The following is a 576716-nucleotide window of genomic DNA, read 5'->3' on the forward strand; positions in this document are numbered from 1 at the left end:
TTCCATGCCTCTCTGCATCTTTGAATTCCATGAGCTACAAGAAAAGTTTTAAGTGGTTGCCCGTGAGCAGACAGAATGAACTGGAAGGGCATATGTTTTCAACGGCCTAAGCTTTGCCTGGTTTGCCTTTAATTTTTTTTTTTATCTTTGACATTTTTTATTTTCTTTCTTTCAAGTATATATATATGAAAGATATGAATATGATATATATGATTATATGATAATATGGATGGTATATATATTTCTTTCATATATTTTTTTCATCTCCTTTAGATGGAACATGTCTTATTGCCATGGTCCCTAGGACTCCAACTTAGGTTGTGTTCGAGTTTCATTCTGTGGCTGTGACAAATAGCCTGACCAAAAGCAGCTCAGGGGAAGACAGGGTTTGTTTTTCTTTTGTTTTTTTTTTGAAATAGGGTTGCCCTGTGTAGTCCAGGCTGTCTTGGAACTTTCTCTGTACGCTAGGTTGGCCTCAAACTCAGAACTCTAGCTGCTTCTGCTTCCCAAGTGTTGGGATTAAAGGTGGCACACAACAAATGAAAAACAAAAACAAACCAAAGCTGGAATAGCAGATGTGCTTTACCAGCCCTGGTGACATATTCAACTTCAGTTGTCAACTTGACAAAACCTAGAGTCACCTGGGAAGAGAGAACCTCAACTGAAGAACTGCCCAGATCTGGTTGGCCTGTATCTATGTCTATGAGGCATGTTTGAATGTGGTTATTTTCATAGGAAAGCCCAGCCCATTGTGGGTGGTATCATCCTTAGGCAAATGGGCCTGAGATATATAAGACAGAGAATTGTGCTAGGCACTGGTGGCACACATCTTTAGTCCCAGTACTTAAGAGGCAGAGACAGGCAGATCTCTGTGAGGGCAAGGCCAGCTGGGTCTACAAAGAGAATTCCAGAACAGCCAGGGTTACACAGAGAAACTATATCTCAATAGAAAAGAAAGAAAGAAAAACCAAAGAAAGATAATTGAGCAACCAAGAGAGCAAGCCTGTAAACAGCGTCTCTCTATGATTTCTACTATGGTTCATGTTGGAGCTGCTGCTGTGGCTTCCTTAAATGAGAACTATGACCTGGAAGTGTCAGATAAATACATTCCTTTCTCCCCTAAGTTCCTTTTTGTCATGCTGTTTACCACAGTAACAGAAAGGAAAATACGACACTTGGCATCACACATACTTTTTTTTTTAAAGCATTTTTTAAAGATTTATTTATTTATTTATTTATTTATTTATTTATTTATTTATTTATTATATGTGAGTACACTGTAGCTGTCTTTAGACACTCCAGAAGAGGGCATCAGATTTCCTTACGGATGGTTGTGAGCCACCATGTGGTTACTGGGATTTGAACTCAGGACCTTCGGAAGAGCAGTCGGTGCTCTTAACCACTGAGCCATCTCACCAGCCCCCACACATACTTTTTAAAATCAAATTTAGGGTTATCTGCAGAATCAAAGTGTGTTAACTCAGTATTTCCATATATCATTAGATTGTTTAGTTATTGTCTTTAATATAAGTACAAAAGAAAACAAGTATCAATTTTCATGGACACATAAAGTTTTTATATGTGAAAGAAACAACTAAACCACAGGCTAAAGGGGAGGATACACACCAAAGCATGATGCTTCAGAAGAGAATGTAGGAAACTGTAGGTCTCAGGCCAGCTTGGGCTAGACAGTGAGTACATGTCTTAAGCAAACAAACAAAGAAATCTCAAGCTAAACAAAATTTCACTAAACATGAAAAAATATTCTTCTCTTCATAAATACCCATCGAGCGTGTGTTGTGTGCCAAACACTGCTTTCTATGCAGTGGGGATCTAGTAGCAGACAAAGCAGACAGCAATATTTATTCTCACTGAGTGTACTCTAGTGAATTTATATTCTGGTGCAGATGTTACACAGTTTCATTGTATGGTTCTTGTCACAGTGACTCATCCCTACCTGGTAAACAACCATAGACAACACAGGGACAGTAGTCATGGCAGCGTTCCAATAAAACTTTATTTACAAAGACTACACTGATACAGATACATATAAAAATATTTTAGATAGGGGATGGGGTATATCTCAGTAGTAGGATACTTCATTAGCACCCATGAAGTCTAGAGTCAATTCCCTGAATACAAGGTAGATAGGTAGGGAGAGAGGGAGGGAGGGAGGATGGGAGGGACTGAAGGAGGTAGGAGGGTAGATTAGAAGGAAGGTAGATAAATAGATGCTTGATAGACCCATAGTTTCTTGAACTATTATCAGTGACAAATCACTTTCAGAGAGCTAAAAGTCTTAACAGTGTATAGACTATCTTGCAAAGTAAATTTTGTATGTGTTTTGGTGCCACTCAAAGTTTTAATGTAGTTTTCATTAGTTATTCACCACTAGCTGTATCATTCTACTATTAATGTCTTGAATAGCTTTTGATGTGTGTGTGTGTATGAGTGTGTGTGTGTACACACAGGTGCATTTGCCTATGCATGTGCACGTGGAAGCCATTGGTAGACTTCAAGTGTTCTCTGTCATTCTCTGCCTCGTTTGTTGAGAAAAAGTCTCTCAGTAAAGCTAGAACTTAGCATTTCATCTAGGGTGGACATCTAGCTAGCAAGCCTCCAGATCTGCCTGTAGCCATCATCTCCAGCACTGGAGTTTACATGTGAGCTGTGGCACCTGGCTTTTACATGGGTGCTGGGGATCTGAACTCAGGTCCTTGTACTTGCATAGCAAGCACTTTATATTATTTCTAAGTTATTCTGCAGCTCCTGAATGAATTTTTATTTACTACGAATTTAAATATTTTTAAAAACTCCTTAGAAATGAAGTTATAGAACTAGAAGATTTAAAGTACTGAATACCATATACACAAATGTATGTAACATACATACACACAAACCTTAAAGTGACTTACTTAAGAGCATAACAATGTTATTGTTTCCATCAAGAAATGGAAGTGTATTCCACTACCCTCCCCATTACACCCACATTTAAATTTTTTACTGTTTTGCTTTGTTCTTATACTTACATATTAATTGGTGATCATTATATACGAATAGTCTTCATCCTATGGATTGTGACCCCTTTAGAGACTAATAAATATCAGATATTTACATTACAACTTATAACAGTGACAAAATTACAGTTATGAAGTGGCAATGAAATAATTTCATGGCTGGAGGTCACTATAACATGAAGAGCTGTATTAAAGGGTTGTAGCAATAGGAAGGTGGAGAACCACTGGTATACAGTCATATACAATTCACACAATATACAGTGTATACCATGACACTCTTATATAGGTAAAAGGAAATTTTGTGGGTTCTCTTCTTCCATGGTATAGATTCTGGGGATTGAACTCAGGTCATCTGGCTTAGCAACAAGTGCCCTCACCCAATGAGCCATCTTGACAGCCCTAAAATTTTGCTTTTAAATGTGTCAAATTTTATCTTATATAATTTTATTTTTTGAGTTAGTGTTCTATGTAGTGTGCACTGGCTTGGAACACATTCCGCAGACCAGGCTAAATACTAACTACCTTAGCTTCAAGTGTTAGAACTACAGACACATGCCACAAGGCTGGTCGATACTCTCCTTTTACAGGAAATAGTTTTGCTTTAGTTTGTATTTCATCAATATAATCAGTGGCAATAATTAATTTTTTCTTCTTTGTAATTATTTTCACCTCTTTTTCCTGAATTCATTACTCATACTCTTTATTTCTATTATGGACATTATTGTTTATCAATATATATAATATATAAATATGTAACATACCTACTGAGCTATAGTTATGCCCTCTCATGAAAGTATTCATTCAAATACTTTAGGTGCTTGTTTTGGATAGCCCTGGGGCTAATTATATTTGATGTTAATAACAACAAGGAATGAGTCAGCACTCAGGTGCTTTCCCGTAAACTTGCTTCCCACCTTAATTTGTAAAATAAAGGAGAGCTGATGATTGGGCAGATAAAAGGGAAGGTGGAGCAGAAGGTGAGAGAGAGAAAAGAAGGAGAAAATGGAAGAGGGAGAGGACACAGAGGAGGAGGAAGAAGAAAAGCGAAGCAGAAGCACATGGCCTGGAGAAACCCCCAAGTTCTAAGGGTCTCATAGATGTGGAAGATGGTAGTGTTGCGGTAGATCTGCCCAATCTAGGCACACAGAATGTATTTATATGAACTGAGTCCTGTTTTCATTGCCAGGGCATATTTGGGTTGGAGAGATACCACAACAGGTGCTAAATTATCTTGGGTAAAACTGACCTCTGGACCAGCTCTAAATTCTTACACAATGTGAACCTGAGCTACAATTAACTGCCTGACCATTTATCTGTTATCTCTCTGATTCTATAAATAACACTTGCATTTTGTATATGTCACAATTGTATATTTTGTCCTTAAAAACACAGTCCAACTAGAGATGGGGCTCCTTCCTCTTACTCTCTTTTGGACAGTCCCACCAGTAGTTAATACTGTTTGATTTATTCAGCCCTCACAGGAGTTTTTCTCTTCAGGTACCATATAACAAGACCTCTAGGTACTTAATATTCCCATGTAAAACCCCCATCTCCTTCCATCTATCACTCCTATTCCCTCCTGCTTCCCTTCCTTCTTTCTGGACTGAGAAGGAAACCCAGGGGCTTGCAAAAGGCGGCCAACATTCTGGAATTGCCTACCCTCCCACAACATCCTTTACTCTAGTTTTCCTCTAGTTTCCCTTTCCTAGCCTTATGGGCTTCATTATTCTGGAAATTGTCAATGCAGCAACAACAGAAACAAAACAAACAAAAACCAAGATCTCATCATTTGTTGGGTGTTTGGTTTGTTGAGACAGGATCTCCCTACATACCCCTGGCTGTCCTGGAAATCACTACATAGACCAGGCCAGCCTCAAAATCACAGATATATGACTGTCTCTGCCCCTTGAGTGCTGATATCAACAAATGTCAACCACACTGTGCCCATAACAGCTCTCATCTTAAAGAGAATAGATAATTTATTCTGGAGCCATTTTGAAAGATCTTGGCATGGAAACACAGACTTAGGTTACCCCAAATTCCATGTCCCAACATAGAAGAAGTTTCGTGGGATTTTTATTGCTTTATAGGACAGAAAAAGACATAAATCAAAGCTAGTTTTAAATACATTGGGTGGGTACATCAGAGAGGCAGATACAGCAACATTTTTAGCTTTTGAGTTGTTGAAAGCTAGTGGTCTACTAAGTTAATAAATTTCAGAGAGTTTTATATATTAGTTGCAGGATATTACTTCTAACATAGAAGTGGGCAATGAATGATTAATCAGGAAACTAAAGCTAGCCTCAGGACCTGAAGCATACCAACCTCTTCACACCACTTCAGTTTTAATCAGTCAGGCTTTAGGAAGTTTTGTTTAGTTCCTCTGTTGACCAAAGAATGCATGTAGTAGCGTTCCCATTTAGTCAGGGCCCACATGTGGGGCCACATGCTATTCATAAATAGTTTAAGGTTGCTGTGAAGTTCATTCATAGGATCTGATGTAGATGAGGCTGAAGAGCGGGCAAGGCAGCAGTCTGTAGAAGAGAGGAAAAGCTGGTAAAGGCCAGTAAGAAAGAAATTTCTAGATCACTGAAAAAGTATGAGCCACTGTGGTGGTTTGAATAGGTATGGCCCCCATAGACTGGTCTTTCAATGCTTGGCCTATGGGGTGTGGCATTATTAGGAGGTGTGGCTTTGCTGGAGTATGTCACTGTGGGGTCAGGCTTTAAAGTCTCCTATGCACAAGCTCCACCCAGTGTGGAACACAGTCTCCTTCATGCTGCCTGCAGATCAAGATGTAGAACTGTCAGCTCCTTTTGTACCACTGTGCCTGTCTGCACACTGCCATGATTCCCCCTAATAATGGACTAAACCTCAGAAACTGTAAGTCAGCCCCAATTAAAAGCTTTTATTTATAAGAGTTGTCCTGGTCTTGGTGTCTCCTCACAGCAATGGAAATCCTAAGACAGCCATCTTGATCTGGATGGAAATTTTCTTCCTTATCTGGTTTGTATCTGACACAACATTTACATGTGCTGTATAATACAATCACTATCACTAATACTAAGTAATTAAGAAGACAGTTTGACCTAATGGAGCAAAAGTAATAAATAAAAGAAACACATATTTAAATAGTCAAAAATTACATATTTTAATTAGATTTACTTTGTTTCTCCCATTTTTTATAGCTATTGATATTTTATGAATTACCTTATTTATATTTAAATTGTTAGAAAAGAGACTTTGTCACTGGAGTATTGTCCTTCTTTTATTAGTGAAACGAAATAGTGTAATTAATAGTTTAATATCAGCTAATTATACTATAGGACATTTTAGGTAGTAATTAAGCCAAGAAACATTTTAGCTATAAAACATCATAAATCAACGTTGTTATTACAGATTGTTGCCTTTGGTATGATTTGATTCGAGTTAACCCAAATCTTTGCATATCTCTAGCTAGAATAAATGGAGTTAACGTTTAAGTGTGAAACTAGATTTTTTTTTAAAGCCCAAATTATAATGAACTGGCTGGTATTTCATAGTCTTCCTTTCCCCGAGTTTTCCCTCTTCTAGCCTTGTGGGTTTCACTGTTCTGGAAACTTACCCTAATATTGTAAAGCCTTTGAGAGGAAATTACAGGGGTTGTTTGTTTGTTTGTTTTTTAGCTTGATGACAACGTCCCAAATAGGTGCTGAGTGATAATAGCTATGCTCTCCTTAGCCTCTGGTCGGCCGGCTGCAGTCTCTGATGAGCTCTGACATCACTGTTCTGCCATCCAGTGTTTCCTACTGTTTGAGCACTGTTCTACCATCCAGTGTTTCCTACTGTTTGAGCACGCTGTTGCAGAGCTCAGCCGGAAAGGCCAGGACTGCCCTTAGCTCAGGAAGTAAGTGCTTCTTGAGAACCTGGTCCACCCCTGGGATTCGGCTGTCAGAGACGTTTGTTATGATCACATCTGCAATCACGTATGCTTTGCTGGAGCTCAGGGTCAGAGGAGGAGTCGTCTTCTATGGTCTCTCCAATTCTGTTGTAATTCTAATTTGTTGTTTTAGAAATACACATAGCTTCCCTCAAATTCCTTCGTGCTGCTGCCTCTAATCTTTTTATATCTATCAAATAAAAAGCAACCTAATAAGTACTTTCTGGGAGGTCTGTGTCTCATTATGTGTCCATTGAGAATGTCCTGGGTCAGCTATTTTATGACTTTGTGCTGGGGTCCTGGGTTGTAGGATGTTAAGCGCATCCATGCTATGCTAGACATGACACAGAAAAAGGATCCAATTCAGTAATTAAGCAAAACAGGCAGAGTGGGCGGGTGTGGTGGTGCATTCCTTTAAGTCCAGCTCTTAGGAAGCACTGAGTTTGAGACCAACCTGTTCTTCAAAGTGAGTTATGGGACAGCCAGGACAGAGAAACCCTGGAGAGAGAGAGAGAGAGAGAGAGAGAGAGAGAGAGAGAGAGAGAGAGAGAGAGAGAGAGAGAGAAGTTTAAGGTAATATTTTTCTTGTTTGGGGGGAGTGTTGCTTTGGCATTTTTTGTTTGTCTATGCTTTTTAAGCAGCATGTAACAGTATTAAGCAACTCTCCTCCTCTCTTAGATAAAATGCTAATGGGAGCTGACTTGGTTGGCTTACATGAGAGAGCCCACATGCCCTCTGCCCACCCTTGATGTTTCATGTTTGAAAGGACAATTCCAAACAATTGTACCTGGAGTGTTCTGCCTCTTGGCTTTATCGAGGCACAAGGGTATAACTGCCCCACACAAGAGGCAGGCTGCTAGAACATAAAACAGCAATCCTTCAACCACTGAGCCCCTCAATGGAGCAATTGTGGAGTATATTCTAGTAGTTGAGTGCTGAACACAACAAACCCCATATCTTAGTTTTGGTTTTATTGTTGTAAAGGGACATCATGGCCATGGCAACTCTTATAAAGGACATTTAATTGGGGCTGGCTACAGTTTCAGAGGTGTAGTCCATTATCATCATGGTAGGAAGCATGGCAGGGTGCAGACAGACATGGTGCTGGAGGCAGGGCTGAGAGTTCTACATCTTGATCCTCAGGCAGATTATCACACCGGTGTACTTTAAGCACATATAATCTCAATGCCCTGCCTTCGCAGTGTGACACACTTCCTCTAAAGCCACACCTCCTTCAAAAGGCCACACCTCCTAATAGTGCCACCTCAGTGGCCAGGCATTCAAACAAATGAATCTATAGGGACCATGCCTATTCAAACCACCATAATGGCTAACTAACCTATAATGGCTTGGCAATGTCACCTTCACGTGATTTCACCTTCTTTATGTGAGTTTCCATTCCTTCACCCTCTATTGGGGATAATTTCTTCAGCTCCCAAGTATTCCAAGCCTGTCTTAAGCACCACAGAAAACCAACGAAGAAAACAGTGTAATAATGTAGAATTCTATATTCAAATTAGATAGCCTCAGCTTCCACTGACTGACAAAGTAGTCACTTGCCATAAGTGGCTGTTCAAAATTTACTGCGAGCCAGGACTCATAGGGTAATCCTATAATCTCAATTAATTAGGATCCTGAGGCAGGAAGATTCTAAGCTTAAGGCCCACTTAGTCAACTTAATAAGACTCCCACTTCAAAATAAAAGTTTGTGGGTTAATTTTTGGCTGCTTTATTGGGCACTCCCCTTCTCTACCCCAATCCCTTTTAACCTCCCAACCCTAGCTAGGTGAGAAAGAAGGTTAGAGGGGAAAGGAATGTAGACCTATTGAGACTACTTTCTTCTGATTAAGGGGCACTGAGTTCCTTGGGGAAACTCCAATCTTCATTGTCAGGATATCCAGTTTCTTCTTGTTATCTCTTTGCACATGACTATTTGACAGACTCCACAAGCATATTTGGGGTTCTCAAATTTATACCCTTCAAGAGTCCCCAGAATTCCAAACATAAACTATCTGCAGCTGACAAAAATCATACCCCAACACACAGTACAGATCACAGCAGCTGTGGACAGTCTGAAGCAGTCCGGTATCCCACACCTGGGATTAAAACAAAAATGTATTCACATAACATCCCTGGGGTTTTTAAGAAACCAAAATTCTCACAACAGAGAGTCAAAAGATGACTGGAGATATTATAGGTCAGTGGTAGAACATTTGCTTAGCCTTCTTTCAATCTCCAGTCCCATGGACAGGGCCATAGGGAAATAATGAAACTTAGTGAGAAGAACACTCATTTGCCCAGTTGCTCTAGCTATATTTCAAGTGCTTAGTGTGTACAGGTGGCTATTAATTCCAATGGGGGAGCGTTTAGATTGTTTTCCTCAACAAATATCTCATGGGAGACTTTTTTATCTCATAGTTTGACTGTCTGTATACTAAGACATTTGGAAGACATGTATGTTCAGCAATGTAAAGACATGGACAGAGGCGGAGCTCGAACAGTGAAGAGAACATGCCCCTTGTTTAATGATGATGAAATCTTACAGGAAGAGGCATAAGGGACACGAGAGCTTCAGCCCAGTGAAGAGCAGGGAAGGGACAGAGTAGAGATTTCTTTTTGAGCCTCGTTGCACATGGCTTCCGGTTATGAAATATAACTGGATTATAGAGGGCCTGGAGTGAGTTAGAGAGGATGGCGGGGTATGGTGAGTATGAAAAGAGATAGGAGAACCAGGTGGCTGCTGCCATTTTCCTCTATCTACGTGGATGCCCTAACTCTATGACCTACCACCTACAACAACAGCAACTACAAGGGGGGAAAGAAGGGGAAAGTTACTTTATAAAATGAAGATTCTCTGGGCATCAAACAGACCCATGAAGTCAGAAGCTTTGGAGAGCTTTCCTGAGTGAGGATGCACAGCTAAGCTTAAGAGCCACCAATGAGGATCTGTCTCTTTTCAGGGGACATGTGATTCTGTTGCTACTTCTGTGGCCCTATGACCTGCTAGTTCTATAGTGGAGATTTATGGAGAGGATGGCAGGGTACCACAGAAGGCACAAAACCCAGGAGATCTCCATGACAATAGGTACACATCCCCCCTGCTAGAGGATATCACTAAGCAGGGAATCAGAGGTGCTCCTGCTAACAGTCAGCCAACCATCTGAAGCTCAGCTTCTCTGTCAGGCATTAGCTACATGCACACACACACACACACACACACACACACACACACACACACACAACTGAACAAGGCCAGCTGAGCTCAACATATATTTCTGACCATCTAAGTTATAGCTGTAAACGTTTGGGGGTGGCTGATGATCCCAAGATATATAGCTAATGCATCCACTATTGGCCAGATGCCCAGATTCAATAACCTGTTGATTGCAAGTAGACTGGCAACAGTGGATGCCCTATAAGCTGTGACTTCAGTTTCCTCTAAAGTTACATGTTGGGTGCAAATTCATGCTCATCACTTCTGTTTAAACTCACGTGATACCCATAATACACGACACCACAGGGGAAATGTTTTCCCAGCCTGACCATTAGGTCCAAGGTTACATTGAAAGCATGAAAGTTTGCCTTTAGTTTGAAAGCTAAGGCTTCACTCACCTCTGCAGAGATGGTCCCTTGACATAAGATATCATCTTCCAGCAGCACTTGGGGCACAGTGGTCTGCCTTAGGATGAGTCCTACTAGAAGCTCTCTGATGTCTTTCAGGTTACTCTCCCTCCATCTCTGTGTATCTGAATATTAAAGGTTATATCTTAGTTAGGGTTTCCATTGCAGAGAGGAGACACCATGACCAAGGCTACTCTCATAAGGGACAACATTTATTTAGGACTGGGTTACAGGCTCAGAGTTCTTGTCATCATGGCAAGAAGCATGGCAGCATCCAGGCAGACTTGGTGCTGGAGTAGGAGCCAAGAGTTCTACGTCTTGATTCAAAGGCAGTCAGGAGAAGACTGTCCAGGCAGCTAGAAGGATGGTCTCAAAGCCCACCCCCAACAGTCACACACTTCTTCCCACAAGGCCAGACCTACTCCAACAAGGCCATACTACTTCGTGGGCCAAGCATAATCAAACCAGCACAGGTTACAATGGTATTCCCCTACGACTAGAATAAAAAGAGAAGTTCTGCTTTTACCTGCCTGAATTCAGGGCATCAGACAGGCATACTCGTAACTATGGAATAAGTTTGGTCCAAACTGTGCTATGTAGGAAGATTCAAACAGAGAGTGGGGTTTGAAGACATGGTCTCCAAATACATATAGATATATACTAATAATAATTTTACATTGACTATATGACATGATCATCCTCAAGGGATGATCAATTATTACAATAGCCAACTTCCTGCTTATCTTAGTTTTTTTTAGTATGTCTCTCTCTCTCTTTTTTTTTTTTTGGTTTTTGGAGACAGGGTTTCTCTGTGTAGCCCTGGCTGTCCTGGCACTCACTCTGTAGACCAAGCTGGCCTCGAACTCGGAAATCCACCTGCCTCTGCCTCCCGAGTGCTGGGATTAAAGGCTTGCGCTACCAACACCCAGCTTTTAGTATGTCTTGAGTAAATAATTTGTTAAAAAATCACAGCCAATTTGCAACATCTTGGGTTCAACCCCAGCACCAAAGCCTTCCAGCTGTGTGGCATCAAGAGAGGCCACCTCGTGGTACAGTCAGTACTTTGCATCAGCTCTCAGAATAACAGCATCAAATAAAATCAACACTGCATCTGTCCACTGAAGTGTGGCATTGTATTGGAATGCTTCTTTAATTCTTAGTTTAGCAATTTAAGACGTCAGCTTTAATCAACAGTGAAGATGTTGAGTGTAGAGAGCTCCAACTACAATCTGAACCTAGGACTTGTTTCTGACAGGAGCCCCTTTCCCACGTTCTGCCAGGTGCTACTTTCTGCTTTCTGTCCCTGTCCCCCGACAGCCCTTTGTGGAAACATTCAACACCAGATTCCACCTCCCTCTTCACTGATCTCCACGGTCCTTGAGAGGACACCACTACCCTATTCTACCCTGTTCTCCACTTGCAGCTTTTTGCCATCCCTGTCCTCAGCTATAGCTCATATAAGTAAGAGCTGCTCTATGTTTTTTCTCCTTACTCTGTAACTTGTGTCGCTCGAGTCCTCTCCAGGACACAGTATGAGTTTCTCTTGAGCTCACCACAATTAGGAAAGACAGGACACTTAGGTTTTGTTGTTGTTGTTGTTTTTGTTTGGTTGGTTTTCCCCATCTATATCTAATCTAATTAACTGCTGGGTAATAGCACCAAAACTGATCTTTTTTACCTCCCCAATGCCAGGGATCAAATTTAGAGTCCTATTTATTCTAAGTGAGTGATCTCCTACTGAGCAATACCCTCAAATCCCCCAAATTAATAATTTCAATACACTGTTGAAGGGGCATAAATAAATAAATAAATAAGTAAATCTTTACCAGGAAGGAAGCTTTTTTGTGTCATTGGCAAATGACAGGAGTTAAGCCTTGGTTAAAGTAGACATCACAAAAACAACAGTAGCATTGCCTATCTATGAACATATATATATATGTTCAATATATATATATATATATATTGAGGAAGAAATAACCATCCCAGCAAGCCCAGCAGCCCAGAGGTCTGTCCGTACGTTCTGCTCCATCTTCCCTTCTGGCCCACACCTCCACCTGCAATCAAGAATCCGTCCCCGACTCTCAGGGACACAGCTCTGCCTGCCTCCTGAGAGGCCTGCTGCCACCCAGGAAAACCAGACCGGAGCTCAGCATAGCTGTCCTCTGAGAGGCTCCAGCCAGCAGCTAACTGAAACAAGTGCTCACAACCAAACAGCTAATGAGCTCAGGAAGTCTTATGGAAGAGTTGGGGAAAGGATCAGGGGACTTGGAAAGGATAGGAACTCCATAGGAATACCAAGAGTCAACTAACCTGGACCCTTGGGACCCTCAGAGACTGAATCACCAACCAAAGAGCAGGCATTTGCTGGATCTAGCCCCCACCCCCCACCCCAACACACACACATATATAGCAGATGTGCAGCTCAGTCTTCGTGCAAGTTCTCTAACTGGAGCGGGGGATGGGGAGGAGGCTGTCCCTAAAGCTGCCTGTCTGTGGAATCCATTCCCCTAAACTGGGCTGCCTTGTTTGGCCTCAGTGGGAAAGGATGCACCTAGCCCTGTAGATACTTGATGTGTGTGTGTGTGTGTGTGTGTGTGTGTAGGGGTTGTTTCTCAGAGGAGAAAGGAGAAAGGGGGGCTGGGGGCAGGGACTGAGGGACAGGGTGGGAGTGAGACAGGAGCAGTGATCAGGATGTAAAGGGAATAAATAAATAAATAAATAAATAAATAAATAAATATGTGGAGAAAAGAGAGAGAGAGAGAAAGAGAGAGAGAGAGACAAATAAACCTAGTGACTGCCCTGCCTTTTATTATTATAACAGAAATTTTTATCCCTGACACACAGCAGTGTGGACTCAGATTTGCGATTCATGAAAATTAGGGTTGTTTCTTTAAAAATTGTAGTCAGCTCTGCTGGTTATAATGAGTTTGTATTTGTCAAATGGCTTTTATGCTTAAATAAAAAGGTAATGATAAACAAGCACTGCCACTGCTGGGTGCAGCGACCCTTTGCAGTGCTGCATGACATGTGTCTTTGGAAAAGTGGGGCCCCTGGAGGAATCGGTGGGAATATGAAAATGAGCACATTATTTCACTGTTAGCATAGGCGGCAGAGATGAAAGGGGAGGCTGTGGGCTCACTGATGTATTTATTTTCCTTTTCGGAGTGATTAAATGAATAAAAACGTGTAGGCAGGCTGTTCTAACTGCAAAATTGGTGGTAGTTTTGGAATTTAATACTTTGGATGTGTGCAAAGTTTATGAGAAACGCTCCGGTATAAACTCTCAGCTTGGGTAAGGCGTCTCCATAACTTGGGGGAAACCAAGGCTCACAGCTGATAAAAACTAAAGAAACAAACCTAGACACAAGAAGACTCCTTAGGCAAGTAATGAAGCCTTGGAAACACCAGCCTCCTGGATCCCACACACACCGCAGAGATTTGCCAGCCAAGCAGATGGTCACTAGCCCCCTTTCCAGACAGAACTGCCTTGTCTCACAGTTGTGAAGGTTTTAAGTCGCAGGGAAGACTTCAATGGTTTGCCTAATGATTATGTCTATGGCTCAGTCAGATCCCACCCAAAAGATGCCCCCTTTTGTTCTCCTTATACAGTCTTTACTGAGACTCATCCACAGCATACTTAGACCATTTCCCTTGAATCATAAAGCCAAACCAGTCGGAGCACGGTATTGTATTCCAGCTTCTGTCATTTGGCCAAACTTTCCCATCACCCAGTTCATTTGGAGGAGTGTGTTGGGCGAAGAGGTCTGAGCTACTGGGTTACAAGGTTCTGAGAAGAGACATGCCTATATAAATGGCTATGCCTTTTCTTCCTTCTTTTCTTTCTTCCTTCTTTCCTTCCTTCCTCTGTCTCTCTCTCTGTCTCTCTCTTTCTCCTCCTCCTCCTCCCTCCTTCCCCCTCTCTTTCTTGATTGTTATTCAAGTTGAAAGAGTAAATGGACATTTCCCCACTTTGGGTTTGGTGCTCAAAGAAATGTCATACCACATGGGGGACCAAGCCTATCACCTCAAGGATGAGCATGCATTATATTAAATGAGCAGGGGGATTAGAGAGCAGTTTGCATATGACAATACAGAAGTAACAGATATGGCTGACATGAGACAGTGGGAGAGAAGTGTGGAGCATAGTTAACCAGGAAGAGTTGAAAAGGAGAAATCCTCACTCCCTGAGGACTGTTCCACTGTCCCTGCACACCAAGCCTGGATGCTGAGTCCTAGGATACCTTTCAGCCTGGATACCTCACATCCAGACACAGTGCTGTCACTCACAACTTGATCTTTAGCCTTTGGGGCCACTGAAACAGGTTTCAGACTCCAAACTCATAGGTCATAGCACCTTGTGCATCTCGCTGCTGAGGTGCCTGACATCTGCCTGGGTGAAGAGACAGTATAGTGTGGTGAGCTACATGGGCCTGGCATAAACCTGGCTCAGATCAAGGCAGGGAGAAGATGCAACCTTGACTCCCTTTAACCCTTTGACTATGCACAATAGCAAAGAAGGGTGGGTCTGATGTCCCTAGGCTAAGGCCGGAGCTTACACTGAGCCAGCCCCTGTCCCTTATCCACATTTTCCACACCTGGATTCTGTCTCAGGACCTTTCAGAAATGAAAAAAACTGGAGGAAAGGAAGAAAGAAAGGAAAGAAGGAGGGAAGGAAGGAAGAAAGGAAGGAAGGAAGGAAGGAAGGAAGGAAGGAAGGAAGGAAGGAAGGAAGGAAGGAAAGAAGGAAGGAAGGAAGGAAGCTGGGAAAAGAAGGGAGGAAAAAAGTGTCTGGGCTCCTTTAGGTTCAAATTCTTATGAGGGACAGACATTTTCCTTCCTGACTGACAGCTCCACACTGTTTTAGTTAGCTACTGGGATCCAGAAGGCAGCTGCTGGGACTTCCAGGTTCTTGTGTTCCAGAACTAGGAACTGTATCAGGTGCAAACTAGCAGAGCTAGTTTATTAAGAGACAATATCACTTCTGAGAGTGGAAATAGACAAGAGCTGGAAAAAAGTCAAAGGGTCGGTGGCACCGTGCAGGAGGGTGGGACATCTTTGCACAGCATGGCTTCCTCTGTGCATGCTCATGTCTGCCAAGTTGAGGAGGGCTTTCTAGTCCTTCTGCCAAATGGCTTCTTTCATGTCAGCCTTAACACCTTTCTTTATCCTACTCCTCTGCCACACTGCTTGGTTTCACAGGTCACAAGTTTATAGGACAAAACCTCAACTCTACAAGAGGTCAGTGTTTGTCACATGTAGGCGTGTACAGCATTCTGTGGTAGAATCCAGGTTCCTAACTTCCACGAGCTTCCTACTGAGGAAAAAAAAAACAAAAGGTGAAATAAACCATGGAGAAGTCTATCCAAGGCGTGCACTGAGCATGGTCCATTACATCACACATTTGGAGATACCCTAAGAATGGTTAGCTTTGTCTTCCTTCTGCCACCCCCTGGGGCCTAGATGGTGATCTGGGAGAATGTTGGTAAAGGTGTGGAGAAACTGCTGATAAATGATGGAGTGAGTCCCATAGATGAGAGCCAGCTTCCAACTGAAACTGAACTCATGTAAGTAAGGACACCATCTTGCCTTCGAACCTCTAGCTACGCACCAGTGGATGGTAAGCCAGTTCACCAAGCTCCTAGAGCATAAAAGTATCAATCAGAATGCTTCCCTCTCACCTCCAGATATTCCCTTCTAGGAGGGCACTTTTTGTTTTGTTTCTATTTGTTAGAGAAGTGCTGCTCTATCTCTGGCTGTCCTGAGGGTCTTATTTATCTTTAGGAAGTACTCAGTGGAAATGTAGCCTAGAATCCACTATGCTCTGGCTCAATCCTGCTCTCTATCCCCACCAACCCAAAAGCAAACTCACAGAAATATAGTCTTATTGATTGATTGATTGATTGATTGATTGATTGATTGTGGTGCTGTGGATTGACTACAGGGCACCAAAGTATGCTAGGTAAGTATCCCGTGGAGGGTTGAAACAGACCTGCCTCCCATAGGCACATGTGGTTGGACACTTGGTCCCCTGTTGTGGGTACTGTTTGGGGAATCTATGGAATTTTTAAGGCGGTGTTGCATTGCTGGAGGAACTATCTTCACTAAGGGTGAGCTTGGAATTCTTTATAGCCTTTCTCTACTTCCTGCCCTGCTAGCTTTCTGTGTGGATGAAATATGATCAGACAACCTCCTGCTCCTGCAAATGTCATGTGTTCCCCATAATTAAGGACTCTAACCCTTTGGAAGCATAAGCAAAATAAACCCTTTCTTCCTTAAGTTGCTTTTATTCTATTTTATTTTATTTATTTATTTTTTCTTTTCTTTTCATTTATTTATTTATTTATTTTTGGTTTTTTAAGACAGGGTTTCTCTGTGTAGCCTTGGCTGTCCTGGAACTCACTCTGTAGACCAGGCTAGCCTCGAACTCAGAAATCCGCCTGCCTCTGCCTCCCCAGTGCTGGGATTAAAGGCGTGCACCACCACGCCTGGCTTTAAGTTGCTTTTAGTTGCAGTATTTTATCCCAGCAACAGGAAAGAAACTAATATATACTCCAACTCTCAGCTACATGTCCTGTGCCTTTTCTCCCCAAGTTCCTAGCTTACTTAGCAAGGTATGGTTGAATTGGTTGTTGGTAATTCTGGCAGCATGTTCAAATTTCTCACAAAGTTTAAGGCATCCATTTTGCAAATATTAACTTTTTTTTTTTTTTCGAGACAGGGTTTCTCTGCATAGCCCTGGCTCACTCTGTAGATCAGGATGTCCTTGAACTCAGAGACCCTCCTGCCTCTGCCTCCCAATTGCTGGGATTAAAGGCGTGCGCCACCACCGCCTGGCAGAAATACATCTTTAATTCATCTTTCCTGTGATAATGGTCTAGTAAGGTTAATGACAGAAATAAGAAGCAAGGGAAGCCCATTCCATAGTATTACATCCCTAGGAACAACAACAATGGTTTGTGTCTTGGTGGGACTAGTAGTCAGATCTGAAAACATTGAAGTTTCACAGAGAAATAAACAGCAAAGTCCAGGGAATCCTGACTTGTCTGGATTTAGTTACCCATCAGCCTTTGTTCTCTTTACACCCTGGTCCTTCCTCCAGCCTGGACCTTTTTGGTGGGCTTTCCCCCCACCATGTCTTGATGACAGGCTTCTTCTCAGAGTCTGTGCTCTTCCCTTCAATCCCTTGACCATGCAGAGTGCCCCTATGTACAGCCAAATTAGTCAGTCAGGTTCATTCCCACTGGATGTCTACTTTACATACTGGTTCAACATAAGAACCTCTGACCTAGAGCTATTTGTCAACTGACTCTTGCTTGAGTTCCCTCCCAACTCCAGCTAGTTTCTTTACTTCCCAATAAACCTTGTCTGCCTGCCCCTTTCCTACTGGCCTTGCTCATTACTCTGTACTCCTGTGGTAATGGACTCTGCTCCTACCCAGTAAACTGGCAAAGGTTATGGGGGGATGAAATGAAAACTCAGATCCACTCAGGCCAAGAGGGTGGCATGAAGCAGAGTGGTGATCTGATCCCCAGCTGTGTGACCTTGGGAGCATTCAGAGATAGGGAGAGTTGTGTAAAGGCCATGAGGTGAAGAACTCTTGGCTGCCCAGTTCTCTCTGTGCACAGTAGGACAAGGTAGGATTGTATAGGGCTATATAGGACCATATAAGACTATAATAGGACAATAGGAATGCCTTCTCAGGGTTGCAGTGAGAATTGAATGGCAGCCAGAAGCAGTTGCATATATGGTTGTGTATGTATGACTGGTGTCTGCTTTAGGGAGCTCAGCTTAGAGCTCATTGAGGACATGCTCAGCAAAGGTTATGGGGGATGAAATGACTGTCCAAACATCTGTAAGCATTAATTCAGATGGGTTTGTCCATAACAAGGACATGAGACTCAAGGCCCTTATCAGTAGTGATAAAGAGGTGGGGAGAATAATTATCCTTTAGATAACGTCATTCCGGGAAGCTTTTTGCCTCAGGCAGGCAGGCAGCTGCTGATAACTATGTCTCATTTCTCTCTTTAGACTACTGACCCAAATCCTTATCCTGCTTAGCCTGACATTCCTGGCATTCTAACTCACTTGGAAGACCTCCCTCCATACATGCAAATGCCTAGAACTAAACTAACTCTGCTCTGAGTTTTTACTCCAAAAAAATGTAACTTACCTCATTTCCCCCTCCTCGGGTAACGGCTCCTATCCATTGATAGAAATGAATAAAAAGACCTGGGGAGAGGTGAAGAGTGGAGTCATAAAGTTCCGTAGGTTCTGACAAGATCGGATGCATTCATGAAACCACCATAGACTCAAACTGTAATCATTAGCAGACACTGGATCTCGGAAAAGGGAGATGGCAGTGGGTAAGAGGGCTCGCTGTGCAGGCATGAGGCCTGGTGTTCAGATCCCTAGCACCCATGTAGCAAGCCAGCTGTAACTCTAGTTACACACAAAGAGAATAGATACTGTGGGTAAGGTTTTGAGGAGGAAAAGGCTTCTCAAGGACAGATGTGGGCCAAATGTAAATCCTCGGTAAAGCGGCATAAAGACTGTTGGGGTCTCTTGGAGTAATGTTCCCACAGCTTCTCTGTCAATGTGAATTTACATCAAATGGAAGTTTAAAGGAAGCTGACAGAGGACACTCTTGTGAGGGGACTGTTGCTGTAGTGTCCCTTGTCTGTCTCATGATCATAAAAAAAAAAAAAAAAAACCAACACCCAATTAAGAAATATCCCCAAGTAGTATTGAGGGGGGAAGCATGAGTTTGAATCTCATATCTTCTCATTATCTAGCCCCTGTTACGTTTCTTATCCGTTGTATGCCTCAGTTTTCTCTTCTGCAGAACGAGTATAGAAATGCCATCTACTTAAAATGTCGCCACGAAGCTTAAATGTGTTCCTAATTGTTCAATGTCTGGTACATAGTAGTTGTTACTGCGGTTTGTATTTTATGTAAGTGCATAGCAGCCTGGATACTGTACACAAACACTTTTCTCATCACAGAGTAGAAAATCCAGCAATAGCTTTTTATTAATTCAAGGTTAAGTAGCAAGAAAACAGATGTCACTAAGGTAGGCCCAAAACCCTCCATCACTTTCACAAAGTGACAGGGTGGTGCCTGTTTATAATCACAGTATTTTGGAAGTAGAGGCAGGATCAGGAGTTCGAGATGAATTTCTGGCCAATGGAAGATAGACAAAAACCCTATCTCAAAAACCAAAACCAAAACAATAAACCACTACTACCCAAACCAAAACCCACTACACCCACAACACCCACACCCAAGCTTGTGCCCCCCACATGGCCCAGTAACTGAGGGTAGCATTGGTCCTAATTCCTTCCCTTGGAACATTACTCTCTCCAAGATGTGTCCTCTGATGGTGGTATCAGTTCCTAGGGACAGACCTAGCAGCCCTCACTGCAGGGTCAAGGTCTAATCTGTCACTCCCAGGGCCAGTTTTAAGTCAGTGCCCCTGGGGCTGAGATCTGCTTTTGCCTGGAAGCCAGGCAAGATGTAGTAAGCTCTGGGAAGCTACAGGACATGGCCTTGGGGTGAGGTGGTGAAGGTAGTGGGGGGTAGGGGTAACATGGTGTGGAGTGGGTGGGTGGGTCTCCCCACCCCCCACCCCCCACCCCCTCCCTTTCTTTTTCCCAATTCCCTCACCCCAGCTCTCTATTGCACCCGCTTTCCTCCCCGCCCTTTTTCCCGCCCCGCCCCTCCTTCCCGGCTCCACCCCTCTTCTCCCGCCCCGCCCCTTCTCCCCCGCCTCGCCCCCTCCCGAGGCCTGGGCCCCGGCGGGCTCCCTCCTCCTCCGCCCCCTCCCTCCCCCTCGCCGCCTCTCCTCAGGTTCCTGGTTAAGATGGCGTCCCCGGTGGCCATCGCGGCGCAGGCTGGGAAGCTTCTACGAGAGCGAGCGCTGCGGCCGCGGCTCCTGGCGGTCAGGTCCCAGGTGAGCGCGGCCGGGGCCACGCGAGCCACCCGCCGTGGTGCCCCATGCTCGGCCTCTTCGCCCCGCGCGACCCCTGACGACCCCGCGCTCCCCGCGGCGCAGCTGGCTGTGCGGCGTCCGAGCTCCCGCGGGAGGTGTCGGGGATCGCGGGGGTCAGAGTGCACACCCCACGACCCGGATCGTTCTAACGGCTCCCATCAGCCTTGCCCGGGCACTGGCACCCCGCGCTGGGGGCGAGTTCCCAAAAGTTGGGCGCACTGTTGGAAAGGAACGCAGAGGTTTCCCAGCCGCTTACTGGCTCTGCCGGGGGCGGCTCTAAGTCTGAGCTCGCCCGGCAGCCACGTGCTCGCTCCCCAGGCTCCCGAGGCAGCTCACCTGCCCTAGTCAACCCTGCGGGGTGTCGCTTGTGACCCCCGTGTGCTTGTCTGTGGGGACCTGCAGGGGTCCAGGAGGAAAGTGGAAGTGGAGTCTTGTATGAAAGGCCTGTGTGAAAACTCCTGCCTGCCCACTTGGTCCATGCCTCCTAGAGACTTAGCTAGTGTCAGACTCAGCAGCTCCTTCCTCCAAGTTGCTCTCTTGTTGAATTTACCCCTTTCCATTGCAAGCGTCGCAGTGGCGTGAGGGCTTTGGAAGGGAAATTGTGAGTTGGCAATGACACTTGGAAGAAGTCATCCAACTAGTAGTCTTCCTACTTTCTCTAGTTTACCCGCCCCGCCCCCCCCCCCCCCCCCCCCCCGCGCGCAAGAAAAACTTTCCAGTTCAATGAGAGGCAAATCACTACATTCTAACCAAGGCATGCATAGGGCACTAGGAAAAACGAAAAGAAAACAACTTACTAATGATTTTTTTTTGTTGTTGTTCCTCTAAACTTTGGTTCATTATGACATCTGTGAGGGTTTTTTTTCTTCTTTCTTTTCATTACCTGACATTCTATTTCTCTGTTATTGTTAATGGGAATTTAAGAGGTGCTAATACTTATTACTGTAATATCCTTAACAGGCACTTGACGGTATGGTGGGTAAAGGAGAGGGAGGGATGGCGGTTTGTCTAATTAAAATCACAGATACCTGCTATAATAGAGTGAGGAGAGATCTCCAGGCGATCTGAGTCCTGTTCATTATTTAAGTGTTATATATTAAAAAAACAAGAGCTGGGGTGCTGTTGCAGTAGGTTTGAATTGATGAGAAACATGGAGCCTAGGGCAGTCAAAAATGAAGAGTGAGAAATGATTGTTCAGAGAAACCTAAAACAGAATGTTTAGCTGGCTGGCATATGTTGTCATCTTCCCCATCCAAGTCGTGGAAACCTTGTCATCCTGACAAGCAGACTGGGTGAGACCTGTTACCTACATTTGGGCAATGTTCATTGATTACATACTCGTATCTGACTCATTAGTCTGGAAACATCAGGCTTAGATGGCAGTAGAACTCGGAGATGGCTCAGGTGGTAACTTGCTCCCCAAGCAGGAGAGCCTGGAATTCAGATTCCCAGTGTCCATGTAAAAAGCCAGGCAAGCCTGTGTGACCTTGTGACTCAGCTCCTTGTGGGGAGCTCACTGACCAGCCAGTCTAGGGGAAGAGCTGAGGTTCCACTTCAGTGAGAGAGACCCTGTCTTAGGGAAGTAAGGTCTACCTTACTTCTAGAGTTCTAGAAGGACACAAGTGACTTCCAGGAGGGCCTGTTCTGATCTCTTAATACAACAGGCTTTCGTGAGTGCAAACACACACACACACACACACACACACACACACACACACATATATACATACACACTCACTCACGAGATGATTAGTTTTTTTGTCTTATCATCTAACCCTAGACCTGTGAAGTTCAGAAGACATGTCCAGCATCTCCTGGAACTTGAAATACTGATGGTTGTGAACTACCCCATCAGCCAGGACTGAATCTGGGTCCTCTGTAAGAGCAATAACTACACATTATACAGTGTTCAAGACCTGAACACTGCTCATGGTCAAGTGGGCCTATGTAGAAAGCCCAGTACTGAGCAGTTCACTGACCTGTTCAAGGTTACAGAGAGTTTGAGGTCGAGCTGATGGGTAAAGGTTACTTCATGTTCCCACTCTACCAGGGCCCAGTCGGGTGAATGCCCCTTTCCCTTGCCAGTAGATCTGCAGGCCAGTAGAAAGGAAGCAAGTCACTAGTGCTACTCACACATTTCTTACAGGAACATCTTGGAGTTGATAGTGGAAGAAGGTACGTACATACGTACTGCCTGTGACTTTAAGGAGCTATTTCTTAGTACCAGCTCTTTGCCATTCTCTTGCTGTGCCCCTATTCATTTCCTGGATCATAGCAGACACTACAGTTAAGCCTGGCTCATTTTTCCTACCAAACTTAGGAATCTTCAAGTATTTTAGGAATCTATTGGCACCGTCGGCCTAGACCTACTTTGTACCAGGCCTGGTGGGAAAAAAACAAACCAAAACAGGTGGATGGGCCAAGATAAAAGACCCACTTTCTGCTTTTAGAAGCAACTCTAGCTTGTTTCACAAAAATGTCCACAGAATAATATCCCTTCCCTGGGTTAATGTTAACATTTGATATTTTTGATGCTTAATGTCATTGAAGGTTTTTTTTTTTTTAAAACTTCTGCCTCTGGCTTCACTGTTTTGAGTTTGGCCATTTCTATGCTGGTCCTCATGGAGGACTGCTCCAGGCCCTGGGACTTGGGGTTATGCGTAAAAAGGGGAAGATTATAGATGCTCCAATAAGAAAGATGATTTCAAGGACTGATGAAGCCATAATGAAGGCAAACAGGGCCACACAATGTGGAATAAATAGCTTCCCAGGCAGGCATGTGAAAGCCCAGAAAACCAACCTGTTCCATAGGGTGGTTTTATTGAGGTTTAATCGTTTTCTATTTTGAGACTGGGTCTTGGCTGGCCTATGTTGAGCAGACTGGCTTCGAACTCACAGGGATCTGCTTGTGTCTGACTCCCAAATACTGGGATTAAAGGTATATTCTTGATCTATATTTAATTTTTTAATTAAAAAAACCAAAACCAGACATAGTGCACATTGAAAAGTGTGTCCGTTAGTTACTCTTCTCATTACTGTAGCAACGAATCCAAGAAGGCAGCTTGAGGAGGGAGGGCATCATTCTGGCTCACAGTTTGAGCATAGTGTATCTCCCTATCCTGGCAGGGAAGGAAAGGCCTCGGGAGCTTGTGGCAACTGGTCACATTGTATCCCCAGTCAGGGAGCAGAGGGGCTGAATGCCATGCTCCTTTATGCCGTTTGGGATCGTAGTCCAGGGACAGGTGCCACCTGCATTTTGGGGGTGGGGGTGGGGTGGGTGTCTTCCCACCTCAGTTAATCTAGCAATACCCTCACACGTGTGCCCAGAGATTGCTCTCCCAGGTGATCGTAGATCCTGTCAAGGTGAGCATATTGACTGTCAGTGAACAGTTGGGTAAGCTTGCACGTGAAAGCAGCCAGGTCTCCAGATGTCCAAGGAGAGAGTGATTTAGCCGCAGCTCACATTCCCTTAGTGCTTCTACCACTCCCTGGGCTCCACGGAAGGAACAGTTTTCCTCTCTTTGCATGCGGATTCTTTTTTGTTTGTCATCTAAATAAAATTATACAACGTGAATGCCCCTGTTAGGTTCAGCTCTACTCTATTGATATGATCCTGAGTTTTGACATTTGAACTATGTACTGCAAAGGAGCTGGACAATCGGGATGGGAAGGGGGTGGTAAGACAGCAAGTGCAGAGGCCCTGAGGTCTGACAAGTAGGTAAGGTCCAAATCATGTGGGTCTCACGTGGAGTTCTTGAGAGCTTAGTGGTTGTGTGACTTGCACAAGATTGTCCATCTATTATAACAGGAAATGGCTGGGTTTAAGTCCCAGGACTCTGAATTCTGTGTCCCACATTACTGTGAGAAGTCAGAACTCAGGATGGCCTCACAGCTTCTGAGGGCATAGTTAGCAGTTCAGTAGACATCTAACTATAGCCCCCTCTTCCCTTCTCTTAGTTTGTTGAGATAGGGTCTTGCTGTATAGGTTCAGTTGCCTTTGGCCTTGAGGCAATCTTGCTTGAACCTCCTGAGTGTCAGGATTATAGACATATACAGGCGTGCCCAGCAATGCTTCCTTGTAGATAACTCCAGCTAGTCCTTCAGGTATGTAGGTGCCATGAAACCTTGTGTCATGATCTCGCAATGAGTGGCCGTGATGAATGCCCAGGAACCCATTTTTCTCTGTTGAGTCTTATTGTAAATAGAGATCTCTCTGTCTGAGACAGGGTCTCATATAGCCCAGGGTGGCCTCAAACTCTTGTTCATCCACCCTCTATCTCTTGAGATGACAGGTATGATCCACCTCATCCGGCTTTTTGTGATGCTAAGGGTCATACCTGGTCCACTGTGCAGAGGCAAGCACTAATCTCAGTCCAGGTACTAATGACTCTGTGTGTAGAGCTGCCTTTTGGGGCTTTTCTGTTTCATGCCTGGGTGAAGTTCAGGGAAGCTTGTGTCTTAAGGGATAATGTAGGAGACACTGCCTTTCAGGTCTAACTTTGGGGTTTCCACTGTGTGGTTCTCTTTGAAGCCCAGAGGGCTGTGTATTGTCCAAGGAAACTGCTTACCCCAGTGCCTCTGCAGTTGGCTCCTTCAGAAAGGAGGAGCAGCTCAGCCATGTGCTTCTTCTGGCAATGGAGACAGATGGATGCATGGTTTTATGTTATGCTCACTTGTTTGAAACGGTCTCACTGTGTAGCCCTGGCTGTCCTGGAACTCAATATGTAGACAAGGCTGGCTTTGAACTCTGATCAGGCCCAACTCTGATCTGCCTGCCTTTGCCCCTGGAGTCCTGAGATCAAAGGAGTGTATCACCTGCCCAGCTCTGCATGGATTTTAAAAGTGAAGGGCTAAAGGCTGTAGACACCAGCTAAATCAAGCCAGGAGATTGCCTTAAGCCATGGCTTACCTGTGTCTACCTACTATTGCCCTGGGGAATAAATAGCTTGGCTTTTTTTTTTTTTCTTTCCCATTTTTTTTTTAAAAACTAGAAATCAACCAACCAATCAAAACCAAATAAACAAAAAACCCTACAAAACAACAATAAAAACGAAGAAAAGCTACAATGCCTGCTGCTAAAGAGGATGCTGGATTTTCCATAATTCAGGTGCTAAGCTTTTGACCTTCTGCCTGTGGAAGACCTGTGACTGATAGCCCTGTACCAGCTTGGCTTTGTTCCCTGTAAACAAAGCCCGGCTTTTATGGGAAAGTGGTTAAGTGCACGGGCCCAGGGTAGCCAGAGCTGTCTCACCCTTGTTCCCTGGCTAGGTTCAGCAGGCACGGAGCCTAGAAAGTTGCTGAAGTATGTCTATTGGGAGGTGGAAAAGAAAGGACCCAGCACCCCGGATTGCCTGTCCTTAGCTCTCTGTACTACTCAATCAGAATCCTCCTCCAGGTGGCACCTTCTTTCAGTTGTTGGAAAAGTTTTGCCTGACATATAAACAGTTAAATAAATATGAGCATTGTGCTGATTTGGAAATTAATATCAGGAGTTAATTCACTGAAAGTGGGGTGATGGGGCTGGCATTCCAGTGGAGAATGGATTGCATGCCTGTTAAATGCTATGCTGTGAAGAAGGGAGAGGCAGTCGAGAGCAAGTGATAATGCTGATCAGTTAGGCAGAGGAGGAAGGAAGGATGGGGCTGTAGAGAGCCCAGGACTTGGCAGGTCACACACACAGCTCCACAACAGAAAGCCAAACAAAATAGCATTCTTTTGTCAGATACTTTCTGAATGCTTACTGTGTGTGTGTGTGCCCACTGCTAAAAAGTTCTACAAAGATAATTATTTTATCATAAATGCAGTGTTTAGGAGAATAATGAGTAGGTTAATGTACCTAATAATTATGATGGAGTGGAGAGGTGGGGGGAAGGAAGGGAGAGAGGGAGAAGGAAGGAAGGGGAACGAAAGGGAGGGAGAAAGGAGGGATGGAGGAGAGAAGGAGGGGGAGAATGAAAGGGAGGGAGAGAAGGAGAGAGGGAAAGGGGGGGAGAATGAGAGATATCCTTACCCTCAAAATGTTTGTGGTCTAATTGTACAAGTGTTGTATAGCCCGGTGGTTGCACTTCTGTCGCTGAGCTGTGGTCTGAGACACTTGTTGAGCTTGTCCTACTTTCGACCACATGCTATTTCTTTGGAAGCAGGGTTCCCCTTGAATCCTGTCTGCTCTCCATCTTCATCAACTCTCAGATTCAGTGTTAATTCTTTGGAAAGACCCTTTCCTGATCATTTGACTGGCTGTTTCTATCCAGTGCTTGCTGGCTGTATTTTTTTCTGCTTTATTGCAGTGTAGAACACAGGACTTTACCTCATCTTGTTTATTGTGTGTCTCCCATTTCCCTCACACATAGAAGAATGTGGGCTCCATGAGAGGGGACTTCCTCACGCATTGCTGTTTCTCTGCCACCCTAGCTAGGTGTTCCGTAAGCGTTTGTGGTCTGCCGACTCAGTGGACTGCACAGACCAGGGAGAGACAGGTAATAAACTGAGAGGTGATGTAGGCTAGAGAGGAAGGGGCCAGGTGATGATTGTCAGAGAGACTAATTATCACCTGCTGGACTTTAACCTCCCAGTATCACACTGCAGGGTGGTGGGACCTGTGGCATCTCCAAGCTCCATGTCAAGGATCCCAGGCACAGAAAGGTCACCTAATTACTGCCTGAAAATCCTAGTGCCAGGAAGTCACCTGCCTCATGCCAGTGAATAGCTTATGCTGTTAAATCATTAAACCCTATTACCAGAAGTTCCAGTTTGGGCTGAGCCACCCAACTGAACCCAGTGAGTGCCTGTCCTGCACCAGCACCTCTGACTTTGGTTGTTTAGATCGGGTTGGCTCAGCCTGCTGGAGCTGCACACATCTCTCAACTGTGATCGAACTCCCCCTTTTCTTGCTCTGGGATCTAGGAAACAGTGGCAGAAGGCACAGGTTCTGCAGTTAATTCAGCTGAGTTCAAATACTAGAACCCCAGTGCTCCTGCTGTGCAACTCGGAACAAATGACTATTTTTAGAAAGTGATTTTATTAGTGTGTATTAATTACACAGAAAGTAGGCTTCACTGCACCCTTTCCACACGATCTATGTGCTCGGAGCTGCTTCGAGGATGTGGCATACATTCTGTGATCGTGTCTGGGACAGGTGGTTGGACTTGACTCTTCTCTGAAAAGGAGTTCTCACAGGTGGCTGTAATGATTCAGTATGATTTATTAAACGTTTGGCATTATGATTAGATCACAGGTCTACAGTGATTATTTCTGTTGCAATGAATTTGAAGCTAAATTGACTCGCCTTTAAAGAAAAGGGTTGACTAACCTGTAATAACGGTTCTTTCCCAGGTTTTATAACATTTATCATGTACTGTCACTTCAGAATCAGGGACTGATTTCATGCTTCCTTAGGCTTGGTTTCACCAGATAACCATATGAGACAGGGATGATTCTGCCCAGCTCGTATGTGCAGAATTTGAGGCTGAGGAGGTAGCTGGAAGCTTACCCCAAAGACCTTGGGGATGGGTCAGTATCCTAGGGATAGGATGTGGGGAGCTAGGATTGCAAAGCTGATCCTGTTGATCTTGCCTGACATGCTTGCATAACACCGAGGTAGTGTTAGGAGCAAAGCCATCTGGACATGGGTGACTTGAATGTTTGAGGTAGGAGAACACTGAATAAAAGGCCATAACCACAGTGGGTACCATTGGTTACCTAGCAGGAAGTGCTGGCTTAGTTCAGGAAACATGAGTTGATTTTTTAGGGTAGCGTTTCAGGCATCGATCAGTGTGTTGAATTTATGGTGAGTTTACTTATAGACACGGTTATGAAAGAATAGCGTTTAGGCACGAGCTGTGAAGGTACACGCCTGTCATCTGCCTCCAAGACTTATTTTTACTGTAAATTGCAGGGACTTGATGTAGCGCGTGAGTTGGTATTGGAGATACTGCCGAGGACAAGGAATAGATTCGTGTAGGTGTGGATCCATGCGTGGGGAGAGGGCCAGGTGTCTGCCTCTCCAGTCCCACCCATCACAGACCTTTCATCTGTCAGTTTCTGCGCTGTTGGAAGTCCTCAGTGTACAGCTTGAAGGCACTGAGGACTTTCAGCAGGGCTTGCCTTGTAGAGCTGGGGGTGATGGGGCCGTGAGAGATGAGGACAGAGAAATGGGGCCAAATTCAGTGCGTCCTTGTCATTGTGGAGTGGAGTGCAGTGGGAGCCATTGACGTTTTGTAGACAGACAAGTGGCACAGGCCGTTTTCTGCTTTAGAGTATGTTCTAGTCAGTGTGGAGAGGGTTGGAGGGCTGGAGGGGGACAGATCACCCGAGAGAGACTTTTGTACCAGTATGGTGCTGTTGTGAGTCATTACACCCAGATCAGCGTGTAGCCCAGGACAGGAACCAGATTGCTAGGGTTGAAACCTTGTCCCGTGTGCACCGCTTTGTGATGGTTTTAATCTTTTTTTTTTTTCATCTAATTTTTTTTTCATGTTGCTGTGTCTCTGAAAGCTGAATGTTTTGTTATTTTTGTGTCATAAATTGATGGACATGTCCCCTCCATCTACAAACTCCATAGAATGGGAGATGGAGGGGTGGGCAAAAGTTATTATGCAGCCTGGGACACTTGAGAACACTGTGATTATTGTGTGACAGTAGGCAGAGGCTAGGATGTCTCTGGGAAGCTGGATGCTGTTAATTAAAGTGGACTAACTGGGGCCACGGGGATAGGAAAGAAAGATTGGTGTTATTAAAGAAAGAGAACAACGCGGTGGTTGGGGAGGTGGCTTCTCCATGCCAAGCCTTATGGCCTGAGTTTGACCTCCAAGACTCACAGGGTAGAAGGAGAGCCAACGTTGGCAAGTTGTCTTCTGCCTCCACAAACAAACAAAGTTAAAAAAAAATTAAAAGAAAGTGCTGGGGCTATAACCCAGGTGACAAGGTACTTGCCTAACATGCAGAAGTTCCTGAACTTGTCCCCAGCCCCTAGGAAACCAGGCACACAGTTGAGGGGTGTGGGGGCAGGAGGCTGAAAAGTTCAAGGTCACTCTTGGCTACAAAGCGAATTCAGAAAGCCTGAGATCTGAGAGACCCATTTCAGAAGGAAGGAAGAAAAGGAGTGGGGCGTGGGGAGGGGAGGGAGGGAAGGAAGAGATAGGGACTAGACAGGACCCTAGTCTTGGTTTCCCTGATGGGTTTCCATTGCTAGCCTCTCTTCCTGCCCTGAGCCAGGTGACAGAAGGGAGACATAGGACTGTGGCTGTCACTGGACAGAGGAGGCAAGCATTTTATGTTCTGTGTAAAACCTCTCCGATTTCCCTACCTTCCGAGCTGTACTTTGTCCCAGTGCCTGGGTTTTTGTTGGGCGTGTTAGGGCGTCAGTAACGGAACAGGCATATAAAAGAAGTGTCAAGAAGGAGAACTGCGCCAGCTTAAAAAGCACAACACAGTGCGGGATGTGGAGAGCCCAGCTGCTAAGGGGACTCGCCTCCAAGCCTTCCCAGATCCACACTGTGAAGGGAGAACCTGTGTCCACCAGTTGGCTTCCTACAGCATGGCCACATGCCCTTGCCCACACACATCCACACGCACAAAATACATGTACTGCCTAGTTTTGTGTCAACTTGACACAGGCTGGAGTTATCACAGAGAAAGGAGCTTCAGTTGGGGAAATGCCTCCATGAGATACAACTACAAGGCATTTTCTCAATTAGTGATCAAGGGGGGAAGGCCCCTTGTGGTTGGGACCATCTCTGGGCTGGTAGTCTTGGTTCTATAAGAGAGCAGGCTGAGCAAGCCAGGGGAGACAAGCCAGTAAGGAACATCCCTCCATGGCTTCTGCATCAGCTCCTGCTTCCTGACCTGCTTGAGTTCCAGTCCTGACTTCCTTGGTGATAAACAGGAGTATGGAAGTGTAAGCTGAATAAATCCTTTCCTCCCCAACTTGCTTTTTGGTCATGATGTTTGTGCAGGAATAGAAACCCTGAATAAGACAATGCATTTTTTTTTCCTTTTCTTTGTTTTTTTCGAGACAGGGTTTCTCTGTATAGCCCTGGCTGTCCTGGAACTCACTCTGTAGACCAGGCTGGCCTCGAACTCAGAAATCCGCCTGCCTCTGCCTCCCGAGTGCTGCAATGCATTTTTAAAAATGTAAAAAAAAAGACAACAAGAAACATCCCCCTACCCCCAAGTGAAGTACTGTGCGTCCCTCCCCTGGTGCATGCCTGACTTACCCAAGTTCCAGCAGCAGCCCAGGCCTTGGGAGTGCTGCAGCCTCGGGTAGCTTTTTTCTTCTTTGCCCTCACTGTTGGGCGCAGGTTATAGGTGGTCCTACAGGTTATTTGGTTGTCTATAAAAAAGGAGAGACTTTCCTGGATTTGTCTCAGGAAAGCAAATGGCTTATAGTATTGAAGGGGAATGCTGGAGCTCGCTGAGCCTGACTGGTCAGTCGCAGAATATTTCTTTGTCATCCAGCCATGGTCAAATGAGTTTTTCCACATGTAAGACCAGAAGCTTCACACAGGGCGGGGAGACATCCCCTGGCTTTCCCTGAGCAGTGCGCCCAGAGACCCTGGTGCTTCTTGGTTCTCTGCTTCCTGCCCTCAGGGAAGAGGATTCCCCTGAGGTCTGATGGTCAGTCAAGGGCTCCCGTTGGGGCTGAGCCTCTTTGAGGGCAGCCACAGCAGCAGTTGCTTGTTCAGCTCCAAGCTAAGGCGTAGGACTCATTCCGCTCAGACCGTTAGTAAGAAGCTCATACATCTTACTTCTAAAACTGGGCGTGTTTGAGAGCACACGGGAAGCTGCGTGTAAGGGAATCATGCCAGGGGTTTAGGGATAACCCAGACCTGGCCTCACTCTGCCAGGGCTCAGATCTTGCTTTCAAGGCTTAGTATATTTGTGGTTTTGGAGATTTACTCTAAGACTGACTGACCTTCCTTACAATGTGCTAAATGCAGATGTCTTTTGCACTTTGTGTCCTGGTGATTTTCCTCCCTAAGTGGTATGTTAAGAGATACATGGGTGGCTGTTAGCTTATTATAATTGTTACAGTGCTGGGAATTGAACCCAGTGCCATGTGCACCACAGGCAAGCCTCGAGTCTCTTAGCCACATTCCAGCCTTCATTTGTTTTTCCTTCCTTTTGTCTTTGTTGTTTATCTTGGTTTTAGATCTCAACTGTAGCCCAGGCTGGCCTCCAGCTCCCAGTGATCTTGTGCCATCTTGCCAGTGCTGGGCTGCGGGCATGTGCCTTGGCGCCTTAGAGCTGGTGGAGTTAGTTTAATTCCTAGGGCCTCTGCTTCCTCATCTGCAAACTAGGCAAAGTTGCTACCATAACTTCCTAGCGTTGTACTGGGCTGCACATGAGCCCTGTCCCTGGATCTTGATCACTAAGTGTTAGCTATTGGTTTGAGTGTAATTGTAAGCAAACAGGATATCTAATCGGGAGGCTTTGCTTTCATGACAGAGCGGCTTCACTGCAGTTCTGCCTTTCCTCTCTAGTCCTTTAGACTCTGTGAGTTGGGTGGAAAATTAACAGGAAGTAGGGGACTGGGAGCATCAGGTGGGAAAGTGACATTAAGGGGCAGAGGCTCTCTGTGGAGTCTTGTTTTGTGATGTAGACGATTCCTGAACCCTCACCATCGCTTGAACCTGGGGATCAGCATTTCAACTGGAAGAAAATGTGAATCTAGTTTCTTCCTGCTTTGCTCTCAGCACAGTTTCCTAGGAAACCCATCCTGACTTCCATTAGCATCATCTGCTGCAGTCTTCTTCCTGTTGCTGGGATGCTTGATCACAGCCTTGGATTGAAGGACTTATTTGGGTTAACTTCCTTGGCAAGGAAGCAGATAAACCACATTTAATATACGCTCTCATTCCAGCCTCAGGGTATATGCAGGCCTTTAATAAGTAATACAAAGAAAGTTGGGACTTATTATTTTTGATTAAGGGAATAAACTATTAATGATGGATGCTTCTTTGTTGAAATTTAAAGTGCCTTTAAAGTGAAGTATCATTAAAATTGAAAGCCAGCAACACAAGGACAACAAAATGAATTTTTTACTGGCTTTTTAAAATAATGAACAGGAAAAAACTAAAGGTGCTATTCATATAATTAGATAAGCCAAGGATATTGAGATGGTGGAGTTGAAGACAGTCAGTCTCCATGATGCAAAACTGGTGTTGAGCAACGAACAGCCAGACTCAGGCTGCAGGGACTGTGGTGTGAATCACAGAGTGCAAGGAACTGAGGCTGGAGGCTTGTGACTGGGCCCAAGGCTGCCACCAGTCCCACCAGGGCAGGGCCCGAGTGCCCTGGATCCTTTCGTTTTTGTTTGATGCCAGTTTATGGGGAGGCTTTTATGAGTGCTATAAATGGGTTTTATGACTATATTTTATATAAAATGTAATTTAATATGGAGGAAAATTTACTGAGTTAAACTTTATATAAAAGATGAGAAACCTTTATATAAAGATGTATTAAAGGTCTCTAGGTAGGGCTATGCAGTGGTAGGTCCCCTTATCTTCATGTTGACATGCATCGATGTTTCATTCCTTGTAATTTAGATAGTGTCCCATGTGTCCAGGCTGTCCTCAAACTCAGCACGTAACCGAGGAAAACCTTGAAATTTTAACCCTCCTGTGTCTACCTCCTCAGTGCTGGGGAATAGTTGTGTGTCTGTGCTCTGTTTATGTGGTGCTGGGGGTAGAACCAAGGCAGGGCCTTCGAATACTATGCAAGCACTCTCCCAACTGAGCTACATCCCCAACACCCTGTGTCCTTCAAGAAAGAAGGTGTTTTGTTCACGAGGAATCCATTTCTGGTTCAGAGAACCTCTTGCCTAGAACTCTGAAGTTTAGGTTATTGTTTAAATAAGATTAATTCTTAATACAAGACAGCGCTTGAGTGTTCAAATTTTGCTACATTTGGGGGAAATAATAAAGGGGCTGCGGTAGGACAGGAATCTAGGGCCATGCACTTGGGAAGCAGTGCTGTACAGTGAGCCTCGTCGGAAACCTTGGAACTGCTCTTCTGATTAACAAACTGGACTAGCAAATTTTTTTAATGGCTCTAAAACCTTGCTTATGTTTCTCCAAGTTTCTGAAGATTTAAAAATATGAATGCTTATTTTTTTAGTTTTGCTGCTTTCGTTATATGTGATATGCACTTGACTATCTTAAGCTTTTGAGCTATTGTGTGGCATTACACACACCCATTCACTTCCTTTGTTGTATACCTATTGCCAGTGGCTACTGAACTTACTATCTTCCCAACCAAAACTCTATGTCATTAAACACACTTCACACACACCCATCTCGCAGCAAGGCAACACAGTGCTTGCTCCATTCAGTTTCCATGATGGGGTACACTAAGTGAGACTCATATCTCTTCTTTCTTTGCTGGCTTATTTCATTTAGCATATCTTCAGAATACACCCATGTTGTATGTGTCACAATACCCTTCTTAAGGCAGCATAATACTTTATGGGGGGTGTATGTGTATATAAATATGTATTATATGTGTTCATGTATATAATTTTATTTATCCTCTATCTTTCAGGGAATACTTGGGTGGTTATTTTTCCTTTTGGGTAGTCTGAATATTGATATATATACATAAAAATCTACGTTAATATTCACCTTTCTAGAAATGTTCAGTGTGTAGTATGAGCTATATTTTTTGACTTCCCATGTGTAATTAAAATGTCTACTAGAAATATTTTTCTTCATGATAGTCTATAAAATATTTATATTCATGTTTGCTCCTAGCATATTGGCTCAGTGTGACAAAGGTATACTGTTAAGCTCAGGAGGTGGTGCCTTGGAGAGGGTTGTGGGGACAGAGACAGTTGCAGCTTCTTCAGAACCTAAGGCTCACTCGCTGTAGACTCACAGTGAGTGTGCTGGGAGCTGAGACAGCTTCCTGGCCCCGGGCATCTAGCTGCACTTGGACTCACCTACACAGCGGCTGTTAATAATACCTGGAGAGCCGAAGCCAAGCTCTGGCAACAGACCTTTGTCAAGGCCATTCCTCCAACCCTGTGTCCTTTGCAGGGAAGTGTCTCTTTGAGTCCTCGAGGCTACCCTGGTGGAAGACATTTTTATTGTCATTGTGTGAGCCCAGTTTGAAAAGGAATACAGTGTGGCTCAGAGACATTAACTGTCTTCCTTATTGCCATTGCTGGTGTCCCTCAGGATGTCACTCACAGTGGCATATTGAATTGTGCCCTTTATGGACTGAGCTGTGTCTGTGAAGTCCGTACTCCAGTATCTCAGGGTGTAAAGTTTGGAAAAAATAGAGATGTCACACAGGCACTCAAGTTAAAATGAGGTCATCAGAGCCAGGTGTAGAGGGGCACACCTTTAATCCCAGCATTCAGGAAGCAGAGGCAGGTAGATCTCTTAGTTTGAGGTCAGCCTGGTCTAGAGTGAGTTTCCGGACAGCCAGAGCTACTTAGGGAAATCCTGTCTCAACAAACAAAGGCAGATAATTAGCATGGATCCTAATCCAGTCAGTATGACTGATGGCTTTATAAACTGGGAAGTGCAGACTCAGCTGCACATACATAGTGAGGAGGGCAGAGGACCATGAGGCAGTGGTGGGGAATAACAAAATGGCCTGCAGTGACCAGAGCTAGGAGGGAGGTATAGAATACAGTCTGAGGACCCAGTCTTTTGATTTTGGACTTTTAGGCCACCCCCCCCCCCCCCACCTGAACTGTGACTGAATATGTCTCTCCCTGTGTCCCTCCTACCCCCAGAGAGAATCTGGCTGTGTAACCCAGGTTGGCATGGAATTTGAGGCAGTCCTCTTGCCTTAGTCTCCTGTGATAGGATTATAAGCAAGACCTCCACATTCACATTTCTTCCTCCTCCTCCTCTTCTTCATTCTCTTCTTTTTCCCGCTTCTCTCTAAGCCACATGCTATGTGGTACATTGTTATCAGACTAATAACAGTGAACAATTTATCCTTGTGCTTTTTGAAGAATGGAGAGTTCCAGGAGCCCCTCCAGCCCCATTGTGAAGCTAGGTTTGATCACTGGGACCCGCAGAAATACTGTGTGTGCATGGAGAAGAAGCACGCATGGATGGTGTTCTGGTCATATGAGGGGACAAGGTGCTTCTCCAGGTCACTGTGTGCTTCTTGAGTGTCTGGGTTTGTCTTGAGGGTGGTGTCCCCAGTACCAGCAGAGAGTTAGCTCAGCGACCAAGGCCAACATTTGACATGCTTTAAGCTTTGTTTTTGAACCAAGACAGTTTCCCATTCAGTTACTCCCTAGTGCTAGGCTGGGGAAACTCAGGGCTTAAACTCACGGCTTAGGAAAGAGAAGCTGTAATGGAGGAAGGAGTATGGGCAGGCACAGGAGTGGGCTTTGACACTGAATCCAAAGAGGAGGTGCAGAAAGGTTTTAAAGACAGTGCGGCTGGAATACATGCGGCCCTTTATACAGATGTGTCAGGTCACGTAATTTTCATTTAGCTCTGAAAGTAAGAAAACAGCAAACCTTATTGTTGTTATTTTTTTTCTACATGTCACCCCCCCCCCAAAAAAAAAAAAAAAAACCAAAATAAAACAAAACAAAACCCATTCTCTTTGTTCAGGTAGCTCACTCAAGGTTAAACAAAACCCGGGCGTTTTAATGCCCTGTGATAGGGCTTTTCAGAAGCACTTGCATAACTTAACCCAGCCTTTTCTTTTTCTTTCTTTTTGTTTTTGTAATCAGAAGCATTGCACCAGGCATTGGGCTCTTCAGTACTATAAAGCTGAAATTTAAAAATAATCAGCATGCAATCAAAAGCTGATTACACACGAACAATAATGAACACGAAAGCGAGACCTCTGGAATGGAAGAAAAAGGTGTAGGAGCATTTGAAGAGGAAAGCCGAGGAGAAGGTGTGGTGTCCTGACAGGCACGTGGTGGGCACAGCTTAACACGCAGCGATGCTCCCAGACTGCAGCGGGGAGAAGGGGCATGGGGGAGAGTCACTGAGACATCCGTGCTGTCCACGAAATAATGCAGGGAAAGCCATTGGGTTCTAGGACAGAGGTAGGTCTGTTTAGTGTTGATGGAAGGCACAGGGAACAGGTTTGTGTCTTTCTGCCCCGTTGATTAGTTCTGTGGCTTTTGGCCTCTCTGAGCCCCCATCCCGTTACTAAACTGCTTACCTGTTCCGTGTGTGTCTAGACTCTTGCTCAGTGCTGGCTCGGTGTGTAGCTTTGCACGGTGGCTGCTGAAGCTGTATGCCCTGCAGGCCACTGGGACACAGATGAATTTAGGAAATCCAGGAAGTAGCAGCAAATCCCAGCACTCTGTAATCAGGTGATGCACAGGTGATGAATGAGGCGGGTGAATCTCACGCAGTAGCCAGCTATATTCAGAACATTTGACAGTTTATGCTCTGAAGGTTAAGTGTCACATGAATAAAATGTGCAGAGACAAAGTGCATGTGCCAAGAGCGTGTTTTCCCACAGAGGCATATAAACAAACAACAGCAGCCAGATGTAGAGAGTTATCTGAAGTAAACTCACTCCTGGAAGTGGCAGGGAAGCATTCTAGGATCAGTTCTGTGGTTTTGAAGAAACTGAGGTCACGAGATTCTTATTTTCTTGGAGTTTTCTCACAAGTACTCAGAATTCTTCTCATGGGACTCCATTCTTGGAAATAGTTCTGAGTGGTGTTTGTTTGTTTTGTTCTTTGAGAGAAGGCCTCATACCCTGTTAGACTAGTCTTCAGCTTTTAGTCCTCTCAAATGATCATCCTAGCTACTAGGTAGGAAATGCACACTACCACTTGCCTCACCCGGCCTGATTTATGCTATTAGGAAAAACCAGGAAGGACATGGTGCCTACAGTAGAGGGAGTGACAATCGGAAGGTTAAGGCTAAGCAAATCCTGGGAGGAGCCAAGGGCTATGAACTGTGGAGTAATTTGCGAAAAGAGTATTGCAAACAAAGTAGTAGTAAGTGCAGCGCCTTGGTGTGGGCCATGTGCTTGATGTGTTTATGCAATAAGCAGATGGTGGGCAGTCCTGGGCTTGGGAGAGGGCAGTAGATGTCCAAGTTAGACGTGTCCAAGTTTATGTTCCTGGAGCACACGCCACAGTGCCACAGATAACATAATATGAATGTTGTCTATTGTAGGAGTATGTTTCCTGGGTGTAACCCAGGCTGCAGGTGGTACGGATAGTCTAGTTTAATTGTGCACCTGCTGAGAGACAGTTTGCTTGTTTTCAGTTTATGTCCATCACAAATAACCATCTATAAACAGAGCTGTTTTAGTTTTTATTTGAACATATTTGTGTCTCTAGGGTATATTCCCAGGATAAGTAATTTGGTCACATTGTAAATGTATGTTTGGTTTTTAAAGAAACTGCTGTACTGGGCTGTGGAGATGGCTGAGAGGCCTAAGGAGCCATGCTCACAGCTGGTAATCTGATGTTCCCAGTTGTACTTTCCTTCCCAACAGCATGGCATGAGGTAACGGTTTCAGTTGTGTTTCCGTATGGCCAGTCAGGATGAATATCCTGCTGTTGGCTTGTTTGCCTCCTGCATATCTTCAGTGAAGTGTCTTTTCATGTCTTCTGTCCATTTTCTGTTTTGACTTTTTAAAAAGATTTTTAAAATTTTATATATGAGTGCTCAATCTGCATGTACATCTGCATGCCAGAAGAGGGCAACAGATCACATTATAGCTGTTTATGAGCCACTAAATGATTGCTGGGATTTGAACTCAGGACCTCTGGAAGGGCAGACAGTGCTCTTAACCACTGAGCCATCTCTCCAGCCCCCTGTTTTGCTTTTTAAAGTGTTGAATTTTGAAAGTTCTTTGTTTTCTGTGTGCTAGTTGTGCAGGTATGCACCCCTGCAGATGTGTGGTGTGTGGGTAAAAGCTTGTCTTCTCATTCTTCTAGCATAGCCAGAGAGGAAAAAGCTTGAACTGTGGTCAGCTCTAGTTTGCCTCCTTTTTTCTGATAGGCCATGCTTTTAAAGTCATGTCTAAGAACTATTTATCAATCCCTACAGCTGAAAGGCAACTGCTATGTTATCTTCTGAAACATTTGTATTTATTGATTGATTAATTGATTTATAGACAGAGTTATAAGATGAAGGTTGGCCTTGAATTACCTTACATCTTAAGGGGCTGACTTCAAACTCCAAGTGATCCTTAGCCTTCTGCCTCCAAAATACTGGGAGCTGTCAGCCACCACACCCATCTAAAAGGTGATTTTCTTTTCCTCTTCTCTTCTCTTCTCTTCTCTTCTCTTCTCTTCTCTTCTCTTCTCTTCTCTTCTCTTCTCTTCTCTTCCTTTCCTTTCTTCCTTCCTTCCTTTCTTATTTATTTATTTATTTATTTGGCTTTTCGAGTCTTTCTTTCAGCTAAATTTCCTTCCTCCCTCCCCTCACCCCTCCTTCCCTCCCTGTCTCCCTCCCCTCTCCCCTCCCCTCCCCTCCCTGCTTCCCTCCTTTATTTTTAATAGCTTTAAATGCACATCCTAGGTCCATGCTGAATATCTACATGCACACGGTTGGTTACAGTGAGCTTGCTTACTCATTCATTTCCGCTGCACATCCTGTTGTTTCAGCCCTGCTCCTTTGAAGGATTGACACCCCCACCAGTGGATGCTGGTGCAATGGTTCTCATTTTTCCCACAGAATCCCAGCACTTTAAACCATTATGTGATCCTGACATCATCCTTCACTATGAAACGCCTGAAGTTTTGAGCCACTAAGGTTGGGAGCCAGCTCTGCGTCTCTGCCTGCTGCCACCTTCTTCTACTGTGGGTCATCTGATGTCCTTTGTTTTGGATGTGACCTCTGTCTCTCTGTGGCATTGCTTGTTTTTTCAGATTCACTTATGTGTTTTGAGTCAAGGATCATTTGAGATTGTGGAAAGGGGTCTTTGACATTTGCTTTAATGTTCCCGTTGTCTCTTGGCTATAAAGTCAGATGAAGCTGTTGTGTCCGTCTACAGTGAGAGAGGTACTGCCCTTAAAACGTGATATTTTGAGCCGGGCGTTGGTGGTGCACGCCTTTAATCCCAGCACTCGGGAGGCAGAGGCAGGCGGATTTCTGAGTTCGAGGCCAGCCTGGTCTACAGAGTGAGTTCCAGGACAGCCAGGGCTACACAGAGAAACCCTGTCTCGAACCCCCCCCCCCAAAAAAAAAAAAAAAAAAAAAACCGTGATATTTTGGTGAACTCAATTTAGTTTGTCTTTGCATAACAGCTTTCTTCCTACAGTTTTGATGTGCAATGGGGCACAGGAATACAGACAGCGGACACATCAGTGGTAGGGCTCAGTCACATTTGTAACATGCTGATCAAGTGAAAAAACTGAAGTGGATCCAGAACTCCCAAAGGGAGGCACTTACTCAAGCCTCGGGTCAGCCGCGCACCCAAGAAGACACTGAGACCGGTACTTAAGATGTATAGAGAGCAAGATTTAATATAGCAACGACAAGAAAGCAAACAGAAAGCACATATACCAGATATCTGGGGTCGGACCTCATGCAGCCTGCAAGGTGCAGAGGAGATTCGGCGATTAGCCCAAACTTTTCACAAGCTTTTATAGGTAGGAGGCAAGGGGGGGAGCAGGGCAGGGAAAATACAGGTTTTACGTCACTAAGTGATTCAGCCAAGGGTTTTTCCAAAGTGCTTTTGCAACCGCGTCCCACACTTTGGCCATGTACTTGATTCATTGGAACTGAGGTTTTTACTCACACCCTTATCTCAAAAATGTCCCTGGCACAGTCCTTAGTTGGGAGGGGTTGGACTGGGTTCGTTCCAGGAGACCCTTATCTCAGAAATGTCCCCGGAACAGTTTTCATTTGAGAGGGGGTCTGACTCTGGTGTGAGAGTTCAGAATGTACTCTGGGGTGAGTGTTCTGGTGGTCAGTAATTTTCCTCTTTCATTCCCCCCTTCTTTTAGTAAATAATTCTAATCTTAGAATTTCAGATACTGCATAATGCACCAAATGAAAGACTCTATTTTAACATGGGAACAAAAACAGAACAAGAAGCATTAGTAAACAGAACTAGGCAGGGGCCCTTTTAGCGAGGCTTGAGGGTCTGGGCACGATGTAGGTGCACGTAGATCAGATCTCTGGCTGGAACTGGTGAGATGTCCTTGGGGTACCCAGCTCGTTCACTGTCTCAGCTGTTGGGATCCCTGGAGCAATGTCGTCCGCGTACTCAGTCCAATTTTTCCCAGTTGTGACCAGACCACCTGCAAGCCTTTTAACTTAGCATACAGATCATTATTATAACATCATAGGTTTAAACACATTATTAAAAACAGTAATGGGCATAGGAGTTTCATAAAAGATCTTAAAAAGAGTAAAACTGAATACGTTTGAATAGGGCATAGGGAAGGAACACCAAGTCTGTGCCAGTCTCCACGATTAATTTTGTCAAGGTCTGTCATAGAGTTTTAAACTAATTTATTTTATCCTGTCCTGAGCTCTGAGGTCTATACACACAATGTAATTTTTATTTGACCTCTAAATGCTTGGCCACACCCTGACTTACCTGGGCAACAAAGCAGGGCTATTATCTGACACTATTGCTTTTGGCACTCTGAACCTTGGAAAAAATTTTTCTTCAATAATCTTCTTGATGACTATGTGAGCAGTCTCATTTATCCATTTTGAGAACGTTTTTTTTCTCAGTAAAGTTTATTTCTTAGTTGATGTCAGGTCTGTCTTTTCAAGGGAGGACTAGTTTTCTTTCTTTCAGTTTTTACCATTTTATACAGGGTTTCTTTTACCAGTCTTAATTTGTCTATAACTTGATAGTCTTCAGACTGCCAGGATCATTGCTCTTTGGGATGCCTGTTTTTGGCGGTTAGATCTGCCATCTGATTTCTACAGCATCTTAGGTCTTTTTCTGTAGATGTCATTTATAAAGCTTGTATCGAAACCACAAATTCAGCTTTCTGGGCTGAAGTCCCTTTAGGGAGGCTGCTGGCCTAGATCACTTACTTTTTGTCCACCACTGCACTGCTGTCCCCGCCTTCCGCTTACCTTCAATCGTGAGGCTACTGCTGTCCGTGTACCAGCTCAAACTCTCAGGCCAAGGCTGATCTGATCTTTACTTGCCGAGGTAAGTAGCCCCCTCTGTTGGTAGATGGCCCCATGGATATGAGCTGCTTTCCATCAACTACTGCTGCTCCTGTGACAAAGCTGCTGCCATCTGTGTACCAGGCAGGCACACCTGGCCAAGGCTGATCAGTCAGATCTCTTCTTGTTCCAGTTTCTTTAGCCAGGACATCAGCACATTGATGTTCAGGAGTGGAGTCATCCGCCAAGGAGCAGTAAACTCTGGTAGTGGGTATAGTCACATGCTGACCCAGAGTAAGCTTGTCAGCGTCTTTAACAAGCAGGGCTGCCTTTATGCTGTCAAAGGCTTTTTGGTGTTCCTCAGTCCAGGTGAATGGGACTTTTTCTTTCTGCAAAAGCCCGCCGTCCTCAGAAACTCACGTACTTGGCGCGGGGTGGTGGGGGTTGGGATCAGCATCACAGTCTTTTTTCTGGCCTCGGTGAGCCACCGCTTTTCGTCGTCTCGGCACCTCGGTACGACATAACTGAGCTTTCTTGGCTGATACCCGGTGTTCCAACTCACCCAGTTCATTCAGGAGCTTCTAGGAGGGCCAGAATTTCTTCTTTGTCTTTGATGTCTCTGCCTTCAGCCAACCGCAGGGCTTGGGTTAGTGCCAGGAGTTCAGCCTTCTGAGCCGAAGTTCCTTCCGCCAGAATGTCAGAGCATTAGTCAGCCATCAGTCAGGGGGCTGAACCACACTTTTAGGGCATGTGCCAAGTTTTGTCTCAGAGTCAGTTTATCTGCGTCCTTGACCAGAAACCACTATGTGCAGACAAGCAGGTCATCTTACAGTCACCAGGTCTAATTTTTACAAGTATGCCACCGGTCTTTTTCAGGGTCCCAATCTCTGAGTAAGAACCTCTTTGGCAATACTTTTGTTCTCAGTCACATCTAGGAGTCCCAAAGTTAGGGACAACATTAGGGCAGTCTCAATAGCATCTAAGGCCATCCAAGGTTGTTCTTTTATTTTTTATACGAAGGGCTGTTTATCTTTTTAATTCAGCAAAACCTGGAATCCACAGTTTGCAAAGACCTGTAGTGTTCAGGGACCTTTTAAACTTGCTTTGCACTGGTCAGTGGAGGAATATGAAACACAGTCTCTTTTTAGCTGCTTTTAACAGGTAGACCACCGGTCTCTTTTAAGGACTCAGCTTCTGTGTTAGCACCCCTTCTGCTATTTTCTTACTTTTAGCCACGAGCAGGTGAAGGGTTTGGTCATGAGGGGGGCTCTTCTTCTTTTTGTTAGGGCAGTCTCTCACTCAGTGCTCTTTTTCTTTAACAGATAACAGTAAACACTTTGATCTTCAGCCAAAAGCTTGCTTTTGTTGCCGGGTACTAAGTTTTCTAGCTTCCCTGACTTTTGTGACCAGCATTTCATTTCTCTTATCTTTTTTAGAAAATTTTCTGGCTCCTTATTTCTTACAGATCATCTCTAAGTGCTAGTATTATTAGCAAGTGTCACTTTGCTAGGTTCTAGTCTTTGTCATTTATCTCTCTTTACTCCTATTTCTTAACTGCAATGGAGATCTCATATAATGTCTCTCTTTCTATCTATATATATCTCTTTTTGTCTCTCTTCTGAGACTGCTGAAGCTTTGCTCTCAGCTCTTTTTTGCAGACCTCTATCCTTTTCTTAACCAGATCGTTGGGGCACTTTTTAGTCCCACAGAGACGAGACCTTTATCAGAGCCTGGCAGTTAGACCCGTAGGTGCTCCTTACCTTGTATGTCTCCCTCACCGGAGCCCAGAACAGACTCACTGCCAACAACTCAGGGCAGTGCCTGAGAAGAGAAAACACATGGGGCAGAGAAGGGAGTGCAGTTCTCACATCAGACCACTGATATTTCAAAATGAACACAATTTTTTCTGTTAACAGTTAGCAAGAGACAGGATACAGGGGACAGGAGAATGAGCCTTTCTCCCACCCAGGAGGCAGGCAAAGGCTGAAAACAGATCCTTTGATGTGAAGAGCCCAGCGCTGAGTCTCCGCCGCGCGCAGGAAGCGGCGTAAACTCCTGGGAGTGGCAAACAAACGCTGGCAGGCAGGCAGAGGCAGCAATTTAACTATTTAACTACCTGATAGACGCCTGGTGCTCTCTGCACTGTCTTTGGGGAGGGAGCACGCAGCCAGGCCGGCACAAGGGAGTGCGGGTAGACTCTGGGGGCGGGGGGACCAAAAGAGGGACGCTGTAGTCGGCCCCTCCCCAGCTGTGGCAGGCTTCACGGCCACTCCGGGACTGGCAGGCGGGGGCCGGCAGGCCGCTGCACTCACTATCAGCATCTCACAACTCGGGGCACAGACAGCCTCTGCTTCTGCCGTGCCTGCAGAAGCCAGAACCTCAGCGCCACTGCTGCTATCAAAGCCCTACCCGCGCTGCCAAAGCCGGAAATCTTTAGCCCAGCTCTGCATTTCAGAGCTCTTTTGAGCAGTCTGGGACTCACCAGCACTGAGTTTTTTTTTCCCTTTTTTTTCCTTTTTAAAACTATTGCTGACAAATTTTGTCCTGACGTCAATCCAAGTCTACAGTCGACAAAGGGTTAACACACACACACACACACAGTCTTGTCACGTGACACAAACACAACCAGCCAAACGCCACTTTTTGACGGGGTCGGATTTCACATTGACTCTTTTTCCTGATAGGGGTGGGATTCCACATCCACTCCCGCTCTGGCAGAGAGAACACTCTCTCTCTCTCTCACTCTGCCAGGCAACAGCCAGGTCTTTTTAACTGTTCTGTACCCTGGGCACTCCTTCCAGGGTCTCCCTTGGAACATCTCTTTTGGGGTGCGGACCGTGAGGCCATAGACAGTCGTCCTCTCACAGCCACTGCCAGAATAAACCCACAATCTCAGAATACACAAATGCAGCAGTTCCACACCTACACACCCAGCAGATTGTCCCATTTCTAGAATAATAGCAGACACGAGAGCAGACACGAGAGCAGACACGAGACTCAGATAAAAAGAAAAAAACCAAAGCACGAGGTGGGACTCGAACCCACGATCTCGCAACCTGAAGCACGAGGTGGGACTCGAACCCACGATCTCGCAACCAGAAGCACGAGGTGGGACTCGAACCCACGATCTCGCAACCAGAAGCACGAGGTGGGACTCGAACCCACGATCTCGCACCCTGAAGCACGAGGTGGGACTCGAACCCACGATCTCGCACAGAGGGGTCCACTAAGCGTCCTTAGTCCTCCCCTTGTCCTCCTGGGGCGTCCCCCAGGGCGATCGGACGGTGAGCACCAGACACGTCTGTCTCTACTCACCCCGTGCTCTCTATTGAGACCTGCTTGGTCTCCAGTCAGATGGCCTCTCCCAGGCCCACAGTCCCGGAGCACGGTCTCTGGTGCTCGTACTGAGCACAGAGCGTCACGCAAACCCAAAACAGCGATCGCACCAGATACAGATTCAGATGGCCTCTCCCAGGCCCACAGTAAACAGAACACAGACACTAGACCAAAGCAGAACAGTAAATCTTACTTCTGAGCGGGTCCAGGACTTCTGGGTAGTCGCGCTGATTCCCGGCCAACGCACCAAATGAAAGACTCCAGAACTCCCAAAGGGAGGCACTTACTCAAGCCTCGGGTCAGCCGCGCACCCAAGAAGACACTGAGACCGGTACTTAAGATGTATAGAGAGCAAGATTTAATATAGCAACGACAAGAAAGCAAACAGAAAGCACATATACCAGATATCTGGGGTCGGACCTCATGCAGCCTGCAAGGTGCAGAGGAGATTCGGCGATTAGCCCAAACTTTTCACAAGCTTTTATAGGTAGGAGGCAAGGGGGGGAGCAGGGCAGGGAAAATACAGGTTTTACGTCACTAAGTGATTCAGCCAAGGGTTTTTCCAAAGTGCTTTTGCAACCGCGTCCCACACTTTGGCCATGTACTTGATTCATTGGAACTGAGGTTTTTACTCACACCCTTATCTCAAAAATGTCCCTGGCACAGTCCTTAGTTGGGAGGGGTTGGACTGGGTTCGTTCCAGGAGACCCTTATCTCAGAAATGTCCCCGGAACAGTTTTCATTTGAGAGGGGGTCTGACTCTGGTGTGAGAGTTCAGAATGTACTCTGGGGTGAGTGTTCTGGTGGTCAGTAATTTTCCTCTTTCAGATCCTGGTGGTTGATAGGGCTCTGGTTCTCTCAGCTTCCTTCCTTTCCATCTCCTAGGAAGGAACTGACAGAAGCTCAGATGGTCTTAAGAATCACACACGTGCACTGAAATTATGCTTCCGTGGTGGGTTATAGTATTTTAGGACTGTAAGTAACTGTGGAAATGATTCAGCCCCAACATAGAAGCCAACACTGATTTATATGGGCAGTGAATATATGCTTCCAGGGAATAGAAACCTGCTTCATGTCTCATGAAAGTCTGGCTGTTACACAGACTCACATTACTGTGCCAGAGACCCCTCTCTCATTCTGTTTTATAAACAGTTACTGTAATCACAGGCTGTCAAGGCAGACTCCTGGATCTAGTCCCTCCCCTGACCCTGATGGGTCTGTATTCTTGGGTAGGTCATATCACTGCTTAGAGAACCCAAGGAAACACAAGGTACCAAGATGGCTTTAAGAGCTGAAGACCATATGGACAGGTAGGGTGGCCAGCCAGTGGTGGTGATTGAACCCTTAGAAGCACATACTTTTTTGCTAGTGATGCTAAATATTGTGGGTTTTTTTTTTATGAAATATGAGGATTTTCAAGTTTTCCCTGCTTCTCAAGAAAGAATTCTTTCCTCCAGCTTGGTTACTTACTTACTTTCATTAAAAATTTTAATACTCACATAAATAAGTAAATAGGTAGACTTTTTTTTTTTTTTTTTCCAGGCAGCTAAGACATTGTGTCACTTTGTAGCTCTGACCTAGAATTCATAATGCAGTCTATACAGGCTTTGCACTCCTGGTGGTCCTCATGCCTCAGTCTTCCAAGTCCATGGATTAGAGGCATGACCTACCACATGCAGCTTAATATATTTTTCTTAATATATTGTTAAATCTGTGGGCAGTCTGGCAGTAGGATTATATGCTATACTTGGTTTTTTAAGATTTACTTTTAATTATGTGTGTATGTATGGGTGTGTGTGTGTGTATTCCTTTGGATGCTGAAAGAGGCTTTAGATCCCTTGGAGCAGAAGTTACAGGTTGTGAGCAGCTAGACACAGGTGCTGGGAACTGAACTCTGGCCCTCTGGAGGAGCTGGAAGCACCCCTAACCACTTCTTTCTAGCTTCTGTGGCATGCTTTCTTAAAATAGGAATCTGAGTAGGTTAGGTTAAGCACTGGGTAACAAAACAACAGGAATCTCTCTTCCGTCATTTCTTCCATGACAGGCCCGGCTGGGTGAGCAGAAACTGTTCACTTGTTGCAGTGCTGCTGACCAAATCCGGGTCCTCTTGTGTATCAGGCATAGGCTTTACCCTGAGTTCTGTCCCCACTGAATAGAGTTTCCGGTACCACATGGGCATGTAGACCGCCAACCTTCTGGCCCTCTGTTCTCTTTCTCTACAGCTTGTAGAAGTGCATGCAGAGCCCCCCCCCCCCCCCCCCCCCGTTGTTAAACTGAGCTGTGAGGTTCCCTCTGTCTGTGGCCTAGATGTCCTTGCCTGTTTCCACATTGCTGTGGAGTGCCTCCCCTCCCCCCACATTTCTTTGTTTATTCTTAGGATGTATCCCAAATGGTATTCTGTGACATGTTTTCTGTTTCTCTCTGGTTCCATCCTCTCTGGACATTTGGTGAGTTCCCTTCATCTTTGTGTCTTTAATGTCTTGAATATGATAGTTGTGTAGAATTAAGATGTCTGCTTGCTGCATCGGCAGTCTGCTGCCGATGAATGAAATATATTAACTTTGAGTTCTCCAGAAGAGAGTGTGGGCTTCTGGATGACATCACAACTTGCAAAGTAGAGAGATCAATTTTATTTCTCATTTAATGAAAAACTGCCCATGAATAAGTGATAAAAATTTAATTGAGAGGATAATCAGATATTGCTTCTAGCCTTATCTCCCCCCAACCCCCGTGTAAAAATCCAATTAATTTACCCCCTTTCCCGAGAAGCTCTTTAATCAGTAAGTTTGCAGTAGATCGTGAGGAGTAAGTTGAGATTTGATGGCTCTTGATTTTCAGGCTAGAAAAACTGTAACTCTTTCCCCTTCTTGAGTGCTGGTACTGAACACAGGGCTTGAGGAGTGCTGGACTCTTTCACCAAGGAGCAGCTGCTGAGTCTCTCCCTCCCCTCCCAGGTTGATTCTGTTTTAACTGTACCTCTGTAGTTAGTTTCCCGATTTTACTTGGTGACCATTGAGAGGTTAACTTCCCTCCTGGTCTGAAATGAAGGAGCAAGTGAGTCACTTGTCACTATTGTGAGAAAAGACAGCCTGGTTTACAGTGTGTCATTTGTGTATGAGATAGAATTACATTAAGGAGCTCTCTCTGATTAAAAGACTGTCCTTACTTTGCCATGGGCTGGGCTTGTTAGGTGCCTTTGGCTGTCCCCCATGTTACTAGCGTGGTTTTAGAAGTCATCTGGAAGGAGAGGAGAACATATCTTCTAGTTTGACAGGTAGCAATTGACTTGACTTGCTGAGGCTTTGGCTCTCAGAGCCTGAGAAGACTTAAAAGGGCTCGTTTGTGTAGATGGGCCCTTGAGAGATCAGGCTGCTGCCTTGACCCACCCATTGGCACAGGGACAGCCTTGGAGAAGTCTAGTTAGATGCATCTGATCTAAAACAGGTGGAACCACTTTTCTGATTTTAATTTGATTTGGAAAACTTAGCGAGCTGACTGTCATTACAAAAAACTCAGAAAAACAGAAAAATACTAAAAGACTATAATGGTTCCTTGACTCACCTGAGCGCTAGAGAATGCCGTTGTGAGTGTACTGTGGACTGTTGTGATGTACCCAGATATGCCATGTGTTTATCACTCCTTTTAACCAGATTTACAATCATAACTAGTCTTCTAGTTGATGTTGAGAAGCACTTACCTACTCATTAAGAATTTATGGAAATACTAATTTTGATGGCAAAGAACTCAAGGGAAGTGAAGACTGTGCCCGAATAGCTGTAGTCTTTCATATTTATTTATTTATTTATTTATTTATTTATTTATTTATTTATTTATTTATTTATTTTAAATTTATTTGTATATGCTAATTGCCTATTGTACTGGATAGTTTTGTGTCAACTTGACACAGCTGGAGTTATCACAGAGAAAGGAGCTTCAGTTGAGGAAATGCCTCCATGAGATACAACTGTAAGGCATTTTCTCAATTAGTGATCAAGGGAGAAAGGGCCCTTGTGGGTGGGACCATCTCTGGGATGGTAGTCTTGGTTCTGTAAGAGAGCAGGCTGAGCAAGCCAGGGGAAGCAAGCCAGTAAAGAACATCCCTCCAATGGCCTCTGCATCAGCTCCTGCTTCCTCACCTGCTTGAGTTCCAGTCCTGACTTCCCTGGTGATAAACAGCAGTATGGAATTGTAAGCTGAATAAACCCTTTCCTCCCCAACTTGCTTCTTGGTCATGATGTTTGTGCAGGAATAGAAACCCTGACTAAGACACCTATGCTAACAGTTTCATTGTGACATTCTCTCGCAGCCTGTCATCTTCACTCCATTGCTGTCTGGTTCCCTCCTTTCCGCTGCACTCTGGTTCCTGACTCCTGCAGAGCCCTTTCTTATTCCTTGCCAAGTTCTTTTCTATTTCCACGGGTGTGTGTATGTGTGTGTGTGTGTATTTAAAATTTAATTTATTTTATTTTGAATTTTTTAACACTTTTTGAGATTATTAAATAATTAGATCATGTCTCCCTTACCTTTATTCTCTCCAAACCCTTCTGTATACCTCTCTTTGTTCTCTTTGTCGTTCATGGCCTCTTTTTTATTTAATTGTTGTTACATGTGTGTGTGGTGCATGTGGGGTTTTTGTGTGTATATGTGTGTGTGTGTGTCGGGGGGGCAATTGTGTGTGTCCAAGTCTGTGTAATATTACTTGCATGCATGTTTTGGGGACTGACAACTTGGGAGTTTGATAACCAATTAGTAAGCCCTTCCTTCCCTGGGGAAGACTGTGGGCCCCTCTCTCAGTATCCCTTGGTTCCCTGTGGTTCTTTGTGTAGAGCTGAGGCATCGTGAGTTCCTTCCCCCATCCATGTTACCATGTTCTTTGCTGATGTCCTTGTTCATCTCCTATTTGGGCAGTCATGTTGGTGATTATTTATGGGCAGAGCTTCTGATGTTCCTAGGAGACAGAGTCTCATGGCAATCTCTGTGTTCCTCTGGCTCTCAACAGCTTTTCTGACTCCCTGCTTTGCAATGATCCTTGAGCTGGAGTTGCTGGAGTTGTGTTCTGTGTGGAGTCTGGGCTCCACACCTCTGCATTTTGAATGGTTGAGGCTTTCTGAAGTGGTCTCCTGTTGCAAAGAGACGTTTCCTTGAGGAGGAGTGAGGACTAAACTTACTTGTCGATATAAGGACAAATATTTAGAATGTAGCTAGGGATTGTGATTGTTGAGTAAAATGAGGGTTGTAGTTCTTCTTTAGGTTCTGTGACCTCATTAGCTCTGGGTAGTTGCTAAGTTTGCTAAGGTTTCCCTTTTAAGTCTTAATTAGAGAAGTGTTCTTTAGCACCAGGGCATGTGTGCTACGTCTGTACCCGTAAAGTTTCTTTGTGTCTGTGTGTGTGTGTGAGAAAGAGAGAGAGACAGACAGACAGAGGGAGAGACACACACACAGAGAGAGAGAGAGAGAGAGAGAGAGAGAGAGAGAGGAAGACAGAGGAAGAGGAAGGGAAGTGGGAGAAGGAGGGAGAGGGAGAGAGAAATTGCTTGTGTCTTAGGCTTTGTCACATGATCCCAGGTTAGGAATTGTTTCTTTGGCTGTGAAAGAAAATGTCTCTTCCTCCCCTCCAGGACCAGTAACTGTGTAGCTCTTTAGGGAGGGGTGGGGCTCGCTCTAGGAACTCCTACCCCTAGCTACCCTTATAACCTTTAAATCCTTGGTGAGAGACAGGGCTGGATGGGCCCTTCCCCCACCCACGGCCTGATGTTGACAGGCTCAGCCTTGGGTATATCTGTCATAGCTGATGCCAAGGGCACAGCAGTGTTGTGGTGCTCTGAAGACAGAAGCCAATGCTGCCCCTCGCAGAGCTGCTCCTGCTGTGCCGCCTTCTTGATCTTGCCTTCTCTCCACCTCTTCTTCAGAGATGCTCCCTGAGTCCCAGCCACACCACGTTTGATCTGTTATGTTTCTGGGGAGATTCTCTGGAGTTATCTGTTTTGTCCTTTACTTCTTGGTGGGCATTAGTGCTGTCTTTAAATGTCGTACTGTTTAATGCTTACTCATCAAATGAGCCCTGTCAGATTTCCCTCCAGAAAATCAGTACAATAATCATGATAATGGCTACTACTTATTAACAACGCTGATGCTAAGCATTTTGTGTAGATTAACTCGCTTATTCTCACAAAACATTGGCCTTTTCTTTTAGAGATTAGGGAACTGATGTGCCATCTATGTGACTGTGTTTTCGAGTACCCCGACCAACATCAAATATGGTAATTAAAAGTATTTCCAGTTCATTTTGTGTGAAACAGCCTCTCATTATTTCAAATTGTATTGCTCTGGTGCAACGAAGATTGTACTTTTCTTCAGCTGCCAGACGGCAGACATCGTTATCCTTTTCCACTTTAGACAGAAATACTCTGGAAAGTTCACTAGGGCAAATTCTAATATCTTATAAGTAAAAAAAAAAGTTATTAATTTCAACAGGATTTCTTTGAATGCCTGCCTGAACTCCAAAACTAATATCAGTTATTCTAGACACCATGAGATATTGATAAATGAACAGTTGTCATAAAGTGATGTAACAAGATGGTGTCCTTCCATTGACCACATGGTATCCCTGTTAGCCATATTGCTTCAGTGGTTTTTTTTTCTTTTTTTGGTTATGTTTTTGTTTTTTCCTTTCTGGTTTTATGCTTGCTGCACTTAATATTCTGCTTATTGATAATTTGATGTTCAGTGTTTATTAATTGAAACTTTCCACATGCCTCACTTAAGACAAGCATGGTGTAGAGGAGAAATATGGAGAACGATGCAGATGCTCCATGGAATAGTCTCTGTCACCGGCTCGAAGCCCGAGAGCATACTTAGGTTGTGTGCACATGTACACACAAGTCCGTGCAGGGTGCTTCATTCCCTAGTTTTTAGCTGCTCACAGGGCATGAGGTACCTAAGGCATTTATCCTTTTAAATGCAAATAAGTGCCATGTAAGGCCAGCACGGTTTGTTAAATGAAATTCCTCATTAACTTGCATTCTTATAACCTGATGGGTGTATCTCAGGGCATTGCTCTATTATAAATAATTGGGTTTAGGGAGTGGAGCTGAAGTTTATTTCACATGATACTGCTCAGCTGAGCATTTAAATTGAATGTCGCCAGTAGAAGGTTTGAGGTAGAGATGGTGCCCATGGAATTCAGATCCAGATGAGTGGACTGCTGTGCTTAGGGACAGCCTGGCAGAGTGTAATTTGGGGCTTTTGGGAAGCTCCTGTGTTGGAAAGTCTTCAGTGTGATCCCTGATCACTGGCACCAAGATGCCCTGGGAACTTGCAAAATGCCAACACCTGGGGTCCCTTAGGCGTGAGCTGTGGATGGAGCCCGGGACTCTGAATTCCTTGAAGAAGTCCCTGAAAGAAGTCTTCACTTAGAGAGGGTGCATTTGTCACCCTCCCATGTGGTAATCAACACGGCCCATTTCACTTAGTTTGTAGGGAAAAACCCCCAAAGACCCACTTAGGCCTGTTTGAATTTTTGTTGTTGTTTGTTTTCCTTTTGGTTTCCTGAGGTAGGGTTTCTCTTTGTAGCCCTGGCTGTCCTGGAACGTGTTTGAATTTTCAATAAGAGAATTATTTTAGTATATTTTTGAGAGTATGTTTTGAAAAAAACCAATTTTATTTCTTAGAGACAGAATAGATATCAAAAAACCTGCTTTTGTTTAAAGTTTACCTTTCTCCTGAAGAAGTTTGTGTCTCTCTTACCAGGCTTTGTCTCCATGATCACTGTAAGGATTAGGTCACATGCTCTTTGCTGAAGCCTTCACTTGCAGAGATGAGGGAATGCCTGTTACTGCCCGAGCTGCTGAGTGATTAGCTGAGAGGCTAATGTCCCTCATCATGGTGCAAGCCCATCACTAGTGAGCCGCAGAGCTCGGTTTGTGTGCTCCACCCACCTGTCAGATGGTTTCTAGAAATACCTGAGTACTTGCCAGGGAGGCTTCAGGATGTGTGTATGGGGAGTGTGGAGAGAGGGAGAGAGGACAGGTAAACACTGATTGGCTCACTCTAACCTCCTGCCTTACCCTTTCAAGCACTGCGATTGCTGACATGAGCCTCTGGTTTGGTTTCTTCATGGATTTAGACCTTGGTGTCCACTTATTACAGATTATGTTGAGTATGTGTTAGCTGCCTTGATGAGTCATGTCTGCCTGATTTTCTACCTGGTTCTCTGATTTGAATGCATCATCTGGTTCATTGCGTCTCCAGTGGGCTTCACATGCAGCTGTGTGTTGCCCCTCTGCGGTGGGAACACTCCAAACTCTCAGCAGAGGCAGATGTGCAGGTGTGATGTCAGCTGGGTGACTGAGCGTGTTCCTCAGCTTGGCTGGATGCTGTTCACTCTGTCCTGATCTCCATCTGCCTCCCTTTGCTGAGGGGTGAGTCAAAGCCTGGGGAGGTTAAGCCGTTTGCTTACACTTCCCAGATGGAAGTGATAGAGTCCACATCAGGGGTATGGGAACTGAAGCTTGGAATTTTATTGAAGCTTCCTAAAGTTGTGAAATACACCATACAATACTAAATCCCAGCATAATACAGTTGTGTAGGTTGACTTGTAACGTGATCTGACAGTCCTGCTTCAGCCTCCTGAGTGCTGAGATCACTGGCTGGAACCGGAACCCCAAGTTTAAGTTGTATGATTAACTTACCTTGTTTAACTTTTAGTGAATGGTAGATTGGTGGTGATTTGAATGGGAAATATCTCCTATAGGCTTGTGTGTTTGAACATAGAGTTTCCAGTTGCTGTTATTTGGTCAAGTTACAGAATTTTTATGAGGGGGAGACTTTCTGGAAGAAGAGGTTCGGTGACTGGCCTGGAGGGCTTACAGCCAGGCCCTGCTCTCTGTTCACTGTGTCCTGAGTCAGATGTGATGTGACCATCCGGCCTCCCCTCCTTTCCCGACTATGCCTTCCCCACCATGATAGAAGATATCCTTCAGACTAATGTCTGCAGAACCTTTCTCAGCTACAGTGCTCTTGTCAGGGTGTTGGATCCCAGCAACAGGGAAATGACTACAGTTGGTACAGAAGACCATGAGGACAGGAACCCGAGGTGTAGATACACTCCTTCTAAACTGAGTTTACCTGGGCAAATCTCCTTTCTTTGAAAAAGAAGAGTTAGGTGAGGTGAGTTCTGAATCCCCTGCCCACATCAGGTAGAGAAAGCGTTAGTTAGCTGAGGAGCAGGTGGGCAGCAGGCAGACTTGCTAGCTTCTCTTTGTTGCTTTAGTACGGGGCCGGTGGTGGTATGGAAACCATTACTGAATTCAGCGCAGCCGTCAGTCATTTCAAGTAGTAAGTGTTTTGTTCATTTATGTAAGTCAGTAAGTTGCCCTTCCACCTTATTGATTAAAACGTCTTAGCTTTTGAAGGACTCGCAGGTATAATTTCTCCAATATAGATTGTACTTTCATTTTTTAAAATCCACGGTTGAGTTCTGTGCATGATAAAGTGGAAGCAAGTGCTTATCAATTTTTTTATTGAAATCATCTGAATAAGTGTTTTCTCTTGGTTAGTTTCACACGGAGTCACATTCCTGAATCTAATTAGAGGCAGTTCATGTACTGTGGGCTTATTAAGATTCAAGGCACTTTTTTATTTTAGCCTGGCTGATATCCCTTTTTAATTTCACTTAAATTTGAATGACTCTAACGTCTTCTGGGTATATTGAAGATACTCAGTAATATTAATAATGATGATGTTGACGAGCCTGTCTCGTCTCATTCTCCCGACTCACATAACTTTATGTTGCTTCTGGCATGTGAATATTTACGCTTCTATGTCTTCTGTGGCAAACATCAGTAATCAATCATGAGTTTATTCTGATGGGTCTAGACAGAGCCTCGTGGTCTTACTTGATGAAGCACGTGAGCCACCATTCGCATTTGGTGAGAATTGGCAGAAGATTGCTATCTCCCATCCGGATGTTGATGGTCTTGAGTATGTTACAAGTGTGTTGCCTATGTGTCATCACCTGTGATGTTGTTTGTCTTGGGTATGTTACATGCCTGTTGCCTGTGTGTCATCACTTTACATTTTTATCTTTCATGCTTTTGGCTAAAGAGCGTCTGCCTTTGAAGACCCCTCTATTATTCTCACAGATGTTTCTGAGCCTCTGAAGCTGCAGGAGCCATGAACCTCAGAACAAACTCCAGGCTTGTCTGTTGACTAGTCTTTGCTGCCTGTGTAGAATTTCTTAAAAAGGAAATTAAATTGAGGACTTTGCTCATTCATTTTGATGAATTCTTAAAACACTCTTTTTGTGTATGAATTTGTGTTTCCTGGTTGCCTGGATAGAACGGAACATCTCTCATCCCTCTGGGTGGTATGTCATCACCAGGCTCCATTTCTCTTGTGGCTGTGTTCTCTTCACTGATGGACTGGGCTTTCTATACTGGTAGAAGCTGTTCTGGACAAAACACCCAAAACAGTAACTCAAAGGCCCTAAAAAATAGAAGGGAGGGAGGGAGGGAAGAGAGTTGATTTAGAAAACCCAGGCATGTTCTAAACTTCTGGCTTTTACTTTGGGATTTGATTTTAGTGACAGAGCCCTTTAGTAGAGGAATTAAAAACCAACTGTCTGAGTGTGGTGGTACCTTTAGTCCCAGCCTTCTGGAGGTAGCAGCAGAGGCAGACACATCTCTTTGAATTAAAGGCCAAGCAGGGCTACATAATGAGATTCTCTCTCCCCCCCCCCCAAAAAAAAAATAAATAAACAATCAGTGCTCATTATCCTGATGAACACTAGGACAGCATTCATGGCCCTCCCACATGGCAAAGTGGAAGTGTCTCCAAAAGTTGGAAGGATGGGGTCCAGACTGGAAGGTGTGCCCTGAACCGTGCTTGCATGAAGCTGACTACAAATGGCGTAGCTAAAGTGAGAGCACAGATTTGAGCTGCTGCCTACGGCAGGGTTTGCAGTTGGAGTCTGGGTATGTGTCACTTGTGAATCACTGTTCACTGAGATGTCAGCTCTTCTCAAGCACGTCTGATAGCACAGTGTAAACACGCTTTCCTACTGTTCACTTGCCTGTCACGGCGTCCTATGCCCAGTTCACCGTTGTAGTGTAGAAAGGTAGGCAGGTGGTCAGAAAAGTAGTGTAGTTTCTCAGACCTGAGAGCGAAGCTTGATGGGTTTGCCCCCAGTTCTGCTCCTTCTGCAGTCATGAGTGTGCTGTGAAGCTGTGGCTCATGCCTTTGAATACTATGGGCTGTATACTGTGGGTTATCTCATGTTGCCTTTGAAAGCATTGTTGAATTTTGCAAGAATCATACTAAAAACTGATAATAGATGGTATGTTCAGTGTTGCATGTAAATACTATTCTAAGCACTTTGTAGTATTATTCTTATAATATCCTACTTATCATCTCTTTTACAGTTAAGGAAATAAAGAGGTGGCTGTGTACCTGCTTAGGATAGAGCCAGGAAGCAGTAATCTAAGGGAAGGAAGTAGGTTAGTGGGACGTGTACCCTAGACGATAGTGTCTCAAACACAAGGTTCACCTGATGTATTATTCGGGCTTAGTTCCATCAGATTCCTGAGAAAGGAACATTTGGGAAACACTGTTTTCTGTTATTGTGTCTTAACAATTTTGCTAGCAGGGCTTTGGCAGGGGAGAAGTTAAGAGCATTAGTTAAGGCCGTCAAGATGGCTCAGTGGGTAAAGGCACTTACTGCCAGGCCTGAGAACTTGAATTTGATCCCCAGGACTTACGTGGTAGGAGGAGAGAAGTGGATCCTACATGTTGTCCTCTGGCTTCTGCTTGCAAACCTGTGGTGCTCCCCTCCCCACGGGCATGGGCAAATTTCTGGGTATGGTTAGAATGAGAGGATGAAAATGAACTTGATCTGTAGACCAGACTGGCCTCAAACTCAGAGATCTGCCTGCCTGCCTTTGCCTCCCAAATGCTGGGGTTAGAAATGTGTCGCACCACTGCCTAGACGACGACTACTACTACTACCACCACCACTACTACTACTACTACTTCTACTACTGCTACTCCTCCTCCTCCTCCTTCTCTTCCTCCTCCTCTTCCTCCTATTAAATGAGACTTATTTACTTTGTTTTTTTACTGGGAATCTTGAAGTCTGCCTGAAGATTCCTTGGGCTTGGGTGGTATGTGATGGTGGTAGGGGTCTCAGGCAGGACTTGGTGAGGAGGAGATAGCTTTGCCTGTCTTGGCACCAAGGAAGGTCAGTGGTACCATGAGCCCTGTAAAGTGCTACAGTGAAGAGGTTGGACTGTAGGATCTGTGTGGGCACAGAAGTGGGGCCTAGGAAGGACACACTGTTTCAGCTCTGGTCTTGAGACACATCTGCAACTATGTCTCTTCTGAACTGGCACTGTGGCTACCTGTGGAGTAACGTGTAGGACACCAAGAAGTAACAGGGTAGCAGCTTCCAGATACAATAGAATATATGGGACAGAGTTAACAAATACTAAAATAGCTGAAGGTTTTGTAGCATAACACATATGAGGTCCAAACTGGATTCCACCCTTGAAGTAGGCAGGCCTGTGCTTACAGCTCTTTTCGTCTGAGGTTTTCCCAGCCTTTAGGATGCAGCAAACCACTTCCCATGCCAGGGCAGTGTCTCTCATTTAATTGTTCTTGTTCTCTAGAGACAAGTTGGCCCCTACCTCTCATCCTCCTGACTCTACTGCTTTGGTGCTAGGATTATGAGCGTGTACTACCAACTAGTGGTTTTTCCGTTGTTACTTAATAAAACTGTGGTTTATTGCTGCCCAGAAAACTCACTGCACACAGATGGTAATATGAAGAGTTGTTTTATATCTGATAATTTGCTATAACCAGGTATTTCCCTGGAACTTCATTATGGAATATCAATTTAATTTCATGCCATCTTGGGGAGCAGATAATTGGACTTCATCCGTTTCATTATTATATAGGTTCTAGAACACATGGAAATCAAGTATGGAGTGCATGAGTCAGCTGTGAAGTGAGTGAGTGTGTCTGTCTGTCTGTCTGTCTGTCAGGGCTTAGAATTTGGATTTTTAAATACAGAGGATTTGCTTTGCTTTGTCTGTATTTGAAAGCTTGACCCCTCTAAATGACTTGGATACAGAAACCAGTCGACTGTAGTACTGCATTGTTTATGAATATTGATATGATAAATATTTAACATTTTCTGGTAAATACTTATCTGACATAGAGTTGGAGAAATTTTACTTGAAACCCTCTGTGAAACAACCAGACAACATCCCCACGTCCTTCTGATAACACGAACCACAGTTTGCTATTGCTTGCTTTGCTGTGCTTTCTGGTTAAAGCACGCCCATTTAAAGCATGCAGGCACCATACAGTGGAGGCTGCAGCGCTGAGTGGAATGAAAGCAAAAGGGAGGAAGCTCAGGTTTCTTTTTCAATATGAAAGATTATGAACATTTTTCTTTGCACACATTAGTAGAATCTGTGAGATCAGATGAGTTCCCTGCTCGACAGCCTTGATTATCATGCTATAATAGTTATGGACATAAAGGCATTGTCGAGTGCCTACTTTGTGTTAGGCAAGGTGAGACATGTTTAAATACAGTACGGCACTGATTGCAAATGGTAAATGACAATGGGGTGACCTAAGCAGGGGGCTCCGGAAGGTCAGTTTGACTCGTGATGTAGGAAAAGTATCATAGCTGCTCAGAACTGCACAGTGTTCTCAGTTTCCCCTCTGCACCTAGAGACCATTCTGTATCTACTCCACTTCATTACAAGCTTAACGCTGGTGGGGCTGGAAAGATGGCTCAACAGTTAAAAGCACAGCTGTGCCCTTCCAGAGGACCCAAGTTCAATTCCCAGCACTTGCATGTTATCTGATAGCCATCTGTAACTCCAGCTGAAGGGGGATCTATGCCTCCTTTTGGCCTCCATGGAGACTGTACTATACACATGTGGTACACAGACATATGTGCAGACAGAGCACCCACACATACAATTAAAAATAAAAGCAATAAAAAGCACTGTCACAATGCCACTGTCCCAGGTCACATCATGTTACAGGTTTGTAGTCTTTGTCTTTGTGGGTCTAAGACTCAAAGGCAGGTTTCTGTCTTCACTGCCCATGATCTTAATCATTTTCTAGCCACTGCCTGACCTATACCTATTGAGGTACTCAGCTGGAGTTCTTAGGTGCATTTTCTCTGTGGATTTGTATTTCAGCTTGCTTGTTTGGGCGTTGGTATGTAATGTAGGGCTAAATGAAGGAGGAAACATCACAGCTTTGGAGTCTTTGAGATAAAATGAGCATGTAGACTGAAAACTGTGTTGTTCTTAAAACAGGATGATAAAACTGTTAGGTGGGAACCACCTGCCCTTGTCTAATATAATTTAGTGTCACAGGGGCCATTGTTATTTGCTCTCTTTGAAGGCAGGCTAGGCTCTCTAATTTTTAGATTGACAATCCTTTCGTCAGTAATCTGTGTATCTAATTATCATTTGCTGTCTACTTAATAACAATCCTAGGCATAGGGAATGCATTTGGGAATGAATTAGACATGGTTTTTGCCTTTGGGACTATTGTAGTACACCACAGATATTCACACACACACACACTCTCTCTCTCTCTCTCTCTCTCTCTCTCTCTCTCTCTCTCTCTCTCTCTCTCTGCCACAGTAGCACAGTAAGAATTTTAAGGGAAAATGATGGTTCATCCAACCTCCTGAAAGTACCTTACAGCAAATATTTTAGACTTATACACCGTATGTTTCCTGCTGCAACTCCTTTATTCAGTCATCGCCACATGAAAGCAGTCCTCAGTGGTGTATAAATGAATGGACACAGCTGTATTCCAATAAAACTTTATGTGGAAAAATAGGCAAATGATTGAATGCAGTACACAGGCTTCAGTTTGCAGACTCTGATTTAGAGAGTTAAGAATGTTTTTCTTGTGAAAATTATTTATTTGAAAACATGATTTATATTCTTGAATCCAAATGGTAATGCAGAACTTTAAGTAAAAGTCAACATCCTCACACCTAAGTTTTCTCCTGTAGAGTGAAGTGTGCTTGCTATAGGCACTGTAGTGAGAATTTTGCTTTCTTTAAAAACCCGGTTCTGTTATGTGACCACGTCTTTGTTTTCATCCCAGGTAGGGGATATGGGCTACTTCAGACTGTCCACAGCAGCTGTGATGTGTCTCCTGCTCTAACAGGAGTGTGATTCTGTCAGCTGAAGAGAGTTCACTTTTGGAATTCTAGGGACTCTTGAGAGAATATAAAATGCCAGGTCGCCTAGAGGCTGTGATGGTGATTTTGCTGTTTGCTGGTATGTTGGGTTGCTGGTTGAAGATATCCTGGTGGTGAACATTGAACTTGTACTAGGAACTCAATGCCCTAGTCAGCAGGAAGTAGGAGAAAGAGACCTACATCCCTTTCCCCGCTAACCTTAATTCTTGCCTAACTAGTGTTGAGGGGCCTGGAAGGGGGGTGGGTAGAGAAGGGTAGTAGATATCGGAACCCAATAAAGTAGCCCAAAATATGGTTACATGCTACTTTCCTTTGTGAAGAGTTTATTTTGAATAACCAGTACCTAGAAGTGAGAAGAGGCATCTGGTTATGCTATAATAAAACTCACTGACGTGGCTGAGGAGAATTGATTGAGAGTTACTACATTAGGCAAGTAGGTTTGCCTTGGGTCCCACCTCTGGCTGATAGTCTCTAGTCCATGGAGGACTGTATCATGATGCTGCTGACCTCATTCTCTGTGGAAAAGGAGGTGGTTGATTCACCCTGTCAGGCAGGGTCCAGCTTTACGAGTCCAGTGCATATGCTGTGCTTTTTTGTTTTTTGTTTTTATCTTTACTGCTAGGACTAGGAGTGTCTTGTGAGCAGATACTGGGTCATTTATCAGCTGTTTAACAAAATAGTTAACTTAAGAATGCTTTATCAGGAGCTGGAATGGTAGCTCAGCAGTGGATCACATGCTACTCTTGAATAAGACCCAAGTTCAATACCTCACACCTACTCCCCATATAAATTAAAAAAAAAAAAAAAAAAAGTAAGGTTTACAAATGAAAGGACATTTAGCTTGATGCTGTCCTACAAAACCACCTTTAAGCTATTTATAAAAAACAGTGCTTGCTAAATGCGTATAGCATTAACATAAATATTTGTTTATTTTAATGGTTTTTCTAAGAAATTTGTTGCTTTCTATGTTTAATGTCCTTGGCCATCAATATTTTACCTTTCTATATAATAGAACAACCAGAGTCAAGGTTTAAATTATTTTGTTTCAGTTTGCCCTTAAGATATTTGTGATTAAGAAAGTCACATTTCTTACAAATAATATAAACAATACAATGCAATTAGAGTTTTACATTTCTTTTGAAGTATATAAAATGCTCAATCCAGGAGCAGCTTTTTTCATTCCTGCTTATAAAATCAGTTTCATGCCTTCATAATAATAGAGTATAGTACTTATATACTTAAAAAATATGCTGTTGAATCCGTTTTTTTATAAGCACAGTATATGTACTTCACCGCTCATTGAGGTAATGTTTCTTTTGTGTGGGGTTGTAGGAGGAGACAGGCAGAGTCAGTGTTGTAATTAAAGTTGACTTTCCTTAGGATGTCATACACAAGGCCCTGTCTGTCTGTCTGTCTATCTATCTATCTATCTTGTATGTGTGTATTCCAGTTGTGTGTGTTCCAGGTTCCTGGCCAGACCTTCTATCCTTCTATAGCCCTAAGAACTTGAATTTTCTAAGCGATAGGATCACCTTTATTGTTTATAAGCCCTCCTTTCAGACTTATTTGAGTTGGTTCGTGTTGATGAGGCCACCCTTTGAGGACCTTGAGACAGTTTAAGGAAGGTGGGGTCTGCCATACCTAGAGAGTCAGTCAGTTGAAAGCTCATGTCTACCACTTACATATTATCTACGGATTGAGTTCACTCATAGCTGATAAATCAGGATTCTGAGAGAGTTGGAAAGTTATGGGAAAACACTATGGATTTGTTGTTAGAAAGTACTACACTTCTTGTGTGTTTTTGCTGATGTTTAACTCAGTGTGGATCTTAACACTTAACACAAAGCACCAACAGCTATAGCAGTGGTTCTCAAGACACATTTGGGGGTCACATATCATAAACAGATATTTATGTTACGATTCATAACATTAGCAAAATTACTGTTACGATGTAGCAACCAAATAATTGTATGACTAGGGACCACTTAATTGGATGAAGAGTCACAGTATCAGGAAGATGGAGAAGCACTGCAGTACAGACTGCCACTAAGTAGGCAGCAGTGAAGATTTTCAGGGAGATGGAAAGGCATAGCAAGTCACCAGCAAGCCTCAGGACCTCCCATTGGCTGTGCCCCTCCACCCTGCCCAGCCCCCACTGAGAGGTGAGCACTGGCACTATACCCCTCCTCCATTTTTACATAGTTGCATATACCACAAAGCCCTGCCAGCTAGGTTCCTTTCTCTCTGATGGGAGTCAGGCCACCTTTTGTAATGTCATCTAATTACCCCGCATGACTTACCAATCTATACCATAAGGTTAATCTTGATTCTCAACTTGATTGGATTAAGACCCTAGGAGATTTGTGGAGCTCACCCCCATATGTCTGTGAGAGCCTTCCCAGAGAGGATTAACACAGGGAGAAGACACTGTGAGTATGGGGCGCCCTATGGTGGGATGTGGGGAGAGCCTGGCAGCCTGACGTGAATTCATTCCCTCTCTGCTTCCTGCCTGATGGTGTAAGTGGCTGTGCTGTTCCACTTGTTGCCTTTCACACTGGAGGAAAGCCTCAGCAATGGGGCAGGCTGATGCCTTCCTCCTTTTGGGTTGTTTGCTAGACATTTTGTTAGAGCAGTGAGAAGTTTGTTCCTTCATTTGTTCTTCACACACTCCATCATTCAGGGAAATTAGTACTGAGTGTGTGTGGTCAACTGCCAGTGCCGAGTCCTGGTCAACAAACAGAACAAGCATTTGCCCCACAAACTGCTATTTTAAACTCTATAGATATTTGAAGTATAGTTACAGATATGAATGTATGAAATGGAAAGAATTTACAGATTTAACTGTACTCATATTTTCCTGCTCCGCCCAGTGTTTGTCATTTGAACCCAGTTAGAACTATAGAAGCTGTGTGAGTTTCTGTCATGGAAAAAAATTAGCAAAAGGAATAGATGAAAGAAATACTGAAGGGCTAGGTTAAGCAAAAACAAAATAAATGGTAGACTTCTGAATGGGCCATGGCTTCAGGAAGCAGCTGCTGCTCCTGGAATGCGGGAAGCGGATGAGCTTCTGCAGGAGCGTGTGGACTTGGAGTGGGGTCCTGCAGAGCTGGGGCTTGGCAGATGCCATCTTCATTCATCACCAGCTTCTTAGCCTCCGTGTAGAGCCGAGGTTGGCAGACACTGTGGGAAATCAGGGGACAGAGGGGAAGAAGTTCCCACCAGGCAGTGAGCACTGAGAACTGAGCTGAAGTTTCACTGGCATCACGGGCAATCCTGGGATTTGGGCCAACTTCATCCTGCCTGTGTTTTAGTGCACCAGATCCCAGAAAGCCTGACTGAGAGGGAAGGAAAGGGTGAGGCACTGCTTCCCAGAAGCCCCTTTATGCAAGAGTGCAGCACCAGTTCCCTCTGTGTGTACTTGCAGTTTTGCAGAGTATAGCATTTGGAATCTAGTCCCATGGTCTAAGTAGATGTCAAGTAAGAATTAGCTTGGAAATAATTCAGTAACATCAAATGTCTTTCTTCTTCCCTCCCTCCCCCTCCTCCTCTTCCTCCTCCTCCCTCCTCTTCCTCCTCCTCCTTCTTCTTCCTCCTCCTCCCTCTTCCTCCTCCACCTTCCTCTTCCTCCTCCTCCCTCTCCCTCTCCCTCCATCCCTCTCCCTCCATCCCTCTCCCTCCATCCCTCTCCCTCCATCCCTCTCCCTCTATCCCTCTCCCTCAGTCTCTCTCTCTCTCTCTCTCTCTCTCTCCCTCTCTCTCGTGTGTGTTGGATACATGGAGTATGCAGGTATATGTGCCTGTGAGCAGGATTTAGGGTGTCTTCCTCTGTTATCTGCCTTACTGCCACCAGACAGGGTTTCTCGCCCTGAAGCTAAGCTGGTTGTGGAGCTCTGGGAATCCACTGGTCTCTCTCCCCAGTGCTGGGGTTACAGGCACCTGTAGACATGCCTGGGTTTTTATGTGGGTATTGGGGACTTGAACTCAGGTTCTTATGCATGCAGAGCAAGCACATTTACCTACTGGGCCATAACTCCACCCACCACATTTTCTTTTCCTTTTTTTTTAATGATTGGACCCTCAGAACCTCCATTAAGGCAGTATATTGAGAATCTCTGAGTCTTTCTAAAACTACATTGTTTTGCAAATATTTGGCTGCAGATCTTTTCCAGTTTATAACTATTTTTGTCAAACCCATGTCTCCATAATCATTTTCCAACAGTTAATTAAATATTTGAGATGGCTTGTTATTTCTTGGGTGGGTTTCTAAGTCTTTTACATCTCTGGCATGTTATACTTTCATAGAGCGGTGCTTTGTCTGCTTTGGAGTTAATTCTGTCTGTTTCCTTTTGTGATATTCCTGGGTGACATGGTTAATCCTCTTTGTCAAGCTGACTATGTTTGGAATCACCTAAAAGGCACTAGCCTGCCTGTCTGTCTGTCTGTCTGTTTCTCTCTTTATGTGTCTGTCTGTCTCTGTCTCTCAGTCTCTCTCTGTGTGTCTGTCTGTCTCTATCTATCTGTCTGTCTGTCTTTGAGAACATATTTAGAGAGGTTTAAGCCAGGAGAGAAGCCCTATTTGAATGTAGGTGGAACCAGAAATGAGGCTGGTGGCCTGAATTGAGTAAAAGGGGAAGGTGTAGAGACTGAGTTGATTATCTCTGTCTACTCCTCTGCTCCCAGCCACGCTTCCATGTCTATCAACTCTGCCATGATGGTCACTACCCTTTCAACCTGTGAGCCACATGAGCCCTTCTTAAGCTGCATCTTATCCTATGTTTGGCTGTGTCCAGGAGGAAGGTAACTAATGCATGGGCTCTCTCTCGTTCACTGTGCAGAGTGACTATAGACATGTGTATATCAGCCACCGTGATGGCTGATGATCTTATCTCACATAGGAAAGTAAGTTACCTGCCGGTCTGTGGTAGGTGCAGATGGTGGTTCATCAGGTTCTCAGCTTTATTGATCAGGCAGTTTTCTGTTGCTGTAAGGAAGTACTTGATACTTAGTAAGTTATAGAAAAAAACAAAAAAACAAAAAACCCCAGAGCATCCATTTCCCATAGTTCTGGAGGCTGGGAGTCTAAGATGGTTCCAGCAGCTGGTGAGGGCCCTCTTACAGCAGCATCAAATCCATGATGAAGCAGAAGGGCTAATGGGCACATGGGAGGAGAACAATAAAGCAAACCTACCTTATCTACTGTTGTAGGGAGAATGAGCCCCATGGAGAAGCCTTCACTTGCCTTAATGACAGAGGCTTACCTCCCTGTGTGACCACTGTGCTAGTTGTATTTCAAAGTGAGCTTCAAGGTAGCAGACGACCCAGACTGTGAAGCCTGCATGCTCTCTGTCACCATGACATCCAAGAAGACACACAGCATGGCTGATCCTCTGCTCATTCTCATTTTCTTTGGACTTTGTTAAACTGTAATGATGATACACAGTCTCACAGTAGCTCCTGAAATAAGTGTTACCTGGACTGTATGCTCTTGGTGGCTCTTAGGGCCTTTGGCTACCCCAACTTTACAGGAGTGTAGATTTGATTGAAGCTGAGTTTCCTTGCTGCTTTCCTGTGAAGTGTCAGATTGTCTGCTGTGCCAGGGTGCTTGTGTCTGCCTGCAGATGCTTCTCTGAGTTCCTGATCCTCACTCTGGCCTTTGAGAGGGCAGCATTTCTCCCCCATGGTTCCCTGGAGGACAGTGCATGGCATGCACTCTGCACCGTGGAATACAGCTCCCAGTTTGCTGAGCGCTCACTTTGAGTTTGCTTTCTGTGGTCATACATTCAGCTAAAGGTAAGGCAGTTCCAGGGAGAAGGCCAGGACAACTCCAGGACAACTCGAGTTTCATCTCCTGTACCCTTGTGAAAAAACACAGCTCCAGCTCCAGTGCTGTGTGTGGAGGGTTGCTGGAGATTCCTGGCTCTGGCCTAACTGGAACAGCAAGCCCAGGGTCACGGAGAGAACACAGCTACTAGGGAATAACTTCCTGCTAGAGAAAGATGTCAGAACTTCTCTGGCTTTTGCATGCACACTTAGCATACACATCTCCTTTTGTGTAACACACACACACACACACACACACACACACACACACACACACACATGATTGAGACAATTCTCTTCCTCTTCTCAGCCAAGGAAACCCAAATCATTGCACAAGAAGAGATAACTTATGCAGATTGCAACTCTCAGCATCCGGTTTTCTTGTGTAGCTCAGACATTTTATGTAGATTTATTGGAGAATGAATGCAATAGAATTTAATCCTACAGATTATAATTTTTCTTAAGGAAAAACTCTCAAACTAGAAATCTAGTTTTCTGTTGCAGTAATATTGCATTCATCAACTACAGCAAAGACGTTAACACACAGAGAATGCCTTTCTCAACATAAGCAGTGGACTGTAGGCCTCTCTGACACTCAACACAAGCAGTGGACCACAGGCCTCCCTGACACCAATTAGTATTCTGCAGAGAGAATGTGTAGAATGTCAGAAAGATGATCTCGGGAATTTCTCCAGCAAAGGTCGCTCATTTACTCCCCTCCAAGTCATTGCTTCAGCTTCCAGGATGACAGGTGAGCCTGTGAGATTGAATTAGCCAGGTTGCTCAAAACTGTGGCTTTAAAGAAGCCATGAGAAGTCTATTGCTAGCAGGTAAATCCCATTAAACTCAAATGTACCCTCAATTGTTGAGCACTATTAGATTATTGAAGGAGCGGGAGGGAGTTGATTGAAATAAAGTCTGCACCTTGCAAGTTTCTAACAGAATTTATTGGAAAAGACTGTGGGGTGTAGGCGTCACTCAGGGACGACTCAAAATTGGAAACTGAGGGTGATGGAGATCGGGATCTGGGCCCTGAGGACCTGTCTGATCTGGAGAGCACGGCCCCAGCCAGTGCTCTGGTGATGCCGTGCGTGTGTTTGGGCTTACAGATGTGTGCAGTTTCCTAACAGCAGCCTAGGCAGCTGTGGGGGTGGAGGTGGGTGGGGGGAGGGGGAAGGCCTTGAACTAGCAAGCACATCTGCTTTACTTAGTGTCCGGGCAGATGTGTTTGGGCAGGGCAGTTGGAGTAAAATGTTATACTATTTTTCCTTCCTGAATATTAGATATGGTTACTCTGATGCCATGTGTAAATGTGTAAAGCTGGTGTGGTTGCTGAGAAGCTAATGGACCAAGAATAAAAATGTCCTCCTCCTCTTGGAACTTGGGAGGAACTGCACCCATGGCTCTTGTGTTAATAGAATATACTAACTTGGTTTGCAGTGACCACTTTTATATAATTAGGGCCAAACTTTCTTTTGCCACCAGAGGCTCACTTCAACAGGTGCCAAGAATGATGTGTAGGGGCACAGAGACACACACCCACACCACGAGTGATGTGCAGGGGCACACAGACACACATCCACACTACTTACAGTCTCACTCGGTAAAAACTATGATGAAGCAGTGCCCTGATTTTCCTAATTCACACTCTCCATGAACTTCAGAAACTCAAATTTTAAGTAATATGCCATAGCATATCTCATGTGACAAAATACCTGGCAAAGCACCTGAGGAAAAGGGTCTTTTCTTGGCTCCCAGTTTGAGGGATACAGCCCGTCATGGTGGGAAGGCTTGAGGGAGAAGTGTGAAGTGGCTGCTTACCTTGCATGCTCAGTTATGAGGCGGAGTGGAGTGTGCACTCCTTACTCAGTCCAGCTCCTTAGCTCATAGAGTGGTGTGGCCCACATTGAGAATGTGTCTTCCCTTGGGAATCCCTCACAGAGATCCCAGAGCTCTCTTTCCCTGGTAACTTTAAGTTCCATCAAGCTAGTCGTGAGGATGAACCATGATGACTGTCCTCATTCTTCCCTCTGTGGGGCTCACCTGTTCCATGAGATGTAGCAGCGATGCAGAGGCAGTGCCCAGGCCCAGGGCTGGATGCCTGCGCTAGCTCACTGAGGAAGCCACAGGTTGAAGGAGGGCCTGTACCACCTGCACACTCTGGCTCCTCATTTGCAACATGGGCATGCTGTGATCTCAGATTTCTTCCAGAACTTGTTAGTCTTTTAAAAGTAATTAAAAACTAAGAAAAGAAAAAAAAATCTATGGGAAATGTAATTGGAAAAATTAGTAGCCTTATTAGAGGTAATTAGAAAAGTTACCTTTTCTAGCTTTCTTATTTTTTGATTAATAAATCGAGTCTTCATGGAATTACATGTGCTTATTACATTAAGCATGCAAGTATTTTGACTTAGATGGAGAGCATAGAGATTAATACCACAGTCACATACGGGTGCAGGGGGCAAGTGTTACTTGTTTGGATCACAGTACAACTAAAAGCATACCACAGAAGTGCTGATGGTGACTTGCCTCAGACCCACACAGCCTCTCCTGGTGCCCGTCACTGGCCTGAGCCTCCCCCTTCAGGTTTCTGTGATACACAGGCATGCATATGTGTGTCTACAAGAAGCTTTGCTATAAATACCTTCCATAGTCAAGTGTGCATAACTGCTGTCTATGGCTCACTTTCTTCCTGTTGCTTGTTTTCCTATTTTGCCTCGGAAAATATCTGTCTGTGTCAATGCATTGCAAGAGCTGTTTCAATAACTTGAAACATTTTCCATATTATAGATATATTTTTTAGATCAGGCCTCTTGTAGAATCGGCTGTCCCGTTCTCCAACTGAAGGCAGCCTTGAACTCCTGATCTCCTCCCACCCCTTCCCAACTGTTGGGATTACAAGCTGGGTCACCACCTGGCAATGAACCTTCCTCATTTCTTTCTGGTTATTCCTACAGAATGTCACCTTCTCCTTGGGGAGAAGCTTGCACCATCTATTGTAGCAGGCTGAAGCCGTAGCAGGTAGTTCACTAATAACCCAGGAGGATTAATACTAAATATGGAAGAAAGTTGCAAGATCAAGGACCAGGCAGCTCCGATGTGGTGGAATGATGTTCTGGGATGTCAGTAATTAAGTGGATTACAGAGGCCAGTCAGTTTGAGCAAAACTGCAGGTGTTGTTTCTAAAGAAATAGTTTTAAAAAAAATGGCTGGGGAATTCCTAACCCAGCACATTTGTTGGCATTAAGATTACCAGATGCCAGTCCCATTCTAGATTGTCTTCCTCTTCAGCCTCTGTCTGGTCACTTTGTAAGAATTTGCTTCGCCAGCACAGTCTAGCCAGAGTCTGTTCATCTCAGTGTCTGTCTTCACCATGTTCTCTGCAGGGAACGAGGGGCAGCAAACCCCCATTCTGTCTGTAACCTGCTGTCTGTAACTAAGGCTTTATCAGAACACGTCCATTCCTTGTCTGTTACCCGGTGGCTCCTCTGGGCTGCAGAGGCAGAGCTGCATAACTGCAGCAGAGAAGAATGTCTAGTGTTCTATACTCCGGCCCTTGGCTGAAAATTTGCTGACCCTGGTTTGTGTATTACAGCACTCACTTAACTGGCTGTATTCTCTACAAAGATGACAGAACGGCTTTTCCAAACTCTGGTTTTGATATTTTATTTTATTTTATTTTTTGAAACAGGGTCTCACTGTGTAGTTCTGACTGGCCTGGAGCTTGTTATATAGACAGCGCTGGCCTCCAACTCTCAGAGATCCACATGTCCCTTCCTCTGCCTCTCGAGTACCCCAGTCTAGTGCATTGATCTTTTCAATTCACTTCAAATTGTGGCTTAAACTAAGTGTAAGCTACAACAGCAGCCTACATTTATCTGCAGGGTCTGGCCCGCTCTGTATCTTATCCTTTTCTCTCAGAGTCTCCGGATAGTCAGGCCTGCCAGCCTCCTGTGCTCCTGCTTGGAGTTTCTTCACATATCTAGTTGTTCTCTAGCCTCAGATCTCTGCATATTTGCCATATCCTTGGAGGAGGTGACCCAGCACAGGGCTCATCATGCATCTCATACTTCCCACTCTATTTAATCACATTCACTGTTTGAGCGTCCCTCCCTTTCTTCATCTTCTCCACTCCAGGGACAATGACTTCTTGCTAGCAGAGAACTTGTCTGTTTACCCGGACACATCTGGATGGCAGACTCCAGGTTCACTGCAAATCTAGGTGCACAGAGGAATGTTGTGTATGTGAACACGTAGAACTTCTGGCAGTTTCCATGGAGGGGCTTTGTCTTCATTTTCTGTTGCTATGGTGGAATATCATATCATAGGTCCTTGTAAAGAAAACACATTTATTTCTTACTGCTTTAGAGGCTGGAAAGTTCAAGGCCAGGGGCTGCATCTTCTTGTTGAGGGCCTTCTTACTGGGGTCCCTGTGGTGAGAGGAATACATGCATGAGACAGGGCCAAACTGACTTTAGAGCAGCAGACCTCCTTGAGATAAGCCTTTAATCTACTAATCCACACACAGATTAATCCATTTAGTAATTAATCACTCAGTATAGGTCCAGCCTCTTAGTATTTCACAATAAGGATTAAGCTTTGCTAGCGAGTTTTGCTATGGACATTGAAAGTGCTGCAGAGTTCAGTTCCAGGGTATGATTGTGCCTCTTTAATTTGTTTATCTACAAATCAGTGTTGCCTCCTTCTGCTCACAATGCAAAATGAAGGTGCTTTTCTTCTGCAGTAGCATAAGGCTGGCACATTCTCTGGCCAGGATCAGAGAGTGTAGAACTTGCAGATGCTGGCAGGCATTTGGAAAGGATGCAGCTCGGGGTTTTGGAGTCTTTTCCATGTCTGTTTCTGCGGTTGTGCTAATGTTTATCAAGGTCACCTGTTTCTCTCCTTTCTTTGCTGCTGACAGAGGAGCTGTGCAAAATCAGGAAGGGAATTCTCCTTTGGGCATTTGTCCTTACTACAAAGAGTTTAACCGTATATGCTGCTTAAAAAATAGGTGTGTTCTGCTGAATTCAGGATAAAAAGAAAGAGGCAGTATCTCTGAGAATCTTAATTCTTTGACTTGTTGAAACCCATCCAGCAACCTCTTTCACCCAGGGCTCCAAGTTTTCCCACTGAACCTTGTGCTCATTTACCACAGCCCCGAGCCTCCCTGCAGTCAAAGCTTTCCACCCCACCCCACCACAACCCCTGTCCCCTTCCTCAGTTGGCTCCCTGACTCTGTTGGCAGCTGCCTCTGTTGTCTCCAGTTTCCTCTCAACTGACTATCAAAGGCTCTGCATGCAGTCAGACACACTTGGGTTTAGAGAGTGACTCTTCTTCATCCTCACCCTGAGCAAGCTTTTCACCACTCTGAGCCTTCATTTGCTCTTCCATGGAATGGATTTCTGCCAGCCTTGTTAGGCGAATTAAATGAAGTGATGTTGAAGTAGACATGGAAGCTTTTAGAACTTCATGGAAATCAGATATCCCTAAGTATTCAGTTAGAGTTAAGGACATAACTCTGGCCACGATGTGACTTAGATATGGAGTGTTGTATATAGAAGTCATTTGTATACAGGGAGCACCAGGTGAAGCCCAGCGTGGATAACCTAGATGTGTGGGCGTGTAGTCTTCTAATCCTTGTACTTGCTGTAAGTTGAAAGTCAGCCTTGGCTACATGGGGAATTCCAGGAATTCATTTGACCCTGTCTCAAACATAAAATAAATGTCAAAGCAAATCAAACAGAAAGCGAAAAAGTAAGAGTTTGTTAAGGAACTTCAAGAGACAGGAATTATAAATATGAATCTGGCGTAATCAAGTTTCTGAATGGTCCAGAGCTCAATTCTCAGTTCTTTTCTGATAGGACAAATAATGTGTTATTAGTTTGTTAAGCAGGTGCTGTCCGCCTTACTGCTGGGTCTTGCATCTACAATGATGTATCAGATAGTGGAGCAAAGTTGGCCTGAGGCTCTGGGTCTGATCCTAGGCTGGTTTTCTGTGAAGAACAGCTCGAGCTTGGCCAGGAAACTGTAAGAACTGTAAAGTACATCTCATCCTACAGTCATCTGTTCTAGTTAAGTTTCATGTCCCATCATGGCCAAGGTCTCAGGCCTACGGCATCATGGTTATTATTTCTTTTTTTGTTTGTTTTGTTTTTTGAGACAGGGTTTCTCTGTGTAGTCCTGACTGTCCTGGAACTCACTTTGTAGACCAGGCTGGCCTCGAACTCAGAAATCCGCCTGCCTCTGCCTCCCAAGTGCTGGGATTAAGGGCGTGCGCCACCACACCCGGCATGGTTATTATTTCTGATTCATCGATAATGTATATTTTAAGGTGGAAAGTAATATTGTTAGGTCTTTGTAGTGTGAGTTACTTTTCTCTACATTTTCCTCGAGCTGATGAGTGATTCAGGTATAGAGTCTACAAGTACCATTACCCGTGGTCATGCCTTTTCTTTTTTTAAAGAATTTAATTTCTTAAAATTCATGTGTATGTGTGTGTGTATGTAAATTTATGCATGCCCTGTGCATGTAGGTGTCTAAACTGAGAAAGCCAAAGAGGCTAGAGCCCAACTAGGCTATAGGATGTTATGAGCAATGATGTAGATGTTGGGAGTCAAATGTAGGTCCTTTGCCTGAGCAGTAAGCAGTCTTCTGAGCATCTCTCCAGCCTGAATGCCCCATCATTTTTTTTTTTTTTTTGCTATTGAATTCACAGACATTTCTCCAGTGTTATTGTTATAGCCTAGTTAATTTATATATAGTACACACACACACACACACACACATATACACACACACACACACAAATACACACACATCTTTTTCCCTATGCTTACCTACTGTTTTAAGAGAAAGGCCAAAGCATTTTTAGGCAGGGGCTTGGATTGAGGTCTTCACTATTACTTAACCAGTAGAGTGACCTTAAACAGGTCAGTTCAGTCTCTGACTCAGTGTTCCTTGTCTGAGATGGGAAAGTCCTAGCTCAAGTGGGGTGCACCGTGAGTTTACTGGATTCTTTGTAAGATGCTTACATTGTAAATTACTGCTCTGTCTTTCTGTGACTGTTGAGTGAGTCGAACACTCAACAGAGTTCCACCATTAGAGTTTAAAATACCTCCCCAAATGCATTTAAAGCAAATGGCAGGGCACCGTGGCCACCTTCCTCTTCTCCTTTATGCGACCACCTATGACTTCTATTGCAGGGACTGCCGGCGTGTCTCTGTCTTTCATGTTTCCTCCTCCATTATGTTTTGTATTAAATAATAACAGCTAACATTTCTGAGCACTTATCTTGAGCTTTCTGATTGGCTTGCATATATTAACTCACATAATCAACAAGCAGCCATGAATTTGAGCCTGTTAGTATTCTTCATCGTATAAATGAGGGATGACAGCTTAGCTACCATCTTCCCATGTGATACGGTCCAGGAAGATCCCTCTCAGCTCTGCTTATAGTTTAAGAACTTAGCCACAGGGGGCTAATTAACTGGCTAATTAATTTTCTTACAACATGCAAAACAGGTCTAGGCTAAATGGAGCCTGGTCAGAGGCTAATTTGTTTTCAAAGGTGACTGCAGATGAAGACCCTGAACTTCCCAATCTTGTCTTCATCCGACTCTGGTCGTTTTCAGACACTTGGCCACTCAGTGCCACTGTTGCTTTTCTACTGCTATGGCCTGCTCAGGCTGCAGAAGGTAGCATGTCTGCATCGTCAGCATCAAGCCCACTCGGAAAAGGTATTCTTACTCCTCTTACAATTAGTGTTCCACTTAATCATCTCTTTACAAGATGGCGCAGTTAAGAGGCCACTTCATCATGGCCTGTTTCGAGCAAACCAGCCTTTTATTTTATGACACTTGTAGTAAGACGCATTGAGTTATATCTGTCTTTTCCTTGACACCAACACATTTATTTGAGCTCAGTATGTCCAAGTAGTGTGACCAAGGTAGATTTATGAGGACTCATTTGCATCCAGAACAACATTGGCAAAACTGAAATATCACAGACACTAACTTTTGGCCTGCCACAGCTCACTGAGCCTTTATCACTGGGCCTGTAATGAGAGGGAAATATATTTTTCTGGTGTTTACAGCTAATTCCTTGTTGCCATTCCACTGTTGTCGTTGCTGTTGAGAGCTGGAAGTGAGGTTTAAGAGCCTCTTCATAGCTAACAGCAGGAGCTTATGTGTGAGGAACAGACAAATGAAGCTTCCCACTTCCACTCCATCCTGGATTTAAAGAACTCTGTCACAGTTAAAGAACTCAAGCTCTTTATTTTCCCAACAAGTTAGACCTGACTTAGTTGAGTCAGTACCTGGATTTGATGACTCCTTTTCATGCTTATTCTTTTTTTTTTTTTTTGGTTTTTTTGAGATAGGGTTTCTCTGTATAGTCCTAGCTGTCCTGGAACTCACTTTGTAGACCAGGCTGGCCTCGAACTCAGAAATCTGCCTGCCTCTGCCTCCCAAGTGCTGGGATTAAAGGCGTGCGCCACCACGTCCGGCTTCATGCTTATTCTTAGAGTAGATTGGTTTTCATTGCTTCTAGCCCACCATTCAAAGATAGGGGAAGAAAAGATGGTAAATAGGACAAGGGGATGTGGACCTATTTAGAAGTAGTTCCTTGTGGGTGATTCCAATCTCTGTTGTCAGGATGTCAGCACAGTACTCTTCAGTAGTGTCAGGATACCAAACACAAATCAGCAGTAATGACAGGATCCAGCAGAAACAGCTAGGCTTCCTCTGAATCAGCACAAGTCAGCTCGAGCGACTAGAACCAGCTGGGGTGACAGACACCTACTTTTCAGGACCCAGAGCCATAAGCATCTGCAGATTGTTAGCTCAGCTCAAAAATGGGCCATGGCATTTAACAACCTGGACCAACACTGCAGAAGCCTGACTGTGATCTCCTGTTTATGACCTCCATGTGGACAGAAAACAAACAAACAAAACCCAGCCAGATGATTGATACTAGGCTCTTTCTTATATATCTATTTGTATATACAGAACACTGCTTTATGTGTGTACATGTCTGAAATAAAATGATATTCTACTGAGTGTTGAGTGTGCCTGATCTAGTCGGAGTCTTTTTTTTTTTCTGTATTGCTGGTTTTCTTTAGTAGTGGCAGTTTCTCTTTGCAATAGGCCATGGAGAATAATCTGTGTTAGCATGCTCAGATATAATAGGCTAGAAATAACTATAATGATTATTCCCAAATACTCAGTAGTTGATATATCAAAGACTTACTTCTTACTGTCTGATTTTTAGGCAAGGTGGCCTAAGGACTGCTGTCTTCCTTAGAGTAGCTCAGTCCAGGCAACTTTTGTCCTTTCGTTCTATCATCTCCACTTGTGGCTTCTGGGTTACTATAAGCAACAAAGAGTTCTGCAGTGCCATGCATGTTTTTGAAAGTGTTGGCATACTTGGTACATGCAGGGGAAGATGTGAATACTGGTGGTCCTGTGAGGTCACTGATGGTTTATATGGTTCCTGAACAGGTGTTTCCTCTCTTGTAATGGCATGTTGTACCACTAGACCTATAATACATTGAAAACATCAGGTTCTTAACACTCAAGCTTGAGAACCTGAGTCTGGTCCTCAGAAACCATGTAAAAAAAACATGGGTGTGGCAGGGACCACTTGTGAGCCTTGTGATGGGGAGGTAGTGTCAGCAGAGCCCTGCCAGCTCACCTAGATGTGTTGGTGAGTTTAGGCCAGTCCAGCGGAGCTCCCGAACGAGGTGGACTGTTCCCGAACAGTGTCACGCAGATCTCCACAAAGCACACACAACTGAACCCATGATGACCACATGTAAGCCAAAATCCCTCGCCTAGGGAAGCGCACCATGAGCACCCTTATAATACTGATCATCTTACAGTTGGGTAGATCGGCCTATACAAAGCCCATTTCATAATAATGTACCGGGTAGCTCATTGAGTTTGTGGAATACTACATAGAAGGGGAAATTAGAATAGTTGGGGGTTGTGGTGGAGGCATGTTCTCTCCATTATACAGTTGACAGAGTTAGGTGAAGACATTGTGAGTTGGGACCAGCTGCCATTTGATCATGTCATGACTTTGGTAGCCACTCTTCTATTTGGTGGCATTTGGATCATTTTCAGTACTCCACTTTATTATGAAGAACAATACACAGGCATATCTTATGTTTATCTCAGGTGTATGCTATAGTAGTATAATCATAAAAATAGACTTTCCAGGGAAAGAATAAAGATTTGTTTTCCTTTTTACAAATGCAATTAAATGTTTCAGAAATACAGATAAATGTGATTTTGAGGCACGCTTCATTGTGTAGACAAAGTTGGCTTCAGTCCAAAGGCCCTTCCACCTTAGCCTCTCAGGTGATAAAATTCCAGGTATGTTCCAATGGGAATGGCTACTACGCTATCCTTGAAGGTGTTGGTAGCACTGGTTTGTGTGGATAGGCAGAGTACAAAAGGCATTATCTCACTGTGATTTACACAATGACAGATCACCCCCCTCCAATAGCATCTTCGTTACTTCTGGCCAAGAGGCGTTTCTTATACGTTGACTCTCTAATTTCTAGCTTTGTACTATGACAAAAGCTCTTTCTAATGTTCTCTTGTGCCACATTCCAGAGTGATGCCTAATCTGGGCAAAGTCAAGCTGATGATGCCACATTGAGGGCTTGTAGCTCACAGATTCTGTCTCCAGGGGGTGCCTGGCACAGTGACACACCTCTATATGTTCCCTTCCTCTGTGGTGCTGTTTCAGCTGTCTCTACACTCTGACTTTGAAACCACAGGGTGAAGATGCTCTCTCAGACCTGTCATTCTTTAGACAGAGTAGCTGTCTAATTTTGGGCTGTGAATTTTCTTTCCTGTGCATTTTTGCCTGCTTAGTCATTGTCTTTGTATCTCTTGGTTCTCCCTGGCCTTCTCATTTTCCTCCTCTGCCTCTGCCCCCATGTCCCCAAAGGCCCTGGAATCTTTACATGTTATTTTTCTTTTAAGTCATATTTCCTCTACCCCCTCAGCATAAACATGCTTGCTCTATCAAAGAAAAGCAAAATGATAGAGCAATGGGAAGGCCATTGTACAAGTCTCCAGGAAGCTGCACCCAGTCCCTGCACACTCCAGCTGGTTGGGGAATGGAACACAGTTCTTAAGGTAGTCTGTCTGTCAAACTTTTGTGCATAGAAAGGACAGAAAGTAAGAATTAGTCCAGATTTTAGACAACCCCTGGTTCTATACATGATCCTGGGCAAGGTACTTCCTCTCCTCAAAGGTTTCTGATTGTAAAGGAGAAAGATAGATCCCAGAGGACCTTTGTTCCTTGGAACCTCAAAAGGTGAGAGAAAATGCCAGGCAGTTCCTCAGCACAGGATCAGATGGCCCTCTGTAGTGAGTCAGTGCACCCACTTCTTTACTCTGGGAGCTCCATGTCAGGGCTCCACGAGGCCTTGCACAGTTTTTCGGATCACTCACCATTGGTCACAAGGGGCAAAACTCAGTTATAAAGGTTACTAGAATTGGGTGGCAGAGGGGCAGGGGAGGTTAGCAGACTGAGTTCTTGGAGATGAACAAGTCAAGACCAGCATGAATCATGGCAGGAGGAGGGGGTAGGCTGGTAGAAGTCAGGGAAGTCCTAGAGCTTCCGAGGAGAAACAGTCCTGATGGAGATGCTGCCTCATGCGGAAAAAGAAGTCAGGGCCTTGGCATCGTCTTTCCACTGATCTCCAAACAAAGTCTCAAAGTCAAGCGTTTTGCAGAGGATCAGAGGGCACGCAGGCAAAATCAGGAAGAGTCCTCCTTGTCCATTCTGTTTGTTTCTTTGTATAGCTCTGGCTGTCCTGAAGCTCACTCTGTAGATCAGGCTGTCCTCAAACTCAGAGATCTGCCTGCCTCTGCCTGCCAGGAGCGAGATTAAAGGCGTGCGCCACCACTGCCTGGTCCCACATTACTTCTTGTAGTTAAAAAACTAAACAGGAGACTCTAGAAATAATTTACAGAGTTTAAATAACCATTTTTAACATTATTGTAATTCTATTTTATTGTTTATTTTTCCCTGTTTTATTTTAATATGGTAAAATTACATTTTACCATAGGTAAGTATAGATAGGAAAGCAGAGTATATGGGCTTAGTATCATCTTCAGTTTCAGGAATCCTCCTAAATTTCAAACCGTATTTTCTAGACAGCATCCTCTGTGGATTAGAGAAGACTCTGTGGTAACTGGGAGAAACAAGAGAAGGCCCTAGGTTTAGTGACCTGTGAACTTCCTTTTGTCATTTGCATTCCAGAGTTGGTGGGACACTTGAGGACCTTGCTAGCTTCTGCACTGAAGATACTGTTGTAGGCCTTAGGGTTTTAACATGTAGCTCTTCCTACCATTCTTGTATTTCTCAGGATGACTCTCCCTTTCCACCTCCTCCTTCCCACAGCCAACATTTCATGCAGGCTCTATTCCTGGTAAACCTTCATTCAGTCTTTTGAAGAGGAAAGTGTCTTGTTCATCTGTATCACTAAGGGACCCTTGGAAACATGGGCCAGAACGTAAACACAGGGAACCAGCCATGCTAGCTGATCAGCATCTATAGTCACAGACGCTTTCGGTTCTACCTCTGATGCCTGTGATGCTATCCTAGTGACTTACACGTCTGCTTGGATTTTCTTATCTGCAAGATGGTTCTATAAAACACAAGTTTCTTAGGCTCTGGTCTAGGTGAGTTTGGTCTGCAGTAATAATGACCCCAGATCACAGTGTCTAAAGTCCACAGAGGTTTACTTTTTATTACATGTTTGTCATGAGCCACTTCTAGGTGTCTCTCTTTCAAACCTGTGGCCGATAGACTTTTATTTTGAATGCTGTTGCTCCTCTTGTGGAGGGAGTGGGGGAAGAACAAAAACCAAGTTGAGGTGGTGAGTAGTAATCTAATGTTTGCTTGGCTCTGTCACATATAATATGGCATGTGTCCAGGGCTTACTGGCTGGAGTTAGTGGCATGGCATCACCTAATTTCAACAAAAGGAAGAAGGCTGAGCATATTATGGGTTTGCACTAATTGACAGCATGGGGAATTTAATACTTGACTTCATGATGGCTTCAGCCATTAGATCACACGAGCACATGGTGAAATGTCTAGTACAATACAGCACTCGACAATATCAGAAAAATTATTAGAAATGGTTACTATTATTTATAGCATACTGTTCACCATTCATTTTCTTAGCAAACTTCTTACCTCTAAAAGTGCAGAAATAGACAAAGTGGTTCTTGCATTGACTTAGCAGAAGGATCATATTCTCACACTCATGAATACATACACATATGTATATAACATGTGTTGGTAGATGTGTGGGTATGCGGTATGCATGCATGTGTAAGTGTGTGTGTGTGTATGTGTTCCACAGGACAACCTCAGGTGTTGTTCTTTTGGTACCATATGCCTGACTTATTTATTTATTTATTTATTTATTTATTTATTTGAGACAGGCTTTCTCATTGATCTGGAACTTGCCAAGTAGACTAAACTGGATGACTGGCAACTGAGTTTTTGCCTATGTTCACCTCTGAGATTATTAAACATATGCTACCTTGCCTAGCTTTACATGAGCTCTGGGATTGAACTCAGGTCTTCATGCATGTACACAACCACCTAAGCCACCTCTTCCGCCCAGCACAAGTTGTTAAGAAGTGGAGATGACTTAGAGAAGTTGAAGTGTAGTCAATGACCCTGCTCTTACAAGTTTTTGGTTGAGCACAGTCATCTGATGCTTCTGTAAGAGGGTTACTCTGTGCAGTGATAGACAGGGCGTTAGCACAGGCCTTGCAAGTCTGCTCACTGTCTTGGTTTTCAATTTAAAAGCAAGCGACTTTAAGCTGGCATTCATTTGGGTCAATGTAGAAGCAGTCAATATGTATTATATGTCTTTGATGCTGGTCTCTGGATCAATTGCAATTAGTTTGCTGCAGATTGCATTAACATATCTGAAATTAATACGGCCAGTGGTCTAATGAAAAGGAATTGACCGTGACCACACAGTGGCTGTTTTTAGTTTCTCTCAAATGTGCTTTTCAAACAGTACTTTTTCTTCTTCGGTTAATGGCTTTAAATTGGTATGTCAGCATAGGCCTAATCTATTGATCCTTCCCATTTGCCTTTTAAAAGCAGTCCCTGATAATGACATGTGTGTAACATTTAATGTTTTCTTTCCTTAGATGGCTTTTACTAAATAACTTAAACTCATGTTTTTCTTGGAATCTTGTGTGGAATGCAATAGACTATTAAGGCCTTGAGTGTGTTCATTTATCAAATTTGTGTTGTCACTAATGTTTCATTAAGACTTAGAAAGTCAGAAGTAAGACTGTAAAGTATTAAAAAGCAGATGGTGTGAACATTGTTTGTCCTGCATTGGATTTTATCCAAGTATTATTAATTTTAAAGAGAGATTATGATCAGTTTCAATATTAACATTGTAAGCAATATAAAATAATTATATTAATATATAACATATATTAATACATGTAGATAGGTGGGAGTAGCTATCTTTAGACTTGATCATGTCAAAAGCTTGAATACTTTATAAGTGTTCATGTACATGAATTATGTTTATTTCAAGTCCTAAGGGATGACTGTTACCTTTTTAGTTTAGAGGTAGGCAGTTTCTAGAACTGGGACATTCCTTGAAACAAAAGGTGGGGTTTATTCCTTTGGAGTTACTTTTGATATTTTCTATCTGACAAGTAAGGTATCCTCCTAAGGATCTCAGAAAGTTTAGAACACACTACCCTTGAGTAGAAGCTCATCTCTATGAGGGTCTATCAGGGGTATCCAACCTTTTGGCCTTGTGGTGTGACACCATGTTCCACAAATGTGTTGGAGCATATTTATAGCTATTCTGGGGTACACATGGTCAGTGAGTCTCAGTGGGACATACCTATGAGCCTCAGAGGACCCCCTGTTAGAGCGTCATCCTAGTTTGGAGGCTACAGGAGATGACATTTTAAGGACCCTTCAGAGATTCTGAAAGTGATTGAAGCAGCTTCAGTCACTTTCACTCACTTTTGAAAGTGATCGAATCACAGCCCTCAGGCCCTCAGCAGTGTAGTCAGTTTGACATTGCCTTGCACATTCATGAAGACCACTGTAGAAGCTAGTAGGGTATGGATAGCAGGTTATTTTTCACTCTGCCAGCTTTGAAATCTAGCTATGATTAAATATTTAATTTGTGTTAATGGGTAATCATCTCTTGTAAGTTCCTTTACATTATGACTCATGGATGTAAACATAACCAAATATATTCCTTTTTCATTGAAAATGAGATTTATAGTTTTAGTAGGCTATGCTGTTGATATTACTGGATAAAATACAAAAGTAATTTACTGGGTTGTCATCTTGTTCTTTATATTCTTTTGACATAAATTAAAAAGTAATTGATAGTGCATTTTGAAAAAAAAAACCCACTTGTATTGGCATCTTAAGCAAGCTGACATAATCTCTGACTGCGGCTGAATGGTAGTGTAGTAACGAGGACTCTCAGGTAACAGTGCTCAGTATCGGTACGTGAGTGAGATCTCATCATTCAAAATACCTATCCAGGCACCACTAGAAACTAAAATCAAGAAGAGATTTGGGAGCTGGAAAGATTGCTCAGCCATTAAGAGCATGCACTACTCTGGCAGATGACCTGAGTTCAGTTCCCAGCATCCATACCACATGGCTCACAGACCTGTCTGTGACTTCCCTGTGTCTGACCCCCTGTGACTCCCACGGCACCAGAACACATTTGGTGCACAGAAACTCACACAAGCTCACATAATACACATTTACAAAAAATTTAAAGAGGAAAAGAAAGAAGTGAATTAGTCTGTGGCTCCATGACCTGTTAGAGTTAAGCTTACTTCTCCTATGATTTCCCTGGGTATGACTGATGGTTTGCATTGGTTGTTAAGACAATGCTAAGAGCTTTTCCTTTTGCACCTGGTGACTGAAGGGAGGCAGAGCTGTATGTGTGGACATTTATCATTTCTCCAAAGTAACCCTGATCTGAAAGTACTTCCCAGCTCACAGAAAGTCACAGTACCCAGTGACAGTCCCATGATCTTCACCTGCGTACTTCCTCTGATGTGAGCATCTGACACAATTCTAGAACAATACGAAAAACAGAAACTCACACAGATGGTTTTTCTTTGCCTAAGCTATTGAACTTACTCTGTTTTTACCATCTTGAGGGTTAAAATGAACATTTATTAAGAGTTTTACTATGACAGCTAAACTTTTTTTATTTAGTTTTTGCGTTTTATTTTCCCCTTCCCTTCCCTTCCCTTCCCTTCCCTTCCCTTCCCTTCCCTTCCCTTCCCTTCCCTTCCCTTCCCTTCCCTCCCCTCCCCTCCCCTCCCCTCCCCTCCCCTCCCCTCCCCTCCCCTCCCCTCCCCTCCCCTCCCCTCCCCTCCCCTCCCCTTCCCTTCCCTCCCCTCCCCTCCCCTCCCCTCCCCTCCCCTCCCCTCCCCTCCCCTCCCCTCCCCTCCCCTCCCCTCCCCTCCCCTCCCCTCCCCTCCCCTCCCCTCCCCTCCCCTCCCCTCCCCTCCCCTCCCCTCCCCTCCCCTCCCCTCCCCTCCCCTCCCCTCCCCTCCCCTCCCCTCCCCTCCCCTCCCCTCCCCTTGCTCTTTTTCTAATTCATGGCTGCTTCTTTCAGTAATATTGCTGTTATATACGTATATGCATATATATTCCTAAATATAACCTGCTTAGTCTGTATAATGTTACTTGTATATATGTTTTCAGGGCTGACCGTTGGGTATTGGATATCCAGTTGGTGTTCTTATCTGGGGAAGACTATTTCTCCAGTGCTCAGCATTCCTTAATTGCCAGTAGTTCTTTGTGTAGGTCTCTCGGGCTTTCTCCTGTCCACATTAGCGTGTCAATTGTTGCTATTCTTGTTCAGCCCTTGTTTAGGAGGTCCTGCTGGTGAGACTTATTGCATGTAGCTTCTGACATTGCTAGGAGACACTACATCTTAGCAAACTCCCTGATCCTTTGGGGATTTTTTTTTTTTCTTCTGCAATAATTCCTAAACCTTAGGTGAGGGGGTTGTTTTGTTAAAAAAAAAAAAAAATCCTTTGGGACTGGGCTTCACAGCCAATTTTGATTGGTTGTGGTTTTCTATGGAGGTCTGCTTGCAAAAAGATGTTCCTCTCTGAGCATACATAAGCATTTAAAATGTAGTCAGGGATGATGCTGGCTTAGTAAAGGGGTGGTTGTAAATTCTCCTCTAAGATCCATGATTTCACTAGCCATGGATAATTGGTGAGGTTTCTAGACCTAAACATGATTTCCCTCTTGTTGAGCAAGTCTTACCTATAGTCAGAGGACTGTTGGTCACTGCCAGAGCCTGCTGCACCCTCCCGGTTATTGTGCCATGTTGGTTGTTGTGGTTCATTGGTGTCATAGCTAGGGAAGACTGTTGTTTGCTTTCTTCCTTTGGAACCTTCCGTGGTTCCTTGTGGTACCATGAAAGCTAGTCCCCAGGGAGGAGGCCTCAGGTCAGCTCCAGCTCAGGGGTTCCAAGGGCTTTTTATCTGAAGTGCATGGTGTCTCCAGCAGTAGGGATTTATCATCCACGTCTGGGGCCAACCAAGGGCAATAGCAAGAGCCTGTAGTGTTTTCAGAGTCTCTTGGTCAACCCTGACCAGCAACTTAAAAGGGGCCTTCTTATGCTTGGGGTAGGGGTTCTGTTAGATGTAGGGGCCTTTGGCTCTAGGAGAGAACATCATCAGCCCAAAATGAGAGAATTTCACTTAAAGGTATAGTTATTCACAGACTTATATGTATTATAAATTTCTTAGGTAGATACTTAATAGTATGAAAATGTAATGTAGGAATCACATTATGACATTTAAAATTTTTTTTACCCCTTATTACCTTCTCTTGCCCCTCCCTCTCCCAGTGATTTTTCTCATCTTCCAAGCCCAGTACCTCTTCTGTTTCCATGCCTCTCCACAACTCTGTCCATCAATCTGTCAGTCTCTCTCTCTCTCTCTGTACTTTTTTTTTTTTTTTTTGACATTTTTGATTGAAGAAGCCTCATGGCAGGTTTATTTAGATTGTCTCTTTACGCTGAGTGTTGCTCATTGCTGGTGGATAGTACCTGTAAGACGACAGTGTTCTTCTTCCTGTTATTAAGTGTCCTCTCTCCTCTCCCTAGGCAGGTCACTTAACCCCCCGAAGATGGCTGAACCTGCAGGAGTACCAGAGCAAGAAGCTCATGTCAGAGCACGGAGTGAGAGTGCAGAGGTTCTTTGTTGCCAACACTGCTAAGGAGGCTCTCGAGGCAGCCAAGAGATTGAGTAAGTTGTTCCAGAGGGTGAGTGCCGGCTGCCGTCAGTGAAGACAGGACAGGGCTTCCCATTTCTGTCCTTTTATCTTCTTACCTGGGTGGGAATTTTGAATTGCAAAAGCAGAAGAATACTTAAATTAGGAAAACTTGATTCCTTCTCTTGAGATAGCAGCACATGGGGTCACCTTGTGGAAATTTCTTTCAAGTTTTCCTTTGTGCCCTCTTCTATCAACTATAGCTTAGTGGTGGGAAGAAATAGGGCAGGTAGATTGGACATGAGAGTGGCATCCTTCTAGAAACCCCTTAAAAGCTGGGATGAGTGATTGGAAGAGCACGGGGTAGGCAGGCAGTGACCTTAGCTTTGTTATGTACTCCATGTTGGCCTCCAACTTGTGATTCTCCTACTGAGGCTGAGTGCTGACATCACAGATGTGTGCTGGTGGAGCCTGGGCAAGAGCAGCGTTTCAAAGCCCAACTCTTTTGTTCTCCCATGACCAGTTCTAACTGTCTATGAAGTCCTCCTCCTTTCTGTCTCTCTGGTTCATTAGCTATAGAGCAAAGCTGTGTTTCCCGCCCATCACTGTCTTCAGGGCCTTATTCATTGCAGTGATGACAGGTCTCAGCTGTACATCTAGCACTGGATGGTGGAGAATCAGATCCTGCCATCTTCTTTCCAGTGTAATATTTTAAACATCCTCTTATTGTTACTTAAATTATCTAGTATAAATAAAATGGAAACCACATAGTATATTTAAAATCTATAGTAGTCTTTGAAAAGAAAAAAGTAATAGGTAAAATCAATTTTGATAATACATGATATGTAATATACCCAGTTAGTAGCATTTTATCATGAGACTGATATTAATAAGTTATCAGTATTTTTCTCCTATTTCTTTTGTTTCCCTGTTTTTGTTTTGTTTTGTTTTTTGTTTGTTTAAGATAGTTTATGTAGCCCAGGCTGGCCTTAAAGTAATTCTGTTGCTGAGGATGATCTTGAACTTGTTCCTGTCTGCCTCCAGAGTGGGAGGATTATAGGCTTGTAGCATTATCTCTGGCTCATATGGTCCAGGACTCAAACCCAGGACCTTGTGCATCATGTAGGTGAGAATTCTAACAAATGAAGTATCCACAGGACTGAAGTCTCACAAATCTTGTTTTTATCTTACACTATAACACGTTCATTTCACACGAGTCTCACGTCAGATGTTCAGCAGATACTGTGTCAGCTGGGCTATCTGGACAGTGTAGTTCTGGACACTAGAAGGATTTAAATATACCTACAGCCTTAGGGCTCAGATTTTTCCTGCTACTCTTGGAGAAGCACCCTACTGTGCTCCGTAACCTGATAAAGAATGATTTCCTAGACTTATCCAAGAAGGGACAAGTTTTGTTTTAGGGGTTTAAAAATGAGAACAAAAAATAAAGTGAAGTTGGTCTTCGCTTTTCCTTGCCTTGGTTTTCAAGGCCGAGGCAGAGTCCTGGTGTTGAGGCAGCAGCTCATTCAGTGAGCGAGCAGACAAGCAAGCGGGCACGTTCACACTCAGAGAGTAGTTGCTCTAGACTGAGGGATCGTCTAGTTTCTGATGTTGGATTCTGTTGATCCGAGAGGAAATTAATGACATTTAAAAGGAGATGCTGAAATTGTAGGTTTAAAATGAAACAAACTGATAGTGAATGTGAAAGGTGTCTGTGTCATTGTCACTGGGATTGCCTACAGACAGCCAAGGAAAAGAATCTGGCCGAACTCCACAGTGTTCATGTTCTCACTACTGCAAGAGCCACAAGAACACTTTTACCAAATATGTTTGAGGTTAAGATTAAAGCTGTGGAACATGTATGTCTTCCTGATTGTGCTGAGATTATATATATGTATGTATATGTATATATATGAGTGAGAGAGAGAGGCTGGGCTATAAAACCTTAAGAGGTCTACTTTGCCTTCTGAGGTTTTGATTCCTCAAGATTTACAACTTTTCAAAATGGCCCCACCAGTTGTGGTCTTCGTGAACCTATGTGTGATACTTTATATTTTAGCTACAATGGACATTTTGAAGTAAAATGATATATTATGAAAGTTTTTGAAAATGCGCCTTGATATTAGTATACCTATGTTCCAGTGTAGTCCCTGCATCCCACTCCCTACGTCCCTTTCTTTCATGGTATCTGAACCCATATACCCGGTCGTCTGTGGATCAGCCATGTTTGTAACTCTCCTGGACCAAACAGAATGTTACCTCTCAGCTCCCAAACGTTTTCATTGCTCCACGTCTTCTGTGGTGCCTCTTTTGTATTTAGTCAGTTACCAAATCTTGTCAATAATTAGCTTAGCATTTTTACTTTATTGACAGAGAAGCAGGCGATGTAAGGTTAAAACACTTGTCAGCATTGTGAAGTTAATAAGCAACAGAGATGGGATTTGCCCCCAGCTCTGTTAGATTACATACTGCCCGCCATGCCTTTTCCTCATGGCTGACTCTTGGTGATGCTCTAGGGAGATGGTTTGTGTGCGTCAGCATGTTTAAGATGGAAAATGCGTATTAATAAAATTAGAAGGTTGTATTAAAACTTGATATGGAAGGATCTTAGATGCAGTTTATAAAACCTGTAATTTGTGGATATTAATGATTCATTTTGTTGTATCTCTTTGGGCAACAGAACATTTTGCTGTCTAGTTGTGGAAGCTTGTTAAACTTGAACATTTGTTAAAGTGGTCAATACTAAACTATTGTTTCTGGAATACAATTTATAATTCTAAGATGTTGAACAAGATTATCATTGCCTTGCATTGAAAACAGGTTTATGCCTAACTGAAGAGAATAAGTTTGGCTTGGTAAATTAAGATTTTACCATATGAGCAGTTCTCACTTATGCAGAAGTTTATAAGAGCATCTGAGTATGCTTTAAAGGATGACTGATTGGGCTGGAGAGATGGCCCAGTGGCTACAGCTGCATCCATGCCTCATCGCCTGACTTTGATTCCTGGGACCAATGCTAGAAGTAGAGAACTGATTGCATGTGCACACAAACACACACACACACGATAAATATCTCTAGGAGCCTTATTAAGGCATATCAATGCATGCTTTCTTTTCATTTGGACTATGGAATTCAGAGGTTGTGAGAGCAAACCCACTGTGCGCAGGACTGGTGTGTACACTGCCCTTTAGTTCTCTCTAAGATACACCGAGGATGTTGGTGTAACTCAGAAGTGCTGTAATATAAACACAGATAAAACATGGGGCACTGCCACGTTCAATCTTCAGAATCTACAATTTGTTAGCTATTGTCTTCACATTGACTGAAACTCTTGACATTTCATTAAGCAGGAAAAAGTATATATGAAAGCCTCCAGTTTGTTTTTTTTAAACTCAGGAAGGAGAATTAAATGGAGAAATTAATCTTCTCTGAGCTAACGACATCCATGTGAAATGCAGATGGGAGCTCTCATTGCAATCCGCTAGCTTGGGTTGCTTTCAGCTAGAGCATGTTTCCATTCATCAATATAAGAACTTAACCTTGTTTTACATAATTACATCCTGAAGCCTGGCAAATTACTTACCATTAAGGAATTGTACTTCCTGTCTTAAGGGAGCTGCTACCCATTGACACTGAGTGGCAGCTGCTGTTGGTCCTGTAGACAGTTAAATACAGCAGCCTCAGGAGCTGTTGAGGCTTTGCCATGCGTGGTTGAGGTCTTCCTTTGTACTGAGCAGATCTCTTTGTCTTACAGTGACAGTCAAGGCTAGCTTTGATCTCTGTGAAGTAAATACTCATTTTAGCAGCCTCTCATGAGTCTCGGGGATCAGCAATGCAATGATAGAATTTGAGTCCCCTGGGTGTGTGTTCCCCTGAAGTTCAAGAAGGTCTACTTTCCAGAGATAGCAGTGCTGGTGCCAGAATGAAAGTTCCTAGGCTGAGTCAAATGCCTTTCTGCCTGCTAGTGGCCCCTTTGGTGCTTTTACCATTTCTGAACCTGATTCTCTGGCCTTGATGAGTAAGTGAACTTCCTAATACTGTTTTTTTGTTTGTTAGTGGTGTTGTTTTGTTTTGTTTTTGTCTTTTTTATTTTGTGGCGAGTGCCTCTGTATGTATGTGTGTGTGTGTGTACACGTGATTATTTCATGTGGAACACCTTTTCTTTTGACGCCCTTCCCTCCTTTCCTCTGCCCCTTTGTGTAGCTTAGGCTTGCACTTGGGCTCTGACGACTGCTAGGCCAGCCTTGTAATTAAGGGTCTACATCCACATCCCACAGAGTTACCTTCTGGTTGGTGCTAGTAACCCTGGCTTGTCCAACATAGGTCCTGGGCATGGAGTTCACCATAGCAGTGTTGTGCTGCAGGAAGTTATCACCCATGTAAGCTATGCACGGTTCCTAAAAGTATCTGAGTTGACATAATAGTTGGCCTAACTGTATTCCTGGAAATAATTCCATTCATCAAGCTTTTAATGACATTTCCCATTATATGTATTTTAGCAGAGAAATCTCTCTCTTCTAAAATGTTCTTTCTCTTTTTTCTGGTTCTTCAAATATAAATGGGCTTCTCCTTGGAAGACCTCAGGGCAGGGTTATCCTTTAAGTAACTGTCTTGTGTCCCTGAACAGAAGCAACAGGAGAGCTGTGGAGTCAGGGCCATATCCAGGCAGGCTCTGGGAGGCAGGCCGAGGGGACGGACTGCACTTGGAGCTTCCTTTCAGTCTCCTTAGAAACGGTGTGAACATGCTTTGAAAACCTGAGCTGACATTCAGCAGTGCGAGAACACAACACTTTCGAAGACACAAAGAGTCAACCTTCTGGCCCAGACCATATGCCTGGCATCCTGTCAAATGTGTGACTCCATTGTTTCATGCAGTCTTCACTTAAACCAAAGGAAACGAATCAGGAGATTTCTGTGTGTCCTTCCGTGTGTCTCTATCACTAGTGTGCCTTTCATAGAGTCAGGTATCAACTTGTTTTGAAAACCTGCTCATACAGTGAACAGGAGGGTTGTGTTTCACACAGCCTCATCTCCCAGGGACTCATCTTCACGAACTTTGCTATACAGTACTTACTCTGCTCTGTCTTAGTTCATTTGTGGGCTGTACTCCTGAGTGTTCACTGAGTGTCTTAGACAGTTGAAAATGCAGAAAATGTGCTTGGAGGAAATGGCCCAGGGCTAGTGTTGTAGGACCTCTCTGTGGATGTTAGGACTTTTAAAAAGAAACTTTAAACACATAAACCTCTAGTAATTTTCAAGATGTTTAAACACATACAGCTCTAATAATTTTCACGATGTTTTAATCTTGGAAAACCCAGAAAAGTAAAAAGCAACATCAAAACTAAAAATTTTTTTAAAAAAAGAAAACTAAAAATCTTCTTTTATTCCATTATCCAAGGGGAACCTGTATTAACGTTAATATTTCCTTTCACATTTTCATGTTAATATATTTTTTCTTTCCTCCATTATTTGACTGTATCTACGTGATTAAATAGTATAATTGCAAGGTAATGAATTTGCTTATTAATTTGGAAAACAACATTTTTAAAAATCTGCATGCTTATCACTTAAATAGTATTTTTTTCTTAAAAGTATTATTTTTATTATTGCATAGTGTCCGCATTGACCACCGTATTTCATGCTGTGAGTCTTTGTCCTGTTGTCATATGGGTAGAAGATTCGTTAGCATTCCCTAGCCCAGTTTAGCTCAGATAAGAATGATCCCCATGCGGAAATCCCCACGCGGTGATCTTATTCAGCCCCAGCGACTTATACTCCCTTTATCTTCTCACTCTGCCATCTTCAGCAAGCGCTTCCAGAGATGACCCGAGGGAGGAAAGGCATGGCGAGCTGCCAGGAGAGATCTGCTCGGACTACCTGCCTTACCTCACCTAATTCCATTGTCTGAGACTGGCTGGCTCTGGGCTGTGTAGACCAGGCTGGTATGGAGTTCACAGCTGGCCCAGTATTTAGACTTAACCTTTTTCTTCTTCTACTCCTCTTCTCTCTTTTCCCCTCCCCTCCCCTTTCTCTTCCTCTTCTTTCTCTTTCTCTTCCTCCCACCTCTCCTTTTCCTCTTCCTCCTCCTAGTATTGCATTTGTTTATTTATTTGTGTGTGTGTGTATGTGTGTGTGTGTGTAAGCCATAGCACTTATGTGGTGATCAGAGGGCATCTTGCAGGAGTGTGCCCTCTAATCACCCTGTGGGCTCTGGGTGTCCAATTATAAGCCGTCAGGGTTATAGGTAAGCACCTTTCCCTCTTTGGCCCAGTATTTAGACCCGTGAGAGAGCCTTTGGTCTTTGATTGGAGGCTGATGTGATAATGGGCCACATCATCAGGTTGATCATCCCCCTCCACTTTGCTGGTTATTTTCAGCATACAGTTTGCTTGGCTGTAAAGTTGTGACTAATAATATGTACCTAACAGATGATTTAGATTTAGGAAGAAAGATGAGAGACTCACTAAGTTCCTATTTCTCTTCAGAGTGAACAAAACCAGTGTTTTGAGCTTTCATCAGAAGAATAAAATAGCTATTAACAATGCCAATAGCATATAAAAAATAAAATTTCTCAGTGCTTTTGTGATAGCAGCTAAGTGTTAAACTCAATTTATTTACATTCTCAGATGACTTGATATTGAATATATTATTACTCATATTTTGCTAGTTGGTATTTTCTAGGAAGATGGTGGTATATGAAGTCCAAAGCTGCATAATTTTTAAAGAAAATGAAAATCACATTGCAACAGAATAAATATTACCGAAAGAATTATGCTTTTAAGATGCTGTGCTATTCTCCAAGGTGGTTATTATAGACACTGACAGTGTTTAGCATGCTCATAAATAGCACTAACTCTCCACCTGCATTTTCTAGGTTATCTACAAAATATAAAAACTCTGGAAATAAATTAGAAGCTTTAAAGGGATGATACCGCTTCATCTACCTTAGAATGAAAATTGATGTGTAAACAGCCAGCCTCAATTATGTATTTTTTTTCTTCATTCAGTGTAGAATAAACTAAGACATTTGGGAGCCTGTTATTTCTCTCAAATTAAATGTGAACCTAGTATTGCAATTTTTCTTTTCTCTTTAGCCTTTTGAGTGAATGTAATAGTTACTGCTGTATGAGGAAAAGGAAACAGATGGGGCATAGCTAACAGCGAAATAGCACTAGAAGTATTTTATATGCAAAATCAGTGTCTTCAGATGCTGTGTGTGGAAGAAAAAGAAGCAGCTGTAAATACATACATAATTTCTCTGTCAGTAACTTCACCAGCATCATACACAGGTGAAAACATCTAGATTCTTTTAGGACACTTGCTCGGACTTTCTTTTTCACCTTCTGTGGATGCAGTGTACAGTCACTGTTGGCATACAGGATAGGGTTGCAGGGTGGCAGGGCGCCTTTCCCAACCCATCACCCTTTTGCTCCTTCCCATGTCTCCTGTGTGTCCCTGTCTTGGCATCTTTGTTCATAGTTTTCCTCTACAGTGCGACTACTTGTCTTTTTCTTCCATCCTTTTTATTAAAACTATGTATTTTTCTCACATAATCTGTTTTGATTACAGTTTCCCCTCCCTTTATTCCTCCCAGTTCCTCCCACCTCCCCTTCCATCCAGATCCACCCTTGTCTCTCATAAGAAAACAAGCAGGTTTTTAGGTATAGTAGTAAAGTATGATAAGAGAAAAACCAACACATCAGAACAGGACAAAACAAACAGAAGGAAAAGAGCCCAAGAAAAAGCACAAGAAACAGATGCAGACTCACAGACTCACTCGTTCATACTTAGAAGTCCCATAAAAACAGCCCACATAACTGGAAGTTATATATGCAGAGGACCTCTAGGGTAAAGGTAGAGAAAAACATCTCAATATATTAATAAAGTAAAATTAAAAATCAAAATTAAGATAGAATACAAAGTAAAAAAAGGAAAACCCTTTGGCAGCCTTCAAAGGTGCCATTGAGTCTGTGTTCTGGTGGCCATTCGCTGCTGTGCATGGTGCCTACTCTTAAGAGAATTTTGTTTACTTGGTGTGGTGATTTAATTCAGCATGGCTCCCATAGACTTATAGATTTGCATGCTTGGTCACCGGGAAATGGCATTATTAGGAGATGTGGCCTTGTTGCTTTGTTGAAGGAAGTGTTTCACTGAGGGCAGACCTTGAGGTTTCAAAAGCTCAAGCCAGGCCCAGTGTCTTTCTCTCTTCCTGCTGCCTGTTGATCCAGATGTAAAACTCTTTCAGCTACCTCTCCAGGACAGGGTCTACCTATGTGTCACCATAACGGACTAAAGCTCTAAACTGTAAGCCAGCTCCAAATCAATATTTCCTTTATAAGTGTTGCTGTGGTCATGGTGTCTCTTCACAACAATAGAACATTGACTAAGACACTAGTGAGAGTTCCTTGAAGAAAACAAATTTCATTTGCAAGTAATTATGAATTAGCTTCTGGGTTAGGGGACGGGGGCATATGCCCACTTGTTCTTTCAGCTCTAGGACCCCATCTGGTACAGACCTGTGTAGGCCCTGTTCATGGAGCCTCATGAGTTTGTATGTGCATTGATCTTGTTCATTTAGAGGGTCTTGTTTCCTTGATATCCTCCATCCTCTCTGGCTCTTATGCTCTTTATGTCTTCTCTTGTGCAGGGTTCCCTGAGCCCTGAGGGGAGGGATTTAATGGAGATACTCTGTTTAGGGCTTGAGTGTTCTAAGGTCTTTCTGCATGTTATCTGACTATGAGTCTATGTTTTGTCCCATCTGTTGCAGGAGGAAATGTCTCTAATGATGACTGAGCAAGGCACTCATCTATGAATATAGCACAATATCATTAGGAGTCTTTTAATTGCTATATGTTTTTAAACGATTGTATTTGGTTTTCCCTTAGGTCCCTGGGCTTTTTAGTCTCAGATTCTTGGTCACCCACAGAGACATTTGCTCAACCATATTCTTTGCTGCTTTATTTATAATAGCTAGAAAATTTAAGCCACCTAGATGTCTCTCAGCAGATAAATAGATAAAGAAAATGTGGTCCATTTACATAATAGTCTATTACTCAGCTGTTAAAAAACAAAACAAACAAACAAAAACAACCCCAAATCATGAAATACAGAGATAAATGGATGAACTAGAAAAAAAAAATCATCCTAAGTGAGGCAGTACATATCCAGAAAGACAAACATGGAATGAATCCTCTTATATGTAGATATTAGCTGTTATGTCAGTGACACTATAATTAGTAAGAAGGGACTTGGGGAGGTGGGGTAGGGCGTATGACACACAGATAGATATCCCTAAAAAGGAAATAGATGGTTATGGATGGATGAGGGAGGATTGAAAGGGAGGATCAAGTGGAGAGTGGAAGGGGAGAGAAGAATGAGGGGGGAAATTCAGGGGGAACCAGCTAAAATTAGGGACCATTCGAGGGGTATTGTGAAAAGCTAATACAATAGAAGCTTCCTAAGTATATGTGTGTGTGTGTGTGTGTGTGTGTCTTATCTACAGAAAAGATAAAATAGGATCTAAATGAAGTCGCCCAATAAGGATAAAAAGCTACTGGACGTGGCTTTTTATCAAATGAAGCTTCCAGTGTGAGGGCTGGGTTACATTGTTGAAAGGGGATCCCGTGAAACAACCCAGGCTGTTGCCAAGACTATTAGTTCCTCTCCCCAAACAGACAGCAAGGCCCTATTGCTGAGTAACACCTCCCACAACTCTCGAAACATGGAGAAGATGAGCTGGTATCTACAGTAAGCCTTCACCTCTGTATTCTAGGTATGGGAAGGTGATCTGATGCTACCAAAGGAGAAATGTAAGCAGTAACCCAGGCCGACCCCTGTTGGTTGATCTGCAATGGTGTTCTGGCTGCAAAATCCGCCAGTGCAGTGGTGGGACTAACCTGCAACTGTCTGCTCTGACTTATGGTCCATTCCATGGGATAGACGCAGTGCTTGGGCAGTGGTTGGGGGCAGTGTGACTTCTTTCACATTGAGGAGGACCCTGGTTTGCCCTGATTTCTCTTTTGAGACAGTTTATCCATCTTTCTTTGTTTTGCCTTGACTGTTATTCTCCTGCCTCTAATTCCTGAGTGCTGAGATTACAGGTGTGTACCACCACACTCAGAGCTAAGGAGTCTTATGAAGGAGCATGATAGCTTTAAATAGTAACCCATTGGTTCACAAAGTGTTTAAATGAGGGTTGAAGAAAATGAAAATAATAGGATTGAGTGCTGGGCCCCAGTGGATGGCTGAAGGCTTGCTTTGTTTCAGGGCTGAGACCATTCCATTCATCTCTATTTCTCATCCTCTTACTTTGAGGCAGGACCTGAATTGCAGGTATCTTGACTGTAGTGGAGGTTCCAAAGGTAATGACTGAATGGAAACTTTAACTAAAGAGCAAAGCAAGCACCGAGCTGTCCATCAGCAGTGAAAGTTGTGGTGTGTGGCTTCTCTATTTTATGTACTTGGGTATGTCCTTAACCTTTGTTTAATGGGGAAGGCAAAACCAAGGGATTGTTATCCCTCTGGGCAATAGTGAGAGGGGAGCTTTGGCCTGCTGTTAGCCTTGGCAGGATTTTCTCTAGAGAGTCTCCTCAGAGTGGTCTTCAAGTCAAGTGCCACAAAACAGCCTTGGTCACAATGTAGCAGTTGTTAGATCAGTTGAATCTGCTTAAACAAAAACAGCTCATTAGCCTCATCTTCGTGAGCACCATCAGTTCACATTAATACAGGCCCTGGTCTACAGTGGCTTTTTATTCTTCTTATATTTGTAAACTGTGCTTTCAACTAGGGCATCTTTGGAAGTGTGCACATTTCATTTGAAATGTGCCCCAAATATACTCATTCTGAGCCTTTTTAAAAAAAATCACCAAATCCCCTGCTCCTGGACAGGGGTAGGGAGGGTGTGTGTGTGTGTGTGTGAGAGAGAGAGAGAGAGAGAGAGAGAGACAGAGAGACAGAGAGACAGAGAGACAGAGAGACAGTGACAGAGAGATCTGATATTAGATCTCCAGCTCTGCCTGATTTTTGTTTGTGATAAGGTGGGATAACAAGGAAAAGATGGGAAGACTCACACCTTCCATAGCTCTTAATTCATTGAACAGCTGCTGAGGTTTTAAGGATGATGGAGAGTGTGGAACTTCTGAGACAGTCGTACCCTAACGGAGGCACTATTGCATGGCCCACAGGAATACAGGGAGAATAAAGGCATGGCAGGAAGGGGTGACTGCCCTACTGTGACTGTGGTGGTCAGGGAAGCCTCCTGAAAGAGGTGAAGATGGTCTCTTTCTTGGATTTTCATTTAATCGAATGTGTTTAATGAGCAGACCTTGTTCTGTCCTTTAAGTAGAGACATTGGCATTTCTCCCCTTCCTGTTGAGTCTCAGGAAAATGATATCTCAAAATAATTGGCACAAAATTAATACTTGCTTTGAGCAAAGATGTTATGACTGCTGGGTTTGCCATTTGTATGTAAAGCTTGTTTCTTGGTAAAGAGCAACTGCACACTGACAAAATGAAGTGGTTGTCTCAAGACCGGGTATTTGTATCTGTGCTCCTGATGTCTTAGCCAAGCATGCCTTGTTTTGCTTCTATGTCGTTTTTAACCTCTTTAAGTAGAGCCCGATTTGACAAGGTTGAGGCTTTCATTGGTGCAAATATATGCTAGGTGGCAGAACTGTGATAGCTGACGTGCTTGGAGAATTTTGTTTTTGTTTTGTTTTGTTCTTGTTTTTGAAGCAGGGTTTCTCTGTTTAGCCTGTCTGTGGAATTCATTCTGTAGGCCAGGTAGGCCTCAAACTCAGAGATCCACTTGCCTCTGCCTCCTGAGTGCTTGGATTAAAGACATCTGCTATCATCACCTGGCCCCTGATGTTTGGAGAACTCAAGTGCTTTGTTTACCTCATCTCGATGAAGATTGAATTTTCATTTTTGATAGTAGGCCTTGAATGTAGGGCCCATGCATGCTAAGCCAGCGTTCTGCCATAAACCTGTGTCTAGTCTTCTTACATTAAAACAAATTGTAACAAGTTCTCACAGTGTTACCCAGGCTGACCTTCAGTTTGTGATCCTCCTGCCTCAGCCTCCTGAGGAACTGGGATTACAGGGGAATGCCCCCAGGCCTGGCCTCATGGGATCTTCAGGAGACCTCTTGGTAATGTGTCATTATCCTTATCTATAGTTCAAAAAAGAGTCCTCTATGAAGGAGAACAAACATCTTTGCCTAAGAGGTCCAGGCATAGAGACATATTCAGAAACAGGGGAGTAAGAGTCAGCACTGTAGCCCCTAGGATGCAGTATTGTACCTATTAGGCTGCATATCATCACTCAAACTCAAATGGGTCTCTTTATGCTTTCTTCTCTCCTAAGAACATCACAGACTTGAGGGGTTCCCACAAGGCCCTTCTTTACTGTTGGAGGTCTACCTGATGCCCCAGGCCTCCCTTTCTGGTTGACTTTCAGTTAGCATTTTCAGGGATTCTGGTTCTTTTCGCCTCCACCATGACAACTGCAAGTATCAACCATTAACTGGCGGTGGAGCTGGCTCTTTGTGTTTCATGTTCCCCAGTATAGAAACATATGTGTCTTGGTGCAGGGGTTTCCATTTCATGGTAGTTGAGACTTAAAGGGGTCTGTTTTGAGTAGTGAAGTGCCTGAAAAAGGATAAGAACTTACGTTTTCCATGTAGCCAGGATAGAGAGTCAGGGAGTGGGGCTCTCCTTGCTTCTGTTTGGAACTGTGTAACCCAAGATTTGTGTTCCTACACCAAGGCACACACCTTCCGTATGCTTCCTGCCTTTGACTTTAGCAAAGTAGTTCTTACTGGTGGGGGCTTCTGCTGGTGCCGTCTGATAAAGCAATGCTATTTCATTCAGAAAGAGGGATTCAATTGAAAAAATATGGTCTACTTATTTGTGGTTACAGCATTATATCCCGTTAACATTTTCTCATCTATCCCCTATAGAACTTTAAAATACAATGATCAATAAAAAGTCATCTGTTTATTACCTTTTTTACTTTCACTTCTATTTTTATTTATGAAAATCCTTAGAATTCAGATCAAAAGATACCAGGTTAAGAGGTTTTGTAACCCTTAGGTTTGATATCTCTAACTTCATTCAGAAGGTTTGTTGTTGATGTTTTGGTTTTGAGATAGAGTCTTCCTATATAGCCTAAGCCTTACATTTATAACTGTTCTGCTGACTTCTGGGATTGCAGGTATGTTCTATCACACTTTGCTTAAGAAAGGATGTTTGAATGCATGAGTTTAGTATACAAAATTTAATCAGACCAGCAAATGCTTATAGATTTTAGGGAGAGCTGAGATAGTAATAAAATTCAGATAAAGTCAGTAGGACTGAGTGAGGGAGTTGAGGGTGGTTTCCCTGGGGAGGGGATTTCTAAGCTAAAGTAGAAGATGACTGGGATGAAGGAAGCAGTTGAAATTTGTCTCAAATAGAGACGAGGTGCAGGAGGGGCTGCCGCAGTGTGAGAAAGGAGAACACTGAGAGGGGCAGTGGGGGCAAGGTCTGAGAGTGGGGAGCACAAAGTCTCTAAGTTTCGTAGAAGTAGTTAAATTCTCTGGGTTCTATTATAGGAGAGATGAAGTTTTGATAAGACCCTCTGAGATTTTTCTTTTGTTAGTAAAGCTAGCTGGCAGACCATTTCTAAGGTCACGGAGTCCATTTGTTCTTGCATAAATGGCCACTCATTGGCAGAGATAGGCAGCTTCTCTTGACATACAAGCTACAGTTTAGGACCAGAGCTGCTTTGTTGGCCATTCATCCTCCTTGGTGCTGCAGGCTTGCTGGAGTGCGCCCTTTGTAGAGACAAGGCCACAGTGTGAGCGAACAAGCCCAGGCAGAAGTGTTTTCCAAGTGTCTTCCTGTAACCCTTTGGTGAAACTCGGTCAAAGGACCAGGCATTGCAGTGAGAGGAACTGTAGCATTACAGGGCAGAGTGTGGATCCAGGAAGGGCAAATGGATTGGGAATGGAGGCTCATCAACCCAAGCACTGGCCGTAGTGAATTCAATTGCTCAGCAGTAAGCATTTCCTGGGATATGGGACTTGGAGTGACCAAACTTGGGAAGTCCCAGAACCTTGGTGAAGAAGGTGGAGGACTGTTGTGTTATCCAAGCGCACAAAGCTGGCTTAGATGATTGAAGTCACACAGAAGAGGACTGTTTGGGATGTGGTTTGGAAGTAGAGCTCATGGGACTTGATGCTATTTGAGATGTGGGTGCATGAGCAAAACCGTGAAGGGTATGTTGAGCCATTTGAATATGTCCTTGAGCAAGATGTAAGATGATGCTGTAAAGGAGAATTGTAATTTTGTAGTTGTTAGTATAAGACCATGGTAGTAAAACCATGCTTGCAAAATCATTCCACGTTATGGTTTCATCAGAGTGGTACTGAAAGTATACGGGAGGGATTGGAGTAGCAAATGGAGGTTGGTGTGCTGCACGCAGCAGAGATGCCAATAAATTGTTACAGAAAAGTGATTTCCACGAATGAAATAAATGTTCCTAAAAACCTAGAACGGCTCTCCCACAGCCCCTGCTCAACATAGGAGTTTGAAAGATCCTTTCCCTTACGCACTGGGACATTCAGTTTCCATGTGTTGTGCCTTGCACCACATGACACTGCTGAAAAACATTTACCTGTAAAAGGTTTAACTGATAAAACAGTAGGTTTCTGCCAGATTTCTATCCAACTACTTAACCTCTTTCCTTGTTAGCAGCCTCTTGGAATTTGACCTCTGACTAAAAATCCTTTCCAGTTCTAGGCTGAGGGCTCAGATAACTTTGTTAATGTCTATGACCTGGCTTTTCTATCTGCATAAGGAGCTTGGACTAATGTTTGCATTCGAGACTTGCTGTGAGCATCCTCTTTATATGAGGTCAGTGTGTGAGGATCAGAGAGGCCATTTGTGTTATAGGCTCACTGGATATTGGATGCCCTCCTTTTATTTCTGTTGTTACTTAGATGTAGACTTCCTGTTGTACTTTCTTGATTTGTAGGCCTGAGAACTGGAAAGCCAATGTCCTGGTAAACTTTAAAGGTAATCTGAGATTCAGTTCTAGTATTTAATTTTTGATGGTTTGAAAAGTTTTTTCTACATGGGTTTGTTTCCTCCACTTGATAAATATATGAAAAGGACTTTTGATAATGTAAAATGGAGTTGCTTTTCAAGCCTAAGCCCAATGAAATTTGCCTTGCTTTCTACTTGTTCTGCATGGCCAGAGTCTGCTTTGTCTGTGATAGCCTTCCATCTGTTGTCCCGCCCCACACCCCCCTTCTTAGGTCCCTGGCTTCCTTTGTATGCCTTAGCTTCTTGTGTATAGTTCCTGTGCTCTTGATTTAGTACAACTCCTTTCTCTGGGTTGGGAAGGAAGACTTCGGACAGATAGGCTGGAAGAGCTAAACAGTCCCTTGGGACTCCTTGTTCTGTTTACTGCACCTGATTAAAGATGACTAAATGTGCAGTAATGAGTATATTTTGCATGTTTACTGGAATATAGGTCTGTAGTCAATGTCTGAAGAGCGGAGATAGCTTTCTTCAGTAGGCAGGTCTCTACAGCTGCACAATAGTATCTGGAAGTTGTTGTTGTTGCCCTCCTCCTCTTCCTCCTCTTCCTCTTCCTCCTCCTCTTCCTCCTCCTCCTTGACACTGGATTAGTCATTGTCGCTGTAGACAACAAGACAGATGAACCTCATGATAAAAGCAAAGCCCAGAACTTTCTCTTTCCTTAATATCTGAAGTGATGGGCAACTGAGCATTTTTTGATTTGAGACTTTGATCAGTGGAGAAACAGTTTCAGAACTGTTTGGGCAGTGTGAAGACAGTGCAGTGAAAGCCTTGTCTGTGGTTCAGAAGCCTTGAGATGGGCCATGCACACTGTTCAGTCCTCTCAATGGGAATGCTTAGGGAGGTATGCAAGAAAGAATGTCATAGTAATATTTTAAAATTTTGCTTATTGTTGGATTATATGTGTAGTCTCTTTCTTTACACAACTACTGTTAATAGGAAAGGAATTAAGTTTGTTTTTTAAATGAGGAATTACACATAGTGAGCTTAAGGTAATTTGTTAGGGTTATCACAATAGCAGACTGGGCCTAGCTCTAACACTGTAGGACTTGAACCAGAAGACTTTTCATTGAGATAATTTAAAAAGAGAAGGGGTTTGCTTTAGCTCACGGTTTTAGAACTTTCATTCCATAGTTAGCTGCTTCTGTCATTTCTGGGCATGCTGTGGTAGAGCACCATGGGAAAAGGCTGTAAGAGCAAAGTTACTTATTTTATGGTGACCTGGAAGTAGAAAGAAATACAAGAAGGGGCCAGGGGCCAAGGTATCACTCCCAAAGACACATTCTTAGTTACTCACTTTTATTCAAGTTACCGTACCTCTGAACATTCTCATCATCACCTAATAATACCATTAAATTATAACATTGGCGGATAAGCCAGTTGGTTAGGCCGGAGCCTTCATGCTCTACTTATATCTCTTAATGACTGGATCCACCACCTGGGCACCAAGCCTTTAACACATGAGCCCTTTTGGGGAAAACTTTATATATCTAAGTATTTCCAGGAAAATGAATGTGTGTGGTAGGGCATATATAATCCCCTCAGCCTTTAGACTTCCTCACCCTAGCATGCAATGATTGTGAGGTCAGGAGTGAGGTGTTAGGGATACAAATTGAATATTGTTCTAGTTAGCTTTAACTTTCAACTGGACACAGCCTTCTGAGAAGGGAATCTTTATTTTATTTCATTTTATATGTGTGTATAATGTATGCATGTAGGCATGCATGCATGTATGTGTATGGGTGCTTTGCCTGCATATGTGTGTGTGCTGAGCTGTCTCTCCAATCCCAGTCTTTAACTTTATAACAAAGCTAAGCATAGGCATGCAAGTGAAGAAACAAGTAGCATCCCTCCTTGGCTTTTGCATCAAGGTCCTTCTTAAGTTCCTGCTTGAGATCCTGACCTGGCTTCCCTGAGTGAATGTAAGCCAGAGAGAACCTCTTCTCCCCCAGTTTGCTTTTCATTGTGGTATTTGTCATGGCAACAGAATGAAACTGAACAAATATAGATTTGTTGATTTCATTCTATTATAATTACAGTGGTTAGGTTAATGCAAACAGTTTATTTCTTTATCAGTGTGCACCTGTATGTACACATTTGGTGCTGGATAATGTAACTGGGTAGGTATGTTTTGGGGAGGGGGCTATGAATCCTAGTTAGAAAAGATAGAAAATAAATGTGTGAAAAGTTACAAAATAATGTTACAAGTTTATCAGAGCTATGAGGAAATAAAAGGGATGGTGAGATAGTGAGGGGAGGATATGGCGGGACTAATGTGGAGGGATGCTGTGCTGTGACATGTGACTGTGGGCTACTCTTGTAAGAAAATGGGATGCTTGGGAAATGAGCATGGTGCCTTCAGCACATAGGGTGGCGTTCATGAAAGCTAGGGTTATGGTTGGTAGGGAAGTGGAAGGAATTCAGGTTGTAGAAACAGGTGTAACATCCCCTAGGTCACTTGGCCTGTAAAGGGGTGTGGTTTTGTTCTGTGGGATCTCCTCGCTTGTAATGGAGGAATGTTAACATTCCTGCTGGAATCACTTCTTACTTTAAGCTATTGTTGGTCCATTCAAGCCTTAATCATTTTACCAATGTTAACTGAGCTCTCTGAACTGTCCCTTAACATTCCCACTAGAATCACTTCTTACTAGCAGTCCATTCAAGCCCTAATCATTTTACCAATGTTAAATGAGCTCTCTGACCTGTCTCTCAGGGAGAGAGACAGTTCCCCCTTTCTTACAGGACTGGAGTGTCACAGTGCCATTGTTACTTTAAAGGCTTGGTGCATGTAGTTGCTCCTCACAAGTGGTGAGTAAAACCTGGCCATATATTTAAATATCAGGCATCATGTCTTCTGATGAAAACATAGGCTGAAGAGCTCTGAGTATAAATGCAGGCCTGCTCTTGCTGTTGGTTATTTCAGAGCTTAGGTGCCAAATGTCTTCATCTTCACATGATTTATAGTAATGTAAGTAATGTGTTAGAGACTAACAAATCAAAATCTCATTTCAGACGTGTGACACTAATGCTGTGTTGACTTACTGTTTCACGTGTTAGATTTCTGATAAAATTACGGGAATGCTTTCTTGAAAGGAATAACCGGAAGGACGTGTGAGGCCTCAGATATCAGCTGTCTATGTTTTCTCACTAAGAGGAACCCAGCAGTAAGCTGACAATGTGTTAGAAGTGTAGCAGAGCCCTAGGATGTGAGCACCCAGCAGCGTGCAGTTCTGGGTAGCAGAGGACTTAAAGTGTTGGGATGCTTAAAAGAAAGCAGAGGCGATTTTAGTTTAAATTTATTGTTATGATTGTTTTTACTATTAAAGGCATTTACTCAATAATAACCAGATGTGTAACAGAAGCGGTGGCATGAAATTTTCATTTTTATGCATCATATAAGAAATCTTAGACAAAAGCTTATTGTGTTATGGAAAGGGAAATGGCCTTTTGTTGGTCTGAACAGCTGTGTGGAACAGAATGCTAACATCCTCTCCTGTCTCCTAGTGGCCATCTGTCTTTAAGGGGGCTGACAGGTAACTTACTAATTTTAAGAGGCTTGTTTTAGTGAGATCTGGTAAATGTGCAAGGAACATCCATTTTTGGAAAATACTGCAGAGCTCTGACATTTTTCTGATCTTCTAAAGGCAGTCTCTTTAAGAATTCCATTTTTTAAGCTATTGGCGTAATCCCTGCCCTCCTGGAGGTAGAGGGAGGGGGATTCGAGGTTATTTTTCTTTACATAGTAACTTTGAGGCCAGTGTGGCTGCTGTAAGACTCTGTCTCAAAATGTAGATTGCTTGCCTAATATCCACAGGCCTGAGTTGGATTCCCAGTACTACCTAAAATCCCTATATTTGGGAGGTGAAGGTAGGAGGTAGGTGGATCAGGACTGGCTGCATATCAAATGAGTTTGAGCCAGTCATTGACTATATGAGATGTCTTAAAAAAAACAACCCCCCCCCAAACAACAAGGAAACATACCCCTTCAACTCCCCCCCCCCCCATATTTTCAAAAGGACAAAAGTGCATCCAATGCACGATGTTGCGATGTGGGCATTAGTGACACCTTTCAAAACCGTTTCTTTTGTTTTGGGCCAGATTTAGTAATATTAATTCTATTAGTAAAATGTAATTTACTTAAATTTTCATCACCTCGGGTTGTTTCTGTTGTCTTCCTCTCCTTGGTTTTGTGTGTGTGTGTGTGTGTGTGTTTACTTGTTGACTTAGGGACTCACTAAATTGCCTAGGCTGCTTTCAGATAGACTCTGGAACCAATAGAAGTCTTGAACTTGTGAGTTTTCTACTTCAGCCTCCCTAGTAGTTGGGATTGCAGGCCTGTATGCTAGTTTTCAATTGTCTTTTTAATGTAAAAGTTAAGCATACCAAATAAGCATGGAACTCCTTTCAAACTCTGTCCTCCTCCAGTCCAGCTGTCACTGCACTTTCCAAGGGTCCTCCTGGCATCCTCTCACACTCAGAAGAGATGTGAGCTCTTTTTCACATTCATTTGTCACTTTTAAGGCTCCACTGAATTACCCAGATGGAATGCAGAATGAGAAGAAATGCCATGTTATTATGCTGACTGCAGACACAATGTGGGAATTCTTTATGATAGGCCCTTACTCATGTCTTACTGCTTTATTTATTCCAGTGTGCTAAGCACGGCAGCTTGGCCTTGTTTCTCTCCAGGTAGATGAGGTGGCTGGAAATAGTACTACCTGTTTTCATTTGGGAAGCTTAAATGTTTTTAAGATGAGTGATCATGCCGAGTGAATAGAGTTAGCGTCATCACTTCCTGCTCTGCTTCTCAGTCACCAGGCACTACCAGGAGGCTTAATCATATTTAGCTGAGTTCCCCAGTCTGTAAAGTAAGGTTCACTGGAGTAGCAGGAGAAGGATGAGTGAATGTTGTGTGTTTGACTAGATGGCATTTGCTGAGTGTTGCTTTTCAGAAGTTAAGACTTAATAAACTACATGCACTTTTAATTATCATCTCCAGTGTGACTGAGAGTGCCAGCGATGGGTGTTAACATCAGCAGCCACAGAAAATGGGAAGGTCCTCCTCCTCTAAGAGAGTACCCACCCCAGGATATGGGGGCCAGGGCGCTTTAGATCACGTCCTGTTCCCACCACCTCCTAAACTTACTTATGATTCTGAAATTAGTTAAGTTGGATTTTGCATTTGAGCCTAAGACTGTCTGAGCCTCTGTCCCCATCTACTAGACAAGGTGTCACTTTCAAACTGAAATAGCCAGAGTATGTTCTAGAATGTTGAACATTTGAGAAACTCAACCAATAGAGCACACAAAAACAGGAGATCCCAGAGACACCCTTACCTTCTCAAAGGACTCCTTAAGGAAGGAGGCATCCCAGAGTGTCAGGAGCACCGCAGACGTTGGGAAGGGCACATTAGTTGGCTGCCTGGTGACTGAATTCGTGTTATTGGATTTTACTACAAAGATGGCTTATTTCTGGATGCTCAAAATCAATGTCTCATTAATCCCCCTCTCCTTCCTGTTCTCTCCTCTGACCCCTCTCTCATCCCTCTCACTTTCTCTCCCCCCCGCCCTTAGCCCATTTCCTCCTTTCATTTCCTCCTTTCCCCTCCACTCTCCCTCTTTTCTTTGTGTGTGCATGCACATGTGCCTATGAGTTTGGCGGTCAGAAGACAGTCTTTGGTGTCTGTCTTTGCCTCCTATCATTTTGACACAGGATCTCATTTGCAGCTCCCTCCACCAGCCTAGCTTCTCTCACTTCCCCATCCTCTTCCCTATAAAGCATTTCATTTGCAGAAAGAGAATTCTGTTTCAGCAGAAAGAGAATTCTGTTTCACACAGTCTAGGTCATTTTAGGGCTTGGTGAGTATCCAGTGCCTTTCTGTCGTTTCCTGGTGTTGGTCAGTGGTGTTCTAGCTTCTGTCCTGTGGATGTGGGCTGGGAGGTTTCGCTCAGTAGCTTAAACCTCAGTGGATATCCTTGAGAGTAACATACAAGTAGAGTTTCTTGTCTTCTTTACAGAAAGAAAACAAACAAAACACCAAACTGGCTTTAAAAAAGTAGAAGTCGTAGGTTTCTTTTGGAGAGGCTTTGCAATTTATTTAACTGCTTATGTGGTTATGATAACACAGGATGATTATTTACTTATTGCTAATTTGGGTAGGGGTTGGTTTTCAAGAAGCTGGCATTCTTGAGAATATTGAGGGAAACCTATGATGAAAATAATTGCAACAGGGAAGTCCTCGTGGGTAGGAGTGACCCCAGGGAGAAGGCAGCTCATCATGGAGGCTGCATGTGCACTCAGCTCTTAGATCTCCGCAGCTTATGTCAGCTGCTTGCAGCTCGAGCCAGATGATGGAGTGTTCTCGTTCTAAAAAATACCCCCTGCCTGATCTCTAAGCCTCAGAGATCTTTTTTTACCATGTGATCAGTTTTCATTAATTCTTCTTCTTTTCCATAACAGCATAAGGACCAGAGAAGTGTTGTCTGTCATGTCATGTTCCTTCCAAGGCAAGGCCAGGTCAGATGAGAATTAGTTCAGAAAAGAGCCAGTGCTAGCCTAACCCAAAGGGTTAGCACTGGAAAGCTCTAGACAGGCATGGGCCTTAAGTCGTCAGGTGTCAGGTCAGTATAACAGGATCAGGCCACAGAAGAGGTCAGGTCGGAACCTGGGAATAGAAATTGGATTGGGCTTTGTGAGCAGTCAAATGCAGGTATTTATGCTATGAGTTTACATGAAAGGGAAGAACATTTTACAGACATGATATTTACTTTTTGATTCTAAGAAGTTAAGTTATATTTTTATATCACAAACTTACCTACATCAGATGTTCATTTCTGTGGCCTGTAATAAATGTCTCATATGCAGTCCTTAGCATTGTTCAGTTTTAGAACAGTGTTATTCTCCAGGCCCTGCACTGCTAATTATGCCGGCTCCCTGTTCCAGATGATTATGAACGTACTTTGTGTCTTTACTAGCTTGTCTTTTTCCTTTTCTTCTCTTTTCCCCCTCCCCCATTTCTCACTTCCTCCCCTCCCCTGCTTTTTGAGACAGGGTCTCACAGCTTACCTCAAACTATCTTCATACTTCTACCTTCGAAATGGGTAACATAGGTGCACTACCTATGCGACAGGCTTTTGAACAGTGTGATGTGACGTGTGGCCAGCGCCTAGCTCTTTCTCTTTAGTATAATACTGCTGAGGTTCATGTTGTTCTTTATGCTGCTGAGTGGCGTGTGATTGTATGGACGGAGCACAGTTCATCTGTCTCCCACTTGGTGGATCTTTATGTTCTGAATTTCCAGTGCTCGTGCTTAATGCTGCTATCATGTTTATGTTTGAGGTTTAAAAAAAAATATGGTAACATTTTTAAAATTGTGAGTTTCTATTTCAGTTTGTGTATGTGCTTGCAGTTGCCCACAGAGGCCAGAAGACGGTTTCCGGCAGCTGCCATACGTGGGTGCTGGGAATTGAGCTCCTGTCTGGCAGAGCAGTATGTGCACTTAACTGATGAGCGATCTCTGCCATCCTGAGTTGTTCTGCAGGGCATGCCTTTATTTCTTTTGGGTACTGTGATAGGCCAAAAATCTGCTCTCAGGACTCTTGCTGCTGGCATTACACCTGTGAGTGTGTGGCATTGTGTGTTGAAAAGGACTCTGCAGATATAATTGAGGTTGCTAATCAGTTGGCCTTGAGACTGGAAGATTATCCTGGATTAACTAAGGGAGCCAGTGTGATTATAGGAGAAGTCAGGAATTCAAAGAAGTATAGAAATTCAAAACAAGTAGAGCAAGCAAGGACTCAGTGTACTGGACTGACTTCAGGAGACACAGACCTCTGTTCCACAGCTCAGAGGAACACAATGCTTCTGGTAATTAGTGAGCTAAGAAGAGGACTCCGAATCCCAAATGAGAATTAAAGTCCTGGCCAATAGCTTGATTTAGCCTGTGCAGACTATGGAGCAGAATATCTTATCACTTTATAATAAACTTCTGACCTATAAGCATTATCATGCAATAAGTGATTCTGAGTGCAGTTGAAACCATCACACTTAAGGTAATTTGTTATAATAGCAAAAGTAAAAAATATAGACAGACCCTCAAGAATTTAGTGATAAATATCCACTTTAAGAAGCTTTGTATTATTTGAGTAATATTTCCAAAGGACCCACTTGGTTGTGTTGAAATTATCCAGTGAGGAGCCAGAGCAGAAGCAGGGAGACCAGTGGGCAAGGTGTGCCAGGTAGTGATGTTCAGATCAGGGTGGGGTCAGAACAGGAGATAGAGGTGGCCTGGTAGAAGGTGGCACACAGGAGGCGGTGTGGTGGAACGTGACAGGCATGTGTAAGAGCCCTTGGTAAATGCACAACCCAAACTGAGAGGTTTCAGATGGAAGCTAAGAAAAAAGTTCATAATTGACTCAGGGGATAAAAGAAAGCTGCTATATGGTATTTTCTGCTTTATCAGTGCATATAATTAACCTGCAGAGACAACCTAATTACTAATAGGAGTTCATGGGAAATTGACAGAAGAAACCTACCATCAATGAATAAACTCAGAGTGGCTTTGTGGGAAAATAGTTGTATGCATTATAGTTAAAGGTAGGGCTTAGGGGCAGAGAATGCTGTTGTACAGGTGCATATGTATGTCATACTTTCTGCAAATGCCCTTAGTATCTTTTAAGCATTAAAACAACAACAACAACCAACAACAACAACCAAAAAAAATTCCAAGTGACCCAAGGGCAGACATGCTGCTGATGTGAGAATTAGCAGTGGTTTTTACTTTCTATCCTGGCATAAATCAGTATGTAGCAGAGGACTGTCCTGAGCTCCTGATCCTCCGGCTTCTGCTTCTCTGCTTCTGTTGGAATCACAGGTGTGCACCACTGCAGCAGGTATGCACACTGCAACAGGTGTGCACTACTGCAGCAGGTGTACATACTGCAACAGGTGTGCACTGGTACGCTTGACTGTTTATTTGACTTTGCTAATTTGAGTATTGTAAGTTAAAATGTAGTAGTTCAGCGACTGGAGAGATGGCTCTGCAGTTAAGAACACTTGCTGCTCTTTTAGAGGACCAAGTTTAGATCCCAGTACATACATCACAAGGCTCAAACTAATGTAACTCCAGCCCAAGCTGCTCTCTTCTGGCCTGTGTGCTCATCTAACCACACATGGAATATACACACACGGTCACATAAACACACAGACACACACACACACACAAGTCTTATTATATAGCCCTGGCTGGCCTAGAGCTCCCTATGTAGATCAGTCTGGCGGCTTTGACCTCAGAACATCTTGTCTCTGCTTTCCAAATGCTGATATTAAAGGCATGGGCCCCCTTACCCATCCATTTGTACATCTGATAAGCTTATGTAATTCTTGCATATTACAGACTTTATTCTTATCATATTGAAACCTACCAGCAAGCTTCCTGTTACTTTTGGATCTTTATAATCATTGTTCACTCCTTAGGTTCTTTAGTGTTCACATTTCCTCATTGGACAGTGCTCTGTTACCCAGAAGTCTCTCTGCCTTTCTGTGCTTGAGTTGGGCATCTCTTTGGGATGCTACTGCGTGGTCAGTTCACATTCACGGTGTTTATCTCTGTCTGCTTCTGCTTTCCTACATGCAGTTTGCACTTCATAAGTTCAAGGCTTACAACTGCTTCTCTGGCATAAAGCACTTGCCATGAGGAAGTTCTTACTAGTACTGATGGGGTCAAATCAAGGAGGCACAGTGCCACTTGAGTGGACACCTTTCTCTTAGAAACAGCGCAGTCTCTTCTCTCTTGAAGAAGAGTGAGGTGTCTAGAGAAAGCCCGAAAGGGAACTCCTCATGCTGCATGCATTGTGTGGTTACACCTGGTCGCTACTGTTTGGGGGTAAAGCACATAGCTATGTGTAAAGCAGATTTAGTCTTGTGCCGTCTTAATTTGACTACATTTCTGAAGTTTGCTCTTGAAATGACTACCATGGGAATGTCTGAGGAAAGTGTTATCTAGCATCTTTATGCCTTATAACATGACACCACTCCCACCTCTTACCTACTAGCACCCCCAGCTGCATTTATACACAGAGATGCATGCCTGAGAATCGTGTTCACTGGGAAAGGGACTGGATAGGCACACATTTAGAGGATAAAATTTTCTTGAGAAGTTGCCAGGCTGCACTGTGCAAGGAACCATGAAGGTGAGACCAGCCTTGGCTTCAGCTCCTCAAACTCAACCGAATAGACAGGTCATAGTTACAGCAGGTCTGGCTCAGGCTCCCATACGTTCTTGCAAACAGTTCAATTTTATTTGACATTTATTGGGTCATACTTGACATTTCTGAGTAGAGTAGGCATTTTTTCTTCCTGACAACTTAGTTGTGAAGCTATGATTGACACTATAATGTTAAGTTCAACTTGCTTCAAAAGCAGGCAGCAATGTTGAAAAAAGAGTCAGCTCCCAATATTACCTGTGATCCATAGGCAATATTATTACTGAAGGAGGAGAGAAAATGGTTAAACAAAGATGGCTTCTGTTGGTTACCTGGGGTCTCAGGCTCTCTGTGCTGAGTACCCCTTTGGCCTGCCTGTATGCCTGAGGAGATCCCCAGCAAGGAAAGCAAATGCATCCACTTTTAAATTGTGCTTGCTTTGACTTTTTAGCACCTTTTCTCATTTAAAATGCACGTATGCACACATACACTCCTGCTTCCAAACTGTCAAGTTTGGTGGAGACTTTTCTCAAAAATAAGTATAGAAAAGATCAGCTAGAGTCCACTGAAAACACAGTCTACCTTCTCAGTTTCCTTTGTAACCTTCAGATGTGCCTTTGAATGGAAAAGTACTCACAGACAGCCATAGAATGTACTTGTATCGTACCTGCTGTGGATCTCCATAGTATTCATTGCGTGTATGTGTGCATGCATGCACACATATAAACATATACAAAGTTGGTACCAGATACTTATTTAGCTAGTGGTGTAGGATGCCTGTGCGTCACCTCTATTATAACCGTGCCTCGCAAGCCATCTTAGTCCACAGGCTCTTATTCTACCTGTATAAGTTGTACTGGCTAGTTTTATGTCACTTTGACACGGCTAGAGTCATCAGAGGAAGTAACCTCTGTTGAGAAAATGTCTCCTTAAGATTGAGTTGGAGGTAAGACTTTGGGGCATTTTCTTAATTAGTGATTGTTGTGGGAGGGCCCAAACCATCATGGTGGTGCCATCTGTGGGCTGGTGCTCTTGGGTTCTGTAAAGGTGCAGAACAAGCAAACCGGTAAGCAGCGCCCACCATGGCCTCTGCATCAGCTCCTGGCCCAGGCTCTGGTGGGACATGAATGCATGCCCTCAGGAACTGTGAACAAAATAAACTCTTTTCTCCCCAAGGTGCTTTTGGTCATAGTGCTTCATCACAGCAATAGCAACCCTCACACAGTAGTGCTACAGGAGTTGTCTTAGGGTTTCTATTCCTGCATCATGACCAAGAAGCACTTGGGGAGGAAAGGGTTTATTCAGCTTACATTTCCACATTGCTGTTCATCACTGAAAGACGTCAGGACTGGAACTCAAGCAGGTCAGGGAGCAGAAGCTGATGCAGAGACCATGGAAGGATGTTCTTTCCTGGCTTGCTTCTCCTGGCTTGCTCAGCCTGCTCTTTTAGAGAACCCAAGACTGCCAGCCCAGAGATGGTCCCACCCACAAGGGGCCTTTCCCCCTTGATCACTAATTGAGAAAATACTCCACAGCTGGATCTCATGGAGGCACTTCCCCAACTGAAGCTCCTTTCTCTGTGATAACCCCAGCCTGTGTCAAGTTGACACACAAAACCAGCCAGTACAGGAGTGAACATGCTGATTGCCAAGTGTTTGAATGTAAAGTCTTCTGATTCTTATATCTTCAAATTGTACCAGTGTACATTCATAAGCATAGCCAGTGACTCAATAGCTCCTAACATTAGTGACTTCTATACGAGGTTGTATATCATTGATCTGGAGTTTTTAATACAAATAGCCATGCCATTGTCTAGAGCACTATTAATCCGTGTGGGGTTTTTCTATAGCAGTGATCTTCAACTTAGAGACTGCGACTCCTTTGGGGGTTGAATGACCCTTTTATAGGGCTCCCATATCAGATATCCTGCATATCAGATAGTTTACATTATGATCCATAACAGTAGCAAAATTACAGTTGTAAAGTAGTAACAAAAATACTCTTATGGTTGGCTCACCACAGCAGGAGGAACTGTATTAAAGGGTTGCAGCATTAGCAAGAACCACTGTCTTACAGTTTTAGAGAACTTTTTAAACTACTGTTTATTTGGAGCTGAGGATGAAGCCATACAGGTGCTCAGCATACACTTGATTACTGAGCTACGCTCCAGCCCCATTGTTGAGTTTATATTCTTTAACAGCCAGCTTATTGCTTTATTTGTAGTCTTCTTTTACCTCTAAGTCCACTTTGTAACCTGCCTACGGACTTGGGCACCTTCCTTTGTATTGTACCCATTACCCAAAGCAATCCGTGTGCCCAATAGCACTTTTAGTGGAGAAGTTTCAATTTCTTTTGCTTATTAATATCCTCAATTCCTTTGTATGGGCATTTCCCAGTGGCTTTTTTGCTATTATTTTCTGTTTTGTAGATTGTTTGGTAATTTCATAAACGTACATAGTGTGTCCTTTTTTTCCTTACTACCTCTCATTCCCCCTTCTCAGTCCCCCACGACACCTCTAAGCAAGACCCCTTCCATATTTTCTTCTTCATGTATTACCCTTTCCTTTTCTTTTCTTTCCTTTCCTTTCCTTTCCTTTCCTTTCCTTTCCTTTCCTTTCCTTTCCTTTCCTTTCCTCCTTCCTTCTTCCCTTCACCTCCCCCTCCTCTTTGTCAACCTCCTGAAGTCAGTTAGTGCTGCCTGATTTTGATAAGTTGATCTTGTGTGAGTAACCATAGCTGCAGTAAGTTCATGAGAGCAATGGTCATGTCGTGTTTAGAAAACAACATTTTATATTCCTCCCTATCTGTAGCTTTTCTATTCTTTCCTCTCCCTCGTTTGAGATGGTCCCTGAGCTCTGGGGAGTGATTTGACATAGATGTACCTTTTATGGTTGAGCATATCGCAGTAACTTACTCTCAGCAGTTTGACTACTTAGGAATCATCATGCTAACTCTTGCCCAGTGCAGCAAGAAGCTTCTCTGACCAAGGTTGGGAGCAGTACTAATCTATGGGTCTAGACAGGATATTTAGAAGGCAGTTTGCCAATATGCCCAGTTCCAAAAACATCAACAAAACCTAGACTCCCTCTAGGGCCCAAGATCCTAGATCATGGCTTCCTACCAGGTCCACAGTTCTGTCCTATGGAGCAACCTTTAGATCTCATCAGAAGGTGATTGTTTGCCTCTATAACCTTCGTGCCACTATTGTACCAGTGGGCACATCTTGTCTGTCAGGTTGGTACTCAGGGTTCACCAGTGTGCAATATCTTTGATGATTTTTCTCCTCCATCAGCATACATGGTACCTTCTGGCACTATAAAAGCTTATAAAGTAGTGGGTTTCTATAATTGTGTGTGTGTATATATATACATATATATACATATATATGTATATTTATGAATATATATAGGTATATATATGTGTGTGTATATATTTAGTTAACTGGCTGTATTCCCTCCTCGCCCATCTTTTTATAAACAAACAAAAATTAAGTGTTATCATTCTTGTATGTGATTCTGCTTGCTTTCTCCCACCTCTGTCTTATACTTGCATCTTTAGCTAGATGTCTTTATGTGTTCTTCATCTTCTGTCACCAGTTAGCACATTTTTATGCTGTTCTGGAGAATGCATTCTTCCTAAGACTTGTAACCTTTGAGAATCTGTAGGTATTTATTTAATACCAGCTACCAATTTTTGTTTTATTTGAGAAGTTGGTGGCTACAGTTTGTATAGTGTCACTGAAAACAAAAGAAAATGAAATAAAACATAGGTGCAGGACTGGTGGTCATGGCTTTTGCCCTCTCTCTCTCTCTTTTCTATTTTTGTGACTGGGCCAGACCTGTTACCTCCTAAAGCTCTTTATTACAGGTAACACTAACAAAAGATTCATAGTCTATGATAAGGAGCAAAATTTCATCATTACAAAACCTTCCCAGATTTTACAAAGTAGTGGAGAGATAAAGTTTCATTGTCTCCCAAGAAAATCCAACAAGGAAACCAAGAATCAGTGAGCCTTTAGGAGGCAGAGATTCAAGAAGTCGAAGGTACAGGGTAGGTCAATAAGTTTCAGTGAGTAGTGGGAAAGTTTGTAGAAATAACAGGCTCAGAGTGAGTGGGGAAAGATGGTGGAGTGAGCTGCTGGTGAGGGGACAGTCTCAGGGTGTATCAGGGCCAGGGAAATGTTGGTGAGTGGTTGATCTTTTGTTCCATAGATGGTTTGGGATCTTTATTACATACAGGGCTGGACCACGGGCAAGTGGCAGTGGAGGGAGAGCTGGGTGTGTGAATCTCTTCCATTTATGGAATGCGAGTGTTTATGGAATGGAGATAGGCATTCTGGGATGGTTTCCAGATTGGTCATAGCACTCAGTAGCTTTAATCTGAGCTGCATATAGCAGTGGTGGAGCAGCAACTCCTTCACCGTTGGTTCTAGAAACCAGAAGTCTGACACCGATGCCTTGGTAGCTGTGGCCTTTATTGGAAACCTTAAGGGGAAAATGAGCTCTGTCCCTGTGGGATGCCAGCCAGTCAAGGTGTTCCTTGCTATGTGGGTGTGTAACTCCTATCTCTGCTTTTGTTGTTACATTGTGGGAATCTTTCTGAAATGCATACTCTGACTCCAATGAGAGCAGAAGAGAGGACATGCCACTGGTGGACTCAAGTCAGGACAATTCCTGAAAGGTCTCATTCCTGGGTCCAGTATGCATTCTCATTTTATACTCTAAAACCACAAGGTGGTGGGTGTGGACAAGCAAGCAAGCAAGCAAGCAAGCAAGCAAGAATGTACAGAACTGTATATAGCAGTCAGAAGGTTGGTAAGGGCAGAAACCCATTGTTTCTGCTGTTTCTCTAGGTCTTTCTGTCGCAGCTAGCAAGTTAAGTCATGCTTGGCAAATAGACAGTGTAGGCAGTGCTTCAGTTAAATCACTAAAGAAATCAACAAATCACTATTTAGTAATTGGTCTTTTCTACCTTATTCTACTTCAACGCCCTTGTCATCCCTGTTTCTGAGTCTCAGGTCACCCCCATCTTGTTCCTATGAGGACACACATCATTAAAGTTTTAGTAGTCTAGTGTGATCATACCCGGAGGTCTTTAGCTTAGTGCAAAGACTATCCTCCAAGTACAGTCAGGTGCACAAGCTATAGGTAGACATGTTTTGTGGAGAGTGGCCCTTTAACCCAGTGAAGGTAGTGATGTAAGTAAATAGCCTGGTAATGTACAGACTTGGTAGGTAAGCCTTGGAGATTATAGACTACGGCTATGTAATCCTTGACTTACTTAGCTTTTATTGTTAACTTGAGAGAGCTCATCATCTGAGAGGAACGCTTGATTGAGAAGTTAGCCTGTGGAGAATTACCTTGATTGTCTTTGTTGATGTAGGAGGGCCCAGTTCAATGTCGGTTGGCCTGGTTCCTGGGCAGGTGATCCTGGGACATAGAAGAAAGCTAAGCTGGAGCCAGCGAGCCAGTGAGCAGCAGTCCTCCATGGTTTATGCTTCAGTTTCTTGCCTTGAGTTCTGGCCCTGACTTCTCTCAGTGATGGATTTTTATTTGGCAGTGTAAGCCAATAAATCTTTGCTGCCCTGAGGTGCTTCTGCTCATGTCATTTGTTACAGCAAGAAAGCGGAAACTGGAACATTCCTGAAAGGAGCCCATACTTGTCATTTGCAGGTATAGTGCTATTTCTTGTTTTTTGTTTTGAGATAGTTTTGCAAGCGCAGCCCCGGCTGGCCTGGAACTTACCTTGTTGTTCAGGCCTGACACGTTTATCCTGCTCACCTCACTAGATTCTCATGTGCTGGGATTACATGTGGGCACCCCCATGCCTGGTTAGCAGCCCAGCTTACAGATAGATTTCTCAGCATCTGATTCTCTAATGGTGCGACAGAGAGATTGTCTAAGACCACACATCTGGTGATGTGAATAAGAGCCAGGCCTTGGGGACCAGTATTTATTTAGCATTACAATTCATAGCAAGAGACCAAACCTCAATCATTGTCTGTCTGTTTGTCAGTCTGTGTGTATATGTATGTGTATGTGAGCATATATACACGTGTATGTGTGTGTGTGTGTGTGTTTGTGTGTGTGTGCACGTGCTAACATCACCTTGACCTATTGGATATCTTTGAGGTGTCACAGTGAAAGTAGTTAGGGTTCAGCTAGGATTATTGCCAGGCAACTAGAACCTTTCCTGCCTGTTAGAAAGCAAAGCCAGGTTAGAGAGCCGCCTTTGAGAAGCCCTTGGTTTGTGATTTAATGGTAGTAAGCTCAGTAAAATATGTTCCCATTTCTCCTCCCAGTTTTATGTGTAATGTGTAAGTGATAACACCTTAAGGATAATAAGCGATATTATTTGTAGTTGTGGAGTGCAGCACAGCAGACAGACTAGGATTATTGTGTAAGTCACATCCATTTTCAGGGTTTGTCCCTGAAAAACAAAGTTTACCTGCTCTTGGCATTAATTAAATTAGATATAAAAAAGTTATTTCTCACTTAAATTAATGCCACTTGACATTCTAAGTTCTTCTGCCCTTAAATTCATAATTGCCTCATTTTGCCATGATTTATCCATTGTGAACTTAGACCCTGTAACTTATTGAAAACACAGTTGTAAATGGATCTCTTAATGAGGAAGAAAAACATTTAGTTTAAGGATGAAACAGCTTTATTCCCAGCTGTATTTTAATAATGAATTCTACTATTCCTTGCCTTCCCTATAACATAATAGAACTTTTAGTTCTTCATTTTTGAGCAAATTTTAGGATGTACTGATATAAACTTTATTCTTTGGAAATGTGATGTATTAGAGACTCCTGCGAAGCTCAGTGGAGGTCATGCCAGCTACTCCTGGATGCTGTCACAGAGTTCTAGCACGTAGCTGCCAAGTCTGCTGTGTCTTCTTGTGGACATCTTCCACTCTGGTGTCTTGGATGGGCTTCCTTGTCTCTGCTGAGGACCAAGCCAAGCTGCACAGTCTACATTTCAGGCCACTCCCACTAATTTTTGGCAGACAGACCAGTGACAGCAAGCAGGAAAAGGCTAAAGATATGATCCTGTGCTGCCTGGCCACTCTTTTCTCTCTGAACTTCCCTGGTATGGGTTGCACTAAACACAGTCAGAGTTATAACTGGAAAGTTTCATCTTTCATAACCAAGCAACCAGTTCTGCTGGCTGGTGCTTCCTGGTCACCATGGCAACTTAACAGGTTCACCTCACTTCTTCCTCTGAGGCCGCATGCCCTGACTGTTCACTGGGCTTTCTTAGAATTTCCCTTCAAATATAGAACTGCTGTGCACATTTAGTATATGCTTTTAGTTTTAATACAAGATGTTGTGAGACATTAAAATTCCATTACTTTGTTTAAATTCTTATTTTGGGTAATTAGATTTTTTTATGCATCAGCTTATTCTTGATTAGATGCCACTCTCTCTTTACCTCCCAATGCACACAAAAATCCCTTTATGTTATATTTGATACATAGATTACTATATATTTAGTATGTAATAAATTTATGTTCTCTATCATTACACAGATTATAATCAATCATCTTAACCAAAAAAAAAAAAAAAAAAAAATAGAAGTGGGAATTTGAAATGGCAGGAATTTAAAATGTTAGTTGACCAAATCAGAGCTAAAAGCTAAGAGACAAAGGAAGAGTGAAAAGTTAGTACCAGCCAGGCAGCTGGTGGTGCTGCAGGCCATTAATCTTAGTACTCTGGAGGCACAAGCAGGGAAATCTCTGAGTTTGAGGCCAGCCTGGTCTACAGAGTGAGTTCCAGGACAGTCAGGGCTACACAGAAACCCCATCTACAAAAACAAAACAAAACCCAAAACAACAATGATAAAAGTTAGTACCTTTTTGCTTTTCTGTCTCCCCCCACCCCCAACTGCTCTTACCAGTTTCTATCAGCTGCTGCAAGGCTCTTTTTAAATTGCAAATTTGGCAGTTTTCCTTATTTTGTTGCTCTTAAGAAAAAGATAAAAGGAGGCCATCTTTCCCTGCCCTGGCCCTCAGTTCCTTGGGTGAACAGAGAAGAGATTTTACTGTTAAAACTAGAAGTAGTTGACAAAGTGTGATGTAACCGGCTACCAGGCTACCAGTAGCACTAGCTTGGCTGTTATGTGACTTCCCCTTCTGTTCTGATCAGGGAAAGATATCAGACAGAGGGTCTAATACAGCGTTTCCACCGCCAGATTTCTACTGTAAGCATCAATGAAATTATGTGACTGTGTGTGCTCTTCAGCTTTAACTGATGAAGCTAGAGATGAAATCGACTTCCTAAGCAGATGGGGAAGGCATAGAGCAGCCTTACCATTCCCAAAGAGAAAAGCCAAGAGGAAGAAAGGCAGTGTGGATATGAGGGAATTGTAAACCTAGCAGAGTGCCCATTTCAAGATTTTTCAGTTTAGGAACAGTCCTTTGTGTTTCCCTGATGCTCTCGTCTCTAGCCCTGTGGAAACTGAGGTCCGGTCTCCTCAGTCTGCTGGGAAGCATATGGACTCTTGAGGACCTGAGTGGCAGCCTGCCCCAGGAAAGCTTAGTGGAAAAATGTGATCGTGTCTGTTCAGGAGAACAAGAAATGGGAGCCCTGTTTGATGGATTCTCATGCTTAGACTTTGGGGTCTACAGATGGAGAGTCATCTACAGAAATTATTGTCACAATCTAATAGTCTTTTCTTTGTGACTATTAGAAGGATTATGTGCAGAGAGTTTAGCAGACTTGATATGGAATATCCTCAGGGATATTTTGAGTTTTTTGTTGGTTTCATATTGTCTGAGAAATGATTAGATTAATGAATCAATAAATGAGAGTGGTATTGCACTTGCTTGGGATTTCAGGAATCCAGAGAGAAGGTGTTGGCAGGGGACATAATTGCCCAGCTCACCAGTCTGATGTCTTTCTTAAATAGATTCCTAATATAGCTTAATTGTGACACTCTTAGGTCTCATTTTGGAATTATTTTCCAGATAGTGCTAAATTTGTTTCTAATGCTTTCAGTATTCACTTTTTCAAAGCTTGACATTCTGGGAAGAATGAGTAAAAGTAAATTTAATGAGTCAGCACTTATGTTCAAAAAAACAGTTGCAGCTTTTCTTTAAAAACTAAGTAGAATTTTTAAGACAGAGATGACATCATTGGTCTGTGTCTTGAGGTATCAGAGATTTGTGGACAATCAGGGAGTCTTCTGTTTCACCCTTTCCCTACTTGCCACTTGGAAGTCTCAGAGATGCTTTCTCTTACTGCCTGTTAGTTGAATTTTACTAATTGGTCCCAAGCCTGTCCCCTCAATGCTTCCTTTGGGACTCATTTTGTATCTCCTGGTCCCATGGCTTTTTCTGGCATGTGAACATCCTTGTCTTTAGTTCATTTAAGACCAGTGGTGAGTTTTGTTTGTTTGTTTGTTTGTTTGATTTGTTTTTGTAAATTTTAACAGGATCTTAATGGTCAGACCTTTCATTATCGTAGTCCCTTCTTGGCACGCAGCAAAAGACAAAAGTCAGAAAAGATGGGTCTCCAGTGTGTCTTCATTTAACATTTTGGTGAAATTTCATCTGTGTAATGATTCCTGAGAGAGTTGATCAGAGCTGATTAACACAAGCCTTTTGTCATTTGCCCAGGACCCTAAAAGGGTTGTCATCAGCATAGACATTTAGTTAGTTAGTTTTAGTTTTGTAGTTTCAAGTTAAGTATTATTGAATTAATTTTCCAGAATGACAGTTTTAAAAACTATTTTCACAGGAACAAAAAGACAGATTTTCTTTGTATATAAATAAAGAACACAGTTTATGCTGAGGATGGAAGTCTCCTTAAATAAAACATTGTCTCTCTTCTCCTTGTACTCAACTGGGAAAAATCAATATTAGGTTCTTCAAATGCAGAAAAGATGAAAGGGAAAAGCTGATGTGTTAACAGGGCAAGGTGTGTCCTTTTCCTGGGGCTCCAGTTCTCCTGTGGGTTTTAAGTAGTCTCTCTTCAAATCGCGTAGATTAAAAGGACACAGCGGATGTTTACTTCTGTGAAAGTAGAAGCAAAGTCGGGTTCCTATGCAGGTTGTTGGAGGGCTTCCTTTTTTTTCTTCTTTTTTTCTTTTTTTGTCCTTAAACTCCTGAAAGAGTTCTTCCTTATTCATTCTGCACTTATTTTGATAAATGAAAATATAATATTTATTCCTTTCTCTTTCCTTCCTCTAGTTCTCCCATTGCCTTCCCTCTTGCGCTGCCCAAGTTCCCCAGCTTTCACACTGATCACCTTTTTCTTACTATTTTTGCACACCACACACATAACACATGCATAAACCCAAATATATAAATGCAACTTGCTGAGTAGTTTTTTTGGTCTGTATGTATATGGTTTCAGAGCTGAGCACTTTGTACTAGATGAGCAGTTAAGGGCTCATTCCTGGAGGAGACTTAATGGTTCCTCTTCAGCAGTCATTAGTTGTGTGGTTTATTGCCTAGTGGTCGGGTCCCAGGAAGACTCACCTTCTTACTGAGCATATCTGTTGGTACTATGGCTGTCCAGGTCTTGTTTATGCATCCCTTTCTAGGGCACATAGTCTCATAGCAGACTGCCTGGTATTCTGGCTTGGTGATCTTTCTTCCCGTCTTCCCTGAGCTGTAGATGCAGGGGCTGTGCTCCAGATATATTCATTGGGATTGGGCTTCTATGTAGCTCAAGGATCTCTGAGTTGTCTCAGTTGCAGTCTTCTGTAATCATCTCCATTTGCTGTACAGAGAGACTTGTTTTAGGAGAGGCAGTAGCTATACTTATTTGTAGATGTAAGGATAAGATTTAGAATGTGGTTAGAAATTATACTGCTCTAGAAAAGTGATGGGAGGATGTTCTAAGATCCATGGCCTCACTAGCCCTAGGTGGTTTGCTAGGTTTCTGGTTCCCGGCATGATTTTCCTCCTGTTGAATGGGCTGTTGTACCTTTATAGATCTCTTACCAAGATGGTCGTTGTGGTTCATAGGTGTCACGGCTGGGTTGGGCTGTCAGCTGCTTCCCTGGCTTGGCACCTTGCAGAGTTCTGAAATTATTAACTGTAGTATTTACTTTGTGCCTTATGTTGAAAAATATTTTGTTAAATTCCATTGATACACTCCCTTTCCAGACAATGTTAATTGAACATAGTATATTCAGGGGTCATAAAAACCCACAATAGAAAAAAATCTTAATTATAACAGTAACTTAAATTTTAATATCCTCTATTAAATTTATTAAAAGTTCATTTTGTTTACCATAGGAAGAAGCCTAATGGCTCATTTTAATTTTTGATATATGTATTGCTAATTAGTAAGATGTAATTTAAAAATAAGAAAAGCCTATTAGTAGGCAGAACTGGAAGAACTGGAAGAAATATTTATTTTCTAATTCTGCCATGGGATCTGCTGAAAAGTTTTTTTTTTTTTTTTTTTTGGTCTTCTTTTTCCTCAAAAAGCATATATTTTCCCCTTTAGGATTTCTACTTGTAATACACAGTCATAATACAAAATATTTAAATGAGCAGAATTCATAACAACAAAAAATTCAATTATTTTCTGTGTATAAATGTGTATGTACATACAATTATTTTCATATATATTTTCCCCTCAACATTAAGATTTTTATATAAAGTTGTAGTCTTAGTATTAACACTAACAGGCTATAATAGCCATTGTCCATGTCTTAAAGAGTATGCTAAATTCTGTCACTTGGTGAATTCAGACATTTTCCTCAGTAAGAGGTTTGGATGATTTCCCTACGTAAGAAGTAAAGACTCAACCACATAGTGTTAGGTCACAGTGGGGTATTCGCTGTGTTCAGAGAGCAAAGGTTTGTGGAAAGGGCTCGTTGTCTGCCGAGGTTCAAGCACCTTGTAGCAAACTCTTCTCCTTGGATTGAAAATTCTGTCTTGTGAAGACAGGAGTGTGATTCACTCCACTGTGCTCTCTCCTCTCTGTCTGATTGACCCCACTATCCTGAATACAATACAGTAAATCAAAGGTGTGAAACAGAAGGAATGATTCACACATATGGTGCACAGTGGAAGTGAACCAGGATTGTAGGACAGTTCTAATTTAACTGGTGTGTGTGTGCCATGTAGAGTGTAGCATGCTTGAGATGACACCTTTGCTGCAGCAGTGTTAAGTGGCTGCAGTGTGCCAGGTACTGCGGATCACACCGTGGCTGTGACATGTTCCTGTGTACAAGAATTCACACACAGGATACCAACGGGATTTTCTCAGTGTGCTTCTGAGACATTTGGATGAATTACTTAGCAGTGAGGGGCCACAGCCCTTAGCTAGAGTCAGGAAGGCTCCTTGAGCAGTCACATTTCTTATGCTGATGGAATTTATTTCAATGATCATTTGGACTCTTGTTGGTGATCAGTGAGCTGTGCTCATTTTTCCTTTTAAGCACAGCATATTTGCCTTTTAGTAGTTAATACTAGGTTGAGGTCGGACTAAAATTATAAGCTAGCTTCTTTTCCTGGGATATATCTTAAGGCATCACCTAATAAAACTCCTGCTTCATAGAGTTCTTTCTACAGCTACCTCTGCAAGTCAGGATGTATATAGCATAGGAGGTTGCAACTAGCAGGTTTGGAATGGTTTGTGGGTGGCATTTCCTCTTCACACATAAGCAGTGGCGGGCAGAATGGATTGCCTTATTTTATTTGCCTCTGTGTCTGCAGTGCCTGACCTGTGACTGGCATATGGTGCTTGATAAGTGCAACTACACAGCATTCTGTTCAAGCTTTGACTGATTTCTTTAGGCCCAAGGACTTACTCATTACTTCTCTTTTCAAATGCCACAATTTGACAGCCTGATACTTATTGTTAACAACAACAAAACATGGAGAAGAAGAACAGAAGCAGCATTAGATAGACTACCAGTTAGATTTTGTTTATGAAATGGAAAAATGTTCTAAGACTGCAGATCACAGGGTGTGCTTTATATCGATTACTAATATCTGTATCTGTCTGTCTTACCATATCATCTGTAGCTTTCTACTGAAATACTAGGATTCCAAGTTCCAGCTGCTTTGTATGGCTTGGAAGAGAGAGATGATTGTGACCAATGCCATATTCCCTCAGGCAAGGGTTTCATTCAGCATGCTTGTCTCATATGGTGGCTGAAGAGTTCCTCCTCAGGCCATTTGTTCACTCCTGTAGTGACATGGTGATGCAGTTGTGCCTTGCTTAGGTAGCGATCTATGTAGGTTGCCAAAAATAGAAATTAAGATCAAATATAAACCAGCTCCAGGAAAGGGGAAAAACCAACCCATCTCAACACTGTGTTTCTAACACACTGAGGGTAATGCTACAAGGGGCCACTGTACAAACATGGAGAGCAGCCTGCTTTGTTTATAAAGTAAGCATGTATTAGATTGGTCAAAGTGTAATTTCTAATGCAGATACATTTGATGCTTCTTGAATGAAGGAGTGTGATTCTTGGGAGGTTATTCTTCTTTGATTTACCTTCTCTACACTTTTACAGATGGTAAATTGGTGACAGCATGGCCAGGCCATTTCTTCTAGGTTGCCTTCTACTGAGAGTTCACATGCTTCAGGGAAAGCTAGAGCTTCAGGGAGGCCTGCTCAGCCTGGCTGTATTTCCCCTGTACTGTGCCCTCTTCATGGACCATGTGCTGGAGATCAGGACACGGGGGACATGTTCCTGCTTTTCATAGTTCATTATATTGTAGTTCTTCAAGTATCTTTTAATGCAAACATCTTGACGGGCCACATTCAAGACTCATCCTCTGGTGGCTGAAGACTGGAAACTCAGCAAAGAGGAACAGAAGAGCTCTTCACAGGTCCACTCAGAGCAGGTGGCCTGGTTCTGAGCACACCCCACTATTGTCCCCTTTACAGGTGCAGTTCCAAACACTTCTCAAAGACAGTGCCTGCTCATTCTAGATGGGTAGAAAGAACAGGTGTTTCTAGTAATTTCTCATAACATTGTGAAAGGTTTTGAAAACAAATTTAATGCAATTCATGATATAAACCATAACTATAAATAATAGAGTATAATAAACCCATTTGAAGGCAGTATAAGTTATGTGCATTATCACTTAAGTAATAGTAAACAGGCAGCCATTTTAGTAATTTGATAATTAATGTATGTTATATAATTTTGAGGAATTGCAGTATTAAAATAACATTTCCATTAAGTGCCTGTCTACCTCTAACAAGCCCACTCACCTTTTTGTGACTCATAATCTTTCAGAAGTAGAAGGAACCACCTCAACTCAGAGCCAGACATTTAAAAATCAAGTCATTATAAATCTTCTGCAGCCGCATGAGGTGACAGATGTTGTGGCCCCCTTCTTACAGACAGGAAAACCAATATTGAGAAATGTATGAAGCCTGACATGCTGCTCTTGACCACTAACTGTGATACTGGCTTCTTTATTACAGAAAGTTGGAGCAATGTTTTGCTAATTAGTTTCTAAATCAAGGAAGCTGGGTGCATTAACACAACAAGATTGGAGCACTTGTACAGTGCCTGAAGCCTGAGCTCATGTAGAGGCTTTACAGGGAGATTTTACTGGAGCCGAGGTGTCAGTGGGTGCTGTAAAGTATTGCTGTGGTGTCTCTGCCTCCCACTGGCCTTTACCCAATACACATGCTGAGGGAGAGGCTGTTGGATGGCTCAGTGGGTAAAGGAGCTTGCTGTCCAACACAGTGGAAGGGGAGTTCTGATGGCTACAAATTGTTTTCTCACCATCTCACTACTTACTGCATGTATATGTATACACATAATGCATGAATAAGTAAATGTAATTATTATTATTTTAATGGCGATGAATGGAGGTAAAAATGTAAGAGGAGCGTGTCCTTAATAGAAACCAAGCCTTAAGTAGGAGCAGCTTGTTGGATGGCAGAGCAACTCCTTTATTACAGGAAACTAGGCAAGTGCTTGGTATGTTAGTATCTAAATGTAAGAACCTGGACTCTTAAGGTGGATTTACAGTCCGAGCATGAAGGACTAGTACAGTGTACATGTAGGAGTCCTTCCTGTGAATGTGTATAAGGAATCTGTCTATATTAAACAAAAAGAGTTTGTTGTTTTTATTGATGTGTATGTATGTGTGTGTGTGTGTGTGTGTGTGTAGACACCCATGGAGGCCAAATGAGGACAGTTGTGAACTGCCCAACATAGGTCCTGAGAAGTGAAATCAGGTCCTCTGGCAAAGCCACTCCCTCCCTTAACTCTGGACCCATCTCTCTAGCCCCCATTTTAAACTCTTCAAAACCAGCAATGTAGGACTCTAGGGTAAACATGGTGATTAGATCTCTTTAATGTTCTCCATGTTCTGAGTACAACCCACTGAAAAGTGAAACCTTCCAAACCTTCCCGTTGGTTTTCACCGAGGATGGAAGTAGACAGAGGAGGCTGACGTGTGCATGGTAATTGAAAATGGCTTGTGGTGAAGGGCGATGTAGGAACAGCTGTTTCCTTCTGCTGGAGGATGAAGATACAGAGTCTCCCAGCCTATTGTTGTTTACAGGGAAACAACCAGGTAAGGTGCTGCAGCTGCTAAGTTTTGCATTTTTCACCAGCTAGAAGTATGTTTTCTTTTATATTTGTTGGGAACTTGAACATTTACTTCTTGTAGAATGGCAGGTTTTCTGAATGTTGGCAAAGCAAAACAACAACAACAAAAATATTCCATTTTTTTCTTTTTGTTTGTTGCATGGGAGTCACTAATCGTGGTAACATGCCTGTGTCGTAAGAGAGAGGAACTGGATTTGATCTCTAGTATTCTGTAACAAAAAGCTCTTGTGCCCATAAAATTGGAATGCTAGTTTTGGGGTGGTGGGGAGGCAGGACCAAGCAGGGCCATGGGACTCTTTGATGAGTTCCAGGCTAGTAAGAGTCCTGGTCGATGGTATCCGAAAGGACAGCCCGACCCAAGGTTGTCCTCTGGCCTTCACGTGGCACTACACATACATGAACATGCACACACACGTGCATATGCAGAGAAGAAAAGTGCAGTATGCAGGACTCAGTGGTAAAGCAGCTCATTGTGGAAACTGGTAACCTCACTTCCACCCCAGACATAACAGTGGAGGGAAAGAGTCACCTGACACAGTTGTTATGTGACCTCACAGTCACACAGTGGCATGGATCCCCCACCACCAAATACATCATACACATATACACACGAGAACAATAAATGTTTACACTGTATAGCCCTTAGCATTTATTGACTCTTCTTTGTTGTTACAAAATTCCGTGCTCGAGAACTCAAGCGAGGAAGGGTTGGTTTATTTCCTGGAGGATGGGTTTATTTAGGCTCCTGTCTTCCAGGTTTTTGTCAATGATCACTTGGCTACATTGTTTCTGGGCTTTTGTCTGGTGAGGTGGCAGGAAGAGTGTGGGTGCTGTGAGTTCTGCTGCAGGCATCACTGCTTCTCAGTGAGCAGCTTCCTGAGCAGGCTCTGCCCTAAGCGTGGTGCACCCTGAGAGTGCTGCGCCATGAGCTGCTTCTGGATGAGCTTGGTCTACCTTAACCCTCACCTCGCGCTGAGGATGGGACCATCACTGAAGTGCTTGTCTGGGAAGGACTCAGTGTGCAGAGAGCACTCTCTGAGGATCTCTTCCCTCAGACCTCACCTTCTTGGCCTGATGAAGAGAACCTGTGTTAATAGGGCCCTCAGGCTATAGCACTGCTATTGAGGTGTGTCTCCAATGTAGATGTTGATTGTGGTTCTGGTGCTCCAGGTGTGAAGAGGGCTAGACGTTCTGTGGGCTGTGATATGCAGAGCTGCTGATCTTTACCTTCCTTGTAGAGAGCTCACTTGGTCCCCGTCTTTGCATCACTGCTTTTCTCCCCGAGTGTGCATCTCTGTCCCAGTTTCCCCTCTTAAAAGTCTACATGAATGATCTCATTTTAGCTAATTGTCCTTCAGTGGCTCAATCTAAAAGTAATGTCACATTCTGAGTTATGGAGATTTAGGATTTTAACTTAAAAATTTGGGGGTGGGATACAATTTAATATAGTAAAGAGAATTTGTTTTTGTTTTCCATTCTTAAAGATGGCATCCTTTGTTTTAGCTCTGGCTTGTCTCACACACTGTGTCACCCAGGCTGGCCTTGAACATATAATCTTAATTTTCACCATTTGAATACCGAGATAAGAGGTATAAGCCACCATTTTTGGCTAATATTCTGCTTTTTTGAAGCTGATATGTCTGTGTCCATGTCTGTGTCTGTCAGTCAGCATATATCTGTGTAACTTAAAATTTGAACTACAACTTTAAGTTCACAAAAACGCTAAAGAGTTTTGCCTTGGCACGTTAGTTTTCCTGCTTGCCAGTGTCCCCACAAGAATGCTACATTTGTCATAGCTGATGTACCTGCACTGACACAGCAGTATCACCCACGTCTACAGTTTGCATGGAGGTTAATCTTGATGTTCTAATGGTTTCGGCAAAGGTAAACATTATTTATACCAAATAGTAATATTTGTATTACTTTTACTATGATTCAAAAAATTCTTTATAGGCCTATAGGAGATGTAGATGTAGATGGATATAGATATACCTCCATGGGTAAATATTGTCTTAAAGTCAACAACTTTGATGTCAGAGAATGACATGGTAAAAGGAAAGAACCAGTTCTGAGATGATGTCCTCTGACTTCAACACAAAGGCCATGGTATCATCTACCTGCCCACCAAGGAGAAAGTGTTTGTTTTTCCTTCTGAGTTGTGAGATTTGGTCTTGCTATGTAGCCAAGGATCTGGCTTGGGGTTCCAGCTGCCACGCCCAGCTCCCACTGAGTGTGCTCATGTAGTTTCTCAGGCTTTTACCTATTATACTCCCTATGAAGACATGAAGATGGTTTCACTTTCATTCACACCAGAGTCTGAAGGGACCTCTGCCCTCTTGTTCTGACTCTTCAGGTTCTTCTGCCACTCCAGTCCTGGGGGTCCCTGGGGAGGAGACTCCTCACGAAATGAAGTAAACTGATAAATCATGTCTCAGCAAAGCAGTTAGGTGGCTCCTCAGAAGAGATCCACATTGATGTTGTGTGCTTGCTCATAAAGGCAAATTTAGAGCTAATAATTGTGAAACACTAATACAACCAAAGCTCTTTGTTTGCCGTCACAAAGCTCCTCATGAATAGGGTCTTACATTGTTTTGTTTGCAATCCCCTTGATAGATTTGCCAAAATTGGACTCTTGAGGACTGACAGAATTATACCCTGTGTTCTGCACTCAGTTCCACTCCAGGCTGTTTCCAGAGGGAGCAGTGTTTGCTCATCCCAGAGCAATGGCAGCTGCGGCAGGAACAAAGTCACTAGTAGGCCACAGGAAATCAACTGGTTCTCAAGGAAACAGAACTCTGCTTTTCATCTCACATCACCCACACAAGGCCCAAGGCCCAAGGCCCAATACTTTCAAAAAAACTGCTCTTCAGACACTCTCCGGGGTGAGACTAGTGGAGATCCAGTGTGCTAAAAGCTTGCTGGGGTAGCAGACATTACCCAGACAGGCCAGGAGTCCCATTAGCCATGCCTCAGACATATAAAGTGGGACATCCTCTTTCTAGAGAGCTGCAGATGCTGTTGAAGTTTCAATTTTCTCCCTGGCATTTAAACCGTATGAATTTGTGTATGTGTGTGTCAAAGAATAGAAAATTAGTTTTAATTGTTACTTATGAGGCACCATATGGCTACACTATAATTTTGGCATCCCATGGAGCTGCATGTGCATATGGAAAATGAAATTAATTGGAAATCACACCCTGAAATCTATTATTAAGTTAATATAGCTAACAGCTTGTGGGGTGTCCTCTCACTCAGCATGATGTAATTGCACATAATAACAAGTAGTTATAAGCTCACATAGGAAACAGGCCTGAATACACAGAGGTCAAAGGGACAGGCTTAGGAAGGAAAAACATCAATAACGGATGCCACAGCAAACATTGAAATTTCTCACTGTCCACAGACCCAGGGAACATGGCGCAGTTTGTTCATGCACAAGTGGATTGATCAGCATTCTTTAGACTTGCACAGCAAAGGCACTGATTTTGTTGTTCAAAGTAGTGTGGTGAGCTAAGGGCAAGCTTGATGGAATTAGTAACAGTTATTAAGTCAGAGGCATCCAGATTAGATGGGCATCGAAATCCTCTGTATGACTCTTAAAGGCCTAATGAGCCCATTTGTAATTTTTGAAATTTTGATTTATTACTTTGGCATTTCTCAACAATTACAATTGCAGAGACATTGGTATTATTGTATTGTTCAAGCACGAAGCCTGGAAACCACTGACTTAAATTCTGTTAGCTATGTAGCACATGAACCTACAGCTGGTGAACATTGGCTTTTCTGAGTTTGTTTTCAGCTTTACGTTAGAGTAAGATAAGTTACAGATATAAGTATAGAGGATTGTTTGGTGAAATGATAAGCAATTTATATCTTCTATTTATTTTAAGAAGTGTGTCAATTTTTAGTTCTGCCTCTTTGAATTTGTTTATCATAGTGACCAGGATGTGGTGGGAAATAAAACCTTCCTGTAATATAAATTTGAATGTGAAAGGAGGCAAAAGGTATTAATTCATAAATACAGTCTTCATTAGAAATGAGGTACAATCTCTATCCATTATAAATTGATTATAAATGGCTGTCCACTTTACCATATTAGTAGTTATTTTCAAAATTTTAATTTCTGGTAAGTTCATGAGTGTGTGTTCGTGTGCACATGTATTCGTAGGCCACTAAGTGCCTATTGCAAGTCAAAGGGCAGCTTTTGGGAGTTTGTCCTCTTCTTTCACTGCATGGGTCTTGGCAGCAAACACTAAATGCATTGGGCCATTTCTCTGGCATTAATCATATTACCAATTCTTAAAGTGTCAATATTAATTATCTGACTTGCTTTGACTAAGTACCTGACAAAATGGAGGAAGGGTTTATTTTGGATTGCAGTTAAAGGAAGGCTACAGTTTGTATGGTGGGGAAAGCATGGTGGTAGCACGATGAAGCAGGAAGTGCTGCAAGCTCTAAGTCTTCAAGCCCCATCCGTCCCTAGTGAACAGCTTCCTCTGGTGAGGTTCTCACTCTTAGGGTTTCACAACCTTCCACAATTGCATGTTCAAACACATGCTCCAGTTGGGGAACATTTTGCTTTGGAGTCACAACAACATCACCAACCTATTAGACTATATGGGATTAAATTGTGTAGATTTGACCCAAGGAAGGAAATTCTTTCTCAGTTTTATTTGTCCAGTGAAAATGTGGCCATAGTAGAAGCTGTGCCTCCAGATAGATCTAAAATCACAGTTGGGAGTTGTTTGGAGCAAATAGCAGTCCAGTTAACTGAAAACATTTCTTCAGTAGCAAGAAGCATGTCTCTTGTCCTATGCCAGTTTTCTTTAACACGTTGCAACCATGTAGTGTGATCATTTGCTCAGCTATCTCTTCTGACTCCAGCCTCCACATTCTTGATTATATTACATTCTCGGATGCTGTCATGTAAATCACTCAATAGGTTCCCTTCCCCTAAGGGTGCATGCGTTGGTACCCCAGCAGGCCTGTTTCATCATCTCAGAGACACTCCTGGCTTCCTCAGCACCCGAGTCCTCAAATGCCTCTCCATTCTTTAATGTTAGTCTTTGGGCCTTCACTACCGTGGACCTAATTGTGGACTTGTGACTAACTTATAGCCAGTGTGACTTGGTGTCATTGTAACTCAGGAGACACACGTGGCGGGTTATGATGGTTGTGGGGTTATGACACCAACCCTGGGACTCTGTGTAACAAGTAAGCTTTTATTAAAAATTTTCAAGTTATCATTTAAAAATTTTGATCCTTTACCTGCTGAATTTAATTTAATACTATACTTTTGGGACAATCTAAAATGAAAATAACTCCGAGTTTACTAAGGAAATAAAATTTTAAAATAGGCTAGCACCAAATTTGTTAAAGTACCCTAAGGGTGTTGAATTTCATCTCCCTATATCACATGGCAAAACCATAGAAGTATGAAATATTGTTATTACATATAAAGGATTCTATGGAATGGTGTTAAGATCCTTAGGGAAGAGAAAAGTAAATTCTAAATGCCTCCAAAATAAACAGACAACCTACGTACAATGTGATAGACAGTTCTGACTTCTGTCTGCTAAAACCAGGTAGAATTCAGTAGACATAGGCAGAGCTGTATAACCTGAATGAGCCCAGGGTGTTTCAGATCCTTCTCTGAAAGGGGTCTCCATTTATCTTGTCAACTGTTAAAATAATTTTGGGGGCCAGAGCAATGGCTTAATTAGTTGGTAAAGTGCTTGCCACACAAGTGTAGGGACTTGAGCTCAGTTCTTAGAACCCTGACTGAAGAAGCTAGCAGTGGCAGCCATGCACTTGTATCCCAGTGCTATCTGCTGCTAATTCAAGAACAGAGAAAGACCTCGTCCCAGAAGACACACACACACACACACACACACAGATTCTACAAGAACTAAAAATTGCTCACTTGGCTGAGATGAAGATGTTTGTGGTTCATGACCTTAGCTATAACATAAAATTTGAAGTGTGTCCTTACAGCCTTTAGCCCCAGGAGAATCTAAAATTTAGTAAACAGAGGGTCAATACTTGTTAGTGGTTAGAGACCTGCTACATTGGTTTTCTTATGGGTTTCCACTGAGAGGATTTGGTCCTTCCTCCAGTGACTGGGTAGATAGCAGTTCTGCTCTATGTACCTTGTTGAGTAATTGACATTACTTTGTGACTTTTATGTTGAAGGATAAAGTTTTTGACATTGATTATAAATACTATTATAGTGCTTTAAAGTTCACAGAATCTTTTCAGTTTATTAGGTAATTGCCCATGCAACTTAGTACTCACAAAGGTTTTACTTGTGGTATCAGACATTTGAAGCACTTAAAAGAAAATGGATATACTAGATTTATAAATGTTGTTCCAGATGTTTAAGGGAAATTAAATCCATAAGTGGTACTGATTACTGAAGGGAGTTTAGTGTCCAACTTAGGTTGATTGAACCTTAATCAAAGGCTCTCTTGAAAGTGAATTAAAGGTTTAAATTTAGAAGTAGGACACCAAGCATTGGAATGTGAACTCAAAGGTTATGAGGGGAAATGGATTTTCATGTATTTGTTACTTTGTTAAAAGCAAGTTCATTGAAAACCATCTGTAAGTTCTGCTTTGGAGCAAAGCTACCCCAAGATCACCAAACACAAGGCATACATAGGACCTGGTCCTGGCTGTAGTGGCAGCAAAGATGGGCCCGTGGTAGGTGAGCTTGCACTCCTGGCAGCCTGCATAATTAAAGTAGATTTCTAGTAACAGCACGTGGGCAAAGTATGGGGTCTGTCAGTCGTCATTCGTGACCTGCTGTTTGGGGAAGCCAGGCAGATTCACTTGAGACCTCCATTGGGTGGCAAGTGTGTAGGAAAGATTGAGGGGCACCCATCAGCAGGATCCTCAGTGTCTTTGCCACTTCAGTGTCAGCGGTGAACTGGGGACGGTGGTTTCTGAGTTATGTGGTTACTGGGAGGATTAGAAGTGACATTAGGTACACCCTGTATTGATTGTCACCCTGTGCAAGCTCGAGTCACAAGAGGGGCAGAGAGGCAGTTTGTTGCTGAGAAAAAGGCTGAGGGGTTAGCTTAGGAAATGTCTGGGCCAGATCAAGGGATTGAGGGAGGCCTAAAACCTAGAGTAGTTGGTCTTCATTATTTGCTTGCTTCACTGCTTGGCACTGTGCAGTCACAGAGCCTGAGAGACACTTCCTGTTACTCCCCCCCCCCCCCCCGACCCCTTACAGAGAAAGAACCTGAGGTTTAGGGAGCTTTGGTGGCATTTCCAGCCCTCAGAGTTAAACTAGAACATCTATTTACCGAATGTGACGCAAGGCTGTCTCTCACACACCCATGCTGACCACTCTCTGCTGTAGAAAAGCTGCCTTTGCCCTGTAGAGTTGCTGTGTGGCTCCAGTACCCTGGCTGGCTACTGCCTTTACCACATTGAACACACAGTACATGCAGCAGGTAAACATGGTAAAGGAGTGGGCTTTCATCTTCTTTCAGCATGTTTCTTTCTGTGTGTACCTGAGGGTATATATGTATACTGCATGCATTCAGGCCTCCAAGGAGGTCAGAAGACAGTGTTGGATCCTCTGGAACTAAAGTTACAGGCAGTTGTAAGCCACCCAATGTGAATGTTGCGAACCAAACCTGGGCCCTTTTCAAGGAGAGCAAGAAGAGTTTTTACTGGCTGAGTCTTATCTCCAAACTTGAAGAAGGTTCCAGGGCTTGCTTTTGCTGCAATGTGGGTGGGAATCTTAATTCACAGAATATTTGCCATTGTCTTAGTGGCTTGGCCGTTTGCTTACATAAGATACCCTGAAATGAGTACTTAGGAGATAAAGGGTTTATTTGTGCTCACAGTTCCTTGTTACAGTCATTCATACCAGGGAAGCCAAGGCAGCCAGAGTGTGACAGTCAAGAGCAGGAAGCACCGCATTGGCTCTGCTCTTACACAGCTCAGAAACTCCTTCCTTGGGAATTGTGCCCATGGGCAGGCTTTCTCACCCCACTGTAATGAAGATAATCAGCCACAGACATGCCCACAGACCAGCCTAACAAACCTCACTGCCATTCTCTCTCGGGTCATTCTAGATGGTTCAAGGTAACAGTTAAAACTAACCAGGCCAGCCGTGCACGTAGTAAAGGGAGTAGTCTGCCCTTGAACTATTACTATTTGGGGATTCCACGATGGAGGGATGAGCACAGCCTATTGTGCAGCTTAAAATGAGCGGTTTTGTGGTTTATGTTATTGCTCCTTGTGGTATCTATTTTTCTCGTTTGTTTTCCTACAGAATAATAGTTTTCATTTTTGCACCCTCATAACTGTATGGCATTATAGTTTTTAACTGTGTCCCTCACCCTCAAGCAGTCCCTCCTAGCACATATGCTTGAATACCTTTAAGGTTCTTCCTTCCCTTTTGTTGTTCATCTCTTTTCTACTTTGATGTCCTGTATCTTTATCTGTCTGCCTGTCTCATCTATTTTCCATCCACCCATCCTACACTAATACATCTATTCATCTATGTAAACCTGCATTGTACTTGTAAAATAAAATATACCCGCCTTTCTGAGTCTGACTTATTTTGCTTACAGTGACCTCAAGTTCCATTTACTTTTACTTTCCATTTTGCTGAGTAAAATTCTATTTGGTCTGCTTACCACATTCTCCTTATCCATTCACTAAGAAAGCAAATCGATCAATAAATGGGCAATAGAACCAAATAGTTTGTTCTCAAGGAAGAAATATAAATGGCCAGTAAGGATTTTAAAGACCGTTCTACACCCTTAGCCATTGAGGAGATGTACATTGAACTACCATGAGGTTCTATCTCTGCGGTCAGCATGGCTGTTGTCAAGAAAAGGAACAGACGCAGGTGAGAATACGAGAAGACAGGATGGGAATGTAACTGGTATGGCCCTCAGAGAAGTCAGTATGGAAATCTTCAGATTCTAAAACGGACTGCCACATGACCCAGCTGTATCTTTGAAGAACTCTAAGTCAGCACACCACAAAGATGCTTGTGCATCCACACTTACTGCTGTGGGGTTTACAATGTTGTATCTTTTCTGCATTTGTTCCTGGCTGCCAGTTTTGAAGAAATATCCTCTGTTCCGAGACCTTTAACACATTACAGTATTTCTTTGGGGTTTGATGTTAAAGAATTGAGTTCTGATCTTACAAAAACAGTATGCACTGCAGAGGATGGATGGGAAATTAACTGAGTTGTGGTATACTTGGAATATGTGGTCAGTGTTGACTGTGGTGTGATGTGTTAACTTGGCTTCACTACATGCCAGCAAGTGTCAACCTCTAGTTTGCTGTCCCACCATGTTCCCTTTCCTGCAGGCAACTACAGGGCTTCAGACCCTGTAGTTGCAAGGGAGCTCTGATCCAAAGCTGTACGCCCCATAGGCAAGAACATTTGCACTCCACTCTAATCCTTATGGATTATAAAGTAGATAATCCACTTTCTACCTAGAAGGGCCATAAGAGGGATGGAACTATGTGGTCACAGAAGTTGAACAGTTCTGCTTGGTGCTGAGACTATTGATGCTGGGCACCATCTCATGAGGGCTTGCTACTCCTTTTTGTTGCTCATAAGGGATCTGGGGGCTTCAGGCAAGGTGCCCACAAAGTACCTGCATGGAAAGCCCCGCCCCCCATGATTTTTGCCATTGTAGATACATGCTCCCTGGACCAAGGATATCCTGTTGGTCTTAAAACAGCAGTACAGCTGTTGCATTGTGTCTTAGGGTTTTATTGCTGTGAAGGGACAACATGACCATAGCAACTCTAATAAAGGAAAACATCTAATTGGAGCTGGCTTACAGTTTCAGAGGTTCAGTGCATTATCTTTCTGCTGGGGAGCACGGCAACAGGCAGGCAAACTTGGTGCTGAGGAGCTGAGGGCTCTAAATCTTGATTCACAGGCAGCAGGAGACTATTCCACACTGGGTGGTACTTGAGCACTACTAGACTTCCTAGCCCACCCCCACAGTGAAGCACTTCCTCCAACAAATCCACATCTACTCCAACAGGGGCATGCCTCCTAATATTGCCATGCCCCACGTGAGTCTATGCCATACCTATTCAAACCACCACAAGTTTAAAGCAACAGCATTTTACTCCTGTCTTTGTCTTTTCCTCTACACCCGTCTGAGATAGGAAGAGGTGGTGCTAAGCCAGGGATGGCTGCATGGTGTCTCTGCAGCTCAGGAATCCGTGTTGATCTGGCAGACAGTTTTTAAAATGGTATTTCTTCCTTATTTGAGTGATTTGTGGCAAGTTTTCACTGCCTGTGGTGGTATTATGGCGTGTGGGGCTGTGTTTAACAGCGACCTTACTAGCACTCATCTTCAGTATACATGTATACACATATGTACTGGTGCTTAATGGTCTGTGTCTGGGACCATAACAAGCCTTCTCGTTTTTTCTTTCCATCTTTCATTTAAATCTGAAAAGTTTTTTTTTTTTCCTCCTGGTTTTAAATAGTCATTAGTATGTAGGTCATATCAAAACTCTAAAGAAGAAGTAGAAATGACTTGAGCCCTGGTAAATACTGCAGCTCTGTGCTTCCTGTCATTGAGCTTTTTAGAGTATTTACAGCAGTGTTTTCTAAAATTTTTGAGACAATAATGCAGTCTAGTTTGTGATGCAAATATTTTTTGGCTTTTATCTTGTAAATACTGTCTGGTGATTTTTTTTCATAAACCCTGTAGGGGTTAGAAAAGGTCTGGAGTTCTAAATAGGCTCAGGCAGGTGACAGTGACTTCGATAGCACAGGAAAACATTTGCACAGTCATTTACATCACTCTATCACATATGCATCAGGCCACCGCTGTAGGCATTGCCCCAGCTTTTCTGAACATTGTGAGTGTGCCCAGGAAAATTCATTCCTCATTCAAAGTGGAAGAGCATATGATACCTGGATAGGCAAGGCTTGAGGAAACATGGAAGGCCATCTATTGATGATAGATCCCATTGAGATTGCAAAACATCACTGCCAGAAAAAGTCATCTCTAAAGGGATCGATTTCTCTATAGTCTAAAAGTTGTACATGTTCGTAGTTTGTTTGTTTTTTAAATACTTCTTAAAGTGATACTTGCTTCTCATTGACTGTGACTGACTTAAGTTTCAAGCAGGATTCCGTTTAACAGTCTTGGCATGGAGGCACCCCTGAATTCGTGCCTTTTTATTAGGTACCCACAGATAAATAGGTCAGTCATTAGTTTTGTACTAAGATGAAGTTTTGTACTAAGGTGAAGGGTGTGATATTTTTGTGGCAGCACAGACTCAAGAAGAGGGTTAAGATCTCTGTGACTGTCAGTGCTACGGTTCATCCCACCCTCCCTTCCTCCCTCTCTCCCTCCCTTTACTCCCCCATCTCTCCTCCTCCCCCTTCTCCCTGCCTGTGTTCATCCCTCTTTTCTTCTCTCATCCAAGTCAATATTTCAGGTAGAACACACTGGTCTAGAATTTATAGTCAAGGATGACTTTGAACTCCTGTTCTTGCTGCCTCTGCTGCCCCAGTGTTTAGATTACATGAGCTACTGTAGTGTTTGGGAGCACGTGCGGAACATGAGAGGACAGCGTTGTTATCCCTTTCCTTCCTTTAAATGGATACTGGGGATCAAATTCAAGTCCTCAGGCTTTTGTGGCAAGCACCTTTACATACTGAACCTCCTCACTGGCCCCTTTCAAATATTTTATCCTGAGAGTCCTTTTGTGGTGAGTTTTCAGGAATAGTAGTGTCCTTCTTGGTGGGGGCTTGGCCTTCCAGCATGGCACGTTGAATGATAGACTACAGAGCTGGCTGTTGGACTGTATTTAAATTTCATGTCTTCCTAAAGAAACTGAGCAGATACTAAACTTTGATAACTGATATCTCATTAAAGATTTTAAAATTTAAGGACAGCTCTCCTGATTTTTCACTTTACTTAAAAATGTGTGAGAAAAAATGTGCTATGATAGATGGAGAGAGATGTTATAAAACCAATGTATGGAAGTGGAGTAGTGTAGGCCTCTGTGGTGAGAGTGTAGATAATTCTCAAAGGAGCAGTTCAGCTTTCTGTGCAATTGGAAACTTTGTGTTGGCAGGGTCAGTGTGGAGTCTCAGTCTTCAGATGCTCTGTGACTGCATTAAGACCTGGCACACTCTTGAGTGTTCTTTCTTATGCAGAGATTATCCACTGTGGTTAGCTGTGGCCCCAAGAAACTCCCTTAACTTCAGGTGGGTTGTTTCAAAGGTTAAATGGAGACAGTGCATGTGCTTACTACAAATCTTATTCCGAAGGTGCCTCTAACAGTGGTGTTAAGTGGAAAGGGATGGGCCCATGTGTTTAACATTGTGTTTAACCATTGATAGGTTCTAGGATCACCTAGGAAACAAAGTTCTGAACATATCTGTGAGGGAGTTTCTAGGTTGGGTTAATTAGGCTGGGAAAACACAACTTAAATCTAGGCGGCACTTCTTCATAGACTGAATAAGGAGGAAGCTAGCTGAGCACCAGCCATCCTCTCTCTGCTTATTGTCTGTGGATGCAGGGTGAACCCGTGCCTCACACCTCTACTCCTGTGCCCTCCCCACAACTGCGAGCTGATATCACCGTGCAAAGGACTTGGCCAGCATGGATGAATGGCTGTAGATAGAGGGCCCATTGCACACCACACTGTCTTCTTTGCTTCGTTTGTTTGTTTGTTTGCTAGTAAGACAGTCTTACTCTACTTGGTGCTGTGTGTGCCCTTACATTAGAGATTGCAAACAGTGAACGTGTAAAGTACAAACCATGCAGAGCTGGAGAATGGTTTTATTAGGAATAATTTAGGCTTCTCCTCCCTATCCCCCAACTTACTATTCCTGTGGCATTACTGAAAGACTTTTGGTAGCAAGGTGGCATCACTGAAAGACTTGTCTGTGTCCTGAAGACAGTGCTAATTTTTAGACACTGGTTTATAAAAATTGATCCTTTGTGGAAGGAAGAAAAGAGAAATCTCCTTTTGGGGGTGTTATCTGTCCTTTTGACAGAAATTCTAGGAGATTGTCTTAGGGCAGCAGGGTCTTCTCTTTTCCATGTGAAATCATGTTCATGGACCACGCAGACTGTCCCACATCATGCTGGGAGGCAAAATCCTTACAGACATAAGGCAAGACTTGCCTGTTGTTCTGTGGGAGGGCTGGAAGAGGGTAGGGGCTGTTGTTCAATCTTACTTCCCTTCTTTAAATATACCGTGAAATATGGTGGAAATACTTTGGGTGTTAGTGCTTGTTTTCTTCCATGAGTGTTTCTGGGTTTTGCTGAGGTCTTGAATGTCACATAGTTATCATTTCTACTAATGTATGTCATGAGACATTTGATCTGTCAGGTAATTTGCATAAAACACTGTAGAGGTTTTTCTGAAGAGCTGATGCTGTCTTCAGTACCTTCATGCTTTGTACATAGAGGTTGGTGACTGTTCCACGTCTATAGTCCAGCAGTGTTTGGCAGCTCCAGCTAAGCTTCAGCTGGGTCAGTGAGCTCCTCGGTGTTAGGAGATTGTATTCTCTTTTCTCTAGAAATTATGTTTATCTGGTTTATTTTGAATAAGTATGAGGTTACTCATATTAATTTATATAGAGGAACAAGACTTTATTTTTGAGATGTATATTATACTGAACGGAAGAGTCTTTCTAGAGGTGATTTTTATTTAGCATTAAATTTTTATTATCAGCAAGGTATTAATGGTTATGCAAGCAACAAATAATGTCAGCTCTAAGGCAGAAGAGTATATGAGCTTACCACCACAATTTGGATGGTACACACACACACACACACACACACACACACGCATACATAATGAATCAGTATGAAAAATCAGTGATTTTTTTAAAACTAATTTTGGGAGTTCTGTAAGGACCAAGATGAAAAATCTTTCCCTTGAAAACATAAGCATGTTTTGTGTTAATATTACATTAAGACCTTTGTAATCAACAAACTGCTCAATGTAGTTTTATCATGCCCTCATAGTGTCTGAGTGAAGGGCTTGTTTTTCATAATGTCTAATAAGTTGGTTATCACACTCAGTATAAAATTTTAGATTTAAGTTATATTAAACTCATATTATTAAGTATTTCTAAATGTTCACCTTGGACAGCTTCCTGTTTGAATCTCAAACCCCTGTCCTAGAAATGAAGGCGGTAAACCATCAAGATAGGGACACAGGAGTAGGGGGCAAAGAAGGGAATAAGTGGGTGAACTTATATATTAGAAAGGCGTCACATACTTGCATAAACTATCCCAGTGAAACCTGTTACTTTGTATTATTAATATCTGCGGGAAGCAGATGTGGCCACATGGGCCAAGATGTTTACTGCCTTGCCCGAGCATGTGAGGTTGCATGCGTGGGCTGCCTGCCAGGCTGGACTGTTCCTCTCGGTGATCAACCTGAGCTCGTGCCTGGAGCGTGTGTGAATTCTGATTGGATGAGGTGGGGTGGAGCTAGATGAGGTCAGTCTGCCAGAGTATAGGAGCTTTGTTGTTTAGCCCTTGCCCTAAGTAGAAGCTAGTAGTAGTAAAAGAAGCTGTTGTAAGGGGACTAGAAGTAGAAGAAGCTGCTGGGGAAGAGAGCTGTAAAGGAAAAAGCCACAAGTAAAGAAGCCGTTGCGTGAACCCTACTTGGTGTCCGTGTTGTTCTTGTCTCTGTAGGCGGCAAGGACTGCGGAGACCAGGATAAATATCCACTAACAACAGTGTACATTTACATCTGTAACAAAACCTGTCTTACAGACTGTCCTATCTTTTGCTCCCATTTAAACTTGCTATTTCAGGCATGTGTGGTTTAAGTCTGATGGTTTGTTGTTTGGTGGGAGGCTGAGAATCCATCTCAATAAAACGATGTGGACAGTATTGAGGTGGTTGATTCTAGAGTGTCCTGGCTCACTGTTGATGGGCTGTGTCAGATATGATTAACATTGGAATAAGGATGCTAGTGGGCATATAGAAAGAGTTGTCACAGTGTCTTGTTCTTCACATGACCTACTTACAACCTGTAGAGTTACATATCACAGTACAGAAAATATTACAGTAATGACTGTGGATTGATGACTCTCACTTTTACTATTTGGAATCCTTAGGCCTAATGAAAACAGCTCAACTCCTCTGGGAACTTGATACTTAAGCCTCAAACTTAACAACTTCTCATTTTAGGTTCTTAATAAAAAAAATTCATCTTTCCATGATAACTTTCAACTTGTTTCTTGCCTTCTGTTGTTCCTTCCCCTTGCCATCTGGCAGTAGGGAGATCTACAGTGCTGGGATAGAACCCAGCAGCATCAGGTAGGATTCTGTGAAGCCTGCTGAGAGGTGATCCCCACACAGAAGTTAGACAGCACTCTACACTGAAAGCTTGGATGGTCCCATTATGCTCCAGTTGGCAAGCCATGGAAATTAGACTTCTCTTAACAAGTCCAGTGCTATGGGCTGATATAGGTGCTTGGAGTAACACTGTATGGGCTGCATTTGACACAGGGCTGTGTTTGAAAGGAGACAACCTGCAATAAAACTCAGCTTGGTAGTACAAGTTCTTAATGCCAGCCAACTGTGTTAAAAAATGGTTTAAAATAACATATTCTCAGGCAATCTTTTTGTTAATTCATTCATTCATTCATTTTTGAGACAGGATCTTACTATATAGCTCTGGGACTCATTTTACAGACCCGGCTGGTCTCAAACTCACAAAGATCTGCCCTGCCTCTGCCTCTCAAGTGCTAAGATTAATGGTATGAACCCATATGCCTGGCTCTCAAATATTCTTGACAAACATTTTTATTGTGGTTGTGAGCTGTCTCATGAACATTATTTTATATAAATTTGTTTTCAGAATGTCACCTCTGAAGAGCAAAGTGAACCATTTTTATAAAACATGCCTAATAAAAACATGTCTTATTTATTTTGAGTGTTTTTTTTCTTAATGATTTTAACTTTTTCATTTATATTTAACAGTGCTTCCAAGAGCATTCACTTTGTAGAATGAGGCTTGGGGGACCATAAACCTGGTACAAAATTGTATTATCAGAATAAATCAAAATGACACTCACAGTCAAGATAGAGGTAACATTTTCAGCCAGCAGAGTAATGCAAGACCATAGTAGGGCTTCCTAAGCAATTCTATATAACATTATCTAAGTTTGGAGATTATTTGAGAATTTTATATGTATCTGTAGGTTGACTATATCTAATATGGCTTTTTCCCTATCTGTATATAAAAATCACAATAAAGTGATTTCTATCAAACTGCATTTTATGACCAGAAACTTACTGGGAAAGGGATAAAATCCAGTGGGCACATTGCTTGTTGAGGTCACCACACATAAAACATTTAGGAGTAAAGATGATACATGTGGGCCAACTGCAGTCTAATCCTATGGCTATTAATGTATGTTTGCAATCTGCTACTGCAGACAGTTTCCTGCTTGTTACACTGTGGTTGAGTAAACTCATCCAGATAACGTGAGCTGTACATGTGGGCTCCTCTGTAATTCTGGTCAATACCAGAAAGGAGGCAATATTCAGGAAACCAGATTTGTCTATGCTTTTGCTTTTGGAAAATCAGATTTTAGAATGAAAGGAAAGAATGTCAGTAAGTGAAATGAACTTGGTAACTACTGAAGGAAGAGACTGGTGTCCTTTGAGTAGCATTTGGCCCATTAACAGGCATTTGAGTAAGTACTAGTTGAATTAAACCCCTTCTTGAGTCTCCCTCAAGACGTGAATCTAATGTACTAGAGGCAGCTCAGTTCCCGTATTCAGCATTTGCTTATTTTAATGAACATATTTCTGACTGGTATTCAAGTTGTGGGAAATAGCAGACTGAGTAGACTCCCTTTTCCATTTGTCTATTTGCACTGTCTTGGAGGAGGAGCTCTCAGAATGGCTCAGTGGCAGAGCACATCCTTAGCCTGTGCTAGGATGGGTCAATCCCTGGATTCTATCTGTGACACTCCAAAACAAAACAAACCCAAGTATTAGTGTCCTGATGTGTGGCTTCCGTCACCAAAATGGTTGCATGACTTATCACCAGGGTGGCATGGAAACCTTTGACATGAGGACAGAGAGTGACAGGCCAGTTGATAAATTCCATCAAGGCTACAGCCATTCCTGGGTCTTGGAGGTTGATGACTAGAACTGCTTTAACCAGCCTTTGGGGTGCCACTTATCAGTAGTCAGTTAGGGGTGCTGCCTGGCACTCCAGTTGTGCTGTTGAAAAGCTGAGAGGGAAGAGTGTCTCTCCTGAGCAACAAGGGCATTGAAGATGATAATGACAGTGGGGTACCCTGAGGCTCTGAAAGAATGTGAAGGGGCTGTAATTAAACCTTTGAGCAGACAGCAAAACAGTATTTTTTCTCCTTGAAGTCTTCAGAAGACAAATAGGAAACATCTTTCCCTTCCATTTTTGGCCATCACTGAGAGTGATCGTTCTGGTGATAGCCCTCATACTTTGTGAATATACCAGCCATTGAGATCATCACTTCAGGTCCTCTACCGAGTTTTGTTTTCATGCTGTTCTAGCACTGTGTGCTTCTTTTCAGACAGGCATCTTCTTCCATCCTTTTGTGTACCTCTACAAGAGTTTTGTTTGCTTATTGTCTTACAGCGTTGATATGAAACACGGGGCTTGCTCTCCTACTGAGGCGCATGCACCCCTAGCCCTAGAGTTGGGCATCTTAGTCCAGGTTTCTGTCAGTGCAGTATCACTGTGTATGAACTGGCTGCTGTCCTGTGCAGTAGCCTAATGGACAGTGAGTTAACTTGGCTCACCTGCTCTTCTGGGGAGTTCTGAGAGTGAACAGCGACCATAGCTTGTTTGCACCCAGCTTATGGGTGGCCACCTTGTTCTAAGTCAGGGATCGGCTGCTGATGTGATGGTTCCTGTTGGTGGCAGAAGCAAGAGTCAAAGGCGGGGCAGGGCTGAGTTACAAGAAGGAGCTGTGCTTTGGCTGTGGGAGGATAGGTTCATGTGCGAGACAGGAGTCCAGCAGGGAAAGCAGCAAATGAGCCCTACAGCTGCAGTCTCTGCATGGGCTGGCTGATCACTGACCCTGTGCCTTCAGAGTGCTCAGTCTTGTTATAGCTCCCTAGAGTAAAACCTTGGTGGATCTTTGACCTTCAGTCTTTGCCTGATTGACTGTGAGCATCAATGGCAATGACTCCTAAACTGAAGCAGCCAAGAATGCAACATGAACTTTGGCAGTTATTTTTAAAGCTTTTATCCATTTGTTTGAATGTTTAGAGTGCGTGTGAGTGCATGTGAGTGCAGCAGGGTGTGAACTTGATGCTGGGTGTTTTCCCCAGTCAGTTCCCATCAGTTCCCTTGATGAGCCTGGAGCTCACTGATTTAGAGAAGCTGGCCAGCTCCTGCACTCCAGGGACTTCCTGTCTTTACTTCCCCATCACTGGGATAACAAGCTTATACCATTGCCCTTACTTGGATGCTGGGGATCAGAACTTGGGTCCTTATGCTTACAGAGCAAACACTTTAACTACTGAGCCGCCTCCCTCTCAGCGTGCTCTCCTCTGATCCTTAAAACAATCCTGACTGTTGTTTCAAGTAATAAGCTGTTAACATCACCTATCTGAGCAAGGAACACAGGCAGAACAGACCATGGTAGCCTAATGGAAGATGATTCACTTCTCTGATTTAAATAAAGGCGACACACAAACACAAGGCCAGCTGTGGCCTGAGATGCATGACTTGTGCATTTGTTTGTTTGTTTGTTTTAACGCATTTGATCTGGAGCGTTCCTCCTGCCCCCAAATTGGGAAAGGGAGCTCTTGCTTGCTAAAGACCCTATTTATCAGTAGGTGACTTCTCACCCCACTTCCCTGCCAGGCCTATAGACACATTTGAGTTTATAACTCTGGTCTGAATGGTCAGGAGCAGAGAGTTTATTCTTTCTTTGCATGAGCTGAGAAACAAATATTCTCAAACCCTTTTTCCCCTAGGAGATTTTTTCATTTTGCCAATACTTTATGAAAAATATTGCTTGCTTTTAGTTTTAATTCATTTCCTTCTTTCTTGGCCATCCCTGTCAATATATAGAGCAACTACTCAGAAAACTGTTAGTTTCCAGGAATCCAGTTATTAAAGTCAGCCTTTGTGTCTCGTCTGTAAACCCTTTTCCTACCCAGTCCCATCTCCCTCTGACATCTCGAAGCTCACAGTTAGATCCTCTGCCACATGGGAGTGTCATGACACAGTACAAGTGGTACTGCGTCCCTAGCTTTATCTAGCACACTCAGAAGACAAGGGAACTCGAGCCTGGCTTTCTCCAGAGGTGTGACTATCAGGGCTCTACACTGGTGGGTGTATTTGACTGTCCTCTGAAAACAAGCTTTTTTAGTTATTTTGAAGTTCCTCATCGTCTTCATTTTGAAAGTTTATTTAGGAGCTTTTAGTAAAGTTGTGTGGAAGTCCTATGCTGTGATTTCTTTTTTTTCCTGCCCCTTTAAAGAAGAGATGAAGTAAGGAAAGGATTTCAAACAATTACTGTCTGGATTTTTCTTTTTCAGATGCAAAAGAAATTGTTTTAAAAGCCCAGATCTTAGCTGGAGGAAGAGGAAAAGGTGTCTTCAATAGTGGTTTGAAAGGAGGTGTTCATTTAACAAAAGAGTAAGTCTGAATGGTTTAGGGCCCATCCTGATCGGGACTGAAAGGGTTCTTGTGGGCTAGGGCTGGGGCCAGTGTGTGGTACAGAGAGGAAAGGGAGGCTCTGGCAGGTGTGGCCTTGCCCCAGAGCCTCCTCTCATCAGAGGGTTTTATACCCCGCAGTGAGGAAGATTACACTTCCCCTCTCCCAGGCAATCTGTGATACATCCTAAGAGTGGGAAATAACGCTGCTTGCAACTGTAATGCCATTTCCATCATCTCATTTCCATGAAAAATATTATGTGGTTCCTGTGACCAGTGGCGTCTTTGTGGCGCCTGGTCTGATAGTTTATGCTTGCCTATATCTGAACATCTTTCCAGCATCCTGCCCCAGCACAAAGCCTCTGCTTTCTTCCCATTACAGTCTTTTCATTGATTGTGGTCCTTGTTTTCCCTCTCATTGTTTACTGTTTCCCAGATCATCCATTATCAATTTCAATATAAGTTTCTTATGCATCCAGTATTGTTTCGTTATACATGTTTGGTGAGGAAAGGGGTGTGAAGCAGAGTTCAGCATTCCTTCATTCATTCACTCATTCCTTCATTTGTATTTGGCTTTCAGTGACATGCAGACTGTAAATGGAAAGATATGCATTCTCTGGGTAATGGGGAGATGTAGGCTAGAGGTGTACTCTGGACAGTGTGGATGTGAGGAGGTGGGGTGGTAATCCTGCACAGCATGGATCTGAGGAGGTGAGGTGGTATCCTGCACAGTATGGATGTGAGGAGGTAGGGTTGGTACAGTAGTCCTGGGCAGTGTGGTGTGAAGAGGTAGGATGGTGGAGGTGACCCTTGATATTGTGAACCCTGCTGTATCATTATTTGCAATTTGCCCTAATTGTTTTTTTGTTATCCCCTCTTTTTTATCCCTCCTAGCCCTAAAGTAGTGGGACAGTTGGCTCAACAGATGATTGGTTATAATCTAGCAACAAAACAAACTCCAAAAGAAGGTGTGAAAGTTAACAAGGTAATGTGGATATTCTTAGTCATTTCATATGCACTTAAAACAAAAGAACAGAGGTGTAGACTCTACTCTGACAGATTCTCATGAAACACTGTTCTTTGACAACATACTGGTTTTGTTTAGGGAGTGCTGTGTCTTGGAAGAAAGACCTGAAGGGCTGTGTACATTGGCCGTTCACCAAAACCCAGTGAGGGGAATGACCAGAGCAGCAGTTTTCCATTCAGAGCACAGATGCACTCTGCTTGGAGCTGACAGGGCTTGGTAGGGCAGCCTTGCACTCTATAAGCCTCTTGCTTTCCCACGTAGTCTCATCCTCAGTCCTTTCTATTAGAAGTGCCTTTTGTAGTGGTTAGTCTTAAATCTACCTCATGCTCTACTTTTAAGCCACTCAGGGCTATAAGTGTATTATTAGTGAAGACTGCTTGTAGTAAGCATGCATGCCATGTACACCCATGTGCACGCATCCATATGGCACATAGACATACATATGAAGAGGAAGTAAAGTTCAGAGAAAAATGGCCTGCCTCTGCTGTGCAATTGTGAATGCAGGATCCATGTCCAGGCCCTGCCTTTCCCTCCTTTCTGTTTTCAGCCTTTTGTTCCTGTCTTCTTGTGTGAATCAACCAAAGCTGTCTGTTGTGTATACCACAGTGCAAGGCGATGACCATGCAGAGACTCATGTACACAAGTGTAAGACCTGTGTAGCAGACTGTGAACTCATGAGCAGAGCCCTTTGAGTGTCACATGTGGCCACCCTGAAGACAGTATGGCTGGAAAGGGGCATCCTAACTGGGCCTTATTTTTTGGCCCTGCTCTGATGCCATAGCATCAGAAACTCGCATCCTCTATCTTGTGCTCTGCTAGGGGGTTATTCAGTGGTACAGTCTGCTTTTAGTTTTCTTAGAACTTTAGAAAGTTCTTGACATAGCCTTAGAAAGCTTGTCCTTAGTAAGTCATGGTAGACTCAATCCTAGCCAAAATAGGGACACAGAAAAACAGAAGATATCCTGAGGAGGGGACATTTCTGTCCTTCTTTGTGTCTCTCAGGCTATTGAGAAAGTGCACCCTAGGAACTTGGAATCTCCTCAGGAATGTCGTGCTGGGAAAGGGGAAAGGCCACAGCTTGCTGCTGGGCTGGGGAGGAGCTGGTCTGCCAGGAAGGTCCACACAATTCTGAGAACCCGCCAGAGCACGCTGCAGAAGTGCCTCATAGCTACTCACACCTCTTGCTCTAAACTCATGTCAGAACCCAAAAGATGGCCTTGTGCTGTCACTGGGTCTCTGTGTTCCTCTTCCCAGTGTGACACGTTGAATGAACATCTTCTGCTTCCCACTGTTGTTTGTTTAACTGGCCTGTTGAGTCTCCGTACTGAGCCTAGCTTGTTAGGACCACTAGTGCCTGGGATCATCATAACATGGCTCTAGTACAGCAGGACGTTGGGATACTGCTAGGTATTAGCGTCATCTACTGAAACGCCAAGTCATCTCAGATGCTAAGGAGTACACCCAAAAGCTGAGTGTTGGTCTGTCTGGCAGATGCAGGCTCTGTCAGCCTCGGGGTTGATTGGTTCCTGTTCAGACCGGAACTCTATTTTTACTTCCTTTACATCTGATGATGAGCAGTCACGTGCATAACTTACTCAGAATTTGTCCATAGATAGCATAGTTAGCACTGTGTTTGTAGGGAATTGGTATTTTATTGGACACATGTAACTGTAGATTAGAATTTGTGAAACTTTTAAAAAGCATATAAAAGTGTCTACTCAAAGCAGATTCACAGTACATAGTAATAAAATTCTACAGAAAAGTGGCTTGTAGCTAAGTCCCTGACTCGCTGGAGATAAGCATGTTCTTGAGAATTGAGGCATCACCAGAAAAAATAAAAAACAGAGTCATTTATTTTTAAGTCTATTTTTACTGTAATTCAAGAACATGTAACAATTCCAATAGAATAAGAGTCAGAATGAAAGAATTATGCACTCCCAGCTTGGAAGGAACTGCGGTGCTCTTGGTCCTCTTCGGACGCCCAGGCTGTGTCCTGTCTCTGTGACAGCGCTCATGTGTTAGTGCTGTAGTTCTGCTTCCTCTGTTGGGATTGGGTTTTTGAGATACGCTTTCTCGTAGCCCAGGCGAGCTGCAAATTTGCTATGCAGCAAGAAATGGCCTGTACTTGTGATTCTCCTCCAGAGCAGGCTGAGCAATGGACTGCAGAGTTACACCTTTCCCCAAGTCACTGCACCTGGTAATGTGTCCTTACCATTGTCTTCATCGTTGTGGTCGTCCTCCTTCTCCTCTTCCTCCTCCTCCTCCTCTTCCTCTTCTTCTTACTCCTCTTCTTCTTCCTCCTCTCCTCCCTCCTCCTCTTCTTCTTTTTTTGCTAGAAGGATAATCTTGTAGTCACTGAGAGTAATTAGTATTTAACCAGCACGTTAATTATATATATTTGTTTTAAGTGTTTCATAGACAGTGTGACAGTGGAGATTCAGAATATTCTGACTTTAGGAAACGCTGGAGACTTCATACCTGACTGTTCCTTTCATTTTCTTTTTCTTTTTGGCTGTCCTGGAACTCACTCTGTAGACCAGGCTGGCCTTGAACTCAAAAATCTGCCTGCCTCTGCCTCCCAAGAGCTGGGATTAAAGTGTGCACCACTACTGCCTGACATGTTCCTTTCATTTTCAAGACAGGCATCTGGAGAATCCATTGATGGCCCCAGATATAGTGACAGCAGGGCCCTGCTTTCCCCTTTCCAGGATATGTAGTACTCACTGCATTGTCTTCCTTGAGCTGGGTTGAGTTCAGGGATTAAAGTCATCAGACAGTATCCTTCGGGCTTCTCACTAGAGCCAGGATACACAATATATTGTGGTATAGTCTTCCTGCGTTTGAGAACCTGCATAGATTGATATTGGCACTGAGATTCTCCCAGGCCCCACATGTGGTGCTGAGTTCCCAGATATCAGCAACGGTGTTTCTTGCAGATTCCCTTCTTCCTTTTGTTGTTGTGTTTAGTGATGTTCCAGCTTTTCCTGGCCCATGCCTCAGGTTGTTAGTAGCGTGCTATATAGGAGTGTTATAATTTAAATACATTAATATATACCTAAATGCTTCGGTAATAGAAAATGTTGAATGCTGTGACTACCACAACCTGGGTGTGCTCACTATCTAGAGAACAGAAAGTCTAAGTAAAGTCTCTCTCAGATTTTATCTTTGGTGAGGAGAGGGTCAAATTTCCATTGTGTTTCTGTATACTTGGAAGGCCAAGGGAGCTCTGAGTTCCCCTTTAAAAAGGCACAAACCCCACTCCTACGGTCTTTACCATACTGATGTTTTCCTCTCGAGGATCTGCCTTTAAATAGCATCTCAGTGGAAATGAGGGTACAGCACATGAATGTGGAGGGACATAAACCTTTCTAGAAATGTTGTAGAAATTAAATTATATACTGTAACCTTTGAGAATCGGCTTTTTTCCAGTGATTTATGGAGATTGTATCCTTTCATTGTTATATAATATTCTGTAATATGCATGTTCCACAATTCCTTAACTCATCATATATTAATATCTCCATTGTTTTAAGCTGCCCTTTACACATCAAAGCGGTCTATACATTTATGAACAGATTTTGGTGTAGATAGTTCTTTATTTGGGGGATAAATTTTGAGTTATGTGTAGTTGTATGATCAGTTGATTTTGTTTTATTTTGTTTTAGAAACTGTCAAATATTTGGCAGTGCCATCTGTGATGTACAGTGACTGGGGTTCTCCACATTCTAGCCAACATTTGGTAGTCATTGCTTAAAATTTTAGCCAGTTTTGTAAATATGCAGTGCTATTTCACTCTAATTTAAAATGCCACAGCCCTTGAAGCTACAGATCCAGACTTCATTTGCTCATTTGTCATTTGTAGGCTGTCCCTGAAGGCTGTGCTTGCTGTCAATACATTAAGAGGGACCAGGAGTCACAGTGGCACACTCCTCAGCAGGGACCATGCTTTTCCTTGAAAGGCTGAAGGGCTCAGCTTCAGCTTGTTGCGTGTGTACTGTGTCAGCAGGTTCTGTTGCTGTGATTTGCATCATCATCTTAGTGGAGGAGAGCTTCATGGGGAATAAAAATATTTAGTTTTGATGAAGTTCAAAATATCACTGTTCTTTTGTGGACTGGGCTCTTGGTACATTCTAAGAACAAGGCTTTCTGTTAAGATTGTAGTGGTTTTTCCTTTTCTTCTGTGTGTGTTGGTTTTCAGTAACTTTTGATTAAGGTGGCAGCCTTAGGCCCATGCTTTGTGTTTTCCCTGTGGATGTTCACTTGTGTGTTTACCCCCTTTAAAGAGATGTGGTTTTCCTTTGTTGTATTGCTTTTGTGCCATTGTCAAACGTTAGCTGGCTGTATTCATGGAGTCCCCTGCTACTGCCACTTAATTGCTGTAGCATCCAGTATGTTTTACACTGTGGACACTGCTTTTCTCATTTCATTCCTTTTTTTTCCTCAGTGTGCTGTATCCTGTTCTTGTACCTTATCATACGATTCTTAAAATAATAATTGCCTTAGTTGATAGAAAAACATCTCTTGCTGAACTTTCAATAGAAATTGTGTTAAACTGCTATATTAGTTTGGGGAAAATCAGTGTTTGCTATGTTAGACCTCAGTGTCCATTAAGAAAGTGGACACTGTTCTTAGCTCTGCCTTGATTTCTGCTTTCACAGTTACATAGTACTCAGAATATAGGTTGGAGATATTTATATATTTTTAGATTTCCACCTAATGTTTTCTCCTCTTTTTCAGTAGCAGTTATTATAGGGATTGGAGCTTTATTTTCCCATATTAATTTAATTTTACATGTACAACAAGATTGTTGTTGATGGTATTACTTCCTGCTGATGCTTGGTAGATGTCTGCAGAGAGCACTGTGGTGCAGAGACTCCCTCTCCCGTGCTTGTTGGCATTCCTGGGTCCCTGGTTCCTGCAGCCTCCAGCCTGATTTACACGGTGGGGCTCAGCATGGTGTGTTCCTCTAGTCTCAGCCTCCCAACGCTGCTTTCTCCTTTTAAGTTTTTCCATTCTTCCTGTTTTCTGTTGACTTAAAGTTTTATTTGAATGTAGTGGAGGAGTAAGCAAAAAGTGTCAATTCCATATTCTCAAGAGCGAGGGTACAGGCTTATAGAAACTTTAAATTCTTAAGCGTATTAGAGGTGCTATTTAATGCATACATATGTACACACATATAGACATATATCAGGCATTTTTGTCTGACTCTGTGACATTGTGTTACATGTCGCTCAGGAGAGGAGTGGGTGTGAGGCAGCACTTCGCACGAGATCCACAATCGCTGTCATCACTACCAGCTACTGCTCTGTAGGAAATAGAAAATAGGATGGTTTCATAGAATCTTAACTCTCTGCCCTTAGGTCATGAGTAGTTTGCACATTGCTATTCAACTTAGACTTAAAATTTGAATAACAGGATATGAAGAAGGGAGGAGAAGAGACATGTTGGTCAGATCAAATAATGAAACAAGATATTTTGAATACACAAGCAGCTCAAATGTGCTCTACACAAAGTTAACTGGACTTTTCATTCTTGTGATCACAGGTGATGGTTGCTGAAGCCCTGGATATTTCTAGAGAAACGTACTTGGCCATTCTAATGGACCGGTCCCATAATGGCCCTGTGATAGTGGGCAGTCCTCAGGGGGGCGTTGATATCGAGGAAGTGGCAGCTTCCAGTCCAGAACTCATCTTTAAGGTATGTTTGATTAGCTGGCCATGTAACTGAATGTTAGTGTAGTAACTGCTCAACATTTGTTGTGGAGTCTGAGGCAGGGAGCACTGGACCTATTGCGGAGATGTGAGGTGAAGATGTTGAATCTCGTCAGGCAGAATTGAAGTGTCTAGTATTCAAAGGCTTCTCTTTTCTTTCCTTTCTCCTCCCTGTCTTCTCTTTCCTACTTTTTCTTTCTGCATCATTTTTTCTTTCCAGTCTGACTCAAGAAATAGCCAACAGGAGAACACTGCTCTGTCTCCCTTTCTACTGGGTGGACTCCTGTCTTAAACAGTGGTTATGGTCTAGACACTTTCTCTTGTGGAACTGGGTGTGGGTTAGTCTGTGTATTAGTTAGTTAGCTTGCTGTGACAAACTCCTGTCAAAGTAACTTAAGGAATGGTTTATTGTGGCCCATAGTTTGAGGGTACAGTCCATCCTGGCAGGAAAGGCAGGGCAGCAGGAGCCGGAGGCAGCTGGTCATGTCATGTCGGGAAGCAGAGGGAGATGGCTGCTGGTGCTGCTACACTTTCTCCTTTTGGACCAGACTGAGATGATGATACCTCCCACTCTGAGGGTGAGACTTTGCTCTCCAGTTTTCTTAGTGTAGTCACTTCCTCACAGACATACCAGAGACTTTTGTGATCCAGGCCCCATCGAGTCGATACTGAACTTTAGACTGTCCAGAGAAGAACAGGCATTCAGACGTTCACATTCTAATCTGTTGTTTCAGTCCTTGAAAGCTTCCTACTAAGATCAGTTTCAGAGAGATGAGTAGTCAGATTCAAGTAGGGAGTAAGTCTGTCACAAGCCTTTAGCGTCAGTTTAAAAAATAACATACTACTACCTTGGTTTTTATCCTGTAGCATCATAAGGATTAATCAGTTAACATTCTCATCTATAGCAGAAAACACCCATTTGGAATAGTAAACCCAGTTTTTAATCTTGGTTCCTAATGCCCAATTTCTTTAGAGTTTTCTACAAGAAACATTATTTCCTTTAGAAAGTGTTTTGTTTCCCGTTAAGTAGGGGAAGAATCCTATTTTCTGAATCTGATTTTCAATATACTGTACTAACACCAATGATTGTTCTAAAAATAGTCTCATCAGAATTACATAGATTAACTGCTTTGGAAGTTTAATTGAAGCTTTATACACAGGCTTACTCATAATGTCTAGCCATTTCCAAAATTAACTTTATCTAAAACAGTCTCATTTGCTATCATAATTCATGAACTAATACACATGAATAGCATTCATTGTTTTTTGACAGCAGATCACTTTGTAGAGTGAAACTATTATTAATAATTTTCATATGAATAAAGTGTTCAAGTCTTAAGATAATATTTAACCTGTGTATGACAACTCCAAACTTAACAGCAATATTAGGCACCAAAGCCTTTTTTTTGGATGCCTTCCAAAAGATGTCACAAAAATTAACTGACTAAATATTCATCAATGCCATCTGTGTAGTAATTAAAAGTGAAAACTGGCATTAGATCGTCTTGTCAGCATGCCACCTTGAAGAATTATATAGTTTTTGGAAGAGCTGTTTCATGATGGCCTGCTAATTAAAACGTGCCCCATAGGCAGCCGCAGTAGCCTCGCTTGGAGCTCAGTGGAAGGGTGCCACACTTTAATTACTTACTTTCCAGAAAGTGCTTTAAGTCTTCGCTTTCAGGTTTAAATCTTCTCACTGGACTTCTGAATTTTGTTCATTTCATATATTTTCACTAGGAGCAGATTGACATCTTTGAAGGGATAAAGGATAGCCAGGCCCAGCGCATGGCAGAAAATCTGGGCTTCCTTGGGTCTCTGAAAAACCAGGTACAAAGCCTTTGGGAGACAGCATGTTTGCCTTGTTTCAGGAAATATTGCAGAGACTTGTTTAATTGCTGCTGATGTTTGTGACTGACACAAGATGGTTGTGTCTGAAACTTTCGCCAAATTGTTTATGATCAAGAAACTATTTTCTCCTGTTGCAAGAGGTGATGTATGTATATGTATCTGATCGAAATGGTTTGTGTGTGTGTATGTGTAAATTCTGTGTATATGCTGTAAATGTGTATGTATGTATGCAGTGATATAGAGATGTGTATCAGTATGAGAAAGAGTTGTATACATATATATGCATATGTGTATATATTACGTATACATATATGATAGTGTTATATATACATATATGATAGTGTGTGCTTATAGTTTTATGATGTGTGTATGATTACATGCATACAATGTGTGTGCATGCATACATTTTTATGTGAGAAATATCTATGCATACATATATATGAGGGAATTTATATGTTTGTGTACTGCAGGTTTATAATGCATATGTATATGTATGTGTGTGTGTATTTGCGATTGTGTATGTATGTGAAAATATGATACAAGTGTGCCCTGTACATCGATGATATGTATATGATCAGATATACATGTATATAATAGAGGTCTGTATGTGTGCTGCATGTAGTTCATGAACTCCATGCTGTTTGGTGATATTTGTTACTGTGGTTTTGAGACAGGGTCTCATGTATCTCAGGGATGTTTTAAACTTCTGACCTCTTGGTGCTGCCTCCTAGGCCTTGGGATTACAGTCCTGCACCTGGCACCTTGGAGAGGTGATCTTGGGGATCCAGCTCAGGGTCCCGAGCGTGCTAGGCAAGTGCTCTGCTTACTAAGCTGCTGCCCCAGCCTCTCTCTCACTGATGGGCTTGTAATGTTTCCTTACAGTACTGCTGGTGCCGCTTGGCACATGCACACTCATTACACTAAGAATTTACTTCCAGCATCTGTATAATGGAGAGAGTGACTACTAGCTGAGAGGTATATTGTAGGGTTTGAGTTGAGTGCTGTATAGAGCAGTTATTCACAGTGCTTCTGGGGTGTGGGAAGAGTACCTGCCTTACATGTGCAAGACCCCCGACTTACTCCTAAGCCCCACAAACAAGCAAGATTATCACTGTATTTATTAACAGTGCACATTACTTAACCAATTGCTATTCTTTTGCAGCCAATGGGCATTTGAAATGTTATTGATGGCATGAAGGCAAGGTTGTTCACTCAGAACAACCAAAAATATATTAATTTAGTAGTCATATCTTTTTGGTTTGAGGACAGAACAGTAGTACTCCAAGCTTTGGTGGGGCAGAATTTTTCATGAACATCCAGGGTCTGCCTTTGTTCCAATCCGTGACAGGTGACGATGTGTGGAAACAGGCGAGCTTCTTCCCACAGCTAAGTCAGAAGAACTTCCTGCCCCTTCCTGCCCCTCTCCCTCCTCCTTAACTCCAAGAGGCTTCTTTAGTATATGTGTATTCACTGGCCTGGGGCTGCCCAATGGATAAATAATAAGTTGCCCCACAGTGCCCAGGGAGGATTGTCTTCAGGACCCCGTAGGATACAGCAATCTAATTCATCCTCAAGTCCCTTCTAGAGAATGGCTTAGTATTTGCTTATAACCTACATACTTTTCTCCCAGGTGTTTTATACCCCTTACGGTGTCTGTGCTCTTTAAACAGCTGCCATATTTTATAGTTTGGGGAATAATGACAAGAAAATAAGATTTAGGTGTTTGGGCAGCTGCAATAGTCATTTAGAATATGTTCCTTAGTATTCTATTTGTTTGTATATGTGCCACAGTGAGCGTGATCAGAGGACAACTTACTGGAGTCATTTCTCTTTCTACCATGTGGGTCTAGGGATTGAGCTGAAATCATCAGGTCCAACAGTAAGGATCTTTGCCGCTGTGTCATCTCACCAGCCTTACAATATTTCCCTTCTGTGGTTAGGTTAATGCTTGGGCATGAGACCTGCAGATAGAACTGGCACTTCCCTGAGCTTAGTTGAACATTCTTGTTCCAATGCAACAGTGATGTTTGCATCATCTCCAGAATTGTCACTGGTAATGTGGGCAAGTCAAGGAAGGGTGCAGTGGGGCGAAATGTCAGACGTGTTCAGCAGAAGAAAAGGCACCGCTCATTTGAAAATCAAAGTAAAGACTGTTGAAAAGTAAAGGACTCAAGGTGGTAGAAGACATCAGGACCTCCTGGACTATGTCCTAGGAAGAGACAACTAAGTGTCCTCTCTGAGACCGGAAGACTGCTACGAAGGCAGTTCGTTCAAAGGAAGGTGCTAGATGAGTCTTGGGCTCTGTGCTGTAGTGATTAGTTTCATGTTATTAGACTGAGGCTGCTAACAATATATACCATTTTAAAAGATGTATTTAAAGGCTGCTTATATAGAGAAATTGGTCCCTGAAGCCATTTGGTCCCATGTTTCATTCCAAGTTTATTCAGTCACCTATGCACATCCTCTGTATTCGCACATGTGTGTTCTTGTTGTGGACTGGACTCAGTGAGTCCCTCAACCCATGGGGAACCAGGGCCCCAGTATGCAGGTGGGCAAGAAGTCAGTGAAAAGTGACAGACACTGACACAGAGAGAGTGCTGTATCTGAATGTAATTTCTCAAAGCGAACATCAGACTTACAGTATAGAAGAAAACAAAAAAGTTAGGTGACATATCAGTCAAAGTACATTGAAGTTATTTGACACAAAACAGAAATGCATACATAAAGACTGACAGGAACCAGGCAGTGTTTACAACTGAGATAAGATCAGTCCTATCTAAAGTCAGCTATTGACAGGAGCCAGGTAAAAGGGCTAATATGCCTAGGTGCAATTCTGGTGTATTGTATAACCCAGCACCAGGGGGTTTCCGCTCTTGCTAACTTTTTCATGAATAATACAATACTCTAGTTCCTCCTTAAACCATAACCCTCCTTCTTTCTACTACTATGTAATGTAGGCTGCCATTCATGTTTGTAATGGGAATTCTAAGTTTACTATTTTGAACTAGCCCTGAGATTTCTAGCTCCTATCCAGTAAAATACTGCAATAGAGCATGTAAGACCTTCCATAGTATTGCAGGGACAAATCTGGTTATGGGGCACCAGAGACTCTCCAGGAGACAAGTTTCCGTGAAACTTTTTGTCTCAGGACTGCGGCCAAGCTTTTGGGCTTGCCGTGCAGACTCCACTGGAGTGGGTGTGTCATGTTTCTCCCATTTGTCTATAGTCATCCTTGTTAGAACCCTAATCCCCATTACATAGTACCTTGATCACTCCTCTGTTGGCACAGCTCACAGTAATAGCACACAGATAACATGTACAGGTAACATACATTTGGCATGAGCAAGACTAAGTAAATCACATATGTAGGCTGTCTACATTGAATGCTTCTAGGAATTAACAATAGCTGTCATAATGTGCCAGCAGGAAAAACCCAGAGTGGGCAAATCTGTTGACCCATGGTTGGAAAGCTCAGCTTCTGAACATAGTAGAAAGCTCTACAGATGATAATAATAATATTAAATATATCTTAAAATACCCTTGCTACCTCTATATGTGAGAGAAAATTAAGGGTTATTTGTAATTCTTAAATGACATAATTATATTTCCCCAGTTTCTGAATGTGATATGTCATAGTCAGTAAGGAGCCTGGGTTACCAGGATATTTTTAAGTTATCAAGGAAAGAAAAGAAATAATAAAACCTTTGAGACAGGGTCATAGCTGCCACTGGGGGCCGACATCTTTGTGGGTTTGACTCTTTATTTGCCCATTGAGCAGGCACTGATTGCATGTTACTTCCTTTTCTTGGCTGTTTCCAAAGTACCAAAAGATAGCCATTGTTCTCTTGGGATTTGTGGAATAGTGGCAATCATTCCTCAGGTCTAAAATACATGAACTGGGCAGGGAAGGGGAGGGAGGGCAGGAAGAAGTGGGCGGGAGGAGGAAGAGAAGCAGAAACAGAATGAGAATGAATGTGAGCTGTCCATGACTTGGAATTTATGGAGGGGTACCCAGTGTGCTTACACAGTAAGGGTGGGTGGCCCATGAGCTAATGGAAGCGGTGTATAACGTGTAACGTCTGATTCAGGATGCTGCCTTAAGTCATGAAGGTGCCATGAGCAGAGGAGGCAGGCAAGATAGGCAAACGGTTCAGCAATTTAGGTCACTGATCCTATCATGAAGAGATGATCCTAGAAACTAAAGGAGCGCGTGGACATCTGGCAATGGCTGCCTTGGTAAAATCTGTATTCTCTGAATTTTACCACAGTTTTTTGAAATGGTTGTATTTGATCTTACTTATGAACCAAAGTTATTTCTATTACTTACTTTGTTCTTATTGATAAATTACTCATTAAATAATTTATTGAGTATTAAATGTCAATATAGAAGTAACTGGCACAGGGTGTGGGTAAGTAGGGCCTTTCCACATGCCTGCACACAGCTGTACTGCCATACATGGAGTCACATGTATATGTTCCCAGATCCCTGAGAGGCTGAGTCATGAACCCCTGAGATTATGGATACAATGCCAAGCCCAGCAACATAACAGGGTCCAACCTCAGAAACAAAGATCCAATCCCAAAGATACTGCCGCATGCTGCACAGCTTAGTCCTAGGCACTCAGACACACATGTGGGACAACAGGGTTGGGTGATCTGTGCTCCCTCAGACAGACTCACACCAAGAAGGCCCAAAGCCTAGCATCAACCCAGAAATGCAGGGGGTTGACTGGCCCAGGGAGGAGGAGTTAGCTTGGCTCTGAATGGGATGATGCTGTAAGAGAGCAGTCTGTGGCTGTAAACATCCCCGAGGAAGCTGGGATGCTGGGGGAAGTGTGCAGCTATACTCTGGCAGCATAGCTCATGGACCAAAGATAGGCTGTGCCATTTCACATGGGACTGAGGCTCTGTGGTCCTTGACGTGGCTTTGCCCATGTACTTATGGTTTCGTCTGGTCCTCAGATATCAGAATTTGTGGGTGACTGGCTTTGTAATTTAATATAGTTTAGTTGGCTTTTTAAAAGTATCAACACTGAAAGCAAGAAACAATAAAGTAAACTAGAAAAATTGCTAGAGATCTTTTAAAGTACTTCCAAAATGATTCTGACCTTTTGAAAGTCTGCAAACCCAGAAGCCATGCGACATGAGTGGTGTGATTGTCCTTAGATTTCCCTGCAGCAGGAGGAGCACAAACATGGTTGAAAGATGAATGTATTTGCAGTTTTTATGGAATAAAGAGCAAATTTTATTCACATAAAAAGACTTCCTTTAAATTAATGATTAAAAAACCTAAATCTCAACAGAAACATTTACAAAATCCACAGAAAGGAAAATACAACTGTCTCTTAAGAGCTGGAATGATGCTTAAACTCATTCATTGTATGGGATTTTTGTTAAAACTACAAATACCTGCTGTCCCTCACAGTGCCTGGCATGATGCAGATGGTGGATGGGTGTGAGTGGAGAATCTTCCTGCACTGGCTTCTGGTCATTCAGGGTAGCTTCAGGGTAGCTTCCAGGCTTCTACATATATATATATATATATATATATATATATATATATATATATATATATACCATCCTAGTCATGTACAAACACATGCGCATACAGCCACACTCGTGCAAATAATATGCATATATCCATCCATACATACAACAAATAATAAATAAAATGTTTTCATCCATTCTGCACTGCTATGGGGTTTACCCCATAAATGCTTAGTCACAGGTATTACATATCTACGGAGACAAAAAAGATGACATTTTAAGTAAATGAAGCTATTAGAAACAATCCATATGGTCATTATTTAGGTGATAAATATAATGAATGATAGTATAGCATGCAATAAAATATGATCTCACAATTAAAGCAGTGGCCTATTTATCCTGCCAGTGAAGGTTTCTATTAATAAGGATAGAGGCTTTTGTTGTTCTGTGAAGCTGGGAAGTGTGCATCTTAGTGTGTACATAAGAATGTGTCTCAGACACATCCGAGGGCATCAGTATCTGTGTCAGAGGACCTGGAAGCTGTGATTGGGAAGTAGAATCTTGAGAAGCCCTGACAAATCGGAGCCTTATAGCCTTTATATGTGTTACCTACCCATAAAATATTTAAGAGTAAAAAGAATTTGTCTCGTTCTAGTATAATAGCAAATGTGGCCGTCCTACTGCCCAGGGTGGTTGAGGCAGAAAGGTCACAAGCTTGAGGCCAATCAAGGCTGTGTAACAACTTGAGGGTTAGTCTGGGTAGCTTCCTGGAACCTGAGCTCAAGATGCACATACATACATACATACATACATACATTCATACATATGCCTTACACTTTGGATGCATTTCTTTATTTTTGTACATCAGATTTCAACTAGGATTTAATAAAATCTACACATAGACCTGAAATAGTTTAAGATTCAAATAGTATGAGAGCTTTAAAGTTGAAGAGCTTTAGTCAAACCTGGGCTGACTTTCATTATTGACCCAGTCTGAACTCGTATTTAGGGATTTCATTCGTAGGTGTTATAAGGACGAGGAGAGTTAAGACTGAAGGAGCAGAGAGGTCCCAGCTTCTCCCTTCCTTTGCCCCATTTCCTCATCTCCTCAACCCCTCGACCAGGCAGAGCTTCAAGCCGGCTGGCTCAGCAACTCTGAAACTAATCCCATAGGTGTGAAATGCTCTGTTATGCCAGAAAGGGGCAGGGTCACACTGGCTCTGATGGCACATACTGCAGGGCTGGCATGGTGGGCGTCGGTGGCAACAGGGAAGTAAAAGAAGGCCAAGAATGAGTTCCACCCTTCATGCAACTGTAGTTGCACACACTTGTCAGTGTGGACTCTCCTGGAAAGTTGATGAGGAGCAGCCTGCCCTGGGATAAGCAGTGATTGTGTGTTGGCTGAGAAGGCAGCCTGGGTAATGTTAGGAGACTTGCATATAAATGCTCTCTGTGGTCTTTGCCTCTAGGACTCACTGTGTGCAGTGGAGGCTGCATGGTTCTGAGGCTGCTCTGTTGTTTGAGATCTTCATCTTTCTGTCTCAAAGTTTCCATCAGACACTCAGGAATTTCTGTGCAGATTATAGTCCTGGGTTGATGAATATAATAACCATTTTATTCCTGCATAATAAGGAAAACCTTGTCATTATAAATCCTCAAAAGCCTGTTTACCTTTTTACTTAAATGAAGCCTGTTTGTATTAGTGATTGTAGCTTATACTGCAGTCTAACATGACTAATAGGGACATGATAATTCACAAAAGGATTAATAGCACTTTTAGGCTGCACAGAAAATATTTTGTTTTCTTGATAATGGTCTCTCTTAGTGTCTGGAGGAAAGTTGAGCAGTCTGTTCTAATGAATAGCAGTGGAAATTAAAATAATTATGTTTTACAATTTTTCCCTTTAGAAAACCTAACTGAAAATAAAGACATAATTTGCTATTTTTAAGATTTCGTTAATGAAGCAAAATAAACTTTGTTGTATTGCTTGGATGTAACTCCATCTCACTTGATCATGCAGGCTGCAGATCAGATTAAAAAGCTGTACCATCTCTTCCTGAAGATTGATGCCACTCAGGTGGAAGTGAACCCCTTTGGTGAAACTCCAGAAGGACAAGGTAACAGACAGCAGAAGGAAAGAAGTGCAAATGGACTTCTATAATTATGCATAGAAACTCTAAAGTAACTTGCAAAATAATCTCCAAAAGCTGCACCAGCTCTGAGTTCATTTCTTTCAGTAATTTAACTTCTGATCATTTCCCGCGCTCCCATGATGGTGTTCAACATTTGGGTGTGCTGTACTCAAATGCCAAGCCTCCCAAGGAGCTACTTCCTGCTTGGCTTCAGCTGCCATGAGTCCGTGCATCAGACAACAGAGCCCTCATTTTTCAGCAGTCACTGCTGATAGAGGGATTTGAGTGTGGGTGGGTATCACTGTCCTTGGGCTTAGAGCTGCACCTGCTTTTTCTAAACTTGGTGATCTTGAATTTGCAAACTGTGCACAGTTTTGCCTCCCGTCCTGAACAGGACGTCTACCATCTAGACGAAGCCACTATCATCACTCTGTAGGTAACACACTTGCCTTGTTCGCTTTAGGCAAAGGAGTTGTTTGAGGGATGCTTTCTCTTGTAGCAATATTGTACCACTGTTGTATGCCTCAGCAAATGTCACCACTGCAGGATTTCTTGAATATGAATGAAGATGTAGTCATAGCAAAAGCTTGGAACTGAGGAGTGGGATGGCAGATAGAATCATTCAAGCCAGAATGTACGTGCCACAGACTTGGACTCTTTCCATGTATTGTGACCGCTGGCTTTGCCATTGAGTAGGAAGAAGGAGCTGAACAGATGTGTACAAAGAGCACTGTCAAGACCCAGGCATTTTTCCTTAGTAGAGGCTTTGTAGGCAAAGTCAGAAAACCCAAAACACTATCTTTGGAACTCAGAGAAACCTCAGGACAAATTCAAATTCTGCATCTGTCATATTCTGACTACACATCTACACACATTCCTGCTTAGGCTTCAGATTAAAAACGACAAAAACTTTTATTAGTATTAATAAAATTGTTAAAAATGATACCCATATTACAGATTGATGCATTGAGTCATACATCCAGAGTGAGATATAAAGTGGAGCCTTCCCCTATATTTATGAAAGGACATTGCTCTTCTTAACTAGTACAAGAGTTTGCCACAAAAACCAGTGTCCAGCTAATGGCAAGCTCTAAGGAAGTTGCTGAAGTACAGTATTGCATGAATAACCACCAAATTGTATCTGAACTGTTTTATATGCAAATTGTGTTTATTTAAGCTTTATTTTTTAAGATTGAAATGTCTATGTGCCTCAGTGAATATATAGGCCCTGAGGAGGCCAAAAGTGCTCGTCCGTTGGTCCCTCTGGAGCTGAGTTACAGGCATTGGTGAGCCACCTCATATGGGTATTGGAAACCATACCTGGTCCGCTGTAAGGGCAACAATTGTTCTTAAAGACTGGCCCTTCTCTCTAGTTTTTAATTAGTTTTTAATTGCTGTGATTATAAAAACATCACTCTTTTATATAGAGAGAGGAGGCAGACAAGTTATGCCTGTTTTTGAACTTCTATGCCAGGCTCTATGCTAGACTTTCACAAGTAGCCCTGCAAAAATAAGAGTCATTATTCCCGTCATTAAGATCAGGCATTTAACCTGACTCTCATGGAAAGCTAGATCTGCATGATAGAATGGAAACCCTTGCCTCTCAGCTCAGTGTGCAAGGTTGCCCTGCCATGCTGGGCTAAGTAGAGCCTGTTTTTTTCTGGTTGTTCTTTTAAACCAGTAGTTTGCCCTTGTTAGAGTAACCTAGAAGTGGTCTCGGGTTTTGAGAGCACAAGTCACATTCACACTGCCTTCTCAAGTACTGCAGGCTGCTTCTCAATGCATGATGGTTACTTATCTGAATTTACTGTAAAGGCTCTTTAATATACTGAGGCAAGCATGGTTGTGATGCTCACTGTTCCCAGTGGCAAGAGAGTCATGTCTTTCAGAGCATCATGGACCATAATGCAAGACTATGGCTGAAAAAAGCAGGAGGTTGGCAGGATAGACCCGTCTGGGAAGTGCTTTCTTTGCAGGCAGGAAGAGAGGTTTGTTCCTGGAACTCACACTAAAGACAAAGCATCCATGAGGCTCAGTGGGCTACTTGATGAGTTCCAGGGTAGTCAGAGACTCCGGCTCAAAACACACGTGGATGACACTTAAGGAATGAAGCCTGAGGTTATCTCTGACCTCTCGGTGCATATGTGATCATGTGCATGCAGTGAACACACTTACAAGACTGGGAGAAAAGACGGCTTCCTCTGAAGCAGGAGATATTTTGCTGTAGGATTATTTTATTCACACTGTAGAGACAGGGACTACACAAGGGACTCTTCTTGGAAGGTGTTCACAAATTTTACAAAGGCTAAAGTTTGCTTTTTAATTAATAAGAACATGAAACTTTTTAAAAAATACTTTTAAGGAATCATCACAAAACACATCCTGTATGTACAGTTCACTAAAGCAGAAGTCTTACATAGTATTTTTAAGACCAAAATTATCTTTAGCTATTAATTTGTTCATTGTACCGTAAAAGTTTGGCTATTGAGTTATAATCACAATAAATGAGAGTGTTGGTTTATAACTCTAATGAGCAGTAGACAAATTAAACCCAATTAGGAAATGGTGATTAATGATCAGTTGTGAAAGTTGGCTCTTCATCACTGCTGTGTCCCGCAAAGCAGGCCTCTATTTAGGAGCTATAAATGCAGTCATTTAGATCTCTGCAATGTTGATAATATTTATAATCTCTCTGCTTAAATCATTTCCATCTAGGTGACTAACAAAACATTTCACATGAAAACTTTGATATAATTATTGTCTTATAATTTGGAGGCTTAAACGCTCCTAAAATTAAGGATCACATAAACGTTTTGACTTAAAAGCTAGCCACTGTGCCATCCATCTCTCTGTGCGAGACTTAGCTCCCTGTCTCATTACTTACCCAGGAACATTTTTTTTTTTATTTGCTTTATTGTTTATCTACTTTTACAGCATCCTGTTGATGGCAGTGGCCATCATTAATATCAAAGCTGCTGAGTCGCCAGTGGAAAGATGTGGAAGAATTTCAGCCTAAGAACATTCCTTCCAATGTGGTTAACAGTCTTTATTCAAAGGGCAATTTGACACTGAGTTTTATTGTGGTTTAAGGACTCTTGAGGATTATAATGGTTGCTAGTGACCTATGAAAGCCTATTAACCTTGGCTTAGCTTTTGTTTACCAGTGGTTAATTCTCTTACACACTTAACAGGAGTTCAAGGTGCAGATTGCCCTGTGGTGTATAAAGAATGAGGCTTCTCTCTTACTGCCTGTGGAGCCCAAATCTACTCCCTGAGACACCAGATGGAAGGAAACAGCCCTGCTTTCTCTGAATTGGTCTCACTTGCCCAGGCTCTGTGCTGGCAGCAAAGATGGTACCCAGTGTTGACTGTACTGGTCTAGCAGCCATAGACAACACTTCATCTGGTTCTCATTAGCCTTGTTTTGTCACGAATCCAGCCCAGGCCAGTGGTTGGTCTGTGCTCACATGGTTTAAGAGAAAGGTCATTTCCTAGTGAAAACTAGAGCATTAAAGTGAAGCATCTCTCCAGGAATGAATCAGTCTCTGTTGAAACAAAAGTAGATAGTTGCTTCAGTAACTAAAGAGAAATTTAAGTACTTTCTTTCCTGATTCATTTGAAGTAACATTGATTCAGTAATTCTGTAGGCAAGGGAACATACACACACACACACACACACACACACACACACACACAGACAAATAGATACAGATATAGATATTTATGTAGCTGACCGACTATCCACTTATTCATTTATTAAATTTTTTGAATATTGTAGTATTCAAAATTTTATTTTTCCAGCCCACCCAGGGATTCTGCAACGCATTTTATTCCTTCTTCCCTCTCCATTTCTGATTACACGTGTTACTTTTGGTCTTTGAACAAAGGGTGAGGTCCTTCCACCAGGAGACATTTGTCAGGAGTGTTGCTTTTGCCCTCTACATGGTGACTGTAGGGAGGACTGCCAGCTGCCCTACAGTATGTAGAGTGGTCTCCCTCATGTGCCAGAGAGGCAAATTCCCACTACAATTTAGCTCCAAGGACACATGCCTCCATTCATTGAACTCCACAGTGAGAGCTACTTAAAGCAGTAAGGCTGGGTGAGCCATAGTTAACTGGCATACCAAATTCCTCTCTTTCTTCCTTGAGCTTCCCCTAAATAACCCTGTTGCTGCCTGCTCACAGTGCCCCTGCTGTGCTACCACTGCTGCCTGCCCTCTGTTTCTTCATTATAGTCAAGGCTCTGTTTCCATGATCACTTTTGGTGTTTTTATTTCTCCTACCCCATCTCTCCTCATATCTATTTTTTCTTCATAGGATCTGGAGAAAAGTTCTAAACAGTATACAACTCTTAGAACATCAATATTTAATGGAAAGCGGGACTCCTTTTAAAGCATCAGCATTTTAAAGCCAGCTTGGCAAGGCACATTTGAATAGCACATTATGGTTATTTATCACAAATCAAACACAGCACATTGCTTCAAGACAGATTATTTTCCAAACTAATTATGACAGTCTTACTTCCTGCTGTTTTTCTGTTCCTTTTATGTGTATGTCTTCCATCTGAAATGCATTTTTTTCTTTTGTTTAACTCAGCTGCACGTTCTTCTGTGGGAGCTCTAGGGTCAGAGGCCTCTTGCTGCCAGTTCTGGTCTCCATCAAGGCAGCTGAATTAGCAGCTTGCAGCATCTCACACACTAAACAAAACAACACAAACACCCTATGAATATAAGTACCTTGGCTTTCTTTGATATTTGTTCAGAAGGAAAATTCATTTGTATAATCTATCAACCATGTAACAATATGTTTTTGATGGTGGAAATTGTTTTATAAATATTAATAGGTATGCTTTTTCTCCTACTTTATACACAGATTGGTGTTTGTTCAAGATGAATTTTCTGTAGAATTGAGGTTTCAGTTATGTGACGCTGAAATTCTTAATGTCTCAGCTAAGTGCCATTACCTCAGAAAACCATTTTCCCCCCATAGTTGTGTGTTTTTGAATTAAGTGAGAAAGCTAGGGTTTGAGCAGATGGGGCAAGTTGATTTTCTTGCCCTGCTGTTGCCATAGCCATGAGCCCACCTGTGGCCCAGCAGCTCTGCATATACAAGCAAGCATGCATGAGTCCATCAATGTGCAGGGGCTAGGCCCGCCTTTTTATGTAGCTTTGTTTAGTTTGTTCTCATTTTCAGTCTTCCTGATAGCAGGACATACTTAAGCCAAGGGTGTTCTTGACTAGGTAAGAATATTATAGCTGTGGGTGACTACCTGTCTGTTAAAGCAAGATAGATACGTGAGAGTTGTGTCCAAGTAGGGATTGCTACAAAGTATCAGTCAACATATGGGTGGTTGTAGGCTTTGTGGTCTGTACTGCAGTTACCACCTTTGCTATTTTCCTGTGAAGAAGTCCCGACACATGTAAATGTGCACACAAGTGTACATAGAAAAACAGGTGGTGAGCTTGAGCGACGTAATTTGCCACTTCTGATGCAGATGCCCATGTGAAATTTTTTTGTGTCTTTAGCCACTGTGGCCAAATGCAAATGTATGCTACATTTTGACTATTATCAAAAGTCTCACATCCTTTAACTAAAACATTTCTGCCCTCACAGTTACTCTGTTAAAAGTGCTAGTCATTAAAATTCTTGCTTTTGAGAAAGTTCTTAATGTGTTTAAAGGATAGCTGATCAAGTACCTCAGGGAGCCTGGACACAGTTAAAACTCCAATAGACATTCATTTATGCCTCCTTTAAATAGAAGTTTAGGGATATTTTGGGAATGAGACAGACTATAGTAATTTCTAGAGATGAAAAGAAGGTTCTGTAAACTGAGCTATAATGATGGGAATTTCTACGCATGCAGAAAGTACCATGTTGGTAATCATGTTCCCCCGTGAGGCTGGGTGCCACACATAGCTTCTCCTTCCACCAACACCACACAGTACCAGCAACTCTGATCTTGTTTATAGACAAGGGCTCTGAGCTTAAGAAAACTGTGTGGCCAGGGCTAGCTGCTTAGGCTACAGCACTAGAGCTGTGTCCTTGAAGTATGTGTGGCAGGCTTCTCTCCGACCAGACCACTTCTGTAACCGTGTCTCTGATGGCAGCTAGGTGTCCTACTCTTCAGTTCTGTTCTGACACTGGATGCCTATAATGAGAGTCAGAGTCACATAGTAAGGGTCCTGTCTCATAAGACTGATGCTCTCCATTGATGACAGTGACAATGGTATTGGGGACCACAGTTCACCTGAGTGTTCTCACAACCTGTTCTTGAGTTGTGGCTCATTGCATTCAGGGAAACACTTACTACCTGTTGACAGAAGCAAAGGACATTTTAAATTATTTCCAGAGAAGTCCGAGGGCTGTAGAGCTCTGTATTAAGAACAGAGCTAAAATGCCAAGTATTAAAAAGAAAGATCCACCCAGTAGGCCCATTGCTTAGGATGTTACAAGAGTTTTATGATCTCTGTGCCAAGAATTGGAGTTGAAAACTGCTGTCTTTATCACTTGAACCCCACCCCCATCTCACCACTCATTTTTTAACTGCAAAGCCATTTTAAAGGCTCTGGCTCTGCGGACTTTGGGGACATGGGACATAGCTGGCTGGAATAATTCACTAGAAGTGTACTTTTGAAGGTTTTATCTATACCATGTTCCTGCCTCCTTTTTTCTGCTCCCTGTCTACTTTGGTATGAAGAGTCATAGCCACACCGTTCCACTGCCACAGCTGAGTTGGTTAACTGCACCTTGCCCCTAGGATGGAGTGATATCTCCAGCAAAACACATCCTTCCTTCCTCAAGTTATTGCCTTCAGATATGTTGTCCTAGTCATATAGCAATAACTGAACAGAGCAAAGTATATGAGAGAGGGGGTAGATTACAGGGAAGGATGGGGGAGGGAGAGAGAAACGGAGGGAGGGAGAGAGATTGAGAGAGGGGCACCTAAACTATCATGTTGTACATGCTTAGACCACACTGGATTTAACTTGAAATCTTCCTAACTCAGCCTCCTGAGTATGGAATTCACAGCGTATACCACCAGGCCCAGCTTGGCTCTGACTACTTAAATATCCATACCTAACTTCATAGTTGTGGAGTAATTTTAGTGTCCCAAATCTCTTGGATCTACACCCATTGATCTGTTGTTACCACACAGGTAACAGGTTACTGTAGCACTAAGGGACACTCTAAGTGCTCACACAGACCTTGTGTTCAAGCCCTGGACTGCCTGTCTGGTTCTCAGGCTGCTCACCAACCAGAAGCTCCTGTCTGCACTTGGCATGTGCAGCATGACACAGAGGGAATCTTTGGAAAGTTTGCTCTGCAGGCGTCTGGTGGGGACTGCCTGCTGAACTTTGCATACATCTCCATTAATTATCCTTTCGCTGGAGCTGCTTGCAACTGTATTCTTTATAATAAGGGGCAAAGTTTAGCTTGGAACTATTTTGATTTACTGGTTTATTGATCTTGACCAAGAATTCTTTTATTTGCAAGTCTTCACTTAGAAAGTCAATTTGGTAGCCTTTGCCCATTCATTTTGAAGGTGTCACTTACAAGTAATCTTGCCAGTGAGTAATGGAGGAGCTAAAATTACTAATAAATTAATTAGAATGTATTTATAAACCCAGTGGAAAGCCAAGAATGAAGTTGCTTTTCTATTGATCATTATACTGGTCATTAACTGCTGAGAAAGTGCCTTTGCAGGGAGCAGAGAACACAGGCCAATTCCTTTGGTAATTGCAGGATTCCTTCATTACAACCTCACCGTTGTAGAAATATAATTACTCATTCACTCTCTGTGTTCATAGTGTGGTCAGTGGTTGGGCAGTTTGTGGCAAGACTCGGGACTTAAGCAGATATCAGCTTCCATGTAAGATTTTCTCTTGTCAGTCAGGATTCATTTATGGAATTTTTGGCCTGTTTATTTTTCTGCCAAGACATCTTAAATTGTAATATATACCAGTTCTGTCAGAACTGCTCCAAGTGCTTGAGTCATGTGCAAGAGAACCTGGAAGAAATCTTCCTGGTACCTGTCAATGCTGGGTGCCATAAAGCACCAGTGTTTTCTTTTCTTTGTAAGCAGTAGAATTATCAGCTATGTCCGTTGTTTTTCTGTGAGGTACTGGGAAAGGAAGGCTCCCATTTCAGATGTGAAGTACTTCTCAGCAAAGCTGGCACATCATCTGTAAATGTTGACCAAAGACATCTGCTTGTTCATATCTTGGGTTCAATTAGAGAATGTTAAGATGGCACGGTGGCACAGTCAACAAGTTTATGCTGCAAGGAAAATAATAAACATGTTGGAGTCCAGATACCACAGATGTTGTCCTCTTTCCCAAAGCCATCCCTTAAGTGTCCTCTTTGCATCCTTGTAATCAAAGATGTGTGGTGGCCCAACCCTGCCTTAGAGTGAGCTTTGCTGTGTGCAGAGCTGTTTGGGTACAACATGAGATCTGCTTCTAGCAGAGGATGTATAACGTGGCACCAGTGATGTCTGGGGTTTGAGCACTGGCAGACCTGAGAAGTCATAACCAGAGACATCTACCTGGGTTAAGTTAGTCTGTAGACTAGGGTGGGAATTGCTTTCCCTGTTCTTCACAAGTGAGGAAGCCAAGGCCCACCATGAATAGAGATAGTCTTACCAAGGCTACAGTGTTAGTGATATATACTAGAAATGGTTCAAAGAGCTCAATTGTGTTTTCTCCCCAAAAATTAAGGCAGAAAAGAAAGAAAAGCTCTGAGACTCAGATATGTAAATCTTATTCCTACACTTGTCATTTCAAAATATATGTGTATGGCAAAGCATTCAGTGTACCTTAAATATATTCAATTTTAATTGATCCTGAGAGGCATCAGAATTAAGGAACAATTTATAAATTGTGTATTCTGGCACAGCATTCACTGATATTAAGTTTAGAAGTTTTAGAGTTGTAAGAGGGTATTGATAAAATTCACAGTTTATCATGGAATGTCGGGACAGAGGAGAAAAAGAGAATTGGCATTATTCCCTTGTTTCTTCCTGCATAAACAAGAAAGGCAGTGCTCACCTGTTAAATCTAACTGTACATAAGTAATGCAATTACAGTTGTGACTCCAGGGGCAATTGTGCCAACTGAGCCTATTGTGGATGCTGGTGACCTTTGTTGTCAACTGAGCAGAGACTGACAAATGTGAATTACTGTCCCTTATTGCTATAATGGAAGTCCCCTCAGAACAGGACCTTGTCCTATTTGTCTCTGTAGCGTAAGAGTTCACAGGTAAAGAAAGCATCAGTGGGTTCCCTGCCTATAGTGTGAGAGAATGAAAGTTTCCGCCTTCCTTACTCCTGTACCTGCTGGCCTTAGTAAGTCAGTGTATTGACTCCAAAGAGACTCAGGTATGGCCTCCTTTTCTCTTTGTTTAGTTGTCTGTTTTGATGCCAAGATAAACTTTGATGACAATGCTGAGTTCCGACAAAAGGACATATTTGCAATGGACGACAAATCCGAGAATGAGCCCATTGAAAATGAAGCTGCCAGATATGATCTCAAGTATATAGGACTGGACGGGAACATCGCCTGCTTCGGTAAGTGCTGGCCCTGGGGCTGGAGTTGTATACCATTTATGAAATGCTATTTACTAAGGGCTGTTAAAAATAGGTGTTTTCTTATAGCATCAAGTGGAAAACAGTTTCAAAGTCTATTTTGATTGACAGTCACTGATTTAAAGCAGTTTTTCAACTCTGGCACTGCTGCGCTTTTGAATTGGATGATCTTTTATTCTTGGAGAACCATCCAGGATATTAGGTTCCGTTGTATTCCTCTCCTCCACAAATAGCTGATAATTGTGGAAATGAAACAATACAAGGAAAGTGCCCAGATGTTTCCAGGTGTCAGGTGTACAAATGCACTCCAGATAAGAACTACTGAGAGGCTGGAGAGATGGCTCAGTGGTGAGTGCCTACTGTGCAAATGTGAGTTTGGGTTCATGGCACCCACATAAAAACTGGGCGTGACAGCATATGGTGATAGCCACAGTAGAGTGTGAGTGGGAAGTAGCTGGATTGAGGGGCCTTGCTGCCTCTCAGTCTAGACAGTTGGTGATCTCTAGGCTTATTAGTGAGAGATCTATCTTAAATATGAAGTGGAAAGCAGTAGAGAAATATACCCAACATCAACCTCTGGCCTCCACATACATGTGCATGTGTGTGTACACACATGCCCATGTGAATATATTTATTAAAAGAACCATTGATTTAAAGCATCTCAACTTTTTTTTAGTAAAAGTAACAACTTCCCCTATGCCTTCAGCTTCCATCTACTAGGAACTGTTGTTAAACTGTACTCTGAGACAAAACTATGTTTTCAGAGTGTTCTAGTTCCCTTTCTGGGGCTGTCACAAAACATTCTGACCAAAAGAAATTTAGGGGAGGAAAGTTAACTTACAGGCCATGGTCCATCACCACGCTTGCAAGCTCAATTGCTAGTTTATTCTTATACAGCCCAGGACCTCCTGCCCAGGGAATGGTCCCACCCACAGTGGACCCTCCTATATCATTCATCAATCAAGCCAGTCAGATCTGGATAGTCCCTCAGTTTAGACTCCCTTCCCAGGTGACTGTAGGCTGTGTTAAGTTGACAATTAATGCTAACTAGGGCACAGAGGAGGGAGCACAGGATATAAATTCTAATCATTTCACTAACATTTCAGATTGAATGGTAACCAGTTGCCAAAATACTTTCATTATGCCAGTTTATTAATCAAACAATGGGCTCCATCACAGTTCTCTAATTTAGTGAGAATGGCTTCTGCAGCTGAGATAAGATGTGTCTGTAGAGGCAATACAATTTCAGTTATTGTCCATGGCTTCTAGTGTTTGTGATTTGTATGCTTCCAGCTTAATTGCACATGACTGTGTTTCTGCTAGAAACAATTCATTGCACTAGAAACTGAGGTCTTCATCTTAATGGAATTAAAATAAAAAAGATTTGTTGCTCATTAAAACAACAGCATCATTATATTAAGAAGTGAAGAGTCTTCAACAGTTTGCTGTTCAGTACAATGGAAAATGGCATCCTATTACAATTGATACCTAAAGTGCCTGCTTTATATGGGAGCACTATCTGCATAGCATAGCTCACTTACACCCTCTTGGCTGCTGTAGGCAAATGTGCTCATAACATGTGTAGGCATTTGGGACGGGGGCAATACAGGGTGTGTTTAGAACAAATTAAATACAGATTTTTCTTGGATTAATGTTTCTCACAAACTCTGATTAGGAACACTGCACACTACTTGGAGATCTTTTATTACAAATACCCTTATTATGATGGGCAAGACTTACTTTATTTGCTGAGGTGCCTGGGGACACATTAACCCACCCCAGGTACAGGTCCCCACTCCCTATTTTTAGTTTCCCCCACCTTAATTAAGGCAGTCCCAGTTACCAGGTCTGTCTGGGGGAATCCCAGGGTACTTTACCCTGAGTGGTTTGCTTAGTTTCTATGCCTTCTCCCTCATCACCTGAGGAAGGTAATTCTATAATTAAGCATAGGAAGCAAAAGAAGTGCAGTTGGTCAATAACCATTAGCTCTAAAAGGCAGGAATGCCCTTGTAAATTGCTACCGTAGTTCCTAAGAAAGGCTCCTAAATTATTGTACTTTTGTTCTAGGTTGAATATTGGGTTAGTAAATATGATCTTGTCTTAAGTTTTGTGATTACTTTTTAAAATTGTCTTTAGATATGTGTATATACATGTGGCAAGTGGGGCCCAGAATTCAGAGGAGGGTGTTAGATCTCTTGGGGCTTCGGTTACAGGTGAGCCTAGGCTGGGGGTAAGAACTGAATTCAGGACTTGTGGAGGAGCAGGACACGCTCTAACCACTGAGCCATCTCTCCAGCCCCTTGGTTTTGCTTTTTGAGACAGAATTGTACTGTGCCCACGTTCTCCTGGTACTTCCTATGTAGCTCAGAGTGGCTTGAATTCAGGCTTACCTTCTTTAGCTTTCTGCGTGCTAGGGCTCTGGGAGGTGAGTGTAAGCAGTGTGCTTCTTACACGACCTTACAGGGGAAGGAGCATCAAGGCCGGTTCTCTTTTGAGTTGCTTTCGATGAGCTCATCAAGACAATGCATGCCTCCCAAAGATCAGGGAAGGGGAAACCCATCAGACGGTGGTTTAGTCCCAGAGGTTGCACATTCAGAGAGCATCTCCACAGGGACAAGCTAAGCATTGCTTTTGGTTCACATAATTTGAATGGCTAGCCACTCCTCACAGCCATAATTTTTCTGCCCATCCTCCTACCTGGAGCTTTTCAGAACTCAAAGCCAAATTGGTTCCTCTCCTTAACCTGTCCTTTTTATTTGAGTTATTAATGAATCCTCCTCGTTTCTCTGTTTGTCTGTTTGTTTGTTTGTTTTGGGATACACTTATTCCAAATTTTAACTATAAATTAGTTTATGAGTTGAATCTCAATTCAGGGTACAGATTGGCCTAGAAATGATAGTGTTCTCATTTGGCCCTCAGTGTGCCCACCCCATTTCCATGTGGTTTAATGTTTCCATGTCACGAGCTATTTGCATTTCACAGTGAATGGTGCTGGGCTGGCCATGGCTACCTGCGACATCATCTTCCTGAACGGAGGGAAGCCAGCGAACTTCTTGGACCTTGGAGGTGGTGTAAAGGAAGCCCAAGTCTATGAAGCATTCAAACTGCTCACGTCTGACCCCAAGGTGAGGCTTTTTTGGTAGGGAGACGGCACAGTATTCAGTCACCTGCCTCCAGATGATACAAGACTGAAAAAGCAACCTATGTTTTACAGCCTCAGGTATAAATTCTGCTTTCTATTTACTGCTCTACAGGATACTTTGACTTTTGTTTGGTTAAGGGCTTATTAGCAACTTCAGGGTGTCATTTCAGAAACTGTGCCCACAGTCTTGGGAGGGGAAGAGAACACAAAAGACAGTGTCAAGTAAAGCTGTGCTGTCGACTGGCGTGTATGTGGGTAATTGACACCAAGCCTCAGTCCTGTGTTTACGTGACTTAGAGACTCAGCCTCACATTCCTCTTGTAAGGATCCTGAAGACATTACCAGAGTATTAGAAATGTATATAATTATAGGATCACAGGTCACAGTGTATAATATATGGAAGAAATAATAGCCAGACTGTTTCTGTAGGTGCTTTAATCTGCAGCCTTAATTATGACAGTTGGGGACATACAGATTAAGTAGTAAATCAGTAACGTAGTTTTCTAAACTCTGTTATTTATTTATATAAATCTTTTCTTTTTAACAGTGTAGCAGAGTGGGATATAGTATCACTGTGGCCAGCTAGGGTACTGCAGGCGTTTAATGAGTTCTTGGCTGGTCCCTTGCTTTCCTGTAATTGTCCTTTCTTGGTCATCAGGGATAATAGACCTAAACTCAACTCTTATATACAATGTCTCTATTTTTTAAAAGTTTGTACTTTCCATAGTTTTCATTTAATTCTCATAAGTAGCCTTGGGGCTAACTGTATGCTATATTCATTTGTATTAAACTTCATTCAAGAGTTTTATCCCAATATCGTTAGAGCACTTAATAGATTTTGTTGGTTACTAAATTAAGAAACATAAGAATTCTAGGCCAGCACAAATGAAAACAAGCCAGAGTTCTCCCTCACCCCCAAACTAGGACTTGCACTACAGCTGGCTTCCTGTGGGTCCTTCTCAGGAAGAATTGTACTGGCAGTTGCCTGTTTGCATTCACACGCATGTGTCCATATATTCAATATGCTTGTCGGTCTTTCTTGTGCGTTTACAATTGCTAAGGATGATTTACCTTACAATTTGCTAACTCTTTTCTTCCAATTCACAGAACGATGTGAACATGTCATTACTTACTTCTCTTCAGTTCTCCAGTGTTGTCCAGGAAGAGCAAAGCCAGTCAGTGTAGTATAAGGCACTCATCCATCAAAGGGATTTGCAGGGGAAGATCTGTTCCACAGCCGGTGTTGTTTAGGGTTTGTTGCTCACCATGGCTCTCCCATCCTTTTGCTGGAACATGCCTTCTTCATGCTTCCTTGTAAGAGCAGAGTCATTTTCCTCCTAGAGATCTCTACATGAAGGGGCACTCTGTAGGTGCCACAAACATGTGTCTGGCTCTCTGACCCAGGAGGTAGCAGAGGACATTGGTCAGAATCAGCTATGATTGTTAGCACTGTGAGATTACTTACCTTAGAGATGAGCAGCCGCTGAGGGGTCAGTCTGCCAAGACAAGCAGCATGGCTGCTCTTTGAAACATCTCAGTAGCTATTCTTGAATTTTAACTTTATAAAACTAAAGGGTGTAAGGAATTTTACAAAATGACATGCAAAGCCATTTTTATTGTTTTTGTTTAAATAATCTCTTAAAAAATTGACTTTACCTTATGGAATATTTTCAAGTACTTGGAGTGTTTCAACTCTTTTGAGCTTGGCTGTCATCCTGGGATAGATAAAGGGATGTAGAAGTTATTTTCCTCACACTATATCAGGAAAATGAATGCATAGCTCATCTCCCAGGACATTTTCCAAACCTTGAAATTTCTAAGCTGGTTAAAAATCATGGAAATTAATTTGTGTTTTTAATCCTTGTTTGGTTCTTGCAAGTCAGAGAACAGTAGAGGGGAAAAAAAAAGACAGTACAAAACACAACCAAAAGGTACAGATGAGTTGACTTGATTTTGCAAAGAAACAGCTTGTAGTTCTGGCAGTAATTATTTCTGATAGAACCCTGTCCACCTGCCTAGAAAGCGCGCTTCCAAGAACTCACAGTTAATTATTTCAAAGTATTGTCTTGTTATATATAAGAATTAATTCACTGAAACTCAGAATTATGAGTGGCTTGTTAGTGTTAAACTTAAACCAAATCCAGACTTAACATCTCTGTGTTTGTCGTAACACAATATAACTTTATTGGTATAGTAATAAACATAGTGTCATTTAAGAAAAATGCGACAGATTCTGTTTCTATCCACAGTGTGAGCCACACCTCTGAATTGTACATTTCTTTTTCTCGCCTAGGATACCTAAATGCTTGTATTTATGTTTTAATACAAACATCTGTATAACAAATTTACATATTTGTTTATAGCACATCGCACTGAACTCCTTGAATTGTCTAAACCAAGAGTCCTCAAGGTAGCTCAGGTACTCAAGCTGATTTCACATGAAGTTTATCATTCAGTGTCTTATTCTTGTATTTTCCATCAGGGCCCAACTGGAGAGCAGGGTGATGGGGTTTGTCTGCTGCTGGGGGTGTAGGCCTCCTCTGATCTTCATCTCCATTTGCAGAACTTTGAACAGGATTCTTAAACACAGAAGTAGATATGACAGAAAGCAGAGTTTTGTTGTAATCTGTAAAAAATTTGGACACATTTCAAAGAAAAGTCCTATATAGAATGTTGTCTTTGTTTTTGTCTTTGGTTTATGCTTTGGCTTGTATTTCTAATTCTCTGTTTAGAATTCCAGATATAGCATCTGGCCTGTGTGAAGTATCTTGCGTAAATGAATAAAGCAAAGGCCAGTTGGCACACTTTCATCAGTAACCCCTCTGCTGGCATGTGTTAACTGAGTCTGTTGGCCTCTGGGGACCTTCTTGTGAGAAACAAGAATAGGTAGGTAGTTGTCTTGGACTGTGCTCCCTGCTTTGTTGTCAACTTAAGAGTGCCTCTCCCAGAGCCCTTCAGCTGCCAGAAGGAAACATGTTACTGAAAGCCAAGGCCATATTTGAAGAGAGAGCATTATTTATGGGACTCCACAGCCAGACTGCCAAGGGTTAACCTTTACCACTTATTGCTATGGAAACTTGGACATGCTCTTCAACTTCAGTGTACCTCAGTTTCCTCTCTTTTATAAAGTACTTAATAGAGAAGGTTGCTTAGTTATAAGAATTGAAATATGCATCTTTGTCTTCTGAAGGGGCTTGTTTGGGGAGATTATCAGTTAAAATATTTAAGGAAGGATACACATAGCCTACCCCGGGAAAGGGTAATCGTGCCTTGCACGTGATCCTCAGGAAAGGGCTTTCTATGGAGCCTTCTTGTTTATCTTCACTGTGTTTTTAAATTCACTATTTTAACCTTAACATTTATTTAGAACACAAATTTTAACTACATAGTTGGAAGGGTTATCATTGACTGAGAATACCCTTGAAGCTGCCAACCAGGTCAGAAAATGTCCCTGAGCCCCCGTGTACACTGCCCCTAAATCCTTCTCCTTGCCTTAGGTTTACCTGAAAGGCCATCACTGTCTTTCTGTGTGCTAGTGCAGGTCTTACCTGGTTTTGACCATAATGCATCATGTGCTGTGTGCTCTTGCTTCCTTGCCTTTATCTTCACGTGCCAGCCCTTTCTGTCTCCAGCATCCTAGCCAGTGTGTGACAACACCATGGTTGGTTTAATAAGGCCTTGCTCTGTGACCAGCGAGGTTGAACACAGTTCATGTATATATGTTGTTCATTGGGATGTCTTTAAATGTTTAAATCACCATTATAAAATAAGATGTGAAAACACATTATCTCAGAATCATTTCTAAGGCAGAAACTTGTGATGTTGTTTTAAATGTTCAGTTCTTTGGCATGCTCTAACCTTCCATTTAGAATGAAGGTATATATGTAGGAATGAGAGCCATCTGAACAGGTTCACTTGTACCAAGGCTGTTTTCAAACTGATGAAGTGTTTGCCTTTCTAGTCAGTGGTGTGAACCTGGGAGAGCAGGGCCTAAAAATGAGGTAGACTAAAGTCTCATGCAGTAGCTGACTTCATTCAGAGCATCAGACAGTTTATACTATGAGGGTTAAGAAGATTCACCAGAATAGAGTATACAGTCACTAGGCCAAGCTACATGTGGCAAAAACATTTTCCATAGGAGCATATAAAGGATAGTTTAAACATTTAATTGAATAACATCAGCAAGCAGTGATGAGTGATCGCAAGTAAACTCACTCGTATCCGCTACACTCAGGAGGAGCATGGAAACCCATCCCCAAGAACAAGTCAGTTTTGAAGATACTGAGGGCACAAAAAGTTTACTCACAAGCACTAAGACTGCTCACGTGACTTCATGACAGTGTTCTGACAATGGAGGTTCGAAAAGATTCATTGCCTGGCCCTGATTCTCTAACTGGACAGCCAAGAAGACGGTTTAATAAAAGAAAGATGAAATTCATGTTTGAAGGAACAACCTGATACTTTTTGGTATAAATCGAGAAGAGCTTATCTTTCTGACCCCTGTAGGATGTGCTTCAATTTCTCCAGAATTGGAGGCAAGAAGTAAAACCACGTCCCTTGTTTCCAGGGCAAGGTCTACCCAAATGGCATTTAATCTAATAAATGTTTTGGGTTATTATCTGCTAAATAAAACGTCTTAAAGTGCTGTGCTTTTGGAGTATATTTAAAGGCAAAGCGATACTACATTTTCTCTAATTCATGTTTATAATCAGAGTCAGGGTGTTCATTAAAAGGTAAACTGAGGCAGACAACATTTTAAAGCCTTTACTAGGACAAATAGCAACCCCAGATCTGGCAGTGCCAAGCTGGCTTGGTCCTGGGGCTCCCATGAAGATGCTGAGGGGCAGGCTTTCTGATGGTAAACTCAGAAATACAACAAGAGATTTGGCTGCCTGTCTACAAGTGAACATTTATTACCTAGGTCACTGTAGACTAATTGCCTGTCTGCAAGTCAACATCAACTTCCTAGGTCACTATAGACAGATTGCCTGTCACCAAGTGAACATTTACTTCCTAGGTCACCGAAACTCTTGCAGGAGTTGTTTCCTTAGGTAGTACCCAGAACTGGTGCAGCAAAGACTTCATTGCTTTGGAAGTAACTGCCCCACATTCTTTTCCTTACAGGCTGTTTGACAGTAGATTGTTCTTTCACATAGATGGGGAAACTTAGAAGTCTGGACAGCTATCCTTCTTTGTTGTTTTTGTTTTCTTTGATTGTTTCAACTTTTAACTTTTACACAAACTATTTATTATGTATATTTCCTGTGGGTGACATTCTCAAGTTTGCATAATCTGAGCTCTGGACCTATGTACCCCCGTTCATCAGCTACCATCCTTTCTCCTATGTTTCGCCTCATCTTTCCAAATAGCCTTCTGTTTTGTAGTATTTGTGGAGTATTTTAAGTATTAATTTTTAATAAAGTCTGGATTCCACATATGAGAGAATTTTTTTTCTCTTTCAGGGTGTGCCTTATTATGCATAACATGATAATCTCTATTTCTATATTTTTCTATTTTATTGCAAATTACCTAATTTTTGTCTTTTTGTGACTGAATAAAGTTGTTATTTACACCATATCTTTATACATTCATCTGTCAGTGAACAGCTTTGCTGCTTCCATTTCTTGGCTATTTTGAATAATATTTTAGGAAGCATAGGCACTCAGACATCTCCAGGATGTGCTGAGAGAGTCCTTCCGGTATATAGCTAAGAGTGATGCTGGCAGGGTCAGACGTGGTTTTGTTTATAGTTCTCCATATAATTCAGAGTTAGGCAGCCATTCTGTACATGGTACTCTCCCTGAGCATCCAGTCAGGGAAAATGTTTTGTGTTTCTCAATCTAATGTCCATTATCTCATCTCCCTCTTTTACTTAGACAAGCCACTTAGTTAATATCTTTAGGAACCGGAGAGACGGCTCAGTGGTTAAAAGCACTAGCTGCTCTTCCAGAGGACCCATGTTTGATTCCAAGCACCAACATCGTGGCTCACAGCCCTCCGTAAATTCTGTTCTCAGTGATCTGGTGCCCTCTTCTGACCTGAAGGCACCAGGCAAGCGCATAGTGCAGAGGCATACATAGAGACAAAATACCAGTACACAGAAAATTACAACAATTTGAAAAAAACAAGTGCAAGCAAATTTTCACTTTTAATTGAAACATAGAAATTAAATTTATTTATGAGTATGTGACTGTTCAGTGCACACATTCCATGTGTAATGATTGATTGGTCAGCACAAAATAGTTCCTTACTGTTCAATCATTCTTTATATGCTGAAAACTGAAAACCTTCTGCTCTTGGTTCCTCCTCCCCATCCCTGCTCAGACTGGTTTTGCTGCTACCATGAATGTGCTCATGTCTGTTTTATACTTATTTCCCTGACTGGTAAGTTTTTGAGTTGGCCCTTTCCTCCACACCACCTCTTGGGCACATTCTGTATAGCCTGGCCTACTTTTCAGGTATGCCTTTAGCCACTAGCATTTCAGACCATTCGCAATAGGGCATCGTCTGTTTCTGTGTTCCTTACTGATACGTTTAGAAACCAGAGAGAGGATGTACTGTCCACTCTGCCTCTCATAAGCCACGTGTTAATGTGCCTTATTTTGTTTCCTGTTGAGTGCTTCAAGAACCTCACCTTCTTAAAGACATCTTCCCAAATCTTGTCATTTGTCCCAGCATGCTTAGTAATTATTCATCCTATATGGAGAAGCCTTTAGGCTGTTACAGAGAAAGTAGACTTCTGATGACATTAAGATGTCACATAAGTTGGAAATGTATAATTACTAGAAGAGTTAAGGGTTTTGCAGTATTTCCTAACATTCTCCCTTTTCTACCAAGAGAATTTGTCCAATACAACAATGATCAAATAATGGCTGCAGTGATGTCAAGACTGGCTGACTCTTCCAAATAACAGTAATAGTCTCACGGTGGCAGGGGGTCTAAAAGTGTCACTCTTATCATGGAGGTTTTATTCTAGCATGTAAAGAATTAGAGGAATCACTAAATGCGAGAAGCAGCCTTAGGGACTTGATTCAGGAAAACAAGGTGAACTGCCTTCTGCAGAGATTGGGTTTTCCCAGCTGCTGTGGATAGAAGCTATACTTTGGTGAGCTGAGCCCCATGGATGCAGGAAGCTGAGATGCAGCCCCTTCCTCACTGTGCCAACACTTGTCACCGCTGCCAAGGGAGTGGGAATTAGAAAAGATCAACTTGTTGTGAAGAAAGCAGCATGTCTGTACGGTCCTTCCTACAAAATGTCCTAGCTCATTGGTGTGCTGAAGAGTCATGTCTTGGTTTTCCTGAGGAAATCTAATTCCTGGGGACCCATTGTCTCAATAGTCTGATGCCTGAAGGGAGGGGTGCAGATTTCCCTGTCAAATATCTTCATTCCTGTCAGGACAGTTACACTCAAGGGCCTCACTAGAGATCAGGGATAGTCCTCCAAGCCACAGAATGCAAAGAGACCAGAAGGCACTCCAAGCTGTCAGCACACGTGATTGATGGATTGTATAGGTGTGTCAAGTCGGCTGTGGGCACTGAGGGTGAAGCCAGAGTGAATGGGATCCTGACCTCTGAAGCCGCCACCGTAAAGGGAAGAAGGACAGGAAAGTTAATGAGCAAACAAATATCTAATGGGAAACAAATATCAAAAAGTCAAGCAGTCATGTGTGGCAATGACATCAGGGCCTGCTATCTCCCATCTTCTGCAGAAGGCCCTCTCTGCTAGTTTGCTCTGGTAGGATTGGAGTCTGGGGTTTATAGTCTTCAGCAAGGATGCTACCAGTGAGTCTTTCCAACATGTCCTTCCACTAGGAGCTATCCATCCCTCTTTTCTAGTTCTTCACTGTCTTTCCCCGTGGTCCTGGGCAGCAGGGCCTACTGGACTGCGTTACATTGGAAGTAAGGCAGGGTTGGGGAGGGGAGAGAGGTGGTGAATAGTTGACACTGCAGTTCTCACTCTAATTTGGGTCGCCCCGTCTTGCAATTAAAGAACTTTTCAGTATGCCTGGCTATTTTTTCTGCATTTTTGGGACCCTCTCCAGAGGATACTTTGACCACCTTTGAGGTCTTACGAACTGGAGCACATCGAACGCACATAGCAGCATCCCCAAGGGCCAGTTGGCATAAATCCTGGTTAATTATTTTTCTCCCGGCTTATCTATGGGTCCTTTCATTAATCGTTATATGTAAGCATTCTTAAAACATCCTCTTTTTTTTTTTTTGCAATTAGAACTTAGAGTCTTCTTGAGCAAACACTGAGGTAACTTGGAGGACCCAGAGGCCTTAGGCTCAGAAATAGTAAACAGAACTCTTGACCTTCTGGATTTGACTTACATGAGCTCAAAACAACAGTGCCTTAGGTACGTCTGTGTGTCCTTGTGACCCAGGGCTGTTAGAATTTGGATAGCAGGTAAGAGAAACTCTATCTTGTATTTAGGGCAATGTTAGAAGTTTTTCTGCATGCTGTAACCTGTGTTCACTGGTTGTATTTTAGAAATGGAGCGAATTCTCTATTAAAAACCAAACTAAGCAATTAATGCCAGTGCTGATCATGCTAATCAGAGTATTTGATATTCACCAAAGGAGGGAACAAAAGAATTATTTTATATTCCCCTAAGGAAGACGAAGGAGGAAATGAAAAACTTCAAGTAAAGAAACGTGCAAAGAACTTAGCCCTTATGGTCAGAATCTATGATTCTGATTTTCTGTTCAAATACGACCTTAAAAGCACTATGTAGAAGGAGTTGCAGGGTCTGAGAAGATGGTGTAGTCAGTAGAGCCCTGGCCAAGCAAGCAAAAGGACCTGCATTCAAGGACCTAGTCCCCCCATGAAAAAGAAAACAAAACAGCCAGCCAGATGCAGCAACATATAACTGCCCTTCCAGCTCTCAGGAGGACAGAGGCTCCACCTGCATATAGATCTCCACACCCACACACATATGCACTTAACATATGGGCATGTATACACACAGAGTTGTGACAATTAGCCAAACAATGTCCAATGCCATAGCTGTATAAGGTTCCAGGAAAGAAAGTAATGGCCGCCACCATCCTAGATGTATGTTTTCATGTTCACTTTCCAACACAGGATCTCCTGAGTCCGTCCAACTGACAACCAAAAAATACTTATGCGTCACCTGTGATTTGCCAGGTCCTAGGCCAACTAAGAACAGCATGGCTGCCTATAATCTTATGCTTGCGTTCCCACAGAGCCTTACTTAGTGGTTTTTCTTTTACATCATCCCTTTAAAACAGTGGAAGGAGGCCCACAAAGGACCCAGCACTCATGTGTCCGTGTGTCAGGACTCATTGTCATGTCTCATTGTCTAGGTTCAGGAGTAGCAGGGAATCATCTGTGGAGCCTTACGAATCAGAGTGTGGGCTAGGTACTACCAAAGTGGACCCCTCACTTGAAGGCTGTTGAAATGTAGACTCTTGTTTTCTCAGGGTCCAGACCACGCCCGAATAGTACAACTCCCTGATTTTTTTGATGCAAAGTATTTTGTTCATCATTTCCTTAGGGTATTGACTGATGTCAGTGACCTCCCAGCCCATTCAATGTAAGACAAACACTCAAAGTGTGATGGGGACTGTCATCAACTTGTAAACCAGTGGCGTTCTATGAATTGTTTTAGTGTACCATAAGCACAGATGCTGAGCACAAGCAGTTAAGACACTTTTACTGGAAAGCACCATTGTTGTGACATGCAAATGGAAGATGAATTTCCTTGTAATTTATATGTTGCCTCTTATAAGAATATTAGCCTGTCACTGTTAGTGAATTTGTTCAAGATTGATCCTTCACCACAGATTATCTGAGCAACATTGCACCGTGACTTTACATAAGTGATGGCCGTCTGAGAGGCAGCATGGTAAGCCCGTTTGTTGGACGATCTGATACTACAGTCATTTGATGAGAGGCTGTGGTAATCCCGTTTGCCACTTGCTCTTGCCCCTTGTTCTTTCTCCTAATTCTTTCTTTTGTTTCTTTGGGGCTACTTTTCTCATTCCCTGTCGTTTTGGTGGCATATTCTCCCCATTTGGACATTCCTCAATTACGCATGTAAATGCAGAGCCCACAGAGTATGCTCAAGCCTGAGAGACTGATATACTATCTCCCTGGCATAGTAGGTTGTTTTTAAGGTGTTAGGCACAGGCTCTTCAGACTGGGCACAGAGGTCCCTTTATGACTTTCCCCCAGCAGCTTAGGAGTAGGGCTGCCTGCCTTAGGATTGTGAGCTTGCATAATGGGCCAGGAGACTGCACTTCTGGACACCTCCAAAGCTGTGCAAGATCCAGCACTCAGGTGTTCTGACGGGGCCTCCTGTGCACTCATCATGTGGATATATGTAGAATTTACCTGTTCCAGCCATGTGTGCATCAGCTGGGATCTCCTTTACATGCATATTCCATGCATGACCTAATCTAGACTCACCCTGATCCAGAAGCAGAGCCTAGCATTTATTCTAACAAACTCTTCAGAGGATGCTCATGCTGGCTTAAGTTTGAGTTGTAGCTTCAGCTCTGTTTTGCCCCCTTACATTAGAGTCTACTTTCCATCATTGATGTCACAGCCCATCCTACCTGAGGTAGGAAGCTGTGAGTACCAGCTGACCAAGCCTAATTCACCTCAGCATGCTCTCCCACAGAGCTCCAGACTCAACTCTGTTAACACTCATTTGTCCCCCTCCCATGTGCTGTGACACCCCCCTTCTGTTTTATTCTTTTCCATTCCTGTGTCATATCTGTCTTTGAAATTCAGAGGAAATTACCATTCGAAGGTGCCTTTTCTATCCAACGAGACTGGAGGGTGATCTTGCACTTAATGAAGGTTCATCAGTGAGTTCAGAGACGCCTTCCCTCTGATCAGTTCCCGAATGGAGGACTCGTGTTTTTCTTGTCTGTGCAGGTAGACCATAATAACAGGCTGTGTCAGTCTCAAGTGACTTTCTATAAACTTTATGAAATTACCTTGTCTCTAGTGTAGTCACTGAAGTGGATCTTATTCACTTTTGTCTCTGTTAAGTTACCATCGGCTGCTGCTTTCCACCCGAGACTTCTTTGCTATTATGTGCTCTGTGCATTTACTCTCTAAGCACTTTTCTTCTTCCCTCTTGATTTGTAAGTGTTTTGCTGTGATTCTGTCTCTCGTCTTTTCTTGTTACAGAGTACAACCTTCATTTGTTACCTGGTCCCTTTTGCTATTTGGGGAAAGAGAAGTGGTCAGATGTTTCTGTGTTTGAAAAATGTCGTGATAATCGGCAGTTTTAAGATGAGATAGTGAATCCTCTTTTATGTTTGGTCAAGAAAATTGATTTCTAATACTGTGTGGCAGAGGTCTTTGCTGAGTTCTGTCTTAAGATATGTGAATAATAAAAAAAAAAAAATTGCCGGGCGTGGTGGCGCACGCCTTTAATCCCAGCACTCGGGAGGCAGAGGCAGGCGGATTTCTGAGTTTGAGGCCAGCCTGGTCTACAAAGTGAGTGCCAGGACAGCCAGGGCTACACAGAGAAACCCTGTCTCGAAAAACCAAAAAAAAAAAATAATAATAAAAAAAAAAAATAAAAAAAAAATCACCATTTAAAAAAAATTCCAATGTAATGTTTCTTTACCCTAATGGACATGCTTCTTTTACAGATTATAATTAGCGAGTCAGCATAGGACTCTCTGCAGCTTCTTGACCCATGTGTGTCAACCATTATATAGAATTTGGAATTGAATTCTTTTCTGTCCTGTCTTCAGTGTACAAATGAGCCCTCAGTACTGTTGCCTCGATTTCTATACTTGTGATATCAGATGTTCATGCCTCTGCCACAGGGTGAAGGAGAGAAGAGAGGGGATATGGCCTTGTTTTCATTCTACAGATCTCCAACTCGTGATAGCCACACACAGTGGCGACCCATGAGAGGAGCAGACTCCAACCATACCCAGATTGGTCTCAAACTCTCTGTGTGGCTGAGGAGGACCTTGAATTTCTGAGTCTTCTGCCTCTACCTCCCACTTGCTGAGATTATAAGTGTGCACCACCCCACCAATGCATGTAGTGTAAGGGGCTTGATCTCAGGGCCTGTACATGCTAGGGAAGCCCTCTACCAGCTGAGTACATCCCCAGACTTGCAGAGCGTACTGATAACTATCATTAGCATTGAAAATCCCTTAAGGTACCCACCCGGTCCTGACCCTCCATGACGGATGTGCCCACAAGCCTCCTTCTGGAATTCTCGTCCGTATAGTGATGGTCATAGGTCCCTTCTCAGTTTTACTCACTGAAGTGGGCTCTTGCTTTCACAATTGTTCTCTTTCTATGTACATGTAGTAGGATACATATAACATGTATCTGAACCAAGCATACAACACACATTCTATGTCCTTAGACCTTCCTGGTGCCACCTCAGCTCACCAGGCATGCTGAGTACGCTGGTTGGAGCACAGTACTGAGTCAGGAATGCTGAGTCAGACACAGTCCCTCTTTGGCCTTACTCGGGCTTCATGGATCAATGTATAGACTCATTAAAATTGGAGACCTGTGAATTAGAGTGAATGTTGGTAACATTTTATTAATTAGACACAGGTTTTTAGGAGAGACAGAGGTGGGATTATTGAAATGCATGTCGTTATCCTTCCTCGGTGTGTTTCAGTTTTATGACATGGTGGACTTTAAAGCATCACTGTAGACTGTAAGAAGAGACAAGTTCATGTCGCAAGTCAGTACACGTGGTGGGCTGGGCACCGAATTCTCCCCTGCTTAGCAGATCATGTGATTTAAAGGCTCTGAACTGAAGTCTCTCTTTTCATTGTACACATATAATAGGGTGGCTTCAGGCTGGCAAGTTACGGGACCTTGGAGATCCCCAGCTAACACCTTTGCCTGAAGTCCACCCCCACCCCATCCCCCAAGACTGCTTTAAGAGTACGTTCTTTTGGTTTTGGCCGATTCCTCTTTAATCTGACACACAGGCATTTGTTCCTGGAAGACAAATGCAGAGGATATTTTTCTACAATTATTATTAACAAGGAAATATAATTCCATTTTCTTACAAATTTGATTCCTTATTTCTGTTAGCTAGATTTAGTATAATTTTTGTTTCTCTGTTTTGCTAAAACATACCAGAATTATTTCTACTCCTTTAACACATCAGAGTAGTAGGTGCCTTGGATCCTAGGTGATGTTTTGTGACAGTTGTTGGTCATTTCTGCCATTAGCTTATGAGACACTGATGGAAAGCTGAGGTGCTGATTTGAACTTGCTGCTGGGTAATGTGATATCTGTTGGTACTTGTCATCTTTTCTGACCAGCACAGGACAGGAGGCTTGGATTCCAGAGATGGCAGAGGTAGAGGCTGGGTCTGTCTGCACTAGTAGGTCAAAAGACCTGCATCATAAGTGGCCCTGACATATGCATGGACATTGCAAACCACGCAGAGTTCAGATATCACAGACTTCAGTAAAACACTGAGGGAGGGCTACATTCAACCATCGAGTGTGTGTTTGAATCTAATTTTAAGTGAAGCTTCTTTTAAAACTGTTTTAAATTTTCTTGTGCTATAGAATTTTGGAATTGAATGAGACCTTCAAAATCAGAAAGAAAGCAGCATCATAAGGCAAGTTAAACTTGAGCAAATACAGGAAGACTTGGCATGTACTTCTGAAATGGAGCCAAGTTCATTATAGCATCAGTTAAGCCAAGACTCAGCTCCTCAAATGGGAGCAGCATGGAGCTAGCACGCCAGCATCGTTGGGAATTGTAGCAGCATGGTGTACTCTCCAGCATATAGATGTATATGGTCTGGAGGATTTTACTCTGTTAGAATGTACCCATTCCATCTCGAAGGACTCTGACCTCCAGGGAAAAACACTCAGTTGCAGAGGTCACTGGTTCTGTTGCATTACATGGAGAGCCAGTCTTCATTTCGCTTTTGGCAAGTCTTAAGGAATTCATGACTGAGGCTGCAGATACTCAGAAACTGTATGCAGAGAACAGCCTGTTTCTTTCCCACACGCATCTTGATGTTACAATGAAGCTGGGTTAGCACTGACCTTAGCTCACACTGCAATAATGATGCAGTGTCTATCTAGTCCTAAAGGCTTTACACTCACTGTCAGAAGCTCCTGCGTGGCTCTGGGAGGCCTGTTTAGAACCACAAAGCTTGCTTGATTGATTTGGTTTTTGTTTTTATCATTCTCTAAAAAAATTTTTAATTCTCATATATATTCTTCACTAATTAAGAAATAACATTGTTTCAATTTATTTACTTAGTTTTTTGGTGCGTGTGGGGTGAGGAAGCATAGGGTACACAGGTGCTGCAAGTGTCTGTGTAGAAGCCAGAGGACAGTGTGTGCAAGTTAGGTTTTCCTTCCACTGTGTGGTCCCAGAGATCAAACTCAGGTCATTAGGTTTGATAGTGAGCGCCTTTGCCTGTTCAGCCATCTCTCCTGGCTGTCTCTAGCTCCTTTGAAAGCTAATAAATTTCAGAATTCCTTATCCACAGCATTTGTGTTGTCTCCTAAATAATACAGATCTGTCATTTGATGCACTGTCATGATAGAGGTTGGGACATACAGAAGGACACAGGAGACAATGGATCACTCATTGGTCCTTAGTCCTTCTGTAACAGTTAATAAGATGAGCACTCTCTCTGCCGCCACTGTTTCCTTCTGTTGCTGTGCACAGGGGTTTCTTAGAGAACTTTGATTCATTTTATGTTTTCCCACTGAACAACAAACTGATTTTTTTTAATTACATCATTGGATATTTTTTTATATATCAAGATTCTTATTACCTGTTTCAGATTCCATTGTACTTTCTTGTATTTTACTCATTTCTCCATGCTTAAAATATTTAAATTGTTTTCTGTCACCATCATATGATCTCCTCTGAGTCTTTTCATGGTGTATGTTTCTAAGTAAGCTTGGGAGTACACACTTACATTCATCCTTTTACAGATAGCTCTATTACAGTTTCCCTTTTTAACCTAGCACCTACGTGTGGGGAAATTTTATTTCTCTCCCTAAATGTCCTCTGGTGACCACATATCTAACTGAGGTTAGTTGGCTTGTTACTTTTGTTGGTGTGATAAAGCACCCGGCAAACCATTTAAGAAAGAAAGGACATCCCTTGCAGGATGGGGGTACAGCCACCATGTTAGGAGTCACAGGGCAGCTGGTCATGCTGTTTTACAGTTAGTAAGCCAAGTCAGATGCTGGTGCACCTATTCAGGAAGGCTGAGACCCCAACCCTAATAGACTTGTGCCAGTCACAGTAGTGGGCATGCATCTGCCCATTGGAGTTCATCTAGGTAATCCCTCCTGTACACACCCAGGGCCAGATGTGCCCATAAAGGGGTCTAACTATTACAGGTGACTCCTGCCATTCCCTGAAGAGTTTAGAAGTGATCCAGAAAGTTAAATAGGAACCCACTAAGATGTTACTATTTGGATTTTAATAGATGTCTTCAGAGGGTCTATGCACAGCTAAATCTGTGTACCACCCTGACAGTTGGGTAAAAACAAATTATGGTCACCAAGGATATTTCATTATAAGCTAACCTAATAAGTATAATGTTAATGAGATATGAAAATGGCACAATTATAATTCTCTATCTTATTCTAAGTCTCTGACTACCAGGTGTGGAGATTGGGGCTGAAACACAACACTTTGGTGCTTGACCCTTTGCAGAAGCCCCTTTTTTCTTTTGTTATTTTGGTTTTCTGAGACAGGGTTTCTCTGTGTAGCCCTGGCTGTCCTGGAACTCACTCTGTAGACCAGGCTGGTCTCGAACTCAGAGATTCACCTGCCTCCCAAGTGCTGGGATTAAAGGCGTGCGCCACCACTGCCCGGCAGAAGTCCCTTTTTTTATGGATATGAAAACTGTAAAATATTCACATGTATTGTTGTGCAACATTGCTTTTGGTGTGTCAAAAAGGAAATGTGATTTGACCTGTCATTCTCAGGCACATGTCACGAACGTTCAGAATGAACAAAGTCAGTGGTAGTGATAAATCTGTTTATAATGTAACATGTTCCTGTTGCTCTCTCTGTATTTATTAAGTGCAGGCTGTCCAACAGTGTGAACATACACATGAAAAGTTTGTGAGAGTTTTGTTTGTTTGTTTGTTTTGAAGTATTATTTTGGGCTTGGGAGATGGCTCAGCACTTAAAATGCTTGCTATACAAGCAAGACGACACACGCTTGTATGCCCAAAACCCACATAAACACGAGGCAGATAAGGTTCCTTTAGTTCTAGCCTCAGAAGGCAGAACCTGGGCTAGGGGATGCTCCAGAACAAGCTGACTGCCCAGGCTAGCCCTACTGGCAGCCTTTGGTTTTGATTGAGGGACCCTGTCTCAGAGAATAGGAGGATTCTGCAGGAAGATTCCTGACATCGTGACTTCTGCTCCCCACCTCTGGGTGCACATGTGAACATGCACACATGCACAGGCTCACCCCCTACTTGTGAAAAGAAGCAAAAGAGGATTGGATTTATGTGTATGTATATGTGTGTTTGCGTCTCTTTCTTCACATGTGACCTCTGCAGAAAGAAGTTCTTTGTATGTCTTTTTTTTTTTTTTCATGATCTTGAGTGAACACAAGGTAGATATGCATCATGGATGTGTTTGGCTCGAGAAAACATTTAGTTGGCATTGATAACTGGGCTCCTCCGAAACTGTAGCATTTCTCCCTGGAGCCAGAGTGTATCTTTTAAAAGGAAAAGAAGAGCTGACCAGGGTCTGAGTTTTTCCACATGGAAATCGATAGTGGCAAGGGCAGACCCACTCCATCCTGTCAGATGCCATCTTGATAAGCGTGGCTGCTTTCTGAGTTAGTAATGGCAGAACATCAGATTTTGCTTCCCTCACAAGACAGAGCTATAAATTGAGAAGTTTATTTTTCCTTCCTTAAAAGCTGCAAAAAAGCCAGTTAGATACATGGAGGCCGTCAGCACAACCAAGCCAACTCTCCAGCAAGCCCTCTCAGTTACCTGGTATATGAACACCCATTCCATACAATCTGGTTTTTTGGTTTTGGTGTTTTATTTAAAGTACCTATAAAAAGCTAACCAGCATAAGTTTGGTTTTTAGGGTAGAGTGTTTTGACAGAGATGCAACATAAAGGCTGGGCAGGCGATGCAGTATACAGAAGCCTCAGCCTTTGGTCTTTCTCTCACTACAATTAGCAACAGAACCTTTATCATGCCTGAGAACCACCCAGAGAGCTGGGCACAGCACATACTGCCAGGTGCCACTCTGGATAATTTTCTTCAGGTCAAGAAGCCAAAAATTGGGCAGGAATGAGTATATTTGTCACAATCTCAAGACCTGACCCAGACAGGATCTTGTGAACAAATATTAGGGGGAGTGGCAAGGGACTGGGAGAGGCTGGCTCTGACCTGGCAGACAGGAAGGTGTGGGTAGATGGTCTGTTAGTCTCTGAGCCAGACACAACCAGAAGAGGCCCCAAGTCTCCGAGGACTGCATCTCACTGGGTTCCATTAAGTTGCAAATTACAGACTGAGCCCAGCTACTGCTGGCAATTAATCTACTATTTGGTGGAGTCTCAACAGTAAGTCTTAAGTTACTACAAGTAGGGTGAGCAGAGAGGGGGTCTCTAAAGTAGTGACACATGAGTGAAGAAAGGGACCGAGTGAGCAGAACAGAGAGAAAAGGAAGCGCAGCAGCAGAAGGCCAAGAGAAGAAAGCTGAGGAGGCTAAACTTAGGCTGGGCTCCACTCAGGATGGGTGAACGACCAAATTAGGAGTTTGGGATTTTATTCTTAAAGAGAGAGAGAGGAGTGGGGAGAAAGAGAAATCTCACAAAGACTTGCCACACCACCAGAATGACCAAATCTTAGGAGAGGGTAGGATCTGCATTGTGGGAAGGGAACAGAGGAAATAACTTACTGAAGTGATCAGTTCTTCCTAGTCTGGACATCCCTGGCCACAGGCTTTTGAGGCCTTGGGTTTTCTACAAATCCCTGGCCTTTGAGAGCCCTCTGATCTTCAAAACATCACACTGTGGACGTAGCCACATAGATTCAGATAGCTTCACAGAGCTGTACCACTACAGCCAAATCAGCTGAAAGCCTGGCCTATCAGTCTTGTTTCTTTTCCTATATGTTATTACAGAAACTGTATGCAAACTGACACCTAAGGGAGAACTCAAACAGAGTATCTCTTAATATTCAGAAGTAACAAAGGTAAATACATGAGTAGAATGTTCATAAATATATTTACCAGTAAATTCTTCCCTACTGATCCCTGCCTCCCCATAGCTCTTGCTGGGGAGATGGCTCAGTTGGTAAAGTGCTGGCAATGCATGCCTGTGGACCTGAGTTCACATCCCCTGCATCCATGTAAAGCCCAGTTATAAAAGCTTCAACTGCAGCTCTGAGGGGCTCTTGGGCGCTGGAGTTAGAAAGATCGCAGGGGTCACTAGCCAGCCACCCTTGCAGTTGGTGAGCTCTAGGTTCATTGAGGGTCATTGTCACAAAAACAATGTATGGGATAACTGAGAAAGAGACGGAGTGTTAACCCTTGGCATCTCAGTATGCATACAAGTGCACATGTGCCAGCTCACGAATGCACATGGACACACAGGAACGTGCAACCCAGCATGTTAAAGTGGGAATACAAGTTTCCGCTTAGATTAGGGCAGGTTTTCAGACTCCTGTCTCAGTCCTTACCACGCCTACGTTGAGCCTAGAGGCTCTGAGACAGTTTTTGTGTCTGCTGTTTGGACCAGGTTTTAGCTGAGTGAATAAAGACCCAATGGTTAAAATTTAGAAGTGTGTCCCTTGGCATTGAGAGTACTCCCATTCCAGAGATGCCAGATATAGATGTGCTTGTTCCAGAGGAGAGTCTGCACAACCATTTGTGATTCCCTCCCTCCCCCCGCCCCCAAGGTCTTCTGTTCCTCTAGCCTTGCATTTCCTGTCCTTGGGAACTAGTAAGGCCTGGCTGTCCAGGCGGGGCCATAGCATCTGCTGTAAGTAGTGCACTGATTGCCTGTCACTCAGAGCATGCAGAAACCAGGAACTTCTGCGATTGATGCTTGACAGAATAATTAGAAAAGTGTCACTTTGCAGTAACCATTTGAGCATTCCTAAAGGAATAGGCTAGGGCAAGGTCTCTGCTGTCTAGTCCTGAGGTTAAATGTTCAAGAAGGCAAAACATAGTGTGTCGTGGGAGAAAATTGCCTTGGACGTACAGGCAAGGATGGCCGTCCAGCTCCTAAACAATGGCCCGGGTGGCCAGGGCTCCTGCTATTTCTCTAGCTCTCATGCTGTGTTAATTCCTCTGCAAGGTTGGTTTACTGTATCACAGGGGTGGCAGGGTCTGCAGGTGTGTCCTTGACCTTTGTAGGGTCATCATGGCCCCTGGTCCTGGCATCAGGTCCTGGTTACTGTCTCAAGTAAGATCACTGGGACCCAGCTTGACCTTAAGAGGCAAGGTGGGAAGAAAGTTAACGGAGAGAAGACTAAGTTAACTTATGCCTGCTTCTTCTTATTTTATAGGAAAATAAGTTAGAGCATGGGAGTATATCTTTGGAAGAAAAATCTGTCTCCAAGTCTACATCTTTTATTTTCACTACTTCCATTTTTTACATCTATGTGTAGGGGTTGGATGTGTAGAGGTCAGAGAACAATTTGTGTGGAGCCTCTTGGCTTTCCACCATGTAGGTGCCAGGGATTGAACTTAGGTCTTCAGGTTTTGCAGTTAGCACCTTTACCCTCTGAGCTATCTCACCTTACTGCTTCCTTTTTAAAAGGTGAGTTTTAGGGCCATCAAGATGAATCCATCTTGTAAAGGAGTGAGTACCTGCTACCAAGCCTGATGTCCTGAATTCCATTCCCAGACCTCTCAGAGTGTAAGGAGAGAGCCAACTCCTAATGTTGTCTTCTGGTTGGTACACATGTGCTCTGACTGTATACCAATGAATATACACAAAACAAGCAAATAGTGAATTTTTTCTTTTTTGATCTTGAGTTCTATTATTAATACTTTGACATCAGGATTTTTTCTGGCGGCTTGAGAAATGTGGCACTGGTTCCATCACTCTTGGTAAGCTCACAGGAAGAATGAGGCAGGGAAGAATCAGCACTGATGGCCTGCTCTGCTCTTGACTAATGTGCAGAATAGCACCTGAGTCTTAAAATTCAGGGAGTGTTGCATGCTGAGTGCCTGGCATGCTGAAAAGCTGTGCTCAGGGAAGGGTTAAAACATCTTCATCCTGTTTGTATTTAACTAAAGCAATCAGAATGTTGGTCGCCCCAGCTGTGGCCCACAGCCTTCCTTCCCCCTTAGGTTTCCTCTATGGATTTAGTTTGTTATTACTTACAAACAAGTTGATCCTCCATTTTCTGCTGATTTCCCTTCTTATTTGTTTCTTTTCTTGGGTTTTGGTGTAGGTTGTTGTGTTGCAGAGAATGCTTTTGGCCTCCTGACTACTTAGAATTTAGGTGTGAACCTCCATACCTGGCTTCAGATGAGTCAAAAACTTACATCCAGAGACGGAGAAGCAAGTATTGTCTGTTCTACAGCTCCTCACTTTAGCAGCACAGACAGCGTTGTCTGTCTCAGACCACACACAGCCTGCCTTAATTCTCACTGCTTACTTGGAAGCCTTCCAGGTTCTGTGCACTGGAGATACCTGTCAGTTCTGTGCTTCTCTCAAATAGGGGCCTTGCTGGCCCTCAGAGAACACTTGGTGATGCCTAGAAATCTTTGGGGCTGTCAATTTGGGGTGAGTGAGCTACTGATATCTAGGGAGATGAGGCCAAGGATGCAGCTGAACATCCCACAGAACAGGTTATCATACTGAAGGATTCTCAGCTCAGAGCCGCAGAGCTGTGAGGGCTTGAGCCCTCTGCTTTGGTGATTGATCTCTGTCCTTGCTGTGATGCATACTGAATGGTTTTTCAAATTACACGGGGACGGGTGTTCAAGCCCTTCTTCCTCATACCAAGCCTTTCTTTGTGCTGCTTCTGTTATAGCTATATGGAACCCAATTATATTTTATGTTTTGTACTTGCCAGAACTCCAGAGTTACTTAAATATATAATCTCCACTTAAGATTCAAACAGATTTATAAAGTTGGCAGAAGAAAGTGAAACGAGCTAGCTTCCATGATCAGTCTTGAGTCTTGTTTGGGGTGTTAAGCTCATGTGCCATGTGGGTAATTTGCTAATGGTCATATTTTAGTTCCTTCCATTTCAGTGCTAGGGAGAGAAACATACAAAGACATTCTGTTAAAAGCCCATTAAAACAAAGGTGCAGTTTTAGCCATAGAATGTTCTGTACTGTGTATATTTGGGGCATCTTTCAGCAAGAAAGAACCCAGAGGACAGGATAGCTGGGAACTTCAGTAAAGCAAGCCAGACCACAATGTCGAGCTCTGGGGCATCAGGTAAATTGCTCAGACCCCGTCTTGCTTCTTGCTCCTTGCACCCCTTCTGTGGTATGGTGCCTTGCATACTTGTGCAGGGCAGTATGCACACACACTTAAAGGCCAGAGGACAATCTTGGCTTTTCTCTGTTAACAGAGATCCTATCATTTCCTCTGCCTTAGTTTACCATTTCACTGGCCTGGAATTCGATGACTTGGCAGGGCTGGCCAGCCAGCTCACCCAGGTCATCTGTCTCCATCTCTCTAGCACTTGGATTATAATAAACTCATGCCCCCTTGCCCAGTTTTTTGAGGGGTTGATGTGTGATAGTTGTGTTTTTCTTTAGCAGTTCTGGAGCTCTAATCGGTCCCCATGCTTGTGCAGCAAGCTATCTCTCTTCCCTCAGGCCCAGTGAAAAATCCAAGAAGATGCTCGCTGCTATAGTCCCATTCAGTGAGTTCCCTGCAGCTGGGGCTGCTTGGCGTGGGTCTTTCTTTGCTTCTTCCTATATTGTGTGATGTTTCCTTCCCAAAAGACTGCGGGTTGTTTTTACAATCAAGTCAGCATCACTAAGGTTCAAAGCCAGGGTGACATGCCAGCTTTCCTAATATCTTCTCTGGACTTCTTGATCTCTAGTTGTTAAAATAACATTTTTGCAAACAAACCCAACTATTGGTTCATAGATGTAGTCAGCTATAGTTATTGTACATTAAAGCACTTTCACTCTTTGAACTTGAGTTTTTGTTTTTTGGGTTTTTTTTTTTTTTTTTACATTACTTTACATTGAGTTTACATTCTTTTCTGTAAAATGAGAATTCTTTTGAACTCCATGGGGTGATGATAACCCCCAGGGTGGCAGGGTGGACAGAATTGTAGTGAGCAGCCCTAAGAAAGTCCTCCCACCTCTATGACTAATACTGTCTTCATGGCCTGGACTTAAAAGCTCCACAAGCCGGGCGTGGTGGCGCACACCTTTAATCCCAGCACTCAGGAGGCAGAGGCAGGCGGATTTCTGAGTTCGAGGCCAGCCTGGTCTACAAAGTGAGTCCCAGGACAGCCAGGGATACACAGAGAAACCCTGTCTTGGGAAAAAAAGAAAAAAAAAGCTCTATAGATTGGTTATCAATGATACTAAAGCACTTGCCATATAGTCTGCTGTTGAGTAAACAGTGGCATTGCTATCAGCTTCTGCTGTCACATTCATATCACCATTGTTGTGAGGCTGGCTTTAGCCAGATTGAAATTTTTACTCTAAACTCCTTCAAGATTAACTTTGTCACCACCGATATTTTTGATCGTTCTACCATCGGATACGAATGCCCTGAATCGGGTGGTTCACTATCAAAGCATTACTTTGGGAGTAAAAAAGGAGGACTCTTGGGATATCCAGAATCATTTTTTTTTTCTTCCTTACTGGCATCCTGTCCGTGGAATGCAAGTCCTTTGATACTTCAAACCTCCCATTTAGCTGGGTAGCCAGGATCCTGTGACTTCCTTCTGGCCAATGAGAGATAAACAAAAGCCTCATGTGAGACTTGTGGCAAGATTATCTTTAAGAAGTAGAGGCACGCAAATGGAGCCCTTCTGATTCTTCTGTGCTCTTCCCAGTGGCTTGGGAGGCTTTTGTTAAGCAAGAGCTCCCGCAAACTTTCTGGCTTAGAGGTGACATTGTAAGGATACACTTTTATGATAGAGGAGGAAGACTAGTTTGGCTTGGGTCTTTCCAGCCCTTGGAGGTACCGTCAGCCCGACTTACCTCTATAGCTAACATCCTGATACAGTCCTTGACTGCCAGGCCTCAATGGCCGTGCTTTCTTTAGCTTGTAATGGAGTTCTTATAGTGTTTTTATTTTTCCATAGTCAAATCCTTTTCCATTATAGCACAGATAAAGGGACTGAAGTTTGACTCTTGAGTAACTCCATGAGCAGAAGCTTTCCCAATTAGGATGGATGGATATAAGCTGTTGCTTGCTCTATGAGGCAGGTTTAGAGAAGGGTCAGTTGGCCTTTGCAGTGGGTTTCCTGCCTGCAGCAGCCTATGTGTGCCCAGTAGCTCCACCCACCGCTGGTGGTATTGTACTACCAGTACTCGTGCTGTGAAGTTTACTGTTAAGTGTGGTGGTTTCCTGACAGTGCTACCAATATTCCCTTAGAACTTTTGTCCCACTTTCCTTCAAACAGATGGTGGTAGGTTAAGTCCAGTGGGCTTTTCATATCCATTGAGTAGAGAAAGTCCACAGAGCGTATGTCTACATCCCAGAACATCGAGGTGAATGCCTGTCCTTCTATTCAGTTGTACTTTCTTCAAACATTCCATGGTCCCTTAACTATCAGAGAAAGAGGAAACTATAAAGCTAGGACAACTAATTCATGTTAAAACATGCATACTCCAAACAGCCGCCCTCTGAATGGTTCACTGGCCACCAAGACAGCGTGGAGGCCGAATTAAGAGCATTTGAATAATTGACTTTCTATGTGCATAAATTAGAATAGATTAGATTTGATTGACCATATAACAATTTAAATCCCTAAAACCAAAAAGCCGCTTTTCTCTTTGTAGGCTACTTTGTAATGTTGTGTGCCAAAGATAATTAACCATGTGTTTTTCTTGTTGGAGGAGTTTCCTAAACAAAAATCAGCTGACTACAGAGAGGATGGAAATATTTACCCGTGCTATTTCCTTTTTTAATTGAAGATCTCAGAGGACTGAGAGACATACCGAGTTGTTGGGAGCCCAGCCAGAAGAGCAGCAGGCTCAGAGAATCTTGGTGTGCATCATGTCCCCTCTGACCTGTGGTGTGGTCCTGGCTTGGGATAATTTGAGATTCCCAAAGTGCTTTGTTCCTTTCTGATGGCAGATGTAAGCTTGCATGCAATAATACACTGTGCTGTCCTGAAGACCATACTCTAGTGCTGCAGAAACAGGAGGCACACTGGTGAGTCAGGAGTCATGGTGAGGAATCACTGGTTAGTTAGACACAATGGTAAGGAGACACTGCAGAGTTAGACACTATGGTGAAGAGATACAAAGCCAGGAGTAGGAAATGCCCTGCCCTCATCTCAGACTTGAGCCAAAATGTGTTGGCTGGTGTGCAGATTTATTCAGGTATAACCAAGCTGTGGCCACTTTTGGCCTATGGCTACATGAAGATCACATGCTCCTCTATAGAAAAAGGAGGAGGAGGAAGAAGAAGAGGAAGAGGAGGAGGAGGTGGCAGTGGTGGTAACAGCAGCAGCTAACAGTGTTTCTTGTGTTTGTTATGAATTACATGTATATAACGCAACATTTTGCTATTTCTTTCTGCCATGCAGAACACCCCAAAGTATAGTGGCTTTAAAACAGTAACTGTGCTGTTTTTTTAGGGTTCAGCACTCTGTGCTTCATTTCTGTCTGTTTTGCTCCCGCTATCCAAGGTCACTTATGCTACTCAGTATATCTCTCAGCTGGCATGCTGGATAGAGGATGCATGCCTCCCTCTTCCTCTGCTCTCTCCAAGGCCCTTTCCATGGCCTTTCCAACAGAGTTAGACTTCTCATGACGCACCTAAGGCTTTCCAATGATGAAAGCTGACAGCTAGGCTTTCTAGAGCATTGGCATGGAGCATCTGTAACATATCTTCTAGGGACTAAAGCAGTTAGAGTAGAAAGGGCTGAAGGACATAATCAAGGTGATAGGGTGTTGACATCAGCCTAACAGACGACTCCACAGACATGCCACCATGTCTGATGCCCACTGCTGGCCCAGTGAATGTCAGCCCTCTATTTTGATAATAGGATTAGATTAATACTGATCACTGGTTTTATTGTCTTTCTAATGCAAAGAAGACATGGATGGAAAACACTTGACAGAAACTTGGAAATTTTAAATGACTTTATTTTGCTGCATCTATCTAACTTTAAGTCTCACTACTATCTACAGTTTCATGGGACATCTGCTATAAATTGAATAGCATCTCTAATTTAGCAGTTCCCCAATTCCCCAATCCAAGTAGATCTGAGTTGAGTCCAGAGATTTTGTTTCTCAAAAAAAGTATAAAATTGAGAATCATGAAATGAGAATTGTTCAAGTTGGAATGGATTCTAGTATCTCCCCACCTCAGCCCGCAACTGAATCGTGTACATTTCTAATGCCCATCACTTAGAGCAGGCTATTTTGGGAAGAAGAAACTTTACAAATCTCTTGCCCTGCAGTCCTGAGTACTGTCCTGTACTAGGAGAATTTAGGAGTGGGTCTACCTTGTATTTCAGAGCCCACAGTCGTGACTATTAGCATCCCAAGATGGAGCCCGGGAGGCAGCCAGCACCGCTGATGAATTAGAAGGCAGTAGGGAAAGCTGGCAGTCATGAGCATTCCATGTCTGCTTATTATCTGGGAATCTTGTCTGACTTACTTGAACATTTTTTCATCTTGTAAAAGGTCTTTTCCTTATTTGTGATGTTAACCTTGCATTTACACTTTTCTGCTGTCTACTACATGAAAGCATAAAGAAATTAGACTCGCTCATTCTTGTCCATGTTAATATCATGGTGGGTATCAGCCAAGATGGTTCATTTGAATTGTTTTTCCCCAGGAATTTTCTTTTCCTTCCTGGCAACTATGTGCATTTGCTTTTGAATATTCAGAACTGGATGTCTTCACGAATCTTTCAAGTTTAGCTGTTTTGCTTGAGAGAGACACCATGGTGTATTCTTGCTAATGTTTTAAACTTAGTATTATTTATAGTTTCCCCCTGAGAAGTCTGAAATTTAAAATTTCTCTCCTCCCTGATTCTGATGCTTTATCGTCTAGCTTGCAATTGATTCACCTCTTTGTGCTTCTAATGGAGCCTGGAATCGACATGCCCACATGTGAGGTCAGCTAATGTCTGTGCCCCTGCAGACCAGGAACAGCACAGTAGCTACGTTCCCATCATCAGCTCCATCTCCAGCACCAGATCCAGCTCAGTGTTCCAATGAGCATCTGCATGAGGCTTAGTGCTGGACTCCATAGGCAAACATCTTGTTCTGTCACCTTTAAGGAACACTAATTTCCTTTGTGGAGGAAGCTGTTTCCCCTTTGCAGTGTTACAGCACATGAATGTAACAGGCTATTGTATCTGTGCACTACTCCGTGGCTGATTTGGTTAGTAATAAAGTAATAAAGAGTCCCGTGCTATCCAGTTTATAATATTACACCTCACTAGCCAGACAATACTTACGTCATTCCAGAGTGGAACCCTGCCGAAGTGTCCCACAAGTGACATGCTCCTAAAGGGTGAGGACCGAGGGCACCTCAGCATAAGCACCACTGCAGTGACCTTTGAAGGACATTGCGGTAACACCTTAACTTTGAAGAATGTTGACTGCAGGACCGACCCACATAAATCTCTGGGTCAGTGGAGCAGCAGAAATGGAAGAAAGAGCCCACCCTCCCCAGACCCTCCTACTGATGTTTCCTTTCCTTTCCGTCTTTCTTAGCCCTACTCCCTAATGTATTTGCTTCATGTGTTCCTCCACCCAGTTCCTGGAGCACAGCACAGTATATCCCTCTATCACGGCTGTCCTCACACTACGCTGTGAACCTGGACCTGTTCCAGTGAGAAGGTTCATCCCCTCATTCCCTCCCATCAGAAGCATCCTTGCTGCCAATGTGCATCCATTTCAAGCACCATATTTTTAGGAGCAAGAAGAAATTAAACTTTGTATCTAGTTTTGGAAGTCAGTTTCCTTTCTCAGGTAGAAGTTTTAAACTCTGTTGGTTAGATAAGCATTAATAGGTGCCTTCAGTGATTTGTGCCCCAGACCCAAGCATTGCCAGGAGTGAGTGCCTGACCTGCCTGGGGACCAGATGACGTCTGCTCAGGGAGAGGGAGGTGAGGCAAGTCAGGTCTGCCTTCAGAGCCCAGACCCCACAAGGTAACCTGTAAAAATACCTACCTTCCTCAGTTTGCAGGTATAGTATGAAACACAGAAAATAAGAAAATGTGCAGCAAATAAATCCTAAAATTTAACCTGATGATATAAACCCTAAAACCATAGGCAGCTCTTGGAGTTTGAGAGGGGCTGGTATGGGTATATTTATTTGCATGACATTCTTGAATGGTGGGTAAATTGTCATTCATAGATGACATATTTGATAGTATTAGGGGCATATTTTTCCAGGTTTCTAATAACATGAGTATGTAAGACTCCTATCTATAAACACATATAATGATAGTTTAGAAGTGTATGCCCAAGAACTTGGGAGTAAAGTGCCATGCTATAAGCACTCACTTTAAGGAATTCAGCAATAAAAGTGTACATGTGTGTAGATAGATTTTTGGAAAAGACTAAATAGTTAAAAGACACGTGGAGAGTATATGGATTACCTACAGAGCTAGTTAAACTTCTCTCTCCCTCTCTCTTTTCTCTGTATATCTAGTATTTTCTGTAGTTCAAAATGTAATAAATACTGCTTTGCAACTACTAGCTTCCCCACAAGCCCATCACGCAGTTTCTTCCCTCATCTCAGGCTGATGATTTATTGAAATTTTCTGAGTGGCTATGTATGGGTTTGCAGGTACTGAGGTATATAGGTGAGTAAGTGTTTGAGGCACACATGACTTATTGTGTTTTTTTGCAATTTTTATAATTCATATAAAATCCTAAAGATAAAAATGTCCATCAACATAGGCCTGGGAATGTCTAAAGCAGTATGTGCTGGTCTGAGGCTGTTGTCAGTCAGCGTTCTGACACCTTACCCTCTTTATAGGCTTTGCATAAGAACGTGTGCATTAGAAGATAACTTGTAAAGAATTTCCACAAAGAAAGTGCCTGGCAGCAATGACCTTGGACTTCGTTCAGGTTCATCGTGTACCTCTGGGTATATCTAGAAAGGTTTTCACAAATACTGCTAGAGTTTTGTTTGAGTGAGTATTCACAATATGTGCATGGCTCAGACACACAGTTCTCTAGAAGCAGCAACTTCTCTAGCTGTGGCATTTCAGTGACTCCTTGGTGGCTACCAGTTTCCCACTACCTGGAATCGCTGTGTTGAAACATTGTTTTCCTGCTTTCTAACTTAATAGCAAGAACAAAAGGAAGAAAGGGAAGGAGCAAATGTCGAATGAACTATTTCAGGAGAATTTCCTACTGTTGGTTAAGCTAAAATTTTTAAGAGCGCCCAAAAGTAGCTGTGTGCTAAGAAAACATGATACAAATGTGCTAATCCTGAGTCTGAAGACCTGAAGAAGTTCCCTTTTGTGGAAGATGCTCCCTGTAGGTTAGTTAGATCTAACAGAGCTTCATTTTGTTGTCTTCTATAATAACTGTGGCAGGAGAACTACTTGCATCTTAGTTGTCTTAAGAGGTGCTTATAACGATTAAGGTTTTATATTTCACTTAATTTATATATTTTTTAAAAGCTCAGCTTGTAAGTACAGATGCAGCTTGACTTATTGGTGGGGTTACACCCTAAAAAATCAGTTGCATATAGAAACTACCGTAAGACAGGGAGTATAATCAACATGCCTCACCAGCCAAGCATGCAACCTAGCTACGTAGCCCACCACAGAGGAGCAGGTCTCTTCCCAGCCACAGTGGAACCAGCGGAACTGTGGCTCCTACCTGTAACTGCTATATCAAGAGAAGATCAGATTGCATGTTGCTAACCCAGAAAAAGATGAGGATTTGTAATTGAAAGTGCATTTTCCCATTCACTGAAGGTAGTCTGCATTATTATAATACCACAAACATGTAAGGTGAATGACCCTAAGGATTTATTAACTCATTTATTTAACTCTCACGTATGGAAATGTTTGAGCACATCTTGGAAGATATGATATTTGACGTAGAGTTAAATAAGTATAGTTTGGATAAAAGAAAAATTAGAAGATGTATTTAAGCAGGCAATATAGGTTTAAATATTTTAGGAGAAAAAAATATGAACTAAATAAACATTCCTGGGGAAAAATTAGATCATGTATTCCTTTGCAGGTCAATTAAAAGCTCTTTCAGAGATGGCTAAAGACCAGTGTAGAATCTTCTCTGCCTTCGTTATTTTCATTTGTAAGTTGGGACCAATAAGCCCAACCTTGTAGAGCTGTGGGAAGTGTTATTGGAGATGACCAGGCAAAGTCCTGAACATGGAGCTTCGAGTGTGTCTCGCTCTCAAAACTAGCTCAGAAGGACAAAGAGTGCAGGGTTCAAGAACAATAAGGATGTCAGAAAAAGTCATAAGGAATCATAGTACTAACTATTTGCCTGTAAAAACCACCACAACAAGAAGCCCTATCATATAAATGTATATAGCTTAAATTAACTTTTCTCATCTAGGCTGTTAGTATTCCCTCCAAGAGCCAAAGACAAGATTGTGGGCATAAGAAACCCTCTTTTGAGTTGTTGATTAAAGTTGTCCTAGAGATTTTCAAGACACACTTATGAACTAGAACTGCACTGAATGCCTCCTCCCAGAGGACTAGCTTTTTTTTTTTTTTTAATTTTTTATTAGGTATTTTCCTCATTTACATTTCCAATGCTATCCCAAAAGTCCCCCATACCTCTCCCCCTCCTCTCCTCCCCCCCACCCCCCCATTCCCACTTCTTGGCACTGGCTTTCCCCTGTACTGAGCCACATAAAGTTTGCAAGACCAATGGGCCTCTCTTTCCACTGATGGCTGACTAGGCCATTTTCTGATTCATATGCAGCTAGAGACACAAGCTCGGGGGGTGGGGTGGGTACTGGTTAGTTCATATTGTTGTTCCACCTATAGAATTCCAGATCCCTTTAGCTCCTTGGGTACTTTCTCTAGCTCCTCCATTGGGGGCCCTGTGATCCATCCAATAGCTGACTGTGAACATCCACTTCTGTGTTTGCTAGGCCCCGGCCTAGTCTCACAAGAGACAGCTATATCTGGGTCTTTTCAGCAAAATCTTGCTAGTGTATGTAATGGTGTCAGCGTTTGGAAGCTGATTATGGGGAGGATCCCTGGATATGGCAATCTCTAGATGGTCCATCCTTTCGTCACAGCTCCAAACTTTGTCTCTGTAACTCCTTCCATGGGTGCTTTGTTCCCAATTCTAAGAAGGGACAAAGTGTCCACACTTTGGTCTTCGTTCTTCTTGAGTTTCCTGTGTTTCCCAAATTGTATCTTCTATCTTGGGTATTCAATATTTCTGGAATAATATCCACTTATCAGTGAGTACATATCATGTAAGTTCTTTTGTGATTGGGTTACCTCACTCAGGAAGATACCCTTCAGGTCCATACAATTGCCTAGAAATTTCTTTTTTTTTTTTTTTAAGTCATCCCAAATGATGAGACACAGACCTAGGAAAGGCAAAATTGTTTGTCCTTACTTATAATAGCTTTTTTTTTTGTACTTTATTTTTTAATGTTCTTTTTTTTCATTTTTTGCATTTTTATTTTTTATCAGATATTTTCTTTTTTTTCCATATTTTTTAATTGGGTATTTATTTCAATTACATTTCCAATGCTATCCGAAAAGTCCCCCACACGCTCCCCTTCCCACTCCCCTACCCACCCACTCCCACTTCTTGGCCCTGGCTTTCCCCTGTACTAAGGCATATAAAGTTTGCACGACCAATGGGCCTCTCTTTCCACTGATGGCCCACTAGGCCATCTTCTGATTCATAAGCAGCTAGAGACACAAGCTGGGGGGGGGGGGGGGTATTGGTTAGTTCATATTGTTGTTCCACCTGTAGGATTGCAGATCCCTTCAGCGCTTTGAGTACTTTCCCTAGCTCCTCCATTGTGGGCCCTGTGATCCATCCAATAACTGACTGTGAGCATCCACTTCTGTGTTTGCCAGGCCCCAGCATAGTCTCACAAGAGACAGCCATATCTAAGTCCTTTTAGCAAAATCTTGCTAGTGTATGTAATGGTGTCAGCGTTTGAAACCTGATTATGTGATGGATCCCCGGATATGGCAGTTTCTAGATGGTCCATCTTTTCATCTCAGCTCCAAACTTTGTCTCTGTAACTCCTTCCATGAGTGTTTTGTTCCCAATTCTAAGAAGGGGCAAAGTGTCCACACTTTGGTCTTCATTCTTCTTGAGTTTCATGCATTTAGCAAATTGTATCTTATATCTTGGGTATTCTAAATTTCTGGGCTAATATCCACTTATCAGTGAGTACATATTGTGCGAGTTCTTTTGTGATTGGGTTACCTCAGGATTGGGTTACACTCAGGATGATGCCCTCCAGGTCCATCCATTTGCCTAGGAATTTCATAAATTCATTCTTTTTAATAGCTGAGTAGTACTCCATTGTGTAAATGTACCACATTTTCTGTATCCATTCCTCTGTTGAGGGGCATCTGGGTTCTTTCCAGCTTCTGGCTATTATAAATAAGGCTGCTATGAACATAGTGGAGCATGTGTCCTTCTTACCAGTTTGAACATCTTCTGGATATATGCCCAGGAGAGGTATTGCAGGATCCTCCGGTAGTACTATGTCCAGTTTTCTGAGGAACCACCAGACTGATTTCCAGAGTGGTTGTAAAAGCTTGCAATCCCACTTACAATGGAGGACTGTTCCTCTTTCTCCACATCCTCACCAGCATCGGCTGTCACCTGAATTTTTTATCTTAGCCATTCTGACTGGTGTGAGGTGGAATCTCAGGGTTGTTTTGATTTGCATTTCCCTGATGATTAAGGATGTTGAACATTTTTTTCAGATGCTTCTCAGCCATTTGGTGAGAATTCTTTGTTTAGCTCTGAGCCCCATTTTTAATGGGGTTATTTGATTTTTCTGGAGTCCACTTTCTTGTTTTTTATATATATATTGGATATTAGTCCCCGATCTGATTTAGGATAGGTAAAGATTCTTTCCCAATCTGTTGGTGGCCTTTTTGTCTTATTGACAGTGTCTTTTGCCTTGCAGAAGCTTTGCAATTTTATTAGGTCCCATATGTCGAATTCTCGATCTTACAGCACAAGCCATTGCTGTTCAATTCAGGATGTTTTCCCCTCTACCCATATCTTTGAGGCTTTTCCCCACTTTCTCCTCTATAAGTTTCAGTGTCTCTGGTTTTATGTGGAGTTCCTTGATCCACTTAGATTTGACCTTAGTACAAGGAGATAGGAAGGGATCAATTCCCATCCTTCTACATGATAACCACCAGTTGTGCCAGCACCATTTGTTGAAAATGCTGTCTTTCTCCAATGGATGGTTTTAGCTACCTTGTCGAAGATCAAGTGACCATAGGTGTGTGGGTTTATTTCTGGGTCTTCAATTCTATTCCATTGTTCTACTTGTCTGTCACTATTCTAGTACCACACAGTTTTTATCACAATTGCTCTGTAGTAAAGCTTTAGGTCAGGCATGGTGATTCCACCAGAGGTTCTTTTATCCTTGAGAAGAGTTTTTGCTATCCTAGGTTTTTTGTTATTCCAGATGAATTTGCAGATTGCTTTTTCTAATTCGTTGAAGAATTGAGTTGGAATTTTGATGGGGATTGCATTGAATCTGTAGATTGCTTTAGGCAAGATAGCCATTTTTACAATGTTGATCCTGCTAATCCATGAGCATGGGAGATCTTTCCATCTTCTGAGATCTTCTTTAATTTCTTCAGAGACTTGAAGTTCTAACCATACAGATCTTTCACTTCTTTAGTTAGAGTCACGCCAAGGTATTTTATATTATTTGTGACAATTGAGAAGGGTGTTTTTTCCCTAATTTCCTTCTCAGCCTGTTTATTCTTTGTGTAGAGAAAGGCCATTGACTTGTTTGAGTTAATTTTATATCTAGCTACTTCACCGAAGCTGTTTATCAGGTTTAGGAGTTCTCTGGTGGAATTTTTAGGGTTACTTATTTATACTATCACATCATCTGCAAAAAGTGATATTTGACTTCTTCCTTTCCAATTTGTATTCCCTTGATCTCCTTTTGTTGCTGAATTGCTCTGACTAGGACTTCAAGTACAATGTTGAATAGGTAGGAAGAAAGTGGGCAGCCTTGTCTAGTCCCTGAATTTAGTGGGATTGCTTCCAGTTTCTCACCATTTACTTTGATGTTGGCTACTGTTTTGCTGTAGATTGCTTTTATCATGGTTAGGTATGGGCCTTGAATTCCTGATCTTTCCAAGACTTTTATCATGAATGGGTGTTGGATTTTCTCAAATGCTTTCTCAGCATCTAAGGAGATGATCACGTGGTTGTTGTCTTTGAGTTTGTTTATATACTGGATTACATTGATGAATTTCTGTATTTTAAACCATCCCTGCATTCCTGGAATAAAACTTACTTGGTCTGGATGGATGATTGTTTTAATGTGTTCTTGGATTCGGATAGCGAGAATTTTATTGAGGATTTTTGCATCGATATTCATAAGGGAAATTGGTCTGAAGTTCTCTATCTTTGTTGGATCTGTCTGTGGATTAGGTATCAGAGTAATTGTGGCTTCATAGAATGAGTTGGGTAGAGTACCTTCTACTTCCATTTTATGGAATAGTTTGTGCAGAACTGGAATTAGATCTTCTTTGAAGGTCTGATAGAACTCTGCACTAAACCCATCTGGTCCTGGGCTTTTTTTGGCTGTGAGAACATTAATGACTTCTTCTATTTCTTTAGGGGATATGGGACTGTTTAGATCGTTAACTTGATCCTGGTTTTACTTTGGTACTTGGTATCTGTATAGAAATTTGTCCATTTTGTCCAGGTTTTCCAGTTTTGTTGAGTATAGCCTTTTGTAGAAGGATCTGATGGTGTTTTCTATTTCTTCAGGGTTTGTTGTTATGTCTCTCTTTTCATTACTGATTTTGATAATTAGGATGCTCTCCCTATGCCCTCTAGTGAGTCTGGCTAAGGGTTTATCTATCTCGATTTTCTCAAAGAACCAGCTCCTAGTTTGGTTGATTCTTTGAATAGTTCTTCTTATTTCCACTTGGTTGATTTCGCCTCTGAGTTTGATTATTTCCTGCTGCCTAAGCCTTTTGGGTGAATTTGCTTCCTTTTGTTCTAGAGCTTTTAGGTGTGTTTTCAAGCTGCTAGTGTGTGCTCTCTCTAGTTTCTTTTTGGAGGCACTCAGAGTTGAGTTTTCCTCTTAGAAATGATTTCATTGTGTCCCATATGTTTGGGTATGTTGTGGCTTCATTTTCATTAAACTCTAAAAAGTCTTTAATTTCTTTCTTTATTCCTTCCTTGACCAAGGTATCATTGAGAAGAGTGTTGTTCAGTTTCCATGTGAATGTTGGCTTTCTATTATTTATGTTGTTATTGAAGGTCAGCCTTAATCCATGGTGATCTGATAGGATGCATGGGACAATTTCAATATTTTTGTATCTGTTGAGGCCTGTTTTGTGACCAATTATATGGTCACTTTTGGAGAAGGTCCCATGAGGTGCTGAGAAGAAGGTATATCCTTTTGTTTTAGGATAAAATGTTCTGTAGATATCTGTCAAATCCATTTGTTTCATAACTTCTGTTAGTTTCACTGTGTCCCTATTTAGTTTCTGTTTCCAGGATCTGTCCATTGATGAAAGTGGTGTAGTGTCCCACTATTATTACGTGAGGTGCAATGTGTGCTTTGAGCTTTAGTAAAGTTTCTTTAATGAATGTGGCTGCCCTTGCATTTGGAGCATAGATATTCAGAATTGAAAGTTCCTTTGATGAGTATGAAGTGTCCCTCCTTGGTTTTTTTTTTTTTTTTTTTTTTTTTTGCCTAAATGTGAACTGAGCAAGGACAAGATCCAAAGTAGATGGCAGGAAAACCTCCCAGCCTAACCCTATATAAAAACTATAGGCAACTAAAGAAAGCTTGTTGGGGGGATTCTTTCCCAGGCAAGGATGTACCTCAGTTATACAATTCCAAGTGATCACTCTTGAAAACCTACATACAAGTATCATTATACAGATTGATCAGGTTGTATTTTAGGCATACACACACACACACACACACACACATATATGTGTGTGTGTATATATATTTATATCTATATATATATAGATATATATATGGCAACAATTAATGAAAAGGGGACATACATTTGAAATAGAAGAAGGGGGTTTCGGGGGTGTAATCTTTAAAAAGTTTACAGTGAACGAGCCCAGTGAGTTGGGGACAGGCTGGCGCATGTTGTACTTACTGTGCAGATGACGTGGGACTGTGAGCAGTGGGATGTGTTTCTTAGGTTTGGATGGGCTGTCTACGTGTGTGCTAAGGACTGCTTAGAATCGTATTTCCCGATTGCTGGGGTAGACATGGTGAATGGTGAGTGCTGTGGCTGATTAAATATGGTACAGCTGTGCTGCTCAGGTACCAGGCACCTAACATGCCACACAACAAGTTTACAATTCTCATGAGCTGGAACCTCTGCTCTCATCAGCTGAGGGTTCTCTGCTCAGTGTTTTCAGCTTCACTTTGTGTTTAAAATTAGTTTCAGTCAAATATTGAAATTTTGAGAAATTTCATTTTCTCTTCAAATTTTTTTCAATTTTTTTAATCCCAGCACTTGGGAGGCAGAGGCAGGTAGATTTCTGAGTTCGAGGCCAGCCTGGTCTACAGAGCGAGTTCCAGGACAGCCAGGGCTACACAGAGAAACCCTGTCTCAGAAAAAAAAAAATCTTGACAAAATTTTCTGTTGCTTATGGGGCTTCTACACTCATTTTGTCTCACTCACCATGATAAATCCTATTAAATAAGATTTACTAATACTTCTGCACTTTCCCTAGTTTACTCTTATCTTCAGTTAATGGGAATTAATACTTTTTTTGTTGTTTTCATGGCGATACTGTTCACTTTTCAGATAAAGTATTTAAAGTTTAAAGTGCAGTTAACAATAAGAGATTTAGTAGTGTAAGGTGATTCAGAGGTGCTATAGGAAAATTGAGGTTATTTTGGATCTAATTTAATTCCCCAAAATTAAATAAGTCACGCTCTGCGGAATGAATACTGTGCTGGGCCTTTGGGTCTCTGCTGGCTATAGTTAAGCTCCGCATGTGTTGAGTGGCCTCTCTTGTTCAGATTTTCTTCCAAAGCCCTTGAAAGTGAGGTCCAGGGCAAAGCACACAAGTTATGCTGTGTCTGGGATCAGAGTGGGCTGCCCATCCAGACCTTGGCATGAACCAGATTCTGATGTGTCACAGTACTTTTTCTTTGTAGGGTTTCGTAGAAGAACTTAGGGAATACCATAGTCTACTATCACTTACATAAAACACATGTACAACAATACATTTCTATAAAATTCATCAAAACACCCATGGTAGACAGCATTCTCTGTTGTGTGGCAGGATTGCTATATGAACAATGGCATTTCACATGTTTTTTGTTTGGGGTGTGGTTTTCTTTTTTCTTTTTTTTTTCTCCACCACTAGAATCAGTAACAAAGATGGAATAACTAGAGTGTACTGAACCACATTATCTAAGAATGCTGCAATCTCACACATAGTGTAAACAACGTATCAATTGGTCCTCTTGTCAGGATTCAGTCAGCGTATGGTATACTTGCCTCTGCACTAACTGTGCACAGGCTTTGTTGATGCTGCTGTTCTCTGAATACTGTACAGCAAGCACCTGCATTAGTGTTTGTGAGAGTAATTTAGAGGTGACTGGGAACTTGGGAAGATGGCCTACATTTCATACCACGGGCCTGAGCCTCCGTGGATCCGTATGCTGCGGAGTGTGGAGCGGATGAGCCTCTGATGCTGAGGGAGAGCTGGTTATGGTTTCCCAGACTCAGTTAGAATTGATACTAAACATATATCTTACCTTATTTATTTTCTGTCACAGTCCTGCTTGCTATGTAGATCAGAGAGGCTAGCGATTCTGTTACAGCATCCTTGGTGCTGAGGTAAGAGATATGCCGCCAGGCCTGGCATCACCCCACCTTTGATGTGTTGCTGTGTTTGTTCACTTCCATGTGTGTGCATGTACACATACATACATGGACGTGTGAGTGTGTGTGTGTGTGTGTTGAAGAGATGGTAGAGGAAAGCTCACCTCTGCTCCCATGCACTTACAAAATTGTCATTTTTATATTCATTCAGCCACTTGCTTTTTTTGTAATCACTTGATAACGTTTACTCTCGTTGTTGGAATTCACTTTGAAGTGAATTTTGCATTTAATTGTGGTATTTTATGGCACTTGCAACATTATTACATTTGGGAAATGAGGTAGAAATCCTACAGGCAAGCAAGTAAGATGATTTTTTTTTTTTAAAAATTAACTCAGTTTTATTGACCCTGCATTTTAGCATGCAGCTGAGAATACTTCCTGTTAGCATCCACATCCTGAGAATACACATTAAGTAAAACTAGCCAACCAGAGAACAATGCATTTTTGGGAACTAATTGCTAGTGATGCCTGTTTCTTAACTTGTTTCTTTTTTTTTTTTTTTCATATATAACTTGCTAATAGAGTTTTGAGGGTAAAGGCCCTACTTCTAGTCAGTCAACACTCTAGGCTACCCATCCCACTACACCAATTAAGGCAAGTGCTGGGGTTGGGGAGATGGCTCCGTGGATGATACTTGTGTTTGGATCCCCAACTGCATAAAAATCTGGGCTTGGTGCTGATAGCCTATAATCCCTGTACTAGGAGAGACAAGAGGCTCCCAGAGGTTCCTTGGCAAGCCAGTCTTGCACAAGATGAGCTCCGGGTTCCAGGAGAGACTTTCAAAAACTAATTTAGGAAGTACTGAAGAAGGATACCCAAAGGCAACCTCTGGCCTCTACACATGCACACTCTGGAGCATGTTCCTGCATACACAAATGCTTACATATGTATATACTGTATACTTATGTTCGTTCCTACATGCACACATCACACACATACAGTTCATAGGCAGGCAAGTAGGAGAGCAATGTCCAGCCTTCCAGGCTTTGCTCCTCCTGAAATCAAGGAGGCTCAAGAGGACTGGGGAAGGCCATTGGCTTATTTCTGTGCCTTTAGCTAAAGTCTAAGTGCAGAAATGCAGGGAGAAACAGCAGCTTTCTTCAAAACTCAAGTAAGGAGTTGACACTTTTTAGCCAAAGCAGCTTCTATAAACCTGTGTGAAGCCTTGATTTTTACCAGTTTAATCAAATTATTTACTGAATTTATTATTTACTGAATTATTGTATAAACTATTCTATCTTCTTTAGAAATCTATCATAGGAAGTATGTGATTAGTAGATAATTTGGGATTAATAATTTATCACTGAATATTTAAAATGAATTTTGCTTAAAATATAATTTGCTTGAATATTTTGAGTGAAATTTTGTGATAACCAGCGTGTTTGAAGTATGTGACATTGTGCTGTCTGTCAGACCTGCACATACATGTCACCAGGTTATTTTTTATTTATATGAGTGACAAGTACAAGAGAAGGAAGTCTACAATCTGGGTTTGTGTTGATATTTTGTCCGGATTAGGACTGAGAGGTGATTAATTACAAGGCATTATTTCTTGTCAAGTGGTGAATAACTATGTTTAGCTTTGGTATCGCTGTTTACAAATGGGAAAACCCACACTGCTTGCCAAGCAGTTGATTAAAACAATGCATTCAATTCATCTCATACTCTCTGTAGGAGAGATCTGTACATTTGTATGGGTTGGCACTTAGTAATTAAACCTCTTTAAACATTTTAATTAGACTTCAGGCCACCCAAAGCCCTCCTCTCATATGGAAAACACTTTTAGATATCAGCAAACACAAAGGTGTGGGCAAGCCCCAGTCATTTCCCCAGAGCCTGAAGTCTCGAGCAGTGTGAATAAAGGGTTTTTTTTTTTTTTTTCTTTTTCCCTATCTGAAAAGTCTGTTAGAACATGGGCTTTTCAGTCTTACTTTCATAGAACATTTGATCTAGGAGTTTATCATAAAATGTACATTGCTCACTAGTTCCAGGCTAATGTAGGTACATGCTTCTGGTCCAGGTACCAAACTGGAGAAGGACAGTACTGTGGGATTCAGTTGTGGGTGGAGACTAGATTGGTCTTTATTTACTGTTTTTTGTTTTTTTGTTTGTTTGTTTTGTTTTGTTCATATTCAGTTCATTTCCTTTTTGTTAAGTCTAGCCTGTGATTTAAGACTCATCATGTTAAATATTGTGTGATACTGTTCTCTCATGAGAAAAACGACAAACGTTGAGAGGAAATGGCACATAGAAACTAGATAGTGGAGCTGTATTTGCCTGGTTGCATCTCTCTTCACCCATGCTAGGAAGCAAGCCATTTGTAAAGTTGTTTTTTTTGGCATGTTTCATACCCACCCTGTCTTCCTTAGAAGTAAGCATTGTGAAGCGATTGAGCTCTTGCAGTCTCCGGCATCTAGTTGTGTCACTGCAGTTAGGTAACTCCAGGTCTTGGGCATCTCTTACTTTCTAACAATACCTTAAAATTTGGTAGCCTCACACTCTGTTGTCAGGTATAGTTTCTGTGGGTCAGAAACGCAGGCACAGTTAGCTGGATTCCTCTGGTGAAGGTAGATCCTCCTTGGGTCCCTACATTGGGTGCCAAAAGTATCAATATACAACAAAATTCTCTCCTGAATGACAGTAAGAGGTAGTTTATCCTCAGCCAAATATGAGTGGTTATAGCCCAAAGTCATGAATTCAGGACACCCTGAGAGTAATTGCCCGAACTTTTATAGTCACAGACTAGAAAGCATAACCCCTGACATTTGTCATGAGATGGACAACTCACAGCAAAGTGAAGAGATCTTTGCTTTAGGTTTCAGATGTTATTTGATGACATTCTCGGTTTTGGGACTGGTGTCAGAAGTCTGACATGTTAACATATCCCAACTTTTTCATCTGCCTCATTGAAAGAAAGTTAGATGCATAGGTAGACAATGAATGCCGACAGCAATCCAAGATGATTTTAGGTCTAGATTGAAACTCTCTGTACTCAGGAAGTTTTAATTATTATTCTGTCTTGCAGAATTTTTTTTTTAAAGTGCTGCTTTTTTCTGGAAACCTCCATTTACAAACTCCAATAGTTCTGTAATGCAGGGTCAGAAGTGATTACGCATCAATTCTGCATGCTCTGTTTATTAGAAGTGAACTAAGCCCACTGTAGGAGGGTCTTCTTGTTCTTGATATATAATCTGATGTTGCCCAGGACAGCCTCAAACTCACCTCTAAGCCAAAATGACTCTTAACTCCTGATCCTCCTGCCTCTGCCTCCTGAGTGCTACACTTTACAGATCAATGCAGACCTCTACACTTGGGCTTCGGCCTGCTTTGTAAGATACAGAAAGTAAGTTCCATATCTTGAAGACAGTATCAAAGAATCTATGAACAAACCCTCAAGCCCATCACTATATTAACATCACTTTCTTTTGTGAAATTGGTATTTTACAGAGATTTGAGAGGCCTTAATAGTGGGTACTCACTTTGGTGACTGTTGCAATCTTTGACTGTGACAGTCCCATTCTTAAGATTTACACATTTGTCCAAACTTCCTGCTGCATGAACTTACTCTCCCCACTGAGTTTGTATTTTATACAATGCCATTTCACAAGAACGTGGTTTTTTTAAGTTGTGGAAATATAACATGATCGTGAAAATTGATTATGTAAAAGTGAAAAAATATAAATAAATCTGATGATCCTATGATGTTTATCATTAGTATTCATCAATTGTGTCACCAAGTACAGTTCATTCAAGGATAGCTATTTTGTCAGGTTTCTTAAAAATTATCATTCAGCTAGAGAGATAGTTCAATAGTTAAAAGTCCTGACTGCTCTCGCAAGAACCAGGTGGAATTCTCTAGAACTCATATGGTAGCTCAATCTTAACTCCAGTATCATGCCACCTCGTGCCTTCTTGTGGCTCTTGCATGTGCTAAGCACACATGTAGTGCAGTTATATTTGCATGCAGACAAAACACACATATACAAAATAAAACTTATTTTTTAAATTGTGATTCATTTAGCAAGTGAGATCTTGCCATACGAAAGCACATAACACTTAGACTGGGATAGTATTTACAACCAGTTGTCTCTCAGATGGCCCTTTATGACTGATACCATATGCTCATGTTCACATTCTTATGAAACCCCTGCCATTGTGGACTGTGCCTATGACCCACTTGTGACATGTGGAGAGGAAATATTTCATAAAGACTGACATTTCTGTCATGTGGGCTACTGTCTGCTTTCTTCTAACATTGTAAGTTTTTTGTTGTTATTGTTTTGTGTGTTTATGTGCTTGGTTTAATCCTCTCTCTGTCCTCAAAAATACACTAAGAAGGATTATGCAAGATCATATGATGGCAGCCATGCCTTTGCACATGGGTGTTATAGGGTGCAGTGTGCTCTAGTTCAGCCTGTCCCTTCTCAGTTGGGATAGTATCTTCTCTCTCAGCAGAGAACTGTTTAACAGGAAACAGAACAGATAATGTATTTCAATTCACATCACATTGAAAAACATTATTTGAGAAAAATATTGTACATTTATAATTAAATGCAAAAGAAATATAAGATTGTTATTCTGGATCATATAATATTTAAAATGTACATCACTTAAAAATTAAGAAAATTACATATTTAATCAGAATCAGTGGTTAATTTTCACGTACCTCTTACAGGTGACTAATAAGCTATAAATGCACACTAATGTTAGTGAAGACAACTTAATGAGGATCCACTCGTAGGCACCAGCTTTCCTAGCCCTCACTGATGGTTATTTTGAAGGCTGAAGGTTCTAGCTAGTGAAGATTTTTTTCACTGTGAGCTTTTCTACTAGTGGGATTTTCCTGAATGACTGTGACTTTTCTGTAGTGGTCCTGCTGGGCTAACTTTGCTGTTCAGCCCATTCACATGTGAGGTGCTCTACATGTCCTCATGAGTCTCCAACTGAGAGTCTGCACTGGGACACTGTGACCTGGGTGTCCATTAAAACATTGGTGAGCAGGAGCATTTACATTGCTTTTAGCTCTTTGAGATCATGTGCTTTCCCCTCAGCAGCGGGAGTAAGGAAAGATCCCATTTTGTATGTGTGTGACTCTGTCTTTAGTAGTGGTGTTGCAGTTAGGAAACAGATCAATCTTTGGAGCCCTTTGTTTATAGAATCACCTAAAGCACTTTGCTGAGACTTCAACTCATTCCATGTCTTTTTGTAGTGCTCAAAACAATGCCTCATTGTTTATATCTGTTCATTTTAGAATTGATAAGATCAGATGAGTTATTTTCCCAAGTGACAAATATATGACTTCAAAATATAAATCTTTGTGCTGTCTTTTTACAATTTCAGGGAGCACATTTGGTAAAAGGCAGATGTATACACTCTGAAGAGAAACCAGAGTACAAGAGAGGGACCTCATTTGGAAAACACTGGTTTCATGTGTGTGTGTGTGTGTTACAGAAGCAATGAGAGCCTGGCCTGATAGTCTAAAACTCAATTGGAAATGGACACTGCACTGTATTAAATGATATTGCAAATTCCACTGGACTATGTATGTGTCTGTACCCAAATGAGGTTATTTTAAGTGAAAAAGTTGAGGTTGGAAAAAATCCTCAGTGGTTAAGAGCACTTGCTGCTCTTGCAGAACATTCGGCTTCCATTCCCAACACTCACAAAGCTCACCCTCCAGATCCAGTGGTTGAGTCTCCTGGCCTCAGCAGGCACTGCACACATGCGCTTGTGCACACCCCCAAGAAGAACATTCATACAAAAACAGAGTTGCACTTGGGTAGAGCTTTTAATACTTCCTTGTCAGTGCTTATTGTTTCACAAACTACTACTTTCAGAATCCAGTTCCCCCTTTTTATTAAAAACCAAGTCACACCATAAGAGAGAGTTTACTGGCTTCTACATCACTGCAGCCAGGGCCAGGGGTGTGAGGACGTGAAGTGGGGCTAAATAACGCATTCTTTTATCTGTAAGAGAATGCACATACATTCTCCACACTGGGTCCTCAGAGCTTCTGCAGTTTGAGCTGTGCAATCATTTTGTATTTTCACTTTCTCTGACTTATCTGACGTATATAAATAAAGGCCACAACTTGCTTTAGTAATCAAAAACCCATTATCGCCTGTGGTGGATATGACCATTACCACCATTAGTAACCGCTTGTGTTACTATTACATGTTTTTCTGCTCCATGCCCAAACAGCTTGGATGTGAAGGAGAATACCTGGTTTGTTACCTTTTAAGTGTTTTGCTGAAAAGGAAAATGATTTAAAGATCCTGGAATCACTTGCTCCACATCTCCATGACCATTACAAGATAAGGCTCAGCACTCGCAAGTATATGCTGTCTCCCCAACATCGGGGCAGTGGTCTGGACCCTCTGTCAGCTACAGCTCTTCCACCCAGTGCTGAGAGGTGAGTGTTCCACTGGACAAGCAAGAGGAAAACTTGTAGTCTTTCCTACAAAAGTGAGAAGTACAGATAAATTATTTACAGATTTTTGTTTGTGTTTTGTTTTGAGAGAGTTTCTTCTGGGTGACCTAGCCTGACCTTGAACTCGTGATGCTCCTCTCTTAGCCTCTGTGTATTGGGACCGTAGGTAGTACCTGGCTGGTGTATAGTATTGTACTTGTGTTCACTGTTGGTGAAGGACTCACCCAGCAACTGGCAGGGAGAGTGCATAGGCCCAGCTGACATGGCACATACGCTTCTCCTGGGTGGAGAAGTGAATTCTCTCCATTCACACACACACACACACACACACACACACACACACACACACACACATATGTAAAAATTAATAGACATAAAGGAACCAGTTCTGTTAAGCCTTTCTTTTATGTTTAGATTTGACTACCATCCCCAGCCATTGTAAACTGCATCATCCTCCCTCTCCTATCCCAGTGCTGGAAGATAGTTCTAGCTCATTTTTATTGGGCCCCTGCATGCAATGCATATATCACAATCTAGCTGTCTACCCTCAGCTAGCCTCCTGTTTCAGGTTCCTGAGAGCTGAAGGAAGATATGCACCTTCATACCCAAAGGTTATTGTAACCTTACCTTCTGTTCACTTCCTTTCACAGATTTCTGTGTAGATGCTTGTGCATTGGCCTTTCAAAGAGATTTCTACTAATTAGTTCCTTGTTCGATTTGCGTATGCAGCAAATGCGTATGCATTCACACTGGACTGACATGGGCCTGCAGGATCAGTGCTCCCCAGCTTTTCCTTTCCAAGGACTTTGTCAACATTTAGTGTGTGTTCTGGCATCTTGGATTTGCCCTGGTGGTTTATTTTTAATAATGTCAAAAGATACAAAAAGCCTTTACACTTAATTAAACCAGTTATTAAGCCAACATGTAGACACCAGCAAAGTGACTATATTCTCACAGGAATGAATTAACTAGGTATCGCTATGCAAAAGAAATTCCCTGGGATTTTCTTCTCCACCAGTAAGTGCTAGTCTTCTGGCTATTTGAGGGTTTGCTTCATTAATGCAAGGGGCAGCTCTACCCCACACTCACTGTCTCTGCAGGCCTCATTCTCTTCAGAAAGAAGCAGCTTTCCTTCCCCACACAGCAGCTTTTAAGTGGAGGTCACTGTACCTTCATCCTGGGCCCCTCCCACCTTCTTCTCCTGGTCCAAAGCCTCCATCTCACCCACTGTCATTTTAATCCCTTGATCTTTGTTCCTCCTGGCTGAATTCTTACCAGAATGACTTCCTTTCAACCACCTATTACCACTGGTCGGTGGAATAAGAATAGAAACTTTAACAGCTAAATATTTCCTAGAGCCGGGCGTGATGGCGCACGCCTTTAATCCCAGCACTCAGCACTCAGGAGGCAGAAGCAGGCGGATTTCTGAGTTCGAGGCCAGCCTGGTCTACAAAGTGAGTTCCAGGACAGTCAGGGCTAAACAGAGAAACCCTGTCTCGAAAAACCAAATAAATAAATAAATAAATAAATAAAAATAAAAAAAATTTCCTAGTTCACTGAGCAGGTTTAGGGAAGCCATGTGAAGTGGTTTCTCTGGAAGGTAACTTGAGGAGTTTAAATATGGTATGGAGTGACGTTTAATGCGTGATTTTATAGCAGCACTTTTTTGAACTTCCAATAGAGAAAATGGCCAGAAATATATCTGGCCTCAAAGTACATTGATGGAAGGCCAGACTTGGGGTGGAATCTCACCTGTTAAGATGGGCCTAAGATACCAGGAACCTTGGGAGACTTCACTCCTCTCAGTGCCATTCAAGTCAGTAAATGGTTAACAGTCCCTGTTCTTTTTAAGAAAATATCTTATTAGATTCTTTTGCACTTGATGCCCAACTCTAGCCCCTAAGCACCCTGCCACCCTGAGCTCTACCAAAGTCTCTCCTGTTCCTTTTAAAACTATAGTTTTGATGTCTTGCAAAGGACCGTCCATGTCGAAGGCTCCTCTGCCTTACTCTTGGGAAGTCAAAAGCTGAGAGGTTGTTGTATACTCTTTATTTGTGCATTCTTACCATGTCCAGTGCAGTAGCAGGGATGGACCTGTCTGGGGTCATAATGACAGACAGTCAAGACATATGGACTCATGGAGATGTTGGGATCAGGTAGCCTGGGCTTTCTGGAGAAGCTAGAGCACCCTGAAATCTCAAGAGTGTGTATTCTATAGAGCTGAACAAGATTCCATATAGATGAACAAGGAGGTGGAATTATTATTATACATGGATAAACAAGAAGATTGGGTTGATAGTGTATATCTAGGTCAAGGAAATAGCTTTAGCTAATGTCAGTAGGGGAGCAGTCTCTGTGGAGAGGAGCAGTCTTCATGCCCTAAATATCTTGGGGAGAAAGCCACGGTGGACATTTTCTATACACACTATCAAAACTAGCATTTGGTCCTCTGAGGACAACTTCACTATGCCCCTGAGCCTGAGGCTCTCAGGACTTCCTTGATTTTAATGCCCTTCTCAAGTCATGAGTCTGACAGTAAACAGTCTAGGTCTTGAGCTGGTGACCGATTTGATAGCCCTCTTGTAAAGGGTCTAACCTTGAAGTTATTTTAAAATCCTATCTTACAACAATAGATTCAGCATCACCTGAGAATTGGTGGACTACTTTTAAGGAAAAGTTAGTTTTGCTAAAATGAAAACCTCACTAATAGCGTAGAGCATGCATCTGTGATTGCTATGGGTGACTGGAACCATTGCTAACAATCAGGACTGTATTAAAGAAAACCTATCCTGTCTACCTGTTAATACATAAAATTCTTTGTTCAATTCTGGATAAGGCCAGTGGGTGGAAAGAGCTGCATTCATGAATTGTACTTAATGTCATTTTATTATTTTGTGCATTTAAAGTAAGGCGAGGACACATGGTCAAAATGTCTTTTGCCACCTATTCTAATTAACAGAAAGGGATGTCTTATGGTTAAGGAATTGGGTTTTCATAATAGAAATGTTTTGATGTTGGAGAAAAATGTGTCTTAAGTGTGTTCTTCACAATCTTGGTCTTTTTTTACTTAGCAATTCCTTTTTCTTAGATTTAGCAGATACAAATTTCAGATGAGTCCTTATGCACAGTCTGAAGAAAAGGTTTTGAAATGAGGAGTCTTAGTTCTTTGTTGAGATGATATTAGTATTTTGAGAAATAATTAGAGCAGTTTTTCAGCCAGTGTGTCCGTCCTTGTTAGGTATATTTGCTGTCAAATCCGCTTCAGACATCATGAGACTGAGAGTTATTGACCATGGTTCATAAGTAGTGAGATAATGGGAACTGTGGGGGTTGTTCTATTTATTGGCTAGCTTTATTACCTCTGGAGAAAAAAAGTACATGTGTGATGTATGAGTATTTTAGCTTGGGTGTCTACACGTGTGTATGTGTGCGTGTGAACATCCAACATCCATATCTTGTCTTTAAATCCATCATTTTCCACTTTTCTTTTAAAGAGTAAACTTAAGGCCAGATAGACAGCATGGTAGGTGAAAATGTTCTCTGCACTGAACAATGATCTGCATTCAATCTTAGGAACCCATGTAGAGGGAGGAGCAGAGAGACAGCTGACTCCACAGTGTCCTCCACTGTCCTCCACAGTGTCTGCTTGAGCATACCCCATGACAGTAATAGCTCCACATTCTAGAACTGTAAACAGAGCAAGTCTTGAGAAACCTTTTCTCTTTGTTCTTGTTAATGTCTACTGGGAGTGGGTATAAGAGGGCACTCCATAAAGGTTCCAGGTCCTTGTATTTCAGAATAAAGAATTAGAAAGAACAGTAGTGGTGGAGAGGGGGAGGGAGGGAGGGAGGGAGGGAGGGAGGGAGGGAGAGAGAGAGAGAGAGAGAGAGAGAGAGAGAGAGAGAGAGAGAGAGAGAGAGGAGAGCAACTTACTAAGAAAGGCTAGACTCCCAAGGAGAGCACAGGCCAAGTGGGATAAAGGTTAGAGGCTCCATGGTCAGGTTTGGTGGCTCCTTTGCTCAGTGCAGGCTTCGTTGCACATGTCCATCTATTACATGTAGTCCTGCATACAGCTTCATACACTGAAGTCTCCACCTAAGGGTGTGTGTTTCACTATCCCCATGACCTGAAGCTTCCTCTCCAGTGAGCTGGAATCCAGTGATACCAGGTACTTTTCATCAGCCCAGAGGGAGTTATTTCTAGCTGAGCTTTTAGAACTTGTTTTCGTGCTGTGTGGATTGTGTTAAGGATTTAAGCAGGAACCATTCTCAGCCACTCCCCCTGCTGAAGGTGAATTCCTGACATTTATGCTATGCTTAGAAATAGAATCCTTCTCAGAAGTTGTGCCTGTACTTCAAGAAACACAATTGGTAAATTGTTTGTTGTATGTTGTATCAAGGCATGCTAGGATTTCTCTCTGACTGCACACTAAACTTTTGAGCAGGTTATGGTGGTTAAAATAGTTGATCTCACTTGTCAACTTATGAGATGTAGAACTGCCTGAGAAATGACTCTGGGCCTGACTGTGGGAGGTGATTTTAGCTGGGTAAACTGAAGGTGTTAGGCTGGTCTTGCAGTATATACAAAAGAGAAAGCGAGCAGGGCACAAGCATCCATTTTTCTATTCTTCCTGATTGTACGGCATGTGTCTAACTCCCTTATGCTCTTGATGGCATGACTCTCCTGCCATGATGAACTCTAACATATGAACCAAAATAAAATCTTCCTTCCTTAAGTTGCTTTATCTTTATTTTTTTTTCTTTATGGTGTGCATGTGTTTATGTGTCAGGATATTCAAGAGAATTAACAAAGATGGTTAATATTCTGCAGGTACTATGTAGAAACTGCCTCTTTTATTTGAGAATGATAAGGGAGTGTTGTGATGCCCAATAAGGATTTATTGTATTTTTCATGTTAATTGGGGTTCTCTAGAGAAACAGAATCCATGGGCGTAGAAAAAGATTGTGAATAAGGTATTGAGGCCCTTGATTATGAAGGCCACGAAGCCCCACTGTCTGTAGGCTGGGGACTTAGAAATCCGGTGGTGTGGTGTGGTGTGGTGTGGTGTGGTGTGAGGGCTGAGAGCAGAACCTTGGCAAGACTTGCATGACATCTGAAGTGACAGGAATGTAAGACTGGGATCCTAGACAAGCAGTCAGACAGGGCAGTATTCATACCTTTACCTTTTTGTTTTCCTGTCCTCACAGGCTTGGCTGATTCCCCACCCTAATTGGTTTGGGTGGTCAGCTTTACACTGGCTAGTGCAGATGCCAGTCTCCTCTAGAAGGACCCTCACACACACCCTGAAAATGTACCAGATATCTGAGCATCCCTCTGTCAGTCAAATTAACACATAAAATTAACTATCACACTTAGCAAAGGTCATTAATTCTTGGGATAATTAAGAAGATTAAGTGGGTCCACTGATATGAACTAGATCTTGTTTTATGTTCCCAGAATGGTGCTAAATACAAGATGACAACATCAAATGGCAATAGTAAACTCAGTATAATTAGAAAGATAAAATGAATTCACGAGCTAGTTAGAAAGCCATGCATCATAGTAATCTTATATCAGGGAGTTTGACACCAGAAGATCCTTTAATGATTTAGTGGTTCTCTGGCTAAAGTGAGGGAGAGAAATAACTTTGGGCCAAGACCATGTTTTAGGGTACAGTGAATGAGCAGAGACCTAAAGGCAAGAGATGTGTTGGGTGGAAGGAAGGAATGAAGCCTTTCAGGCTGGTGGTCCTTTGGAAAAGAGCACTGAGAAGATTGTTTAGGTTGGAGAAAAAAATAACATGGGAACCAAGGTATCCCACTGAGTGTGAAGTGGCTAAATCACTGAGGTCAAGAAAGCTCTTTCCTTTCCGTATCTCTCCTTTCCTGGGTCCTGGGATGGCTCATCTGGAGTCATCCATCCTGCAGCACTAGTGGTGAGGGTGTTGACAGGGATCAGTAGTGATCAGCACTCGCTGAGCTTCGGTTATATGCCAGCTCTTACACTTCTGTGGGTGAGTGCACATCAAGGCAGTGCTAGTATTTATTTCACAGCCAAGAAAAGAGGGGCAAAGAAGGCACCCCTAACTGGTGGCTCACAGCCATACAGCAAGTGCGTACCACCTTAAAACCTCATCCTATATCCCAAAACACTTGTATTAGCTGAAGGCACTGAGTGGCTGCAAAGAGCAGCCATTTCAATACATCACCCTCTATTTGGGAAGGGCAGTAATAACTGTAGCCACTCCCCAGGGCGATAATGGGAATTACATGGAATGCTTGAGACCATGTGAACAGAAATAAAGACATCAAGATGATCATCAGACTAGAGAGAAAGATGTGCTGGGCTTTATCTCCACTCCAACCCTGCTCTTCTTTTCGGTGGGCTAGATTCTCCCTTGCTAGACATTATAGAGATTGAAGGATTATGTTGTATGTAAATTAAAAGACTACTCCAGGTTGGTGGTCCACTTTTCCTCAGCAACAAGAGTTCCTGAGAGGCCATTCATTGGTTGGTTGGTTGGTTGGTTGGTTGGTTTATAAATGAAACATCATTTGCTTTTATTACTGAGCCAATTCTTAAAGGTCAAAAACACATATGTTAACCACATATGTTAACATTGTCTAAGAAGCAAGCATTCAATAGAATCTAGCATTCAATATCTCTGGTGCTATGGTAGGATGCTAGAAACTTAGCCTCTGAGAGCCAGGTAGGGCTACAGCCTCTCATTCCTGTTTTGCATTTACTTGCTGGACATGCGGAAACTTAATTCCTAACTTTGAAGTAGGCCTACCTGGGTAGCATGCAGATCTTTATTGTTTTTGTCCTAAGATTATGTTTATCTGACTCCTCAACATAATGCAAAATAATAGTCTTTCAAATAGATTTTTTTTAAATTATAGTCTAGATTATGTAAAAAAAATTCAATTTGATTCAGAGATATGGTAATAACGTCAGGACAACAGAAGGCTACACGGTACTCAGAGCTGAGCCTGATATACGGAAGTGATGGGTCTCTAAGTGTGTAAGAGTTGTTTTGTGGTGGACAGGAGTTTGGGCTAAGGGCTCCCATAGTCATAGATTGGCATTTCTAATTAGACATCAGGCAGCTGTAGGACAGAGGACAACTTTCTCACCTCAATGCCCTCTGACATTGACAGTGAACTTCTTGTAAGGATAGAGTCCCAATGATGTGCTCAACATAATACCTGACGCAGAGTGATGCCCTTAGAAGTTACCCTAATCATCACTGACACATGTGCCTGGGGTAAAGCCAAGACTGCTGCTGTACAGAAGGACCAATCCTTGTAGCTCCATTAGCTCTGTGTGGAGCTCTCAGGGAGCACACTGCTTTTAGAATTGGGAATATATGTGCATCAGCGTATATGCATATAAGGAATATATATGCTTCTTTCTTCTTTGCTTTTTTAACAGTCCCATACCTTAGCAGGATTCTTAATTGATATAGAAAAAGGACCATAGCTATATACATCTTTTTCCACTAATTTATTTATTTATTTATTGAGTTTACATCCCAATCACAGCCACCACCTCTCCTCATGGTGCCCCACTTACACAGCCCCTTCTCCTCTGAGAAGGAGGAGGCACTCCTGGGTAACACCCTACCCTGGCACATCAAGTCACTGCAGGACTAGGCGTATTTTCTCCCACTGAGGCCAGACAAGGTGGCTCAGTTTGGGGAATGGGATCCCAGAGGCAGGCAACAGAGTCAGGGTAAACCCCCATTCCAGTTGTTGGGGACGGCCTGGGTCCACGTTTGCTCTTTGGTTTGTGGTTTAGTTTCTTGAGTTCCCAAGGATCCAGGTTAGTTTACTCTGTTTGTCTTCCTTTGGAATCCCTATCCCCTTGGGGTCCCTCAAGCCCTGTGCCCAACTCTTCTACAAGACTCCCCGAGCTCTTTCATCTAATGTTTAGCTGTTGGTTTCTGCATCTGTTTCCATAGGCTGCAGGGTGGATCCTCTCAGAGGACAGTTATGCTAGATTCCTGTCCGCACGTGTAACAGAGTATCATTAACAGTGTTAGGGATTGCTTTTTGCCCATGGATGGGCCTCAAGTTGGGCTCAACTATATTCATAGCAGCTCTAGAGCATCCATCTTCTAAGTGGTAGTAGTCAGTGTGGAATCCTTTCACCCTCCTTTCACCCTTCAGTAGGCATTTACTTAGAGGCTGGCAGTTTTGCTATGTAGTACAGAGACCTCTGAGTAAAAAGAGTCTCTCACTCTACACACTCACTGTACTGTGTCAGTGGTGGTTCTCTCACTCCCTTGACACTTGTGCCCTCATGTTCCCTGAAGTTGGAGGTAAGAACTATAATTTGCTAATAGCAGGTCAAATTGGTTTTTAGAAAGCATTGTTCTAGACTTTACCTCCTAACATATAATGATCACAGGGTATTGAACTACTAAAGAAAATCTCAAACAACAGGTCAATGCATTTTGCTCAAGGGGCGTCAATCTATCACCTGCCTGTTTGTGTCCCAGCCTTACATTGGTTATGATCTCAGACTTCATTCAATTGCTGTGTCCTTCTCTGAATTCAGAGCCTCAAGTAAGTACTCTGTCATTCCGACAAGTTGGTTTCTAGGTGGCTAGAATAGTAGTTGCAGCTGTCTCAGGGAACCTTGCTCTCTGCCTGCCGTCCCCTCTGTGGTGGTTAATCTCGATCTATTTCCTTTTCCTGCTGTTTCCCATCTACTCTGTATGGCTCAGTAACCGTCTCCAAGCCATCACGGACCAGTTTGCTTGTTCTGAGACTCAGCTGATGCGATAGACTACGGGCACAAACTGGCACAACAAGGATCTTTCTTCTTATTAACATCTGTCACAAGATGTGAAACTTGAAATAAAGACCCACTAAGATTTGATGTAAGATGATTTGTTTCTTGTGACCTCATTAGCTATGTTAAAGCATATCCAGGGGCAGACTTTCACAGTTGGAGGAGCGCAGGGTTATTCTGTGGCTCATGATCTGGCCTCGGCATATCAGAATCAACGGCAGAGTCTGATAGTCAGCGTCACATGCCCACTGCAGACCACGTTCTCTGTTCCTGCCTAATGAGCAGGCAGAAGATCCTCTCAAGAGGGAATTCTAAATAGAGAGCCATGCTGTCAAACCATGCTGGCTTGGACTTCCAGGTTGCTGTGTGGTATGGATAATTCTTCTGGAAATTCAAGATAAGAGCTCTTGGGATGTCTTAATTTATTCTTCTAAACAATTAGTACAACATCGGATCCTTGGTAAACTTGCAGACCATAAAAACTTTGTCCGCTTCCTTGCATTGCATTTTCTGCTCTCAGCAGCTTATTAGTTGCTGGGTATGTACATTGCCTGACACAGAGTTTGTCCTTGGAACTGAGGTATAGTTACAGCTCACATATACTTCTACAGAATAGGGCAGTAGCCACCCAAAAGCAGCCTTCAGTGGCATATGGTAGTATTCTCTGTCTGATGTTTGTGTGGAGGATTTTCTAGTCCACAACTTGTTTGACAGTACACAGCTATTTTTAAATGCTATCGTGGATGTATTTCTCCTAACAGTCTTCCCAACTAGATAGATTTTTTTTTCTCACTACCTTTCATAAGCACAAGTTCTATGGTAAGTCCAGGTTGTACATTCCTGTCCTGTAAGGGTCAATTTGTGAATGATTATACCACCTCTCCAGAGGCAGCTCTTTATCAAACTGATGTGAGCTCCAGTTAGCAGAGGCCACCATGCCAGAAAGGATGGCTTCTGGGAAGCAGAGATAGGTTTGTAATTCTGGAAGTCTTCTCCAACTCAGGGACCCATGCTCTCCCATGGCTCTAGTGTGTGTTTGTTTGGGATAGAGTCTCATGTAGACTAGGCTAGCCACCCTTGTATCCAGGGGTTGCCTTGAACTTCTGACTCTCCTGCTTCTATTGTATCTGAGAGCTCCATCCTCAGTCTCTCTCCCATGGCTTTGAAGGAAGGGCTCTTCCAGTTATCTTTGGCACCAACTACTTTCAGAGATAGGAAAAGTTAGGGACATATGGCAGCCATCACTGTCACATGGACTAGGAGGTTACAGCAGCAGTTATCAATCTAGTTTGACAGCTTGACACAACAATGAAAGCATTTGTAGTCAGACTGTTGTGTGCCTCTTTGGCCATTAAATAGCTGTGGACTTTGTGACCTGTTTTACCTCTGTGGCTCAGTCTTCTGTCTGTAAAAAGTAGTGGTCATCAGAGTTCATGAGAGTTTGGTAAGGAACAAGTGACTCCTCGAGCAAACACTGTGTGGCAGTGATAGCTGACAGTTAGCCTCTGCTCTGCTTCATCATACTGAATTCTGGAACCAGCCCTGTAGAGTGCATGTTCTTCTCTCCATCTAAAAGATGCAGGAACTGAGCTCCAAGGAAGCTAACTAATCCACGCTTCTAGGGAGTGGCACAATCATCACTTTCATTTCAAAGGTCATAATCAGCCTACTGCATGGGTGAAATGTTACAGCCCCTCTGTGTATCTCTGTATGTGCCCTGCCTCTTCTTTTAACCAAGTATTCCTTGTGCATTGCAGGGGGTTTCTGAGAATGAAGATAAAGGACAACTGTCCGAGTGGTTATAGTCTGAACAGTGGAATAGGCCACTTGCAAAGAGACAAGTTTCAGACTTTTAGCAGTCCGACCTCTCATGCCCCATCAGTGCTAAGATCCGTTGGTTCACCGTCTCCTTGGCATTCCCACACTATGTAAAGTGCCTTTCTCCTCAGTGGAGATGGGAAGCCTACACAGCTGTGAGTTTTGTGTTAAATTGCTCAGCCTTTGCTCTTACAGAATGAAATAACCTCAGAATCCTCCCAACTATTATTATCTAAGCCTTACTCAAACATCAGATTTCCCCCAGGACTGGGGAAAAAAAAATGAAGGGGAAATTAGATTTTCATCTCTTCTCCTATTTTTAGTTTTGAGAAACTTGTTCAGTTCCTTGTTCAAAAGAATTGTGAGCATCATGCCCCACCATTATTAGGAATGTGTTTTACACTGAGTGTGCTGCCGGGTAAATTTATATGCATTATTCTATGTTTGAGGCAAATGTCTGGAACTTGTTAGGAATAAATTGTTTAAGGGAAGAAAATTGCAAGTGTACCGTTTTTCCTCTCTCCCTTGTCCTTGTTTGACAGGCAGAAGTGGTAACTGTCCCAAAATGAGATCACTCTGGTACTTCTCAGCATTGTGCTTCTCAAATTATTTCTAGTGTATTGTCAAGCAAAACACTGTGGGAAAGGTTAACAAATGCACTAAGTGTCCTGAATATTGATGCATTGTTGGTAGAGCATCAAAGAGTTAAGGCTGTACTGTTTTTTAGAGACAAGATATTTTTGCTCCGGATTTTTATCTTTCTTATTCTTTGAAACTTACTCTTTAGAGAATCAAAAAAGCTGTCTTCATTATTTCTCCCCTTCCTATTCACAAGGGCTCCATTTTTAAGTAGAAGAAATGATGTTGGTTCTCCTACCAGGACCAACACTGAATTACACTGGCCTCTAGTGGATGCCTGTCACAATTAGGTTCTGTGTTGATTGCTTTTCACTATAACATGCTTTTAAACTTAGGGGAAATTTATCTACAATAGCATAATGATAACTCCAGGGGGGAGGTCAGAATTGATGTCACCATGAAAGTTATTAAACTTTGTATGCGTAGCTCCAGACTTATCAACACACTTAACAAGCTTAGATCATCTTCTGCAGTCTTTAAAAATGGAGAGCTGGGAGACGGCTCTGTAGAATAAGCAGTCTCAGTTCTCAGCACCAGCAAGGCACCTTACAGTGTCTGTACTCCCACTCCAGGGCTCAGTCAGTGTGCACTTTTCACCTGCACACACTCACACACACACACACACACACACACACACACACACACAAGAGTAAATAAGCAAATCTTTTTTAAAAGGGGTGAAAACAAAGAGAGAATTCTGCAGTATACACATAAATGCATGTTGTACTGGAAAAGGCAATCCTTTCAGAAGTATTCCAGTTACTCTTCTAAGAGAAAGAAGACACTAATGCCAAATTCTCTTACACTGTTTGTTCATGATTCCATTTAAACAAAAAAACAGATGAAGTGACTAACTTGAAGCAAAGCAGCCTCACCATGGCATTTTCCCACATAAATTTAAGGAAACCATCCTGTTGCAGAATGGTGAATACCCAGCAATACTAGCGTGTGCAGTTTAGTGCATATCAACGTAACACAGGGTCTGCTTCGACTTTCAAAGGCATCCATGAGTGATAACACTCTTCTCTCCCTTGACCGTGTGCCATACAATCAAGTCCTATCTATATTCTCTTAGAAGAACTACTTAAACTCTAATTTAAAAGACTATACTCTGCCCACACAAATCAACAGCATAGCCTTGAATTACTCGTTGTTTCTGCTTCTGGGTTTCTTAGGCAGTCATGTAAGAAACTAGCCAGGTTTTGGCTCATCTGAAATTTTGTCTGTCTGGAGCTGAAGGGTCTGCTTCCAAGATGACTCGCTCGGCAGCTGATGAGAGGACTCAGTCCTTTGCTAGGTAGAACTCCGTCTAGGGCCTGCAAGACCTGACCATGGTTTCCCTCAGTGTGAGTGGCTTTAACTCGGGGACGTTTTCCAGCGTTGTGTGAAGCTGACTAGGTGCCACCTCCACCTAGACTGTCACAAGAAGCACATCATATCTTGACTGTGATCCCACTAGAGAAGAAAAATTAAACACCACACTTTTAAGGGAGGACCACTGAGAATCTCTGGGCATATTTGAAATATCACATTTGTCTCAAGTTTAACCATTGTATTTGAATATATAGAAAGCACTATTTAGGCCATAGTAAGGATTTGAGCCAAGTCAGACTAGTTGGGTAACTGAAGGTACCATGGTGAAAGACTGTGGGACAAAATAACCTGATGTCATACCTTTGTAACCAGGCAGGGGTGTGACCTTGAATCATCTGATATTTCTGTATGCTCTCTATAAAAGTTATAAAGGAAGTAATTACTTTTCTTATAGCATTTTGGTAAGATTTAAGTTAATACATACAAACAATATAGAAACCACATACAAAGTGCCTGGACTCTAATGACTGAGCAGCCTGGGTAGAAGTCACTATCTTCTAGTCAGCTGACAAGAACTGTGGCCTGCATGTAGCTCACACGGTGTAAAAGAACATGTTACCAATCACAGTGTGTGGCAGAAGCTGAGATTACAAAAGGCATGAGCTAGGCAAAACAGTAAGGACCTGGAGATGCCCTCAACTGCTGTATCTGAAGTGAGAACTTAGACATGACCTTCATGGTTACCTTACAGAGATAAGAGAACTTCAGGGCATTGTATCTCTGTCAATCCAATATATTTCTACTTCTAAAGAAATAAAACAGCCATTAAAACTACCTGTTGGAGACAAGAGACCCTTACCGAAAACCACAACTGGTCAAAATTCAGAGAACAGTTGGCTATGGGGTGCGCAGCCACAATTGATTCATCTCTAACACAGCTCCTTCACCTAAGGCTTGGGCAACATCTTAGAATAAAGGAACTGACACATACATACAGTCACACATACAGTCACACACACACACACACACACACACACACACACACACACACAAACTACACAAATACAGCCTGCTCAGTCTATTTAGTGTTACTTTTATGTATATGGTTTCAGAGCTAATTTGTACTGCATAGCCAGTTAGGTTCACATTCCTGGGAAGGGAGGACTGTCTTCCACCCTCAGCATTCCTTAGTTGGCTGTTATTTATTTATTTATTTAGCCAGGAAATCTCCTATAAGGTGTTTTTAGAAATAACAGAGTAGCTTTATCCATGATACCTCAATAACATGGCTGCCTAAACATGACCTGAAGAAGTACAACACCAGTAGACATGCCAACATGAAAAGGGAAAATCTCAGAGGACCCCACCCATAAATAATGTTAACCTAACTGGCTATATAATTCAAATCGCTCTGAAATCATATATATGACAGTAACACTAAGTGTACTGAGCAGGTTGTATTTGTATAGTTAAGGAATGTGTGTGTATGTGTGTGTGAGTGTATATATGTAGCAGTGTCCTTTGTAGGTGCTGCTCAATTCTTGCAAAAAACACTTGAAAGCTTTCGAAGTTAGCTTCTGTTTCCTCCTGCATGGGTTGTCGGGTTCTGATGCCATCCTGTAGTATATGTTGTCATTGATAGTAACAGCTCAATACACAGTTTGTTTAACAAAGCAGAATACTGTAGTCATTGAGATAAATGGGAGGCTGTGGAAGTTAAGTTCCCCCTTCATCCGTGGTCACAGAGCCATGTTCTCACTCAGAGAGCATCTTTCAGGCTGCTCTCCATGTTGCCCAGGGTCTTCCTGCAGGCCTGCTGGGAAGCCACAGAGGTTTGTTTTTATTGTGCCCATCATTCATTATGCTGAAATGAGGATGTGAGCCACCTTGTGCTTGGCCTTCCTTAGGTGTCATTTGTAGCTAAGAAACCAAGTGAAGTTTTTTCGGTGCTGGGAAGCTCGCTTCACGAGGCAGGGTATCATCTGTCGTTCATAATGGACAAGGCCAGAAATAATACATCATTTGGCTTGTTTGCATTTTTCTGCCTTTAACTTGGTTATAGATACAGGCAGTTAATGAGCAATTGTTTCAGATCCTTAACTGTTAGCCTTCTCCCAAGACCTAGAGAAAACAATTGCTGATGACAGCAATGTTTTGCCAGTGACGATAATTTTAAGACTGCTTTTGCTTTTTTCTTCTTGTCACAAAACTCGTGACCCTCATTTGTTATACAGAGGGCTAAGCTAAACAAAAGCATTGCTGTAAGTCTTCCAGTTCTAAAGGGTTTAGCCTTCACAATACAGGGATTTTTCCTAAATTCAGGGGCTAGTGAAGTAATAGTTCACTCGGCTCAGGGTGTAGAGGAGAGCCTATACTTAGGGATAAACTGATAATGATGGTGCGGTTTGGGGTTTGGGGCTCTCTCTCATCCTGAAATCTGAAATGAAATGAATAGAAGTGGTAACCCGACTGGGCTGGTGAGGGAATGAAGAAAGGACAAGCAGACACGAGCACGCACGCACGCACGTGCACACACACACACACATACACAGAAAGCAAACACCTGGGTCAGGTGAATGGTGTTTGCTGATGGAGCCACACCTTCTGCACCACAAGCCCAGCACGGTTACTGTATGCTACACAGAGGGGCCAGAGTCAGCCTGCGGGGCCTCTGTAGCCTAGCATTCCTCCTCTAAACATCCAGAAGAAGCTACGGTTACTTGTTCCTGTTCACCCTGGCCAATCATCAACAAATCCTAACAAGCAGATGGAAAGGGCTTTGCCGATTTCAAACCTGACCCATATAGGCACAGGCCTTGGTCCTGGTCATGGCTGTGCCCTCCCTGTCCTCAGTGCACATTCACTCAGGAATTAAGGCCACAAAAGTTGGCTATTGGTGGAAGAGGAGGTGACCACTTGCCTTTGACCCTGAGAGGGAATGAGCTGTGTTTCGTTAGTAGCAGACTGTGGGGAATGCTTTGCCAGCATAATTTGCTCCAGATACGCTGTGGTGACATTTGCTGAACAGCTAAGTAAATAGATCAATCAGGCTTCCACACAACAAGTTACAGCAAAGTTGACAGTGATATCAGTAATTTCAGAGTAGTGTCTTCAGCAGAGGATGCTTTTTTAATGACAGTAACATTGGATGCTAAAAGAGCAGCCTGGGTACTGCGGTTTCCCCTCCTTCTGGTGGTGAGTATTAGCCCATGCGAGTCCTGCCTGGGCATCTCAAGGTTCCCTCCTTCCCCAGATTCAGATGGAGTGTTGGCCTCCATCAGTACTGTTATTTGTTTCATATTCTGTTAAGGAATTTAAATTTATAACCCGAAACATTGTTAATATCAGTGGCAGTTTCTCAGTTCAGGACTCTGGACTTGGGCTTGCTATAAGAGATCATTTTATTTTCATGAACAGTGAAGGAATTTTAGGTATTGCACAGGAGACTGGTTGCTAATAAGAGATTTGTTATTAAACTAAATTTCACAAAAAATACCTGTGAGATTTACTATAAATGCAATAATATGGGCTGAAGAGATGGCTCGGTGAGTAAAGGTGCTTGCTGCCAAGCCTAACAACCTGAGTTCAATCCCCAGGATCCATATGGTGAGAGGGAAGAGCTCACTCCCTAAAGTGACATACATATGCTTGTGTGCTCAGTGGAAGACTTGGTGTCAAGAGAATAAGGCCGAGGACCATAGAGAAAGAGTCTGATGTCCTCCTCTGGCCTCTATATGCCTGTGTGCTGGTGCCAGTACCACCACACGTGCAATATCTTACATACCATACATACACACGATAATAATCTTAGCAGAAACTTTAATCTAGAAGAAGTAATCTGTAAGCTGTTGGGGTTTTAAGTAGACACGATTTTCACTCTTCCCTGCCAGGTATTCCTCTGCTTGGTGTTTCAATAGGAGTTCCTATCAAGACATTGTTTTTCCAGAGATCTGACTGATCAAACTGGTTAATCTGAGCAGCTGTGTGAACAGTCACAGTCATCACATTCCACCTTCATCCTGCATTAGACTTGTTATTTACAGAAACAGTGGGTTTTGCTATTAACTAAATTTATCTTCATTTCTCTGTGCTGTGAAATGTGAATCTGTGCAGGCCTAAGTTTTGGCTCTGTCTGCTTAGCTATTTTTTTTAATTGATGTCAGTCATGAATAAAGAAGAAGAAATTACCCATAGAAGTAATTGTTTTTCTTTTCTTAGGAACAGTTAGCCTGTGGAGGCCATTATGTTGTGGGGATAGACAGATAGACTGCCTGTTTATAGATTAATAAATGGGTCCTTCACCAAGTTTCCAGTTGTGTGAGTGTTTTCTATATCAATTCCCCAGCTAATGGTGATGGAGTACACATGTTCACATTCATCAAGGTGACATAAGTCTGAGATGATTGGACAATGTTGTTCACAAAGAATGAGCCAATAAATATTCTTAATCTGTACCAGTGTAGCTCTCATACAAATAAAATATAGCGTTCTAGTTTCATTTCTGTTGCTGTGATAAAATACCCTGACAAAAAGGAAGGAACTTAGAGGAAAGAGTTTTTCAGCTTACATTTCTAGGTTATTGCCCATCACCATGGGGAAGTCAAGGCAGGAACCTCAAACAGCTAGACACCTGACATCCACAGTCAAGAGTGGAGAGAAAGGAATGGAAACATAGTGCTTGCTTACTCATCTTCATTTTCCACTCATAAAGTTCAGCACCCACTGCCTAAGGAATGGTGCTGCCCACAGTGGTCTGGGTCTTTTCACACCAGTTAACTAAGAGAGTTCGTCACAGATGTGCCAGTAGGTCAACCCAGTACGGACAGTCCCTCATTGAGGCTTTTCTTCGAAGGTGATTCTAAGTTGTGTCAAATTGACAATTAAAACTGGCCATGGATTACAGCTACTACTTTGTTAGGAATGACTGTTCTCCATGAAAGGGACTACCTTTTACGTTTGGAAGCCATTTTGTTACCAGAATATTTCTTTTCCTTTTGACCTAGTCACTTTCTGAAAAGAGTTAATGGGCTGGAAAAATGATTACTTGAGAATTCATAGAAGAGTCCAAGTCCTGGGGTATTTGTAGTCACATGATCATAGTGTAGACGTGAAGGTCAGAGAACAAGTTCCAGAAATCAGTTTTCCCCTTCTACCTTGCTTTGAGGCAGGAGCTCTCTTGTTTCTCTCACTGTGTTGCAATCTCCAAAAATTCTCCTGTCTCTACCTCTGTCTTACCAGAGGATGGTGGCGATTGCAGATGTACCACCACAGCTAACTTTGTACATGTGCTTTGGGGATTAAACCCAGGTTTTCAGGTTTTTATGGTAAGCACTAAAAGTCCATTTTCTTAAAAGTCTATTTCTTGTGGTTGGGTTTTGTCAGTTTGACAGACACCCAGACATATCTGGGAAAGTGGGAATTTAAACTGAGATGATAACTCCAAAAGAGTGGCCTGTAGGCAAGTCTGTTGAGTTACCTTCTTGATTAATGATTGATGTAGAAGCCTCCACCACCACACTGTATGGCACCATTCCTGGACAGATGGTCCTGTTGCATAAGGGAGGTAGGCTGTGCAAGAGCTGAGGAGCAAACCCGTGAGCAATTGCCCTTCATGCCCTTTGCTTCAGTCCCTGCCTCAAGTTCCTGCCCTGACTTTCTTCAATGATGGACAGCGATGTGGCCTATAAGCTGAAATAAAAGCTTTCCTTCCCAAGTTGTTTTTGGCCATTGTGTTTTATCACAGTAAGAGACAATTAACTAAAATACCATTCTAATGTTCATTTCTTAAGTGAGGCTTACATGTCTGTCCTTTTTAAAAAAAAAAGCTTTTTACCTATTGGTAAAAGTTGTTACTGTCTCTGTTCTTCTTTTTATGCCTAGATGACTCTGTGGCCAAATTATACATGCAGTTAGCTCTTACAGTAGATATTACAGACACTCCAAACAGAAACCCAGGCATTTGCATTCTGGATGTCCAAGTGGTTTGTATAATTGTGGTTCTAGCTCTGATACTAGTTCAAAAGAATACAGGAAGTGACTCTGTAATGGATACTAAACACATCTGCTTTATTCTCCAAATCTCTTTCTTTTTAACCCAAGCCCAACCAACATACTTATGCTCAGAGGAATTTCCTTCCTCCTTGAAAATCCTTTGAATAGTTGACTCAGCCATGGTTTCTGTGTTTGCTGACAAATGGAGACTCAGCTGTAGGCCATGCTGGCCTGGTCAGCATATTCTTGGTTGCTGTTCCTGAGTGAAAACTTTCTTTAGATAACATAAATTTAACACAAGCATTTTTTCAACCCATTACCTCTTTTCAGAAAGTGATTAAATCAGTTAGGTTAGAACACAGAGAGTTTATGGAACCATTCAGATCAAGAGCCCAAGTCATTTGACCAGAGGATGATGCTGTTTGGGGAACATTACCTAGTGTGTGACAGAACATGCTTTAGAAAACTTAGACTTGCAGAGGTGAACATGTACTTTTGGGAGAGGAAGTGTGAGTTTAGAATTTTATGGTACAGCATTTATATTGTTTTCTACGTGTTAAGCTGCCATTCCTGTTGCAAGGTTGCCTGTACCTACATAGTGCTAGGAGTCCATATGTATTTTGCTTATATGCACCTAACATAAATAAGTAATGAGATTGTTGGTGCTTATGTAACTTCAGAGCTGGGCAACAACTGTATAATACAGTCATTTTAACTCTGGTGCTCCTCAGACAGTCACTGTTAGCAGGTTTGAGGCCTCTCTCACAGAGCTCAGAGACAGCCCAATCATCATCAATACAGTGTTCCAAACAGCCAATTACAATGCATATGATCACAGTGTCTTCAGTATTTGTTCAGCTACCTTGTTCTGAAAATGAGTATTCATTTTTCTCTCTGAAGATAGATTTTTGTCATTATAGTTTTCTTGGTCATAATTACAAATTAAACAGTATCAAAGGCATGGATCTCAGGGTCAGAAGAGGGTCATCAGGCTGCACAGAAGGATCTTGTCAGATTCTCCCTCTAGCTCAGACCACAGCCAGGTTTTGAAGACCAAGATGTACTTTTCTACTGTAAATGCCATCTTTAGCTCTTTCTAAACAGACACTGTACTCCAAGAAACTCTGGGAAATTCTTTTACAAATGAACAAAGTATTTTAGGTTGTAGAGAGCCAAGCTCATTTGGTCTTCCCCAGAGAAGAGCACACCAACTGGCTGTCCAGTGCCAAATGGTCATCCCTGAGCACATACATGCAAGTAACGTTGACTACATGGCTATATTTAGGAATATACAAGTATAAACATAGATGGATGCAGCAACAATTAGTGATAAAAGAGACCAAGAATTTGAAAGAGAGTTGGGAATGCTGTGGGAGGCCTTGGAAGAAGGAAAGAGAAAGGAGAAGTGTAATTGTTATTTATGAATTTTACTCTAGATTTTATTCCCCCAATACACCCTCTGACTGTTCCACATCCCATACCTACTCCCTATCCCCCCCCCCCCCCGTCTACACGAGGATGTCCCCACCACTCACACCCACCCCACCTGACCTCTAAACTTCCTGGGTCCTCCAGTCTCTTGAGGGTTAGGTACATCATCTCTGATTGAACACGAACCCAGCAGTCCTCTGCTGTATATGTGTTGGGGCCTTATATCAGCTGGTGTATGCTGCCTGTTTGGTGGTCCAGTGTTTGATAGATCTTGGGGATCCAGATTAATTGAGACTGCAGGTCCTTCTAGAGGTTTGCCCTCCTCAGATTTTTTCCACCTTTCCCTGATTCAACCACAGGGGTCAGCAGCTTCTGTCCATTGGTTGGGTGCAAATATCTGGAAATGACTCTCTTAGCTGCTTGTTGGGTCATGCTAGGTCCCTTTTTGTGAGCACTCTATAGCAATGTTATGAGGTCACATTTATCAATTCTTGATCTTAGAGCATGAGCCATTGGAGTTCTGTTTAGGAAATTTCCCCCTGTGCCAATGAGTTCAAGGCTCTTTCCCATTTTCTCTTCTATTAAATTAAGTATATCTGGTTTTACATTGAAGTCCTTGATCCACGTGGACTTGAGTTTTGTCCAAGGTGACAAATATGGGTCTATTTTCATTTTTCTACATAGAAACCATCAGTTAGACCAACACCATTTATTGAAGATGCTTCCTTTTTTCCATTGTATATTTTTGACTCCTTTGTCAAAGATCAAGTGCCTGTAAATGTGTGGTTTTATTTCTGGGTCTTCAATTCTATTCCACTGACCAACATGTCTTTCTTTGTACCAATACAATGCAGTTTTTAATCACTATTGCTCTGTAGTAAAGCTTGAGGTCAGAGATGGTGATTCCCCAAGCTGTTCTTTTATTGTTAAGAATTGTTTTTGCTATTCTGGGTTTTTTGCTTTTCCAGATGAATTTGAGAATTGTTCTTTCAATGTCTTTGAAGAATTGTGTTGGGATTTTGATGGGGATTGCGTTGAATCTATAGATCGCCTTTGGTAGGTAGAATGGCCAGTTTTACTATGTTAATTCTGCCAATCCATGAGCATGGGAGATCTCTCCACTTTCTGAGATCTTCTTCGATTCTTTCTTCAGAGACTTGAAGCTATTGTCATACAGGTTTTTCACTTGTTTGGTTAGAGTTACACCAAGATATTTTATATTATTTGTGGCTATTGTGAAGGGAGTTGTTTCCCTAATTTCTTACTCAGCCTGTTTACCATTTGTATAAAGGAAGGCTACTGATTTATTTGAGTTAATTTTATATCCAGCCACTTTGCTGAAGTAGTTTATCAGCTGGAGAAGTTCTCTGGTAGAATTTTTAGGGTCGCCTATATATACTATCATATATCTACAAATAGTGATACATTTACTTCTTCTTTGCCAATTTGTATCCCCTTGATGTATTTTTGTTGTCTTATTGTTCTAGCTAGCACTTGGAGTACTGTGTTGAATAGATATGGAGAGAGTGGACATCCTTGTCTTGTTCTGATTTTAGTGGGATTGCTTCAACTATGACTCCATTTACGTTGATATTGGCTGTTGGTTTGCAATAAATTGCTTTTATTATATTTAGATATGGGCCTTGAGTTCCTAAACACTCCAATAATTTTAACATGAAGGGGTATTGGATTTTGTCAGATGCTTTTTCTACATCTATGGAGATGATCATGTAATTTTTTTTTTCTCTGAGTTTGTTTATATAGTGGATTATGTTAATGTATTTCCTTTTATTGAACCATCCCTGCATCCCTAGGATGAAGCCTACTTGATCAGGATGAATGATGGTTTTGATGTGTTCTTAGATTCGGTTTGCACAAATTTTATTGAGTATTTTTGCATCGATTATATTCATAAGCGAGATTAGTCTGAAGTTTTCTTTTTTGGTTGGGCCCTTGTGTGGTTTAGGTATCAGAGTAATTGGGGCTTCATAGAATGAGTTAGGTAGTGTTCCTTTTCTTTCTATTTTATGGAATAGTTTGAGGAATATTGGTATCAGGTCTTCTTTGAAGGTATGGTAGAATTCTACACTAATTTCTTCTGACCATGGGCATTTTTGTTTGGGAGTTTCTTAATGACTTCTATTTCCTTGTGCAATATGGACCTGTTTAGATAGTTTACCTGCTCTTCTTGATTTAACTTTGGTATGTGTTATCTGTCTAAAAAAACATCTATTTCATCTAGATTTTCCAATTTTGATGAGTATAAGCTTTTATAGTACGATCTGATGATATTTTGAATTTCCTCCATTTCTGTTATGTCTCCTTTTTCATTTCTGATTTTGTTAATTTGGATACTGCCTCTGGGCTCTTTAGGGGTTTATCTATCTTGTTGATTTTCTTAAAAAAAAACAAAAACAAACAAAAAAAAACAGCTTTTGGTTTTTTTGATTCTTTGTATTGTTTTCTTTGTTTCTATTTGGTTGATTTCAGCCCTGAGTTTGTCTACTCCTCTTGGGTGAGTTTGCTTCTTTTTGTTCTAGAGCTCTCTGGTGTGCTGTTGTTAGTGTAAGATCTCTCCAGTTTCTTTACCAGGGCACTTAGTGCTATGAGTTTTTCTCTTAGCACTGCTTTCATTGTGTCCCATAAGTTTGGGTATGATGTGTCAGCATTTTCATTAAGTTCCAGGAAGTCTTTAATTTCTTTCTTAATTTCTTACCTAACTAAATTATTATTGAGTAGAGAGTTGTTCAGTTTCCACGTGTATGTGGGCTTTTTGTCGTTTTTTGCTGTTATTAATGACCAGCCTTAAGCCATGGTGATCTGATAGAATGCATGGGATTTCAGTCTTCTTGTATCTGTTTAGGGTTGTTTTGTGACCAATTATATGGTCAGTTTTGGAGAAAGTACCATAGGGTGCTAAGAAGAAGCTGTATTCTTTTGTTTTAGGGTAAAATGTTCTATAGATATCTGTTAAATCCATTTGGTTCATAACCTCTATTAGTTTCACTGTGTCTCTTTATTTTCTGTTTCAATGACCTGTCCATTGATGACAGTGGGGTGATGAAGTCTCCCACTATTGTGTGGGGTTCAGTGTGTGTTTTGAGCTTTAGTAAGTTTCTTTTATGAATGTGGGCGCTCTTGCATTTGGGGCATAGATGTTCAAAATTGAGATTTTTGTCTTGATGGATTTTCCCCTTGATGAATATGGAGTGTCCTTCCTTATCACGCTTGATAACTTTTGGTTGAAAGTCTATTTTATTGGATATTAGGATGATAACTCCAACTTGTTTCCTGTTACCATTTGCTTGGAAGACCTTTTCCATCCTTTTACTCTGAGGTAGTGTCTGTCTTTGTTATTGAGGTGTGTTTCTTGTATGCCAAAATGCTGGGGGTTTTTTTTGGTTTTTTTTTGTTTTTTTTTTTTGTGTATCCAGTCTGTTAGCTTATGTCTTTTTTATAGGTGAGTTAAGTCTATTAATATTGAAAGATATTAAAATGAGATGACTGTTGGTTCCTGATGTTTGTTCATGTAGATGGCTTTATGTACTTGTAGTTCTCTCCTTTTGACTTTGTTGTGAGATGCTTAATATCTTGTCCTTTCTAGGTGCAGATACCTTCCTTGTATTTGAGTTTTTCCTTCTAGGATCCTCTGAAGGGCTGGATTGGTAGATAGATACTGTTTGAATTTGGTTTTGTCCTGGAATATTTTGGTTTCCCCATATGTGTTGATTGAGACTTTTGCTAGGTATAGTAGCCTAGGCTGGCATTTGTGTTCTCTTAGAGTCTGTATGACCTCTGACCAGGCTCTTCTGTCTTTCATAGACTTCGTTGAGGAGTCTGATGTAATTCTTCTGATAGGTCTACCTTTGTATGTTACTTGGCCCTTTTCCCTTGCAGCTTTTAATAGTCTTTCTTTGTTCTGTGTGTTTAGTGTTTTGATTATTATGTGACAGGAGCATTTTCTTTTCTGGTCCCATTTATTTGGTGTTCTATATGCTTTCTGTACCTTTATGGCCACTTCTTTCTTCAGATTGGGGAAGTTTTCTTCTATGATTTTGTTGAAGACATTTTTAGGTCCTTTGAGCTGGGAACCTTCATTCTCCTCTATTCCAATTATTCTTAGATTTGGTCTTTTGATTGTGTCCTGAATTTCCTGGATGCTTGGGTTAGTTTTGTACACTTTGAGTTTTCCTTGACAGTTGTGTCAGTCTCTTCTACAGTATCTTCTACACCTGAGATTCTCTCTTCTATCTCTTGTATTATGTTGGTGATACTTACATCTGTAATTCCTGACCTCCTTCCTAGGTTTTCCATTTTCAGGTTTGCCTTCATTTGTGTTTTCTTTATTGTTTCTACTTCCACTTTTAGGTCTTGGATCACTTTATTCAATTCCTTCACCTGTTTACCTGTGTTTTCCTGTATTTATTTCAATGAGTTATTGATATCCTCCTTAAAGGACTCTATTATTGTCATGAGATAGGATTTTAGGACAGATTCCTGATTTACAGGTGTGTTCGTGTATTCCAGGCTTGCTGTGGTGGGAGAACTGGGTTCTGATGTTGCCCACCTATCTTGGCTTCTGTTGCTTATCATCTTGCACTTGCTTCTAGCCATCTGGATATCCCTGGTGTTTGTTGGTCTGGGTGACTCTGGGGTCTGCCTCTTTTGTCCCTGGGTTGCTTCAGGTCTCCTGGTAGGCCTGTGGCCCTGACTTTAGCAGACTACCTTCGAGGCCTTCCAGCTGGGAGCTCTTCAGAGGGTCAGAGAAGCTTCTGGTCTGTTGCCCTGGCTGCAGTGCATATCCTGGGAGGCCTTCAAAATGTTGGGTTTTCAGTGGAGCAGTCAAGATGCTGTCCTATGTGAAGATGTTCTCCAGGGGTCCTTATGGACTGTGGTTTCTGTTTCCCTGTGTGCAGCAGAACTCCAGGGAGGCTTTCAGTCTGTCAGATCAGTTGTCCTGTGTACCTTTAAGCTGTGGTGTCTAGTGCCCTGAGTGCAGCTGATCCTCAACTGCTTTGAGTGCAGTAGATCCTCTAGGATGGGTCAGGATGTAGTGTCCTCACAGGAGCAGACCAGCTAGGAGTCTGCCCCAGCAGAAAGGACGAGGTGGGAGGGGCGAAAGGGGAGTAGTCTAATTGCTTTATTTTTGAAAATTATAAAAGACATCTTCATTTTAATTAAACAATAAAATTTAAAAGCAATATATGGACACCAGAAAATGGGACTTGAGAATATGTTCCTGATACCTGGTAGTGGAGCCAAAACAGAATAGGAGCTTCTGCCTAGCCTCGGGGTCACCAATAATAGACAGCAAGAAAGAGTGGGACAAGCTCAGGACTGCAGGAAGACTGCCTTGAAACAAAGCTGACTCCATTTCCTGCATCTATGGGAACTGAATTGTTTCTTTGAAGCCAAGTTCCATATATTTTCCAGGTTACTGCTGGCACCAAAGAGAACCAGCACATGATCACATTGATCCTCCCTGTGAGAATGTTACCTGTTCTCGTGGGAAGATATCAGCCAGAAAAAAAGAATTCCTAAGAGAATAATACATAGATGACGGACAAGTGAGTCCTATTTTTCAGTTCCCTCCAGATGTCCTCAGAAGTCAGACTTAATGGGAATTTGGCTCCTTAACAAAGACCCCATCAAATGCCCCTGCTGTGCTCATGTTGACAAAGGTGTGTTGCAGTAGTTGTGTTCGCTTGGATTGGTGGATTTCAAATGACAAAATGCTGCTTGCACTGCATAGGGACAATGAGGGCATTTTCTCTCCAGCTGAGGGTTTTAGGATGTATTCTGAGCACACTACAAGAATTTCCCTTTTTTCCTGAAATTAAAAAAAGTAGAGGGAAATGGGGATGGTGTTTTTGAAAAAACAATGTTTGGAAGTTTGGTTTTCTTCAGGGGATCTTTTGTAGCTATTTTGTGCATGGATGCCTTAACTCAAAGAAAGTGCAGTCAGCCCACATTGAGAATCCACATTTAAGAATTAAACCAACCTCAGGATAAAAATCTTTTAAAAAGTATACGTGTGTACTAAATATTTACACACTTTTTCTTGCCATTTCACTTAAGTAATAAGATATAACAAGTATTTACCTGGGGTTTGTATTGGATCAGGTGCTATCAATGACCTAGAGATGCTTTAAAGAATGCAGGAGGACACAGGGAGGCGATATGCAAATGTGTCATTTCACAGGAGAAACGCCAACATCTGCAGCTTTTCTCCTTCAGCAGGGGTGGGGAGGGGGTGTCCTGGAACCAGTCCCTGTGGTATCAAAAGCTGACTGCATGTTCCAACTCTGAGAATGCATCACAGGCTCACGGGCTGCAGAACAGACCTGACCTGCCTCCCAGATTTCAGCACAGGCAAATCGTGTCCCAGTTGAACTGATCTGTCTGCTTATTTGTAAGATTACAACAAAGCCTGAGATTGGCTTCCTCACCTGAATCACTTCCTTATTGACTGAATCCATTTAGACTCCCCTCTAATTTAGCAGAGTATTCTTATTAAACCCAGGCGTACAAACATCAATTATCTAAGCTGCATCTAATTTCCTTCACCATTTATGTTCCTTCATTGGTTGCCAATGGATTATAAGACATGATTAGAATTCAGCAGGAAAACATCAACAAAAATGAGAATCCAGTTCTAGAAAAAACAGATGCTTATACAAGAGTAACAATGTTCAGAATTAAATTCTGTGTTTAAAAAAAGAGTCCTTATCTCAACCAATATAATCATGCTTGCTTGAGTTTTATCAGCCTGATGCCCACTGCAGTGGCACTAAATTAGCATGGCAAATTGGAATGGACAGAAATAGAAAGCAGCAGCTGCTTTTCCAGGCTTCATGTATATACTACAGTGTGTGTGTGTGTGTGTGTTCCATGTGTTGATATTTGCACATATTTACATGTACGTGTTTACATGTGCAGTTGTGCTCACCTGTGCATACACTTGTGAAGGCCAGAACTCAACTTTGGTATCTTTTCTTATTCTCCGTCTTAGTTAGTTAGTTTGTTAGTCAGTCAGCCAATTGTTTATTTGTTTAAGATATTCTCTCACTGAACATAGAACTAACTGTTTCAACTAGCCTGGGTGACAAAGCCCTAGGATCCTCCTTACTCTGCCCTTCCAGCATCACGTTTTTAGGTACCATGTGCCATGCTGCTATGCCAAACTCAGGTCTGAATGCTTGCTCAGCAAGCACCTTACCCACTGAGCTCCAACCCTACCACAAATTGCTAATGCATATTTTAAATGAAGCGTAGTAACAGAACCATACTCCAACCTGCTACCGCGTATTTTGGATACAGCATAGTAACAGAACCTCCCCAGCCTGCTGTATCATCTTTAAACACAGCATAGTACTTAATCGTTTGTAGCAGCCATTGCAAAATGACCATGACACGCAGAACCTTTCTTTCTCTTTGTTGACTTCCAGCAGTGGTCAGGATGGGAGAATAAAGAAAAGCAAAGGTTCTGTTTGTGGACTTGTGACTGGTATAGCGTTTTTTCTGGTTTGGTTTGGTTTGGTTTGGTTTCTTTTTAAGGAGTAGTAGATTGGAATGGACAAACCTATGCTATTAGTTTTATTAGATAGCCTGGGCACCTGCAGTTGTCAGTGATGGCAAGGAAATAATGCATCGCAGATGCCTTAAAATCTGAAGGGTATTGTCCAAGACATCAGAGGGTTCAAGGAAGTGCGCTGAGGGCACAGTGGATTTGAGGAGAGCTGAAACAAATCATGCCTGTCTCAGGAGTTAGCTTACAAGCTGAACCGGCCCCTGCTTGTTTTTATTAAACTTCATTGGAATGCAGCTACACTTCTTCATTTATGTAGTACTCCTGACTCTTATCCCAATGACCAAGTTGTATAGTTGTAAAAGAACTGAGCTCACTGAGCCTGGAAGGTTTGCTGCTTCATCCTTAATAGAACGAACTTATTCCTGATGCACATTGCTAGCTGTCTGCCCTAAGGTTGCTGGCTCTTGCTTGTGGCTCGTGTATGAGAACAGACCCTGGTATGACTTGTGACTACTATGAATGGCATGGCCTCCCTTATTTCTCCCTGAGCCTTAGTTTGACCATAAATAGAAGTAATAAACCTTGTCTTGTGATTTTAATATAAATGTGTAGTAGATTCTGGGTATGTGTGCGTTCCCTGCCTGTTCTCAGTGAGGTCTAAGTAGGTGCCTGAAATCCACAGGCTTCTCAACCACCAAGAGCCTTTAAGGTTTGATGCTGGGTGTGGGCAGCCTCTCATTTCCCACACCTCAGCACCTGGTGCAGCTCTCTCCACATCTCAGAGGCACGGTTCTTCCACTACCTCAGCCTTTCCCAGATGTACCCACTTCTGGTCCTCGCGCCTTGCTCTTGACCACCTGTGTCTCCTTGACTGTCTGTAGCCCTAGCTTCAGTGTTTATGCCCTGAGAGGCCGGTCTACTCTACCATCTTACCCTTGGGTTCTCATGGCATTTGTTTCCTCCTCTCCATAACCTGGCAGCGTTTACAATTTCAGATACAGATGAAGACCACATTTGCCTGGTTAAATTATTTTCCTGCCAATCTGGATGGTTAAAGGAATACCTCGCTCAGAGTGGACCCTCAAGAGTATTTATTAAGTAGATAGCTTCCTCGCTTTTGAGCAGTGGCAACACTGGCATTTAATAAAAGGGTTTCTTGGCACTACTAAAGAAAAAGAAGTGTGGTTTGCAGCCCAACATACTGTTTGCATAATCTGGCACACAGTGTTTATCTCTTTGAGTGTCAGGCTTGTTTTTCATTTGTAAAGCAGGGTATTATGTACCTCCTATATTGATGGTTGAATTAGTGTTATCAATAAGAAGATATTAAGCCTTACATGTCTCATAGGGCCTTATAATTTTGATAGCTCTAAAGAATGCTTGCTAGTCATTAAGCTATAGCCTCAGTGGTTTCCCTCCTTTCTGTTTTCTGGTCTATAAATTGAGGATGAAAATGATACCCGCCTTGTGTGATACCCATGTGTCAATCATGGGTGTCAACCTTCCATCTTCTAGTAAACAGAATAGTTTTGTTTGTGAAAACTCATATGTTTATCCTTCATTAATGACTTCCCAGAAAGGTGTATCCTAAAACAAAATTTCACATGTAGTTGAATTCACAACTCCCTTGCAGCTCTCCACCACTATATGTGCACTTGCATTTCGTTATTACCACTTGGCATTTGAAGACACGCTCTTCGGAGCAGTAGCTATAGGATATCCAGTAGGACTGTCAGAACATTCCAGACAAGCATATATGAGTTCAGTAAGAACCCTCCGCTGCAGCAAAGGGGTTAGTTGTTGGGTTCTGTGTTTGTCTTGGCTTGCTTTGTTTATTTGGGAGCTTAACAAATAAATAGCAATGGCTGCAGCTTTTTTACTTTCAAAGTGCATTCTTTCAATTATGGACTATAATCTGCAGCCAGTGTGTGTTTCGCTAGCTCAAACACAGAGACATTTGAGAATTGACGTTTGGATGGCCCAACCACCTGCACAGCTGCCAGCAGTTGTTCCAGACTCTACTGCTGGGGCAGCTGTCTGGGACCTAGGGACCAGTGCTCTCTCTGGCACCTTCACCACCTTCTTAGATGATCTTTACTTTTGTGCAACAGTAAATAGCAGCTCTGAGGACTCTCACCCGAATCTTGGAAATGCCTGTTACTTTAAGCACTTCGGAATCTGCTAGGAGCAGCTCTGAATATTTACAGAGACCTACAAGAGGAAAGGGGTTGTTGTTCTTGTTGTTTTAGTTCTTGGTGCCAAAAAAGCAGACAGTAAAAAGTTAAAAAGCCGCTTTTGCTATTATCGTGGAACAGCAGCTTGTGGTTGTAAAATGAATGAATCTGTGAAGCACCCATTGAAAATGTGACATGCTTTATAAATGCTAAATAATAATAATGATGTCACAGGCCTTCATTTTTAAACTGTCTTAATTTCATTCTCAGTTTGAGCTTGCAGATTATAGTACTTAATTATAGAAATTGGCCCAGAGTGAAACCTTAAATCAGATTTCCATTAAAGTGCATGACTGCAGCAAATTACTCTATAGTGGGGAAGAAGCTGAGAGCTGGAAGGCCTGCTGGAAGAGGATCTCCCCACCACCCAGAAGGCACCTCTTCTGCCAGGACATATGGGATGCTGTGTCCTGAGCAGAGCCAGTCTCCTAAAACAGGCAACCTGTGTATATCTTCTGTTGCTTTTCCTATAGAAAAGCTTCCCATGGAAGCTGCTGTCAAACCTTAATGTCACTTAGCTCTGGAGTTGGTAGGAATGCGCCAGCAAATCCACTCTCCTGGCCCTAGCCCTGATTCGGGCCACTTTGTCCTGCATGGCCTCAGGTTATCTCCATGTCAGGTCTGACATGCCTCCATGAGTTACATTGAGTGCCATGTTTGCCTCTGTCCAGGTTGCATCCCTCTCCTTAAAGTCCCTGGGTTGCATGCTGGCTAAATGTGTTGCTTTCCTTTTAGATAAAGGTTGCTCTATAAGGAGAACCTATGTTAAGGTTGGGCTCATGCTGAGCACAGTAAGACACTGTTATGTGAGGCTCATGAGACCTGACACCCGCGGAGACATTCGCAGCTTGTAGTTGGCGATCACTCCAGGGCATTCACCCACTAAGTAGAATTGTCACAGGGTCACAGACATCACTTCTTTCTCACCCCCTCCACTCCTGCCTGGCTAGATAAATTCACCTTAGTTCCTGTGAGCTTATAGAACAGTCACATAGTTTCAGATTAAGCGCACTGACTCCCTGTAACTCAGTGCATCCCTGACACATGAGCTTGCCCTTATATTGTAGAGGTCACAGGTACCAGTCTGTGCTTACTGGAATGCCCAGTTTTTCCTCATAAATGCTAGTGTGTGCCTCTTCAGTTCTGTCTCAAGGCCCATGAAGGAATTATTGCTTGTGAACACTTTTTCTTCTATTGTTCTGGGAAGTTCCCTTCCATCCCACAGTTATTTGGGAATTAGTGCTTCATTAAGCATCAATGCTAACAGCATTTAATGGTTGCCATTAGAAAGCAGGCTTCTGCTTACTAGTTAGCCTGCTGTGAGTGGAAATGGGAGGTTTCTTCCTTGGGTGTAGCCCCCAGTCCCCAATTGACTTGAAAATATTGCTCATTTGCTTTATCACTAAGCTGTTACCATTCTATTCAAGTTTAGTCAGTGTGCCTCTATATCAGGAAAGGTTTCCTACTCACAGCCTGGGTAGTCTGTCCAATAGTGTCATTGCCTGCTGGGAAAAAATCAGGAGCACGTAAGCTGAGAGCTATTGCCAAATACTGCAGCACATGTATCATCTCCTTGAAATCCTGCAGGGGTCTGGTGGACCAGAGACTATTACTCTCGTCTTACAGATCAGGAAACCATATTCAAGAGAAGTTATATAGCTTAACCAGGTTTCAGCCTTAGCAACCAGCACGGATGAGCAACCAGTAGATTTTTAAGCAGTGCGGTCACTGCCCCCATAGCTCTCTCCACTACAGAGGGTCAACTCACTGTATTTATAAGCAGGTTCTAGGGGCATCAGAATAGGAAAAATAAGAGTTCCTGTAATGGCACATTCTAGAGATAAGTGCTGTAGAAATGTAATCTATTGTTTTCTCCTTTGCTATTTGCAGTTAATTTATCATGTGGAACCTATAGGATCCAAACTGGCATGCTGCATATAAATACATGCTTGGCAATTAGTGTAGTGTGCTCTCATTGCCACTGCATTGTTGGGATTTTGATGCCTCAAGCTTGATGAATAACTCTTTTCTGTGGGTGTTATCTATTAATCTAAGTAATGAATTCTTTTCATTATCTCGTTCTTTGTGTTAATTATACAGGATTTTCTTATACCCATTTATCAAATTAAGACAAGTACAATATTCTTTTTACCCCACATGCCTGTAAATGTGGAATCTGTACAAACAGGTGAACATGATGGGTTTCAATTTACATTTCTGAAAAATTCTTGTTAGTAACTTGACTCTTTTTTTTTTGTCTTTTGTCTTTTGTCTTTTTTTGAGACAGGGTTTCTCTGTGTAGCCCTGGCTGTCCTGGAACTCACTCTGTAGACCAGGCTGGCCTCAAACTTGAAATCTACCTGCCTCTGCCTCCCAAGTGCTAGGATTAAAGGCAGTGCACCACCATTGCCTGGCTAACTTGACTCTTTTTATGTTACCTCTTTATCTTTTCTTTTGTAAATCAAAACAGTTGTTGTGTAAGATAGTTAAATGTCTGGATTTTGAGAATGTGCCCTAAGCATATTAAAAAGCACTAAGAAGCATGGCAAGGTTGTAGTCTATCTTTTACCACAAACAGCACATACTAAGTTCTGAGATTTGAACCTGTTGTGTTAGGCACAAGAACTACATATCATAAAAGAAAAATAGATGCATGAGTTTTTAAATGACACATTTCATTTGGGGAAAAAAAAAAAGAAAACCTTATACCAGTTCCAAATATTTAAGAAACCCAGAGGGCGGATACAGTAGAAAAATGGGCAGAAGTTGGATTCATTTTGGGACCTGTCTCAGTTCATAAGACTGGATGGTAATATGGGTTAATAATGATACGTTGTTATTTATTCATTACCGAAGCTTAATTTTTGTGACAGTCTTGTTTGTTTTTAGTATTTCTTTCTCTGTGTAAAAACTGACAGAAACCAAGAAGCCTTACTTAACAGTCTCTGTTATTTGACTAGCTGTTTTGAGGCTGTTGGCTACCACCCTCTGACAGCACTTCCTGTTTGGGATTTCAGGTGGAAGCCATTCTCGTCAATATCTTTGGTGGGATCGTCAACTGTGCCATCATTGCCAACGGAATCACCAAAGCCTGCCGGGAGCTGGAGCTCAAGGTGCCACTGGTAGTCCGGCTTGAAGGTGAGTCACAGGAGTTCCCAGCACTCATTTTCTTTCCCAGCATGCTCTGGGCTCACACACTTCCTAAGCTCCAGAAAACTGGGTTAACTGAGATGGCAGCAGGCTCAGTATTACACTGGTCTGGACTTCCAGCAGGCAAGTGCAGTTGCAGTTCTGCAGACACTGTGGGCCTAGGACTACCCAGGCCCATTTGCCAGGCTAGTTCCAGAGCTAAAGCCCTTGTAGTATAGAGGCCATTGTACAAATACCCAGCATATGTGATCTCTTTTCTCTTACATGCAAAGCTATGATAGGATCAGTTTATAATATAGAAACAGTAAGAAATTAGCAATAGCTAGAAATAAGATAGAAAATAACATTATGGTGAAATTAAAGTGAATTTGGTTTCTTTCTTTCAAAAAAATCAAGACAAGTAATATTTTCATGATTGGCTACTGTACGATACTGATACTGTAGGAAGAGAAACCATAGATCAAAGGAGATGGTATGCATATGTATGTAAGTCTACTTGTATATATATTGTCTTTTTAAGTCTTTAATAAGACTGGTAACTGTTTTCAGCTCCCTTACTTACCTAGCTTCTCTGTTATTCCCATAAGACTTTGTCACAATGGATATGAACAATGTCTAACCTCAGAGACGTGTATATGGACTCAGGAGGAGGAACGCCTTTTCTGACTTTTGTTTTATTTGAAATGGGGTCTCCTTAGGAGCTCCAGGCTGGCCTTGAACATGCTATTTGGCCCAGTCTAATCTAGAATTCAAAATCCCCCACTTCAGCTTCCCAAGTCCAATGATTCCAAGTGCCCAGCCCCACACCCAGCTGGGATGTTTTTGTCAGCTTCTCGTGGAGCCATGAGCTTTCTTCCCTGGTACAGGTGTCAGCCAGTTTTACTGAAGGTGCTCCGCTGGGAACTAGGAACATGTCTGGGAAAGTTCTCATAACCTGCTCTTTTCAGCCCCTCGGTGTGTCTCACACTAAGTTCATTTCACCCATGCACGCTGCATAACCTCATGCTCTGATAACTCTTTTCAGTTATGCATATGTCCCAAAGGTTATTGCATTTCAGACACAAAAGCCCCAAGTCCATGTTTGTTAGTATCAACACTGCTCCTCTTAGGACTGCATTGAAGGTGTGAGGACGCTGTCAAGTATACAGAGGCAGAGGCAACTTCTTGAGAGTTTGCGTTTTCAGTTTAAGATATAAATTTTATCTTCAACTGCAAAACAGTTGTTATCCTCAAAATGACAAGTTCATTTCACTTATATTTGAGGAAATACCACCAGATAACCAAGTCTGAATAGCCACAGTATGGTGATTGGTCTTTGAAGTGGTTACAGTGTTCCATGGGAACGGCAGTGACTCCGGCCCATGCTTGGATGTAGAAGCACTTCTCCATAGAGACAGCCGCCATAGTTAGCCAAGTAGCTGAGCCCATTGCTCAGGTGCAGCACCTTCTGTAAATTGATGTAAACTGTTTGATTGAGTGCTCAAGGGCTGAGGCATAATAAAATTAATATTCATTTTACTCTCTACCGCTTGGAGAGTGTGTGGTGGGGTATCAGTGACCATTAGTTAAATGTGGCCCTTGCCTTCCTTCCTCATACATCAGCCTCACCCACCCACCATCACATAACGATCATGGCAGCCTCTTCATCCATGCCAGTGCCAACCCAGTCTTACTGTCATTCATTACTACTACCACTGCATGACAGTTTAACAGAGAAAACCTTCCTGTATTTAACAATCATTTTAATATGAAAACTCCTGAAAGCCATCCACGTTGTCATTGCATTCTGGTTATAACATTCAGCAGCCCCACTGGGTTGGTTTCTTCAGTATCACCTTAGGGGCAGCCCAGATTGCCCAGGCTCTGTGCTGGTGCTGTTCTCCTAGTGATTAAGTCTGAGGGTCGTTTGACAGCACTGTGTATCTCATCCCCTGATGGAGAGGCCAGAGGAGCTGCAGCCTGCTTAAGGTCTCCCTTTTCTCTCTTCTCTCTCTCTGCAACACTGCCTCTTCCTTACCTGAAACTGTCTGCCTTGTGACCTAAAACCAGAACGTCCTGGACTTGATAGAAATGCTGACCCCAGCGAGGAGGTCGGGGAGCAGGCGCTCCAGGCAGCAGCATTGAGTGTGGACAGCAGAACATTCCACAGAATTAACTCATTGTAGGAGTACAGAGACATAATTGATTCCCGTGTAACTAATAAAAGCCAATGATTAGTGATACCACAGTACAGAAAGCTGGCCAAGGAGTTAACGAGGCCATCGGCATCAGTTATAATTCTGATTAAAATGTTGATGTGAGACTGGTTTTAGATTCAAAATGACCCCTGACCCTCGTGTTGTAAAAGCCAACTGAGGCAGGAATAGGTCTCTCTAAGCACATCACATTAGTATCTGACACTTGGAAATAATTAGAAGTATTCCTGCAGTGGATTTGCTTTCTTCCAGCAATCCTCACTGGGCCCATAAGTATTATTATATATACAATTATTATTTGTACATTTCTAGAAATTGCTTCCTTTTAATTTTTCTTGAAAACTTAAAAATGAGCAAGGCTGATTTGTGCACACAAAGGCTCAGTGTGCACACAAATCTGAGTTTGATCATCTGGACTCACATTTAAAAAAAATAGCCAAGTATTGTAGTGCACACTTATCATCCCAGCGCTGAGGAGGGGAGGGCAGGAGAAGCCCTGAGCCGCCAATGCAGCCAGCTTCATGCGTTCCAGGCCAATGGGAAATCCATCTCAAACAATAAGGCCAACAAGACCCGAGAAACACCAGCCAAGGGTTTTCTCTGGCCACCACCTGCAAGCATACACACACACACACACACATGCGCGTACGCACACATTGTGCATGTATACCTACACACACTTGCATCTGCACACACAAGAGCATACATGCACATACATACACAAATTGTAAACAGCCCTTGTCTTATTTTCACGCTATACTTAGTATTCCAGAGTAGTTGTTCCATGATACCTGGGAGGTATGTATGTATGTAAAGATATGCAAATTCACACACCCAAGATTATCTCCGTAAACAGTCTCTGATGTTGTGTTAGAAGTCTGTTTGAGATAAGACAGAAAAGCTTTGAAATTTCTGAGCTTGCTAGACAATCCTTTTTCTTCTACAGTCTGTGCCTGTGGTTTTTAATTAGAACTCAGTTATTAAGAAATGCCACGTACAGGTCACAGAACTTTAAACATCAAGGAAGATGAGTAGAAATGTAAAAAGTTAACAGGAGAAATGAAGTAGAAAAATGACAGGGTAAGGCAGTGAGTGCACTAAGCATGAAAGAGGCCTGGCCTTCCTGGGACCTGTTCCTGTCTTCTTGGCAGTGGTCTTGGGGGCCCCAGCTGCATCACTGAAAATTTGGAAACACTGAGGTATCACACTGCCTGTGTCCTGAACGTGAAAATGATGGCTCAAGACAAGCCCAAAGACACCAGTGTCTCCCCTAACTGAAGTAGGCAAGGCTATCCCTGGTGGCCTTTGCCACTATCCTTTCTATACTCTATGGTCTCTCTTGTGTCCCAAGAACCTTTTACCAAGAGGAAAGAAGCAATGAATTTGGTATTTCTGAAGTAGTACCAGGTTTTCTCTACTTCTGCTATACAAATTGGCATCTTGTGTGATCAGCGTTCTTGGGTAAATGTAGGCTCTCTCTCACATCAACCCAGCAGATGTGCAACCCAGAGAAAGCATGTGGAATATCTAAGAGACAAACAGCTCAACCAACACCAAAACCAGACCCTCCCCAAACTGCATGGTTACCACACACTAAACACAGGGAACAGAAGGAATTTTGCTTTGAGTCTACTCAGCGGTCTGACCATAAATAGCAAAATGCAGAATTTGGAGAAGATACAAACCATAAAGGACCCATAACAAAACTAAGTGAGAACCAGGCCAGAACTCTTCGAGCTAAAGAAACCCAGACTTCTGTAAGGCGTGTGCCTTGGAGCTGGGTGCTTGTGGCTCAGCCACTTTCATCATCATGTTCCTCATTTAACTTGTAATTGTATGTTTAATCTAATTCACAAAAACACAATAGCTATACATACCATGGGATGCTGAAAACATGTATAGGTTGTGTAATGTTTTAATAAAATGAAGCTATGTGTACCTCAGCTACACCATTCTCTGTGATGAGAACAGATTTTATTCTGGCTTTATGAAAAGTATAACATTGTTATCTGTAGTTATCTTGTGTAATTAATACCCAGTGATTAGCCTGTCTCTGTCCTTATGTACTCTCTAAGCTCCCTATTCTACTCTGCAATCTGTCTTTCCTATCTACCTATCCATCATCCATATATATATATATATATATATATTCTCTACACATGTAATATATGTATGGATATGTCTGTCATCCTTTTTACTCATTATTGACTACTGTAATTAGGAAGTTTAGAAGTATGTCTTTCAAAAGTAATTTTTAGTTTTAATTTAATCTTTAATACATACAAACTGTGATCTGTTTTGTTTTGATTTTTGAGACTGTTTTTTTGAGATTAGCTATGTAGCCAAGATGACCTTTAACGCCTGATCTTCCTGCCTTTACCTCTAGAGTGCTAGGATTATAGGCATGAATGCCATGCCCAGCCCCAAATGCATACTATAAACGGGGAATTTCCAAGTTGAATATGGAAGGATAAGATCTGAATGACTGACAGGAAGGAAGAGGGGATTATTAGAAGAAAGTCGGCATCCATCCCCGAGAGTTGGAACTGTAGGAGCTGAAGCCCAGGCCCTGCATAGCTGAGAGGCCATCCTGGAGAGAGTGGGGGCTGCACAGCAGTCTGTGAGAGCAGAGTGGAGGGTGAAGCCTTTATCTGCAGCACTGGCTGGAGCCTCGGACAGAGCAAGGACAGGGAGAAAACCATGAGAAAACAGGAAGCCCAAGAGCCCTAAGTCCAGGATTGCAGCGGGCTGTGGTCTAGGAAGCCAGGAAGAATGAAGTGAGAGAACCATCTCACCTGGGATAGGGGAATGGTGTATGGAAAGCAGTTCCTCTAGATCTGGAATTAACATGAGTTCCTGCTGGCACTAGCCCCGACCCAGTGTTGTTGAAGCCTCAGACACACCAGTGCAGAGCTGTCTAACCTGCACAACTGTGAGGACTCCAATAATCAAGATAGCAAGTGTTCCCAAAGCCAGATGGCCTGTTTAGTTAGTAGTGTCTGTTTCCTCTAAGTAAAGGAAGCAGCCTGCTTGTTTGTTTTTTGTCTATGTGGAAGACCCAGAACCCCTGTCTACATTCACCCACTCACATCCATGCCATGACAGCTTTGGCCCACACACAATACACTGGAAACAGCCTAAAAACATCAGGTTTGCTTTGGTAGAATTTTTGTACTCTGCCGTATCCTGACGGCAAGCTGACTTTACCTGTGGAAGCTTTTTCCCTGCTCTTTGGGAGTGATAACACCATAACCCCATGCATTCATTTGCCTTACTAAGCAAATGAATACATGAAATGTTTCTATCAGCCAAGACACAGGATAATTTTATTTAAAAAGACTTATGGGTAATTGAACAGCCAGTTAAGAGGTAGAGGTTGAGCCTTTGTAAACAGTTGTTGCTAGCTAAAGAGCATGGTTTCTGATGAGCATCCTGAAATGTACACAGACATTCAGCATGGACTGGGGTACTGCTGAGAAATGGACACATAATGACTGACAGTTGTGTGGGGTGTCACAGATGTGTTCCAGCAACGCTTTAGATTCTGTGTGCATTTTCACAGTTGTGTAGCATCTGGATTTGCTAACATCTTCAGTGTCTTTTTTCTCCTTTAAGATGCATTCTTTCTTGTTGTCCTGTTTAAATCTGCACCACAATCCTGTATTTGGTGGATACTTGAGGAAGAATTTCCTCTTCTCTCAGGTGCACATTATGATTCTGAGTTGGGCTTGTTAGTAACAACAGCTAGTAAAAATGACTGTAAGCCCACAAAGTTTGTAGGCTGGATCCCATTTCTCGTCACCAGGTCTTTCAATACAATTCGTCTACCCAGCAACGAAAGATTTGTCTCAGCAATGCAAATATTTTTATTTCTTTTCCCAAAGCTCCTCAAAAGCCAGAATCCCACCCCGTTTGTTGTTCCCCTTACTGCCAAATTCTCCTCCGCTTGGTGCTGGAAACAGGATGAGTGGCATGGGGAGGGAAAGGGGCAGACACACATACAGAAAAGCTGGGATGGGACAGGCAGTCTGATGGAAGGCACCTGCTGTGCCTAGAAACTCAGTACGGTTATTATGTACAACACATGTGTAGTGGCTGCTTTTATGTCAGCTTGACCCAGGCTAGAGTCATCAGAGAGGGAGGAGCCTCAGTTGAGGAAATGCCTCAATGAGATCCAGCTGTAAGGCATTTTTCTAGCGCATCTTCCTTTGGTTACTCAAGGCATCTCTTCCCAGGGTTGACCAACCATTCTTCTCAAGCCTTCCTATGCAGTCTGCACCTTGCATTGCTCCCTACCACCCAGGGTCCTGGGTCTTCTTTCATCTCTCCCCTCCCTCACCATTCTCTGTGGACACATTCTGCGTGGGCCGACTTTCACTGTGGTAATGCCCCACCCCTCCTCTGCCTCTACTCATTAGCACCCCACCCTTTCCCAATGGCCCTCCTTCTTCTTAGTGTTTCTTCAGCAGCTCGCAGTGCCTGTGGCATGAGAGGGACTCTAGTCCCCAGGGGTGCCGCCAGGTCTGAATGGCTAAGTGTACAGTAATGTGCAAACCTCTGCTGCTCCTGATGGTTACCCCAACTCCACAGGTGTTAGCCTCAAGCCTTCCTCAGAACAGGGAAAGCTTCTGTGGGTCAAAACTTTTAATCTGCATTAATCTGCTCTCTTAGGCATTTCAAGTTTCCCTCATCTCACCTCTAGATAGATAATGTGCATAACCAGCATTTCTGCCATTTGGATGTCTGTGGCCTTGTCATATCTGTAAGCTAAGTCTTCTCAAAGAAGATAACTCCAGCATTATGCAGTGTCCCCAAGCTCTCGGGGCAGTGGGGTGATGGAGAGAGGTATCTGTGACAGACTAATCCTTTCTGGCCGTTGTTATACAAAAGAACAGTTTTAAAGAAGAGTGGTTGAAGCAGAGTACTCATTAGGCCCACTGTATCTAATGCAGACTCCCTGTCTGCTTTCTGATATTGTCAGTGGGACCAGTCAATTCATGTCTTCATGCCTCAGTTTCTTCATGTAGCACTGTAGTTATTCTAATTAGCACCCTGCTATTAGGGAGTAGCCTGCAGGGAGATTTAGTCCCTTGTTTTACAGATGACGAGTCTACCCTGCCAATAAGAATGTTGAAGAGACACCCCTGGAGACTATTCCTAGTCTATCCCTATAGCCTCCATGACAGTATTTTAGAACAGAGAGGACAGATAGCTTTCACCCTATGCCACCTTCTGCTCATTGACTGTGGCTGCTGAAAGCACTGTGCCAATAAAATCCTGATGCACTGTAGCTCAGAGAAAGAGGTTCCATAATCATGATTGTACACTACAGATGTCAAAAGGGATGCTTTTGAGCCAACCATTTGCCATTAGTGAATGAAATCATACAGGGGACTTTCTCCCCTAGAAATACAGCATTCTATTCTATTGGGAACAGGAAGTAAAGTGGGGGCTAAAAACTGGGAAAGAACCAAATAAGATAATTTCTTACTTTGTACAGTCCATCAGACATGAGCTGGGGCATGCTGATAAGCTTTCCTGTGAAGAGTCAGCTCTTGTCCTTTGAGGCTGTGTATCCCTGCTGCAGTTGCTTGGCTCTCTGTGGTAGTGTTGAAGCAGCTCTGGACAAATGCCCAGGGAGATGGCCACCCCTGGGTCATAATAAGTCTTTTGGTACAAAAACAGATTATCAGAGTAGGTCTGGCTTATGAGCCCTAGTTTGCAGACCCCTAAGTGGAAAAGAGCCCAGCAACAAGGCCTAGTGTTTTAGAAACTACTCCTATTATCCATTTCTAATTCTGGCTCTGGGCTCAGCATGTAAATTTCTCATAAGAGTGAAGTTAGAACTTGGCAAACAATATCAGCTCTTCAAATACAATGTTTTTCTTAAGGACAATCTTAGCAGTACAGTCCACACTCAGGCATTTCCCTTACTAACAGTCCCATACCATAATGCAGTGGTATGGCTTCTCAGGCAGTCTATCACTATGTTTGTGCTGCTCTGACAAAACACCTACATCTGGATAATTTACCAAGAAAAGAGCTTTACTTGTTGCCACATCTGCTGGCGTCTGCTCATCTCAGAGAGACTGGATGACAACACGTGGCAGAGTTGCATTTGGAAGAAATCATCTGGCAAGCCAAGGGGCAAGAGAGCAGGCTGGCTGTCCACACCTGTGGCACCAGCACACGGGAGATGGAGGCAGAATTAGGAATTCAGAGTCAGCCTTGGCTACATCGGGTTTGAGGCCAACCAAGACTGCATGGAAAACAAGACGAGATGAAGCAAGTGCAGCTCCACTCTTTTTGTGACAATGCACGTTCTAACCAGCATTAGTCCTTTAGGTAAGTCCTCATGACATAATTACCTTCCACTAGAACTCCACACCACTGTGCTGAAGAGCACACATACAGCACACGAGTCTTTGAGGGGGACATTGCCTTCTATAGCCAAACCATAGCAAGGACAACTGAAGGTCTGGGTCAGCATTGTAGACTGATGTAAAAGAAAGGCCTTGCAGATTTTAAGAGCTCTTCAAAAGATCTGTCCTACAGCATGCACAAGACATGAGCAAGCTCATGACAGACCAAACCCCACCATGGAGGGGGCAGGGAAGCCTGAAGCCCACTCCTACCAAGCTCAGAAGCTTTTGGCAACTCATGGCTTCTGAGAGAAGGAGAGTAGCACATCCAAAAGGAAGGCCACACATCCAAGACTATGCAGGCAGCACTACCTGGACTTGGCTGATAAAAAGAAAAAGAAGACAAGTTAGGTGGATGGGATGGGGGTGGACAGGAGAGGAATTGGGAAGAGGAGACAAAACACTCTGGATAAATCCTCAAAGAACGAATGAATCTTCTAAAAATAACGAAAGATCTGTTCTGTCCTATAGATGATGGGAGTAAGTAGACCAAGTACTGCAGCCAGTTTTGCTTGCCAGAGGGTTCTTTGCATTCTAGTTTAATATTACAGTTGAACATGGCTTGCATTAATATTTATGCTGCCTTTTTTAGGGATACATAATTGAAAGCAAAAGCATATGCACCTAGGATTGGCTCTCAGTGAACACACATAGACTTGATCCTGAACCTTGCTTTTGTGGTCAGATGATTGCGTCTTGGTCAGAGACTTCCTGCTGCTAAATCTGGCTACTGCCCACAGCAGTCCTCACCTTGTGTGTTTTCTTACCATGGCTGTGAAACAGTGCCACAGACCACCTTTTATCAGCCTTAATATTCATAGAATGTGTGGGTAGATAAGATCCTCACCCAAGGGTGAAGAATCTCAAGTCAAATGGACAATGACTTTCTCAAGTCATTCAGCTACTTAGGAATAAAGCCAGGTGTGAAATTTCAACCTCCTCTCCCTGTAGTATGGGGGAAAAAAACAGATAGTATTGATCGGGGTGGTAAGATGGCTCAGTAGGTAAAGTGTTTGTAACCAAAGCATGAGGGTCCATGATTCCAGTATTGTGCTGACCAGCCAGTCTACATAATTGGTGAAATGCAGATTCCATGAGAGACGCTGTCTCAGAAAATAATATGCAGAGTAATAGAGGAAGGCACTTGGCATGGACCTCTGTTTTTTTCACAAGTACATTACATGCACATGGGCATATGCACGAACTGACATATATACAAGTAGCAGCATCATAATGTAAGGCACACATTGTAAGGCACAAACTAGCTTTCCAATAGTCTGAATAGGTCTGCTCTTAGTAAATGTTAGCAGTGCAATTTGTACTAGCTGTCACATCTGAACCCTTGTTACTAACCCTGTGTATCACTGCCATTGGCTGCGAGGTGGTGTTCAACCTGAGATTTGAGTCATCTCCAAGAAGGGGAGGGGTACGGGCACAGTGGGAGTTTCATCTCTTGATTCTGTGCACAGAAAATTCTTTATGTATTGTGGATATTAGTCTTCTGTCGAATCCATAGCAGGTAGAGATTCTCTCCCACTTGGGGGGCTTCCTCTCCGCTCAGTTCATTGTTTTCTTAGCCTTGTAGTTTTGGTTTAATGAAGTCCCGGTTGTCAGTTGTTGGCCTTAATTGCTGGACAAATAGAGTCTCGTTGAGAGAGCCCTCTCTTACATCTGCATCCTGTTAGGTGCTGCCTATGTTTTCTTGCAGCAGCTTCAGTGTTTCCACTCTCACATGACGTCTTTGATGCACTTGGAGTTAATTTTCATGTAAGGTAACAGATGCAGGCCTAATTTCATTCTTTTGCATGTGGACATTGGTTTTCCCAGCAACATTTTTGGGGTTTTCTCTCCAATGTGGTCTTGGCATCTATGTCAAATACCAGATGATTCTAGTTGTATGTACTCTTATTTGGGCTTTCTATTCTGTTTCATTGGTCTACATGTCTGCTCTTGTGTCAGTACCATATGGCTGTTTATGACTGTAACTCCACAGTATACCTTGAACTTTAGAATGGCACATTTTAGAATGGTTGTGTTCTGTTTACTCACGGTAGCTTCTGCGATTGGGGCCTTTTGTGGTTCCATGTAAATTTTAGGATTTTTTCCTGTGGTGATTTGAATATGAATGGCCCCATAGGCTTCAGTCTTTGAATGTTTGGTCCTCAGTTGATGGAGCTGTTTGGTAAGGATTAGGAGGTGGGGTCTTATTCAAGGAGGTGTAGCCCTGGGGCTGGGTTTTGAGGTTTGTAAACCCCATGCTATTCCAATTTGCATTCTCTCTGTGTTGGATCAGGATGTAAGCTCTCAGACACTGCTCCAGCGCCATGACTGCCTTTCTGCTGCTGTGCTCCTGACATAATAGTCATGTTCTCACCCTCCAAACTGTAAGCAAGGCCCCAGTTACATCCTCCCTTTTATAAGTCTCCTTGGTCATAATACTTCTTCACAGTAGTTTCTCTATTTCTGTGAAGAATGTTTTGGCAATTTTGATTAGAATTGCATTGAGTATAAATTGCTTTTAGTAGGATGATCATTTTTCACAATATTATTTCTACTAATCCTCTCCATTTTCTAGTTTCTTCCTCAGTGTCTTTCTTCAGACATTGAAAGTTCATTGTAGCGCCTTTGCCTCTTTTCTGAGTTTTATTCCTAGGTGCTTATGTTCTTTGGAGCTACTGTGGATGGAAATGTGTCCATGGTCTCTTTCACAGTATGTCTGTGGATCATTCCATTACTAAAGGAATAACAAGAGAGAAGAGATTCGAAACATTGGCTAACCAACAGTCCTCTGTCTGATGATGGCTGGAAAGAAGGAGCAGGACACACGGACACGGGACCCCAGGAGCCTACTACTTTGTAGATTGTGTCCTGTTTCTACTCCAAGGAAAGAAAGGAAGCCTCCGAGCAGAACTGAGCCTTGTCAGGCCCTGTGAACCACACTGTCTGTGTCACCGCCCTAGCTTTGGCGTTGCAGAGCACAACAATCAGCAGCCTGCGAGCGCATCAGCTTGGCCCTACTCCATCAAAACTCTATTTATGGGCACTGAAATTTGAATTTCATGTAATTTTCATGTATCACAAAATATTATTCTGATTTTTTGCCCAGCTATTTAAAAATATGAAAACTATTCCTAGCTTACAAGTAGCATGCAAAGAGACTGTGGGCTGCATTGGGCTTAAAAGCCATAGTGTGCCAGCCCTGATTTAGAACAGGAGGCTGAATCAGGCCTGTGATAGATCACTGATTGCTCGACCAAGTAGATTCCCTAGTACCTGAGCCTCAGTTTCCCCCAGTGAGATGAAGTGAAGGCTTAGCTTAAAGAGTTACCAGCATTCTTTTTTGCATGGTGCTCCATGGTACATGGCCTGCGTGTGGTTTTGATTTCAGATAAATCTGAACTCTACTCTTTTTCTATCTCCCAGCTTGCTGGGAGTCATTAGGTCAGCTGCTAAGTTCCTGGTACCTTGGGTACTTTATCTGTGAAATTGGGCTAAAATGATGTTGCTTTTAGATTTGCTTTGAGAATTGAGTTTTATGATATTTAAGAACCAGTAATCATACATAGACAGCAAGCTTATACTGTTTTTAATATTATCTTCGTAGTCTCTTTTAAAATCTGGTAACATGTAGTCAATATGTGTTTAATAGTGGCATTGTATTCTTTTAAAAGGAGCAAATGATTGGACTGACCTGAATGATTAGGCCAGGGAGTTGACTTTGTTATAGTAAAGAGCCCGCTGCACAAACATCAGGACCTGAGTTCAGATCCTGAGAGCCCATGTTAGCAGGAGGCGCAGCAGAGTTCACGCCTGTAACCCCTGGGCTGGGCTGGGCTGGGCTGGGCTGGGCTGGGCTGGGCTGGGCTGGGCTGGGCTGGGCTGTGGAGGTAACAGTGAAGGGAGGTAAGCAGGTGCCAGCTTCTGGCCAGCCAGTCTGGCCAATTTGGTAAATTGACCTCTAGGTTCAGTGAGAAACCCTGTCTGAAAACATATGGTAGAGAGTGATCAAGGAATATGCTCAGGGTTGATCTCTGGCCGCCATAGACATACATGTGTACACACACATTTATATAAAAACATACATGTATACATACATACATATGTACATACATACATACATACACACATCTGAATGCCTATAGAAGCAGTAATTCAAGAGAGGCTTCTGCACTGGACAGTGTTATCCTCTGCTCCTGGGGTAAAGGCTAGCCTGAGTTGGGGCAGGGCAGAGGCTGCATCTCTTCACCCAAACCCTGTCAGCCCTGCCCAGTGTCATCTCTCTTGCATGGTGAAAGCACAGGGTGGATTGATAAATTACCCCTGCAGCTCTGTTTACAGCTCTCTTCCTCCACCCAGTGGCAGGAAGCCACTATAGAGCATTTGGAAGCAGAGACGTTTTTACCTGCTTCATGTGCTTCTTTTTCTCATGTCTGCTAGCAGCCGAGTAGGAGTCTGTGCTGAGCTAATGCCCCCTTTGATTCTCTACACGCTGTCATTCTCAAGGCCTGTAAGTGGGTAGGTAGGTAGCCACATGGCCAGACAGTGGTCAAGAAGCCAGAATTGAGAAGCAACAGCCAGCTGAGCTGTGCGGGTTGATCAGTTATGTGTATGGGTGGTTATTAAGCATGCTGTCCTGCAGCCTCATTGAAAAGCATGGCAGCATTTAATAAATATTAAAGCACGTCACCAGCACCATTTCAGTATGGGAAAGTGATCAATTCCCATCCTAATTGTGTGCAGGAGCATAAACACACTCTTTAGAACACTTAATTCCCTGTCAGAGTTTAAAGTGGCTGTGATGGTTTCTACTTAGAAATAAAGTCAGAAAGGGGGCTTGGAATAGATGTCAGCCATGGAGGGCAGAAAGCAGAAAGAAGCCTCAAACGCGCCAATAAGACCCCAAAGATGGAGAGACTCACAAGCATTGCCCAGGGCATCCTCGCTTCCCATGACCTGATTTTTTCTGGCTCCTTTTTCTTTGCAACCTCTCTTCTCTTTCCCCTCCAGCTGCTTCCTCAACCAGAAGGAGGAAGCAAATGGTAGTAATTGCTGGCCAGGCCAGGCTGTGGGCAAAGCCTAGCCATGCAGGGGAAGAGAGGGAGACAAAGGACAGGGCAAGTGCGGAGGCCACATGGCAAGCTCCCCAATTCCTCACCCTGCCTTTCTCTCCTCACATGCTCATCCTTCTCTGGCTTGTTCCCCATGATGCCCTCTTCACTTGTGTCCTGAGTTGGCCTCCCCCCAGCCTCCTTCTGATCTCCGTCTGCTCATGGCGGCTCTCTCTGGATTCGCTTCTCAGTGCAGTCCAGTTTATTTCTGGGCTCTTTGAGTGTTACAATCCCTTCACACCCTGCTTCTTCCAAGTATGATAGTATGTGCTTAATAATTAAGACTGTAATTAAAGTATAACAGCAAGTATAATTAAAATTCGCTTTAGTAGATCCTGAAATTATAAAGCAATTAGGTATTTTGGTGTGGCACTGAAGATGCTGCCAGGCGGTAGAGGGAAGGCTCCTTTCACCGTTTCCCCGACTGCACCCATCAACATAACTCGAGAGTGAGGACTCTCTTCACTTGGCTCACCACATGGTAAAAGAATTGTTTGCAGCTTAGAGCCTGCCCTGGAGAGTAGCCAGGGCAAATGGAATGCCAGGACATGGAGTCACTGCCAAGGCCTCTGGAGAACCCTCAGATCTTCAAAATCATCAGAGAAGGATCTGTCCAAACCTCTGTCCTCAGGCATCATCGTTTGTGACTGTGGCTGTCCTTACCCAGTCTGTCAGCTCACATGTAACATGTAGCTGATACTGCAAGATTCCCTGAGAAGCAAACCCAGCACTGACAGGGATGTGTAGCAGGCTGTGGGAAATATCACTAAGCTGCCCCACAGGGCTCATCCCTGGTACAATGGAGAGATCACTGAGTGCTCCAGCAGCACATCTGACAAGCCGGCTGTAGCTGGAACATTGAAGGCAGTGGCAGGGAAGGAGGCCCAGGAGACTGGGAGAGACAGCTTCCAGTGAGCGCGTGGGCATGCAGGGCAAAGGCCAGTGGGGCTCGGTGTGCCTGCCTAGGCACTTGTGAATTTTAACATCGAGCCTTCTTATTCCCCTTGAGAATACTGCTCCTAGGCCAGATGCTGCAGATGATATTAATTAAGGGCCTGAATTATTTATGCTGTTGGTTCCAAGGAAAAGCAGCTTCATATGTGATTTGCTTTCTTTTGTTTGTTTGTTTGTTTGTTTGTTTTTTAATCAGCATTTGTTTCATCCTTACGCATGGAAAATTCAGGTAATAGTGAATGGAGAATTCTGAGTGGACAGTTCTCAGAATGGGTGAAGGAAACCATGAATAAAAAACAAACAAGCCAACCCCCAAAATACCAGGAGAGGGGTGGGAGAAAGGCCTGGAACAGTTATGTTCCACAGGTTGGTGGAGGCCTGAGGAACTGGGTGCTGAGACTGGAGAATGCCCGAAAGGAAAAGTTCTTGTACTTTTTCTTATGTTTGGTCTCTGGCCGACCGGAAGGCACCCAGGGTAGGTATCCCAGTCGACTTCTTTGTGAAAGGGGATAGGAATGACACATCAGACTTCAGGTCCAGAGGTGTGCTTCTAGCCCAGGCCTTATTTTTGCTTCACTCTGCCATTGCTCCATGACAGCCACACCTGCAGGCTAATGTGCAGATTCCTTAGCCTCTGACCTAACCATGATGCACACCCTGTCCTGCTTCTCAGCCTCTGGAACCCAGACTCAGCCCTTACCAAAGGAGTCAGAATGGACACTGGGGTCCTGTAATGATGTAACCGAGCTTTACATCTGTGTTATGTCTCTGTCTGTGCATAGCAGATGGTCCCAGAATTTGAAAGTGCAAAAGAAGGGTGTGAATATCATACATACCCGAGGTCAGGAATCTGGGTGGGGCCTAGCTGGGTTCTCACACTCAGTCCTCACCAGGTTGCAGGAAAGGTGTGTTCCGCAGGACCCCACAGCTTGCTAAGAGGTAGTTCACTTTCAAGCTAGCTTCTATGGTTAGCACCAGATGCTGTTCCCTGGTTGCCTCATGGCTCAGTAGCTGTTGGCTGGAGGTTGCCCTTGGGTGCTTGACAAGTGGGCTTTGTACATAGGGTAGCTTGAAACATGGCAGTTTGCCAGCAAATGGTAGAAATATCAAAGCAGACAAGACAGATAGAAAGCACAGGCTTTTATATCTCATCTCAGAAGTGATGTCCCATCATTCGTAGATTCTTAACAGTGAAAGGGGACAAGTTACACGAGCGTGTGGTCGCAGGAGGCAAGGTCAGTCACATGATCGTCTCAGTGCTGTTTTAGAAGCTCCCTGTGACAACATTAAAAACAATGGGCATAGAAATAGCTCAGGTAGCAAAGTACTCACCATTCAAGCATGAGGACCTGAATTCAGTCATCAGAACCAACATAAAATAGCCAGGTATTAGTGGTGTCCACTTGTAATGCCAACCCTGGAGAGTGGAGACATTTGGATCCCTGAGTCCCTGGGGTTCCTGCTTTGTGACTCCAGGCCAATGAGAGGCCTTGTCTTAACACACACACACACGTTTGATTCCAATTAAAGCCAGCCCCTGAATAACAACCATTCTGTCAAGAGCTTAGCATTATTGAAATTTCCTTCCTGTTCCTATGAAGTCTGGAAGGGTGAGTGAGTCAGATGCTTGGCTCCACCTCATTATCAAGTGTCTAGCTGAAGAAGTCGTTGCCATCCTTAGAAAGGTGCCTCCCAGGGTCATCCTTACTGATAGTGTAGCTGAAAGTAAAACGGATGTAAACATCACTTTATTTCCTCAGATGAAATGGTGAGATGAGAGCCCTGCCCAAGCTGTAGGTTAGGCTGTGACCAGAGCTTTTCCTGCTCTGTTCTAACTCTCCCTAGGCCTAGGCCTGGAGACTTCTAATCTGATCTTCCAGGTTGACTGATTCAGTCCAGCTTCCTTCAGCTTCTGACTAAATTGCTCTGCTTGGCCTTATACTAACTTTTGGCAATCTGTTCTAATCTGCTGGCTCCTTCTCATTCTCTGGCTCATTCTGTCTTCACCTGGGTCTAGCTTGTTTTCTCTGCAACCTGTGTCTGTGAAACTGTCCCGGTAAAACTGTCATACACATACACTGCGTCACCAACCACCTCCTTTCTCTCTCTACAGTACTGACTTACTTCATCCATAAAAGCAGGACAGTAGCACTTACTTATAGCTCGTGTTAAAAAATCATATGCTGCATCTAAGTTGCTGGGCATTATCCTGCCATGCATAAGTACAGAGCGATCAGTAGCTCTAAGGAAGATCATGTTACACGGAGATAAAGAAGCGAAGGTTCCACCCCAGCACAGAGACAACGATGTGGCTGTGAGAACAGGTGATACTTTCTTCAAATGACATCACGCCCAGGCTCATGCAGGCAGCCTTAATCAATCCAGTGGGTGACACACAAAAGCTGTGGAAGTAGGAGGGGCTTAGTGGGAATTGTATTGGGTGAAGGAGGGATGTGAGAGGGGATAACTGGTTCATAGTAACTAAAGTTCATTATGTAAGTTTATGAAACTGTCAACAAATAAAAAAATGTTAAAGAAGTTTCAGTGCTGGAGAGAGATCTCAGTGTTAAGAGCACTTGTTGCTGTTGCAGAGGTTGATTCCCAACATCTACATGGTGGGCTATGACCGTCTGTAACTCCACTTACAGAGGATCTGATGTCTTCTTCTGGCCTCTGCAGTCACCAAGCATGCACACGGGGCAAGGCCCTATGTGCAGGGAAAGCAGTCATAATAGTTTTTAAGGTTGAAACTCAAGGTAGTCAAGTGGTTAAGTAAACACCATTCTTGAAGTGCATGGCAGAGGTGAGAACTCCGGCTCCTTCCCCTAGTCACTGCACCCAGGGGCCCTTGGCAGGTGTGACGCCCAGTGTTCGCTTCCCACTGCTGCAGCAGAGGCAGTGTCCCAGCGCCTCCTCAGCAGCACAGTGTGCTCACCTGGCCACTGTCTGAGCCGTGCTGACCAAGTGCCTGCTGTTATCTGTGCCCACATAGAAGGCCTTGTTCTCCATGGCCATGCCTTCAGAGCCTTTGTTATAAAGACATCACCTGGTAGCTGGTTGGGAGCACAGGAGCAGTTCCATGGCATGCTTAGGTCACTTCTCAAGCCTCTTCTCCCAGACACAGGGAAGAGACAGGTCCAGTGCAGACTTTCTTCCTTCAAATTTACTGAGCAGGTGCCTGAGAAACATTTTGCGTATGCATGATCTGGAAGAATGCTTATTTCTCATTTTGGAGTGCCAGGGACAATACAGGAAGTGTCTTTCTAGTGAGAGTTCATTAAAGTGAAAAGAAGAGGGGCTGAAAATGTCAGCTGGGCATATCTGAAAAGCCAGAGCTTGGCAGTAAAAAGCCACATGTGTTCTACTTAAATTGTTGGCATCAAGGAGACCGGGCATCCTGGAATTGCAGTTGTCCAACTTGACTGGGTGTGGCCCTGTCAAACTAATTTATCAATTCCCATTGTTCCCCCTTCTAGGAACTAATGTGCAGGAGGCTCAGAATATCCTCAAGAGCAGCGGACTCCCCATCACGTCAGCTGTGGACCTGGAGGATGCAGCCAAGAAAGCTGTTGCCAGTGTGGCAAAGAAGTGATGCTCTCCCTGGCTCCCATGAAGAAGGGCATGTCCCTGACTACTGTGAAAGCAATTGTTTTCTCACTGGGAAGGGACACACATAAGGATCATCATGTGAAAAATACTAACTCTGAACTTTCTCAAATACGTTATCCAGAGTGCCTAAAGCTGAATTTATACTGCAGTCATTGTTAAAAAAAAAAAAATCACTCCTTACAATTCAAATCTTCTCTTGCCCATTCAGTAGCAGAGTCTACCAGCTCTGGACCACAGTCAGTTTAGCCAAATAGTGTGCATACATACAGTATTTAAAGCCAGATCTAGGTTCATTCACAAGGACATTTATTCTACATTAGAAAATTTTATAGGACTCACAAGTTCAGACAGGATTATATTTACCATGGTGACTTCCAGAAGGGTACAGCTAAGACACCTGAGCTTCTGTGACCAGTGGTCTCCACTGGCCCCTAATTCCAGTACATTAAGAAAGCCCATGAACATTCTAAAGTGTGGCTTATATTGGGCATCCCATGTTGATATATGTACATTGCACACATTTTACCCTGTGCCTTAATGTTGAATCTACTGTTTGCCTCACACTGAGTTACTGCCAGAAGCCTTAGTCATGGGTGTGAGGTGGAAAGTTTCATTTTGTGTCAGAGTTGCTGAATGTTAATCTATTTCATGAAGAGTCACACTGACGATCTAGCTGCTGGTAGCGGCCAGGCTTTCCCCTCTTGTCCCCTCCACCTCACATCTATCAGTTTGTCACAGAAAGATGAGAGATGTCATTGAAGAGAATGTAACCTTCCTAATGATGTCCTTTTTTGTGACAGGAATTTTCTTAACTTGATTTTTTTGATTTAATTTTGATAAATTTATAGTCATATACATTTTAAATAAAATTGTTTTTCAGTGCTACTTAGCCTCACAGTTCTTGTTTCTGTCGGTTATCTGTTCTTGTGAAGACACTAGCCTCTGTGCCAGAGGCCTAGCTCTAGTTAAGAAACTGCAGTTGACCTGGATTGTTCCAGCACCACAGTGCTTTGCCATGTGACCATTTCTGTGGTGGTGATTCAGTGATTCATACAGCTAAAATGTACACATTAGACTAGACACAACCCCAGGAATCTGTCTCTGACGGTGGACAGGGTGGTGTGGTGCAGTCAAACACTGTGCCGTGTAGCAGGGGCCACGTAACAGTCCTCTCATCTGTACTCCACGGCACAGCGAGCCACACTTTATTTCATGTTATCCTCACACAGTTCACAGATTGATAAAATAAAAAGTCTTCATTCTATAAATCCTCATGTGCCATGGAGAAATAAAAAAGCATCGACTAGATCAAATCCTGCATCTTTTCTCAAACATGACAAGAGGTGAAGACTATTGACAAGGTCTTTTTAAATCTCCTGTCTTCTGATAGCTTACTGACTAGTTTGCACAGTTAAATAGAAGTAAATGTGCATCTCCTCAGTTAGCACACAATAAAAGACCTGTGTCTATCCTGTATAGTGATGTTTCTTTTTTTTTTATTACGTATTTTCCTCAATTACATTTCCAATGCTATCCCAAGAGTCCCCCATACCCCCCCCCCCACTTCCCTACCCACCCATTCCCATTCTTTTGGCCCTGGCATTCCCCTGTATTGGGGCATATAAAGTTTGCAAGTCCAATGGGCCTCTCTTTCCAGTGATGGCCCACTAGGCCATCTTTCGATACATATGCAGCTAGAGACAAGAGCTCCGGGGTACTGGTTAGTTCATCATGTTGTTCCAACTATAGGGTTGCAGATCCCTTTAGCTCCTTGGGTACTTTCTCTAGCTTCTCCATTGGGAGCCCTGTGATACATCCAATAGCTGACAGTGAGCATCCACTTCTGTGTTTGTTTGGCCCCGGCATAGTTTCACAAGAAAGAGCTATATCTGGGTCCTTTCAGCAAAATCTTGCTAGTGTATGCAATGGTGTCAGCGATTGGAAGCTGATTATGGGATGGATCCCTGGATTTGGCAGTCTCTAGATGGTCCATCCTTTCATCACAGCTCCAAACTTTGTAACTCCTTCCATGGGTGTTTTGTTCCCAATTCTAAGAAGGAGCACAGTGTCCACACTTTGGTCTTCATTCTTCTTGAGTTTCATGCGTTTAGCAAATTGTATCTTATATCTTGGGTATCCTAAGTTTTGAGCTAATATCCACTTATCAGTGAGTACATATTGTGTGAGTTCCTTTGTGATTGTGTTACCTTACTCAAGATGATGCCCTCCAGGTCCATCCATTTGGCTAGGAATTTCATAAATTCATTCTTTTTAATAGCTGAGTAGTACTCCATTGTAAATGTACCATATTTTCTGTATCCATTCCTCTGTTGAGGGGCATCTGGGTTCTTTCCAGCTTCTGGCTATTATAAATAAGGATCCTTACCTATCCTAAATCAGATAAGGGACTAATATCCAATATATATAAAGAACTCAAGAAGGTGGACTCCAGAAAATCAAATAACCCCATTAAAAATGGGGCTCAGAACTGAACAAAGAATTCTCACCTGAGGAATACCGAATGGCAGAGAAGCACCTGAAAAAATGTTCAACATCCTTAATCAGGGAAATGCAACTCAAAACAACCCTGAGATTCCACCTCACACCAGTCAGAATGGCTAAGATCAAAAATTCAGGTGACAGCAGATGCTGGCGAGGATGTGGAGAAAGAGGAACACTCCTCCATTGTTGGTGGGATTGCAAGCTTGTACAACCACTCTGGAAATCAGTCTGGCGGTTCCTCAGAAAATTGGACATAGTACTACCGGAGGATCCAGTAATTCCTCTCCTGGGCATATATCCAGAAGATGTCCCAACCGGTAAAAAGGACACATGCTCCACTATGTTCATAGCAGCCTTATTTATAATAGTATAGTGATGTTTCTAATCAACCAGTTTGGAGGGGAAAGAAACGAAACCATACGTGTGGTTATTTTATAGAAGGGTTAATAATAGTTAATAATAGGTAAATAGTTCTTCTCATCAAAAGAGCTGTTAAGCCTTTTCCTTTTCTCTCTCTTTCCTTCTTTCTTTCTGTCTGTCTGTCTTTCTTTTTGAAGTGCCAATTGTGTGTGTTTGGACTGCTCAAATCCCCGATGTTGTACCAGTATCATGCCTGTATCCTGAAGTGTGTGGAACGGACCCTGCAATACTTAGTCATAGAGAATCTGCTGCAGCTGTGCTGTTGGGTCCTAAGTCCCCATATGTGCCCTACTCTGGTGTGTCCCATGTCTTGAATTTCTTAGCAGCCTGAACTATATAAAAATATTAAAATCTTCAGTCTTGTCAGCAGTGTGTGGGGTGTGTGTGTGTGTGTGTGTGTGCACGCGTGTGTACAGAGGTCAGATGAGGATGTTGTATGTTCTGTTCTGTTACTAGGCCTTACTCACTTGAGGCAGAGTCTCCCACTAAGCCTGGAGCTCGACTGATGGCCAGTAAGTGCCAGTGCTCTTGCTGTCCTGCTCTCCTGCCATCTCTGTTTCTTACAGAGCCAAGGTTGCAGGCATATATGTCATGCCCAGCATTTTCTGTTGATGCCAGGGATTGTACCTCAGATCCTCATGCTTGCACAACGAGCACTGTTTCCCACTGAGCTGTCTTCCTAGCGCTCCTTATCAGTACTTTGGCTCTGTAAAAGCACAAAATGTCCGTGAAAAGAAATGACAGTCTAAATATCTAAAGATGACCCCTGAACTGCTCGGTGTGTGTGGGTTTGTAACTGGCTTCTTTGTCTACTGTTGACGGTCACAGTTTCCTAGAACAGATATTGTATTTAGAGATTCGTCTCTGACTCTCCCGCTTGCTACCATCCATTTCCTTGACTTGGTTAGCCTATTGCATTTGTCAGTCAGAGCCTTTCTGTTGGGGTTCTGTCTCCATTCATAAATTAGTAAACCAGCAGGAAAAGTTTCTAGATAACTAGACCTGGCTAGACCTAACCTAACCATACCTTCGTGTGCATCGCTTTTACTGACTCCTTGTACAGTGTGTGTCTGTGTCCTCAAGGAAAAGAAAATCACTGTGAAGAATTATGTTTGTTTTTAAATTGGAAACTTGAATACAAATGGGAATAAAAATTCTTTTTGACACTTCTAAGTTATACATTTATAAGTCTAATGAGATCCTTGGCAGGATCTAATATATATTCAAAAATACAGTGATAGAATTTATAAAAATAGTAAAAAATAAATACTGGAGGAGTGGGGCAGGGTGTGCTATTACATAGACTTTGTGACCTGAAGGTGCCGAACTAAGGCAACAGGGCCTATTAGAGTACATTAAGTTTCTGTGTGTCATGTGGCCATGTGTGTGCTACAACAGCTCACACAAATGGTCACCACCAAGGTTGTCATAGAGACCTCATGACCCTAAAATATTAATCTCTGGCCCCTCACAGAAAAAGCTTCTTAACCTCCACTCTAGATTTCAAAACAAAACCAAAAGCCAGTGGCATGTTCTTGCCTTGGAATTGGGAAGGGCAGGTGTCGGCATCAAGGTGAAACAGAAACGAAAAAGTAGGGAATATGTTTTTCCTAATTTTGACCCTATGGGGCCTTACTAATCTACAGAAGGCCACACTTGCCAATGGAAGCCTACCCAGTCATGTTAGTGTGTCTTTTCCTCAGTGTTAAGATCTACCTTCATTCTGTGGTTCTGAGCTCATCCCTACACGGATGTGTTGGAAGAGCATCAGTGCCAGTACCAGATTCCCTCCGGATTGCACACATCAAGTTATCCTTGAAGCCATCCTTGGTGGTGACCATTTGTAGGGGCTCACCGAACATTAAAGCAAGGGGCAATGACCCTCTCTGCTTCCTCGGTGCTAAAGGTCCCAGGGACTGTAAGAAAGTGCGGTCAGTTCCCCTACTAAGTGTTCACTTGCGCAGTGTTAGGCTGATGGCGTTCTGATTGGTATGCATCTCGGTCTCACTTCTGTCGTCCAACAGAAAGCTCTGTGACGATGGCAGTGGCAAATCCTGGTACAGTCCACTCTCTAGCCATCAACCATGTGACTAAAGATGATAAGGAGCTGAACTGTTAGGTCCTGGAAGATGTCTCCATGGCAACCCTGATGACTGAGTCTGGATCCTGAGGATCCAGAAGAGAGCAGTAGCCTCCTTGTCTGTCATCCCAGCATGTCTAGAGGAAATAGGAGTCAGAGACAAGGGCACCACAAGCTCTCAGGCAGCTTTGCCTGGCTCATGAAGTGGAGAAAAGACTGTGCCTCAGGTGAGATGGAAAGAGGACTAACACCTGCCTTTGGTTTCTGACCTCCATGGGTGTGTCCGGGCACGTGTGCATGTCCACACCCTTATGCGGGACCATGAATGCTTCATTCACATATACAGAGAGACTGAATCATTCAATACAGTAATAGCCACATGTGGCCGGTGGCTGCATATCGTAGGTCACAGCTCATTTAAAACTCATGGTGATTAAATGTATCGAGTTCACTTCAGGGGAGCCCGAATTGATCAAGTGCTCTTGCTTGTGAGGCCCCATACTGTGGTACCTTAATTAATCCTCTCAGATACTCAGACTCTGTCATCATCACAGGTGAGAAAGATGTACTTTAGTTTTATGTGAGGAGGTGTTTTAGCTGCATGTATGTCTGTGCACGCATGCATGCCTGTTCCCTGCAGAGGCCAAACGAGAGCATCAGATTCCCTGTAACTGGAGCTACAGATGGTTGTCAACCATTTGAGTGCTGAGAATCAAACCTGGGTCTTCTGGGAGAACAGACAGTGTTCTTAACCACTGAGCTATCTCTACTGTTCCAAGAAAAAGGTTATTTTAGGCTAAATGTTGAATTCTAGTTTTAAAAAAAAGGTAAATACTTACCCATGCCACTTTGTTTATAGGCCGGACTACCCAAGAGATGATTAAAATGCCTGTTCGCTTTCTTTTTGCTATCTCAAAATGCTTGCCCATGTTAGTTTGCTGTCTTGAACTGGAGTAACTACTGGTCCTTGCCTTGCTTACTTTATGTGCTTTTAAACATCATCACTGTATAGAACTTATTCCTATGCTATTGCCCAGTTGATGATGATATTTTTCAGGTTGTTTGTCTCTCTGCAGCCTATGATGTACAATCTAAAACTCTAGCTTGTAGAAGTTTCCCATTTTTGTCTTTCACTTGTGGTTGTCAACCATGGATGTCACCTGAGGTGTTTAGTGAAGGTAAAGCCTGCTGTTTCGGATGAGACAGGATGTAAGACTCATCCAGCCCCTTGGGAACTGGCTAGAACAGGGGCAACAGGGCAGAACTTTTTCCTCTGAGAATACAAAATGATGTGTTCTGTCCGAGTAGTTGTCTTTTCTTCCACAACTGTCTCCCAGAGCTGTAAGGGGTCAAATCCTGTTCAGCTACCATCTCAGATTGCAAATAGGACTAGTGAATTCTAGCTTTTTCAGAGCTTTTTTCATACTCTGAAACCAAACCACTTTAGGATCACTTCCCAGAATATGCCATTTAAAAATAGGGGATGGAAACATAGCTAATTAAGTTTAATTCAAACAAATGTTTGCCTAACATCTGCTCTCCCCTGGCAATGTGGCAGCTGCAGGACAAAAGCCTATTCAATAAACACAAACCTTCCACTCGTGGAGGGGGAGAACCACACATGCTCAGAGCTACCCAGCGGCTCTTGACAGGACTTGGAGAAGTGACAGAAATGGAATGTGAAAATTTCTACAGGAACTTCTCATCAGTAATGGGCGTATTGCTTGCTCATGTGACGTGGGTCGGTGTTGTTAGCAATTTTACATCTTTGGGGGCAGAGTTTTAGAAACTATATTTTTCAGACACTTAAATTGGTTTAAAAGTGAATAATTGATTAAATGAAGTCTTAAATCTTCCCTCCTCCATGTATGGTCCTTCTATCTTTACTTATAAATCTATCCTATTTCTGACAAGTCACTCTCGGCCAGCCTTTGACTTGTGATTTCAGACTTGCTGAGCTGCCCTCCCATATTGAACGCCTATAGAGTGGATACGTTTGCCTTCCGAGCTCTTCAGATGTGAGGATCAGCCATCCCAAGTGCTACACTGGGTCTCAGAAACTCCAATAAAGGTAACGTTAAAAAAAATCACCATTAAATTATCTTCATTGTCTTGCTGTTGTTTGTACACTTAGAAAGATTTCTGCCTAAAGTCCCACAATTTGGTCAAGGATTCCCTCACATTTCAGTCTGGAAATACAAAAAGAGCTTGTTAATCTAAACAATTTTTTTTTTTACACAAAGTACATGCAAAAAGTACCAAGTGCACAAAAGTAGTGAGCACTCGGTGTCTTCAACATGCCTGTTCTTTATTCCGACTCGTCCTGGGCTAACCGAAGTCGTACCACCTCGCCATTATGGCCCCCAGTTTTATATTCAGTCATAATGTGTGTTGCTATTACAGATGGAAGTCACTTGAGTCCTTCTACAGGAGAGCTAACGAGGCTTGGTGGGCTGGTGACCCTGGAACCTGGGATATTCCCCAGAATCTTGGATTTGATCAAGCTTCTTCATTGTTAAGGCTTATGTCATGTGAAAAACATGTTAAGTTTCCAATTGCTATGGCTTCCCACACTCTTTCATCTCCACCTTTTCCTTCCCCTCATTCCGTGGGTGCAAACATGAGACCCTTTGCTGTGAGCTTTTGCTTTTGGTCATTATTACTGTTTTCAGCCTGTTTTCTCTGTTGTTTCCCCAGACCGGGAGTTTGTTTTTGTGGATTTTCTGTACATCATCAATTTTGTTGTTCATCAGTTTTGTTGTTAATTTTCTTTTATTTTAATTCCTATGCCTTTTCAGTTCTCTAACTTCCATTTGGGATACTGCAGGGATGTCTCAGCAGTTAGGAGAATGTGTCGCTCTTGTAGAGGAAATTAGGTCCTGGTTCCCAGCAGCCTCATCCAGCAGCTCACAGCCACCTCTAACTCCAGCTTGGGGTAATGGATGGCTATGGCTGTCCTATGTGAGTGCTCACAGCCACCTCTAACTCCAGCTCGGGGTAATGGATGGCGATGGCTGTCCTATGTGAGTGCTCACAGCCACCTCTAACTCCAGCTCGGGGTAATGGATGGCGATGGCTTCCCTAGGTGAGTGAGTGTTGCAACAGTAAAACCATTGTCTTTATGATAGAGCCTTAAATAGCTGAGAAGATGTTGGTGTGGCTTCACTGGTGAAGTGCTTGTCTAGCCCTGGGTGCCATGCCCAGCACTGTACAAAACCCAGCATAGTGGGTTCACCTCCCATGTGCTGGGATTAGAGTGTTTTTGCCTACCAGGGCTAAAAGTCTAGCTTTGCCACTTAGCATCCCTGGCTGTCCTCTCATAGCTTGGTAAAGGAGAGATCTAAGCTCCCCCCACTCCATGCCTGCTGACTTTTGTAGGAGTGAGGCCATGGGTGATCTTGGTGGGGTTTTGCTGAATGAAGGCATTCGTGGTGTTAATGTATTCTGCCTTGCTGGGCTGCACCATTCCTGGTCCCTCTATCGAGCAAGTTGGCATGCTGGCTAGTTTTATGTCAACTTGACACAAGATGGAGTCATCAGAGAAGAGGGAGCCCAAATACAGAAAATGCTTTCCTAAGATCCAGCTGTAGGTATGCCTGTGGAGAGGCTTGATGGGAGAGGGCCCAGCCAATTGTGGGTAGTATCTCCCTGGGCTGTTGGTCCTGAGTTCTATAAGAAAGCAGGCTGAGCAGGGCCGTGGGGAGCAAGCCAGTAAGCATCACTCTTCTGAGACCCCAGAAAGTGCAGTGGCAAGGTCCCTTTTATGTCACATAAGCCAGGTCAGGAAGTGCTAATGGACAAGGACAGGAAAAACACAACAAAGCTGCCTATTATGTCTAGGCATGTGAGTGTCTGTGTGAGTTTATATGAGTGTGCATGTGACTGTGTGTGTGACTATGTGTGAATGTGTATGTGTGTGAGTCTGTGTATGAGTGCTGTGTATATGAGTGTACTTGTGACTATATGTGTGAGTGTGTATGTGTAAGTATGAGTGTGTGTGAATGTGTGAGAGTATTGTGTATTTGTGTGTGCATGTGTGTGTTTGTGAATGTGTGAGTATCTGTGTGTGAGGAGTATGCATGTGAGTGTATGTGTGCGTAAATGTATATATGTTTGTATGTATGAGTGTGTATATGTGAGGAGTGTGTGTAAATGTGTGTGAGTGGTTTTAAGTGTGTATATGTGTGAGCGTGTGTGTGTGTGTGTGTGTGCACATGTGTGGGAGTCAGAGACAAATCTCTAGTGTCGTTGACGTTGCTTGCTTCCCTTGACTGTTGACCTTGTTTGCTTCCCTTGTTGGCTGGCCAGGGAGCCGTAGTGACTGATTCCAGGCGGAGGCCACCACATCCAGCTTTTTAGACTGTGGGCTCTGGGGAGTTACTTTGTCTTCATGCAATTTTGCCAACTCTCAGCCTTCAGTTTTCTTTTAACCTCACATCATAGCATTTTTCCCAGGTACTGTCACCTCACTGTTAATTATCTTCATTAATCAGCTTTTTATCTTCTTTTTACAGGGGATGATGTGACAATCTGTGGAGTAAAACAGGAGGTGCCTCCACCTGGAAGGATCTGTTGAGCAATGTCTGGTTGTACAGTGAGTGGTTCAAATATGTGAACAAATAGTTCCCATGAAGGAATGAATCCTTGACATATGTTCGTACATTTTATTTACTCACTAAAAATTCTATATTGGAAAGACTTAGTATTAATAACCAGTGAGATTCTAGCCAACTCCCAAATTATTAGATGTCTGTGAGTACATGGGCCTTCGAGAAACCTGCGTTCTTGTTTACCTCTATCCAAGATGGATCACAGTGGATATTATTCCAGGCTCTAAATTAGTTGATTTCCTTCTTGGCTGAACAAGAAATGTTCAAATTGAATTCGTGTTCATTCTTGGCTGGGGTGGGCTGAAAGCAGAATCTGAGAGGGGAAATCTTAGGCAAATGGTTTACTTTGGTCAACTTCTCAGGAGAAGCATAAAGAGGGGAGGGAGTGGATCGTGCTAGGAGAGGGAAACGTACAGAGGTAGCTGGCTTTCGAGCCCAGTCCAGGCCTTACCCCAGGGGCATTCGAGTCAGAAATTTCACTGTGGGAAATTCTGTCCCGCAGAGCCCAGGTGACTCCACATTCCATCAAGGATCTGGGTAGCCTCTGCTAAAGTGGACTCATTTGATCCTGTCATGGGGTTGAGAATGAAGCAGCTCCTGGCACTCAGAGGCTTACCCTTGCAGAACCACAGTGTCAGCTGCAGTCATCACTCACAGGAGGAAAGGGAGAGATGCACCTGACACAATTATCTTCAGTAAACAAAGGTGCCACAGTATTAAATATCGTGTATCACCCTGTGATCTCCACATTAGGAGACAGGAGACAGTTTAGTCTGCTAAACTCATGTACCTAGAAGTCTAATGGTTGAGACAGACCTCTAACACCAACGATCACAAAAATGTTAAATGTAACTTTAAAAAATGTTGTGTGTATAGCGTGTGTGTGCACACGTGTGTGTGCTCATGTGTGCACAGTTGTACAAATGCCATAGCACACAGCATTTGAGGGTCAGAGGCCAACATTTCAGGAGTCTGTTCTCTCCTCCCACTTTGTTTTGAGGCATAGTATCTCCCTTTTGTGTTTCTGCCATTGCACTGCTGCATTGCATACTGATGTTTACACAATTCTGTCTCTCTGTTCCCTCTCTGCTTCCTGTAGCTCTACTGGCAATACAGACGCACACTATGGATTCAGCTTGTTATGTGAGTTCCAGGGACTCACTGAAAAGCACATCAAGTTAGTTGCCACACCACAAAAATAATTTAAAAAATTTAAAATAAAATAAAAATAAAAAGTTCTATGGCAAGCCACCTGAAGCTCAGGAACGTTGCTTATAGCATCCAGCATTCAGTTTGTTAGGCACTTGAGTGCTAGTGTGTGGTTTTTAGTGGGCTCAGCTGGGCAGCTGTTCTTGCTGGCCCAGCTTAGCAATGGCTGGTGGTTGACCTAGACTGGCTTTGGCTGGTACCCTGGATTACTTATCTGTGCTCCATGTTCCTTATCATCCAGCAGCACGTCCTCACAAACACAGCGGAGAGAATACAAAACACTTTTAGCCATCTGTTAGTGTGTGAAACATAAACATCCCACTGGCCAAATCAAGTCACATGACTGCACGCAGCACCAATTTTCTGTAGGTGCATTCTACCTCTTGATAGGAGCTGTTTCAAATCCCACGGCAAAAGGCCCGAATATAAAAAAGGAAGTGGAGTCGAGCCATTAATGTCATCATGAGAAAGAGGTAAACAGAGATCAAATGACTCTGAATCGGTCTGGAGCAACTAGGATGGTCCATCATTGCCGCCATCCAGTGTCCCAGCTTGAACTCTGGGGCAGCAGTTTGCCTCATTCATCCCCTGAGCCTTGCCCCAGAACACACCCCAGCCCCTCAGCAGAACTGTTTTTCCTTCTCTGGCTTCCAGCTGCAGTTACAGTGCACATAACCTGCCTCCTCAGACTCCTGAGTGCTGCGCTCACGATTCATAGCTCCTATTTTCCTTCCCTTACCACTAGACTTGCTATTTAATGTACATTTTGCATTCTTGTGAGAAATTTGAAGTGATTTACACCACACACACATTAACTAGGCTATCTCCACCTACTCGGAGATAGCTCTCTATCACAGTCAATGACAGAGGCTCACAGGAAGAAAAGTCTAATTTGCCACATGCAGGAGCCACCCAGAACGGCACTAAAAGATCCTCCGGTGAGTTCTTTCTTCTCGGAACAAGGCTGAGACGGGAACAGTCAGACCTCAGATTGTGACTTTCGCTCTGTTGCCATCTTATTCAGTTTTAAAAGAACATCTTGTGTACACTTCCTGTTCTGTCTGGGGAAAGCGGATGATGTTTGTCTGATTCCCACTGCCTCAGTCAAAGGTCAGCAACCTGAGGAGGCCATGGAGTTGTGTTCACGTGAGCTGAGGGGGAAGGGGGGAGGACAAAGGAGAAGGAGGGAGAAGAAAAGGCTTTTAAAAGGTTCTCACAGCACACTCCCTAAGAGGGAGGCCTGCTAATGCAGTGGGTATCTTTGTAACCTCAGGAGCTCTGAAGTCTTATATGTCCTAATGTAGGGAAAGAAAAATATTATTATTAAAATCTGACTCTAATTCAAGTGCCCAAAGAAGTTGATCTAGCAAGAAACAGGGGAACTCAAATAAGTTGACTGAGCTGTTAGGAGCACTTACTGCTCTTACAGAAGACCCAGACTCAGTTCCCAGGAAGCCCATGGCACTGGCACCTCATAACTACCTGTACCTCCAGTTCTGGGTCATCTGGTGTCCGTTCTGAGTTTCATGGGCACCAGACACATACATGGCACACATACATACATGACAGCAAAACACTCATACACACAAAATAAAAATAAATAAATCTTAAAGAGACAGAGAGAGAGGATGAAACTGCTACCCAAGACCATGTGGCCCACCAAAGTGTGTTACTGACATATTTTTATGTTAAAGCTGATTTCTATAGGATGCTGGTTTTGCTGAAACTGTTCCTGAAAATTAATGAGTATTATCACAAGAATAGTTTTTATATTTAAAATGCCTTCTAGTGTGATTGAGAAGTGGAAGACATGATAGTTAGCTTCCAGTGACAACTTGACAAAAATTTAGGATCACTATGAAAAAGTACAAACAAAAAATGTAAAACTAGAGGAGGCTGTGAAGTGAGCTGCGCAGCCTTCGTCTCCCTCTGGTCCTGCCTGTGGTTGCAGTGTGACCAGCTGCCTCGCACTCCTCCTGCCTCGCCTCCTCTTAAAGGCAAGTCAAACAGAGGCAGGCAGAGTGCACAGTAGAGCAGCAGGTTAAGTGCACCCTCTTCCATCATCTCGAAGGGTATTATTTACTTCCTGTGGCATCTGACAAAATCCCAGTCTTTTGGAAGTCAAGAGATATCTTCACAAAATCGTATCCATTCCAGAGAGTGGGACAATTCTTCCGGGGTTAATTTCTCCAGCACTCAACAGTGTCATCATCAGTGTCGCTGGTTCCTCGTGGCCCACTATGGATGCCACAGTACCAACCATCACATCATCAGACAACATCTGGTTAGAAAGGGACAACTGTGACTCTTCCTGGAAGCACAGGAGGCTTTTTTCTCTCTTTTCAGTTTGCTCTGTTCATTAATTGGAATATCAGATTAATATACTTTCATAACGACGCTGCATACCTATTGCTGATATTATTATCTTGTGCCTTTTCTTCCTAGTGTTACATATACATGTGCCCTTGTTGTTGTTGTTGTTTTTAAATCTATTTTTCAGAGAATCAATTCCCGGCTGTAGTCATTGTCCTTGCTAGAGACTTGTTTCTTTCTTGATGCTCTTTTCTTTACTATTTTTCACTTACTTTCTCTAAAATCTTTGTCTAAGTCTTCATTTAAATTCTTAACACATATCTGCTTACTTCTCGCTACTGGGAGTGCACATTCAAATATGGTTTTTGTCTCTGTTTCTCCAGTTTTGTGGTGTCACTTTTCACATAAATATGTTATAATTCTGACATAATATAGCTCCCTTGGCTTGGGCACCATTGACACCTGGATAATCCAAAGTTCTAGAACTAGTGAGCTCTTAAGCTCTCTTTGAATTCTTGGTTCCTAGTCTAGTTTCATCACAATCAGACAGTTGGTATTCAAGCTTTGAAAGTTGTTGGTAGTTTCTTGAATCTAGTTAATTCCTCTGTGTGGCACCTTGTACTTAGAAAAACAGTGTGTCTAGGTACACCTTCCAGTGTATCAATACCAAATCAAATACCTTGCAAAGATTCTACTAATTTTTAATGTTTTAAAATATTTGTGGTGAGTGTGTGAGTGTGTGTGCGTGTGTTTTCACGTGCAGGTACATATGAAGGCCTGAAGAGGTCATTGGATCCCCTCCAGCACCTGGTTGTAAGCTACCTGACGTGGGTGCTGAGAACAGAACTCTAGTTTGTTCTGCAAGAACAGTAAGCACTCTTAACAGCCAAGCCATCTCTCTACCTTCCCGTTTTAATTTTTGCTAGCTTATTCTGTCCATTTTATAGAGTTGTGTTAAGTGCCTAGTCTCAAGCTGTCTTCATGCATGAATGTGTGAATGTTCATGTCTGTGGTGCTGTCCATATGGCTTAATAGCTTTGGCATCTTTTGGAGTGAATCCATGAATAGTTATTACCCTGTAAACCAGGCTTGCTTTGAAAATAAGTTCTAGTTTTATCTGGGCATTTGGTGATTACCAATTGAATTGTCACACCTTTCTTTCATCTTCTTGTTTTTATTGGTTTTAATTTGTCCTTTTAACGAACAAGGTAGCTGAATTTTATGTAAAATCACATTTCAAAATCTAGACCTTTTTGAAAATGAAGCTTAATTTCCTTGCATTTGTGATAACTGTATTTGTTATTTCTGAAATCTTTTAGTTCATCTTTTCAGTATGTATGTGTGATGATTTGTATATGCTTGGCCCAGGGAGTGGCACTGCTGGGAGGTGTGGCCATGTGGGTGTGGGCTTTAGTGCCCTTGTCCTAGCTGCCTGGAAGCCAATATTATGCTAGTAGCCTTCAGATGAAGACGTAGAACTCTCAGTTCCTCCTGCACCATACCTACCTGGATGCTGCCATGTTCCTGCCTTGATGAAAATAGACCGAACCTCTGAACCTGAAAGCAAGCCCGAATTAAATGTTGTCCTTGTAAGAGTTACCTTGGTCATGGTGTCTGTTCACAGCAGTAAGACCCTAACTAAGACGGTGTGTATTATGCACATATCCAGGTATATGTGTATGTATACATATTTCTAGAATTGGCATATAAGCTGACCTTATTATTTGAAGAGCTATAGGAAGGGTGAATGAATGCTGTATTTGGGAGGAATATGGATCATTGTTGGTCATATGGCATACTATGGCAGACACAGTTTTCAGGTGACTCCTAAGAGTCCAGGATAGCATATACTAACCCTGTCTCCTTCTTCTCCCTAGAGTGTGAGCAGGGCATGTGGCTGTAGCATCAAGGAACTCAATGACATTGCAGAACAGAGGTGAAGGAATTTCACAGATGTCTATACACCTCTGACCAGTTGACATTAAGCTAATCAAGAGAGAGATCATTTTGACTGAGGACCATGCAGTCACATGAGGCCCTCAAATGAAGATGGAGATCAGAAACCCAAGGATAGGAGCTTATTCACACCTGGGGTGGGCAGTCATGTAGTGGAGTGCCCGTGGAGGAACCATGGGAGCTGGAGCCCATGTGACCAACAACTAGCAGCAATTCTGGGGCTTTGGTCACACAGTTACAAGGGCATGAATTCTATAACCACTAGGGGAGGTCAAATGGACCCCTCTCCCTAATCTAATATTTTAAATCATTTCTGCACTCTTGTTTGTTTGTTTGTTTCGACACGGGGGTCTCATGTAGCCCAAATTGGCCCTAAGCTCATTATATTGTCAAAGATGACCTTGAATACCCAATCACCCTGCCTCTACCTCCCAAGTGCTAGAATTCCCTGGTCTAGGCAGTGCTAGGGAGCAAACACAAGGTCCAAGGTCTCAGTCTTGCTAGGTAAGCATGCCACCAACTAAGCTGCATCCCCACCTATCTGATGGTTGTGAACCAAACCTCCCCTCCCCCAACGTTGTTTTAGTATAAACACAATATTAACAGATACCCCCAAATAGTTAATACTTAATTAAATCTGCTGACATAGTTAATTGCTTTTGTTACTCATCAGTATTCCTCCTCTCCTAAGTCTGTGTGTTTTAATCATTTATGCTGATCGATTCCGTTCAGTTTTGTCTTTAAATATCAAAACATTTATTTGGAAGTCATTGTCATTCCTTTGTGTAAATGACATTTCTCCAGAAATGAGTTTGCTGTAAAAAGTAAGTCAGTATTGTAATTCTTATGCTGGATTTTCTCATCCCCCACCCCCTTTCTTCCTCTCCGTTCCCCCACCCAGCTCCCTCCCAATCACCTACATTCAGCAGCTGGGCTCTGAGATGCTTATAATATCACTTTGAGGCTCTTGCTCCACAGGGATATGAGACTATAAATCACCAAGGTCTTTTTCCCCCAGGAATGCAAAGTGTACATTGAGTACAAAGTCTAGGGAGGGAAATAAAAAAACGGAATCCTGGGCACAGCTGTGATGTTATGATAGATGTCTTTATGGTTTCCTCCTGTTGTTTATTTATTTCAGTCTCTGGCTCAGTGTCTGTGAGCCAGACACTACCTTTGCCAGCTAGTTGGTCATTCCAGATGTCAGATGCCCCGTGCCCCATTGAAAGGAAAGTTGCACAAAGAAACCACAAAAATTTTGAGCACATGTTTTAATAGATTTACCTACCTACTTTATTAACAATCATGACTTTGCAATGGAGTCACCATAAAAATAAAAAGCAGGGCTCAAAGAGTCTTGAGGGACATAGATACATTGAGATCCTGGGGTTTGATATTCCCAGACAGCGCACAGATGCCTTTTGTCCCTTCCCACAGCTTTCTCATATCTTTGTCTCTACCCTTTACAAGAAACTGGAAGGTCTGCTTCCCTGGCTTTCATGAGTCTCTTGGAGACATGAGAAACTCAGGGAAAGACTTGGAACACCAACTTAGGATGCTTGGTCAAAAGCTCACGTGAAACAGCCTGAGGCCTCCGACCTGTGGCATCTGACAGCATGCTCAGGTACAGAGTGTCACAACTGAGTCAGCTTGGAAGACACCCAGCCAATGCCCAATGCAAAACTGCTTGTTTGATGGGGGAGAGTCCTTGACCCTTTGGGGGAGGGGGGTTAAGGAGGGGGGTAATTGTAGCAGATTGTGGGGAACATGAGTTTGAGTTTTCTTTATTATCCTTGGAACAGCCCTACAGATATGAGATGAGGTTAAGTGGATTAGGCTGGAGCTTGTAGCTGGAAAAGGAAAATGAGGGATGGATACTCTTCCCCAGCCACCTTGTCCCTTCCCTGGAGCAGTGAGCCGCCTCCAGTCACCTCTCTTCTGAGCATCTCTCCTGGCCCTTATTAATGCCTGCAGCTTGTTCTTGGTGCTCACTGTTTATTTCAGACACAGAGTCCAGAAGGCCCGGAGTTGCAGCTGCTTTTATTACTTTCTATTTCTGTTCTATTTTTGCTTCAAAAATACATTTATCTTATTTGAGGGCTTCACTGTATCTCCCTGCCTTTCCTCCTTTCAGCCCCTGTTTATTCTTTGTGTAAAGCAGAAACCACTAATGCTTAAATCCAAGGAGCTAACAATTTCCCCTGAACCCTGTGGATAGTGTGTGCATTATTACACTTAATCCCCTCCCTGGGACTCCTTGAGTAGGTATCACTAACACCTTTTCTTACCAACTGGAAGTCTGGCGTAGAATATGGTAGACTTTGTGAGGTGCTGGTTCAATTCCCAGCACTGAAAAAAAAAAATTCACATTTTATCCATGGAGAAGCTGGTGCTTGGTGACATGCAGTAGTTTCCCCAAGGTCATAAAAGGCACAACTAGTGCCTAAATTTTTGTGACACCACCCACAGTATATCATTTCATAGGAAATCTTGAAAATCTTCAAAAGTGAAAAGAGAAGAAATGATGGATACAGGAGCACCTGAGAGGACCCGAAGCACAGTGCCCATCACGGCCAAGGGCATTCGGGCTCTTCATACAGGATTTTGTCAACCCTGGTTTATTTTCTTCCCTAAAGGCAGTGCCTCTGGTCTTCTACAGCACCAAGCACGCAATGCTCATCCTTCATGATCTTTTTTTTTTTTTTTTTTTACAGAATTGCCTCTGTACAGATGTAAGTGATAGCATGGGGAACACATATTAAACACTCAAAGTCACTGATTAGAAGGCCCTGTCTCAAAATAATAATGACAATTACAACCATATCAGTGTCGAGCTGTATCAGTGTCCCATAGATGGCTTTCTAAAGGATATATGAGTTAGGAAAATGAGAATACTAAAGAATGACTCCACTACAGGGACCACACCATGGTTTTACTCTATTTAGTAGTCTCACAGAGGCAGGCTTTGTTCCCTAGTAGATCTCTGCCTGCAGTTAAATCTCAGCTAATATAATTTGATAAAATTTGTTTATGTTTGTTTGATAACGTTAATTTATGTTTATTGAATTTCCACTTTGAAGTTACTCTGCTATATTAGATTGCCAATTCACTAAAATGAACAAATAACTGGGAATTGTTCAAGTTGAAAGCGGTGGTAGCAAAAGTGACTTACTTTTCACTCGTTACTGCATGGAGAGTGAATGCAGGAGCTGACTCTGCTTTTGCAGGAATGAAGCAGTGAGAGTATGGAAATTACTCCAGCTTCCCCACAGGAATTACATACCTCCAAGCAGCACAGTGGAGAACATGGACAGCTGGATGTCCAATGCCCACTGCTTCCATGACTTCTCAGTGTAATAGCGTGATAAACTACTTTTTAAAAAAAAATCGTAACTGAGACTATTGCCAGTATTCTTGGTTGCCCATCAGAAAGGGAACCAGAGACCCTATTGCTGCACACACTGTACCTTTAAGTTGCAAGCATTAGTTCCACCTCACACCAGTCAGAATGGCTAAGATCAAAAATTCAGGTGACAGCAGATGCTGGCGAGGATGTGGAAAAAGAGGAACACTCCTACATTGTTGGTGGGATTGCAAGCTTGTACAACCACTCTGGAAATCAGTCTGGCGGTTCCTTAGAAAATTGGATATAGTACTACCGGAGGATCCTGCAATACCTCTCCTGGGCATATATCCAGAAGATGTCCCAACCGGTAAGAAGGACACATGCTCCACTATGTTCATAGCAGCCTTATTTATAATAGGCAGAAGCTGGAAAGAACCCAGATGCCCCTCAACAGAGGAATGGATACAGAAAATGTGGTACATTTACACAATGGAGTACTACTCAGCTATTAAAAAGAATGAATTTATGAAATTCCTAGCCAAATGGATGGACTTGGAGGGCATCATCCTGAGTGAGGTAACACAATCACAAAGGAACTCACACAATATGTACTCACTGATAAGTGGATATTAGCCTAAAACTTAGGATACCCAAGATATAAGATACAGTTTGCTAAACACATGAAACTCAAGAAGAATGAAGACTGAAGTGTGAACACTATGTCCCTCCTTAGAATTGGGAACAGAATACCCATGGAAGGAATTACAGAGACAAAGTTTGGAGCTGTGACGAAAGGATGGACCATCTAGAGACTGCCATATCCAGAGATCCATCCCATAATCAGCTTCCAAACGCTGACACCATTGCATACACTAGCAAGATTTTGCTGAAAGGACCCTGATATAGCTGTATCTTGTGAGACTATGCCGGGGCCTAGCAAACACAGAAGTGGAACACAGAAACAGTCAGCTATTGGATGGGTCACACGGCCCCCAATGGAGGAGCTAGAGAAAGTACCCAAGGAGCTAAAGGGATCTGCAACCCTATAGGTGGTACAACATTATGAACTAACCAGTACCCCCGGAGCTCGTGTCTCTAGCTGCATATGTATCAAAAGATGGCCTAGTCGGCCATCACTGGAAAGAGAGGCCCATTGGACATGCAAACTTTATATGCCCCAGTACAGGGGAACGCCAGGGCCAAAAAAATGGGAATGGGTGGGTAGGGGAGTGGGGGGGGGAGGGTATGGGGGACTTTTGGGATAGCATTGGAAATGTAATTGAGGAAAAGATGTAATAAAAAAAGTTGCAAGCATTAGGAATCAAGAGGGCTCTAAGCTAAGAGTGTCTTCTTGCTGGAAAGCTTTTGTAGTGTTTGAAGGTGCAAGCCAAGCTGCCAGAGGAAAAGAATTTTGGCCTGCCATACAAGCCATGAGCCTGCCTGACAAAAATATGCATACTAATATAGTAGTGGCATGACTATGGTAGGGGTAACCAAATCCCTTGTCTGATTGAACTTGAGACCTACTCCATCGGAGGAAACTTAATGCCTGGTTATGTAAACCTGGCTAAGAAGCTGTGGCAGGGAAGGTCATAGATCCTAAAGGAGAACCTACTACTGCTGCTCTGCTGAGTTGGCATTTGAGAAACTGCCTTTTAAATACTCTGTACCCATGGATGAGTACAACACCCAGCCTCTATCATAAAAGAAACTTCTTTTTGCTGTGAGCAGTGGTTAGTACAATCCCAACTGATCAAAGTCTAGAGAATAAGTATTTTTCGGAGCACTTGAGTCTAAATAGGGCATTTGAACCACACCTCTCCAACCCCCAAAGCCTCAGGGAACATCACTGAAGAGGGACTAGAAAGAATGTACAGTCCATAGGTTGGGAGAAGTGCTGAGAGACAGTGTCTTCCAGAAATAACATGGCTATTGCACCATGAACTCACCGCAGCTGTGGTTACCTGCACAATGCTTGCACAAGGCTGCCCTCATCATCATTTTGTCATTCACAGGGGAGGGACTTGTGAGGCTCCAACCCCCATGGGTATCTATGAGGTCAGTAAAAGTAAGAGGGGAATATCTGGCAAGAGTGTTAGAGGAAGAGGGGGAGACAAGAGAGGAAAATGGGGGTATGTTTAAAAAAATGTCCTAACTCATGTATATACATGCCTGAATTTGTCAAAGAATAAAACAAAATTCTTAGAAACTTGTGGCTGTCAACCTGATCATATTTTCTCAGGATGTGAAATCCAAATTAGTTTTCTTCAAAACCGATGACTCTGTGGATGAGGGCAGAAAAGCCTCCTGAGTTGCATTTCCATGGCAAAGCAAGCAGAGGTGGTGACACACACAAAGAGAAATTGGTGTAACTTCTAGGTGATTTTCTTCATCATAGTGACGCTGGCAGCCATCACTCAAGCCGCTGACATGCACTAGGGAGTGACATGCACCATTTGTGAGTTGCCAAGTACCCTGCCTCACAGTGGGTAGCACAAGACAGTTTCTCAGCATGTGCTCCCAAGAGACAGAAGAGGCGATGACATATTTTTTGTCGTCGATGAACACAACACACCTTATGTGTTGGTCATTGGAAACTCATAAAGTAGGAAGAAAAATATATGTTATAAGGGATAGGGGAGGAGTTCCACCAGTATAGGAAGTGATGAGGGCCTTTTAAATTAAAAAGACCATGGTGATTTATCAATCCACTAGTTACAGAGCACAAAGTAGCCTACGCACCTCTGGATCTTGATTTAGCTTTAAAGGAACGGCGAGACATATGCGTATTATTAAATCATGGCAATTGATTTTAATTCCTTACAGGTTGCTGTTCAAAGGAGTGTGGAGGGGTTTCAAATTTGTACTTTTCCACAGCTCAGTTAAGGAAAAGGATGCCTAAATGAACTTTAAAGATGAGCGGTGGGTTTAATGATCACGTTTCTTCATTACCCTCATGACTCTGCTCATTTTCCAGAGTTTACTCAAGCAGAAGATTCTAGTGATTTTTTCAGAGCCTTGAACACTGCCCTCGTCACTTCAGGGAAATACTGATATTCCACTTTTATTGTTGGTGAAAGATGCCAGGATCTTGTTAGCACCATAGAACTGTGGTGTCTTTGCAAGTAAAATTAATTCCAAATGTTGCCTGCCCTGCAACTCAGAATGAAATCACTGGGATGTGCTTGAGGGTGATCGAACATCCACCCTAAAGCTATAACACTAAAGGAGGACTTTCTAGAGTGAATGACACCTGACTATGAGTCTAGTCATTGTGATCTTTCGAATTCCAACTTCTGAGTGTGAAATGTGGTATAGTTATTACCTTTCATGTCAGATAACAAGATAGCTTGCTTTTCAATGAATTCTCCATGATTGTAGCCCATTCTTGACTCTGATATTGGTTTACATAAATAGAAGCCACAGAAATAAACCATGAGGAAGGTACACCTGGCAGAATGCTAATGTTTCTTCTCCAAGTGGCCATGATACCTTGGCTTACGATGTTGGCTACTGTCATTAGACTATTATAAAACTATCTCTACCATTAACCTGTCATTTTATTAGTGTGTTCTTAGTGTGTTCTTAGTGTGTTCTATCTTATTATATACCAATGTATGTGACTGGAGAATCTCATAACTGATCTTAACATAGCTTCATCTAGAAAACACTCATCTAAGTCTCAAGGGATAGGATGACTCTGAATCTGTTCAGTGAAAACCATCAAAAATAAAAGCAAAGTGTTTCAACTTGGCATGGATCAGTGGGAAATCTGAGATCCACTTACTGTATTGTGCAAGCTAAACCAGTACTTTAAGGAACCAAGTTCCCAGGTGCTCATTACTAATGATTAAATGTTTGTATTCCTCAAATCCACATGTTAAAGCCTGATCTATAGAATGATCATATCCTGTGGATGGGAGGAAACCAGAAACCTGACAAAACTGATGCTGGAGTCCATATCAATAGGATTAGTGCCTTTATACAAAGAAGGGTGTAGAGTCTAGAACCACCTTTCCCTCTACTCTGAAACTGCAACAAGAAGCTGGCCATTTACCAACCCAGAAGAGACTCCCACCAAGAGCACAGTCACGCCATCATTGTGGTTTTAGATTTTCCGCCTCCAGAACTGTGGGCATAATGTTTTTGAACACTGTATAAAGTTTACCCTTGGATTATTCAAATGCTGACTTCTCTTCCCTCTTATCTTGTTTTCGATCTTAGCATGGCATAGTAATGCTTATACCAAGAATTTCCTATCTCAGGTTTGTGTAAACAGTTCTTATCATTTATCCTCTGCCTTATTAATAAGTGCTGATCACCCAATGGCTGGGAAGAATAAAGAATACAGCAGGGTATCTGCTATCCAAGGGAAGGAGAGAGGGAGAGAAGGAGATTCAGATCAGCAAGGAGGATGGAGGATTTAGAGCCATGAGGAAGGAGTCCAGAGAGAGTGTATTGAAACATAACTGAAGCCCACAAAAGCCAAATCAGAGACAATATGCAAGTGTCATGGGATAGGCTGGAAGGGAGCCAGATTAGCATAGGAAGTAAAGGTAGATCATTCAACTGCTCAGCTATTGAGGTGCAGTTTTAAATAAATATTGGTTTTTCTGCGTAATTACTGGGGAATAGAATAAGGTAAAGAAATACAACCACCAGATTAATTTGCTACAATACTTACATTAAAGATAAATCATTTACACAAAACTATAAGAAATGACTGTCATTCAATCTTAGATATTCTATCATAGCCACCAAAACTGACTATGACAACCATTACCAAAACTGACTATGACAACCATTACAAGTGATTTCCTTTTTTGTTTTGTTTTTGAAGCAGGGTCTCATATATCCCAAGCTGGCCTCAAACTTTTTGTGTATCCAAAGATCAACTTGAACTCCTGATCCTTATTTCTCTATGTCCCTTGTGTTCGGTGTATAGGCATGTACCACCATGCACATTTTATGCAGTTTTAGGGCTCAAACATGGGGCTTTAGCCATGCTAAGCAATCAGTCTATCAACTAATTTACATCCCCAGTTCAGTCTTCAAATTTTCTGGTCACCAACCTCAAGAAGAAGTATACCTTGTCTCAACGCAATGCATATACATACATCGTTCATTGTTGAACAGGTTGTACAAGGCTAAAAAGCAAAATCTCTGGGGCTTTGACAAAGGCCTTCTCTCTAGAGGTTGTAGTCAGGCTGTGGTTGTGGAGGGTCTCAGTACTGGGCTGTCACCCTTCCTGTCTATAGGGAGGACATGGCTCTAACTTCCATTGCTGTCATTCCAGGATTTGAAGTACAGCGACACTTCATCCTGAGGAGAGCTCATGGCACAAAGGACCAGCGAAACCCTGAGCCAGCCTGCACATTGACTGTGAAAATGGCTGCCTGCCTTGCATAAATCACATGCTTATATTCCAGTGGCTCCCACTGTCAAACCTTAGTACAGTGGAGAAGTGCATACCACTCACAATACAGGCCAATACAGGCTGTGTAGCAATGGCGAAGAATGAGTAGTCTTCTAACGAGGTAGATATGGGCTAGCGAAGGGAATAACTGGAAAATAACACTATTGATTACACACACACACACACACACACACGAGCAAATGAACTATAGTTTTATAAAATATAACATTTGATGCATTCTGATAGTTTCTGCTATATGTTAGGTTTTTAATGCTGGCTGTAACACGAAACTGAATATATGACCTGCTGTAGGTGATCACCAGCATTTGGAAAAACACCATTCTGATGATCTAAGTGTGTTCTTGTGGTTTCTACGGTTCATAGTGAGAAACTGTCCTGTTGTTGTCGTTGTTGTTTTGTTTTGCTTTGTTTTTTGACAATGTTGTTAGAGTAGACTGGCACAAACCTATACCTCTTGATTTTAATTTTATGCAGATATGAACTGCTGTGTGACTTACTCAGTCTTAAGACTCATTTTCCCAACCTTATACTGGCGTTATGGCAGCTGGCAGCTACCTAGCTGATGTCAGATGATAAATGGCTCTTGCTTGTTGGTGCTTTGCACAGTTCTCAGCACCTCTCACTTGATAGCCCATCTCATCTGTACAGTGGGGCCTCTAGAGATGAGGCACTCCCATACCCTTGTGTTTTAGAAGTGACTAAGGCTGAGATGTTAACGATTTCTAGATTTTCTAAGTGAAATTCTGAGATGTAAAACTTTGCAGTTAGCTCTCGTGGTTCATATTCTCTATCAGAGGCATTATGGTCCTCAGAGAAGACAGACGCCATTCTGTCTGATGAGCTATGCCTACTATTATGACTCAGCTTGTTGACTATTGACATTCCCTCATGGAAAGAAGGAGTTGGTAGTGTCACACATTCATATGCAACTTTGTCCCAACTATACTTGGTCTCAGGACTTCAGGAAGTATATAGGCTAGAGTAAACACAGGCCGTATCTAGGTGATTACTGGGAGCCCATTCTCAATACTGGGTGGGTAAAGATTTTCCTGTGTGGTTGTTTTGGGGTTGTCCATTCTCTGGCAGGAACCCCTCGCGCATGTAAGTAACCCCAGAATAATTTCCTAAATTGTCACTGGGACCTTGAGGAAAGGAGAGGCCCGGTAAGTGTGTGTCACCACTGGCTTGTGAAATAGACATAGTTTTACATCTTCTTTTCCAACCTAGGTGCCTTCTATTTCTTTCCTTTTCTTGTCCCTCCAGTTCATGTCAATAGTGACAGTGGCTGTCTTTGTTGCAGGAAGCTGGAAATCTCCTATATAGCATATAATGCCTTCTTCAGCAGGTTGAGAACATTCCTTTCTGTTCCTATTTGTTGAGAAGTTTACTTTCTTGAAGTGGAAATTTAAGGGTTCTTTGGAAAGCCAGGTGTGTTGGATGGTGTTTTGCTAAGGCAGACACATGAAGGAGTGTTTCACTGAAGCAGACACAGGTGAAAGAATGTTCTGCTAAAGCAAGCACTTGAAAGGACTTACAATGAAGAATTCTTCACTAAAGACATACATGTACTGGCCCTTAAATTGTGTGGTTGAGCTCCATATGTTGGAACACCTGAGAGAGAAACACACACACACACACACACACACACACACACACACACACACACACACACACACACATATATTATACATATACCGTGCTTTTTTTTTGCCACTTCCTTGGATTCAGCTGATTGGCAGAGTGATCTCAGCTGAGACAGACTCACTTGCTGAGGCAAAACAAGCTAAGACAAGACTGGTGGAGGACTTGTGACGTTTGCAGGAAGTATAAATAAGCCCAACAGACAGTGAAGGAAGCTGGGCTTGCCTTGCTGGTAGAGCTAGCTGCACAACGCTCTTGGTCTCAGGCCTTGGATGATCTTCGCTTCGCTGAGGGAGGCCCAGCTGAGAACTTCTCCTGGCATTCCTGTTGGCCCTGGTCCTTCCTGCTGACTTGTGCACAGGGTGAGGCCTGTCTGTCTCTGCTAGATCACCACCACTGCTGCTATCCAGACTCTGCTGAACTGGACTGCTGGTGTGTCCCTGAAGGGTTTGCAAGTGGATCGAGCTGCTTTTCCTGACCTGTGAACTCAACTGCAGATTTCCAGACAACACAGATAGAATTTGCTCCAAAGAACTTATCTATCTTTCTTTCTTTCTTTCTTTCTTTCTTTCTTTCTTTCTTTCTTTCTTTCTTTCTTTCTTTCTTTCTTTCATGGTGTAACATTAGCTTATTTCATTCAACCTAACATTTCAGTTTCTCTTCCTCTAGGATGTGTTTCTCAATTGAGTGGATCGCAGCAGTTTACATTTGCCACATGCTACAGACTCTTTAAACAGTACCCTAATCATGATGCTTTTACTACCCAATCCGCAACTTTAGGAGAAAAGATCTGTAAGATATTGGGTTTCAGCAGAACAGTTCACTGGGAGTGACAGAGTTCACTATGATTATGAATTATCCATTCATTGTAGCCAATGGTGATCCAAACAAATTAGCTTGGGGCGCAGGGACTAGTCTTAAATCTAATATAATCACATTATAATGAATAGAAATCCCTTTATCCCAAAGAACCTTTCTAAATAGGTCCTCTTTCATTTCCACAACCTCTGGCAGGTGGTGGGCTAGAAGGGCGATTAAAGCATTTAAGAACCATCATTAAAAGTAGACATTGAAAAATTAAAGTTACACTTTCTTTTTCCAAATCAAGAATATTTTATCAAACAGTCTTTGCTGAGGTAGTAACATAATTACTTAAAAGTCTATTGATCTGCTGTGTTCCTCTTCAGTAGTAAACTAACCTTGCATCACTGGGATATAATCCATATCATTGTAGTATGTAATTATTTGTATAGTTTCTGGCTTCAGTTTATTACTTTGTTGTTAAACTCTTTTGTGTCCATATTCATAAGAACCAATAGTCTATAGTTTGCTTGTGGTGTCTTTGCCTGGCTTTGGTACCTATATTATATAATCCTCTTCAATTTTTGGAATATGTCCCCTCCTCTTCAGTTTATAGGAAGAGCTTGCAAAAGATTTATGTTTTATATTGGTCAGTCTAGGTAGATATTTGTCAATATGGTCAATCTTCCCAAACAACTATTTTTATTACATTTCTTTAGTTGTTTAGTAATTTGGTGATAGGCAGGTGCGAAAGTCAGCCCTCAAGCAACAAATTTTCATATTATCACTGTTTTCTATTTCTTCTGTATTGAATCAATTGCTGCTTTAAGCTTTATTATTCTCTGCAGCTAGCTTTGGTTTAATTATTTTTCTTTTTCAAGTGTTTTAATGTTAAAGTTATCGATGTGAATGTTTTCCCCCGACACAGGGCAGGAATTCACAGCTACGTATTCCCTTTTATGAACTGCCTTATTGCTAATGCATCACTTTGTCTACTGTGCCTGCATTTTAACCCAACTCAAGCATTTTATGTCTATCTGTTTGATGCTTTTTTTTTATCATTTAAAAATACTTGTTTGATTTTTATAAATTTAAAGGCTCTTTCCTATTTCTTTTTATTTTATCATGGTTGGGGAACATGCCTTATTTCTATCCTAAATTTTGAAGTATGTTACATAGCGCAGCATGTGGACTATCCCAGAGTGGCTATCCTTGTTTCTTAGTATAATGTATGAAATTAATCCATGCCATTATGAGTATGTGTAGCCCCTTTTGCTACTGGGTGATGTTCTGTTGCATTATCCAGACTTTGATTTCTTTATTATCTAGTTGATGGATATTTGTTTTCTCCACAGATATTAACAACTATGAATATGCCTGACTTATGCATGCATGTAGAAGACTACTTGTGCAAATGGGTTTTGCTTGCTTGTTTGTTTGTTTGTTTGTTTGTTTTCTCCTGACAGAATACCCAAAAGAGGACAACAGAGGAGCAGTGCATTTTGCTGTCGGTAATATTGCCAAACAGACTTTCAAAAGGAGCTGGACAATTTTGCCTCCCCACAAATGAACATAGAGATTCCAGTTGCTCCAGGTCATTGTTAGCATTTGGTAGTATCCCTTTGACTGCGCATTACAGATTCAAGGGAAAAAAGATCATTGCTTTCATGTGATGACTGACTAGTGAACAGCTTTTGTTTGACTGTTCTCATCTTTGGACCATTTTAAAATAGACATTTTCTTTCTTTCTTTTTTTTAACCCCTGTGTTTTCCTTTCTTTTCTTTTTTCTTTTTATTGATTCTTTGTGAATTTCACATCATATACCCTAATCCCTTCATATCTTGCCTTAGCCCTTGGAATCTACCTCCTGCAAAACAAAAAATAAATAAATAAATAAATAAATAAATAAATAAATAAAAATAAAAGAAACGAACAAAAACCATCTCATCATGGAAGCTGTAGTGTGTCCTGGTGTGTCACCCTACACCCGTCGTTCAAACATCTTTTCTTGCAAATGGCCATTGGAGGGAGTCAGTTTGGGGTCTATGGCTTTTGCTACACTGTCAATCCTGGATCCTCACCTGGGACTCCTCTCAGATATCCTGTTGTTGTCCTGTGCCATGGAGGTCCTGCAGCTTTTCATATGCAGGACAGACCCTTTTATGACCTCCAGTGTTCATAGATGGGGTAGCTGTTGGGACAAGCCAACTCAAAGCCCTGGGTCTTGGCCTGAGTGGTAGCTGAGTTGGTCAGCCTGCCAGCTCTCTAGAACCCACACCACCAGGGCCAAGTTTTTAATCACTGCCCACCCAAGTGCTCATCCAAGGACAACTATTCCGTTCTCCTGCCCTTGGGTCCAGCTCTCTAACCTGCTTCAGGGGTGGGGTGGGAGGGTACCATTTCTCACTTACCTGTGCCACTTCATAGCAGATGGAGGTCGAGCTAGCTCTCCCTCAAACCCTCAGGGCCAGCTTTTCTGTGCTGCTCAGGTGAGGTATAGAGCTGCTCTCTAAAATAGTGCAGCTGACAGGGGTGGGCCAGCTCTGGGCAGCCTCAGACAACAGCATGGTTCCAGGTGGCTGCCCAGACCAGGGGCATCCACATGGTCTTTGGTGGTAACATGACCACGGACAGACACAATCAAAATTCTTATCTCTATTAAGACATTATGCATATTTGGCAAATTCTCCCTAAGAATAATTTTATCAGATATTTTTCTTATAAATATTTCTTCCATACTTTGGCTTTCCTTTTGTTTCCATGATGTTGTCCCTTAGTACTTTAATCTTGATGATGTCTAATTTGTCAAAACTTTTATGGACTGTGCTTTTGTACTATTGGGAATCTTTAACCAACCCAAAGCCACAAAGATTTTTCTCTTGTGTTTTTCTCTAGTTTCCCTCCCCCCCTCCCCACTTACCTGTACTTATGGTCTGTATGTAGATTACTTCAGAGTTTCCTCTAAGGCAATCCTTCAATACAGAGTTTGCTTTTTCCTTTAGCTTGAATACTTTTATTCCCCCTTTGGGACTTACTGTGTTAGTTACTGTGAAATGCAACACCAAGTCAGGCATGACAGGAGTGTCTACACCCACACTTAGGGGTGGCACCCAGCGTGTACAACACTCTGCTCTGGCTTCTTTAACAGAAAGCCTTATTAAATTAAGGAATTTTGTATCTCTAGTTTATTAAATGTTTCTTCATGACTGCATACACAATTTTATCAAATGGTTTCCTGCATGCTGAAATGGCCACATGCCTTTACTCTTCTGGTCTATTCATATGATTTCAGATGATTACACCGTCCTTCCTATACTGAATTCTGTAGGCTCATGATGCATTATCCATATTATATATATTTTTAGATTACATTTAATTTTAAATTATTGTTATTATTATTAGTGATTGAGTACATGCTTATGTTCATGTTCTTCATTTGTGCATCTAAAGGTCAGCAGTGCATCTGGTACAGGATTAATATCCAGACTATACAAAGAACTCGAAACACAACTGAATCAAGAAAACAAATGACCCAATTAAAAAACTGGGCTATGGATCTTAATGGAGAGTTTTCAAAAAAGAAAGAAAGAAAAATGGCTAAGAAATATTCTAAACATGTCTCAAAATTCATAGCAATCAGAGAAATGTAATTAAAACAACCCTGAGATTTCATCTCACTCCAGTCAGTATGGCTAATCTCAAAAAACAAAACAAGCAAACAAACAAAATCAACTGACAACCAGTGCTAGAGAGGATGTGAAGACAGGAAACCTATTCATTACCTAGTATTGGTAGGAATGCAAACTAGTACAGCCACTCTGGAAATTGGTAAAGAGAATTCTCAAAATTCTAACAAATAGATCTACTACATGACACAGCTATACTACTCCCTGACATATGCCCCAAAGGACTCAACATCTACTTCATAGGAACTCGCTCATCCATGTTTGTTGAAACTGAATTTGCTATGGTTAGGTAATAGAAACAATCTAAATGCCCTCCAACTAGTAAATAGGTAAGGAAAATGCCATACATATACACAATGGGGGAAATGAAATAAGAAATGCAGCTTAATGGATGGAACTAAAAAGTTCTATACTGAATGAGGTAGCCCAGACCCATAAATACCAATATTAATATATGTTTTCTCCCTGTCTGTCTCTCTGTCTGTCTCCTCTTCCTCTTCCTCTTCCTCTTCCTCTTCCTCTTCCTCTTCCTCTTCCTCTTCCTCTTCCTCTTCCTCTTCCTCTTCTCTCTCTCTCTCTCTCTCTCTCTCTCTCTCTCTCTCTCTCTCTCTCTCATACAGGATTAATATCCAGACTACACAAAGAACTTGAAACACAACTGAATCAAGAAAATGACCCAATTAAACAACTGGGCTATGGATCTGAATGGAAAGTTTTCAAAAAAAGAAATAAAAATGGCTAAGAAATATTTTAAACATGGCTCAACATCCGTAGCAATCAGGGAAATGTAATTAAAACAACCCTGAGGTTTCATCTTACTCCAGTCAGTATGGCTAAGCTCAAAAAACAAAACAGGTAAACAAAACAAAACAAGGGGTCCCTCTGTATAGCCCCTGGCTAGCCTATAACTCACTATGTAGACTGGCCCAAACTCAAAGAGATTCTGCCTCTTCCAAGTGCCAGAACTAAGGGCATGTGCCACCATTCTGCCATGCCACATGTCCAGCTGCATGTTTTCTCTTACTAGTGGATCCTAGCTCTGAATCTTTAGATATAAGAAGCCTGTGGTTACCACAGACATCAGGAAAGTCAAAAGGAAGGGGGAGACTGAGACGGAGCTGTAGCTGTAGAGGAGGGTATAGTAGGACAGAAGTCTATGAAGGGAATGGGTGAGGTGGAAATTAACTGGGAAGAGGGAAGGAAGACAATACTGAGGGACCAGGAGGAGGAATAAATAACACTGCACTAAGGATGCTTAAGAAAGCCATGAGGAAACATATTGCTTGGTATTTGCTTAAAATCACTATTTAAAAAAAAAATACTTTCTGCATGTACGCTTAAGAGGATGTTGGTTTGGGTTTACCCCTTCCTACAGTCTCTGCTCTGTAACCTGTACCTGGCTACACTTCTTTGTTCTCCTCAGGTAAAAGCAGGAGCAGGCGAGGGGCAGCCCTTCTTGTACTGGTTGCCCCAAGTTCTTGAGTGAGGAAGTCCTATAGACTCCTTTGGGGCATATGTCAAGGTTGGCCTTACAAACTCAAAAGGCTCAAGTAGCTCCAAATGTTATTGAACTTGAGGGTCACAACCTGTGCCCCAGGTCAGGTCTGGCCATTTGTTCTCAATAAACCAATAAAGAGAGCCAAATTAATAGTGGAAGGATGATATTTATTCAATATGTCCACAATGAAAGAAGGGGAAAAGAGATCCAACAAGCCCCACTTGTCCATTGTAGAGGTCCTGAACTGAGATCAAAGTTTAGACAAAGTTGAGATTTGCACAACTAAGCAGCAAAGTTAAGGTTTGGCCCCGCCCACCATTTACTCATTGTTACTTAGATTGTAGTCTCAGCCTGAAGAACTGAGTGAGATCTTTTTCTGGGAGACTTTCTCTCCCTGGCTTGGCTCCTTTCTTTGTCCCAGAATAAGATTCTTGGGGGAGGGAGTACCCTCGGGGGAATCCCCATTTTTTTTAATTTATTGTGTAGAGGCATTTTAATTTCTTGTAATCTCACTTATCAGTTCTTGGGATTGTTTCCTGTGTCGCTGGGGCCTTTCAAAAGAGCTTTCTTAGCCTAGATATCAATGACCTCAATAGACTGAAAGATATCTGGGATATTTGTTAATGCAAGGTACTGATAAACCTTGATCCATTCACACACATACACACATGATGTGTACACACACACACATGTGCACACATGCGTGCACTCATACACATGTACACACAGGCCCATATGCATCCATATGCATACAGACATTTACATATCAACACATATGCACACATATGCTCACACACACACACACACACAGAGGGAAACAGAGAGAAGAAAAGCAATGAGAAGTGAGGTCTTGGTGGAGTTGGAGATAAGGAAGTAGAAGGGGGTAAATATAAGCAATATACTTTATATGCAGGAATGAGATTCTCAGAGAATAAATAAAAACATCTTAAAATAAACGAAATTATTTTCTGACAAAAAAAAAAGAGCTTTCTTGACTTTTCCTATATATTAAATTTTACCTGTGTTTTCTCTGGCAATTTCAAAGTTTCCTGTCTTATGATCATTGACCCATTAATAAAATATTGCTTGCTTTATCAGTAAGTTGCTGATATGTAAAAATATGTTAATTTTATGTTGATTTTTGTATTTTGCTAACAGCATTTCTCCAAACTAAACAATTTCTGATGGAATCTTTAGGGTCTTTTTAGTACAGAATCATACCATCTTCAACAATACTTTTTCTTTTCCTAATTTTTAATTCATCTTATTTTTTTTTATCCTAGCTCACTTTTACAGCTAAGACTTCAAACAATGAAAAGTAAGAAAGAAGAAAATGGGACTCAATAGCTTCAAATTTTCTCACCCTACTTTTAATGATGGTTCTTAAATGCTTTAACCTTCTTCTAGCTCACCACTCACCAGAGAAGTGGAAAAGAAAGGATATGGGGAAAGTAGACCTGTTTAGAAATTGTTCTTAGGAGCAAATCCCATCTGTGCTGTCAGGAAGTCAGCAGTTCAACTCACAGGTCAGCAGCAGCAGCTGAGTCAAGTCTTGAACACTTCGATATACCAGTAGTCTAGTTCTGTAGTGTCAGGATAGTCAGCTGTGACAAGACCTAGGAACAGGCTCTTCCGGTCAGAAAAGCACCGGAGTAGCTAGAGCGCAGGGTCGGCTGACACCCACCAGCTACCAACGACCCCCGCCACAGGACTTTGAGACTGCTGGTGAGTGGAACACAGCTTCTGCTCCAGTCCAATCACGCGGGACCTGAGACTGCTTTGGTTGGGGAGGCAGAAATCCGGCCTACGTAGGGCCACAAGCCTCTTCTGGTCAGAAAAGCACCGGGGTAGCTAGGGCGCAGGGTCGGCTGACACTCGCCAGCTACCCACAACACCCGCCACAGGATCTTAAGACTTCTGGAGAGTGGAACACAGCTTCTGCTCCAATCCAATTGCGCGCGGGACCTGAGACTGCATTAGTTAGGGAAGCAGAAAACCAGCCTGAGTAGGACCACCGGCCTCTTCGGGCTGGACCAGCACCGGGGTACCGCCAGCTACCCACGACCCCCGCCACAGGATTTTGAGACTGCTGGTGAGTGGAACACAGCTTCTGCTCCAATCTTTAAACAGTGACGACAACAACTAACCCCAGAGATTACCAGATGGCGAAAGGTAAACATAATAATCTTACTAACAGAAACCAAGACCACTCACCATCATCAGAACCCAGCACTCCCACTTCGCCCAGTCCAGGGCACCCCAACACACCGGAAAAGCTAGACACGGATCTAAAAGCATATCTCCTGATGATGGTAGAGGACTTCAAGAAGGACTTTAATAACACACTTAAAGAAATACAAAGGAACACTGGTAAACAGGTAGAAGACAATAAAGAGGAAGCACAAAAATCCCTTAAAGAGGGGCTGGTGAGATGGCTCAGTGGGTAAGAGCACCCGACTGCTCTTCCGACGGTCCAGAGTTCAAATCCCAGCAACCACATGGTGGCTCACAACCATCCGTAACGAGATCTGGCGCCCTCTTCTGGAGTGTCTGAGGACAGCTACACTGTACTTACATATAATAAATAAATAAATCTTTAAAAAAAATCCCTTAAAGAATTGCAGGAGAACACTGCTAAAGAGTTACAAATCATTAAAGAAAAACAGTATAACCTAATCAAACAGGTAGAAGTCCTTAATGAAAAACAGGAAAACACATCCAAACAGATGATGGAAATGAACAAAACCATACTAGACCTAAAAAGGGAAGTAGACACAATAAAGAAAACTCAAAATGAGGCAACACTGGAGATAGAAACCCTAGGAAAGAAATCTGGAACCATAGATACGAGCATCAGCAACAGAATACAAGAGATGGAAGAGAGAATCTCAGGTGCAGAAGACTCCATAGAGAACATCGGCACAACAATCAAGGAAAATGTAAAATGCAAAAAGATCCTAACTCAAAACATCCAAGAAATACAGGACACAATGAGAAGACCAAACCTACGGATAATAGGAGTGGATGAGAATGAAGATTTTCAACTCAAAGGACCAGCAAACATCTTCAACAAAATTATAGAAGAAAACTTCCCAAATCTAAAGAAAGAGATGCCCATGAACATACAAGAAGCCTAAAGAACTCCAAATAGACTGGACCAGAAAAGAAATACCTCCCGACACATAATAATCAGAACAACAAATGCTCTAAATAAAGATAGAATACTAAAAGCAGTAAGAGAAAAAGGCCAAGTAACATATAAAGGCAAGCCTATCAGAATTACACCAGATTTTTCACCAGAGACTATGAAAGCCAGAAGGTCCTGGACGGATGTTATACAGACACTAAAAGAACACAAACTCCAGCCCAGGCTACTATACCCAGCCAAACTCTCAATTAACATAGATGGAGAAACCAAAGTATTCCACGACAAAACCAAATTCACACATTATCTCTCCACGAATCCAGCCCTTTAAAGGATAATAACAGAAAAAAACCAATACAAGGACAGGAACCATGCCCTAGAAACAACAAGAAGGTAATCCCTAAACAAACCTAAAAGAAGACAGCCACAAGAACAGAATGCCAACTTTAACAACAAAAATAACAGGAAACAACAATTACTTTTCCTTAATATCTCTTAATATCAATGGACTCAACTCCCCGATAAAAAGACATAGACTAACAAACTGGCTACACAAACAAGACCCAACATTTTGCTGCTTACAGGAAACTCATCTCAGAGAAAAAGATAGACACTACCTCAGAATGAAAGGCTGGAAAACAATTTTCCAAGCAAATGGTATGAAGAAACAAGCTGGAGTAGCCATTCTAATATCTGATAAGATTGACTTCCAACCCAAAGTCATTAAAAAAGACAGGGAGGGACACTTCATACTCATCAAAGGTAAAATCCTCCAAGAGGAACTATCAATCCTGAATATCTATGCTCCAAATACAAAGGCAGCCACATTCATTAAAGAAACTTTAGTAAATCTCAAAGCACACATTGCACCTCATACAATAATAGTGGGAGACTTCAACACACCACTTTCACCAATGGACAGATCATGGAAACAGAAACTAAACAGGGACACAGAGAAACTAAGAGAAATTATGAATCAAATGGATCTGGCAGATATCTACAGAACATTCTATCCTAAAACAAAAGGATATACCTTTTTCTCAGCACCTCATGGTACCTTCTCCAAAATTGACCACATAATTGGTCACAAAACGGGCCTCAACAGATACAAAAATATTGAAATTGTCCCATACATCCTATCAGATCACCATGGACTAAGGCTGATCTTCAATAACAAAATAAATAATAGAAAGCCAACCTTCACGTGGAAACTGAACAACACTCTTCTCTATGATACCTTGGTCAAGAAAGGAATAAAGAAAGAAATTAAGGACTTTTTAGAGTTCAATGAAAATGAAGCCACAACATACCCAAACTTATGGGACGCAATGAAAGCATTTCTAAGAGGAAAACTCATAGCCCTGAGTGCCTCCAAAAGGAAACTAGAGAGAGCACACATTAGCAGCTTGACAACATACCTAAAAGCACTAGAACAAAAGGAAGCAAATTCACCCAAGAGGAGTAGACGGCAGGAAATAATCAAACTCAGGGGTGAAATCAACCAAGTGGAAACAAGAAAAACTATTCAAAGAATCAACCAATCAAGGAGCTGGTTCTTTGAGAAAATCAACAAGATAGATAAACCCTTAGCCAGTCTCACTAGAGGGCACAGGGAAAGCATCCTAATTAACAAAATCAGAAATGAAAAAGGAGACATAACAACAGATCCTGAAGACATCCAAAACACCATCAGATCCTTCTACCAAAGGCTATACTCAACAAAACTGGAGAACCTGGATGAAATGAAGAAGTTCCTAGACAGATACCAGGTACCAACGTTGAATCAAGATCAGGTTAATGATCTAAACAGCCCTATATCCCCCCAAAAAATAGAAGCAGTCATTAATAGTCTCCCAACTAAAAATAGCCCAGGACTAGATGGGTTTAGTGCAGAGTTCTATCAGACCTTCAAAGAAGATCTAATCCCAGTTCTTCACAAACTATTCCACAAAATAGAAACAGAAGGTACTCTACCCAACTCATTCTATGAAGCCACAATTACTCTAATACCTAAACCACAAAAAGACCCAACAAAGATAGAAAACTTCAGACCAATATCCCTTATGAATATTGATGCAAAATTCCTCAATAAAGTTCTTGCTAACCGAATCCAAGAACACATCAAAACAATCATCCATCCTGACCAAGTAGGTTTCATCCCAGGGATGCAGGGATGGTTCAATATACGGAAATCCATCAACGTAATCCAGTATATAAACAAACTCAAAGACAAAAACCACATGGTCATCTCGTTAGATGCGGAAAAAGCATTTGACAAGATCCAACACCCATTCATGATAAAAGTCTTGGAAAGATCAGGAATTCAAGGCCCATACCTAAACATGATAAAAGCAATCTACAGCAAACCAGTAGCCAACATCAAAGTAAATGGTGAGAAGCTTGAAGCAATCCCTCTAAAATCAGGGACTAGACAAGGCTGTCCACTTTCTCCATACCTATTCAACATTGTACTTGAAGTCCTAGCCAGAGCAATTCGACAACAAAAGGAGATCAAAGGGATACAAATTGGAAAAGATGAAGTCAAAATATCAGTCTTTGCAGATGATATGATAGTATATATAAGTGACCCTAAAAATTCCACCAGAGAACTCCTAAGCCTGATAAACAGCTTCGGTGAAGTAGCTGGATATAAAATTAACTCAAACAAATCGATGGCCTTTCTCTACACAAAGAATAAACAGGCTGAGAAAGAAATTAGGGAAACAACACCCTTCTCAATAGTCACAAATAATATAAAATATCTTGGCGTGACTCTAACTAAGGAAGTGAAAGATCTGTATAATAAAAACTTCAAGTCTCTGAAGAAAGAAATTAAAGAAGATCTCAGAAAATGGAAAGATCTCCCATGCTCATGGATTGGCAGGATCAACATTGTAAAAATGGCTATCTTGCCAAAAGCAATCTACAGATTCAATGCAATCCCCATCAAAATTCCAAATCAATTCTTCAACGAATTAGAAAGTGCAATCTGCAAATTCATCTGGAATAACAAAAAACCTAGGATAGCAAAAACTCTTCTCAAGGATAAAAGTACCTCTGGTGGAATCACCATGCCGGACCTAAAGCTCTACTACAGAGCAATTGTGATAAAAACTGCATGGTACTGGTATAGTGACAGACAAATAGACCAATGGAATAGAATTGAAGACCCAGAAATGAACCCACACACCTATGGTCACTTGATCTTCAACAAGGGAGCTAAAAACATCCAGTGGAAGAAAGACAGCATTTTCAACAAATGGTGCTGGCACAACTGGTTGTTAACATGTAGAAGAATGTGAATCGATCCATTCCTATCTCCTTGTACTAAGGTCAAGTCTAAGTGGATCAAGGAACTTCACATAAAACCAGAGACACTGAAACTTATAGAGGAGAAAGTGGGGAAAAGCCTTGAAGATATGGGCACAGGGAAAAAATTCCTGAATAGAACAGTAATGGCTTGTGCTGTAAGATCGAGAATTGACAAGTGGGACCTCATGAAACTACAAAGCTTCTGCAAGGCTAAAGACACCATCAATAAGACAAAAAAACCACCAACAGATTGGGAAAGGATCTTCACCTATCCTAAATCAGATAAGGGACTAATATCCAATATATATAAAGAACTCAAGAAGGTGGACTCCAGAAAGTCAAATAACCCCTTTAAAAAATGGGGCTCAGAACTGAACAAAGAATTCTCACCTGAGGAATACCGAATGGCAGAGAAACACCTGAAAAAATGTTCAACATCCTTAATCATCAGGGAAATGCAAATCAAAACAACCCTGAGATTCCACCTCACACCAGTCAGAATGGCTAAGATCAAAAATTCAGGTGACAGCAGATGCTGGCGAGGATGTGGAGAAAGAGGAACACTCCTCCATTGTTGGTGGGATTGCAAGCTTGTACAACCACTCTGGAAATCAGTCTGGCGGTTCCTCAGAAAATTGGACATAGTACTACCGGAGGATCCAGCAATACCTCTCCTGGGCATATATCCAGAAGATGTCCCAACCGGTAAGAAGGACACATGCTCCACTATGTTCATAGCAGCCTTATTTATAATAGCCAGAAGCTGGAAAGAACCCAGATGTCCCTCAACAGAGGAATGGATACAGAAATTATGGTACATTTACACAATGGAGTACTACTCAGCTATTAAAAAGAATGAATTTATGAAATTCCTAGCCAAATGGATGGACCTGGAGGGCATCATCTTGAGTGAAGTAACACAATCACAAAAGAACTCACACAATATGTATTCACTGATAAGTGGATATTAGCCCAAATCTTAGGATACCCAAGATATAAGATACAATTTGCTAAACTCATGAAACTCAAGAAGAATGAAGACCAAAGTGTGGACACTGTGCACCTTCTTAGAATTGGGAACAAAACACCCAGGGAAGGAGTTACAGAGACAAAGTTCGTAGCTGTGATGAAAGGATGGACCATTTAGAGACTGCCGTATCCAGGGATCCATTCCATAATCAGCTTCTAAACGCTGACACCATTGCATACACTAGCAAGATTTTGCTGAAAGGACCCAAATATAGCTGTCTCTTGTGAGACGATGCCGGGGCCTAACAAACACAGGAGTGGATGTTCACAGTCAGCTATTGGATGTATCACAGGGCTCCCAATGGAGAAGCTAGAGAAAGTACCCAAGGAGCTAAAGGGATCTGCAACCCTATTGTTGGAACAACGTGATGTACTAACCAGAACCCCGGAGCTCTTGTCTCTAGCTGCATATGTATTGAAAGATGACCTAGTCGGCCATCAATGGAAAGAGAGGCCCATTGGACTTGCAAACTTTATATGCCCCAATATAGGGGAATGCCAGGGCCAAAAGAATGGGAATGGGTGGGTAGGGAAGTGGGGGGGCGCTATGGGGGACTTTTGGGATAGCATTGGAGATGTAATTGAGGAAAATATGTAATAAAAATATTAAAAATTGAAAATAAAAGAAAAAAAAAAGACCTAGGAACAGCTGAACCATATCAGAATCAGCACAAGTCAGCAGGAGGCACTAGGACTACTAGGGATACGAGGAGAAGTTCTCAGCTGTGCCTTTCTCAACGAAGCAAAGTTCAGTGAAGAAGTGAGACCAAGAATCGTTGCAAAGCTAGCTCTACAAGCAAACCCCTCTTAGAGTCTGTTGAGTCCTATTTATACTCCCTCCAAACATCACATGTCCTCCTTGGGTCTTGCCTCACCATGTGTATTGCATTAGCACATCAGTCTGTCTTAGCAAATCTACATATGGGTCTGTCTCAGCAAACATCACTCTGCCAATTAGCCTGAGTCCACAGAAGCAGCAAGAAGCCACCAGCACACCATCAGAAGTTTTTTGGTGTGTTTCTCTCTATGGAGTCAGGACAAATGGAGCTCAATTATGCAATATAAGGTGCACCAATACATGTGTGTCATTATCAAAGAATCCTTCATCACATGTCCTTTCATGTGCTTGCTTTAGCAAAATATCCTTTCACCCGTGTCCTCCTCAGGAAAACACTTCTTCACATTTCTGCCCCAGCAAAACACCATCAGACACAACTGACTTTCCAAGGAACCCTTAAGTTTCCACTTTAGGACCCCAATTTTGTAGAAATAGCCTCAACTTTTCCAATTTAATATTCTGCTGGATGTATATTGGTTACATATAATCTTTATTTTATTGAGATATGTTTCTTCTATTTTTGGTTTCTTCATAACTTTTATTGCTAAAGGTTGTGGAGCTTTACCAAAGACCCTTTCTGCATCTATTGAGATGATCATGTAGTTTCTGCCATTAAGTCTACTTATTTTCTGTGTTATATATTGATTGATTTGCTTATGGTAAATCATACTTGCATCCTTGGGCTGAAACTAGGTTGGTCATGGAGTATGATCTTAATGTTTTCTTGAATTTGGTTTGCAATTACTTTTGAGAATATTTGCATCTATATTCATTAGGAAAATTGGATTGTAATTTTCTTCATTTATTGTGTCCTTATTCAATTTTGGTAAAGCTGGTTTATAATTCGACTCTGATAGTGTTTCTTCCATTTGTATTTTCTGGGGCCATTATAGAAATAGCAGTGTTATTTCTTTCATAAAGGTGTGGTAGAGGCAGCAGTGAATCAGTCCAGCCCAGGGTTTTTATTTGTCAGGAGACTTTTTATTAAGTCTTGGTCTTATTTCTTGCTATGGATATGTTTTTGTTTATATCGCCTTGATTTAGTGTCAGTAAGTCATATCTGTCTAGGAACTTACCGGTGTCTTCTATATTTTCCAGAGTTTTGGAATATAAATATTCAAAGTATTCTATTGTAACTTCTATTCCAGTCACCTTCTAGTGACTCTTTATATCCAATTTTACTAACTTGTTTTTTTTTTCTTTAATTTGAGTAGAGATTTCAAAATCGCACTTATATTTTCGAAGAATCAAGTCTTTATTTGATTAATTTTATGTATTTGTTTTTTAGCCTACACTTCATTAATTTATGTCCTGATAGTCATTATTTATTTTTGACTAATGTTCTGGGAGTTTAGATTGTTCTTGTTTTATATTATTGATTTATATTATTAGGTCATTTATTTGAAATCTCTCTGGTTCTCTAATAAAGGCACTCATATCTGACAAATTCAAATTTCACTGTTGTTCATTTTTAAGGAGTTTTTTATTTCTTTCTCAATTTCCTTGATGACCAGAGTATATTGTTCAGTGTCCATGTACTTACATAGTCTCCAGACTTTCTCCTGCTGTTGCTCTCCAGTTTATTCTACTGTGATATGATGATGTGTAAGAATTTTTGATAGTTTTGTTTTTAACACCTTGTTTTGTAGTCTAGAATATAGTCCATTTTAAAGAAAGATCCATGGGTTAGTGAAAATAATCTGTATTGTGCCTCCATTGGATGGATTATTCAGTAGCTAGCTGTCAGGTCCATTTGATTTATGATTGCTTGATCTCTGAAGCATATGTTTTATATGTGAAGCATGTGCACATGTGCTCATTGATATAGAGGCCAGATGTTGATACCATGTGACTTCCTTGATCAGTTTTCATTATATTTACTGAGGCAGAACCCCTTGATGAACCCAGAGCTCACTGCTTTAGCTAGTCTAGCTAGCCAGGTTCCCTGAAGAGTCATCCATATCCACTTTCCAAAAGCTAAGTGCACAGGCAGGCTTTCACACTTGCCCAACTCGACTTCTATTCTATGACTGTCAATCTGTGGGTGTCTTTGCCAGTAAGGTGTGTTTCTTGGAGACAACAGATTATTGGACATAGTTTTTCGATCCAGACATCCAAGGTAATTCTCATTATTGGTGAGTTGAGGCCACTGGCATGAATGATTATTGCTGAGAGGCATTTGTTGATTATTATAAGTCTACAGATTGATTTTCTGGTTTGATAGATTGCTATTTATTCTTTTATTTACTTTTCTGTAGTATCATCAGGGATTTGTTGATTTTCTGTAGTGGATATGATAATCTCCTTCCTAGCTCTTCTTCATCTAGCCATATTTGATCATATTCATTCCTCGCATGCATGTTAACTTCTTTGTTTTTATAGTGAGCTCAAAAGGTCAAATTTAATTAAATGACTCTAATGTCGAACTGCTCTCTAAACCGCTATGCTTCTACTCATAGAGAAGTGCTTTTGTTTTGTTTGTTTGTTTGTTTGTTTGTTTGTTTGTTTCTTGAGACAGGGTTTCTCTGTGTAGCCCTGGCTGTCCTAGAACTCACTTTGTAGACCAGGCTGGCAAAGCTTGTGCTTGAGGTTAGGAATGGTGAATGCAGAGACTCAAAACTGAACAAGGTGCTCAGAGCAAGTAGCAGGTGAGTTGTCAACTCTAAACAAGACAGTTCTACCACCTGCCCCAAAGCTCAGAGAGCACCAAAGAAGAGGCAGCAGAAAGAATGTAGAAGACAGAAAACAGTGAGAAAACCATCCAAATGCCATCTCCTGGGCAAGCCAGAGTTTCCTGCATTAGGCTTGCATACAATGGCCCATCAGCAAATAGCCATGGATGGTAGAGTGGCCCTCACCCTCTAACTGAACTATTGGTTACCACTAGATTCTAGGAAAGGGGAGTCATCATCTTTAGACCACTGCTGAGCCCACCAAGCTCACTGAAAGTTCCAATACCAGGGCCACACAGACAGCTCTGGTTAAACTCAGTCACAAGACAAGACAAACCAAAACAAATAAACAAATAGGTAAATAAATAAAAAGGGAAAAGGACTTGCAGGGTTAAGAGGAGTAGAAGGGAGATCAAGGAGGAGGAGTAATTAAAATTCATTATGTACATGTATACGTTTGTTCAAAAGCAAATTTAATTTAAAAATGTTAATGTTAAAGCTGAACTTAAGAGTCAAAAGATAGCCCATTCGGTAAGAGGACCTGTGTGCAGTCCTAGACCCCAAGTACAATGGCTACGAGTAGTGTTTCTCTATGAGTATAAACACAGATGTTTACAGTATGACATTACAGTTATTTAATTAAATTTGGCCTTTTGAGCTCACAATTCATGGTGGCATGCTTGTAATGCCAGCACTGGTGAGGTAGAGATAGAGAGATCCCTGGGGCTCATTGGCCAGTCAATATTATCTGTATTCATACCCCAGTTCCCAGTGAAAGACGCTGTTGCAACACCCAAGGTAGATGACTACTGATGAAACACACGTGAAGATGAGCTCTGGCTTCCACACTTGTATGTACTAAATACACACTTATACTTACTCAAACACATATGAATGTGCACACAGATTTCCTCTCCATACAAATAATTAGGTCAGTAGGATAAATAAAAGTTGCATTAGTAGATTAGAGAATACTGTTTCATACTTTTCATTCTCTACAAACATAAAGAATCATTTCCCTGAAGGAATGCTATCTGAATCACTCTCCATAAGTGATCGATTATTTATATGACTATATAGATTGCCTATTACTTAAGTGTGAGTGCTAGTTTATATTTATTTGTGATATCCTTCATCCTTTTTATCTGGATAATTTAGTGAATTTGTTCATTTTCTTTGTAATACAGAGCGGCTGTGTGGTTGAATAACTTCATTTGTCTAGTAATTCCTGCTAATTGCTTCTGTGTGTCATAGTGAAAATTGTTCCATCCATCTCACCCACCGTGTTCTCTCTGGGGGGAGTTCTGGGATTGTTACCTCCCCTATTTATATCAGGAGAAGGTTTCTAACAGTGCTATTCCTAAAAACCAGGCTGACTCTTTATATGTAGCATTGTATTTTTTCCAATGACGCTATTCTTCTTTCCATATATATATATATATATATATATATATATATATATATAGAGAGAGAGAGAGAGAGAGAGAGAGAGAGAGAGAAAGAGAGAGAGAGAGAGAGAGAGAGAGTCTGTGAGTCTGTGCATGTGTGCATTTGAGTGTGTGTGAATGTGTGTGTTAGTGTACTGTGCAAGCAGTTGTCTACAGAGGCCAGAACAGGCACAATTACGATCAAGGGGAGTTATGGGCAGATACAAGCTGTCTGGTACTGGTGTTGGAGACTGAACTCTGCTCTTTCAGAAGAGCAGTAAGCTCTCTTGACTGTTGAGCCATCTTTACGGCTCCCTGTTTCTTCATTTCGTGGTCAGTTGTTGTAAATGTTTTTCTATTTTTTATTTTATCCTCTTTTATGATGGTGTATCTTCAGGAAGAAATGGAAACATCTCTTGTAATTTTCAAGTTGATGCCTTTATATGATTTCCCAATGTAGTCCCTTCTCTTTTCCCATCCACCAGGAATGGTAGTTATATTTCTCCACTGGTTTGCTTTAGGCTGAGTTTAATAGTGAACGCTACTAACAACTCTAGGAGACAGTCAGCTGCTATAGTGTTATTGGTCTAAAAGATAAATGCTGTAAGAAATGATAATTATACATGGTAATAGCTGCTAATTATCCATCTGACATTATTTGCATAGTTCAAAACACACATGCATGTGCAACATCATTTTCATTTACTCAATTAAAGCTAAAATTTAAACGGCATATAATGAAATGTATTTTGAGTGCAGATAAAAGGAAAAGCAGGTAAATCTTTAAAAATGTTTATTGCCTATTATTATTAGATGTAGTATTTGATAACTTCATTCACAAATATAATGTATTTTAGTCAAAGCTATCCTGTCTTCCAGTTTCTCCCATATCCTCCAACCACTTTTTTTTTTTCCTGGCTTCATGTAGTTCTTTTTAAAGCCATTGAGTCCAGTTAGTGCTGCCAATATGAGCATGGTCACAGCGGGTGCTAATAAAGCATTGACACATTCTCAGGGGGCTGCATTCATAGAAGAGAATTCTTTTCTAACTAACTCGCCACTAACTTGTTTCCTGTATGAGCGCTCTGCCTTTCATTAAAAGGTCCTGTCAGTGGAACCAGCAGTGGCCTTTTGTGTTTGATGTCTTTCCTTCAGAGTTCTGAGTTAGTCATCGCATCTATGTGTCCCCTGCATCAGCACTTCATTCCTTTTGTTTCTGTTTTTTTGTTTGTTTGTTTTTTTGTTTGTTTGTTTGTTTCGAGACAGGGTTTCTCTTTATAGCCCTGGCTGTCCTGGAACTCACTTTGTAGACCAGGCTGGCCTCGAACTCAGAAATCCGCCTGCCTCTGCCTCCCGAGTGCCCGGGATTAAAGGAGTGCACCACCACACCCAGCTTACTTCATTCCTTTTTATTATTGGATAATACTTTTTGCATGGATGTGCCACAACTATTTTGTGTACTCAACACCCGAGGGAAATTTGAATTGCTTGGCTTCTTTACCTGTGTGATAAATGATGCTTAATTCATAAGAAACTTCCACAGTGCTTTCTGAAGTAGCTGTCCTGTTCCACCCCCACTAGCAACATAGCCCACCTCAATATCTCACTAGGATTTAAATGTAAATTTCCCTGCAAGTCATAGGGATGAATGTTTATTACACTTGCATATTCATCATCTTGAGACTCAGGACACTGTGCCATGTTGAATATTGAAATAAAATTAACTAAAATTACCAACTAGAGAGATGGCTCAATGGTCAGAGTACTGGCTGCTTTTCTGGAGGACCCAGGTTCAATTTCCAGAACCAACATGGAGACTCACAATTATCTGTAACTACAGAGGAACCAGTACTCTCTTCTAGCCTCTGCTTTCACCATGCATGCAACTGCATTTACATACAAGCAGGAAAAAAAAACCCAGACACAGAACAAACAAATACATAAAAATAAAAAGAGGTTAAATACAATTATAACTGCTTTCAGGCAAGCCTGGGCCTGATACTTTATGTGCAGCTGGGGGGGGGGGGGGGGCTGTGGTAAACGATCCATGGCCATTGATTGAATGACACTTGTTTTATGGAGTCTGCCCTTCTTGAATCATCCCAGAAGCAAAAAACAGAAACAAAAACACCCCAACCCCCACCAAAAACAACAACAACAACAACAAAATGTAGTACCTGATGGACTTGTATAGAGTGATTTATTTTTTATAAGTTTTTCCAGGGAATGGAGCTAGGAATGGAACTAGGGACTAGCAAAGACCCAGGAGTGTCACTTAGGGAAACAGTTCTGGGCACCTGCTCTTCAGTGCTGCATCAGGACTTACCTGCCCCAATGCGTCATATTCTGTTGTTGCTCTTTCTCTGTCTACTTTCTTTGACTTTTCCACTTTCTTTCCTATTCTGCCATTGTAGCTGTCAGTGTAAGTGTGTAGGGAAAAATATTGTTCAGTCCAAACACCAGAAAGACTGCCTCCTTCTCTTAACCTCAGGATCCCTAAGGTTGTTGAGGTGTGAGAGTAAAAACAGTCATGCCTTGTTATTTCAGTTTAGTTTTGTTGTCTACTTGTCTTTCCTGAAACTCAACTTGTAGCCTAGGATATCTGGGAACTCACTGTGTAGTCTAGGCTGATCCTTGAACTTATAGTGATTCACTTCCTTCAGATTCCTGAGTGCTGGGATTCCAGGTATGAGCCTGGACAACTGGCTGCAGATTCTTTCTTTTTTCCTTCTTTCCTTCTTTCCTTCCTCTTTTCCTTCCTTCCTTCCTTCCTTTCTTCCTTCCTTCCTTCCTTCCTTCCTTCCTTCCTTCCTTCCTTCCTTCCTTCCTTCCTTCCTTCCTTCTTTTGGCTATGCACAGTACCTGGGGTACCACAGTGGCTGCTCAAAGACAGTGTTTTGGATCAATGAATGAGTACTTATGTCATTTTGATCCTGCTAGAAGTTTCTTTCCTTTTCTTGTTCTATCTATGTAAAGATGAAACTGTAGAGCTAATTATGTCAAATCTTCTAAATTCTGTCCCAGGTTCCAGAAAACTTGAGGCTAGATCATTCTGTTATTCGGTGAAGGGCAGATTTTAGAACCAGGTAAAGTCTCCAGTTAGTGAGACTTTTTTTTATAAATTTAATTTTAAACTTATTTTTTACATTCCATATTCCACTCTCCACCCCCCCCCATCCATCCACCCTCTGTCTGCTCCACATCCCACACGTACTCCCTACCCCACATCATCTCCATGTGGATGTCCCCACCCCCAATCCTACCTGACCTCTAAACTCCCTGGGGCTTCCAGTCTCTTGAGGGTTAGGTGCATCATCTCTGAATGAACACAGAACCGGAAGTCCTCTACTGTATGTGTGCTGGGGCCTTATATCAGCTGGTGTATGCTGTCTGTTTGGTGGCCCAGTGTTTGATAAATCTTGGGAGTCCAGATTAATTGAGACTGCTGGTCCTCCTACAGGATCACCCTTCTCCTCAGCTTCTTTCAGTCTTCCCTAATTCAACAACAGGGGTCAGCTATTTCTGCATCTGACTCTTTCAGGCTCAGTAGGCTCCATAGGCTCAGTAATAGTGTCAGCCTTGGGACCTCCCGTTGAGCTAGATCTTACTTTGGGCTTGTCACTGGACCTTCTTTTCCTCAGGCTCCTCTCCATTTCTATCCCAGTAATTCTTTCAGACAGGAACAATTATGGGTCAGAGATGTGACTGTGGGATGCCAACCCCATTCCTCACTTGATGTCCTGTCTTCCTGCTGGAGGAAAGCTCTATAAGTTCCCTCTCCCTACTGTCGGGCATTTCATTTCAGGTCCCTCTCTTTGAGTCCTGAGAGTCTCTCAGCTTCCAGGTCTCTGGTGCATTCTGAGGGGTCCCCCCAACCTCCTATTTCCTGAGGTTGCCTGTTTACATTCTTTTTGCTAGCCTTGAGGGCTTCAGTCCTTTTCCCTCACCCAGTACCAGATCAGGTTTCCCTCTCCCCACTACTTCCCCCCTACTCTGTCCACATTCACTCCCAGGTCCTTCCTTCCCTCCCCACTTGTGATTGCTTTCTTCTCTCTCCCAAGTGGGACTGAGGCATCCTCACTTGGACACTTCAGCTTGTTGAGCATGGTATTGGTACAGAGACAGACATGTTGATCAATGGAATAGAATTGAAGACCCAGAAATAAAACCTCACACTTATGGTCACTTGATCTTTGACAAAGACACCAAAAATATACAATGGAAAAAAGAAAGCATCTTCAATAAATGGTTTTGGTCTAACTGGCTATCTGTATGTAGAAGAATGAAAATAGACCCATATTTGTCACCTTGTACAAAGCTTAAGTCCAGGTGGGGCAAGGACCTCAACATACAATCAGATACACTGAATCTAATAGAAGAGAAAGTGCGAAAGAGACTTGAACTCATTGGCACAGGGGGAAATTTCCTAAACAGAACCCCAATGGCTCATGCTCTAAGATCAAGAATTGATAAATGGGACCTCATGAAACTGGAAAGCTTCTGTAAGGCAAAGGACATAGTCAATAAGACAAATTGGCAACCTAAAAATTGGGAAAAAATCTTCACTAACCCCACATGTGATAGAGGGCTAATATCCAAAATAGATAAAGAACTCGAGAATGTAATCACCAAAAGAACCAAACAACCAAATCAAAAAATGGGGTAGAGAACTAAATGGAGAATGCACAACTGAGGAATTTCAAATGGCTGAGAAACACCTAAAGAAATGTTCAAAGTCCTTAGTGACCAGAGAAATGCAAATCAAAATGACCCTGAGATTCCACCTTATACCAATCAGAATGGCTAAGATCAAAACCTCAGGTGACAACACATGTTGGAGAAGATGTGTAGAAAAAGGAGCGCTCCTCTTTTGCTGATAGGATTACAAACTGATACAACAAATCTGGAAATCAATATGGAGGTTCCTTAGAAATTTGGAAATAGCTCTACCTGAAGACCCAGCTATACCACTTTTGGGAATATACCCAAAAGATGCCCCACCATGCCACAGGGTCACATGTTCCACTATGTTCATAGCGGCCTTATTTGTGATAGCCAGAAGCTGGAAACAACCTAGATGTCCCACAACATAAGAATGGATACAGAAAATGTGGTTCATCCACACAATGGAGTACTACTCAGCTATTAAGAACAAGGACATCCTGAGTTTTACAGGCAAATGGATGGAACTAGAAAATATCATCCTGAGTGAGGTAACTCAGACCCAAAATGACATGCATGGTATGAACTCACTAATAAGTGGATATTAGCCCCCCCCAAAAGGAAAGAATACCCAAGATACAGTAGTGAGGCTTTTTAATGAGAAAAACCTGCTTTTACATGGGAGTAAGCCTATCTAATAAACCAGTATGCTCACCTAATCCAGGCTCTGTGATTCTGATTCTCCTCAACTATCTTGTGAAGGAAAGTCTACCCAGGCCAGTATTATTTAGTTAAATATATTAGGGTTGGTTTTTAGCATATTTCTTGTTTGAAGCTATGTTCTTCTTCCCTAGCCTACATGAGGACCACATCTGTAGTTATAAATGTTCCCAGTGAAGCAGAGCTACAGATGGCTAGAATTAAAGTCACTGTAGTTATTACAAAAGAGTGACATGTGAGTCCCACCAATTGCCATGGTGTGTGGCTGAGATATTTCATTTGGCTTTGCAGTGGCTGTTTTCTTACTCTCAAGTAAACTTGCTAAGAATGAAGGCTTCTGGGATCAGGTATCTTCCCTAAGACAGTGAGTGGAGAGAAAGCATCCTGTACAACAATGACTACCTTCAACCTTGAATACTAACATACTAATTAGTAAGCTGTTTTAAATAAGAAAAATACATTAATAGAGAGCATGTTTCCTAATATATACAATTATATGTAAATTATAGAAAATATGATATACATGTGTTGTGTATGTGCACACGTGCTTGCCTACATCTGTGTGTCTGTGTGTGCATGTGTGTGTGTTTGCGTGTGTATATATCTCTGTGTACATACACGTATGTATTTGTGTATGTGTGTATGTGTCTGTGTGTCTGTTTGTCTGTGTGTCTGTGTGTCTGTGTGCAGGTGTGCCTGCTGCAGCATATGTGTGGTTAGGGGGCAACCTGAAATATCACCACTCACCTTGCAACATGTTTAAGGTAGGCTGACTTGTTCTTTGCTGTGCATGCCATACTAGCTGACCTGCCAGCTTCCAGAGATACTCCTGTCTAGGCCTCCCATCTCTAGAATTACAGATACAAATATGCCACACCCACTCCAGTAGTGACTTCGTGTGACAGGCCCAAAAGCTTGGACGAAGTCCCAAGGCAAAAAGTTCATGGAAACTTAGTCTCTTGGAACCATGGCATTCTATCAAATGAACGCTCCAAATCTGTTCTTGCTTTAGTCGGTGAACGAATCTGTGTGCTTTCCTTCAATATTGTTTTATTATAAATGCCTCTAAGGATTGATTTTGACATATAGCTAAGTTATATTAGCCTCCACTGGTGTTCCAATGTCCTAGGCAGTCCTTGGGCTTGGAATTTAGTAAGAATGTTACCTATTCAGTAATATTCAAAATTACCTCTAGTATTGTAAGGGGTACAATGAAAGACATCAGGCATTACAATTTACTTGAGTAGAGCTAGAAATCTCAGGGCTAGTCTACATAGTAAATAGAACAACAGCCGAGTCACTCCCATACACAGGAATTTACAATGGCCTAGGAAGAAGGTGGGTTGTGGTTTTAGGAGGAACTGAAGTATTATTCATGAAAGGGTTAGTAGAACAGAACTCCCCTGGTGCATGTTTTTCACTAGGCCCAAGGAATAGCATATTTAGGTATTTACTAAGAGACCCTTGGTGATGGGTTTAACAATAGACTAGCATTGCATCAGACCATTCACCTGGCCCCTGTCATTAACTGACTCTAGGCAGGGCTGTTTTTATGTTAACTGTAAACATTGCCTGGTTCTTGCCAGCCTTTTGAAGGCTTTTCTCTGTTTTGTGTCAGATAACTTCAATGTACCTGGGCTGTTGTGACACCTAATTTCTTTGTTTTGTTTTGAAATATATAAGTCTGATGCTTACTTTGACAACATAACATTCAGATACAACATTCCCTTGTGTCCATGTCTGTTTGTCACCTTTTCTCCAACTCCTGCCCACCTATACCAGGACCCTGATTTCTCCTGAGGATTGGGGGGTAGGGGCGCGACTGAGGCCAGTCCATGTCACACACAACTGTGTCCTGCTTAATGTGGACATTAAAGACATTCTGAGGATTCAAACTCAGGCCCTCACACTTGCAAGGAAAGCCCTTTGCCCACTGGGCCATCTCACAATCCCTAAAATGTTTTTCCACTCTGTCACTTCTCTGATCCTATATTGCATTTTTCCACCTCATGGGTATAGAATCCTCTTGTCTGTGTTGATTAATCATTAGAAATAAAGTCTTACATCTGCAAATTAATGCTGCTCCCAGTTACCAAAGTGCTAGTTGGTTGAGCACTAGTCTTTCCTTCTTCCAAACACTCCTCATCACCCACTCCCCCCACTCTCTACCCACTCCCATCTATTTGCTCATTCTGCCTCCAAACACACAACCTATACTTAATGCCTACTGTCCTAAGATTTGCGTAGCAGCTCACCTTAAAGAACCACATCCCTCTGTATCTCATGCTCGTCACCCTCACATCATTTCAACTGAGGGAGCTGATGCTCAGGCATGTTCAGTGCCTTGAACTCTCGTTGTCTGCTTCTGGTTTCACACTTTTTAAAAATTAATCTTGTGGGATAAATAAAAAATAATCCTCTTAAATAGTCACTGCATACATTACCTGGACCAATATGCAGAGAGCACTGGCCACAGGTAAGTAGCAGCTAAATTTACAAGTGTTGCCTATGGGGGCATACCCTTAGTCTGACTCATTTCTACAACCTATTGTGGAGATATATGCCAGTGGGGAACATTTCCCAAAAGGAGACTTGTCCTTAAAATGACACTATCTTCCCAAGCATCCAGTGTACCTTAACTGAGAATTGGCCCAATTAACTGGGCATTATCTATATAAATAGAGCAGCAAACCATGCCTTCCTCTTCATGTAGAAACCCATAATATGAGAATTAATACTGCATAGAACTTTATAAAGTTCAGTTTATTTTATCACACTTTGCTTTGAAATATTGTTTTTTACATTTTTCTAAGAAATTAAACCTGTGTTAAGTCAAGCTCCTTAGGCAGTAGAGTCCGAGACAGAGGGCAGCCTGCCTGTGAAGTTTACTGGGAGCCTTCTCAGGATCAATACTCACGCAGGTCAAGGGTTGGGAGATTGGTGGAAAAAGGCACTAGCCACAGACCCTCAACCGGGACATACGTGCACAGTTGGGGCTGAGCTCTGTGCATCTCTGCAGGCCCCCTGTAGCTGGCCACAGAACACTGATCCTTCCTGACTAAAGCATGGCTGAGAGGGCCCCATAGCTGCATTAGGGCCTCAAAAACCCCCAGCCTGAAAGGGAAGAGGATGTCTTGGCCCTGAGAGGTGCTTGCTGCCACACTGACCCAGTGTAGTCGTCTTCCTGACCCTTCCCAGACATGTTTCCTCTCTGTGAGCATGGCCTTCCTGACTCTGTTCTAAGTGAGACAGAGTAAAATGAGACACTCTAGTGCTTTGCTCTGGGATGGGAAATTACGACTTTCATTATTTCTTTTGTCTCTTCACCTTGAACATCCCTAGTGTTAGGAGTTTTTAAAGCACCAAACTGAACTTGTTTCCAACTAGTGCTCATAATTTGGGCTAAAGCCAGGGATCCTACAGGAAACAAATAGCACACTCAAATGAGGACAACCAAGGAGTATTTAATGAAGGAGCTATTCAGAAACGTGTGGGCAAGGTGAAGGGAAACTGCCCATGAGTAATGAACCCTCATGTGGGCAGCAATGGGAAACCATCGGACCTCTGAGCTTGAAGGGCAAGGAGGTTACAGAAAATGGGGAAGGCTACAGATAAGCACTTGCTCATGGTCCAGAGAGGAGAAATTTGCTTTAGTAAATGCCTTGTGTTCTTCTGTCTGAGCCTCCCATCAGCTGAGTATAACAGAAGGCAACTACGGGGCTAAGGGACCTTGGAGGTAGTCTATGGGATCTGGTTAGGACAGGTCATGATGGAATAAATATGGAGCAGCAAATATGGCCTTGTGCAATTTTCAGTATCATTACATTATTTGACATTTATTTCTGTTTTTTTATTTGATTAAAGATTTTAGATGTATTTATTTTATTGTTTTTGTATGGATGCTTTGCCCACATGTATGTCTTTGTATCACGTGCTATCTGATGCCCTTGGAAGTCAAAAGAGAATGCCAGATATCATAAAACTTGGATTAAAGATGCTTGTGAGCTGCCAAGTGGGTGCTGAGAATCAATCCTGGGTCCTCTGAAAGCACAGCAAGTGCTCTTACCACTGAGCCATCTCTCTAGATCCTATTCACCAAAATGTTGTTGTTGTCGTCATCATCATCATATTTTTAATTGCTGGTGACAGGGTCTTCCAAGGTTGCCTAGGCTGGCTTCAAACACATGATCAGCCAAATACACTTAGCCTCTTGTGTGCAGGTTTAACAAATGTGTTCCACCATGCCGAGCTCAGGATGTCATTTTAAAAGTAGAATTTGTCTGATACTTTCTTGTTAAAAACTCCTTGGTGCGTTAGTTACTTTTCCAGTGCTGAGATGAATCACTATAATCAAGGTGACTGACAGAATAAAGGGTTTATTTGGGCCTAAGATTCTAGAGAGATAATAGTCCACGATGGTAGAAGGAAGGCAATGGGCTGGAGGCTGGTCCTAAGCTGAGACATCACATCCTGAACCACAGGCCCAAAGGGGAGAGTGAACTGGGAATGCCATGAGTCTTGAAACTCTCAAAGGCCACCCTCAGTGACATATTTCCTTCAACAAGGCTACATGAACTAAATCTCCCAAACAGCATCACTAACTGGAGCCAAGCAGTCAAACATCTCAGCCCATGGGAAACATTCAAATCATCATGCCCCATGTCTAAGTAAGTACTGTTCTTAAATGAAGATTAGTAATTGTAGCACGGCATGCAGATTTTCTGATCTGATCTTGCCCACATCATACAGTTTCATTCATGCAAAAGTGCTCCCTGTTTTGTTTTGTCTTTGTATATGTGTTGGTGTTGGTGTTATTTTTCTTTGTCTGGACATAGTGTAAATGTACTCAGTCAGGTCTTCAAGCGACATAGTTTCTCCAGCCCCATCCTATTGTTACCTCTCCTTGAGGGAACACTGTGCCTAGTTAAGCTGCACATGCCCTTCATATCACAGCTGAGGTCTGACTCTGCAGGAGCACTCTGAGTCTTCCTTCACCACCCCAGAATTGTTCAGTGAACCCTGTAAGATGCTCTCACCACAGCCTTTACTCCCAGAAAACGCTCTTCACGGTTGATAGAAATAGTTCAGGGTCTATTTGCCTTTATTTGTGAGTCCGAGGAGGACAGCCAGGCTCAGCTGCAGTCTCCTGGTAGGTGTTTGTGGCAGTTTGAATACACTTGGCCCAAAGAGTGGCATTATTAGGAGGCGTGGCCTTGTTGAAAGAGGTGTGTCACTGTGGGGGTGGGCTTTAAGACCCTCCTCCTAGGACAATCTGCCTGAGGACAATCTGCTCCTGGCTTCCTTTGGATCAAGATGTAGAACTTGAAGCTCCTCCATAACCATGCCTGCCTGGACACCGCCATGTTTCCTGCCATGATGATAATGGACTGAAACCTACAAATCAGCCCCAATTAAATGTCCTCTAAAATTACAGTGTTGTCTTGGTCATGGTGTCTGTTCACAGCAGTAAAACCCAAACTAAGACAGTATTTTTTTTAAAATTTCATCAAATGTCTGTGTAGAGGTGACAGTTGAATGTTTTGCAAGCAGAATGAGCTGAGTTCAGTTTCTAGACTGTGGATATAGAGAGCCAGGTGTGATGCTTATAACCTCGGCATCTGCTAGAAAAGGAGAGGCAGGAGGATGGCTGGTGCTCTTTGAACTGCCAGCCTTGCTTACTTTAGGAGTTTCAGGCCATTGAGAGATTGTGACTCCAAAAACATCAATGAATTTAAAAGGTTAGATGGCACCTAGGAAAGACCATGAAGGCTTTCCTCTGTCCTCCACATACATGTGAACACCCCAACACGGGAGCACATGTACACATATACACTGATACAAAATGCATGTCAGGATGAATGAATAAACTACATTAGGGGAGAAAATGGCCAAACTAGACTGCTCACACAGGCTTCAAGGGGCAGGCATAGAGTACTGAGTCATGTGGGTTTACAATTGCCAAGATGAAACTTAGGACATCTTTGACCATGTGTGAAAATATTCCAGTTTCAAATCTTGATCACCAGTTCCAGTCTGTATAAAATCCTAAGTAGGCCTTCCAGTACGACCAGCACCAGGATAGCTAGGGCGCAGAGTCGGCTGACACCCGCCAGCTATCTAGGACACTTGCCACGGAATCTTAAGCCTTCTGGTGAGTGGAACACAGCCTCTGCTCCAATCTCTAAACAGAGACAACTATAAGAACTAACTCCAGAGATTACCAGATGGCGAAAGGTAAACGTAATAATCTTACTAACAGAAACCAAGACCAATCACCATCATCAGAACCCAGCACTCCCACTTCGCCCAGTCCAGGGCACCCCAACACACCAGAAAAGCTAGACCCGGATCTAAAAGCATATCTCATGATGATGGTAGAGGACATCAAGAAGGACTTTAATAACACACTTAAAGAAATACAGGAGAACACTGCTAAACAGGTAGAAGACATTAAAGAGGAAGCACAAAAATCCCTTAAAGAATTGCAGGTAAACCAGACCAAAAAGGTGATGGAATTGAATAAAACCATCCAAAACCTAAAAAGGGAAGTAGACACAATAAAGAAAACCCAAATTGAGGCAACGCTGGAGATAGAAACCCTAGGAAAGAAATATGGAACCATAGATGCGAGCATCAGCAACAAAATACAAGAGATGGAAGAGAGAATCTCAGGTGCAGAAGACTCCATAGAGAATATCGGCACAACATTCAAAGAAAATACAAAATCCAAAAAGATCCTAACTCAAAACATCCAGGAAAGCCAGGAAACAATGAGAAGACCAAACCTACAGATAATAGGAGTAGATGAGAATGAAGATTTTCAACTCAAAGGACAGGCAAATATCTTCAACAAAATTATAGAAGAAAACTTCCCAAACCTAAAGAAAGAGATGCCCATGAACATACAAGAAGCCTAAAGAACTCCAAATAGACTGGACCAGAAAAGAAATTCCTTCCGATACATAATAATCAGAACAACAAAGGCACTAAATAAAGATAGAATACTAAAAGCAGTAAGGGAAAAAGGTCAAGTAACATATAAAGGCAAGCCTATCAGAATTACACCAGATTTTTCACCAGAGACTATGAAAGCCAGAAGAGCCTGGACAGATGTTATATAGAAACTAAGAGAACACAAATTCCAGCCCAGGCTACGATAAAAGGAAACAACAATTCTTCTCCCTAATATCTCTTAATATCAATGGAATCAACTCCCCAATAAAAAGACATAGACTAACAGGCTGGCTAGAGAAACAGGACCCAACATTTTGCTGCTTACAGGAAACTCATCTCAGAGAAAAAGATAGACACTACCTCAGAATGAAAGGAAGGAATACAATTTTCCAAGCAAATGGTAGGAAGAAACAAGCTGGAGTAGCCATCCTAATATCTAATAAAATCTACTTCCAACACAAAGTCATCAAAAAAGACAAGGAAGGGCACTTCATACTCATCAAAGGGAAAATCCTCCAAGAGGAGCTATCTTCCGAATTCTGAATATCTATGCTCCAAATACAAGGGCAGCCACATTCATTAAAGATACTTTAGTAAAGCTCAAAGCACACATTGCACCTCACACAATAATAGTGGGAGACTTCAACACACCACTTTCACCAATGGACAGGTCATGGAAACAGAAACTAAACAGGGACACAGTGAAACTGACAGAGGTTATGAAACAAATGGATCTGACAGATATCTACAGAACATTTTATCCTCAAACAAAAGGATATATCTTCTTCTCAGCACCTCATGTTACCTTCGCCAAAATTGTCCACATAATTGGTCACAAAACAAGCCTCAACATATACAAAAATATTGAAATTGTCCCATGCATCCTATCAGACCACCATGGACTAAGGCTGATCTTCAGTAACAAAATAAATAATAGAAAGCCAACACACACATGGAAACTAAACAACACTCTTCTCAATGATACCTTGGTCAAGGAAGGAATAAAGAAAGAAATTAAGGACTTTTTGGAGTTTAATGAAAATGAAGCCACAACATACCCAAATTTATGGGACAAAATGAAAGCATTTCTAAGAGGAAAACTCATAGCTCTGAGTGCCTCCAAAAAGAAACTAGAGAGAGCACACATTAGCAGCTTGACAACACACCTAGAAGCTCTAGAACGAAAGGAAGCAAATTCACCCAAGAGGAGTAGATGGCAGGAAATAATCAAACTCAGGGGTGAAATCAACCAAGTGGAAACAAGAAGAACTATTCAAAGAATCAACCAATCAAGGAGCTGGTTCTTTGAGAAAATCAACAAGATAGATAAACCCTTAGCCAGACTCACTAGAGGGCACAGGGAAAGTATTCTAATCAACAAAATCAGAAATGAAAAGGGAGACATAAAAACAGATCCTGAAGAAATCCAAAACACCATCAGATCCTTCTACAAAAGGCTATACTCAACAAAACTGGAGAACCTGGATGAAATGGACAAGTTTCTAGACAGATACCAGGTACCAAAGTTAAATCCATATCAGGTTAATGATCTAAACAGTCCCATATCCCCTAAGGAAATAGAAGCAGTCATTAATAGTCTCCCAACCAAAAAAAGCCCAGGACCAGATGGGTTTAGTGCAGAGTTCTATCAGACCTTCAAAGAAGATTTAATCCCAGTTCTTTACAAACTATTCCACAAAATAGAAACAGAAGGTACTCTACCCAACTCATTCTATGAAGCTACAATTACTCTGATACCTAAACCACAAAAGTCCCAACAAAGATAGAGAACTTCAGACCAATTTCCCTTATGAATATCCATGCAAAAATCCTCAATAAAGTTCTTGCTAACCGAATCCAAGAACACATCAAAACAATCATCCATCCTGACCAAGTAGGTTTCATCCCAGGGATGCAAGGATGGTTCAATATACGGAAATCCATCAATGTAATCCAGTATATAAACAAACTCAAAGACAAAAACCACATGGTCATCTCGTTAGATGCTGAGAAAGCCTTTGACAAAATCCAACACCCCTTCATGATAAAAGTCTTGGAAAGATCAGGAATTCAAGGCCCATACCTAACCACGATAAAAGCAATCTACAGCAAACCAGTAGCCAACATCAAAGTAAATGGTGAGAAGCTGGAAGAAATCCCACTAAAATCAGGGACTAGACAAGGCTGTGCACTCTCTCCCTACCTATTCAACATTGTACTTGAAGTCCTAGCCAGAGCAATTAGACAACAAAAGGAGATCAAGGGGATACAAATCGGAAAAGAAGAAGTCAAAATATCACTCTTTGCAGATGATATGATAGTATATATAAGTGACCGTAAAAATTCCACCAGAGAACTCCTAAGCCTGATAAACAGCTTCAATGAAGTAGCTGGATATAAAATTAACTCAAGCAAGTCAATGGCCTTTCTGTACACAAAGGATAATCAGGCTGAGAAGGAAATTAGGGAAACAACACCCTTCTCAATAGTCACAAACAAAGTAAAATACCTTGGAGTGACTCTAACAAAGGAAGTGAAAGATCTGTATGACAAGAACTTCAAGTCTCTGAAGAAAGAAATTAAAGAAGATCTCAGAAGATGGAAAGATCTCCCATGCTCATGGATTGGCAGGATCAACATTGTAAAAATGGCTATCTTACCAAAAGCAATCTACAGATTCAATGCAATCCCCATCAAAATTCCAACTCAATTCTTCAAGGAATTATAAAGGGCAATCCTCAAATTCATCTGGAATAACAAAAAACCTAGGATAGCAAAAACTCTTCTCAAGGATAAAAGAACCTTTGGTGGAATCACCATGCTTGACCTAAAGCTGTACTACAGAGCAATTGTGATAAAAAAAACTGCATGGTACTGGTATAACGACAGACAAGTAGACCAATGGAACAGAATTGAAGACCCTGAGATGAACCCACACACCTATGGTCACTTGATCTTTGACAAGGGAGCAAAAACCATCCAGTGGAAAAAAGACAGCATTTTCAACAAATGGTGCTGGCACAACTGGAGGTTATCATGTAGAAGAATGCGAATTGATCTATTCCTATCTTGTTGTACTAAGGTCAAATCTAAGTGGATTAAGGAACGCCACATAAAACCAGAGACACTGAAACTTATAGAGGAGAAAGTAGGGAAAAGCCTCGAAGATATGGGTACAGGGGAAAAATTCCCGAATAGAACAGCAAAGGCTTGTGCTTTAAGATCAAGAATCGATAAATGGGACCTCATAAAGTTGTAAAGGTTCTGCAAGGCAAAAGACACCGTCAATAAGACAAAAAGGCCACCAACAGATTGGGAAAGGATCTTTACCTACCCTAAATCAGATAGGGGAGTAATATCCAATATATATAAAGAACTCAAGAAGGTGGACTCCAGAAAATCAAATAACCCCATTAAAACTGGGGCTCAGAACTGAACAAAGAATTCTCACCTGAGGAATACCAAATTGCAGAGAAGTACCTGAAAAAAATGTTCAACATCCTTAATCATCAGGGAAATGCAACTCAAAACAACCCTGAGATTCCACCTCACAGCAGTCAGAATGGCTAAGATCAAAAATTCAGGTGACAGCAGATGTTGTCGAGGATGTGGAGAAAGAGGAACATTCCTTCATTGTTGGTGGGATTGCAAGCTTGTACAACCACTCTGGAAATCAATTTGGCGGTTCCTCAGAAAAATGGACATAATACTACCAGAGGATCCAGCAATACCTCTCCTGGGCATATATCCACAAGATGTCCCAACCGGTAAGAAGGACACATGCTCCACTATGTTCATAGCAGCCTTATTTATAATAGCCAGAAGCTGGAAAGAACCCAGATGCCCCTCAACAGAGGAATGGATACAGAAAATGTGGTACATTTACACAATGGAGTACTACTCAGCTATTAAAAAGAATGAATTTATGAAATTCCTAGCCAAATGGATGGACCTGGAGGGCATCATCCTGAGTGAGGTAACACAATCACAAGGGAACTCACACAATATGTACTCACTGATAAGTGGTATTAGCCCAAAAACTTAGGATACCCAAGATATAAGATACAATTTGTTAAACGCATGAAACTCAAGAAGTAGGAAGACCAAAGTGTGGACACTGTGCCTCTTCTTAGAATTGGGAACAAAACACCCATGGAAAGAGTTACAGAGATAAAGTTTGGAGCTGTGAAGAAAGAATGGACCATCTAAAGACTGCCATATCCAGGGATCCATCCCATAATCAGCTTCCAAACGCTGACACCATTGCATACACTAGCAAGATTTTGCTGAAAGGACCCAGATATAGCTCTCTCTTGTGAGACAATGCCGGGGCCTAGCAAACACAGAAGTGGATGCTCACAGTCAGCTATTGGATGGATCACAGGGCCCCCAATGGAGGAGCTAGAGAAAGTACCCAAGGAGCTAAAGGGAACTGCAACCCTATAGGTGGAACAGCATTATGAACTCTCCAGTACCCCAGAGTCTTGACTCTAGCTGCATATGTATCAAAAGATGGCCTAGTAGGCCATCACTGGAAAGAGAGGCCCATTGGACTTGCAAACTTTATATGCCCCAGTACAGGGGAATGCCAGGGGCAAAATGTGGGAGTTGGTGGGTAGGGGAGTCGGGAGGGGGGAGTGTATTAGGGACTTTTAGGATAGCATTGGAAATGTAAATAAGGAAAATACCTAATAAAAAATTAATTAAAAATAAATCCTAAGCAGTCCAAGGAAACAATGTGCAGACTGATTTCAACCCGGGGTGGCCTCTTTAAGCTCCTGGTGTCCCCTTCAAAGAATGTAAAGTTTCCCATGAGAGTCCTGACTCTTGACTTGCCAATGTAAACCCAAGGCATTCTTTCCTGATATTGTTATTAATGTCTGGAGTTAACTCAGACTTACTTGTAATCAATTAATGGCCCACTCTGGCTCACCCTTAATTATAATAAATCAAAATATTTAAAGAAACATTTAGGCAGAGGACTTGATCTATGGAGTAGTTCAATGCCCTTAGTGTAAGTACAAAATTGTAAACACTGGCACATTTGACCCTCTTAATGATTACTTCTAGAAAATAGGTCAATTAAAATGAATAGTATTGTTTTTTTTTAATGGCAAATTATTTCTCATGACTTTACAATCTTTCTGGAAGACAAGTTGCATTGAGAGAAACTGTGTTTGTCTTCCTGAGGGATTTGTTGGCCATGGTAGATCCTGTCTCATGAGGGCTATTCTGCATACTGAAAATTAAGCAAAAGTTGGGGTATAGACCTCAGAGGGCAAGGAAACCAGCAATTGCCTGATGGAGCAAGCAAGGCCACCATGTCTGCTCATGGAATACTCATAGCTCTTTTTTCCCCCTTGTAGCAATGTTGCATAGCCTTTTGAATGCCATCCTGAGAAGGAATTGTTTTGGTCTCAGCCAAATTCTGTAAGCACTCTGTTAGGAATTAGCATTCCCTCAATACCCCCAAGATTCTGAAGAGAACTTGGGCCTCCTTTGGCTTTGTGGTCTCCCAGTGTGTCATTGCTTGGAATGAGAATGACGATCCTAACTAAAGCTTCCAATGCTATCCACAATGGTGTCCCTGTTGTCACGTGTGGAAGGAAGCTTGTCATATATGACACTTCATAAATGAAAAACTACATGGTGATAAAGACTATATATTTTCTTCTAGCCAGCCCTTCAGACTGTAGGCTTTTCCATGCTGAAATCATCTTGCCTGTGCCACCTTAGTAAAGAATCATTTAGAAATGCTTGTTCCACTGTCCCAATAGGAATTTACAAACTAATGATGGATTCTCTTTTTCTGAACTTGCAAGCAAATTTTTGAAGAAAAGATATGTCTTCCTTTCAAATAGAAGATTCTAGTAAAGATAGGACTTTATTCTTCTCATTTTTGTACTAGTCCTTTGAGAATTTGGTACAATGTGTTTTAATCATTTGCACCCCTCCCTAACTCCCAGCAGGGCCACCCATATTTCTCTACCCACCCAATTGTGTGTCCCCTTCCCTTTCTTTCTTTTTTTAAGCCTAGTGAGATCAGTTTTGCTCCTCATAAATTCTGGGATTGGTAGCCTTCCACTGAGGCATAATCCACTTGTCAGGGCTACACTCTCCAAGCAAGCAGACTCTTCTCAGCAGGGGACTAGGCTTCATGGTCACTCCCATCTCCATGCAGGATTTTGTCTGACTTGTGATTGTTCTGGTCTCGTGTGTTCTGTCACTACTGTTGTGAGCCATGATGTGCTTGTTTGAAAAGTATGGTTTCACTGTAGTCATCCACCACTTCTGTCTGTCTCTTACCATCTTTCCATCTACTCTCCCACAATGATCTCTGAGCCTTGGCAGAAACAGGTATGATACAGACATCCCATTTAGGGGTGAACATTCTGCAGTCCTATTTCCTGTGTGTTGATCCTTGTGGTTCCTGTCTTAATCACCCTCTACTGAAAATAGTAATGTCTCTGATAAGAATTGAGAGATGAATTAATCTATGGGCACAACAAGTGTGTGTGTGTGCACGTGCATGTGTGTGTGTTACTATGATACAGCATCACATCCAAGGCCACTTATAGAAGAGTGATTCTCAACCTTCCTAATACTATGACCCTTTAATATAGTTTCTTATGTTGTAGTGACACCCAACTATAAAATTATTATTTTTGCTACTTCATAACTGTAATGTTGCTACTGTCATGAATAGTGATGTAAATATCTGATATGTAGGATATCTTATATGCATGATATCTGATATGCAGTCCTTGTGAAAGGGTCATTGGCTCCCATAAAAGGGTTATGACCCACAGATTGAGAAGTGCTGTTATAGAACAAAGGGTTTACTTTGGATTTACGTCTGCAGATAGATAAGAGTTCATCACCATCATGGCTCAGGAGTGTGGCAGTAGGCAGGAATGATGGAAGGAGCAGTGGGGACTCAAAAACCAAACACAGCAAGAAGAGAGAGCACACTGGGCATGGTGGGAAGCTTTTAAATCTCAACGTCTGCCTCCTGGGATACAGTTCACCAGGAATGTCATATCTACTAATTCAGCCTAATGGCATCACTATTTGGAGATAAAATATATGCTTCTACAATAGTAGGCTTCTATATCACTTTATCATCTCTCCTGTGTTACCTCCTCTACTATGATGATATAAATGGTTAAAGGGATATAATGGAACAGTAAGGGTTAAATTGGCACAGAGGTAGGGAGGCAGGGATGAAGAGGAATATTATAAACAAATTTTATTGTATTTTGCCCTTGTTGCATTTGCTGTATGTAACATTTCATGGACACTTTTGATGTAATAGTCTGTAATGAAGAACAGTGCTTTAAAGATATATGAATGTCAAGACCTACATAAAATACCCACACAATACTGGAAGCATCACTGAAGAGTTTCTAATAGCATTCTTGAGTGTAGATGGATTAATATCCTGCACACGACCTTCCCTGCCAGAGGAGAGGTATCTACCCTGCCAGGGAGGGCTTTGCCGGAGCCCCCCAGGAGAGCCATCTTGGTTCCTGAGCACCCGGGGGAGCCATCTTGGTTCCCGGATCCCACAGAGACTAGTCTGCACAGTTGAGAGTGTGGACTACAGAAGATAACAGCTTCTAGGACAGGCAGAAGCCACAGAGCTTCTGAGGCAGAAGCCGTTTCTGGCTCCAGACATCTGGGCACCTTATCTGCCAGAGAAGAGGTATCTGCCCTACCCAGGAGGGCTTTGCCAGAGCACCTGGGGGAGCCATCTTGGTTCCCAGATCCCTCTGAGACTAGTCTGTGCAGGTAAGAGTGTGGACTACAGAAGCTAACAGCTTGTGGGACAGGCCTTGGTTTGGGCCTTCATCTTTTGCCAGGAGGCAGGTCCAAATGCCAGATATTTGTGCAGCTTTCCAGCAAGAGGAGAGCTTGCCTGCAGGCAGTGCTCTAACCACTGAAACTCAGGAGAGAGCTAGTCTCCCAGATCTGCTGATAGATGCTAACAGAATCACGAGAGGAACAAGCTCAAACCACAGACAACTATAACAACTAACTCCAGAGATTACCAAATGGCAAAAGGCAAACATAAGTATCTTACTAACAGAAACCAAGATCACTCACCATCATCAGAACCCAGTATTCCCACCTCAGTCAGTCCTGGGCACCCCAACACACCCAAAAAGCTAGACCCGGATTTAAAAGCAAATCTCATGATGATGGTAGAGGACATCAAGAAGGACTTTAAAAACACACTTAAAGAAATACAGGAGAACACTGCTAAAGAGTTACAAGTCCTTAAAGAAAAACAGGAAAACACAACCAAACAGGTAGAAGTCCTTAAAGAAAAACAGGAAAACACATCCAAACAGGTGATGGAAATGAACAAAACAATATTAGACCTAAAAAGGGAAGTATACACAATAAAGAAAACCCAAAGTGAGGCAACACTGGAGATAGAAATCCTAGGAAAGAAATCTGGAACCATAGATGCAAGCATCAGAAACAGAATACAAGAGATGGAAGAGAGAATCTCAGGTGCAGAAGACTCCATAGAGAACATAGGCACAATAATCAAAGAAAATGCAAAATGCAAAAAGATCCTTACTCAAAACATCCAGGAAATCCAGGAAACAATGAGAAGACCAAACCTACAGATAATAGGAGTAGGCGAAAATGAAGATTTTCAAATTAAAGGGCCAGCAAATATCTTCAACAAAATTATAGAAGAAAACTTCCCAAACCTAAAGAAAGAGATGCTCATGAACATACAAGAAGCCTACAGAACTCCAAATAGACTGGACCAGAAAAGAAATTCCTCCCGACACATAATAATCAAAACAACAAATGCACTAAAGAAAGATAGAATATTAAAAGCAGTAAGGGAGAAAGGTCAAGTAACATATAAAGGCAGGCCTATCAGAATTACACCAGATTTTTCACCAGAGACTATGAAAGCCAGAAGATCCTGGACAGATGTTATACAGACACTAAGAGAACACAAATGCCAGCCCCGGCTACTATACCCAGCCAAACTTTCAATTACTATAGATGGAGAAACCAATGTATTCCACGACAAAATCAAATCCACACATTATCATTCCACAAATCCAGCCCTACATAGGATAATAACAGAAAAAAAAAATACAAGGATGGAAACCACGTCCTAGAAAAAGCAAGAAAGTAATCCTTCAACAAACCTAAAAGAAGACAGCCATAAGAACAGAATGCCAAATCTAACAACAAAAATAATATGAAGCAACAATTACTTTTCCTTAATATTTCTTAATATCAATGGACTCAATTTCCCAATAAAAAGACATAGACTAACAGATGGGCTAAACAAACAGGACCCAACATTTTGCTGCTTACAGGAAACCCATCTCAGGGAAAAAGACAGACACTACCTCAGAATGAAAGGCTGGAAAACAACTTTCTAAGCAAATGGTCTGAAGAAACAAGCTGGAGTAGCCATTCTAATATCTAATAAAATCGACTTCCATCCCAAAGTTATCAAAAAAGACAAGGAGGGGTACTTCATACACATCAAAGGCAAAATCATCCAAGAGGAACTCTCAATTCTGAATATCTATGCTCCAAATGCAAGGGCAGCCACATTCATTAAAGAAACTTTAGTAAAGCTCAAACCACACATTGCACCTCACACAATAATAGTGAGAGACTTCAACACACCACTTTCATCAATGGACAGATCGTGGAAACAGAAACTAAACAGGGACACAGTGAAACTAACAGAAGTTATGAAACAAATGGATCTGACAGATATCTACACAACATTTTATCCTAAAACAAAAGGATATACCTTCTTCTCAGGACCTCATGGTACCTTCTCCAAAACTGACCATATAATTGGTCACAAAACAGGCCTCAACAGATACAAAAATATTGAAATTGTCCCATGCATCCTATCAAATCACCATGGACTAAGGCTGATCTTCAATAAACATAAATAATAGAAAGCCAACATTCACGTGGAAAATGAACAACACTCTCTCCTCAACGATACCTTGGTCAAGGAAGGAATAAAGAAAGAAATTAAAGACTTTTTAGAGTTTAATGAAAATAAAGCCACAACATACACAAACTTATGGGACACAATGAAAGCATTTCTAAGAGGAAAACTCATAGATCTGAGTGCCTCCAAAAAGAAACTAGAGAGAGCACACACTAGCAGCTTGACAACACACCTAAAACCTCTAGACCAAGAGGAAGCAAATTCACCCAAGAGGAGTAGATGGCAGGAAATAATCAAACTCAGGGGTGAAATCAACCAAGTGTAAACAAGAAGAACTATTCAAAGAATCAACCAAACGAGGAGCTGGTTCTTTAAATCTAAGTGGATCAAAGAACTCCACATAAAACCAGAGACAGTAAAACTTATAGAGGAGAAAGTGGGGTAAAGCCTCAAAGATATTGGCACAGAGGAAAAATTCCTGAATAGAACAGCAATGGCTTATGCTGTAAGATCGAGAATCAACAAATGGTATACCTCATAAAATTGCAAAGCTTCTGCAAGGCAAAAGACACCGTCAATAAGACAAAAAGGCCACCAACAGATTGGGAAAGGATCTTTACCTATCCTAAATCAGATAGGGGACTAATATTCAATATATATAAAGAACTCAAGAAGGTGGATTCCAGAAAATCAAATAACCCCATTAAAAATGGGGCTCAGAGCTAAACAAAGAATTCTCACCTGAGGAATACCGAATGGCTGAAAAGCACCTGAAAATAATGTTCAGCATCCTTAATCATCAGGGAAATGAAAATCAAAACAACCCTGAGATTCCATCTCACACCAGTCAGAATGACTAAGATCAAAAATTCAGGTGACAGCAGATGTTGTCGAGGATGTGGAGAAAGGGGAACATTCCTCCATTGTTGGTGGGATTGCAAGCTTGTACAACCACTCTGGAAATCAGTCTGGCGGTTCCTTAGAAAATTGGACATAGTACTATTGGAGGATCCAGCAATACCTCTCCTGGGCATATATCCAGAAGATGTCCCAACCGGTAAGAAGGACACATGCCCCACTATGTTCATAGCAGCCTTATTTATAATAGCCAGAAGCTGGAAAGAACCCAGATGCCCCTCAACAGAGGAATGGATACAGAAAATGTGGTACATTTACACAATGGAGTACTACTCATCTATTAAAAAGAATGAGGGCTGGAGAGATGGCTTAGCGGGTAAGAACACTGACTGCTCTTCCAAAGGTCCTGAGTTCAAATCCCAGCAACCACTTGATGGCTCACAACCACCCATAATGAGATCTGATGCCCTCTTCTGGTGTGTCTGAAGACAACTATAGTGTACTTACATATAATAATAAAATAAATCTTAAAAAAATAAAATAAAAAGAATGAATTTATGAAATTCTTAGGCAAATGGATGGACCTTGAGTGCATCATCCTGAGTGAGGTAATCCAATCACAAAAGAACTCTGATATGTACTCACTGATAAGTGGATATTAGCCCAGAAATTTAGAATACCCAAGATATAAGATACAATTTGCAGAACACATGAAACTCAAGAATAATGAAGACCAAAGTGTGGACACTTTGCCCCTTCTTAGAATTGGGAACAAAACACCCATGGAAGGAGTTACAGAGACAAAGTTCAGAGCTCAGACAAAAGGATGGACCATCTAGAGACTGCCATATCCGGGGATACATCCCATAATCAGCCTCCAAATGCTGACACCATTGCATACACTAGCAAGATTTTGCTGAAAGGACCCTGATATAGCTGTCTCTTGTGAGGCTAAGCCAGGGCCTAGCAAACACAGAAGTGGAGGCTCACAGTCAGCTATTGGATGGATCACAGGGCCCCCAATGGAGGAGCTAGAGAAAGTACCCAAGGAGCTAAAGGGATCTGCAACCCTATAGGTAGAACAACGATATGAACTAACTAGCCTCCCCTCCCCCCGGAGCTCGTGTCTCTAGCTGCATATATATCAGAAGTTGGCCTAGTTGGCCATCAGTGAAAAGAGAGGCCCATTGTTCTTGTAAACTTTTATGCCTCAGTACAGGGGAACACCAGGGCCAAGAAGTGGGAGTGGGTGGGTAGGGTAATGGGAGGGGGAAGGGTATGGAGGACTTATGGGATAGCATTGGAAATGTAAATGAAGAAAATACCTAGTAAAAATAATAAGAAGAAAAGAATGTATTAGAGAACCAATATATGTATTGTATTACCTTAGAGCTATTTGTAACACTTACTTCTCATTTAGTCTCATTAAAATGTATATGTGTAAATATATTTTTCTATTTATATAATAAAATAAAAGGAAAATACTATCTTACATTAAACTATATCACATATACATATGCTCATATACATGCATGTATATGCTAACTTTAATATAACCAGTACAAAAAATAATATCTGTAAATTATGTAATAAAAATATCCTGCACACACCAGTATATCCAGGAGATATTCAAAATTTTTGACTTGAATCACCTATTCCTATTAAATTTTGGTTATAGATCAACTTCAAATCACTATCATGGTAATTTAGTGTCTTCTTTGTTAGCTTTCTAAGCATTACCTATATATACAAATTAATATTTATTATGTTATGAGATTGGTATTTTCTCTGTTGTGGAAATATTAAGTAAATATTTATTTTCAACTTTTAAGTTACAGGAATATCCGGGTCCTATTTAGGAGTTTAGTCTTAGTCCCCAATCATTTGGTGTCTGTCCCCTGATATTTCTATTTGGTAAGTGACTAGGTTTTCTTCTATTCTTTTTTCTTTTAGTTAAGTAAATAAGGAGTTGGTATTTCCTAATTTAATATTACATAAAATATTTATTGAATATGGGAGAGGAAAGAGAAGACATAGGACCGTACAGTAGAATTCTCTAACTCACTCCCTTATTTGTGATTCAGTATTATGGGAGACCCTATGGATTGGTATGTCTGTCTCCTCTCCCCTACAAATGTGCCAATTACTGTCAGAATAACCACAACTAGTGGGGGAAAAGTTTCAACTGGCATATGTCATTAAAACTATGTATATTTTTTTATAATAGGAAGCCCACAGTTGCACACATTATCCACCAATAATAAGAGAAAATAAACAACATGTAAGATGAAAATAAGTGGAAATGAGAGTCTTACGGAAAGCAGTTACAGTGATGAGAAAACCTAGTACTAGAAATGATGTAATTAGCATTAATTATTGGTGACACTGGTTTGACATACCACCATGTGGTCAAAATGGTGTTAGTAGTTTCTTCCAGTAGAGAGCAAGAAATAATATAGTTTATGGAACAAATTAATGAAACAGAACAATACACAAAATCAACCAAAGATTTATTTCTTTCACAGTCAATAAGATTGAGAAACCCTTAGCCATCCTGATAAAAAGAAAAAGAAGATGCAAATTTATAAAATTAAAGATCAAATGGTATCATTACAAATTACTCCAGTGAAATAAAAAAGTATTAGAAACTATTACAAAACTTTATACTCTGAAAAACTGGATAACTCAGAAGATATAAATGACTTTAACAGACCCATCATAAGCAATGAGATCAAAGCTGTTATTAAAAGCCTCCCTTAAAGAAAAGCCCAGGACTAGACAGATTCATGCTGAATTTTATCAAACTTTTAAGGAAGACCTCACAACCGTTCTTCTTGATTTGTCCAATAAAGATAGAAAGTAAAGGAACATTACCAAATTCATCTGATGAATACAGTATTATCCTGATATTAAGACCTGGAAAAGGCATACACAAAGAAAACTACAGACCAGTCTCTTTGATGAACATAGCTACTTTATATACATTTTATTATATAGACTTTATAAGGTAAATATGTCTTAATTATCCTAATTTGACCATAGTTTTACTCATTCTTCTTGGACTTACTGATACAACATTTCACCAAAGACCCATAGCTTTTCCTATTAGGCATTGTGAATCCCATGGATGTAATGGCATTGAATATGGCTCCATGAAAAATGGGTTTTGTGAGAGATCAGTGTAGTTTTGCCACAGTGAAGATCAATTATTAATGAAGTAAAATGAAAATAAAAGCTTGGAGGAATTAAAAGTTGGTAATTGACTGCTCACTTTGGCAAGTACTCTCACTTGCAAGCACTGCTACTCTCAAAAAGCAAAGGCTGGCTTGGAATTTCCAAAAAGAGTTGTCACATTCCTTTATACAAGAGGTCATTCTAGTGGAATGATTTTAACCAGTGACAAGGCGATCAGAATAAGCAGACACTGAAGTTAGATCACTGAAGAATCACGAGGACCCATCTAAATCTAGCCAATATGGATCTGAATGGTAGGATTTTTAAAAGATTGCTGGACAAGAGCTTGTGGTTCCAGGAAGATAAAACACCTGTGCTTTTTTCCACTCCTGCCTAAAACACAGATAAAAGCTGTGGGCACTATACATTAAGTCCGCAAGAAGAATGTAATGTGCAGAACCATCTGGAAGGAATTCCAGATGAGGATACAGCTATGAGTTCTCAGTTTTCTTTTTGCCTCAAATTTGCCCAGTTTTGAGACAAAGAAGCCAATAGCCTGGGAGGGCCCCTGAGAAAAATAAAGCATACTCAAAGAAATCCTCCTCTCTCCATCCAAGTGACCAGGAAAAGAACTGTGCAAGGAAAGCACTACTTACACAACATTTCATCAGTAAATACACTTGTTCATACACTCCACACAAAATAATAATAATGCCACTTAAACAGTGCACGGTGGCAATGTCTTTAATCTTAGAATTCAGAGGCATAAGCAGGTTGGATCTCTGAGTTCAAGGCCAGCCTGATGTATAGAGCAAGTTCCAGGACAGCTAGAGATACCCAGAGAAACCCTGTCTCAACAAACCAATCAACAACCAACCAAACAAACAAAAACAGAAGAAAGAAAGAAAGAAAGAAAGAAAGAAAGAAAGAAAGAGAGAGAGAGATGGGGAGGGAGGGAGGGAGGGAGGGAGGGAGGGAGGGAGGGAGGGAGGGAAGGAAGGAAGGAAGGAAGGAAGGAAGGAAGGAAGGAAGGAAGGAAGGAAGGAAGGAAGAAAAGGAGGAAGGAAAGAAGAAAGGAAAGAAGAAAGGAAAGAAGGAAAGAAGACAGACAATGTCACTTTCTCTCTCCACTTACTGATAAAGAGATGTTTCCCTCCCCCACTGGTTGGTAAGGACCACTCACCAGCAGGAGCCAGCAGCAGGTTAGATATGAATTTCAATTTCTAACCCTCAACGTTACATTAATTAGGTGACCCTCCTCCCCCCCCCCCCCCCCGCCAGAGCCTTGCTTTGTTTGCTTGTTTTCTTTTGCCAGGAAGCAGCTTTGTTTGTGTTGTCTCTGGCTCAGAAGATTCTCATCCAGAGACTGAGCCCTGAGCACATGGAACTTGGCTTACACACATTTTTAGCATTTTTAGCATCCTGATATAACATACATTTTTCACTGGGTATTTCATGGACATAGATCTATGATATGGGCTACAGGACTCTGATTAGGTTGCTATGACACCAAATACACAGAAATGCACTAAGGCGCCTGTGTTTTCACTGGTATTTATTGAGCCATGTTGACTTATTTGGTTTGGTTTTGTTATTGTTGTTGTTGTTCTAAAGCTGGGAGTTGCTAACACTATCAAATATTTGGGCACGCCATGGTGTAAATAACAGTTGTGTGGATGTGGACTCTTTATCTTTAAAAAAAGTCAGGAAGAATCCTCATGTTTTTAAACTGAGATTTCTCCTGAGACTGGAAACCATAGAAAATGCAGCTGAATACAATGATGACTGCTGACTGTGTTGTCATGGTGTTCAGACTGCCTTACACTGATTTCTTTCCGCCCTGTTTTAATTTTCCATAAAGAAACACATATTTAATTAAATATTACATACTTCTCCCCTCCAAGCTCTCCTACTCAAATTCAGGCTATCTTTTACTTGAATTATTTTCATTTTGTACATACACACATGCACACACACATATAAAATATATATGAAAAAATATAAAAACAACTTGCTGTGTTCACTTACTATTACTTAAATAGACATGTTTTTAGGGCTTACCACTTAATATTAGGTGACCAATAAGGATTTCCCTGCTGGAGAAAACTAAATCTCCTCTCAGCAGTCATGGATTGCTTACAGATCTTTATCTGGGAGTGGGACCCCACGAAATTCCCATATTTATGTTGAGTCTTGCCATTGTGCAGATCTTGCTTAGGCAGCCATATTGTTGAGATTCATGGGTGTTGCTTCCCTATCATATCTAGAAAACATAACATCGAAGCAGACTTTCTGGTCCTCTGGATCTTACAGCCTTTCTGTACCTCCTTCGGCCATGCTCCCTGAGCCTTGGGTATTGGATTGTAGATGTGTTAATTGGAGATGGTCACCCTATGGTCAGTTCTCTGAATTTTGATTAGCTATGGCATTTTTGTAATATTCTCCATCTGCTGAAAAAGATACCTATCTGAGGAGGGGCTAGAGCTACACTCTTCTGTGGGTATAAAAATAAGTAATAGAATGCAGTTAAGAATTATACTGATTAAAAAAAAGAATTATACTGATTTAGGAAGTGGCAGTGGTAGACTGTCTCTGTGATCCATGACCTCGCTAACCTAGGGAGTTGGCTTTTCAATCCCAGGCATAATTTTTCTCCTGCTAAGTAGGCATTGAGTCCAATATGCCCAATATGTAAGTGCTACTATTGTACCTTTAGGGACCTCTTGCCATATTGGTCATTCTTCTGGTTCCTAGGCATCACAACTGGGTAAGAATATTGATTGCTTTCCTTCCTCAAAATCTTGTGCATCACCTTTTGGTGCCATGGAAACTTGTCCTCAGGAAGGATGCTTTCAGGTCATATCAAACTTGAATCTTCCAGGCCCTATGTTTGAAGTGTGTTGTCTTCAGAAATAGAGGCTTATCTTTAACTTCTGGGCAACAGAAACAAACAAGCAAGGGCAATAGCTTGTATTGCTTGAGGAGTCCCTTGAACCTCCCCTACCAAAAGCCTCAAAGAAGGTTTCTTATGCCTGTTGCTGTGTTTTTGTTATATAGTCTATGGTCTTGGCAGGAGCATTATCACCCCAGCATTACCACCCCCAGTTTTTATCAAAACTTCATTTTAATAAATAGATACAAATATACATGTGTATGCAATATATATATGTATTATTATTTTAGGTAAATATAAAAATAGTTACAAAATATTTTGAAAAATAAACTACCATAGCTTTCTATCTTTTCTTCAGACATACTTAGTATTATCTATCTCTCCTCCTTCCCTCTTCCGTGGGAGCAGTGTTTTAGGAAAGAGTCAGAGCTCACAAAATAATATTCCAAATCCTAATGTTCCAAGAAAAACTATCACCTCTTATTGCGAGGACCATCCTGATCCCAGTTTCAATAAGAGACACTTGATCAACATAGAGTTGACAAACATGTAATCATTATCTGACAAAAATTTTAAAAGCAACTATCACAAAAATGCTTTGTTGCGCATTTAGAAACTAACTCTAGACATGTGAAAAATACGAAGTCAACATAGAAATAAAAAAAACATGGAAATGTCAAAAGAGAAACAACATTTAAATGAATGAGTTAGCCATAGGATTGGAAGGCCAGGGAGGACAGATAATGAATATGAGAGCAAGAGAACTCAATTGAACAACAGAATAATAGACTACAAACATAAAATAAACAATGTCAAAATATTATATGTTATAGTTTGTCATACTTTATTCTATATGATATTACCAAATTATGCATACTGCATAATCATGTATGTCATACACATTATATAGAATAGGCATGCAACAGGTATATATAGTATATACACAGGATAGAACTATATATATTCAGGGAGTGAGAAAACCATTTAATAAAGATATCCAACCTATTTGGCCTTAGAGGCCAAGAAGAAAAGAGAAAGAAAAAAGAGTAAAAGGTTTTCAAGGAAATAATAACAAAAACTTCCCTGAATCTGACAAAGCGACATATTCTAGTTTGTACAAACACCAAATGTGGTAAATCCAAAGAAATTCTTGTCAAGACATATCATAGCAACACACAGTGAGAAAAGACAAAACAAGTCTTGAGAGTAGTCAGAAAAGAATTGATGGATTAGCCATGTGAGAAGAATTCAAACGACACCAGGTTTCAAGAGAAATCATATAAGTGAGAAGGAAGAGGCACATTCTTTTTCAAGGGCTGAAAGAAATGTCAGCCCAGACTCATATATGCAGTGATGTCATCTGCCAAAAAACAAAGAGGATGAGCTGAGTATGGAGGCATTCAGTGGTCATCTTAGCTCTTGAGAAGTCGAGGCACGGGAATTGTGAGTACCAGTCCAGTCTAAGTGTCAGAGTGAAAAAAGAAATCATGTCCAACACCACGAGGAAAGGAGGCTCTGATAAAACAGGAAACTACAGAAGAATGTGTGTCGTTACAGGGGGTTCTGTAAATGAAAAGAACAACATAAAAGCAAGGCGTGCGATTTATCTCATATTTTCTAACTCGTGCTCGGCAACTGGAGCAAGCATTTAGTTTACATCTGATGTATATGTACCCCAATGTACGGGAAAGGTAGACATATTTAAGACAATTGCATTTTAAGGGAGGAAGTGCAATGAGGTGCTGAGAGAAGCTGAATTTCTACACTTCATTAAACAGGTAAGATGACAGTGGTAGATGGTGACAAGGTGTGTTTACACAATGAAGTACCTAGCAGATATGCTAAAATAGATATGTAGGTAAGCCTGCCAGAAAACTAGGCAGCCTGCTTGCAGATCTTCTCTCCTCCCTCTGTTCCTACAGTTCCAATGCCTCAGTCTCATCTCCAGCTCTGCAGCAGAACACCTGAGGCAGCCTTCCCCAATGCCCCTGCTCCTATCTCCTATGGATACCACAATATTCCCCTTCTAACCTCTCCATCCCCACTTGTTGCTTTATCTTAGCCCTAGCAGGAAGCCCCTGATAAATCACAGGCCCTGCCTGCCAGAAAACCAGATAGACTGCCTACAGATTTATTCCTTTCCTCTCTGTTTCCCCCAGATCCTGGCTCCTCCTTTCCTCCCCAGCTCTGCAGCAAAACACCTGTGGCAGCCTTCCCTGCCCTTCTGCTCCCATCTCCTGTGGATACCACAGACCTTCCCCATCTAACCTTCCCACTAACTGTAAGTCACTCATTGCTTCTTCCCAGCCCTCACCCCAGCAGGCACTCCCTGCAAAACCCAAGTGCCTTCCCTCCCAGGACAAGTAGGCTGAAGGCAGACCCACACTTCTCTTGCTCCTCCAGTTCTATTCTCCTCAGTCTTATCCCCAGCTCTGTACATAAAAATCTGCTGATTCCCTTTCCTCTCTGACCCCCTTCCCCAATGAATCACAAATGTCTCCTCCAACCTTCTTTCCCCCTTAACTCATCCCAGTATTCCAGGCTCCAACAACAGTAGGCATTCCACTTGAACACACCAGTTGAGCAGGCCAGGAAAACAGGCAATACATTGCCATATTATTCTCCAAAAATCCAGAGAGGAAACAGAGACTAAGAAAGAAAACACTCACCCAACAGCAACAAAAAACTTGAGAAATCTGTATCTAACCCTATAATCACCCCAAACTCAGATAGCGAAATGCCAGCATAAAGTACAGTCAATAACAGCCAGAGCAATATGGGCAATATGTCTCCACTAGAGCCTAACAACCCTACCACAGCAGGCTCTGAATATTCCAACATAGTGTAAGTGAAAACAAAAACAAACAAACAAAACCAAAAAACCAAAAACCCCAAACAAAACATAAAACAAAACAAAACTAAAACCTTAAAAGTGATTATATAAAATGATAAAGATTCATCCTTAAAGAGGAAATTAATAAATCCCTTAAAGACACCCAAGAAAACACAAAGTGCAAGGAAATGAATACAACTGTTTAAGATCTGAAAAGGGACATAGAACAAATAAAGAAAATACAAACTGAGGGAACTCTAGAAATAAAAATTTTAGGAATTTGATCATGAACCACAGAGGCAAACATCACTGACAGAATACAGGCGATGGAAGAGAGAGTAATAGGCCTGGAAATATGATTTAGAAATCAATATACCCATTGAAGACAATGTCAAATCTAAAAAGAAATTCTGACAAAAAAAAATCCAGGAAATCTGGAGCACTATGAAAATACCAAACCTAAAAATAATAGAAATAAAGAGAAGATTCCCAGCTTAAAGGCCAAGCAAACATTTTCAACAAAATCATAGAATTTTCTCACCTAAATAAGAAGATGCTTATAAATGTACAAGAAGCATACAGAACACCAGAAAGATTGGAATAGAAAAGAATGCCCCCTCCACACATAATAATCAAAACAAATTACAGAACAAAGAAAGCATATTAAAAGCTGCAAAGCAAAAAAAACAAAACAAAAAACAAAAACAAATAAACATATGAAGGCAGATTTATTAGAATTATACCAGACTGCTCAATGGAGACGCCAAAAGCCAGAAGGGTGTGAACAGATGTCTTTCAGACTCTGGGAGACCACAGATGCCAGCCCAGACAACTATACTCAGCAAAACTTAAAATCACGATAGATGGAGGAGATAAAATATTCCATGATAAGGCCAAATGTAAACAAAATCTATCTACAAATTCAGGCCTACAGAAGGTGCTATAAGGAAAACTCCAGTCTAAGGTAGTTAACTACACTCATGAAAACACAGGAAATAAATAATCTTAGAACAGTAAAATCAGAAGAAGGGACACACACACACACACACACACACACACACACACTCACATACCACCACCACCACCACCACCATCTGTTGATGCAATAACAAAATAACAGGAATCAACAATCACTGGTCATTTTATTGTTGGGCCCCATTTTGGCCCTGGTATGGGCCTTGAGGACAAACCAGAGCCTGGCTCAAATTTTCTGTGGCCTTGTGGGATAGCCTAAGCCTGGCTTGAGTTTTTGAGACCTGTCTCAGTCAGGTATTCCATATCAGGGTGACTCAGCAAGACCTGTTTGGCCTTGTCATTGCTGATGTAGAGATTTGCTATTGGCCCTGTCAATCACTCCATACCCTCCGTCATCCTTCCCCACCTCCCATGTATCTTACCTCACCAAAAATCTCTTTCCCTATGTTCTGAACTTATATGAGCAAGAGGCTGATGCCATAAAGTTGGGTTCCTACTTCAGCGAGACTCCTGGCTCAGTATGTTTCTTTTGAGCCACAAAGAGCTGGCCATTTATGGTCTTAATTCCCCAATAAAAAGACAGACTAACAGAATGGATGCAAAAAACAGGACCCACCCTTCTGTCGCATACAAGAATCACACCTCAACATTAAGGGGAGAAATTACCTCAGAATAAAGGGTTAGAAAAAGATTTTCCAAACAAATAGACATAAGAGAAAAGCTGGTATAGTCATTTTAATATGTTAAAAAATAAATCTTAGACCCAAATTAATCAAAAGAAATAGAGAAGGATACTTCAATAACAACATAACACTATTACACCTTAAATCACACATTAATTCTTACACACTGATAGTGGGAGTCTTTATTACTCCCTGTCACCAATGGACAGATCATCTCATCAAAACTAAACAGACAAGTACTGGATCTAACAGACCTCATTAAACAAATGGACCTAATAGATATTTACAGAACATTTCACCCAAACAAAAATATATATATATATACCTACTTCTCTGCTCCTCCTGGAACTTTCTCCAAAATTGACCACATACTCGGTTACAAAACAAGTCTCAACAGACACAAGAAAATTGAAATAAGCTCCTGCATCCTATCAGACTACCACAGAATAAAGCTGGATATCAATAATAATAGAAACAACATAAAGCTTACAAACTCATGGAAACTGAACAACTCACCACTAAATGAAAAATGAGTCAAGACAGAAATGAAGAAAGAATTAGACTTTCCATAATTCAATGAAAATGAATACCCAATATGCCCAAATACATAAGAACACGGTTCATAAGAAACATGTTCATAGCACTAAGTGCCTACATAAAAAACTGGAAAGATCTCATACTGCCAACTTAACAGCACATCCATAAGCTCTAGAACAAAAAGAAGCAAGTATACCCAAGGGAAGTAGATGGCAGGAAATAATCAAACTGAGAGTTTAAATCAGTAAAATAGAAACAAAGAACAATACACAGAATAGATGAAACAAATGAAAGAGAATTAAATTCAAGGTCCATGACTTGTGTGGCTTGCTTCTTAGGAGGGCTTTTTGGGCCAAGGGCAAAGAACAAAGGCTGTTGCTGTTAAGCCATTCCAGGAACTGGCTAGCCAGAAAGATAGGAGAAGACCTGCAAAGACATCTGGACTATCTCAGCAGGAATGTCTGGACTATCTTAGCTGAGTCATAAGCCTCTGCTCCTCAAAATTGCTGTTACCTCACTCTGCACATACAGTTTGCTGACGTTTAAACTGTCCAATTGTGTGAAGCCATGCCAATTCTTCCCCTACCCCCACTCTTTTCCTATATAAACCCCTAACTTTTGAGCCTTGGGGTCGCTATCTCTGTCTCCTGCGTGAGATATGTGTAGGCCCGGACCTCCGTCATTAAACTACCTCGTGTGTTTGCATCAAGATGGTCTCTCGTGATTCTTTGGGTGCATGCTATCTCATGACATGGGTGGGGGTATCCCCACGGAGGTCTTTCACAAAGAGATGGTTCTTTGAGAAAAAACAAGATGGACAAACCCTATCCAAACTAACTAAAAGATAGAAAGAAAATATCCAAGTTATTAAAATCAGAAAGGAAAGGGGGAACATAACAAAAGACACCAAGGAAACCCAGAGAATCATTAGGCATACTTTAGAAATCTGTACTCCCCCAAACTGGAAAATCTAAAAGAAATGGATAATTTTCTCAATAGGTACCACCTACCTATCAAGTTAAATCAAGTTTGGATAAACAGACCTATAGCACATAAAGAAATAGAAGTAGCCACTAAAATTCTCCCAACCAAACAAGCCCAGGGCCAGAGAGTTTTAGTGCAGAATTCTACCAGGCTTTCAAAAAAGAGTTAATATCAATGCTTCTCAAATTATTCCACCAAGTAGAAATGGAAGGAGCATTGCCAGATTCGTTTTATGAGGCCCCAGTCAGACTGATACTCAAACCACACAAAAATTCAGCCAAAAAAGGAATTGCAGACCAGTTTCCCTCATGAATATTGATGTAAAAAAATCTCAATAAAATATTCACATACTGACTCTCAGAACATATCAAACAGATCATCTACCATGACCAAGTAGGCTTTATCCAGAGATGTAGGTATGGTTCAACATATAACGATCTGTCGATGTAACCCACCATATAAACAAACTGAAAGAAAGAATATAAGAGACTTGATCATCTCACCAGAAAACTCGATATACTAAACCTGATAGAAGAGATAGCCCTGAATACATTGGAACAGGAGATAACTTCCTAAACAGAACATTAATATCACAGGCAATAAGATGGACAATTTATAAATGGGACCTCATGAAACTGAAAAGTTTCTGTAAGACAAAGGAAACTGTCAACAGGACAAAACTGTAGCCTATGGAATGGGGAAAGATTTTCACCAACTTCACATCTGACAGAGAGCTAATATCCAAAATTTATAAAGACATGAAGAAAGTAGATATCAAAAAGAGAAGTAATTCAGTTTTAAAATGGGGTACAGATCTAAATAGAGAATTTTCAACACAGAATCTCAAGTGACCAAGAAACATTTAAAGAAATAATCAACATTCTTAGTCTTCAGGGAAAATGCAAATCAAAATGACTCTGAAATCCCATCTAGGCTTACTTGTCAGAATGGATAAGGAAAAAAAAAAACACACAGTGACAGTCATGCTGGCAAGGTTGTGGAGCTGGGGAAGCACTCCTCCATTGTTGGTGGAAGTGCAAACTTGATCAGACACTTTTGAAATCAATATAACAGTTTCTCAGAAAATCAGGAAGAATTCTACCTCAAGACCCAAAAGAATCCTCCATCCTACCACAAGGACACTTGCTCAGCTATGTTCACAACAGCCTTATTGTGGCTATTGCCAGAAACTAGAAGCAACCTACATATTCCTCAACTGAATAATGATTAAAGGAAATGTGGTGCATTTACACAACAAAGTATTACTCAGCTGTTTTTAACAACAACAAAAAAATCATAAAAATTGCAGGCAAAAGGATAGAACTAGAAAAAAATCTGAGTGAGGTACCCCAGACCCAGAAAGACTGAAAGAAAATCATAACTCAGAGAGGCCCAGTAACGAAGAGGGATCAGAGGAGAACCCATGAATCTCCCTGGGAAGGGTAAATGTGGATGGTGGAAAAGGGAATAGGAAGGATCAGGTGGATGGTGGAGGAAGAGAGTACTGGGAGTGATAACTGGAATTCAAGGCCATTTCAGGCAATGGTAACTCCCATGAATCCACCAGGATGACCCTAGGGAAGGCTCCTAGTGTAATTGGGAGATACAGACCTTGAACAAGCCAGCCGTCTTCTGTAACCAGGCAAGGCTTCCAATGGAGGGATTGGGGGCATCAAGCCAGGCCCAAAGCCTTCAACTTGCAGTTTGCCCAGCTTACAAGATGGGCTTGGGTAAAGGTGGCACAGAATGTGTGGCAATGGCCAACCAATGACTGGTCCAACTTGAGACCCATGCCATGAGAGGAATCCCATACCTGACAGTGCCTGGAGGGTCAGGAGCCAGATTCTGGATAGCTCAAACCTAGAATAAAACCAAATACAATGGCAGGGGAAGTCAATGAAATGATTCCTAATGACAGTCTGCTATACTTACACACCAGAGCCTAGCATACCTGTAATCAGAGAGTCTTCATCTAGCAACTTACCAAAGCAGATGCAGAGATCCATAGCCAAATATTAGATGGATCTTGGAGAATTATGTTAAGGAGGGTGAGGAAAGATTGTCAGAGCCAGAGGATTCAAGAACACCACAAAAAAAGTTCACAAAAATCAACTAACCTGGGCTCATAGGGATTCCCAGAGAGACTAAATTGACAATCAGGGAGCCTGTATAAGTCTGACCTAGGTCCTTTGCATATATGTTATGGTTGTGTAGCTTGGTGTTCTTGTAGGACTATGAATAGTGGGAATGGGGGCTGTTTCTGACACTTTTGTCTGCTTTTGGGACCCTTTTATTAATACTGGCTTGCCTCATCTAGTCTTAATATGAGGGGAGGTGCCTGGACTTGTTATAACTTGATATGACATGTTTGGTTGAAATCCCTGGGAGGCATTCTCTTTTCTGTAGGGAAAGGAGGAGGAGTAGATCTGAGGGAGAGGTAATGTAAGAAGAGAGGGAGTGGGAGAAGGAAGAGTGAGGGGAAACTGCTGTGGAGAATATATATATAAGAAAAACAAAACAAACAGAAAACCAAAACCCAGAGATTTGTTTGTAAATATCACTCACACCATGTTCCAAATCAACTGAAAATGGAATACATCCCTAAATGTAAAGGCTGAAATTGGAGGCAGCTGCGGTGGCACACACTTGTCCTCACACCACTGGGGAGGCTGAAGAAGGAGGGTCAGGAGTTCCAGGTCATCCTTGGCTACATGGAGGGTTCAAGGCTAACATGAGCAATGTGAGACCCTGTCTCCAAAAACAAAACTAAAACTAAATAAATAGATTTTCGTGACCTTGAGTTAAGCAATGGTTTCTAAGCATAACATCAAAAGCAGATAAAGCATCAAAGCAAAAACCATAAATGAGGCATCTGTAAGATGTGATACACATGTTCAGAGGATGCCCTCAGGAGTGTAAGAATACAGTCTGCAAACATTGGGAAAACTTTGTAAACCACGAGTGTGGTAAGGGATGTTACCCCTATATCTTAACAAAAAAGCTACTTTAAAAGTGAGCAAAAGATTTGAATAAATGTAATAAATAATTCAATTTCAAAATGAACAGAAGAAACTGGAATAGACATGTCCCCAAACAACATATGAACAAATATATGAAACAGGTTCTACATTTTTAGCAGTTCATAAAAATGCACATGAAGCCCACAATAAGTCACGGTTTACAATTTTATTAGTTCTTTGAGAATTCCATACAATATGTTTTGATTATGTTTAATCCCCCTTCAATGCTTCCCAAATCCACCAACCCTTCCCTATCTATCCAACAATGTGTTCATTTATTTCCCTGATCAAAACAAATTTGTGCTGCCCAAATATTTTTGGACATGTGGTCTTCCAGTGGAGCATGGTCAAGTTACCAGGGGTTATACTCTTAGAGAAAACTGACTCTCCCTCTTCCAGAAGCTGACAACTGCCAATGGTTCCACCACTAGGAATAGAATTCCATGCTCTACTCCCCTTTCCATGCTGGGATTTGCCCTGCCTTGAGCTTACACGGCTCTTGTCTATGCTATCCCAACCGCTGTGAGTACATATGTGCAACTTTCCTGCTGGGTCCAGAAGACACTTTCCTTGGAGTCATCCACTGCTTTTGGCTCTTAGACTCTTTCCGTGCCCTCTTCTACAATGACGCTTGAGCCTTGTGGGGAAGGGATGTGATACACATGTCCATTTAGGGCTGAACATTGTGTAACCTATTTGACCAGTTGTGGGCCCCATATACCTAAAATAGAAACCCTCTTATGAGGGTTGAAAGATGAACTAATCTATGGGTATAATGATAAATCATTAACAGTTAGTTTAATGCAATGCCCATTTAGTAATAAGTACCATTGATATCTACCAAGAAAGCTAAATCGAAAACAAAATGTCAAACACTGGTGGGAGCAGCAGAAGTAAGAACTCCTATACATTGTTGGTGAGATCGTGAAGTGCAGAAGCCATTTTGAAAAGAGTTTGGGAGTTCCTCAAAAAATGTTAAACATGATTGTGAGATACAGAAGTTCCAATGCTGGATATAAAACCTGGAGAAACGGAAGCACGTTCACACACAAACTTGTGAACATTGGTGTTTACACTACCATTATTGATAACAGTCCAAAGAGACAATGCAATAACCAACAACTGAAACATGGAGCTGCATTTGACCAGGAGAATAAGTATTGGTGTTGATAAACATGAGTTTGGAACACATTGTGCCTTTTAAAAGAAACGGGTCAGGAATGGTCATGTATTGCTTGGTTCCAGTTTCCTTGGAAAGTGAAAAGCAGAGTTGGCATATTCACAGAGACAGGAAGTAGAGCAGTAACTGCCAAGGGCCAGACTGAAGAAGGTCTATGAGGAACCAAATGGTGTGATGTTTTAAAATCAGGTAGAGGTGAATGATGTGATTCTATGACTATACTAAAGTTGACTTAATTTTTACACTTTGAAAGGGTGAAATTTATACTATGTTACTTATATACTAATAATTCTGCTGTTAAACACAGAATAAGAAAGCAGGAATCACTGTAGAAATATCATATACAATGCAGTTTAATCCAAGGAAAATTGTCAGGCCTAGAAGGGGCTGTTACTTATAATAAAAGTCTCTATTCATGAGGAAGACAGAGAGATCCCAAGCATGTATGTACCATGCATCATAAGCATAGAATATGTAACACGAAATCTAATAGACCTGGGGGACAGATAGACAGTCACCTAGTTACAGATGAGGCCTTCATTCTTCTTTAAACAAACGATAAAATAATCATATAAGAAGAAACAAGAAATAGACAGTGCACCATCAGCTGAAAGGAATCAACATATATAACATGCTATGCAATCACCTCAGAATGCAAGCACTCAATCACAGAACCCATATGATCATGGGCTATAATCTGTGCCCAAAACACAAATCTCAAAACATTTTAAAGCAATTGGAGTCAGAAAATTGTGTTCTTCAAATAGAAAGGAATAATAGATCAGAAAAATCTTTCCACCTTCTTATACTAGTAAACACACCTCTAATTAGTTCATGGGAGTAGAATAAATTAAATGCCTCAAATCTGTAATCTTCCACTATAGGAAGCTGCAACAAAACGAGGAAGAATTAAACTCAAAGCAAGCAAGCAAACAAACAAACAAACAAACAAAAGAGAGTGTGAATTAATAAATTAATACGTTAGAAATTAATAAAATTGAAAAATAACGGATGAAAATTCTGTGACTCAAACAGAGTATCTCTGAGCTGTTGTGAGCCACTCTATAGCAAAGAATAAAGCACAAAAGGGGTGACCGCTTTATATCTCTAATGGTAGGTCATCTACAGCCATACCTCCCTGAATGCACATAGTCTCTTCTAATGGTAGGTCATGCATGCTTCTATTCATCTTAGATCTGGGAAATGACAAAGTTTCAAAAATGAAGAGAATACCCATGCTTTCTAGGAGTTAGGGTTGATGGGATATGAGACCAAGTAGAGGTATCATGGGGAGACTTTGTGACCTTGGAATAGTTTTCTATCTTTTTATAGATAGAAAATTTATATTTGTGATATAATGGTGACATATATCACCATTTATAGTGATAGTGGGCAATACACCTCCACACATAACAAGTGGCATGGAATTATACTCACACATCTCTCCAATGTCTCTTTTCCTGTTTGGGATGTCACTCAGTACTTATGAACAATGGCACCAGGGGAAGAGACATCTCTATACTATCCTTGTAACTTATTTCAAAGAAAACTTACTGGATAAGTTTGTTTTTAAATTTTCTTCCTATACCTGGCATGTTTATTATCTATCTCTAAGTGCTCACATATGAATACTTGAGATGCATTCTTCCTAAGAATGGGAGGAAGCATCAGGAGGTTTGCTGCTAAGTTCTGGTATCACTCTTTACCTTGGTGACTAGAGAAATACATTACCCTCCATGAGGTTCTGTAGTCTATTCATGGGATTGGCATATTGTGCTTTAGCCTCTGCTGTCTGGGAAGAAAAGGGAAAGGAACTTCACCTGCTCAGACCCAGAGTGCCTGAGAAGATCAAGCCACCCATTATGATGTGTTATCATGACTTACACATAGTAAATGTTTGTTCGATTTAATTAGATGGACTCACAGACACAGGTTGCCTGTAAATTATTAAGAAATGTACAACGGGGGTAGTGCTGGGTTGTGTTTGTGGTGCATAATTAATCCAGACTGCCAAAGCCTCACAAGACAGGCAGCCTTGGTGAGGATGGTCCGAGGCTGCTCCCACTTGGCTCCCTCTTACTGAAAGACTCCAAAACTCCCAAAGGGAGGCACTTACTCAAGCCTCGGGTCAGCCGCGCACCCAAGAAGACACTGAGACCGGTACTTAAGATGTATAGAATAAGATTTAATATAGCAACGACAAGAAAGCAGACAGAAAGCACATATACCAGATATCTGGGGTCGGACCTCATGCAGCCTGCAGGGTGCAGAGGAGATCCGGCCCCTAGCCCAAATTTTCACAGGCTTTTATAAGAGGAGGGCAAGGGGGGAGCAGGGCAGGGAAAATACAGTTTTTACGTCACTAAGTGATTCAACCAAGGGTTTTTCCAAAGTGCTTTTGCAACCGCGTCCCACACTTTGGCCATGTACTTGATTCATTGGAACTGAGGTTTTTACTCACACCCTTATCTCAAAAATGTCCCTGGCACAGTCCTTAGTTGGGAGGGGTTGGACTGGGTTCGTTCCAGGAAACCCTTATCTCAGAAATGTCCCCGGAACAGTTTTCATTTGAGAGGGGGTCTGACTCTGGTGTGAGAGTTCAGAATGTACTCTGGGGTGAGTGTTCTGGTGGTCAGTAATTTTCCTCTTTCATTCCCCCCTTCTTTTAGTAAATAATTCTAATCTTAGAATTTCAGATACTGCATAATGCACCAAATGAAAGACTCTATTTTAACATGGGAACAAAAACAGAACAAGAAGCATTAGTAAACAGAACTAGGCAGGGGCCCTTTTAGCGAGGCTTGAGGGTCTGGGCATGATGTAGGTGCACGTAGATCAGATCTCTGGCTGGAACTGGTGAGATGTCCTTGGGGTACCCAGCTCGTTCACTGTCTCAGCTGTTGGGATCCCTGGAGCAATGTCGTCCATGTACTCAGTCCAATCCTTTTCAGTTGTGACCAGACCACCTACAAGCCTTTTAACTTAGCATACAGATCATTATTATAACAACATAGGTTTAAACACATCATTAAAAACAGTAATGGGCATAGGAGTCTCATAAAGGACCTTAAACAGAGTAAAACTGAATCAAGAAATAGGGCATAGGGAAGGAACACCAAGTCCATGCCAGTCTCCACGATTAATTTTGTCAAGGTCTGTCATAGAGTTTTAAACTAATTTTTATCTATCCTGAGCTCTGAGGTCTATACACACAATGTAATTTTTATTTGACCTCTAAATGCTTGGCCACACCCTGACTTACCTGGGCAACATCATCTGACACTATTGCTTTTGGCACTCTGAACCTTGGAAAAATTTTTTCAATAATCTTCTTGATGACTATGTGAGCAGTCTCATTTATCCATTTTGAGAACGTTTTTTTCTGCAGATGTCAACAGCTTTCTTTGTCTGTATATTGTTCCATACAGTGGCAAAAGCATACCTGCTGTCAGTGTAGACTTTTATAAAGCTTGTATCAAAGCCACAAGTTCAGCTTTTTGGGCTGAAGTCTCTTTAGGGAAGCTGCTGGCCTAGATCACCTGCTTTTTGTCCACTGCTGCACTGCTGTCCCCGCCTTCCGCTTACCTTTAACCATGAGGCTACTGCCATCCGTGTACCAGCTCAAACTCTCAGGCCAAGGCTGATCTGATCTTTACTTGCCGAGGTAAGTAGCCCCCTCTGTTGGTAGATGGTCCCATGATGAGCTGCTTTTCATCAACTACTGCTGCTCCTGTGACAAAGCTGCTGCCATCTGTGTACCAGGCAGGCACACCTGGCCAAGGTTGATCAGTCAGATCTCTTCTTGTTCCAGTTTCTTCAGCCAGTTTCATCAGCACATTGATGTACAGGAGTGGAGTCATCCGCCAAGGAGCAGTAAACTCTGGTAGTGGGTATAGTCACATGCTGACCCAGAGTAAGCTTGTCAGCGTCTTTAACAAGCAGGGCTGCCTTTATGCTGTCAAAGGCTTTTTGGTGTTCCTCAGTCCAGGTGAATGGGACTTTTTCTTTCTGCAAAAGCCCGCCGTCCCCAGAAACTCACGTACTTGGCGCGGGGTGGTGGGGGTTGGGATCAGCATCACAGTCTTTTTTCTGGCCTCGGTGAGCCACTGCTTTTCGTCGTCTCGGCACCTCGGTACGACATAACTGAGCTTTCCCCCAACTCACCCAGTCCATTCAGGAGCTTCTAGGAGGGACAGAATTTCTTCTTTGTCTTTGATGTCTCTGCCTTTAGCCAACCGCAGGGCTTGGGTTAGCGCCAAGAGTTCATGTTTTCCAGAGCATTAGTCAGCCATCGGTCAGGGGGCTGAACCACACTTTTAGGGCATGTGCCAAGTTTTGTCTCAGAGTCAGTTTATCTGCGTCCTTGACCAGAAGCCACTTATGTGCAGACAAGCAGGTCATCTTACAGTCACCAGGTCTAATTTTCACAAGTATGCCACCGGTCTTTTTCAGGGTCCCAATCTCTGAGTAAGAACCTCTTTGGCAATACTTTTTGTTCTCAGTCACATCTAGGAGTCCCAAAGTTGGGGCAACATTAGGGCAGTCTCAATAGCATCTAAGGCCATTCAAGGTTGTTCTTTTTATTTTTTATACGAAGGGCTGTTTATCTTTTTAATTCAGCAAAACCTGGAATCCACAGTTTGCAAAGGCCCGCAGTGTCCAGGAACCTTTTAAACTTGCTTTGCATTGGTCAGTGGAGGAATATGAAACACAGTCTCTTTTTAGCTGCTTTTAACAGGTAGGCCACCGGTCTCTTTTAAGGACTCAGCTTCTGTGTTAGCACCCCTTCTGCTTTTTCTTTACTTTCAGCCACAAACAGGTGAAGGGTTTTGTCTTGAGGGGGGGCTCCTCTTCTTTTTGTTAGGGCAGTCTCTCACTCAGTGCTCTTTTTCTTTAACAGATAACAGTAAACACTTTGATCTTCAGCCAAAAGCTTGCTTTTGTTGCCGGGTACCAAGTTTTCTAGTCTCCCTGACTTTTGTGACCAGCATTTTTTACAGATCATTTCTAAGTGCTAGTATTATTAGCAAGTGTCTCTCTTTCTATCTATATATATCTCTTTCTTGTCTTTGCTTACTTTGAATGTTATCAAATTATTACATCTATATTCTGTCACTTAACTTTTTTCATAGTTCGACTACCCTGGTTTATTTTTCTGTCTTACAGCACATTTCTGATTCTGACTCTGGTCTCTGTACTTGCCAGCCTCATTTTACTGGTTCTTCTTTTAAATATTTCTCATTTAGAGTATCTTTCTCATTTCAGACCTAATTTTCTTTATCTCTATTTTTACCTCTTTTCACTGTTAACCTATCTCTTCTGAGTCTGCTGAAGCTTTGCTCTCAGCTCTTTTTTTGCAGACCTCTATCCTTCATCAGAGCCTGGCAGTTAGACCCGTTGGTGCTCCTTACCTTGTATGTCTCCCTCACCGGAGCCCAGAACAGACTCACTGCCAACAACTCAGGGCAGTGCCTGAGAAGAGAAAACACATGGGGCAGAGAAGGGAGTGCAGTTTTCACATCAGACCACTGATATTTCAAAATGAACACAATTTTTTCTCTGTTAACAAGAGACAAGATACAGGGGACAGGAGAATGAGCCTCTCTCCCACCCAGGAGGCAGGCAAAGGCTGAAAACAGATCCTTTGATGTGAAGAGCCAGCCCAGTCTCCGCTGCACGCCGGAATTCGGTGTAAACTCCTGGGAGTGGCAAACAAACGCTGGCAGGGAGGGGGAAGGCAGCAGAGTCAGCTATTTAACCATTTAACTACTAAGACCCCTGGTGCTTTCTGCACTGTCTTCCCGCATGGCTTGAGCCCTTGGTGGCAGCGGCGGCGGGGGAGTGAGCACAAAGGAGTGTGGGCATGCACCCGGGGGGAAGCCAAAGGAGGGACAGCGGCCGGCCGCAGTCGGCCCCTCCCCAGCTGTGGCAGGCTTCACGGCCACTCCGGGACTGGCAGGCGGGGGCCGGCAGGCTGCTGCACTCACTATCAGCATTTTACAACTCAGGGCACAGACAGCCTCTGCTTCTGCCGTGCCTGCAGAAGCCAGAACCTCAGCGCCACTGCTGCTATCAAAGCCCTACCCGCGCTGCCAAAGCCGGAAATTCTTAGCCCAGCTCTGCAATTTCAGAGCTCTTTTGAGCAGTCTGGGACTCACCAGCACTGAGTTTTCAAATTCTGTCCTGACGTCAGTCCAAGTCTACAGTCGGCAAAGGGTTAACACACACACACACACACACACAGTCTGTCATGTGGCCACAAACAAGCACACTCGTCCACGCCTGGACTTACACAACCAGCCAAACACTATTTTCTGACGGGGTCGGATTCCACATTGACTCCTTTTCCTGATAGGGGTGGGATTCCACATTCACTCCCGCCCTGGCAGAGAGAACTCTCTCTCTCTCTTTCACTCTGCCAGGCAACAGCCAGGTCTTTTTGACTGTTCTGTACCCTGGGCACTCCTTCCAGGGTCTCCCTTGGAACATCTCTTTTTGGGGTGCAGATTGTGAGGCCATAGACAGCCGTCCTCTCACAGCCACTGTCAGAATAAACCCACAATCTCAGAATACACAAATGCAGCAGTTCCACACCTACACACCCAGCAGATTGTCCCATTTCTAGAATAATAGCAGACACGACAAAAGCAGACACAAGACTTAGACAAAAGAAACCAAAAACAGCGGCGACTTCCCGTCGCCCACAGGCAACTCACAGATTCAGATGGCCTTTCCAAGGCCGGCCAGCTTAGACCTTCCACCTAAGTGATGGTCTCTCGGCCTTCAGAGGGGTCCGCCAAGCGTCCTTGACCCTCCCCTTGTCTTCCTGGGGCGTCCCCCAGGGCGATCGGACGGTGGGCACCAGATACGTCTATCTCTACCCACCCCGTGCTCTCTATTGAGACCTGCTTGGTCTCCAGTCAGATGGCCTCTCCCAGGCCCACAGTCCCGGAGCACGGTCTCTGGTGCTCGTACTGAGCACAGAGCGTCACGCAAACCCAAAACAGCGATCGCACCAGATACAGATTCAGATGGCCTCTCCCAGGCCCACAGTAAACAGAACACAGACACTAGACCAAAGCAGAACAGTAAATCTTACTTCTGAGCGGGTCCAGGACTTCTGGGTAAACGCGCTGATTCCCGGCCAATGCACCAAATGAAAGACTCCAAAACTCCCAAAGGGAGGCACTTACTCAAGCCTCGGGTCAGCCGCGCACCCAAGAAGACACTGAGACCGGTACTTAAGATGTATAGAGTAAGATTTAATATAGCAACGACAAGAAAGCAGACAGAAAGCACATATACCAGATATCTGGGGTCGGACCTCATGCAGCCTGCAGGGTGCAGAGGAGATCCGGCCCCTAGCCCAAATTTTCACAGGCTTTTATAAGAGGAGGGCAAGGGGGGAGCAGGGCAGGGAAAATACAGTTTTTACGTCACTAAGTGATTCAACCAAGGGTTTTTCCAAAGTGCTTTTGCAACCGCGTCCCACACTTTGGCCATGTACTTGATTCATTGGAACTGAGGTTTTTACTCACACCCTTATCTCAAAAATGTCCCTGGCACAGTCCTTAGTTGGGAGGGGTTGGACTGGGTTCGTTCCAGGAAACCCTTATCTCAGAAATGTCCCCGGAACAGTTTTCATTTGAGAGGGGGTCTGACTCTGGTGTGAGAGTTCAGAATGTACTCTGGGGTGAGTGTTCTGGTGGTCAGTAATTTTCCTCTTTCATTACGAGGGTTATCTATAGTGAATACTCTCCTGCTAAGACACCCTTTCCCACAAGGAGCCATTCACTTCTTGTGTGCTATATGTGGTGGGATTGGTAGATGACATTTAACTTCTTCAGGGAACTTTTACAAAGAAAGTGAGCCTTGCCTGGAATGTCACTCTCAGGAGTGGGAGTCACTCACAACAAATAGATTGCAAAAGTTCTGTCCCTTTGCTGTGATGGGAGCCCAGATCTCTTAGTCATTTATGCTAAAGAGTGTACTCCTAGGACCAGGGCACACCTAGGGGCCAGCGGGCACCATCCCTTGGTAAGCTCCTTTCCATCCCTTTTTCTTTTCTTTTTTTTTTTTTTCTTTTTTTTGGTTTTTCGAGACAGGGTTTCTCTGTGTAGCCCTGGCTGTCCTGGAACTCACTTTGTAGACCAGGCTGGCCTCGAACTCAGAAATCCGCCTGCCTCTGCCTCCCGAGTGCTGGGATTAAAGGCGTGCGCCACCACGCCCGGCCCATCCCTTTTTCTTCTTGCCATGACTTTCCCCTGTTATTGATAACTCAGTCATTTCTTTACCCCTGCATCCCTGCCCCATGGTCTCTGCTCAATTCAGAGTTTCACAGGTGTCAGTCAAGATGCCTGCTGATCCAGTTGTAGAACTCTCTGCTTCCTCTCCGCAGTATGTCTGCCTGCATGCTGCCATGCTTCTCTCCATGATGATAATGAACCCAACTTCTGAACTGTAAGTCAACTCCAATTAAATATTTCCTTATAAGTTGACATGTTCAAGGTATCTCTTCCCAGCAATAGAAACCCTAGCTAAGACAACATTTGAAGCCTTTACTTCTCAATATTAGAGCAGCAGGAAATGCGAGTATTAATTGTATCCCAAATGTGGCAATCCTGTCTGTGTGAAGTCCAGATGTAACTGGGTATCTAGTGGTCTTGGCTAGATTAGGAACTTCCGTGTGGGTGGGTTAATAGTTGACAAGATAGGCAAAGGCTGTTCTTCACAAAGAAGCTCAAACTTTGGGGATTTCTTAGAAAAGCCAACTCCTAGGCTTCATCTTGTTTCAGCTGTTACTCTCTGAATTCAGATAAAACTCCCATGCACACATACACTAAAGGATGTGTACTGGCGAGATCATCACAGCCTGCATCCCCATCTCCAGCAGTCATTTCCTTTTTAAAACTGTGTGCCACAACTCTTGAGTTTTCAAAAGAAGGTGGAGGTTGGATTTGTACAGAGAACCCCGTCATGCATAGATGGTGGTAACCATTTCAGTGTATCTTAAATACTTAGTGGATCAAACAAGCATGTGAATTGACTCAGTCTCTGAGCCACTCTTGGCTACAGTCGTCTAAAGCCCTTCCTACAGAAGAGATAACATAATGAGTGGAGATTACTGAGCTCCCACCGCAGTGATGATAATCATACATAGGGTTGTAAAATCTCTACTGTTGATTAAGCACTTCCTACACATGTGCCTTGTCCATACACTCAGAGGGTAAAATGTCCCTCAGGCACTGAGGACTTAAACTATTTTGATAAAGTTTTATTTATTTTTATTTTTATAAAGTGTATAATTGGCATGTCTGTATGTAAGTATACTACATATGTGGAATATCTGTGGAGGCTAAAAGAAGGCATCAGATACCCTGGAACTGGAGTCATATATGGTTGGGAACTGCACAAAGTAGGTACTGGGAACCAAACCCAGGTCCTCTGGAAGAGCAGCAAGTGTTCTTAACCACTAAGCCTTCTCTCTAATCTCTGACCTTGAAGATTTAGTTTTTTAGTTAGTATTTATTTATTTATTTATTTATTTATTTATTTATTTATTTGTGTAAAAGTAACTTCCTGTATGCTAGAATACCTGGCTTATCTTCTAAGCAAACATTTTAAATGAAAATTACAGGTCTAGCCCCCTTCCTATCCTTTCTCCATCCCCTTCCATGTCTCCTCTATCCAACCTCTCCTATAAGTCCTCTCCAGTCTCAAACTAATAGTACCCCACTTTTACAATATAGCATCAAAGACAATGGAAGATCTTAGAATAAATTTAACTAAGGAAGTAAAAGGCTTCTGTAGTGAAGACTTCAAATTTATGAAGAAACAAATTGGAAAAAATACTAGAAAATGAAAAGACATCCTGTGCTCATAGATTGGTAGAATTAATGTTATGAAAAATGACCATCCTACCAAAGGCAACGTACAGACTCAGTGCAGCCTCCATCAAAATGCCCCCAACATTCATCATGGGAATATGAAAAAATAATCCTAAGATTCAACAGATAGCCCACACAGTCTTGAGGTAGGGAGGGAGAACAACCTAATGATAGGAGAGGAATTGCCATTTCAGACTTCAAGATATATTTTAGAGCTACAGTAATAAAAATCCAATATGATGCCATTTCAAAAAAAAAAAAAAAGACATGTAGACCAATGTAGTGAAACAGAAGGCTCAAACCTTAATACATATAACTACAACCATTTGCTATTTGAAAAAGAACAAAACAAAAACCAAGCCCCCCCCCCACTCCCACACAGACACCACTGGAGAAAAAAATGTCTTCAACTAATGGTGTGAGGTCCACACTCAGAACAAAATGAGATCCATATCTATCACATTTCACAACATTAACTCCAGATGGATCAAAGACATCATTTTGAAACCTGAAATGCCTAAACTGCCAGAATAAAATGTAGGCACAACTCTGTAAAATACAATGTACTTTAATCTGTAAAATAAGCAAGAACTTTCTGAACAGGACTCCATAGACTCAAGAACCAAGGCTAACAATTGACAACTGAGGCCCCATGAACAAGAAGGCTCCTGTGTAGATAAAGAAACAACCAAACAACCCTGTGAGGAGAAACCACAGAGTAGAAGACCATCTTTGCCAGCTATACCCCTGACAGAAAGTTAATATTCAGAATATATAAACAAGTCAAAATACAGTCAAGGAAATGGTGAAATGGGGAGCCCTCATTCACTGTTTGTGAGAATGTAAAGTGATGTAGTCACTCTGGAAAATAGTAAGAAGAATCACAAAGCTGAAAATAATAATAATAATAATAATAATAATAATAATAATAATAATAATAACGTATACTACTCCTTGACATATGCTCAAAGGACCCAACAGCCTACTCCATAGATACTCGCTCAGCTGTGTTTGTTTCAGCTTTATTCACAATAGTTAGGACATGGAAACAGCCGAAATGTCCTTCAACAGATACAGGGATAATGAAAATGGACTAATGTTGAAGCATGAAAAGAAATGAAATCATGAAATTTACTGACACATGGCTGGCCCTAGAAAAGACTATATTGAGTAATGTAACCCGGATCCAAGACAAACACATTCTTTCTCCTCTGTGGTTTCTAGCTCACATCTTTCATTTGCACTTTTCTGTTCTGTCTGAATGAAACCCACCGGCTTAGTCTCACATGGCCTTTTCAATTTAGGGACAAGCCCAAGGATCATTCTGAATGTAGAAGGATAGACTTTGTGCCATCCTCTTTTTAGCCATGTAAGTCCAGGGTTTTACAGCCTTACCACATTAACTCCAACTGCCTAGAACTCATTCAATGCTGCAATGTGTGAAAACAGAGTTGTTCTATTGACCTCAGGTGCATAGCTCATACTCCTGTGTGACTGTGTTCAATCACTCAGAGACTCACATCACTGATGAAGCAGAGAGACCTTTCCCTGGCTACCTAGGATACTCTGTGTGCCCTGTCACTTCAGTGTGGGTGGCTGGGTGGGCAGACTTTACCCAGAGAGTAGGAGACCTTGGACTACTCATCATTATATAGGATGTCTCCATCAAATCTCTCCCCTCCGATATTGGGGAACCCCATGGAAAAGGCAGATAGAGTGGAAGAGCCAGAGGGGAGGGAGAGCACCTAACAAACAAGGGCCTCCAAATCAACTTGAGGAAAGTTCATATGAACCTATAGAGACTGAAACAATATGCACAGGTCAACACCAGGTTCTCTGCTTTTATTATGGCTTCCAGTTGAGTGTTTTCATGGAATTCCTGAGTGTGTGAGCAGCTGGGTGTCTGATTCTTACTCCCTCTCCTCCTCTTGGCTTCTTTTCCCTCTGTTGATTCATCCTGTCCAACAATCAATGTAATCATTTTTGTTCTATCTCATAATTTTGTTACATTTTTCAAATAGAATAAAAGATGTTGGTAGCAAAAATGAAAAATGAAAAAGAGAACAAGAGAAAGGAAATGAGGCATTCCTAGGTGGTGGCCTGAGCTTGGGTGGTGCTATGAAGAAGTGACAATTTAGTGCCATTCCTTGGAAGAGAAAATTGACAGTTGGTGGTTTAGAGGTTGGATGGAAGCTGACAAAGGGGAGCAAAGACGACTCCTGCTTAAGCATCCATGTATCCTCTTGCTAGCCTACATAGACAGTGTCTCTATGTCACCAAGCAGTGCTGAAACACGAGCTGCCTGACATCATCCCTTTATTCTGTGCTTTCCTTACCCTTCTTATTGCATCATCACTACAGATTACTATGTTATGTGATCCTACCTGCTATGTAGATAACATTTATATCAACAATTGTTTTTAAAGGGAAATATCATCTTTCCAAAATAATTTTTTGTATGTGTTCAGTTGACATGACAAAGAACCTTTGTTGTGGAAAAGTAACCAGTAGACGTGATGTAAGGCTTTCTTTCAAATCTTTATTGGGTAGTCCATCCTTCCCTCTGAAGGGCTGGAAGCACATGGCAGGAGCTCTCTCACAGTTGTTTACAATATAGTACCATGGATATGTGTTTTATACAAGTCAGTAGAGAACCATCCTTCTCAAATCAATATCTCTAACTCCTTGAATGTTTAAATTTAAAAAGAATATCTTCTACCCCAAATTCCTTTCAGCACCTGCTGATTATATTTTATAAAACCAAATTCTCACAAGGTGGACTTTTAAAAGGTCCAATTTTCTGTGACAATACAAGACATTGGGGAATTAATAAAAAAATATCACAGAGCCATGCCTGTTGAGGTTATCAGCATTACAGTCCGACTTCTGCATAGATTCTTACAGGTCAACTAAAAACCAAAACAGTTCAGGGTCAAAATCTCATCTAGTCACTTAGATTAAAAACTAATTTCTCTAAAGTATATTCTAGATGAAGCTTTCTCATGCAAATAAATAGCAAGGGCTTTATCCTCTCTTCCTTTATTACTTGGGCATGTCATGAATTCGAAGAGAACATTTTGCTCTGTATTCTCATTACGTGTGTTATCGGGGAAAAATCTATTCCTTGCATACATATCATTAGAAGCTGCTCCAAGAGCGAGGCTCCATTTCTCCGCTCGTCTCGGCTGCTCATCGGAATATTGACAGTTTAATCTTTTTGTTTCATACAAGATTAAAAGTCGCATGATATCCATTTCTTCATAGCTTGGATGGTGAATCCAATTGCCCTCAATCCGTAGCTAAGTACCATTGCCATCCTAAGCTGAGCTCCATTTGCCCAAATATACTAGGTAATTATCTACCATTATGGGGAAATACTTGGCTGATGAGGAGACTCAAGACAACCAATTTTCTAAAAGATGTTTACCCACAGCTAAGAGGCTAAGCAAGAGTAGTGTGCAGTACCATTTCTCTTAGCTGAACAGACAACAAACCAAAATCATTTCTCACTCTCCTGCTTAGGTGTTCAGAAGGCTTCATTCCATTTGGTCATTTGGTTTATTGGCTGTTGAAACATGTCAGCTACCTTTGAAATAAAATGACTTTTCAAAGCCCTTTATTGGTTCTCAAGATGTGTCAGGAAAGAGCGAGAATAAATAAATAAACAGATGGCATTTGGACACAAAGAAAAATGGCCGTCACTCAAAAACTATTTATTAAAATGATAGTACAATGCACTTGGTCTGCGAGACAGCAAGTCACAAATAAGAAATATGGGGACCAGAGGAGCTGTTGGAATTTAAATTATGTGGCAGCTTTCCATCAGAAATGCAACAATAATTTAAAGTTGTGCTCTTCTGGCAGATTTATTTGTCGGTAAACAAACAAAAGGACTTTTCTTGACAGCAGTGGCAGCTTCAAGAACAGTTAACACCGAGATTGGAGGGGATGCTGGGGAATTTATGTGGCTTATTATTTTGCTCAGGATATGTGCATATTTTACCCCTGTCTCTATTCATATTAAGGCCCAACTGCCTATGAACGAGCATCAGGACATCCCATCCCATTAGAGTTCCAGGATGCCACAAGTTGGAAGAGCTGCATAGGGAGTGTCCAGAAGAGGAAGTTGCTCTCAGTCTCTGTAATCCCGTGACATTTTCAGTTTAGAGTCTTTGTCCTGGGTGCTAATTTCACCACTGAGACAATGGGCCTGGGAGCACCTGGAGTGGTGCCAAGTTAAAATTATCTCTGTGCTTGGTACAAAGGACTGCCTCAGGTTTTGAAATGGGAAATTTGAGGGTTTGTTCTGATCATTGAGGAATTGTCCTCTGTGTTTTCAAGAACTGCTGGATAGCTTCTCTGTTGATCATCAGGTTTTCCTCAACTATATATATGCCTTGGACTGAGAGTGAGCAGTGTGGCCTCCTCCCCCATTTTCATCAACATTGCGCAGCTACTGTAGGAAGCATGAGATTCCGGGAAGTTTTACTGAAGTCTCAGGGTGTGTGTGTGTGTGTGTGTGTGTGTGTGTGTGTGTGTGTATGTGTGTGCCCAAATTGAGTTGGAGGGAAGATTTTCAGGCAAAACAAAGTCCTATTAATTTCTCCTTCCTTCCTTCCTTCCTTCCTTCCTTCCTTCCTTCCTTCCTTCCTTCCTTCCTTCCTTTCTTCCTTCCTCACCCTCTCCCTCCCTTCTCCCCCCCTCCTCCTTCTTCCTCCTCCTCATTTTCTTTTCCTTCTCTTTCTTCTCTTCCTTCCTGTATTTCCCCTGTAGGATAGGTTATGACTGGGACTATCCTTATCTGTGGTTAAGTTCTTTTCTGTAATTGTGTGAATTCTTATGTATGATCCTATTCTTTGCTGTTGAAAAAACAACAAACAAACAAACAAAAAACCAAGGAAGATCTGGAAAGAGCATGAGCAACTCATTTTCTCTCTCTATCTCTTCTCAACTTTTCACCTTTTGGTGGTACATCATGAAAGTTCACAATGGCCACATCACAGTAGTAGGATGATGGTTTAATTTTTAGTCACAAGATTGTTTTTCTAGGACGTGCCCTGAATGGTCATTTTATAGAACTAAAAGATTTTGAAAGCTTTCTTGGAGACACCGTCCAGTAGCACCCACAAACATCTTACCAAGATGGGGGAAGGAACTCATTTTAGCAGGGAAAACTGTTGCCTAAAAAACAAAATCATGATATTGTTAGGCCAGATATAGAAAGCCGGTAGTGGACAGACAATGAGTAATGTCTGCCATCTTAACAGAAGGCCTTTCTTGTAATATCTTGAAATAGCAGGGACATAGCACATGTCTAAAATAGAAAAGGGTAAAGTTAACCAGATTGGAATGCTGTCCTCACCAAATGTGTATCCACAAAGGAATCACAGTAACTCTGCCAGAAGTGGGGCCTGTTGTCACCACACTTAGTAGACAGAGGCAAAAGGGTCATGAACTCAAGAAAACCTGGGATACATACCAAGTTTCAGGCCAACTACTCTTATATGCTAGACCCTATCTGCTTCTATGCCCAAAATGCCACTGTTATCATCAAAATATAGCACAGATCCTGCCACTGTGTGTAATATCACTTCGATAGAACAAAATTAACCCTTGTCTTAGCATCTCTTCCCTTCCTACTTGACCACCGGTGACCCCACAGCCCTGCCCTATATCATCATCAGCATCATCAGATACCTGACTTTCTCTTCCTGCCACACTGATCCCACTGCTATTAGTCCTTTGATCTTACTGGACCTCATTCTGGAGTGCTCCTCTTCTTCATCCCACTCTCTTTCCCGTTCTCAGCTGGAGAATTCGTATAGCAAATTGGTATCTAATTTGTGTGATGGTTGTAATGATGAGAAGAGATGATGTGTGAAGTAGTGAATTCAGTGCTAGATGCTGAGGACACATGAGATAGCATCACTTGCTTATTGCCAGCTGTCTCTCCTTATCTATTTTCAGGGATGGAGGGAGCTAAGCCAAAGACGCTTAGTTTTCTGGATCCTGGATTTGCTTAGTCCCTTCGAATGTCACCAACAACATCATGAGATGTTTCTGTTTCTCTGCTATTGTTTTCCAAGTTTTCAGCTACGCATGGTCAACTGGTATCTGACAACAGTAAGTAGAAATTGTGGAAATAAGCAGTTCATAAGTTTTTAATTAGACCATTCTCACGATGAAATCACATGCCATCAGTGTCATATCCTGCCCAGGATTACACCTTAGTCCAGTGTGTATGTGCTACCTTTCCTATCAGTCACTCAATAGCATCAAAACCTACAAGATTAACTGTTATGGTATTATTGCCTTGTACTCCTAAGCCTATATTTCAGTTAATGATGGCTACAGACGCGAGACAGGCAACAATGCCAGTTACACCACACTTCTGTGAAGCTGTAAAGTGTTTTTCTTCACGTGAAAATACAAAAGCTCTTGAATTAGGAAAAGTCTGAAAAGACTGAGGTTGCTAGGATCTGCAGTAAGAACAGAGCTTTAATTCATGAAAGTGCAAAACAAGAGTGTGAATCTGTGCAAGTTTTGCAATCCTGACAAACTGCAAACGATGTTACCACGGTGACGAATGGTTGACTAAAAGGAAAAGCCATTGAGTTCATGTGAACATATGTAGAGACAGGGAACTGTAACATAAGATTCTATCCATGGTTGGTAGGGTGATACCTGTGTAAAGGGTGGAGACTACTCTACCTAACTCTGCACTCAAGATTCTGTTTTCTGCCTTCAAGACTCCCTCCTCATGGCCAGCTCCTGGGCAACTAAGGCTAACATCTGGCCAAGTCTTGTGCAGTATAGAAGCTTGATACTCAGAACACAGAAAATGTGCACAGTAATAAGGAGTTAACCAGAGTGCCGTTCCACTAACAAGTGACAAGTCTACAGTGTTGGCTAAGGTTTTGTTTGTTGTTTGTTTTTAAAGCCTTCACTGCTTATAATCTCCTTTCAGCCTATTTCCTTGCTACCCAGGGCTTCTAGAAAGCCTTTCACCCAGCATTCAAGGATCAATAGCATACCTCGTTTTCATTCTGTCTTTGAAACTTGGGTTTTTACTGTAATAGCCAGAACAGAGGAAATAAAGGATATGCAATTACCTAATATTTACTAAACAGAGTTCTGAATAAGCAATAACAGACAAGTCCTGTTTCCATGGGGACTGCCTGGTCTTGTGGACCTCTAGATTATTGTGGTATTGTGGTATTGTGGTATTTACTGTACAATTATCTAACTGACATGGAACTCTTCTCTCCATAAATTCAGACTCCATCAGCCATGTTTCCAGCAACAGCTGTGTACATGTTTATGTCCATGAATGGTTTCCAACATCCCAGCCTTCCAGTGTCAAGGTTTACATGACACTGGAAGGAAGGAAGGAAGGAAGGAAGGAAGGAAGGGAGGGAGGGAGGGAGGGAGGGAGGAAGGAAGGAAGGAAGGAAGGAAGGAAGGAAGGAAGGAAGGAAGGAAGGAAGGAAGGAAGGAAGGGGACAGGTCAATAAAGAAAAGGTAGGGAGGGCATGGTGGGATAATGATGATGGCCAAGTTGGCATTGAGAATCACATGAGATATTGGAATTCTGACCACAGAGGAGTTCTGTGACAGGCACATAATAAAAATGGAAAGAAAATAATAGGAAAAAAAAGATTGTGGGAAAATTAAACTATTGGTCTGGGAGGATTCAAATAGAGATGAGGCATAATAATACAAATATCAGTCTCTGTTTACTGTCTAGCTGCTCAAGATAGGCAGCTTGAAACTTTTCTTCCGATCAGGTGTATCTCAGCACTGATTACTTCTGTCAGACACACTGTGTTCTCTGAGAGTCTACAGGCAAGTTCTCCTCCAACTCCTCAACCTAACCAGAGCTTGTTCTCAATAGAAAGGGGGCTGGGCAGGAGAGAGCCATGCACAGCTCTTGAGTTAAAATAAAATAGCAGAAAGTGTAAAATAAAAAGGGAAGATGTCACCATGGTTGGTGTGCCTGAGCCACAGTTTCCTCCCCTGTGAGGGGAGGGTAGAGATGCTGAGCTGTGGGCCTGTTGCAGGGCATGGGTGGGGCCAGCATGGGTGAGATTTACTCATGGTATACCTTCTCAAAGACTCTTTTCCATGGACCCATTTTTTTTCTCCTTTAATTAGTACATAAAGTATTAAGCTTTTATGATGGTATTTTCAAACGATTTTTAGTGTTGTTCTTCCTTCCACTTCCCTCCACCCCTACTCCTATCTCTTTGTATACCTACCCCATGGCCTTCTTTCCAGCACAAGTATCCTTTTGTCTTTCCCCCTTTCTTTTTTAACATCCCTCACTCTCCTCTGCGCTCTCCTGCCTAACTTCATAGCCTGTGCCCACTCTTACACAAATACAAACATTAATGTTAGGATCCACCTATGAGAGAACACATGCAATTTTGTCTTCCTGTGGTCACCTTACTTAATATAATATTTTCCAAATCAATTTATCACAGATTTTATATTTTCAACTTTTTTTGCAGCCAAGTCAAATCCATTGTGTATACATGCACATTTCTATTATACATTCATCTAGACTGGTTACATCCTATTGCTATCATGAATAAACGTGGACGTGCAAGGGTCTTTGTGGTAGGATGCAGAATCCTTTCAATATGAGCTAAAGAGTCACAAGTGAAATTGCAAAGCTTCTGAAAAGGAAAAGAAACTCTTGGTAAATTGAACAAACAGCCTGTGGTAAAGGAGAGAAATCTTTGCTTAGCTTTAGCATGGAAAGGGGGTTGATATCTTAAATACATAAAGAGCAGCAAGACCTTAACACCAAAAAAAAATGCTCATCAATAAGTGCTCTAAAAAATGAAGAGACGGTTCTTAGAAAAAGAATCACAAATGGCCAATAAATACTTCTTTTTAATGATCAATAATCCTAGCGGTTAGGAAAGTGCAAATGAAAGCTCTGAGATACTATCTCCCTCCAATCAGAATGACATAGATGGAGAAAACAATGCCAAGAAATGCTGGTGAGACAATGCAGAACAGGAATGCCTCATCCACTAATTGTAAACATGTGAACTAGTACAGACATTATGAAAATCAGTACGGAGGTTTCCTAAAGGATTGTCTTCACACATGGTACAAATAGACCAGTGGCTGCCAAGCTGTTGTCTGTAGCAAAGACTGTACCAGATGCCTCCATCTCACACCTTCACAGCATCTCCACGTGGCTTCTTCAAAGTGTTCAAAGGTACTGAGCTCATCACCCGACTGAGCAAATTCCTGACATGATTTGGGACATTTTGCTGTATTGTTGTTGGTAGCATTTCCCAGGTCATGAATGGCACCTTTCCTTATTTGAACAATCAAAGAACCTAAACACCATTTTTTTTTTAAATTTTCAGTGACTCCATTCCATTTCATATGGACTTACAAACACTCTGAATTAACTCCAGATTTTCCTTATGCCTATAATAAAGGAAACATAAAATAAAAAGCAGAGTTTTTTAAAAATGGATTTCCACGAAGTACCTTCTGGCCGAATCTATTTGGCACCTGCAGGCAACAGATAAGTGGTCTTCCCTGAACTGCTTGCTGTTCTGCATGAAAGGAAAGGGAACAGGAGTGTCAGGTAGAAAGGAAACCTGGGACAAATGGCTAACTGCCTATCAGCATACTAAAAATCCATGCTGACCTCTAGGCTCTCTCAGGAAGTACCTGGTAGAGCCTGGTGGTGCTGGTGTGACATTCTGGCTCCTCTCAGTGCTTCTCATCCTGCTCTCTATGCTAACTTCTGTAGTTCATAGGTACTCATTTCTATACAACCCTGCCATTTGAGACATGCATTCTCTTGGTTCTTTGCTCCCTTGGCTCTGTCCTGGCCAGTCTGTCTTGATCCTCTCCCTCTTGCCTGCCCAGCCCTGTCTGTCTCTGTCTCTCTGTCTCTCTGCCTCTGTCTGTTTCTGTTTCTATGTCTCTGTCTCTGTTTCTGTGTGTCTCTCTGTTTCTCTGTCTCTCTGTGTGTGTCTCTGTCTTTTTCCCTCTCTCTTTCTCCCTCCCCCTATCTTTCCCTCTCTTCTCTTCCTCTCTTGCTCTCCCCCTCTCTGTCCCTCAGTTCAGTTATTTAATACTTTATATAATATATTTTAAAGTATAGATAGATAGATAGATAGATAGATAGAGAATTTGCTCACACTATTTCAGCTCTAAGCAACATTAGAGAATATCAAGTTTATCTTTGGTTCCATGAAGAGTAGAAAGTGGGATAAAATTCTACAGAGTTCTTTGGATGGAGCCAGGCGAAATCTCGAAGCCAATCTGGGGATCTCTCTCTCTCTCCTTCCTTCCCTCCATACTGATATTCTCTTGCTACCCACTTCCTTCTTTCCTTTAGACACATTTTAAACCAAAACAGATTCCGTCACTACATTTCTCTTGCTTAGTTAGATCCTTTATCGCCATCATAACACCTAATTATAATAAAAAAAATTGAAAAGAAAATTTTTACAAAGAATCCAGGAAGATAATTATTATATTTTGTCCATCTTTTCTTTCCCCATTTTAATCTTCTCTTTTTCCTTAATTGTCACCTGCATGTTCCATTTGGAATCTTCTCTTTACTTTGATTCTTTCACCAAATATCACATGTTTATCATTAAGTGTCTTGCATTCATTATCAGAATAATTAAACACGTTATTAAAAACCTATATCATCACTTGTCTCATTCTAAACAGTAAGCTTTCATTTGATGTTGAATCCAGTAAAATAACTATTTCTTAAACCTCTTGGTAAGTAGCTCCTAGGTATCTTTTTTGGGGGTGGAGGAATTGAATTAATTATTAAAATGATGTATTATTTGCCTGAATATTAACTGCTTGGTTTTTAAAGCTAATTTGCATGGGGAGGTGGCCTCCTGTTGCCTGTGTATTGAAATTCAGAGTGCACACAGCAGATTTCAGCTCCGTTTAGCTTTTTTATGGATGCCATTACGGTACCTTAGGTGGAGTGTGCTCATATAAAGACTCTGTAGCAACCGCATATGAGTTAGTGTTCTCTGCATATGCCATAGAGAAGTACAAGATCTCATAAATTATAGTGCTAACTCTATATTGGAAAGCATAATTTATCAGAAAGTGATACATACAATAAAGAAATATAAACTTTTTAGGTCAAGGAACATTTTTAACTCTCCTAACTCCCATATCTCAGCAAAGGTCACTGATTTAAGGCAACATAAGGCTGGGATACTAACTAGGACAGACTAACCTTTCCAGCCAGAGAGGCATTTCTCTGAGACAGCTTATAGTCTCCACTAGCAAAGGGATACTTAGCCCCTTGCTACTGTAGTTTCTCCTGTCATATTTGGATGGTGAGAGGCTCTGAACATCAATCATTTCCTAGGAAGTATTAGAAAAGGAAACTACAAAGCAATTTTTCTTTAGTGTTTGAGAAATTTAGCATCCTATAGGCTGCATGATTTGTAGAAATAACTTTGCGTTCTTATTTGTTTGTTTGTTTTTTTAGTGTGCAAGACAAAGCCTCATTGTATAGTCCAGGAAAGTCTTGAACTTTTTAGAGAAAGATGATCTCAAATTCACAATCCTCCTACCTCTCTCTCCCAAATATTATAATTACGTTTATACACTATCATTCCTGGCCAAGAACTTTAAATGAAATAAGGCAACAATTCTGGGATTGGTCAGACACCAGAAGAGTATAACAACATTGGTTTGAATGTCTCCTTTGCTTCCAGTCATTGGTTCTTGGTCTCTCCTCTTATTTATATTCCCTTAGAGCAACCAGGTTTATAACTGTTTGGGCATTTGTACTTCATTATAGAGTTAATCTTGTCTACATTCCACCCGGAGCTTCCCATTGTCTAACTCAATTATTCTGTAACCATAATCCAACCTTTCATAGTATGAAAAAACATGGACTTATTGTTGAGGTTCAGTCTGTTGCCACATCGTACTGTTAATGCTAAATTCTGTACCTGGAGGTCTAGTTGCCTACAAGTGAATTCTCACATTTACCAGGTTTTGTTATGCAACCCTTGCTCCTGAATTTACAACTATTGGTTGAGTAAAAATAGCTACATCAAAGTACTGGAGGGATTATAAGTAGACAGGTTTTGAGTTACCTTGTTGGGGCTTGCAGAGGGAAGAGGAAGAAGGACGACTTGAGAGAGAGGAAGAAGATGCTATGGGGAAGTAGATTGTTAGAGTATGGCCATGAGGCTGGCCAGTTGGAGTAGGATTTGCCCAGACAGAACATGGCAAGTGATATCTCAGTGATATTGACAGGAAGTAGAGAAAATTGCACAGAGGGTTGATATTTGTCCAGCTCTAGTTCTTTAGGGCTTATTATAAATATAAAGGTTTTGTGTCTTTTATTTGGGAACCAACTGATCTAAGGTGAGGTAGAAACCCCCAAACAATGACTTTTTACTACAGCTGGTGACTGTCTTCATGGTTTATCTCTTGGACCCTTACCTGACCTTCTTTTCTCTGAAGGCTTCAATCACTACTGTCAAGACCAGAGGCAAAAAGTAGGTTGTGTGAGGTAAAGGGTTAAACCAAATTATGCCCCAGCACTGGAATTGTATTGTGACAGTCCTGCTGGGACTTCAGCCTTGCGATCACAAAGTAATGGCTTGTGACATCTGTGAGTCACGGTTTCTTTGGCTCATTTTCTGTCTTGTATTTACCCTCCTCTATTTCTGAGCTCTCCAGAGCAAACACAGCTTGCTGCTTTCCTTACTTCTACATGTTCTTTGATTGGTGTCACATGGCCCAGACATTCATTTGAACTTAGCAGAGGCAATAAGATGGACACCCCAGGACATTGGTCCAAGAATTGAATTAATTAGCAGGGTAAAGTCATCTATTATTAGTAGACTTGAGTAGAGGCTCTTAAAGCAGACATGATGACTCTGGCTCAAAGCCCGTATGAACTCATTCCCACACTAGCTAGCCAACAGGCTTTCAACTGTAAGCTACCGTGTCTTCTTTACTAAAACACTTTCTCTGGTGTCTTAGCTAGGGTTTAATTTCTGTGAAGAGACACCATGACCTTAGCAATTCTTGTAAAGGAAAGCATTTAAGTTTCAGAGATCCGTTATCATAGCAGGAAGCATATAGTGTACAGGTGGCCCACATAGTGTTGGAGAATTGGAGAATTCAAATCTTGATCTACAGGCAGCAGAGAGAGATTGTGTGCTACAGGGGATTCAAGACACATCAAATCCTGACTCCATGGGGCTATACTTTCTTCAACAAGGTCATCCCTCCTAATAGTGCCACTCCCTATGGGCTAAGCAATCAAACATGTGAATCTATTCAAACCACCACACCTGGGCATCTCAGTTAACTGGCACCTTCAAGGGTTACAAGTACCAGAAATCTGAGACCATTTCTACAATAACTGACCTGAGTTTCTGGATCAAAACCTTAGATTTCTCTCCTTATAGGTGTCAGTTTGCTGAAGGATGGACTTACACTTACGATGTCAAGCTACTATTGTTTTTATTAATGTCTGTGTTGATATATATATACATACTTATGTTTATATCTCTATCTACCTATCATCATCTATTTATCTAAACATCTATAAATATATGTCATTTTCATTCCAATATTACATATATATCTCACATGTATTTTATACAATTTTATATGTCTTAATATCTCTGAATTCAGGGGTGTTTTTAATTTATTAATTATACATAACAATGTATTTAATAGTGATTTTTTTGTTTTGGTTATTATCATTTCTCATAGGACCCTGAGTAAGGGATTATTTATAGGACCATGGAGTCTCTACCAGTTGTTACACTACTGAAGAAAATATCTCTCCCTTCCACAATGACCATTAATTTGCCTTATAGAACTTCAGGGAGGAGCAGGTTCTTGAACTCTCCCTCTGGGAGGACTGAAGAACACTATTCCAATTAGTTTAATAAAATTATCCAACATTTATACAACTCAAGATTTAATACTTAGCTAGCATTTGCCAATATAGCAATATCATGTCTAGAGACCAAACTCATTTTATGAGTCTTCATCTGATTGGTCAATTCCCATGCCATCAATCCCTCATGCTGGAGTTGACATTATAGCTGCCTGTTTGTATCTACCACCAACACCAGTTCCTCAGTTCCTGATGATTCTCAACCTTGTTTCATGTCATGACAGATGAGTCCTGCCTGCCCAGCCAATGCCCAATCAAGGTCATCAAAATGAACAGAAATAGAGGCCTGGATGATATAACTCAATGATAGAGTGTGTTTAGAGTGCCCATGGCTCTGGGTGATGTCACTAGCATTAGGCATAAAACACAATACCAGAAAACACTCACTTCCCAGGTAGTGAAGGGAAGATAAAGGATGGAGTCCCATACATCCTTACAGCTGCAGCATCTGGAGCCAGGTTGGTCTCAAGGGTATTGTGGTGCTTGGGGAATTGTACCCTCTTCTCCATCTCCTGGAGACAGACCGTATGGGTATCATTGCCTTAGGATTTTTACAAAACTAAAAGCAAAGCTCTTTTTGAGATCTTGTTTGTGTTACTACCTTAGCTTACTGGATTTATTTATGAACTGGTAAAAATATTTAACAAGAAGGCAATGCCATACCATAATCTTTCTTGATCAAGAAGTAGAAGGTTGTCAACTTCAAGTGTCCTAAATGGAATGGGATAGGTCAAAACAAGCAGATCCTGAAGCGTCTGCTCTTAACCCCAGAGTACAAGTCACACACTAAAGTCATTCCAAATAATAAAAGGTTGACATATTTGTCTGACTTAGGGGATATACATGATGTATTTAAAATCTATGTTTTTACATTGGAAGTGCATTTGGCTATGAAAAATGAGCAAAATAATGAATATTTTTCTTTTTGAAAACTATTATTTTATATGTAAGAATATTTTGTGTACGTATGTGTCTGTGAGTCATATGAATGTCTGGTGCCTTAGGAATCTGGAAGAGAGCAATGGATCCCAGGAACTGGAGTTTCAGATTGTGGTGAGCTGTTACATGGGCTCTGGAAACTGGACCTAGATTGTCTGGAAGGGTAGCCAGTGTTCTTAACTGCTGAGTTATCTCTCTATCCCTGAATACTTTTCTTTTTAAAGATGTGTGTGTGTGTGTGTTTTAGGGGGGGCAGTGCCCACAGAGATCAGAAGTGATTGTCAGATTCCCTAGAGCTGAAGTCACAGGTGGTTGTGAGCTGCCCAGTGTGGGTCCTGGGAATTGAACTCTATCCTCTGCAGCAGCTGCTGCTGCCCTTACTACTGAGCCATAGGAATAGATATCTCTTAATTACTTTACTTCTGAAGTCAGAACATTAAACACCAAATAGGCACATGGACCAAGTTCCATAGATAAGTAACTGTTCTCTTCTGGTGAGTGCAGCACCCTGCACCAAGAGCCTGGCATACTGTAGACATGCCAGCATTGCTTTAGGAAAGGATCCTGTACCCTTGTGTTTCCTTGTGTGGGAATTCTGTCTTAGTGGTCCATGTGATGCTAAGACCAAGGTCTGCAGGGTCAAAGTGATATAATAGCTTCCCTGGGTTTCAATGTGGAGAAAAACAGGTGCAGCTTTCAATGCCCTGTGACTATTGTTCTGTGTTACATTTGCAGGTGCTTCAGCCAGGGTTTGAAACTACACGAGGATGTTTGCACCATACAAATAATGCCTCCAAAGACTTTAACAGGAACATTTGCATAACCTGACATAAAGATTTATGAGTTTCAATGAAAAACAATCCAGTGGAGAGATTTTAAAAATTAATTGGTATTCTAGGCAACAGGACATAGAGTATTTGAGGCATTTAAGACTTTTAAATATGAGGTACTATGCTGAATTGGGAAGCTATCCATGTTAATGTGTATATATAGTGTATATATATATATATATATATATATATAATCTCAAAGTTTACAGCAGGTAGAGAGATTCTCTGTCTCTGTTTGTCTCTCTGTCTCTCTTTTTCTCTATTTTTATGTGTGTGTGTGTGTGTGTGTGTGCATGTGTGTATTTAAACTGAAGAATATGTTTCAAATTTGAGTTTTACTTTGCCCCCATGGAAGCATTAAGAAACCAAAGGGTCAGCCTTCATCTGGGCTAAAGAGCTTTGAATATGTAATGTCACAGCCACTTCCACAAGTTGAACGAATGCCATTGCTACTGTGTGTGTTTGTAAACAGCTAAAAGACCCAGCTAATCTTGCACAATACACAAATGAGCCATCCTGGAGAATGCCAGTCGCCTGCTAATAGCTTTGGAAAATTGCTCTCCGGCACTAATTGAAACTATAAATCCTCATCATATTCAAAGCCTAACCACCATAAGCCATTAGCTCTCATCCGTTCTTCATCTTCTTTTGGGGCACTTTCTTGCTATATCCTTCTCCCCACCCAGACATTCATTACTGCAGTTTGAATACCTTGAGAAATTTCTATTGGAGAGCTATATAATATCTCTAAATGTGTCAACAGGACTGCATGAGCCCTATATCTACCCATTCCCCTTAGACTAAGGTCAAAACATCAATGGAATGCATTTTCTCTTTTTTCATCCCAGACGCCTGTATATAACATGGATCGAAGGAATATTTAAATTCTGTTTTGTTAAGACGGGCTTCCTCTGTTATATAGCAGAGCAGGTAGGCGGTTGTGGCTGTCTCTCGACAATTTGCCAGACAAGAAAAATGGCTTTGCAGACCATCTGACAGCTTTATTCTTGTGACTCTGGCAGAAAAATAGGCAAAAAAGATTGCAGAGGCGGCTGAGTGGAATACAACACAAAAGTTCAAAAAAATATTAACTGGTTGTAAAATGAGTGGGTGGGTGTAGTAAAGGAGCTGGCATTTCAGTTATATAAAATCACTTATTACAACATTTTTATAGCCAAATTATGCTCCCATTCTGGGCTTTATCTTTGGGTATGTTGCCCAGAATAGACGGGAAAGAATCCATCCACACAGCACAGCATGCTTATATGTGAGTAGCAGCTAGGGATATTTGGATGGCTGAATCGTCCTCCTGGTCTCACTGAAGAGCCACTGGCAGTTGTGGTCTGATTTATGTCAGGCCCTGTGCTTTCACGGACCTGTTCTGGTCCTACTTATTTGGCTGCGAAGCTACCCGTAGGCCGTCAAATAGAACTTGTAATTAGTGTGGAACACACTGATACTTGTATCTACAAGACTACTGGGACCTTCAAGTAGCTGAGACAACCATGAAAACTGACAGGTTCTGTTCTTTGAAGCAGAAAAGACACAGGCAGCAGAGCATTTCTTTAGTTGATAGCCCACTTGGTATAGTCATTCGCAGTATATTTCTTTTAGCTGAAGTCACTCATTAAACCAGAAAAAGAACAACAATGAAACAGTTCTCTAGCCTTGTGTAAGAGGAACTGAGGCAGCTGATTAAGAAAGGTCTCTTCATTACCTTAAAATTGGAGATCGCTATTTGTCCACTGTGACATTGTGACTGAGAGTTTGAAAAGGCACTAATGTGTGTTTGTTTGTTGAGACAATTCTGAAACCAATGGCACAGGAAACACCAGATGCTGCTGAGTGAGGTAGAGAGTGAGGTAGGGCTCTCTCCTGCAGGACTTGCCATTCTTCTTATGTCCTATCATACACCCCAGAGATGCAGTGTCCCCAGATGTCCAGTCTCTCATGTGGAAAGGCTATATGCTTTTCATAGGATCTCTGTACAGCCTGCCCTAAGTTAGGTATAATAGCCAACTCTGAAAATGCTAGGCAAACAGTTTCTGCATTGTTTTGTTTAGGGAATGACCACAAGGAAATAAAAATCTGTGTGGGTTCGGTACAGATGCAATTTCTCCTAAATGCTCAGTCTGAGGTTGGTTTAATTCCTGGATGTGAAGCCCCTGGACATGCAGGGCTGACTATGTACATTCCTGGTATTTTTCTGACCTCAGGAGCCATAATCTTGTGACAACTTGCACAGGGCCTGTGCTCCTTTGCAGCATCCTTCTTCATCTAGGATCATATGAGGAAAGGGAGATGTAGTCTTTTCTCTTCCCCAAGTCTCATAGTTGGGGTTCCTTCTATCACATTTCATGTGAGTTCGCTGTGGCTTAGATCAGCCTACTGCTTTTCTGCTTGCATGTCCTCCGTGTGCTCTATGAATGTAAAGTGCTTTTTGTCCTTTTTTGAGGGACGGGGTGAAGGTTCATCTTTTGGGACAAAGCCCGTTACATTGTTGAGACACCCAGATAGAGACAAGCCATCCCCCAAATCCTATTTCCTCCTGGCCTTCTTGCCACTCCTTACCTGTCATGTGTTTTTAATGGCCAACACACAGGATGGTGGCAGATTCCATGCAAGAGCTGGCCCTGGATCACATGAGTCTGAGTGTATTGTATTGAATGTGTTCCCGTCTCACATTGTCTATACTTTTGATGGACGGGATGCTGAGTAATTTCCAAATTGGCCGATTGATTCCATTAACATGGGGCATAGACTCATGTCACAGGCTGATCTAGACATGAGCTAGAAGCACATGTACTTAGAAATGCCTTCAGTGCTTCCTCTTTCTCAACAGCTATAAATGTGCACATTCTGGTGAAGATACTATGTCCAAGTTCATGCCTTGCCCAATCTTTGCAGATGACACTGGGTCAGATTGTGTTCTTCTTAATTCTAGGCTCTGAAATTTGAATGAAAATATAATTTGCATGTGATATTTATTTTCTTTGCCTCTTTTTAGCTCTGGGAATGCCAGGCTGTATAGAGACCCATGCTTTCCCATCGTATCAGGACTCCATTACAGGTGCTTTGAATCATCATTCCAGGAAGCAACAGAATTCTAGATTAAAGTAAATACAGTTCCAGAGCCAATAGTTTGAGTTAACACCAGTTCCCAAACTAAATAGCTATAAGTTGGGTTGTTAACCTCTGTGATGCCACTTAACTTAGGTATGAAATGGGATGATAATGCCACATAGGATTTCACAACAATTAAAGCAATGGTGTGGTCTGAGGAGATGGCTCGGTGGGCTAAATGCTCACAGTGAGAGCATTAAGAGTCTGAATTCAATTTGCCCAGAATCCACATAAAGCTGCAATAGTATCATGCCCCTGTGCACAGTATAGTGTGATGGGAACTGGAGGCAGGCAAACCTTTAGAAATAGTGGGCAGGCTGGCCTGGTGCACACTGTAGTGAACAACTACAGAAAACAAGAGTCTCAAATTAGGTGGAAAGCAAGAATCAGCACTTGGGCTTGTCCTCGGATCATATGCAGCATGACACGAACATACCTGTACTCACAAGATGTGAACATACACTCCCTCAGGCCCCCCTCTCCCTTGTGTTCTCTCCCTCTCTCTTTCTTACACACACACACACAAATGTGAGTGAACATTCCTGGTGCAATGCCTGCTATGTCATCAATGCCCAAAACTGGCACTTTGGCCCCAAACTGGCACTTTGGTTCTGAGAGAAGGCCAAGTTTCAATGCCAGGAATGCCTTGGGCAGTATGCTTACCATTCCCATGTGTCTACCATTATAAAACAATGTTGGTTGGCTGCTGCTGCATGACTAAACACCTTGAGTGGGCTGAGGATACAATATTTATAACACCATGGTATCCATGGGCCAGCAATTCAAAGGCACTTAGGTCAGTCCTCTGCTAGGCTACAGTTAAGGTAGCTTCTCTTTTGGAGGCCCAGCTGACAAAAGTCCACTTCTCAACTCTCTCAGCTTGTTAAGAGTTGCATTGCACTGACTGTGGGTCTCAGAAGCTTCAAAGCCAGAAGCTAGGAAGAGACTTTAGCAGTGTGGGCACTGTGCTGTATACCTATCCCAATGCTTTCACCATTGGATGTTGGCTGGCTGGAGGTAACTGGAAAGTTCTGCACATACTGAAATGAAGGCAGTCACATAAAGGCATGGGTACCAGAAGATGAGCATCACAAGCCTATCTTCATGTCTATCCATCACATAGGGAATGCTAATGGTAGAAAAGATATATTTTGTGAACCCCAAACAACAAACACAAATAAAGTATCCAGAACAGAGCCTGGAACATGGGAGATGCTCAGTGTTTGGTTTTCTATGCATTGCCTGGCCTGTGAGTGGAGGGATCCAGATTGGAGTGAATGAATGAATTCCATGTTCACAGCTCATAGATTCTCCCACAAGGAAACTTCTGCAGAGTTGATCTCCTCTGTGGTTTCACATCATGGCCACGAGCTTTACTGTGGGTGGTGTATTGAATGTCGGCTGTGGGTGGGTATTACTTGCTTTAGTCACTCATGCCAAATTTAAAACACGCTGTGTTTTCAGGCAGGTGTCTATAATTGCCACAGCTTCTAAGTGAAAGAGTGACTTGTTTGCTGTCTTCCCTTACAACTGTAAGAAACTGAGTTGGGAAGCTAGAAATAGGATTGAATAAATCTGATGGTATCCAGGTCTGGGTTTGTTAGAAGAGATTGGCTTGTCGACATCATTTAGAGAGTCACGGAACTGGAGTCAGCTCAGAAGCATTGCGGCCAAGCACAGGCTCCCTGACTGGCAGAGACTGACACACATGCAATTGTCCTACTCTGTCTTGTATTTCTTCTATCCAGACTCTGCTAGAGTCTCAGGTAAAAAGGAGAAAGGACTATAGACAAGAAAATATATGCCTGTGGAATTTTAAAACTATATTCCTTCTAACAGAGAAAAGGTGAGCTCTCCCTTCTTATTGAATCTGGTTTCTGTGTTTGGCAGAAATGATGGAAAGTCGTCAGTTTCTAGTCTTGGTCTGAAGATACTTAAGTCCACTTCAGTCTATTGGGAAATTTGCTCTTGAAAACCAGGACAGCAGTTATCATCCACAGAGAAGATGTTAGCCAGGCCAGCATTCAGACACTGAGCAGGTCATCTCACTATGCATGCCACTCCAGTTCCAGTGGGACAGAAGCCACATTAGTCACGAGATGATCTGTCCCTGCCACTTCCACCCAAGCTGCAAGTTTCACGAGCAAAAAGGTCGGTGGTCGGAATTTTCTGACATTAAATTTGGGCCTGTCTGTTATGCATCAATAAATAACTAAAATGATACCTTCCAACTGGGTGGAAGAGCTCACAGCTGGAAATGGAGATGGACAGAACCAGAGACTAAAACTGGCTGCCGCCTATGTGGTAATATAAATATTGGTAGGACACGGACATATTTCTAGATCTAGAAGGATGAATGCCAAAAGAGTCAGACATAGGCATTGTTGCTGGGGAAGACTTTCTGATAAAGTGATATCTGGGCCAAAATTGCAGGGTTGCAAGATCAGCATGATTGGATTGGAGCTGAAAGCTATAACACAAGACCCTGCTCCCTCAGCAGACATTTAAGAAACACTTTCCAACCTTGGCTGCCTTCTGCATTCCCATGGGAAGAGGAGAGTGTGGGGCTCACAGCCACTCTCAGGATGAGCAAGGCTAGGTAAGGAATTTGGTGTGACTAGGCCCTCTTATAGACACCCCCCACCCCCCACCCCCCCCCACCCCCCCCCCCCACTGAGCAGCTACATAGAGGCTATAGAGGACAAGAGAGAACTCTGATTGCTTCCTGTCAGAAGACAGGCTGAGAAACACTCCCTCAACAGTCCTGACTCCCTTTCCAAACTGCACTTCACAGGTGACCTAATTTGGAGCAATGTTGGCAGCCTTATTAATGGAGTCACATGGGCTTGTCTTTCTCAGACCGCTCTATTTTTACATCTTTGTGGGAATAAAGTTTTTCCTTGCAGCAAAGTGTGCCTGCTGCAGTGCCTGCCCATCCCCTTTCTTCCCCTCAGTCAGGGAGAAACCTTGAGCAGAGACATCCTCGTGCTCCCTACTCACGTGCATCCCACCAGAGGTGTCCTCCCTCCTCTTTTCTCCAGATCCTTCTATATCTCTTATTCTTCTCTCTCTGCTTTTCCTGGCCACACCTTCAGCATCAACATCACCTCAGATCTCAGCTTTATTTTGAACCCTTTTGGGGAAGAGGCACTTGGAGTTAGGAATAGGGGATAATGTAATTTGACCAGGGCTATGGTCCACACTGGCAATATATTTAAATAACAAAGACTTCTAAAATATGCTAATTTATCCATACTACTCTCAAAGACTAATCTTATCAGTATCTTGCTGTTTGAAATTACAAATAGTCTGAAGAGGGAATCAAGATCTATTTATGAGGTAAATTATTAGAATTAGAGACGTCATGGTTACCTTAATAAAGGTAGCTAATTGCACATGGAGATAGTTACAGAGGGAGCTAAGGAGATACCAGGTTGGAAAAGGGCATGTGCAAGCATGAGGATCTGAGTTCAATCCCTAGGACCTACATAAAAAGGCTAGGCACGCTGGGCGTGGTGGCGCACGCCTTTAATCCCAGCACTCGGGAGGCAGAGGCAGGAGGATTTCTGAGTTCGAGGCCAGCCTGGTCTACAAAGTGAGTTCCAGGATAGCCAGGGCTACACAGAGAAACCCTGTCTCGAAAAACCAAAAAATAAAAAATAAATAAAAAAATAAAAAGGCTAGGCAAAGTGACATAGACTTGTAATTCCAATTCTGAGGAAGCAGAGACTGGCAAATCCTGAGCTCACTGGCCAGTCAGACCAGGTAAATAGGTGGACCTCAGGTCCTGTCTCAGAAGAACACATGGGTGGTGCCTAAGGAGGAACAGCACCCTCAGTTATCCTATGACCTTTACACACACACACACACACACACACACACACAAGGTATATACATTCATGTACACAATACACACATATATGTGCCCTACACTCATGTGGACATGACAGAAGTACCTGTCCACACTACATACACACACAGAGAGAAAGGCACACACACACAGTAGTATTTATAGACACATGTATATACTAACATATTCATATAATCTCTTTGGTTTGGCAGCTGAAGTAAAGACACCCACACCCACACACTCTCCAACAATGAGCACACCAGGAGCCAGATCCTGACTTCTAAAACTATTCTCCAATAAAAGGAAGCAGGGAGAACGACGAAGGGAGGTACAGAAACTGAACTGAGAGCACCGTGTACTGTCACAAAGTAAAGATGATTCAAAAATAATTCCATACAGAACCTCAGTGCAATGGAATTATGTCAAAGGAGACCCAAATGAACTCTCCATAGTCAGAGCCTAGAAAATGTGAACAAGAGAAGAAAGTCACATTATGAGCCAAAGTATGAAATAAATATACCACATGGCATAGTGATGGTGACTGGATAAATGGGTAGAGTGGGCATCTCCCGTGCAGAATTCCAGATAATAATTTACCTTTGAGGAAGTGAACACAACTCCCTAATCCTTAAGTTCAGGCTGTGCTTAGTGACTTCTTCCAGAAGGACGAGAGGGACATAGGAAAAGTAGTGATCTTGCATTGGGAACACCTGGTAAGTCATAACTCAGCCAGCCAGGTGTTGGGGTTAGCAGCCACATGATAAATCAGGCTGATAGCACTGAGCCTCAGTGTGGTGTGGAGAAATGCCACGTTGCCTCTGTGATCTGTCTCTCAACTGTAACTCCATAATCATCAGGAAAACTCAGAAAAATCCCAATTTAGGGATGTCCTGTAACTTCTTTCTCCAGTAGCTCTATCAAGGTTACCAAACACAAGGAAAGTCAGAGAAAAATGCCACATCCTCGGGAGACCCTGAGAGATAAGATGACTAAATGTCATGTGGAATCTTGGTTGGAGCCTTGGAGCAGGAGAAGACATCAAGTAACAGCAAGGCAGCCGAAGATATGACATTTAATTAATAATGACATATCAACACTAGCAAGTTAACAGTCACCAACAGCCCTGGTAATATAAACTCAATGTTAGTAGTTAGTGTTGAGTCTGTGGGAAATCGCCATACTCATGCTTCAAGATCTCATAATCTAAAAGCATACTAAGATGTAAACATTGTATTTAAAAACAAAAGCATCTCATGTATTTTAGTCATCTCCAAACAATTTGTCTTCTGGTAACTAGGGAGGATATAGGTTCTTTAAAATCAGGGAAGCTCTGTGTGTGTGTGTGTGTGTGTGTGTGTGTGTGTGTTGCTTCAGTATGCCCTGTGAGGTCCCATACCTAGTAGCTAGGCAACCAGCATTTGTTAAATCTGCTGTAATAGCCTCATAATATGCACTTTTAAGTAACATATTTCCTTTACAAGATGGAAATGGATTTAGTTAAACAAAAAGAAGCATACTAAAATCACTCATGACTTCCTGGGGTCTAAAAAGACCATTGGCAGTGTTTTGATGTGTCTTTACACACTCTTTCCTGGCCACTGTAAAATTGGAATTACATATTACTTAATGTTTTAAATCGCGTTCTTATAAAAAGTATGTTATAAACATTTCACATCCCATTAATAATCACTTTGAAGCACAAAATGAAGGTTGTTATGGCTGGGTAATGTTTAACTGTTAAATTGGTGCAAAATCCAGGACAGAGAGAAGGAGGCAGGGCAAAGGATCAGGGGAAATGTGAGGCAATGATGCTGGTGCCCAGTGCCGGGATGCTGCTACAGTAAGCAGAGGAGAAAGTAGACATACCTTTAAACCTCCGTCCTACAAACCAGAGTGTCCAGAGAGCTTATTTCAATGTCTTCTCTTCTCCCCTGCAAGTGACCAGGGTATGTTCACCGGCAATTTAGCAGCGTCCTAGGGCCATGCTGTATAATCGTCTCATTTGATGAGTGACCAAGGCTCAGGGGTTAGTTGGCAGGCTGTTGTGCCTTACATTATCAACTCTAAGATTCTTTCTGACCCATTTGAAGAACACTAGAGTGTGTCCAGGGAAGAACTATCTAGAGGGTGCTGTTTGTCCCATCCTGTCCTCAATGCATTTATAAAGCACTGTGACAGGCAAGGTATGGGGACTGACCATTTGCTATAATTCCTTTACCAATTTCTACTCCTCAAAATCAGCTCATCCACAGAACAAACCCAGCTTGGAAGGTCCTAAGTAATTATGCCCCTGTTTTTAGTTAGATTAATGGTTCTATGTGGAATCAGAAAAACAAACAAAAAGCAACTGCTTGGTCCCAAACCCTTAAACACTTATGTCCCTCTCAGACTTCGGAAGCCAAGTTGAAAAGATAATTTTATATGAGTGGGATCCTGTGAGCAGTTACCTATTTTGGGCTGATGTGAGAAGGACGTTTAGAAAACAATAAAGCAGACATGGGAGGCAGGCAGTCACGAAGTGTGGGGATTAGTGTGGCCTGGGGATTTGAATAGTATGCAGGTGACGAAGGCTGACATTTGAGAACTTTCGTCTGAGCAAAATTGTAGATGTAGGAATTGAGTGTGTAGGATAAACCAACGCCTATTCAGTGTGGCAGGGAGGAGAGCTTTGAAATGCTTCCCTGGATGACACATGCTTACAGCACTCACAACCCCACAGCAGCTATGGTTACCTGCACCAGATCAGACCAGTCAAGATGGCAACATAGATGGGGAAGGAGATGCAACTCTACCAAACCAAACCAAACAAAGTGAAACAAAACAAAACACCTTACACCTGAGAAACATTTTTAGCAAAGAACTAGGATACAAAATTAGCACACAAAAATCAGTAGCCTTTTTGTACACTTACACAAATAAACTGAGAAAGAAACGAAGGAAACCATTCACCGTAAGCAAACACACAAAATAAGACTCATGGGAGTGAGCCTAGGCAAGCAAATGAAAGAGCTCCGCAATGAAAACTTTCAGAGACTGGAATAAGGAACTCCAGAAGGCACTAGAGGTAAGACAAGAAATAATTCCAATGTGTGACAGGTAGCATCTCAAGAAAATAAAAAGCTTCTGTTCAACATAGGACACCATCAGTTAGAAACCATCCAGCAAATGTGAAGATCGCCTGGAGGTTTTTGGTTTTGTTTTCTTAAACTAGAACAAGAACTGCTAAATGACCCAGATACACTGCCCTTGGGCGTCTACCCGAAAGACTTCCTAACCTACCCCAAAGATATGTTCTCGCCCATGTTCATTGCTGCTCCTTTCACAGCAGCCAGGAAATGGACACAACCTAGATGTCCACCAACATGTGAATGGATACGGAACATGTGGTTCACACATGCAATGGAATATTACTCAACCGCAAACAAAAACGCAATAATGAAATCTGCAGGTAAATATGTAGACTTGCAAAGGTTATACTGAGTGAAGTAATGCAGACTAAGAAACACAAATGGTCACATGCTGTCACATATGTTGATCATAGCTTTGAATTGGTGTGTGTGTGTTTAAGTTGGAGCAGAAAAGCCTTTCTTAAATATGTCTTCATTCTGAGTGAGTTTATGTCACTAAACCATATACTGGCAAAGTAGAATCACTGTGGTGCAAGATGTTGGTGTGAGATTTGAAAGTCTGGGTCCACATCCTGGTCCCACAGTTTCCCAGATATGGGGCCAATGATGACTCTCAGAACATTCCTGAATTGTATTTTTTCTTCTATGTCATGGAAGAGACTATTAACAAATTCCCACCCTTCAGCCTCAACCACATTTTCGTAAGTGAAACTGGAAAGATAAGGAAGGCTTGGTGTAGTTGATAGTCACTATATGAAGTGCTGTCGTGGGCCCAAATTGTCATTGCTATGTCATTTCCCCGAAAGAAAAGAAGCTGTGAGAACTGAAAAAATGGGTCATTTAATTGTTGTATCAATATTGTCACATTCACAAGCTCTAGAATTAACCAGGAATCAAACCTCTGGTGTGCCTCTGAGGGAGTTTCTAGGTTGATTAACTGAGGTGAGAAAAGCTACACTAAATTTGTGTGCACCATTCTGGGGACTGGGGACCCAGATCAGAGCTACAAGGAGAAAGTGAGCAGAGCATTGGTCTTCCTCTCTGGTCACTTCCTGATTGTGGACACAGCCCAGTTACCTCACACCCCTGCCGCCATGCTACATTGTATCTCCTTGATCTGTAACCAAAAAATGAAACAAACTAACAATAGCAAAGAGCTTCTTCTCCTGAGTTGACTTTGTGGGCTGTCCATCGCAGCGATGAAATAAATAACTAAGACACCTTGCTTTAACCAACTTTACTCACCTGAAGTCAGAATCATTTTGTCCCTAGAAGAAAGGGGAAAATTCTCCTCGGTAGTCTTTTCTCTAGTAGGTATCAAGGAACTCTCTGTTCAAGAAAGTGAAGGGTTTTCAACTTGCCTGATGTAGGTGGTGTTTAAGTCATAGTTGTGGACACATTGACCACATATCAGATTCTAGGCTAGTGTAGTGAGCCACACCCCAGTCAGTGCTTTGTGTGCCTAGGAACTGGGATGGGGTAGGAGTTCTGCCATGTAACTCTCTCCCCTTGAATAACCATGAGCTCCACAGCAAGAAGGAGGCATTGCCTGGATCCCAGCACACAGTCCTGACACGAAGAGGGGACCATGGGTTTCCACAACCAGGACTGTCAACACAAAGAGCCCCTCATTATGGAGTCCTATTTGAATCTTGGGATTTACAAATCCTTGCCCTTTCTCTCCCACTGCTAACATGTAAGCAATTTGAAGACCGGCATGTGACCTGATCACTAGCAATGAAGCACGTGGCAGCTGCAGACAGAAACCTTGACATGGAGCTAGAAAGCAGGTTCAGATCTCATCTGCAAAAGTCACCAGCTTTGCCCCAGGCAGGAGGCTCCTAGGGCTTAGCATTACTACTTTTCTACCTTTGGTTAATGGGAGGTACTAGAGCCTTCAGCAGGATGGTTTGCATTAACTTAAACTTATCTATCAGTTACACTGTGTTCTGTGCCCCGTGAGCCTGGTGCTTTGCATGTATTCCCTACCAAAGTCTTACAGCCTGGCAAGGTATGGTATTAGCACCTCTGCTTCGCAGGTGGCATCTTTTGCTAGTTTATACAAGGATGTATTGAAATGTATTGGGGGTCATGATCACCATGGAAACCCTTGCTTGTTCTCTATTCTTTTCTATCTAAACCCACTTCCTGGGAAGGTCATCTGGCTTCATGACCTTAAATACCATCAAGAGTCAATGATCTAACAACCATTTCCTCTCTCTCTCTCTCTCTCTCTTTCTCTCTCTCTTCCTTCCTTTCTCTCTCTCTTCCTTCCTTTCTCTCTTTCTTTCTTTCTTTCTTTCTTTCTTTCTTTCTTTCAGGCTGGCTCCAAAGTCACCATGAAGCTGAAGATGACCTTAAGCTTTTGATCCTCCTGCCCTTACAGAGTGTTGGGGTTACAGGCATACACTGAGAGATCAGATCTTGGGTTCAGATTCCATCTTAGAGACCCTGGTCTAAGGTTGAACTCTCTGTCACCAGTTTCCAGGTTACAAGTCTGCCCCTGGCTCTTCACTTCCTAACAACCACCAATCAGGAAGAAAGTAGATGTTAAGTTCATAGTTTGGCTCCTAGCACCAGCCAATCATTTTAAAGGACAACAAAATTCCATACTAGGCCCCCAGTCAGATATGTGCCAGGCTAGAAACCCCCGTTGTTTGTTCGCTTACCTCTATAAATGCTTGCTTGAAACTGGGCTAGGGCTTCACCTTTCTGTCCTGTTGTGTCAGGGTCAAGAGTGAGCTTGAATAAAAGGACCCTAGTGTCATTACATCAGAATCAGTTCCTTGGTGTCATTTGGGGCTCTCAAACAGGCACAGCAGCACCAGTATCCCTAGTTTACACCTAGGGCTTCATAAATGATAGGCAAAGGCTCCCTCAACTGATCTACATCCCCAGCAACCTTAATGTCCTCAGCCTCTCCCCCATACTTCAGACACTCTTATGCAACCACCCTCCTCAGCACCTGAATCTGGCCAGTCATCTGGGCATGCTCTATGCTGAGCCTTTGATACATCTCCCCAATGTGTCCTGTCTTAAGCTATTTTGTACTCAGTGTATGTGGACTCTGCTGAGTGGCTCAGGTCAGAAGGGTTGGAGCCCCATCCCTGTCTGCATCAGCTTAGAGTGACCGATAGATAACTGTGATAAAATTCTGGCCACCCACCTCTGAGGTATTTTCATGTGGCCGTTGGCAGCTGTCTGCAGTACATGCCAACACCATCTCTCCCCGGGATAATTGTAGAAGCCTCCTGACTGGGCCCCCTGCCTCTGGCTACTGTTGCATGGTCTCCACAATAGCCAGAGCAGGGGGAAGACTGTTGGATGATGTGTCTCTCTCTGATGGATGTTTCTCCTATGAAGTCTGTGAGCTACTGGATCATGTGGCTCTGCTAAGTGTATCTCCTATGAATCTCACCCTCCTTGACTGCTCCAACCTTCCTTCATTTCTGGCTCTGTCCTCTGCCTCACCAGATGCAGAACTTCCAGCTTGCTGTTTTCTCTGCCTGAAGTTTCAGTTCCCAGGTACCCTCAGGGCTCACACCTCACTTCCTGCTGTCTGAGTTTAAACATTTTTAGTGCGGAGTTATGAAGGCCATGCTCCAACACCAGGAGAAGAGTGGGTCACAGTAGGGCTGTTAGGCTGAGGAGATGTCAAGAAGCAGAGGGTAGCTAGACATACTTTATTCCTCTGTACACAGGCCACTAGGCAGGCAGCTACTGCCTTAGGTTCTCAGATCCATGTCAGTACACATGAGCAGCACACAGACAGATGCACACACAGAGCACATAGGCTACACCAAGTTAGGCACACAGGTCTATAGACAAACACACATACAGGCATGCTAATAAAGGTGTGTTTTTTAAGGTCCAGTCCAAACAGCTCTCCTGAGCTCTGAGAAAAATGGCAGACTCTAGTCCCCAGCAGGGGACTGATCAGGGGAGCCTGATCTGCACGTCATCTACCTGAGGAAGGCCACATAGTCCTTGGTGAAATTACAGGTTCAGCTTTCTCCTCCCCCAGCCCCCCCACCCCCCCATAAGAACCTGCCCAGCAGGTACCTGGGATTCCTGGAATACCTCTCCATGCAAATGAGGCATTCACAGTATATTATCCTCCAGCCAATGACTTACACTCACCCTGACAACCCCTTCCCACTCTCCAAGGTTCCTATACAGCACTTGGTCATCCCACATAAGGTGGGTGTGCACAAGATATCTAAGAGAGCTGTAACATTAAATCCTGGGAGAAGGCCTTCTCTTTGACCCAGCATTCACTGCCTGGGGGATCCTGCAGACTCCACCCAACCCTTGGTGTCTGGAGACCCCAAGGGAGGAAGCAGAACTCTAAAACCACACAAACGGTCAGGTAAAGGCCCCTATCATTGACCTTCAGACTGTGTTTATACACAATCACACAACAGTTGCACTCTGCTAAAATACACTATTAGTATATTGCACTGCTGCTTGCTTTGGAATTACCCAGAGGCCCGAGTCAGTCGATTGGACCTACCTCATAGCCCTATCCTCATGTCAGGTATCAAACATATTTTAGCCGACTCATACTAACTATCCATGTTAACACCATGGTGCTTAAACATAAACTGGCTCATACAACCCCCTGTTTCTAATGGGCTCTTGCCTGATCTTTCCAATACCAAGACCAATACCAATACTTGGAGCTGATAAGAGGGATCAGTGTCCACATAAAAAGCCAGGTTCAAGGGTGTGCTTACAATCTCAGTGCTGGGGATGGGGAATGGAGACAGAAGGACCTTGACACTTGCTAGTCAACCAATCTAGTCCATCAATAAACTCCAGGTCAGTAAAAGGCTAACATCTCAAAAACGAAGGTGGACAGTGGCTGAGGAAGGTACCTAATGTTGGTCTTTGGCACATAGACACAGACACAGACACACACACGTATATTCTCACATACAAACACACACATGCATACACTATATACATATAAAATAGAATAAGACAAAATAACAACACACACAGACACACAGACACCCCCCCCCCACACACACACACCTCTGCTCCCCTTCTTGACTTTTCTCTCTCTTCAGCACAGATCATATCATTGTCTAAGCTATCACATGTCTCACTTACCCATCATCCCCTGCAGGAAACCTCCAAGAGACCATGAGTCTTTTATTCACACTCCGTTGTCACTAGGTCCAGAACAGTACCAGACACTTAGTAGGTGCTCTAGAAAAGACTTGAGGAATCAATGAATAAAGAAACGGTAGCCTCAAAGACATAGAGAAATTGCCCTCACTTCAAGAGGTCAAAGCAGGCAGGCTTACTGACAGTCTGAGGTTAATATCTTGTGAGATGGAGAAAGGGTCTCACACTCTGCCTCTGAGCCATTTATTTCTGAAAATCCATGAAGTGCTGTTTTTGCTACCAAAAAAATAAAAAATAAAAAATAAATTAAAACAAGTTTCTCAGAACTCTCAGTGAGGTGTCCCAGCTCATGAAGCTAGAGCAGAAGGAGCTGACACGGCTAACTCCTGGAGTTCTGAGGATAACCCAAATTCATAGCCCTTGACACCGCCTGTCAGACTCCACTGCCTTCGTGGCTAAATTTGTATGATCTTAGCATAATTAGCCCAGTTTGTGTCATTCCACAGCTGCTAAGTATGCAGTGGCTGTGGCGTGTTATGGCTCCTCTTGGAAGCAGATGACATATCATGAAATATTTATTTAAAAAAAATCCCACAAGTGCAGGCTTTTTTAATTATTACCACTGACTGCTTCCCTCTGGATGTCCCAGAGAGCAGAGCCGAGCACTGCAGGACAGCTTCCCTTCGGGTCTTTTTTCTTCTCAGAGCATTTGGGTACGTTTTGTGACTTCCTTCAAAAGCTCCACTGAAGCTAGGCTGGCTGCTCACCTGTTTGTTTAACCCTCTATGCAGTACCTCATGTTTGAGCATTTATATCTCATAGGCTGTTCCAGATGAATAATGGTGCCCCAAAAGCTATAGCTTCATAAAACCATTATTGCTCATTATCTCTCATGGCTAGAATTAGCAGGAAACTATACACTGGGGTTTTCCCCCTGGTTTGTGTGGTGCTATGAAAAAGTAATTTGTTTCCCTGGGACTCCCAGAGTGTATCCTTGGGAGTAGGCAAAGTGGTTTGGGCGCACAGGTTAATAGTTTCATGTCATTGCAAAAGAAGACCTGCTTGTTGATGAAGAAAATTGCCAGTTAGTTCTGGGGTGGACAAGTCAGTTGGGAATGAACTGTGTTGTGGCTCTTTGTAGCCTGGAAGCTCTTGGGAAGGAAATAGACCTAGCTGATGGCATTTCACACTTGATCAAATGATGACTCCTTTCTGTCTTTCTCAGTTTCTTTCCTCCCTGTTCTATTGCCCTACTCCCTGCTCTTGGGTGAACACAAGAGACCCCTGTAATGAAAAGTACAATAAAAGAGCCTAGGGTACTGCAAATGCAGCAATCACTCCAGAGGAAGATGGAAAGTCTAGACTGTGTGAAGTCCATCAGAGGGTTAGCAAGGTAGCCATGTTGCAACTGGAATATAACAACCCCTTGGCTTTCTCTAGATTGCTGAGCCCGGGTCTTCAGAGACACCAGGATGTGCTATAGTTTTTCTTCCTTGCACCTGATCCCTTTATTGTAGAACTGTATCAAGGAGCATACTGGGTTTTCCTAGGAACACAAAGAAACCCAGATATTCTTTAACCTGGGAAAGCTTGTCAGCAGGAGTGAATTGTAACCCTTGCCTTTCAAAGCCCTCGCCCCCTTTAAGTTGACCTCCAGTTCCAAATCCCACCAAGGGAACTGAGGGCAGCAGAGGTTTAAATAAAAAATTGGCTAATTACAACTTAACTTCATAACACCTGAGATTTTAAAGGATTTATTTGCTCTTTTGTAAATTTTTGATTATTTCTTTCATCTTTGAGATTATATAAATTAACATCATTTCTGCTTCCCTTTCTTCCTCTGATAATTTATCCAAATCCTCTACTTTATCCCTGAGTCCTACTCTTCTGTCTTCTGCTTGATTCATGTTCCTTGTAAGGTGGTTCTTTGAATTTTCAAGTTGGTTTTTGTTTTAGTTCTATCTCCACTTCAGCTTGAGTTCTCTTCAGTGTTTCTACCTCGTTATTAAATTCCACATCAAGCCCTAGATCGTCTTTGTCATTCCCATCAGTCTATTGCTTGTGTTTGTTGGGCATCACTAGGTGTTAATGTCCTTTGGATTCTTTGATGACAGTTATAGTTGTTCTTTTAAATTCTCTGTCCTGGGGTTCCTTCAGGTAATTCACATTGGCAGGCATTTCTATGAGACTGGTAGGTTTAGAGAGAAGATACTGGCTTGATCGTCACACTGCTGTTCATTTTGCCATGAGATCTGAGTACCTGGACTTTTGTTCCATGTCTCCTGGACAGAGAGGTTAGGGCAGAAGAGAGGATGTTCAAGTAGGTTGGAAATGGCTTTGGTCAGATGAAGTCAGGTGGACAGAGAAGACTGGGCTAATGTCTAGAATGTCCCTCCAGATTCAATCCTGGAGTCTGGGGCAGGTGAGCAAGAATGTAGTCCAATAGAATGGGGGAAAGATGTAAAATCACAGATGTGATTTTTTGCTTCTGGGCCAAGTGGGAGAACAGATGTCGCTCATCCTGAAAGGAAGGAGGTACTGGGCATGCAGTTTCACAGCTGTCAGCAGGCAGTTGTGGAAGGTAGAGAGGAGTGGAGATTTCCATTTCCTGCCCTGGGATTCTTTGGGGGCTCTTGATGGGTTTGAATGAAGAAGTGGGGGCAGGAGTTCCCCTAGAAGTCAATTCTTCACATTAAACTGGGAATCATCTCTGTGACAGGACTACTGTGATATTGGTACTCAAAATCCCTGATATGAGAAATGTAGCTGAAAGTGAAATCACTGATAGACCCTAGTGGCTCCTGCCTGCAATCCCAGGATTTGGGAGGTAGAGACAGGAGGGTCAGAAGTTCAAGGTCATCCTTGGCTACATACCAAGTTTGATGCACAAGACACTCTCTAAAAATTAACTAATAAAATAAAGCAGAGCTCTAATGTCTGAAGTCACTTGGGTCAGTGTTCAAACCCTCCCCTACCACATAGACCCAGTGGGATGGGAACAAATGACTCATAGCTCTGTCCCCAGTCAAATGAGGTAATGCAGTTCCAAGCTTCCTCTACTAAAACACCAAGTCCTCAGCAGCATTTTAAATACAAAACCTGATGTTGAGATTCAGTTCCCAGTCATATGGCTTCCGAGAGTTTGGCATGCGGGCAAAATCAGGGCTTTGCAAAAGTTTCCGAAGCAGAATAATAAGGGGAGCTGCTTAAAATAGAGGTCTGCCAGAGAATCCGGGGCACAAGACTCTCTACTTAAGACAATTAAGGTTTCTCTGCCTTTGTTGAGGAAACTGGGGCATCTCCCTCCACTTCTGTTTGGCATAGTTCGAACATCACGGAAGAAAATAAGCCATAAAAGAATCAAGCAAAACTTTGCTGACATCGTAAATCTTTTTAAAGCACCCAATTTGGGTTGGACTTCAGCTCCTGTTTAGAGCTGTTTAAAGTGGAATTGGAAACTGAGGCACTTGTCAACTTTCCCCTGATTTTAGTCTACAGGATGCTCAGGGATTTATTTTTGCTTTTTCTGGAAGCTTGGATATGGCTTAGATTTTTCTTTTTTTCTTTTCTCTTGCTCTCTTTGTTATGAAAAGGGAAGAATTTTAACAGGGTTCACCTGCCACTGGATCTTAACTTACTGTTAATTCCCCCAACCCGTAGAGTTGTACTTGACTCTAGAGTGTTAGGCATAGGTTCTAAGGACAGTAATTGGGATGCTGGAAATCTGCAGTATTCATCCTATAACTCCTCCACTTGTTTGTTTATCTCTGCCTCTACTCCTTAGGCATCCCCTGTGTACTCAGCTGCCAAGGGTGGTTGGTTGTCTTTTTGTTTTGTTTTGTTTTCTCCACCAGAAATTTCCACGTATTCTCTCTTGATTTGCATAACAACCCTTAGAGTCTTGATTTATAATTTCTAGCTCTGGGAAAATATAAACCCTGATCTTAACTCTTACCCTATGTAAGAGTCTATGGCCAGTCTGTTGGCAGACTTTCCTGATTGCAAATCCTTTTCCTATAATATGAGGACTCCATGGTGTGCTCGCCTCACTAACCCTTTGGTTAGTTTTTGACCCCATAATGCAGGAAGTAATACTTTTCAAGAAGGACTGTACAAAACGGACCCAGAATAAGCAATAATTGCCTTATAATTTTTCTTTTCTCTTTGAAAATAAAAAACACTTCAGGAAATTTGAGTTTGAAGGAAAACTGAGCAGAAATGCCCTGCCTACCTCTTTCCACTCAGTCTCTCTTCTCTCCCTGACTGCTGCACTAGAGGCTGGTGAGCTGGACTCACACCACACTACTAACTTGTGTCCTTCTTTTACAGTAAGGTTCAGTGCTGTGCCGTTCTTTGGATTCATGAATCTACAATTAAAGCATAACGTAGAATATTTCCATCCTAAAAATATTCCTCCTTCATCTTGTCATTCCTGACTCCACTCCTCTACCTGGTGACTTCTGATACCTTCACTGCCTCTGGACTTGTTATTAGCAGTCATTCAGAGTAATCTGACAGGCTGGAGACTTGATGGGGAGGAGAGTGGATGGGGACAGATGAGCAGTTCAAGTATAAAAGCAGTCGGCTGATAAGTTCCCTCTTCTTCAGAGAAGGCCACTCCTTATCTTTTCTGCCCTTCCACTGCTTAGACAGAGTCTGCACCCACTACGGAGGGTCACCTGCTTCATCCAAAGTCTATTGACAACGCATGATTCATCTAAACACTGCCTCTGTAAATATCTAGAATATTGATTGTCTGTGCTTCATGCCTATTCAAGTTAACTCATACGATTAATCATTGTACTTAATACCACGAATGAACACTCTACATCTTTTGGGGTGGCTTGATAGCTCACTTCTTTTCTCTTTTGTCAAAGAATATTTGTTGGGAGCTATTAAGACAACACTATTGTCCTGATCTCTGAATTGGGCCTCTCCCCCCGAGAAGAAAAGGGGGTCAAAAGCGAGCCACCTATGGACACAACGCTCTGAGAACAACCAGATTGTTCCAGCCCTAAGTCAGCGTCAGATGTCCTGACCTCAAGATGTACCCTGATACCGCCAAGTTCCTGCTTCCCCGTGTAGTCACCAAAAGAAAACTTTCCGCTGCCCCATCCCTCCTGCTGAGAAGTACTTCCCCTTTTGCTTGTGCATTTAAACCTGAGCCTTGCTAATACAGTGAGACCTTGATGCTAATCAGACTGCTTCCATGTGTCGTTCATTGCACAAGGTTCTCGTCTCTCTCTACCCCCCCCCCATTTGGTTCTTAGGAGAAGGTCTCCTTGAGACCCTCGAATAACTGGACCTGCTGGACAGGTCAAATATTGTTGCATTATATGGACCTACCATGATCTCCATTCACTGGCTGAAGGACATTCCTGTTCTTTTCAGATTTGACAATTGAATGTTGAACAGGGAAGCAGTCTATAAACATCCAAGCTAGGTTTTGTTCTACAACGAGTTTTGAAGTCCTGTGGACAGATACATAGGGTTGTGAGTGCTGGGATGTTTGCTAAGACTCTGTAGAGTTTTGAGAAATGTCATTCTATGTGTTTCTGACGTCCTGCATCCCTATGGGCAATGGCTAGATTTCCCTAATATGCCCATTATCCATAGTAAATGATGTCACGTCTGATTTTTATTCTCTCATTTATTCATTCACTATTTGTATATAATATGTAGGGAGGGGATCTATTTAGCTCTTTCACCCATTTTTAAATTCAGTTCTTTGATTTCCTACTGAGGTTTATGAGTTATATATGAAATATATGAAGTTATTTATGAGTTATATATATGAACATGAGAAGTATCGGATATATATTACACAGATGTTTTCTCCAAATTTGTGACCTCCCTTTTATCCCTGTATCCTGTTTCTTTTCAATTAAGGTTTGTTCCAAATTATTGAGTTATTCTAGTCAACCATGGTAACATGTGCCTGTTATTCTAGCTGTTCAAAAAACAAAGGCTAAAGGGCCACAGGACTCAAGGCTAGTCTGGGCTGCATAATGCATTCCAAGCCAGGCCTAGCAACTTAGTGAGATAGTATCTCAAAATATGATGGAAAAACAGGGCTAAGGATATAGGTCTGTGATAAGATCCTTGCCTCTGAGGCCCAAGTTTCAATTCTCAGAACTGAAATAAAAATAAAATTCTCTTATTTTACCAAATGTTTACAGTTCAAATACTTTAGAAACTGGTAACAAAAGCACTTACCATCCACTCTCCCTTGAATAGAGAAGTGGTCCTTTCTACCCACAAAAAGGACAGCTCAGGTGTCACAGCACTGTGATGTGTAAAAAGCCAGCATTTCCTGTCCCAAGGCAAGGAAGGAAAGACTTTAGGATAGAATGTGGGGTGCAGGAAGCTGACCCCTCTACTGTACTGGCGCCTTAAATCTGGCTTAAGTAGAGGGCAGGGAAAATACTCCGAATATGAGGTCACAGGCAAGCAAGATGACTTTTGAATGTTACTAAAACAATCTCAATAACCCCAGCTGGGTGCCTCGTTATAGAGCTGTGACAGGAAGCACTACAGGAACTTGCTTCTCTGCCAGGCAAGCATTGACAATGCATGGCACCAAGCAAAGAAAATAGGAAGGGTTTTTTTCTTTCTTTCCTTAAACCTCAGTGAACCGAGTCCATGAAATCAGATCTGTTCCCTGTAATAACGACAGCCCACATTGCTATACAGATTTCTCATATTTTTTAAAAAATGCCTTTATAGCTTTCCCCCACTCCATACTGATCCTGTTAGCAGCCTGAGAGGTATATAAACTCAAATACCTGTTTTCTTGTCTCTTACAGGAAGAAACCAAAGTTTCTGGTGTCTAGGAGACTTAGAGCTATCTGATTGGTGAGTGGCTCTAACAACTCTTGGTGCCCAGGTTGTCTGAACTGCTTAATGTTCATTTGATGGAAATGATTCATTAAGAGAATTGGAGAATTCAAATACTTTGCTGACAGGAAGAGAGCGTGGTTTTGAAGGAACTGTGATAACTCGGTAAAGAATAAGGCAAACATGCGAGTATTGCTCCCAGTGGGATCTTTGATCTAAATGCATACAAATCTCCCAGGTATGACTTTTCTTTTCTTTTCTTTTTTTTTTTTTTTTAAATCCAGACCTTTGGCTCAGAATTTTACGGCATGTGGTTCAGCTTCGTACAGTTTAACAAAGTACTTCATTTGAATGGATGGGTCAAGGAGACCAAGCCCTCACAATTCTGCTGCAGCCTTTTACCTACTTAGAACATGCAGGGAGAGAGCTACAGCTTTCTAACAAGGCTTTGAAAATCTTACTATTGAATCCTCCAACTATGCAGGACATCATGTTGGATTCCAGGGACAACAAGGTCAACTTCCAGATAGGAGCATCAGACAGCAGCTTCTGCTCCCGTCCTGCCTTTCCGCTGGCTGCCTGTACTGAGACCTTTGAATTCAGCAAAGGTTTTACTTTTTCCTGTCTGGGGAAGATAAAAGAATAAAACCAAGCAGATGTCAGAGCCAGGCAACTTAACTGAGGTCAGGTAATGCACATTTTACAGTCCTACAAAACGCACCAACTTTTGCTTTGACAAGACACTGTTTGCCTACTGACATAGCTCTCAATAATTTATTATCTACAACTGTCTCTGTGTTCTCAGTTTTGTGCTCAGAAGAAGTAAGCAAGTTCTCTCCTAGTGTACGCTGGGTGTGAGGACATGGAGAAAAGGGGGTGCAATGGGCTAGCCATTTTTGCTTGAGACCTTGTGCCCTAAAAATGTCAAAAGATGAGAGAGAGTTTGGACAGGGAGAGGAGCAACAGCCTGCCCAGGCCCTCCCTTACCTTTCTTCTGAGCTATCCACTCAGGTTCACATCTTGTTGCCCCGACACATTTTGCAGGCTGTGTTCCATCCTGCAGCTTGGTAGAGGTGGGGTGCAGGAGAATGTAGTTGCAGAGATTCTGGAAGAGCTGAGCAAAGGCCGTGGAAGGGGAGATGACTGGAGACTTTAACAGATGTAAGATGCTATGATTACTCACAGGTCTCGAGGGGTAAGAAAGGAGGCAATGTCGTACCTAGAAAAAGCTTGAAACCTAGAAGCAGATCTATCCTAGGAGCCTGGTGTTTCAGGCAAAAGTCCTGGAGATACGACTGTCCAGGGGGAGTGAGGGGAGTAGAGGAAGCAGGAGCCCAGCAGAGGTAGAGAGAAAGCAAGAGACATGGTCCCTGACAAGAAGCAGAGAGAGAGAGAGAGAGAGAGAGAGAGAGAGAGAGAGAGAGAGAGAGAGAGAGAGATACCATCCTTGGGATCTTTTCTCCTTGTGTTTCTTTTTGAAGCCACCTCCCATTGGCTGGATTTAGCTAGACCCATGAAGGAGCTAGGAATTATGGTTTTTCAGTGACACAGAGCAGAATAGAAAAAAGTTAGGAATGGATCTGAGAGCAGCCAAACAGTAAAGGAAAATGACTTCTGAGGATCATTACAATGCTTACAGGGGAGCCAGAAATCTGGAAGCAGAGGATGCATAAGTGAGGTGTGCAAATGCAACATACATGTTTGACATCATTAAATATGGTTAGTATCTTGACCCTGTTTAGCTTAGTGTGCTGTGGCAATTGCCATGATAATACTCATGAATGGATTCCATCAACCTTTGCACAGGTACATAAGAACTGCTGTTTACTATAATCTGTGATTCTGCTGTAACATTGCACGCAATCCATGTGTGTGTGTGTGTGTGTGTGTGTGTGTGTGTGTGTGTGTGTGTGTATGCCAGCACATGTGCATTGGGTTAGAGAGATGGCTCAGTGGTTAAGAGACTGGCTGGCCTTCCAGAGTTCAATTCCTATCACCCTCATTGTGGCTCACATACAACTGGAGCTATAGTTTCAGGGAATCTCTCACCTTCTTCTGGCTTTTGCAGGCCTGGAGAATGCATATAGTGCACAGGCATACAGGCAGGCAAAACACCCCTACATATAAAATATAAATAAATAAGTCTTCCAAAATGTATATTTTTGAAAGTGCTAAATCTATAAAGAACATTTCTTTCAATTAACTTATTTAATTACATACTCTTTGAAACCCATTCCAAATTTAGTATAGAGAGAAAATCTGGGAGAAATTATAGCAGTGTAAACTTCCATTTTCACATGCCCAAATTTATAGCAAGATACTGAGGCCCTAGTCCTTAGCCTGAGAGAAATAAACCAGACAAGAATTTTGCATGTGCCATTTCAAAAAGACAGCATGTAGTATGGGATTCTAGAGGTGACATCCACCTGGCATATGAAATCCACGTCAGAAGCATTTCTGAAGACTCATGGTTTGCCTAGAAACAGGACAAGTGTAGCCGCCAGTGGCCATGGGCTACTGGGTTCCTGAAAGGAAAGTTGGGGATGGATGGGAAGGACATGGAGAGAAATAATGAACCAAGACAAAGTTCTCTGATAGAGGCTCAACTTTAATTCTTGAGTCTGAATTTCTAAAGGGGGGGACCCATCCCCCCACTTTGCCAGGATCTCATCAGGAAACCAAGCCTAGCTCCTCAGCAGGCAGTGGCTTCTTTCAGGAAGCTGCAGATGTGGCAGGACAATAGACTTCACTTGGTCAGAAGACTCCACCTTAAGTGGGTTAGCTGACTGTGGCGGACAGCTCAGCTCGCTCAAAGCTGGGGGAGGGCATAGACAAGGTATGTATTCCTTCCTGGATTAGAGGGAGGGATGCCATCCTGATGTTGATCACAAGCTGACCTAGAAGTTGTTCCAGGCTATGCCTTTTCTACCCTTTAAGTAACAAGCCTCAGCAGTCACTTGGCTGCCTGTGCTGTCAGTTATGGGCTTTCCTCGCCTCGTTTGCCTCATGCTTCCTCCCACAACAAGCCCTGTAAGTTCTTCTTACTCCTTCCATCTAACTCAGCTTGCTCATTCCACAGAGCATCACTTTATTCTTAGTGTCCTTTTCTTGCCTTGTCCTCTGCAATAGCTTCCTCATGGGCCTCACAACTTTGGCGGGTTCTTGATTCAACCAGTCTTCCCATCCACATATCCATGTGACAACTCTACAATGCTGGAGTAATTGTGTAGTGACGGTAAATCTGTAGAAATAGTTTTTCCTTTTAGATACAGTCTCTTAAAACTTCCCAAAGGAAGCTCTTTAGCAGGAAACACATGGCCCTTCAAGCTATTAATTGAGTGTCTTTTCTGGCCCTCTTCTACAATCTTACTTCATTCAAAGCTCTTTGTAATTGTATGAAACAGGACCTTGTTTGGGTTGGCTCAGCATGGATATGGGTTTTGTTTTTTAGCACGTCTTTCAGTACCGAGTGTTGTTTGTCAAGCATGTCAGCCTTGCTGGTTCAGTGGAACTGTTTTCTCTTTGGTCAGGTGGTCAGGCTGTGCAATGAGTCCTGGTATGAGCTTCCAGATCACTGAATCTCACGCTGGTGCAGGGCCTTCTGGAAGTCTTTGCTTGTGGCAAGGGCTGACAGTGTTCTTCATCTCCTCTGTGAGGAGGCAGGACAAACCTAAGATGAGAGGCATGTGAGTGACAAAGGAGCCTTTCCCCCACAAGCTGCAAGCTGTTACGATTCAGGCAGAGTTGCCTTTCCCTGGTGATTTCTTGAGGTCTGACTGATGAACAAAAATATTATATATTGAGGGTCCACATAAAATATTCTCTTATATGCCAACATTCTAGACATTTTTACTATAATCAAATTAAGGGCATGTGTTACTTCTCATAGTTGTGTGTGTGTGTGTGTGTGTGTGTGTGTGTGTGTGAGAGAGAGAGAGAGAGAGAGAGCATATAAATGCTTATAGTGATATACACAGGCATATGTGTATGTGTTTAGTGTATGTATGTCTGGGGTATATATGTGAAATGAATGTATGTATGTATGCATATGTTGCTGTATTTACAATTTCAGGCACATAGTGGTACTACCCAGAACCACTATTCTATGAATTAGGTCTTTATGACTTATTCCTCTTATAACTGAAGGTTTTTTTTCCTTTGAATAACATTTCTACTTTAAACCTATCCCTAGCTAGCCACCAGTATTCCTATTACAGTGAGTTTAACCTTACTTCACATTTCATATATAAGAAGTTTTTGTTGTTGTTGTTTGGTTTGGTTTGGTTTTATTTTAGAAACAGTGTTTCTTTGTATAGCTTCGGCTGTCCTGGCACTCACACTATAGATCAGTCTGGCCTTGAACTTACAGAGATATCCATGCCTTTGCTTCCCAGGTGCTGGGATTGAAGATGTGCACCACTACCACCTGACAAGCCTTCTTGTTAAAAGCTAGATGCTATTGTTCTGCCTTCCCATCTCTGCCTGTATTTGCTTCTGCCTCCCCATCTCTGCCTATATCTGCTTCTCCATCTACACCCTACTCTACTGATCCATCTGCCACCAGACAGTCAGATTTTTCAGAACTTGTTTCTCTTGAACATGGGACTACTACAGATTTCTCTTCAAAACAGTTTTATTCCCTTTAGATTTATACTGAGAAGTAAGATTGTTGGATCGTATGCTGGTTCTATCTTTAGCTTTCTGAGGAACATCCATATGGTTTTCCATTATGGCTGTACCAGAGCACATTCCTGCCAACAGAATACCCCTCCTCCATGCTTTCATCAAGGCCTCCTTCCTCTTGACGTTTTGATAATAGTCATCCCAGTGACATTGAGGTGACATCACCCCATGGTTTTGACTTCCAAAGTGCACATGATTTCATATTCTGCTGGTCACTGCATAGCTTCCTGGGAAAGAAATGATTAGTGGGTGTTTTGCCATTGTGGTCATGTGGTTGTTGCATGATATTACTTCCTCCAGTGTTCTGAATATTACTTCTTACAAGTTACACAACTCACAAGTACTTTTTAGGATTACATCCAATATCTTTTCATCTTATTGGCTGTTTCCTCTGCTGTGCATAAACTTTTTAATTCAATGTGGTCTCACTTGTGTAGATTTTGCTTTACTGTCTGTAATTTACATATTAATTTGCAGGGGTTTCCCCCCCACCCCCAGAAATAGAAAAATTCAAAAATTCACATGGAACCTTAAAAGATCCCTGTAACTAAAGCCATCTTGAGTAGGAAAAGCAAAGTTGGAATGCATCTTCTTACAAACCACACTGCAAGCCTACACCAGTGGAAAAGTTACGTTACAGGCATAAAGACAGATGCAAACCACCAGGACAGAATGGAGAGTGAAGAATCAAATACACAGATATGACTCACTCTTCAACAGAGATGCTGTGGTGCCTAATCTTTGGGAATGTGACCAGATTTGGAATCACCTAGGAGATTCACCTCTGAGTGTCTGAAGAAATACCCAAGGAGGTTTTTACTGAGGAAGAAAGTTCCATCCTGACTGTGAGCAACACCATTTTGTAGACTGCAATTCCAGACTAAATAAAGGGAGTGATAAAGCCAACTGACCACCAGAATTTATCTCTCTGCTTCTTTACCATGGGAGGAATGTGACTACCTGCCTTCAACCATGTGTTCTCTTATATGACAGACCGTGAGCCCACATAAATCTTTTCTCCCTGTGTTGCTTTTCACAGATATTTTGTCATAGAAACAAGAAGAGTAAGCATCAAAAGTGCCAAAAATACGTAATTGGTCAGAGGAAGGCAATTTACTGAGGTGCTTGGGAAAAGTAGGCATCTCTCTACACAGTAAGAGGATGGAATTGGAGCCTTCTTTTATACGGGCAAAAGTCAATTCAAAATGAACTAAAGACTTGAACAGAGGTCTGAAGCCATAAAGAAGAAACAGAGGGGACAGCTCAGACACTAGTACTGGTTGTTACTATAATACAGCGATTGGCATACTTTTTCTATGAGAGCTTTGAAGGCTGGGTGTGTCTCTTCCTCCTCTGTGACTCTTAAGCCTATGTGAAAAATTATTCACTCAGGATGAGCTCAAATAAGTCCTAGCCTGGATCCTTCCTTCCTAGAGCCACAGTTTGCCATTTCATATACAGTGTAACTTGATGTACTGTGACTCAACAACCTGTGGGACAAGAGAGTACAGGTGGCCTCTTCCTCATGACCCTTTTCAGTGAATCTTGAAAGGTCTTGTTTATACCTGGGGAACCAGGTTTCTTACTTTGAGGATGAGCCAATATAGCCATCACAGATGGCTCAGTGTTCAGCCAAAACCTCTCTGACTTGTCGATTCAAATTCTCTCAAAGCAGTCTCACTAGCTCATTAATAACCAATGCATTGGCTCGGGTATCCAATTTTATCCAATCAGGAACTACAGAGGAGGAGGCCGGTACAATGGTGCCTCATTTAGAGGCTGGGTCTCACTGCAAGTCCTCTGAAAGGGACAATGTCCGAGGGTGGCTTGTAGACTTCTGCTAGAACACCCTCCTGTTTTATCCAACCCACTCTGCTTCCCTTGTTTTGAACATGCTATAAACATGTCGCTTCCCTTCATCTGGCACTCCCTAACCCTCATTTTAAGACTCAGCCTAAGCCTCACCTCATTACCCACTAACATCAGACAATGCCCCTCCCTGCTTTGGCTCACTTAGGAAAGGTGGCTTGTACCCATAGTTCCACAGTATGCATTGTAAAAGGGTTCAGTGTATAAACTTAGCAATTACATGCATAGCTCTCTTTACACGAGTTCAGTGTGATAGAACAGGCCATGTATCCTGACAAATCACTGTCAGAACAGCTTTCCCTGCTGCTCGTAGGATACCTCTTCACTCCTCAGTGGCCCCGCTCAAAATTTCTCATTCGGTGCTCCCATTTGTCTTTGCCACACCATGTCTAAGTATATCAGCTATCACAATGAATGTACATTCAAAGAATTTACACTTTTCTCTAGTAGAACACAATCTTGGTGTTATTGGGAGTTCATTTTCAGAAGCATAGAAATTGCAAAATCTATAGACAGCCACAGAAAAACTGAGCTCCCAAATGAAATTCTAGCCTGCAAGGCAACAAGAGTTAAATAACCTCTGCTTACATCCCAAACTTGCAGGGTGGCACTTTAGCCTACAGAGCTGCGTACAGACTATGTAGTAAGTGGAGGTACAGCTTCAGTTACCAAGCTCCCACCAGCTGGACCAGCTTTAATAAAACATTAAACTGCTAAATATGCCATGTCTGGTTGGCTCCAGCCTTGAGTATGTGTACTGTCTGCCTACAGTCCCTGGACTGCAGAACAATATAAATAAATAAAGCAGTCTGTCAAAACACTTATTTATTTTGAATTACTACCTGGAAACCTTTGGATATCCCACAATGATTTTTAAGCACCAAAGAACCCTTTCATCAATATATAGTAGTATATGAAAGGTAGAGTTTGCACTTTTTTTTTTTCAGACAGGGTTTCTCTGTGTAGCCCTGGCTATCCTGGAACTCACTCTGTAGACCAGGCTGGCCTCGAACTCAAAAATCTGCCTGCCTCTCCCTCCCAAGTGCTGGGATTAAAGGTGTACGCCACCACTGCCAGGTGTGTTTACACTCTTAAGAGATTATTGAAAATTTAAAAATGCTAAAGTTCATTATATCAGAATCCCTTTTAGTTTGTCAGAGAATGGTGAATATCTATCTAGTGTATGATAAAGTCATTTTTGAATGTGTATTAGAATATTTGGTCTTTGTTTTTGTTGTTGTTTTTCTCTCAGATGGACAGGAAGGTGTTCTATTAGAATGCTGCTGCTGCTGCTGCTGCTGCTGCTGCTGCTACTGCTTGGGAGAAGAGACATGGGTTGATTGTCAATGAAACAGAGACTAGAACTTAGGATGGAGGGCCCTGCAGAAACTATTTACTGAAAGGATACTTGGGAAAGAAGGGAGAGCCAGCATTTAGAGGCACGGGTATGAGAAAGAGATCCCTAAGAAAGAATAGAAGTTAATAGAAAATCAAGACACATATCCCTTGATGGTCCGTGAATATGCTGAACACTTATCAAGTAGCAGTTGGAACTGAGGTAGTAGTATGTATTGGTCACATAGAGGGAAAACACACACACAAATTCCACCTTAGGACAGTGGTTCATTTTTCCATCACAAGAGCTGAGGACAACAATTAGTGACCATATATTCCTGACACTGAAGAAGAATTTTTATAAGATAGATTGTTCCAGTTGAAGTTTTCTTATTGAAATCCAGGTTAAAAAAAATCAACTTTAGAGCAAGATATGAAGATAGTCTAGCTCCTAAAGTGCCCCATATCTCTCAGAAGGTGGCAGAGGAGCTAGCCTCAACTGGTCTGGAACCCTTCCCAAGATACCTCACAGGAAAGAAAGAACACCTACGAGGAGGCAGAGATTCCAGGTCACTCTGGAATGATACTAACCTTATAGCATCTCCCTGTGAAGCAAGGAAAAGAGGAGAGAAGCCATGCTCACAGTCAACACAGATGTGGACCGCTCTCCCTCTGAAAGCCCTGTAGTCCAACATCCATACACAGTAGCCACCAAAAGTAGGAACTTGGCATCAGGTTATGTGAAGGCAGAAAATAATCTTGATTTACCCTAAGAGGATCATGGCTTCACTCCATTCCCTTCATTCTCTGAACATATTGTGCACAAAATGGAGTCACCTGCCAAATAAAAATGTTCAAATATGATGTTCAATTCAGCCCAGACTTTTGCAGTTGCCATTGAACAAAACTGGATTCTTTTGTTTTTCAATCTGTAGGCTTTGGGTCCTAAATATTAACAACATATCATACTTTGACAAAACTCCTAGCCCCAATATCATCATCCTTATAGCTAGATTTTGTCCCTTAATAAAGATGTCTTCTTTTAAAATGCTGCCATCTTCTTGACCATGTGAAGATGGTGACCACATATTGAACTCAAGAGACTGACTCTTAACTCTTAAGAATATAGGCATTTGAACAGCTCACATTTTCATCTTGGAAGGCTTTCTTTCTTACTTCCTTTCAACAACAAAAGAGCTGTTTACGAGGGACCAATTTAACAACATTCATCTCCAAAGCAATTTTCTTTTTGTAAGCTGTAAATACATTTGCAAAATCTTGTAACTTTGTGGTAATAACATGACCTGGAAATTACAAGGTAATTAAACTCAAAGCATCTAAGTATAGTGCTCTAAGAATAATTTACTTCTTGAAGCCAAGAGTCAAGATTTTCTGCTGCTAAGCATTAATGCAAAATGAATTAGTACTGACTGTGCACTAGGAATTATGGGGAGCTGCTTCTGGAGTTGCAAAATGTAAGTGATGTCTATATGAAGTGAAAGCAAAGGTGGAATATGAATGCCCAGAAATAGCATGGGAAACGTTGACTATGGGCTTTTATTTCTGTTTGTGCCAGGGGGTTATGTATTCACATGAGTATGTGTATTAAAGTGTGTGTGTGTGTGTGTGTGTGTGCACATGTATATGTTAATGCCTGTCTTAGTCAGGGTTTCTATTCCTGCACAAACATTATGACCAAGAAGCAAGTTGGGGAGGAAAGGGTTTATTCGGCTTACACTTCCATGCTGCTGTTCATCACCAAAGGAAGTCAGGACTGGAACTCAGACAGGTCAGGGAGCAGGAGCTGATGCAGAGGCCATGGAGGGATGTTCTTTACTGGCTTGCCTCCCCTGCCTTGCTCAGCCTGCTCTCTTATAGAACCAAGACTACCAGCCCAGAGATGGTTCCACCCACAAGGGGCCTTTCCCCCTTGATCACTAATTGAGAAAATGCCTTACAGTTGGATCTCATGGAGGCATTTCCTCAACTGAAGCTCCTTTTTCTGTGATAATTCCAGCTGTGTCAAGTTGACACAAAACTAGCCAGTACAATTGACCCCTTGTCAACTTGACACATAAACACATCACTAGTAAGCCTCAACCCTTAATTATGCCTATTGACACTGATGTGGAAGTCAGAGGTTGATGTCCTGAGTCTTCCTCAAGCACTTCTACCTTATTGTTTGAGATGTCTTTCACTGGAGCCAGAACTCACCAGTTGGCAAGGTTGGCTTGTCAGCAAGTCCTGTGGAACCTCCTGAATCTATCTCCTTAGTGCTGGAATTGCAGGCTAAACTGCCTTGCTCATCTATTTATGTGGGAACTATGGATCCAGACCAATGCTTTCATGTGGGCACTTTACTGACTGAGCCATCTTCCTATCCCCTATTGTAATTTATAGCAACTTCTGTTGTAGAAGGTAAGATAAGGTAAGAAGAATCTGATGGTCCAACTTGTCTACTTATCGTATCATAGCAAGAGAATTTCCTACCAAGATAGAATGGAAATTATTCAGATCATAACTTAGTCTATCTTATCCTGATGGGGAAAATCTAAAGCCAAATATTTACCAGACACCCAGACTGTACTGTGTCTGTCCTCCATGTGTGCAGTGGGCCAAGAAAATTGTAGAAGCCCTCTTCTTGGGCCCCACAGCAGTGGTTCCCAACCTCCCTAACGCTATGGCCCTTCTTCATGTTGTTGTGGAGCCCAACCATCAAACTTTTGTTGCTACTTCACAACTGTAATTCTGCTACTGTTATAAATCATAATGTAAATATCTGATATGCAGGACATCTGATATGTGACCTCCATGATATGCAAGACATCTGATATGCGACCTCCATGATATGCAAGACATCTGATATGCGACCTCCATGATATGCAAGACATCTGATATGCGACCTCCAAAGGAGCCCTGACCCACAGGTTGAAACCCACTGTTTTAGATTATCTTTGTCAACTTCTTCAGGTCACAGAAGGTGATTCTCTGTTTGCTGAAGAGAGGAGAAAGTGAAAGAAGGAGAGAGAGAGAGTAGGGAGGACAGGGAAGGAGGGAGAGAGGGCATGGGGAGGGAGAGGGAAAGGATGTGGTGGGGGTGATAGGAAGAATAGGAGAACACAGCTAAGTTTACTTTCTCATTCAAATCCTGCTGAGAAAGCCATGAGGAGAAAGCCTTCCTCTAGACTTCAAAAGAGCCAGGGTTTTCTGGTGAATATTTGTGACTCAATTGCTGAAATGGCCACAAATGGTCAGGAAGACTCTTGGAGTCTTGACTCTTTGTAGCCTAAGGTGGCTGTGCTCCCAGCCTCATCTACTGGCTCTCCTCAAGATGCCTTGATTCTCATAGTCACCATGCTTCTCAGAGCCTTGGGAGGTAACTGTACTCATTCTCTGAGGATCATAACTACACTTTGAAGCCTCTCTATTTATAAAGAGCCCCCCATTGAAGTTTTCTTAGATAATTCTGATTTAAAAGAACCATCCACTGCCCACTTTGACCCTATATTGTTACTAAAGTGTCTGTGCATACATTTTAGTTAAATATTTTTCAATGATACCATTTTCAATTATTAGGAATGTGTGGTCTGTGGGAGGCTATTTCTCTGAGGTTTGTGTATGTGTCTTTTATTTTATTATTTATTTTATTCATTTATATTTCAAATGGTATCCCCCTTCCTAGTTTTCCCTCCACAGACCCCCATCCTATCTCTCTCCCCCTCCCCTTTGCCTCTATGAGGGTGCTCCTCCACCCACTCACCTAATCCTGCATCCCTCTATGCTGGGGCATCAAGTCTCCATAAGAACAAGGGCCTCTCCTCCCATTAATGCCAGATAAGTCTATCCTCTGCCACATGTGTTTCTGGAGCCATGGATCCCTCCATGTATAGTAGTTTAATCTCTGGTGTCCAGTTAGGTAATACTGTTCTTCCTATGAAGTTGCAATTCCCTTCAGCTCCTTCAGTCCTTCACCTACCTCTTCCATCGGGGTCCCTGGGCTCAGTCTGATGGTTGGCTGTGAGTATCTGCATTTGTATAGTGAGGTGCTGGTAGAACCTTTCAGGGAACAGCCATTCCAGGCTCCTGTCAGCAAGAGCTTCTTGGCATCAGCAGTAGTATCTGAGTTTAGTGTCTGCAGATAGGATAGATCCCTAGGTGGGGCAGTCTTTGGAAGACATTTCCTTCAGTCTCTGTTTAATTTTTTGTCCCTGACTTTTCTTTGGACAGGAACAATTTTGGGTTAAAAATGTTGAGATGGGTGGTTGGCCCCATCCCTCAACTGGGGGCTGTGCCCATCTTTTGGAGGTGGTCTCTACAGGTTTTATCCCTGCTTTCTTGGATATTTCAGCTAATGTCATCCCTGTTGGGTCTGGAGAACCTCTTGCTTCCCTGGCATCTGGGACTTTCTAGTGGCTATCTCCAGTTCCCCATCTGCCACTACTATATACCTCTATTCAATTTCCTGACCCTCTATACTTCTCTCCTGTTCCTTCCAATACCTGATCCTGCCCCTCCTTTCCCCCTCTCCCTCCTCTCTCCCTCCTAGGTCCTTCCCTCCCTCTACCTCCTGTGATTATTTTGTTCCCCATTCTATGTAGGATTGAAGCATCGACACTTTGGTCTTCCTTCTTCTTAAGCTCCAAATAGTCTGTGAGTTGTATCCTGGGTATTCTGAGCTTTTGGGATAATATCCACTTATCAGTGAGTACACACCATGTGTGTTCTTTTGTGTCTGGGTTACCTCACTCAGGATGATATTTTCTAGTTCTGTCCATTTGCCTTTGAATTTCTGAGAATCTCAAATGGCCGCGAAGCACCTAAAGAAATGTTTTGCATCCTTAGTCATCAGGGAAGTACAAATCAAATGAGCCTGAGATTCCTCCTTACACCAATCAGAAAGACTAAGATCAAAAATGCAGGTGACAGCAGATGCTGGGAGGATGTGTGTAGAAAGAGGAACACTCCTCCATTGCAGATAGGATTGCAAGCTAGTACAACTACTCTGGAAATCAGTCTCACAGTTTGTTTAGCTCTATACCCCATTTTTAATAGGGTTATTTGGTTCTCTTGAGTCTACCTTCTTCAGTTCTTTGTATATTTTGGATATTAGCTTTCAGATGTAGGTTTGGTAAAGATTGTCTCCCAATCTGTAGGTTGCTGTTTTGTCCTATTGACAGTATCCTTAGCCTTACAGAAGCTTTGCAATTTTATGAGGCCCATTTGTCAATTGTTGATTCTTTGAGTTTTGTTTAAAAAAATGTTGTTTTGTGTGTGTGAGAGACCTAGAAATGTGATTCATTTTTAGAAGCGATCTACCAATGTTTAAAAGCAAACAATATTCTTTATGTGAGGTGCAGATTTCTGAAGGGATTATATTAATCTTTATTATTTATTTATTAATCTAAATGGGGATTGCTAACATTCATAATAAAAAATACTCATGAAGAAACCTCAATCAGCAGTATTCCTAATACATAAAAATTCTCTCATGAAGTGCAGTGATTGGCATTATTTATTATTATTATTATTATTATTATTATTAGGTATTTTCTTCATTTACATTTCCAATGCTATCCCAAAAGTCCCCCATACCCTCCCCCACCCACTCCTCTACCCACCCACTCCCACTTCTTAGCCCTGGCGTTCCCCTATACTGAGGCATATAAAGTTTGCAAGACCAATGGGCCTCTCTTTCCACTGATGGTCGATAGGCCATCTTCTGATAGATATGCAGCTAGAGACACAAGCTCTGGGGGGTACTGGTTAGTTCATATTGTTGTTCCACCTATAGGATTGCAGATCCCTTTAGCTCCTTGGGTACTTTCTCTAGCTCCTCCATTGGGGCCCTGTGATCCATCCAATAGCTGACTGTGAGCCTCCACTTCTGTGTTTGCTAGGCTCGGGCATAGCCTCACACAGCTATATCAGGGTCCTTTCAGCAAAATCTTGCTAGTATATGCAATGGTGTCAGCGTTTGGAGGCTGATTATGGGATGGGTCCCCAGGTATGATAGGTGGTTCATCCTTTCGTCTCAGCTCCAAACTTTGTCTCTGTAACTCCTTTCATGGGTGTTTTGTCCCACAATACCTCTCCTGGGCATATATCCAGAAGATGTTCCAACCGGTAAGAAGGACACATGCTCCACTATGTTCATAGCAGCCTTATTTATAATAGCCAGAAGCTGGAAAGAACCCAGATGCCCCTCAACAGAGGAATGGATACAGAAAATGTGGTACATTTACACAATGGAGTACTACTCAGCTATTAAAAGGAATGAATTTATGAAATTCCAAGGCAAATGGATGGACCTGGAGGGCATCATCCTGAGTGAGGTAACACAATCACAAAGGAACTCACACAATATGTACTCACTGATAAGTGGATATTAGCCCAGAAACTTAGAATACCCAAGATATAAGATACAATTTGCAAAACACATGAAACTCAAGAAGAATGAAGACCAAAGTGTGGACACTTTGCCCCTTCTTAGAAGTGACTGGCATTATTAAATGGAAATCAATCACACCCTGGCCCCCAAAGAGAGGGATTATAAACTATGCTGAGAGGAGAATTGACAGTTCCTCTTAGTTAGGTGCTCAAGAGGAATGGACACTTCAGTGCTCAAGAGTCAGTAAAGTTGTGCCGGGTATGGTTGCGCACGCCTTTAATCCCAGCACTTGGGAGGCAGAGGCAGTTCCTGAGACAGAACTTGAGAAAAATCACATAGAGAAGCATCATACATCCTCCTAGAATTCAAGTAATTAGACATGCCAGTATCCAACCCAGGAATACCAAGTGACCTCCATTCTTTGTTGTAGCTATGACTTGGGCATGGGCAAACTACCCAACCACAGGTAGTGCAGCTGTGACACATCTGTGTGTGACATGCACCTGAGAGTCTGTAGGCTGGAAAGTCGGTTTGTAACATGTCTGGAGCAAGCCTGCAGGGATAGAGCACCCAAACACACAGATGTAAAAGGTGAGGGGCTCACAGATTCCTATATGTGTAGTTTTTTAGGAGAGGTGATACATTTTTTCCTTATGATGCCATCTTACAGTTTGCCATCTCTACCTTAGGACTTTTTTTTTTTTAAATCGATGTAACCTACCTGTTTTGTATCACATTTCCTGATCTAGGTTTTCCAAGGTGACAGTTATTGTTTCAGTTAATTTACCCTAAAACATTATTGATTTAGAGTGAATTAATATTTTTCAGAATCCATAGGCTATATCTAGAAAGCCTGGTTGCTTGCGAATAGCGTCAGTTGGTTTTTAATTCTATTTGTAATTCCAAGAGACCACTAATGCCTTTGCGGCCATCTTTAATGTGCTGTTGGTATAGTGGTGTGTGTGTTTGTATTTATGGCAGTTTGCGTGGGTGAGGGCTCCACTTCTGAAAGCCTGTCTGTCATTAGAGATTCTTCTGGATTAACTCAAACCCATATGGGCTCCACCAGGAAGGAGGGAGGGACTAAAGGCAGATGTGGGTCAAGGCATCCAGGTGAGGTTCAGATCTCCTTTGAATAAAGCTGCAATGTGTTCTATACAGTTAGATGATGGCCTACAACTGCTGCCTCCTTCTGCCTCACTCTGGCTTTTAGGCAAGGCCACCTTCTCTCTGAGGTAACACTAGCCAATAGCTGAGCTCTACAGTGGCCATGGGTTAACCCTTCCTGCCCACTACAGGACTCCTTTGAATGGAAGCCACCATCTCCAGATAGTCCCTCCACCTTTCTTTCCTGCTTTGCTCTAAAAGCTTACTTCCCAGCCAACCTCCGCACCTCTCACCCAGGCTAACCACATGTTTCTCAGAGGAGCCGACAGATATCAGACTTAATAGAAGATGCCAATTTTGATCTCATTCCGTACTTCCTTTCCAGGTTGTCTATGTCACCCTTCCATAAAGATGATCGATTTGGGCTGGCGAGATGGCGCTTCCGGGGAGGTGTTTGCTGAACAAGCCTGAGCATGTGTGTTTAAACTCCAGATCCCACAGAAAGGTTGAAGGAAAGGAGAGATGACGCTACTAAATTGTTCTCTGATCTCCATAACCATTCCATGGCACACATTCCCACCCATCTCTCTCTCTCTCTCTCTCACACACACACACACACACACACACACACTAAATAAATAAATGCATACATAAATAAATGTTTTAAAGATGAAGATTTTGTTCTAACATAGGAATCAGACATTATTTCTGCATATGAATTAATAGATCTCACAGATTCATCAGCCAGTAGGGTCAAGATGCCCTTGTTCCTTAGCACCGTTGTGCTATCACAGAGTCCAGTGTGATTAAACCCCACACCACTGAGGCCCAGTGTTCTATCACAGGTGCTTCCTGCAACACTCTCCTAAGCCGCCTCAAGGAAATAACTTGCTGGTTCTATAGGGCGCCCATCTGTCTCTGTACGAGGAGGGACCATGCAAGAAGAAAGCAGAATTTTCTTCAGGCTGGCTGCAAATGGAAGGATGTGAGAGCTTTGACTGTCTATGCCTTCATCACTTGTGACTATGTAGTAAAAGCTGCATAAAGCATGCTTAGGTAGAGAATGAGGGACAGAGGGAAGTGAGCTCATATACAAGCCAATAAACACCGAAGTTGCTATGATTAGAGAAAATAATACAGGTCACGATGGCTGAATTTGTCCTTCAGTCACGTGCATTGCTCAGAAGAATGACCTAAGGTGTCCAAAATGCCACCATCCATTTCATGCAAGCCTCCAGATTTATAATTTGGAGTATTATTTGGTAGCAATATTCTTTTATTTTTAATTTTTATGTTTTTATGTTATTATATTTTATTTTACTTTATGCTCTATCTGCATGTACATTTGTATGCCGAAAGAGAGCATCGGATCCCATTATAGATGGTTGCAAGCCACCATGTGGTTGCTGAGAATTGAACTCAGGACCTCTGGAGGAGCAGTCAATGCTCTTAAACCTTGAGCCATCTCTCCAACCCCTGTAGCAATAACTGGCTGCACTGTGCCTACACCAGCAGCCATGTGCCTTACAAGAGGATGTTAGTAATGGTACCAAGGGAGGCTGGCATCCTTGTGAGCCCTTGCTGGTATGTCAAAGACTAGAGTTTCTAAGTAGGCTGAGTTGTTCACCACAACCTATTCCATTGATGCTGAGCAGTGAAGCAATTAGATGCATTTTCTTCAAGCCTTTGCAGCCTCTGTTAAGGTAGCAATGGCCTGGCTGTGATTTCTACACAATTGGGAGCAGTGTGCACAGGGAGGAAGATTGAAGAGACAGTACATTGGTGTCCTTAACAGAAAGTAGGGAGTTCAACACTCGAGGAATCAGTGACTTTGGGGTCTCTATTAAGGTGTCCACGGGCCCTCTGTGATTTGAAGCTTGTCACCTTCTTTCTCTCTCCATATGTCCTGCAGATAATTCCAGATGCCCAGGTGGAGAAGTGTCTGGAAGAGGTGAGCAGGTGGACGTGCTGTCATTAATCACTTGCAGACAGCTGGTCCTAGAGTTCTTCCAGCCCTGCCCTGCCCTGCCATGATCTACAGCGTCTACTGCAACAAGGTGGGCGAAGGCACAGCTCCTCCTGGGCACCTTCCTTCTCCAGATGCCAATGTCAGACTGCTTTCCTGGGGGAGGAAAACACATGTCTGACTGTTCCTTTAAAACAAAAGCATCCTTTTTACATGTGCCTTTAGGAAAAAAAAAATAAAAAGAATAGCCCATTTCTTCACACTAGCTGAGCCAAGCCAGAAAGGCAGACAGCTGAAGAGTGTGTTTGTGGCTTTGTGGTTAAGCACATTTACATTATACAAGTGCACATAGCTATCATTTTCTCTCTCTTTTTTAAATTAATTAATTAATTTATTTATTTACCTTACATCCCATAGCCCCCCTCCCTCCTCTCTTTTTAGTCCTACATTCACAAATCCCTCCCTCCATTATGCCCTCTTCTCCTCAGAGAAGGAGAAGGCCCTCTCCGGTACCCACCTGTCCTGGGACATCAAGTCCCAGCAGGACTAAGTTCATTCTCCCTCACTGAGGCCCAACCAGTCAGTCCAGCTAGGGGGAGGGGATCCAATAGCAGGCAACAGAGTCAGAGGTAGCCCTCTCTTCACCTGTTGTGGGACCCTCATGAAGACCAAGCTGCATATCCACAACAAATGTGTAGCCTAAGTCCAGCCCCTACATGTTCTTTAGTTGGTGGCTCAGTCTCTGTGAGCTCCCATGGGCCCAGGTCAGTTTACTCTTAAGTCTTCTTGTGGTGTCCTGGACCCCTCCAGCTCTCTCAATTCTATCCCCTACTCGTTCATAAGACTCCCATCTATTTCCATCCACTGCTGGATGTAGCTTCTTAGAAGACAGTTGTGCTAGGCTCCTGTATGCAAGCATAGCAGAATATCATTGACAGTGTTCGGGGTTGATTTTCTCTCCCATGGGATGGGTCTCAAGATGGGGCAGTCATTGCTTGGCCATTCTCTCAATCTCTGCTTTTTTTTTTTCTTTTTTTTTTACCCTGCACATCTTGTAGGCAGGACAAATTTTGGGTAGAAAGTTTTGAGGATGGATTGACATCCTTCTCCCTCCTAGAAGGCCAGCCTGGCTACAGGAGGTGGTCACTTCAGTCTCAATGTCTCCTGCTGCTAGGAGTCTCAGTTAGGGACTCTATAGATTCCCTATAGATTCCTGAAACACTCCTCCCCATGTCTCCTGCTAGTCCCAGAGATGCCCCTCCACTGATTTCAGATCACTCCCCTAGCAGTCTCTGGTCTTCCCTTGTCTTCCTATACCCAATCCCCATTCTCCTTTCCCTCCTCACCCCTTCTCTCACCTAGTTCACTATTTCTATCCACCTCCTATGTCTATTCTGTTGCCCCTTTTGAGTGAGATTCATGTTTCCTCCTTTGGGCACTTATTATTAATTAATTTCCTTGGGTCTGTGGACTGTAGCATGATTGTCCTGCACTTTATGGCTAATGTCCACTTATAAGTGACTATATACCATGTATGTCTTTCAGGGTCTGGGTTACCTCCCTCAGGATGATATTCTCTAGTTCCATCCATTTGCCTGCAAATTTCAGTGTCAGTTTTTAATAGCTGAGCAGTATTTCATTGTGCAGATGTACCACATTTTCTTTATTCAGTCTACAGTTGAGTGACACCTAGGTTGTTTCTAGTTTCTGACTATTATGAATAAAGTTGCTATGAATATGGTTGAGCAAGTGTCCTTGTGGTATAGTGGGACATCTTGGGGGCCCAGGAGTGGTATGGCAGGGTCTCGGGGTAGAACTATTCCCAGCTTTCTGAGAAACTGCCAAATTGATTTCTAAAGCAGTTGTATTAGTTTGTATTCCCACCAGAAATGAGTGTTCCTCAGGCTCCACACCTTCAGCAGCATGTGCTGTCAGTTGAGTTTTTGATCTTAGCCATTCTGATGGGTATACAATGGAATCTCAGAGATGGCTTCATTTGGGTTTGTGTGATGACTAAGTTTGTTAAACATTTTTAAGTGCTTCTCAGACATTAGAGATTCATCTGTTGAGAATTTTCTTTTTTTTATTACGTATTTTCCTCAATTACATTTCCAATGCTATCCCAAAAGTCCCCCATACCCCCCCCACTCCCCTACCCACCCACTCCCACTTTTTGGCCCTGGCATTCCCCTGTATTGGGGCATATAAAGTTTGCAAGTCCAATGGGCCTCTCTTTCCAGTGATGGCCAACTAGGACATCTTTCGATACATATGCAGCTAGAGACAAGAGCTCCGGGGTACTGGTTAGTTCATCATGTTGTTCCAACTATAGGGTTGCAGATCCCTTTAGCTCCTTGGGTACTTTCTCTAGCTTCTCCATTGGGAGCCCTGTGATCCATCCAATAGCTGACTGTGAGCATCCACTTCTGTGTTTGCTAGGCCCTGGCATAGTCTCACAAGAGAAAGCTATATTTGGGTCCTTTCAGCAAAATCTTGCTAGTGTATGCAATGGTGTCAGCGTTTGGAAGCTGATTATGGGATGGATCCCTGGATATGGCAGTCTCTAGATGATCCATCCTTTCATCACAGCTGCTCTGTACCCTATTTTTAATTAGATTATTTGGTTTGTGGGTGTGTATTTTCTTGAGTTCTTTATACATTTTGAATATTAGTCCTCTGTTAGATGTAGGGTTGATGGATCTTGTCCCCTTATGTAGGCTGCTATTTTGTCCTATTGATGGTGTTCTTAGCCTTGAACAAGCTATTCAGTTTCATGAGGTTCCATTTATTAATTGTTGGTCTTAGTGTCTGAGGTATTTATGTTCTGTTCAGGAAGTTTATGTTGAGGTCCTTGATCCACTTGGACTTGAGTTTTGTTCAGGGTGATAAATATGCATCTATTTGTATTCTTCTACCTGCAGACATCCACTTAGGCCAGCACCATTTGGTGAAGATGCTTTCTCCTTTTCCTTGTATAGTTTTGGCTTCTTTCTCAAAAACCAAGTGTCCATAGATATGTGGGTTTATTTCTGTTTCTTCAATTCCATTTCATTGATTAGCCTGTCTGTTTTTTGTTCTAATACCATGTAGTTTTTATTATTATAGTTCTGAAATCAGGGATTGTGATATCTCTGGAAGATCTTTTATTGTATAGGATTCTTTTAGCTACCCTGAGTTCTTTGTCTTTCCATATGAAGTTGAGAATTGCTCTTTCCTGGTCTGGGATGACATCTGTGGCCTCCTAGGGTCTACAAGACCTCTGCCCAGCCCCTTCTGGCTTTTAGAGTTATCTGTTGAGAAGCCAGGTGTCATATAAAGGTCTACTTTTATATGTGACTTGTCCTTTGCCCCTTGCAGCTGTTAATATTCTTTCTGCACATTTCTGTAGTATTTGTTCTGTACATTTAGTGCTTTGATTATTATGTAGCAGTATTTTCTTTTCTGGTCCAATCTGTTTGGTGTTCTGTAAGCTTCTCGTATTATATATAGACATATCATTGTTCAGGTTAGGAACATTTTTTTTCCTATGGTTTTGTTGAAAATATTTTCTAGGCCTTGTAACTGGGAATCTTTTCCTTCTTCTACTCCTAATATTCTTATGTTAGGTCTTTTCATGGTATGCCATAGTCCTTAGATGTTTTGTGTCATGAACATCTTAGGTTAAGCATTTTCTTTGACCGATGTATCAATTTCTTCAATTGTATCTTCTACACCTAAGATTCTCTCTTCCATCTCCTGTATTCTGTTAGTGATGCAGGCAGAACCTGACAGTGGAGCTCAGGAAACAAGACGCTACTCACCTCTGCTGCCTGTGGCCTCGGTGGACCCGACTGGATGGATATGATTCTCTTAAGTCACAGAATTTTGAGATGTTTTTCTTGGTTCTCAGAGTACTTCACATATGCAGGTACATTTCAAACTGTTAAGCCCAGGGACCTATTTCCAGTGAGAAAAAGTATCTATGTCTAAGAAATTATCATTAGAAGCCAATCTGTGTTCATTTTTTAATTGGGGCCCCTCCCAAATTATCCCATCTCATAATATTAGATCTTCATGGTAAGATTCAATAAAAGGAGAAGATGAGCAATGTAGCCTTATTTCAATTCGCCCTATTTTGGGGAATGCTGCTGACCTGCCTTTTCCACTACTCCCAGTATTTCCCAGTACTACCCAGTACGCATGTGTATTCTGATGCTGCTGGTGTTTGAGTGTTACTATTTTGTCATTATTTTCTTTTTCAACTCAGATCAGTTTGCAAGCTTGCATCTTTCTGAAGACCAGTAAGTAACTATCCACAAGCCCCCAGTGTGTACACATAGGCAAGTGGAATTGCTGTGGAATGCATGAGGTAAATCGATTCGCACCTACAATTTACATTTTTTCTTGGGTATGTCTGACACTAATGTCATGACTGAAGGACTGTGATGAAGATTAATTGCATAAAAACTTTTTGCTGATTTTGTAAGCAGCCATGTTGGTTGTCATATTTTATTTTTCAAGCCTGATGCCTAATAGTAGGATGGGGAGCATTTCTACTTTTTTTCCCAGCAATTTCATAGATGAAGTATCCCAAAGCAATCTTGCTTAACAAACTGGGGCAAGGTGTCTGCCAGCCTAGGTGTTCTAGCTAAATAGACTGTGCAGCAAGAGGCCAAAGGCCACTCAACTCAGTTTCAAGAATTTCATAAACATTTGGATTTGGGCAGGATTTCCCCAAATAAAATCTGTCACTGGAATGGAGCTTAAGACATCTGGTCACAGCATAGGACACCTTGGAGTTTCAGGGAAATCCTAGGAAGTGGTTGCATGGTCACGTGGTCACAGTTCTCAAAATGCCTCAAAATGTGCCTGCTGTTGGATTTCCTGTCTGTGCCCAGAAATGGGGTATCTGCACCCACACATTTCTGTGCCTACTGCACCTCATCCTGATTACTAATCACCACACATCCACTTCTGCTTTCAGCCCTTGTTGAGAGTGAGCAAGAAGTTTAACTGTTCTATTTTATACTAAACGTAGACTCACTAATGACACAGTGTGCTAGATCAGGGGGAGATACGAGTAGACAGCTGTGTCCAGCTTTCAACCTCAAGAGGAAATGTTGTCATCTACAAAGCTCACAATGGAGAACTAAGCAATCCCCCTTGTTAAAAAAATTTGCAAAAATATGTCATAATATTTTAATTATGTTTACAATTCTATGTTGGATGGCTTTCATAACATCCAGACACTAGCCAGCAGTAGGCCAAACCCAAGCCACTATTCTGTAAATAAAGTTTTATTGTCTCACAGCTGTGTTCATTTGTTTACATTTTCTAGTTTCTTCTCTTCCATTATAACAAGGTCAAGGAGTTTTGTGGCCTGCAGAGCCAAACACATTTGTTATTTGGCCTTCCTAGAAAAGTTTACAGCACTCTGAGCTGGAGCACAGGCACTGAGTGGAGACTAGTAGATCAGGTCTGTGTCTTCTCAAGGTCAGTGAGACTGACAGGCACTCAGAGCTCTGATCAAGAAATTCCAGCATGTCACAATGGAAACCAAGGAGCCCGTTACAACTTTCAGGCATAGTTTGGCATAATTCAGGGTTTTTTTTTTTACCTGGAGGCAATAGTACAGCGCTTGGAGTGTAAGCCATTATATTAATGGGGAGCAGGATGAAAATAATTTACCAGCATGCAGCCTCTGTGATTCGTGGAAGTTGAACTAGCACATAAGCCCATATCCCAGGCTCTGCACAGGTCCCAGCAGTTCTTTAAACAACATGTCATCTTGTCTAGCCACCTGTAAGCTGTAAGCTACAAGATGCTTCCTCTCTCTCACCCACAAGGGATCTCCTCTACCACAGCTACCTGCTGTGAATTTGGCTTCCACGTGAGTGGACACAGATGATTCCAATGAAGAACTGCCCCAGACTGGTGCTGCAGGTGGGAGCTTCAAGGGACCACAGGAAGCTTCTATTTAACATTGCTGGGAAAAGCTTGATTTCACATTAGCTCCTAAGCAACTTGGAGAGGCTGGACCCTGGGGCATGTCTACGAAGGAGAAACCATGCAGCGTCCTTCTACCCTGTCAGGCCTGGAACTGTGAATGGACCGAAGACCAGTGGGGTGAGGAGGGCAAGGAGAAGCTGGGATTTGGGGATGGATAAACACAGGTAGAAAGAATCCTGGCCTGTTGGTTTACTGGTATGATCTCTGGGGCTTATGTATCTTAGTTGGAACTCTTGTGTTTTTCTTCGAGCTATTCTACTATCTCTGGCAGGCATTTGAATACTTCTGTCCCACTGAGTTGGATTTACAGCTCTACAAGGGTTATCTCTACGGCTAGGTTGTTGGGCCAGTTCTTGAAAAGCCCCCTAGATCATAGGCCTTTGAGCTGTGTGCTTCTGTTGGCCCCTGCAACAGTAGAACATGACTTTGCCTTATTCTGAGCTGTTTGACAAAAGGAACAATTTGGGGCATGGTGTTTTTGGATTTGCCCAGAACACCAAACCTGAGAAAGATTGAGAATACTCCCAAGGACCTATGTACATTTTGCATAAATAAGGAAGTCTTCCAAACAGCATGGCCCAATCCTCCAGATGTATTTCTGTGCACATAACTCAAGATCCCTGCAGATATCAATAACCAATCATCATATTCCTGTCTGCTAAGCCTGGACAAGTCTCATGATCATTCTGAATGCTTTCTGTCGACACTACCAGGAAGTAAAACACAAGCTTAAATGGATTTATGACTTCCAAAGGCAAGTAGTACTTTTGAGGAGAAAACAGATCATGAATAATAATAGCTGACATGTATTGAGTTTTATTATGTGCCAGACATTGTTCTGGTTGACACGGTGTCACTTCAAATATGCCACATAAATACAGGCTTTGTTTCAATTATTGTTCTCCTACCAGTGTTCACAAGAGTCTCTGGTGCATGGTGGTTGCTTAAAAATACTTACTTGAATTTTAAGTTCTACAACCAGCCATTAAACACATATTGTGAATGAAGAAACGGTGGCCCAGAGAACTCCAAATTGCATAGGCTAGTGAAGGCTGGAGCCAGGGCTTCCTACCACATCGTGTTTCTCTTGTGTGTCTAACCTTTTTGCCCCACTGTTTCCCATGGTAATGGTTCTTAGTTCCAAATGGTCCTTAGTCCCAGGACATTGATTGTTCAGTCTCCTGGTCCTCTTTAGTGTTCCTTTCTCAGTTCAGAATGCCATCTTTATATAAGAAAAAAAAACATGCTAGAATTGAAATCCAAATGCCTGTGGGTTTGATCAGAAGCTGCGGTGAGAGAGCAGGCCAGGTGGCACAGGGTTGGGGGCTGGGGAGATCATGTGTCCCAGCAGCTGGTCCTCAGTTCCAGCAACTGCAGCTGTGGCTGATTCAAGCCAATACTGCCAGCGCCTCTCATTTTTCAAGGGAAGTAGGATATCTGGATTTGGTTTGAAAGTACTTCCATGAAACAGCTCATGTTTAAAATACTGACAAGCAAGGGAAGTTAAAACAAAACAAACAGAAAACATTGTGCACCAAATAGAGTAGTTGTGTGGGGGTCAGTCTGTCCCGTCGATCTGTCCTGAGCTACCTGTGGAAGATGATAAAGAAATGAGAGCAGGTCAAAGCGGCTTTCAATGATTGGTCCTGTAGTCCTAGGCAGAGGAAAAGCATAGGGGACAGGTTGTAACTGTTTACTGTCTTAGATTAAAGGCTTCTGGGACTTAGAACTTCAGCTATGACTCTCGACACTTGGCACAGTACTTAATATTTCCCATCTCTCTCTCTCTCTCTCTCTCTCTCTCTCTCTCTCTCTCTCTCTCACACACACACACACACACACACACACACACACACACACACACACACACATATATGCCCTTGAGTTTGCCTGCAGATTGTGTGGATGGGTGTCTTACTTGGCCAGTATCAAGTAGATCCTGATCAGTTCTTCGCTTGCTTTTCTTTAACTACACAAACTGTCAACAGCAATGACTAGCCACCGATATTTGTTGTTCTCACGGGCCTGCACGGTTTCATCTCTTATAAACAAGAAATACAATAGACAGAGTTGGTTCCTAATTACAAAAGACTATTCAGATAGGAAAAAAACCAAAACAACCGAACAAAAAAATGGGGACTGTCATTGGAGGACACAGTATAGTGGCTTTGGCTTGTTATTCTTGGCAGACAGAGGTTCTTGATTTCCACTTGGCCCTCACCAACTCATCTCTAATTACAAAAACCCCCACACCTATCGAGGGCCAAATAAATAATGTAATTGTGTCCTAATCAGCGTGTACATCTCTAAATTCTCACTTAACGACTACCTAGTTCTGGGCTGTGGCTACTCCAAGCTTAGCTGTGGCCTGTCCTAGCTGAAAGCTACATGCTTTGTATGCTCCAGAGAAACCAGTTACAATTAAGCAGATTTGAAAAATCATTAGTAGGAGGGAGATTTTCTGATGGCTGGGTCTGTGTGCACCTCTCAAATGGCAGTTCTGAGTGGAACGGGCTGTTGGCATTTGCTGCCTTACTGCCAGGTTGTGTATTTGACAGCTGGGGTATCTTTTTCCCAGCCACTGGTCTGACCACTGCTATAAAACCAATTAGAATCTCAGGCAATTAATGTTATTTTCCTCAAGGGCTCCTGGCAAGGCTTCTATCATGTAACACTTCCACATGAAATCTGTGACCTTTGGAAATACATGCCCAAGAGCAGCAAACGAGCTTGGCTGTGCATCTACTGTGCTTCATTAAATTATGAAGAATATGAAAATATATTGTAGCTGCTGTGTGCAGAGATTTCTGTACAGCTCTTTATAATCCTAAGATCCTAAGCAATGAAGATGTATGTCTATACCAAAACCCAGATAAGCCATGAGAGGCAGTAGATATACTGAACAGCAGTGCGTTTACATATGTTCAGCAAATTATTTGACAAAATTTATGATTTGGAACGTGTTCAGAATTGAGCTTCATGGCTCCCAGTTTATACTTCTCTTACCACATTTTAAAGGAGGAGATTTACAAACTGAAAACCAGAAAGTAAGGCTTTGACATTTTTTGAGGAGCAGGAGAGAATTATATCAATCCACACATAGTAACTCTGGGGTACATACATATATTGGCATGTGTCCTATAATAGGTAATATGAAGTGTTTGCAAGGAAAGTTCTCTCTGGCTCCTCCCAAGGTATTCCTTATGCTTCTTGCTTGTGAAGAGCACAGAAGGAATAGTAGATAGACACTTAATACAAATGACTGGAATTTAATTAATAAAGACTCCGGGAAGGGAAGCAAAATTAGTGCCATGCTTGGCCATCGCCAGAGAAGCTTCCTCCTGCAGCAGAGGAGAACAAAAAACAGAGACCCACAGCCAGACATTAAGCAGTGAGCACTCAGCCCCAAACAGGATGTCTCCATCAAAACCCTCCCCTCAGGGTTCAGAAAACCCCATGGAAGAGGAAGCAGAAAAAGTGTAAGAGCCAGAGGGGATGGAGGAGACCAAGGAAACAGACCTTCTAAATGAACATGATTGACAGGCATGTGAACTCCCAGAGGCTAAGGCAGCATGCACAGGGCCTGCACAGGTCTGCACCAGATAGGTCCTAGAGCTGAAAGGAGCTGTGAACCTATGCTCCATCCTTAACCCAGAAACAATTTGCAACTAGTAGCCACTTGCAAATGAAAACGAAGTTTCCTTCAAGGAAGTCTTAACTGGACAAAAACTACTCTGAAGGATAGACTACATGCCCAGCAGTAGTTATCTCTCAGAAAACAAACTCAGTGTCTTTGGAGGATTCTTGTCTCATAATATCATGTCAGGGATTTTCCCTTTTAAAAAAAATCTTCATTTTAACTTATATATACATGTGTGTGCATGTAAGTATATATGCATGCATGTCTTCTCTTCTTTTCCTGTAAAGGTTCTTTGCATGTATGTTATGGATTCCAGTTTAGTGTTTTTATGGGATTCCTCAGTGTGCAAACACGTGGGTCTCTGCATCTATATCTGTTTCTGTCACCTTTCCTTGGGTTCTTTCCTTTCCATTTGTTTTGTCCTATTCCAATGTGTTAGTTTTGGGTTTATCTTATTCCCTAGAAGCCTCTTTTCTTTTCTCTTCTTTTTTAAAGGTTTATTTATTCATTATATGTAAGTGCACTGTAGCTTCAGACACCCCAGTAGAGGGCGTCAGATCTCATTATGGATGGTTGTGGGCCACCATGTGTTGCTGGGATTTGAACTCAGGACCTTCGGAAGAGCAGTCAGTGCTTTTCACTGCTGAGCCATCTCTCCAGCCCCAGAAGCCTGTTTTCAAATAAGAGACAAAAGTGGGGTAGATGGATGGAAGGGAAGATGAGGAAGGACTGGGAGGAGTAAAGGGAGGGGGGACTGTAAGCAAAATATATTATGTGAGAAAAAACTCTATTTTCAATAAAACAGAAAAAAGAAAAATAAATAAATACATAAAATGAATGGGATCAATAGTGAAGGATGACGTAACGAGAGAAACATATCGAGGAAGCCATGCGACACATATCAGGTGGCATTGTTAGGTCTGCTTCCTATCATCACATGAGCCAGGACAGGAAACTGGTAGCTCTAGGTACCGTCAGTTTCACAGAGATGGGGATTGTTTATCTATTCAGTACTCTTTAAATTCTTATTATTAAAAATTAATTTACACACACACACATATTTACTCTGACTGGACTTGCAAAGCTGGCACCTTTACACCTTGCTTGTCCACACTATCTGCTCTTTCACACATAGCTCCATTGACTTCTTGCCCCTTGCAGTGGCTGAACATGACACCTTTGCTTAAAGGAGCAGCCGCCTCCTGTCCTAAGAGTGGGAGAGGTAGCTCCTTGGTTGGAAGGGGGAACATGCCAGGTCAGTTCCCAAGCCCTTCAGTTCTAGGATGGTGTGATTCAGTGACTAAGTGAGAATTGCCCTGATTGCTAGTTTGTATCAGTCCCAAAGGCTTTCAGTCTGGCTCCCTGTTTCTCAGGCCTTTGTAGGTTCAAATGTCAGTCACTGTGCTCAGAGAGAGCCCATCTTGTGTTTCCTAAGGTGATTGGCTGAGTTTCATCTTCATCTCACCTCTTTTGTTCTCTCTTCTTTTTCCCTCTGTACACCCAGATCTACTCCTCCAGGAGCCAATCAGCAGACTACAGGAATGGAGTGCAGGAACTGATGGAGAGGGAATTGTGTCACCAATTAGTGACATGAGTGTTGAGAGAAGCTGGGCCTGAGCAAGTTCACAGGGAGCTAGGATCAGGGGCTTGCTAGAATTTGAAGGTTGCCATGGTTTTGCTATATACTAATCATTTTCCAGCACCCTGGATAATGGGTGCAGAATATTTGGCTCCATTCCTTTTCAGTGATTCCAGGCAAGCTCCTAAGAGAGCTGCAAAATTCTGGCTCCAGCTGTGTCCCTTCCTTGTTGTGCCTCTTAAAGAACATGAATTATTCTTAAATTCGGCTCCCTAAAATTTAGGTAATGATTCACAGGAGAGCTAGGGAGGCAGCTAGGGTAGAAAACAAACCACCTGCTTAGGATTCAAGGCCCAATCATTGACAGCACACCTAATCAGATTGAATTGGTGCTAAAATGCTGCATGTAAGTGCCTTCCGTGTCTTACAGATGCCGCAGAGCCAGACTAGAAAAGGCCAAATTGTCTTATTAGTCATCGGAGAATGGGAGACAGTGAAATTTCTCAGGTGAACATAATTTGCATTCACCTAGCAAATGCTGAAGAACCCCCAGCAATTCTGGAGAGGTGGTTCTCTCATAGATCCAGCAGGGTGTTCATCTGGGTTAAGACTTCTGTGGTTTCACATCCCCTCAAGTTCCATAAACCAGTGCTGGATGGTGTCCTTGGGTCGTATATATGTTGGTTCTCAAGTCAATGTCCGGTATGTCAGGCCATCAAGGCAGATGGTGAGTCAGACAGTGCTACTGAACTTTGGGAAATATACCACTTGAGAGCCCAGCTGGGGAAATGGCTGAAATTGGAAAATAATATAATAGAATATTTGATTTGCCACCAAAGACCTTAACTGGGAAGATTGCCACATTGAAATGATAGGACAGCTTGGCTGATTTCGATCTGGGTAGTAACTGCCTATCAGCGGGCTGGGTTCTGGGCATCCAGTGAGTACTCAGAACGGACTGCTTCACTTCACCTCTCCTCCCCCATACACTGCATGTCCACAAGCATGTACCTGAAATACGGCTTCTAGCTGAATCTGCTAAACTGCAACGTTATTTATTAGCTGAGGTCTGGGTCTGATTCGCTGGCTGGCTGGCGTGCTCTCTCTCTCTCTCTTTCCTTTAGTAGGTGGCCATCAGAGTAGATGGCAAAGTAAATGAAATGTCATTTCCTTTCAATTCAATTTTTTCTCTCTCCAGGCCTTCAGCTACTGGCCTGGACCCTTGGAAGCAAACTTGTTTTTCTGTGATTCACCAGAAACTCTCAGGATGAGAGTATCTCAGTCTTCCAAGGTTTGGCTTCATTGACCCACTAAGAAGCACGATCCCATGCCCAAGGTAAGCCAGCAGTCATCTTCCCACCTTCTATGGAAAACTGCTCACTTTGAAACACCAGAACTCCTCTAACCCTCACCTACCTCCTTCCCAATTAGAAGACCATACTTGACAAGCCTAAACCTTGAGGGGTAACAGCTCCGATAGAAGCCTCCAGCCAGAGAAAGGCAGGATGCCAGTAGAAAATACTATAGCATCTTTGCCCCTTCTTGGGACAATTCTTTGAAGCTTATTCTGCCCATAGTGCTCAGTGGAGTAAGCTCCAGTTGTCCACAGGGATTTCTGACGCCAGAACATTTGAATGGACAAAAGTTAGGAACTATTAGACATCCTGCTCTGTGCCTTCACTGAGGTGTAACCCACGTGAAATCAGACCCCAGGCAGCAGGAAGGGTATTCGAGTTTGATGGTGAGGTTGTACTTCAGGCGACTTGCATTTGGCCCCAGGTCTGACATTAGCAGGAAACCTTGACTTCCCCTACTCCTCCAAAAATAACTAGGAAAATAATCAGTAAATGTACAGAGAGAAGAAAGGCGATGTGTTACGGTAACCTGTAAGCCTGGCCAATCTCTCTATGGTTGGTTAATGGCTATTTGCAACCGTAAAGCATAAGTCCTGCAGAGGACAAGTGAGGTGATGGCTTCGTTCGTCTCTGTGTTCCTAGGAAGGAGACAATGATATTAAACAATGTGACTGCAATTGTAATGCCACTAATTGAGTTGTTTCTATGTGTTAGCAAGTTCATTCATGCATCAAAGCTCCCACCCTTTGGGTCCAGAGCTTTATTAGCTACAGGGAGGAAAATGTTTGGAACTCATTTCTAATTGATCCCATTCATTTTGTTCTATACTTCATTTCTATCCTGTGTTTGCTTCTCTCCTTCGAAGTAGCCAGGCCTGTTGAGCACAGGGCTGGACTGGAATGAGAGAAACTTACATGAGTGGGTCCCCAGAGGATTGTGGCTGGCCAAAGAACACACACCCAGGAGAACTGGTTTGGTTTATTGAGTGAACCAAGGTTATTTAAACCTTTGGGCATGGGGTAGGGGCTTTAAGGGTGAGTACACATCATTGGCTTGGGCCATGGGGCTGGGATGTTTCATTTGCATAAGAAGGAATGCCAGGTGCTGCTGGACATGACCTTATAAGGGGGAAGAAGTTTAACCTGGGTACTGTCTGTGTGACCTCTTCTGGTGGGGTAAGTGTTGGTGGCAAGGGCTACATGTGCCAGGACATGCTGGTCCAGGGCAGGGGGAAAGAGCCTACTCCTGCTGATGTCAGGATGAGATTTCCAGGGTTTGGACATGCCTTAACCCTACTCTTGCTCCAGGTCTGAACCTCCTCATTCCATGGCTCCTGGGCCACACACTTTCTGTTAACAATTAAACATTTTTATCATACACAATCACTAAGTCCCACCTTAACATGATTCTATCATTCTATGCCCATCACACTTATTTTGCACCTGTCTTCCCTTCCTCAGCATCAAGGAATTGCTGATGTTATGTTTCTATGGATTTCATTTTAACGGATACTAGGGATAAGTGAAATCATGCAAATATGTTGTCTTCATGGCTGATTTCTTTTTAACTTATAATATTTTGGGAGCTGCAGTCACATTGCAGCATGCATTAGTACTTTATCAATTCTACTTTATTTCTTGACCAATTCTGTCATGTGGGTGTTCCTATTGTCTGTGCATTCACCAACTAACCAATATAAAAATTATCTTCTCCTGTTGGAAATGCAATTGTTTTGAACATTGACATGGAAGCCTCTATTCAGACATGCATTCTCACTAAGAGTGGATGTGCTGAGTCACAGGGCAGTTGTATGTTGTTCTTTAAGAGCTCACCAAGTGATTTTTCTCCTACCAGCAATCCATGAGGTCCCTCTCCACGTGTCCATCAACATGGTGGTCAGTTTTTGTGGCTATTGATGCTCTCCTGGCTGTGTTCAGATTGTCAAATCCCCAGTGTCTTATGGTGTTGGACATTTTTCATATGTCTATTAACAACTTATAAATCTGACTTGGTGAATGTCTATTCACATATTTTGCTTATCTTTAATTGGGCCCTTTTTAGTTGTAAGATACTATGGACATATCTTTTGTCAGACATTGATCTTTGAGGAATTCTCTCATTTTTCTCTCCATTTTCCTCGTGATATTCTCTGAAGTACAGAGGGTTTGAATTTTAACAAAATCCTGTTTATCCTGATTTTCTTTTTTTTTTGTAGTTTGTGCTTTTGATACTACATCTAATAGCTCTTTACTTTACACAAAGCCACAGAAATTTTTGGTTATATTTATAACTTCAACTCAATACTGAGGATTGTGATGGGTTAAGCATGTTTTCATGTGTATTTTCTTTCCTATTGCCTTACCCAGCTATATTTGTCTGAAATCACTTGATTATTAGTTCTGGTTTCTCAATTCTGTTCTTTGTATTTATCCACATTGCCTCTTGCCAGTGTCACATTGCTTAATTAGTAGTATTTATTGAGAAGCAAAGTTTGGGGACCACCATGGCAAAGATTAATTTGAATACTAGAGTGGTAAGGGCACCTCAGATATGATGGTCAGTCACAGCTTTAGGGGAGTCACATTCCACTTATGGCCAATCAGGAAGTAGTGTAGTATCTGTGAGCCAGCCAGAAGACTTTTTGCCAGGTTAAGATAGTGGTCTCTCTCTAGTCTTTTCTACATAAAGTGGTAAGTCTGGAGTTTTCAACCCATGCTGTATCAAGGTTTTCTACTCCACACCATCACACCAGCAATCAGTGCTTTTCAAACTAGTAGGTGGCTTCCAGAGTTATTTACTGTCATAGCATAGGTTATTCTATCACATAGTAGGGTAGCTTCCAGAGTTATTTACCACCATAGCATCGCCCATTCCCATCAGGTAGCTAAGCAGGATTCACTGACACATTCCTTTATTCACTCACTAAATATTTGACAGTGTCTCCTGAGTGTGAAGCATTATACTGGCAGAACACTGAATGAAACTCTTGGTTTCATGAAATTTATAGAGCTCTTTCCTTGAACAGCACTTGTATATATCATCTCTCATACACACTTGCAAGATTTAAGTGCAATGGTGTCAGAAGAAGGAATGAATACATGCGTACACACACTCACACCCACAGACATTCACACTATGAGGATTCTCAATTACTTATAAGGACAACAGAATAGACAGAAGAATTCTCAAAAGAAGTGTGCCATAGAGTGTTAACTTTCAAACATTCATCTATTCATAATGTGTATATACGTGTATGTGGGTTTACACCTCCCCCTCCATGCACAGATAGAGGTCGGAAGATGATTTGCTTGAGTTGGGACCTGAAGATCAAATTTAGATCATCAAGCTTAGCAACAGCACCTTTCTCAGCTAAGCCACCTGACTGGCTCATAGCACCAAATATTCTACATGGCTCAGCAGCTTCAGATATGTGCTTTGCTAGTTAACACCTTATTTTCTCTCAGCTCCAACATCTTCTGCATATTGCTTCTGTGATATACTTGCTAAACCTGTAAACATTTCTCTCAGCTAGCTAGCAGAATGTGAGGTTTTTATCAAAATAAGAAACTGGAAGGATCCTGAAAGAAGAGGAAAGATACTTAATTCTGGGTTTCAGTCTTCCATAAGTACCGAGTAACCTGGGCAGACTATTTCCCAGGCACCCTCGGGGTGATGCTTCCATGACTAGAGCAGATTGGCTCTGAGCAATGTTCACCCTCTTGACCCTCACAGTGGCAGGCTAGGCCTAGAGACAACTGTAGTCTATGCCTCTTTGAAAGCTGTTTCTCTGAGAGATTCATTGTATGGGTCACTGTGACAAAATGCCTGACAGACACAACTTGGAGAAGGAAAGTATGCTTGAGGACACAGTCCGTGGTGGCAGGGAAGAATGGCAGCAGGAGCCTGGGGCAGCCAGTCATGTGGCATCTGCAGTCACCAAGAAGAGAGCAATGACTGCCGGAGCTCGAGTTACTTTCCTCTTCTTCTTCAGCCTGGAGCCCACACTTAGGTCAGGGTCTCCCCTCACCCACCCTCAGTTCACCCTTCCTGAAATCACCTTTATAGACATGTTGGTGGTGTATGCATATGCTTATAGTGACTAGACAATCAAGATCAATCTTACATCCCCCAAGAGCCATGCTCCAAGAACTGCTCATGGACTCCTGTACCAGGTTTGCCTATAACCTCCAGAAATCTTGCTTCAGGAGTCTGGTCCCTGAAGTCTTCTGTAGCAACGAGGAGATCCCAGATTCCCCTCCTTAGACCTTTATAGCTGCTCTACTGCAGAACTTTCTGTATCAACCCCATTGAAGAAAATAACATCTGAACCTTGCTATAACTTAGTGCTCTCCTGAACATAAATATCACCACTAAAAAAGAAAGGTGGCTTGAGGGGCAGGGGTACTCAAGCAACAAACTATTCTAGCTGTTCAAATCCCAGCACAGAGAGGGGGGAAAAAGCCAAGATAACATGCTTCCTGCACACATGACTAATCTCATAATAATGGTACCTAATAGAAGTGACCTAGAAGAACTACAAGACAAAGAATTCAAAAGAATGATTACAACTACGTTCAAACAATTTTGCATAATAGAAGAACTTCTGGAGGCATCGCCATATCTGATTTCAACTTATACTTCAGAGCTATAACAACATAAATAGTAAAATACTAGGATAAAAAACAAATACAGTGATCAATGAAATCAATTTGAGGTCCCAGATATAAATCCAAAAATACATACTGGAAAAAAGGTAGCACCTTCAACAAATGGTTCTGGTCACACAGGATGTCTATATGAAGAATGGAACTCACTCCTTATCTCTCACCTTATACAGAATTCTAAATGGATCAAGGATTTCAACCAAAGACCTGATGTGATGAGTCTTACCTTTTAGCCAAGAAACAAAAGGATGAAGAGAGTGTCATTGTGGGTTCCATAATCCCATTAAAGAGCATAACACATGACCTAAGGATCTCTCATTTGGTCTCTTAAAGTCTCCACCAACTCCCTAACAGCCACTTCCTGAAGACCCAGCCCTTGGGACTAGGGCCTCTGGAGGATATTCAAACCTAGAAACAGATCTATTAGTGACCCAGCTATCCCACTCCTGGGTATAGCTGTAGCCCAGAGGTTGTTCTTTGGCAGGGTATAACTATTCATATATGAAGTCCATTTATGCAAGACTCTGACAGCAAGATGGAGCCATAGTGGACTGTCCTCTGAACTCCTGTTCTGGGACCCAGACATTAAAGGCAAGAATGTTTCTTAAACTCTCAGCACTTGAGGGCCATCATATTCTACTTCACCCACTCATTCTCTTAACTTTTTCATTCATTCATCAAGTAATTCTTGAATTCTAGCTATACCAAACTCTGAGGAGAAAGGAGGGACTATATTTCAGCTCATAGGCACAGGAAAATACTTTCTGAGCAGGACCCTGGTAATTCAAGCATTAGATTAACATTTGACAAATGGAAGCCTGTGAAATTAAAAATAAATTCTGAATGGAAAATTACACATTATTAATGCGAAGAGGCAGCCTTCAGGATGGAAAAGAAATCTTTACCAAGTATCTGACAGTGGGTTAGTGAATATATAATCTAGAAAGAACTAAGAAGTAAAGCTAAAAGTTAAAAATCAGAGCATGGAACTATACAGAGTTCTCAATAAAAAGAGTTACAAAGCCTGAAACATACCTTTAAAAATTATTCACATCCTTAACTGTGAGGAAGATGTGAATTAAAATTTTTTGAGAGTTGATCTTATCCCAGTCAGACTGTTAAGATCTGTTTCTAACATAACAAATCGTGACATGGATATGGAGGAAGGGGAAAACTTATCTCTTGTTGGTGGCAATGGAAACGATAGAGCCACTGTGGGAGTCAGTGTGGAAGTTACTCAAAACCTAGAAAGAAATCTGCCATCTGACCCAGCTATCCACTCCTGGGCGCATTCGCAGAGTTCTTTACATCCAACTCTAGAGATGCTTGTTCATCCGTGTTTGTTGCAGCTTCAGTCACACTAGCAATGGAAGCAGTCTAGACCTCCATCATCTGACGAATAAATAATATGTAGTATATATCTAAGCTGCGATATTATTGTGTTATCAGAAAAAGTGAAATTATGAAAACTCAGATAAATAGAAGGAGTTGTACATAATTATCCTGAGTGAGGTAGCCCAGACCTAGAAAGATAAGTGCTGTGTGTTCTCCCTACATGCAGCTGCTAGATGCAAATCAAAACACTAGTAAGGGCCCATTGCCAGGTATTTCAAGGCAGGAGGCATTGAGTGCGGCTGCATGGCTTCTTCTAAATGGAGAAAGGATACACAGGATGCAGGGAAATGAGGAAGAGGAGAAGGGGGGGGGGCTTGGTGAAGAAGAACAATCAGTGCATATTGGTTTATGGTCCAAAACCCCAGACTCATTTCAGAACCTGTGTCCCTGAAGGAGCCCATGACTGATCCACTCTTCCCAGGGCTCTGCAACTCTGACATTCAGTGACAATGCTAGTGAGAAATTAATGTCACAATCTCAAAGAGCTGATTTCATTTTTCTCTCAGCTCAGGAGTGCTTTAGGGTTGAGATCACTGGGCTGCATAGAAGAAGATCCGAAGCAAAGTCTTTGCCCCTGAGGTTTAGATACACAAAAGGTGCTCATAATGAAGTGAATGGCATGACTCACAGCTTATGCTAGGGGGCTGTTGTGATGTGTAAGAGATATTTTAGGCTCCTGGCTTTAAAATTTCTCCATTCTTCCCTCCTGATCTTTTTGTAATGGGGAAAATATGACCTGGTTACATAGGTTCAAGTCCCGGCTTAGCCACTTTCTAACTGTGTGATGCTGAGAAAACACTTGACAAGCCTCAGTCCCATAATCTGTACAATGGTTACAGTACAGATGATACTACCTATTTATGAGTTAGTGTATGAAATACTTGGATAAATACCAAGCGTGCCTTGCGCCAGCTGTTATAACAATAGAATCAAAGATAAACATCTACATGCTACAAGGAATAATGGTGGACACAATAATAACAACGATGCTAAATATAATGACAATGTAGTGTTATTACATATCAGGTTCATATATTTACATGCCAAATTTCAGGGGTTTGTTTTACTTCTTCACTTTACATCCACTCACTGCCCCCTCCTGGTCACCCCTTCCTACAATCCTTCCCTGATCTCCTCCTCCCCTTCTCCTCTGAGCAGGCTGGGACCCCCATTGATATACTCCACTGGCACTTCAATTCTCTGCAAGACACTTCCTCTTCCACTGAGGCCAGCAGTTGTGAGGCAGAGGCAGGCGGATCTCGGTGAATTTAAGGAACGGTCGATCTATATAACCAGTTCCAGGCCAACTAGAGCTACACAGTGTGACTCTGACAACCAAAAAATAGATAAATAAATAAAACCAAGAGAAAGTGTAGCCACTTGTAGGAGGTATACTCTTACCTTGACTATCTGGAGTCCCCAAGTATTAACATTTACCACTTGTTTTGTCTTTACCCTTCCTGCCTACCCTTTGCCTAAGTACAGCACAAATGGAAGCTGAGGCTGCCTGGTGAGTGGTTGGGAAGTGAATGTGTCTATTTTGGAGGCATCACTTTAGCCCTTTTCCCAATAAACCCTCAGCTCACGAAGGGATGCTATGGAGCAGAGAGAAATACACATGCTATATCCAAGCCACTCCAAGTACCCCGAAAGTCACTTCTGCCCAGGAGATCAGGAACCCACTTTCAGGCCCTGCTTGATAGTCTCCTTCCCTAGGTTGATTTCCCAAAGACAACATAAACTTGGTCTCCCTGTGGCCTGAACTCCTGTCCTGGGCACCACACATTAAAAGTTAAGCATGCTCTATGAACTCTCAACTCTTAAAGGATATCACATTCTGCTTCAGTCATCCATTCACTTACTCCTTCATTCATCAACTATTTCCTGAGTACTAACTACACCAAACTCCAAGACCCAGAAAGTCCCCCCAACAAAGCATAAACTTAAAACTATAAACTCAGCTAAGATTCAAATTGATTGTGGCATCAAAACCCTGCTTGAGCACCACTTTACAGAATGTGAGACCACAAACAGCAAAAAGTATATAAAGTAAATGAATTATTTTAATCTCTTCTCTATTCTCCTGCCTCTACCACTTCCACCCCACCACTCACTAACCAGTAACTAATAGAATGGTTAGGTATGTACATGGGAAAATCTACATATGAGACATCCATGATAGATGGTATATGACTATATACATCAGTGGTTCTAAATCTTCCTGGAACTGTGACCCTTTAATACAGCTCCTCACGTTGGACTGACCACTAACCATAAAATTATTTCTGTTTCTACTTCATACCTGTAATTTTGCGACTGTTATGGATTGTAATATCTGATATCTGACCCCTATAGAAGGGTTGTTTGATCCCCCACTCAAAGGGATCACAGCCCATAGATTGAGAATCACTGACAGATGAAAAGGCACCAGGGACTACAGGATGGTTAAGGGACTGGAGAGCTGGAGGCATGAGGTCTTGCTGGAGATGGAAAGGAAGTAGATACCTGGACCAAAAAAAAATAGCACCCAACTACCTAACAGAGGTGGCACCCTACTCAAGGTGGCACCTGTTGCATGAGACGGTTTTGAGCAGGATCTACACTAACTCGCAGAGGTTCCCAGAAGCATTAAGTCCCTGATTAAGGGTAACGGGTTCAGTAGCATCCTCCATGGTTCCATTGGCTTCCCTCTCTTCCTCTTCTCACCATTCTTCCTAGAATCTCCTCCCACACAGATAAACTTGTGTTCAGTGTGCTGTCTTAGGGTCAAAGTTCCTAAGATAACAAACCCAGTATCTTTGTTTACCTCACATGTTCCAGAACATGGCATTCCGATTTCCAAAGCAACATTTAAAAACCTTAAGTAAAAGACTAAGCAATGAAGCTGTTTCCCCTTGAGCAAATTTTGGGGAATTCTACTAGTTTTCATTCAGAACTAATTGTCCATGAACTTGCTTAGACTGTTTACGACTTGGGGCTCTTCTAGTTGTAATTAATACCCATTTAAGATGGACTGGGTCTTTAAAAGGAGGATTGCATGCCTGTTGCATGTCTTGCAAAGGCCCTGGTACTAAGGGCATGGTCTCAACAGGGATGGAGCTGATGGGAATGGGTGGAGCCCTTAAGAGGTAGGGCCAAGTAGGAGATCCTTATGTCATATGTGTCATGTCCTTAAAGGAGGTTATGGGACAAACTATGATACTTTCTTCACCCATTTGTTTGTTTGGTTGTCTTGTCTTGTTTGCTAATAAGTAAGCCCCTAACCTCATCACACACTCCCACAATGGGGCCAAGAAACCAGGGACTGGAAACTCTAAAATGGTGCACCAAAACTTTTTTTTTTTTTTATTTGGATTGGTTGATTTTTCCCAATTATTTATATATAATAAGAGGAAGCTAACTAGCACAACACTGAATTGTCCTCTAAGGCCTGGACTATACCACAGAGACAGCACAAAGTTGACAGCCATCTTTTTCATTTGAGGCTACAATTCCCATATCTGTACTTTGTCCTAGCTGCTTCTCCCTGTAGGCTGGATTTCCTCACCAGTTTGTACAAATAAGTATGGTCTTATGAAAATCTTGAATTTCTATACTTTTTTTCTTTTATTTTTCAACATAGTGAATTTAAAAACTCTAAGAAGAGAGCCCTTATCATCTTGGTTTTAATTAAATATCATCTCTGATCCAGTTAGCAGTGGTGACGGTAGGGACAGGTAGTGCCCACTAAAGAAGTTCTAGATAGAAAGCTCAAGATAGCTAAGGTCTCTGAGTACCCCCCATTTGAACATAAGTTGTACATTTGATGGTACTGCCTACTTCTAAGGAGGTCAACTTCCCAATGGATACATAAAATGTTTGACATATAATTCACAATACAAAATGCTACCAACCAATACCAATATGAGGAGAGGTATAACCTGTGAAATGCTTTAACCTTGGGAAAGGGCAAAAAATGTGGTTTTTAACTATCACCTGTCCTTTCAGATGAATATTGCCTCTGGAGCAGATGGAGCTGGCCTATTTTGGGTGACCTTGAAAGTTTAGCTTCAGAGTGTATTATTTTTACTTTAAGAATGCATAGACATAGGATCAGTTTTCCTTCATTTTATCAGGAGACACTAGATCATTAATGGATAGAGTACTGAGAAACTACCTACCATATTGAAAGGGGCATTTAACCATGGTATTATGAAAACTAACCATGGTGGTAGTTCTTAATAATCCGCTTTGTGCTGGTTTTCATTAAAACAATCAGCATGGAAAGGTTGTGGAGATGCTTCAGTAGGCAAAGTACTTACAAGCATGAAGACCTGAGTTCAATGCCCTAGAACCCACATTAAAAAGCCAGCAGTGGGCGCAGGCATTTATAATCCTAGCACTGGGGAGGCTGAGAAAGACACATCCCGGGAGCTTGTTGGCCAGTCAACCTAACAGAATTAGCGCCAGCCCCATGAGAGGTTGCTCCCCACAGAAATACACAGAAATACTCACAATTCACACATACTGTGTCTTAGGCTTATCTCAGTTGAAAGGATATCCCAGTAGGATTAGGTTAAATCCAGTTATTAGCATTGAGGCCAAGTATCAAAAATCATATTCTTCCTCAAGGTAAAATTAAGCCTGCTTTGAGCATAAAGCACCAGGCAGAAGCCAGATTCCCTAGCTCAAAGGCAATATCCCAAACTGAGAGATTTATGAATCCACATTTCAGCTAGTTTGCTTCGTAGGAGGCAGTAAGAGGGACACTCGTTTCATTCTGTTTCTGTGCACTAGGCAAGCCACGGCTTCGAACACTTCCCTGTCTGCTGCTTCGGCTGAATTTGTGTTTGTTTCTGTGATGCTGGTAAAGCCCTTACCTTTACTGTCATCACTACGTATGTAACTAAGATCTCGGATCAGCTCAGTGCAGAAACTGGGACCAGCCCACCAAGCAATTCTGAAGTAGACTCTAGTTATGAACAGGAAACTTGCCTTTGTGTTCCCAGGCGCTCAATTTTCAGCTATGAATGACCCTCGCTCACCAGTTACCTGAACATCAAACTCCCCTTCCTTCGTAGATAGAACTCAGGCCTTGATGATGTCAACTTTGGGAGATTTCAGTAGCACAACAAGTAAGGAACATACAGAAGGCATTGCATGTATTCCAACAGGACTCAGGAAGATGGCTCAGTAAGTACTTGTGATGCAAGCATGGGGAGCTCAGTTCAGGACTCAGGACTCACATAAACATCAAACACAGTAAATATCTATAAGCTCAGTCTTGGGGAGGCAGACCCAAGAGGATCCTTAGGAATTGCTGGCTAGCCAATCTAGCCAAATTGGTGAACTCCAGCTTCATGAGAGATCCTGTCTCTAAAAATAAGGAGGTGAACGATTGAGGAAGACACCTAATATTGACCTCTGACCTCTACAAATGCACACAAATGTGTAAACATGCACATACTGACATGATACCAGTACAGTGGCTATCCAACAGGCACACTTCACAGAAGAGAACACTGGAGATAAGAAGTTGATAAGGAGCAAAGTGATGCTGAAGGAAGGGAGGAGTACCTTAGAGCTTGCGGCCACTGTGTCCCCAGAACACTCAGAAGTGGGTTAAACTATACCTGAATGAGTTTAGACTGAGGACATACTTCCAACAGGATCGAAGAGTTCGCAACTGTTTTCTGTATGATGTAATTTAGTGAAACCAGCCAAAAGATCCACAGGGTCACAAATGTTGACTCTTACCTGATTCTTTTCCAACTTGCTCCCTCTGGGCACTATAGGCAATTGAAGGTCATTGCTTGGCTCACACAAGGAAGTACACTTTCAGAATTTATGATATTTGAGAAACTAATCTTAGAAAAATGAATGCAGGGTTTGAAAGCCCGCCACCATGAGAGCAGTAACGGACTCTGCTACTTAGGGCTGCCTTAAGGGTCAAATAAGACATGCAGAGTGTTTCTAAGTGCAGACAGGCTATCAACAAGCAAGAAAACGGTTAAGTGGCTGCTAGGCAGGAAGAAAAGCAACTGGGAGTACATGGAGGAAACCTAGACCAACAGTGAAAAAAACCACACCCATTGTCTACTTGCTCCATAAATAAGCAGCAATATCAACTCCTTTTGTGTGTCCCTTTAAGACTGGACCCCAGCACAGAGGTCAGGCTTTGACTGAGGTCAAACCAATATTAATTTAAGTGTTTGCAGGCTGTGCCTGTTGACCAGGAGCTGCTCAGAGTGTAGAACTGTAATAAAATAAGAAGCCACTAGTCTCCCAAGCCATTCAACAGCTTCTGACTGCATCTGTAACTAAAATCTGTACTTCAAGGTGTCTCCTTTGAAGTGTTTTCTGCCACTTGCACTTTAGTTAAGAATTTTATTTTTTTAGCAGAGAGGGATTGCAACCCCATTGGAAGGACAACATAGACTAACCTGACCATCCAGTTCTCCCAGAGACTAGATCACCAACCAAGGAGTGTACCTAGAGGGATCCATGGCTCCAAGATACATATGTAGCAGAGGACATCCTTGCCCAACAGCAACAGGAGCAGAGGCCCTTGGTCCTGGGCAGGTTTGATGCCCCAGAGTAGGGGGATAATGGAGCAGTGGGGTGGAAGAATATGGGTGGGTAGAGGAGCAATCTCAAGCAGGCAAAAGGGAGGGGAAGGGCAGATGTGGGATGTGGGATTGGTAGAGGGGGATTGCCAGGAAGTGGGAAAACATGAGATGGGGGGTTGGTGAAGGGGGTAAGTGGGAAGTGGGATATCATTTGAGATGTAAACAAATGGAATGATTAATAACAAAAAGAAAAAGAAAAAAAATAAAGAAAAAAGATTTTTTTTTCTCAAGCCCCCTCTAGGTGAGCTGGTTTACACAGACAGGTCTGGTTTGCATAGACATGTCTCAGACCTGCTGAAGGGCTGGCTTGGATGGATGAGGTGTCACGCTCTTTCTGCAGTTTACCAGCTATTTGCAAATTACTTATGCTCCCCAGCTCTCCCATTTCTCGTCTGACAGATGATGGTAATTAGGATGCTGATAATGATAACGACCATGATGATGGTGGTGGTAGCATCTAGCCACAGGGTTATCTTAAGAAACTTCTAGATGGGTGCTGCATTCAGCTCTTTACACGAGCAGACACACACTAGGTGTTCATAAACCATGCAATGCTAACATTTCATCTTTGCAAATTACACCTTTACATGTTTGAGCAGGACATGAGGACAGTGTCTCCATTCTTAGTGAAAATGTCCAGATGGAAAACCCGCCACAGTCAGACATTAGAGACACTGACTGAGAAGGCTGCAAAGGATGGCCAGTTGGAATTCATGTTTGTCTTCTAGATCCAGTTTGATGTATTGTTTTAAGAGAACTATTATTGTCACACTGGAAAAAAAATCATCAAAGTGCACCAAGGAAAGGATATTTGGGGCAGGTTAGAGCCCTGACAGTGCTTTGCCCCGGCCACCCCCACTGTGCTGCGATTCCTTATCAGTCCTACCAGGAGTGCCACAAATCACCGTAAATTGACTATTATGTCACCGTGGGCATTGGGATGACGAATAACCCAGAGTAACCTCATGGATTCTAAGTAGAAAGTTTTCTTGCTTGTGTCAACCCACATAGAAGTACTTAGGAGCAGTGCTGAATTGATGTTCTATCTTTATGAGCCTCTTTGACAAAATGAGAGTTGGAAAGAGTTAGTTTCTGCTTGCCCAGAAGTGGTGGTATGGGAACATGCCCTGGATTCTGAGCTGTGAACAAGCCAAGGACCCCAAGCTGTCCTCGTTGTCTTCAGCTCTGTTTGAAACTATGTACAAGGAGTAAAAAAAAAAAAAAAAACAAAAAACAAAAAACAAAAAACTTGAACTACCAGTGAAAATACACATTTAAAACTGTCTGTTGGGGATCCCAGGAAGCCACAGCCATGCAGAGATGAGCAGCTGGGGGCTCTGTGGAGGCCATAAATGTTCTAATGCCAGGTCTCAAGAGTGATCTTCTTGTGACTTTCAGTCCCTCCAGCTAATCCTCGGAGCAGGTGGAGAATGAAAAGTTATTCAAGGATAGTGCTATGTACCCTTTATGAATTATGCATCTTAAACAAACTTGGACAAACCAGAGCGCTCAAGTGGAAGGCTTTTAGCTAGAGAGCCCACTGAACAGCTCGGCTATAGGTCTCTGTGGGGTTTTTTAACAGCACATCTTGTCCTGAGTTATCAGGAAGATAGTGAGAGTGTCCGGCAATGCTCTGACTCATTTTTAGCTGCCATCTACTCTCAGTCCCTCGTGGATGGCCACACTCATGACTTTTCCATCTTGAAGATTTCAAAAGGCTACACTCCTGGCAATGAGAATCACAAGGGTCACCAGTTTCTTGTTTGAGGGGTTTTATTACCAGGCTATACACTGTCCTGCAGCCTCCTAAGCAGCGGTGACATCTCTGGCATCAATTCCAAAGATGAAAAGAAACAGCACAGGAAGCGGAGCATTGTTCATGAGGAAGGAATAGCCAAAAAAAAAAAAAAAGCCAAAAAAAAAAAAGGAAAAAAAATGCATATTTTGAGGAGTGTAGATGCCACCAAGAGTTAAGCAGGATGTTAGTGTTATCAGCCATTTGCCTCAATGAGAGACAGTGGACTTCAGTGATGGATAAGTTAGGGAGTTTAATAAGAAATGCACCTCTCTGTCTCTGTCTCTGTGTGTGTGTGTGTGTGTGTGTGTGTGTGTGTGGACAGACATTTAGCATATTGGATACCACAAGAGTCAGTAGCTAAGATAAATTTAAGTTGGATGGGATTGAGTTGAAGTGAAGCAATTCTTTTGACCTCGGAGTTATCATCAGCTCGTTGACTCTGAGCATTGCTACTAAAATCTAACATTTAGCCCTGGCTGGGGCTTTAGATCGGGTGCATGGATTCTGTCGCTTAGGCCTCTCAGCCACTCCTTGGGGCAAACACTGTATTATTTCCATTCTGTAAACAAGGGAGTTGAGGCCGAGAAGAGGCTAAGCACATTTTAGGGACATCTAGTCAGAAAGTTACAAAACTGAATTGAACAAACTGTTTTTCGCTTGCATGGTGCCTTCATTAATTTTCTTTTTGTCATGGTAACAAAATACTGGAAGCAGAGTATTTACGAGGAAGAGAAGTTTATTCAGTTCACACTTCTGCAGATCCAAAGGTATGGATGGCTCTGGTGAAGACCTCACGGGTGTGTGTGTGGAGGAAAAATCACAGAGGAGTGAATTGTAAATGAAGAAACAGAGATTTGAGAAGAGGGCAGGCTCAGGGTTTTATGCTCATCTTCTCAAGCATGGACCAGGTTCCCATAATTAGCACCTTAATCCCTTCAGAGAATATGGCCTTAGTTTACCAGAAGTTTAAGTCCCACACAACACTGTCCCCCAGAAACATAGCTCTCAACAGAGGTGACTTGGGGGAGACAAAACATGTCAACCACTTGCCTTTCTTTGACCAAAAGGAATGCCATAGACTTAGTTTGTGGTGGAAAGGAACCACCACACAGGCCTTTCCCATCTCAAGGTCACTTCCAGGTTGGGAAAGTAATACTGCACCTCAGAGTAAGTATCTTCACACAGTCAAAATGAAGGCTTCATTATTTGCTGAGACCAGCCTGTACTCACAGGCCTTGAAGGAAGGCAGCTGGCTGTGGATTCAGGTTTCTCTTCTCCCCATTTCTAGCTCTGTGACCTTAAGTAAAATACTCAAAAAGTCCCCAATCTCACTTGACCACCTTTTAAACTAGAGGATTATTGGCTGTGTCTCCTAGTTTCTGAAAACTCTCCGTGGTGCCTTGGATCTGCCAAGTGTTCCTCAACAGGTAGCTTGTATCAGGATTATGTTGCTTCTCTTCGGTTGCTAGCTAGGTCCTGGTGTGGAAACCCACCAGGCTCATCTGTGAGCCACTGATGTACTGCAATCACTATGATTAGGCACACCACAGAGAGTGGGGATAGTGTGCCTGGGAATCAGCATGCAGCACCTCTTGGTGGCTGGGATGATGGAAGCGAGGATTACATAGCTCTCCTAATCAAGCCACATCCTCGGCTCTTTCACCAAGCTGATGAGCTCTGGGTTCTCTTTTCTCAGTTAAACTGGCTGCTTCTATCTTTGGGAGAAATTTTGCACCTCCTCTTCTGGGATCATTTTATTCCCCTGTGAATCCAATCCAATCAGTGACTTCACATTGATTACTGAACAAGAAAAATGTCCAATACTGCATAATCTAGTCCTCCTTACTTTGCCTGCCTTAATGCTTGTCCATCCTCTGTGGTCAGTATGACCAGGGGAAGGTTCCCAACAGTAGAGGTATCTGCCATAGTCTCCATCCCTGTGTCCTGCCTGTGCCTGAATATTCTGACTCACTTCCCATTCTCATGGGCTCTACACACCTCAGAGTCCTGCCTCCTTCCAGGACTCTCCAGACTGTAAGGTCATGTCTTACTTGGAAAATTTAATGTTTTCTGCACAATACCCAGGGTTGGCAGTGCATTAAGAGAAGAGCTGATGAATCAACACAGACCTTATGATCTAAACCCAGATGTCTTCATGACCCTGGTTCTCACATAGTGATGCTGATAAGAGAATCCAGTATCTCTCCAGTACTTCAAATGTTCTGAGATTAAAAGGACTCAAATATAGTCAGTCAGTTAAAATGACAAGGTTGGGACTTGGGATTTGAGGGAATGCTCTACAAGCTGTGTGACTCTTCAGCTGTTGGTCCTCAGCCTCTGACCTTGCTTTGAGAGAGTTAAGATGTGACTCCGGGGACCACAAGTGACAGGAATGTTTGGGGATTTAGGTTTTGGCAAATGGAGAAACAGATGTTAAATCTTTAACTCCAGTTAGCATACTAAAAAAATACATTAGTATGTATTTGAGAAAATCTGACTTCAAACTTTCCCTTTCCTTTTATCTGTATTAGTATGATATTGTGTGTGTGTGTGTGTGTGTCTGTGTCTGTGTGTGTATGTGTGTGTGTCCATGGATCTAAGGAAACAGTAGACTTTACAGAATTAAAATGTCCTTGGGTCTCCCATGCTGGGGGGGTGGCGGGGGAGGAAACGCTAAGATTTGGTGTTTTATGGAAACCTGCCTCCCAGGAAGACATAGTATGCATTTCCCACCACATATCAGACCACCTAGCAGGAGGGACAGGGCTGAAACAGAGTGCAGTAAACTGTGAGCAGAACCATGCCTTGACCAGGACTGCTTAGCTATACATGTCTTTTACCTCTACTTAAGCATAACCCCCTGAAAATGGACTTGAATGTGGGTGAGTTCCTCTTCTCTTCATCGTCTCAGGGAGACTACATTGAATCAATCGCTTTCTCTGCTTTTCAGTGCTATTTGTGTCAATTGATATAGGGGGACAGGTGGCCGAGCCTAGCGTTCTGGAGCTACTAGAACCTAAGCTCTTACTCTAGAAACTGGGATCTCATGATTCACTTTGTAGTTTCAAATCTCCTGTTCAAAAAGCCGGGCATTAGATCTTGTGTCCCGGGTCCATCTGAGACCAGTCTGAATAGGTCAGCTCACAGACTGTGGAGGGCTATCGAGTGGACTGCAGAAGCGACACAGCTTCTGGGACAGAGGGACAGACCCCTTCCAGGATCCAGACATCTGGCACCTTGCCTACCAGAGGAGAGGTGGCCACCTGGGAGGGCTCTGCCAGAGCAGGTGAGGGAGCCATCTTGGGTCCCAGGTAGGAGTTCTTAATTACAGAAAAACACTGCTAAACAGGTAGAAGTCCTTAAAGAGGAAACACAAAAATCCCTTAAAGAACTACAGGAAAACACAACCAAGTAGGTAATGGAATTGAACAAAACCATCTAAGACCTAAAAAGGGAAGTAGACACAATAAAGAAAACCCAAAGTGAGACAACTCTGGAGATAGAAACCCTAGGAAAGAAATCAGGATCCATAGATGCGAGCATCAGCAACAGAATACAAGAGATGGAAGAGAGAATCTCAGGTGCAGAAGATTCCATAGAGAACATCGGCACAACAATCAAAGAAAATGGAAAATGCAAAAAGATCCTAACTCAAAACATCCAGGAAATCCAGGACAAAATGAGAAGACCAAACCTACAGATAATAGGAGTAGATGAGAATGAAGATATTTCAACTTAATGGGCCAGCAAATATCTTCAACAAAATTATAGAAGAAAACTTCCCAAACCTAAAGAAAGACATGCCCATGAATGTACAAGAAACCTACAGAACTCCAAATAGACTGGACCAGAAAAAATTCCTCCTGATACATAATAATCAGAACAACAAATGCACTAAATAAAGATAGAATATTAAAAGCAGTAAGGGAAAAAGGTCAAGTAACATATAAAGGCAGGTCTATTAGAATTACACCAGACTTATATAAAGGCAGGTCTATTAGAATTACACCAGACTTCTCGCCAGAGACTATGAAAGCCAGAAGATCTTGGACACATGTTATGCAGACCCTAAGAGAACACAAATGCCAGCAAAACTCTCAATTACCATAGATGGATAAACCAAAGTATTCCATGATAAAACCATATTCACACAATATCTTTACACAAATCCTGCCATTCAAAGGATAATAAAAGGAAAACACCAGCACAAGGATGGAAACTACACCCTAGAAAAAGCAAGAAAGTAATCCTTCAACAAACTTAAAAGCAGACAGCCGCAAGAATAGAATCCTAACTTTAACAACAAAAATAACAAGAAGCAACAATTACTTTAATTTCTCAACATCAATGGACTCAATTCCCCAATAAAAAGACATAGACTGGCTACACAAACAGGACCCAACATTTTGCTGCTTACAGGAAACCTACCTCAGGGAAAAAGACACTACCTCAGAGTAAAAGGCTGGAAAACAATTTTCCAAGCAAATGGTCCTAAGAAGCAAGCTGGAGTAGCCATTCTAATATCGAATAAAATCGAATTCCAACCCAAAGTTATCAAAAAGGACAAGGAGGGGCACTTCATACTCATCAAAGGTAAAATCTACCAAGATAAACTCTCAATTCTGAATATGTATGCTCCAAATACAAGGGCAGCCACATTCATTAAAGAAAATTTATAAAGCTCAAAGCACACATTGCACCTCACGCAATAATAGTGAGAAACTTCAACACCCCACTTTCTCCAATGAACAGATCCTGTAAACAGAAACTAAAGACACATGGACACTAACAGAAGTTATGAAACAAATGGATTTAATAGATATCTACAGAACATTTTCTCCTAAAACAAAAGAATATACCTTCTTCTCAGCACCACATGGTACCTCCTCCAAAATTGACCATATCATCAGTCACAAAACAGGCCTTAACAGATACAAAAATATTGAAATTATCCCAAGCATCCTATCTGATCACCACAGACTAAGGCTGATTTTCAGTATCAGCATAAATAATAGAAAGCCAACATTTCACAGGGAAACTGAACAGCACTCTACTCAATGATTCCTTGGTCAAGGATGAAATAAAGAAATTAAAGATTTTTTTGAGTTTAATGAAAATGAAGCTACAACATACCCAAACTTATGGGACACAATTAAGGCAGTCCTAAGAGGAAAATTCATAGCCCTCAGTCCTCCATAAAGAAACTAGAGAGGGCACACACTAGCAGCCTGACAGGACACCTACAAGCTCTAGAACAAAAGCAAGCAAATTCACCCAAGAGGAGTAGATGGCAGGAAATAATCAAACTCGGGGCTGAAATCAACCAAGTGGAAACAAAAAGAACTATTCAAAGAATCAACCAAACCAGGAGTTGGTTCTTTGAGAAAATCAACAAGATAGATAAACCCTTAGTCAGACTAGCTAAAGGGCACAAGGGCAGTATCCTAGTTAATGAAAACAGAAAGGAAAAAGGTATAACAACAGAACCTGAGGAAATCCAGAACATCATCAGATCCTACTACAAAAGGCTATACTCAACAAAATGAGAAAACCTGGATGAAATGGACAACTTCCTAGACAGATACCTGGTACCAAAGTTAAATCTGGATCAGATTAATGATCTAAACAGTCCCATTTCCCCTAATGAAATAAAAGCAGTCATCCTTATTCTCCCAACCAAAAAACCCAGGACCAGATGGGTTTCGTGCAGAGTTCTATCAGACCTTCAAAGAAGACTTAATAGCAACTCTCTTCAAACTATTCCACAAAATAGAAACAGAAGATACTCTACCCAATTCATTCTATGAAGCCACAATTACTCTGATACCTAAATCACACAAAGATCCAACAAAGAAAGTGGACTTCAGACAAATTTCCCTTACGTTTATTGATACAAAAATACTCAAAATCCTTGCAAACCAGATCTAAGAACACATCAAAATGATCATCCATCATGATCAAGTAGGCTTCATCCCAGAGATGCAAGGTGGTTTAATATACAGAAATCCATCAATGTAATCCACTATATAAATAAACTCAAAGACAAAAACCACATGATTATCTCATTAGGTGCTGAGAAAACATTTGACAAAACCCACCATCCCTTCATGATAAAAGTCTTGGGAAGATCAGGAATTCAAGGCCCATACTTAAACATAATAAAAGCAATCTACAGCAAACCAATAGCCAACATCAAAGTAAATGGAGAGAAGCTGGAAGCAATCCCACTAAAATCGGGACTAGACAAGGATGCCCACTTTCTCCCTACCTATTCAATATAGTACTTGAAAATCCTAGCCAGAGAAATTCAACAACAAACGGAGATCAAGGGGATACAAATTGGAAAGGAAGAAGTCAAAATATCACTGTTTGCAGATGATATGATAGTATATATAAGTGACCCTAAAAATTCCACCAGAGAACTCCTAAACCTGATAAACAGCTTCAGTGCAGAAGCTGGATATAAAATTAACTCAAATCAATGACCTTTTTCTACACAAATGATAAACGAACTGAGAAAGAAATTAGGGAAACAACATCCTTCACAATAGTCACAAATAATATAAAATACCTTGGTGTGATTATAACTAAGGAAGTGAAAAATCTGTATGATAAGAACTTCAAGTCTCTGAAGAAAGAAATTGAAATATCTCAGAAGATGGAAAGATCTCCCCTGCTCATGGATTGGCAGGATTAATATAGTAAAAATGGCTATCCTACTGAAAGCAATCTACAGATTCAATGCAATCCCCATAAAAATTCCAACTCAGTTCTTCACTGAGTTAGAAAGGGCAATTTGCAAATTAATCTGGAATAATAAAAATCCTAGGATAGCAAAAACTATTCTCAACGATAAAAGAACCTGTGGTGGAATCACCATGCCTGACCTTAAGCTGTACTACAGAGCTATTGTAATAAAAAACTGCATGGTACTGGTACAGCATCAGAGAGGAAGATCAATGGAATAGAATTTAAGACCCAGAAATTAATCCACACACCTATGATCACTTGATCTTTGGCAAAAGAGCTAAAACCATCCAGTGGAAAAAAAGACAGTATTTTCAACAAATGGTGCTGTCACAACTGGAGGCTATCATGTAGAAGAAGGCAAATTGATCCATTCTTATCTCCTTGTACAAAGCTCAAATCAAAGTGGATAAAAGACCTCCACATAAAACCAGAGACACTGAAATTTATAGAGGAGAAAGTGGGGAAAAGCCTCGAAGATATGGGCACAGGGGAAAAATTCCTGAACAGAACAGCAATGGCTTATGCTGTAAGATAAAGAATTGACAAATGTGACCTCATAAAATTGCAAAGCTTCTGTAGTGCAAATGACACTGTCAATAAAACAAAAAGGCCACCAACAGATTGAGAAAGGATCTTTACCAATCCTAAATCTGATAGTGAACTAATATCCAATATATACAAAGAGCTCAAGAAACTGGACTCTAGAAATTCAAATAACCCCATTAAAAATAGGGTAGAGAGCTAAATAAAGAATTCTCAAGTGAGGAATACTGAATGGCTGAGAAGCACCTGAAAAATGTTCTGCATCCTTAATCATCAGGGAAATGCAAATCAAAACAACCTTGAGGTTCCACCTCACACCAGTCAGAATGGCTAAGATCAATAATTCAGGTGACAATAGATGCTGGCAAGGACGTGGAGAAAGAGTAACACTCCTCCATTGCTGGTGGAATTGCAAGCTTGTACAAGCACTCTGGAAGTCAGTCTGGCGGTTCCTCAGGAAATTGGACATTGTACTATAGGAAGATCCAGCAATACCTCTCCTGGGCATATACCCAGAAGATGTTCCAACTGGTAATAAGGACACATGTTCCACTATGTTCATAGCAGCCTTATTTATAATAGCCAGAAGCTGGAAAGAACCCAGATGTCCCTCAACAGAGGAATGGATACAGAAAATGTGATACATTTACACAATGGAGTACTACTCAGCTATTAAAAACAATGAATTTATGAGATTCTTGGGCAAATGGATGCATCTGGAGAATATCATCCTTAGTGAGGTAACCCAATCACAAAAAAGTCACTAGATACGTACTCACTGATAAGTGGATATTAGTCCAGAAACTTAGAATACCCAAGATACAATTTGCAAAACACAAGAAAATCAAGAAGAACGAAGACCAACGTGTGGATACTTCATTTCTCCTTCAAATAGGGAACAAAATACCCATGAAAGGAGTTACAGAGACAAAGTTTGGAGCTAAGATGAAAAGATGGACTATCCAGAGACTATCCCACCCAGGGATCCATCCCATAATCAGCCACCAAACCCAGACACTATTGTATATGCCAGCAAGATTTTGCTGAAGGGACCCTGATATAGCTGTCTCTTGTGAGGCTATACCAGTACCTGGCAAATACAAAAGTGAATGCTCACAGTCATCTATAGGATCGAACACAGGGCCCCCAATGGAGGAACTAGAGAAAGTACCCAAGGAGCTGATTGGATCTGCAACCCTATAGGTGGAACAACAATATGAACTAACCAGTATCCCCAGAGCTCATGTCTCTAGCTTGCATATGTAGCAGAAGATGGCCTAATTGGCCATCATTACGAAGAGAGGCCACTAGGTCTTGCAAACTTTATATGCCTCAGTACAGGGGAATGCCAGGGTCAAGAAGTGGGAGTGTGTGGGTAGGGGAGCAGGGTGGGGGGAGGGTATAGGGAACTTTTGGGATAGCATTTGAAATGTAAATGAAGAAAATATCTAATAAAAAAAAAGCTGGCATTAGGCTTAGTGATGGGACTGGGAAGCTCAGGCCTGCTAGACTTCACACACATGACTGTACTGCATGGATGTGTACAGCATGTACACAAATATCCTGTGTCTGTCCCAAATGCCGGTGTTCATACGGACTGAGGAGACTTGCTCATGAGACTTCTGGAAGCTTATGCTTAGTGACATCCTATGACTTCAGACTGCCTGAACCCAGAGTGTAGAAGGTTAAGAGGGAATTATTCCTACTGAGCTAGGCAAATACATATTTAATTGCTAACATTTCCTGGTACAAAAATGTCTGAATTGGGTTATTTTTTAAAAGTTTGACCCTGGCAGTCCCCTTTAATCATTTCTTTGATCAGAATTTCCCCAGAGGGACTCTGCCAACTTCTCAGAAGGTCTCCCTTAGCTTGTACCTGCCTCTGCCTGCTAGGTGCTCAGCTTTGGAAAGCACGTTTAAATTATTCATGATCACTGGGCCAGCCCGACCTTCTCTGGCTCACTCTGTTCTCTTCCTCTAGGCTGGTGCTTCCTCCAATTTTAGACTCTCTGGTGAAATGGTCATGATGTTGGAGAAATACTTCACAACGTATATGTTTATAAATCCCATGGCTTGCATTGGCTCCATCCTGAGCATCAGCGGAGAACATTCTGTCTTGACAGAGGTGCCAGTGTGCCTGATAGTGTATTGCTACCCCAGTCTGTATTTTCTGTGCAGGATGTTGTGACTTTTAGGTTTTCTCTAGAAACAAGACCACATGTTTGTAGCTGCATTTTATGTGCTTTGAAAAGCAAAGTAGGTGCCTTCTCATCAGTGAATTACAAGCTTTAACCTTCATCAGTGTATCAGCCTTTGTTTTTATGTAATGTCTGTGCAGCACAGGGGGTAAATTATGAATGAGCGAATGTGTATAGAGCTAATAGCCACACAGAGAGTAGATTGTGTGCTTGTTTGTTGAAATTTCAGCAAAATCCCACCAGTTCATGGAAGATTATGACCCCCACAGAATGAAACTTATTTCTTTATTCTTCAATCCTTTTCCATGGAAAATGCAAGATAAAGATGGAAATGTTCTAGTCATTTTAAAATGGAAGGAAACCTAGATATTGAGTTCATTTTTTCCTAACTAGGACATGTGAGCTCCTACTGGGAGGAGAAGTGAATTCATTCTCATTCATATTCATTCATATTCATTCATTCTCATTCATATTCATTCTCTCTCTCTCTCTCTCTCTCTCTCTCTCTCTCTCTCTCTCTCTCTCTCTCTCTCTCGTGCAGTGTGTGTGGAGGTACACGCGCATGCGTGTAGGCCAGACCAGGGTCTTGGGTATCTTTTGTTCCCTGCCAATTGTCTTGAGGCAGCGTCTGTGGAACCTCACCTTTCTGTGTAGTTCATCTGGACAGTGAGCTCCTAGGATCTGCTTGTCTTCATCTTTCAACACTACAGTTACAGGCACTCAGCCATAACTGTCTTCATTCTTATGGATTCTGGGGACTTGAACTCAGGTCTTTTTGTTTCTCCCCAAACCTCTTTCTTAATGATTTTCAATTGATAATGTTCTATTGTATAATCAATATAAAAACATGTTAACTATTATCTAATCGAATCTTACTGTATACTTTTAGCTATTAACATATAGGTTTTCTAAATCTGAGGTTTCATTTGGATTTCTTGATGTTTTTGTGTACATGTCTCAATCATCTTGAGAAGTAGCTGTCATTTAATAAATATAAAACTCAAAAAAAGTCTTCATTTTCCACCTGACCCTTCCTCTTAAGCCCTCGCTTAGTCTAGTGAGGTAGGCGGGTTATCTGTTCACCTTGCTGTCCATTCAACAAAAGGCTGTTGAGTGAACTGTAAATGCCAGCCATATGCTAGATTCTGAGAAAATGCTCAGAGCTATTCAAACTTTCCAATGTCAGTTACAGCCTAAGGTGATACCAGCTCAGTGACAGGGAACTCATGATGGGAATGTTTGTCTTGATAATTCATCAGAGGGGAGAAACCCTGGGCTGGAAATATCCGCAAGGATTTCTTAGGGAGTGAGTCTGAGTTGAAATAGACAGTTAGTGTTTAGAGTTTTGATAAACAAATTGGAAGAAGAAATGGAAAACCATCCATTAATGGAGTCCAAAAAGCAGCAACGGTTGCCTCAGAACCTGTGGTAATAAGGTAGATAACGATTCTGAACAGACTGCCACCTGTGTGTGGACAGCCATGGAGAACAGAATGGGTAATCATGCTAACAGGTTTGGCAAATAAATGAGGAAGTCTTTAAAATTACATAAGTAATTTTACTCTCATTAATAAAATAGAATGAGCAACAGCTCAATTTTCTGTTCAGATATGTTTAAACCCACCAAAAGACAAACGTGAAGTAGCTATTTTATTCAATCTCACTAGAATCTGGAACTTGAACCAACTGCATTGTCCTCCTCCATTTTCTGCTACTATAACAAAATGCTCAAGACTGGGCATTTTATAAAGACTAAGTAGACCTGGAAGTTAGAAGTCCAAGATCATAATACTGGCACAAGTTTGCAAGATACTTACAAGACATGGTGGAAACCTGGTAAGGGTGAGCGGTCATGCAGTAAACAGCGTGAGGAGCAAGGCATCTTTGTTTTATAATAACACAAGGTGTGGTAACCAATTCGGTCTCGAGAGCCCTATTTCTAGAAATCAAGTTTTAAGGGCTCATTTTTCACAACCCAAACACCGACTCGACTCTCTTCCAGATGACTGTGGTCTTAAGGATTTAACCTCAGTATGAAAGTTGGTGTGGACAAACCATCCTCAAACCAGGGCACACATCAAGCATAAACATAAATACCAAGTAGAATCTAAAGCAGAAATCACAGAGACAGAAAGAATTCACACTCGTAGACTTGAGTGTGAGCTGGCCTCCATAGGCTCATGTGTTTAGATACTCGGTCCTCAGCAGGTGGCACTGTTGGCAAGGTTATAGAACCTTCAGGAGGTGGAACCTACAAAGGAAGTGAGTTATCAGGTCAAGCCTTAAAGCTTAGTAGCAATAGTCCACCTGTTACCTGTCTGCTCCCTGCTCCTAGCTGCAAATACAATGTAACCAGCAGCTTCATACTCTGTGGCCTGGCATACCCTCACCATGAAGGATTGAATCCCTTGAACTGGGAGCCAAAATTACCCTTTCCTCTCTTAAATTGCTTCTTGTCAGATATTTGGTCAAAGCAAGAAAAGTAACACACCGTGTGTGTGTGTGTGTGTGTGTGTGTGTGTGTGTGTGAGAGAGAGAGAGAGAGAGAGAGAGAGAGAGAGAGAGAGAGAGAGAGATTGAGCACAAGGCACATAAGTACTAGAAACTTGGTGTATCAATCATCATTTTTTTTAATCTAATTTGAGACATAGTCTCACCTTTGTCGTTCATTGCTGCATGTGTTAGGCTACCTGGGCTGTGGGCTTGACAGGTTCTTTTTTCTCCACCTCCCATAATAGCACTGGGATTGCACATTCTCATGGTTTAAATATGTTTGGCCCAGGGAGTGGCACTATTTGAAGGTGTGGTCTTGTTGGAGTAGGTGTATCACTGTGGGTGCGGGCTCTAAGACCCTCATCCCAGCTGCCTGGAAGTCAGTCTTCCACTAGCAGCCTTCAGATGAAGGTGTAGAACTCTCAACTTTGCCTGCACAATGCCTATCTGGATGCTGCCATGCTCTTGCCTTGACAATAATGGACTGAACCTGTAAACCAGCCCTAATTAAATGTTGTCCTTATAAGACTTGCCTTGGTCATGGTGTCTGTTCACAGCAGTAAAACCTTCACTAAGACACACATGTATACTCCTCTTGGCTGTATGTGGACTCCAACAATTGGAAATCAGGTCCTCAGGCTTATACAATAAGTGATTTATCCAATAAGCCATCTCCCCTGTCCCTTGTACTTTATCTTTTGAAAGGTTAAGATCTTTAAGAGATTGAAACTAAAAAGATGGTGGTGATTTAACTTTTTGGACCAAATTCACTAAATAAGCAATATTCAATTAATGTTGGTGTATGTCAAAGTAGAAAAGGGTCTTTGCTAAAATCACATTTTTCCCTCTAGAAACTTCTTTTATAAATTGTGACACGTTTTATATTTTCCCTTCACAAATGATAAAAGATGTTAAAATTAACACATGTAAAGAGATTGCCCTCCAAATTAATAGCATGATTTTTTTTTGAGCCATTCCCAATTTTAATCAGAAAACCAATCTTAATTCGATTTTATTTAGTTTAAATTAGTACACGTGTCCTTTATCCCTCATAATCACACACACACACACATACACTTTCTTTTTTTTGGAAGAGATAGCAGAATGGGTGTACAATTATGCCATAATTAATGAAATAGAGTACATTAAGGAATCACTCTTTCTTTACAGAAACCTAAAAGAATTTTTAGATCTCATGAATCCTGCATTGAAAGCAAATACCTGGTGTCTCCCCTCAGTGGCTTCTCTGAGCATGACAGTGTACAGAGCTAAATAGCATGAGCTAAATAGATCATACTGGCTAGTTCTATAAGTAGAACACAGCCAATGCTTTCCACTGTGATGTTCCGACTCACCACTGGTCCAGAATGAAGAGTCAAATAACCATGACCTTTGACCTCTGAAAGAAAGAGTTTAAACAAACCTTTCCTCCTTGTAAGTTAATTAGCTCACATATTTTGTCATAGCAATGGAAGCTAACCCGCCATTCTAACTCATTCTCCTCACATATACTACACAAATGGTTACATTCCAACACCATCAAGGTTTTGGCATGTTTGCTTCATGGAGGTAACTACCAAACCCAAATTGGATGTACAGATCCAAGATACCATCATTCTGCATCTTTCAATTGTACTGGACACATTTAAACTATACATGCTTAAATAGAGTTAAAATGCCCCTATCCCTTCTGTAAAATTCACAATGATTCCATAGTATGATTTACTATCTAATTGATACAGAAAATCTTCCACTTGCCTCCGGAAAATCTATTTGTAGTTTATGTAATTGAGGAGCGAGAAAATTACCTTGTTTTGTTGTTCACTGAATCTATATGCTTGAATAACCTCTGGTTTCAAGATCCCTGACTCAGAGCCTTGGTGGTCAGGCCCCATCCTGGACATCTGGCGTGTCACTCAAAATGATAAGAGAACAAAGGAGTGGGCAAGACATGCAGTCATTAAAGACATTTATGGTGTGTTAGATAACAGGCAACTTTCATTATATTCTTTACAAGTTAAGAGACAAATAAAGCCCATCTGAAACAGCAGGCTAGGAGTTGGTACCTGAGCCTGGGAACATGAACTCAGTGTGACCCTGGCAGCAAGGTGGAGAAGTTGTCCTTGAGATGACTAGACTCAAACTACTGTCTCCTTACACCCGTACCCCATTTATCATTCCACCACAGGATCAGAGACCAAGAAAAAAAAAACTTCCTTGTGGTTTTCTCTTAGCCTGCCTTTTTTCGTTCATATGCCCCCATTCTCTTTTTGGTTAATTGTGGTAAAATATGGTTTTAGTGTAAAATTTGCCATCTTGACTATTTTAAAATATGCAGTGTGGTGATGGTAAGTATATTCACAGTTCGGACAGTTTATCTTGCAAAATTAATGTTTTATAGCCCTTAGACAATATTCCCCTCATCTCCAGCCCTTTGAAACTACTATTTCTGTGAAATTGACAGAGCAAGATGCCACCTATCTGTGAAATCTTTGTGGCTGATTTGTTTCAGGTGGGTTGATCTGTGTGTGCCATGTGTAGCAATTTCCTACAAGATTGAAACATTCTACCCCACAGGGAAGCTCATTAAAACAGGAAGTAAGCAATTCAAAACAGTTTCAGGAAGTTCCTGAAACTGACCAGATTCACTAAGATCCTCCCTCTCCAAGAGTACATAAATAGTAAAGACTATGGAAACTCACTGTTAAACAAGCTAAGGTAAGCCCCCCCCCCCCCCAAAAAAAAAGACTCTTGAGATAGGCCTAGCTGCCCTGGATGAAGCCGAGAGTGGCATATTATATAGGGCATAAGAGGAGTTTTTTTCAGAAATATGAACCCTGTGTTCTAGTCTAGTTTGGGGTTTTTGTGTTGTTGAGAACTGTCTCTGGTTTCTACCAAATAGACGGTCTCTCTTTTTTTAGCAAAAATGTCTGCTGACCATAGGCAAATGTCCCATGAGAGACAATATCACCTGGTTTTCTTTCTCCTGGTTGATTTATGTGTTCAAGCTCCTTCTAAACCAAGGCCCTTCTTCTATAGTCTTCATTCTATCCCTATTCCATCATGATCCCTAGTCTGGTAGGTATGCATGTCTTTGATGTGCACAGGCACACTGCACCTCAAGAACAAACTTAAGTCCCCATCTCACAAGACAGGGAGTCTTGGATGGGTCATGTCCCATATTCACCCTAAGATCTGCCTTGCCTTGTCTGGACCTAAACAGTTCTCAAAGGGCAATGGGAACTGACTAACAAAACCAAAAACAAATCACAGGAGGAGAATCAAGCTCACCCCTGTTCCTCTGATTTATGTATACACGTCAGGTAGGAACTGCTGCTGCTAGGGAAACTTCTAGAAGGGGAGAAAGAAACACAGTGCAAGCTTACACTTCAAATAAGATGATTTCATGTGCTGTAAGAAGCATTTAAGACCTGAAGTGTGTATAGTGGTGAGTGGGCAGGGCTAGCCTACAGGCCCCTACAAGAACACAGTAAAATGACATTTGAGTTTAAAACTGGGGCTGTCACATGCTGCTAGTGACATGAAAATTGGTTTAGCCCTCTAGGAAAGTAATTTGTCAATCTATGTCAAGGGTTATAACATGCTCACTTCAGCCAATCATTTAACAGCTACAGGGCATCTCAGAAAATGTAGCTGTTGTACCAAAAAAGACATGGAAAACACTGCGTAATCTACCCTGATGCCACAAATACTTTCAAATAATATTGGTCATGAAAAACATTTAAGATACAAAGTTATAAAATATATAGAATATTCAAGATGTAAACTTTTAAAAGTGGCCAATTTTTCTCTGGATTATTGTATGTAAGAGTTGATAAGTAAGAAAATAAATAAAAATTAACAGAATGATAACAATCACATAGAAGGTGCCTTTTATTAGGAATGTTTTTTCCCCTTTGTTTTCCATGTTTGTGAACTCATTTTTAAATACCTTGCTGAATATCTCTGGTCTGAAATGTTAAGGACTAGAAATGCTTCAGGTCTCAGGCTTTGGAAGTATGGAATTTATTCATGATCTTTACTGGGTTGAAATCCCTTAATTGGTAAGTTCAAAGCAAAATAAGCTTTAAATAGTTTCAGATTTTGCATTTCAGAATTTGGGATTTCAGATACTTAAACTGTAACCTACTGCTTCTGACTTCTCATCACACATGTTACTGCTGAGAGGAAACTTGGAATCTTTTTTCAAAACAGCAATAACAGTGAGTTGGTAGAGTTTTTTTTTCTTTTTAAACACAAAATATTTGCATAGTCAGCAGTTATTTTTAGACCCTAGAAAGCACATGATACAGCTCACAAACTGTCCAGCTATGAAGGCCATTAAAATCTTTGCGTTGCGTTCTGCAGTGTGGAATTCTCCACCTACTGCCACACTTCATGCTCAGAGGGATGACCTGGCAAACACGCTGCTCTAATTTCCACACTCTACAAAGTTGCTCTGGAGCGTGTTCTAACTTCTAACATAAACTCTGTATAGTAAAGATGTCTTCACTTTTTCCAACCATGGTGCTCAGTTTCAGCAATGAGGTTTTTCATCGAAACATTTTACAGATTTCTAGATGCTTGTATTTTGAAGTCTGCCGTATGGATCCAAGACTTCACCTGAGAGACTGTTAGGAAGCTGTGGAATTGTGATCTTCCCTGTCCACTCCAGCCTACGGAGTCCCATTCACTTGCTTGATGAGTTCTCCAGATGGCTGTGTGCACTTGATCTAGACCAGGGTCCGACCTCTGCATCATTAGGAATGTCTACAGATGAGAGGTTTCTGCAGTTGAAAGGGTGCTATTATGCAATCCTCCACTGTCTTTGCTTTGTCTCGGACAAATACAGAGCTAGGCAGGTTTGTTCTGAATTTGGTGTCCTGTTAGATTTTTTTCCTGAATCTGCTGTAACTTAAGGACAATGCCCTAGACAGGAGGATAGATGGCATAAAGAAATCTTGTGCCCAAAAAATAAATCACAAAGTCAGTAAAGAAATTCATGGACAACTAAAGAACTCTTGAGAAATGACTTAAAGCCAACCTAAGTATGACAATCCAATTTTAGAACAATGGGAATGTCTCTAGTCTCAGGGACAACAAAGAAGGTGACAGCTTGAAGCTCTTTTCTTTAAACCCAGGAATTCTCAAACACCTCTTAATAGTCTAAATGCTCTAACAATAATTATAGATAAATATTAAAATGGATAAGAACACATAAGTCCATGACACTTGAAGACAAAATATTCACTCCGCCTTTCCCCCAACCTCCACATGCTCCTTTCACAGATGAATTCAAGCAAATTTATGGCTCGTGAGCCAACAGAAGGGGAAGAGCACTTGTGGATGTAAAACATTTCTTCCCAGGGGTTCAAATTGCTTTCTAGGCATTAGCTCATTAATTGCTCCTTTAAATCTTTCTCATTGATTTTTTATATATTTTTGAAAGAACAAATTTACTGTTTGTTTTGCATATGAAGAAAAGAGTTCATATCAGTTAGAAAGTAAGGTCTTAAATATCTTCTAAAACAGACATCATAATTTAACTTACAAGTTACCGGATGGACTTAAAAGGGGCTGGGTGATGTTATATATTTATGAACCCACCCAAAAGTTCCATAATATCTTGGGAACATTACATCAGAAATGTGAATATTTGAATAAGGGCCCTTCCTGTATCAGTCAGAAAGGATGCATCTGAAGATTAGAGCTGGGTAAGTCTCGCAGTTTGGAGAGGGATATAAAATGCTGGTATATATTATCAGAGAAGGTAAGAATCAATAAAACAGTGACGATAGTGACCAGTGGAGGTCACTGCCAAGGTCAAGGTCATCCCAAGCCAGCTACAGTCAAAGTGTAACTTGTAAATAACTTCCTTTTTTTAAAGTTGCTTTATTTTTCATTTGTTATTTACTTATTTATTTTAAATAACTTTCTATCTTTTGCAAGTCACTAGACATCTCGGAGTGGGTGCTGAGGCCCACCATTTAATACCATACTGCATTGCTTCTTTTGAGCACTAGACTAACTAGCTCACATCAAGCACTGATGTTCCCTGAACATGCTACCATATCAGCTGCAGCTAGGATCTTCAGATGCAGAGACAGAAAGAGTGGGGGGGGGATTGCGGGGGGGTTGTTAGTGTTAGATTAAAATAAGTAAATCGAAGAACCAGTTGCATATTATAGATAGTTTTATGCATTTAAACTATACTTATATGCATAAATACAAGGCACAGCGAGGTAGGATTGTACTAACCTGAGGGGTGTAGAGAGGGTTAAGAATCAGGAGCCATGTGTGAAGGAAGCTTTCATTTTTTTTCTATAGGCTACCTTCTACACATTTCAATTTTTACAGTGAATATATATTCCAGTGTTTGTTTCTAATTCAAAAATGGAAAGAATATTTATTTACTTTTGAGGGACAGAGAAATAGCTCAACTAATGTCACCTCTCCTTCCACTTGAGAAACACCGAGGCAATATATCCAAAGGGCTATTCTTACCCAGTACATACATGAACCTTGTCCTTTTTATCTCCAGAGGGACAACACATGTCACTCTTCAGCTTGGTCACTGACTAGCTCTGATTTTAGGGCTAAGTCTGACCTTCCTAAGTCTTATTTCAGAGGCCTGGAAGTCATCAATAATGAGAAGAAAGCCTTTTCACTCCTCCAAGATATTGACTTCAGGAGGAGAGATCAATAGACTCACAGAAACTAGAAAAGATTCTCGGGCAGCCGGAATTGGCCAATTTTGAACAGCTGTTCTCGAGACATCTTATTGTTATCGTTCCACTGATGTCCATTGCAGGGAGTCGACAGTCAAGATGCACAAAAGTCATACAATAATAGTGAATGATAATCACAGGCAACCTTCAAGTGCTCACTCTGTGTCATACACACAGGAAGTGAGATGAAGAGATTAAGGAATTATCCAAGATCACACAGCCTGAACAGTGAGGGACTCCAACCCTGGGACTTCATTTCTGTTCACTGGTGCACAGAGTATTTAATGTAGATGCTAATTAACTGAGTCAATGGTTTCCTATTGCAGAGCGTCACAATCAACAGCATCCTTTCATATACAAGGCATTTTGATTGGACAGTTTCCTCAAATGAATAGGCAAGCATTGGTTGCTGTTTCCCTGTGCTTTCCTCTTTTTCTAGTTGGGGGTCAGAGAATTAAGTAGTAAAAGGGCAAAGACTCAGACGCATCTAGTTTACTCATGAGACTATAGCAGTATTTCATTGACTAGTTATATTCCTTTCTGAATTGGGGAAAGGTAGACACACACTGGATTTTGTTTTCTTTGGTTTTTTTTGTTTGTTTGTTTGTTTTGTTTTGTTACATTCCTACAGACAGGTAGACACACTTGATTTTTTTTTTTTGAGGTTTTTGTTTCTTTGCTTGCTTTTGAAGATGCAGACATTAAAAAATTTAGTTATTTTAATGTCCAAATAGAATAGGTATACAAAGGTTTAATCTGTGGAAAGAAAAGACATTCAAACAAAGTAGGAATATAAGAGGGAGCTGCAAATCCCAATGAGCTATTACATCATACACATTAGCAAGCTACAATAAAACCTTGGCAAGGGTGTGGAGACTCTGAACCATCTACACTCTTGGTTTCCAGTGATACAGCTACTGTGGAAAATAATATGCTAGTTCCTGGAAAGATTAAAACAGAACCACCATAGTAGCTGCTTCTTTCACATCATAGCTAGTTTTGTATCTATAACAAAATACCCATGTAATCAGCTCAAAGAAATAAACGATTATTTGTCCTCAGGTTTCACAGCTCTCGGGCCATGGTTGGCTGGTTCTATTGCTTAGGAACCTATGGCAAAGCAGGGGTGTGTTTGTGCAGATCTGCTTGCCTCATGATGCCCAAGAAGCAGAGAGTAAATAGTAAGAAATGTCTAGGAGCATGACATACCCAAAGGTATGTCATCCTGTGGCCTACCCCTTCCAGTTACATCCCATCTCCTAATTTCTATGATCTTCCTTTAAGGCCCTCAAACTTGAAAAAGATGAAATTAAAATATTATTGTCATTTCTCCTTTCTTTTTCCTGTCCCTAACCCTAATGTAACCACCTTGCTTTCAAATTCACGATCTCTTCTTCTTTAATTTCATTGCATATACCTAAACATATTAATATAGGCTGCTTAGTTTGTATGATATTACTTGCATGTATATCTTTTCAGGGACGACCAGTTGGTATTGGATAACCGTTGGGTGTGCTCTTTCCTGGAGAGAACTACTTTTCTAGATCTCAGCATTCCTTAGTTGCCTGTAGTTCTTTTTTTAGGGTTGGTGCCCTATGACACCCCCCCAACTCCATGTTAATATGACTGTTAGTGTCATCTTTGTTGAGGTCTTTTCCAGCAGTCATGTTGGTGAGCTTCATGGGCACAGCTTTTATGACATTTCTAGGAGACACAGTCTCACAGAAAATGCTTTCTCCTCTGAACCTTACAAACTTTCTGCCACTTTTCCTGTTATGATCCCTGAGCCTTAGATGTAGGTGATATGGTGTAGCTGTATCAGTTGGGGTTGGGTATCACAGATCACTTGTTCTCTGAATTTGATCGGTTGTAGGGTTGTTGTTTTTTTTTTTTTTTTTGTAATGATCTCCAATGAAAATAAGTGTTTCTTTGTTGAGAGGTGAGACCTATAAGTTATCTGTGAACAGAAATATTAATATTTATAAAGTAGTTGGGAATCCTGTTGAGGGCATGTAAGGGGATGCTGTCGCATCTCATCCAAGACCGGTAATTTCACTAGCTCTGGGTGTTTGACTAGATTTCCAGTACCAGACAAGACATTTGTCTTATTGAGTGGACCTGAAGTCCAGTGAGAGACCTGTTGGTTACTGCCAAGGTATGTGTACCACTATTGCACCCTCTGGAACAGTGTGTCATTCTCTTTGTTGTAGTCCATAAGCATCATAGCCTTGTAGTCTTTGTCTAGAACTATTGATTGCTTACCTCCCTTGGATACTTGTTTGGCATCTTGTAGAACTATGAGAGCTAGTCCTCAGGGAGGAAGGTTTTAGATCAGATCCAGGTCAGTTCCTCCAGGTCCTGTGTCTTTGGTAATAGGGACTTACTTTCAGCCTCTAGGAGGAAACCAAGGGCAGCAGCAATATCGTATGTTTTGGAGATCTCTTGGACTTTTAATTCCTAATCAATTCAAGGATTAGATCAGAGTCCTCATAATCCACTCGCTTCTTAACAGTGCCACCAGTTAGGGACTAAGTCTTAACACATAACATTTGGAGGTACTTCATGTCCAAACTACATCCAGATAACATCTAAAAAAATTGAAGTTAGAGTCTTAAAGAGGGATTTATGTTTTCCTATTCACAGTAGTACAACTTATCAGTCACACTAGTAGTAGTTACCCCAGAGATCATTGATGCCTGTGTTAGCTAATTCCCTCCTTACTGACATTGAGACCAAAGACAGAAGTAACTTAATGGCAGCTACATGTTTTGAGTTATGTTTTGAGAGGACATGGTCCATTATGGAAGGGAATTAATGGTGGCAGGGACATGAAGTAGCTGGTCACACTGTACCCACAGTCAGAAAGCAGAGAAAGTTAGATGCTATGTTCAGTCCTCTTTCTCCATTTTCTCTGTCTGGGACCTTCTTGCTGGCTCATTTGGTCTGAGCCTCATCTGGGCAGGTCAGCATATCTGAGAGTCTTCTGAGCAGCTTCTCTGTCCTCTGCTTCTTCCAAGCAGTTTTGCTTTTCTGAGAGTGATTCTCAGAAGTCTTGACTGCAGTATTTCAGATCTCCCTTAGACTATTCCTGCTGTTTTGCCTCCCTATTCATACCCTATGTGTTAGAGAGTTTCCCCCCAAGAAAGTTTTAATTTCAAAAGAAACTGCTATGCAATACAAAGGAAGATAGTCCTCTGTATCCTGTCCCTGTGTGCTTCTAAGGATGTTCTTTTTGGGAGTCAAGGGCTTGGTACCCTAATGTAGCCATGGAAATATTCTGCCAAAATCTACAGTGGCAAGCATTTGCTTGGTATATCTTTATTATAGCAAACTTGTTAACTTAGGAAACATTTTAGTCCTGAGAGAAGAAAGAAAACATATTTATACTGGGGGAAATATTGTCTATAAAACTGACTTCACTTTACTAGTAGGTGGTAGACTTTCTGGTTCCCCTTGTTTGTCTGTGCTAGACACACTAGGATCAGCAGCTCCCCAAAGTAAATGCAAGCTAAGGCCACCTGGGAAATTACTTGTTACAATTTTTCTCCATCATTCAAAATGGGACTTCAACAAAGGAGCTAGTTCTTCCAATGACCCTCATCTCTGTGCCTTTGTTCCATGATCTGTCCTTAGTGGCTCTTATTCAACATACCTCTCAGGACCAGGGAGATGGCTCAGTCAGTAAGCACTTGACTTTATTTTGTACTGGGAAGGTAGAGACAAGTAGATCTCTGAGACTCACTTGCAGCCAGTCTAGTTGAATTGGTGAGTCCGAGGTCAGCAAGCAACTATGTCCCCAAAAAAGTGAAGTGGAGAGCAATTAAAGATGATACCTGAGTCTGACTAAGTCTTGTCACTCACACACACACAAACAACACTAGCATGTACACATACGTGAAAAAAATTCAAGCAGACACCTTTCAAACCTGACTCTACAAAGTCCTCAGTGTGCTGTGGTTGGCGTGTTTTCCCTCTCATCACTGGGCTCAGGTTCACTCCTGATTTACAGGGAGAGTTACTTCCTCCCACCTCCCCAGTCAACCACACTAGATGGGTTTCACCAGTCTGTCTGCAGGTAGTGCCGCCTGCCCCAGGTTACAGTGGGAAAATGACGCCTTGATGTATGTTTGCTGTGGTTGATTGATCCTATTAACATTAGCTCTTGGGAAAATCAATGCTTCGGTCTTGCAGGAGGTGTATAAATAAGATGATAAAAATAAATCAAGGTCAATTGTTTCCTGATGGAAAAATGAGAGGTAAATTATGACAGTCTGTGATCAAGAGCAGGGGAATATTTTGAAATTCATGACGATTTAGGAGTGAGTACCAGGACTCTGTTTGGCCATTTGATGGTGCTGCTATTTAGTCTACTTGAATAACAATCTTATCACTAGTATCTGGCCCTCAGACATCATGCCTTGCTTTCATTGGAACCAATATTATTCAACTTTCCTATTTATTTTACTTTAGTGAATAGCTAAAATTTTGTGCCTACTCACATACTTCTAACCACTGTGCACTAGTCACTAGTAGTGGCTGTGACAAAACACTTTGACTAAGGCTACTTAGAAAAGAAAGCATTTAATTTGGGGCTCATTGTTCCAGAGGGTTAGAGTCCATGGCCATCATGATGGGGAGCATCACAGAAGGCAAACAAGCATTGGAGCAGTAGCTGAGAGCTTACGTCTTTATTCACAAGCACAGGCAGAGAGAGGTAACAGAATGATATGGGCTTTTGAAAAGTCTTCACCCCAGTGACACATCTCTTCCAAGACAAGATCTTCTGATCCTTCCCAAACAGCTCCACAAACTAGCGAACAAGTATTCAAACTTATGAGCCTATGGGGACCATTCACATTTACCATGCATTATAAGGTTGATAATGCTAAAACTATGACTGGAAGGTCCTGCATGCCAATTCAGTTATGTAGCAATGGTTTTTTGAATGCTTGTGTTCTCATGGATAATGTCAATTTGTGGTAATACCTGCAGTATAGTGATCAGCAAGACAAACTCACTCCCTCACTTCATAGACTTACCAATGGATAAGTGTGCAGTCAGCAAGCAGTCAAGTGTACTATGATGTCAAAAATGATTAATGTTGTGTAAAGAATATAGCAGAAGAAAAGGCTAGCCAGGAACTATCGTGCAAGACTAGAGGGGAGGTCAGGGAGAGTTTCTGTTGGTTGACACCTGTGCAGAGACCCAGGTCAGAGGCAGGAAAGACCCTCATCTATTACAAAATACATTCCCAGTACTGAGCAGACATGGCAGTCTAGAGATAGCCTGGAAACTTCTGAGCTTTGAAAACAGGAGTCTGATCCTATTGCACTTCTGATCAGTTCTGTGACTTTGGGAAGTCAAGTAGCCTTTCTATTCTGTTTGCTCCAGAGAGAAGAAACGCCCATGTGCCCTTTGCACAATGCTTTGGAGCTTGAATAAGAGTAAAAAGTTTCAAACACAGGAACTAAAACACAGGAAGCTCTGAGAAAAATGCTAGTTCCCTTCTACATTGCCTGGGTGCTAGGAGATAGCATGGCAGATATTTAAGTCAGCATATACCCAGAGAGGAACTGCCATTTATGTGTATGTCACTCAGAATGTGAGTGAGCACCTTCTGTGTGATAAATACACCAAGCAGCCCTTGGTAGACAAGGCATGCGTTGTATCTGGCCTTGGGCAGTTGTTTTCCTAGAATGCAGACCGTGAAGCATGGTGGTAATGGTGCAAATCCCAGGTTCTTCCACTTTGTAGCTATTTCAAGTTGGCAAATTATTTATGTCTTCATTTCTCATCTGTAAAAGGGGATGACATTGCTTCATTTGAGTCCTGGTACTTCAGTGAGTTTCTAGGAATGTCTAGAATAGGACCTTACACATGACTGGAATTAGGAAAGTATTTTAAGATTGAAATTAAACACAAAGCCATGTGAGGCATAGCTATAGAAGATGCACACTAAGGTCTCAGCTTGTACCCAGTGCTATGGGGTATGCTACAGCCTTGTCCCTTTTAATCATCCCATGGTTCATCTTATAGATGAAGGGATTGAAACAGCATCAAACATTGCCTAATAATACCCACTCCTCCCACATTCCTCTGGGATACCTAAGCAAAAATACCAAAGATGAGCAAGATGTTGCCCCACTCCAAGAAGTCTTTGAAGAAGAGAGAATGAGGTACTAATGGGCCAAACAACTTATCAATATTTCAGCAGCAACAAATCAAATTACAAGGTTTCCAGCTCAAGTTTAGAGCAACTATGTTGTCTTGTTCTCAGTACTGAATTCAACAGCACTTACTAAATACTTAATTTAAAAAAAAAATATCGGGAACTTCCCTGATAAATTCTGTTGGATGCAGATACATGTGGTTCTCTCCGGGGCATACCACGGATGTCCTCTAAAGCCAAGGACACTATGCAAGTGAGACCAAGTGGAACTATCCTTCAGGTAAGCTTTTCATTGGAGATTAGCTAGATTTACAGGGAGAGTTATGAGGGTTACAGTGGTTCCCACATGCCATTCATCATTTCCTTTACAATAGAAACATACTACGTAGCCAAGGTACATTCATCTGAAAGAAGACATGAACGTTGGTGTCTTACTATTAACTGGACTCCAGGCTGTGCCCACACGCCACCAGCTTTTCCATGGATGCCTTCATCAGGATGTACTCCTGGATCCCAAAATGACTTTAGGAAAGTGGATACTCCACCCGCATCTACCCACCCTGAACTCTGTTCCTGTGATACAGAGATACGACCTGTCATTTACTTAGTCTTCCTGGCCTATTTAGGAGGTTCAGGCTGCTCAAGATTTCTTTTTAACTGTAAAAAGGTCAGAAAATTCACTGAAAATATTGTGAGACATCCTCCTTTTTGATTTATTGAGCTGTTATTACAAAAAATTATTTGTAATGTGTTGATTTGTGGCTTCACAAGATGTAGTTAGCTTAATTTGTGTGTGGGCCTCTCTCTCTCTCTCTCTCTCTCTCTCTCTCTCTCTCTCTCTCTCTCTCTCTGTGTGTGTGTGTGTGTGTGTGTGTGTGTAAGTACAATACCCACAGAAGCCAGAAAAGGGCATCAGAACCCCTGAAGCTAGTTTACAGATTATTTGTGAGCCATCGGATGTGGTTGCTCTAAACTGAACTTAGGGCCTCTAAAAGAACAGTAAATGCCTTAAACCACTGTGCCATGTCTCTAGGCCCCTAGTGTGTGTGTGTGTGTGTGTGTGTGTGTGTGTGTGTGTGTTTGTGTGTGTCTGTGTGTATGTGTGTGTGTACATGTACATTTCTCTAAACAGTAGTTTCTCCAAGGAAGATAAAGTACTACTAACTAGAGAAAGCACATGAAACAGTTCTTTGTGTTTCATATCCATTTTTTAAATGTTATTTTTGGCTGCAATATTGGCTGAACTGGATGTATAATGTGACCTTTTGATATTTGCATCTTATTTGCACTGGCTTCTCAGTTTGTTTTAAACCAGAAGCTTTGTCTGACCTTGAGCCGTGAGAAATACTGCTCTCACATGGGTGACTGGTCTAGGTGCATTTCTCCTGTGTATTAAGCAAGCCTGGGTTTGTCTCCTCACCCACATGATACTATTCCTCTTTAAACTCTTGTGGATTTGTGTCAACAAAATTAATTACAACCATTATGGGGAAAAGCAAAGCACAAAGCAGCTTGTATTCATGCTGAGGTTCTAGGTGGTTTTTCTTGCAGTAGAAGTGTACAGAGGGAGCAGGCATCATTTGATTATCCCTAGGCTTTCCCTGACTTGGTCATTTTTATTACAATAATAGGGCTTCTACTTTTCTTTTTTTAAAGACAGAATCTCTGTATTCCAAGCTGGTCTTGAACTCCCTCGATAGTAGAGGATGCCTTTGGGCTTCCAATCTTTCTACTCTCACCTTTGATTACTGGAATCACAGGCATGAGCCCTAATGCCTGGTTTAGACAAGCCTGAGAATTGAACTCAGAGTTCATTGAACTGGGCAAGTGTTCTATTAATTGGGCTACATCCATTTGTGATACACCTGTGTCTATCCAGTTTATCCTTGTGACTTAGCTCATTCTTTATAACAGGAACTTAAATGGGGTTCTTACCTGAAACAGTAGAAGCTGCTTGGGTAGACTTATTTTAACTTTTGAGAGGTAAAAAATAAAGATGGGAACCAGTAGAGCTGAGCATCATTCCTTACACCAGTACAGCTCCATAATCTTATCCACTGGGTGGGGATTTCCCAATGTAGCATGCATCCTCTGTGCCTGCAGTGCATCCTAGGAGTACAGCTAGGGAACGCTGCCATTGAAGACCTTATCTCTTCATTATCTGCTCCTGTGGCTCCATCTGTGCTGCTCACATCTTCATTTACTGATGTTCCTAACCTTATCCCCATGCTCTCAGAATATCTGATGCTTTTCCTTCTTCTCTATATGAAGTTGTTTTCATTCTTCCAGGGTTGCTTCAGAATGCTTTCCCATGTCTTTCCATTTATCCATCCTCCAGTAGTGTTTGGGGTGCAAACCATACCTTCTTAGTGTCGGGAGGGCACTATCATTTCCAAATAACAACAATAATAAGATTTGAAGCATAGCCTTTTTATGTACACACACACACACACACACACATATGCACTCACATATATATGCACACACACGAGAAGTTGAGGGAAAGGAAAATCATAGACTATGGTATGTTTAGGTATTATATTTTCATAGATGGAAGTGATTGGGAAGCTTTCTCCAAATGCTACTGACAGGTACAGTCCTAGGTAAGTTTGAGAGGAAGTGGGATAGACCACTCCATGGCTATTCACTTTTTCTAGCATCAGGGCACATACATCTAGCATCTGTGTCTTCTTAGTGTCCTCAGAAAACCAAATAAGAGAGATTTGAGAGAAGAGGACAGACATGGCCATGCTGTGGGAAGCAGCTAGTGTGTCAGCCCACCCATTGCCATGGAAGAATGTCATTGATGTTGCCATGTCCAGGCCGTCTGCCCTTCCATGTGCCCTGATTTATAAAGCCATCAGTGTGTGGTGTTGTACATAAATATTGTAGATTTCCAAACCTCAGGTGTCCACATGCCCAGATCTATGTGCCAAAAAAAGTGGGAAATGGAGATGGTGTTTGATACCTTTGTGCCACAGAGACCACAGCACCTCACAGACACAACTGGAAGAGGCAAAGACTTAATGTGGCTTGTGATTTTCTGTCCATCATCCTGGAACATGGAGGAGCAGATTGGATCATGGCAGTGGGCATGTGGGGCAATGACTATACACATGAGAGCAGACCAGCAAGCAGAGCAAGCATGGTGGAAACTAGAGGCCAGGTCATATCTGCAGTGACTCATTCCTAGTCCAAGTCCTTGCCACTACTTCCACTGGCCTTGATAAAGGCTCCAAAGCCTCCCAAAACAGTGCCACCAACTATAAAGCAAGAATTCATTCAGAACATGAGCCTATGGGGGAAATTTCAGATTTAAGTCAAAATAGAGATGTCTTATAGCCATTGTGAAGGAGTAATAGGAAAAAAGAGAAAATTTGTCACTCAAGTGGCAAGCTAAACAAGAAGGAGCAAGTTTGGTCAAAAAGAGTCACTTATAGCCTCTCTATCTGTAGGACTCACTGTGGGAGTTTGAATATGATTGGCCCAAGGAGGTGTAGCTTTGTTGGAGGAAGTGTGCCACTGTTGGGGTGGGCAATGAGACCCTTGTCCTAACCACATAGGAGCCAGTCATCTTCTGTTTACCTTCATAACAAGATGTTGAACTCATAGCTCCTACTGTATCATACCAGATTGGGTACTGCCGTGTTACCACCTTGATGGTAATGTACTGAACCTCTGAACCAATAAGTGTTGCCTTGGTCATGGTGTCTGTTTACAGAAATAAAATCCTAAGAATAAGACAACAACAATAGCAACAATAATGCAGCCACTCTTTAAGTAAGGGTTGGCCATGCCGCAGATCTTGGATAAAATTGCTGGTGATGGGGTTACAGGTTGCTTAATTTCTCTCTAAAAGCATCAACTGTGCCTGTCTGTTCCTTCTCATTCTGCCTTTGAAGGCAAATATGGTGTTAGGATTTGGCAACTACCTGTAGTCATGAGAGAGCAAACACAGACAAAACCTTGTATGTTATGGGTAGCAGAATATGAAGTAAGACACTGGGTCTCTGACAGCATAGTTGACAGGCAAACCAAGGTCAAACTGCCTGCTGTCCCTGTTGCAATATGTTCTAGAGCTCTAGCCACTATTGTTCTGATTTTTTTCTTTTTTAATCAGAGAGAAATGCATTCCTAACTGAGGTAAGAAACAATGTCAGCGGACATCCAGTTTTCTATTCTACCCTCTAGATCTAAGTGAAGTCTAAATGAATGTTAATCCTCCACATGATTAAAGGCCTCTGCAATCTTAGCTCCCTAATATCTGTTGGCGAGGAACATAGCCTATCTTGTTTGTAGTTACTGTGTTTGAAATTGAAAAGCAAATCCAAAGCGCCAGGATCTTGGAAGACCAAGAATATACAAAGAATTTTCTGATCATCCACTTCACTCCTTGCACCCTTAATTCTATTTAGCATATGTGAAATCTAAGCATCCTTCAATCTCCAAGGCATTCCTAGTTAAGCCTAGGAAGAAAGAGGACACCTCCCCTGATTCTGTTCTTACTTCTCAACTAAACAAATCCTGAATGCAGCTCAACACTGTGTACCACACACATTTGCAGTCCCATATAGTAGACAGACTCCCACAATTTTCGGTTCAATCCCTGGCCAGCCATGGAGGTTTCACCTTTGCTGCTGCTCAGTGGTGGAGCCCAATAGAAGTTCCCACTGAAGGGTGGACTTTCTTAGGAAAAAAAAATGTATATATATATATATATATATATATATATATATATATATATTCCTTAGCAAACAAACAAACAACAAACCCTGCTTGTCAATTTACAGTGGCATATTTGTCCCAACTTGTGTAAATGAATAATTTAGCCCTTGAAACTTAGCATCAGTTATGATGCTTTGTAAAAAAAATATGTATGTATATCTTTGTATCTATGTGTATTTTGTATGTGTATGAGGACATATGTGCCATAGCATGTATCTAAGAGCCAAAAGACAGCTATGGTGCCCATTCTGACCTTCCACCTTGTCTGAGGTTGTGTCTCTTTTGTTTGTTTGTTTTTTTGTTTGTTTGTTTGTTTGAGACAGGATTTCTCTGTATAGCCCTGGCTGTCCTGGAACTCACTTTTAGACCAGGCTGGCCTCGAACTCAGAAATCCACCTGCCTCTTCCTCCCAAGTGCTGGGATTAAAGGTGTGCCCCACCATGCCCGGTAAGGTTGTGTCTCTTATTGTTCCTTGCTGGAGCTTCCAGCTTCTCCTATTTGACCCCATCTCCTCCTAGGGTGCACTGGGATTACTGGCATGTTCTACAGGGTCTGACCTCTATGAGGTTCTAAGGATCCAAAATCAGGTTGTCTGGCTTTCACAGAAAATACTTTAACCCCTGACCTATCCCCAAAGCCTTTGCAGTATTTTAAAATGCTTGTTAAAGAAAAACAAGTCAGCTTGATTATTAATGTAATTCGTTTGATAGGTTCATATGTGTGTAAAGTGACAATATTGTTTGTTTGTGTCTGTGTGTGTGTGTGTATGTGATAAGAAATTGACAAACTACAAAGAAAAAAAATTACTTAATTATTTGGGTGCAAAAGTTTTCCAGGTTTTGCACATTTATAACTAGAAATGTGTATATAAAAAGAGTTCAGTCATGTAACCATATTTCCATTTGTTGTTAATATATCTGCCATTAGATGTTGTAACATCCTGCTTTGAGACAGTACCAGGAGGTTTTAGTATACAGAAATATGAGTTATATGAAAAGTCTCAACTGCTAATAGACCTCAGTGTTTTTATTTTCAACATAAATATTGCTACATGGAATGTTTCTATGAATTAACCATTGAGCATGCCTTAGAGTAATTTAAAATATTTCTTTTAGGTTTATAGCTTACTTAAATCTGGAATTAACAAGAATAAATGTATTTTATCTTCAACTCACATATCAATAACATGTTACTCTACCCAAGGTTGTGTCCTTTTACTGAAGCCATCAATCTGATTTATTCCAGATGTCAATATGTCTGTGTTCCTGGGGTTTTAAACTTTCAGGGTAAAAATTTAGGTAAAACCAGTCCAATAAGCCCAAGTTATTCTTTAGGACCCAGAACACCATGAGTCCTCACTGCCAAATGACCACATGCTGGCCTTAGTGCTCAGATAGCCATGTGCCATACCCCATCTCAAATAAACAAACTATAAAGAAGTACTAATAAAAATTCAGGGGGAAAGACTGTAGATCTGGGTAGATACAGTGGTTTTCTGCTGAAGTTTCTCTATAAAATGTAAGCTCTAATATTCAAAATTATTTTACACTTATTGCTATATATTCTTAGCTCACGGTGACAAATTTTATGAAGACATTTTCACACAAGTGTACCATGTTCTTTGACCATTTTGATTCCTACGTTTCCTTCCACTCTTGTTCCCTTGACCAGTCTTCATTTATTCCCCCAAGAGACAGTCTCACAGTCTCACTTCTATTCCCTTTCCTATCCTACTCTGTGTGTGTGTGTGAGAGAGAGAGTGTATGTGTGTGTGTCTTCTTTTTCAACTCAACTGTTGACGAGCACCAAACTGACTCCAAACTGGTTATTGTCAACAGTGTTTCTATAAAAAATATATATGAAAGAATCAATGACTTAGAGTCCGTTGGGTGTATTCCCAAAAGTAATCCAGCTGTATTGTATAGTAGTTCTATTTTTAGTTTTTTGGAGGAACTTTCATATTGACTAGTTCACGTTATAGTTAGCCATGTACATCTTTTTGATTTGTCTGCTTTTGCTGATAACCATCATATCTAGAATGAATTAGAACATCAATGTAGTTTAATTAGCATTTCTCTATAATTAATATTGAACATTTTCCATATGTTCATTGACCATTTATATTTGATCTTCTGAGAACAGGCTCTTAATTTTTTTTCAGCTCATTTCTTGATCGAATCGGTTTTTGCTAATTAGGATCACTTTATTTATTTATTTATTTATTTATTTAATGTATGTGCATGCGAGCAAGCATGTCTATATGGCTGTGCACATGAGTTTATGTATGCACACATGCACATGCTCATATGTGTGTACATATGTGTGTGTGTGTGTGTATATACATGCATGTATGTCACAGTGCGCATGTGGAAGTCAGATGACAGCTCTCAGGAATCACTTTTCGCTCTTACCATGTGGGTTTTGTAGATGGAACTCAAATTATCCAGCTTGGTGAGAGGAACCTTTACACACTGAGGCATATTGTCAGCCATGGTATTTAGGTCTTTTAGCTCTTTATATATTCTAGATAGTAGTCCTTTGTCAGTCAGATATACAGGTAGTAAAGTTTTTCTCCAGTTCTGTACTTTGTGTCTTTGCTCATTTGTTGTCTTGCTGTACAGAAGATTGTTGATTTCCTGTAATCCCATTTGTCAGTTCTTGGTTTTATTTCCTGAGTGATTAGAGTCCCCTTCAGAGAGCTGCAGCCAGTTCTATAACTTGAAATGCTTTTGTCTGTGCTTTCATCCAAACATTTCAGGTCTTACATTAAGTACGACCTTTGATTCACCTGGAACTGATTTTTGTACTAAGTGGGAAATAAAGATCTGCTTTTATTCTTCTAGTTATGAATATCCAATTTCCCTTGCACCATTCACTGAAGCCAGCTTATTTCCAGCGTGGTGGTAGCTGTGTGGGTTCTCAGTCCTCTAGTCTGTTCTGCTGTTTCCAGTGTGGTGGTAGCTGTGTGGGTCCTCAGCCCTCTAGTCTGTTCTGCTAGTACATTTGCCTATATGGGTGCCATTGCCACACTTAATTGATCACTGGGGCTCTGTGGTATAATATGAAATCAGGAATTGTGGTATGTATCTTTTGCACTGTTGTCTTTGTTCAGGATTTCTTTAGCTACTGAGGATCATTAATGCTTCCATCTGAATTTAAGAATTGTTTTTTTTAATAGTTCTATGAATAATGTCATTGGAATTGTTATGTTAATTACATTGGATCTGTAGATTGCTTTTAATAATATAGCAATTTACACAGTATTGATCCTGCCAATCCATAAGCATGGGATATCATTTCCCATTTTAACATATCCGTTGTGAAGTTGCTTTACTTCCTTGGTTAGGATTATTCTTTTGAAGGTATTGGGGCTGACATTGTTTCCTCGATTACTTTATTCACTGTTGCGAATACAAGAGTCTAGGACTTTTTAAATTTGATTTTTATCCTGCTACTTCGTTGTAGTATCAGCTCTAAGAGGTTTCTGGTGATGTCTACAGCCTCCTACACATATGCTCATATCATCTGCAAATATTGGTAAGTTTTATTTCTTTATTTCCTAATTATATTCTTTTTTTTTCATTTCTCTTTCCTATTTCTCTAGCCATGGCTTTGAATAGTGTATTGAATAAGAGGAGAGTGATGGGCACCCTCGTCCTCATCCCACTTTTATAGGAAGTTCTTTCACTTTGCCCTCATTTAATATAATGTTGGCTGTAAGCTTGACTTATAGGTCATTACTACTGCAGTGTCTACACTCTAGTTTCTTCAAGACTTTTCTCACAAAAGGACATTAGGCTTTCTCAAGGATCTTTTCTGTATCCATTGGTTTAGTCATGTGATCTCAATCCTTGAATCTATTTATGTGATATTTTATATTTATTGTTTTGTGTATGCTGAACCATCCCTGGAATGAAGTCAACGTGAGCATGGTCACACTGTTGTTTACTTCAGCTTATAAATATTTTTTCCTAAAGCTTTTTCAATCTATGTTCTTCAAAAAAAAAAAAAAAACCAAATTGGCTTAAAATTTTTACTTACTGTTTTTTTTTTTTTTGGTTGGTTGGTTTTTTGTTTTGTTTTGTTTTGTTTGTTTTTTGTCTGATGTTGGTGTCAGAGTAATTCTGGCTTTGTGAACTGAGTTTGGTAACATTTCCTCCATTCTGTTTTGTGGAATAATTTGAGGTGTATTGGAGATGGCTCTTTAAGGGTTTGGTAGAGCTCAGTATGAATTACCTGGGCCTGAGCTTGTCTTTACCTTTTCTCATTGCTTCACTGTTCTGTTTATCATGGATTTTTTTTTGTTGATGCTTGTATTCCCTTGGTTTATATGTCTAGAAATCCACTTAATTCTTTTGACTTTTCTAATTTATCAGAATATAACATTTAATACAGAATATAAAATATAATGAGTTTCATTGGTATCTTTGGCAATAGGTTATTTCATTAATTTGGGTCTTTTATCTCTTTTTTTTGGTTAGTTTGGCTGTGTTTGTCTATCTTTTTTATCTTTTCAAAGAATCAACTCTTTGTTTCATTATTTCTTTATTGCTCTTTTCATTTCTGTTTCATTAATTTCTTCCCTGATCTTTACTATTTCTTTCAATGTGTTGATTTTGCCTCTAGCTTGTTCTTGGTTTTGTTTTGGTTGGTTGGTTTTTGTTGGTGGTGTTAAGATATTGAGGTACATTGTTAAGTGATTGAGGATTTGGCCTGACTGGTTATTAGCATATCCATTTGTATATATACATTTCCCTCTTAAAACTGCATTCATTGTAGTCTACATACTCTGGAATATTGGGCTTTTATTTTCTTTTGATTTTAGGAATTTTTAAATTCCCTGTTGGATTTCTTTGACGACCCATCCATCGTCAATGGTGTCTTGTCAATCCCTGTTAGTTTATATGTTTTCTCTCATTTCTCTTCCTATTAATTTCTACTTTTACTTTATTGTGATCAATCACACGAGATTTATTTATGACTTGTTTCCTATCCACAAAAGTGCTCTATTTTAGAGAATAGTCTAGGAACTGAGAATTCAAGAAGGTGTATTCTACGATGTTTGGGTGGAGTAGTCTGTAGATATCTGAAGTTCATTTGACCTATCTAAATTTCAACTGTGATTTTCTTGTTCTTCAGTTTTGGCCTGGATAGCATGTCTATTGATGAAAATGGGTGTTTCTCTAATCTACTGGTGGTGGCAGTAGCTCATATTCCTCGCTTCCCGCTCCAATGCTCTGGATTCTTGAATTAAAGACACACACATGCAGCCTTATATTTAATATGTTTTAATCTGCTCACTGGCTGGGTCACTCTCAAACTTCCACTTTGCTAATGCCTTATTGCTGATACTCCTGAGTTATTACTTACTAAAATCTATATTCCATCTTTGCTAACCTAAGTCCCATGGGGGAACACTCTTTCCCGGCTCTTACATGATTAGTAGGCCTCTCCTCCTGCCACTCTCAAATGCAGATCTTATTACTTTCATGGCATGGCAATTCTGCTTTTTCCTCCCTTCTGAGTTCCTTGCCCAGGAATCTTAAAAGTCCTGCTTCTGTCTCAGTACTTAGTTGTCTGCTGGCAACTTTATTTACCAATCAAAGCTAACTATAGGCAGAGACCCTCGGCATCTTATGTGCAAGCATGCAGATTCCCATGTAATTTTGGGAGACCGAATTAACATAAGTAGTATTAGACCAAATCCACAACAAATGGGATATTGGTGTCACCCAATATTGTGTTAAAATTAGCCTGGTTCTTTATACCCAGTTTTATTTGTCTTATGAACTTAGGTGCACACACATCCAGAGTGTATGTGTTTGGAACTGTTCTATCTGCTTGTTGTACTTGATCCTTTAAGAAGTGATCTTTATCTCACCATGGTTTGGGTTGAAAAGTGCTGCTTCCGATTTCACTATCCAAAGCTTTGACGTTGCAACACCTATGCTTGCTCATGTTTACCTTTGCAGCTGACTGGCTGTGTCTAAAGGGATGGAGGAGCTTCAGTGTCAGAGTCTGCCATCTTGGCATGAAAATTTGTGCACCACTGAGTTCCAATTCTACCCAGCTCCCATGAGGTGCCATGTGACTTTCCAGGTCTTTTATTCTCAGAGAGTGGATGGAGAACTTTGGAGTTTGAATACATGCTTGTAGGGTTTTGTGTTCCTTCTGCAGAGCAGCTTGATTTCTCACATGTCTGAGGACAATAGATGGCAAAGCAGGTGGCTGGCACTGGAATTCCTCCGCATCTACTTCAGGAACCTCAATGCTCTGTCACGCCAAAGTTGGTTTTGTGTGATTCCTTGTCTTTGGGACACAGAACAAAGTAGATGGGTTCACCCATTTCCCTCACACACTATTCAATGCTGTAGGCCAGGGTCTTTTCTCTTATTGACCTAATGGTTTATGATTCTGTATTTTATCTGTGGCAGTTTGAATAAGAACAGCCCCCATAGGCTCATAGATTCAAATGCTTAGTCTTCAGGGAATGGCACTACTTGATAAGGATGAAGATGTATGGCCTTGTTGGGGTGGGTGTGGCCTTGTTGGAAGAAGTGTGCCACGGAGGGGTAGGCTTTGGGGTTTCAAATGTTCAAGCTATGCTCGGTGTCACTAATTCTCCATGCTGTCTGCTGATCCAGATGTAGAACTCTGGGCTCTTTCTCCAACACCATGTCAGCATGCATGCCACCATGCTTCCTGTCATGACAAAATTGGGCTAAACCTCTGAACCTGTAAGTAGACCTCAGTGAAATGCTTCCCTTTATAAGAGTTGCCATGGACACAGTGTCTTCATTCACAGCAATAGAACCCTAACTAGCACATTATATCACCCCTCCCCCCTTGCTTTTCCACTGTTCTTCTCCTTTGAAGTCACAGATAAAACATCTTCCCTCAACTTTGTGGGGACACAACAGAGTGACCCTAACTTATTTCTACTCTGCCACCTTCCTCTCTGCTATAGTAATTTTGACTAAATTCACTTTTGTAAATATACTTCTGGTTTTGTTCAGTCCAGAACCTGGGGTCATTTGCGTTCTTAATCTCTTCTCAGGACTGCAGTAAAAATTCATTCATGTTGTATCAAAATTGAAATAGTAACCACAACACCACTTTCAAGGAGGTAAATACAGTATCATATGCTTCCAAGTGGGATTTCCATACCCACTTGAAATGAAAGCATATGCATTAGTTTTCATCCATTGTTACATTGTAACTGCTGGTGTATTTTATTCTTGAATGCCACTGTTGTAATCTTTACGAACTATCTGATGGAAAAATATGCCATTATTTAATCAGGGTTTCTAATAAAAATGTCTATGCTTCTTAAAATTATATTTCACTGACAACAGTACTTCAGTACTTCTGAAATGAATATCCTTGATCTCCTTCGTCAAAACATGAAATTAATTTCATTAAGATTCCTTAAGGCAAAATGACTAGACTGGAGATTAGAAACCGTTGTGTGTGTTTTTTATAACATGGAGCTAAATTGCTTTCCAGAAGGTAATTCACACTTGTTCCTAAAACTAAGAAAATCTCTGTCTCACTCTGTCAGCTTGGCTTCCTTTTTAATTTTTGACCAATTTATAAGCAAAACAGTTTTATCAAGGGTATGTGTATGTATGTATGTATGTTTGTGTGTGCATGTGCATTCAGAAGTTTCTACATATCAGCCAAAAGAGGAGATAGTGTGTCTTTCTTTCTATAATTTTCAACTTTATTCCCTTGAAAAGAAAAATCACTCAGTCAGATACTTACTGTTTTGGTGGTTGCTTGGATTTGAACTTGGATCCTTATGCTTGCAAAGGAAGTCTTCTTACCTCTTGAAGCCTCTCTCTAGCCTTGTATTACTCTAAAACAGCCCTATACCTTTGTTGATTATTTGCATTTTTCTGAGAAATGTAAAGTCACCTGTTTCTGTTCTAGTAGTTATAAGGACACAGAGCATAGTGAACAAACACCTGAGACCCACCCAGATTGTATCACAAGAAAAAATACCTCCGTAACTCTATAGACTTTGGTCATCTTGATGCTTCTTGCAAGTTCTTTGTTGCCATGGCAATCTGCACACTATTCACTGAATGGCTAATTCAGTGGGCAGGGTGTCTTTCTAAGGTCTTAAGGACAGACAAGCCATAAATCTACTGAAGTCCACTCAGAGGAAGCAATGAGTTTATTGGGCTCCCTTAAAGAGCCTAGTTGAGGGGCTACTTACAGGGATGCCAGCGCTCCTCCTCTATTTAATGGCTCACCCCTACAAAGCCTTTACCTCATACCCAGCAGGTATGAGGGCTTCCCCGTAGCCACATAGATGGAACACACTTCTTCTAGCTCTCCTTGACCTATATACCCTAACCCTTCCTCAAGACCATATGCAACTAACTCAGACTCGCATAAAAAAGGTGGTAGGGATGGCAACTACCCAGGTGAGGGTCTCTTGTCTGTCCTCACTACTCCACAGGGGCTTGTATACATCCAGCAATGCCTGGCTGGAGGATATCACAGATGCCAGAGATTGCCTTTTGATGTCATTGGTCCTCTTGTCTCCTGGATACTCATCCACTTGAAAGCCCATTTGTGTACATGTACAGAGAAGAGGGGGACCTTAACTATAATCTGAAAAGAAAACTTGTAATCTCATCTTTCAAAGAGTGTTGAAATGTGCATGTTTCTCCACAGTGGAGGCAGCTGCCTTTTATCGCTTAGTTCTTTATAAGTATTCATTCATATTCTCTCTCTCTCTCTCTCTCTCTCTCTCTCTCTCTCTCTCTCTCTCTCTCTCTCTCTCTCTCTCTCTCTTTCTCTCTCTTTCTCTCTCTCTCCCTCCCTCCCTCCCTCCCTTTAGTTGAACTCACTCACCTATATCAGCTAATATCTGGCTCTTCATCTAAATGACACTGACCCAAGTGCCCAGTCATAGATGAGATTTCTGCTTTTTAAGTAAAGTTCCACTAAGTTATAAATAGCTAATGACTCTGCCCTCCTTTGGTTTACAGGCAAAATAATTTAATGAGGCCTCCGATTACTTTGTGTGGCTTTGTTAATGTAAATGAGTAATGTGTATTGATTTTTCACAGCTTAAGAATCTTTTCGTTCATCTTCTGCTAGAAAGTCTGTTAAAGAATTATTAATGATGGCATAATTGCTTTAAGATCTATGCCCTAATTAAAACAGTAAATTCTTTATTACATCTTTATTTTAATTAGATGTACAGAAAGACAATAATTTTTACAAGAAATGCTGTGTAAAATAAAATTACCTCATTTAGAAATGCTTCAAGAAGCCAGTGGGTATGCTACTCAGAGAGACTTGAAGACAAAACATTTCCAGGTCCAACTTGCCAGCCCTGGTTGGAAAGAGAAACATGGACAAGAATGTGTTAGACCTTTGGTCCATGAGTCACTTATGCCAGTCAGTTATGCTGAGAAAAAAATCCAATTGTTAAAGGAGAGAGAAAAAAAAAAACCAAGTCTGAAAGGGTCTATTAAAGACAAAAAGGAAAATATGTTTGTTGTCATGAAAAATAGCTCCAGATTTCTGCTCATTGTTTTGTGGTTATGTTGGGTTCCCTTTCTTTAGCCTGCGAGATGATACTTTTCAATGTTTTGTCCTGAATTGTGTGTATGAAAAAAATCATACAACCTAGTAACAACCTTCTGGCTCCTGTGTCTCTCACATCTTTTGTTTCTACCTGGTGTGTGTGTGTGTGTGTGTGTGTGTGTGTGTGTGTGTGTGTTCATGTATATGGATTCCCATTGTGGTGATATGCCTGTGGAGCTTGGTCTAGTATCCTTCCTTAGTGGTCATCCCATTTCACCAGCCAGGACTCACCAAGTAGACTAGGCTGACTGCTCAGTAAGCCCCAGGGATCTTCTTATCTCTGTCTACCTAGAGCTGAGATTAGAAGTATCCCCCATCATGCCTGGCATTTTTAACATGGTTCTAGTGATCAAACTCAGCCTGCATAGGCAAGGCAAGCACTTTAGTAACTGAGATATCCCCCAGGTTGGTTGTTCAGTCTTTAATATGTGCAATTAGTTGAGGCAACAGTGCTCCATTGTGGACTGTGATCACTGACTTGAAGGAAGGGGAAGGAACTAACAGGAAAGTGTAGACCTCATGCTAGCCACTACTGGGACATTTCATAATTCTTATTCAGTCCTCAGGCCCACAGAAACCAGAGTGAGTTCCTTCTGAAACTGGAGCTTAGGGATCTGCTAAACTGGACCATCTAAACTGGGAAATCTAATGCTAGAAACCAGCTCTGTAGCAGCCCTCTGCCCTATCCACAGACACCTCTAAGGCTCCTCACTGAGACATCCTTTGTGAGTCCCTAGCTAACTGACAGCCCCATTCTGTGCCAGGACTTCTCACCTGGGCAGAAAAAGAATTCCTAAGGAAAGTAGTCGGGCATGGTGGCACACGCCTTTAATCCCAGCACTTGGGAGGCAGAGGCAGGCAGATTTCTGAGTTCGAGGCCAGCCTGGTCTACAGAGTGAGTTCCAGAGCAGCCAAGGCTATACAGAGAAACCCTGTCTTGAAAAACCAAAAAAACAAAAAAATTCCTAAGGATGTAGACATACATCTGTGCTCTCTAGTAGACAACAAACAATCCTTTGTAAGGCAGATGTCCTTTTAATTATCTTTCATTACCTTGGGAACTCAACAAAATGTAGGTTTTGCAGTTGATTTTCCAATACAGTTTGTTGAGTGTGTGTAGTAATTGGGTACCCTTAAGTCATTTTACATACAATAACATAATTCATCTCATTGCTAGGATTGGGGACAGATAGAATATAGAGACAATATGTGAACAAGTACTTAAACAACTAGTTAGTGGCAGAACCAGGCTTTGAACTAAGGCAGTTCTTCATTGACCATTTAGCTATCCAATTTCTTAAATGACAAGTGGCTGTTAAGTGTGTTTACATCCATGTGAATTGGAGGCAAGTTTAAATTCCAATAAATTACTGAAATGCAGTTGGGAATATGAAGAACTAGGAGCAAGACAGGTCCCTTGATTGGCAGGCAGATAGGAAGAAGGACCACGAATAGATAATAGCAGCTTCTTCCTCATATCTTTGACTGGAAGCTAAAGCCAAAAGGCTTGGTAGGGATTTTCTCCCACCACTTGGCCTTCCAGCCTGTGGACTGCTTGGGCAAGTTCAAAGCAAGACCAGGACATGTTTACTCAAAACTGTGGACATATTAGCCTCCCTGTCTATATTCAAACTAACACTCAAAGAGATACTAGATTTCAGTCTTCCAAGTTCCCATCTGTTCTACAGACCCCCTTCCTCTCTGTGAGCCTCACTGTGTGTATTTACTTATCCTTAATAAAAGGCTTTCTGCACTGGAGGATTCTGTATGCTGTTGTCTAAGAGTTTTATGTTCAAGTATTTTCCAACATTTTAGTTATTTAGCTGACAGTAGAAAGTTACCCGATCAAGACTCCTAGGCTCTATGGGCTCAGGGCTACACTGCATCACTATTGTTTCATGAAAGAGAAGAATCCATCTCTAATTTCATAGTGCTTAGACTTTAATAGAGATATCAAGACAAATAGTAACTTCTAGAGAAGAAAGAAATTGCATGGGAGAAGCAGCAGGTAAGCTTAGAAGTTCATGAGGAATGCTAGAAGTGGTGGTTTCTGGGAAAACTGTACATGGTGTTTGTGTTTTCTTAGATGTTATAGGTCCAGTCTATCTTGTTTTCCAACCTTTGAGATAGAGAAGGAAAGAAGTAGTTATAAATTGTGTGCCACAGCGCCAGGCTTCATCTATCTGAAGTGTGTAACCCTTAATCACCATCTAGCGTTGACAGCAGGGTTCCTGAACCACATTTACTTCTAGTGTGGAGTTGTAAAACAAGACCAAGGCAGGAGACAGTGGTGAGGCATAATTTACACCTTATTCATTTACTTAAGGTAAATGATCTAGCTGGGCTATTTTCTCTGAAAATCACTATTTCTATTTTTTTTTTATGTCTTGCTCGAAGTCTTAGAATTCCTAAAATATAACAATATAGTATGTTTGTGACAGTAACAGTTCTTCGTCTCCCACACAGCCTTAACTACTCCTGACACAATCCAAGCCCAGCAACAGCATGGCATGTGAGAAGGTAACTTATGGGAGCAAACTCAGGGGCAATCCTGAAACAATCAGGTTCAGTTGTCAGTGAGCATTATATTGTGGTTTGGAGTTTTGCTTGTTAGTTTATCACTTCTTTTAACTGAGCCCCAGAAGGCATTTGTCCTGTGCCCTTCTGATAGCTCAGGTGGCAAAGGCAGAGAACATGTCTCTAGAAAACAAACAACTGTGACACAGATGCTATAGGTCATTTGAGGCCAGTTCAAGTTACCAAATTGGATGGAAATGTAGAATAAATTAGCACAGTGATCGTGGGAATGGATTGAGGAACTCCGTGCCGATGTTTGCTGTTTTGTGGCTGTTAGCTTATGAGTCACTGTGATCTAAAAATTCCTTCAAGAATAATGTGATGAAAGTGTTTTGTTTTTAATAGATTGGCCTAGAAGTTAAAAGTAACAAAAAAATGAAATTACATGTGGGTATTTCAATCTAATTTGTCTCTGTATTTTATTCCAGGCTCCTTCCTACGTGATAACTTAGCATGCCCCTCACTGTGCATTCAAAAACAATTTCAATATAAATCTAAGTTACCTGGAGGAGGCCCAGATGTTTAGCATTCCATAGTTAAACTTCAGAGGTTTTGTTTGTTTATTTTGTTTTGTAAATGTTAGGTTGGATTATTTAGCCCTCTGCTTTCTGTCTTTAAAGGGTGTGTGTGTGTGTCTGTCAAGACTTGACTTATTGAAATTCTCTCTTCAAAGTATTCATCTACCTCACAAGCACAGCAGCCATGTAAACAACAACCTAATGCACATCTCCATCCATATGCACCAATCCAGCCTGTAGGTGTTCCAGATAAATCAAGGTGGCATTCTATTTTCTCTGCAATCAGGTGAATACTGTCTTTGTAATGTAGAAAAATATAGTTAACTATGAAGTCACTGATTGCATGGATGAAATCTTTTTCCTTATAAGCCAACATGATTAAAACACAGGGCTTAAGAGTTCCTAGTTTTCTTTGAAGTCTTAGTCTGTTTATGTTCAACTATGATAATGACTACAATAGTAATTATCTCTACTACCTAGAGATCAATACACTGTGCTGTTTATAATGTTAGCATGTTTACATATTTAAGCACTTTATTAAAATATATAAATTTTATTATTTTCCAATCACACTTAATGAATATAAATGATCAGATTTTGAGAGAACAACATAGTCTTTCTTGTGCATAAGTTTGAAAGTCATAATCTGTAAGCAGATTGAGGTGTTGTTATGCAAATGAGTCAGAAATGTGTAGCCATGAATTGTTAATGGCCTCTAAAAAGGCAGAATGTGTAAGGAACCATTTTATTTTGAATGTCAAAAGCATTTCTATGCCAGAAGAAGACAGTGTCTAAATTTACTACTAATGTTCACAGGTTTAATGGAAATTTCCAGTGTTGAATAATACCAGGGGAAGACTAAGGAGGAGAATGTAGGCTTTAGCAGTGAGGCAGGCTAGAAACAGCTCACCAGACACTGGCCAGGAACCATCAGAGCAAAGGACATCTATCTCCTTAGAAGTCAATGAGAAGCAAGACTGGTGTGAGACCCAGAAGCATTCTTGATACCCTTTAGTAGTCAGTGTTGGGATAGTTGTGCAAAAGGAAAAGGCAGTCCTGAATCAATTAGGCGTTAGTACATAGTAGATCATTATTTAAATGGGATGGTATTGACATGAGAGATGATACTTTAAACTGAAAGCAATTAGGAATATTTTTAATTGGAACATTGGCTTGCTTTATACTCACATTCTGCCTCTCAATGTGAGTGTTCTTTGGCCTTGTCCCATATACGTCATGGCGTGACTCACTATCACTGAAGCTGGGGATAGCGCTGAGTTATGGTGTCTGGGATGGTTCACAGACAAGTAGCTGATTCTGAACGCAGCATCATGGACGTGAGTGATGGTAGCTCTAGAATGTCTGTTCCCCAAGTCTAACTCAGCACCCTTCAGAGCATTCATTTCCCCTGAAGCCTTTCATAGGCAGCTATCTCGCTGCCAGGCAACATGGAAAGATGGGATGGAGGCAAACTTACTCCTAGAAGAGAGAAACCTTGACAATTCATAGATTTAGATTATGATCTGATAGTGAAATACATCCACACAGATGACAAAGTGTCATAGAACTCCAAGAAAGACAAGCATACATATAACCTCATGGAGTTGGGAAATGCTAAACTCCCTGTGAAATACACAGAGGGTTATTACTACAGACAGGCTGTGTAGAACCAGAGAAGCATAGATAGCTGCTTAGTGTACGCAGGTTCATCTGTGTCCGGGGGAAAAGGGTCAAACAAATGCACACAAGGATGTCAAGCCTCCAGCAGATCCAGGAAATTGCTGACCTCAGCAAGAGCTGAAAGCTTTGGTCACAGTACCCAGGGTCTTGGTGGGTCCATTCTTGGCACAGATTCTGGTGATTATATAAGTTTCTTGCCTGGGGGGAGGTCTCCTGTGTCTCCTAGCCCTAGGTTTGGGAGTTTCCACATTGAAGAGAACATGCAAACTCCAGCAGAGAAGCTCTGGGGTCTCAAGGTGGAAGGCACAGCAGCAGAGAAGTGAATTCCCATCACTTGGGTTCCCTCTGTGGTTGCATGCAGACTGGAGCTACTGGCTAGGTGAAGAGGGGCCACAAAATGTAACTCATGTTTTTGCCATTGAGAGAATAAATACCTAAGTTTTACAGAATAGCTTTGGGTCATTGAGGCAACCACTCCTTTGCCAGAGTTTGGCTCCTGCAAAAAGGAAAAGTAGAGATCAGGGGTGTCTCCAGGTCTGAAATCCCTCCCTCTGTCTTTCATGCATAAGGGGTCCAGAGTGTAATATCCTCACTCACAGATTCTCCGCTCCTTCCTTCCTCAAAATTAAATTTTGTTGGGTGTTCTCCTATCTCTTCAATACTTTTTAGATCTTTATGCTTTAGTTAATTTTTATTTGTTATATTATTTTTCTATAGTCGATCTATTTGGGAAATAAAGTATAGACTGCCATTGTGGGATTCATGGTATGAAATATGTCTTTAAAGAATTCAAAGTAGAATATCTGATTTAATAAGACTACTGAAAATTATGGTTTTGAAAAACAACCATCAGCATAAAGAAGAAATCAAGCAGAGTGTGGCTGACATCTGGAAACTTCTGCTAAGATGTTCCAACAGAGCTCTACTTAACTGTATACTCAGAAGTTGCACTTTATATGCACAGACAAGGTGCATATCACTTTTGTATCAGTAAAGACTTCTAACATCTGTTCTATACGAGCACATTCCTCCCTTAGGGAATACCTAGTGCAGCTTGTAGAATACAGTGACCTGTGACCCAATGTGTTGGCTGTATTGAGATACTCATTAAATGCGTTTTAGAAAGTTATTTTTAAAAAGTTTATTTTTGGAAGCTCTAGTTTCAGCATTTAAAGACAACACCATTTAACAAAAGGTAAGAATTATACTTCTCTGGGGGGCATGGGGTATAAGGGTGATTGTTTAGAGTACAGTTAGAAAACATGTTGGTTGAGGAAAATGGCAGTAGTAGGATCTCCGCCCAAGTCTATGACTCCTCCATGGGTGGTTGGCTAGGTTTACAGCACCAGGCATGAAGTCTCTCCTATTGAGCAGACCAATTAGTATTGGTCTCCTATTGAGGCCAATTAGTCAGGTGTTACTTACCCCAAAGATAAACATACCATGCTTGTACCACTGCAGGAGTGGCAGTTGTCACCGTGGTCATTTTTTACAGTGGTGTAAGACTGTTGGTTGCTGTTTCTCCAGTGGCCACTGTATCTAAAGTGTGTGGGATCTTCAGCAATAGATCTTACCTTCAAGTTCTGGGAGGCAACCAAGGGCAATGACAATATCCTCCATTGTTTGAGGAGTCTCTTGGACCCCCTGACCAACAATCCAAAGGGAGGTCTCTCATGCTTAGCACTGTAATTTTTTTAAGAGAGTTTATGACCATAGGAGGATGCATTATCATGCTATGTGGCATAATAAATTTAAACTAGCACACAGAGAGAGCACATGAGCATGCACATATGTGCGAATGCACGTGTGTGCGCGCGAGCATACACACACACACACACACACACACACACGATAAAGTTTCCATGTGGCTTTTTATCCTTAGTGTTATTTATCTCTCCTCCTGTTTTTCCTCCCCCTCCCTCTGTATTACCTCCCATCCCTTTTCCAGTTAAATCCTTCCTCCCCATTTTCTCATTTTCACCTTTGGAGAAACATTGAAGAGATCTCTAATCAGTCAAAATGCAGAGAGTAAGTGACCACAAGGTGCTTAACTTCAATTGATATGTCTATAACACAGGCCCTATACCTAAGACTTGGAACATCAAAGAAGAAGGTGCAGAGGACTAGGATTTCAATTGCGTGGTAGTGTCTTCTAAACATAGTAACTAAACTGAACCCATGGAATCTCAACATTATGGTTGCTTAAAGAAGTTGCATATAAGGACAAGACCAGTTTTCATACCAACATGGATGGGGAGGTGTCACAAGCTTCCATCCTTACATGAAAAACAGTAGAGAGAGAATCAGTTTTCCCCAGGGCTGAGCTCCTCTGTAACGGATTACATAAGAGCAACACTAAATGGACTTGGAACGTTTAATTATAGATACATATGTGTAAGGGTATGTGCATATGGATGTAACAACAATAATTAAAGATGAGGTCGTGGATGTAAGAGGAAGTGAGGACAAGGGAGGAACTGGAAGGGAACAAGGGAGGGGTGAAAAGATGGCGTCATGCCCTCTGCCAAAAATACTTTGGGTTTCTCCTTAGAACAAATGTTGGTAGCAAAGAAAACTTACAGATGAACATGTACAGCTCTTTAAATATAATTTCATCTCATCTCAAAATCTCATAAAACTCTGTGTCAATGGGTGGTTGGTTTTAGAGAAATGTGTTAAGATTAATATGTAATGAAATAAATAGAAAGTTGATATTCTGGCAACAACCTTCAGCATTGCAACAGGAGACAATACAACTCAATTCTGTCTCCAGAAGGGTTTGCTCACAGAGGAACTGTATACCGAAGCACCAGCAGGAACTACAAAGTCAGAGCAGATGTTACCACCTGGGCCAACTCACAGAGCCTGAGGGAGATGAAGGTAAAGGGAGACAGTTGGCAAGAGAGTTCAAAAGGCTGAAGCACTGACTGTGTGCACTGACACCTGAGTTCTGTCGCTAAAACTCATGCACAAAAGCTGGATGCAATGGCTCATGCTTGTAACCCCAGCTTTCTGAGATGAGAAGGAATGAGAGGCAGAGACTGAAGAATCAACTAGAAGCTTGCCAATGCTCAGAGCACAGCCGTAAAAATAACAAGAGAAACCCTGTATTGACCATCCTTTATATAAAGAAACCAACCTTTGAAAGTTTTCCAGTGACCTTCACCCATGTGTGTGTATGCACATGTGTGCATGCACACATACAGTCTCTGCTTTAAAATGTAGAGTTATTAGCAAAAGCCAGGAGTGGCTTGTGAAGACAAACTTATCTCTACTAGCAGTGTCTTTAGGACAAAGGACACAGCCAGTTTCAAAGACATAAACTGGTGACCTCAAAATGTATAAAACGAGATAATAAATGTACTCACCTCACCCCTTATCTGAAGTATTGGTTTGCACAGTTTCGGTGACCTATTATCAAATATAACTCCAAAACAGTAAATGGAAGATTCCAGAATGAAGCCATTTGAATTAGTCACTCTTCTATTGCTGTGATAAAAACCAGTATGACCAAGGAACTTTATAGAAGGAAGGTTCCTTTGGGTTTACAGTTCCAGGGCTGACAAGAGGCATAGCAGGGAAGCAGCAGACATGATAGCTGTAGTAGCAAGCCAGGACTCACATCCTAAACTATAAGCAGGTTGCAGAGAGCCCATATGAAGAATGTTGAGAAGTTCTGAAACTTCCAAGTCTGCCCCATTGCCTTTTTATAGCAAGGTCATACCTTCTAAACCTACCCAAACAATGCCACAACTGGAGACCAAATACTCAAAATGTGACCCTATGGGGACATTCTCAGTCAAGTCAGCATCCCATTCATATGTTTTGAAAGTTTTCTTACTAGCATAATGATATCTTTTGTCATTCTGCTCCACCATATTTAGAGCACAAGTAATCCCTTAATTCAGTGGTCAACCCTGTATACGTCACCTTCTCAGGAGTATCTCACTGTCTGTCTGGGTTTTCAGATGGACTGTCATGGTGTCAGTATTTGTCTTCAAAAACCAACTGTTTTATGTAATAAAAGAGCAGAAAGGTAGGAGTGGTGGTGCTAGCCATTTGGGTTTATCCAAGGGAAGCCTGTGTGCTTCACTTAACAAAGACAAGCATTCTCAAGCTAGGGAAGCAATTATAACAGAAGTTACTAAGATCTGTAGTTAAGAAGTCTTCCGCCTGTAGAACTGTAGAGAAATTCATTCCAATTCTGTTATCAGATCTCAAGTGGCAAGTTCAGAGCATACATATATGCTCAGTGAAACTGAAAAGGGGGTTAAGTTACATGGTCCTATACTGTGTGTGGGTTCAGACGTCTACCAAAGGATTCTGGGTATCCTCTTTGGATAAGGGGTGGATGACCATCCCCAAGTTTCTTTGTTGTTGGGGCTGCCACAAACCAGATCAGCCAATGGCAGGCTACAAGGTTCAAGCAGAAAACAGGTTGAACAAGGGAACAAACATGGGCCTGCATGGATAAACAAAAGGGAAGTTAGCCCCTTCCGGTTAGGGATGCCTCCATCCACATTATGCAGCTATCAGTATCTCACTGAGGGTATGTATAGTACGATGCTCTGTTTGTCCACATAATGAATCTCCTGGTGTCACCAGGAGCACTTGACAGTGACTGTGCTACCTTGCCAGAAATCACCAACAAAAGCTAATTAACAGAGCACCCTTGTTAACACATGCCGATTCGGCATTATTAGTCTAATTAAAAGGATTTTAACAGTCACTACTCCCCCACCCCTCAATTCCTGCATATCCTAGTGAAAGTAAATTAAACCCATTAATCAAAGTGGTAAAAATGATAGAAGGTGCAGGCTATGACAGAGCTGAGAAGACGCTAACAGCTCTCATTAGGCTTCATTTTGTTCCCCAGTAAAGGATAATAAATTCAAGTTGTAACACCACAATAAAATATTTAATTATTCAAGAGCGGGGCAAAACATGTTATAATTAGCTCTTTATTATGTATCTTCTTTTAAGTAGCAAACAATGCAGTCAAGTAGCCTTGCCAGTCTTAAAGATTTGAAGTGAAATGTCACTTTGTCACCATGGAGAACATCCTATGTAGAGTTGACCTTTGAGTGTAGGTCATGTGACTAAGCACTCAACCCCTCAGCCACACTCCAGCCCAGAGTTGTACCCTTCTATGTCTCGTCTATGTAGATGTTTTCAATTCTTAGCTATAAAAATAGATAGATATTGAGCCACACCAAGGAAATTTCACTGCTTTTGACTAAAGTGATTTGTTTATAATACGAATCACAGCTTTCCTGGACAGTCTTTCCCAGTTTCCTATGGTCAGTCTTTCCGAATTGGTATATTGGCTGGAAAATGTTAGAGATGTCTGTTATTCTGTATAATATAATTATTTTGCAACTACTTTAAGTCTTCCAATTATAGCAAATCTCCCTGAAGGCAGAACCCTCTCTGACTCATCTTAATGTTCCCTATAGTGCTTAATAAAATAAGCTTCCTTATATACAATTTAGCAGATTTGAAATATGGCTGTGAAAATTCACTTTAAAATTTATTCTAGCACATACTCACTACTAGAACATTTGTACACACACACACACACATACACACATTCCTCTTGTATATTTGAAACAAGAAAACATAACACATAGGAGGACAATCTGGTTAATGAAATATCCTTCTCAAGTCAGGAATGGACTGTCTTTCAAGGTAGCTTTTGGCCATCTATCTAGGGGTACCACTCTTCACCATTGGGTGGGGCCCTTCCACATCAATCATTAATTTAAAAAAAAATGTGCTGCAGACTTGCCTACAGGTGATCTAATAGAAGTATTTCTTCTCAAATAAGGTTTCTCTTCTTAGATGATTCTAGTTTGTGAAGTTAACAAGCCAATCAACCAGGGTAGACTTGTATCTTAACATGTCAGTTTACATACTATATTAAGCATGGATTCTATATTGTGAGGGTGTCAACCCAGCTATAGCCCCTTAAGGGCCATGGCCTGGGATTAAGAGAATTGGAAAGGTTCAGAGTTGATAGATAACATTTATAGGAGAGAGAGATGCTGTGTTTAGCAAGAGGTCAGTGGCTGACCAACAGGCTGCAATAGGGCTATCTGAAGTAGATAGAAACATCTTGTGAGATGTTCTGTGAGGACTCTAGTGACTCAGAGATTTTATATTGATGGTGTTTGTTTTGGTTTTTTAGTCCAGGATCTTGTTCCACCATCCAGGCTGTCCTTGAGCTTGTGATCAGATAGCTAGTGTTAGAATTCAGGTATATGCTACAGTGCTTGGCTACCCTTGTCCTTGTCTTTGTTTTTTATTTGAATTGACATATACTAGTTTACACACCCATGGAGTAATGTGATGTTTTGATGTGTGTGCATGTACATAGTACAGTGGTCAAATCAGAGTGGTCAACATATCCACCACTACCTCTTCTTGTTTATTCAGAATTCTCTCATCCAGCTATTTTGAAAGATAAAATTTCAAGTGTTAGCAGTACTAGGGTTCAGCTTGGCCAAGGGGTGAGGAATTAGAAGTTAGAATGTTTAAATTCTAGTTCCTGTCAGATGCTACATAGCTGCAGAAATGTAAATATGCCGCTGGATCAAGATGGTTGTATTTTGGGCCAGTAAAATAGAGAAGATCAGGGATGGAGAGATGGTTCTATGGATACGTGGTTTTTCTCTCTCATAGGAACAGAGTTCAAGTCCCAGCACCCATGGTGAACAGCTCACAACCAGGAGATCTAGATTCCTTTTTGCATCCTCATGTGACATACTCATACAGACATACATACACATAGACACACAGATACACACAGATATATACAAAAATGCACATACATACATACATACACATATACAGATAGGCAGACATATACATACAGATACACACATAAACATACATATAGACACAAACACACACAGATACAAACACAGACAAACATAGATACACATACAGACACACACACATGAAATCAGACATATATACACACATATATACAGACAGACAAAAGCATGAAGACTGACACATACACACAGAGTCACATAGAGACAGACATACACAGACAAACACATACAAATAGACACACACATGAAGACAGGCACAAACAGACACACACAGAGACACATACAGACAAAGACATGCATGCATGCAGACAGAGATACATACAGATAGACGCATACAGATACATACATATACACACACATATATACACAGACATACAGACACACACATATAGACAGACACACACATGAAATCAGACACATATACACAGACACATACACACAGAGACACATAGAGACAGACATACAAACAGACAGACAGACACATATAAATAGACACACATACACACATAAAGACAGGCACAGACAGACACAGACACAGACAGAGACATGTATGTAGATAGACACATACAGCCACAGATACATACATACATATACACACACATATACACACACATACACACACATACATAAAGTAAACCTTAACAATTATGATCATCTGGACTGCTGAGAGGATAAAATATGTGAAGTTGAGGATGGTCTGGAAGAGTTACACGTGATCTACAAAGTGTGCTCTTGTTGTTTGGAGGAAACCTTAGGTCAGAACAGACTGTGAGAAAGAAAAAAAAAAAAACCAAAAACACTCCCAACATGTCCAGAAAAGAGCAGAAAATGTTGTGTTAGCTTTATGGCCAGCATCCAATGTGAGTCCTATGTGATCCTGAGGAAAACAGAACTTAGAGGTCCTGTATGCATTGAAATGTTTCCAAAATCACTGCCTACCAAGCACACATGATCTTGTAGCCTTCAAAGCACCACTAAATTATTATTATGAGAATATTGGGATGGGGATGGGCCGACTAAGAGTCTAAATGTTCTTTCTTTACAAAGCCTCTCTGCAGGATGTATGGCCTTGTTTAGGTGCATTTAAAAATAAACATGCCAGTCCTGGGTTTCAGAGTTACACAGCAGCAGCTAGCCATTTAAAGACTCATTAATCACTGGCCTAAATCCCAGAGTGCCCAGCCATCCAAATTAATGCCTGATCTCTTGGCTGGAGTCATGAAGTAGACTGTCAAGCCAGACATACTGGCTTTCGCATGATAGAAATGAGAATGTTATGTAACTTTGAATACATACATGTAAGCTTAACTGAATTCCAGAAGGAATTATATGTCACAGAGAGAATCTAACAAGGAGAGAGGAGTGAGCATAATGCATTGCTTAGTAAACAGTATCACAAGGTTTTTAAGCCATAAAGATTATAGTCACACTTAACTTACACATATGCCTCACCCCCATGCTATCTTACTTCCCTTAAAGAGTGATCATTTCTAATGCTATATGGAAAACTGGCTTCATTGACAAACTAAGGGATGAGGTGGTAGAAAAAAAAAACATTACCAATGTTTGGTGTCTGACTTAAAGAAATCTAAAGGGTAATTGAATGTAAGTAATTTTCAACTAACGAGCAAACTGTACAAACCACTCTGCATAAGGATTGATGCTTTTCTAGATAGCCCATCTACTTGATCATTGCCTTTACCTGTGTGTTCCTTCCTTCCTTCATTCATTCATCTATCCATTTATTTATATATATGCATTGAGGGTGAGTATGCACATGCATATGTTGGAAGAGGACAGTCTCGGGTATTAGTCTTCAAGTGCCATCTACATGTGTTTTAAGACCAAGCCTCTTACTGGACTGTCTTTTCAAGTAGGTTGAGCTAGCCAGAAAGTCCCAGGGATCCACCATCTTGCCTCTCCCACCCCAATACTAAGGTTACAAGATTATAGCACCAAAATTTGCTCTATTCTTTTTTAAACAGGGAACCTGATGATCAAACTCAGGACCTCATGCTTGCAAGGCAAGCACATTGATGACTGAGCTGTCTTCCTAGCCCCCTCCATGTACATGTGGACAGGAAACGCTCGGTGAATTGATGAAATCGGTTGCATAACTGTAGGCAATATGAAACAGCTGAAAATAAGGTTTTAAAACAAATAATGGGAGTTTTCTGAGGCTAAAATAGAACTCATTTTCATAGTGGTTTTAAGGTTTTTAAGCACCCCAATAAAAGAGTTTTCCTAAATAATTAAGCAGTTTTAGAATCCGATGTTGATTTCTTTACAATGCTATTCCTATGGGTGTAATGAATGGTCATTTACAGAGAGATAATATTTTGTAATGGTAATAGTCTCAGCAAAGTGACATACCACTTTGTGACTTTGTAAAGCAGAGCCATGAATTTATCCTGCAGATTGTTTAATTATTAATCTTTCTAGCACAGTTTAAACAAAGAAAATAATGGAAACTCTAGATTATAGGAAATTTGTAGTTCCTGTCAAATATTGGGCTGAAGCACAGCTGGAATCTACCCTATGGTTTAATAATTCAATGTTCACATCTAAAACCATTTGGTGGTAATGTTCTTCTTTATCCTTAGATAATACAGGAATATTTACAAATAGAGAAATTAGTATAGAATTATTTTTTAGACATACTCTCATATGTAGCCCCAGCTTATCTGAAATTCATCATATATAGACTAGGATGACCTTAAACTCACAAAGATTTGCCTGCCTCTGCCTCCGGAGTTCTGGAATTAAAGGCATACACCATTGTGCATAACCTTACAGGTAATTATTATAGTTTTTAAAGTTCCAATGTACTTGAATTTCATTAGATGAAGACATGTCTTCACAAAGAAAGGAAGGTAAATGCGAACAGGCACATGTGAACAGATACATGCCTGCTTCATTATTCTCAATTGGTTATTGAGTACTTTCATATCCAATACCTAGTCTATTGGTACTTTAATAATACCCCAAACCGATAGTCTATTAGTCATGGTTCTCTGAAGGAACAGAACTGGTAGAGTGAATATATTTGTGTGTGTGTGTGTGTGTGTGTGTGTGTGTGTGAGTGATATTAGATTGGCTTACAGGATGCAGTCCAACAATGGCTGCCTCACACTGATGAGGCTGAGACTTTTAAGGACCTGATAGCTGCTCAATCCCTGAGACTAGACATTTCATCACTTCTAATCTAGCAATGAAGGACTGGGAAAATATTAGTGAGCTGCCAGGCTTCTATCTGTGTTAAACATCCAAAGACGTTGGTTCTAACATTGGTGAAGGAGCGCAGCAGCAGGATGGATGAATTTGCCTGTGAGAGTGAGGACACGTAGGCAGAAAGCAAAGTGTGCTTCCTCCTGGTCTTTTAGTTGGGCTGCCACCAGAAGGTGCACCCACATTTAGGGAGAGTCTTCTTGCTTCAAACAATCTGAACAAGGAAAATCTCTCTCGGGAGTGAGTGCCCAGTGGCCTGCATTTTAGTTCATTCTGTCAAGTTGAAAACCATAGTTAGCTGTCACAAATAGGAGTCACAGGGTAGAAAGGTTTGATGAAGAAAGTGTATTGCCAGGGAAAACCCAGTGGGTGTGGCATTTGCTGTCACAGGTTAGGATGAGCATCTGGGAGAGTAACACTCAGACAACATCTGAGCCACACACAGGACAAACTGGGGCTGAGGTTTCTCTTTCTTTTGCTTGTCTCCCTCCCTCCCTTTGTTCCTGCTTTCTTGGCAACTCCTGCCCTCAGATCCAGGGCCTGAAGCCAGGGCAGCAGCACACATATACATATGTGTGTGTGTGTGTGTGTATGTATATGATGTATATGTGTACACATATGTATATATACACATGTATGTATGTGTATGTATATGTATGTGTATATATGTATGTGTGTATATATGTGTACATATACATATGTATATGTATACACATGTGTGTATGGATATATATGGATGTTCTGCTCTGTTGGGACTATTTTACCATATATGCTCTGTATCCATTCAAAAGGAAAGGAGGAAGGAAAGGAAGGATAAAGAAATAAAGAGGAAAGGGGAGAAGAGAAGGAGGGAAAAGGAAAGAAAGGATTGCAGCCTTCGTTGTCCTATCTTATTGTTCACTTTAACAATCATACTACTCTTAGAAAATTTAACTTTTTAAAAGGAGAAAAATGATAGAATGCTTTGTCCAGAGTTAGGGTCATTTACAGGAGTCAGACGCGTTCAGGGTGGAACAGTGGTAGATTACAGAGTTATTTAGAATTGGAGCCCAAAGTAGGATTTAGGGTTTTTTCTACATTTCCAAGAATCTTTCTGTTTCATGATTGTGTAATTATATTCTTATGAAAGATTAAAGAACTATATTATAAAGTATGTAGGAAGGATATTTGCCAGGCGATTTGAATACCTTGCCTTCAGCTCTCTTGCTCATGCGTATCCAAGTTCCTGTATAAATCAGGGCCACATATTTTTGAGACACTTAGATGTACAGAGCAATTTTAAATGATCTTCTCAGAGCAAAAAGCATTTAGACCATATTTTTAGTCCAACAATTCTGCACTGTAATATTTTGTGCTAGTTAGATAATGTCCTGAGAGGCAAAGGGCAGAACTTTTGAGTCACACCACTGAGGAGATAGCGTGTTCTGCAGAAGGTTTTAAAAATAAATAAATAAATAAATAAATAAAATAAATAAATAGGAAGAGAAAAACAAATGCAGGCCAGCAGAGCCAGAGCTCTGGATACTAATGCAATCAATTTCGAGTTCACACCACTTTCTTGCAGAAGGCAGCAGGTAAGGCATAGCTAAGCCACCACCTATTGAATGCGATGCCCCACTGAGGGGGAAATTAAATGTCTCCTGTCACACACCGCCTGGGTTGGCTCTGATTTACCTATTAAATATAAAACTTTCCCTCTCCAAGTAATAGTTTTGCAAGCAATAAATTGTTGGCAAGGAAAATGGCGAGATTTTGTTCTGCCCACAATCTTTCCCTTTTCCTTATCGAGAGCGAATGGCTCTGCTGATGTCCTGTTCCGCTGAAGAAGTGGTAACGGCATGTGTATGTCTCTGCTGATTCTTTGATAAAAACACACAGGGTTGTATGACTTTTTGTTCAGAGGACACTGCTATTGGCTATCTTAACTTGGTGAGCCACTGGACTGGGAAGATAGACAAGGGTACATGAATTCTGGTCTATTTTAGATTTAAATTTCAATGGCCTTTTAATAATTAAGAGGCATCAAAAGTCTCACTTTTCTTCTCCACCCACCTCTCTTTCCCCACCCTATCATTCAAAGATGCGAAAGTGATTTATAAGCCCAGTGAATATACAAGTAACATCTGAGAATCCTGAATTTCTTAAAAGATAATTTTTACATTGCTCATCATCAGTATATGTTCTCCACAGTACTTGATGTAACACTACCAACTCTAATGATATTAGAATGATAACATTTAGCTTTAGAATATTTTCCTTGTTAATTGCAGCTCTGGCCCCTCTTTCAAAATATAATTTATATAAATAATTCAGAATGTCAAAACAAAATGAGTTTGATGGTGAATGTTTCCCTCGATGAACACTGGAAATTAGACACTGGGTGTGAGGGTGTAACTTATTATATTCCCACAGAGGGCAATTTCCATCAGCTGCTTGGTGATCAGGGATATGTCCGAATCAATGGAAAGCAGGCTTGAGTAATTGGTACAGAGGGGGAATTGAACTTCTGTTCCTGCTGTGAGCTGTCTGTCCTGGTTCAGCAGTGCAGTGAGGTCACCCTAAGACTCCTCCACATCAATTCCAGCCAGTCACATCAATCGACACGCTCATTAAGCTCCCACGAGGCTGTTGAAGATGGAGAAAGAGTCCTTAATCTGCACCCCTCATGCCAGCTTCTCTTCTGTGACTTCTATAAAACAGCGGCTTGCTTTGACTAGGAAACATTCCATGAATTCTGAACTTTATATATCCTCATCTTTTTATTTAAAAAATATCCTATTGTTATAAAATACCTACAAAACACAGAAAATGAAAAGAGAAAATTATAAAACCTATTAACATTCAAAGCAATATTCTCATAGATTTTTCTTCTGTATTTTGTACACAAATAATTATGTCTGTATACATATGCATGTTTTATGTACATGTTTTACAGAAGCATGTACTTCAAATGTAATATCTGTTTTATGTAATAAATCATACCCATGTTTCTATATTAAAAAGTATAAATCTACATAATTCTAAATTGCTGTCGTAAATTCTGTTGTTTATATACTACAGTGTATTTAGCCAATCCTTTATTGGTAGACATTTTCCAATCTTTGACTAAAATACATTCATATGCATACAGTTTTCCTTATCTAAACAGATACTTAGTCATAAGTAAAACTTTTACCTATGGGTAAAATCAGTATGTCAAAGCATATGAACACTTTTTATATTTTTATATTTCTATTTTGTACACAGGTTCTGGGAAGAATGTCAGGGACATAAAACAGTTCATTACTTCTGATCCCTCAAGAGGATCAGGAACAACATGACTTAGGTAGTATGGAAAATAAATTTAAATAATGTATGAGCTGGATATTTTTAAATATAACCTTGCTTTGGGTGTTAGCCCTGACTTTGGGGATTTGGTCAACAATCCACATTTCTTGTATTTCAGATGTCATTGTAATAACCAATCTCGGCAGTACCACTGCTTTGATTCTTTTATTGGTGATGCATAGACAGGCAGTGTCCTCTGGACCTCCAAAATCCCCAGTTATTACATAGCACCGCAGAACTACTATATGTTCTAAATTAGCCTAATTATCACTGTGAAAATGTATCAGCACCATTCAGTTTTGAACTTATATTTCATTTCTTTTTCTTTATTACTTTAACTTTGGGTTGAAAAAAAACAGTAGGTTAATGATAATACCATGAAGGAAGCATAACTTGGTAGGAGAAGAGAGGGCATCATAATTGGATCTCTTATAGGAAGTGTGGTTAGAGTAGGGAAGGCTTCTTGGAACAGATAGTATTGAAGCAGAGATGGGGTTAAAGGAGAGAAGTAAGACATGGGAATATCAGGCAAGGGTCATCATACAGTGAGAAGAACTATTGAAAATATCCTACATTAGAGGCATTTCTGGTATTTTAGGAAACATCAGGAAACCAGTATGGCTGAAGTAGGAGTATTAGCTCGACATGAGATATTAAATATGAAGACATAAAGATGTTAGGTAAACAGTTAGATATGGTCCTGTACATTTTAGATGGAGCTTAGAACATGCGATAGTCAATCTGAGTGTCATATGTGTTTAGAGGTACCACTCTAGAAATTGTTGTAGGATGCAGCTGAAAAATGAATTAAATGTGGATATATATCCATATGTGTAATACATATAAGTATAAGGAGTTGATGTTTGTTTATGTTCAGGTCCTGGTAGACACAGGCACCAAGACAAGAATAGACTTATGTATTAGTTACTTCTCTGTTGCTATGATAAAATACCATGATCAAAACAAATTAATGAAGAAAGACTTTATTTTGGTTTATACTTTCAGGAGATGAGAATTTATCAGGAGACATGGCAGGAAACACAGGCACGGTGGCAGGATCAAGAACCTGAGAGACCACATCTTTAACACAAGCAAGAAACAGAGGGAGAGAAGTGAAAGACAAGAATATGTGCTACTGCAGTTATTTTTTCAGTGTTCAGTTTCCTTTAACGAACCCCCATTTCCCTTAAAGGGTAGGTGCAGGCAGCTAGGCAAGACATGTTCACGTGAAGATCCTGCCTTGAGTGACGGCTTTGCCCACGTGCTGGAAGGCCCCCTCCCAGGAAGAATACTGTCGAACCAGGGTCTGTGTCTCCTTGCTACCAGGATCCAGTTTCTATCACGTCTACGACTCATAGTCCACCTGCTAATCTGGACTCAGTGGAAAGGCAAGCTCTTGGCCTCGGAAGACCCAAACGCCAAAAATGGAGCTGCTGTTGTTGGTTCCAAAGAGGATAACGCTAGCAAAGACATTCTTCAGTTTGTCCAATCGCTGAAACAAACCAGTGATGAGGTTGCAACTCATGTAGGACTGGGTGAGCTCTTTGGGGAAGCGGCACTCAGCATACCACAGGCACCAGCCATCTTTATCAAAGTGCTCCCAAAAGTATGGCAATGCTGCAGAGAGGGTATCCTCATTGAAGTCCTTACGCTTAAACTCATCCAACACAAAGCTACTCTTGGGCAGGTGAGTGAAAGAGGCCTTGGCCTTGGGCTCAGCATCCAATGCCTGCTGACACTCATCCATCTCTTTCACAGGAGCTGGGCAGCTGCCTCTTTTCCTCTTTCTGCTCAGCCTGGGGCTTCTGTTTCTTTTCTCGTGAACCCTTTTCTTTCCTTGGGGTATCCTTCCTAGGCTGGCTCTCTACAAACTTCTTAGCATCAAATTGGGCCATTTTCTCACACAGCTTCACCTCCCCCAAGATGGCCCTGAACTAGGGCTGGTTAATGCAGATAAGGAACCATGGGTTGGTATTGAGGGAGGCCTGGTGAAAAGAAGGGTGCAGACAACTGTGATATCAGCCAGTGTCACTTGCTCACCCACCAGAAAAGTCTGTATCTTCAAGTGAGTGTCAGCAGCCTCAGGATTCGCTTCACTGTTGTGGTAAATTTCTAACACAAATATGCCCTGGCAATGAAAACAAAACTTGGTTAATATGATTGCATGCTGTGTGCCTAGATTGGGCACATCTACCGCTACTCTACCATCTTCTACATCTATGAGACCCCTTAGAACTTGGGGTTTCTCCAGGCCATGTGCTTCTGCTCCACTTTTCTTCTTCTTCCTTCTCCTCTGTGCCCTCTCCCTCTTCCATTTTCTCCTTCTTCTCTCTCCCACCTTCTGCTCCATGTTCCCTTTCATCTGCCCAATCATCAGCTCTCCTTTATTTTACAAATTAAGGTGGGAAGCAGGTTTACAGGAAATCACCTGAGTCCTGGCTCATTCCTTGTTCAAAGCCCCTCACAGGAGAATAGAATTAACATCAAATATAATTAGCACCCAGGGCTATCCCCCTTTCTGTCCAATTAAAAGACTGTTTTATCTCAGATATAATTGAACATAATTATTTTGTAATTTATAAAGTACAAGAGCTAACACCCAATCCATCATCTTTGTTAAATAGAACCTCTGTCATCTATCCTTACTTAATGGCTATGTCTTGGCTTTAGATTGCCATCTGAAAACCATCCTCTCAAATATTTTCCTCTCAAAGTAAAAAGCCTGGGTTAGCTAGGAGACTATATAGGTTTTTAAATCCCATTAGAAATCCAAGAATGACTGATATTAACTGAAAATATATAGGAAGCCTAACACACCTTCCAAAACTTAACTAATTTATAGAGACCACTGATCACTTGGACAGTCCCTTACTTCAACATGTTGGAGCATCGGTCTTCAGCCTACTGGCCAGGGTCATCCGACAGACTTAGAGAAACAGGAATATTAAGGACTAGCCTACTCTGTCTCAGCAGAACCAAGCTGTCCTAACCTGTAATTGTGTCCTTTCTTTGGACAGTATTATGTCTGTAGATGAAATGAGGTAAATCTTGCCTAGTGACTGTTTTGCCATAACTGGAGTAACGCAAAGATGTTCAGTTTCTTCTTTTAATCCAAAACAGGTAAAGCTGTCAGGAGCAGACTAGTCTCAACAACAAGTGAATAAATAATCATTAAATGTCACATTCTGTGCACTTCTGATGTTTTTGAAAACAAACTATCTATAAGAAGTAATCTAGACTGTTATGTTAATTACTCAGGCATTTCTAATTAAAATAATTGAAAACACCCTAGCAATAAACTCAGCCATGAATTTCCTATTTGACCCTTAACTCACAGGTTTAAATATCTCAAATTTGTTTATAATAACATTATAATAGGAGATGGCACTGCTCTCAAACACACAGAATCCATCATCACCCTCAAATGCTGGAACCTTGCAAGCAGGAAATTTTCAGAGAAATTCAAGGGTGTGGTTGGTTTGGCCAAAGTGGAACTGGGGTGGTGCAGAGAGCACGTGGGCCTGAGCCCTGCTGTACTGAGCAAAGATGAGGGTCTTGAAGGCCCTCCAGTTTTCAGGGTCCCAGCTGCCATGGTGATTCCACAGAGAAAGGGGGTGGGGCGAAGTAAGCCCCAAGGACTCTACTTTTAAGAGTGATAATGGGTTCTCTATCCCAGCTGGCTCCTAAAAAATGACATGTAGATTACAAGATTTGTTTAATAGGTTTTATGGCACAGTAGCTGAGCAGTTATTAATCTATTCTGTTCCTCTAAGTTCATCTGTCTACCTCCCAGCCGAAATCCCTGAGATACTTGCATTTTGGTATTGGTCTGGCTCTCTCTGCTCCAAGTTTATTCCCACAGTGGCTCCTGGACCCATTCCTTGTGGCAAATTCTCCCTTTTCTCTCCTCCCCATCCCCTGGCTGGGATCAGAAGTCCAGCTCTATTTTCTCTTCTGCTCAGCCATTGGCTGATCAGCTTTTATTGACAAGTCAGAATGAATGGGGAGCAGTGTTTACAGAATATTCAGACAGGAGGTACTTAAAATAAGCATCACAGTGCCATGTCTGGGTTGTAATCAGATACAGACACAGAAAACTCAGCATTTGAATAAATACAAGGATAGTCTTTATACAGTGCACAATAATCTTAGGACTACAACTATGGCATTTCAAAGCCCACCACCAGTGATCTATTTCTGCCAGCAAGGCTGTAACTCCTAAACCTTCCCAAACAGCGCCACCAGCTGGAGAACAAGCATTCAAATAACTGAGCCTATGGAGGACACTTCTCATTCAAGCCACCACAGATGGTGATGAGTCTCAACTGGGGCAAAAGGTATTCATTTTAACATCAAGCTCAACTCCAGATCCTCTGCTGGGCTCTGAGCACCCAAAGAACAATGTCATGATGACCTGAAAGCTGTGAAATTGGAGTCTAAACAGTGTCTTCCATGGTCACAGAGTGCTCTGTGTCACTGAACATAATCTAGTGGCCTTGGAAAGGCCACGAGCAAAGTGATCTCTGGCTCTGTTTAAAATGGAAACCAGTAAAGCTCTCTATTTTGTATGGAATTTTCTAATTGAATGCTTCATAGTGTGATGAGACTAAATATGATTGATTTTACATAATCACTTAGCAGCGGATTGGTAGGTCAATGGAGGATGGATAGATGGATGATATTAAAGTCTTTCTTTATTCCATATAGAAGACACATGCAGACCAGCCAGACCATAAACAAAGAAATAATGATCCTAAGGAGGGAACAAGAATTAACAATGTCAAGGAATATGAAAAAGAGAGCAGCAATACAAATGCCCCCCCCCCACCCCACCACCCTCCTTTCTCACACACATTGAAGCCAGCTTAGGGGCAAAGGTCATTTCTCCTCCTGAGTAGTTAAGACTGTGGTTCTAAGTGGTTCTAATATGACTGATCTAGGATTTTTCTAACCAAGTTGAGGCTACATGTCTGGCATCTAAAAACAGGCTAGTATATTATGAAATGATAAGATCCTGGCTGGGCATGGCACCATACACTCAATGGCCCAGAACCCATAAGACTAAGGCAGGGTGTTTTTGAGGTCAGCTGGACTAATCAGAAAGCCTTTGCCTGTCTTAGAGTTTTCTTTTAAGATGGAAGCCAGCTTTGTAAGTTATTAAAGCAGAGTGATATATTTCAATCATAGTGGCTAAATGTTTTTACAGTTCAGACCTAGCAAGATCATTTATGGCCCTGCTTCTTCAGAACTGGATGCTTTGTCATTGATTCCAACCTAAGTTATCTCAAGCATAAGTCAGCAGTCCTCAGTATAGAAAAGATAGGAAGATAGATCTACAGTATGCAATTGAGTGCTAGCACCAGATAGCCTGCATTTGAGTTCTGGCATTACCACTTACCAACTCTCTTTGTGCCAGTAAACCTGCTCTGCTGTGCAGTCCACTTGCTATGTAGACCAGTTGTTGTTGAAAGTGTTAAAAGATGAAGCATGAAGAGAGCTTTGAAACTGACCCCCCTTTGCAATTTATAAAATTTACAATTTTGTAAAAGTTGCCTAGAAGTAGTATATATTTAACCTATATATTTAAAATGCGTACTATATATTTAAAATTCTACCTTCTTGAATAGTCTGAGTCATTTCTCTGAGGAGCTTGTTCGCTTTGCTCCTTCAGAACATTTTATTGGATTATAGGAGCTGGTGGGAAAGCTTTGTTGACAATGCTCTTGCCCTGCTGCCAAGATGACCTAAGTTCAATCCGCAAAAGCCACATTAGAAGCCACCATGTGCACTTGCTATTCCTGATGTGAGGAGATGAGAGCAGATAGACTCCCAGGTGTGCTCACTGGCCATCCAGTCTAGCCTACTGAGGGATGTTCCATTTCAGAGAGATTCAGTCTCAAAAATAAATAAGGCAGGATGAAAGACACAGACTTTGTCCTCTAGAGTTTCACACATGAACACACACACATAGAGGAAAGGAAGGAGAGAGGGAGAAAGGTATATGAAAAAAAGAAGAGATAGAAACTTGGCCAAATGATCTTTGATCTTTAGCTTCAGAGACTTGTCCCCAAACATCACAGTAGCAAAGCGAGTGAGGGGAAGCACACAATCCCACCAGATCAGGATCATGTTCTCTAGATCACACAGCTAGCTGTCTTTCTGTCACTACTGAGATAAAACATTCCAGGCTTATCTCCCCACAGGCCTGGCATGCAGGTGATACTGGAGGACATATATAGCTCATGCCTGAACATGGTCCAGACAGTTCCTTGAAGAGTAAAATTAAACATGCATTTTTCATCTTCTATTTGTGTTTTGGAGTCCACCTCAATTGTGCCAGGAAGACCCCTTAATACAAGTTAGCTCCATCTACCACGGGATTTTCATTCCATGTTCATTCCTTATCTAGAGCAGCTGACAATTAACCTGATCTTCCCCAGTTGCTCCTCCCTGTTCTTAAGATTTGTTCTTTATGTAGCAAGGCCCAGACTTGGTCTGGCTAGGCTTTGGTTTGGGTTTTGTTTCATTTATTTATTTACTAGAGGTTTGTCTATATTAGTTTCTTCTGTTTAGTTTTTGTTTGTTTGGTTTTATTGTTGTTATTGTTGTTGGCAATTCTACAGCTTGAACCTAGTGTCTCAAGCTAGATGCATGCACCGAACACTGAGCCACAGCCCAGCCCTTATTTTTAGCTTTTTTCTTTGGGTGGGCGGGGGGGAGGGTTTCGAGACACAGGGTTTCTCTGTGTAGCCCTGGCTGTCCTGGTACTCACTTTGTAGACCAGGCTGGCCTCGAACTCAGAAATCTGCCAGCCTCTGCCTCCCGAGTTTAAAGAAATCCCATAGTAATTTCCATAGAGGTTGCATCTGTTTCTATTTCCACTGGTAGAGTATAATGGTCCTCCTTTCTCCACAGTTTTGTAACACTTATTTTTGTTTTCTTGATGATGGCTATTCAGACTAGGGAGAAATGGGTCTCGGTGTAGTTTTGCATTTCCCTAATGGCTGAGGAGGACAACAACTTTTTTTTCCATATATTTATGGATATTTGTATTTCTTTTGAGGACTGTCTTCTTTAAATAATTTAGCAATTTCATGAAGGATCACTTTTTGGTAGAAAATTTCTAATAATAATAATAATAATAATAATAATAATAATAAACAGGGGCTGAAAAGTGGCTCAGTAGTTAAGAGTACATACTGCTCTTGCAGAAGATGCAAATTTAGTTCCCAGCACCCATAATCGGCATCTCACAACCGCTTCTAATTCCCTGATGCCCTCTTCTGCCTACATGGGCACCTGCACTCATGTACACATACCCTCGTTCATATCATTAAAGAACAAAATTAATCTTTCACAAATGAAATAATATAATTAAAACACAAGCATCTGTTCAGTTAAAGTCTCTGGATTTCTGGGTTTCTAAGGAGAGAGAAGTTTGTGAGCACACAGCTCTTTCATAAAGTAAGTGGGTCTGACAAAGAGTGGCAGAGTGTCTCCCTGCCAGAGCAGCTGTGCACCTGCTGCTGAAGAGATGCTCAGCCTGGCGAGCACTCTCTGCCCTGCTCAGCTTCTCTGGGGGACAGCCATCTAATCTCCAAGAAGACACCATCCATCATTATCCACGGGTCAAAATTTCCAGCAAGGCTGGAGGAAACATTTTGATTAATGCTTGCATGGTGACCTGGGCAGGGACTTGTGATGGGAATGAGGTAAGCAATAATTGTTTTAATAACCTTGGTCACTTCGCTTCTTCTAGTTCTTATTACAAACTCTAAATTTATTCCACACTAGTAAAACTGGGTCTAGATATGTTATTATGATCGAGGTTCTGTCTCCTAGGAACCATAGTGGAAGAAAGGATACCTGAGCCGCCGATACAGAGTACAATTTGGGTTTATATAGCTTGACTTTTTCCCCCTGAGAATTCAAATAAAACTGATTTCATTTGCCTTGAATAATGACGAAAGGAAGGACATCTAGCAGGTTTCAATAGACTTCAAGTACTCAATAGATCCTTATCTAAACAGTCCTGAGATCATGGTGGCAGATACAAGAAGATAAGTTGGAATTCTTGATGAAATTATTTACCAGCCCAAAAGATTCACGAGAGACTTGGAAGCTTCCTGGGCTAAGTTGAATAGAGCCACGAATCTCTCAAGCAGCAGCAGCATAAACCCTTCAGTGTATGAGGGTAAGCAAAGCAACATGAATCCTAAACTGCTTGTGCCAATGTATAACAATGGTTGGTATAGGGCTGGACAATGCAAGCACGGGGACCTTGCTTTGATTCCCAGAACATACAGAAAAACTAGGCTCAGTAGCATGTAATCATAGCCTGAGCACGGGGGTGGGGGTGGGGGGGAGTTGGGGGGGAGGAGGATCCCTGGGGTTTGCTAGAAAGCTAATCTAGTTGTACCAGTGCACTTATACACACACACACACATGACAGTGTAAGAACCATGCCATTATTCAATGAGCAAGGTTCTTCCTTCAGTGGTATTTGTTCCCCCAAATTAGTCTAACTTGGTAAAAAAACAGCAGAAAATAAGCACGAGGGGATTTTTTTTTTTCCAAATTTGAGCTGTCAGGACTAAGGAAGAGCGAAGACATTGTCATAGAGCAGCCTGGGGAGATGTGACAACCAAGTGTAAGGTTGTACCTGGACTGTATCCAGAACAGAACAGGAAGTAGAGGAAAAGCTGGAAAAATCAAAGTGAAGTCGGGGTTTAAGAGGAAGCAATGCGCCGGGCGTGGTGGCTCACACCTTTAATCCCAGCACTTGGGAGGCAGAGGCAGGCCGATTTCTGAGTTCGAGGCCAGCCTGGTCTACAAAGTGAGTTCCAGGACAGCCAGGGCTACACAGAGAAACCCTGTCTCGAAAACCCAAAAAAACAAAAAACAAAAACAAGAGGAATCAATGTGCCTGTGCAGATTTAATAGCCAGCAAAGCGCCTGTGCAGGTTTCTTACTCTGCCAAATATTCCTGCGCAATAGTGGATAAGAGCAAGTGAGTACATGGGGCTCTCTCCATACTTTTTTTTCCCTGCAATTTTCCAGCAATTCAAAAACTTTTCTGAAGTTAACAGGCTTAGCTGGAGCTGGTATGAGCGCCATGAGCTGTCATTCTCCTGGATTCTGAAAAGGAACTCCCAGTCATTAGTGGAAACGGTTACCATGTGCCGAGACACTTGGTTTGTTGGGTTTTATATGCAATTTTTTTTCTTTTTACTAATATGATATGTTTATATCCACAAGTTTGTTGAAAGTAGCAACTTGTTGTCCTATTTGGGAATACATTTGGGCATGCTAGTAAGGGAAGACAGAAACTTGTCCATGCTAAGCAAACAAGCTGTATTTCTAGTGCCTGAATTTAATTCTCTTAAGCATATAAAGCAATGACTCTCTGAAGACCCTGGGTCAAACTGTAAGAAATGTCACTAAAGAAGGGTACTGTGAGACTGGAGAGATGGCTCAGAGGTTGAGAGCATGGACTGCTCTTCCAGATGACCTGAGTTCAATTCCCAACAACCACATAGTGGCTCACAATCATCTATAATGGGATCTGGTGCCCTCTTCTGGCATGTAAGCACATATGCAGGCAGAACACTATATACATAAGAGAGACAGAGAGAGAGACAGAGAGAGAGAGACAGAGAGAGACAGAGAGACAGAGAGAGACAGAGAAAGAGAGACACACAGAGAGAAACAGAGAGAGAGAGACAGAGAGACAGAGAGGGGGATATTTTAAATGACATTATCCTCAATGCTCTTAAGGATGTGAACATCCATCTACTTCTCAGTCTAAGGGGGAAACAAAAGTCCCTCTCTCCTGGTATTTATAGAATCCATATTCTTATCAGCTTAAGCTTTTACCAAAAAAGGAGAAGAAAAGAGAGAGCTACCACCTTCTATTTACTTATTACAACAATAAAAATTCCCTAGCACAAAAAAAGAAAGAAAAAATTATGTGCTTGTTTAGAATGAGTGAAGAACATATTGCTTCAGAGAAAAACGTGAGTCTATTCTGCAAACCATTTTGCAGAGTAGCCTCAGTAACAGAATAAGGACCCATGCATAGTGGGAATTTCCACACTCTGCACTCAATGCTTGTTCCCAACTTTCATGTGAAAGAAACAGGCACATGGGCTGCCTCTCTTTTTAAACCTCTGGGTACTTAATTTCCTAAGTCTAGAGTAACCAATGTCTTTCCACTCTAAGACGAGTTTGGCATCCACCTGCTGATCCAACCAACCTTGCCCACTGCCAAGTCAAGAGATTTAATGAGATCACTCAGCGTGTGGGGAAGCCTTTGTGCCAGGGGAAGAACACACCCAGGAGAGCTGGGAAACAGGGAAGGAGTATTTTGATGTTACAGAGAAGGCAGAAGTGCAGATGGAGAATGAAGGAGAAGAGGCTCTGACAAGAGACAGAGACTGGTTGATCTGGAGAGTCAGCTACAGAGCAGGTCACGGGGACTTTGCAAGACGAAGGACAAGTACAAACTGTGTTCCTAGTTGGTGTGTGCAGAAATGAATTCTAAGTCCCCACCCCACCCCCTGACCCCAATCCTGTCACTGTGTCTAGGAAAATGGAAAAGTGAATCCATACTAACAAAATTTTAGCTGTTAAAAAAAAAAAGGAACTGCTTTGGAGGTGTAAGCAAGGTGTCTATCTACAAGTATGAGGACTTGAATTCAGATTCCTAGCACCCACATAAATGCCAGACAGGCATGGCAGCCAAGCTGTGAGCACAGCATTTGAGAAATGGAGGCAGGGAATCCCCACAGCACACTAGCTGTCTTAGATTTGCCAGAACTGGCAAGCCCCAGGGGTTCAAGTGAGAGACCTTAACTCAATCTATAAGGCTGAGAGTGATCAAAGATATCTAACATCAGCCTCTGGTCTCCACATGCACAGCACACACACATAACACACACATGTACACCTGCTCCCACCCACGTTCTCACACACATACAAACGTGCACACAGACACAGCATGTACAGAAAGATAATATAAACTATTGATGTTAAAAGTAAGTTTTAGTGAACATGAATGTATGAAGCAACCCTAAAGATGTCTGTTCTGGATTGTGGCTATCGTCACCTCTCGGGACATATACACCCTAAACTGTAACTTTGGCAAGAAGTCCTCTTTCCTATGAATCCAAGACAAAAGAATAGATAGACTACCACACAGGTCTAAATTAAGGGCCATAAGTCCATCTAACAAGCTGCTATCGTGCTTGGGCAAACATGTTTTCATGATGTAAAAATAAATGTATGCTTTCTCTGTGTTACTTGTTGTCAGGTCAAAGGCAACTGAATTTAATTTTTATCTTCTAGGTATTAAAATAGCAATACGTAAATAAGCAAGGTTATAATGAAAATTCTTGCTATTATAGACTTTTGATAAAAAAGTTACCAAAATTACTAATTCCATTATTATAGTTATAATTTTTATTTATTTTATATTCTACTTGCAGCAATAAGGTGATTGATTTTTTAAATGATATCTAATAGTCTTCAATATGCTCACATTTTAATGTATATCATCAAGAATGCAAATTAAATTCAGTGATAAATATTGACCTTACAATCATTGTTTCACAAAAAGTTATTTTTCTTACTTATCTAGATACAGTTGTTAAAATTAAAGTCAAAACTACTGATTATAATTATATATTATAGCTCAAAATATGTCCATTTCTGTACAACTCATTAAATCACTTTGTCTACATTTATAAGGAATGGTCCTCTTCTCCATGCCAGGCTCCTTGCCTGTGTCGTTGCCGATGTAGACCATCAGTGATCTCATCCATATGTAGCATGTGTAACAGCGACAGATAAGCATGCATGTTTGATTTTAATATGGGCAAATTTAACCTCAGAAACTATTTCTCAGCACTACGGCAGTGTGAACCCCATGCTAATGCTAATTTGAGGATGATTTCGGGTCAGAAATTGGAAACCGAAGACAATCAAGAAAGGATCCAGTGCACTGATACTATCGAGAAAGTTATAAAGTCACTCTGTCTGACTCTGTCCCAAGCTTTTCTAGCACTTAGAGTTTTCCTGCCCTCTATACTAGTCTGTCTCCTCTATCTATGGCCACACAAACCTACATCCTTTAGAAATGATCACCTGCTATTTGAGTAGATGGGAGAGGGGATGGTGATTGTATAACAGGTATGGGAGGCTAGACTCCAAATTATAGAAGACTCACATGTTCTTAAAAATGTCTTTTGGTATTTTGATGGGGGGCATTACATGAGAGTTCCAGGATTAAAACACTGCTCATTCAAGTATAGTCCTAACTGGCTTTTCTTAATGATCTTAGTGGCCAATCATGGTTGCTCAAATCCTGTATCATGTATCATAAACCAATTACAATACATCTTTCTGCCATAACTGGAGGGATTGCATCAGAACCACAGTTTTCAATTCATAAAATAATTCTGAGGTCCAAAGTTAGTCCGTGGGAGCAAGGAAGACAGAGTGAATACCATAGTATACTTATTCTCCACCCAATTCAACAATACAGAAAAGATAAGTATCAAAGATAGTGAAACAGGGCTGGCAAGATGGCTCAGTGGGTAAGAGTACTGCCTGCTCTTTCAAAGGTCCTAAGTTCAAATTCCAGCAACCACATGGTGGCTCACAACCACCTGTAATGAGATCTGATGCCCTCTTCTTGTGTGTCAGAAGACAGCTACAATGTACTTATGTGTAATAATAAATAAATCTTAAAAAAAATAGAATGAAACAGTCCATTAGTGATAAGTGGCATTCATATCCTAGTTGAGATAGCTAGTCGTTGCAGACCATTTTTCCCCTTGCCCAAACAAGAAGATTGTAATTACGTGTGTGGTAATACTGGATGGGTAGGTGAATGGCAGCAACACAGGCACTAAAGGTCAATCAGAAAAATTTAAAAAATCAACAAAAGAATAAAACAGAAAAAAATGCCCATATTCACAGCCACCAAGTGGAATACCACTCCTTCTCTCCCATTAACCTTCAAAGGCAGACCAGCCTTGCCGAAGACTCTACGTCCCATGACATTATAGGTAGAATCTTGCAGCTGGTGAAACTGGAGCAAAGTGTCACTGAGTTGAATTTCAGATTGTCCCTAAGAATAGAGAAGACTTTCAGTGACTGATGGTAATAAGAGTGCAGGCATCTGTATCTTTTCCAGAAGTCTTGGTACCCATTCCAATGCTTCGAACCCAGGATGTCCCTGTAGCCAACTGTAAGTGGGCTGCAGCTGTAAGCCTCTTAACTTTGCAGTCTAGCATCTCTCTTGTTTTCTCAGAGGTCCTCAAGATGCTGCATACTTGACCTTTTGCTTCTGTATGTTATGTTTCAAGAGCCTCCAAGACAGTAAACTACTGGGATTTGAGAAATCTTCCTTTTTTAATACTAATACTATAGACCTGGCATCTGAAAAAAAAAGTCACACTAATGAAAATATTGTCGCTGTTTACTTCCTGAGGCTGTAGAACCTGTGTTGCCATATTGGTGAGGATGACCCTGGAGATGGTACCGAAGGACCTGTGGCATCCACGGGCTTGTTTGCTGTGCTCATTAGTCAAGACTATAGTCCAGTTTGAATACGATGGGTGTGACAATTGCGGTGCATACTTACAAATGAAGGGCAACAGAGAGATGGTTTATGACTGCATCAGCTCTTTATTTGATGGAATCATTGCGATGATGAGTCCAGAGGGCAGCTAAGTCTCCAAGTGGCAGCACGTCAGTAACTTTAAGCCAGGTGTATATGCTGTGTCTGTCACTGGTTGCCTGCCCCAAGGAATCATGCAAGAGCTGAAAAGTCAAGGACTGGCCTACAAATTCAGAGACACAGCAATAAAAACCTAGCTAGGTGCAGGCCATAGCATCTTGTTCTTTACTTCTGTATTGTTTTCTTGTGGAACTAAACAGGTGGGACCCCAAAGACTCTCTGCCCTCCATCTCAGAATCAGCAGACTCCACAAAATCAGCATACCCGGCCTTAAGTCATCTCACTTTCTCTGCCCATTGGTGAAGTGGGAGTATCTGGACAGATTCTCAGAGACTCTATTAGGAGAGTAAGATGCTGATTACCCACCTCAGTTCAGGGTTTTGCCTTTGTCTATGGGCAGGACTTTGGTTTAAATACCAATAAAATGAATCTTTGGAACAAGAAAAGAAGGGAAGGGGAAGGGAAGGGGGAAGGGGGGAGAGAAGGGAGAAAAGAAAAGAAAAAAGAAAACATTGTTTGAATCCAGACATGTAGATCACTACAACCATGTCTTTTGTGGCTTCTGTTTCCTGCTGAAGCACAGGTCTTCACACTGAGCCTGTTGTGATGAACCTTATTATACGTATCCACTTATTTTGAAGATTTTGCTCTCCAAAAGACTCAACCTCAAGAGCCCTGAGTACATGTGTGGACCAGAATTTCCAATTTGTAGACTCACAATTAACCCACTGCTAAAACACACACAAAAAACTAGAAGTCTCTACATTATGGGTTCTCAAGCCAGACATGGAAAAGTAGAGTATTGCCCATACCCTGGACAGTTCTCAGAGAACTTGGCAGGAGTGGGGCCATTCCCTATCCAAATCAGGCTTGGATCTAGTCAATTCACCTCAGATAAAGGCTATGTCATGATAAAGCCAGTTAGGTTTCTGTTTCCCCACCAGAGAACTGGCTTCTCAGAAATCATGTGACCTACAGTCTGCTAATCTAGTTGACATCCTTGGAAGGCCATTGCCTTCACTGTGGAACTTCATCCCTTCTCCCTTTTTTCTTCCCCTCCCTCCTGACATGAGCTCTATAAGCTAATCCTGCTATTTCAATGGACAAGCTGTCTTCTGAAACAATGTTCCTGGTTATTCACAGAGCTGTACTCACCACTGCCTGAAACCCTGTTCCCCAGCTCCTCCACATCTTGAGAACACCATTGCACAGGGGCAGGGGACCCACACTACCCATTTGTGTATATTTCTTACACACCTTCAGCAAGAGAGACATGTTGAGGGTCTTATCCAACATGGTGGACCCCAAACTGAGACCTTGATGACTTCATACTTCATGGCTTTCTTTGGCTCTGGTGGAGTGAGATCCATTCAGATGACAGAAAGACAGTGAGATATTACTTCTTTGGAGGCAGATGGGAGAGAAGCCTAAGATCCTGGGGTTTGTAAAGAGAATTTAGGTAGCCTGGGGAAATGCCTGCTTGGAAATAGAGTATAGACTCTACTGCAAGACTTCCATAGCTAAAATCCCACTTCAACCAGCAAATAACCCTCTGACCTTGAATAGCATATTTAAATACTCCATGATCTAGAATTAGGTAAAGTAATATAACTAGTATCTCCTTTGTATGATGGTTAGGATTAGCTAAATCTGTACCAGCAAAGATCTTAGCATCATCTTTAGACCTTATGAGATTCTTATTTACTGATATTTACAGTCATCACCACCACTGCCACCATCCCTCTTAAGACTGAGTCATGACATTGCAAGTCTCCAGACCCTAATCTTTATGTAAAATAATCAATACTTAATGGGCCCCCTAAGGCTAAACTATCTCTTGATCCTTGAGTAAGTATTTTCTGTGTAGAAGATCCACCCATATTCTTTTGGCTCCAACATATACAGAGACCTAACTGGCTGACCTCCACTTTGATATCTTCTAAAAGATGTTATTATGGGTAGACTTGAAAGACAAAGAGTCCCTCTCAAATGTTATCACAACCTGAGTTTATTCTCAACCAGGAACTGTCCCAAGGCAGGCAGCCAGTGATGCTCAAACAGTGATGAACTAGGCTTCCTGGATAGATAGTTCCTAAAAGTAAAAAATCCCAGGCTTTGGTCGAGGTCTTCAGATTCCAAACATACACAAACTGTTGCATAGCTGTGACTCACCTTTTTGTTTCATTCATTGATCTGATTATTGCCACTATACTTTTGGTTATCAAGACAGGGGTAAAGCAAGCCCCCTAACATGTTTTTAATAGCAATAGCCATAAGCAGGCCATGGAGCCCATGACATATACTTCAGCATTTATATTCTTTCCATCCAAGCAGGAATATGGCACTCAATTAAATTGTGGAACTGCTCAAAAACATGAACACCAAAAAAGACAGCCAATATATGAATATACATGGGCATCTTCTCCTCTTTGACAGTTCATAATTGATACCTGACTACTTAATATATAATGAGGTTCATAGATTGTGTAAAAATGAAATATGTAATGAGTACAATTAGAAAAGAAAAGATGGAAGTTTTCTGATGTAATGTGTGGGGTGATATATTAAAGGAATTGTGATTATAATGTTGTCTTTGTTAGGGTTTTACTGCTGTTAACAGACACCATGACAAAGGCAAGTCTTATAAAAGACAACATTTAATTGGGCTGGCTTATAGGTTCAGAAGTTCAGTCCATGATCATCAAGGCAGAAGTACAGCATCGTCCGGGCAGGCATAATGTAGGAAGAGCTGAGGGTTCAATACCTTTTTCCAAAGGAAAACAGGAGAAGGCTGGCTTCCAGGCAGCTAGGATGAGGGTCTTAAAGCCCAAACCCACAGTGACACACTTCCTCCATCAAGGGCACACCTCCAAATAGTGCAACTCCCTGAGCAAAGCAGATTCAAACCACCACAAACGTATTATGAATTCTAGAATATTTACTAAAAATCAAAGAGCAAACCACGGACACAAATTAAAGCATAGTCAATCAAAAGGAATATAAAATAGTAAAATGGAAAAAAGAATACATCAAAAAGATAATTAAAAGCAAGGGGACACTTTGAATCTAAATATACTTTTTTAAAAAATATCTTATATTCAGAGCCTAGAACTTTTGCTAGGCCTCAAAACTGAGCTGATAATACATTATAGTGTCTCTCAAGACTGATATTTGCTCAGACTATTTGTTTAATCTGCTTTTAAGAGAACAATGTGAGGCGAGAGCCACAGAGCCTCTGAGGTGGCGCCATTTTCGGCTCCAGACAACCGGCCACCTTCCTGGTCAGAGCACAGGTGTCCGCCCGGCCTGAGAGGCTTCTGCCACAGGTTTGGCAGGAGCTATCTTGGTTCCGGGACTCCGCGGAGGGCAGTCTGCACAGGCCAAAGCAACACAGCTTCTGGGAAAGATCCTGTTTTGGGCCTTCATCTTCGGCCAGGAGAAGGTCCAAACACCAGATAACTGTGCACCTTCCCTGAAAGAGGAGACCTTGCCTGCAGAGACTGTCCTGACCACTGAAACTCAGAGAAGAGAGCTAGTCTCCCAGGTCTGCTCATAGAGGGTAACAAAATCACCAGAGGAACAATCTCGAAACAGAGACAACTATAACAACTAACTCCAGAGATTACCAGATAGCAAACGGTAAACGTAAGAATCTTACTAACAGAAACCAGGACCACTCACCATCATCAGAAACCAGCACTCCCACTTCGCCCAGTCCAGGGCACCTGAAAAGCTAGACCTGGATTTAAAAGCATATCTCATGATGATAGTAGAGGACATCAAGAAGGACTTAAATAACTCACTTAAAGAAATACAGGAGAACACTGCTAAACAAGTAGAAGACATTAAAGAGGAAAGACAAAAATCCCTCAAAGAATTGCAGGAAAACACAACGAAACAGGTGATGGAATTGAATAAAACCATCCAAGACCTAAAAAGGGAAGTAGACACAATAAAGAAAACCCAAAATGAGGCAACGCTGGAGATAGAAACCCTAGAAAAGAAATCTGGAACCATAGATGCAAGCATCAGAAACAGAATACAAGAGATAGAAGAGAGAATCTCAGGTGCAGAAGATTCCATAGAGAACATCGGCACAACAATCAAAGAAAATGGAAAATGAAAAAAGATCCTAACTCAAACATCCAGGAAATCCAGGACACAATGAGAAGACCAAACCTACGGATAATAAGAGTGGATGAGAATGAAGATTTTCAACTCAAAGGACCAGCAAACATCTTCAACAAAATTATTGAAGAAAACTTCCCAAATCTAAAGAAAGAGATGCCCATGAACATACAAGAAGCCTACAGAACTCCAAATAGGCTGGACCAGAAAAGAAATTCCTCCCGACACATAATAATCAGAACAACAAATGCACTAAATAAAGATAGAATACAAAAAGCAGTAAGGGAAAAAGGTCAAGTAACATATAAAGGCAAGCCTATCAGAATTACACCAGATTTTTCACCAGAGACTATGAAAGCCAGAAGAGCCTGGACAGATGTTATACAGAAACTAAGAGAACACAAATTCCAGCCCAGGCTACTATATCCAGCCAAACTCTCAATTAACATAGATGGAGAAACCAAAGTATTCCACCACAAAACCAAATTCACACATTATCTCTCCACAAATCCAGCCCTTCAAAGGATAATAACAGAAAAAAACCAATACAAGGACGGGAACCATGCCCTAGAAAAAACAAGAAGGTAATCCCTCAACAAACCTAAAAGAAGACAGCCACAAGAACAGAATGCCATTTTTAACAACAAATATAACAGGAAGCAACAATTACTTTTCCTTAATATCTCTTAATATCAATGGACTCAACTCCCCGATAAAAAGACATAGACTAACAAACTGGCTACACAAACAAGACCCAACATTTTGCTGTTTACAGGAAACTCATCTCAGAGAAAAAGATAGACACTACCTCAGAATGAAAGGCTGGAAAACAATTTTCCAAGCAAATGGTATGTAGAAACAAGCTGGAGTAGCCATTCTAATATCTGATAAGATTGACTTCCAACCCAAAATAATCAAAAAAGACAAGGAAGGGCACTTCATACTAATCAAAGGTAAAATCCTCCAAGAGGAACTCTCAATTCTGAATATATATGCTCCAAATAAAAGGGCAGCCACATTCATTAAAGAAACTTTAGTAAAGCTCAAAGCACACATTGCACCTCATACAATAATAGTGGGAGACTTCAACACACCACTTTCACCAATGGACAAATCATGGAAACAGAAACTAAACAGGGACACAGTGAAACTAACAGAAGTGATGAAACAAATGGACTTAACAGATATCTACAGAACATTTTATCCTAAAACAAAAGGATATACCTTCTTCTCAGCACCCCATGGTACCTTCTCCAAAAATGACCACATAATTGGTCACAAAACAAGCCTCAACATATACAAAAATATTGAAATTGTCCCATGCATCCTCTCAGATCACCATGGACTAAGGCTGTTCTTCAATAACAAAATAACTAATATAAAGCCAACATTCACGTGGAAACTGAACAACACTCTTCTCAATGATAACTTGGTCAAGGAAGGAATAAAGAAAGAAATTAAGGACTTTTTGGAGTTTAATGAGGTCCCACTTGTCAATTCTCGATCTTACAACACAAGCCATTGCTGTTCTATTCAAGAATTTTTCCCCTGTGCCCATATCTTCAAGGCTTTTCCCCACTTTCTCCTCTATAAGTTTCAGTGTCTCTGGTTTTATGTGAAGTTCCTTGATCCACTTAGACTTGACCTTAGTACAAGGAGATAGGAATGGATCGGTTCGCATTCTTCTACATGTTAACAACCAGTTGTGCCAGCACCATTTGTTGAAAATGCTGCCTTTCTTCCACTGGATGGTTTTAGCTCCCTTGTCAAAGATCAAGTGACCGTAGGTGTGTGGGTTCATTTCTGGGTCTTCAATTCTATTCCATTGGTCTATTTGTCTGTCACTATACCAGTACCATGCAGTTTTTATCACAATTTCTCTGTAGTAAAGCTTTAGGTCCAGCATGGTGATTCCAACAGAGGTTCTTTTATCCTTGAGAAGAGTTTTTGCTATCCTAGGTTTTTTATTATTCCAGATGAATTTTCAGATTGCACTTACTAATTCGTTGAAGAATTGAGTTGGAATTTTGATGGGGATTGCATTGAATCTGTAGATTGCTTTTGGCAAGATAGCCATTTTTACAATGTTGATCCTGCCAATCCATGAGCATGGGAAATCTTTCCATCTTCTGAGATCTTCTATAATTTCTTTCTTCAGAGACTTGAAGTTTTTATTATACAGATCTTTCACTTCCTTAGTTAGAGTCACGCCAAGAAATTTTATATTATTTGTGACTATTGAGAAGGGTGTTGTTTCCCTGATTACTTTCTCAGCCTGTTTATTCTTTGTGTAGAGAAAGGCCATTGATTTGTTTGAGTTAATTTTATATCCAGCTACTTCACCGAAGCTGTTTATCAGGTTTAGGAGTTCTCTGGTGGAATTTTTAGGGTCACTTATATATACTATCATATCATCTGCAAAAAGTGATATTTTGACTTCATCTTTTCCAATTTGTATCCCTTTGATCTCCTTTTGTTGTCGAATTGCTCTGGCTAGGACTTCAAGTACTATGTTGAATAGGTATGGAGAAAGTGGACAGCCTTGTCTAGTCCCTGATTTTAGAGGGATTGCTTCAAGCTTCTCACCATTTACTTTGATGTTGGCTACTGGTTTGCTGTAGATTGCTTTTATCATGTTTAGGTATGGGCCTTGAATTCCTGATCTTTCCAAGACTTTTATCATGAATGGGTGTTGGATCTTGTCAAATGCTTTTTCCGCATCTAACGAGATGACCATGTGGTTTTTGTCTTTGAGTTTGTTTATATACTGGATTATGTTGATGGATTTCCGTATATTGAACCATCCCTGCATCCCTGGGATGAAACCTACTTGGTCAGGATGGATATTGTTTTGATGTGTTCTTGGATTCGGTTAGCAAGAACTTTATTGAGGATTTTTGCATCAATATTCATAAGGGATATTGGTCTGAAGTTTTCTTTGTTGGGTCTTTTTGTGGTTTAGGTATCAGAGTAATTGTGGCTTCATAGAATGAGTTGGGTAGAGTACCTTCTGTTTCTATTTTGTGGAATAGTTTGTGAAGAACTGGGATTAGATCTTCTTTGAAGGTCTGATAGAACTCTGCACTAAACCCATCTGGTCCTGGGCTTTTTTTAGTTGGGAGACTATTAATGACTGCTTCTATTTCTTTGGGGGATATAGGGCTGTTTAGATCATTAACCTGATCTTGATTCAACTTTGGTACCTGGTATCTGTCTAGGAACTTCTCCATTTCATCCAGGTTCTCCAGTTTTGTTGAGTATAGCCTTTGGTAGAAGGATCTGATGGTGTTTTGGATGTCTTCAGGATCTGTTGTTATGTCTCCTTTTTCATTTCTGATTTTGTTAATTAGGATGCTTTCCCTGTGCCCTCTAGTGAGTCTGGCTAAGGGTTTATCTATCTTGTTGATTTTCTCAAAGAACCAGCTCCTTGATTGGTTGATTCTTTGAATAGTTCTTCTTGTTTCCACTTGATTGATTTCGCCCCTGAGTTTGATTATTTCCTGCCGTCTACTCCTCTTGGGTGAATTTGCTTCCTTTTGTTCTAGTGCTTTTAGGTGTGTTGTCAACCTGCTTATGTGTGCTCTCTCTAGTTTCTTTTTGGAGGCACTCAGAGATATGAGTTTTCCTCTTAGAAATGCTTTCATTGCGTCCCTTAAGTTTGGGTATGTTGTGGCTTCATTTTCATTGAACTCTAAAAAGTCCTTAATTTCTTTCTTTATTCCTTCCTTGACCAAGGTATCATTGAGAAGAGTGTTGTTCAGTTTCCACGTGAAGGTTGGCTTTCTATTATTTATTTTGTTATTGAAGATCAGCCTTAGTCCATGGTGATCTGAGAGGATGCATGGGACAATTTCAATATTTTTGTATCTGTTGAGGCCTGTTTTGTGACCAATTATGTGGTCAATTTTGGAGAAGGTACCATGAGGTGCTGAGAAGAAGGTATATCCTTTTGTTTTAGGATAGAATGTTCTGTAGATATCTGCCAGATCCATTTGATTCATAATTTCTGTTAGTTTCACTGTGTCCCTGTTTAGTTTCTGTTTCCATGATCTGTCCATTGGTGAAAGTGGTGTGTTGAAGTCTCCCACTATTATTGTATGAGGTGCAATGTGTGCTTTGAGATTTACTAAAGTTTCTTTAATGAATGTGGCTGCCTTTGTATTTGGAGCATAGATATTCAGGATTGATAATTCCTCTTGGAGGATTTTACCTTTGATGAGTTTGAAGTGTCCCCCCCTGTCTTTTTTAATGACTTTGGGTTGGAAGTCAATCTTATCAGATATTAGAATGGCTACTCCAGCTTGTTTCTACATACCATTTGCTTGGAAAATTGTTTTCCAGCCTTTCATTCTGAGGTAGTGTCTATCTTTTTCTCTGAGATGAGTTTCCTGTAAGCAGCAAAATGTTGGGTCTTATTTGTGTAGCCAGTTTGTTAGTCAATGTCTTTTTATCGGGGAGTTGAATCCATTGATATTAAGAGATATTAAGGAAAAGTAATTGTTGTTTCCTGTTATTTTTGTTGTTAAAGTTGGCATTCTGTTCTTGTGGCTGTCTTCTTTTAGGTTTGTTGAGGGATTACCTTCTTGTTGTTTCTAGGGCGTGGTTCCTGTCCTTGTATTGTTTTTTTTCTGTTATTATCCTTTGAAGGGCTGGATTCGTGGAGAGATAATGTGTGAATTTGGTTTTGTGGTGGAATACTTTGGTTTCTCCATCTATGTTAATTGAGAGTTTGGCTGGGTATAGTAGCCTGGGCTGGAATTTGTGTTCTTTTAGTGTCTGTATAACATCTGTCCAGGACCTTCTGGCTTTCATAGTCTCTGGTGAAAAATCTGGTGTAATTCTGATAGGCTTGCCTTTATATGTTACTTGGACTTTTTCTCTTACTGCTTTTAGTATTCTATCTTTATTTAGAGCATTTGTTGTTCTGATTATTATGTGTCGGGAGGTATTTCTTTTCTGGTCCAGTCTATTTGGAGTTCTGTAGGCTTCTTGTATGTTCATGGGCATCTCTTTCTTTAGATTTGGGAAGTTTTCTTCTATAATTTTGTTGAAGATGTTTGCTGGTCCTTTGAGTTGAAAATCTTCATTCTCATCCACTCCTATTATCCGTAGGTTTGGTCTTCTCATTATGTCCTGTATTTCTTGGATGTTTTGAGTTAGGATCTTTTTGCATTTTACATTTTCCTTGATTGTTGTGCCGATGTTCTCTATGGAATCTTCTGCACCTGAGATTCTCTCTTCCATCTCTTGTATTCTGTTGCTGATGCTGGTATCTATGGTTCCAGATTTCTTTCCTAGGGTTTCTATCTCCAGTGTTGCCTCATTTTGGGTTTTCTTTATTGTGTCTACTTCCCTTTTTAGGTCTAGTATGGTTTTGTTCATTTCCATCATCTCTTTGGATGTGTTTTCCTGTTTTTCTTTAAGGATTTCTACCTGTTTGATTAGGTTATCCTGTTTTTCTTTAAGGATTTGTAACTCTTTAGCAGTGTTCTCCTGCAATTCTTTAAGGGATTTTTGTGCTTCCTCTTTAATGTCTTCTACCTGTTTACCAGTGTTCCTTTGTATTTCTTTAAGTGTGTTATTAAAGTCCTTCTTGAAGTCCTCTACCATCATCATGAGATATGCTTTTAGATCCGTGTCTAGCTTTTCCGGTGTGTTGGGGTGCCCTGGACTGGGCGAAGTGGGAGTGCTGGGTTCTGATGATGGTGAGTGGTCTTGGTTTCTGTTAGTAAGATTATTATGTTTACCTTTCGCCATCTGGTAATCTCTGGGGTTAGTTGTTGTCGTTGTCAATGTTTAAAGATTGGAGCAGAAGCTGTGTTCCACTCACCAGAAGTCTCAAAATCCTGTGGCGGGGGTCGTGGGTAGCTGGCGGGTGTCAGCCGACCCTGCGCTCTAGCTACCCCGGTGCTGGTCCGGCCGGATGAGGCCTGTGGCCCTACTCAGGCCGGTTTTCTGCTTCCCTAACTAATGCAGTCTCAGCTCCTGCGCGCAATTGGATTGGAGCAGAAGCTGTGTTCCACTCACCAGAAGTCTCAAGATCCTGTGGTGGGTGTTGTGGGTAGCTGGCGGGTGTCAGCTGACCCTGCACCCTAGCTACCCCGGTGCTTTTCACATTGCTGCAATTTTAAGTTATGTACTTATAGTAACCATTCACAGAAAACAGCAAACAGGTCAAAAGTGACCTTATAGAACAAACTATTCATGATAAATGTTGAAAGCAACATACAGATATTGCTTACCGGTATGTTTATAGTGCTCAGTGCTTTGGAATCGGTTGTGGACAGTTGGAGTAAGTAGCTTAATTCCTTAGGAAACTCTGCTAAAGATTTCTATAAAGTATTCCTCATCCCTTCCCCATGCTATACTTCCTGTAGTGGTCAAAATATAGGGCAAAGCCCTTTCTTAGAGACAGCCAGGCATCAGGCAGGCATAGAGACAAGACAGACAGATACAGCAGACAAGATATGGCAAGTGGGATAGTCAGATTCCCAGTCATGCATCAAAAGGATAGACAGACAGATAGACAGACAGGCAGACAGACAATAGGCAGACTACAGACAAGTCCCAAAGCACAAACTAAAGACAGATGACACAGGAGAAAAGTAGAGAGTTAAAAGTAAGGCTTGTTCTTGTTCAAAGCCTACCAAGAGGAAGTGGGGAATTTTTTTCTTTCCTCAGTACATCAAAAGCTATGTTTAATACATTTGAAGACCTTTCCAAATATACTGATAATCACATGAAATGTAAATAGTATAAACATCCCAATAAAAATATAATGATTGGGCTGGAAAGATGGCCCAGAATGTAAGAACACTGACTGCTTTTCTGAGAACTCAGATTGGTGGCTCACAACTGTAACTCCAGTTCCAGGGCACCTGATGCCCTCATTTGGCCTCAGCTGGCACCTGGCATATAAAGTATTCCCAGATATACATGCAGACAAGAGTCCCATGTAAAATAAAAATTTAAACTTAAATCGTGAAATAAAAATAATTGTTAAGTATAACATTGAGTGGTGTTCTGCCTATAAGGAAATTACTTTAAACATAAAGTCATGGACTGGTTAATATTTTAAAAAATGGAAGTATATATTCCATACAAATAATAATCAAAAAGAAAGAGGGGCTAGGATCACAGCTCAGTGGATAAAATGCTTGCTTTGCAAGCCTGAGAAATGGAGTTTGAATCCCCAGAACCATGTACAAATTAGGCAGGTTTGGTGGCTGCCTATAACCCCAGCACTCAGTAGGCAGAAGTGGGATCCCTAGCCAAAATCTGCATGCTCTGAGTTCAGCAGTAGACTTTCCCTCAGAGAGTAAGATGAGAGCTATTGAAGAAGACTCCGGATGTCACCTTCTGCACATATACAAATGTGCACCCACATGCAAACGTATATTTATGCATCTCATATACAAACAGGTACACACATACCACATATACATCCAAAAGAAAAAAAAAGTCTATTCTCTGTGGTGAACTTGGGTAGGTTACTTAACTGTTGGAACTTAACTTTCTCCCATTTGTTTACAATGAAGATGAGATGACTATCTTTTAAGGTTATTCAGTTGAATTGAGTTAATGTGAGGTCTGTTACACGGTTCCTATTAAGTGTTAAGTGCCTGATAAATACGGTGTTGAACTGTTAATGCAGGTTCTGGGACTGCAGCAGAAACTCCCGTCAAGCATCTTCCGAAGCAGCTTTCCAAATGCTCATCATGTGCACCGCATTTCCAGTTGGGCCTGGGCTGGGATTCCAGCTCACATGCAGAGGACATTTGTTTTTCAGTGTCTTGACAATGAATGCCAACTCCAATGTAGGTCAGTTAGGTAGTCGGAGTTGGTGAGTTGCAAAGCCTTTGGCAAAGGCAGCTGTGTTTATCTTTAAGCACAGCAGAGCGAGGGCTGTCTGTCATCCCTGAGCCCGCTGAAGGCTGGCTTCTCTCTGACCCCAAGGAGAAGGCATGTGTGTCAGCCAACAGGGAGCTAGCGGCAGATGTGAGTGCAGAAAAGCAGGAAAGACACCTGGAAGCTGTGGGGCGCGTTCTCCATCAGTGGACAAATGCGAAAGGAACACACATTCTCTGGCTTCTGTCGTGACATTACATAAGAATAATGTAACGCAGATGCTCAGGATAAATAATTCAGGAGAAAACAAGAGACATACAGTTTGAGGGTCCTGAACAGCAGCCAAGACCTCTGTGGAAGCAGCTCTGAGTCCGCTTCGTCTGACAAAGTCTGCATTGCATCCGGATGTAAATCCTTGCTTAGAGGGACGAAAACATCGCAGTTCTAGAGCCGGAAGCTGAACTCAGGTTCCACGGCTTCCAGCACCTGTTTCTAAGCACTTTGCCTTTGGGCTCTAATTCTTTGTCTGTACATCAAATTACCCTCTCTCTTATGCTCCTCTCTGAGCCTTTACCCACTGATGTCCCAGTCTTTCCCGGATAATGGAGTGTCTTATCCTTACTTCACTGAACACTCAGTTATCATAAATAACTGTTCCACATACCGCTGTTGTAATGCTCTACGGTCATTAGTGAGCATGTGGCACTTTCCTAAGTGCATGCATGCCCTAATCTCATCATGTTAATTCTCACAAACACCCTGGCAAGAAGACTCCATTTTTCCCAAACAGGAGGAAACAGAGTTGAGCTAGGTAAAGCGACTCTCTGGGGCCATATGATTATTAAGAGGTAGAGTAAGAATCCAAAGCTGGTCAGTCTGACCCTAGAGTGTGTTCCTTTAAACTTTGTTACACTGTTCCATAAACCCTGCAGCAGTCCGGGAAATTATGCAATATGGCCAACCCACATTTGGCTCTTGTATACTAATCAGTTACCAGCCTTGTAGAGTGGTGATCAGCAGACCAGGGCTTCTTCTCACCCACCTCCCATCACCTCCTGGCTAGGCTCCTTTGGGCAGGTCCCTTACCTCTCTGAGCCTTGACACTCACCAGAATAAAGACAGTGAAGAAATACACACCTTGTGGATCTCTGGAAGGCTTAACTAAGTGAACCCATGGAAATGACATGGAACATTGTCTGAGACATACTAGGCACACGCAGAGAGCAAAGATTGGTGAATAGCTGGCAGCTGATCATTTTAGTAACCAATTTCTGGTTTCCACATTGTACATGAGAATCAACTATGTAGCTAATCTGGAGAAGGCTAAAGCCACAGATGCTGTGAATAAATTGAAGGGAAAAGTCTGTTCTGAACAATAGTCATTGGATGTACTTTCAAGATCGTTATTTCTGGGGTATTTGGTGGAACAGGGCAGTGAAGACGAGGAACAGTTATATCTGTCCAGGATGGGACATAGAATTTTGTAGTCAGGAGTTCTGAAACAAATGTCACTGCACTTACGGGAGTTGTCAGGATCTGAGCTGAAATTTATGGTGGAGTCAAATCTAGAAGCTATCATTTTTATCATTAAAATTATAAAGGAAGGAGAGTTGGGAGAGTGTTTGCCTAGCATACATGAAGCCTTGGAGTCAACCCCAGCCCCACCCCCTGGAGGTTGCATAAGCTGAGCATGGTGGTTCATATTTGTAATACCAGCATTAAGGAAATGGTAATAAGAGGGTCAAAAGTTCAAAGCCATACTCAGGTATATAGTGAGTTCAAGGCCTGACGGAGCTAAATGCACACATGTGTATGCACACGCACATGTATATATATATATGTAGATATATATATATATATATATATACATATATACATATATATATATATGTTTGTATATGTGTGTGTGTATGTGTGTGTAATAAAAGGTATTAACTAAATTTCATAACCAAGACCACTGATTGAGGAGGAAACAATTCCACCTCAACATTGCCAAGCCGTGGGTACTTCAGTTGCTTGCAGATCACACCCATCATTAAAACACTTTATTAGTCAACAAATAAATCAATCAATAAACATTAATGACAATATTCCCTAAATAATATATTTTATTAATGGTAAAACATAAGGTAATTTCTTACAGTATTTTGTGCTCTGTGCTTTCATAGTAGAATATCTTAGTGAAGAAAACTTTAGTTTCACATACAAGAATGGTCATCTAATTATTGATGAGGAGATTTTCTGATGAGCCAAACTGTCTACTGAAGGGTCCTTTTCAATCCTTCTTTGGTTAATCTACTTTAGTTCTAAACCCTGTAGACAGGCAATAAGATCTCAAGGTGTACCCCAACACACTTGCCAAGGCTCCTGTAATCTAGCTCATTAATTCATATTTCACAGAACCATTATTCTGTAAATATTTCTCTTCCCTACCTAATCTAGATGTTTTAAGTAGTGAGAGTGACATTGTTCTTGTGTCTCCATCCTAATGGACTAGCAGATCGCCACTTTTGCATAAATACTCCCTGAATAAGCGATTCTCTTTATTCACCCCTGAATGAATTTACATATTCACATAGTTTCTACTCCTCTCTCAAGATAAAAATAAAAAACGGCAAATGACATTTTTCAGTGTCATTATATGGTGGCCCATTTCATGAAACGGTATGTAATTCCCTCATTTACCTTAATTTAGTTCTTCAGCAAAGCAATCAATTGTATATATTTCCTTTAACATTAAAGGAAGGCTAGGGAGATGGCTCAGTGGACAAAACACTTGCCAGCAGGCATGAGGATCAGAATGTGCATAAAATCCAGGCACACACAGCAACTGCCTATAACCCAGCACACAGAAGACAGAGGCAGAGGATACCCAAGGCATCTGGCTAGCTAGATTAGCTCAATCTCTGAGGCACACACAGCAACTGCCTATAACCCAGCACACAGAAGACAGAGGCAGAGGATACCCAAGGCATCTGGCTAGCTAGATTAGCTCAATCTCTGAGGTCTAGGTGCAACATGAAACCCTGTGTCAATAAATAGAGGAACGTCAAGCCTCCACAGCCACTCATCCTTGCTCACGTGCAAAACACACATACGTATGCATGTATATCATGTGTACATTTGAATTTAAAAGGCTTTTAAAGGGGAAGTTGATACTTAAGATTTATCTAGGCCCTATGACAAGCCCCCTACCTGCTTTATTTAGCTCTATTCTTAAAACAGTGGTATAGATCTGGAGTGTTCCTGTTTTTATATCCATTTTATAGATGAATAAACATGGTTAGAGAGGCTACATAGTCTTCCTAAGATGCCGGATCTATGGGGATGATGAGAGAAAATATAAAGATCCCAGGTATGTTTGATCATGTGGGTAACCTGTCTTCCTCAGAGGCAATCTAAACAACGCATGTACCTATGGATCGAGCCCAGGGCAATGAAATGGACTGTCTACTTTTTCAAAACAAACACTAATGGACAAACCCAGGACAAAAATAAAAAGCATGTTAATTCAGCTCTCTCTTCTTGGCTCTCAAGAGTGCCTTTGTCCTCCTCCTGATGTCCACAACCCCCTCCGCAGTAGTGGGGATTTAACTGTGATCTCCTACTTTACTCTGGCAGGACATACTGGTCACAAGGACACAGTGCTGGCTTTAGTTGATAAAGGCCCTGAGTGAAAGCCATCCTTCTGGGGACATGCTGAAGTTACAGAGCATTCCCAGAGGGCTCCTGCTTATGGAATACCAGTTGCTGGTCTCATCATAAAAGTCCCCAAGGTCCTGGCAGATGTCTTGAGGCATGTGTGAGAGCCAAGCCTGCTCCCACACGTGCTGGGCCAGATGCCACTCACTTTGGAGTCCACATCTGGTGCTGTCAGTGTGCTTAGCCATTGCTGGATGGTAAAGGGAAAGAATATGCTGGTCTCTCTCCTCCCAAACTTGTTAAAAAGCAGAAAGTGTGTGTGCTGGCATTTAAATGTATTCTTTGTTGTGTCTTCCTCTGTATTAAAATGACCTTCGTGTAGCTGACCATTTTGTGTAATTATCTACTACCTCTACCCTCCATCTCAACATAAACTCTAGGAAGATAGAGTTATGATCGCACTTCTGCTGTGTAACACTTGAATCAACCAGGAGTTTACATAAAAGATTGGTTGTGTATTGTATATGTGTGTTGAGCTGCCTTGTGGGTCTCATAAAGATGTAATTTTGACCTTCATGTATCCATTTAAAGTAAGTGTAGAAAGGTGACAAGATGTGAGGGTGACCAAGAAAAGAGCACAAGACTGCGCATTCATTTCCTACAGCCAGGAAATCCTGCTCTACTGTACTCAACCACAGCTTGCAATCATCACTGACGAGAGGCATGCTGCTCAGATCTGGATTTGAAGGTGTGCTGTGCACACAGAAAAATAGCAACTACAGGTGTGAAATGTGAATAGCAAATTATCTCTGCATTTTCTGGGAAAGGAGAATGAACCAGATGAATTACAGATAGCAAGTTACAGGAATTTCATCCAAAATTCCTGTCTTCTACAGCAATTTAGGAATGGCTGGGTATTTATTTAGCCCACTAACTCAGTCTGCTACTCTGGTGCTTACGCAAAAAATCCTATGTAGTCATCTTGTTGTTATGTGGGGGTAGGGAGGGTAACTTGAATCTGTTGAGAAGTAGAGGCGGGTGCACATTCAGTCTGACCAGGCAGAGAGTTGTGTAAGGAATTGCTGACAGTTTCAGACACTGTTGACAAATCCCTGGGAGAAGAAGTCTTGTTCAAATTCTCATGCAAACTCTAAGTCACTAGAGTCAATTGCATTCTTATTGATGCAGGAAATAGAGATTTGAGAGTCATTTGCAAGAACATTTCAGAATCGGATACAAGTGGGCTGTCAATGGCAGAGTGAGCTCTGTTCGGGAATGACGTTGTGATCAATGGTTTGCATCCATTCTCAGTGCTATTATTAAGGGTAGGCTTGGGATAAAATGATCAGAGGGGTAATATGAAAAATGGTGACAATAAACAAATTATCAAGAGTTCATCTAGACGGCTTGTGGGTAAAGGTGACCTTAGGGTACTGACTGCAACTCGTGCAAACTTGAGAGGAGAGAAATGAGGCTACAAAGGCTGTACTCTGATATACATGTGTGCAGTAGCCTGCTCCATCTCTCTCTCTCTCTCTCTCTCTCTCTCTCTCTCTCTCTCTCTCTCTCTCTCTCTCTCTCTCTCCGTCTCTCTCTCCGTCTCTCTCTCTCTCTCTCTCTCTCTCTCTCTCTCTCTCTCTCTCTCTCTCTCTCTCTGTGTGTCCATGCATATACACAATGAACAATGGTAATGTATTGATTTAAATTATATAAAAGATACAATAAAATCCCCTCCATTCAATTTTATTTTATGGATTTCCTTCCCTAAATGAATCTATAGGTTTTTATTCACATGTAGTCAAATGATGTTTGATATATTTGAGATCTTCTAGTGAGGACTTTATTTTCTAGAAGAAAACTGGGAAAATTCCCTGTTAAAAGTCTAGAGTGTCTTCCCCTTTTTGCACTTATTTTTGATGGAAAATTGGAAGCCAAAGGTAGAAATCTGGTTTTGACCTTTTATCCTGGTTAATGAGATATTTTAGCCAAATATGTTGGCATAAGAATCCTACACTTTGATTGCATAGTGCTTAGGTTTTAGCATATGACATGGCCATGACATTTAATGCTTCATGCCTTGCATATTAATAGATGTGCAAAGTGGAAGGGAGATGTCCTGAGGGCAAAGTGAGTCTTCTCCTCCCTTTAAGCACTCATTGCTTTTCTGATTTCAGCTCTGAGGGATTAATGAGGCCCAAACAGCTGTAGGCAGGCATCTCCTGAAGCCCAGCAATTCGGAAAAAATCCAAGTAGTAGTTTCTTCAGAATTCACATACTTAGTGCTCATATTTTGGGTTGTTTCAAGAAAAAATTAAAAGAGAACTCCTTCCCCTTTGTGTGGTGTGGTGTGTGTGTGTGTGTGTGTGTGTGTGTATTGTCATAACAACTAGAATCAACTTATTGTTTATAATTAAACAAAATTGCACAAGTGGCCACACCAGTGAAAGAAGTGTTTATAACCTCACCTTGCAAAAAAAATAATTTTAAAAAATTATCTTTTTATTTCCTCAACTGAATATGCTGCTTAAAGGTTTTGGTTTTTGTTTAGGGGATTTTTATGGTAAGATTTGAGGTAATAATGAGTTGTCTCTTGGAAACCATTAGGGCTACAGTTCACTGGGGTTGATAGAAAATGTGAGGAGAGAGCAGCAGGAAATGAACCTGACAGAAACCAAGAGGATGGCTTGGCATTGTTAACTGCCCTTTGCACCCACAATGATCTCCCATGTTCGGGTACATGGGCTCACCCCCATCGGATGCTCAGCACTTCAGGTTTGCATCAAAGCCTCTCTAAGGGGAATGCTGAAGACGACATAGCTCAGGGCTAGACTCTTCCCCATCACACTCATTCATTTCCAGACAATCAGTACCCAAGAGCATTTGTTAACACAGCTATTGTTACCTACTAGGGTTTGTCTGAAATCCTAATTATACCTACTAAAAGAAAACTGATCTCAAAGTGCCAAAGCCACCAAAGCACCTGGCCTGTTTGCTCTCTAACCTACCGCCCCGTGCCAGCATATTCCTCTCCCAAGGTTGCTAATAACAGGGCATAAATAGTCCACTCACAGAGTAAACACTGAGTGTGCACACCCTTTGGACTGCTGCACCTGCTATGTGCAAGGATCCAGTTCCATCTCTAAGGAGAGTGACCTGTCTCCCTCAATCTTAAGGTCACTGCCTTGACACATAAGGGTCTTCAAACTTTTGCGAGGTAACAGAGTAAATTCTTGTAACAATAAGAGCTACATGCCCCCCCATATTAGTCAATTTTCTTCCTTTGGGAAGTGGGACTATATACCATCAGAGAGTAATAAACATTTCATTTCTCCAAGAAAGGGGGGGGGATATTGTTAAGTTTTTATAATTAAATGATCTTCCTATACTTCTGTGTCTTCTCTCTCTCTTTTTCTCTCTCATGAGAGAGAGGGGGGAGAGAGAGAGAGAGAGAGAACTTAAACACATAATGTTCAGACATAAAGAAATTCACCTTCAAGTCTCAGACTGCGTAGTCAAGCGTGCTGCCTTGCTTCGGTTAGAGGGGCTGGGATTAGGTACTGGATGCTGCAGTGGGGCTAAGTGAATGCTCTGACTCATAGCTATGCTTCCTACAGGAAAAAAAGGAGGAATGACTTTCCCATGTGCCCAGGAGAGACCCAGTTGCCACATCGTTCGCACCAAATTCTGTATTTGTGGATACTTGCTGAAAAGTGTGTGCCTTGTTCTGCCATGAGGGGATAAGATTTGCTCACTTTGAGTCATGCTTAGAGCTGGGCAATGTGGTGGTTTGGATGCGAATGCTCCTGCTCCCCATAAGCTCACAGACTAGTCTTTGATTTCCAAGAGGTGGACTATTTAAGAAGTACTACAAGGTATGGTTCTGGAGGAGGAGGTGTGGTCGTGGGGTGGGCTTTGAGGTTTCTAAAACCACTGCCAGGCCCAGTCTTGTTCTCTTTCTGCCACCTGCTTGAGGATCAGATCCGAGCTCTCAGCTACTTTCCAGGGTCATACCCGCCTGCCTACCACCATGCTTCCCACCATGATGGCCATGGATTCATCCTCTGAAACAGTGAGCAAGCCCTCCCCCCACCCCCAATTAAATGTTTTCTTTTGTAAGTTGGCTTAATCATATAGAGTTTCTTCACAGCAATGGAACAATAACTAAGACAGAAAGTAAGCATTTATATGGCCATCATGGTGGTCAGAGACCTGAGACATTTTTCTACATTGCTTCCAACACCTGAGATAATAGAAAGAGAAAGAACACTCAAGTCTTGACTACAATCCAGAACCAGACTTCATTCATCAAAAATGTGTCTGTACTTGCACCAAATTCCCTGATATAAATGCTGTGATTGACAGCAGTTGCAGTAGTGGCTAGCGTGTGGGTAAGCAGTCAGTCATTCACCACTGTATGTCTTAGGGCCCCTAGAAGCTGATTTGAGTGCTGGTGATTTATTTGAGAAAGGAATCAAGAAAACTCTACCTACTGGGTGACTAAGCAATGATTCAGAAAATAGGATACAGCTAATAAATTGCAATTTTAAAACCAGGAACGGCTGTGAGTATTGGAAAGTAATCTTACCAGGGACCGCCGTGGTCCCTAGCCCCAGAATACATTGCCTGGAGAGAGGAGCTTGAGCCTTTGAGCACCGGTTTACAGCCCACATTATTCAGGGCTGCTTTCATGAGCCATTAATTCTCTGGGTTCCCATCCTCTCCAACTCAGAAGCAGTGACTGTAGACCCATGAGACAACCCTGGGGCTGCTACCATTTGAGGTACACTCACTCAGTGGAACCCAGAAAGGATCAGCACACAGCTGGATTTTCTCTGAGGAACAGCTTCTTAAAATCTCCAAACATGTTTTATAAACAGCCCTGGACTTGGAAAGTGCCAGAAACGGCACTGGCATTTTAACTCTAGAAGCCAAGAGACAGTAAGTGACATGTCTCAGTTTCCCCTTATGATCGGCAGAGCCTGTATTAGCCACAAAGGTTCTAGTTTCTGCCCAACATTTTTTAGGCCAAATCATAGAGGTACTTACTGCCTCTTAGCTGTAGGTATAGGTTAAAAGATTCCAAGCAAAAATGTATATAACATGCCTTCTGAGTTGGCACACCAGTGGTATCACAAGTGGGGTTGGAAGCCATTCCCCATCCATGTCTCACTTCTGCCCATCCATGCCTCATTTGTGCCCCATGCCTCACTTTTGCCCATCCACGCCTCACTTCTGCCTGATTTTATGGCTTCACTGTGATTCCTCTCCTTACGATAGGGATCTACGTTTTGTCTATATCAGGTATTTCTCTCCAGGGGAAGTCTGCCCCTTTCCTGGGCCCATCAAACGCTGCTTTCTCTGTAAGCTCTTCCTCATGCCACATTACAAAATTGCCACTTTGCCTTCTGTCCCTCTTAGTAAAAGTATGGTCTCCACAGAGGCACCACTGGTAGGGTGTGGTCTTTAGGAGATGCGGTGTAGAGAGAGGTCTTCAGATGACTGTGGCTATGGTCTTGAAAGAAACACTGGGAGCCCAGTCCTGACTCCGTTCCCTTTCCTTCCCAGCCATAAGATGAGCAGTGTTGCACTGTACCAGGTTCCTATCACGGTAAGCCACCAAAACAGTGGGGCTGGAACCTCTCAAACCATGAACCCAAATCAACCCCTTCCCTTTACAGATGGATCATCTTTGGAACTGACTGCAGGGGTGCTGGCCAGCATAGAGAGCAAGCACAAATTAGCTTTTCAACATACCACCTGGCAGTTATGTACACCATTGCTCTTGTCTCATTGACTGAAAGCAGTTCTCAACTATGGCTGGGATATCTGCCAGTTGTTTTAATAATTACTTTCATAACGTCACCCTATAGATGCTTAATAAATGCTCAGTCAACAAGTGTGAGATGTTTATATGCCTGTCTTGCATCCAGTTGAGTTGTAAACACCCTTTCTGAGCTTCCAACTCTTACTTCTCTGATTCTGTTTGTCATCAAGGTCATGTGGGGCCATCTATACAGCATCCATCGTCCATTGCCCGCTGGACTTTGAGCTGTGTGTGTTCAGACATTGGTCATCACAACAATGCTGTAGATCATACACTACCATTTAGTCCTGATTTATTCCTGTTTCATAATTAAGGACTAGAGACATTGTTGCTTATTTGATGGTATCTATCTATCTATCTATCTATCTATCTATCTATCTATCTACCTATCTATCTACTGGGAAAATGAGAGAATCAAATCCCAACCCAGGTCTGTCAAACTCTCTAAACCCTGTGTGTGACTCTCAAGGAAGGCATGCACTATCCTCCTAGGAGTTTCTTTCCAGACCTTTTAATAGCTTGGGTAAGAATAGCTCCAGGAGTATTTTCTAGAAAAGCTACTTAACTGTCCCCAGTCTTGACATTGTTTTCAAACACAAAACCTGAGGTTTGGCTCTCAATCGTCCACTGGATCTTTACAGAGATCTAAAGTTCTGTCTGTGAAATTATAAACTGTTGTCCCCCTTAGCCCCCACCGCTCACACTTCTGAAGCTTCGGTGAGTGAGCTTGCTTCAGGCCTGTTGAAGAGCCAGACTTGGGTTGTACGTGGGTCAGGCTGCTCATGTCCCTCCAAAGTAATGACTACCCTGCCCCCTAGTGGAGAGAATGTGTGTCGCTGTCCTTGGTGCTAAACATTAGTCAGGCAAGTCTCAGACCTTTCTTTTTATCCAAAGATCTGGGCAAATGCCTGCAGTCGTTCCTCTGGCCTTTATCTTGATAGCAGAAGAACTTATTTCATGTGATTTTTATAGTTCTGTTCTTATAGTCATTATTTTTCGAAGTTGAAAACCCATGTTCTGTCTGTAGGCCTTCTAATCATTTCGTATCCTCCTAGATCTTATGCCTGTAGATTGTTGTAACTATCCCAGTAGATATCAGAAGTAAGTGTACTAAAGAAGGTTTTGGAGAGAGCTCAGTGGTTAGGAGTACTGGCTAGTTTTTCAGAGGATCCAGGTTCAACTCCCAGCACCTACTGAATGGGTCACACCCATTTATCACTCCAGTCCAGACAGCTTCTGTAAGTGCTACATGCATCTGGCTCACAAATGTGCATGCAGAGAAAACACCCATACACATAAGTGAAACTAATATAATTATAGTATAATATACACTATATACTAATATATAGTGTAGTAGATGAAGTAGAATAACCATAAAGTAGTAGCTAGAAAAAAATACAAAGTTTGGAATAGTTTGACCCTGTTGAAAGAAGAGCTCTCTTGTGTTCATGTTGAGCAAGACTGGAAAACTTACCTAAATTCTCTGAATCCCAACTTTCTCACCATTAAAATAGAATAGCCGCGGTATGGAACTCAGAGAGTCACGTGGGAGTTAAATGGGACCACACTTGTAATAAGTTCAGCCAGATCTTGTCTCCAGTGGCCCTAGGACCCCTAAATTTGTTGCTGTTGTCCAGGTATTAGTTCTTTTTGGTTTATCTTTTGATTTTGTTGTTTTGCTTTATTTAACCTAACACAGGGCAGATTTTGATATAGCACTCATGAGAAGTTTAATTATTATAATTAATATTTTGAGGGAGAAAATCCCTGGGTTTGTTAACTTTCCATTCATTTTCTCACTATTGAATAAGGTATGCAGAACACAAAAATATCTGGACCATATGATCTCAGAATCTTCCCCGAAGAGATGCCAACTTCATGTATGCCCTCACTCATTACAGAGAGCTGGGGGTGAGCAGAGTCTAGCAGAAGCCTCTGCTTATTGCAAGGTTGCGCCTGCTCTTCACGGTAAGCCTTGGTGCTCTTTAAAAGGACTCGGTTATAGGACATTTTCTCTCCAGAAGTTTAAAAAAGAAAAGATTCTGACTTCTTCTGTCCCCAAAAAAGTAAATGAATATTATGTAACTTGGTATGGCTTTTCTCTCTACCTTCGCTGCTGGAGACATTCAGTCTTGACAGCATTAATAGGTTCAGCTGAGGGCTGCTGAGCCTGTACCCCAGCCACCCCCGCCAAGTTGATCTTTGTCTGATTTTCATCACTGTGGCTGACTGATTTAATTTTCTTATCTTTCCATTCACAGCCCAACAAAACCTCATTTCTTTATATATATTAACAAATAACCAGTCTGTTTCGCACCAAATTTTGCTAGCTGCTATAAAAACAATCTAATACAGTTGGAGTTCATATTCTAGGTATGTAAGTAGACCTTAACATTAATGAACTTTACTCCATGTAACAAGTTATACTGAGAGAACTGTTATTAGAAAATAAGCAGTTAATCATTATAGTGCTATGGCTGAAATCAACCAGGATTAGAAAATTAGGTCAACATGACCCACTTGGCATTTTTCAAGTGGGACATAGCTGTGGGAGGACAAGAAGAGAAGCGGGGTGGTGAGATTAGATGCTCCGGCCCGAGTGGCCACTCCTTTCTCCCAAGTGTGTGATGTGAACAAGTTGTGTGATTTGATTGTTGGGCCTTTTCTTTCTTCTTTATCTGTGAAATATGACAGATGTGAGCACTAAATGGAATGAACTTGGTGTGAATAAGGATGGAGGAAATGTGTACAATGGTACACATGACACGACGAACCACTATGGCTGCTATTATTTCCGCTGGAATCGTCTCCTAGCCACCCTGCATGAAACTTCAAGACAAGCAGACAAGCACCCATCACCTTCCTCATCTGTTGTTTTCTCTATGAAATAAAATATAAAATATATAAGTATGATATAGATATAAAATATAACATAAACTATGATATGTTATATAATATATAATATAATATAGAATAAATATAATATAATATATGTAGCCTCAGCATACATGGTACATATTTTGTTCATTTGTTCATTATCTATTCTTCCTACCCTAGTGTAAAATCGAGACAGAGGTGGGTGGCTTGTTCATTTGCTATTTCCTTCTGTACTCTGAGTATCTCGTACAGTTTCATGGCATGTTTGAAGTACCTAATAAATACCTAATGAGTGAATGAATGTCTAATCATAGGTGACTGTTTACACTGGTATGTAATGGGAAGTGGGATTATTAGTATAAAATGATTACAGATCAGTGGCAGGGCAGTAATCACTCTGTGGTACATCATGGCCCTAGCATGTACAAGGCCCTGGGTTCAATCCCTAGCACAGAAAAAAAAAAAAGATAAAAGGTTAAGTAACTTCCTAAACCCTGGATAATTTGTTATTGACCCATCATCAACATGAGTGAGCTTCTTTGTCAAAACTGAAATTGCATACGGAAAGTCTTGGGGATTTTTAGATCTTCCTTTTTAACCTTTAATTAAAATATAATTATATCTATCACATTCCCCTTTTCCTTTCCTGCCCTCAACTCCTCAATGCCCCCCCAACTCCTCTCAAATTAATAGGCCTATGTTCCTATGATTAGTATTATTACTATGTATAAATTTATAAATATATAAATATAGTTTACTCAGTCTGTTTAGTGTGTGTGTGTATATATATGATTTTAGGGCAACTAGTTTGTGTTGGATAACCAGTAAAGGGGATCAACCCTGGGAGAGACGAATTCTCCCTCTGTCAGTAGTCATTAGCTGATTGCAGTTCTTTGTCTAGGGGTGGACCCTGTAAGATTTCCCCCTTCTCAATTAGTATATCTGTTGATGTTGCTGTTGTTCAGGTCTCATGAAGGCAGACATATCATTGAGCTATCATGGATGAAGCTTTTCTGTCATTTCTAGGAGAGACAGTCCCAGAGCAGCTTTGCTGGTCCTCTGACTCTTCCACCATGTTCCCTGGGTCTCTGATGTAGGAGTTGTGCTATGCATATATCCGCTGAACCTGGACCCTTCGCAATCGATTGAACTCTGCATTAAGGCCAGTTGTGGTTTTCTGCAGTGCTCTTCATTTGCTGCAAAGAGAGAGGCTTCTCTGGTGTGGGGTGGGAGCTACACCTATCTTTGTGTCTGAGGATAAGTATTTAGAATACAGTTAGGAATTATTCTCGTTTAATAAAGTGGTAGTTGTAGTTTTTTTTCTCTAAACTCTGTGATCACATTACCCCTGAGGGATTTGCTAGGTTTCCAGCTTTCCCGTACCAGACATGATTTCCCTCCTGTTGAATAGGCCTTAAGTCCAATTATCTAGCTATTGGTAACTACTTCAGTTATAGTGATGATTATAGATTGTGGGCAGGGGACTATCACTCTGTAGTACATCACATCCCTAGCCTGTGCAAGGCCCTGGGTTCAATCCCTAGCACAGGAAAAAAAAAAAAGATAAAAGGCTAAACAACTACCTAAACCCTAGGTAATTTGTTATTGATCCATCATCACTATTTCAGATCCCCCTCCCCTTTAAAAAATAGTAAAATATTTATCTAATGTGGCCAAGAGAAGTTATACCCACATTACAAGTTGATGCTGTGTTTTCTGTTCTTAGAGCAGGTAGAGCCCACGAGCATTTGAGAAGATGGTCCATGCATCTTGTAAAACCCCCATTGAAGCTAAAACCCATGTCTTCCTTTTCTCACCTAATTCCTTCTGGATTCTTATAAACAAGTCATCTTCAGCTACTCCCAGAAGAAAACTATTCCTTCTCTCAGGGTCGCTATTATTCCCCATATCTTTACTTTCAGGGTTCATACTGCATGTGTGAACTTTACTGAACACAGTACTAAGGTGGGCATCTGGCTTTGACTCCCAGCTGCTTGTCAGTAGTCAAATTACTTCTCTCTGTTAGCCTATGTATTTATCTATCAGGAGGATTGTATAAGCTTTCATGATGATGACATGCAGTAGACCACATAAAATGCCAAGAAGTAAATAAATGTTCAGTAAATATTAGCAATGATCACTTATCTCTAATTTGACACAATCATTTTTTGAGGCTTTGGGGTTTTTAGCTTGCCCACTAGCAAAACTGACAAAAATATGTCTTTAATGTATTTCATTAGTGACACTTTTCATCTTATGAAGGCTGTTTCTCCATCCCCTGCCTCTCCTCAAAAGATAATAACAGGGGCTGGAAGATGGTTCAGTGTTCAAAATCACTGACTGTTCCCCAGGGACATGAGGTCAAGTCCTAGCACTGAAATGGTTGCTCACAGCCATGTATAACTCAGGCCTGCAGTGCACACACATGTGCAGGCAAAACACCAATATACATAAAATAAGTAAAATTTTAAAAGGAAAAAAAATGAACACCTTGCCATTATTCCTATCTTCATGAAGCTAGATTTTGAGGGTTGTTTTAAGCCTAAATTATGAGATAGCATCTTCAGAATTCTGTTTCAGCCTAGTCCAGCAGTGAACAATTATGTAAATCAACTTTTTTTTTTCTGTTTCACCTGAGTCAGCCTCTGAGATGATATTTCTGTCTTGCAAAGCTCAACTCATATCCTTCAAGCGTTGTCTGTGACATATTTGAGATATTTCGAAGGGTGAAGATATCAGGAGCTAGAATGCTGATATGTCTCTGCCCCCATGGCTGACTCTGTCCTCAAAGGCCTAGCTTTCTAAATGCATCCTTATGAAATGCTGCAAGTACAAATCTTTGAGGTACAAAATCTAGGAGGCCCTGTTTCTGCAGAACAAGACTTAGGAAGGTTCCCCTTATACAGAGAAGGAGACTGGGTGGGTCCTTTGCATTCGGAAGTAACAAGCTCCCAAAAAAGTCTGTCATTTACTGTAAATTTTCATACCTATCAGCTTTGACAATCACAGGGGCAATTATGTGACTGATCGACCCGATGACCTTGTCTTGAACCTACAAGTCCTACTGACTGAAAGCCTACTCTCTCATGAGCCAGTCCTGTAACCATAAATAAATAGTGCATTTTGTGTTTTGAAGGAAATTTGTTTATGTTTATTTTATGTGTATGTATGAGTGATGGCTGCATAATGTGTGCCACATGTATGCAGGTACCCACGGAGGTCAGAAGAGGTCAGTGAGCATCCTGGAACTGGAGTTATAGATGTATGTTAGCTACTTGACTTAGGTGCTGAGAACTGAACCTGGGTTCTCTGTCAGAGCAGTATGGATTCTTAACCACCGAGTCATCTCTCCAGCCCTTATTTCTTGTCTTATGGATGTTGGTGGTTGCATTGTTTTGGTTTTAGTTTCTTCATTTCTTTGAGAGTTCAGGGTCTTCTGTGTCTCATGCTGACCTCAAACTATTCTCTGTTTAGTCCAGGGTCACCCTGAACTTCCAACCTTCTTGTCTCTATCTCCTGAGTTCTTAGATTATAGATATGCACTACCACACCTGTTTTAGGTGGTGCTGGGGAATCAGACTCAGGGCTTTGTGCTTGTTAGGAAGTACTCTGTCCCTAGGACAGTAGCTATGTCCCTAGGACCTAAATATCACACTTAGACATCAGCACATCAGGCTGGGGATGTGAGCTCTGAATCTAATCCCTAGAGCATGGTCAAAAAGGAAGGAGAGAAGGCGGACGCAAAGAGACGATATCTTTTTCAAAAGAGAAATTCTCACTCCTGAGCTGTGACATTCAAGAATGTTCACCTCAATAGCAATGCCAACCAGGAAATCCGAAGTGTCAGACAAAAAAAATGTACGTTAATAAAGTCAGCCCTCTGTACTTGGATTAGAGAACCTGTGATTTGTTTGGGGGCATGCACTGTTCTATTTTCTCCCATACCATCATCATATAGACAGGAGCAAGATTGAACTCTAGTGGTGAAAAGGCCAAACTACAAGCTATCTCAAAAATCCCACAGATGAAATAACGGGCGTGGAATGCTGTGCCTCTAAATAGGGAGGCTCAGGAGGCTGTGAGCCTGGCAGCAGTTGACTCCCTCCTAAAAGAGGACTCTGTTCAAAAGAACCCAGGTTTCATCCCATATGGTGTGACTGTTATGCTGTGTTCTAGGGCAAATGCCAAGAGCTGGTATTTTTAGCTTTCTCAAAAGTAACCACTGACTATATATGAGTCTACAAGGATAGCATTCATGAAGTCATGGGCTGAAAATATTTTTTATGAAGAATTCCTTCAGTCAACCTTGACTAGAACCATGTTAATAAGAAAAAAAAAGAGCAATTCCACCTTTCTTTCATTCACTCTGCTAAGCCCAAATCAAATAAATCCCCTCTCTGCGTGTGATGTGACCAGAGTCAGAAAGAAATACTAAGCAAGTGTTCTGTTTTCTTGGATGAGAAGTGTTTCCTATTGGTGCATAAATGGAGGTATGAAGAATTTTGGCATGGGCAGGTTTTCTGGATTAAAATAATTCTAAAGACTTCTGTGCCTAGGACCTACCCATCCCTTGGAACTGGGCAGTAAAAACCTTATGCATGCTTGCCCTGCGCGGGCTTGCTGTGTGATCAGCACAGGCCTAGAGTGCTTTACCTAATGTGGTCCTGCCCTGTGTGTGCTTGACTGGCACAGGCTCGACCTATGTGGTCTTTACACATTATCATGCTGTGTCCGAGTGCCTTGCCCTGTTGGAAGCTGAGGATCTATGTAGCTTTTAGTTGAGAAGGAATAGACCTATGTTCATAAAACTCCATCCAGCAACATGGCTTGGTAAGCAGAGGCACTGACTGCGAAGCCTGATGAGCTGGGTTACATCCCTGGAACCTACACGGCAGACGGTGAAAATCAGCTCCTGCAAGCTGTTCGCTCACACACACACACACACACACACACACACACACACCAAACAAATAAGAAGATACATTTAAAAATGCATATCAGAGAAAGCCATCATTCAGGGGCAGGACCGCTTTGCTCCAGGTTGTTTGTGAGTTGTTTTCCCTTAAAAATCCTAGCAGCCTGGTCAGCAACAGATTTATTATTGAGGTTGTCACGGAGCAGTGTTTTGTCACATCTACAAAGTAAAAGTGGTATTTGGATATGTATTAGTAAGCCTGCCTTTAAAACCATGTAATTTATTTTCTAATGCAAGCAGAGACCTGAGCATATGGAAGACAGGAATTTTAGCTAGGATTCTGCAGAAGCCATTCACCATTTTTTGAGATGCGTTGTCTCTTTGACCTGGAGCTTGCTGAATAATCCCCAGGGCTGGAACTGCAACCACACTACCGTGCTCGGCTTTTGTCTGTGGGTTCTGATGATCTAACACGGGTCCTCGTTCTTACATGGCAAGCGCTTTACCTGCTGGGCCATCTCTTAAACCTTGAAGGACTGATTTTTGAGAGTTTGAAGAGTCCTCACAGGCTATTTAGAACACTATCTGGAGCCCTACAGGAAGAGGAGAGGAAGGGGTGTTAGCTTTGTTCATGTAAGATCTTTCCCTTACCCTAAATCTCCCAATTTCCATATGACACACCACTGAATGAAAACCAGCAGAGAAAAACTAAATGGATGGTCACAATAAAGAACTAAAAAAGAGAAAGGACACTGGATCTGGGCTTAGGGACACTTGCCAGTGGTACATATACTGCCATGTTTCCAAGCAGGACTGCCTGCCACACAGCTGCTAGACACATGTGCATGTTTAAAACATCGGTAATTCCAACAGGAAACTTTAATAGTTAGCTTCCCAGGAATCTCTTATATTCCATATGTTCACATGACCACACATGTCTAACATTGGCCATGTTGGACAGTGTGTTTCAATACATGAAATTCCAACCCAGAAGTGATTTTCTTTATTTCTAAATTTAGTAGCTTGCCTGTGTGCCCGGATGGATCCCAGTTTGCTCATTCGTTTATAGAGGGACATCTTAGTTGTTTGCAGTGTGCAGTGGTTTTAAATGCAACAGCTATAAGCATCCACATGCTGGCTTTTGTATGCCCATGCGTTTTCTCATCAGTTGGGTGAATACCTAGGAACAGATGTTAAGCCTGACTTAGCGAGGTGGGAAACTGCAAACTTCTACAGTGACTATCCATTCTGTGTGCACTGTGGGTGTGCACAATAAGACTTCTGGTTGCTCAACATCCCTGCCAGTTGTTGATGGGGTGAGGGTTTGAGAACACAAGGTAAATATGCAGACATATCTCATTTTTAAATTTGTACTTTCCTAATAACCAATGATGATTAATTGGTCATCTTCATGTCTTTCTTGCTGAGGTATCTATTCAGATAGTTTGGTGTGTGTGTGTGTGTGTATGTATGTTTGTGTATCTGTGTGTGTGTGTGTGTGTGTGTGTGTGTCTGTGTCTGTGTCTGTGTGTGTCTGTGTCTGTGTGTTTCTGTGTCTGTGTCTGTGTCTGTGTCTGTGTCTGTGTCTGTGTCTGTGTCTGTGTCTGTGTCTGTCTGTGTCTGTGTCTGTGTCTGTGTCTGTGACTGTGTCTGTGTCTGTGTCTGTGTCTGTGTCTGTGTCTGTGACTGTGTCTGTGTCTGTGTCTGTGTCTGTGTCTGTGTCTGTGTCTGTGTCTGTGTCTGTGTCTGTGTCTGTGTCTGTGTCTGTGTGTGTCTGTGTCTGTGTCTGTGTCTGTGTCTGTGTCTGTGTCTGTGTCTGTGTCTGTGTCTGTGTCTGTCTGTGTCTGTGTCTGTGTCTGTGTCTGTGACTGTGTCTGTGTCTGTGTCTGTGTCTGTGTCTGTGTCTGTGTCTGTGTCTGTGTCTGTGTCTGTGTCTGTGTCTGTGTCTGTGTCTGTCTGTGTCTGTGTCTGTGTCTGTGTCTGTGTCTGTGTCTGTGTCTGTGTCTGTGTCTGTGTCTGTGTCTGTGTCTGTGTCTGTGACTGTGTCTGTGTCTGTGTCTGTGTCTGTGTCTGTGTCTGTGACTGTGACTGTGTCTGTGTCTGTGTCTGTGTCTGTGTCTGTGTCTGTGTCTGTGTCTGTGTCTGTGTCTGTGTCTGTCTGTGTCTGTGTCTGTGTCTGTGTCTGTGTCTGTGTCTGTGTCTGTGTCTGTGACTGTGACTGTGTCTGTGTCTGTGTCTGTGACTGTGTCTGTGTCTGTGTCTGTGTCTGTGTCTGTGTCTGTGTCTGTGACTGTGTCTGTGTCTGTGTCTGTGTCTGTGTCTGTGTCTGTGTCTGTGTCTGTGTCTGTGTCTGTGACTGTGTCTGTGTCTGTGTCTGTGTCTGTGTCTGTGTCTGTGTCTGTGTCTGTGTCTGTGTCTGTGTCTGTGTCTGTGTCTGTGTCTGTGTCTGTGTCTGTGACTGTGTCTGTGTCTGTGTCTGTGTCTGTGTCTGTGTCTGTGTCTGTGTCTGTGTCTGTGTCTGTCTGTGTCTGTGTCTGTGTCTGTGTCTGTGTCTGTGTCTGTGTCTGTGTCTGTGTCTGTGTCTGTGTCTGTGACTGTGACTGTGTCTGTGTCTGTGTCTGTGTCTGTGTCTGTGTCTGTGTCTGTGTCTGTGTCTGTGTCTGTGTTACTGGGAATTGAACCTAGTCAAGAACTCTGCCACAGAGGAGCATCCTGATTCTCTTTATGTTTCTAAAACATATCTTGAGACAGGCTCACTAAATTACCCAGGTAGGCCTTCAACTCAGTAGAATTTATAATCCTCTTTCCTCAGCTTCCAGAGTAACTGAGATATGAACCTGAGCCACTAGGCCCAACATTACGACTTTTCTGCTATTGATTTTAAGATGTCTTGTGTATTACAGATGCAAGCGCTTCATGAGATCCATGCTTTGGCTTCAACCAAAACGGGTCTCTTCATGTCAGTCTCCTACCTATTGTGCTTTTTATATTATATCAGAAATGAACCATTAAATCCAAGATCATTGAACTTTTCTGCCATGTTTACATCTAAAGGATTTACAGTCTTGTCTTTTACAATTATCCCTATAAACTGTTTCTGGTGTACATGTGTGTGTATGCATGAATGTGACATGTTTGTGTGTGCACACAATGCACATATATGTGGTATTAAGAATCAAACCCAGGACCCACACATGCTAAACTGACATATGGTTCCAGGTAGCTCCTAGTTACATCATACATCCTCACCCTCACCATCATGAGACCAATGGTTGAAAAGCAATCCCTTCTTCCCTGAAAGCCTTGATAGCTCCTCCAGAGAACAGATTCGTGTCACTTTTCATTTCACTGACTCCTGTCCCTATTCTTTTACCACCACTGTATGTACCTTCTTGATTGCTGTGGATTAATGGTAAACCTGAGCCCAGCTCTGCCGGTGTTCTTCAGTATGCTGTCATGACTCCCAGTCTTTTTCTTTCCATATGAACTTTAGAGTCAGTTGATCAATAGCATCAGGTTTCCTTTCTGGGATTTTTATGAGAATCAAAAAATTCAACCTCCTGGCTCCCCAACATGGATACTCAGAACTGTCTGTAGTCACAGTTCCAGAGAGACCCAATGCCCTCTTCTGGCCATTGTGGCCACTGCATGCACATGATATACAGCTTCATTTGCAGGCAGAATACCTACACATAAAAGAAAATAAAAGGATTTTTTTTTTTTAGTTTTTTTTAGTTTCTCTGTGTAGCCCTGGCTGTCCTAGAACTCACTCTCTAGACCAGGCTGTCCTCGAACTCAGAAATCTGCCTGCCTTTGCCTCCGGAGTGCTGGGATTAAAGGCGTGTGCCACAATGCCTGGCATGTATGAGTATTATAACTCATAAAATCTTATAAATTTATTCCCAAGGATTTGTGTGTGTTTACACATAAAACAGTCAAAATTTATTTTTTAATTTCAGATTCCCATTGGTCATTGTTTGACTTTGTGTTTCTTTATGTAGCCCTGGCTGCCCTGGAACTCACTCTTTAGACCTGACTGGCCTCAAACTCACAGATATCCACCTGCCTCTGCCTCCTGAGTGCTGGGATTGAAGGAGCTCACCACTACCACCTAGCAATGGAAGACTTTAAAAAAAAAAGAAGTATGCTGAATCTATAGATCAAATTGGAAAGCATTACCCTGTACTAACCTTATCCCTGCTATCTATAGCACAGGGCATCTCTCTACATAGTTCTATCTTCTTTTCATTTCTTCCATTAGTATTTTTACTTATAAATTTATATATGAGTATTGGGTTTGTTTTGGTTTGTTTTGTTTTGGTTTGGTTTGGTTTGGTTTGGTTTGGTTTGGTTTTTGGTTCTTTTGAGACAGGGTTTCTCTGTGTAGCCCTGGCTGTCCTAGAACTCACTCTCTAGACCAGGCTGTCCTCGAACTCAGAAATCTGCCTGCCTTTGCCTCCGGAGTGCTGGGATTAAAGGCGTGTGCCACAATGCCTGGCATGTATGAGTATTATAACTCATAAAATCTTATAAATTTATTCCCAAGGATTTGTGTGTGTTTACACATAAAACAGTCAAAATTTATTTTTTAATTTCAGATTCCCATTGGTCATTGTTTGACTTTGTGTTTTGACTCTTTCATAATTTTTGTTAAGTCTTACTTTTTTACAAAGATAATATCATCTTCATGTGGGAACACTTTTATTTTCTTCTTCCTTCCTTTTCTTTTTCTTTTTTTCTTTTCTTTTCTTTCTTTCTTTCTTTCTTTTTTTTTTTTTTTTTAGACAGCCTCTTACTTTGTACCCAGACTGACCTTAGAGTTCTCCCTGAACACTGTTGCAGGTGTCCACCACTATGCCCAGTTCCTTTCTTTTTGTATTTCATGCCTAGAGCATCTAACACGGTGTTGAATGGTAATGGTCAGAGAACAGCCTTGTCTTCTTCCTGATCACAGAGAGAGAAAAAGAGGCAGAGACAGAGAGACAGAGACAGAGAAAACCACAGAGAGACAGAGAGAAACACAGAGAGACAGAGAAACAGACAGAGAAAAGCAGAGACAGAAAGACAGAGAAACAGAAAGAGACAGAGAGAAACAGAGACAGAGAGAGAGAAAATTCAGACTCTTACCATGAAAAAGGATGCTAGTTGTGGCCTCTTTGTAGATAGTCTAGATAATCTTGAAAAGTTCACCCTGTGCACCTCATTGGATGAGATGACTAGAATTTGATTGCATCAAATGTTTATTTAGCGTTAACTGACAGGGATATGATATCTGATCTTTCTTCTTGAGTGTATTGATATAGTGGATTACACTTATTGATTGCTCAACATTTTCACCAACTTCGCATACTTTGGAAAAATCCAGTTGATAGGCATATAATTTTATGCATAGGATTTGTTTAGATAACACTATGTTCAAGGTATTTGTGTTTTATTTCTGAGAAGTATTTCTAGTTGTCTTGTAATATTTTGGTTGAAGGGTAATACTTGACTTGGTGTTTCAGAAATGTTTCTTCTTTGGTTTGGGGAAAACATTATGGAACAGACTAATTCTACATTAAATGTTTGGTGGAATTCTCTCTCCAGCGAGCCTATTGGTCTCACTTTCATTTTTTGTTGAATGTTGATCTGAGTTTTTAAGCCATAGCGATTCTTGTGCCTGTGTGCATTTTGGAGGTCTGCTTTCTCTGTGTTAGGAGACTCTTGGGTGCAGGGCTGTTCATGCTGTTACCTTTGCTTGCCTGCACTGTTCAGGGGATCAGATGTGACAGAGGATGTTGTGGTTTGTGGCTTTCTTCATTGAGGATTGTCAGGCTCCTTAATTTTTCTAAGGAGCATGCCCCTGTTTTCCTCTCTGCTGTCCTGTGCTCTGGCTTTGATGGGGGTTTGCTCTAGTGCCTGTCAGTTCTTCTCTCCTACTAGCTTTCAATGTCAGTGCTCCTATCCCTTTCATTTTTAATAACATAGCTTTTGAATTGCAGCTCTTAATGCGTTCATCTTATTTTAATTTCCTATTTGCTCACTCTAATCTTCTATGTCATGGCTGAGTCTGTTTCTTGTTTCTCCTGTGCTTGCTTTGTGTTTTGGGATGCCTCTGAACTTCAGTGACAAAGGAACTTTGCCCTAGGCAGTTAAAAACTGAAGTAAAGAGTCCTAAACTGTGAGAACTTTTGATAACCTGGCAGGAAGGAGCCTGTGTTTTCCCCCGAGGTTTCAGGGTTTCCTCTGTCCATGCTTAGGTCTCGCCTTGACGCTGGGTTTATCCATCTCAGACAGTCTGTGTCTCACAGCTGTCTATTCTGGGGCCTCTCAGTGTGGTGGTCTGATGTGAATATAAGGAAACAATTTACACATTTCAGGAAATCCCAGTGCTTCCATGAGCCTGACTCTGGCTTGACATTCATGGGTTTTCTCCTGCCAGTTAGAGTGTTTGTAGAAGCAAACTCTGGGTACATTGCGCAATAATCTCTCTTCCCCTTCTAGAATCACAGGGACAGTGTTCTTAGAGCCAACTCTGAGAAGAGTGGAGTGCTTAAATGGCAAATACACAAAACCATGGCCTGTCAGATGCAGCCCCCGCTGTTCTGTGCTCTCCCATGATATCTGCTCTCACAGAAGATGTCATCCGGGCCCCAGAGTTCCTGAAACTTCCAGCTGCTGAAATGCCCAGCTCCCTTTGGGTTCCAATAGGTCCTCCTCCACTCAAGAAAATCCCAGCTGCACCCCTCTGGCTAAGCATAGCCCTTCAGAGTTAGGGGTAACCATTAATTTTGCAACTGTGATCCTCTGCTAGATCCCAGGAAAAAAAATGTCTCTCATCTTTGTGACCTGTAATTTTCTATTTGACTTTCGACCATGAGAGTGGTGATTCCTGGATTCTTTATGACTCTACATGAAAACCAGGAGTATGGGATAATTTTAAACCAAACTCCCATCAGTTTTACAGAATTGGAAGGAAGTTCTCAGCATCAAGGATGGAGATACCCCAAAAGAAGAGTCTAACTGTCTCACAGGGTAGTTTGCCCTAAGCAATGACTCGCCTTTCTTTCCAAACGGATTCCAGAGCAACCTCAGCGTATCCTCTGGCAGTGACAAACAGGCAATAGCAAAACTCTTCTAGATTTTCCCTGTGCTCAGTTGATGTTTCCATAGAGCAGGCATTCATCTTGATTCTTATCCCCCCATTCGCTTGTCCTGCACATCCTCGCAGATTACAAGGTCATTGCCATAGAAGGCGGGATCACATAAGGTGGACTCGTCTATAAAAGCAGTCTCCATGGAACATGTCATGTGTGCTTGAATGTGAGCGGTGGCTTAGGAGGGGCATTTGTTACTTACAAAAAGCCTCGGGGATCACATCACAGGGCAGACATAAAACCCAGCCTCCCTTGGTGCTGGATAGAATGGAAGTACAATCAGCTCCATCACTTACGCTGCACTCAAACTGTCTGGGGCGTTCATGATCACTCATTAGTTATTCATTCTCACAGCACATTTGTGAGAAAACATAGGCTGCACTCTGAGGGAGGAGGGGAGTCCTTGAACTAAGCCCTGCAGCTTTTCTGCCCCCTTTCCACCCTACCCTGCAAGGATCCCTAGGTGGGCATTGCTGTCTCCTGACCAGAAAGCATGGTTTTTTTTTTAAAAAAAAGCGAGGTCAGAGCCTTTTTCTGTTTCAACTTGTATTTAGGAATAAGAATTTCCTTCACAGAAATAAGTGTGGCCTCCCGGAATCAAGGGTGCTTTGTGCAGACCTCGGAGAGTTATACCTCTAGGCTGAAAAACGGATATTTCTTTCCAGGGCTGTGTTGCTGCTGGATCATTTGCAGTTGTCCCCACTGCTGTAACCTCTCTGTGCGGGTGTGATTAAAGCATCTCCTCAGGGTGAGGGTGAATCCAGAAGTGGGGGTTATTAGGCAGTGGAGGACACTGCAGGATATTGAGATCCTTCATCCAAAGCTCTGCATCTGCTGCTTCAGAAATCCACTCCAACCTTTTGTTTGACTTCTCTTGGTAAAACGCTGTCCAAATCTGTGAACGGGGCGGGAGGGTGGTGGTGGCGGGGAGAGGGGAGAGGCTTATACTGTCTGGTGTCTGTGGGTGGCACAGAAGCCTTCGTTGTGCTAAAGGCTGAACCCAAAAGTGGCCATTCCAGAAAACCATGCTGCTTGTTTTTAAATGAGGTCTGAGTAGACCCCGGAAATAATGGATTCTTGGAAGAAGGCCAGAGGCAGAACACATTCTAGGAGCCCTGGATTGAATCAAGGGCTTACATTATGAACAGCATTTGGAATTTTCCAGAATAGAAGACTGTCTGTCCCAGTTTGCAGTGCGTTCACATTCAAAAGCAAATCAACTCCTGTTGCCTATGGGCTTTGAAATTTTATCTTAGCACTTCAGCCAGTCCACACAGGGTCCTTAAATATGATACACAGTCCCCGAGGAGGAGTGGTCTTGGCCTTCAGGCAGACTGTGGTCATTTATTCACCATGGCAAGTTTCTTCTTAGGTTCTCTGAGCATTTCTTACATGGGGTGTGCCAGCAGAATTCTAGTTCTTGCAGCAAAGGGAATGAGGGTTCATTTCCTCTGAGCTAAGTTAAAGTGACCACAGGCATAGGACATGGGTTCAAGTTACCCTAAGGGGTAGGGTGCAGTGTGCAAGAAGTTGCAGGGAGCTTCATAGTCATAGATAGAAATCAAAAGTCAGAGTGTTCACTCAATATCATGAGGTCAGCAGGTAAGTGGGCCCCCTAGGGTCTGGAAGTCTTATCTATAGGTTTCAGACACTTCAACATCCTGAACTTCAGGGTTGGTAAAGACAGTGGTCTACTGAGTATTGAATTGCAAAAATAAATAAATAAATAAATAAATAAATAAATAAATAAATAAACAATTACATAATACTGCCAAAAATTTTAAGATAAACACAGAAGTCAGTGGCAAATGACGAGTGAGGGGGCTAAGGATAACCCACCATAATTTTGGCTGCCTATCGGCAACTTTCTTGCTCTCCACAAACAAAAACATGTGATCAGTTGATCTTCAGCGCAGATGTCGCTTCTTCAGAAAACTTTAGTTCACACATAGCAAGTTCCTTTTTGCTAAACCTCAGTTTTATTGTCTTTTAAATGGAACAATGATGATATCTATGGAAATAAGATAACAAAGCAACATATTTCCTGGGAGAGGATTTAGTCAATGTTTGGTGCACCTTCAGCTTTGTGGGTTTTTGTCAGATTCTGTGGATTGGCTGTGACAAGATTTAATGACTGTGCTAGCAAAGATGTACCTAGTTAGTCCAGATGCTGATCAAAACCAAGAAGTTGGTACTTTGGCCACCTTCCCTCCTTTAAATATTATTATTGTATTATTATTATTATTATTATTATTAATCTCTTTTGCAGAAAAGAACTAATCTAATACGTTTATGAAACTCTGTTATAAATTACTCCAAGTAGAAACCCTTCCAGACATATTTACATGTGGAAAGAGTTGATATTCAGAGGTTCTAGCATGACCCTCTACTTACCCACCCAGCACACAGTGCAAGGCCAGAGCCACAGTTACTGTAGGGAACGGAGTAAGAGCCCTTACAGTCCCACAGTACACCAGGCAGGCACACACTGTAGGATGAATCACATGGTACAACATCACTAAATGTGATTAATTTCTAGAACACAAGTTTGAAGGAAAATTTTGGTTGAACTTCCTCATGCTAATCAATTTCTGTATTCTTCGAGTTTCAATCAAATAAGTCAGTTAAACATTAACAATGTTCCATATCAACTTTATGCCCAGTACCCAATTAAAAATACTCTTCAGAAAAGCAGACTAAAGGTAATAGTAAGCATGAACAAAGGTTTGAAATTTAAGACTTCTGTGCATATTCATCTGTTCGTGCCTCTATATATCTCTCTGATTTTATGTGAAGATTTCAGTTTTGGAGAGCAAGGGTAACTACTACATCAACTTAATTTTAAAACTCAAATGTTACAGAAACATGACTGTCTAATGACTGAATTAATTGAGATAATGAAGCAATTAGTGCCGTAGGTGATGGAGGTGCTTTGTTGAGACTTTGAAAATATTGATTTGATGACTGGGAAAGACCAGAATGCTTCAGACACTGTTCCTGATTGGACAGACATTCTTTATCCAATTTGGTTCACAGCTGACTGACTTTGCATGGCCCTGAATAGTGCTTAAAGTTGAAGATAATTTCTGTTGTGGATCTGAGATAGATAAAATATCACAAAGCCGTTTACTCAAATAAGACCAAGATGGGGTCTGTAGTGGTTGCTCAAGCCTATTACTGGACGCTGCCATTGTAAGAACATAGGAATTTTACATTTAAGCCAAGAGTTTTATGCATCACTATACACATGTGGGTTAGAATATTGACATTATCTATTTTAAATTATAAGTTAGTTTATTCAAATCATTTACTCTTCTATGCAATTGAGATCCTTTCATGGCATTGTACCAATCCATTTCCATCTGTGATATTGGAGCCCCTTGTTCCAGACACCTTTCTTAGCTTCCAATTGTCAATGTCAAGGAGTCTGATCTCTGCTGATGAGTGGTTTCCCTCTGCCCAGATCCTGGCTGAAGCTAGAACAGATGACAAGCCCACATGCCTCCTGAACAGACTAAACAGGAAGGGATGCATCTAAGGATGGTAGAGCACTAGTACAGGACTCACTTGTCTCCTGGCCCATCCCTCTCCTCCTTTCACTCAATTAGCCCTCAAGGTTGCTCCAGAATCCAGGTGTCTGTGTCTGGATGCATGATTAAAGCAAAGATCTTTTTCTCTTTTAATTGAAAACCTTTGACATTTATTCATTTGTGTTTTGTGTGTATGCGCAGACATGTGCGCCAGGATGAACATGTAAAGGTCAGAAGAAAATATATAGTCAGTATTTCTCTCCTCATACCATGGAGTCCAGAGATAGAACTCAGGTTATCAGGCTTGGTGGCAAGTACATTTCCCCACTGAGTCATCTTGATGAGCCCCCTAAAATTTATTCTTTAAGTTCTCTTCTTATTGTGTCTATGGAGAAGATTTATTTTTTAAGACAAGTTTCAGGCTGGTCTCAATCTCACTCTGCCTTTCTCGCCCTCCTGGGTGTTGGGATGACACGTGTACACCACTGAGCCTGTCTTGAATGAGGGAATTAAAAAAGAAAAAAGGAAAAAAAAAAACAATAACAAAGAACAGTGGGTCTCACTGGGTAGTCATGGCTTGGAATTCGCTGTGTAAACACCCACAGTGATCCACCTGCCTTTGCCTCCTGAACCACAAGGGATTTCGAAGGATTTCTTTTCTTTAGTGTTAAGTAGCTTCTGATAAATAAAGGACTGGGAACAGGTAGAGGTTGGGCATCCATAATCCCCAAATCCAAAATCCCAAATGCTCAGAGTCTGAAACTTGGCTTTAGTCAATGTCTAAGAAGGGAAAATTTACTTGTCAGTAAACTCGACAGACAGTGAAAATTCTACAACAATTATTTTTTGTATTGTGCTAAAAATTATTCAAAATACTGTATAAAGTTGCCTTCAAGCTACGAGTGTAAGGTATATATGAAACATAAGTGAATTTTGTCTTTAGACTTTGGTCTCATCTGGTGGCAGCTTGTTACCTATACATAAATGTGACAAAATCATCTGAATTCCCAAACACTTCTGGTCCCAAGTATTTGCGTAAGGGACATGCAGCCTGAGCCACTTTGGTTGCTATCACAGTGGAAAGCTGTGGCAGACATGTGGGAGAGTGAGCATGGCCCATCTGCTCCATTTTCTTCTGTAATGAAGAAGCATGCACCATGGTGGGTCTGCAGACTTGCTGAGAAAGCTCCCTTCTGCCCTTCACCACACCCCACACAGGCCCAAGGATCTGCCCCAGTGTGCTGCCTGTAAGACTGTGTTTTGCTGTACAGTGTGAAAGGATTAGTAAGGACTCCTCTTGAGCTGTGCTTCTTCATGTTTCTCAAGCTTTAGAATCACTCGGCAAATTTGACAAAACAGAGTTCTGCCTCTCCCACTCAGAGTGCCATATGCAGAAACTCTGGGGTCTGGGAATTAGCATTTCCCATAAGTATCCAAGGGATAGTGCTGCTGGTGGCCCAGGCTACACAGTTTGAGAGCCATTGTTATAGATGCTTTAGAAAAGACAAAAAAAAAATACAAGAAGATAGGTAGATAGGGGGATGAGACATCTCGCTTTTGTCTTCCTTTGTCTTTGAGCTGTATCTAGATACCAGATGAGGAAACCTTTTATTGTTGTTGTTTCTCAAACTGTCCTTGAACTTACGGAGTACCCAAGGATAGCCCTGAACTCCAGATCCTCCTGCCTGTACTTCCTAAGTGCTGGGTTTGCATGTGTGTCACCACCATACCTGTTTTATGGCAGTGCTGAGTATCAATCCCAGGCCTTTATTCCTCTAGACAAACAAGCTACTTACTGACTGAGCTACGTCTCCTTCTTCAAACCACCAGAATTGAGATCTTGATCTTGATGTTTTGTTTGCTGTCTTCTTCTGGTCAATTTTTCCTCATCTCACATTGTGTAAGTCTATTTTACATCCATATGGAAATAGCACAGGGGTCATCCTTACTCCGTTTCAGTCATCATCTTCCAAAAATGAATGCATTTAAATGTAAACCTTCCCAAAACTCAGATGGTCCAGGCTGCCCACGACTGTGAGAACTTTTCAGAACAGGGTATCTTTGGTGCTACCGTAGGAAATTTCTAGGCAAGGCTAGCATTAGATCATCATTTCTAAACTTAATGAGTGTGTGCTTTTGTTTTAGTATATGTGTTTAGCACTTAGTATTTAGCATGTGTATGTGCAGGCATGACTGTGTGTGCGTATGTGTGCATGTGTGTGTGCATGAGTGTGTGTGTGTGTGTGTGTGTGTACGTGTGTGTGTGTGATTTTGAAACCATAAGTTGGCATCAGGTGTCTTCCTTTATTGCTCTCTACCCTGTTTTCTGAGATAGGGTCTCTTATTGGATCTGGAACTCACCGATTCAGCGACACCAAGCCCCTGGGATTCTCCTGGCTCTACCCTCCATGCCAAGCACTGGGATTATAGATGCATGCGGCCATGTCTACTTTTTGCACAGGTGGTAGGGGTCTGAATTCAGATCTGTGTGCTTGTGTGGCAGACACTTTACTTGCTGAGTCAGCTCCCAAGCCCATGAGCATTAGTTTTTTATCATCTGTGAAATTTACAAAAATTAAACAGTCACAAGTCTGAGGCCAGAAAGGGATACAGAGTGTCTTCTAGGCTAGCCTGAGCTACAGAGTGAGACCCCCATCTCAAGAAACAAACAAGCAAAAACTGTAAGTAAATACAGTCTTATCTCTTACCTTTATGCTATCTCTACCTTTATGCTATAAAACTCTCCTTAGCTGATCACAGAAGCCTTTTGAGAAGGAAAAGAGTTTTTGCACCACAGATCTGATATCTGGGATAAGGATCATCTTTGACTTTAGAGGCTTTTGAAAAGACACATTTGAAACACTAAATTAACCCTGACCTACAGCCAAAATTGGCTGTTAAGACTCACATGCTTGGGAATAAACAAACCCATTTATTTCTGAAGGCTTTCCATCTCTTCTCTCCTTGGGGCCATTAATTCCGTGAGCCTTTCAAACTGTGATTTGCCAGAAGCTGCAAAAGTGTAACAAATTAATTATAGATGTATGTTAAATTGCTTACATTACCATCCCTGGTTTAGGGATAGGCTCTTGTGAGCAGAATGGCTGATCAAAGAGTCTTTCTATCCACCCCCTGGCAACACAGAGCCATTTTTGTTCTGCTTGTCATGCTGTGCATAGGTAAGGGATAAAAACCAAGCCGTGATTTGCAGACCTGCCTGCAGGCTCCTGAGGAAGAAACATCGTATGGAGGAAGCATCCAAGAATAAACGCAGATACCCTCTTCTGTTACTATGCTCATCTGGGATGCCGCACAAGGCCTGCAAATTAAAGGGTTGGTCCCCAGTGTGGTGCTGTTGGGAGATGGTGGACCCTTTAAGACAGGAGGCATAGTAAAGGGTGTCCTATCATTTGAGGTATTCCCTTGAAGGTATCTCTGCTCCCACCAGTATGTACTGCCCCTTGGCCCAAGGTCTAATGACAATGGTTCTGCCCCATCATATACCTAAATCCCCAAATCTGTGAGCCATAGCAAACCTTCTTTCTATAAGATGACAACCTCACGTATTTGTTATAGGGTTAGAAAGCTGATCAAAACATCTTCATTCCCTTGAGTGTTACAAATCCAGAGTTTTAGGTATCACATTAACACCAGTATCCTTTCCAGCTTCACTCAGCCCTTCCGTCTTCAGGCTTCACCATTCCTGCAGTCTCAGAGGACCCATGGGAGACCCTGCAGCTTCTCATGTGTCGTTCAAAGCTCTTGTTTTTTTTCTGTTGTGGCTCCTGGTTACTGCTACTTTCTGGTCGTAGGTCTAGGCCTCTAAGATTTGCTTCCTATCCGTATTAGCTCTTTGTAGTTCAGCTAAGGCTTAATATATAAATAATCTGTTGAGCCTTAACTTAGTGCCTGAATGTAGGACCTTCTGCATCTCCATAGAGTTGAATCTCTAGTAAGAGACTGAATAACAAATGAGCAATGGCCAAAACATATGTCAACATTAAACCTTGATCTGCAGTCTACAGTAATAACTCTAGGCAGCCAAGCCACAATTTCTGTAATAAATGGCTCAAAATAGTTGGTATTTCATCATCAATGAAGAGAGACATTGTCTATTGCCAGAACTAAATACCACAAGCCAGGTAAACAAGGAATCCACTCATGTCCTACAGTTCTAAAGGCAGCAGTACATGGTGCTGGCATCTGTGGGGTCTTCCCTTGCTCCTTTAAGCAAGGCAGAGGGCATCCTATGATGGGACAAAGTGAGTATGCTAGCTCAGATCTCCCTATGAAGCCACGAATACCATAATGGGAGCCCCAGCCCCAAGGCCACATTTGATCATAAGTACCTCCCCAAGTCTTTATTTCTGAAGAATTATGACTTTAGGAATTGTGTTTAAATATGAGTGTTAAAGGAGACAAGACCTAGATCATAGTAGATAGTCACTCTACACAGTTTCTCAGATGGCTTCCAATGGAAAGGAGCTCCAGGTGCCCTCAAGAATCGCCTAATGGTCAACCCTGCTGCAGCTGGGTCCTGCCCTGCTCACTCTGTTCCCCCACCTCTCCTTACATTCCTTTCCTGGGAAGCTACTTTGCACCCAAATCCTTGAGGGCAGGCTGGCCTTGGGAGGACTCAAACTAAGCAGAGGAAGCTTGCTTTTAGAAATGATTCAGCCCCCACTGTGCTAGTGAAGACATCCCTTCTCTGTGGTGGCTTGTATGAGACATGTGGTCAGGTGGGAAACAGACAGATGGGGAAGGGAAAACAGCTTGTTCAGAAAGATTCTTTTTAATAAATCTCTTGTCATCAAATTATCTGGTCTTTCTTATTATGGTTTTAGAGCTAGGATGCGTTACAAGTCTGCCCTTCGTGTGTGTGTCCAAATCCTTTAATCCTGGGTAAATATTCAGAATATTCATAATTCCAGATGGAGCCGTTTAATTAACCTTTGATAAGTGCAAATTTCACTCAGAGTTTAAAAACAAATACTTTAAAACTTAAGCTATGAAAGAAATCAAAATTTCAAAGGCAATATAAAGATCACAGGGTTTCAGAAGTAGATGTTTTTTTCATATGAAAGTCAAATGCAGAGGTGGGAAAAGCAAGTATGGAAATGAAACAGTTCTGAGTTCAGAAAGTAAACCGTGCAGGGAGCTTCCTGGCAAAGGTAAGCTGTAGTGAAGAAATTCAAGGTAAGGTCTCATGAGTTCCCTAAGTGTCTCTTGTGAGACTTATCCTTGTATATTAAATAAAGTTCATTTGTATGTAGGTGCTACACATACGACCATGCCCTATTTGCAGTTCTTACTGTCCAATAATCAAATACAGAAATGAATTAGGAAATACCTTTTCTCTGTCTCTGTCTCTGTCTCTGTCTCTGTCTCTGTCTCTGTCTCTGTCTCTCTCTGTCTCTCTCTCTCTCTCTCTCTCTCTCTGGTGTACACATGCAAGTGTGTGTGTGTGTGTGTGTGTGTGTGTGTGTGTGTGTGTGCATGTGTGTGTGTCCCAATAATAGACCACATTTATCTTACAAAGAGTCACTTAAGATGAGCTGGAGAGATGAATCAATAAAAAGCACCTGCTGAGTTTTTCAAGGACCAGTGTTCAGATCTCAGCATCAGCGTGGGGCAACACAACCTCTACTGACTCTAGTTCTAGGGGATCTTATGCCCTCTTCTGTGCTCTGGGGGGGGGGGGACTGCATGCACATAGTACACAGACAAACATGCACACATACATGCACACATAAATATTAAAAATAACAATTATCACTTAAGGAAGAAAATAAAGTAATGAATACTTTAGGAAATATATCCCAATTTTAATATATGTTTTTAAAATATACATTTAAAACTAAGTGTACACACACAGGCAGACAGGAACACAGAATTTCGATCAAAATGAATAACATCTTGGGCCATTCACTTATTTTATGATGAGTCTCTTTCCATGTCAGTAAGTATTTATTAAAAATAATATATAGTGGACTTCTTTATATCTCATTGTATTTTTATCCCATGATTTATGTAACTTCCCCTACCATTAGACATTTTTATACTTATGAATATTTGTCATTATAAATAATGCTGCAGTAAATTTTTTATCACTTAATTGGTTTCTTATGATGAGTTATAGGAAGTGGGGGAGAGGTTGTATCTCCCCTTGGCTCTCATCCCTCATGAGGATGGAATTCAGGTCCTGTGGCTTGAAAGTGGGCACCTTTCCTGATAAGCACCAATTACCATTAAGCCCAATATTGTGTCTTCTGGGCCTAGCATGAATATTGGCATAAAATAGATGCTCAATAAATGCACACTTAGGAAGTGAAGTCAGAAGAATTACAAGTTCAAGACCATCCTCAGTTACACAGCAAGTTCCATTCCAGCCTGCCCCCCTCAATATGTACATTGTATATGTATATAGAATTTACATATTCTTGGTAAGTTACTATCTAATTACATTTTTAGAATGGCTTCTCTCTATGCAGCCCTGGTTGTCCTAGAACATACTATGTAACTAATTTCTATATTCACCTGCCCATGCTTCTGCCTCTGCCTCCACTTCCTGAGTGCTGACATTAAAGGTGTGTGCCAGCATGCTGACTTTAACTGTATTCTTAACTTATTATATCAAATTTAATATTTTTATTACTATGATACGTGAAAATGTCAATTTTAAATCTGGAAATACTATGAGTAAATGTTGATTTGTTTTTAGCATTTGTCTATTTTACTGTATAATATTGAGGCCTATAGTCTCACAATATTAACCGTTAATCTTCATTTAGTGAGTTGTGGTTCACCATCACCCCATAGCATCATGAAAGTACCACCCTGTATGTTTACAGCCCAGAGAACACCTTAAAGTGTGGTATGTGAGTATGGGTCATTCTGAATGTTATTTGGCCTTCATACCACTGTATGGTTGAAAGTTCTTCAGTGTGACCATTGTAAATTGAAAATCACCTGCACCTATATTCAGTGCAGGTTTTCACAAGGGCCTCTGGTTGGGCGAATGCCTGGTTGTATCAGCATCTTGTGTGGCAGTGGACAGCTGAGCAGTGTTACCAGGACCTGGGCCCCTTCCCCATCTGGCCCTAATGTCCATCCCTTTTGCCTCACTCTTGTACTCCAGACTCCAGCTAAAACAAGAGACATTCAGGAAGCAAACTGATTGGTTTTTATGGGAGGACCTTGAGGCAATTTTCCTGATTGCTTTTTTTTTTTTTTTTTCTATTAAAGAGATGATGAGGTAGGGAAATTGGAGGCTTGATGAAAACAGAGAAATTTTGACCTGGGTCCCGTGAAAACTAAACTTGAATGGACAAAAGCTAAGGTGGAACATAGGATTGCCGGAGAAAATGCACAAGCTGTTTTAAGGTCAGCAACCACATAACTCTGTTGGCCCCAACTTGCACATACATATATATACATATGTGTGCTGCATAGCTCTGGAGTGTGAGAACAGACAGGATGCACTATGGGTGGGCCCAAACGTAGGTGGAGCTTCTGTTAGACAAGTATCAAACAGGCAAAGGGCATTGAAAACATTTGCAAGTTAGGTGATTGAAAAGGTGAATACTAAGATGCAATGTGAAGTATAAGGAAGAAGGAGCTAGGAGGGGAACCAGAGGGACCACAGCTCACACAGTGTAGACAAAGTACTGAATCAGTCACTGGGAGTATAAAGAAAGCTGAAAGAAATGAGTATTGACTATGTCAAGACTGTAAGATACAAAGCCATAGAGGAAGATACGTGATGGTCTTCCTCTAGCCTACGTGTGCCTGCATAGGGCACATATACTGGTATTCTCATATGCATGCTCTACATTTGCATATTACACACACACCTGCATATGTTGTAATATGAAGACAACTGGTTTTCAAATTGTCTCAGATTATAGTTGGTCAACTTTGCTGATATGGGACCCTCAGATTTGGAAGGTCAGCTACACATTGAACCCTACATTTGCCTTTTAGTTTTACCTGATTAGGTCTAAAATGATTCTGGGCTTTGGTTTTTTTCCCCTAACCTTAGAAAGGAAGTTACTTTTTATTGTCTGCCTCCACATCTTTGTAAATGCCAAGTGAAATAAGATATACAAGAAAGGTGGTATCGTTTATTTGGAGGCAAGCTAGCCAGATGGCCTGTGTTTTCCTGTTACATGTATCTCTTAGCAGGAGTCAGGAATCACCTTCCCCTACCTGTTTTTAAAAGCCACGCTATAAAACATTCCAGCTTACCATATGGTTTCAATTGCATTGCAAAGCCCATTGTCTGCTGTTAACGGTTGTCATTCTTTTCCCTTAGTAGAGGGAAACTATGTGTTGAGTGTCAAAATGGAGCTTCTTCGCTAAGACACCAGGTCAATTCAACAGGAAATGAGCAGCTAACCGGGCACATTTCATTGCAATGTTCCAGACCCAGAGATCTGCTTTTTTTTTTTTTTCTTTAAAAAAAAAAAAAAGCCGAGTTCATTTAAAGTTCTTAATGTCCAGAAATGAGCAGTTCTGGGTCCATGCATATTAATCAAGAGGGACATCAGAGAACCCAGATGTGCAGGTGTCTTTCCTATGCAAATGTGCATACAAAATTATTTACATACTTAATTTCTCACACTCTCATTGAATCATGTGCTTTCTCAAAAGCCTTAGCTGAGGATTTTCAGTTCCTTGGGTCCATGGCTGGGGTAAAGGGGGACAAAACAACAATGAAAACAACAACAATCAACAACAACAACAACAACAACAAAATAGCAAGTCACTTCCAATGATAGAAGTAGCTTCTTTCAAAGGCTCTATGGGCTGTAATTCTTTAACAGCATTTGTGTCATATAGGATAATAAAAATGAGCAATTTAAATATAAATTAAGGAAAAACTTATCAAATGAGCTTTGTAAACTATATTAGTTTGTTTCTCTGTTTCTGTGATAAAACTATGACAAAACAGACTTAGGGAAAGAATGGGTTTATTTTAAATGACATTCTATTATTGAAGGAATTTGGCACAAGAACTCAAGGCAAGAAGCTAGAGGAAGGATTGAAGAGGAAACCATGGAGGGATGCTGTTTACTGGCTTGCTCTTTATGGCTTGCTCAGCTTTTGTTCTTAAACAACCCAGGCCTATCTGCCTCCGGAGTGGAACCACCTACATCAATCAATAATCAATAAAATGCCCTATAGAAACAACTCCAGACCAATCTCATGGAAATACTTCCTCAACTGAGATTTCCTTTTCCCAGATATTTCTAAGTTTGTGGTAAGTTAACAAAACCAACCAGAATATAAACCATACAAAAGTATAAAAATAGATGTTAAAGTGGTATCAGTTCTTGGGGATCTTCATTACAGTAGTTGTAGACACTTTCATGAAACACAGATGAACAAACTAGCCCCGATTCATGACATACAGTCAACGACATCTCATATCCAAACCTGGAGGACAGGACAATTAACCTGGAAGATGATCAATAGTAAATTCTCAACCCACTCTTTAATTGTTGGAACCTTAGAGAACATTCTATATACTGGGTGTGTGTGGGGTGGGGGGTAGTTGTGGTAGGGAGTGGCACTATTAGAAGGTGTAGCCTGGTTGGAGTAGTTGTGGCCATGTTGGAAATAGTGGCTCATGATCTTTCCTGCTACCTACAGATCTAATTGTAGAACTCTCAGTTCCTTCTCCAGCATCATGTCTACCTGTGTGCTGCCATGCTTCCCACCAAGACCATAATGGACTAAATCTGTCAACTGTAATTCAGCCTCAACTAGATGTTTTCCTTTATAAGAGTTGCTGTGGTCATACTGTCCTTTTATAGCAAAAACAAAAAACAAAAACAAAAAACAAACAAAACAAAACAAAAAAACTAAGAAAATGCTTATCAATCAATAAAATTGTTGATTTTTTTCTCAGAAAAGTGAGAAATGATTAACTCATGGGGCAAGCCAGAGTGTTGTCAGCCATGATATATGTCCCACTGTTTTATTTTCCTGAGAAATGCTAGCATCTTGGCTTTGCAGTAGTGATGCATCTAAGCGTGAGAGCTCTGAAAAGATGTTTGGGATTCTGCATGTTGAACAAAAGAACTAAAACCCTGCTATTAGTTTTAAAACACTCTTTTATCTCATTTCTCATCCAGATGTTTAGAGATAAGAGAAAAGAGATTGTGCTCAAAAAGTGCAGTTTCTACACTTTGGGGATGGTGGGTATTGGGAGAATTGATGGTCGTCAGAGCCTGGGAAAGAGCGAAAGCAGAGGGAGATTCTGAGAGCCGAGACAGAGTGTGGTATTTACCTTTGAGGGACAATGAAGAAAGTAACAGATATAAAAGCACATTTTCAAAAATTCACAAGAGGATATGAAAATCAAGTTGAAACAGGGATTCTCTTTTCACTTTATCTCACTTTCTGTTGCCTGAGCAACTCATATTAAAAACTCACTTGTTGCCACATCATCAAGTTCAGATCCTACACTGACCCCCCAAAAGTGCAATTCATTACAGGCATGGGGTCGTTCTGAAGTAACGTTTATGGAGCAATTGCCTCAACACTTCCATGCATGGGCAAGCCACTTATGACTCACTGAACTCTCTATAAATTGTGATTATAATGTGATGTAATTGCAGCAAATAAAGATGAAGAGGTAACAAATGCAAACGGTAATGAGTAAATGATCTGAAAGCGCATTAGTGAAGCGTTCTGCACTCGGCTAAGAAACAGTTGGCTGAGGTGAGCAGGTTGCCCTGTGCAGACCCCCGAAGCACACATGCGGTGAGATAGATCAGTCTGCAGCATTGGGAGCTTATGCTTCAAAACCACATCAAGTACTTAGCACTTGTCTTCTCCCTTTATTACCCTGCTATTTTTACTTCTGGCATTAAACTGGTTCCTGCTCTCCCCTCCCCCCGTTGTGCTTTGAGTTTGAGAAAGGATAGTTATTGAGTTTGGACAGTGGGAAGAGAAGCACCTAAAGGGCGTCTCTCTCAACTCTCTTAACAGTCTGTCTTTGGGGTTCTGGCGTGAACTTTTGGGTTAAAAAGAGAAAGCGTTAGAGTGGAGGGAGGAAGCAGTGCACAACAGTAAGCAGTCCAGGTCAAGGTGTGCTGTGGTGGGTTGCACCTTAGCTCCAAGTCTGTGAGGTGGCCCTGAGGAACATGTCACTGTCCTCATTGCTTGATGGGGAGCAATCTGAGTCTTATGAGGTGATTGTTTCTGCTCCCAGGTATGCCTCTCCAGCAGAGATAATTGTCCTTGTTTGGATGTGGTGTGTCCTGCAGGCACACACTGTCCTGTTCCTTGGTGAGATAGTCTATATCCTGTCTCAAAGGGTATTTAGTGATTAGTCCTATTGTTGCTAGAATTGAATGCAACTCAAGAAAAAAGGTTAAGAAGACAACTGCAGAACCAGAGGAGGACAAAACAGAGCTCCTGAGGTCAGGCTTCAGGTTCATGCCTTCATTTTGAACTGGTACTGAACTGTCTTGTGATGGAGGGCATAATCTGCAGTATTATTTACCATTTAATTTCAGTACAGAAACAAACAACCAAATGAAGCTGTACAGTAGTTTCCAACCCATCCCTTAGAAAGGAAAGTCTCATGCAATAGTCATTGTGGGTTAGTAGTACGGACTCGACATCTGCCTTTCTTCTATACTTCCATTGCAACTTTGATGCTGACTTGGAAGAAGCACTAGCTTCCTAGGCTAAAGAACAAAGATGCCTACCGTTTGCAGATTAAATTGAGTGGATAGTTATTGTGTCTTCTTTCCTTTTGTTTCAAACTTTTATTTCATTTTTTTAAAGTTTATTTAGTTTATGTATATGAGTACACTGTAGTTGTCTTCAGACACACCAGAACAGGGTATCCAATCCCATTACAGATGGTTGTGAGCCACCATGTGGTAGCTGGGAATTGAACTCAGGACCTCTGGAAGAGCAGTCAGTGCTCTTAACTGCTGAGCCATTTCTCCAGCCCTTTTATTTCATTTTTAATTGTGTTGTGGGGCGGGGGCAGTATTGCTGGCAGCCTCAGAGGCCTGATGATGGTATCAGATTCCTTGAATCTGGAGATGTAGGTGGTTGTGAGATACCAGATGTGAGTGCTAGGAACTGAACTTGGTCCTCTGTAAGAGCAGCACATGTACACTGAGCCATTTCTCTACTTACCCAGCAGTACTTTGTATTAAGTGACCAGCCAGCCATACTCCTACCCTCATCCTTACAGGGACTCTGTGATGTGCCCCATATTAGCACTGGGAGATTCTTTAGAATAGGATTCTATTTTCCTAGAGATTACCATGCAGATAGAGGAGATGGAGGACAAGAAGAGCCAGGCTTACAAACAGCACTAGTCTATCTCCCACATTCTCATAGAAAAAACAGAGGGCATTTGGAAAAGGAGGCTAACACAGTCTGAGCCAGGAAAGCCTCAAGAATTAACCTACAAACTGCTTTATTCTGTGGGGAATAGAGTCATTGCAGGGTTCCAACTAATAAGAGGACTCAATCTGAAGAACAGTTTAGACAAGTTACTCTGACTGGCATGGATGGGAAGGAGAAATGGAGAGGGATGGAGAGGGAAGGGAAGAGGAAAGGGGAGGGTTTGTTTAGAAGAGAATACATATCCACACAGGTGAGAGTTGACATTTTTGAGATGAGATAATTCAAGCTCTGTAAAACTAGCTATCTGCCTAAGGTCTGAGGAATTTAGGTGCAAACAGCAGAGCCCAGGTCCTCTTTAACACTAAAGCTACCATCTTGACCAATGTCAGTTAATTTAGGTATCAGTTGATTTTCAGCTTCCTCTGGGTCAGAAAACAGACTGCCTGAAGGCGATTCTAAGTCCTACCATGTCCTAGTGCTGTGTCCCCAAGGAAAGCATTGAATCCCTTTGATCTGTATGTCTCTAAAATACATAAATGAAGCTATGTTTCAGCTCCCAGCTTCCTTTGCTCAGCACAAATGCTGGCACATGAAGCACCCAGTAGATAAGATACGGTCCCTATCTTCCTGAGTGGAGACATTTTTATAGACATGAGGCTGTAAGTCCCTGCACCGTCACAGACAGAGGTTACATATGTTATGTAACTGGCAAAGCGCTTATTTTTTGTTTGCTTGCTTTCTGTGCTTGGTTTTTTCTGTTCCCGGTAGGCTTCTCTTTACTGCTCATATCTCTAAGGGGGAAGCTGTCAGGACCCAGAGCTTGAGTCTCTTCTGAGCACACCTTCGTGTTCTGTAATCACCTATACATTTATAACTTTAAGTCGTTCCCTGAATTCTCATAATTTTCACACCTCAGCCTCCAGGTCTCTGTCTTATCTCTCTGTATATTCTGACTCCTGATAGGTCAATCCAGTGTCCAATGGAGACATCTGACTCCTTCCCTAAGCCTGCTCCGGGTACAACCCAGCTTCTTCCAGTTGAAAGAAATGTGTAGCATCTACGTGTTTAGGCCCCTCACCATGAGGTTTTAGCTTCTTTTGCATGTCATATCTAGTTCATAGCAAATTCTATATATATTCCTTCAAAATATACCCAGAATCATTCCACATGCCAGCCCCTTCCTGCCCTGCCCTGGGAAACTACTTTGATGCAATCTTCCTAATTCATTCCTTAGTTTCTCTCTCACCTAGGTTCTAAGTATGCTAAACAGAATGACCACTGTGACCCTTTGAGAAGCATGTCAGGTCAGGCTGGGGAGACAGCCCAGTCAGTAAAGAGCTGCTGTGTGAATGGAAGGGCACCAGTATCCGCTCAACAAACAACAAAACACCAGGTATGGTGACGTGGATTGTCAGCCCAGCACTGAGGAAGTAGAGCCAGACAGAAATTCAGAGATCACTGGCTAGGCAACCTAGCCTACTTGGCAAGTTTCAGCTCAGTGAGAGACCCTGCCTCAAAAGAAAGTGGATGGTGTAGCGCCTAAACCAAGGTTATCTTCTCGCTTCCATGAATGTGCACAGGTGTGTGCAAACACACACACATATACACACACATACACACACACACATACACATAGACACACACACACATATACCTATCTATACATGAACATGCTTAAACATATTCTTAAACATACACCAGCCCACACATGCACAGATAAAACCATGTCAGGTCACGCACACCCTTTACGCTCACACTGACTCTAAAGGTGTTCCATGACTAAACCCACTGCTGTCAGCATGAGCCTGTTGCCTATTGCTCACGCCTTCACTACCTGCTCCAGTCATGCAGCCTCTGTAGACCGTAGAATTTGTCAGGCATGGTCCTGTGTCAGAGCTTTGTCCTTGCATGGCTTTCTGCCAGGAAGTCCCTTCCTTCAGACAGGCACATGACCAGTTGCCTCGCTCCTCTCTGTGGCCCATCATGTCTTCAGTCGAAGCATTTACAGATGTCTTTGTCTGAAGTTTGAGCTGCCACTGGTGTTTCAATATCTCACTTCCTGGCTCTGTGTTTATCACAACCTCGCTCACTGAGCACACCCCACCTGCACATGTGCACACTCATCTGACTGGCTCTTGCTCAATCAGAAGAAAGCTGCATGGGGCTGGGATTTGTATGTCTTGTTCAATGCTGTGTTCTCCCCTGGGACTCATCACAGTGCCTTTACACGAAGCAGTCTTCCAATAATTACCTGTTAAATGACTGAGCCAGTCCAAATTTCCATTCTTGTTAAGTTCGTTCTTGCTCTGTGGATTGCTCTCATTGTGTAGCTACAGGAAAGGGAGACCTCTGCTGTCAGGTGAGAACTGGCTTTCGTTCCTGTCCTGGGCGCATACTCTGCTGCACTATTGATTTTATACTAATTCCAAACAGTTGGCCGTCACATTTCTTTGCCAGTTGCGGCTTGTCTACTCTACTTCCTGGGCCGTCTTCCTTGTCAAAAAATAGCTTTGGATGGAAACTTTCCCAAGCTTCTCCATCTCACCCTCCTCACTGTCCAAATCCAATCTGATTGCAAGGATTAAAGTAATCCATAGAGGGAAGGGGTCCAAGATGATACTCTTTTAACATGTGTGCTACATTAAATCTTTGGAGAAGTTACCACAATTCTGTCTGTATGGTTCCAGATTTCAAAATCTTTCCTGCATATGAATTTCCAAATGGAGTCTGCATTATTGCAACTATTTTGAATGTAAATAACATTTGTTTTTATCAAGGTGAATGACTTCTTTGCTTGGTAAGTTCTCCAAAGAACCATTAAGCGTAAGGAAAGTGGATATGCCATTGTATCTGGGGCAATCCTACCCTGATGTATTCTTACCACTAATCATAGACCCTGACTTGTGATTAAGCATCCAAACTCAGAGCTCAATCATTTTGTCCCTCTGCTTCTCATGTAAAAAATGTGCCTAAGAGTTGACCTTTGTCCTCAGTTAAATATTTTTCTTTACAGCTACATAAATAACTGTCTTACTGTCCGGGTCTCAAAGGAACCAGGACAAATGGTTCATTGAGGTGCCTATTCAACATATCAAAGCAGACACTGGCTGGCAGGTTTTTAACAACTCCCTGTTACAGGGTCATCCTGTCTGGCATAGCCTACCCACTACCCTAAATTCTCCAGCCAAGGGACTGTGCCGGGCCACTTCCCTCAGTTTCTCCCTCCCACATTACCCATCCATTTTAACTATGCCAACCCCTTGGTCTCTTTGCCTCTTGGCTGCCACTCTTGGTTCCCACTCTCCTGGCCTCTTGGTTGCTGGCTTTCCCCTTCCCCATCTCCCACTGACCAAGTTCAGTCTGCTGACCATGTTCACTCTGGACCCTTCCAAATGCCTCTGACTGTGCTTTCCCTCTTATCTAAAATAAACCCCCTCCTCCACCCATATCTAGGAGCAGTCCTGTCCTCATGCCATTTTTTTTTTCATTTACTTTCATTACCTACTTATATTGCAGATGGGTCTTTGAATTTTACTTTTAAATCATGTGCTTCAAAATTCACTCTGGAGTAAAGTTCTGAGGTCTACTGTATTCATCAGTTTATATAACCATCACCAAGATTCTTGACCCTTAACCCTTGGTAACCAATCACTACCCACCCATTCCTGCTCCACCCTTAGAGCCCTGCTGCTGTTGCTGCTACTGCTTCCTGCTCCTTCTCCTCCTTTCCCTCCTCCTCCTTCTCTTCTTCCTCTTTTTCTCCTCCTCCCCCTCCTCTTCCTCCTCCTCATCCTTTTTTATCTAGGTTTCAAAAACGTGCTAAACAAAGCACCAGCAATGACTTTTTAAAACATGTCAGGTCATTCTGGGGAGAGTTTACCTTTTGAGAATGTCAATTAATAGGGCTATGTGACAAATAAATACGGCTTCTTTCACTTAGGATAATGCCTTTGAGATACACTCAGGTTGTTTCATGTATTGGTATTGCCCCTTGTTATCGCCCAGGAATATTCCATGACATGAATGCTCCCCGATTTCCTATTCACTAATTAGAGTTCTTTGCAATTGTTGATGCTGATAAGCAGGGCTGCTGCAAAATTCCATAGACAAATTTTTCTAGGAATATAACTTTATTTCTCTAGAGTAGGTAACTACAAGTGGAATTATTGGCTGCATTTTTTCAGTGGTTTATCTGAAACTCTCAGTTTCTTCAGCAAAGTGATTTTAGTGTTCCACTAACAATGGGATGGGAGTTCTGAATGCCTCCCACCCTGCCCAGCGCCTGGTGCCGTCAGCGTTGCTGTTCACTGCTTGTGCTGACTAGTTTTATGTCACCTTCATACAAGCTAGAGTCATCTGAGAGGAGGAAGCCTCAATTGAGAAAATGCCTCCATAAATCAGGCTATAGAGAAACCTGTAGGGTCTTGTCTTCATTAGTGGTTGAGGTGAAAGGGCCCAGTTCATTGTGGGCAGTGCCACCCCTGGACTGATGGTCTTGGGTACTATCAAAAAACGAGCTGGCAAGCCATGAGGAGCAAGCCCATTCACAGTATTTTTCATGGCCTCTACTTCAACTCCTGCCTCCAGGTTCCTGCCCTGATTCTCTTCGATGATGAACAGTGATGTGGAAGTGTAAGCCAGATAAACTCTTTCCTTCCCAGCTTGCTTTGGGTCATCATGTTTCATCACAGAAATGGTGACCCTGACTAAGACATTGCTGTTCCCATGTTGTTTAATCTGTTCTGGTAGTTATGCCCATGATATCTCCCTATGGTTTCAGTTTGCACTTCCCTGATGACAAGCACTGACCATCTCCATATATGCCTGTCTTTAATAGTGAAGTGCCTGTTCAAATCTTTGGCTTAATTTTTAATTGGGTTATTTGGGTTTCTTTTTTTGTTGTTGTTGAGTTGTTCAAGTTCCTTATACAGTCGAGATATAAGCCCTTTATTAGATGTACAATTTTCAAATATTTATTTGCATCCAAGGCTTGTCTTTTTGCTTTCTTAATACTTCTCTCAGAATAGAAATTTATATTTGGTAAGAACCAATAGAAATGCCTTCCTCATTTTGTCAAAATGTAATTGATCAATCCCATCGGTATGTATCTATTTCTGGACTCATTCTACTCCATAGATTTATATGTTGGAGAATTTGACTGGACTGTAAAGGTTGCTATTGGTGTGTTTCCTTTGTTAACTGAGAATTTTATAAACTATAAAATAAAATTTTCTTTATCTGAGCAAATAAGTCCCTGTATTAGTGGGGAGCTGAAATTCATGTAATACCACTTGACACGAGTCTTCAGTAATAAAGTTGATAGCATAATAAACACTCATCAATGCCTGTCCTTAGATGCTAAGGTGTGGCCCCCAGCCCCCACCCCACTCCTCACAGCTGCTTCAGAAACCAATCTCTTCGCTCACCATGTGTCCTCTTGGTGATTAGCAGTATAAGCATTACAGAGTCCGAGTCGCCCAGCAGTGAAGGGCCTCTTAATGTTGTTTAGCACAGAATGTTCCAGGCACACCACTTTTTCAAATCTTCTATGCACTTTTAGGAATGTTTCTTAAAAGGTCATTTCATATACAGGTACTCTGATGTTCCAAGTGGAAAATTCACAACATATTCCACCCTTCCCTGCTCCCCACCTCTTTCTTCAAAATCGAAGCAACATTCTTATTTTCAACCTACTTCTCTTCTACTGATTATTAATTGGATTTTTTTTTTCTGATGTGTAGGTGAATTGTCTCTGTAGGAAAAAAGGAATTCATGGTTGGTGCTTAAATGAGAAATCTGGCGAGCTGTGCATTCTGGACACACAGAAATGGCTGCTGTGTTTATATCCATGCCTACCACAGGACATCATAGCCTCTGTGGAAATGACTTAATACTGGCGATTTAAATGTGATACCATCGTTATAGATCTTAATCATCTTTAAAATAACCTATAAGAAAACAAAATACGACCAGTGGTGAGTGTTAGAAAGTCTGAAAAGCAGTGACTATAAATATAGTAAGCCATAAAATTAGAGAGCACTTCTCTGTTTCCAGCCACACATGTTTTCCATTTACTTGACAATCTAAAATTAACAAAACCATCCCTGGACACTTTCTGTTTTAAGGAATCACTTCAAATTGGCTTTGGATTTTCAAGTTTTATAGTTCATATTTTGTTCAGTAAATCAGACAATTTGCAAGTTTTTACACATTTAAAAAGTATTAGTATTGTGTGTGTGTGTGTGTATGTCAGTGGGGCAGTCAGAGAATAACTTTGTAGAACTGGTTTCTACAATTCTACCTTTATATCTGCAGATCAAACACCTTTGTCACTTATTACAGTTATAGAGGTTCTATTTGAATCTTAAACATGCAACACATGAGTTTTGATTCCCCATTAATACAGTTATTTCTGCATATGACCACAGGATACAACAACATATATTTTACAGATGATAACTGCCAGGTTTGCACCTGTACCCAATGAGCCATCTCATTGGCCCAACACTCTATAGGTTTTAAAGATTACTTTTATCTTATCAATATAGGTTTGATTTTTAAAGGAGCATCTGTAATAAAAAGTAGTCCTACCTCCATTTGCTAAGCAGTTTTAACCAACTTCTCCAGGTGTATTTGTAAAAGGAATCCAATTATGTTGTAACTTGAATTAGAAACTTAAAGTTGTTGATCATATAGCGGTTTGGAAAACAAGAACAAAAACTGACAAAAATTCAGAGTTTTTATTTCTACCAACTAAAAATACCCACAGTCTAAAATCTTGCTCTTTGACTGGGAACCCTGGGCTTGACCATTGGGATTCTATCTAGCTGCAATAATGAAAATCACATGCAAGATCCTGTGATATTCCAGCACCATTTGTTGACTCTCTGGGCCCCTGATACTTCCAGGCTACTTGTTAATTTCCCTTAGAGATCCATTGACTATGTGTAATTGTAATTGTAATGATCTTTTCCATAGGGTAGAAGGGTGTAGCTGGTTCGTATCCTATTTCTCAACTCAGCATGGTTTTAAGAAGGTCGTTTGGGAATGTGATGCTCTGATAAAAAATGTGGATTGAGGATGTACTCAGTCCACAGTGACTTCCTGTTACATTGTATGTCAGTACTTGGGAAACATCCTCATTTTCATATAAATGTCAGTGCTCTGTGTGTGGAAACACAGTCCGGAGTCACTAACAGTACAGTCATATTTACCTAGGAAGTATCTGTCATTCAGAAGGGAGTGTTTCTAAGCATGCTGAAGCTTTCTCTGCATTCTGCCTTCAGAAACTCATTTTGACTTTGTTTTAATCATTATTTGCACAAAGTGAGGTGATGGATACGTTCACACACATTTCTGTTAGGTAATAGGTCTTTGTCGGCAATTCTCTTTCAGGCTGCTGCCTTGAGCTCTTTCAACATTGCCTCACTTCTCAGTTACTCCGTTATTATAGACCATCATGAACAGAAGAAAATTTCAGAATATAACCCAATTGGGACAAGACAGATAAACATAGGGCTGTAAGATCCACAATGATCTATATCCACTCTTAGGAGCTATAGGAAAAGGTTTGTTTAAGTTTAGTGGGAAGAAAATGTTTCAGAGGAAAGTATGATATTCTCATGTATCTTTTTTTAAAAAATTATTTTGTCTCTTCATATCTCCTGGTTATGGTATGATATGGAAAAAGTATGAGAAATTTAAATTTCCTTTACTGAGTTATATCTTAGGGCTGAATGTTGAACTATAAGATTGACAGAATATTTTACTCTATACCTTAAGATCTAATTTCCAAAACACATATAACTATATGAAAATAAACATAAGAAATATAGGAAATATGCATCTTGTATATTACTCTGCAAGAATCCCAGCTTCCTAAATTTATTTAAAAATCAAATGTAAATATAATATGTTTTCAGTCAGCATCATAAAAAAATCAGAAGTTTAGAAATATGATTTAAAAACAAAAGCAATACTATCCCTTCCTCTATAAATATAGGTAGCTACCAACTTACTAGGGTATAATCTATGGTCCCAGCATTATGAATCATCTCATTTTCTTCAAGAGACAAATGAAGGAGGTATCTGTTCTAAGATCAGATGAATTAGGCAACTGGATAGGTACCTTCCTGGCTCAGAATCAGTATGTTTAAAGACTCAATACTGTTCCCAGTATTTCTGTTTGCTTGTTTGTTTGTTTGTTTGTTTGTTTGACTATTTATTTATTGTGTGTGGGTATGGATGGGTGTATATCCACATAGCAACCTGTGAAAATTACAAGATAGCCTTCGGGACTCAATTTTTTCCTTCTAACCTGCGGAATTTGGAGATCTAACTCAGGACCTTTATCTGGTAAGCCATTTTGCAGGCTTAGTATCAGACAGCTTTATAGCCAAAGTGCTGTGTTTTTAATCCTACTGATACAAATTAGTCTTCTAATTTGTATTGAGCAGTGGAGAGGCTCTCATAAGCTCATCAGTGGACCTGGAGAACGTACTATGTGGCTAGTCTAAACTAGAAATATGTAGAAATCTCTTAAGTAGAAGCATCCTGGTTTCTGGTCTGGGAGCTTATATCTTAGTTTAGGTCTGTCACTTTCTAACTGATGTGAGAGTTGCTCATGTTATTTCTGCATGTTTAAAATGTTCATAATAATAGTAATTATGCAGAGTTTCAGAGGTTGAGTAAACTCCTGTTAAACAATGATAAAGATATTTAGCACGCATTTGTCATACAATGTTAGCTGTTACTGTTTTGTTAGGATCATCTTAGACTGTCAACCTAAATTACCTCACCTCATTATTAAAATATCCAAGGCCAGTGGCTCTCAACCTGTGGGTCATGATCACTTCGTGGCCAAATTGATCTTTACAGAGGAATCACCTAAGACCACTGGAAAACCAGATATTGACATTATAATCCATAACATTAGCAAAATTACAGTTATGAAGTAGCAGCAAAAATAATTTTATGGTTGGGGGTCAGCACAACATGAGGAACTGTATTAAAAGGTTGCAGCATTAGGAAGATTGAGAATCAGTGGTGTGGACTGTGAAGATATGACTTGGAAATCTAGGTGGCTACCATGATGAATGCAAACATTTCCAGTCTATGTAGACTCTGACAATCCCTTATAATAATTCTGGGTATGATACAACCATGAGAGAGGTCGCAACTATGTCTGTTTCTTTGACAGTGATACTTTCAGAAGCCTGTGCTTCTATGGATGCTTTACTATTTCTCCTCCCTACGGAGATTCTCAGCCCTCTATTTGTCCCCTTCCTGTCACTCATTTCAACTGGCATCGCAATATATTCCTGCTGCTCTGGGGAGGATACAGTGGGAAGGGGAGACAGGTGACAGTCATGAATATTCTTTCTGAAATCGTCAG

At 41.9% G+C, this 576716-nt stretch overlaps 1 protein-coding gene and 2 pseudogenes across 1 annotated transcript; 2 read left to right on the forward strand and 1 right to left on the reverse strand.

Annotated features, from left to right (window-relative positions):
• Positions 1–20366: 20366 nt before the first annotated feature.
• On the forward strand, positions 20367–269397 carry Suclg2 (succinate-CoA ligase GDP-forming subunit beta). The gene is made up of 11 exons (XM_021164922.3): positions 20367–20506; positions 84158–84299; positions 144643–144742; positions 145655–145745; positions 151332–151484; positions 153236–153325; positions 160855–160951; positions 170370–170531; positions 173532–173674; positions 250092–250212; positions 268380–269397. Exons 1-11 carry the CDS (start codon positions 20417–20419, stop codon positions 268493–268495), a joined length of 1305 nt encoding a protein of 434 aa, XP_021020581.2. The 5' UTR covers positions 20367–20416; the 3' UTR covers positions 268496–269397.
• A 233051-nt stretch (positions 269398–502448) lies between these two features.
• LOC110295722 (elongation factor 1-gamma-like) lies at positions 502449–504910 on the reverse strand (annotated as a pseudogene).
• A 9911-nt stretch (positions 504911–514821) lies between these two features.
• Positions 514822–515178, forward strand: LOC110297120 (transcription elongation factor SPT4-A-like; annotated as a pseudogene).
• Positions 515179–576716: the final 61538 nt, after the last annotated feature.

This window comes from Mus caroli, unplaced genomic scaffold, assembly GCF_978045245.1.
Source record: "Mus caroli unplaced genomic scaffold, Mus_caroli_1 scaffold_7, whole genome shotgun sequence".
NCBI lineage: Eukaryota > Metazoa > Chordata > Mammalia > Rodentia > Muridae > Mus > Mus caroli.

Bases quoted from the DNA above. Each gene is read 5' to 3' on its own strand.
- Suclg2 (XM_021164922.3), top strand. From the start codon at position 20,417: ATGGCGTCCCCGGTGGCCATCGCGGCGCAGGCTGGGAAGCTTCTACGA. The intron at 84,300-144,642 runs GTAAGTTGTTCC...TTTCTTTTTCAG, and splicing joins CGAGGCAGCCAAGAGATTGA to ATGCAAAAGAAATTGTTTTA. The intron at 145,746-151,331 runs GTAATGTGGATA...TTGTGATCACAG, and splicing joins AAGGTGTGAAAGTTAACAAG to GTGATGGTTGCTGAAGCCCT.